At 47.7% G+C, this 576,716-nt stretch overlaps 2 protein-coding genes across 2 annotated transcripts in view; one reads left to right on the forward strand and one right to left on the reverse strand.

Moving 5' to 3' along the window:
* Positions 1-119,321: 119,321 nt before the first annotated feature.
* RAD51 (RAD51 recombinase) lies at positions 119,322-396,243 on the forward strand. Its single transcript, XM_086937421.1, has 10 exons — positions 119,322-119,501; positions 164,981-165,079; positions 167,921-168,058; positions 196,736-196,853; positions 214,600-214,691; positions 245,905-245,999; positions 357,114-357,227; positions 369,520-369,649; positions 369,806-369,927; positions 395,642-396,243. The coding sequence occupies exons 2-10, from the start codon at positions 164,999-165,001 to the stop codon at positions 395,763-395,765; spliced, it is 1,014 nt and encodes a 337-aa protein (XP_086793547.1). The 5' UTR covers positions 119,322-119,501; positions 164,981-164,998; the 3' UTR covers positions 395,766-396,243.
* A 138,294-nt stretch (positions 396,244-534,537) lies between these two features.
* Positions 534,538-576,716, reverse strand: part of RMDN3 (regulator of microtubule dynamics 3) — a 231,806-nt gene continuing 189,627 nt past the window's right edge. The window contains exon 6 of the mRNA XM_086937422.1: positions 534,538-535,023. Coding sequence (XP_086793548.1) covers positions 534,954-535,023 — 70 coding nt within the window. The 3' untranslated portion in view covers positions 534,538-534,953. The remainder of the gene's footprint in view (positions 535,024-576,716) is intronic.

Below are 576,716 nucleotides of genomic sequence, written 5' to 3' on the forward strand. Positions count from 1 at the left end.
ATCAAAGAAGAATATATCAAAGTTCATATACACAAATTTGGGCGGACAGCCAAAGAGGCACAACAGAACACAGTTTATATACAACACATCACATGTACATTATATACAAAATATATACAATATAAAAGTAACTTATATGTACCCTCAGGACAAAAGAATATATACAAAAATGTATATACAAACCAATTTACATATGTACCTCCTCTAACAGTCTAGTGGAGTATACAACTACAAGGTAGTCCCACACGAAAGAGCACCAAGGGGTTAACACATATACCCAGCTTATATTTGCATAGGTGCATCAATGAGTAAATCTAATCTTTCTTCGATTTAAACAAGGGACTCCGTTTAAAGCCAAAGGTGTCGACGCAGTCGCGGTCGCGTTTCAGCCAGATGATATAGGCTTCATCAGGACATGGGTACTCTAATCTTCAGGGCCCTGGCCCAGTCTAGGGAAAATCTTAATTGGCCAACCCACACTACCACCCACAAAGGGTGGGGTAGTTGCCACCGTCTCAGCACGAATCTCGTGAAATCTTATTTTCTTCACTGTATCCACCCAGCAAGAAATGCAGGAGATGAAACAGGTGTGTGTTTAGGAAGTGGCTCAAGTCACACAGTCTTCCTTAATTCACAAGCGGCTGCAGCCACGCGTGGAACCAATGTCAGCCAATGCGTTTCTCTAACTGAAAGTCTCTAACCAGTGAGCCACACTTCTCCAGTGAGCTGTCTCCTTTCGAAGTTTGAACTGACTTTTTGTAGCTGGCGAGGGCAAGATTGCTGGGTGCGATAAATGCAAGCCCTGACATTAAGACATTTGAGTGTTAGGATAGTGGCAAAACTGACCAAGTTGAATACTGTACACAGAAGTGTGAGTGTTTCGCCAAGGGTACAAAAAGTAGTAGAGGCAGGAACCTCTGTAATAATCACCATTTTGGAAGACTGCAAGGCTCATGTTTCAGTTTCAGTGGAGAACCCAACGGTGAATGCATTTTAGCACTGCCAGGAACTGCCCAGAGTGCTACATGTTAGTGGGATGTGGGTAAGACCTCCACATCACGAAGGAGAACCTGAAGGCTAGTCTGGTTGAGTTTAAATCCAGAGAGTATGATGCACATTAAGTTCAATCTTAGTAAAAGAAAACAAATTGTATAATGACTACTAACTGCAAATTGCTCACCTTAGAATATTCCCCAGGCATGAGACTGGGTCTGGAAAATCTTGAGCAGCACATCTACGGACGGACGACGGACCATTTTCTGGTCCCTTTTTCCTGGGAAATCCCCAAACCTATTCTCCTAACCCCTAAAACCCAGGTTACCGACCGACAATGGCGCAAACTGTCACCGGAGAAATGGGCTGCTTCTCTTGCAGATTCCATTCCCGACCTCTCCTTTGACCCCAACACGGCTGACAAACAATTTAGTGATTGGATCACTTCATCCCTTGATACGATGCTTCCGAAAACCACCACCCTTAAACAGCCCAAGAGAATTTCCCCCGCTCTATGGTATACTCCAGAGCTTAAAGCTCTGCGCCAAGAGTGCAAAAAACCGAACGCTCTTGGAGACGTGAAAAATCAGGAACCAATAAAAACATCTACTCTACTTCTCTTCTAAGCTACAAAACCGCTATTCGCAAAACCAAAAGCGCGTTTTATCAGGAGAGAATAGAGGAAGCGGGATGCTCCAGTAAGGAAGCATACGCCATCCTTAAAGAGCTCTCATAGCCCCCAGAACAAGGACTGGGACCTCCTTCCGACCCTAAAGCAGACCAGGAGAAATGCCAAAAATTGGCTAATTTCTTCCATGATAAAATCCAACTTATTCTGGACTCAATTCCTCCCTCGAGCCCAGGGGAAGAAATTGTTTTCCCATACACGACATCTTCCACTTGTCTGTCCACATGGGGCCAGGTCACGATAGACGAAGTGAGAAATACGTTCAACTCCATGAAGAGCGGCTCCCCTAGGGACCCTGCTCCTCTTCGGATCCTTAAGGAGGTAGCCCCCACTATCATCCCCTCCCTTACTCATCTGATTAATACCTCACTCCAACAAGGAGTTGTACCCTCGAGCTGGAAGAAAGCTGTGGTAAAAGCCCTACTGAAGAAACCTTCTCTCGATCCTGAGAACCTGGCGAACTACAGGCCCATTTCCCTACTCCCATGAGTCAGCAAGATCGCGGAAAAATTAGTCAACAGGAAACTCTCGCAGTTTCTAGAGGCCAATAACAAACTAAAAAGTTCCCAGACGGGCTTCCGACCAGGGCAGGGCACGGACATCGCCCTCCTGGCAGCGGTAGAGGAGGCCAGAGCGCTACTGGATGGGGGAGGATCAGTGGCAGTGATCCTCCTCGACCTTAGCGCGGCGTTCGATACCGTTGACCATCAACTCCTTATCGAAAGATTGGCAAGAGTTGGAGTGGAAGGTACAGCCTTATCCTGGCTGTCATCTTTCCTGGCCCAACGGTCCTATCAGATTTGGGAGAAGAACGCCCGCTCCTCCGAAATGCCCCTCCAATGTGGTGTGCCTCAGGGCTCTTCCCTGAGCCCCACATTATTTAATATCTATATGTCCACATTGGAGGAGGTTATCATCCCATTCGGAGTGAGCGTCGTCAGCTATGCTGACGACACACAATTAGTGGTGTCTTTGTCCCATCCCAAACAACAGAAAGCTGATCTCTTCAACTGCCTTACGCAGGTCCATCGTTGGATGAATAGATCAGCCCTAAAACTAAACGAGACAAAAACTGAGGTCCTTATACTTGGCCCGAAAGGAACCTCACTCCCCCTGGACAGTTGGCCAGTCTGTCTAGGTCCTCCCCCTGACCCAAAAACAGAGGTGAAAAGTTTGGGAGTATGGATCGACTCCGATCTCTCATTTATTCCGCAAGCAAAGAAGGTAGCAGGGACCTGCTTCGGTCTTCTAAAATCTTTGAGGAAAGTCCTGCCCCTTCTTCCCCCTAAATCCCAAAAATTACTAATCCAAGGTCTCATAATATCGAGACTAGATTACAGTAACGTGATTTATCTGGGCGCTCCCGAAGCGACCCTTAATAAACTGCAGAGAATTCAGAACACTGCTGCCCGGATCATCACAAACACCCCGGCCAGATCATCTGCTAAACCCGCTCTCAAACTCCTCCATTGGCTCCCCATAAGGGAGAGAGTCAAATTTAAGGCCTTGTGCCTCGTCCACAAAACGCTGCATAACCAAGGCCCCCCAGTCCTCAGCAATTTTGTCACCCCTTACATTACCACTAGATCCCTCCGTTCTAACGCAGAAAACCTCATTAATACCCCAAGATTCAGGAAAGCCCGATCAGGAGGAAGACGCTTCTCGGTACAAGCTGCCCGTCTTTGGAATTCACTCCCTCATGACTTACGTCCTGAACCACAATATCTGCGCTTCAGGAAGCTGCTAAAAACACATATTTTTCCCTAGCTTCCATGCCCCCCCCCCCCCCCCTGTTTTGGTTTTGATTTTGATTTCTCACCCTTCTTCTCTTCTGCTCTCAGCTCCCGGTCCTCAGATTTGTTGAATTAGGGTTTTTAGCGCTGGGATACCTCCGGGTGACTATGCGCTTTATAAGAAAATAAATAAATAATAATACCGCGATAGGTGGAGTTGTTTGCATCCACCAGCATTGTTTACAATGTCCACGTTGGAAATGACTTTGCGTACCCATATAAGCTCCACCCTACTGCCCTGGCATCAGTTCCTTTTTTCTGTGCCAACAGCATTAATCTGGAGAGGTACCTCTTTCATTTTCTGACCAACTTCTTCTTACTTTTGTTGAAATCTTTTTAGTTTACCCTTGCAGTGTGCTAGGATTATGTCTCTTGCTAAACCTTCCGGGTTTGAGGCTTGCGGTGACTTCACAGACAGATGTCTGTGCCCAATCCCCACTTGGTCTGTCTCTGATACCTTGGGTCGAAACACGACCCCAAGGCCTGCACCAAGTGCAAGTCCAATCACCTGAAATCGATTCATGAGCAGGCCAAGAAGCTCCTGGCAGCATGAAAAAGAAGACTCTGTGCCGTTCCTATTGAAGATCTTGGAGCTGTTCCTGCGGACGATTGTCTTCTCTCTCCAAGACCACCTTACTACAGTCAGGTAAGTCTAAGAAGCACACGAAAAAGCAATTGAAGAGTTCTTCAGGTTCCCCCTCTCAACTCAATGTTCTAGGGTCCAGAGCTCCACCTGCAGAGCTGAAATTAGGGTCTGATCTGCGCTGCCCCGAGTTTCCCGCCACCAGAGCAACATCCGCCCAACACAAAGAATGTTATGCATGCCATCTTTGATCCACCAACTCGCCCTGGTGCACCTTCTGGCCCCACAGAGCCAAGAGGTGATCATTGTCAGTGGATTCACCCTTAATGCTAGCTGGGCCTTCAGGATCCACTTCAGGGCCCTGATTGACACCACCGTGAGTGACTTTATCCATCCCAGCTCCATCCCAACCAGCGTCACCTCTGGCACTACTAGATGATGAGCCGATTGTAATGCAAGGCTGACTTGGAGCTGCGTTCGATGTCAGTGCTGTCCAGGCCCCACAATCACCTGAACTTACTATCCATTGGCAAACCCCTCCCTCCTGAAGAGGGGCGGGGGGCAAGGAAGAGGTTTATTTTCCCCATGAGGACACTGAAGAGGAAAACCGGTATGAGGAACTAGGGGACACCAGTGGTTTAAATACTTCTCCAGACTCATGCTTACCCCTCCATGCCAGGCTTCGGAGGAAGGTGCATCTTTTGCCACCATGATGCGCACGGCAGCTGAAGTCCTCTATCTCTGGCTGTCCAGGTCTAGTTCAATATCTTGAACCTGAAGCTGGCTCATCAGAGCCCTTCCTCTTATGTAATGAAGCCTTAACCGATGGGCTCCTGGGGGCCTGGGCAAAACTCGTCAGGGGTTCCTGTGCACAGTATATTTCAAGTCTGCAACCTTCTGCCTGAGCCTTACTTTCCCAGCACCCCTCCCCTGAGAGCCTGGTGGTGCAGGCCTCTCAAGAAGCGAAGACCAACCCAAGCGTGTTACCTAGCCCTCCAATGGATAGGGAATCCCATACTAGATCTATGCCCTCTCAACTTCTTCCTAAGTAAAGAGAAATTCAAGATGCTCACGTTGGCTCCAGTTCTGTCTGCCCTGGATACAGGAGACTGGATGGTAGCTCTGGACAGGATGCAAATTTCCACATGCTCGTCCTGCTGGGCCACAGGTGCTACCTGCTGTTCACAGTGGGCCATGAGCATTTCTAGTTGGCTGTGCTCCTCTTTGGCCTCACTAATACTCCTCAGATGTTAATAAAAGTGATGGCGGTGGCTGCAGCACATCTGAGAAGGTCAGAGGTCCCAGTATACACATAACAACCACTACCTGTTGAAGGCAGGCTCATCCCAAGCAGTTGTTGCCCACCTCCAAACTATGGCGAACCTTCAGCATCTGCTGTAGTTAATTATCAACGTGCTGAAATCACACCTGACTCTCTTTCAGATGCTTTCTTTCATCAGAGACATTCTGGACCCAGTGCAGTTCAGCGACCATCCTACGAGTTGCGAGTTCTATATATTCAGGCTATAATTCTGATGTCTTTTTCTATCCTGAATTTCAGTGAGACTGCCTCTGCAGGGTCTAACGGCTTGGGTATCCTGCTGGTGAAGCATGCCGGCTGGCATATGTGAGCTCTGCATTGGGACCTGATGTACCAATGGACGCAACATTAAGGGAATGTCTGGTCAAGATATTGGAGGGAACGGCAAATGACTTGCAGTGGTGGCTGAACAACCGTAATTGAGGCAGCCGCAGATCCCTCTTCCATCCTGGAATTCGCAGTAGTGACAGATGTCTCTTCTAGGTTGGGGCAGCCAACTAGGAGAGGCGAAGATAAGAGGACTTGGGTCTCCGGTAGAATCTCAACTCTGTATCAGTTTGTTGGAGTTGAGGGCAATTTGCTTTGCACTGAAGGCTTTCCGTCCGTCTCTCCATGGAAAGCTGCTTTAGATGTTCAGACATCATAACCACAACCATGTGGGATTGCAAAAAACAGAGCAGGGTAGAGTTGTGGACCCTGTGCTAAAGGACTCTGTGCCTCTGGACTTGGCTGGAGTGGCAGGATGTCTTTCTGGTGGTCAGCACCTGGCTGCCTCCCTTCCTGAATACAGGGCAGACAAACTCTTGTCTTCGAGGCCTCATGGTTCACAAATGGTGTCTACATCCGGAGGTGGGGCAAGGGCTCTTCTGAGATTGGGGAGAACATGGCTCGATCTGTTCTCTACCACCGAGAACATGCAATGTTGGCACTTCTGTGCGATGGAGTTTTCAAAGCGGCTCTCGCTTGTGGACTCATCATGTCTCTGGCACGGCTAATCACCCATGGGAGTATCAAGGTGCTGAAGCAGGCGTGAGGTTGAAGATGTTGTGGGTCTGCCTCGGTGAGTCAGTCGAAGAGCTACGATCTTACGCTACGCTTCTTGTAGAATTCAAGCAATGAAGAGGCTCTTATGTGTTGAGGGAGGTTGTTCCAGATTCTGGGTGTGATGTAGGAAAGTACTAGACTTCCCTCCCCCCTGCCCCCCTCCCCCATCTTTTTTTGCGGATGTTGAGGGCTGCTAGTGAGAGTGAAGCGGAGCGCAGGTGCCTGGTAGATTGGTGGAAGTGAAAGCAGTTGTTCAGGTATTGTATTGTATTGTAACTGGGTTTTATATCGCGCCAGCTCACCGACAGGTCTCAAAGCGCTACTAACCAAGTACAGCAACAAGAAACATGATAAGTATATAAAAGAGTCTGAGGCTAGTGACCGTCAACTAGGAGATGAATGCGTCTTTGAAGAGTAAAGTCTTCAAGGACTTCCTAAACTGGAGAAGGTTGGACTCTCTGCGAAGTGCCTCCGGTAGCTTATTCCAGATAGTCGGGGCCTGAACTGAAAAGGATCTGCCACCTTTAGTTGCCAGTTTAAAGCGTGGGCAGGATAGCAAAGAGGAACCGGACGATCGTAAGGCGCGCTTGGGTTCGTATATTTCAAGCCTCTCTTTTATATAGGCTGGCGCCTGTCCGTGGATTGCTTTGTGGCAGATGCACATACTCTTGAATTCAGCTCTTTGTACTATAGGCAACCAATGAAGCCTATAGAGCAAAGGGGAGGCATGGGTCCGCCTTGGCACTCCAAATATCAAGCGCGCTGCGTCATTCAGAGTAACCTGAAGACGGTTGGATACGTTTTTTGGGAGGCCAAGGTATAAAGCATTGCCATAGTCGATTCTCGACACTTTAGTGGCTGAGACAATGGTTCGAAGCATGTTCCTTGAGAGTATGGGGACGAGCTTACGCAGTTGCCTGATTAGGTTGGTACAAGAACCAACTACAGCAGACACTTGGTTAGCCATCGAGGGTTCCTGGTCAATTTTCATCCCGAGGCTCTTGACGCTAGGGCACGGTTTTGGTGTAAGTCCAAGTTCTTGTGGCCAAAACAAATCATTCCAGGGGGAGGTCGAGGTTGAGACTACGAGAACCTCCGTTTTGTCTGGGTTGATTTTCAATAAATTGGACGACATCCAGTTTACTGTAAAACGTAAGATGTCTTGGGCCATGGACTGAGCCGATAGTGTGTTATCGATACTCAGCAGCAGCTGAGTATCATCGGCGTAGTTAAAAACTTTGCAGTTCATGTTTGCCAGGGACTTTATCAATGGCTGTAAGTAAAGATTAAATAGGAGTGGAGAGAGCGCAGAGCCCTGCGGGACTCCACATGTTAAGGCTCCCGTATCGGAGACCTGATCTGCTACCTGGATTCTCTGCGTCCTCCCGGATAAAAAGGCTGTCAGCCATTTGAGGGCTTGCTCTCCTATCCCGAACCCAGCCAATCTGCCCAGGAGCAGTGCATGGCTGACAGTATCAAACGCCGCTGAAAGATCTAGTAATATCAGGGCGCTTGGCTTTTTACTGTCAGCCATACATCTAAGCTCGTCTAGAACAGACAGCATTACTAGTTCCGTGCTATGGTGGGCACGGAAACCAGCTTGCCGCTCCTGGAGAAGGTGGTGAGATCCAGGAGGGATGAGAGGGATTTTAGCACGTGCTGTTCTAGAACTTTTGACAAAAATGGCAACTGGGAGATAGGCCTATAGTTCTTCAGGCTAGATGGATCTGCCCCAGGCTTTTTTATCAGGGGTCTGACGCGTGCTTCTTTGAAGGAGATTGGTAGTGATCCAGTGGCTAGTGAGATGTTTAGGAGGTCTAAGATCTGATCCTCTAGAATCGGAACTGCTAGTCGGAGGATATCGGGTGGGCACGGGTCGGCAGGGGAGCCAGACTTGGTGGACGCTACCAGTTGTCTCAGGGTGATAGGGTCGATTTCGGGGAATCTGGTAAAGATGGAGGTTGAGGGATTTAAAGGAGGCAGTTGTTCAGTGTGTGATACTGGATTGTTTTTCTTAATATCAGACAAGATGGTTGCTACTTTTTCAAGGAAGTATCCTTGAAAGGTATCGCAGTCGATGGATATGACTGTCTTTTCCTCCTTCTTACTTAGCTCCTTCAGAATTTGGAAGGTTTCTCTCTGGATGTTTGTAGCGTTGTTTATGCGCGTCTCGTAGTAATCCTGCTTAGCTGACACAATAAGTTTTTTATATATTTGAAACGATGTTCTATATGATTCCCTATCAGTATCCTTTTTGGATTTCCTCCAACATCTTTCAAGGTAGCGAAGCTTTCTTTTTTGTTCACGTAGACTTTGGGTGAACCAAGGGGCTCCTTTCTCTGCACCCTTTACTTTCTGTACCTTTTCAGGGGCTAACTCATCGATTGATTGCCTAAGGATGGTTGTTATGGCATCATACTTTGAGTCAAGGTCAGTCTCATCTAGGGGGATTGTGGAGTTCTGTATGTATTTGGGCAGAGTTATGTTAGTCCGATGTGCAGTTTCTTGTGTGCGTGAGGTGTAAGAATTGGCTGCGTTTGAGTATGGGGAGCAGAGCCCCTCTCGGAGGTATGTTGTGATATGGGTGCATCGTGGGAGGTCAAAGATGAGCCTTGCTACGGCGTTTTGGATGGTTTGGAGGCACTGGCGGAGATAGTTGTGGTTCCTGGTGTAGAGTGCATTGCCGTAGTCTAATCCGCTTGTGATGAGGGCTTGCGTGAGTGTGTGTCTGGTGTTCTAGGTTAGCCATTTGAAGATCTTGCGGAAAATATGGAAGCTGAAGGAGCTGACCTTATTGACCTGTGCGGTCACGTCCAGAGTTCTCAGGAAGATCAGGACTGACTGGGTCCAAATCATACTAGTGACTCCGGACTAGGCAAGAAGAGTATGATATCCCGAACTCCTGTTCTCCGGTCAGGCTCCTCCTTCGGGATGACCTGTCCCAGCAACAGGGCAGGGTTCTGCACTGAACCTGCACTCACTCCACCTTCATGCCTGGAGATTGAGCGGCAACAGTTAAAGGTTGTCAATCTTCCTCCCATAGTTTGTATCCTGGCAGCCAAGCGTCCATTCACTAAAACGTACGCCTGATATTGGGATAAGTTTGGGACCTGGTGTTCCTCATGCCATGTGGACCCCCTTGCTGCACCCTTGTCGGATGGGTTGCTGTTCTCTCTCTTTTTAGAATGTCATGGCCGTTCCCCCAGCATTGTAAAATGTTACTTTTCAGCAATTTCTGCAGCTGCTAGACCAAACTTCCCTGTTTCAGTCACTGGTTGTTCCTAGTGTTTTTCCCCCAAAAGTTTACATCATTTGTTCCCACCGACCGACTCCCTTTGCAATGCCCCAATGTGATCTTAATTTGGTCCACACTTTTCATGTGTTCTCCCTTTGAGCCCGTGTACAGCGGCCCTTTGCAGCTCTTTACCATCAAACTGGGGTTTTTAGGTCTCGCCTGACCCAGCGCATGCGCTGGTCTGGCGAGACATTTAGTGAGGGCTCAAAAAATGCTACCATGGCCAGACTAGAGCTACAGTGCATGTGCACGGGCGCGAGCTTAGGAGCCGAGGCGCTAAATGGCAAACCTCATCATACTCATTAAGCGCCCGAGATCACTTTCGCCCGCGATCACTTTAGCAGTGCCCCTTTGATGTTCTCGTTCAAAAAACATCAAAGAATATGTTGTGTTAATGCTTTGCTGCGCCCGTTTGACTTACAATGTGCTTTCTTTTTCCACAAACCCGATGTTTGTGTTTCTTTATTTTGAGATGCTTTTAGTATTCCTGCCACACACAACAACCACACACTTATACAACCACATACACACAACCAAACATACACACAACCACACACATACACACACATGTACACAGCCACACACACACACACAGCCACACACACACACAGCCACACACACACAACAACCACACACACACAACAACCACACACACACAACAACCACACACACAACCCCCACATACACAACCCCACACACCCAACCCCACACACAAAACCCCACGCACCCACACATACATAAACACACACCTAACCACACCCATACACACAACCACACACACAACCACAACACACACAACCACACCCCCACACACAACCACAACTACACACACCACCACACATACAACCACACACACAACCACTCATACAACCACACACAACCACTCATACAACCACACACAGTCCAATTACACACAACCAATCACACACAACCACACACACAACCACACACACAACCAATCACACACAACCACACACACACAAACAAACAACCACACACACAACCAACCACACACGCAACCAACCACACACAACCAACCACACACACACAACCAACCACACACACAACCAACCACACACACACAACCAACCACACACAACCAACCACACACACACAACCAACCACACACACAACCAACCACACACACACACACAACCAACCACACACACACAACCAACCACACACACACAACCAACCACACACACACAACCAACCACACACACACAACCAACCACACACACACAACCAACCACACACACAACCAACCACACACACAACCAACCACACACACAACCAACCACACACACAACCACACAAACACAACCACACAAACACACACACCACCAACCACACACACACAACCAACCACACACAAAACCAACCACACACACACACAACCAACCACACACACACAACCAAACACACACAACCAACCACACACACACAACCAACCACACAGAACCAACCACACAGAACCAACCACACACACAACCACACATACAACCACACACACAACCAACCACATACACAACCACCCACACACACACCACCAACCACACACAAACTACCAACCAATCACAAACCACCAACCAATCACAAACCACCAACCAATCACAAACCACCAACCACACACACAACCAACCACACACACAACCAACCACACACAAAACCAACCACACACACAACCAACCACACACACAACCAACCACACACAACCAACCACACACACAACCACACACACAACCACACACACAACCACACACACACAACCAACCACACACACAACCAACCACACACACACACAACCAACCACACACACACACACACACAACCAACCACACACACAACCAACCCCACACGCACAACCAACCCCAAACACACAACCAACCACACACACACACAACCAACCACACACACAACCAACCACACACACAACCAACCAACCACACACACAACCACACACCACCCACACACCAACCCACACACCAACACACACACCAACACACACACCAACACACACACCAACACACCTAACCACACACACCTAACCACACACACAACCACACACAAACACACACACACACACGCAACCACACAACCACACACACACCACCAACCACACACACACAACCAACTACACACAAAACCAACCACACACACAACCAACTACACACAAAACCACACACAACCACAAACACACACACACACACGCAACCACACACACACACGCAACCACACACACACACACACGCAACCACACACACGCAACCACGCACACACAGCCACGCACACACAGACACACACAGTCACACACACACAGCCACACACACAGCCACACACACACACACAGCCACACACACACACACAGCCACACACACACACAGCCACACACACACACAGCCACACACACACACAGCCACACACACACACAGCCACACACACACACAGCCACACACGCACACAGCCACGCGCACACAGCCACGCGCACACAGCCACGCGCACACAGCCACGCGCACACAGCCACGCGCACACCGCCACGCGCACACCGCCACGCGCACACCGCCACGCGCACACCGCCACGCGCACACCACCACCACGCGCACACCACCACCACGCGCACACCACCACCACGCGCACACCACCACCACGCGCACACCACCACCACGCGCACACCACCACCACGCGCACACCACCACGCGCACACCACCACCACGCGCACACCACCCCGCGCACACCACCACCACGCGCACACCACCACCACGCGCACACCACCACCACCACGCGCACACCACCACCACCACGCGCACACCACCACCACCACGCGCACACCACCACCACGCGCACACCACCACCACGCGCACACAACCACGCGCACACAACCACGGACACAGTGCACACTTTCACCAGGCACACACACCACCAGCCGTCAGTGCACGCTTTCACCAAGCACACACCACCTACGGTCAGTGCACACTTTCACCAGGCGCACACACCACCAGCCATCAGTACACACTTTCACCAGGCGCACACACCACCTGCGGTCAGTGCACGCTTTCACCAGGCGCACACACCAGCCGTCAGTGCATGCTTCCACCAGGCACACACACTAGCAGCCATCAGTGCATAATTTCTACAGGGGCACACACCACCAGCCATCAGTGCACACATCAATTGTTAACGCATCCACAATTACTATTGTAGCAATCGCAGTATGGCGCACTTTACTTTTAAACCTATTCATCTACAGCGCATCATGCCACCATTGCTACAAAAATTGATTCAATTTTTTTTGGCCTACAATTTATAGACTTTTGTTGCAATTGGTGTTGCAATATTTAGCAATGCCAATAGCTCAAACTTAATTAATGCGAGACCTATTGCATTGCAAATGCTTGTTTTAGTGGCTGTTACATTGGCCAGGAGAGTCGATGAGTTTCAGGCTCTGTCGGTTTACTCTTTGTACACTAACTTCTTCCCAGAAAAACTGGTCCTTCGGACGGGTGCTTCTTTCCTCCCGAAGGTGGTCAGACCCTTTCATACTAGCCAGAGCATCACTCTGCCTGCCTTCTAAGCTCTGCCTCATCCTTTCAAGGAGAGCCTCCATTATTTGTACTGCAAAAGATCTCTCCCCTTCTACACTGATTTCAAAAGGGCCATTGGGTGGATGACCAGCTATTCATTGGGTTCACGAGAACGAAGAAGGGAAATGCACTACAGAAACAAGCCATCTCCCGATGGATTCCATTCTCCATTAAAATCCGCTGTGCGTTGGTGAAGAAGCTCCTGTGGGCTTGCAGACACCCTGCACTAGAGCAAAGGCAGCCATTACTGTGTTAGAGCGTGGGGGTACCCGTCCTGGATATCTGCCCAGCTGCCATATGGTTGTCTTCAGACATTCAGGAAGCATGTCGGGCATGATGGCGTTTGGTCCTACAGGAATTTGTGGTCCAAGCCAGTCTGCAGACCCACCTCCATGGAGCTATTGCTTAGGTATCTCTTTGAAAGTGAGGAAACTGTGGTTAGAAGTCTCTACCAGAAAAAAATTACCGAAGGTAAGTAAGTTGTTGTTCTGATAGAGACTCTATCTAACGGCAGATTCCTCACCAACCCTCCCATCACCCCGCTCTACAAACTGGGCTCTTTTCGCAAATGTTCATGTGAAAGACAAGTCGAAACTGAAACATTGGTTTGTATGTGGCTCTGCATTTTTTGTTCAGAAATAGTCACAAAAGAAACTGATGTCAGCTTGATGGGGTGGCGCTTATGTGGGCACTGCAATGTTACTTCAGACACAGACGATGTCACAATGCCAACACGGAACCGAACACTACCACCTACTGGCATGCAGAGGCACAGCTCAAGATTTTCCAGATCCAGTCTGATGCCTGGGGAATATTCTAGGTGAGCAATCTGTGGTAAGAGTCTCTACCAGAAAGTGTTACCGAAGGTGAGTAACGTGTTCAACAGAAATAAGTGTACATGTAAATTAAACTTTTAGGTTGAATTCATCAAAGGACATTTACAATCATTTGTTGAGATGGATCAAGTGGCTATGACTGCCATCACAAGCCTTTCATCTCAAACTAAAATCGCTTCCGAAAGGATGATGTAAGAGCTGGCAATTTGAAAAACAGAACTGAAGGAAATGATATGATCAAATGCTAGTAGAACGTTTGAAAAAAATACACTCATTTTCATATTGCTATAGAAAGAGCCAACAAGGTTTGCAAGAAGAGCACTGCTGTATGAGATGGTTCTAGGAACTACTAAGCAAAATAACTCATTCCTAAGTAAAGCAACGGATTTCTCAAATGGCCCTTTTGGGGAGACCCTAATGATTGGAGGAATTTAATATGGAAGGACCACTCGCATCAATGGCACCCTACCAGCTGAAGTGTGAAGGCAACGAACAAAAATAAAAGGGGGTGGAGGGGCAGGCAAATCTTTATGAATTTAGGGCTTACTAATGCATTCTACCTTCAACCAGGAGAACAATACTTCTGTAGTAGGGGATCTCTGTGTATAGTCATAATCTAGTGAATAGTCCCGCCCATGTGCGCGGACCCCGGAGCAATCAAAAATAATCTCTTAAGCTGTCAAAACATGCAGACCTGCATAGACACTTAAGAGAGAATTTAAAGACAGATAATGCAGCCTATATCCACAGGCTACACTGTCCAATACTTCAACTGGAAATTCCACCAAAAACCACAACAGCACAGCCTGTCCAGGGTTTTCCACAGAGAAAAACCTTGCTTTGAACAGCAAAACCCTCTGGAATGATAGAGAGGAAGGAGTGGACAGACAAGCCCCATAGGCTGCCATTATGTGGCTCAAGACAGGATACTGTGCCTTTAAGAGAACTTCCCAAAAGCCTCACAGTATCCCAGAATGCAGTGCAGGTCCCTTTCACCTTCAGTTTTTTTTTCCGCTCCTGCTAGCAGGACCCTGGAGCATTAGCTCTTCTTTTCTGAGCTTTTTCTATACTATTTTTGTGATATTTTTGGATTTTTGTAGCTTCACTTGACGTCTTTGGCCTTTATCTGCATTCTGCTGTGTTTTTTGGGCAGAATTTCTGCAGTCTTCTTGTCTTTAGACTATTTCTAGTCTGACGTGCTTTGTCTGCAGCTGGACTGAAGGCCAAAGCTGAAGCTCACAGGGTTTGGACTCTGTGCTTGCCTGTGTCTTTGGACACCTGTCTTCTCTGTACCTTCTTTTCTAGAGGGCTTCGGCTTCCAGGTTTCAAACAGAGGAGTTTGAAGGCATCTTCAGCCTCTGGGTGAGGTGAGGGTAGGTCCTCTACCGAGTCCCATGCTGTAATCTCTGGGGTTATCCCCAGTAAGGGCACGTCTGAGCTATGACGCGGTTCCAGTCGGCGTTGGGGCCGTCGTGGAGTGCCTGGACGTCATGGAGTGCCTCGCGTCGACGTCATGGAGTGCCTCGACGTCGACGTCATGGGGTGCCTAGACGTCGACGTCATGGAGTGCCTCGACGTCGACGTCATGGAGTGCCTCGACGTCGACGTCATGGAGTGCGTCGACGTCATGGAGTGCCTCGCGTCGACGTCATGGAGTGCCTCGCGTCGACGTCATGGGGTGCCTCGACGTCGACGTCATGGGGTGCCTAGACGTCGACGTCATGGAGTGCGTCGACGTCATGGAATGCCTCGACGTCGACGTCATGGAGTGCCTCGACGTCGACGTCATGGAGTGCCTCGACGTCGACGTCATGAAGGGCGTCGACGTCATGAAGGGCCTCGCCGTCGACGTCATGAAGGGCCTCGCCGTCGACGTCATGAAGGGCCTCGAGTGCCTCGACGTCGACGTCATGGAGTGCCTCGACGTCATGGAGTGTCTCGACGCCATGGAGTGTCTCGACGTCGACGTCATGGAGTGTCTCGACGTCGGGGAGTGTCTCGACGTCGACGTCAGGGGGTGTCTCGAAGTCTACGTCAGGGAGTGTCTCTGTCAAGTACCTCGACGTCATGGGGTTCCCCGACGTCATGGGGTGCCTCGACGTCATAGAGCGGTGTTGCTCGACGTCATGGAGCGGTGATGCTCGACGTCATGGAGCTGTGATGCTCGACGTCATGGAGCGGTGATGCTCGACGTCATGGAGCAGGGATGCTCGACGTCATGGAGCGGTGAGGCTCGACGTCATGGAGCAGTGATGCTTCTTTTGGGGCATTGGTCACTTGGGCTCTGCCCTCTTCCGTTGGGTCCGGACGTCACCGTTAGGGATGGCTCGGCGTCTCCGTGTTTGACACCTAGTGACATTTTGACGTCTGAGTGTTGGTTGTCGTAGAGACAGTCACTGTCTTAGTGATGGTGACGTCGTAGTGAGGTCGTCGTCATGGGTTACAGCCGCAGAGTACTGCCGGCTCTTGACGCCTGGGTCTGGTTCCAGGCCTCGCTCCTTGGTGAGCCTCCCGTCGTAGGAGGGGACTTTGTGTTCCCGGCACCTTCCACTCACGACGCAGAGCAGTTGATCAGCGTCGAGGAACCCTTCTGCTGTGGAGTTTGTGGTTACTCACCACGTGTACGTGAGGGACGTTTGTCCTTTTGCTTAGTTTTGAGTGCTTGCATGCCTGCGCGTCTGCTAGGTCGCCTCCTGCTCAACCACTACTGGTGAGACCACCGGGGAGGTTTCAGAATCCTCTCGGTTCCCTCTTCCGTCCACCACCCCAGGGGCCTTTTGCCCCCTCAGTCTGCGAACCTCCGTGCCTTGATGCCTGGGATGCGTCTGCCATGAGTACGGGGAGTCCCTCTCCGACTCCTTACTGGTTGGCGGGACATTCCTTTCGTCCACTACCGCCTGGCAGGAGGTTCTGGCTCCGACCGTGCTCCTGACTTGGTCGCAGGGGTGGCGGCATGTAGACCTCGCGCTGTGGCCCGCTGTTGCTGGACCGTTGTTGTGAGATCCCTCTGTGGGGGGGTTTTCTTCACCGATTTGTGGTTCCTCTGCCGAGAGACAGGAAGGAAGCCTTACAAGAGGTGGTATAATGGGCCCGATAGTTTCGGGTCTAGGCATCGGTGTCGGAGCAAAGTTTTTCTCTCCTGCCGACCCCCAGGTATTGTGGGTTTGTCCTACGTTGCCATACTTTTATTCGCCTGACGTCTCTGCAGCCTGCGGCTCAGCAGTGTGCATCTACTTTCCCGTTCTTTGGGGTCCCCGGTAGCTTGTTTCCTTCCCAGTGTAAGAATTGGCTTTTGTAGTTTGGTTTGCCCTGTTCCCATCATGCACTGGGACAGGAACAGACTAATTTGCATACAGCCAGGTTCTGAAACTGGGATGGTGCAGTGAGCTAAAAAACTGTGTTGGATCTAGCCCTGATCTCTTGACTGGGTGAGAGTATTCTGTTTTATTCAGAGACTCTGTCCCTCACCACCCCTTGTTGTAAATATTTTTGTCCACCCTAAGCGTGGAAGGGTATACTCAGATGTGAGTCCCTTGCTCATTGCACCATCAGGATTCAAGCAAGCCGGGCCGAAGACGGCTGAAATGCCAGAAACCGGTCCCCGGTAGCTTGTTTCCTTCCCAGTGTAAGAATTGGCTTTTGTAGTTTGGTTTGCCCTGTTCCCATCATGCACTGGGACAGGAACAGACTAATTTGCATACAGCCAGGTTCTGAAACTGGGATGGTGCAGTGAGCTAAAAAACGGTGTTGGATCTAGCCCTGATCTCTTGACTGGGTGAGAGTATTCTGTTTAATTCAGAGACTCTGTCCCTCACCACCCCTTGTTGTAAATATTTTTGTCCACCCTAAGCGTGGAAGGGTATACTCAGATGTGAGTCCCTTGCTCATTGCACCATCAGGATTCAAGCAAGCCGGACCGAAGACGACTGAAATGCCAGAAACCGGTCCCCGGTAGCTTGTTTCCTTCCCAGTGTAAGAATTGGCTTTTGTAGTTTGGTTTGCCCTGTTCCTATCATGCACTGGGACACGAACAGACTAATTTGCATACAGCCAGGTTCTGAAACTGGGATGGTGCAGTGAGCTAAAAAACGGTGTTGGATCTAGCCCTGATCTCTTGACTGGGTGAGAGTATTCTGTTTAATTCAGAGACTCTGTCCCTCACCACCCCTTGTTGTAAATATTTTTGTCCACCCTAAGCGTGGAAGGGTATACTCAGATGTGAGTCCCTTGCTCATTGCACCATCAGGATTCAAGCAAGCCGGGCCGAAGACGGCTGAAATGCCAGAAACCGGTCCCCGGTAGCTTGTTTCCTTCCCAGTGTAATAATTGGCTTTTGTAGTTTGGTTTGCCCTGTTCCCATCATGCACTGGGACAGGAACAGACTAATTTGCATACAGCCAGGTTCTGAAACTGGGATGGTGCAGTGAGCTAAAAAACGGTGTTGGATCTAGCCCTGATCTCTTGACTGGGTGAGAGTATTCTGTTTAATTCAGAGACTCTGTCCTCACCACCCCTTGTTGTAAATATTGGTCGCAGGGGTGGCGGCATGTAGACCTCGCGCTGTGGCCCGCTGTTGCTGGACCGTTGTTGTGAGATCCCTCTGTGGGGGGGTTTTCTTCACCGATTTGTGGTTCCTCTGCCGAGAGACAGGAAGGAAGCCTTACAAGAGGTGGTATAATGGGCCCGATAGTTTCGGGTCTAGGCATCGGTGTCGGAGCAAAGTTTTTCTCTCCTGCCGACCCCCAGGTATTGTGGGTTTGTCCTACGTCGCCATACTTTTATTCGCCTGACGTCTCTGCAGCCTGCGGCTCAGCAGTGTGCATCTACTTTCCCGTTCTTTGGGGTCCCCGGTAGCTTGTTTCCTTCCCAGTGTAAGAATTGGCTTTTGTAGTTTGGTTTGCCCTGTTCCCATCATGCACTGGGACAGGAACAGACTAATTTGCATACAGCCAGGTTCTGAAACTGGGATGGTGCAGTGAGCTAAAAAACGGTGTTGGATCTAGCCCTGATCTCTTGACTGGGTGAGAGTATTCTGTTTTATTCAGAGACTCTGTCCCTCACCACCCCTTGTTGTAAATATTTTTGTCCACCCTAAGCGTGGAAGGGTATACTCAGATGTGAGTCCCTTGCTCATTGCACCATCAGGATTCAAGCAAGCCGGGCCGAAGACGGCTGAAATGCCAGAAACCGGTCCCCGGTAGCTTGTTTCCTTCCCAGTGTAAGAATTGGCTTTTGTAGTTTGGTTTGCCCTGTTCCCATCATGCACTGGGACAGGAACAGACTAATTTGCATACAGCCAGGTTCTGAAACTGGGATGGTGCAGTGAGCTAAAAAACGGTGTTGGATCTAGCCCTGATCTCTTGACTGGGTGAGAGTATTCTGTTTAATTCAGAGACTCTGTCCCTCACCACCCCTTGTTGTAAATATTTTTGTCCACCCTAAGCGTGGAAGGGTATACTCAGATGTGAGTCCCTTGCTCATTGCACCATCAGGATTCAAGCAAGCCGGACCGAAGACGGCTGAAATGCCAGAAACCGGTCCCCGGTAGCTTGTTTCCTTCCCAGTGTAAGAATTGGCTTTTGTAGTTTGGTTTGCCCTGTTCCTATCATGCACTGGGACACGAACAGACTAATTTGCATACAGCCAGGTTCTGAAACTGGGATGGTGCAGTGAGCTAAAAAACGGTGTTGGATCTAGCCCTGATCTCTTGACTGGGTGAGAGTATTCTGTTTAATTCAGAGACTCTGTCCCTCACCACCCCTTGTTGTAAATATTTTTGTCCACCCTAAGCGTGGAAGGGTATACTCAGATGTGAGTCCCTTGCTCATTGCACCATCAGGATTCAAGCAAGCCGGGCCGAAGACGGCTGAAATGCCAGAAACCGGTCCCCGGTAGCTTGTTTCCTTCCCAGTGTAATAATTGGCTTTTGTAGTTTGGTTTGCCCTGTTCCCATCATGCACTGGGACAGGAACAGACTAATTTGCATACAGCCAGGTTCTGAAACTGGGATGGTGCAGTGAGCTAAAAAACGGTGTTGGATCTAGCCCTGATCTCTTGACTGGGTGAGAGTATTCTGTTTAATTCAGAGACTCTGTCCTCACCACCCCTTGTTGTAAATATTGGTCGCAGGGGTGGCGGCATGTAGACCTCGCGCTGTGGCCCGCTGTTGCTGGACCGTTGTTGTGAGATCCCTCTGTGGGGGGGTTTTCTTCACCGATTTGTAGTTCCTCTGCCGAGAGACAGGAAGGAAGCCTTACAAGAGGTGGTATAATAGGCCCGATAGTTTCGGGTCTAGGCATCGGTGTCGGAGCGAAGTTTTTCTCACCTGCCGACCCCCAGGTATTGTGGGTTTGTCCTACGTTGCCATACTTTTATTTGCCTGACGTCTCTGCAGCCTGCGGCTCAGCAGTGTGCGTCTACTTTCCCGTTCTTTGGGCAACCCTTGGGTTGCCATGAGAGTAGTGAGTGGCCCGCATGAAGTCTGAATCGGAGACTTTTGGACGGCTGTAGGTTTGGGGCATGGAGAACGGCCTGAGGCCTTCTGCCCTTTCTAGCGGCGTTTTTCCTCCCAGGATTTGCCGGTGGTCCCGGGCCGCCATTTAATGCTTTACAAGTATATTGTGCGCATACGCGGGAGAGCTTGTGGCTCCTCGGCGAACAAAGGCCGCCTGGGTCTAAGTCAGTCTTCGGTTCATCGGCCCTCCTCCCGCACTTCCTCCGGTCAGCTCGCGGTTTCAGCGGTGCGAGCTCTAAGCAGAGGCCGTTATCCTGTTACCTCTGTCTCAACGGGGGAGAGGTCTGTTCTCCCGGTTCTTCTGGTTCACGAGAAGGACAGGAACGGGTTCAGGCCCATTCTGGATTTGCGACAAGCAAACAAGTGGATTCGCAGTAGAGGAATTTTGCATGCTGTTGTTGCATCAGGTTTATACTCAGCTGCAACAGGGAGATTGGCTTGGTGCCATAGATCTACAGGATGCATACTCCCATGTGCTCATTGCACACAGGAAGATCCTGCGATTCCAAGTCGCCGCCCATCATTATCAGTACACAGTACTGCCAGTCGGGCTGAAGTCTGCGCCCAGACTATTCTCGAAGTGCATGGCAGTGGTAGCTGCACGCCTGTGGAAAAACGAGGTGGCTTCTCTACCGTGCCTAGACGATTGGTTGATCAAGGCCTCCTCCTTCTCGGAAGCTCAGGCGCACCTCAAGAGGACGTGCGTTCTCTGGAACGAGCTGGGGTGGCACATCAACATGTCCAAGTCTGTCCCCATTCCGGTCCAGTGCATACGGTACTTGGGAGCCTCCGTCAATACGCTGTCAGCAAGCGTGTCTCCTTCAGTGGAGAGTCGATTATCTCCCCTTGGGAAGGCTCAGGCTCTTGTGACCGCCCCATCTACGGTAGTGGAGACGGTGTCTTCTCTACTGGGGTCGGTGGCCTCTTGTATGTTCCTCACGCCACACGCACGGCTGCTCATGAGACCTTTGCAGGAGTGCTTGGAGGATCAGTGGGATTAGAGGAAAGGATCCTGGGGCGACAAGATACGACTGTCTCTGCGTGCTCTTCAGTCTCTGAAGTGGTAGTGTTCAGCGGAGAATCTCCTAAGAGGGGTTCCCTTTCACAAGGACATTTCCACACAGACTGTCGTGACGGATGCGTCTCCCCACGGCTGGGGGGCGCTTTCCGGAGACTTGCAGATACAAGGAACGTGGTCCCCGATGGAGTCCACGTATCACATCATTTTCTGGGAACTCAGAGCTGTTCCCTTGGCATTGAAGGCGTTTCTTCCGCCCTTCCAGACCAACTCTCTGCTTGTACAGACGGACAATTTAACCACAATGTGTTACCTCAACAAGCAGGGGGGTTCGAGATCGCGCACTCTGTCGCAGGAGGCGCGGGCGATCTGGCGACTGACTCTAATTGCTACCCATCTGCCAGGTGTGCAGAATGCTCAGGCAGACGTGCTGAGCAGACTGATTCAGGAAAGCCATGAGTGGGTCATAAACGACGAAGTACTAGGGGAAGTCTTCGGCGAATGCCGAGACTTCGCCTCCAGGTACTGCCTGTGGGGAAGCTGGGGAATGCGTTCTGGATTAACTGGTCGAACAGCTTTCTGTACGCTTTTCCACCCTTTTCCTTGATTCCGGCGGTGTTCATCAAGCTGTCCCAGTCCAGGGCGCGGATGATCCTGATTGCCCCGGAATGGCCCAGACAGTGGTGGTTCACGGACCTGCTTCACCGGTCTCTCCGTCCTCTCATACGGAGGCCTTGCAGGCCGGACCTTCTCGCAAAGTTCAGGGGGCAGACGTTGCACCCCAACCTCTCGTCTTTGAGTTTGGCTGCATGGCTCCTGAGATAGTGTGATATGGCCATTTGAATCTACCAGAAGTTTGTATGGACATACTGAAGGAGGCTAAGCATCCTTCCACTAGGACTTCTTCTGCTTAATAGTGGAAGAAGTTTTTGCATCTGGTGCAAGTCCAAGGACCATGACCTGTCGACGTGTAAGGAAGATGTCTTCCTTCTGTATCTTCTACGCCTGGCGCAGTCGGGCCTTAATGTCTAATCCATTTCGGTTCATGTTGCTGCGCTGACTGCCTACAGGAAATGCCCTTCAGACTTCCTTCTTCCAGATCCCTGTGATCAAAGATTTTTTAGAAGGCTGGAAGAAAGCATTCCCTCCTGTCTGGCTTCCTTCGCCTTCATGGGAATTGAATGTGGTGCTGCCCAGATTGATGTAGGAGCCTTTTGAACCTATTCATAGGGCTTCGTTGCAGCATCTGTCCTGGAAGGCGGCGTTCCTCGTGGCCATCACATCGGCCCGCAGGGGGAGTGGTATTCAGGCGTTGTGTTGCCAAGGACCTTATACTGTATTTCATGCTGCTGAGATTGTTACGCATACTCACCCTAAATGTCTTCCTAAGGTTATTTCTGGTTTTCATGTCAATCAGACAATAACTTTGCCTACGTTTGTTCAGAATCCGGCATCTCCAGCGGGAAGGTCCCTACATTCCCTGGATGTTAGGAGGGTGTTGGAATTTTATCTGGCTAAAACCAGAGATATTCGTGGTTCAGATCAATTGTTTGACAACTATGAATCAGTCTGGACCGGTCTTGCTACCTCAAAACAGTCCATCTCTAGGTGGATTGTGTCCTGTACACTATTGTGTTACCAACAGACTAATACGACCTTAGGAGGTAAACCTAAGGCTCATTCCACCAGGGGCAAAGCTGCCGCGACTGCTTTGCTGCTTAATGTTCCGATTGCAGAAATCTGCATGGCCGCCACTTGGAAGACGGTCCATACCTTGGCTTAGCATTACTGTCTGGACACTGATACCAGGGCAGATGCTCAGGTTGGGCAGGCTTCGCTGCGAAATTTGTTTGCACAATAGTGGTGTTATTTCTCGTTTCTCCACCGCCGCTTTGGTGTGGGGATGGGCTTGCCATTCTATTCACTAGATTATGACTATACACAGAGATCCCCTACTACAGAAGGAGTAGTTTCTGTCCTGTAACTCCAGTTCTGTAGTAGGGGTATCTCTGTTATAGTCATAAGCGCCCGCCCTCCTCCCCGGTGGAGAGAGATATTCATGTAAGGAATGCTACAGGTCTGGCGTGTTACGCCTTCAAAAAGAACTGAAGGTGAAAGGGACCTGCACTGCATTTTGGGATACTGTGAGGCTTCTGGGAAGTTCTCTTAAAGGCACAGTATCCTGTCTTGAGCCACATAATGGAAGCCTATGGGGCTTGTCTGTCCACACCTTCCTCTCTATCATTCCAGAGGGTTTTGCTGTTCAAAGCAAGGTTTTTCTCTGTGGAAAACCCTGGACAGGCTGTGCTGTTGTGGTTTTTGGTGGAATGTCCAGTTGAAGTATTGGACAGTGTAGCCTGTGGATATAGGCTGCATTATCTGTCTTTAAATTCTCTCTTAAGTGTCTATGCAGGTCTGCATGTTTTGACAGCTTAAGAGATTATTTTTGATTGCTCCGGGGTCCGCGCACATGGGCGGGACTATTCACTAGAATCTAGTGAATAGATTATGACTATAACAGAGATACCCCTACTACAGAACTGGAGTTACAGGACAGAAACTACTCCATCTTGTTCTCTTGGCATGTGCTTATGACTTACACTTGCATATGTTATATTTTTGTTGCAACTGTAATTTTATTTATATAGTGCTTACTTCCCCTGACGAGGCATCGAAGCGCTTTTCGTCAAGTAGCACGCTACTCCGGAACCCAAATAGGATTAGCATGCTGGACGTGCTATAAAGAGAAACAATATCAATTTCACATCATGCAAATGTAGACATAGAAATGTTGGGGTAGCAAAATGCACATGGAGACTTCGTCTATAGCTTTAACTGATGTACATATTAAGGAGCTACTGGAAGCTATTAGTATTTTTCTTTCAACAATTCTGAGGACCCCTTTCTAGCCACAGCATTTAAAACAATGGTTGGAGGAACATGCGAAAAGTTGCCACCTACAGCTAAAGGGAAGAGTACAATAGCAGAAGAGTGGGTATTGTGGCTAGAATAGGCCTATAAAAAAATTAGTACTCCAAACGGAAGCAGAGAGAAATCATGAAGCTGACCATGATACGCATTAACAGAACTAATCTACTCGCTTCATTGAACTCTGCTCACAACATCTTCATGGAGAGTCGTATGCTCTCAGCACACAATATTTTCTTGGACACTAACCTAGATTGGAGAAAATCAGACTGCTGATACAGTGCAGCTCTTGTGCCACTTGAGAATATGGGAATAATTCTGGACTTAATTTTCAATAACTTGCACCATTAAATGCCTGCCACCCATTCATATAGAATGGTTTGATAATTTCCTGGTTCCGCCTCCCCATTTCGATTAACTTGCCACTTATTTCCAATAAACCTCCCCCCAAGCATTGGTAATGCCAATAGGTCTGGATTTAATGTGATGCACCCTGAACTCCTCTCACCGTGCACACATGTGGGCACACCTCTTTCTGTAGTAGGGGATCTCTGTGTATAGTCATAATCTAGTGAATAGTCCCGCCCATGTGCGTGGACCCCGGAGCAATCAAAAATAATCTCTTACGGTATCGAAAAATGCAGAACTGCACAGACACTTAAGAGAGAATTAAAGACAGATAATGCAGCCTATATAACCAGGCTACACTGTCCAGTACTTCAACTAGAAATCCCACCAAAAATCCACAAACAGCAAAGTCTGTACAGATTTCCCTTGCCATAGCAGTAAAAACCCTCTGGAATGCTAAAGAAGACATGGACCGACAAGCCCCATAGGCTGCCATTATGTGGCTCAGAACAGGATACTGTGCCTTTAAGAGAACTTTCCAGAACTTCACAGTATCCCAGAATGCACTGCAGGTCCCTTTTACTTTCAGTTCTTTTTTCTGGCTCCTGGAGCATTGAGCTCTCCCTTTTCAAGGGTTTATTGGTGATTTTTCACTTGTTTCAAGTTGAGTGCTTTTCTAAAGTACTTTGGTGCCTTTCTTCTTGTTTATCCTTTGGAGCACCCTTTGATTGTCAAATATGCCTGCATTATTTGACAAATGCCCAGAGTGCTCCAGGAAGAAGGCCAAATCGGATCCCCATGAGGTGTGTATCCTCTGCCTTACCTCTTCCCATGTCCCAGAGGAGTGTGTGATTTGTCATGGCTTCTCTGGCAGGACCCTGAAGGACAGAAAGAAGATCAGGCCTCAGGGCCTTGAGGAAAGAAGGCGGAAGGCGCAAGGTGGGTCTGGAGGGGCTTCCTCTGCCCGTGCTGAGGCCTCTAGGGGGCTCCCCAGGGGCCAGAAGACCAGCAAGCGTCCCCATTCTCCGCTTGGGCGATTGCACCGACTATGGCATCGAGAGGGATGACTACAGTCTGTTCCCCGTCTCCCCAGGGCTTTGGGTCGAAGCGACGTCAACGCTCTACGTCGAAGGAACTGAACAGACCGCCATCGAGGTCTCCTGTGACGATTTCGTCGGAGTCAGTGATCGACGTCGAAAGGCCCAGGGTCGGCGCTCGCCGTCGAGTCAACACCGCCGTTCGCCGTCGGCGAAAAGGAGAAGATCGTCGTCGAGAGGATCCTCGTCGTCGAAGAGTAGATCGCCGTTGAGGCGAAGGAGTTCGCCGTCGAGGCGGACGAGGTTGCTGTCAAGGGAGAGACGGTCGACGCCAAGGAGAAGACGCTCGCCGTCGAGGGACCGACGTTCGCCGCCCGGTCGCCGTTCTTCGACGCCGAAGAGACGTGGAAGGAGGTCTGGCACCATGGGGGATTCGCCAACGTCCCAGGCTGGAAAGGAAGGCGGATCACCGAGTTCGGGGTACTCCGCGGTGTATACCCCGTCACAGAGGCCCGTTACACCCCAACCTCCATTACCGAGGGGGCTCCCTCCGAGGGCCCCTACCCCTCCTCCTCTACCACCACTTCCTCAACCTATACCTCGACCTCAGCTGCCAGCAGACAAGCCGCCTCCAGTCCCTCCGAGGTCGGTCTCACTGCCCCGACTTCCGACTCCTCCCAATGGGACCCCTCGGCCGAGTGCCCCAGCCAAACCAAAGTCGCCCGCTCGGGTGGAACCGGCAAAACGACCGAAACCAAGGAGGTCACGCTCACACTGCAGACGGAGGGGGAGATCGAGGAGTCGGCGTAGATCCTCCACCAGGTCAAGACGTCGCCATAGGAGGCGCGGATCCAGGTCCCGCACGGACTCCTCCAGGACCAGGACCTATTCACCGACCTTGTCGGAATCCCCAGGGACAAGGGTGTCTCCGCTGGACGACATCAGCATGTTCCAGGATGTTCTCCTGAGGGTGGCGGCGAAATTGGGAATCACGGTGACGGCTCCAACACCCACGTCTGTGATATTTGAGACGCTTCACAAGAAGCATTTGTCTCCCCTCTACTGCCTGGTTTGGTAGAGCCTGCTGAGGAGCTGTTCCTCACGCCAGCGGCCACTCCCTCCCGACTTCTGAAGAAGTACAGGGCCCCGGATTCGGACCCGGCTTTTCTGTGGATAGACCCGGTTTCGGACTCTGTTATAGTGACGGCGGCCAGGAAGCTACATTCTACCTCCCCGTCTTCAACCGTACCGCCTGATAAGGAGAGCCGATTGATCGATCGACTCAGCTGGTAGGAAGGCTTGTGGGACGGCATCCACGGCCATGAAGGCATCCAGCGATGCGGCGTTGCTAGGGCGGTATGACCGGGCCCTGTGGGAATCCCTTCAACAGTTAACGGAACTCCTGCCACGAGATAAGAGGGAGGACTTCCAGGAGATACTCAAAGAGGAGATGCTGGTTTCAAACCAGGTCATCAGCGCGGCTGCGGATGTCTCTCTTTTGGCTGCCCATGGGTACTGTCATGGGATCAACCACCGGCGCCATGCTTGGCTCAGGCTCACATCACTCAAGCCGGAGGCCCAGCAGCGGGTGGCCAATCTGCCCTTCTCGGGGAAACCCTGTTCGGCAAGCATGCTGATGATGAGATGGCCCGCATGAAGGCGGAGGCAGAGACCCTGACGTCAGGCTGTGGGCTTGGAGAAGCCCAAAGAAAAGAAGGCCTACCGCCCGTTCCAGAGACGGTTCGGTGCACAGGGAAGAGGACGAGGACAGACTTCGGGACAGCAGCAGCAACAACAGCAGCAGTTCTGGAGACCCTTCCAGAAGCGTCGGAAGGGTAGAGGGGGACAGCAGTCCTCTACAGCGAACAAGGGCCCGGCCGGGTCTCGACCCTGAGCGGTTACTTCCCCTACATCCGTTACCCGCTCTGGTGGGGGGGGAGCGTTCAAGTTTTTTCTGGCAGAGTGGAGAATAATTACTCGGGACAAGTGGGTGCTGAATATTGTTTGCAATGGATACAGTCTTCGGTTCACCAGCCCGCCTCCATCAATTCCTCCGGTCAGCTCTCAGTTTCAACTGCGCGAGCTCCAGGCAGAGGCCGATATCCTGTTAAGGAAAAGGGCGATAGAAGACGTACCTCTGTCTCAAAGAGGAAGAGGTCTGTACTCCCGGTTCTTCCTGGTTCGCAAGAAGGACAAGAACGAGTTCAGGCCCATTCTGGACTTGCGACAGGCAAACAAGTGGATTCGCAGAGAGAAGTTTTGCATGCTGTCGTTGCATCAGATTTATCCTCAGTTGCAACAGGGAGACTGGCTATGTGCAATAGACCTACAGGATGCGTACTTCCATGTGCCCATTGCACACAAACACAGGAAGTTCCTGCGATTCCAAGTCGGCACCAATCATTATCAGTACACAGTACTGCCTTTCGGGCTGAAGTCTGCGCCCAGAACATTCTTGAATTGCATGGCAGTGGTAGCAGCACACCTAAGGAAGAACAAGGTGTTTGTCTACCCGTACCTGGATGATTGGTTGATCAAGGCCTCCTCCTTCTCGGAAGCCTCGGCACACTTCCATAAGACGTGCGTTCTCTTGAACAAGCTGGAGTTGCACATCAACATGTCCAAGTCTGTCCCGACTCCGGTCCAGTGCATTCAGTACTTGGGAGCCACCATCAATATGCTGTCAGCAAGCGTGTCTCCTTCGGAGGAGCGACGATTATCACTCCTTCGGAAGGCTCAGGCTCTTATGACCACTCCATCTACAACAGTGAGGACGGTGTCTTCTCTACTGGGATCGATGGCCTCTTGTATCTTCCTAACGCCACACGCACGACTGCACATGAGACCGTTGCAGGAGTGCCTGGAGGATCAGTGGGATCAGAGGAAAGGGTCTTGGGATGACAAGATACGACTGTCTGTGCATGCTCTTCAGTCTCTGAAGTGGTGGTGTTCAGCGGTCAATCTCCTCAGAGGAGTTCATTCCACAAGGACATTCCCACTCAGACTATCGTGACGGATGCTTCTCTCCAAGGCTGGGGGACACACTCCGGAGACTTACAGATTCAAGGAACGTGTTGCCCGACTGAGTCCACGTATCACATCAACTTCCTGGAACTCAGAGCTGTTCACTTGGCACTGAAGGCCTTTCATCTGTCCTTCCAGACCAACTCTATGCTTGTACAGACGGACAATACGACCACAATGTATTACCTCAACAAGCAGGGGGGCTCGAGATCACGCACTTTGTCGCAGCAGGCGCAGGCGATCTGGCGATGGCTTCTGGCCAGAGGACTGACGATAATGGCTACCCATCTACCAGGTGTGCAGAATGTTCAGGCGGACGCACTGAGCAGACTGATTCAGGAAAACCACGAATGGGTCATAAACGACGAAGTACTAGGAGAAGTCTTCGCAAGGTGGGGGACTCCAGACATAGATCTGTTCGCAACTGCCGAGAACAGCAAATGCCAAGACTTCGCCTCCAGGTACTACCAGCAGGGGACGCTGGGGAATGCGCTATGGATCAACTGGTCGAACAGCTTTCTGTACGCTTTTCCACCCATTCCCCTGATTCCGGCGGTGCTCATCAAGCCATCCCAGTCCAGGGCACGGATGATCCTGATTGCCCCGGAATGGCCCAGGCAGTGGTGGTTCACGGACCTGCTTCACCGGTCTCTCCTTCCTCACATACGGCTGCTGTGAAGGCCGGACCTTCTCAGGAAGTTCGGGGGCAGATGTTGCACCCCAACCTCTCGTCTTTGAGTTTGGCGACATGGCTCCTGAGATAGTGCAATATGGCCATTTGAATCTACCGGAAGATTGCATGGACATACTGAAGGAGGCTAAGCGACCTTCCACTCAGACTTCCTATGGTTACAAATGGAAGAGGTTTTGCATCTGGTGCAAGTCCAAGAATTATGACCCGACGACGTGTAAGGAAGATCCTTCCATATCTTCTGCATCTGGCGCAGTCTAGCCTTAATATCCATTCCATTAAGGTTCATCTTGCTGCGCTGACTGCCTACATGAAATGCCCTTCACAGACTTCTTTCTTTCAGATCCCTGTGATCAAAGATTTTTTGGAAGGCTTGAAGAAAGTGTTCCCTCCTGTCCGACTTCCTTCGCCTTCATGGGAATTGAATGTGGTGCTGTCCAGATTGATGAAGGAGCCTTTTGAACCTATTCATAATGCTTCGTTGCAGACCTGTCCTGGAAGGCGGCGTTCCTCGTGGCCATTACATCGGCCCGCAGGGGGAGTGAAATTCAGGCGTTGTGTTGCCAGGAACCTTATACTGTATTTCATGCTGCTAAGGTTGTTATGCGTACTCACCCTAAATTTCTTCCAAAGGTTATATCTGATTTTCATGTTAACCAGACCATAACTTTACCTACGTTTTTTTCAGAATCCTTCCTCTCCAGCGGAAAGGTTGCTGCATTCCCTGGATGTTAGGAGGGTGTTGAAATTTTATCTGGATAAGACCAAGGATATTCGTAGGTCAGACCAATTGTTTATCAATTATGGATCAGTCAGGACCGGTCTTGCTACCTCTAAACAGTCCATCTCTAGGTGGATTGTGTTCCTGCATACAACTGTGTTACCAAAAGGCTAATAAGACCTTAGGGGGTAAACCTAAGGCTCATTCCACCAGGGGCAAAGCTGCCACGACGGCTTTGCTCCGTAATGTTCCAATTGCAGAAATCTGCAAGGCGGCCACTTGGAAGTCGGTCCTTACCTTTGCTAAGCATTACTGCCTGGACACTGATGCCAGGGCAGATGCTCAGGTTGGGCAGGCTTCGCTGCGAAATCTGTTCGCACAATAGTGGTGTTATTTCTCGTTTCTCCACCGCCGCTTTGGTGTGGGGATGGGCTTGCCATTCTATTCACTAGATTATGACTATACACAGAGATCCCCTACTAGTTCAAGTTAAAGTTCAGGAATTTGTATAGCGCACTACTCACCCAGAGGGTCTCAAGGCGCTTGGGGGAGGGTTGTGCATTACTTATCAAATAGCCAGGTTTTAAGCTGCTTTCTGAAGGAAAGGTGGTTCTGGGTTAGGCGGAGGTGAGTGGGGAGAGAATTCCAGGTTTTGGCCGCTAAGTAGGAGAAGGATCTTCCTCCCATGGTGGATCTGTGGATGCGCGGAATTGCGGCGAGGGCTTGATTGGATGACCGTAGTTGGCGGGTGGGTGTGTAGAAGGACAGACGTGTGTTGAGGCATTCGGGTCCTAGGTCGTAGAGGGCCTTGTGTGCGTGGGTGAGGAGACGGAACGTTATTCTCTTGTTGACGGGGAGCCAGTGGAGGTCTTTCAGGTGATCGGTAATGTGAGCTTGACGGGGGATGTCCAATATGAGTCTGGCTGAGGCGTTTTGGATGCGTTGGAGTTTTTTCTGTAGTTTGGCTGTGGTTCCGGCCTAGAGGGTGTTTCCATAGTCCAGTCGGCTAGTGACCAGTGCGTGGGTGACAGTCTTTCTTGTTTCGGTGGGGATCCAGCGGAAGATTTTTTTGAGCATGCGAAGTACGTTGAAGCGTGAGCATGAGACGGCGTTGACTTGTTTGGTCATCGAGAGGGAGGAATCTAGGATGAAGCCCAGGTTATGTGCGTGGTCTGTAGGTATAGGTGCTGTACCCGGGGCCGGTGGCCACCATGAGTCGTCCCAGGCAGAGGGGGATGATCCTAAGATGAGGACTTCCGTTTTGTCCGAGTTTAGTTTTAAACGGCTGTTCTTCATCCATTCGGCTACTTCTTTCATTCCTTCGTGTAGATTGGTTTTGGCGGTGTTAGGGTCTTTGGTGAGGGAGAGGATCAGCTGGGTGTCTTCTGCGTAGGAGATGATGTTGATGTTGTGTTGTCGCGCGATGGATGCGAGGGGACTCATGTAAACGTTGAAGAGGGTGGGACTGAGTGATGATCCTTGTGGTACTCTGCAGATGACTTCGGTGGCCTCTGATTTGAATGGGGGGAGGCGGATTCTCTGGGTTCTCCCAGCGAGGAACGAGATGATCCAGTCCAATGCTTTTCCATGTATTCCGACGTTGCTGAGGCGTTGTATGAGGGTGCTGTGACAGACTGTGTCGAATGCGGCGGAGAGGTCAAGTAGGATGAGGGCAACTGTTTCTCCGTCCGTTGTCCAGTAGCGTTCGGATGTCGTCTGTAGCTGCGATGAGGGCGGTTTCGGTGCTGTGTTTGGCTCGGAAGCCGGACTGTGAGGTGTCGAGGGAATTGTTGGATTCAAGGAAGGCGGCGAGCTGACTGTTGACGGCTTTCTCAATGACTTTGGCAGGGAATGGGAGGAGTGAGATGGGGCGGTAGTTCTTAAGTTCAGAGGGGTCTGCTGTGGGTTTCTTCAGGAGGGCGCTGAGTTCGGCATGTGTCCAGCTTTCTGGGAAGGTAGCGGAGTTGAAGGAGCAGTTGATGACATCGCGGAGATGGGGTGCGATGATGGAGTCTGCTTTGTTGAAAATGTAGTGGGGACATGGTTCGGTTGGTGATCCTGAGTGGATGGAGTTCATCAGGCGGATGGTGTCTTCAGTAGTTATTGGGTTCCAGGCGCGAAGGTTGTGAGAGTTCTGTTTTGGTTCGGGGTGGGTGGAGAGGACTGTTCATCGGACTGGTTTTCAAAGCTGTTATGTATGTCGGCGATTTTGTTGTGGAAGAAAGAGGATAAGGAGTCGCAGAGGTCTTGGGAGGGAGTGAAGTCGTTAGTGCTGGCGGTGGGGTTGGTAAATTCTTAGACGATGTTGAATAGTTCCTTGCTGTTGTGGGCGTTGTTGTTGAGTCGGTCCTTGAATGCTGATTTCTTGGTGGATCGGATCAATTGGTGGTGTTTGCGTGTGGCGGCTTTGAAGGTGGTCAGGTTGTTAGTGGTTGGGTTTTTTCTCCAGGTTTTCTCGAGAGTACGACATAACTTCTTGGATTTCTTAAGGTCATCGTTGAACCAGGGGGCCTTTTTGCTACCTAGTTTGATTTGGTGGTTTTTCAAGGGTGCTAGTTTGTCAGCGCTGTGGGTAATCCATTGTGTGAGTTTGGTGGCAGCTTGGTTTGGGTCCGATGATATGGCCGGAGGGTTTTGGTTAAGCGATGTGAAGAGTTGTTCGAGGGTGATTTTGTTCCAGTTTCTTCGAGGAACAGGTTGTGGGGGGTTGTGGGTCAAGGTCTTTTTGTAGTTGAAGTGAACGCAGCTGTGGTCCGTCCAATGGAGAGCTGTGGTGTGGTCGAAGGAGATGTGCTTGCTGGAGGTGAAGATGGGGTCGAGCGTGTGTCCGGCAAGGTGGGTGGGGGTGTCAACAAGTTGTTTGAGTCCGAGATTGGCCAGGTTGTCCAGAAGGGTGGTGGTGTTGCTGTCGTTTTTCTTTTCCAGGTGGAAGTTAAGGTCTCCCAGTAGGATGTAGTTCTCGGAGTTGAGGGCAAGTGGGCTGATGAAGTCAGTGATGTCTTCGTTGAATTGTGTGCGGGTTCCTGGTGGTCTATAGATGAGGGTGCCTCGAAGTGTGGTCCTGGGGTCGGTGTGGATCTGGAAGTGGAGGTGTTCGGCGGTAGCGAGGTTATCGTCGGAGCTGGTCGTGATTCGGATGGTGTTCTTATGGACGATGGCGATGCCTCCTCCTGCTTGGTTAGTGCGGTCTTTTCGGATGATCTTGTAAGCGTCCGGGATGGCTATGGCGATGTCGGGCGCTGATGAGGTGTAGTTTCTGTCCTGTAACTCCAGTTCTGTAGTAGGGGTATCTCTGTTATAGTCATAAGCGCCCGCCCTCCTCCCCGGTGGAGAGAGATATTCATGTAAGGAATGCTACAGGTCTGGCGTGTTACGCCTTCAAAAAGAACTGAACGTAAAAGGGACCTCCAGTGCATTCTGGGATACTGTGAAGTTCTGGAAAGTTCTCTTAAAGGCACAGTATCCTGTTCTGAGCCACATAATGGCAGCCTATGGGGCTTGTCTGTCCATGTCTTCCTCTCTATCATTCCAGAGGGTTTTTACTGCTAAGGCAAAGGAAATCTGGACAGACTTTGCTGTTTGTGGATTTTTGGTGGAATTTCTATTTGAAGTACTGGACAGTGTAGCCTGGTTATATAGGCTGCATTATCTGTCCTTGTTTCTCTCATAAGTGTCTGTGCAGTTCTGCATTTTTTGACACCTTAAGAGATTATTTTTGATTGCTCCGGGGTTCACGCACATGGGTGGGACTATTCACTAGATTCTGACTATAACAGAGATACCCCGACTACAGAACTGGAGTTACAGGACAGAAACTACTCCTTCTCTGAAGTCACACTGCTGACTGCTCTGAGTTTACCCTGCATTCATACTGCTGACCTTCCACTCAAATGCCTGTAGATCTCACATTGGCAAACACCTCTTTTTGTATTCACATAGGCACTCGGCTTCACCTGGACTCACCCTGCACTGACAAAGGCACACCGCTCATCCTACATTCGCAGAGCTGACCCTGTGTTCACAGGTTCACTATTCACCCAGCATTTGGACAAAGCTCACATGCTGCTCACCCTAAACTCACACTGTGCTCATCCTGCACTCACATGGGCACATAGTACCTGCTCTGAAACCTCAGCTTGCCCTCACACAGGCACACCGCTCATCCTACCTTCACACAGTTTACCCTGCACTCACAGGTAAAACGTGTTGCAGGGATTCTGCTGGGAAAGCAGAACTGTGTCTTGAAATAACAGGACCTCAAAATGTAGGGACTGAGTCTCCCTACCACATCCGTATCTGTAAGCTCAAACCTGTCTAGCTCAAAATACCTCACCTGAACTCCTAACCTTCCCAAAGTAGCAGGTGATTTTGGCAAACCTAGAACATGAAACTCTAGACCCCAAGAGAACCGTGGAAACAGATCATCACCTTTTGTTGTTTCTCACTCATGCATGTCCATAGTAAACAAAAGCAAGACACAAATGAAGTTTACAATATATTTATTGTAAATTTTGAAGCAGATGTGCTGCGATAAGTAAAAAAGTACAACTAAGCAATGTAATTGGCACTATTAGCAGGATGTGTACAATGAACAACCCAACCATGGCAACAAATATCTGTCTAGGCCTTCTCCCACTATGTAAACACAGGGATATCTTTGTGATCTCTGGTATTAGCAACAGACCCCCATACCTGATGCGTGTAGTTAGGTGGTCTGCATCATTTTAGTCTGTTTACGCAAGGCTGGTCTGCCCCTGTTCCAGGACTGGTTTCTCTGCCGGAATTAGGAGATGTTGCTGACCGGGCACAAGAAAACAGTATATCATGTTGTTCGACCTAGTACAAAATGTTTAGACTGAATCCCAAGAAGAATCACTAAACAAATAATATGGCATCATGTATTCTGTGTGGCTGTGCAAAACAGTGACAAGCTAAAACAGCTAATTCATGAAACTAAGAGAGAACCAAAGTGGGCCCAAAAAGCACAGCATTACAAACGTTCACCCTGCACTTGCACAAAACTCACATGAGCACAACATTACAATCACTCACCAGCACCTACATGGGTACGCTGTACATACTAAATTACCCAACACTGATGAACATACAAATATGTCTACAAAGGCACCAGCAGAATACTTGCTCTGCCTGTATCACCAGATGCCTGTTCCTTTCAATCTGAAACTGGGCCCAAAAGGGAGAGTGGACTGAGGCTGTGGGATGGAGCTGGAAAAAATTGGTTTGTGGCTGTGGGGGATGGTCTGTCTGAGACTGGTAGGAAGTGGTGAGGTGGTCATGGCGGGGGAAAGTAGGCAAAGGCTGCAGAAGGGGGTGCATGCAGGCTCAGGGTCGAAGTGATGCAAGTAAGGCTGTGGAATAGTGTGGGAATCAAGTGGGGAATGCAGGCTAAGGGTTTGGTGGTGCAGGTAGGAGAAATAGCTCTGGCTCCAGTGGTATTTTTTCACTGCACCATGGCCCTGTTGGTCTACATAATGGCTGCTCAAGGAGCGAAGCAAATAGCACGCAAATAGACCTCCTGTTCTTTCTGCTGCCATCCACAACGGCAGTGCTCTCATGCTCTGCAGGGGGGGCTGGTATGGGAGGAAAGCTGGCACTCCAAGGGGTCAGTGCAGTTGGTGAATGTGACGTGATGGTGTGGGCGGAGGTTGTAGGGATGTAGAATATTAGAGAAAAACTGATACATGCTGCAGGAAGGGGAGTGGGCAGACAGGGCTAAGGAGGGTTCTGCCATGAGTAGGGTGAACAAACTGCCTTTTCTGGGTGGAACAAATGTAAAGGGAAAGAAAATTATAAACATCCTCATCTGGAGCTGCATCATCACGCTGGACGAGGCGGCCACGTGGATGGCGGAAACATATTAGTATTAGCCTAACATTCAAAACATGATCCAAGCTCAAATTAATGAGCACGGTGACAGTGGCATGACAATTCTGACCGTCATACTGCTCCTGGCACAATAATCTTAATCAATACTATTACAACAAGGTGGTGTTTTTCTTTGAATGCTGTCACTATATTTTATTGGGATAGTTATGTGAAGTGAGAGTACACCCCTCAGGAGTCAATAGGAGAGCAGCAAGCACTCTGTCTTGACGGCAAGACACTTCTACCAAATCAAATGCTGTACTCGAGGTACCATCAGGTGCGCACGGCCAAAGCCCCCCCCCCCCCCCTCTCAGTGGTGTTTCTTAAACCTATTTTTCTGTTGATCATATAAGGTAAATCGGAAGCTGCGCTGTCAAGTCAAGTTTAAAAAGACTTGCCACAGACACAAGAAAACGATCTTCCTCTTTTATTGAGGAGGACTTCATACCCACTTTTAAACAGATTGACCAAATAACACATGTAAATTATCAGCAAAACTAAATGAGCTTCCCACTTCAGCTTTAAGACCGAATGCCCAAACCACCAAAGGTCTCCAAGCAAATCTTAGAAGAAAAAAGTGCTTAAGGAATATGCATGGTGAATAGTGGAATCTCAAGTGTCCTAAATTACTCTGTAAATTAAAGAAATCTCAAGCCTAAAAGCAAAATCATCAAACTTTCAAAACCAAATAAAAAAATTTTTAAAAATGACAAAATGATTTTTTAACCACTTAAAATCTATCTTTTTTTTAAAAACGGAGCCACAATTGGATTCATCTGGAGAACTAGGTAATCGATTCCTACATCACTTCATTAGGAACATTCATCAAATAAGAAGCAAATTCAACCTAAATTCACAATGTCTATTTGCCTGCTGATACATTAAGAAAAATTGGAATCATCTTCTCAAATGTTCTAGATAACCTTATCGGTAACTCAGACAGACCAACTGCTTCCTAAATCCATAACCGCCATAATCATCAGACAATCTTTCTGTATTCCGAGACTGTAGTCGCAACTTAATCAATACCTCCCTAATGCGGGGGCGTGGCTTAGGAAGCCAACATGTCGAACGTGTGCTAAGTGAGCTCCGTTCAGCCCATCAAACATCCGTCGTATATCCTGACTCTCCCTACTCCTAGGATTCCATCGTGACGGCCCAGCAGTGCCGCACTGCCCCTCTCTTCTCCCGGAGGGGTTTTGGTGGGCCCACAATGATCTATGGCGGCATAATCGACCCTCAACAGGGGTGAGGCCTGGCTGACGCTGGTGGAGCCGGGAGATCGCGCTGCAGGCATTCGGAGGCGGCTGGTGTACGCGCAGCGATTTGGGCCCGCCCGCTGGCGTGTGAACTGCATCAGAGGGCCCTGGTGACAGCAGAGGGCCCTGGTGACAGCAGAGGGCTCGAATTGTGTTGAGTGCTGCTCCGCAGAGTGAATTGGGATGCACTCCCATGAAGAGACCTGGCAGTCGGATCGGGCCGCATAGGTGAGGCGAGCGCCACGGCGTGTGACTGGGCCTCCCTGCCGGTGAGGTCGGTGTAAGGGGTGTGATTGGCGGCCGAGTCTGCGGGCTTGGTGTCCGCGGTGCACCCATATTCCTGGCACTGCATTGGGGCTCGGCGTTACAGTCAGACCGCGTGGGAGCTAGAGGGGCGGGCGGCCGGCTGGCCATCTGCTCTGATTCCCTCCGTCTGAAGTATTCCGGGGCTTTGGGGCTTTCACGTCGACGGTCGGTGGGACCGCTTGGGGCAGCCGGTGGCATAAGGGGCCCCCCTCTTCTTCTTGACAGCACAGGGGGGGACTCGGCGGCATAGTGGGTCCACAGGAGTAGCTCATCGACCTGGTGGCGTTGGCCTCAGTCTCTCCCCCATCTCAGGTCATCGGGGGGTGCTCACGCTCGCGGACGCCTAGATAGTGGATGGCTGCCTTACATCTACGGGTGCTCTTCCCTCCCCCCCTCACCCCCCCCCCCTCTTCTTGAGTGGTGTTGAGGTGGGGGATCGACAGCACAATCGAGCCGCCAGGGGGGGGCTGAAAGGTCCGCAGTCTGGTTGCCTACTACCCTCTCCCTCCCTCCGGAGCTGGCCCGGGACCACGGAGGCGTCCACTTCAGTGGTCAGTCGGGCCACGTGGCCTCCATCGGGCCCATGGGGGTGGTAGCTGCGGCTGCTAGTGGAGTGATTGCACAGCCTCACCAGTTAAGCTACGGCGACATCCCCCCCGACAGACAGGCGGCCTGCACACACGTGAGGCAGGGCCGCTGGGAGGTAGTGTTGGTCCAGTGGATCTGTGACGCTTGTTGGTTGGTGCCCACTCGGCGGTCTGGTCGGACTGCGGGTATTGGTGTTTTCCGCGCCCTGCCCGGCTCTTTCTGGGTGGACTGGGGTCCTCAGAGGCAGCGGTGCAACCAAGCAGGGCCCCATAGATAAGTTCACCAGCTTGGGGGCAGCGGCGGGGACCTCCAGGGGCAAACTGGGAGCAGTACCAGACAACGCAGCCCTCATGGCCGCGATTAATCAATCCAGGGACATGTTGGATGCAAAGATTGGGGCGGTTGGTGCGGACGTTATGCTGCTGGGGCAAGACCTGCGCAATGCAGTGTCCCGTATCACCGAGGCTGAGTCCTGGATCTCTGGGGTGGAAGACGATGTTACTGTGTTGAAACAGAAGGTTGTCAAGATGGAGACTGTCCAAAAGGGCCTGGCGCTCCGAGCGGTGGATGCGGAGGGGAGTGCTTGACGCAACAATCTCCGATTCGTTGGAATTCCGGAAGGCTGCGGAAAGGGCAACATGGAACGATTTCTAAGACAGTGGCTGGAGAGCTGGCTTCCCCCTGAGGCCCTGTCCCGGTGTTTTGTTGTGGAGCGGGCTCATAGGGCGCTCGTGCAGAAACCCCCGGTGGGGGCTCGCTCGCGGCTCGTCATAGCAAAATTGCTAAATTATCTTGATCGGGATGCTATTCTGAAGCAAGCTCGGGCCAAGGAACCTCTGTAATACAATAATTTGTGCATCCTCATCTTTCCTGACTATACAAGATTAGTCCAGGAACAACGCCAGGCATTCATGGTGGTGAAGGCCCGCCTGAGAGACCTTAAGCTTCCATACGCCCTGTTATATCCGGCGCGCCTGCGGGTGGTATTTTGCTCCCGCACCCACTTCTTCGACACCCCGGAGGAGGTGTTTAAATGGACGGATGAGACGGTGCGGGTGAGGCCACATACGCCACCTGGAAGGGAATCAGATTCCTCATCGAGCGAGATGGCCCAGAGGGGCCACGGGGTCAACAGCAGAAGAGTGCCAGACGATCCCGATCCCGGCGTCGGTCCCAGTCCTGCAGCTCCTCCTCTCGGGGGGGGGGGGGCCTCTACCTCAGAGCGACACACTTGAACCCTAATGGACGAACTCAGTGGGGCGCTGTGGAGCTGTGGTTGATATTACTAGGGGGAGTCATGTTGAGGGCTGGCCTCTCCGCCAGGTCCGGTCTGGTTGGAGGCATCCCCAGAGGACATGGGCTGTGAGTTGGGGATAAATTGGTGGGAGGGGTCTTCATCCCCCCGTTGGGTTCTGGGGACTAGCCCTACTGTGACAGATACTTCAGCGTTTTTGAGGTATGGGGTGGTGGGGGTTGTTTTAGTTTTCAGATCGCACGTTCGCTAGACGCCTGCTGCACTGTACACATGCATCACCACAGCTTACTATCCGCATTATGGGAAGATGTGCCCCCCCATGGCTAGAGTGTCAGACGATGGCCTGGTAAACCCGGGCTGTCTCCGCATTATCAGTTGGAATGTGCGTGGGGCCCTGGATAAAATCAAACGCGGGGCAATACTCCGCCAGGCAAAGAGGGCTAGGGCCGACGTTCTTATGCTACAGGAAACACACCTTCTAGGCTCGAAGGCCCTTTTCCTGCAACGTTATGGGTTCCAACAGGTATTCCATGCTGGGTTCGCGGGGAGTAGCGATCCTAGTCCACTGTAGGGTCCCCTATGTACACTTGCAACAGTGTTCCGACACGCAGGGGCGTTACCTGTTTTTCCGGGGTAGGATCGGGGACGTATCCTTGATATTAGGCAGTGTGTATGCTCCCCCTCTCCTGCAATGGAATCTGGTAGAGAAATTGCAGTCCTTGTGGGCCGACATGCCAGATGTGTTATCCGTGGTGGGTCGGGACTGGTATGATGTTATGGACTTAGCCAAGGATAGGACCAGGGTTGGGGGTGGCCCCGGGGGAGGTATTCCCACGAAACTGCATTCATTGGTGAGGGGACTGGACTGGGTGGATGTATGGTGGCGTTTTCATGGGGATCGGAGGGGTTCACATACCTCTCGGCGGTCCATGGATCACTCTCCAGAATTGACTATCTATTTGTTCCTCAGGTGGTGGTTGGTAGAGTGGAGTTGGTGGAGATTCTGCCTCCCGGCCTTTCAGACCACTCACCAGTATCTCTTGAGTTATGTATAGGCAGGAGGAAATAACCGTTTCGGTGGCGTCTGTCGGTGTGGCACTTACAGGATGAGGAGTATGAGAAGCATATGAGCGAAGCTATAGCTCAATACCTGACAGCCAACGAGGGGTCCGTTCCGGGTGCCGCCGCAATGTGGGAGGCGCTGAAGCCTAACTTGCGTGGGGTAGACATTTCCTGGTGTGCAGCGGCCCGTAGGAAGCGTAGAGAGGAACTGACTCATGCGGAGGTGGTGGCACTCGAGCGCCGGAGTCGGGAGGGACCAGTATGTACGGCGCTTACTTTTTGCCCAGCAGACCTGTGCCGCCCTATTAATGGACGAAGCATTCCAGGTCTGACTGGCAACATGCAGCAGGGTATACCAATGGGGGGGACAAGTCTATCAAGATGCCCAGGACCTCCCGGGTATTCTAGACACGGCGGGGACACCAATTACGGACCCCTCCGCCATTGCAGAGAGCTTTGCCACATATTATGTGGACCTCTATACCCCCAAGGATGCCTTTCAGAGGCCACCATTGATAAGTTCATAGCAGAACTGCCACCCAAGGCGATACCAGATGAGGTGCGCTATCAACTGGAGGTCCCCTTGACCGATGAGGAGCTAGGTACGGCTCTGGGGGAGCTCAATCTCGGTAAGGCACCCGGGCCTAATGGGTTTCCGAGTGAATTATTTTGTCGCTACAATGTGCAGCTGGCCCCATATTACAGGGCGATGGTGGAGGAGGCTCGGGAGAGGGGCTCTCTCCCTCCAGATTGGAGGCACGCGGAAGTAGTGGTGTTTCATAAGCCCGGCTGACCTCCGGAACAACATGCCTCATATTGTCCCATTTCTCTCTTAAACGTGAAGGCCAAAATCCTGGCGAAAGCATTGGCCAATCGCCTTCTGCCCCACATCCCTACCCTTGTACATCCGGATCAGGCGGGGTTTATGCCCCGGAGGGCTACTAGGCACAACATAAGGAGGGCACATGTGGCGGTGGCGACCATGCAGCAGACTGGAGAGCCGGCAGCTCTGCTCTTGGCTGATATGGACAGGCCATTTGATTCCCTGAGCTGGGTTTATCTATTCGCCTTGCTGTGGCTGTTTAATCTTGGCCCACGTTTCTTGTATTACATTATGCTTCTATAAACGAAGCTAACTGCATCTGTTCGGGTGTCTGGCGCAACCTCCTCCACTTTTTCTATAGAACGAAAACGAGGTACACGGCAGGGGTGCCCCTTGTCTCCATATCTCTTTGCCCTCGCTATGGAGCCATTGGCGGCATGGGTTCGAATTGATGCGCAGGTTAGGGGATTCTATTGGGCTCCAGGCCTATCCGACAGAATCGCGCTCTACGCGGACGATGATCTTTTTTTTCTTACAGCTGTTGACAGAACGGGCCGCGGCTTCTGCGCATCATGCAGATCTTTGGGGAGACGTCGGGGTTGTATATGAATCCCCGCAAGTCCACAATATGGGCCCTGGGGGATTGAACAATAGTGGGGACGTGGGCGTCCTCGGCCCAGTTGGCGGTGGGGGGTTTTAAGTATCTAGGGGTGTTCATTTCCGTTGTACCGACCCTCGCTTGGAACGCAATGTGGCTCCGGTGTGGGAGTGGGTTCGTTCAGACCTTAAGTTTTGGTCCCGTATGCCTCTGACCCTGTTTGGTAGATCGGCGATATTTACGATGGTGGCACTTCCTCGGCTTCTTTAGCAGCTACAGAATCACCCGTACCCGATCCCGTCCAGATGGTTCCGGCTGGTGAATTCTGTGCTCGGGCAATTTCTATGGGAGGGGAGTAAGGTGCGCGTGGCATTGTGCACGTGCTTCCTATCAACTTACTCTGGAGGGCTTGCGATCTTGGTCATTCTCTCGTACTACCAGGCATCACATCTCCTGATTCTGAATGAATGGTGGTACGGGGATAGGAGCGACCTGGCGTATGCACTGGAGCGGCACCTCATGGGGCGTCACTCGCTACACACACTACTGTACTCAGCGCCACTGCAGGGTGAGATGCCTTGGGCCACACGGGTGGTGTTCCAGATCTGGAGGCAGGCTCTGCGAAGCATGGGCTGGTGGAACACTGTTACTCAGGACACTCCTCTATGGAATAATGGGCGCCTGCCCCACCTAGTGGTCCTACAGGGTTTCCGGGAATGGAACGACATAGGTATCTCAACCCTGGGAGATGTCAAGAGGGGCACGACACTCAAGTCCTTCCAGGACCTCCAGGGGGAATTCCATATGCCCCAGTCACAATTCTATTGGTACCTCCAGTTTCACCAGACCCTGTCTCCTAGCCTGGAGGGCCTGGAGTCTCTCCCTGAATTTAGTCCGTTGGAGGCAAACGTTTTTATGGGGGACCTGCAAGAAAAGAAGATCTCCCGGATATACCAATCCCTGGTTACTCATTGCTCCCCCTCACTGCAGAAGCTTCTGGGAGATTGGGAGGCCGACATGGGCACTCTAGAGGAGGAAGACTGGGTGGAGGCCTTACCGGCGCCACGGGGCGGCCATAGCAATGCGACTCCTCCTGGTACAGTTCAAGTATCTCCACAGGGTCTATTTTACTAGAGCGCGACTCTGGTGGGCGGGCTGATCGCTTCCCCGAGTGTCTTCGCTGTGGTCGGGAGGAGGACACCTTCCTGCATACTGTTTGGCAGTGTACATCCTTGGATCTTTTCTGGAGGGGGGTCTTTGCATGCCTCTCAGAGGTTTTGGGGTGGGGGCTCCCTCAAACACCACAGCTGGCCCTGCTACATGTCATGGAGGGGATAGGGGGCAACATCTACAAACGACACATCATGTTGTTAGGGTTTACACTGGCAAAACAGGACACCGCTAAAGAGTGGAAGGCGAAGCGGGGTCCCTCTGTGGCCGCATGGAAGAATGGTTTAGATTCTTGCATGGGGTTGGAAAAGCCCATCTTTGTGGCCAGGGGATGCCCACGCAAACATAAGATCTGGAAACGGTTGGCGGACTTTCGGGGCTTATGGTTGGAGCCGCCAGCAGAGGTGGAGACCCATCCACTGGGGTAGATGCTAGAATACCACCCTAATGCAGTGAACATTTGCTTCAGACAGATATTCTTTCTTCTAAAAAAAGGTGGCCTAGATCCATCAAAACCAGCAAACTTTCATTCAGTATCTAACCTCGAATGGCTCAGAAAAGCTATCGCAGTGGAAGCGGCAAATCAACTTAGTTTGTTCTTTGTGGAAAATCAACTTCAAAACCATAATTTGGGCTTTTGAGAGGGTTACAGTATGGACAGTTATTTCGACTTTCATTGTACGATCACAAAACTGAATAAAGCTACTTGGGGAAGAAACATCCTTGGCATTATCCATCAGATTTTTGACAAATGTGACACGTGTTTGATTGTCTTCATCAACCTGTTTGCTGTGTTCAACAAAATCAAGCTTATTACTTCTCTCCGTAGTGGAAAAATGCATGGTAGTCAGTGGAAATCTTATGAAATGGTGTTTATCATTTCTCAGTGGATGACTTCTTCAAGTAAAAATTGGAGAAAACACCTCTGCTCAAGCTGAACTACGATGAGGGTGGGGGAGGTGGGGGATCTCTTCTTCTGCCCAGTATACAGTAAAATACGGAGATGCTGGTTGGCACCGCTGTGCAGAAATTTGGGACTAAAACAATGTGCTCAAGCCTGCAGAATCTTAAGACATGACACTGCCCCCCTTATTGTGTTATCGGTTTCCCGCTTCCTACATGGTATGTGGCGCAGAAGGTCTACCCTGATTAACTGTGATAAACTCTGTTGATCGCTACCTCTTTTCTTTTTTGATAACTTACTGTTTAATCATTTTTTAACTCAATGTTCTTAACTATTTATGCATTTTACCTTAGGGCATGTATGTAGTTTATCTGCACTTTTATGGTCTATGACCGAAATAAAGTTAGCAAAATGAAATGAAAATAATCAATTGTTGCTCCAACTCTTCAATGTTTACATAGACCGTTAGGTTTAGTAATGAGATGTGGGCATACACCTACTCCAATGACACACCTAGAACTGAAAACATCAAATATTCATGATATTGACAACCTGGGAGAGCATGCCTATCTCTACTTCAATCCTGGATGAAAGATAGTTTGTTTATTCTTGAGTCTGGAAAACACAAATTCCTTCTCCTTTCCTCATCAGCAAAAAATTGGAGCCGTTGCTTCTGAACCTTCTTAACTTCAAAGGCTTCCAAGCTGCTCCTGGACCATCAGTTAAATAATTGTATTCACCCTTGATCCTGCACTCACATAAATGTTATGTTACAATGATCTGTACAGTGCTCCATCACCAAGAAGAGTATCCAGGTGCTAAGCAGGTAAGAGTCTAGTCAGGCCTAGTTCATAGTAAACTTGCTCGAAGAGCCAGGTCTTCAGCTTAAGGTGGAATTCAAGAAGTGAGGAGGAGGCTCAGCTGTGTAGCGGCAGATCATTCCACACTATAGGGGTGATGAAAAAGAAGGCTTGGCCGCAGGCTCTGGTTTTCATTATGTGTGAGATGTGTGCAAGTAGGTGTCTGTCTGAGAAGAGGTGTCTGAAGGGTGTTTGAAAGTGGGCGTGGTCGTTGAGGTGTACACGGTCTAAGTTAAGCAGTGTCTTAAGAGAGTGAGTCAGGAGTTTGAAATGTGTTTGCTCTTGTATTGGTAGCTGGTGAAGCTCCTTGACGTGAGGTAAGATGCGTGAGCATCGTAGTTTGAGGCTAATTCTGGCCTTTGAGTTCTGAGTGGTCTACAGCCTTGTGGTGAGTTATGTTACATATAAACAAGATATGACCTGAACCCTTCCAACTCTAAAAAAAACCAAAAAACAACAGTGTAGGCCAGGTTTCTCCATCGGGTACCTCAGGATATACTAGTAGCTCTCCAGCTGCCTGTAAGTAGCTCTCCAATGTGCAGTACAGCCTACTAAATTAGAGGTTTTTATTGGGCTGAATGAATACATTTAAAACAAAATTGACAAGTGTATATTCAAGATGAAAATGTGTGTATTCATAACTCAAAAGCTGATGCTTGCAGAAAAACGAATTTCTAAAAAATAATTAAAGGTTATATTTGAGTGAAAAATCCTACAATATTCCTAATATTGCGTTGGTGCCAGGGGCCTTTTAGATTTGTTTGCCATGTTTTAACCACGTAGAGACATTGCAAATTTTAAAAAAATGTTTACATTACTGCTGGCAACCCTGCTTGATGCACTGAGGTGATCACTGCTGGTAATCTTGCATGGTGTGGCCTCTAATGTAATCTTGTTTGGTGTGGTCACTCTGAGAACACTAATGATATTAGTATTGCAGGATGCTTTTCAATGAACATTACAGAAAAGGTTGGAGACCCTTAGTGTAGGCCCTTATCATACCTAGCCTTTCCCCTAGTGGCAACACTGAGTCATAATGTAGAAAAGGTTCACCTCATTACTTCCTCTTATGGACATCCATTGGCTTCCCATACAAGGTACATGAAGTTTAAAAACGGTGTCGTAAACCCTAAGGTTATAAATGAGAACTATCCTTCATATGCAGCAAAACATTTAACCACCTCCGGATTATCCAACGGTCTCAGAAGCAAAGTCTTTGTTGCTAAAGGGTACCAAATGTAGGTATTCAAGAGCAAGAACATAGCCATTCTCTGGAGCTCCTTTACCACATGGACCTCTCCACCCATAAGCCTTAGGAAGCTCGCACCTCTCACTGCTTTAAGAAGATAGCTCAAAACATGTTTATTCCAACAATCTTTAACCTAGTGCTAGCATACTGAAACATATGGCTGCATCAATATAAAAGATATGGCGATCAGATTTTCAAAATTCAGCCCAATTACTTTGCATTCTATGTACTCTTAATTGTTGTCATTTCATTCTTCCCTTCCTTAGTTTCATATCCCCTGTACAAGTTTATTTGGTTAAATGTAAAGTGCCCCTATACCTCCCTGGTCTGGCCGCACTATTTAAATATTTAAAATACAAATACAACTGCCTCTCTTTAAACTTAAACAAAAAATCTGAAAGAAACAGTTAGTTATAGATTCCTTACCTTAGAATTACCCCCAGGCGTCAGAATGGATCCGGAAAGTTTTTTCGTCAGAAGTATCCCTGCATGTTGGAAGGTGGCGTCGGTCGACTCTGTGTTCGTCGTCGTGGTCACCGGGTTGACATTGCGGTAGCTACATAGACACCGCCCTCGCGTGCTGACGTTAGTTCCTTCTTTTTCCACGCCAGCAAGCGCTGATACGGAGAGCGCAGTACCTCCAGTCACTTTTTGACTGACTTTTTCTTGACTTTTGTCGACATCGTTTTTTGAGTCCATCTACTCCTGGTCCACGAGGGATGCTCGGCTTCAAGGCCTACGGTTCCTGTAACCGACTGATGTCGGTGACTGGTCTGCACCTCATGTGTCTCTACTGCCTGGAGCGCGACCAGGACCCCAAGTCATGCTCTGACTGCCGGACCATGGCCCTGAAGTCTTTGCCTGAGCGGTCCCGAAAGCTACTCGAGGCCCAGTAGTCGGCTCTGCGTGGCTCAAGGTCCCGGTCCCGTGGGATGTCGAGGGATCGGTCGCTGAACCATCATCATTCATCTTCCAAGTCTTCGCACTCAGGGTCAGGTAAGTCAAAGCACAAGAAGAAGTCGAAGAAGCATAGTCGCTCTTCGACTTCCCCTCATCCGTCGGCCGATGCGACAAGGGGTGCGGGTGGTGCCCCTCCTGCGGCTCCGCATGCGGAGCCCACAGGGTCGACTCTGGGCTTCCCTCCCTGCCCATGACCGGGAGCGACCCCTGCACAGCTTCGCCAGTTCTACGAAGCAATGCATGCCATCTTTGGGCAGCCCGACTCTGCTGGGGGCCCAGGGCCTTCGACGCCGGCGGCTTTGGCCCCGGCACCACAGGGCCCCCTTGGATCCAGGCCTGGATCCGGATTGGCGCTGGTCGATCTGATTACGTCTTGTCCGCAGCAGACACTGGCTAGACCCCCAGCCAGCGTCGACCCTGGCTTCCGCCCCGATGTAGACACAGAGCCGGACCGGCATCGACCGTCTCCGGATCTGGCGCCGATGGGTACTTTGTGCCAGTGTTCCACCCTGGTGCTTTTCAGCCAGATTGGCAGCCAGAGGAGGGTGAGGAAGACTGAGAGGGGCCTGGAGACCCTTTGACTGACCATTTGGATTATGATCCAGGCTGGAGAGAGGAACTGGGGGACGCCAGTGGACTGGATACTTCACCAGACCTTGGCATGTTGTCTCCTCCTACCGTGAATAAGGAGGAGGGAGCGTCTTAGTAGGGCGTCCAAGGCTCTCCACCTTGAGCTACCTATGGTGGCAGTTAGGGCAAACCTCCTGACAGAGGTGCTTCAGCCGGCAGCGAGCTCTTCGGAGCCCCTCCTGCCGTTCAATGAAGCCCTAACAGACATCCTTTTGGGCACCTGGTCCAGGCCCAACACAGGAGCTTCTGTGGATAGGATGATTGCCCGACGCAACGGCCCAGCCCTGGGCGACCCCACTTTCCTCCTCCAACACCCCACCCCTGAGAGTTTTGTGGTCCAAGCCTCAACAGCCAAAGGTACATTCCTTAACGCTCCACCTGATAGGGAATCCAAAAAGCTGGACCAACTTGGGAAGATGATGTTTTCTTCCTCCAGTTTGGGACTGGGGTCGGTAAGCACTACATGTCTGTTGGGCTGTTATTCCCACTCTCAGTGGGGTATGGTGGCGCAAGCACTGTCCCAGTGCCCGAAGGAGGCCCGGGCCGTGCTCTCCCGTGCAGTTGCCGAGGGGAGAAACGCAGCGAAGTTTACCATCCGCTGTGGACTGGACACTGCTGACTCGTTGGGTAGGACGATTTCAACGTCGGTAGCCCTTCAACACTATGCTTGGCTGAGGTAGACTGGCTTTTCAGGGGATGTCCAGAACACCCTGATGGACATGCCCTTTGATGGCCGTCGCCTGTTTGGCGACAATGTAGACAGTGCGCTAGAGTGCTACAAGGACTCTCGGGCTATGGCCAAATCCTTGGGCCCCTCCACCACACGCCCTGCACAGACTGCTTTTTGCCCCTTTCGTGGCTACATGAGGAGTGCCCCACCACTTTCCCTCCAGGGCTACAGGCCACGGCAAGCTGTTCAGCCCCAGCACAGGATGTGGGAACCACCGCCGTGGTTCTGGGGGCCAGCGGGTGGGCCAGTCCACCACCGCCCCCTCTGCAGCAGCCTCCAAACCCTCCTAGTCCGACCTTTCAGGCCCATCACACGCCAGTGGGTGGCAGGATTCACCATCATCTTCCCAACTGGCGTACCATCACATTGGACTGGTGGGTTTTGCAGATAGTCCGAAGGGGCTACTACCTCCCCTTATAGACTACCCCCCAGCCATGCTACCTCAGTACCATCGAATGTCAGGGGATCATCTGACCCTTCTCCAACAGGACAGCTCTCTTGGCCAAGGGAGCCATCAAACGAGTTCCTGCCCAGAAGTAGGTTGTGGTTGCTATTCCCACTACTTTCTGGTGCCCAAGAAGGGTAAGGGCCTGCATCCTATCTTGAATCCCAGGAATGTCAACCATTCAAAAGTTAAAAATATTGACCCTGGCTCAGGTCCTGTCTGCCCTCAACCCTGGAGACTGGTTGGTAGCGTTGGACTTGCAGGATGCTTATTTTCACATCCCCGTCCTGCCAGCCCACCGGCGTTACCTGCGGTTCACGATAGGCCACGGGCACTTTCAGTTTACATACTCCCCTGTGGCCTTACCAGCACCCCTCAGGTGTTCACAAAAGTGATGGCAGTGGTCGCAGCTCATCTGCGCATATCAGGGGTTCCAGTCTTCCTCTAGCTCAACAACTTGTTGTTGAAGGCGGGCTCGCCCCAGGCACTTGTTTCCCACCTCCAGACTACCGCCGCCCTCCTGCATTCTCTAGGGTTCTCCATCAACGTGCCAAAGTCACACCTGACTCCCTCTAAGAAGCTCCTCTTCACCGGAGTGGTTCTGGACATGATGTAGTTTCGGGTCTCTCCTCCCGAACAGCAAGTCCACAATATTCGGGCTATGATTCCAATCTTTCAGCCTCTATCCCAGGTTTCGGTCAGGATGACCCTCCGGCTACTGGGCCTGATGAGCTCTTGCATCCTGCTGGTGAATCATGTCAGATAGCATATGCGGGCTCTGCAGTGGGATCTGAAGTTCCAGTGGGCACAACATTAGGGAAACCTGTCTGATTGCATCCAGATCTCGGAGGGCACTGCACGCCAACTGCAGTGGTGGCTCTAGAACCAGGATTGGGTCGATGGAAGATCCCGCTCCCTGGTGAAGTGCGGGGCAAGATGGCGGCCGCGTGAATCTGCGCAGGTTTGCTCTCCGACCTGGCGGAATGTTACATCTAGGCTGACCGTAGCGGAGTTTTACCCAAACTGTCTCGGCGCCCACAGTTCTGCGGAGTACACCAGAAACTCCCAGAGGTGCTCACGGAACCGCATGACTCCAGCAGGCTGCTCACCGGCTGTTTACCGAAGGCGGATGATATTTACCTTCACGCTTTGCCGCTTCCAGCTGATGGAACTCCGCCTCTGTGCCTCGTGGAGCGGAGCCGGCCGGCTGCTGAGGCTGGGATCGGCTTACGCCCTGACGCCCAAAAACATATCTTCATCGCCTCCGGAAAGGAACGCTCGTAGTCAGAAAATGGCCCCCCCTGGAGTTGCTGCTAAGGATGGGGGTGCTAGCAGTAAAGATCCCAGTACTGCAAAAAAATAGGAGACATTAGCCCGCCCGATTCAGTTGCTGCTACTAACTAAGGGGGGAGAGATACTGCAGAGGTGGCAGCTGAGTGCCGGGGAAAACCCGGCATGGAGCACACTCCTCTGGACCCGGGGGCCAAGAGGAAGACTTTGACAGTGCCTGGCATGTTCACTGGAAAGCCAGTAAGTCGCAAACCGAACTTCCAGCCTAAATCTAATTCTGAGTGGGCGCCCATCCAGCTGAGGAGTAAGAAAATAGTTTCCAGTGTGCCGGCAGTAGGTGTATCAGGGGCTGCTGCGACTACGACTATGATTTCCAGTACTGACCCCACAGCTACACTGGCACTTCTAGCACTCCTAGTATCCTTACTACTCCCAGTCGCTTTAGTCATATTCTCCGTCGAACTCAGGCCAAGTAACACCTGGGGTGGATGGTGCCACAGCAGGACTGGAAGCTGCAACGGTTCAACCCCCTGGCGGAAGTACAGTATCTATTACTTCAGCTTCACTTACTCCAGCACCATCTTCGGTGGCTCAAATAGAATGGCAAGTGGAGGATAACATTGGCCCAGATCAAATAGGCCCGGATCCAGACTGGAATTATTTTCCGGAGGCACAGGAAGGAGGGGGTGCGATACCCGGGACTCCTGATGGGGAGAACTTCTCTATGGCAGAAGAATCGGACTCGATAGGGGAAAGTGGTATCGAGACCTCAGAGGGAGATGGCTCGGCTGATGCTAGTGATACAGATACTGCACCCAATACTGCCGACACACTTAGACATGCTGCCAGCCGCTCTAAAGGGGGGAAACATCTTGGCTCCCGGCGCCAAAGTACCCGCACCCACTCAGACTCTGATACACATCTCAGTGGGACTATTCTAATACCAACCCAGTTCGAGAAGGAGAAGAGGAAGGGCTTAGATTCCAAGAGAACCCTCAGGCTTCCGGCGATAAAGGCGATCAGGCCCCCTTATGTCTCTCATATATGCGACTATTAAAGCAATGCAAATTGAGGCCCGTCAGGAACACAAAAGGGCCCATTTGGCGACAAAAAATTATCCAGGGCGCAATTAGGAAGACAACAAAAGCCTGTACCGAAGTCATGGTGCGCACAACTGCGCTGGACGAGCGGGTGGTAGTGCTCTAGCCTGGATTGGATAGTACTGAATAGAAGATATCCGCCAATGATGCCAGAATGGTGGACATCTTATGGAAGCTCGAGGAGTCAGAAAATCGATAACGACAAAATAACTTGCGCCTGCTGGGCATCGAAGAGAAATTGGAAGCGGGGGGACATACGCGGCTTTGTGATTAAGCTTTTTAAGTTTGCCTTCCCAGAACTTTCATTCTGGAACTGGGAAGCTGAGATCCAGCGCATCCACCGGTTCCCTCTAATGGCTAAGAAAAATCCCGGACAGGACCAAAGGCCACGAGCTATTCTTATATTTTTTGGGAATTTTTTATTGCGGCAAGCCGTATTCGAAAAGGCTCGACCCGATGCCAAGAAATCAGCGGAAGGGCAGACTTTTTTTGTGCGACCGGACTTCTACCATACTACTGTGGAGAGAAGGTGGCGCCTGCCTCAGATGATCTCTCCTTTTCAAAAACGTGGCTGCGAAGTCTATTTGATGAACCCTGCTCATTTGGAAGTGATTTATCAGGGTCGGATAAGGGTGTCCACCTCCGAGATTCAAGCAGGGGATTATTTAAAGGAGATAATGGGTGAATAGACCAGTCTGTATAACAACCAGACTTCAAGAAGGGGGGGGTGTATAGGGGGAAAAGGAGTACAGGGGGAACAAAAGGCCATCGGCTATAGGTGTTTGTGCCATCCCCTCCCTCTCATTTTTTTATATTTTGTTTGGCTTTTGTTGCTGGTTGTATTTCCTTCACTTACGTTGTGGTTTATTGGGGTGTGGGCTTTATGGGACAATAGGATATGGGTTATTGGGCAAGACTAAGGGTGTTGGTTGAAGGGGGGGCTATTCCCCCTGCTCTCTTTTATAGTGGTCAGGGAGCAACAGGGGCGCACCAATGTGGGAGGCATCACAAGGGTCTGGAGACCTTTTTTGCCGAAGTGAGGGGGTGGGTGTGGGTGGATCCTTGTTAAGGGGGGGAAAGGAATCAGAAATGCAAGGGGCAGCTCGGGGGATATATCTTTATTGTTTTTGTTTCAGCTCTGTCCATTTTTGGTATAGCATATATAACCAATGGGGGGAGTCAGGATAGCTACTATTAATATATGTGGATTGAATGACCCAGCGAAGCGGGGAAGGATTAAAGAAGATGTTCGAATTCTCAGGGCAGATATTATTTGTCTCCAGGAGACCCACATTGAGGCTAGCAGAAGTAAAATTATGGAATTAGATGGCTTTCAGCTGATCATATGTTCTAAACAGGAGGTTAAGACCAGGGGGGTGGCCATATTTTCCCACCGTGGTTTGGCAAATTTTTCATGCTCAATCTCAGATAAGTATGGCAGATGGGCCATAACCCAGTGTGTTATCGATAATGTTATGTTATGTTAATTTCGATTTATATAGCGCCAAATCACCAACAGGTCTCTTAGCGCTTGCTTTGGGAACCCGTCCTGGCTTTCCCTGCGAGATAACCCCTACTGGGCATCCCCAAGGTGAAGACCAGGCATCCCATCGCGGTAGGGCCGTAGTGGAGATTAAGCAAGCTATTGCCCAGAGTTGCAGAGTGTGAACCCATGATTCGAGTAGGCACCGAGGCGAGAATTATTGAGTCCGTGGACATTTTGAGCTCAAGACCCTGCCGCGTCGGGAATTGAACCCTGGTCCCGGGTCTGACCTCTGCATCAGGGTCTGCCTCCTCTAACCAGTGAGCCACACTTCTCCATAATAACATCTTTACTTTATACTCAGTCTACAGCCCGGTGTTAGATGCTTCAGAGTTGTGTGACTGGTTGAATACGGAATTGGTTGGGTGGCCGTTGCCACTTATAATCTGTGGAGACTTTAACATAAATATGAGCTGTGCAGTATCGAATCAACCCGAACTGGCTTATCAAGGGCATAAACCCAACGTTTATAGATCTCTGTGCCAGCTGAAAGAACTTCATGGGCTAGTGGATGCCTGGGCAGCAATTAGAAGTGGGGAAGATGGCTTTACGTATTATTCAGCCTCACACCAATCACATTCAAGATTGGATTATTTTTTTATCTCTCGTAGTTTGGTGTCTGGCTGTAAAATCGAGAAATATCCCAAGGTTACGTCAGACCATAATTCTCTGGTCCTGGAAGCCCGTATCAAGAGCCCAAAATATACTTCTACCTGGACATTTAATAGGGCTTTGCTGAATGACAACGAATATGTAGAACATATGGCAGCTTGGATCACTAGATTTGTGGAAGAGAATCGGGTTAGTATTAGTCTGAAGAATGTATAGGATTCGCTAAAAGCTGGGGTTAGAGGGGAGACCACGCAGTTTGGATGGAGGGCTCAGAAGTTAGAGAAAAACAAGATAAATAAACTCTTTACAGAAATGATCAAAGCTGAGCTAAACTTGGTTCAAGTAATTTTAGATATCGATGCGGCACAAACAAAGATTTTAACTATTAGAACTGCTATAACGGAGATCTCATCAGCCAAAACTGCAGCCAGGTATCTTGCCTGGCGCACGAAAATTTAGAAAAGCAATGAAAGGGTAGGGCATACATTAGCTGTCCGAATAAGAGAAAAAGAAGTTCAGGCCCGGATTATGGGAGTTAATGACCCAGAAATTGGTTTCGTGAATGACCCGGACACTATTCTTGCCGCCTTCGAAATTTTTTATCAGAGGTTGTATTCGGAGGATAGGAGGAATATTCCTGCATTACAGGATGAAATAGTGGGATTTCTGGATAGGGTTAAAAATAGAATCACTGACCCCGGCAGATAGGGACATGTTGGATACTCCGATTACTTTAGGGGAAGTCAGCAATGTACTAGAGGTGGTCCCATCTGCAAAGCGGCAGGGCCTGATTTTCTCCCAGGAGAATTAAAAAAAAAATTCAAGGTCAACTGACCCCAATTATGCTGGAGCTATTTAGCTTGATTCAGGGGGGGGGGGGGGGGGGGGGGGGTCCTTCGCCTCACCTCCTTGAGGTTTGCAAAAATTGTTATATTTTTTAAAAAAGGGAAGGCGGCCACGGACTTAGGGGCCTACCGGCCAATCACTTTGATCAACAACGACGTTAAAATCTACTAAAAAATCTTGGCGAATAGATTGGTGTCCGTAATAAAAAAAATGGTCTCCCACAGTCAATACGGTTTTGTTCCAGGCCGGGAAACCATAGATCATATTTGTAGAGTAATAACTCTATTTGACTATACCTAGGAGACAGGAGACCCTATGGCTTTAATTTTATTGGACGCCGAAAAGGCTTTTGATAGGGTCTCCTGGACCTTTCTATGGGCGGTCATGAAGCATTATGGAATTGGTGAAGGCTTTATTCGGGCCATTAAAAGCATGTATCAAGATCAAATTGCCAAGCTAGCACTGATGAGAGCACACTCGGGGGAGATCAATATAGGGCGGGGCACAAGACAAGGGTGCCCCTGCTCTCCCTTGTTATTTGCAATTTATATTGACCCGCTAATTAGACTAATACAAGAGAGCCAGGTAATTTTACCAGTTTCTGGCCGGGGAAGAGAGGTAAAAATTTTAGGCTATGCCGACGATTTAGCGATAGTCACGTTGGCCCCACAGAGGGCTCTGGACGAGTTAGGTGTGCTAACATCTCGATTTGGTAAAGTCTCCGGCTATCATATGAACGAGAAAGTAAAACCCAAATAGTCATTAATGAAAAAGTGGACTTTGTTGACCAACGGATTGTAGCAAATGCAAGATATTTATGGGTCGAGATAAGTGCTACCCCAACTGCTATAGTAGATTTAAATCTGGCGCCCTTATTAGTCAAAATGAAATCTGATACCAAGAGGATGAGCAATCTTTATTTGACGCTTATGGGCTGAACCAATATTATTAAAATGATTTTCTTGCCCAAGATACATTATTATTTTAGAGCCATCCCCCTTGAATTTAATAAGCTATGGTTTCGGAAATTTGGCCAGGCTGTCTCATGGTTTCTATGGGCAGGGCAGCACCCAAGACGGGCATGAAGGTTTATGACACATCCCAGAGATCAGGGGGGCTGGTCTGTCCCTAATTTCCAGACTTATTATTGGGCTACTTCCTTGAAGTATTCAGGCGAGCTGATAAATGGATACAATTAGGATAATTCAGAAATTTCTATTTTCCAACTGATCTGTGGGGGAGAAGCCAGGGGCCTTTTATTACGTCAAATTGATTTTGCTTATTACAAGAGGGTTACGTTTAAGGTTTTGATACGAATTTACAAAGTCTGGACTGGAGTTAGGAAAAAGTTCGGAATTGGCCGGCTGCATCGGTATTCCCCTCTTGCTGATAATAATGCCACATGTTCGGAAATTTTTAATGATGCTAATTTTAGTAGATGGGGGAAATAGGGATTTATTGTATTGGGGATCTTCTTTCTGGCGACAACCTACTTTCTTTTGATGCTCTTAAAGATAGATTTGGCATAGGGAATAAGGATTTTTTTAAATTCCTACAAAATCTGGATTTTTTTTTAGAAAAAATGCCAGAACCGGAATCGAATCCCGCTTTGATTTGCTTAAAAGTAATACACCGCAAACCGCTGCCATCTATAAAGCCATTACGGAAAAAATGGGGGATGATCTTACTAAGCATTTTGATAGATGGCAAACAGTGGTACAGGCTGAGCAGGGGGAGTGTGAGGACTCTCTGCTCTTTAGTCAAACTTCATGTATATCTGCAAATCTGCAAGTACAGTTTTTCAAGACCTGGTGTAATCTTTACTTGACTCCAGCCCGTATACATAGATAGGAGGGTATTACTGGGATACACTGCCCTCGTTGTGGGGTGGTGGCTCTTGATAGCACACACATGTTCGCTTCCTGTCCGGGTCTCTCCCAAATATTATCCAAAATTTAACAGAGGCTGGGGGCTATACTAGGTCACATCGCGACACTTACCCCACAGGTAATAATGTTGGGAATTTCTTATCAAGCGATGGAGGAAAATCATAGAAAATTGGTGTTTATCGCTATGGCTGTTTATCGTTTATGTTTGGCCACAGCATGGCTTGATTCAGTTCCACCGACAGAACATGTTTGGTTTAATAAACTCCTATCTATATATAATTGGGAGATTGCGGTAGTGAGGAGGAAGGGAAGACGGGCTAGAGAGGGAGGTGAGAAGCCCTGGCTGCCTCTGATTAATTGCCTTAATAGCTTGGTATGAAATATTTTTTTTGCTGGTGCGATATTTCTTTGTACATCATTTTTCTTTTTTTCTTTTTTTATCCTTCTTTTTCTTTCTTCTTTTTGTAATTCCCTTCCACTGGGTCCTTAGGTTTTGGTTTTGCTTGAAGATGGATCCACCGGGGTGGGGTGGGGGTGGGGGGGGAGAAAATATTGGAAAGAAAAAACATTTGGGGTATCAACCACAGCTTTTGTTTGTTCTGTTGGTTATGAATTATGCTTGTTTTCTTTTTGTGTTCTGACACCCCAATAAAACAAAGTTAAAAGAAAAAGAAGGAAGATCCCTCTCCCTTCCCCAGCCAGAGTTCACAGTGGTGACCGATGCATCAATTCTGGTATGGGGCTGCCACATGGGGGAGACAGAGATCAGAGCCCTCTAGTCTCCGGCGGAGTCCGGGCTCCACATCAACCTTCTGGAGCTTTGGGCGATTTGTCTTGCACTCAAAGCATTCCTTCCCTCTGTCCGGGGAAGAGTAGTGCAGGTGTTCCCGGACAACACCACTGTGAAGTGGTATTGCAACAAACAAGGAGGTGTGGAGTCGTGGACCCTTTGTCAAGAAGTCTCTGGATATGGCGGGAACATCAGGGCATATCCCTGGTGGTTCAACATCTGGCAGGTTCCCTGAACACCAGGGCGGGCAAATTCAGCCACAGGTGCATGATGGATCATGAATGATGTCTTCACTCGGAGGTGGGGCAAGGCCTCTTTCAGCAGTGGGGAGAGCCTTGGTTAGATCTGTTCGCCACTGAAGAGAATGCGCAATGACAGCAGTTCTGCGCGTTGGAATTTCCAAGACAGCACTCGCTAGGCGGTGCTTTTTGACGCAAGCGGAGTTGCGGTCTTCTATGCGACTTTCCGCCTGTAACACTTCTGCCCTGAGTGCTTAAGAAGATCAAGCGTTACCGGCCCAAGTCATTCTTGTGTCTCCGGATTGGGCACGAAGAGTCTGGTGTACTGAGCTGCTCAACATGGCCATCGATCCTCTGATCCGACTGCCTCTTAGGGAGGATCTTCTGTCGCAGCAGCAGGGGACGGTCCTCCACCCGAATCTGTTCAGCCTCCACCTCCTTGCATGGAGATTTAGCGGAGGCAGTTGACGTCGTTTGACCTGCCTCTCGAAGTCTGCGATGTTATCTTGGCAGCCAGGCGTCCCTCCACTAAGACGGTATACACCTGCAGATGGAACACATTTGTGGCATGGTGCTCAGCAAAGGCTGTGGATCCCCTTTCCACCCCTCTATCTGAGGTTCTCTTGTTCCTCTGTTCTTTGGCCCAGCAGGGTTCTGCTCTGAGCACTCTAAAGGGCTGCCTCTCAGGCATTTCAGCCTTCCTTAGGCTTGCTGACCAGCCGTCTCTTTTCAAGTCCCCTGTTGTAAATAGATTCCTTAAGGACATTACTCATCTTTTTCCTCCTGTTCCCTTCGTTAAGCCTCAGTGGGACTTGAACTTGGTTCTTACATATCGTATATGTGCTCCCTTTGAGCTGCTACATAACTGTCCTCTCAGACTTCTCACTTTGAAAACTGCGTGGCCATCGCTTCTGCATGCAGAGTGAGTGAGCTACAAGCTCTTTCTTCCAAGCCTCCCTTTCTGGCTGTCCATCTGGACAAGGTCGTCCTTAGAACTAGACCTTCCTTTCTTCCCAAGGTGATTACTTCTTTCCACACTGGCCAAACCATCACTTTGCCTACCTTCTTTCCACCTCCGCATCCTTCGGAAGAGGTAGAGAGGCTCCACCGTTTGGATCCAAAACTTGCGCTTTCCTTCTACTTGGATCGCACCAAACAATTCCGGGTGGACGACCAGCTCTTTGTTGGTTACATGGGCGGTAAGAAAGGTCGGGCCGTGCACAAACGGACCATCTCTAGGTGGGTCGTTCTGTGCATCAAAGCCTGCCATTCTTTGGCAAAGAAGGAGCCTCCAGTGGGGCTATGCGCCCATTCCACTAGGGCGACGGCTGCTTTGGGACGAGGAGTCCCCCTAAATGACATCTGTCTGGAAGCTATGTGGGCATCGCTGCACAGGTTCACCAAACTCTACTGCCAAGTCCAGACAGACCGCTTCTTTGGCCGTTCTGTTCTCCAGGACTTTCTGGTGTGACCTTAGTCCACAGACCCAACTCTGAAGTTGGTATTGCTGGGGTATCTATTCTAAGGTAAGGAATCTGTAACTAACTTTCTTTCAGATGAACAAGTTACTTACCTTTGGTAACAATATATCTGTATGAAACGTTGGTTAGTTAGAGATTCCTTACCCCCCCACCAATCCTCCCCGGTCTGCGAACTGACTTCTAGGGTTAAGCACTTCCTTTCACAGCCCTAGTTTTGTGCACCAGTGATCAGTGTCTTCCATGGCTCAGCACTTCTGGCGTGGAAAGTCATGTACAGAACTGACGTCAACCCGGGCGGCGTCTATGTAGCTACCGCGACGTAATTTCGGTGACCACAACGCCGACGACGAACGCAGAGTCGACTGATGCCACCTTTGGACGCGCCGTAGTATTGCTGATGAAAAAACTTTCCGGATCCAGTCTGACACCTGGGGGTAATTCTAAGGTAAGGAATCTATAACTAACCAATGTTTCTTTATGGTTTAAATCTTTTATTGAATTTCAAACATAGCAAGAAGAACAGGACCTCCTGCTCCATAAAGACAATGCGGTACAGACATCAAGTGTCAGCAGTAATGGCAATAATGAATATATGCTAGGAGCGGGTCAACAAGAGAGAATCTCAGGTATAAAGAAAATGGGGAAGGGAACCAAACAACAATCCCTCCCCTACCCCACCCCCACCCCAACCCTCACCCCCTGTCCACAACCATAAGATAGGAAGCAGAAATCAAAGTTAATGCCAGCTCTATGTGAGTCATCGTGGCCGCTGGGATGCGGGCCTCTCAGGGATCTTCGTGTCCGCTAGGCGGAGGAGCCTTAGGTATCGGGGGCAAGTCAGTTCCCTGAATTCCGCTGTGAGTAAGGTCAAAAAAGGGCACCATAGCTCTGGAAATTTGTCCCCCCTACCCGCCAGTGTGAGGGATAGTTTCTCCATACCCAGCACCCTTCACAGCCTCTGGAGCCAGCCCGAGTGTGGGGGAGCCTGAGGAGAGCGCCACTGTGCAAGTATGTTCTGAGTGGCTGCCCCTAGGGCAATGGTGATGAGACGGCCCCTCCAGGATTTCAAGGGGTATGTCAGCGGGTTGGGCAGCCCCAGGAGGATGTAAGCCGGAAAGCGTGGGAGTTGAGTGTCCAGGTGAGAGTCTATGTTGTCGAGAATCGGAGCCCAGTATGACTGGATTCGGTCACAACTCCACAACAGTTGCTCCAAGGTGCCAACCTCCCCACACCCCCTCCAGCATCTGTCGCTAATGTGTGGGTCAAATCGGTGGAGGCGCTTCGGTGTATAGTACCAATAGGTGGCGACTTTGGTTAGTGTCTCCGCGAGCCCTGTGTGGTATGCCGAATGTCGGGCCATGTAGTAAATGCCACTCCATTCTTTGAGTGATAGGATCCTGCCCAACTCCCCCTCAATGTACCCTCCCAGCATTATATGTATGGGTGGAAGCCGCATGAAGGTGTTTATACAGGTCTGAAATTTGTTTTTTGTCTGAGGATCGGGTAATCAGCCACTTCTCATAGGGAGTTAAGAGGCGCTGAGCTCCAGGTTTGATTTGCGGCTGAAGTGCCCAGTGTCTGAATTGTAAGTACTGCATTCTGTCCGATTCAGGGATGCCGTAGTCAGTTCTGAGACGTTGGAACGTGATGATGCCCTCTAAATCAAATAGGTGTCCCAAGGATCGTTCAAGGGGAGGGGCACCAGCATGTAAACGCTTTGGGATCCATCCCGGAGTAAAGTCAGGGTTATTAAACAACTGGCGTCATTGGGGAGGGAAATGTCGTCAGCTCGTGTGTGGTAGCAGTGCGATCCCAGGCTTCCAGTAATATGCTTGTGATGTAGGATGGGTAAAGGTTGGGCGGTCTGTGTTTCCTTCGGAGGAAGGGGATACTCTGTAAGGGCGTACCTGCAACCGCCTGATCCTGGAACAGACAGTGTTTTTCGGATTCTAGGCCGTGCCATTCTACCAAATAGCGGAGTTGTACCGCCTAGTGGTAGAGCTGCAGATCTGGGATGCCAACCCCTCCTTGTAGCCAGGTGAAGTGCGCCAACTCCGACTGAGTCTGCTGGATCCAGCCCGTGGGAGGGCGCAAAGGGAGTGTCTGGAAGGTATAAAGGATTTGGGGGAGAATCGTCATTTTGACGGCTGCAATTCTGCCTAACCACGAGAAGGGGTAGTGTCTCCATCTGCCCAGTTACCTGCGGATTTGAGCGCAAAGTCTATCATAGTTAGCTGCGATGGTGGCCGGTATGGTGGGGCCCAGCTGCACTCCCAAATAAGGAACCATAGTGGTGGACCATTGGATAGGGTGCTCTTCCTGTAGGTGGGCTAGCGTAGCCGCAGATAACAAGATATTAAGGGCGACTGATTTGTCTGTATTGACCTTGAACCACGATGCCTGCGCAAACTTATGTAGCTCAATGAAAAGAGCCCGCATAGACTGAGCGGGGCCAGTGATAGAGAGCAAGATGTCGTCTGCGTATAGGATAATCTTATGCACGCCCCCCCCCCAAACTTAATCCCTGTGATTAGGGGGTGATGTCTAACTCTCTGTGCCCATTAAACCAATGGGGTAAACCCAATCAGTCAAAGGACCTGGGTGATAGTTTATATATAGAAACAAAATGGTCCCTGACACAATTCAAACTCACATTTAATGTAAATCTCGTTATTTAAAGTAAACAGATTATAAATCTGAAAAAGGAGATATATTATTTGCAAACAACAATGCTAAGACAGCAAACCCAACACAAGTAATACAAAAAGCCACTTAATACCCAGCCTCTTCTTAGTACAATAGCAAATGTATTTACATATTGATAAAATAGAGAAAAGGGAGAACTGCAACCTGCAGTAAGAGAAGGGGGTGCACAAGTGAATTGAAAGGAAAAAATGGATTGAAAGACACAGTTAAAATATTTATGTACAACTAAAAATTCAATCTTTCAGTTGGACAACCAAAAAACAGGCCTACCCATACATTAATATCTGTACAGTTTGATCATACCAGGAGGGGACAGGGACAGTGACAATTAGATGGTATAGGCCTCAAAAATGAAGGGGGCGTTGTAGTCGATGTTTCGACCCTGGCGCAAAAAGGGGGAAATTCACAACCTCTGCTGCGGGTCTTCTTCAGGACTGGGTTCTTCAGGACTGGGGGGCGGGGTGGGAAGGAAGGAAAGGAAACTGAAGGTAACGTGTAAGGCTCAGTCAATGCGTCTAAACGGGCCACCTACTGATGACTTGTAGGTGGGATTCAAAATTGAGTAGATGATGGGGAGATTCCAAAAATTCCCAAAAGTATCATTCCCCGTATTTTCAAGGGTGGTCTGGTTGCTCGCTCACCCACGCAGTCGTGATGGGACTTGAATCCGATCAAAAGAAGTCCCAATGGAAGGGGTCCTGGATAGTTATTCAAGAGGCAGAAAATGGGGTTCAGAGGACAACGGGCTCAAGCGGCGTTTGGTCGATGTGTCCAAAGCTCGGGGGTGTGTCCGAAGGTACATGCTTCGTTAGCGTGTACCTTCGGACACATCTCCGTGAGTGAGTGAGTGAGTGTGTTTCCACCCGTGGCCTCGATGTTGTTCACGCTTAAGATATGTTTTGTAAGTGCTGCCCCATTATCTCCTCACAAAGGTGCTGGTCACTCCTACACCTGCAAAAGTGGCACAGCGAACAGAGTTACATCCTAACGAAACAAGCCTTGATGCTGATCATTTACGTTCACTTGTGTATTAACATATTCCTCTTCGAAACTTTATCTCCTATGTTAACGTCGCCAGTTAGCAGGGGCGTAGCTTCGGGAGTTGGGAGAGTTACACCCCTAATAAATACATTTTCTTGAAAATGGTTGGGAACAGAGGTTTTCAGTCTGGTATGCTTAGGTGAATGTCAGCTTTTACAAGGAATTGTTACAAAAACACAAAAGCACTCTCTCCCTCTGCTTTGAAAATCTGAAACCCATCCCCATCACCCTAATCTTACTTACCAAGCTACGCCCCTGCCAGTTATTCCAAAACACTCATGCGTGTACTTTGCCTGGAGTCCCTTCACCCCTGCCTGCTGCAGCCATGGAGACACTTTGGGTGAAAGCCTAGCGAGAGACGGGCCACGGAGTCGAACGGGCACACGGACAGCGGGAGGGGGGGCGGGAACGGGCACAAGGACAGCGGGAGGGGGGCGGGTTAACGCGCACACGGACAGCGGGAGGGGGGAGGGGCGGGAACGGGCACACGGACAGCGGGAGGGGGGGCGAGAACGGGCACAAGGACTGCGGGAGGGGGGCGGGTTAACGCGCACACGGACAGCGGGAGGGGGCGGGAACGGGCACACGGACAGCGGGAGGTGGGCGGGAACGGGATAAAAAAAAGTCGTGCAAAATGCTGCTTACCTGCTACCAAATCAAGGAAAGTAAAATCGCGCAGCCCACACCTGCAAAGCACACGTTGGAAATGACCAAAACATGCCGAGACAAAAAAAAAACAACCGCCCACCGCCGCATGACGCACGAAAAGAGGCGGAGAGCGAAAAAATCATTGCCCTGGGGATATTTTAGGTGAAAATAAAACATGTAAGAGCAGTGAAGCCATTCAAGGACCACACAAGAGAGTGACCAGTGCCTTGTGACTTCCAGTAATAGGGAGCTTAAGTGGGCCGGGTTTGGCAGGTACCAAACATGGCCAAAGCTCAAACACATGCCTCGAGGCGAGTACACAAGCAGACCCAGTATCTTTGATATCTGGCCCTTTTGTAAGTGAGAACAAAAACCACACCCTGTGTGAGACACAAAGCTGGGGCCTGGGCACAAAAGAGGAGTACCAGGGCAGGCAGACAAGGTGACCCGAGTTCTGACAGTAGGGACACGGCAGAGAAACCCTGCCCTGGTTCTTAGAGTAGGGACTGTGGTGCAGCCAACAGACCCGAGCTTTAATAAGTGTCTCATTGGTCTTTGGTGCGCCATAGGCTTTTTTTATTTGGTGTAAACAAACAAAACAAATGGCAGATTCAAGTACCTGTACTCCCATAGTGCAAACTACTCCGTACCCTAGCGACGCATTTGAAATTGGTAATATGAATGCAAACAACCATACTTGTGAGCCAAGGAAGCCGGAAGGAGGTTTTTGGTGCTTTTCTGAAGGTCAGCTGGAGGTCCGCAGCGCACAACATAAAAAGGTTTGGTTTTAGGCCGTCTTGCCCTTTGTGGCGTTTGGAATGTTAAGCAAAAAGTGAGCTTGATTTACTTTACAGTCGATTTGGTGACTCCAACTACGGAAATGTCTGTGTATGATGGTGGTAGTTCTGTTTATTCCTAGTGTATTAACCAGCGTTTCCTCTGCTTGTTAACGTTTTACACATTATGGAAATTACAGTAAACGGACCGAAAACAGGGCTGGAGTGTGACAGGCGAATGGGAAATGCTATCAAAAAGGAGATCACCTTGTAAGAGCCAGAGCACATACATCAATAATCACTGTACAGGTAGGCGTTGGCAGCTCATGAGCATGTACTTACATCTGCTTAGGGCATGCAGTGAAACAGGTCCAAATATGTATGTAAAATGATTTTGCAGACAGTGAACTTTCTTTAATGGAGGCCCAAAAGAAAGGACCTGCAAGGGAGAAAGTGGGAACGTAAACTTGAAAAACGAAATATCCCAATGGACACCACTTTTGGGTGACCGCCCCACGGGTACACATGGGTAGTTTTCAGATTTGTTTTTCCACAAATAGCGCCAACTCCTTTAAATCAAATCCACTCCTGCAGTAGGTGCATTACAATAAGGCTTCAAATCCATGTTGCTTCTTTCAAAAGGAGCACAGTGTTCTTTATTTTAAATGTAAGGGGATGGAATGTGAAAAAATACCAGGTGGAACCTAAACCGTTCAGATAAGACATTGCTGCCAACTGATTTCTGCTCTCTCTGTACAGATAGCTTCTAGTTAGAAGATCGATCATGTGAGCGTGCATCGGGGCTCGGCCTGAGTTTATAGAGCCACTGTAGGCGTTCACACTGCTTCCTGGAAGCCATGTGGCCGGCAGATTCTGCTACATTCATATATCTAGCAGCACAGGGCGGGTCTATATTCCCAGGCCTTTCCATTGTGTCCTAACAAACGTGCCTCTGTGCTGGTGTAGTGCCTAGAAGCGTCACAGCATGGGCTGGAGCCCCAGCGGGATTTAGTTTATGGAACTCCGAGTTTCTGCACTCCGAGCTGCCGGGATCACACCCAGAAGTTAAATTACATTTCAATTCTCTTTTACATTATTTGGAGAATGTAAAGCTGCAACATTCCACGACTGGAGTTAGTATAGCAAATAAAACTCAGAAACATTTGGGTAGAACAGCGCGATCCCAAATATTCCAGTGCCGGTGAAAGGATAGTATAACAGCTGCCCCACCGACGAAAACCCCTGCTGCCCTTGTTGCCCAGGGCCGGTGCCACCATGGCTCATTGGTATGGGCACTCGGGTCCACGGTGAACTACATTGTGTTTGAGTGCAAGGCTCCGGGGATTCGCCAGGTGGCGCCATAGTCACGCTGGTTGTGCAGACAAGCCTGGCCAAAGCGACTCAGTCACCAAAGGCCTCATGAATATCACATTCCTTCTGCTGTTCTTTTTGTCCAGCTGCTCCAGGCCAGGGCTTTGGTTTCGATTCTGGGACATGCTGCCTTGTTTATTTCGTTATAAAACTAGGACTTTCAGTCCCAGAATCCAAAGACAAAAACTTGGGCTCGAGTAGTTCATCGTTTACAGACCTCGGTTGTTACATCTTGTATTATATTCCTTCCCCTTTAATGGCATGAGACCTGTTTGCTCTTTGTTCTAGTTCTGTGTTCTTCACAGAACTTCCTGATGATGCATTCTGCATCTGTGAGTCAGTTGCATCTGGACTCTGAAGCCTTATGTTATGATGCTGTGCTGCTGAATAAAGCTCTTTGATTTTAACCTGTTTCCTGCATTACTACAAATTTTGGCGACGAGGACTCCAGCCATCTACAGCACAGGAGCGGAGTGAACCCAATTTTATTCCATTTGGGACATATTTGGATTTTTAAGAAGATTTTGCCCTTTAATCTTCTGGAGAAAATACTTCTATTGGATCTGTGGCTTCCTGGATTTGTCCCTCTGTTTCTCCCACTGCTAGGGAGAATTTACAGCTTACTTTTATGTAATTTACATTGGATTTGGAGTTGTGCATCTTTCAAGTTTCTTGTACCTGTTATCAACGTACAAGGTTCCCTCTACTGAAGATTCCAGTCTGCTGCCTGGTTACCAAGACGCTTTCCGAGGTGTGGAACTCGACGTGTGAAGCGCAACAGTGCATCGAGGCATCGAGGCTTCTTGTCTACGTCATTGATTTCCTACTACTGTGTCACGTAGCAACCAACGTGTGAAGCGCCTCAGCGCATTGCGATCTCATCGCGTTCCTGCCACTGTAACACGCAGCATTCACGTAACGTCCTACGTATCGACACTGCGTGCAACGTGCCGCCATTTTGTTTCCGGAAGCATTTCGCTGCCTAGCAATGACCTTTTCGCCCGCAAATCTTTGTCCTCTGCCTGTTTCTCCACAAAGATGCCGCTTTATCTATTCTTTTGAGCAGCGCTTTCATCGTTTTTAAATTACCAGCGTTTTCTTTTTTTTTTTCCGTTTTGTGACATTTGAGCTGACTTACATCGCATTTTCGAACTGCCAAACCCACGAAGGTACTTTCTTCTTCTGCAATCACATGGAGGAACTTGGATATGTTACTTTTATTAGCACTGAGACCCTTTTCAGTGTGCTTGCCACAATATTTTACATTTAAGTACATTTTATTTTCCTAGTGTCACATATATATTTTTTTTTCTTATTTTTTTTTATATATTTGGACAATCTTCATACATTATATCTGCTTATAGCTTGTCTATACTTTGGAGTGCATTTTGGAAAGTTCTTGGTGTATTGATACTGTTCCTTTTACTTGTGTTATACTTGTGTTATTTAAAAATGCAATTTGACCCTCCTGCAAAATTTTTACAAATCAAAGGTGACCCTCCTTTGCCTTGGGCAAGATGGAAGGAGGAATTCTTCAATTATATGAGGGCCATCGATGGAGAACGTATGGGTGTGGAGAGGAAAAAGAGTATATTATTACATTGCTTAGGTTCAGAGGGGCAAGACATTTTTAGAACTTTGCCTCAAGTTACTGCTCCTTCTGGAAGTGGTGATAACCTTAATGTTTATTCTGAAGCTCTTGCCAGATTGGAAAAGAGATTTAAACCTACTGCCAATATTGCGCTTAATCGTTTTAAATTTTACACCAGGGCGCAGAAACAGGATGAATCATTCGATAATTTCCTCACTTCTTTAAGAGCGTTAATTTTACGTTGTAACTTCGGGGCCATGGCTGATGAAATGATACGTGACCAAATCATTGTTCACGTTAAAAATAAGAAGGTCCAAGATAAGTTGTGGTGCTTAGGTGATCCTAGTTTACAGGAAAGCATTGCTATTGCTAAGTCCACAGAGATGTCTGAAAAGTGGATGAATATTGTAGAGAAACAGAGTACTAATAGCAACAAAGCTAATGTTTAGGAAGAAGTATGCTTAGTTAAGCCCAAAAATGAAGGGAAAAATTTCACTACTACACATTTGGGTACTAAAAATGTTGCAAGTGGTAATTACAGGAAATCTGATTTTAACAGTAATTCTGTGTCTTGTTTTAGATGCGGTAACAAGTCGCACATTGCCTCATTCCAAGGTTGTCCTGCTCTGAATAGAACTTGCAATGTATCTGGTAGAATGGGACACTTTAGCAATGTCTGCAGAGAAAAACGTTTTAATACACAAGGGCGAGCGGGACAATCACGTTCTATTTCTAATTATCCTACTTCTGCTAAAGTTTCTTCTGTTAATGACTCTGAGATCACATCACAGGAAGTTACAAGGGGCTATGTTGTTTCCATCATTCAAAGTGGATCTGTTGTTTTGACCAGTAGGAAATCACCTAAGTGTATATTTCACATTTTTGAGATTGATATTGAGCTGATGGTAGATTCTGGGTCTCCATGGACCATTATTACAAAGCAATACTTTGATGAGAAATTACAGGGCGTGTGTGATTTTTCAAAATTACAGCCATCTGACATTTTAGCTGAGAGTTTTAATGGGAACATTATCTCTATTGAAGGATTTTTGAATGTTCCTTTAACTTTTAGAGGTAGGCTGGCTCACATCAAGTTATATATTGCTATCAAGGGTGTTAATGTTCTGGGGTGGCATGATCAATGGGAACTTGGTATCAAATTGAATCCACGTGCTAAGGATCCCATTGAACTTTGTAGTGACCAGGAAATGATTAATACCATTAGTGATGGGGGAGAGGATGTTACCTCATTGTGGAGTAAAAAATTTAACAAGGTCTTTTGTGATCAGCTGGGGAAGTTGAAAGGCTTTGCACATAGAATAGTGTTAAAAGATGGGGCTGTTCCTGTTAAGCAAAAATTAAGAGGCGTGCCTCTAAATGTCAGGTCTGAATTAAAAGAAATGCTGGATGACCTATTGAAGGATGATATTATTGAACCCATTGAGTCATCTGAATGGGTTTCACCCATAGTTCTCGTACGAAAACCTGATCAAAAGTTGAGAGTTTGCATTGATTTGAGAGCTCTTAATTCAAATATTGTAATTGACTGTCATCCGCTCCCCAATATTAATGAGCTGGTTTCTCTTTTTGATGGTGCGCAGATCTTCTCTACCCTGGATCTTAGGTCAGCGTACCATCAATTTGAGCTTACGGAGGAATCTAAAATATTCACAGCCTTTATTACACCCATGGGTCTCTTCCAGTATAGAAGAATGCTGTTTGGGTTAGCATCTGCTGCTTTTGTTTTTCAGCGCGTAATGTTTCAGATTTTTAGAGATCTTGATTCTTTTGTTAAGTGCTTCCAGGATGACATTCTGATTTTCTCTAAAAATGAGGATGAGCATTCTGTCCACCTTGATGAAGTGTGTTCTAGATTGCAAAACTATGGTCTCACTCTTAAAGCACATAAATGCAATTTGTTTAGGAAGTCAGTGGAGTATTTGGGGCATACTCTATCGGGGGAAGGTTTGGTTCCAAAGAAATCTAATGTTGAAGCCATTCTTAATGCTCCAGCTCCTAGTACTAAGGAACAACTTCTGTCTTTTTCGGGCATGTGCGAATATTACAGCAAATTTGTGGTTAATTTTGCTACCAAAATGGAGCCCCTAAGGAAATTTTTGAGACAAAAGAATGAGTTTGTTTGGGACACAGAGCAAGAAAAGGCTTTCATTGAGATTAAAAATGACATTGTCAATACCAACTTTAAGACCCTTTAGGATGGGCAAGAAGTGCATCATTACAACGGATGCAAGTTTATACGGGTTGGGGTGTGTGCTGTCTCAAACAGATGGTGTGGCGGAGTGGAATGTTGCTTTTTCCTCCAGGACGCTGAGTGAGACAGAGCGCAGGTATGCAGTCATTGAGCGAGAGTTACTGTTGTGTGTGTGGGCCATTGAACATTATAGGATCTACATTTGGGGAAGTAAGTTCATTTTGAGAACTGATCACAAGCCTCTTGTCCATATTCTATCAGTGGGAGGAGGTTGGAATTCTACAGCGAGGATTGCACGTTTGACATCAAAACTGCAGGAATATAGCTTTACGGTGGAATACATACCTGGAAAGAAAAATGTTACTGCTGATTGTCTATCACGCCTTCCTTGTGTTAGTTTGGTTGACAGAGTTAGTGGGTCTAAAGAGGTTGATTTTGTTTCTAGTTTGCAGGATTTTATTTCTACTCAGTATCAGGATATCACTGAACAATTTTGGATCAAGTGTCAGGATGAGGATGATAAGTTAATTACTTTAAGGAAATACCTGTTAGAAGGTTGGCCCAGCAAAGCCAATATCAGGGAGGATATTCTGCCGGTTTTTTAATGTTGCTGATGAATTGTTCTGTGAGGGGAGTTTAATCTTTAAAGGTGATAAGTGTGTTCCACCGGTTGGAGTTCAGGATTTGATACTCAAGTTAGCGCATAAAACCCATCCTGGAATTTCTGCCATGAAGCGTCTTATTAGGTTGAACTTTTGGTGGCCAGGATTGGACAGGTTTGTAGATCGTGTGGTTAGAGAGTGCAGTGAGTGTTGTGATAAGGAGAAGATGTTGAAGGTTTTTGTCCCACCTCTTAAGCCGGTAGTGTAGCCTGAGTTTCCGTGGAATAAAATTGCCTTTGATATTTCTGGCCCGTTCCATATTTTACCTGAGTCTTCTCGTTTTGCTCTTGTAATTATTGTTCTGATAGATACATCTGCCGTGTGGATTCCTCACCTTGTGAATATCCCCCTTGCGTCAGCAACGTTCGGAAATTTTCTTCGTAGCACGCCGACGTGGGTGACGTCACAGGAGCACGGCATCGCGCGCGACTCCAACTGACGTCACCGACCCCATATCAGGCCCACGCCGGCGTGATGACGTCAGTTCCCTTTTTTCCGCGTCTCCGACGCTAACGGTTTTCGGGATCTTCTGCGATACCTAGTATCTTTCTGTTAAATAATTGTCACTGTTTCTCTCTTACGACTTGGTTCTTCTCCGGAGATGTCGTCGAGGAAAACAGGCTTTAAGCCATGTAGGTCTTGTGCCCGCATGATGTCCATCACTGACCCAAATAAGGATTGTTTGTGGTGTCTTGGTTCGAGTCACGACGTCAAGAACTGCGATTCCTGTTTTAAAATGAATCCAAAGGCGCTTCGAGAGCGTGAAGCTAAATTACTTTTGGCGAAAGTGAAACAGGATTCTCGACGATATTCGAGATCGACGTCACGAAGATCGAAGTCGAAGCAAAGGTCTCGGTCGAAGTCGGGATCGGCGTCGAGATCCAGAGCGGGTTCGAGGTCTGGAGAGGAGTCGAGATCTAAAGCGAAGTCAAAATCCAGAGAAAGATCTAGGTCTAGATCTAAGTCGGCTTCCGGTCACGCTTCGAGCTCCTCGAGGAGAAAGCATAAGAGGAGGAAGCACAGTTCGAAACATCATTCGGAGAAGGAATCCTCTGACTCGAAGAGAAGGTCTCACAAACATCGTAAAGACTTTGTCTCTCCTTCGCCTGCTTTATCAAAAGAAGGTTCTCCGGCTCCGGAGCCGGAGCCGGACCCGGAGCCGGTATCCTCGGAGCATGAAGAGGAAGAAGAGGTGACCCCTGCAGTTTCAAGGGTTATTGCAAGGCGCTATAGGGTGGCTCCTGATGACCCTGCATTTCTTTCTTCGCATCCATCTCCGGAAAGTCTTGTGGTTCAGGCGGCTTGCTCTAATAGGGCTGCAGGCTCTTTCCCTCAAGTGCCAGCTGACAAAGAGTCTAAGAAATTAGATCAGTCTGCGAAGAAGACTTTCTCTTCTGGGAGCATGGCTCTTAAGTCATCAAATGCTACTTGCCTTTTAGGTAGATATGTGCATGCGCTGATGGACTCAGTGAAGCAATTGTCATCAAAACTTCCTGAGGAGGATAAGAAGAACTTTAATGAAGTGGTCTCTGACACTCAGGCTGCGGCCCGCATGGTCATTCAAAGCGGCATGGACACTGTGGATTCTGTTGCTAGAATTATGGGTAGCTCAAAGAAGGGGGTTGCTGCACTGTTCCTCAAAAAGGAGAAAGATTAGGAGAAGCTGACGTGACCTAAGGTGTGGGTAGTACACCTTTGGGCATCCATTTAGTTGGATGCTAGAATTATGGGCTCATCCATTGCGACCAGGAGAGCCGCATGGTTAAAGTCTTCTGATTTCTCAGCGGATGTGCAGTCTACATTGCTGGACTTACCCTTTGAAGGAACTGGCCTTTTTGGTAAGAAGGCTGATGTGGCCTTGGAGAGGTTTAAGGACAGCCGTGCCACTGCAAGATCTTTGGGTCTGCAGATGAGCCGGACCCGGAGCCGGTATCCTCGGAGCATGAAGAGGAAGAAGAGGTGACTCCTCAAGATCCGGCTTCAGCGGAGACTCCTGTGAACCCAGAAGGTCAGGGTGAGGATGTGTCGGGGCGGCCTCCATTGGAACATCCGGTAGGTCCGTACCCTTCCTTTCCTGGTCCTGGACAGGATCCCTCGCATTTTCTCAATGCGATGTTTGGAGTATATTCTAGGGCAATGTACCCCACTGGAGCGCCTGTTGGTCCCATGGGTCCATTATCGTACAATCTGGGTATTCCTCAGTCGTACGCCCCAGCTCCATTTATGCCTTTCATGCCGGCGCCTCTTTCACCATGGCTCGGTACGGCTCCACCGAGGTCTTCGACTCCGCATGCGGCTTCGCCGACTCCGGATCGACCTCGCGGTCGAGATCGAGGTACCACACCTGTTCATGACTCTCGTCCTGCTGCTCCGGCTCCTCGATCGACGTCGGAACCGGCTCCGTCGGAGTCGTTACCGGATCCGTCGACTTTGATTCGTTTGGAGTGGTCGAGGCGAAGAGCTCAGCGTCTTCTCGAACAAAAGGATGATGAAAGTTCTGATGTGGAAGAAGGCGAGCTTCCTGATCATGATGATGATTTCGATGAGCTTCGGGATGCTAGTGGTCTGGAACTCTCTCCCGAGTGGGGTCTGCCTTCGACTTCTGATGCTCCATCAAGGGACGTGGCACCCTATCACGTGGTTATTAGGAAGGCTTCTGACCTTCTTAGCTTAAAGCTGCCCACAGTGGAGTACAAGCCCAACATCCTCACTGAAGTCTTGCATTCTCCTTCTTCAATTGTTGAGCCTACACTGCCATTTACTGATGCCTTGACGGATCCAATTAAGGAGATTTGGAAGAGGCCGTTGTCTGCTCCTGCAGTTTCAAGGGTTATTGCAAGGCGCTATAGGGTGGCTCCTGATGACCCTGCATTTCTTTCTTCGCATCCATCTCCGGAAAGTCTTGTGGTTCAGGCGGCTTGCTCTAATAGGGCTGCAGGCTCTTTCCCTCAAGTGCCAGCTGACAAAGAGTCTAAGAAATTATATCAGTCTGCGAAGAAGACTTTCTCTTCTGGGAGCATGGCTCTTAAGTCATCAAATGCTACTTGCCTTTTAGGTAGATATGTGCATGCGCTGATGGACTCAGTGAAGCAATTGTCATCAAAACTTCCTGAGGAGGATAAGAAGAACTTTAATGAAGTGGTCTCTGACACTCAGGCTGCGGCCCGCATGGTCATTCAAAGCGGCATGGACACTGTGGATTCTGTTGCTAGAATTATGGGCTCATCCATTGCGACCAGGAGAGCCGCATGGTTAAAGTCTTCTGATTTCTCAGCGGATGTGCAGTCTACATTGCTGGACTTACCCTTTGAAGGAACTGGCCTTTTTGGTAAGAAGGCTGATGTGGCCTTGGAGAGGTTTAAGGACAGCCGTGCCACTGCAAGATCTTTGGGTCTGCAGATGAGAGGGTCAACGACTAGAAAATTCAAGGGATTTGGTAAATCTTCTTTTCGTCCCTTCAAGCAGGGCCAACAACAACAACAGCAGCAGCAGCAGAACCCTCTATATAGGTCCTATAGAGGTAGACAGAGGGGTCGTGGACGTGGACGTCAAGTCTCCTCTTCCTCCACTTCCTCCAATAATGCCCAACCCCCACCCGCATCAGCAAAGCAGCCCTAGATCCTCCATTCTGGATCATGTAGGGCCAGTAGGGGGTCGGCTTACTCACTTTCTACGAGATTGGGAATCGGTTACATCAGATCTTTGGGTTCTCAATCTCGTAGAGAATGGGTATGCACTTCCTTTTCAGGAGTTCCCTCCCAATTACCCTCCTTGCCAAGGTTATTGTTCGGAGGACCACCTGCTTCTCCTGCAGGAGGAAGTCCTGGCACTGTTTCGAAAGGGTGCAATAGAGGTGGTTCCAGAGCAGGAGAGGGGTCAAGGGTGCTACTCCCGGTATTTCTTGATTCCCAAGAAGGATGGCAGGCTTCGGCCGATCGTGGATCTCAGGATTTTGAACCTCTATCTCAAACAGGAGAAGTTCAAAATGCTCACCCTTGCTCAGGTTCTTCTGGCGCTGATGGAAGAAGACTGGATGGTGTCGATCGACTTGCAGGATGCGTATTTTCACATCCCAATCCTGAAGTCGCACAGGAAGTATCTCCGTTTTACGGTGGGATCGCAGCACTACCAGTTTGCGGTCCTCCCGTTTGGACTTACTACTGCGCCTCGAGTTTTCACCAAGGTGATGGCAGTGGTGGCTGCGCATCTCAGAAGGTCGGGATTCCTGTATTCCCTTATCTAGACGACTGGCTGATCAAAGCAGAGTCGCCGGAGATGGTGCTCCATCATCTGCAGGAGACAACTCAGTTGTTACACAGGTTGGGTTTTTCGATAAACGTACCCAAATCTCACCTGGTGCCCTCCCAGCGCAACCTGTTCATAGGTGCGGTACTGGACACTTCTGTATGTCGTGCATTCCCTCCACCTCAAAGGATTCACGACATTCAGGAGATGATTCCTTTATTCTACAATGGAGCGGTTGTTCCAGTCCTGAAGGTCCTTCGCCTGCTCGGTCTGATGGCTTCTTGCATTCTGTTGGTCAGTCATGCACGCTGGCACATGAGGGCGCTCCAGTGGTGCCTCCGCAGGCAGTGGTATCAGCACAACGGAGATCTCAGGGAGTCAGTGAAGATCTCCAGGGAAGCTGCAGCGGATCTGTCTTGGTGGGGCGTGGAAGGCAATCTGTCGCAAGGAAAGCCTTTTCAACTGCCTCCATCAGTGGCCACAGTGATAACGGATGCATCCACTCTCGGGTGGGGTGCTCATCTGGGAGACCTGGAGGTCAAAGGTCTTTGGTCTCCGGAAGAAAGGTTGTTTCACATCAACCTTCTGGAATTGAGGGTGATACGTTTGGCGCTCAAGGCCTTCCTCCCTTCCCTTCGCGGTCGTTCGGTTCAAGTCCTAACGGACAACACGACTGCGATGTGGTACATCAACAAGCAGGGAGGAGTAGGGTCGCAGTGTCTCTGCAGAGAGGCTCTGCGTCTCTGGTCCTGGGTTCAGGACCATCAGATTTGTCTGGTGGCAAATCATCTGGCCGGAGTTCTGAACGTGCGTGCAGACAGTCTCAGTCGGCAGTTCTCTGCCGACCACGAGTGGAGGCTTCACCCGGAGGTTGTTCACGACATCTTTCAGATGAGGGGGACTCCTCGGGTGGATCTATTTGCCACTCGCGAGAATGCTCACTGCCTTTCATTCTGCAGTCTCCAGTATCCGATGCAAGGAGCATTGGGGGACGCGTTTCAGTTGGGTTGGGGAGATCAACTCCTTTACGCGTTTCCTCCCATACCTTTGATTCCTCGGGTTCTGAGGAAGATTCGTCAAGACCGGGCCCAAGTCATATTGGTTGCTCCGGATTGGCCAAGAAGGGTGTGGTATTCGGACCTACTCCACCTCTCCTCTCACCCGCCGCTCCGTCTCCCTCACAGGGCAGACCTCCTCTCTCAGATGGAGGGGCAGGTTCTACACCCCCACCTCCAGACATTACACCTTCATGCCTGGAGATTGAACGGGGCAACTTGAGTTCTTTTTCTCTCCCTCACGAGGTGGTGGATGTCATTCTCTCTGCCAGGCGTGACACCACTAAGTCCATTTACTCCTATAGGTGGTCAAAATTTGTTTCTTGGTTCAGGGAGAGGGATATTGACCCTTTGAAGGCTCATTTGTCTAATATTTTACAATTTGCCCTTTATCTGGCACAGCAAGGTTTGGCTGTGGTCACGGTCAAGGGTTATCTTTCGGCCTTGTCGGCGTTTCTTTGTTTGCCGGATCAGCCTTCTCTCTTTAAATCTCCGGTGGTTTTGAGATTCTTGAGGGGTCTCATGAATATGTTTCCTCCTACTCCTTTTATTGTTCCTCTTTGGGATTTGAATCTTGTGCTGACCTTTTTAATGGGTTCTCCCTTCGAACCCTTGCACAAGTGTCCATTGAGGCTTCTCTCTTTTAAAACTATCTTCCTCATTGCAATCACCTCGGCAAGGAGGGTAAGTGAGCTTCAAGCTCTACGTTCCAAACCCCCATTCCTGACCATTCATGCTGAAAGGATGGTTCTTAGGACCAGGGCTGCTTTTCTGCCTAAGGTGGTGACTCCTTTCCATCTTGGGCAGTCCATTACCCTTCCTACCTTCTATCCTCCCCCTCACCCGTCTAAGGAGGAAGAGAGGCTGCATCGCCTGGACCCTAAGAGGGCGGTGTCTTTCTATCTGGACAGGACTAAGGACTTCCGGATGGACGACCAGCTGTTTGTTGGCTTTGCTGGCTGCAAGAAGGGCAGAGCGGTGCACAAGCGCACTCTTTCCAGGTGGATAATCCTGTGCATCAAGATCTGCTACTCTCTTGCGGGTAAGGACCCTCCTGAGGGTATTAGAGCTCATTCAACTAGAGCAAAGTCTGCAACATCTGCTTTGTCTAGGGGTGTACCTGTTGAGGATATTTGCAGGGCCGCGACTTGGGCCTCCCTCCACACTTTCGCGAAGCATTACTGCTTGGATACCGAGGTGAGGAGGGATGGCCACTTCGCGCGCTCTGTCCTCCAAGACTTCCTGGTGTAGCAGAGTGGGCACCCTCCTCCGGGAGTGGGGACTGCTGTGGGAATCTATTCACAAGGTGAGGAATCCACACGGCAGATGTATCTATCAGAAGAACAAGTTACTTACCTTCGGTAACGCTTTTTCTGGTAGATACTATATCTGCCTGTGGATTCCTCACTGACCCACCCGCCTCCCCGTTGTCCACTCTGCTATACCTGGTCTTTCTGTATATATGGTTTATACTGTTGTATTGATTTAGTTCTATATGTACTGTGTACATTGTATATTTGCATGTTTGCTATCGTTGGTCCGTCCGTGTGCCTCGAAGGCACGGAAAAAAGGGCGGAACTGACGTCATCACGCCGGCGTGGGCCTGATATGGGGTCGGTGACGTCAGTTGGAGTCGCGCGCTATGCCGTGCTCCTGTGACGTCGCCCACGTCGGCGTGCTACGAAGAAAATTTCCGAACGTTGCTGACGCAAGGGGGATATTCACAAGGTGAGGAATCCACAGGCAGATATAGTATCTACCAGAAAAAGCGTTACCGAAGGTAAGTAACTTGTTCATTATCATTCAAAATGGCCAGAAGTGAAATTTGTGTCCAAGGTCACTTCTGAGGTCATTATTTTGTTCTTTAAGGAAGTATTTTCTAGAGAAGGTTGTCCCTCTGTTTTGGTGTCAGACAACGGAGTGCAATTGGTCTCATCGGAAATGCAGTCATTTTTACAATCTTGTAATATCAGACATGTTAGAACTTCTCTTTATGAACCGCATGAGAACGGTCAAGTTGAGCGTTTCAACCGGGTGTTAAAGAACTTTGTTGTTGATGCAATTAAGGAAAAGGGTAATTGGTTGAATGTGCTCAGAGAGAAACTTTGGAATTACCGCAAAACTCCTCACACCACTACAGAGGTTAGTCCTTTCAAACTTCTTAAGGGGAGAGATCCAGCTTCTGTCATTTGTCCTTGGTGGTTCAAGGAGAAGTGTAGGGGTTTTGGGGAGGATGTTGTGGATGTCAAGGTTATTGCAGACAGGGTTTCTTGTAAACAGAATAAGTCTGCTGTGTGGTATAACAAGAAGTGGAAGGCAAGAGAGCATGGTTTGGCTGTTGGAGATTGGGTTAAGATTCTGAAACCTGCTTTTGTTAGCAAGGGCATGAGCAGGTATGGTAGTCCCATTCAGGTTAAGAATGTTTTTAATAACTCTGTTATCACACAAGATGGAAAGGTCTGGAATGTAAGCAAGGTTGCGAACTGTCCTATCCAACATGGTGCCAATGTTTATTCTCATTCTCAAAGTTGTTCTGGTTCTGCACCAGTTCAGTTTCCCGGGCCTTCTCCTGATACAATTGCTTCTAGAATCAAGGAGGATTTCCGGATTCGGAGGAGACCCATGTCTTTACGGGACTATGTGTAATGTGTTGCCTTTTTGTTTTTTTTTTATTTTATGGGGGAGATGTGTTACATCTTGTATTATATTTCTTCCCCTTTAATGGCATGAGACCTGTTTGCTCTTTGTTCTAGTTCTGTGTTCTTCACAGAACTTTCCTGATGATGCATTCTGCATCTTTGAGTCAGTTGCATCTGGACTCTGAAGCCTTATGTTATGATGCTGTGCTGCTGAATAAAGCTCTTTGATTTTAACCTGTTTCCTGCATTACTACATCGGTATATTGGCAGCTCAGCAGGAACACCCCGGCTGTGCCCCTTCTACTTCACACTGCACCGTCTCTCGACTGACAAAACATGGGGCGCGGGTACACGACAAAGGATCTCATCAGAGAGGCAGCTTTGTATCTGCAGGGAGTGCTGACGTGGGGAGCACAAAGCCAGAGCTTGGTAGAAACTCGATTGGCCAATCTCTTTAAATGAATGAAGAAGGGTGCTGCACTCGTGGTGTTAAACCACGAGTGCAGCACCCTTCTTCATTCATATAATTCTATACTGCACCCCAAGGGTACTTGCACCAAATTGAAAATGTCTTTTGACTCAATCGCCTCAATTACGGACAACCGTGCGAACACAAAGGCCTATACAGCGGACGAGGCCAGTCAAATATACAAACTTATCAAAGAAGCTAAGACATTTGATACACAAGGAGGATCAGTTGAACAACAACTAAAACAACTCGAATATTTAACCAGACGGGAATTAAATCAACGCTTGCATGCTACAACCTTAATTCAATACCACCGGGTTAGAAGAATCCCTAGAGGTCTCAGATTGGCCATTCGACCCATGTTATACAGACTCAACAATAATCCAAAATTTATGGAAAAATGGTTCGAGATTTTAAATAAGTGCTCTTTGGACCTAATTCTGTTGCTAGTTGAAGAACTCGCCAAAACAATAAAAGATCTTGAAGAAGAAATTTTCAATATAAAACGTGAATTATCTGAGCGTTTGGAAGAAACACAATGGGCAAGAATATTGGAAGACACTAACACACGACTTGATAAATATGGTAAAGAGTTGCAGGAAACTAAGCTACGGAAATTTAAGCGTGATACCATCGATTATAAGCTTAACGAGGCATACACGTGGGCAGAAGTTTATGCTAAAAGGAGGTTCACTGGCAAGAAACAACCGCCAGCCTCTTCAGAGGAGAGTGTGGTATCTGACAGCGAGTTGAACACCACAAGACAACCTATTGCATCTCAACCACCGCAAAAAACAGGTCAGACCACTGATTCGATGGTGATAACACCTGGGACGTCATCGATTGCTTTTTTAGAAAAGGACCGGTCATGCAGCAGACCACCGGATTTACCCTCGACACAACAAGAAAGAAGACGAGAAGAGGACAAGGAAAAGGAAAGGGAGAAAGAGAAGGACAGGGAACAACTAAAAAAACCATCATTGCGGAGTCAGACCAAAAACTTGTCATAAACATCTCAAACTATTCGCTTTCTGATTTTGAAGAAAAACTTTTGAACAAAGGAATCTCTTTTGTCAGAACATATCAGTCAAATGAATTGGAAACAGAAATATCCTTCTTTAAATTCATGAGAGTTCTGAGACTAAAATATTTTTTCACGGTCTTGAACCCGACAGAAAATTTGGATGAAGCAGATAGACCATTCAAACCTAAAAGCAACTTTATGGCACCAATGTCTCACAAAAGTCTGGATACCTTTGAAATCCTAGTGAAAGCAGATTTAAGTAAAATACATTACAAAAGTAAATTAAACAACTTGACAAGGGCAGAACAAAGCGCCATTCAACGATTAGCAAGAAATGACAGCATTACAATACAAAAAGCAGACAAGGGAGGAGCACTTGTGATAATGGACTCTTCTTTCTACAAACAAAAAGGCGAGGAGCATGTGAATGATGCAAATACCTATGCTCGGTTAGAGCAAGACCCAACGACTAGTATTGTTCAAAATTTGGATGAAATACTGAATAATGCAGAAGAACTGAACTGGATAGATAACAACACCAAACGGTACCTTAAGCAGATCTATCCACGGAGGCCAAAAATTTACTTTTTGCCTAAGGTGCAAAAACATCGAAAATCCACCCTTTAGGCCAATAGTATCAGGCTGTTCGTCTATTTTTGAAAATTTGGGCATTTTTATCGATGCACACATGCAACCATTCATTCAGAATTGGCCAACCTATCTACAAGATACATCAGACTTCCTCAGAAGTCTGGCGAACATCAACACAATAGGATGTAGTGAATGGACTCTTTGTACCATAGACGTCACTTCGCTATATACATCAATACCGCATAAACAAGGGATAGAGGCCATGGAGTGGGCTCTCCTTAGAACAGACAAACCGAATGAGCTAAAGATACTACTATTGCAATTACTGGAATTTTGCCTCCTCAACAGTTATTTTCTCTGGCAAGACAAATATTATAACCAACTGACAGGTACAGCTATGGGTTTTCCAGGGGCATGTATTTATGCCAATATTTACATGGCAAAATTTGAATTGGACTACATCCTAGAGGATCCAACTTGGCAGCAAGGTCTGATTTACTATAAGCGCTATATAGATGATATTTTCATCATATGGAAACGTCCGAAGGCTGAACTACTAAACAACATTCATAGTTTGAATCTTGTGGACCCAAGGATCCAATTCACGTATAATGCAAGTAATACAGCATTACCTTTCTTGGATGTTCTTGTCGAAATTAAGGATGAATCTATCCAGACTAAACTACATAAAAAAGTAACCGACAAGAACACTGCGTTACTATACAGCAGTTTTCACCCAGCCAGCTTGATAAACAACCTGCCAGTATCTCAATTCATGAGGATTAAACGCATATCCTCTAATTCGGAACAATGTGACAAGAGTTTAAATGACCAGAAACAGCGATATCTTGACAGAGGCTATCCAAAAAAACTACTGGAAGCACACCTTGAAAAAATCAAAGCAATACCGAGAACAGAACTCCTCAAAAAGAAACCGAGAGATTCAAACAATAGAATGGTTTTCGTGTCCAAATATTCAACTGCTTCTAGGGACATCAAAAGAACAATATCAAAAAGATGGGAAATTCTGTTAGCCGAAAAAGACTTTGGAACACTATTCAATGAACGACCATTATTTGCATATAAAAGAGCCCTAAACCTGAAGGAACTGCTCAACAAACCAACTTCAATGCAACAAGAACCGGTCTACAAAGGAACTACGAGGTGCTTTAACTGCAAAAACTGTATAATGTAATCTCAGGTAACATATTGCAGCACCCACGAACTGGAGAAAAAATAATGCTTAGACATTCCACAAACTGCGACTCAGAACATGTAGTTTACTCGATCAAGTGCCCGTGTGGACTACTATACATAGGCAAAACTGATAGGAAGATGAAACTAAGACTTTCGGAGCACAAGAGTCGCATACGAAACAAAAATTTAACGTCACCTCTGGCACAACATTGGATTGACAAAAACCACAATATAGCACAGCTTCGCTTTCAAATTATAGAACTGATACCTCAGAGACTAGGAATGGATAATGCCAAGGCACTACTGCAAAGAGAAATCTATGGGATCCGTAAATTACAGACAATGGCCCCTCTTGGACTAAATGATAAGATAGAAATGGCATGCTTTCTTTAATAATCTAGGCGAGTAAGGATCTTTAAATTCAGTAAAACGCACTCTATAGAACATGCGACTCAATTGAATGTATTCTACAATAATGAGATGTAGAGCATTTACACTGCTACACCTTCACACCTATTATTTGAAATGTGTATATAGCTTGTAAATAGGCAGGAATTGAATTACAGAAATTGTTTTATTTACGGTTTTGTCCTAGAACAGAAAGATTAAGTGGTTACCTTCCTCAATAACACACATTAGCCTAAAGCAAATAGGATAGATACTAGATTGCTTCATATACTTTGGAGGAGCCTCAACAAAAGCTCTTTGATTACAGGATCAAAATTCTTAATTCAACATAGATTCTATCATGCATATCGGCTATGAATGAGCCTTTCGCCCAGCGTTCTTATATAACACCATCTGTCAAACAGCTTTAATGAGCGGACCTCGTATCAATACACTGTTGTTTCTGTCAATATACGTTTATGGCGTATAAAATATTTTCAATACTAATATGGAAGTCGATTAACAAGACGTTCGATATAGCGAACCTTTTGTCAGATTACTGTTATTCTTGTCTTAAATGTTCAAGACGCATAAAGTTTATTAATTCTAGATAAGTTTTCGTGACCATCGCTCTTATAGAGTAACAGTTGTCATACAAGCTCGTATGAGCGGACCTAGTATTATATCACCGCTGCTGATGTTGAGCACGTTTCGATACTAATAGGAAAGTCGATGATTAAAACGCCCGGCTTCATAGAGAATCATATTCCAACAGTTTTAAAGAACGGACCTTGTGTCAGGTTACTGTTGTTCATGTCTACTACGTTTTAGACACATAAAGTTTCATTACGGACAGGAAAGCCGATTAAACAGTCAGTTTGGCTGGAGTCTGTTGTCGCTGTCTACTTTTTCCAAGTGAACAGCTGAAATAGGTGAAGGACTTGTGTATCTAGTAGAGTTTCCGGCCGGTGAGCTAGGCGACGGTTCAACCTTTTGGAGGAGAACATTAGAATGTCGTACGGTGAGTTGACTTGCAACATTTTCTCACAAGATGTAGCGATCCATTAAGGTGAAAAGGGCAATGATAATAGTCTTCTTATTTTCGTTTTAACAGTATTGTGAAGGCAGACAGTTGCGAGGTCGAAATCTTCGCGCTTAGACTCGCAGGTAAAGGACGCCGCTTTCCTTGTGAACCCGCTTTATTTACTTCGATTCTTTGAACAGCGTATTTATGGAAGCTATTTGTTTCACTAGGTTTCCATCACGTATACGAGACCTGTTTGATATGCAGGTGAGCCCCGTAATTTCTATCTCACGAAAACGCATATGTGCTATCTGTTGGAATTAGGCTATAAGAATTCATAAAAATTATTCTTTCCATTTATAGATGCAACTTTGACAAACGGGCAGGTAACAAAAACTTTTCATTTTCCCGCAAACACTTAGTAGGAAAGATATCTCTTGGACAGACTCCTCATGATCTATTTTCTGGTTTTTCAGAAACTATTCGATAAAGATAATAATAACCACACACAGGCTTCATCTTAGTCTCTGTTATTTAGGTAAGCTCCAGTTAAAAAACTCTTGAGGGTTAAATTTTCAAGTATTCTGAAAAACTGAGAAGTAATAGTCTCCTTGTTTGCTTGTTTTCTTTTTCAGACCCCCGACGAAGGGGCAATCGCCCCGAAATGCATTGGGTTTTTTTCTTTTCCTTTCCCTTCTTTTGACAAACCTGTGTGTTGACAAACTGTTGCTTTTGCTTCTACAAAGAAACTATTTGTTATGATCTGTTTATTGATCTTGTAAACGATGTCAATGATGAAAAATACGTAAATGCAACATATTTGATGGTTTTGAGATAATGATTTAAAATAAACTGAATGGTATAAAGCAAAAAACAAAAATTTATTGTAGTGCGTACTAGAGTCCTAGTGAATTACGACACTAGGCCATATACATTGTTCAATCTCTTTAAATAACAATTTTACTGTGCAGTAAAAATAGAAAATGACCCAACCTGCCTCGAGCCTTCTGTGGGTCCACACTTGGAATGCGGAACATACCGCACACGGACAGCGGCAGGGGGGCGGGAACGGGCACACGGACAGCAGGAGGGGGGCGGGAACGGGCACACGGACAGCGGCAGGGGGGAGGGGGTGGGAACAGGCACACGGACAGCGGAAGGGGAGGGGAGCACTCACCTGGACTTCTTCTGGCGGCGGTCGTCCTGGAGAAATGATCCCAAAAAAGCTAAAAAATAAATTAAAAAAACACCGCCCGGGGCGTGGCCAAGATGGCGGCGTGATCGGTTGCAGGTCCCGGATGCTCCCTGCCCGATCCCGCCTGATAGCACCACATTGCAAAGCCAGATCTCCCCGAGGCTAAAATCATCGCGGAACTTGAAGCCAGCAACCCGCTCGGACCTCCGGTGCCCCGATTGTTAACATTGGAGCCGGTGCGGGACCAGGGGCGCTGAGAACTACAGACGGCGGCCGTGAAATGGCGGCCGCCCCGGCCCCGTAAGGATCAGCGCGCTCACCATCCCCGGCTTTAAGGGGACTCAGCAGTGAATCGGAGCGCCCACCTAAACGGCCTTGCTACACCCCCTGACTCGGCAACTCAGGCTGGTGCACGCCGCCGCTCCCGAGGCCTGACCGGCGGAGAGGTGCGAGCCGGCCGGGCACTGCACCAATTGACCCCCCAACTTTGGGCCTTCTGGCGCTGCCCGACGGACAGGCCCGCCGGGGCCGAGATGGGCCTGTGTAGCGCCCAGCAAAGTGACGGCTTGGCCGGCAGCGCCGGAGAAGATACGAGGGACCCCCGCCAGCTGAGTAGCGCTGCCGGGGCCGACGGACTGCACCACTGCTGCACCCCACCGGCCTGTACAGAGCTGGGAACCGGGCCTGCCTGAGGGGCTGATCGGCCACAGCCTAGCGGGTCCACGGGGCACTGCGGGACCGAGGCCAGAATCAGAGGCACCCCTGCACCATCACTCAGAGCGGCTATAACCAGGTGAGAGGGGCTGAGGTGGGCCGCACCGCAGAACTCGGGGGGCAAAACCGAGCCTCCGGCGTGGGGACCCCCGGGGCCAACAGACTGCGTCCCCATTACAACAGAAGGGGCGCGCCTGCATAAGCGCCAGACTCTTGCTGCCCAGCATTGCCACAAGGCCCAGCAGCCATACCCGCCAGTGCATATCACCACCGCCCGCTTTCCACATTGACCCTATACCGGGTTGCTCCCTAAAGCGAACACCTGTGCGCCCACCCCACTGACCACCACCGGGGAGACCATACAGCGCCATCCGTGGGCCGGGGACAGGGAGGGAACGGCCACCCGGAACGTCCAGTCTCACCATTGTTTTCACATAGCTGCGCCGCGACACCCCAACTGACGAGCTCACAACCCGCTGGGGCCCCGGATACGTCATGGCGGGACAGCGATCAAAGAAGGGGTCGCAGACACTTCCAGAACTCCTGGCCAAAACCCAACCGAAATCGAGCAAGGATCCACCCTCCCCGGTAACCGCGAAAACATCATCGACGCCAGCAGACGACCAGTCGCCCATCACTAGAACTTTCTTGGAGACACTCTTTAATTCACTCAGGGACGACTTCAGGTCCTTAAAGCAGGAGGTGGCGGGAGAGGTCCGGGAACTCCGGCGAGACGTGGAGGGCCTTGGGGAACGAGTGGTCGCAGTAGAGGAAGCGGATCAGACCAGGAGCTTGGAAATCACGCACCTCCAGCAGGAAATAGTGCGACTCACTGACCAACAGATGGACCTCCAAGCCCATACAGAAGATCTTGAGAACCGCTCCCGTCGGAACAACATATGGGTCCGGGGAGTTCCTCAGAAAACAGAGGGGTCTGATGTCACCTGCTACCTACAAGCTTTATTCAGGGCCGTTCTGGGCGAGCCAGCAGACTTCGAGATACGCATCGACAGGGCGCATAGGGTTGGGTTGCCTAGACACTCCTCCGCTCCGCCACCTGACATATTGGCCTTTCTACCCGACTTTCCGCTGAAAGAGCGGATCCTCCGAGAAGCACGGCGGGCCCAACCTCTTCAATTCCAAGGGAACTCTGTAGCCTTGTACCAGGACCTATCGGCCATTACCCTGCAAAAAACACAAAGAGTTCAGGAAAACAACAGACTTTCTACGGCAACATGAGACTCCGTATTCCTGGGGACACCCGTTTAGACTCATATTCAAATGGAACGGGAAGTTGCACCAGCTGCGCTCACTTAAGGACACCTGCACCCTCCTAGGTATCGAGCACGACGATGACGAACTCACTCCTAGCTCGACCCAGAGGCCTTCTGAAGGGGACTGGCAGACAGTGAAACTCAGGAGATCGCCCTCACATCACCTGAAACCGGACGCCTCCATCATCACGCAGGAACGAGCGACAGCAGTGGCAGAGGTAGCCAAAGAGACCTCTTCTTCTGGGTGAAGTCTGTACTATCGGGGAGATCAATCTTAGCTTGACTCATCTCCAAGAGAGGGGTGGGATTCGGGCGGGGGGCCGATGTGACTGCCACGGGACATGACCCGAACGAGGACCTTTACCACGGCCCTGTGTGGACTAACAGGACTGGGACTATACCTATTTACTTTTGGATGTTGGGGCCTGGGTAGTGGGAGGGGGGTGGGGGGACTGTTTGCAAAAGTTTAACTTCATGGCATTTGACTGTGAGTAAATGGGGTGTTTTGGGGGTACAGTTGGGGTGGGAACCAGGGTGGGAACTAGTGTGCCGGTGGGACAATGATTTTCATAGAGCAGCTGCGTCGTATATCCACACCTCAATGCTACACCTCCCTCTGGGGGTGTACCTTCAGTCGTGCACAAATATACCTAGTACACACACACACTCTCTATGTGCCACACGGGGGTCGGGGCTCCTCTTGCTCTGTCTGACCCACTCCCCAGCTACTGAGTTGAGTGACACCGCTATACTGGACGCTGTCCGACCCATACCTTGTGATAATGGCTAACCCTAAACTGAAGTTATTGACGCTAAACGTCAAAGGCTTGAACAACCCCATTAAAAGAAGGGCGATAATCTCTTATTTGGAAATTCCGGGGCCGACCTCTGTCTGCTTCAGGAGACCCACCTACTGCCCAAAGACTGGCACAGGATGCGCTCACGCGCCTTCCCCCAACAATTCTTTTCCTCCCTTCCCACAAAGAAAGCCGGGGTGGCCATCTTGGTATCTAGACACTTTCGCGGGAAGGTGGGGATCAAGGCGGGTGAGGTTAAGGGCCGTCTTCTCGCGCACACTTTCCGGCTGGGCAGCATGAGCCTTACAATAGGGTCAGTTTACGCTCCTAACACGGGACAAGAAACATTTCTGAAAGGTGCACTCTCTGAATCTCTCCAAGCATCCAACACACTTCTGCTTATCGGGGGGGACCTCAATCTAGTCATGGACTCCAGTAAAGACAGGTCGGGACACCGCTATGGGGACACCGGAGCTATCACTGAGGCAGGGGTGGAGTGGCTACGAGATAGGGGTTTGGTAGATCTATGGCGCACCACACACCCGAACGCAACGCAATTCACCTTCTATTCTCACGTCCATCACACCTACGCCAGGCTAGACCACTTCATTGGATCATCGGAGTTGATCTCTAACTTAGCTGAGATTGACATTGTACCCGCAGCGCTCTCGTATCACGACGCAATAGAACTGACTATCACTGCCCCTACACCCTCCCGCCCCTGCGGTGCATGGCGTCTCCGCGAAACCATGTTGCAGCGGCCAGAAACCCGAGAACGTCTACATAAATGCATTGTTGACTACCTGGCTATTAACGATACACCGGAGGTGTCGTTGTCGGCTTTATGGGGAGCTTTAAAATCTTTGGTCCGTGGGGAATTGATTGCAATCGCTGCCCAGGAGGCTAAGGTTCGGACAGAGAAGAGAACTGAGCTCACGACCCAGGTTGCCGAATTAGAGAGAGTACACAGTCGCACGGGCGCACCACGGATTTGGCGGCAATTGAAAGCTGCCAGGGCCCAGCTGGCTTCCCTCGACACGGATAGGGCTGAATTCGCTGCGCTCCGCCTTCGGCACACGTATTATGTTGGGGGCAATAGAACGGGACGCCTGTTGGCCAGCGCCCTCAAAGCTAAAACCCAGCACGCGAAAATCACTGACCTCACGGACGGCTCTGGGAACACCCTCACTGAGGAAACCCAGATCGCAAACACGTTCCGAACTTATTACGCCTCCCTATACGGGGCTGACGCGCCATCTCTTAGGGGTATTGAAACATACCTGTCCTCGGCGACAATAACGGAGCTGTCCCAGACCAGTGCGACCGCGCTAGACACTCCTCTCCGCCTAGAGGAGGTCACGGCAGCTATATCTAGGCTTCGCCCACTGAAATCCCCCGGACCGGATGGCTTCTCGGCGGGGTTTTATAATTTATTCTGCCAACTTGTGACTCCTGTCCTTACCCGGCTCTTTAATTCTTTTGAGGGTCCTGGCTCTATCCCCCCGATATGCTGGCAGCCGAAGTGATCGTCCTGCCCAAACCGGGCAAGAAACCGACACATTGCTCAGCATTCCATCCGATCTCCTTGCTGAACCTGGACCTAAAGCTCTTCACCGGAGTTCTAGCAGCCCGACTGGGCCCGTCCCTACCCGGAATTCTGGAACCTGACCAATCGGGCTTCGTGCCCAATCGCCAATGCAGCGATAACACCAAAAGAATGCTGCATCTCATAGATAAAGCACACTTCCAGGAATCCGACGCTGTACTTGTGGCCATAGACGCGGAGAAAGCGTTTGACCGCGTTGACTGGACATACTTACAGCAGGTGCTGCTACGCTTCAGACTTGGTGACCGCTTCCGTTCCTGGATCGTCAGCTGTTACCACCATCCCCAAGCTCGAGTCCGGCTGGGCGGTGTGCGCTCTTACCCCTTTGACATTCAACGCGGGACAAGACAGGGCTGCCCCCTGTCTCCCCTTCTGTTTGCCCTCTACATTGAACCCCTGGCGCAGAAAATCCGAGACAACCCAGACATTACAGGCGTCACCTTCGGCGGTGAACCACATACAATCAGCCTTTACGCAGACGACATCATAGTTGTTCTTGACCAACCTACCCGCTCGGTACCCGCCTTTCTAGAGGAGTTGAACACGTTTGGCATGGTCGCAGGCTTCAAGATAAACAGAGGAAATTCCCTAATATTACCGCTGGGGGGAAACGCTCACCATGGAGACCCGACCTCCACATACGGCTGTAACCTTCAAATAGCTACAGAACTCCCGTACCTAGGAATTACCCTTACCTCCTCGACAGCATCGACCGTTGCTCTTAACTATAAATCCCTCACCACTCAGATCCGAGCGGACCTAACGTGCTGCTCCAAGCAACCTCTGTCCCTCCTGGGTAGAGTTGCAGCTGTGAAAATGTCGACCCTGCCCAAAATCCTGTACATCTTCCAGACCCTACCGGTAACCCCCCCGAGCTGCACCATCTCAGATCTCCAGACAGCGCTACTCCACTTTATCTGGGAGGGCAAGCGGGCGCGGCTACATAAACAATTGTCCCACAGGGGTATGGATGAGGGGGGCTTGGGGATCCCCAACCTACTACAATACTTCCAAGCGGCACAACTTAGATACCTAGTGGAATGGTATAGGCCCGAGTCAGAGAAAAGGTGGCTCTTTCAGGACAGGGCCATGGCCCAGAGATCCCTCTGGGACATCCCCTTTTTACCTAGACGACACCGACCGACTCACCTCACCAATTCACCTATAACGTGCACTGTCACTAAAGTCTGCGACACGGTTGCAGTCAAAAGAGGGCTGACCACCTTTACCTCTACATTCACCCCAATCTTAGATAACCCAGAATTCCCACCGGGCAATGACCCCCGCGCCTTCACACAATGGCGGGGCACCGCATGCAAATGCGCTGGGGACCTCTTCGATACACAAGGCTTTCTCACTCTTGCAGACATCAAACACGGCTATGATATCACAGACCCTCATCTTTTTCAGTATTTTCAATTACGCCACTGGCTGACCGACCCCACAATAGTCACCCTGGTGGGACGCCCGATGGCCCCCTTTGAGAAGTGGCTCCTGACCAAAAACACTGATCGACATCTAATATCAGACCTATATAAAATGCTTACACCCCCCTTAGCGCTAAGCAAAACAGCAGGTCAGAAAAGGTGGGAAGCTGAACTCGGCAGGACACTAACGCCTAAAGAATGGGGCCAGGTATACTACAGGGCATCACACACTACACGTAACACAGCGGGCAGAGAAACGGCTGTAAAATTAGCGACATATTGGCACCTTACACCAGTCCGGCTTCACAAGGGTAATCCATCCCGGAACAACTTATGCTGGAGAGGATGCGGGGAACAGGGCACTCTGACACACATCCTCTGGGACTGTAGAGAAGTTTGCAGCTACTGGGACACTGTTTTGAATGATATAGATGCAACTTTTGACACCGAAATTCCAAGATTCCCCGCGTACGCCATCCTGGGACTCCCAAACGCACTTACCTTCCCCTTGAAATCCACCAGGGGCCGCCAGATGGGCATTGCCGTGCAGGCAGCTACACAACATATTATATCACTCTGGGGAACACCAACCAAACCCACACACACTGGATGGCTGCACAAACTTTGGTTCACTCTGGGCATGGAAAGCATCCAGGTCACCCAAACACAAACTACGAATACATTTCAAAAGGTCTGGCAGCCATTTATATCTCTCCTGTCTAAGAAGTTCAACGAAATAACCTGCCCGAAATATCTCCGATTGCTTCGCCTTATGGATACGAGTACTGGGGCTCAGGAACCTCAGGGGTAAACACGACAGCTCTTTTCTGACCAGCGACCGATGGTTCTCCCACATACGGCACACTGGAGAGGGAGGGGGGTGGGGGGTGAACCGGGGGGGTGGAGGGGTTTTGTGGGCATTGTTTGTTCAAACTTGTTTGCTAATCCTGCCTACCATTTGCCTTATGAGCATCGCACCGATCTCATCCGGAAACCATATTCTTCGCCACACTGTACAGCGTGTTGAAAACACGCCTGCATGCCATTATCGAGTGGTTTCCCTGTTACAAATACTATGTAATGTGATGCTTTACCATGCTTACTGGCTCAATAAAATACATTTGAAACTAAAAAAACACCGCCCACCGCCGCATGACGATCACAAAGGGGCGGGATAAGTAAAAATTGCGGGAACCCCCACAAATCTGCTCCGGCAATGACGGACAGATCTCTCTTCCAATTGCTAGCCTCCATTTATGGAGCTAGCCAATGGAAGAGAAGGCGGGACCAAAGCCAGTACTGTTATAACATTAGATTTTGCCTGCGCGAACGCTGCTGCGCAGCGGACGCCAGGCGAAACCTAAAAAGGCTATGCTCACGGGAGGAAAAAGACTAGATAAACAGGCTAAAGCTTATGAAACCATTGAACAGAAGGCAAGAAAATGAAAGAGACAAAACAAAAAAACAAGGGAAACTAATGGCCAAAGTTGCTTTCTCTTTTGTAAATAGACAACTGTGCTGTCTGGCAGTCTTTGACCTAAGCAACGAAAAACAGGAAACAGAGGGTAACTGTTTCTGCAGGGGACAAAAAATTGTAGATTTCTGGTCGAAGAAAATGGTGATATAGGGAGGGTGGCAAATTCATGCACACAGATAGAAACGGAAGAAAGGCAAAAGTAGGATGAAGTAGAAAAACCCTAAACAAAAGGTTAAAATATCTTAGGCACGCTTAAAGCCTCACGTGTGCAAGGACTAGGACAAGGAAGATGGACAAATGGTTAATGATAAGAATTGGGTTACGTACCCATGCTAGCCATGTCAAAGCAAGACCATTCACAAAGAAACAGAGCTTCACACCCATAACTTCCATTTTGCACATGATGGTGTCCAAGCCTGCCCTTTACCAATGTACTGTTGACTTTTAATTAACTGTCTTATAAAGCTCCCATTGCAAAATGAAACACATATAGGCAAACACTATAAGGAAGGCAAAACAGCTTTGCCCAGAATTACAACGTTCAGTCAACATAAAAGGCTGTTTCCAGGTTCTAAATTGCTGGAGTCTTCATCTTGTTTACTAGCCAACATTTTCTTATTGTCCCTTTCTTCATATTCCTTTATCTGGTTAAGTGAATATTATGAAAAATGTTATGGTGGGCGTGCATGGCAGACTGAAAGTTTCCAGGCCTGTAGATATTATTTTTCTTAACAGGGGTATTCACTTCCAGCCCTTATGTTTAGTTTTCTAAAGGTTTAGAAAAAGAAAGTGAGTTCATTTTCAGCATAATAATGTTGCTGACATGCCACATAAATGTCCCCCTTGAGAAGAAGAGATGTTACAAATATTGAAATCTAAGAATTGTTGGGCATTCAAAAGTACCACGTTATGAAACATATCTTTTTGCATGTTTTAGCAGCGCCCACCACCCTTCAGAAGGGACACTTGATTGCTGAGTATGCTCACATGAACCCCTTCGTCTTCTGCGGGTATGCAAATGAGTGGTTACTAAATATATTTTTTGGTGAGGCTATCATGCCTGACTAACAGCCTATTATCTCTGAGCTATAAAATCATATGAGGTGTATTGGTGCTTTAAATAAGCTAATAATTTAATTATAAGATTGACAACAGAGAACTCACTTCTGTTGCTAGACAGACAGGGGTGCAGAGATAAGCATGTACTAGCCTATGTGAGTGGGAAAGTTTGTGTACAACACAGTCCTAGAGCTTACCTTCAGAGGAATGTAGCCTGATTGAAAAGCTACAGTTGCATAACTAAAATGTTAAATGAGTATTACCCCTCTGTTGCTTGAGCATGACATACCTTGAAAAAACAAGAATCAAGAGGCGTTTGGCAAAACAGGAACAGTTTGTTTAATTAAACAGTGCAGCCTGGAGAACAGTTACAGGCATATGGTCTGAGGACTGTCTCAATTTACAATTGGTTTAACAAAGACTTTTGTACAGTTCACTGGATGCAATAAATTGGTTCCTCCAGTCCTTCTTTGGATAGGAATGTGGCCCATTGTCTTTGTAGCTATAAACGTATCTTTTAGATGAGGAATCCAGGTGGGCCTCGACCTTCAGTGGACACAATGCAGCAAGTAGATAAAGTATCCAGATGTCCGGCATGGTGATCGCATGATCACTGCGTGGACTGTATGTGCTGTGTCCTGATTGGCTGATGAGTGTAACTAACTTTATGTGGCATCTGACTTTATGCTGTTTTCGGAACAAGTTCAACCCTCTGACCATGTGTGCTTTATTGGGCCAATCTTCCTGGACATTTGTAATGTTGCTGTGCCGACCTGTGGGATTGAGCTGGGATTACCTGTTCATGAATTTGTCTGCCGGCTACGTGCCACCCCACCTGTGATCTGTCAATCAGTGACCTCGGCTCTAGGCCGCAGAGCCTGCCTAACTACATATTTCTGAGTCGGGTTGACATGAAGTTCTCAAAGGGTACATTTGTCAAGCAAAATGTAATTTTCTTTCTGTATATAAATGTATTTTTTTCATACAGACATTGACTTTTTCAATATTAACACCCTCCAATTTCAAAGATCACCAAGCACAACAGTGAAAGATTAAGAACATTCCTTCCCAAACACACGAAACAACACAAATTCATGCCATTGTAGGGTGCTGTTGGATCATTTTAGCATGTGAAACACTGTTGGACCTAGGGAAACCCAAGTCACATAAGGTAGCTTGGCACTAAGGGGACAGGCCTAACTCCAAGGATCATGTGCTAAGTTTGCGTCATACCCATCAGTAACAGAACATCCACCCACTCAAAAATAAGGACACTACACCAAATTTGTGGAAAAATATGGACTGGTTTATAAAAATAGATTTGTACTACTTTATCTTTTTCACACAATTATTTCTCCTTATACTCTTTTTCACTGTTGGGGTTTGATGTCACTTTACAAAGTCATATTATACTCCTCTTGTCATGTACATAAAAGTTCAGCACTAATTTTACCCATCCTTTCTAGCAGTAATACACAGTTAAGGAAGAATAGACAGTGACTATCCCAGTATGTAACTTGTTCACATGTAACTAGGATGAAGGCTTTAAACTTAACTCTACCAGAAGGGTACTTTTAGCGATAACTAGACAGTTCCTAAAACCCCAATATCAAGAATCAAGTTAAAAAACTCATCTCCTTTCATAGTTTACACATTGGTACATTTCACGTTAATTTCAGGGGAAATTCACAAAATTCAGTTGATACAGGGAGACAGTTATTCACTTTAAACCGTTCAGCTAAATGATTCACATTAGGCAGAAAGAGCAATGGGGATTCCTACAGGCTTATCACTACTCTCTGTGTCACTGGTAACAAGAGTCCCCAATTCGGTTCTGTCAGCCTTCAAGTGAGAAAAAGCTCCAGTCAAGCGTAGCTCCTGCTCAAGGGATCACTCGATCAGCACCCCGGGCCTCCACACGCTCCAGATGAACTTCGAGAGAGAGAGCAACTAAGAAAGGGGCCCGTTCTCTCCCATTCTCCCCGCTTACTTAGTGAAACAGCTGACTGGCTTTACATACTGTCCACGATGGCTCCATCCTCGCTGGGCTGAAGTCTCACGCTCTACCTCCACTACAGTTCAGCAAGCGGGGGGTTGAAATTGGAAACCCGAGGCTCCTCACCGCACTCGACGAGTCTGCAGGAACTCTTCCTCCACTGGCTCCTTCCGACGTAGGCCCCTCCTTCACTCCACCTCTTCCTCCAGGGCGGTCGGCCTCTTCCTGGATCGCGGCCGAGTCCGTCTTCCCTAGCCACACCTCCGCTCCGCCTTCGCCTTCTGACACGACTCCACGCCGCTTGCGGCATCCCTTGGTTTCCGGCAACACAGCTGCTCAGTCCGCCAGAGCCGGCTTCTCCGACTGCTCGACAGCCTCAGTGGGGCTCTTTCGCCTCCGTCAGCACGACCCCAGCCACCAAGGAAGTAGCGCTCCACAATAACGGCGCACCTCAGCGCAAATGGGGGATCCAGCCGGTGCCTGGAACCAACGTGACAGCTTCTTCCGACTGAAGGTGGGTACACGTTTCCAAGGTTCCTTGCACCTCGCTTCTCTTAATAATTTCTAGAGGTCTCTAAGCGCGCTGGGCTCCTGCAGTCTGGCTGGAAGCACTCCTTGGTAGAAGGGCTGGGTCCAGTAGTAGGGGGAGAACATCATCTAAGTAGAAAGTCGAACTTCAGAACGATCTCCCTTAGCTCAGTGCGTCTCTCCTCTGCTAACTTTTCCTCACTCCTCCTATGTCCAGTTTCCACAGCACCTCCTGATCACTGCCCAAAATGGTCGCCTGGCATTCTGCCTTATATAGGCTGCCCCACGAGAGTCCATAAGGATCCAGGGGGTTCTGGAACTTTCCTATACTAACCCATGGGTCCAGTCCCTAAGGTGGCAGTTATGACAGTTATTGGCGTTTAAATTGTGGGTTTCACAATTCTAGTCAGAAAAGGCTCCTGGGCCTTTGGTAAAAAACTATGAGGGCAAAAAAAACATCTCTCCCCCGGGTCAACACCACAAAAATATCCAGTGGACATAAAAATTAAGAGTTATGAGGGGCAGAAAAGGGGATAAAAATAAATAATAAATTAGAGGGACTACCCAAAGGCAGACAGGTCTAACATACACTAACATTAAAATTTCCGCAAAAGTGAATCTATTGTATGCAGGTTAATGTGAGTTAAAGTGCATTTTGTGATTTCAAAAATATTCTTGGAGTGGCAGACTAATTTCGGAAGGTCTCACACTGCTTACACGTGTATTGTGAGTTATTTCATAACTTTGGTGCATATAGTCATGGGTGTAGTGCTTAGATTCTCTTTTGCCATACAATCTTTCCATTTACTTCATTAAATCAAAAATGAAATTGGTATCATGATAAAACCAGAAGCATCTAGCTGACCAACATATTGTTAAAGGTACCAACCTTCAACAAGGATTCTCTCTGTGAAAGAGCAAGTAAGATTGTCTGGATATGTCGCCTCTATTCAGGACCAACTCCCCCATAACATCCCCCAATTCACTCTCTTCTAAAAACATACAACCCATGTATATGGAAGTTAAACGAAATATGTCAGGATATGTCTCCTTCTCTCCATGACCAACCCCAAACTGACTTTTGTATCGCTTTCTAAATAACCTCCTTTCAACTATCCACCCCTTCCATCTCTCTTTCAGATATGTTAGACCCATCTCCTAAGGCTGATCAAATCAAGGTCCGGTCCCTTATATAAAACTTCTGAAATGAAGTTAAATCACTGTACTGATCAGCCATGATTCAGAGAACGAAAGATTCATCGAAATGTGTATGAACAGTGATCATATTCTCCCATGTACATGGTTTTAGCACCGAGGCACAGGGTGCTGCATGGAACCACCCTGACAGTGAGATGAACCATCTAATGCAGTAGAGTCTTGGCTATCTCTTACATGGACTAGTCAAAACGTTCTCAAATGGAACAAAGTGCATACATTCTGTAATGCTGATTTTATTTAGAATGTATTCTAGGTTTGCAGTTTATAGCAGTGTAGTCAAATATCAGTGAGTGCTGCCATAGTCCTTCTGTCCATGTTTGGCGGCATCTTTCGGCCCTACCTCTATCTCTGTCTTGTTCATGTTCTCAAACCTAACTTTATAGTGCAGAGGTCTACCTCAGCTTTTGTCACTATTCTTCTAAAAATATACATACATATATCTTGAAATTAGTTAAGAGCTCTCATCTCACGCCGCAGTTGACAATTTGGTGTACCATTCAGCTCTTATGGTGTGCTCCTATTCCAAAGCATGAATGACTATCCTTGTATTTGATTAAATTGTTTCCTCAGGGTACAGTAATTTAAAGACAATATTACTTTTTCTGTGCCACTGAGAACCATATTTTCCTACAATGCGCATATTTTTCTGTGATGTGCAGGACTATTTTTTCAAGAGCTAGAAATTAATTCATTGTTCAGATGTTTTTATGTTAGTATAACTGGGCAGCAGTTGACATGATAAAGCCACAACCAGCTTGCATTGATATCCATTGAAGAAATTGCACTTTTATTTTACATGAACGAGCCTTTTTATGTGCGTCTCTGTGTGCTTTTCCATTTTGCAAAAATAAGTGAAATAGAATCTCTCTTCATTGTGTCTGTTGATGAAATAGAATTGTATTAATTTGCCTCCTTATGAGGAAACCATGTCCAGTATGATCCTGTATGTTGTAAGATTCAAGGCTCTTTGGCTAGGCTTGAACCAGAGACATTCATGCCCTGAACATATTCTTGTTTAAGATACATAAACGCATTGAGTTAATTTCCTATCCATGTAACACATATTAATATGCAGCAAAGTAGTATTTGATGTGGTTTGTATATTCATTACTGACATTGGTTAATTCTTTGTTAATCCAGACCTATTATGCAGTTTCACACCATGTCGAACGTGTGGCTTTTCTGTTTAAAAACCTATACAAGATTATGTTTTGGGGGGAAATGGGCCATGTCTTTTGGGTTACTTCTGAGGAAGCAGACTCTATGTTATTATGTTTACCTACTTGATATTATATCCTGGATCTGGCTGTTTCCTTACTTTGGAATTGACCTTACGTTGATCCTCTTGCATTATTTGATTGACTTATTATAAATTGCCAATTTCCCATGATTTGGTTTATGATCTTTTTGCCTTCTATAATGACAATTTAAAATAAACTTTTATGGGTCGACTTGAGTTCTTGTCTCGTGATGGTTTTACTAACTGGCAATTGGACTGAGTCAAGACTCACACAGTCTTGGATCCTGCTCATTAACGCTCTAATTATTTCATTAGACCATCAAGATGTGCATTACATCTCTTAAGTAGACCTGGATGCTAAGAAACAACCTTACGTTTCAATTAAACGTTAACATGTACACTTTTATTGCAAGCATATAGCCACCACATTTAGGCATTAGAATAATTAACTTTTGTAGCATAAGCTTGCAATAAAAATCCACGGGGCTGCTTGCCATTGTCAGATATGTAGGCTTGGCAATGCTTGTTTATTTGTTATGATTCATTTTAATTAAATGAGACTTCAACTACTAAAGCGGCCTCCAATACAATCACAAAACGGCTGGTGTACACTTAATAGCGATCTCGGTTACTGCTTTGGCATGTTACAGCATCACAGTGTGTGGCGAACACATCCACAAAATCATCATCATAACGAGCCAAAAAAGGTGTGAAAAGAATAAAGGAAGAGAACCACTGATAAACACATATGATGAGATACCAGGCACTGTACAATTTCAAAGGAAAAGGCTAGAGCTGCCGACTTAGGTGCTGGAAACCAAGGTCGAGTCTCAGGGTTGCATCCACATCCTGGTATTCTGGGCAAATCACTTATCTCCCTGTGCCTACCAAAAACAAGCATTAGAAATGCAATAGGTCTCGCAGCATTAGAGTTAGTGCTTTTAGAATTGTTTATGGGTTTTTTTGTAAATCTTTAGCTTGAGGGTGAGTGAGGGTGAGTGAGGGTGAGGGGTTGAGGGTGAGTGAGGGTGAGGCTGAGGGGTTGAGGGTGAGGGTGAGTGAGGGTGAGTGAGGGGTTGAGGGTGAGTGAGGGGTTGAGGGTGAGTGAGGGTGAGTGAGGGTGAGGGGTTGAGGGTGGGTGAGGGGTTGAGGGTGGGTGAGGGGTTGAGGGTGAGTGAGGGGTTGAGGGTGAGTGAGGGTGAGTGAGGGGTTGAGGGTGAGTGAGGGTGAGGGGTTGAGGGTGGGTGAGGGGTTGAGGGTGAGTGAGGGGTTGAGGGTGAGTGAGGGGTTGAGGGTGAGTGAGGGGTTGAGGGTGAGGGTGAGTGAGGGTGAGTGAGGGGTTGAGGGTGAGGGTGAGTGAGGGTGAGTGAGGGTGAGGGGTTGAGGGTGAGTGAGGGTGAGGCTGAGGGGTTGAGGGTGAGTGAGGGGTTGAGGGTGAGGGGTTGAGGGTGGGTGAGGGTGAGGGGTTGAGGGTGAGTGAGGGTGAGGGGTTGAGGGTGAGTGAGGGTGAGGGTGAGTGAGGGTGGGTGAGTGTGAGTGTGAGTGAGGGTGAGTGGGGGTGAGTGTGGGTGAGTGTGGGTGAGTGTGGGTGAGGGATTGAGGGTGAGGGGTTGAGGGTGAGGGAGGGTGAGGGGTTGAGGGTGAGTGGGGGTGAGTGAGGGTGAGGGGTTGAGGGTGAAGGTGAAGGTGAGTGAGGGTGGGTGAGGGTGGGTGAGGGTGGGTGAGGGTGAGTGAGGGTGGGTGAGTGTGAGTGAGGGTGAGTGAGGGTGAGTGAATTACCAGACATCCTTACCAGTTAACGTTCAAAGTTTACGAAATCAAAATGCTTTTTAGTAATCCAAAACAATGTACTGCTGCGGCTTACTATGCAATAAGTATCATACGGTGCAGAAGTTGGGTCGTGAGCACACATACTGAATCAATAGGGGGTTTAAACTGTCCATGTAAACGTCCATTATTTCATAGAGCATCCTATTGTTAAGTCCCATTAATCCGTGCAAACAAAAGTACAGAAGCACAGGGAGAGAGAGTTTGTTATCAGGATCCACCATTCCGTGATCTTGAGAAGTCGAGTTTACAGCTTGGGCCTGCCTGTTTCACACCAGATCATTAGCCCAGGAAGCACCCTGTCTTCCCATTATCCGTGGAGATGGCCTCGTCGGTGATATTCAGCGATCTTACACAGCAAGCAGTGGCCATGCATGTTTTCAAGAGAGAAGTGTGCAATGTAATGATTTCCGCAGCCCACTATAAATATAACAATTTTAGTTTGGGCCCTGATACTTAGTACTGTTCTGTAGTCATTCTATGGAAATGACGACTGCTCGACAAGCAGAGCAGAAGATGCGAGTTAGTAGTCATTAAAATTCGGCAGTTTCCTGAGCCTGGCCCATGTGATGTCTTTGTTAGCATGCGAGTTACACAACGAGTTCACATGCGGGCAGGGAATCCAGAGCAGCTGCTTACGCAACTGGGCTGCTGACCTAGTTTCACCTTTCACTGAAAAGTTATCACTGCGAGCTCCTATTGCCCCTCTCGGTTATCACATCTATTTTTAGAGCCACCGTCGTTACCTGACACACGACCACACATCACCTAGGCTCTGGAAGTACTGTGCCGAGCATGGAGCATCCCTGGACACGGACACTCGACCCTGGGATCTGACCTGACAGCAGGCGCAGGGCAGCTTCACACAGAAAGCACCCTTTATGAGTCCACGTTTATGCTTACCATGTTCTTGAAGTCAGTACTTTTTGGGGACGCACAAACATCTCTAGGTGTACGGACTTAAATGCAAGAAAAGCGTCAGTCTTGCTGTAGGCTGCATTCCATGGAACTGACAATGGATGCATGAAACAAGACTCCTGCGCGATGAAAGCAGTAATTTCATTCAATAAAGCCTGGGTCAGATCCACATCAAAGACAGTGCTGTGCCGGTAAGGATGCAAATACACACACGATCTCCAAGTGAACATCAAGGCTGTAAAATGTCCGTTTTTGTGTGTTTGGTGCTGATGCTGCCATCAAATTATTTGTTTAACTTTCGCAAATCCTCAAATATGTAGCCGTGTGTGTGCACATCTATGAACAACTCAAGGTGTTTCATTGTTGACGAATTATAACCCACTTCAAAAAAAAGGCGTGAAAGAAACCAGGCCTGAGAGAAACTGACTGGATTGAATGAGGAAGATGATCCTTCGTAGATGAGATGTCTGCTTTTTAAACGACGGGGCAGTAATTAACCTGGAAAGCATGCGTTCAGCGGAGCAGACAAGTCAATGGCGAGGCAGCTGCTTGACAAGAAGCACAGTCATGCTCTTGGAGTGGGTTGGGGGAGGGGAGACAGCCTCTCCCGGTCGCACACAGGCTCTCACCATAAGGCCATTAATCTACCCCTGTGTATTGATGCATGAACTGTGTAAAACTTCCAGATCTTGGCAGGGTTGGCTGAGAACTTCAGCGTTTCGTTGCTGATGGGGGTGCTCGGTCTTTTAGATGGACGACAGCAGAATAGGTATCTATCTCTGATCACACACACCAAGCCGTAAAATAGTCAAACATATATGCGAAATATTAACTGCAGCAGTATTCTTGAAATAAGAGCCTGTGGCTGAATCATCGAAAGCGGGACTTGAATGTACCTAGCCAGACAGCGCTTCAAGATCATAATAATGGTAATATAGCGCTATAGTATTCTCAAGTAACATAACACCACTGAGAAGCAGATTCAGGTTGTGCAAAGCAAGCATACTACATCTGGGAAAACAAGCACAGCCTAGAGCTGTGATCTGCTGGACTCACATGACAAATATCTGCAGACAGACACAAACGCACCACATCAGAGGAAAGTAAACGCAAAGGCAGCATCGAGACAGTGAGCTTGAGGGAGAGATTTGATACAGCTTTAACGGTTAGAACCATCTATGGTTCGCTTGTCCCGAAGATAAGGGACATTCCTAGACATGTGTCACAATTCAACTGCATTCTTGGTCGGGGGCATGCAGGGGCCATGAGCACTGACTCGCTGGGCTACCAGCAGCAACAGAACGAAGACAAATAAAGCACCACGTGCAAAGATCACGGTATTTCCCACGTCCTGTGAGTGCAATTAATCCAGTATGGCTTTCTATGCAATCTCCTACATTTCCTATTCCAATTAAAACTGTTTGAATCAAAGTATCAGACACACATAAACAGCAGAACCGGATGGACTTACGCCATGCAAGAAAAGCGTCAGTCTTGCTGTAGGCTGCGACACGGCGGGAAGGGGAGGGGGCGGAGCGGGTGAGCTGCGCGAGGGACGCAAACCGCGTGGAGTGTTACCGGGGGAGGGGGGGGTGGGCTTGGAGGACGGAGGGTTAGCCTTAGTGTTAGGAAAGACGAGTGATGTGACCGTTGCGGCGATGTTACACGGAAGGAAAGTTAGACGGAAGGAAGAGAGGGGAGGGGGAGGAGGTTACACGGAAGGAAGTTAGACGGAAGGAAGAGAGGGGAGGGGGAGGAGAAATGCGACACGGCGGGAAGGGGAGGGGGCGGAACGGGGGCGGAGAGGGGAGAGAGAGAGTAGGCAAGGGTAAACAAACACGGACGTGCACGCGCCCGTGACTTTTAAGGTCAATGCGCATGCGCATAAGCTTAATGCGCATGCGCATTGACCTTAAAAGTCACGGGCACTGCAAGGAATCGCCACGATTCCTTGCAGTTAGATAAAGAGTGGATGAGCCCCTATAGTCTCGCTTGCTCGATGCGCATGCGCATCGACAGGCGAGACCTAAAAATGAATGTGTCCTTGTGTAACGTAACCGGTGCTCATATAAAGCGCTCCAATACCTTTGGGTCGAGTTTGCGCAATATAAATCTGCAAAACAAAGAGGAATGCCAGATACTCCAAAACGCTCATATCTCTAAAGGGGCTCCTACAAGTAAATTCTATTACAGGAACAGAGGCTTCGGATTATGCCTTCCCTTTCTTTACTGCAAAAACAACAGCAGCCAATAAAAACGTTTTTTACATAGAAAGATACATTCTCAGAATGCTTTGCACAACATAAAAAACAAGCAGAGAAATTAGCTCTATATATAGTCCTTAACTCTCGAGCACTTCCTCTTTCTTTGCTGCTCGAAGCCGAGTTAAGTGCCCCTATTTTTTATTCACTTATTATGTGCCTTTGGTATTACTTATTATGTGCCTTTTGGGATTACTGACATTTAAAGGGATTTAATCTAGTACAGTGCCTTGCTGTGTGTTTGGTATTTGTATTATTCTGTGCTGTGTCCGGTATTTGAATTACCCTTGTTCAAGCGCGCAACCCGCGTGCAGCGTTTACCAGCGTATGTGGTCATCAGGTGGTGGCGAGCGCACCTCGACTATGAGCACGCCTCGCCCCCACCAGAGTGCCTCTATCTCCCGGCGTAGCTGCCGCTTACCTCCAGACGGCCGCCGAGCCTCTTGTGGTGCCTTCCCTTGTGCGGGCCCGTGTTTCATGCAGAGCCTGACGTCGCGTAGCCCAATTGGGCTGCTTTTGGGCTACGCAACACCCAATGTAATTTCCTCCTCGCTCCACGCTCTTTTTCAAGCATGTTTGTGGAGCTTTGGTTATCTCTCTCTTGCCGTGCCCTACGCCTGCCCTGGGCTGTACTATAAGGAAAGATCCAAGCAGAGTGCAGGCTTTCTGAACTAATTTTGGGTATTGACGCCCTTGTGTGGGCTGCTAAACTTGACTACAGCTTTGCTGAGGAGCAATATATATATATATATATAATATATTTAGTTTTTTCTTTCTTGCAGTAAGAGTTTGCTCCCCCTTGATTGATTCCTTTGCAATCTTTGATTATCAAACAAGTGCCTAATTCGCAATATATCCTTGCGATGGAGAACTGGACTTATTTTGAGGGAGACGAGTACAGCTATTTTGAGGAAGAGCATGCACCAAACCTTGATTAAAACCTTGTAGATGCCCTAGATGCGTCGGTGCAGCAATCTGTTAATAAAGTAGTTGAGGTAGCGGTCCCTCAAACAGTGAACAAAGCGCTAGCTGCCGCCCTCAAACCCATCACGATGCAACTGGAGAATTTTGCAAAGAGGCATTGCATGCTGTCTCAGGACCCGCCTCCGGGTCCCTCGGGGGTTAACACCCCACCAAACTCCGCAGCGACACCTTGGCTGCACTCCCAGGCCCTGTCTCAGCTTCCCCCGCCATCGGTCAGGGATAATCAATATTCAGGATCCGCTAATCTTGTGCCGTCGTCTTTTAAGATGTATTCCAACACGGACACGGACACTGACTCCTCAGGAAATGCTGCGTCACCCAAGAAGAAGGCCAAAAAATAGGCTAGTGAGCCCCAATCTGCTCCCATGTATTCTACCCCCTTTGATTTCAATCCGCAGGATATTATCCATCCGAGGTCCTCGGATTGGGCTCCTCCATCGGAAGTAGAGGACTAATTACACCAGCACCTTTGGAGCAGTTTTGACAGGGACATGCAGAATCAGTTACAGTCGGAGTGTCCCCGCCCTGATGTCCCAGACAAGGTGGCGGACACGCCCCAAATTGATCCTACAATGTTGGCATTCATTAAGAAATTCACAAAGGACCCCAAAAAGGGCATTGATCCTGCCTGGAGCGGGTGCCAAGATAAACTCTTGGACACCGCTGGCCCCCTTGCAAAGATTTTAGAAATGGCTCTCCAGGCAAAATTCACTGGGACCCCTGTTGACCTGGATATTCTCGCGGGCTGGACACAGCGCGCTATTTGTTTCTTAGGAAACACAAACTGTGCCATTTCCTCGGAGCGCAGGAAATCGCTCCTTATGCGTATGGACACCAACTTAGCCTCAGCGGAACGAGGCCCGCGGGGGGATGGTCTCATATTTTGGGATAAGTTTATGAAGGATGTATTAAAGTACGTGGGGACCTTCACCTCCCTTGACAAAGCGCAAACCAATATTAAGAGAGTTTTCCAGGCTGCAATTTTTGGGATGGGCCGGGCGCGGCAGTGGGCGCTCGCCAGGTCGCCAATACTATCAGGGCCCCTCCCAGAGGCGGTTATGGCCGGGGGAGAGGAGACTTCCAAAATCCCACCAGGGGTGGCACGTTTAATCCCACAAGGCACTTCAGCCGTTGCAGATTCCACAGGGGAGGTCAAAGAGACAATTTTCAACCTCAGATTACTACAGGTGGGTCCAATACCTTTGTCTTTGTGTCCTCTGGGGGCTCGGATTTCAACATTTTCTTCGCGATTGGTTTGTTCTTACACAGGACCCTTGGATCCTACAGACGGTGCAAGAGTTCCGCATAGACTTTTATCAGTCATCTCTTCAGACGGCCCTTCCTATCCCTCTGTCTTTTTCCCGTCAAGATGAGCTTTTTATAGATCAAGAGGTAGAGGAGTTGCTGCAGAAGCACGCGGTAGCCTATTGCAATGGCAAGCCGGCGGGTTTCTGCAGCAACATCTTCCTAGTCCAGAAGAGAGGAGGAGGTTACAGACTTGTGCTCAACCTGAAGGATTTCAATTCTTTCGTCCTTTACAATCATTTCAAGATGAAGGGAATCCATCTTTTGACGGACATTCTGAGACAAAGGGACTGGATGGTTCGCCTCGATATCAAAGACGCTTACCTGACGGTTCCAATTTTCCCCCTCATCGTCGGTTCCTGCAGTTCCAGTGGCACAGCAGGCGCCTGGAGTATTTGGTCCTGCCTTTCGGGCTTTCCTCGGCTCCTTAGTGTTTCACCAAGTTGATGAAACCCGTGCTTGCTCATCTTCAGGAAGGGTGTTTGTCTGATTATTTATCTTGACGATATCCTGATAATGGCTCCTACAGCGTTGGTTCCGACTCAGTCCATGGACTTCTTGGGGTTTGTGATAAACGCTCAAACAGCCCAATTACAGTTGCCCAAACAGAAATTGAGAGATTTGAGGAGGGAACTGCGGAAGACATTGGATACGCAGATGATGTCCCTTCGAATGATTGTGCGGTTAGTGGTCTGTTAGCCTCATCCTTTTAACCTCATAAGTGCTGCGCCCAGTCCAACGGCCGACGGCACCACTACCTCGGGAGTGCTGCCGTCGGCCGTTGGACGTTCCAACTGCACCTGCGCAATGGAACGTTCAGCACTGGAGCTGGACGTTCCATAGCTGCTAAGGTGTTAAGCTATTTTTCCTGGACCATCACATTATCTGGCGTTTCAGCACCTCAAGATTCAGCACTTACTCAGATCAAGTTCCCCTCTCGAGAGAAAGCCCGGGAAGAGATCAAGTGGTGGTTGACTCACCTAGAGGCATGGTACAGGCGAGCGATGTTCGGATTTTGCCCGGAAGAGGTTATAGAGTCAGATGCCAGTCGTTCGGGTTGGGAAGCCCACTGTGGGGAGGTGACCATGGGGGGCAGATGGTCTCCCCAGGAGTTGGAATTGCACACCAATTGCCTCGAGCTCCTGGCGGGGTCATTTGCGATTCGCACGCTCTCACCCTGGAAGGTCTCCTGTTGCATACTGTTACGAATGGACAACATCTATGCGCTGAGATATATAAACAAACTGGGGGGTACCAGGTCCCCGATGTTGGCGGATATCGCCAAAGACTTCTGGCACTATTGCCTAGCTCACCAACTGACGGTGATAGCGGAGTATCTTCCGGGTCGAGACAACACAATAGCGGACTGGAGTTCCCGTCATTTGAAGGATTACAGCAACTGGAAACTTCATCTGTCACCCTTCCAGTTGACTCAGTCAATCTGGGGTCCGTGTCAGATAGACCTCTTCGCATCCACATTGAATCGTCAGTTGGAAGTGTTTTTCAGTGAGAGACCGGATCCGATGGCGAGAGTTATGGATGCCTTCACACAGGATTGGTCGTCGACTCTCAACTATGCGTTTCCTCCTTTTGTCCTGATCCCCAGGGTAGCCAATCACATTCTCCTGCAATCAGCAGAGATTGTTCTGATCACTCCAGTCTGGAAGTTTCAGCCATGGTTCCCAGTTCTTCTGGAATTGGCATGCGACTCCCCTCTCCTTCCGTAATTTTCAACGATGCTCCAGGGCCCTCAGGGAGAATTGCACCCTCTAGTTCTTGAGGAACAGGTATCCCTGATGGCAACAGTGGTCATTGCCAGGACTTTCGGAGGAAGCTTCTGGCTTCAACCAACAAGCCTTGGCTCCCTCGACTAGGAAGGGCTACTCATTGGCGTAGAGAGCATGGTTGGGTTGGTGCTTGGAAGAGCACCTGGATCTCGTGGCGGCAGATCTCTCCCACATTGTGAATTTCCTGTCCAAAAAAGCAACAGACAGGTTGTCATATAGATCAGCTAACAATTTCAGATCAGCCATATCTGCGGGCCACGCACATATCGATGGAAGACCACTGGGCATACATCCTGTGGTCTGTAAGCTTTTAAAAGGAATACAAGTAACTAATCCACCTAAGGCTAAGCAGTCTTCTTTATGGGATGTGTCTAAGGTATTGAATCTGTTTGAAAACTGGCCAAATAATGAATTACTGTCTAGGAAACAGTATCTGATGTTAGAGTCTTGGATTTAGCAGGCAGAATGTTCTCTCTTGAAGGAGTATCCTTTGTAATTACAGAAAGAAATAAAACATTTTTCCAAATCTATTGACTATAATGCTTATCCTTTGAATGATAAACTGTGTGTGATAAAATGTCTTAAGGTATATGAAGACTGTACTCGCTCTTTACGACCTGTGGGGTGCTCAAGGTTGTTGATTGCATTACAAAAACCTTTCAAATCTGTTTCCTCTGCTACAATCGCCTCATGGCTTAGGTATATAATTTCAGAGGCAGGTATTGATACGGAATTGTTTGGTGCGCATTCAGTCAGAGGTGCCATGGCCTCGAAGTCTTTTATGTTGGGAACCAGCATTCACGATATAATGAAAGCAGCTGATTGGTCATCTAGCTCTACATAAAAAAAAAATGTTTATAAACCTGTAGGCGATGTTGCTTCTGTGGTTTTGGATGGGCATTAAACTAGCATAATCCGAAGTCTACGATCCTGTAATAGAACATAAAATTTGCTAGCATTCACGCCACGAATTTTCATTTCTACTAAGGACATGGAGGCGTGAATTATCCCGCCCACATTACATTTATTGTTGGTAACTGTCATGATGTTACCCTCCCTTGTATTCAAGCTATATCAGTTGTTACGAGTCTGATGTTTCTTTTCAGGTGGTGAACAAAAAGGCAAATGAACTGGTGCTTTGGTCTTTGAAGAGGATTTGCCTTACATTCTTTCGCATCATGACCGATACCTTGATTTCCAAGTTCGAGTTTGCTGTTTGATGATCCTCATTATGGATTACTTAACCTCTTTCACGCGGTGCAAATTCCGCAGCGGTGAGGTGGAATTTGGGCCGTCTGACGCACATGAGCACTGTGACGCCGGACGGCCAGGGGCCGTCCTACGCATAGAAGAGGTTAAGCACTGTTAATTTGGACACTGCTCGTTGGACAAAGAAAGAGGAAGTGCTTGAAAGTTAAGGACCATATACAGAGCTAGTCTTTATGGTTGTTGTTATGTTGTACGAAGCATTCTGGGAATGTATCTTTATATGTAAAAAACGTTTTTATTTGCAGCTGCTGTTTTTGCAGTAAAGAAAGGGAAAGCATATTCCTCGCTTCTGTGTCCTTAATAGAATTGAAAATTCTTGGCACAAATGCTAGCAAATGTTATATCCCTAACTATACACATTTTCAGAATATAAAATATGCCATTGTACACTTTTCTTTAACAATTGTCACCCCAATTTTGAGCAGAGTCCTCTCTCTTCCAGGGGCAGAGAATAGGCTCGGCTTAACCATTTCCCCTTCTTGTTCCTCCTCCGTTGGGTCGGCTCCCTGATTTTCTTTGGACTCGGCCCTCCTAACTTTTGGACTGGTTCTTGTGTGCCCCGCCATTTTGAGACTGTCTCCTGTTGTCGCTCTTGTCCTTGGTCCGTCATCTTGTGAACTGGTTTGTCCTCCGTCCAGCTGGGAGACCTATCGATTGTCCTCCTTCTCCAGGGATCTGTTCCGTTTGTGACTAATGTTTATACTTATGGTCCGATCTCCGTTTTCTCTCTTTTTCCTGTCCCTATCTGCTTTTCTTACTTGTTTCTCGCTGATACTCTTGTAAATGCCAGGCCTTGTAAATTTGTAACATATAATTGTCCAACCCTAATCACTTTTAAAATGTAATCTTGAGTGTTTTGCAATTTGTATATATGTAATTCTAACCACTAGAATCTGTAGTAGACGTATTTACTTATTAATCTTCAACTTGTATATATGCAACTCTAACCTCTCTTGTCTATAGTAGGTGTATGTACTGACTACTGTTCTTTAGCGATCTTAAGAGTTGTTGTTGTAATAGTTGGTGGTCTAGTTGTTGCACCCATGCACCCACGACATCCGCAGGCCAGGCGTGGCCTGCGGGGAGTTAATAAATGAAGGACGGCCGCTCGGGGCACGTGACTTTCGAACGGACGAGTGGTGTGGCCACCTTTCATCTAGGGCAGCGTTCCTGCCCCGCGCTAGGCCTATCACTCCCAGTGGGACTACCGGTCACCCGTGCTTCCCCACTTTACACTGGCGACGAGCGGAAGGGGCCCAACCCTCGCTCGCACTGCCCCGGGGAAGAGACTGTCTCTTGTGCGCGGCAGCGCGGCCGTGTGCTGCATGTGGTCTGGGCCGCGGTGTGTAAGCGCGCCTCAGTGGCGCCGGCATGTGATGCGGGAGTCATCTCTGAAATTTGAGGAATTCACCAGCACTACGCTTTGGCGGCCCGGGCTGGGCCGTCTGAAGAGCCACGACCTGCTGTGCATTAGCGCTCCGCCTCCAGCCTGGGAGCCTGAACTGCAGGTAGCTTCACCAACACTGTGTGACCCTGCTACTGAAGGCCCCTCTGCTCCCCCTGTGTCCCATAGAGCTTTGGCTCAACCAACGTGAGTGGCAAGACAAGAACAAACAACAAGCACTAGCAAATCCCCTCCCCCAAAAAAAAAAAAGCATCACGCAGCAGTATAAGGAGAGCCTCTGGCAAGTCAAGTAAGGAGAGAGTGGGAACACCAAGGGCTGGAGTGCCCAGAGAGTGGGAAGAGACCACGGCACAGCACCACATGGGGCACATGATGCCATTTTCCTTCTGTGAACTGCCCAGAACGCTCAGGAACACTCACCGCCAGGCGCCATTGCAGACGACACTAACGCCGCTGCGCCAGCTCGCTTCCCTTCCAGCACGCAGTGTCAGGAGTCCTACCTCCTTTGAGTGAGCTAGAGGATCCTGCGTCAGCCTCCCCCTGGTGGAATATGGGTTGAACACCTCAACAACTACTTTGTCGCGACCAGGGAGACGGACAAGGCGGTGAAGAGATCCCTGCTACTTCACTGTGCAGTGGACGAGATCTTCAAACTCTTCAAGCATCTGCCCAACACAGGTGCAGAAGATGACTATGATGCGGCCGTAACGGAGCTAAATGGCCATTTTAACCCGCAACTAAACCCAGATTTCGAGGTCTTCAAGCTCGGACAAGCCCGCCAGAGGGAAGGAGTATCGATGGACATGTTCTACGCACGCCTTCGGGAACTCGCCAGCACATGCACTGATGAAGACCAACCAAAGGAAATCAGGAGACAACTAATTCATGGGTGCCGCGACAAGACCTTACGTGGACTCTTTTTTTTTTTTTAAAGACGTAGTTTATTAATTTTCTGCACAATGCATACAAAGATACATTTCTGTCAAGATATAGTGGCAATCTGAAACTAACTGTAAATCTCCTCACATACAAGGTATATGATTTGGTTACGTTACAGCGTCACACGTTTATTGCATTTAGTTAACCCACGCTTCTGCGTCAAGTGTTCACCCTCAACTCCCTTTCTTCATGAACAGTTCCCACCCTCCTCCCTCCCCAACTGTTGTCACCGACGCACATGGTGATAATAATCCTTACTCTTAAACATACTCAGGAGTCAGTGTGTTATGTTCCTCTCGATGTGCCTTTCATGCCCCGGAGCTTCCTCCCTGTAATGGGGGCTTCCATCTAATCTTCGTGTGTCTCATAGTCCTGCAATGCCTGTACCAGTGTCTCCCATGCTGTGGCCGCTTCCAATGCTTTATCGTTGTTTAGCTTGCGCGCTTGTTGGTAACGTAACATACTTTGACTGTTTGCCCATTTTATGAACTCACCCCTCCATCTCCTGCTGCTAGGTCCTACTGTTGCTTTCCAATGTTTAGTGATTTCCCGCTTTGCCAATATGAGGCCCATGTCCACAAATGTACTCGTTATCTTGTTTTTGGATGTGTGGGGAACCAATGTAATACGCTAGTGGCCATATCAAATGTCAACTGCCTTTCCTTTGTGTCATTCAGTGTCGCTCTCACCTCCTCCCAGTAAGGTCCAATCATTGGGCATGCCCAGAGCATATGATCTAATTCTACTCCTGTACGCGCACATCTAGGGCATGCAGCCTCCGCTACCTCAAAATATTAGCGGATTCTACCTGGTGTTATGTACGCTCTGTGAAGTATATAGAAGTGCACAAGCTGGAATCTGGTGTTTCTAGTACTCTTCCAAGCCCTGTGCACTATTTGCGTCCAGGCCGCATCAGGGATGTCTTTCCCTATGCCCATCTCCCACTTTCCCTTTAGTGTCACTAAGGGCGCTAGTCCTTCATGAATCATTCTGGAATAGAGGCACGTGACTGCTTTGAACGTCCCTGCTGCCATCATAGTGTATTGGCAAGCCATCGTTGTCTTAGGCTCCGAGAGCCCTTCTTTCCAGTGTGCTTGCATCGCCCTCATCAGTGCTGCATGTAACAAGTGAGCTACCCAGTAAACCTTTGGGGGCTGCACATAACAGAATTTTCTTGGATGTGCCGTAATCTGCACGGAGTAATTAATTCCTCCTTCTGCACTTTCTGGAAGGTAAGCGTATAAACGAGCGCTACCTTAACACTTACATTACTATTTGATAGGTGTAGTTTAACGGACCTCGCGCTTCCTCTTTCTTTGTCTACAGAATAGAAAACCCCACCTGAGTCCCTCCTAAAAAATTCCAACCGGTGGTCACTACTCTCAGGTAATTCCTCACAAAAACGGACACAATGCAGGCTTCACTGTTGTGCATGTGTTCAAAATTACTTAGAACTGTTTTAATTCTTACAGGTTAATTACCAACAGTGTTGTAGCCGCTCAAATCGTTAAAGTTAAGATACTGGCTAGTGATTCTCGCCCTTGGGTAGGTTTTCAGAATTTCTAACGCTGAAATTTAAATGTTGTTGTTTGCCTCACAATCATCGCTTGAATCTTGTTATTGGAAGCAATGCTGACACATAAATGAATTGCATATATTTGAACTGCATAATGTCTCTAGAAATTTTCAGCGCTTGGTTACCCAATTGCTGTTGTTGGATTCCTTACCATTGATTAATTCCTAATAGTTTGTAGCAATGCTGATACATTAATGAATTGCATGCAACTGAACTGCATAATTTTATGTTTTATATTTCGTTAAAGTCCTGTATAAGTTTATGTTTTGTAATTTGCTAAAGTACTGTCTCAATGTTGTTTTTCTGTTCCCATTTAGTTTATTCACTTTGTGTTCCAGTGTGTATAATTGCAATAATAACTAATGGACTATGTCCTTTTTAGCTGTACTGAAATTGTTTTATTCTATCTCTCATTAGGGAGTTACAATATTTTGTTTCAATTTGTCCTGATGATGGTCTCATTGAGTTGCCCATAGAGACCGAAACGTCGACTTCTGCTTTATCCGAAAGGAAATTTCTCCACCCCTTGTTTTTGGATAAGCTTGTCACAGGCTATACAGAGAGTTTGATTGATTTCCTAACACCTGTCTTGTATTCCTGTGTTGTTCATTTTGGTTTATTGTAATTTTTCCCTGCTAACTTAAACTTTGATAAAATCTATTTTTTGCATATACACATGTCTATTTGTTTTTATGTTAATATTTGTGTCAATGTTGAGTATTGTTGTGTCTAGTGAGCTTTAGCCATTTGATTTATTGAAATTAAGTTACTTCAGGATAATTTACTTACCTATATTCAATTCATTTAAAAGAAGCAAAGTCAATATTGAAAACAAACTCCTTTGGAGGCCCTCCCACCCATTTGAGCATGTAACAAGTAGCCTCCCCTGGGTAGGTGAAATCTATCCCGCAGTGATTGGAAGGGCAGTAAGACTCCATCTTCGTAGAGGTCTCCCAATACTTGGAGTCCCGCTTCCTCCCAGGTCTGCAATTGCGACCAGTCGCCGCCATGGGGCAATGCCGTGGCCACTCCCAACCGAATTTCGGGTGCGTAGGGATGTAGGACTCCCGCTCTAAGTTGTGATCGGTTCCAGCATAACCGAAGCGTTTTCTCCTCCGTTAATGTCAGGGTTCAGCCTGGTGCGCCAGCCTGACTGCTGGGTAAAAACTACAAATCCCATGAGCCTTCGCTGCATCATTAGGATATAGTGAGGGCGGAGCACGAGAACGTTGTACGTGATTTTGCATTCAATTTCGGCAAGAGCGGCTGCTCTCGAGTTGGTGGAGGCTTACCCCTATTTCCTTCGTCGAGCCGCATGGAAGTGGCGTTCTGATACGGTAAAGGTACCGTGTATGTTTGTGCTTCGCTCAGTGGGAAGTCTCCTGAGCGGTAGTTGTATTTCTTGAACTGGTTTCGTTTTGGAACAGAGAAGCCAGAGGTCGGGGCTGTTTTGTGTTAAGGGCATTAGCTTCAGCAGGCGTTTTAGTGAGCGGAATGCAGGGGGGGCTCATCCGCATTACCGTCACGAAGAGGGGAAATTTCTTTGATTAACTTTGGGATTACAAGTGCCAAAGCGGAAGGAGATAGTGACGGAACTACGCCTTACTGTGTTTGGAGATTGCAAAGTAGGATTATTGAAGTCCGTGTTGATGCGGAGGATAGTGGTAAATGGTACAACATCTTACCGTATTTTGGGGCATACCAAAAGAGATTATGACATATCATGTATTGGATGACGGAATCCATGAATGAGTTGGAACTATTTACTGAATAGAAGAAGGGATCTTCTATCAGATTTTTGCTCTCTGAAAAACTATCTGGATAGCTGTTTACTGCCAAGAATCAATTGACTTCAATGGAGTATTATATTTTCGGAGTACTTGTATGTTTAGAGGGTGCGTAGAGTACACAAAACACATAACAAACACTCACATGTATGCACCTCTCTATTGCCTATGTTAAGGTGTTTCTTGTGTTGTTTAGGAAGGAAGGCATATTGAGAAGTACACGCCTTGCTGCCGCAGGGGACATAGAGACAGCCCAGGTGATTTACTATTTGTTAGCGAGAATGAAATGAGAGTAGGAAATATTGTATGTATTTTAACCTGAGGTGTGATTTCTTTTAAAGCTTCCCTTCCCCGCTGTCCCCTTCCTTTCCTTCCCTCGCCCGATCATTTGAACACCCTGTGTATATATATATTTCAGTGTGTTTGGGAGGTCCGGAGGTGGAGCATACTTACTGCAATTGAATCCTGCTGAGTGCCAACCTGACAGTTAACAGATCTTTAAGTTCTAGTTTTTGTTGCAGTGCTATGAACGACAGCACGGGGCGCGGTATACCCCTGCCTCTTAGTTGTTCTGGGCCTCTAAATTCTCTTGCTATAGCCTGCGTAAGTACTTGTAACTGGGCAGCTAAATAATAGATTTCAAAATCTGGGACTGCCAGTCCTCCTTCAGCTTTAGGCCGTATTAGTGTGGCGTATGCCACCCTGCGCCGACCCACACCCTAGAGGAAAGCTACTACTAGTGATTTCAGTGATTTAAATGCAGAGCTCGGTATCCATATTGGTAGTGTTCTGAAATAATACAAGAAGCGAGGTAGCGCTATCATTTTTAGCAGGGCTATACGGCCCGTCACCGATAACGGGAGGGTAGTCCAAAAGGCCATGCTGCTTTTCAAGGCTCCCACGCCCCTGCCAATATTCCCCTCCAGCATATCCACGGCACTGTGGTAGATATGGACCCCCAAGTATTTCAGACATGAGGGTTCCCATCGCACCTCCCAATTTGTGGTGGGCTGGGTTTCGCCCCGCCTCACCGGGAACAGGCATTTCTTTGACCAATTTACCCTTAGGCCCGAGATGTTGCCAAAGCTCGTGAGTATAGTCCCTGCCGCCGTCAGCGCCTCGTCAGCATTCTCCAGGAACAATAACATATCGTCAGCATATAACGATATATATTGCTGGTCATATCTGCCCCTCAAGCCCCCGTAGCAGTTTCCTTCTCGTATTTTCACCGCTACAGGTTCGACCGCCAATGCAAGTAATAATGGGGAGAGCGAGCATCCCTGCCTTGTTCCCTGTTGAACTGGGTATTGCGCTGATATCAGCGTGCCCACCTTTACTCTAGCTACAGCCGACGTATACAGCACTTTCGTCCATTGCATGAAGTCGCACCCCAGGCCAAAGCGTCCCATTACTCTGTATAAATATCCCCACTCTAGGCTATCGAAGGCCTTCTCTATGTCTACTGATAGTATCATTGGTCGCCGCGCCGCGGGATGGCCACCCTCCAGTAGTCGCACTAGTCTCCTAATGTTTGCAGAGGTATTTCTCGTCAGTATAAAACCAGCTTGGTCCTCGTGGATCAATGTGGTCATAAATTGTAAGAGTCTGGCCGCCAATATACTACTTAATATTTTGTAGTCAGTGGTCAGCATCGAGAGCGGCCGATAGGAGGCTGTATCCGTACCGTCACGCCCCGGTTTCAGTAGTGGGATCACCAGTACCTCAACTTATAGACTGGGGCAGTTGTCCTAATTCTTTCGCTTCCCTTTAGAGCTCCTGAAGTCTAGGTGCCAGGAGATCGACATATTTCTCATAGAATTCTATAGGTAGGCCGTCTACCCCCCGGGTTTTATTACGGGTCATGCTCTTGATGGCTCTCTGAATTTCGCTCAGTTCTATCTCCTTTCCCAATGCCTTCGCCTGCTCTGGATCTACGTCGGGTAGGTGCATATCCTCTAAGAAGGTGTCGATGGAAGGGTCCCCTGCTATTATTGTGTTTTTATATAATCCTTCGTAATAGCGCTGAAAGCATTGCAGGATCTCGTTCTGGGTGTTGACCACTGTCCCCTCCTCCGTGTGTAACGCCAGTATTGGGGAGCCTCTTTTAGCAGGGTTGGCCAGCCAGGCCAATAGAGTCCCTGCTTTGTCACCCTCCGCATGAACCCTCGTCATATAGGCCTTGTGGTCGAAACTGCGCAGGCGCTCAACTTCTGCCGCTACTGCCTCCTTCGCTTGTCTAACCTCTTTCTGTAGTTCCGGATGTCCGGGTCTGGCTAGTTCCGTTGTGCGCAATTTATTGTCAGCTATAGTCAGGTCATTTAGGAGCACTTTGCGTACACCCGCTTATTTCCCTATGCAAATCCCCCTCATAACCACCTTGAAGGCGTTCCACTCTGTCGCCCTCGTGGTCGTCGAGTTAGCGTTCTCCGCAAAGTAATGAGTAATTCCCTCTTTTAGTGCCTCAGAAAACACCGGGTGGTCTAATGTTTCTGGACACAGCCTCCAGGTGGGTATGCATGATGTTCCAGTCATCCAATGCAATGTGATCAGCAATGGACTGTGGTCTGAGATTGTCCTGGTCAAATATTCGGACTGTACAACGGCTGGCAGCACCATAGGGGAGCACAGCACTGCATCCAATCTGACATGCAATTCGTGCATCCCAGAGAAAAATGAGTAGTCTCTATCCAGAGGGTGTTGCCTGCGCCACACGTCTATCAGGTCCCATCTCGTTTGCCATTCTAGCCTACCCTTGGTCAGCCTATCTATTGGGGAGTTGACCAATGGGGGATGAGACCTATCCAGCGACACGTCCGTAACGGAGTTGAAGTCGCCACCCATTATCAGCGGGCCCGCTAGGTAGTGCGCCAGACATCCTGATAGCCGTGTCAGAAAGCCCAGCTGGTCGACATTGGGTACATAGGCGCTACAAAGGGCTATGTCCCTACCTCTAAGTTTCCCTTTAATGGCTACAAATCTGCCTTCAGGGTCAATCACCTGACTAGTTAACTGAAATGGGACTCCCGCCCTCACCCAGATCAAAGCACCTCTAGCATATGCTGAATATGTAGTGTTATAAAATTGGCCCCTCCATCTCCGCTGTAGCGCTATGCCCTCCGCTCTGGTCAGATGAGTCTCTTGGAGTAACGCTATGTGTACTCCTCTACGTACTAAGTAGGCATGGATTTTGTGGTGCTGCGTCATGGTATGAAGCCCCCTGACATTCCAGGTTATACATCTCAAGTCCGAAGTGTCACCCATTCTCTAATAGTGGCCTGTGCAATACTAAAAATAATTCTACATGTGCGTCGATGACCGTCCCTCCTCAACTAACCTTGGAATTCCCCATTCCTCCCTCCCCCCCCGAGAACAGGACCTAGAAACAACCATCTAGTTCCCATCCAAACCATAACACAATGCAACACACTTCTAAGCCCAGCAGTAGACACTGCAGGCATGCCTTAAGGGCAATGAGGGGGAGCTGCACGCCTGGTGGTAGCTACCTTGCTTCGACAGTCCTGAGTATTCCGCTAAGCCCCCTGGAATTAGCGCCTCCAAAAGACCCCCCCACCCCTTCAACAGCGTTCGGTCACTCAACTACCTTCTCAGATCCTCATCCCAGGAAGTCCATTGTGGCAACTGCTGCACAATTCAGCCGCCCCCCAGGTCCAGCTACTCATCATCCAGCATCCCGTCGGCTGTCTCAGGTGTGACCTTCGGCAATCGGTCGCTGTCCGCCTCTGAGTGTTCAGTGTCAGAGCGGACATTGTCTTTTTCCGATTCTGTGCCATCCAGCGACGGCGGTCCCTGCATGCTTGATAGCGTGGGTACCGCTGTTAATACATCTCGGCGCTCCGCTTCCATCTGCGAAGAAGAGGGTCCCCTCAAGCCCCGTCGCCGATTGGGAAGTCGTCTCGACGTCCGTGGTGGAAGCCCTTCTGTGGCGGTTCGTACCCTCCACTCAGTGTCATCTTTTCTCGCTCTGTACAGTTCCAGCCAGGCACAGGCGTCGTCTGGAACTATCTTCGCCAGCCAAATTCGTGGACCCCGGGAGATCGAGAAAACCTAACAAAAATGTGACTAGTCCGTCATAAACTGAGTGCCACAGGAGATGGAACCCTGCTGAGAGGACCCAGGCTAGCCATCCCTCAGAGCCTCAAGCAACGGGCAGTCCAGTTAGCCCACAGAGGACACCAAGGAATCACCAAGATGAAAGCACGGATGCGGGAAAAGGTCTGGGACCCAAAACTTGAGGACATGGTAGAAGAATATGTCCGACGATGCTCGTTGTGCCAGCTGACAAGTGGCCCGGAGAAGCCTCTCCCGGTCATCACTGAAGAGGCCTGCACCGTCCCATGGTCCAAAGTAAGCGTGGATTTTGGAAGTTTCCCAGGGGGAGGGCACACGCTTGTCATCATAGATGCCTACTCCAAATATCCTGTGGTGGAACCCGTAGTGTTGATGGCATTCAACCATGTTGGACCAGTGTTAGAAAAAGTCTTCGCCATGTTTGGTTTTCCTCAAGAAGTACGCCCCTTGGTATTCTGTTCCAAGGGGCCAAGCTTGCTACCTTCCTCCAACAGCGAGGCATATCGCATCGCTGCATCACCCTTCAGTGGCCCCAGGCTAACGGGGAGGTCGAACGCTTCATGCGCACTCTAAACAAGATGTTCCGCATAGCAGTCGTGGAACAAGTAGACCCGGAACAAAGACTCCATGAATTTTTGAGAGAATACCGAAGTACCCCTCACTGCACAACCCAGCATAGCCCGTGGGCCCTCATGCTCCATGGCCCCCGCCGTGTCCTGCTCCCTACCTGCCCAGGATGATCGTCACCTCAACTGAACGTTGAAGAAGTGCAAGAGAGTGCGCCAAAACCAGGTCGCAAGCGTCCGACGCCGTGCCACCTCAAGAAGGCTTAGCCAAGGAGCAACAGTCATCCTGCGAAGCCGACGCCAGGGAGGAAAGTTCCAAACAAAGTACGAGCCCGGTGCCTGGACAGTCACCGTTCATCATGGCACCATGATAACCGCACGCAAAGGAGCAGAAGAAGTATCCAGAAACATCTTGTGGTTCAAAGAGGTCCCGCCAGAACATCGCAGGGAGACCTCAAGTGACCACATGAGCCCTGAAACTACTGCGGTCTCCGGAGAAGGGACGGAAGAGTTGGCGAATGGCCAAGTAGGTGAGGCCCCAGCAGAAAATTGCTCATTCCCACACAAAGCTTGCTCCGAAAGCCCCGGCTGGAACAGCACAAGAGGTCGTACCGGCACCCAAAGATACACCCTGAGGCCGAACCCCCACCCGAATCAGCGGCTAAGAGACTATGCATGCTGACGAGGCCTGGAACTCGCCGAATGAGACTCATGCAAGTACTGTGTGTTTATATGTTGGGCTAGAGAACATTTGGGGACTGTTGTAAGTCTGTTCAAAGAACTGCTATAACAAAAGGACTGAGTTGGATAGGGATGCAATAGTTAGTGGTCTAGTTAGTTGCACCCATGCACCCACTGCGGCGAGTTAATAAATGAAGGTCGGACGATCGGGGCACCTGACTTCCGAATGGACGAGTGGTGAGGCCTCCTTTCATCTAGCGCAGCGTTCCTGCCCCGCGCTAGGCCTATCACCCCGAGCGGGATTCCCGGTCACCCCCAGCGGGATTCCCGGTCACCCCCAGCGGGATTACCGGTCACCCGTGGTTCCCCACTTTACAGTTGTGTCTGTATCTTTTATTTATTTAACTCATATACTCTCTTCCTTGAGTAACATTACAACTTGTACATTTGCAATTTTTCCCTCCTTTCGCTCCATTTGTACATTTACAATCATTATTTTTTTTATGTAACTCATATAATCCAAAGTTCTTATGTAACGCAACTGGTTCTTTTGTAAACCGCTCTGACACCTTCGGGTAATGTTCGCACTATATAAAATCGCATTAAATAAATACGTTTTATTCTTTCTCTTTGAAGCACCTGTGGGAAAGTGTGCCCAAAGAGACTGTACTGTCACGACGACGATCTGCAAGAGTAACGTAACGTCACTGAACCGTAAACTGTAGTAGTCCAGGAAGTTAGGATCGCTACGACGCTCTGGCCAGCTCTTCTCCTCTCTATCATTTCCGCCCCTTTCCTGTGTACGGCACATACGGGACCAATGAGGCCGAGGATAGCTGGAGCCGCCGTCCTCTCAGAGAGCTGCGGTCGCGAGGCTGGGCGTGGCGTGAAGAAACCAAACTGTTGCCGCGTATTTGCAGTCTGCTTCAACATGGAGTTTGCTTGCTATGTGACATGAAAAAAGCCCAGTGTACGTAGCCCTCTGGGTGAGAGTTTGGTGTCGCCCAGGTGAGTACGTCGTTGAAGCGAAGAGTTCCGTGCTCAGGGGATCTCCCAAGCGAGGGTTCTTGTTCCTAAGAAGAGGAGTGGTTTGGGACAGAGACGACGTTATTTGCTACAGATTGTGTCTTGTCCCTGAGTTAAAGGGAGGAGTTTTTGAGGAGTGGGGGTGAATAGGCGGAGGTATTCAGTAGAGTTATGAAACGTTTAATTGTTTTTTTGTTAGGAACCTAAGCATTGGTGAAGATGTCACATGGTATAGGACATTAACAGCTTTGCAGTGGAAGGGGTGGGGAAAATGCATTTTGTTCGCTGGTCAGGGGAGTGCATGGCTTTAACAGTGGTTCTTGACGGGCACTGGTTGCGTGGCCTCTGACACTGAAAAGTTGCTTAGTGTTATAGACACCTATTTGTAACTATATTTATGTAGCGGTTACTACCGCTGGCGAGGCATTGAAACGTTTGTAATTGCATTGTCGATGTCCCTGATGAGGGCCTGTATTAATGCAGATTTAATGTGTAAGTGCTGTTCCGCAAAGTGGAGAGAGTGGCACATCTCAATGTCCATCTTGATTTTGAGATATAACAGGCCTCATGTCCGCACAAAATATACAAAAAAAGGTGCTTTGAAATCACCTCTTGTATGACTTGGGCGATGCTATATACACTGGAACAATAAATGCATGTACTCATCCTGTTGATTTGGGTGTTAGGGGCAGAGGCGGGGATAAGAGTCGCACATGAAGATACAAATACGTAATTGTTTATTTATTTTTATATTTCTTTTTATTAACACAAGGCATTTCAATAAGTGCTCGGTACAGAGAGAAACATTTCCACACATCATAATAATAATACTTTGGAGGATACGAGAAGAAAGGAGGGGGATCGTAATTCTTACACATGTGGGTCACGGGGATGCAAATATATCCGTCAACTGAAGGCACACAAATCTCCCCCTATATCGATTCCACAGTCCCCAAACATTCGTCCATTTGCGAGGTCGGTCCCTTGCCAAATAAAGTTTTCTCTCGGAACATGCACCAGTCCATACTTTATTTCCATTCCTCAAGCGTGGGTGATTTTTGGGACCCCCACTGCTGTGCTATATTTCGTTTTGCTATCATAGCCCCCAGAGTGACCGACCTAGTCTGCGCTGTGTTTAGGTCTGTAGGTTCCCAAATATTAAGGAGGCATCTCCTTGCCTCTGGTGACACCGTTACCCCCAGTACCTCCCGCATAACATCATGTATCGCACTCCAATAATCCACCACATAATCACATTCCCAGAGGATATGGAGGAACGTGCCCATCCGCCCACAACCTCGCCTGTACAAACCGTCTTCAGACAGCCCCATCCGGATCAAGCTTGGGCCAGTGACATACACCCTAAGTAGTATTTTCGACTGGACTAGTCGACAGTCATGCCGGGATCGCAACCTCTCTAGGGGAGGACACAGCGGATTGCCAGTCCTCGTCGTCTAGCTCAATACCGTCCCTCATCCATGTATCTCTCAACTCTTAACAGGAGGTCTGCTCTATGATTGATCAACTTCCTATAAATGAGGAAAATAGTTTTCCCTGGCAAATGACCATCTAAAATTCTATCTTTCAATGGGGAGGCCTCTGGTATATCTATCTCCACCGGCAACGCGGTTCGCAGTGCATGTTGGACCTGCGAATAACGGAAATATTCCGTCCCATTCAACTCAGACTCTGTTTGAAATTCGGCAAGTGACTAAATCCTGTCCTTGACCCAGATATCACCAATCCTAGCTATCCCTATTAAATTCCACTTATCGAAACCTTTCGTGTTCCAGGGTTTACCCAGGCATTCTGAATCAAATAATAGAGTGGCCAGCGTGAGGCGGCCTTTCCATCCCAAAGAATTGGTGGCGTCTTGCCATATGTTGACTGCCACACTGGTGGGCCCTGTCAAACTTTTCCTCGCCGTCTTGGCATACAAAGCTCTATTGTAATTACCACCTGGGAGTTGTCATCTATCCAATGCGTATCCCGGGTCTGAACAAGGCCCATATGTACCCAGGTTTATAGCCGCCAATTGAGAAGCTCAATAATATTGCTTAATATCCGGAAGGGCGATACCACCGTCATACCATGGTAACGTCAATTTAGCCAAAGCGATACGTGGTCTACCGTCCCATAATAGTCTACGTTGCATCCCCTCCACCTCACGAAAACAACTAGCTGGAACTATATCTAATGTATTCTGAAGGGCGTAAAGGAAGCGAGGTAGGGACATCATCTTAAAGAGTGTTGCCCTTCCCAACAAGGAGAGAAGCAACTTCCTCCAGTTGTCTACGTCGATCTTTAATCTAACCAATGGTGGAAGAAGGTTCCTCTCATATCGAATTTCGGGATCCAACGAGATAAAGATCCCCAGATATTTAAAAAAATATATATTTTTTTATTAGGGAAAGCATAAAACATAGGCAAGTAAGTCTACTGATAGGCACTGATAGACGAGAAGTACTAAAGTGGTCACAGAGGATTATACACAGCCATGTAGCCCACAGCCCGGAGGCCGGGTGGCGTAAGGGCAGAGCGTGCCAAAATATAAACACATAAACGTTGGCTTGAACTAAATGTGTATCGCTTGTATCCGCTGTTTTTGTTGTGACCCCCCCCCGTCTACCATTGATCCCGTCTCTCATCGTCCTCTACATTCCGTTTTCTTGATAAACCCACAGTCTAACATGTAACAATAAAACATACCCCCCCCCACACTTGGCATCGCTAATAAAGTACTTGTAAATACATCGGTTACCTCCTTACGGCCCATTTGGGTGCAGATATCACAGTCACAAGCAAATCCCTCGGGATCAGAGCAATCACATTCTAATACAATAGGGAACATTTGTGCGCGTCCAACAGGGCTCTACCCCGAAACAGGTCCCTCCTCCCCGCCTCCCACTACATCCTCCTCGGATCCAGACTCATCAGGGGTAAACAGTTCAGCACTGGTGGCATCCGAATCATCGCTAGGAAACCCCTCAGAACACATCATCCTCCATGCTAGTAAATCCTCCTGAAGTTTCTCTTCTCGGCGCGTGCGCTGCATGTGTGTTTCCTCAGCCAGGGACCATTCCCTAACATCCCTAAGCCACAGGAGGAACTCAGGGGCCCTCTGCCCAATCCAAGTGATTGCCAAGCGCCGCCTCGCCAGCACCAGTAGCAACTGCAGCAACTTATAGGACAAATTCCTCTTTTTGGGCTTGGGGACCAGGGGCAGGAGACAATGAAGGGGAGTCAGGGCAATCCGGAGGCCCGTGGCACGACCAATGTGCTCCACCACCTCCGTCCAGAAGCCACCGACCCGCGGGCACTCCCAGGCCAAATGCAAGAATCCGGCTCTATCCGCCCGCACCTAGGGCAGTTGTCCCGCCTATCGGCAGAAATACGGTTCAGGGAGACTGGGGTCATGTAGGTGCGATGCACAAAGTTAAAGTGGATCAATTTAAACCGCGCATTGCACAACACTTTTCGAGTCAGGAGTCCAATGTGTTTACGCTGGCCCCGCTCTAGAGCAATCTCCAGGTCCGCCGCCCAGGACGGCGCTATCGGCGGGGCGGAATCCTGTCGCATGGCCGAGTACAGCAACGTGATCAGCCGCTTCCCCCTGCCACAGGAGAGAAGGATTTTAAGAGTGTGGGTCAACGGGGGGGCCTCTGGAAAATGGGGCCAGGTCGCCCATGCCATCTCCTGGAGTCCTCTATAGTGCAGGTACTGTCCCCTGTTTAGGTCAAAGGCTTTCGTAGCCCTTTCAAAAGACACGAAGGAATCGTCCGGATAAAGGTCCGTCAGAGTCTTGCATCCACAGTTTCTCCAGTCCCGGAAGGACATATTCTCCTCCATAAGTGTCACCGGGGCCAAAATCCAGACCGGCAGCTCCCTGTGAAAGGGGGCCAGCCGCAAGATCTTCTCAACAAAGCGCTGCCAGAACCCCGCAGCATGTGGCACGACATAGGGCAGGGCCTCGTCTGCTCCCCGTACCTTCATCAGAGCCACCTGCAGTGTTGGTTTGTCCGCCCTACCCGCCAGGAACCGCAGTTCCCAATTGGCCGTGCCCGCAAACCACCTCGCGGCTGGCAGGAGCTGTGCCGCGTAATAGAGGTCAAACCTCGGAGCCTCTAGGCCCCCTTCCTCCCAGCTCCGGACTACAGTATGCAGGGCGACCCTACTGCGTCCGCCTGCCCAGAGCAAAGATGTGAGCAGTGTGTTGAGCGTACAAAATATTTGCGGGGGGAGCGGGCAGAGCGTATTTTGCAGGACATAGAACATTCTAGGCAACATCACCATTTTAGCAATCGCTAAACGACCCATAAGGGAGAGAGGGAGCGTGTTCCAGAAGGACACAAGATTGGTGCAGGGAGCAGAGCACCCTGTCAGCATTGCAGACCAGCAATTGTTCATCAGACGAGGCCACCTGGATCCCCAGATAACGGAAGGCCTCCAACTCCCATCTCAGCCCCAGACATGGAAGGCTCACTCCCGGACCGACCTCACGGCCCGCCAGTGCAAAGATCAGGGACTTGCCAGGGTTTATACGCAGTCCAGAGGCCGCACCAAAGCGGTCCAGCAACCGCAGCAGAACGGGCAGTGACTCTCTCGGGGAGGTTAAATAGAATAGGGCGTCATCCGCATAGAGGGAAATCACGTTCACAGTATCTCCCACCATGATACCCCACTGCTCCATCTCCGTACGAGCCGAGACCGCCAGTGGCTCTATCGCCAGGGCGAAGAGGAGCGGCTACAGGTGGCACCCATGCCGAGTGCCCCTTTCCAAAGACCATTCCTGACAACGGGCCGACCCAAGCCGGATCCTAGCTCGGGGGGCACTGTACAGGATCCAGATCCAGTTGCAGAACACTGGCCCCAGCCCCGCCATTCGGAGCACCTCCAAGAGATACCCCCAGCTGACAGTGTTGAAGACCTTGGCCAGGTCGATCGACACCAGGACCTGGGAATCCTCCCCACCATGCACCTCGTGGAGGACATGGTTCAGGCGTCGCAGGTTCATTGCGGTGTTACGACCAGGGATGAAGCCACACTGGTCACTCATGGACTAAGTGCTCCATGTGTGGTGCCAGCAGTCTGGTAAGGATTTTCACGTCCGTATTGATCAGAGTTATAGGCTGGAACACCGCAGGGTCGCAACCATCGCCTCCCGGTTTTAGAACCATACAAACCTCCCCCTGATTCATGGTGGGCGGGAGGGTGCCACACGGAGGGGGCCCAGGACATCCCCAAACGATTGGTAAAATTCAGGCGGGAAACGCCCCCCTGACCTCCCGGAGCGTTAAAGCTGCGTCCAGCTCCTCCGCTGTCTCCGTCGAGAGGGCCTGAAGAGTCAATCCCTGGAGGTAAGGCTGATAGGAGGCCTCCGTAATCGAGGGATCAGCAGTATACACCGCCTCTAAGTGAGACCGGAGGACTCAGAGTATATCAGACTCCGAGTGTACCATGTCCCCAGCGGGGTCCCGTAAGGCAACTATTCGTTCCGGGGCAAATTTCCGCCTAAGAATCCAGGCCAGCAGTCGACCAGACTTATCCCCCTCACGGTGGAGACGCTGCCGATATTGACCCAGTGTATATTTATCCAGACGCGTAAGAATATCATGAACGGACTCCTGGGCCTCCCTTTCTGTCTCTCGGTCTGAGTCGACGGGATCCGATAGAGACTGACAGCGCCGGAGTCTATCCTCCGTGTCCCGCAGTTCAGAGCAATTGCCTCCGGACCCCATTAGTGAGGCCCATACAGGCTCCACGCACCACTGCTTTCAGTACCTCCCATTTAGTGGAGTAGGGAAGATCACCGTCCCCCCAGTTTAGATCTACATAATTACTCAGGGTCGTCGCCACATGTCCTCTTCCCACCTGGTCCATCGGCAACCTCCAGGTTCGAGGATGGGAAGCCTGGTCAACCCACTGTGCTATGCACGTCACCGGGGCATGGTCCGACAGAAACCGGGCCTGGTGGGTGACCGTCAAGGAGAGGGACACAGCAACATTAGCAGCAAGGATACGATCCAGCCTACTATGGGTGTTATGCGTCGGGGTGTAACAGGTATATATTTTCTGAGCGGGGTGGCCCATGCGCCACACATCTACGACTCCCAAATTATGCATCACTTCCCGGAGTCGCGTCGTCATACGCGGCTTCGTGCCAGAACAGGGGGGGGGGGGGGGGGGGGTGCCGGTCCAAATCTGGATCCAACACGCAGTTAAAATCCCCAAACCAAAGGAAGGGGGTATCCAGGTCCGGTACAAGGAGGTCCTGGAGATGGGAAAAGAAGCCAGGGTCATCTGTGTTAGGTGCATACGAATTTAGGATCAGGAAGTCCCTTCCATCTAGCTTCACTCTCAGCAGCAGGTACCTGCCCTCTATGTCCGCCTCAACATACTGGACAGCACAGGGAACCCCAGGCGCCACCCAGATTAGGACCCCCTGGGCATACGTGGAAAAGGAGTGGAGTACCTGGCCCCTCCACTTTTTGGTCCGCTTCCGAGCACCCTCCTCATTCAAATGAGTCTCCTGGAGACACGCAATGGAGACCCCATGGCTCCGGAGGAAGGAGAGGACCCTGTGTCTTTTAGTACAAGTGCCAAGACCGCGCACGTTCCAGGTTAAGAATTTATAACCCATAATCGTTAAGTACGCCCATCCGGGCTGCTAGGTACATTATCTGCGATCCGCCACCCACGGGCCCGAAAAATAGTACACTTGATGCCATAAACCATGCCCCCCCCAAAACAACCCCCCACTCTGCCAACCAATTCAACAAGGCAAACCCCAAAAAATACAATCCCCCTCCCACCCACGAGCAAGATGACGACAACCACACAAGTCACCCCACCCTCCCCCTGCTGGTGTCCGGACGTACACAGCCACCCCATACACACCACACAACACACACTCTCAATCAACCAACCCAACCCCACACCCCCCCAAGCCAACTCCCCATAGGACCCAAGCCTTACATGAAAGTCACTAGGCCCAACTAGACCAGTCCGCCCCCAATCTGGCAAGGTCCCACGACACGTATCTCCTGCTCACCCCACAATCTTAACCCCTCTGAATACAAGTTCGGCGCCTCATCCAGCCCCACAAGGCAGACTGTCCAGATCATGGCCAATAATAATACAGTCAGGACACCACAAGGCCACTCGTGCTAGATGGAAACCAAAAGAAGGTCAGATATCACCTCAGTTCTGCAGCGGCTCCACATGGGACGCGGCCCCTCCAGTCTCCGGGACCGCCGGCGCCGTGAAGATCGTGTCCTGCACAGTATCAGGCAAAGTGTTCAGAACCAGGACCTCCCCGGATCGAGCTGACCCGGGGCCCCCGGCCCAGTTCCCGCAGGCAACAGTTCCAGGAGCATAGCGCCATCCTCCCTCACCGTGACCCTGGGCTCCTCAAGTACCACTGAACCAGATCGGCGTCGGCTGCGTCGTCGCCTCGAAGGCCGGGTTCCCCACGTCTCACGGGGCCTGTCCCGCTCTCCAGGTGGAAGGTCATCGCCCCGAATCTCGAGCCATTCCCACACCTCCGCCGGGGTCTCGAAGAAGTGCGCTTTGCCCTGGGAGATCACCTTGAGTTTAGCCGGATATAGCAGCATGTACTGCAGCTTCATCTCCCGGAGCTTCCTCTTAACCCCCAAGTAGGATTTCCGTTCCTCTTGAACTTGCTGGGTATAGTCGAGGTAGATGGACACCCGACTATTGTCGATGGTGAGATTGGGCGCCTCTTGCTGCTCGCAGGATACAGTCCCGATCCCTATAATTCAGGATCTTGGCGATCAGCGCTCTCGGAGGGGCCCCCGGGTGTGGCGGAGGGACCAACGCCCGATGGGCCCTCTCGATGACAAAGACATCCGATAGGCCCCGCGGACAGAGCTGCGTTCAAATCAAGTCTCCAAAAAGCGCTCAGCATTCCCAGCTTCCAAACGTTCCGGCACTCCCAGGACTCTTTTATATTGCTGCGGCGTGCTCTTCCCTCCGCGTCCTCGGCCCTCCTCTCCAGAGCCTGTGTCGCGGCTCGCCAGGACCGTCTGCCCCCTCGTCCTGACCCGTCTGGCGAGTAATCCGCTGCGACGACAGCCGCTGTGTAGTATATTGTGTGATGGTGTTGGGCTGGGTGGAGCGCGACATCCTATCCTTACGCATTGCCAAAGTGCCAAGGGCCTTGAACGACGCCGCAGGTAGACGACTGGGACCTCCCCGAGCCTCTTCCGCCGAGGTATGTGACACAGGCTGTCCCTCTAAGTCACAAAGATAGGCCACCGGCCTTCCAGGCCCTCATTCACTAGATCAGCACAGGGTGACTGGCGGTCAGACAGGGCCACCAGCAACAATGAATCCCCCCGGCCCCAGCAGGGGTTACAAGGCCCACCCGCCGCACCTCCAACAACATCAACACGCAGGAGGGGCAGGAGGCGACAATTCAGGAGAGACGCCCCACAGTTAGAAGGATCTCGGCCGCACCGCGGCTTGGAGGAAAGTGGCTTCAACCCAGCCAGCTCGCAGGCCATGTATTGTAGGAGGACCAACACAAGGGGGTTCCAGTGCACCAGTGCCGGTTGGGCTGCTCAGGGTGTCAAGGCCCTCGGATCTCCCAGGAGCCCCTCAGCAATCCCTGCAGGGTAGGGCTAATACACATCCACCCACTAGCCAGTGGGAGCCCAAAAGAGGCCATCAGACCCAACGCGGCAGTGATCGTAATGGCAAGGAGCAAAAGTCCAGAGTCAACAGGTCCGCCCCCTCCCCCCCCCCCCCCCCTCCGACAGGCCCCCAGGGCAACCAAGTCTATAGAGCGCAGTGGGCAACGGGTAGCCCGAGCCGTCACCTCCCACGCCAGTTCCCGCACTCACAGCCCTTCAGGCGTCCAGTTCCTCCATTAGCGCTCAGCATTCCCAGCTTCCAAACGTTCCGGCACTCCCAGGACTCTCTTATATTGCTGCGGCGTGCTCTTCCCTCCGCGTCCTCGGCCCTCCTCTCCAGAGCCTGTGTCGCGGCCGTAAGATGTGTGACTGTCTTTTTAAGGGAGGCAACCTCGCCCTGTAGCTGCGTGATATTGCCCTCAGCGTCCGAGACCTTGTCCGCAACCTTTCGGAGGTCCGTCCGCAGGAGATTGACATTGATCGAGACCGTTTCAATCTGTCGCTCCAACGCAGTATGCGAGCCTTGTATGGCCTTCAACAACTCCGCCCGGGAGGGCTCGCCAGGACCGTCTGCCCCCTCGTCCTGACCCGTCTGGCGAGTAATCCGCTGCGACGACAGCCGCTGTGTAGTATATTGCGTGATGGTGTTGGGCTGGGTGGAGCGCGACATCCTATCCTTACGCATTGCCAAAGTGCCAAGGGCCTTGAACGACGCCGCAGGTAGACGACTGGGACCTCCCCGAGCCTCTTCCGCCGAGGTATGTGACACAGGCTGTCCCTCTAAGTCACAACGATAGGCCACCGGCCTTCCAGGCCCTCATTCACTAGATCAGCACAGGGTGACTGGCGGTCAGACAGGGCCACCAGCAACGATGAATCCCCCCGGCCCCAGCAGGGGTTACAAGGCCCACCCGCCGCACCTCCAACAACATCAACACGCAGGAGGGGCAGGAGGCGACAATTCAGGAGAGACGCCCCACAGTTAGAAGGATCTCGGCCGCACCGCGGCTTGGAGGAAAGTGGCTTCAACCCAGCCAGCTCGCAGGCCATGTATTGTAGGAGGACCAACCCAAGGGGGTTCCAGTGCACCAGTGCCGGTTGGGCTGCTCAGGGTGTCAAGGCCCTCGGATCTCCCAGGAGCCCCTCAGCAATCCCTGCAGGGTAGGGCTAATACACATCCACCCACTAGCCAGTGGGAGCCCAAAAGAGGCCACCAGACCCAACGCGGCAGTGATCGTAATGGCAAGGAGCAAAAGTCCCGAGTCAACAGGTCCGCCCCCCCCCCCCCTCTCCGACAGGCCCCCAGGGCAACCAAGTCTATAGAGCGCAGTGGGCAACGGGTAGCCCGAGCCGTCACCTCCCACGCCAGTTCCCGCACTCACAGCCCTTCAGGCGTCCAGTTCCTCCATTAGCGGGGACACCAGTCTTCGTCACGGAGCAGGCAAGGCCCTCCACGACCCACCTGGGTTGTAGCCACCGGGCCTCAAGGTCCTCGCCGCAGCAGGGGGGGGGGAGGCTACAGGCCGAGACCTCCTTCAGTCCAGGTCCACCCTCGGGCCCACTGGTGCAGTCTACGCGCCAACTCAACTGCGCCCCCAGAGCAAGGGGGCCCCCACCGCCCCACGCGGCGTCCGCAGGGTCCAGTACCCGCACAGTCTTGGCAAAAATGGACCAGGCAGAAGGGCTGGTCACAGCAGGACCGATTCAGGGTCAACAGGCCTCACAGTTCTGCTCCCGACCTCAGGGACTCCGGGCCTTGGCGTAGGCCGCAATCCAGGCCCGTCTTCAATGGGGCTGCCTACCAGCTCCCACCTCCAGGACCAAGTCTCTACCGTGGACTCGCAGACAACTGGGCCCACTCACCAGCCAGGGAGCCCACCAATGACGCAGGGGGGCCGCGGGGCAGGATTCAGTGGTAGCGGACCTCCCCACAGGCCTCCGTCCACCTCCAGAGTCACCAGGCACAGGTCGGAATGCAAGGCCCGTCCTCCACGGGGATGCCACTAGCTCCTCACTGCAGGCGTCTGCACTGATCGCCGGGGAGCCCTCCAGCCAGCGTCCTCCCTGATGTACGAGCGTCGCCCCACAGCCGGGGGGGAGAGAGGCGCCAGGGGTTGTGGGTCCGGGCAGGCCCCACCCCCGCAGTCGCCGCTCTGGCGGCCGGCACAGGCAGACCAGTGTTCAATTAGTTCCAATAGGGCCCGACGACAGCCCCAGCACAGACGGGGCTCTAGGCATGCACAAGCTCTGACCTCCGGTCAAGGGCTTCCCCCACGCCGCATCCACCAGCGGCCACCGACGCCTTTCTCGAGTTCCGGACCAGGCCGCAAGCCCCGGCCTCGCTTAGATCAAGGGCCCGGGGCGTCTCGTCACCAGTCTTTACCGGGCCGCACCACCCGTGGCGCGCCTCCTCTCTCCCCAGAAGATAGCCCAGTGACTCAGGGGTAAAGGCGGCACGTTTTTAGGCAGTCTAGGGGCCTATACAGGATCTCTATGAAGGATTTCTAGGTCCATCGGCCGGGAGCTGGGAGAGCTCCCGTCCGGGCCTAGCGCCTTACCCGAATTCAAGGAGCGCACTGCCAGGGCCACTTCATCCGCAGTGAGACCGCTGTCCATAAATTCACAATCTTCCTTAGTCAGACTCGGGAGTTGGATATCTCGCAATAGCATGTGGGGGGGGGGGAGTCCTCAGGTCGCCCCGCTACCGATGTGTAGATTGTACGAAAATAGTCCGCAAAATTGTCCACTATACCCTGGGGTACTGTTATTTTTGTGCCCTCTGCCGTCTCCAGTTTCAGAACTACCCGATCAGCCCTGTCTTTTTTTGTCTAGCCAAGCAATAAGTTTCCCAGCCTTATCTCAGACATCCCTGCTGCTCTCTACTTAGGGCTCTGGCACTCTCAGTGACTAACGCTTTATACTCCAGTTGCTTGAGATGCAGGACATGTAATTTGGCCCGGGTTACCTCATGTTCCAAGTCCGTCTCGATCCTAGCAATTTCAGATTCTATGTTCACCACTTCTTCAATACGATCCTTCTTTGCCCCTGCAATCAGTGACAAAGCCTGACCCCATATGACCTCCTTAAAAACCTCCCACAGCGAAAGAGAAGACAACACTGAACCCTCATTCTCCTGAAAATAATGCTCTAACGCCTTTAGCAAGTCCTTACGGATTTTAGAAGTACGTATATATCAGGGATTGATGGGAGCTATCCTGCCGATCAAGTCCAAATTGAAGTCAAACCTGACCCAGAGTGGCGAATGATCTGATATGCCTCTGGCTAGGTGTGTAGCCTCGGTGATGCAGTATGCCTGAGCCGCCGGAACCAAACAATAATCTATACGTGAAAGACTACCATGTGCACCAGAGTGAAAGGTGAACTGTCGTCGGTCCGGATGAAGTAATCTTCAACTATAAATCAAACCCAGTGCATCCATAAACTCGGGAAGCCATCTTTGCGCTTGCCCCGCATCCCTAGGGGGATGTCTGTCTATAGTACCTGAGACAACCGCATTAAAGTCACCTCTCAAAATCAAAAGACCCCTCGAGGTCCAGCAGGGTTTTCCCTAAATCTACCAACGTGGTTGTCTGCATACCTGGGGGGACGTATACTGACATCATGGATAGGGTATGCCCCTCCCAACGGCCCGATATTCCTACATATCTACCCCTGTCCTCCTCAGTCAGATCTATCACCATCGGAAGCGTTTTCTTAACCAGAATCCCCACTCCTCTGGACCCTGAAGTGAAACCCGCATGTGCAACCAATCTATACCCCTTTCTGTGCATAGCCCTACATGAGTTACCCACTTAATGCGTCTCCTGAAGCAGGACTACACCGGGGGCGTGACGCCCCAGATACTGAAGAACCACACTACGCTTGATTTTGTCCCCTAACCCATTAACATTCCAGCTTAACACCTTCAGACCCCCACCCCCCCATCATGAAACATAAAATGAGTCAGTTTTCTCTCCAGTTCCTGCATCATGAACCTGCTACAATTCTGAATGACGCCTTGGAATGTAATACTCACAACAAACAAAACAAAAAGACGACACATAAGTCCATCCCAAACCAATCCCCACCCATCACCCCCCACCCTGCACCCCTGCTCACGGTGTTCATCCGCTCCCAACTTGCAGTGTGCCTGTCGCCCATAATCTATCTACTAAACTATCAAAGAGAAACTTTGAGGAGAAGTACAGCCCCCCTTTACCCGCCCATCTGAGCAACCTAGACCATCAACTTAATCACTGTACTCACCCACATGCACCCCACCCCGACCACACCTGCGGCAACAACAGTTCTTATTCTTTTTCCAGAGTGCCTTCTTCCTCATCTCCGCTCCGTCGCTGTCACTTATCCCGGGGATAAACCGTGTCCAACCAGTCCGCCGCAACCTCGGGAATGTCAAAGAAAACGGTTCTTCCCTCTGAGTTTTCATATTGAAGAGGACCTCCATTTCTGGAAACCTGCAGGATAGCGTCTCTATCCCTGAAGTTAAGCACCCTCGCAATCATCGGCCGGGGAGGGGGGGCCCGGGCGCGGTCTCCCACCCGGAATTCTATGAGCCCTTTCCACTGTGAAAAAATTCCCAAGACCTCGGGGCTTCAAATGATTGAGGATGATATCTTCAACAAAGATCAGCGGACTGCCCCTCAGCCTTTTCAGGCACACCAATACTACGCACATTGTTTCTTCGGGCCCTCCCTTCGTATTCGTCCAACTTGTGACCTGCGAGATCACTGGGGGTTTTGAGATCACGAACCTCTTGCTTCAACAAGGTCACATCAACTGTGAGACTGGTCGTTTTGATGTCTAAGGATTTCACCTTTTCACTGGTTTTAGTGAGGTCCGCACGGATTAAATTAACTTTGATCGTCACCGTGTCCAGTTTATGATCCAAGGACTCCATCTTTTTACCTAGGGATGTACACACCCCTTAAATCGCCGCTATCACATCCTGCAGCGTAGGCTCCACCGCGGAGGTCAACGTCTCCGCGCCCACATCCTGAGTCTTCCCGGATCAAGATGGCGATCCTCTAGGCTGCATATAGCGGTCCAGCTTGTTGGATTGGGTGTATCTATTACCCCTAGGCACCTTCACTTGTTGTTTTTCCGTCTCGAGTTTCGACGCCATTTTGCGAGCCGTGAAAAGCAATCCAAGCTTTTGTAACTCTCCCACCACTGAGGACAAGATCTCCGGATTATTCTCAAAATATTCACACCTGCGTGACGGATTCAATAAGTCCACCCAATCCTGGAGGATAGTATGCCCAGCTCCAAACACAGTTCAATGCACGGTAAATCCAAGAACAGGCAGGCTCCCGCCGCCGCCAGCTCAGACCTCGATGGAGTCAATTCAAACCAGGCAGGTATCGGAAGTGCGGCAGAAAAGTGTGCAATGCCACCAATTTTTTTTGGGGTCCGACACTTGCTGAACCATTGCTTCCCACCGGGGCCCGCTGCCGCAATAGAAACGAGCGCCACCCACGTCCAGTCGCCCAATGCTCCAGTCACTTGAGTCTCCATGGGGTGGAGGGACCAAGAGTATTCTGCCCGGGGGGCCGACACAGCAAAGCCACACAGGGGAGGCAAGTGGTTATAGGGGTCAGCTGCTGCATGGACCAATGCCAGGTCCTCTAGGCTCCAGCGCACCAAAAGGAGAGCCAGCCAAGTCCCCGGTGAGACCTGTCTTCTCGTTCTCCACCTGGGCACCATTCACATACAGGAGAGGGGGGAAGGGGGGGCCTTCTCAGCTGGAGCGTGCTACCACGCTGTGTCCCCAACGGCCCTGCACCCGCTCCTTGCACACTCCAGGGGTGAGGCGCTATTATTGACAGTCCGAGGGGGTGGGGGGCGTATAGTCCGAGGCCACAATCTCCCCAATCAAAGCGCACCACCGCGCTGGATCGTCCACGGCCTCGCACCCGCCCCACGTCTACTGCAGGGGTGGGTCGCATGTAACAGCAGTCTGGGGCCCGCAAAGAGAAGCCTCAACTTGCACGGGTCCGAGCCGGAGACTTCCGGTTTCGGTCCTGATGTTGATCTACTGCAGCCGGGGCTCTACTGCCACTCGAGGCCCCGGCTTCTGAAGTGCTTAGGCCGCAGTCTTAAATGGCCTCTATCTGCTACAGTTCCCGGCCGATCGAAGCTCCGATTCAAGCGCCCGGCACCGCTTCACTGTCCCTATCGTTGCTCATGCCCAGAGCTCAGGATTTTTATCAGGATAGGACCCGGGGCGGCGGGGGTCTCGGGAGCCCAAGACTAACGCAGCCATCTTGGTCGCGGTCGTAGCTCCTCACCCAAAAATACGTAATTGTTAATATTCTCTTATTTATCATGTGAAGTCCATTGGCACACGTAGAATGTGTATTCAATTAACAACCAGTTGCTGCGGATCTCTGAAATATGTATATAACTCTAAAGATCACTTCCACATGTAGTTGAGCATAGCTGCCAAAGATTACTGTGTGTGACATTTTCACAATTTCAGTGTAATTATGAGTGACATTTCAGCTTCTATGAGTGAAACTTTCTTGCAAGCAAAATCAAGCAATGAAGAGGAGGGAAAACATATAATAAGACATTACACCCGTTGGAGCATCGAAACTCTAAAAAGATCTTGCAACTGCTGCAAAGCACCAGAAATCAGGAGAGTGAGGCACACATTACAACGAGCCAGGACACTGTATTAGACTTGACTATAGAACTCCTTGCTCAACCCTAATAAAAGTGATTACCAGCACTGCTGAGCTGTCTGCCCCAGTTGGCGCACCACTGCCTGCTGCCCAACCCTGCAGTTCCAGATGACACCAGCAGGTGGTGACTGTCACATAGTGAAGAGTCTGGTGTTTGAAGTAGCTAAGTGACCCTGGATGCACTGAACTTTGTACCTGCACCAGAATGGTCTCTGCGTGCTAGATCTGTAATTATGGGTTGCTCTGATTAGGGCTGCCTGAAGCTCCAGAGCTCTCTTAGTCCTAAGAGGAGATATCTCAGGCCAGTCCCTAGGAATCACTGTGCGGCCCTAGTCAGCGTCCCATCCATGTGGGTGCTGCATGATGGCATCAGGTTGACCACTGCTTAGAAAAGGTAGCTGTGTTTGATACCTGTTCTGAACACCATGTGATCTTTGGCCAGACTGACCAGATAAGTTGCAGAGCCAGTGGTATCCGGCTAAAACCACTGGCGCTGCGAGGTACAAGCAGGGACCAATGTAAAAGTATTCCGAAAGCCACCACTGTAGACTTTGATAGGAAGTGTACAAATGCAGGCACAGAGATGCACTTATTCAGGAGACGGACCAAGACAGTTGTGACTGTGTGCGCATTATCAGGTAAAGAATGCCAGGGAATGTAGCACTCTTGTATTGTATTCAGGGGTTGATGCTGCTCCTTCATCTTTGGGGGTCAGGTATGATGTTCAGCTTGGCTTTCTAGAATGCCCGAAGCTGTTATTGTGCCTGTTAGTGAACAGAAAGAATGCATTTATCGTGTTACGGCGTCTAGTGTCACTATAAAAACAATTGGAGGTTAAGCCCTCCCCAAGCAGGGCAACACATGTCCGGGATTTGACATCCCTGTGTGCAACATAAGAAGGACCTGAAAAAGCTCCTCCGAAGGTGCTGAATCATGCTCCTTGTGTGCAGCGAGGCTTGGAGAGCTGTTTGACACTGGCTTACGTCTGCCCCTGGGGGTAGGAACACCTGTTACTAGGACACGAGGGCATCGGCTACAAGTGGCATCTCTCAGGCGGCTGCCACTGATGGCTGTCATCACTCAGGCTGGAGGCTGCAATGGCGGAAGTACTGCTCGCCGGAAACTCATTCACCTCCAATCCACCCATTCCGGAAATGCTAGAAATGTGACGTATGTGCGCTCCAGAACTGAGGGAGGAGTGACGTCAAGGGTGTTAGCAAGGATGATATATATCTGCAGCCAGTTAGTAGGAAGAGAATCGAGACTGCCGATCCTGCGCTTTAAGTTCACTGCAGAAGAAAAATACTATTACCAAGTTTGTTTTTTTCCATGTTGCGTTTCTATTTTTGCAATATGTTTCTTTGTCACGTCTTGTCTTTTTTTTATTTGACACTTTTATGCATGGAAAAAGCTTGTCCATACAAATAATGATTTTCATAGTTTTTACCTTCTTGTCCAATACATTGAGGCGGCAGGCCGTGGCGCCGGGCCGAATCCAGGGATATGGTCCTATCACCCAGGCATAGCCGCCCTGTCGCAGGAGCCTCAATGCTGATGGTGCGGTGCTGTAAATGCAGTTCTGATGCTGGTAGCGGTCACTTACCTGCTTCACCCTCCGACTGTCTCCCGCTGCAATGAGTCTGCTCAGCCTTGATGGTGCTGGTGGGATACGGGCCCGGTAGCAGCCGCCAGACATGCATGCATGCTAGTTCAACCTCAAAAGAAAGCAATGTTTGTGTGCCCCAACCACATGACAGCAGACATGCGAACTGCGCTGCCATAAATCCATGATTGCCCAGCACCCAACTCTGAACTGCGTGGCGGCCTGCCTGCTTCCGCCGCAGGAAGCAGGAGCGAGACCCGCCTAAACTCAGTTGTCAGTCATGTATCTCACACTCAATGGCAGTTGGGCTCTGAGCCGTCGTCCTCTGACGTCAGCGATATCGCGGCACAGTTATTGTTACATTGTAGCACACTACTCTCAGTGCATCTGAGGTGAGCTACAGCAGCTAAGCCAAATCTGCATGCAGCGGCCCGCACTGCCACTGCAGCTTGTATGGTCATGGTGCTTTATTGTAGCAACATTCCCAGCTTGACAGCTGAGGCGCTATAATGCGTGACTTTCCATTTCAGTGCGGTGATGCGGATCACCACCCTTCCCCATGGGCCTCAACACCACAACTGTCGGATTTGATGGGAGTCTACTGAGCCTTCGTTTTCTTTGAAATAGTTGTCTGTTTTAGAACCGTCTCTTTTATGTCTGGGACTTTGAGGAACCAGGGATTTAATGTTATTGTGGATTTGTGTTGATGCTGATTGAGGGTGAATGCGGCCCATACTGGAAAATGATCCGAGATGCCTCTCGGTAGACAGCATTTCCCCACAATGGCCTATGTCTACGGAGTGGGTTAAGAGATAGTCCATTCGAGAGAGGCTCTTATGGGCATTCGAAAAGAAAGTGAAGTTCTGTGTGCACAGATTAAAGTGTCTCCAGATGTCTTAGTCCTATGGCGTTAATAAATTCTGATAGAGGTGAAGTGATCCTATTCTGATGTCAGGGTGGCAGGCGATCTATTTTGTCATATTAAAGTCCCCTCCCAGGATCAGCGATCCGATTGGCAAGTTAAGAATTATCTTCTCCAAGTCTGCCAATACTGATCTACCGAGTGGAGGAGGGGCGTACACTGAGACTATATCTACTGCTCTCCCTTCCCAGCTAGCCTCCAGAACCGCAAACTTCTCCTGGGGGTCAGCCCTTGTTCGTTGCACACTTAGTGCCAGGCGTTTATGGATTAGGATACCCGTGCCTCTAGAACAGGAAGTGAACCCCGCATGAACCGCTAGCCTGTATCCCCTTCTATTCAATGCTTTGCAGTTATTGCCTGCCAGGTGCGTCTCTTGCAGTAGGACTATATCTGGAGCTTGTCTATTAAGATACTGCAACACTATCCTTCTTTTCAATTTGTCCACAAGACCATTCACGTTCCATGTAAGGATTTTTAAAAATGTTATGTTTGGGGTTGAAACCATGTTATAGTCACAATTGGGGGATATATGACTGCACATATGACATCTAGTGGCCAGGTGGGGACACATCTGTGATATTGTTTAATGTTAGTTGCTGTATGACTGGCGTGGCCCATGAGTGCACATTGCGTGTGTGTCCTAAGTTGGTATCTGTGTGTGAGTCTGAGTGATCCAGGGTACATTGTAACGTGACTTGCAACTGAACGACCCCCTCCCCAACCCACCCACAACACCCCCCCCCCCTTCCCTGCCAGTGGATTTCGAACTATCCACTTTGCCAACAAGGCAGAACGCCTGTTGCCCCCCTCCCAACAACAAATGGTGCCCGTGGGTCAGCATCGCTCTCCCCCACCCATCCCTCGATATTTAATATCATAGGAGTAATTTTTAGAAGACTGCAGCCTCCGATTACGAGACTCCCTCTTTATACAGTTATATCGACATCCGCCCCTTTGTCACATTTATGCAGTAAAAGGGCATGAGTCCGTGTTTGGCAGTGATATTTCACTGTGCGTCCGCACCAGATGTACCATAGTACCTACCCACCAATGTCCTCCGGCGAGGTTTCTCCAACTTTACCAGCTCATTTCCTTCGTAGTTCTAGCTTCCAGAGCCCGAGAGGGGCATTTATCGACCTACTCTGTCACCAGACTCCTGGGGTGGTCTGGTCCGATTCCATTTAGGCCCAGAATGTCTGTCTTTGCTGGGATTCCCAACTTGACTCCATCCCTCAAGCCAATCCCATGCTTCCTCTGGTGTGGAGAAGAAGAACCTTTCCGTTGTCTGTAATGCGTGGTTTTGCAGGGAATATCATAGCATACCTGATATTTCCGTCCCTGAGCACTCGTTTGACCTCCAGGAAACTGCATCTCTGTCTTTGGACTTTAATCGTGAAGTCTCGGGGGAAAAAAGAAATCGCGCTATTTTCAAATTTCACTAGGAGAGTGCATTGCGCTGCTTGTAGGATAGCGTCCCAATCTCTAAAAATTAAACTCTAGCGACAACTGGACACGAGGGAGCCCCGGGCTCAGGTCGAACTCCAGGGACTCGGTGCGCTCGTTCGATAGTAAAGTAGCATGAGACCTTTTGCTTGCACGTGTTTGGTGATTAATTCCTTGATGAACAGGTCTGCTGTTGGGCTTTCTGCACGCTCCGGAACTCCCAGGATTCGTACGTTGTTGCTACGCGCATGACCCTCATAATCATCCAACTCTGCCTCCAGCTTTTCCTGTTTTTCGGTGAGTTGTTGCACTTTTCTGAGTTGGGACGTGTCTGACAAGAGCATTTTGGTGACCAATTTGACTTCTTTAACTCTAGCATCCATTTTCCTGAGGTCAGCACATACATGGGATATTTCGATATTAACTGCGTCCGACCTGGATTCCAGGGAGGTTCGCACACTGGTAATGGCGGCCATGATATCTTTCAACATCAGCTTGGTTTGGTCATCGGGGAGTTGCGGCTTCTCTTGTCCAGTTAATTTAACAGCGTCTTGATCTTCACCATTTTTGTTCCAGGCATATTAATCTAGCTCAGTTTGTAACGTTGTCTTACTTACCTTGCCTCCCGCCATTTCGAACACTCCGGAGTATAGTCATGGTGCAGTGACGTTGAAGAAATGTGGAACTGCCTGTGCACAACTGGCTGTCAGCGGCCTGTCGGGCTTCCGTTAGTGTAAGGGACCAGTGCGCACCACTTTATTGCTACCAGTGCATCCTCACCAGCTGTGTCAGGGCAGGACAAGTTCATATGAGTCCCCTCTCCTACCCTTAGCACAGGGTCAATGTAGAGCAAACTGACCCCCCTCAGTCCCAGGCTTCTCTTTGGACACCGGGCGATTTTTACCACCACCATCCAAATTTGGCGTCCAGTGTCTGAGAACCGAGTCGCATTGCGATCTGTACGCTTTGTCAACTTTGCTAATTCTGGTCGTGTGGGTGCCTCTGTTAGTGGAAGTCCAGATTCTATTTTAGCCCCATTATTGTCTGTCCAGAATTGCTGTTTGGCTTCGCTGTTGTTGCTCCTCTGTGACGTATATGTGATCCAAATGTGTGTATTCAGACAGACCAATTGGAAGAGCCAAAGCCAAACATTTAAATTCTGATTGGCTAATTTCATTGCCTATTTTCTACGGTGTAAATTGCTATTGAATGTCCTGAATTCTGAATGGCAATTTGGGACATCAAATTCACATATGTAAAAATATCCACATCTTGAAATCTATCCAACTGTTATTGTTTGTCATTTTCACATTTCAAATTTGCGTACACCTAGCGCACAATTTTATTTGAGGTGAGTGCCCTGACATTTCTTAATGAAAGCTGACCCACAAATCCCGTTGATCCTTGAATCAGGAATTATAAAATGATTAGAAGTAATTTCTCCTCTGAAGGATAGAAGGCTGAGTCCGTCCCTACTGCTGCACGTTAATGACCAGAAGTTTGAATACATATGCTTGCATTGCGTGCATGTATCGGGGTACCTTAAATGAAGAAAACAAAAACCTAGTTCGCAAATCCCTTTTCATTGAAAAACTATGTTCGCATTGGCCAGGACCCACCTGATGGTACCTTGCCAGATCTGTGTGGCTTACCCAAGACTGCTAGTACCAGGAAGCAAAGAGTGGATGAGCTGCTCACAACTGGCATGGCGTTCCTCTAAATTAGAGTTCTGCTTGTCTAGGTCATTCCTGCACACGAAGAACTTGGTGACTTGGGGCTGGTTATAATCGGTATATGACTTAAAATATCCTTAAAGGGGGGGAAGGGAGATGTTGGGGGGAAAAAAAAGAAACATTAAAAAGGTCACCATTGTCACCTACAAGCAGTGCAAAGAAATGTTCGGCCCAGTACTGTAGTAAAAGAAGTGAGGTATGGGTGGCCAACGGGCACACAGGGATAAGTATGGACTAAGTTCTTGGTCAATGAAACTCCCCACTGAATATTTTTATACACTCCGTAAAAATGCTTTGTTAGTAATGGCTGAGTTTATGACTTGACCATTAAACCATATCCTCTGAACGTACCATGGCCGGTTTGTTTTCTCGAGGGATTTTTCTAACACAAACTTAGTTAGTTCAGTTATGCTCAGCTAAGAGTCAGTTAAATTATTTTGCCACTAAATTATTCGCGCAGTCCAGATTTCTTGGAGTGAATTAAAGGTTATATACATGCATGCTCAATCCATCTCACTTTTGTGGTTTTCATTTTGCGTTGTGTTAGAAATGGGGGTTTCTAGTTGGCAATGGTTTGCACCTTTGTCCAAATAGGGACCCATGCTTCTAGTCAGGGTAAGGGGCTACACACCTAAACTAACCCCTTCGCACCCCCTTGGTACCTTGGCACGAGCAGACAGGCTTATCTCGGAGGCAGTGTGTAAAGCATTTGTGAACACATACAGTAATACAGTGAAAACACTACAAATGGACACCACACCAGTTTAGAAAAATAAGGAATCTCTACTAGACTTAACACAAGACCAAACAACAAAAATCCACAATACTGTATCAAGAATATGACTTTAAGAAGGTAAAAATAACTTTACTCTCAAAGTACCTTGGATGCGTTGTGCAATACAAACAAAAGGGTCGCAGGGAAGGTGATGCGTCGGTTTTTTACCAGAGAGGAGGTGATGCGCCGGTTCCTTGCTTCGGGGGAGGTGATGCGTCGGTTCCTTACTGCAGCGCAGGGGAGGTGATGCGTCGGTTCCTTACCAGAGAGGAGGTGATGCGTCTGTTTCTTACTGCATTCCGGTTACGATGCGACAAGATGGCGGCGCGATGCGACGACCTGGTGCGATGCGACAAAATGGCGTCTCTGATGCGATGTGACAACTTAGATGCACTGCGTGCACGCCTGACGGCCGTGCGTGCTGCGAAATCGATGGTTTCTTGAGCCGCGCCAGGCCCTGCGACATGCTTCTCCGGTCATGCAACGGCAACCTCTGCGGCGGCAACGCGCTTCTTCGGTGATGTGACGGCAAACAGTTGTGGCGGCGACACGCTTCCTTGGCAAAACGACGGCAACTGCTGCGGCGACACTCTTCTTCCTCGCTGCGTCGCACTTCCAGCTCCCAGCAACACGCAGTCTCTAGAGAGGCCAAAACAACAGCAGGCACCTCTCTGCACGTAGAATCCCCATCACATCACTCCTTTTTTGCAATCCCTTCATTGGCTCCCCATTTGCCAGAGATCCCTCTTCAAAATGGGATGTCTGGCCTTCATGGCCCGTGCCCATACTGCCCTTGTTTTCATTAACTCACTCATTTGTCCCTATACCCCCAGTCGTACTCTTCGCTCCTCCAATCAGGCTGTTCTTAATGTCCCTCGGTTCCGCAAATCCAAAACCGGTGGTACTAGATTCTCTGTACTAGCACCCCGCTTTTGGAATAGTCTTCCTTTGTCCATTAGATCCATCCCTGTCTATTCTCACTTCCGCAAGTCACTCAAGACGCACCTGTTCTCCTAAGCGTACTCCTGCTGATTCTACCCTGGCAAATTTGTTATTCCCAGTCTAAACTCCAGCGCCAGGAAGCCGCTTGGTCGCAGTGCGCTCTATTAAGAACTTTCAACCTCAAGGAATTTCAGGGGGCGCTGGTGGTGAAGTCTTTGTGTCCCTGAGACTTCAAACCAGGAGGAAAGCTCAACTTCAAGCCCTTTGAGATATTCCTCAAGATAGTTACACAAAGTTCCTTTTCTCCTTTCCTTGGCAATAAGTAACCACTGCAGGCCAACCCCAAACAGCACAGGGACAGTCTCCTCCTTCAGCTTCCTTGGTTTCTCTCCTTGGCAAAGGGTTTGTCTTGATTCCCAGAAGTGATCTAAAGTTCTGGGTCCCAATATTTATACTGCAAAATCCTTTGTTCTCTGAAGGCAGAGAGTATCTATGCCCAGCCAAAACCAGTTCTGTCCTCCCTGGTGCAGCTTCCTGGCAGGAGGTTGACCGCATTGTTGAAAGCAGACCTGGCCCAGGTAGCTGAAAGGATATCTCCTCCCGCCTACTCTCTAATCTATGAAGGCTCAGGCAAGTGAAAGGAAACCTCCTCCCCCCCCTATTCTATATTCAATGCAGGTCCTATTCAACCCAACCCTGACCCTTCAGACTGCTGGAGCCAAGGCCCTCTCCTGTCACTCGCAAGCCAGACATGGAATACACAAACCTAGCAGAGGCATACTGGATGGTTAGGCAAGAAAATAACCACTTTCTAAAAGTGGTATTTTCAAACACAGAAGGTAAAAATCTTCCACACTAAAAGATGTATTTTAACATTCTGAGTTCAGGCATACTAAACTCGTTTTTCTACCTTGTTCCCTGGGTCAGTTAAGATTATAAGATGTTCTAATCAAACTGCCCATTCTGGCCTAATGGAGCAGGTAGCCTTGCAATAGTGAAAAACTAAATTGGCTGTAATTCACTATCAGGACATGCCACACACAAGGGCATGTCTACCTTTCGCATACAGCGCACCCTGCCCTTGGGCCTACCTTAGGGGTGACTGACCAATAGGAAAAGGAAAGGTTCAGGGACTGGCAAGTGGGTGCACTTGCTAAATCGACATGACAGTTCCAGACTGCACACAGGCTCTGTAATGGCAGGCCTGAGCCATATTTTACAAGCTGCTTCTGTGGGTGGCACAACCAGTGCTGCAAGCCCACCAGCAGCATTTGTTTTACAGGCCCTGGGCACACATGGTGCACTGTACTAGGGCCTGACAAGTAAATCAAATAAGCCAATCATGGAGTCACTAATCCATTACAACAATTTACAATAGGGAGAACTTGCACTTTGGCACTGAATAGCAGTGGCAAAGACCCAAAGCATCTAGACCAGCAAAAAGATAGCAAAAACACAGGAGGCAACAGCAAAAAATGGAAGGGAGAACCACGCCAATGGTGCCAGGTCTAACACATTGTAAGCATAGTTCTGAAAAGACAAGTGACCCTACCCTACTCGCATTGCGAGACAAATCAGTGCCTTTTAGAAGCCCATGGTCTGGGGCTGTGTCATTCATGTGTTGGCAGCATTATATGTGAGGGTGAAATGGCCTTTACAATGGTGCCTTTACCATGCTATGCCTTACACGCCAGCATTTCGCATGCATGCCAGGCCTCGAAAAATCTACTTGCCTAATCGCAATTGCGGGTAAAATTTGATCAGGTCGAGCTATTAGCTTCTACTAGTCGCATCTGGTGAGTAAACTTAGGCCAGAATGGAACAGGTGTTCTGCTCATTCAGAAAGTTAATGAGCAATAAAGATGCCATTAAATCTTGTTTTTATCTTGCCATGTTTGCTGTTTGTTCAAGGAAAAAGGCCAAATGTCAGTTTCTTTTAACTAATTGCTGCTTGGAAAATGAGGTTTATTTTTAAGTCGAGCCTGGGCAGCGCATGCACTGCTCTGAGGCATGCTGTATTAACGTATGGCATAGAAGCTCTACCCATTTCCCGCCCATCTTTTCAATTAGCTCCTGTTACTGTTGTTGCGAAATCGTTGCTTTTCATTCATGAATAGGCTTAGTAGTCCCTCCTTTGTACCGGCTTGTCTGCATTACGTAACTTTCCATAACAACTGAACTTTTTACTTGTGTTATTACATGGTCTGCTTTAAAAGTCAGTGGGCACTATTTTCTTTAATGATCTTTCCTCTATTCCACCCACAACATCGCAGAACGCTGCTTGCTTTTATATTGTAAGTAATGTATTTATTTAAATTATAGCGCAGTCTGCTTTCACTATAGCGGCTGCTCCTATTTAATTTACGGTACGGTCCACTTTCACTCTAGTGGTCGCATTTATTTATTTATTTTAATTAACAGGGCGGCAGTTTTCACTTTAGCAACAGAAATTCTGCTTTGGGTGAAAGCGCCCCATAGGCGATTACACTTTAATGTTGGCCGCGCCCCTTTCTATAGGCACTGCTCACTGTAACCTGAATACACAAGCAGCTTCTAAAGAAAGGGGCGCGGCGCTGTTACATTAATTTAGTGCTTTTCATCAGTGAATTCACTTGTGCCTTTCTGTTGGAATCCATGGCTCTTTTGGAATGCAATAGGTTTGCATTTACGAGAGTTTAAGCTATTAGCATTGTAAATGTCAATGCCTTTTTGGTTATGTTTTAAAAACCAAAATAAAAGGCGTTGTCATTTACAATGCCAATAACTCAGACTCCCACAAAGGCGGGACATTTTGCATTGCCCATGATTGTACTTGCCTTTGCTTCTACCAATACGTCATCCGCGGCTGAACCATGCGCTTAGAATTCTTTTTCATACTGTGATTCATTTCTGCGGACAGCTTGGCCCCCATTCCCTCGAGGATCCCAAGGAAGGGCTGTGTGGAGCTCGCACTGTACTGCACTGTCAGGGTTTGTAGATGTGACAGGGTACGCTCTCTGGGGCTCGGTGTGACCCCCGTCCTGAGATGGTATTGTACAATGTTAACAATGAAATGATCAACTTGTACTGGTCTTGTACACTCATCCATTAAGTTAACACAGTTTCTTTACATTTCAAATCCCATTATTGTGCATCATTTTATTTTATTCCTCCTACTCAATCACATTTTTCCCTGACTGGATTCTAGCCATAATTCCTTTGATCCTGTATGCACAGTCAAACCACATAACATTGCTCGTGAGATAGCTGAGTGGGATATTGGCCTCGGAGACATGGTATAAACAATATACATAGTGCCTTTGTGCTAATTGTGTTCGGCTTCTTGCTTGCTCTGATGCTGTCTGTCAAATTCTGATGATGAAAAGTAAGTCTCTGTTCCCAAAAATGGGTGCCGGGACTCACCACTTGCTACCACCGGCACAAATTAAAGCAATGGGCCCTTGCCACATCTTTAATGAATACAGGTTATGGTGGATGGCCTAAGGATCAAATACCTCGAGGTATGCACTTACGTGGGGCGACGTAGTACCCTTGTCTCTAAGACACAGAGCCATTCCCATAGGACCTAATTGTACAATACAATGGGGGTGTGTTCCACAGTATCCCAGTCACATTTACCCGTCCTATTTCAGATCACACGCCATAGTGTGACTCAGGAACGGGGAAATTGTGCTGATTTTGCACTCTCCCCTGAAAATACTGCCAATCTTGCAGCTCCGACCTGCGACCTAACGCGCTCTGCTGCCCCCTTCTACTGTTTCACGGTGGTGAGGTGAGAAACCGCTTCACTGCCGTCTTTGTAGTGTTTACCTCGGGGTTCACTGAAAGGAGAACTCCGACTAGGGGTGTTGGTTATCGGATGAACAAACTAAGCATTGCGGAGACGTTGCAGATGTGATAACATCCAGTTGGGTAGGAAGTCACGGTTAGCCACCAAACGCTCCCAAAATACCAACGGTTTATTTATTTATTTTTAAAGTTTTATATAGCGCGAACAAGATCCTTGCAGATATCAGAGCGCTTTGCAGAAACAGGAGGTAGGGTAGACAACCTCTTGGAGACAATATAATATTCGGTAGTGAGTGGGTTGCAAGGTAGGGTAGCAATCGCATAAGAGTATACACACTAATAACAATCCGGAAACAAAAAATAGGAGCCGTGCAATGTCTTTGCTCCAGTAGCGATCGAGTAAGATTATAGCACCCTAGCGGGTGAGTAAACACACTGTTGAAAACAGTATAGTAGTCAGAAATAAGTGGATTGCAAATTAGTAGAGCAATCAGGTCATAGTATAAACCCTAATAAACAAACTGGAAACCAATAATATAGAATCCGTGCAATGACTTTGATCCAGTAGCAATCAAAAAAGAGTATAACACAGATAAACACTCAGGTAGCCGATAATATAGGGGCCGTGTAATGTCAATGTTCCAGTAACAATAGTGTACAGGTGAACTTAGCCATAAGGATGGCTTTTACCTCTTTCTTGAAGAGAACAGTGGAGGGGATAAGCCTAGTTTCTGGCGGGAGTGCATTCCAGATCCTAGGTGCCATTCCTGAGAAAGGAGCGTTTGTATGTTTTTTCCTTCCGGAATCTGCGAGGTTTCAGGAGGAGGTTTTTTGTGCTTCTGTTGGATCTTGAGCCTCCTGATACAGTCAGCTTGTGAGTGAGGTAGTTGGGTGACTTGTGGTGTACGGCAGAGTGTGTCATACAGGCAATTTTCAGCTGAACTCTGGCTTCAAAAGGCAGCCAGTTCAGGGCTTTTAAGTCAGGGGATGTATGCAAGTGTTTTCTTGAGCCAGTGATGAGTCTCGCGGCCGCGTTCAGAGAGGCTCTTAGTGGTGCCGTTGTTGTTAGGGGCAGCCCGCTGAGAGCCACAATTCCATAGTCTATGCGAGGAATGACTAGGGCTTGTACAACAGTTTGGAAGTCCTTGGGTAGTAGGAAGGGTTTGAGTTTTCTCAGAGTGTTGATTTGGAAGTTGGCTCCTTTAGTTGCTTTGCTAATATGCTGCTGCATGTTGAGATTGGAGTCAAGTGTGATGCCAAGGGATTTCGCAGAGTCCACGATGGTGGGTTGGACATTGAGTGCGGTTAGATGAGTGAGCCAGGTTTGGGTGATGGCCTTTTTCGCAGGAGGTGAGATCAGAAGGAACTCGGTTTTCAGAGCATTTAGTTTGAGGTTATCGGCCAGCCATGCTTGGGTGTTTCTTAGTGTGGCGTTCAAAAGCTTGATGTCTTCCGGGGATTGTAGCTTGAGGTAGAGTTGAGTGTCATCGGCGTACTTCTGGAAGTGTACATTTGATGCTTGAAGCAAGGTACTGAGTGGTTCCATGACGAGGTTGAACAATGTGGGGGATAGGGAGGAACCTTGAGGGACGCCAAGTGTTACGGGCACAGGCGAGGACAGTGCGTTGTTGATCTTGAACTTCTGAGACCGGTTGTGTAGAAAGGACGTGAACCATTTGAGAACAGTCCCAGATATGCCCATTCTGGTATTTAACAGCTCCAGTAGATTCTCGTGTTTGACCGTATCGAATGCTGAGGAGAGATCAAGAAGGATGAGGAGGCAGGACTCATTGTGATCAAGGATTTGGAGGGCGTCATCAATTATGTGTGTCATAGCCGTTTCCGTGCTATGTTTTGCTCTGAATCCTGATTGGTGAGGGTTGAGGAGGTCAAACTGATCAATGTGTTTTGTCAATTGAAGTTGAACTCATTTTTCTAGCAATTTGGCCAGAGTGGGGATATTGGTTATAGGGCGGTAATTGTTTAGGTCGGCCGGGTCAGCTGTGGGTTTCTTGAGTATAGGCGTGACTTGCCCTATCTTGAGGGAGTCTGGGCGTTTAATCAGTTTAGGTGGCTGGGACAGCTGAACGTAATCCTAGTAGCTGGAAACACTCTAAACTGACTGGTTAGATACCCAAGTGAAAAATATATTATTCACAGAGCGGACTGAAACATGGGTGTCCAACTGGGGTGAGAGAGCGGTCAGCACCAGTCGGTAATCGAACAATCTGTAGCTCACATAAATCCATGCTAAACTTGCTGTGCGCTATTCCTACAACCACGTCACACGTTATTAAAACCGCTGTTCTTAAAACACAAGATAGTAGCATGCAACTCACGGGTACACTATTGTGAAACATCAGTGTTGGCTCTGCCAGCGCTTTCCCTTCTGGACACTTGTTTTAAGAGTCTTGCCATTTTTCAACATCAATAAACGAATTAAAACATTTACATAAACACAAAAATTTAATATTCTTAAGTACACCTGTTTCGGTAAAGTAACACTATCTCTTTACGACCCAGAGCAAGGCTGGGAAAATAAGACTGAAAGAGTAAGAGAAAGAAAGGGTAACAGCAGGGTTTTAAGTGGGATAAAAAAACTTAGGGTGGGGGGGTCTTTCAAAGGGGCGTGACCAATGTAAATAAGGGCGTGGCTTAAACACATAAGCTAAAAAATCTGTGCTTAGCATAGTGTACTGTCCGACTTGGATTTTGCTGTTTCTGTCATTGTATCCTAATATATGATACAAGTAACATCTTACCTACGACAAGGCAGGACTATTGGCTTTGTCAACGGTTGTTAGTTGCATAAGATAAATCAGCAGCAACTATGGCTTGTTGTTGTATATAATATTAAAAAAGCTTCCACTTAAAGCCCCGCTGACACTAAGACGATGTTTTTGCTCCTGAGTTTCAAAAAGAGAAGGGAAATCCAGAGAGAAAATGAACCTCTTTAAATGATTTCCCTTCTCCTACAACGCTCATCTGGCATAATGTCATGCCATAACATCGCCACTAGTGAGAAGAGCAGTGTGAGCAGGCGCATATTGATGTGCCTGCGGTCACTCCAGTACGGAAAAAAAATGGACCGCCTGTGCCAGGGCACAAAACGGAGCCAGATAGACCAGTTTCGAGGCCCCTTTTAAAAAAAACTGGCAGTGCTCAGACATGGTGAGACCTGGCCCACTTAAAGCTCTGGGGAACAGTCATGAAGGGAGAAAGCATGGATGAAAACAAGCACTGGCAAAGCCTTTCATTGGTTTACATGAGCCTTTTTTCTTTGACAATAGTTTTTGCTAATGTAGATGTGCATAGCATAACATGTATGCTTGCCAATGCGTAACAGCATCAGCAAAAACCAACTGAAAAAGTTTGTAACATTGTGATTATGGATACAAATGCATCACCATGCATACATGCATATGCCTCCACATGTGTGCTTGATGAAGTGCCACCATTTTTGTTAGGTTGAGCGTCCGCGCAAATGCGCTTGTCTGCAAGATCTGTTGTATTCACTAAATAGACTGTAATACTGCTTACCATAGGTTGATTCCATTGTCGTTCTTTGCAGCCTCCTAACCAGTTCCCAACCCAATACATAATTTCCGTTTTCTTGCTCAGGAGCACCGCTTAACTACTGATTCCATTGATTAGGGACTGTCTGCTTTGATGAGGTACTCTTCTACCCCGCTCTCATTCTCCCCTGCCCGCCATTGTTTAGGTCGAGCCTAGAGCAGCGCATGCGCTGCTTGCTCGACTTTTAGTAAGTGGGATTTCAAAGTGCTACCCACCGCTGGCCTAAAGCTTGCGTTCACGCGAACGTGCACAGCTACCAGCTTTCAGCGCGATTACTTTAACTTTTGGCGCTGCTGCTCGCGTGCCATTCGCGTGTTTGCCGGTGCACACGTGCATGCACTCCCCCAGGGGTAATTTATCCCAGACATTGAAAACCTGTATTCCCGCCAGTACTCACTGCTGTCCTTTCTACAGCAAATGATTCAGTTAAATGCTTGGGTTGATCATATTTGCAGAAAAATACTATGAGGTGCCTATGAACCAGTGCTCTCCAAATAAAATCGGACTCAAAAAGTTTAGAAAATAATTTGCTTCCAAACAAACGGGACGTGACGGGCAGTGCAGGAGGTGAATGTCTGTTGAAAACAGTGCTGTAGGACTCCAGGCAATCACATAAATAACTGCAAATGTGCTGCGCTTTCCAAACCCAACGGATTCTTAAAATGGAGATGGAGTAGGGTTAGGACAGCATTACCTCCATGCTCTCATTATCATCTGTCTCCGGGTGAGAGGACTGACAAATGAGCAGAGCACACCAACCGCATTTAAGACATCCCTTCCATGGAGACAGCTTAGCCGCTGCCATCTTTATGGCTAACCTTCAAAGGGAGTCAGTTGCAAGTCGTAAAGATGTTATTACAACAGGCTTCAGGCGCTGCGGTTGCTGGTACCCTCAAGTACTGATGGATTCTTCCACTTTTGCTCGGGATAGCAAACATCATGCACTTTGATGTGATTCATGAGCGAGCGCCGCGCGAGCTCCTGGGCTCATCCCAGATGTCTTGTAAGTAACAGCCATTTCATATCAGCAATTACTGCTCAGACATCCCCTCTGAGCTGTTCCAGTGATGGCAGGAACTGGCGCTTACCACAATCTGATTACAGGGTCTTGCATTGGGGTCTGGCAGAGAGGACGGCTGCGGGGCTCTGCTACTGTTCCCATGCGCCCCTGCTGGCCGCGCGCTGGTGCAGCACAGAAGACCACCCTAGTTTCTGAAGTGCAGTCACCACACACATGGATTGCAGTCTCTGCTTCAGATAGGCTGCAGGGGAGACTGCTCCTCGCAGCACAGGTACTGAAGTATTCGGATAACACACCAACACTGATGAGCTCCGTATATTGGGAGAGATATTTGAAGTTACCACACAATCAACTGCAATGCTTTGTGAAGTTAGCAGATTAACATCAACATTACTGGCCTGAAACACGTGTAATTCAGTTCATTCGAGTGCAGCCTGCAGCACAAAGGTCTGGAGTATGAGGACAGTCAAACCCAAACCACCACCCCTCGACCATCTCATATAGGAGAGTCACTTGAGTTTTCTTCAGTCCTTGCCGGTGCCTATTATTTTATGAAAAGGTGAATTGCCCACTTACTGTTTTCACCCATTCTAAAGGTCGGGGGTCCTTGTCGTTGGAGACCTCTGCACACACCCTGAGAGATCCCTGTGAGTCTCTGCTGTAGTGGTCTCCACACTGGGGGTCGTGACCACTCTGGGGGTCTCAGTCCGTGACCAGAACCTATGCAGCCTGTGCAGTCCGTCTGCTGATGCATCAAACCCCTGACGCGCATACTCCTCAGGATCAGGGTGCAACCAAGGGTCTCCAGACCAACAGTTTGGAAGCACATGCTGTGCACCTGCCAGATGCTCAAGCTGTCTTCTTTCACTAGGTTAGAGCCAACCTAGGGGCCCTTTTCAGATAAATTTGCCCTTCTCCAGTTGGCCTCGTCTACCCTCCACGGAGAATAAGGCGGACATAGTGATCAACGGCAGTGACCATGCATCTGTACACTTTGTAGGTATCAAGGACCCCCTGATGTGGATAGGACTCCTGGGTCAGGGACAACAATTTTTTGTAAAAGCAAATACCCAGGCAGACTTTAAGTACAAAAGCTGGCTATATAAGGAGACATATTAATATACACAAAAGTGATAAAAATGATTACTGCAATGGACTGGAATGATATCAAAAGAGATACTTTTTAATATAAATATTAAAGGTGAATGTATACATATAATTGATTTACACAATAGACAGATTTATCATAAGATTTATGTGACTGTTTTCAAAATATATTAAAAAACATCATAGAATATAAAAAAGGACTCTTTTTTTCAATAATATTCTCTGATTATGGAGAATAGGGCTGTGTGTCAACGCGTTTCGACAAAGTCTTCTGTCTTCATCAGGACAAATGGCTGTTCAGCCACTTTTTCTAAACCGAAAAATACAATGATAATATTTAAATAACTTTAAGATCACAGTGCATTGCTTTTATAAAACATAAAAATGTTCTTCAATTGATCAAGTTTCTTAGCCAGACTAATGTAGTAGTACAAAAAACAATGAGAAACGTAGTTGGAAAACATAAATATTTCATATTCCACAATTTTTACAACAAAACTCTATCCTTAACGTTATAATTACAAACATATTCGAAAGTATGTATCAGAACTTGGTAGAGGTTGGCGTATCACTCATAAAACTTCATATTCTAGAATGGTACCCCTAACTTATACTGTGAAGTTTAAAAAAGATTTCTCATTGATCCCTATGCATTTTATTTAGCGTTTATTCGAGTTTGTTAAACAAGAAGAAAGGCCTATGTTTAAGAGTAGGAGGGCGTGAATGTGGCAAGTTCATGTTAGTCAATCAAATTTCATTGAGAAGTTCAAAAAAGGCCTCTAGTTAAACAGGAAGAGTAAAAGAATGCAGTTGGATAATTCAAAGTTCCTGTAAGTTTGTGACTCACTGAATTTTTAGAAGTTAAAAATAATATCTGAAAGAAAAACGGGCACAAACATGATCTTCTCCTCTTTGTTAGGTTTATTCTGTGTTCATAACTATTCTTACCTAAAATATATAATGACCAAAAGGATTCGAAGTTGATGTAGGGAGTAAGGCACCTTTCCTTCTAAAATCCGGAGTCAGTATGTGATAACTGTTCAAAGGAAACAACATTTTGGTATTTAAGTTCCTATTGTAATTTGCCCGTGGTATACAGGATTCTCCCTCTTTAAATTTTATGATCATATCGGATAACAATCTCACCTGTTTAATCAGTGTTCACTGCCTCCATCTTACTACCACCTAAAACTACTCTTCGTCGTCTTTTTTTGAAAAAGGGAGGGAAACTTCAAGCGTTCACAGCCATTTCCGTCATAGTGTAGCGATTGGTAAAAGCCGTTAGTTCATATAGCTAAAATAAATACATAATCATGTGTCAAGATATTATTTTTGACTTCTAAAAATTCAGTGAGTCACAAACTTACAGGAACTTTGAATTATCCAACTGCATTCTTTTACTCTTCCTGTTTAACTAGAGGCCTTTTTTGAACTTATCTCAATGAAATTTGATTGACTAACATGAACTTGCCACATTCACGCCCTCCTACTCTTAAACATAGGCCTTTCTTCTTGTTTAACAAACTCGAATAAACGCTAAATAAAATGCATAGGGATCAATGAGAAATCTTTTTTAAACTTCACAGTATAAGTTAGGGGTACCATTCTAGAATATGAAGTTTTATGAGTGATACACCAACCTCTACCAAGTTCTGATACATACTTTCGAATATGTTTGTAATTATAACGTTAAGGATAGAGTTTTGTTGAAAAAATTGTGGAATATGAAATATTTATGTTTTCCAACTACGTTTCTCAATGTTTTTTGTACTACTACATTAGTCTGGCTAAGAAACTTGATCAATTGAAGAACATTTTTATGTTTTATAAAAGCAATGCACTGTGATCTTAAAGTTGTTTAAATATTATCATTGTATTTTTCTGTTTAGAAAAAGTGGCTGAACATCCATTTGTCCTGATGAAGACAAAAGACTTTGTCGAAACGCGTTGACACACAGCCCTATTCTCCATAATCAGAGAATATTATTGAAAAAAAGAGTCCTTTTTTATATTCTATGATGTTTTTTAATATATTTTGAAAACAGTCACATAAATCTTATGATAAATCTGTCTATTGTGTAAATCGTCAATTATATGTATACATTCACCTTTTATATTTATATTAAAAAGTATCTCTTTTGATATCATTCCAGTCCATTGCAGTAATCATTTTTATCACTTTTGTGTATATTAATATGTCTCCTTATATAGCCAGCTTTTGTACTTAAAGTCTGCCTGGGTATTTGCTTTTACAAAAAAAAAACATGCATCTGTACACTTCAGTGTGTCGGTGATGAGGCCACAACAGCAGGACTCTGCTACTTTCCGCTCACACCAGTAAGGGCAGAATGGCTCTTCTGCATATTTCTTCCACTCAAATAGCCAGAGCAGAAGGCAGCAATCTGCAGACCCCTTTCACTGTATCTCACATGTAATTATGAAAGTTTGAGGCATGATACAAACTCCACCCTATGAACCCCAAGGGCACATACACACTGTTACTAATGGGAAAGGAGCCCCTCCCCTCCCCCCCACACACAGCAGGCTACTAAAGTCACTTCCTTTCACATGTAAATCTGCGTGAAGGCTTCTAGGCACCAAACTTCCCTATATTTTCTCCCTTGTGTTTAAAATATGGGGTCTAGTGGCATATACCCCCTCGTACTTTCCTTCCTCCACAGTCGTCATCAGGATAAGAGTTTGGAGGGACTTGGCTCAAAGCTCTCAAGCAGGTCTTTGGCAGTTAATCTTATCCCCTAAATAGATAGGTGAAGGCATCTAGACCCTTTTTGGAAATACCAACAACCTTCTACCTTATTCAAGTTTACACTGCGAGTGGTATAGTTGAACCATACTTTTAGACAAATGGTCATGTACTGGAGGTCCGACGTCCCAAATACATGCATTTTATGTTTGTTTAGTTAATACCTTATGCTTGTGCAGCTCGCCATGTAGAATATTTAAGATAGTCACAGTACAATGACCTTACCTAAAGCAATAAAGGACAACAAAGAAATTAACGGGTATTTAAAAACGGATATCAATGCTATCAAACGGGAAGCTGCCAACCAATTCCAGCATGGCTTGTTGGGTAGAACGTCTCTTCCCTTAAAACAACTAGCAGAAGCAGTTGTTCCTTTTTTAAGAAAGGACAAAAATAATCACTGCAGCAGTCTCTGTATACAAATTTAATTTACTAACATGGTCTATAGATTGAAAATTGTACCTAGCCTTGTTAAAAACTGACCACAGACTCTTAACCTGAGAGCCATACAACGGAAGGACAAACACACAGAATATGTCCAACAGGGTATGGCATACAGTCCAAGGAGTCGGCAAGCATGGTCCATATTTAGGGTGCGACTCCCTGCTCCTCCAAACCTAAGTCTAAGGTCAAAGAAGAGCTGAAATCCGTACTTCAGTGTAGCTTGCACTAGAAGATTCATTATTGTAATGTGCATGCTGTTTGTCTTCTGTAAATAACCAGTCCCAAGAAGTAATTTTAGGGGGGGGTGTGGAAGAATTAATTGCAAGATAGTGAGCATAACGTACCACACAAGGCACATTTAGAGTTTTGCAATTTAGATTTAAAATATAAACCCATGTTTATTACAAATCTGATTTACCTGTTTAAGAACTGATTTGGGTGTATGCATATAGCAAAAGGTATTTAGCTGTAGATTTAGATAAAGGCACTAGGATAAATTATAGTATGATTATACTACAGGAGGCACAGGGTCACACATTTAAGCACATACTATATAAGTTTAATAGGTCTAGTCCGTCAATGAATTTTCCAAAAGTTTCCTCTATAAGCTCTTCCTCGATAAATGGACAAAACATTTTTCAAACCAGCAACTACTCCAATACGGCACGTTGCTACTGGTGCAAAATCTGCTGGCTAGTTCACCTTCATGGTGATCACTTCTCCAAGATTAAGGCATTCCGTAACCTGTTCTGTTTTCACATTGTTGATGGCGCGTATAAACATAGACAATGACCTAGAGAAAACCATTATTTTAGTTTTAAGGCGGTTTATCGACAAAATGTTTAAGTCAGTTGTATGCCTGTAAATTCTCGAACGGCCTTTGCACTTCGATGCAGGTGGTTGAGATTAGGAGGAGGTTATCTGCAAAGGTGATATTTCTTAGTTTACACGAGCCCAGCTTCGGTGGGAAACTATGTACTTTCTGCAGTACTGCGCCAAGTCTGCCAGACAAACAAACACAAGCAATGGCATAGCCAATAGGTCTCGCCTTTGGGACCTTATAAGTGCTTAGCCATGCAACAGTTGATGTTGTTGCACCAAGCATATTGTGCTGCATAACTAAACACTTTTAAGGTCCCAAAGGCGAGACCTATTGGCTATGCCAATGCTTGTCATTAGTTTTTTCAAGTTGTCAAGGACTTCCACCGGAGTACACCACACTTTTTTCATGTTGCTAAGCACTTCCTTCCAGTGGTGCTGCACACAAAGCTTTGTAGGCTCCATTTTGGCACTCTTTCATATTTACTACAATGGCGCATACGCTTTATTTTTAAGCACGGCACCTGCTTTCATGTTTTTTTATTTTTTTGTTTCATGTGCCACCAATCACTTCCACTATGGCACACAACACTTTCGAGGCTCCATTTGGTACCTGCTTTCATATTTACAACACTGGTTCTGCGCTTTGTTTGAGCACAGCGCCTGCTTTCATTGTTTTTTTCTGTATTCCATGGCAGCCACTTCACGGACCACTATGTGCATAACTTTTATGTGCATGGGCACCGTGCATTATGTTTGAGCAAAGTGCCTGCTTTTTATATTTACAAAACCAATTGTTCCAAGTATTGCAAATGCTTGTTTTCTCTCTTACTAGAGTTAGAGCCCCGTGGGCTACCCTGTGCCCACGGGGCACAGGGTAGGGTCAAGACTGATTTGCATATGGCTGGGTTCAAACTGGTATGACATGGTGAGCAAAAAAACTATGGATTTAGGCCCAGATCTCTGTACTGGGGTGACTGTATGACATTGTTCTGCATTCTGTCCAACTGTTGTTTTTGTGTTAATGAACCAAGAGGCATGTGTATCCTATTTACGGCTAGATTTGTATTCTATATGGAAAAAAGTTTAGTCTAATAAATCGAATACGTTTTTATGTACAGCAGACATGTGAAACTCTCACATTTGAAGGTGCTCTTATATGTGATAATGTTGAAAATTGCATCTCAATAAATAAAGAATATTTGCCCGCAATCATGTCATTTGAAACCAGTTTAGGGTCAAAAGCATTACAAATAGGTTGAGTAGATTATTTAAGTCATTAGACCTGCAGGTCCAGTAACATTTTGTATGATTTTTTTATGGCCTGCCTCTACCACACATGGTAAGTATTGATAAATACTGGTAGGTTTGCTTTGTGAATTCCCCACCCCCCAGTTTTTTTTCTCGCTTTTTAACATATGTCAGGACTAGAGCCGAGAATTATGCATTTCTTTCTTCACTTTTTATTATTCAGCAGGTTCAACAAAAAACTTCAAACGCTACATATAAGATGAATCAAGGATATGTGTTCATGACCACCTTTAAGCAGTCATAACATAGTCCTCATATCCATATAAATCCATGTTCCAAGAAATCCTTCCTCTTTGTTCACTGCAGCCTCAGTTAAGTTTGCAGATTCCTTAACAACTCTTGGGGTTGTATATTGGCATCAGGGATATAGAGTGAAATTTAGTGACTGATTGTACTGTGGTTAAAAGACTAGCTTACACTAATTGCTATTGTGCCATTTGGTGATTAACGAGCACAAGGCTTCGGCCCGAGCGTGTCAATTTACCACTCGGGTCTCCTAGGGGGTGCGGTTTTGCGCAGCCAGTGGATTCTGATAGCGCGCTGCGTCCTGCTGAGGAGCACACAGTAATTGAGCACAGGCTTGTGACGAGCATTATGGAGTTAGCGGTGCATGCTCTTAATCAAGTGCTTACGGTTTAGGATCTCTCCCCCAGAACCCCCCATACCCCACCCCCCTCAGGATTTGTCATCAACACACAGAAATCAGAGTTGACTCCATCATAAACCATTACCTTTCTGGTGTTTCTCATAGATTCAAAGTCGGCCACGCAGAGGCACTGAGAAAAGACAGGAGCACCCTCTGTCAGTTGGACAGGATTGTTGACTTATTGTCTTACTTGATCCAAGTCTCCTTCCTGGGCTCAATACACTACATGGCTTTACAGTGATTGAAAGTGACCCACCTATGGAGGGGCCTCACCTCCTCGGAACTGGTTTCCCTGATGGAGGCCGAGACGGAATCTCAATAGAGGATAGACCACTGTTAGAAATAGGGGTCTCTAGTTGGCAGAGGTATGCACCTTTGACCAAATAGGGACCCTTGCTTTTAGTCAGGGTGAGGGGGATACACACTTTAGATAACCCCTGCTTACCCCCTTGGTAGCTTGTCCTGAGCAGACAGGCCTATCCCAAATGCAATGTGTGAAGTGTTTGTACTCAAAACACACAGTAATGCAGTGAATACACCACAAATGGACATCACACCAGTTCAGAAAAATAAAGTATCGTTATCTAAACTCAACAAGACCAAAACAACAAAAATCCAACATACAGGTTGTAAAATAGCACTTAAAAACTGTTATTTCCAAAATAAAGCTTGCAGAGATCAAATAGCTCCACCCGGGGCTATTGTGACGTCGTGACAGCAATAAATACGGCGCCGACCGTGAGATGAACGGAGTCACTCGGACCCCAAAATAAACAGTACCTTTGGAAACTAAGTCTATAACGATGCATGGTGTCATGAAGGTGAGCCGTCTGTGCTTAGGTGTCTCCCTGGCTGCCACGGGGGAGGCGAGGCATTGTGTTGTCCGCGAGGAGGCAACATGTCTAATCTAGAACAGGGGAAGTCTGCCGTGTCAGTGGTGAGCCGTCCGTTCCGGTGACGGTGCGAAGTCAGCGGGTTTGTGAAGTCACCCTCAGCAGTTATCGGCTCCGCAATAACAGGATGCAGGTGCTGGTAATGTCGGTGCATTGTGCTGGTGTAGGGAATGTTGATAGCTGCAGGTGTCTGAGATGCAGTTGCATTCCGGGCGGTGCATCGTGCACTTCACGCTGTGCCACTGGCCTTGGGGCTGGTTGAGGCATCCCAGCGGCATCGGAGACAGGTTTTCTTGCTTCTTTCAAGTTGCTTCCAGCTCCGAACAGCAGGAACAACCTCCAGTGGCCCAAAACTGGAATAGGCACCCCCCGACAGGTCAGAACTCTCAGCAGAAGAGTTCAGGAGAGCTGGGGGTGAAGTCTTTGTGTCCCAGACTTCAGACAAGGCCAGCAGACACAAGCCCCTGGACATTTTTCTTAAAACAGACTCGCAGCAAAATTCCAGTCTTTGTCCTTTCCTTGGCAGAAGCAGCAACTACAGGCTAACCCCCACAAAGCACAAAGTAAAAGGGTAAGTGCTGTTCTCCTTGAAAAAGGTTCTTCTTGAGTCCAGTCCAGACCAGTTCTTTCCTCGCTGGTGTAGTATGACCACAGAGGGCGGAGATATCATTGTGCAAGGGAGACGGGCCCTATTCAGGTACAAGGAAAACTCCTCCCACTACTCTAAATGCAGCCAAGGTCTAATCGGCTCAACTCTGAGTCTTCCAGGAAGTGCCAGGTACACCTCCAGCCTCCCAGTGGTTGTCTACAGTAAATGCTCATCCCCAGGCCCTGTCACTCCAAAACCAGACCGTCAATCCACAAACAGGTAGAGGCACACAGAATGGTTAAACAAGAAAATGCCCAGTTTCTGAAAGTCCTTTTCCAACATAAAATTTAAAAACCATCTTTACTAAAAGATGTGGTATTGTGAGTTCAAAGAGACTAAACTTTATTTCTCCATCTTGTTCGAATGGGAAGTTATACTTGTAAGATGTTACAAAGTATCTCCCATTCTATCCTATAGGAAAGATAGCCTTTCAATAGTAAAAAAAACAAAATTGGCAGTATTTCACCATCCGGCATTTCACACACACACCAGTACATGTCCTGCTTTTAACATAAATGGCACCCTACCCACGGGGGTACCTTGGGCCTACCATACCCGTTCACACGGATCTCCGCAGGATCGGGCAAGCTCCCCTGATGTGGTTGTTCCAGCCCGTTCTCGACACCCCGCCGCTGGACCACCCAGCTCCAGGTATGGGCGCTGCGCTTGTCTTCTGCGTTGCACAGCTTCGGGCCGCGATTGCTGCCACCTCCGTTCCCGCCCCAGGGGAGGCGGCAGCCGATGTAGTGCTCTGTCGTTTAGTGGTGGTGGGGCCTATTACTGTCATTGCAGGCTTCGGGTGCCCTCCTCTGCTGCCTCTGCCTCTTCCTTATTCCGTGCCACACACTGTAGCTGCAGCCGGGGCCTTTCTTACCTCCGGTGCTCGCGGGGTGACTCAGGGTTGGGCAGGCTTCTCTGCCGCAGGTGACCCGGTCCAGTCCCAGTCTCCAGCGGGGGCGTCATTCAGCGCTGGGTAGGAGTACAGCTCACAGCTCCCCACGGGTCTCAGCCTGTGGTTGTTGCTGCTGTTGTTTTGCTTTCAGGGGGGGACTGCGTCATATTGGTATTCTACTCCTGTTCCAGAGCTTTAGGCTGCAGATCTTCCCTCCGCATCGGTTCACTCTCTTTTCCGGCGCATCCAGGAGTGAAGATTTTGGTTTTGGTCAGCCTATGTTAGTCCGGATGAAGCCATATTGGGCCTGGCCGCGAGGAGCGCCGAATCGAGCTGCTCACTCCATCGGTTCTAGTCCACGCCCCCCATGCACTCCCCACCTCATTGTCTAACTTCATATCATCTTGCTACCTTCATGCCAAGAGTTGCAAACCAGTTTACAGTATCTGTGTGGGGTCTCGTTGCTCTGGATTTCTCAGAGGAACCGTTTTGCTTTCAGAGCAGGGAAAACCTGTTTAAGCTGCACACTCTCTTTCTCCCAAGCATGCCTTTAAGAAGGGTAGTGGGTCAAAACCATATTGTGTGTGTGTGTATATATATATATATATATATATATATATATATATATATATTCAAGTACTTAGTTAGATACACCCACTGAGGGCACGTCTCTGTACTGACCCTGCCAAATCGGGCAATGTGTATTCTGGTGTATAAGTTTCTATGTAGGGTTTTCATTGCAGCTAGTTGCATGTCGGTCTATTGGCCGCTTTTCTCAGGCCCTGCAATGCGTCCTCCTCACCCAGTGATTTTAACTCTGCATGTATCGCCTGGGAACTCAAAGGACAGACTTTAGTGTTGTCCCAGTCCTGCAATTCTCCCATAATTGTAGGCTTGAACTCCACTAGGTCTAAACTACCATAGCCTTACGTCCATCCATCAAAGCCTCTGGGCCAAAGGGGGTCCCAGTGGATATGTACAAGGCCAAGCCGGAGTTATGGGCCCCCATTAACGCTAATGCCCTAAACTTGTGCTACCACATTCATTTTCCTAGTGTTTAAGAAAGTAAATCATCCTTATTCTGTGTCTCCGTCCATTTGGTTTCTGTGCTATATTAATGGCTTAAATAGCCATCTCACCACCCTACTCAGTGTAATGCCCATGGTAAAAAATTGTCCAGTCCCAACTTTACTATATGCGAATGATGCAGTGTTTATATATATATATATATATATATATATCTCTACTGTGTCTCGAAGGCTTGATTGTTAACTTTGTATAATGTATTGATAGGTTAGACAATGAGATACGTTTTTACTAAAACACTTCATATAGCTTGTGGTGCTAGACTGACCAAGATCAGACCGATATATATATTAAGGGTAAGAATATTGAAAGAGTATACTGTTTCTTATACCCGGGTATTATTTTCGATGCCTCCGGTACTTGGACTCCATGTTTGTCTAATAGGTTGACTAAGTTTAATCTTTCAACTGGGGTGCTTTTTAACTTTAAGACAGTTGTTAATAAACCAGCACCAGCGCTTTTCGAAATTTTCAAATGCAAATGTCTGTCAATATCAACTTACGGAGCAGAAATTTGGGGTATCTGGATTCAAAATGCCCCCAAGCCAAAGAAAATAGATTTTGCAGATGCCTATTGGGTTTATTGCCTAGTAGTCCTCATTACTTTCTGCCCCATGTTGTTGTTGTTGGTCTGGGAAAACAAACATGTCACCCTTAACAGGAATATAATTGAGGACTGTCCTACCTTTGCTTTTGATCACAAAATTAATTGGTTTAGACATATCGGACAAATATCTAAATATGTAGGTAAGCAAGAATTGTGGGTTTCTCTGAAAACCATATGACCCTGCGACAATCCAATTGTGCCTGTATTATGATAACTTCTGTCTAGTTGCTGATTCTCCTTGATTTTATGTAAATATTATAAGCGTGACACTTGTCCATACTTGTTATCAGTTCTTAAATCCCATGGCTTTTTCAAGTGTAAACCAGCATTTTCTGTAGACTTTATGCAGTCATATCCTTTGCTAATTTTCTTAATTCGAGTGTGGTAATTTTTTTTGTTACTGTTGTATTATGCCAAAAAGGATTTTGCTATTTTAAGACTGAATTTATCTCCTCAGTGTTAATAAAGCAGTTTTAACTGTTCCTATATTTAATGCAGAGTATCTTGTATAAATTGTGTGTGCTTTTATGGCTTATTAAAACCTATCTGTTCCCGAAGTTATGAGTTACCCTTTTTACCTTCCTTTCTCCTATTCCTCCTTCTCCCGGCAGCTGCCCAGTCCTTTGTTCACACAGCGTGGGGACACACTGTTTCCTAGTGTAACCAGGCGCTATATAAGATGCTTTTATTATTATTATTATTATTTAGCCGAATAAAGACAAAGAAAAACTCTGCATCCCATTTTTAACTGACCTTGACCAGGGTGTCTGATTAGATATTATTTTCTTATACATTAAGAATATCGATTATTGGAGATTAGATAGGTTCCTGTTTTCAGGTGGGGAGTAGTTTTCAATTTGGTTGTCGTTTTGAGTGTGGATTGTTAGAGCGTTTCTGAGCTGAACAAAATCTCTCCATCATTCTATATTCCCTCTTTAGCACCTCAAGGGGTATCAACCCTGACTGGTTCCAGATATTGCCCAATTTGCTGATTACAATGACGTCTGATTTCCGAAATATCAATTGGTTCCCAACGTCCCTCAGGAAGTTGTTGCCTGACAAAGGAGTTTCTTTAGTCAGGACTTTCTCCTATCCCAACTGTTTTGTTGCAGGCTTCCAGACCTTTACCACTATGACCTGTGCATTGACAGGCTCTTGACTCATTTTCTGCTGTACAGCACTGAGGTGTGGCCCTGAGGCCCCATCGCATAGCTGTCTACCCTGGTAGAGTGATCATGTAGTGGGAAAAAGACCCAGTAGTAAAGACTAAGTAGTAAAGACTACTGCCAAATAATGGCCCAGTCGAACTTCTGAATGTGTGGGAGGACGATGCTCTCGTCGTAAACTCCTCTGGTTAACTTCCAAGATGATATTGTGGTGGCTCTCCATCCCACAGGTGCAGTCTCTCTTCAGCCACCAGTTGCTTCAAACATACTCTTGAGACGCAATAGTAGAGTGTATTTTGAAGGATGTAAAATAACTTTGGTAACACCATAATTTTAAACAGTGCTGCACTTCCCATGAGCAAGGATGATGGTCCTTTCCAGTGTTGGACATACTCTTTGAATTTAGTGAGCAAAATGCATACTTTGCGGCTAACGAGCTCACTGGGTTCAAATGCGATATTTATAAGGCCGTTCAAGTGAGTTGATGCCTTATTTGGGTCTAGTGGCAGACAACTGCTGGTTCCATTACCACCTCCGAATATGCTGTGCAACCAAATAAGCATATTAGATGTCAGTATAGTGCTCTCTTTGATGAGCATAACGCTCGACTTATCTGGGTGCACAAGAGCATCTATGATTTCAGTTAAACTAAGTGGCAGTTTTTTTTTTCATCCAGTACTCTGGTTTCTGCATTTGAGTGCTGTGGGCCAGAACACTCGATGTGGGGCTTCCTGGGTTTGTGAATAACCAATACCATCATCGTGCATCGTAAGAGCAGACATACCTCTGTTCTTGTAACTGTTAACATTTCTTGAACATATGTAGTAAGTTCACTAGCCAATCCTTTTTTTTTAACACTAAGGATAGGAAGTTATGCCATATCATTTTCACCATTTGCAGTTTTGTTATGACATCTGCAATCTCCTCTGCTATTATTTCAGAATTTAAACTCGTGCTGTCTGCTGCTGATAGGTTGGGGAGGGGTAGGTCTCCCAAAAAAGGCTAGTTTGGAAGTGTCGCCTGGGCAGTTCTGCAAAGTATATAGAGATTGGAAATAATCAGCAGAGGTTTTTGCGATTTTTGCATTACCATGAACCCTAGATCAAGCTGGATTTCAGTGTTCTTGTATCCATTTGCTCTTTTCCCAAAGCATGCCAAGAGCCTACCTGTTTTGTTACGGACTTCATATACTGTTTACTGTGTGACAAGGAGGTGGTTGCATGTGTTGGTGCCTGCGCTTGCCCCACTTGCGTCTTTTGACCGGTGCTTCTAGTGGGTTCTGATATTCCTGCCTCCATTGGCAACTGAACGGTTGCTTCTGTAGTTTCATAGTAACATTGAACACTGGTTTGTCAGCCTAGAAATCAGAAATACCAAGTGGAATGTGAAATATCCTCCATGGTTTCTGAAAATCCCTGTTTTAAGGTGTTACAGATCTAGTATTCATTTAAATAATGCCTTTCTTTCCCATTATAAACTTTTTCTATATTTTTTTTGTGAGTTCTCAGAAGACTGTAATACACAATACTCATAGAGTACCTTTGCAAGAATGGCTGAAAATCACTGCGTATTATCAGTGTGTTTAATTCAAGGACTTCATTGAAGCAGTTTCCTATTTTCCACATAAGCTCAACTGAGACCTCAGTCTGCAAGGTAGAGAATGTGAGGGGTGTCATGTGAGAACCAGTACTCATTTTGATATTGTTTCGCTGTGATTCCTTATCAATTGTCTGAGCTGCTCCCAAGTAGATTTGAATGAATCGCTGGATTAGTATACAAGGGCTCCCATGACACTTTTTTATTTTTATTTTGTCATACTTTTCATCTGTAAATTTTGAGGCTTTTTAGGTTGGGTATGTATGCATTTTACTGTGTGTGTTTTTACAGTTGATTCTTTTTTCATCCTTTTAAATTAGATTGTGCTCAACAAGTTGATGGCCATGCAGGTGCAATATGAGGCATCCAGTGCAACGGAGGAGGAGACATTGGGCCCCCAGCCAATAGCCCGGTTAGAGGTATGCACTATATGCCTATCTAGTGCAGGGAATGTTGGTGTTTTTCTTTGAGTTGACTGGAGAGCTGTTATACAAATTTAAAATTAAACTGTTTGTGCAGTTACCCCCCCCCCCCCAGTTTAAATCCTCTAATGCCTTACAAATGTTTTATGTCTTGTCTCATAATATTTGTGTGGGAACTCCTATGTTGTGTTCAAATGTATGTAAGGTGTTGTAATGTTGCCGTATAAATGTATTCCTATCATTCATGCTAGTCTTCTGAATCGATCTGCTCTGCCATAACCTTTGAGAAAAATATAAATCTCTGGTGTCAACTACATTTTTAGATAACAATTGTACTGTGTAAAGCGTAATCGGTAAAGCCCAAAGAGGGGACTTGTGGGTATGTACTTTTAAGCTAATCATTATCCGACTAAAATGCCATGATAGGTATTTTATGTATTGGTTTTTAGAAATGTTTTCCTGGAGTGTGGAGCCAAATTTACTTTTCGACAAAAACACTGGAGATATCCACTGCATGACTTAATAAATTACAGTTACTGGATCAACTGCATAATAATGTTGTACCTCACTGCCAGTTGGTGTACGCCAAGTTTCACTTTTGGGACCTTCTGTACACCGCTCTCCTTTTTACTGTCACACAAATGACACTTGGATTTTCTTCAAATTTATCCAAAGCCACATTTATGATTATTTCATAGCTCTAAGGGATATCTCTTTGCTTCCCAATTTACAAATATACTAAGGTAGAAATCCTATTATTCCATCCATAGTAGACCCAAACTACTATGTCCCCCCCATAGCTTTTCTCTTGGGCATCTTGATTTCTTCTGCTTTGCAAGGAGCTACTGGTACAGTTAAACTCCAGATGAGCTCCAGCATGTTACTGGAGTTCATCACAACTTCAAATACTGCAAAAAAGGGGTCAAAGAGAGCACATTCCTAAAGCACACGTATACAAAAAAGACTAATAAGTCTCATTATAGTTCGACAACACTTAAGCTGTACATATCCTGTAGTATTAATAAGATCCAATGAGATCACTTGAGTGAGTTGTCTGTGGTTACCAGATCAAAATGCCATGTAACGCTCAAATAGGAACACAGTGGATTAACTTTGGATCCCCGCCATTTGTTCGCTCGTCTGGAATCCATATTGCTATGATCTTTGATTCTTACATCATTTGCCATTGTATACTTACGAGGTTGGATGCACCGTGACAGTCTCATCTGTATAGCCTTGAAAAAGTCATAGTACTGATCAATAGTACTGACGAAACACGTGTCTGCTGTTTCTTGTCAACTCAACTTTTACGGATCTTCAAATAAAGGGAATGAAAATATGAACTTTCCTGCTTCTTTGTCTTGTCCGAATGTTAATACTACAGGATATGTACAGCTTAAGTGTTGTCGAACTATAATGAGACTTATTAGTCTTTTTTGTATACGTGTGCTTTAGGAATGTGCTCTCTTTGACCCTTTTTTTGCAGTTACATAAATGCCAATCTTTGATTGTCATTAGTCTCTCTTGGTAGTGGGGGACAGTGGTCTATGTAGCACTCCGTCTTCAAAAACTAAAGATGTTACTATTAATCCAGTACTGTTGTTCATTCTACAATAATTTGTGTATGTGCGATCTTTTCCATTTTTGGAAACACCACTACCGATCTTCTGTTTCAGCACAACTTCAAATACTACCTCTTCTCAGCTCCACCTATGATGAATCCGAAAGTCCTGGCAACAAATTTTCGAGGGTGCTAATTCTCTGACCAGCACTGAATACGAGTAAATGGGATTATTGTAACATTTAAGTCATAAGGCTTGATCTCCTCCAAAACCTGTATACATGTTCAAATTTTAACAAAATCATTAAGGAGTATTGAACCTGCTGAGGCAGTATCCTACCTCCCTTCAATGGCATCAAGCGCAAATGCTATCTGTCAACTGTAGTTTTCAATAAAAGCTACTTCTCAGCACATCACTCCTTACTCTCTCAAATTTTTACATGACCTATTCAATATGCCATCTGCTATCTGTACAGAAACTCATGAACGACGCCTAAAAGGTCAGATCCTTCAAGTTACCTCAACCCAACTCCCCCTGGGCATAAACTACACTCTGACCCAAATCTGACTGGCAGTGCATTATAAATTATAATTATACATAATTAGTAAATACATTATGTAAGTATGTGTGATAAACACATGCAGTGTACTATCTCTGACCTCAACTCACTACCCAACCATCTCGAAACATCACCTAATTTATGTTTAACCCACGGCATTTAAGGTTTTCATACTTCATCTCATCAGGAAGCTAAGTACACCATTTCTATGAGATTAACTACTGATTCTCAATTAAAGAAATGTAATTAGTTCTGCACTTAAAATTGTTATGGCTTGTCCTCTATCTCGTTGTAATTCTTTTACTATTTGTAAATGTTCAAACGCGGCACGCTTGCCCTTTTCTGTACTAATAGTGTTGCACTCTAATAGGCCTTCCTTTGTTATTGGGTTGCATCTACTTTGCCTACTGATGGCATTTACGTTAGTAGAAGTAATCATGGAACAATAATGGGGATGCTGGGAAATGTAGTTCATAAAAAAACAAGAAATGTTTTAAATTGTGACCATTTTGTTCTAATGTGGAGTTGCAGTAAGCCTTTTTCTTGAAGAAAATGTGAGATCTATATCAGTAATCTGAAAGATCCTCTGTGTTCAGTTATTCCACTCTGATATTCTGTTGGTGCACAAACTCCATTGAAAGAATAATTATTCTCACCATGTGGGGGAGTTATGCCTGAAGACTTCACGGTTATGCAATTTTTCTTTTTTTCATTTAGCAATGCGGCATAAATACGAACGATGTTAAGAAATTGGAAGAAGCTGGATTTCACACGGTTGAAGCAGTGGCTTATGCCCCAAAGAAGGAACTTCTTAACATAAAAGGCATCAGTGAAGCTAAAGCTGATAAAATTTTGGTATGACCGCCGCATAAGCTCAAGATTATTTTCTTTGTTTCACTAAGAATGATTCCGAGCTCCGTGAATAAGAGAGCAATCTGTTAAAATCAAATAACTTTTAATTTCATAACTTTTTAATTTTAACCACAGTAACTGTTTTTAGGTCTCGTCTATTCCATCCCGTAGGGATGGTAGGCGAGATTTATAGTAAGCGTTTCGAAAAGTCTACCCACTGCGGATTGCATACAGTTCATGTGAGCCAGGCGCATGCACAGGAATTCGCTCCCCCTACCCCTCCCACAAAGCAAGACAAGAACATCAAAGCGACCGCAGCCGTTCTGATTCCATTTGCCACCAGCCACTTCACGCGCTCCGCAGGTCATAAACAGGACCATCTGCTCGTGAATCGGAATGCTGGCATGGTTGCTCTCACTTGCTGTCCCTCTTCCCCACTGCCTCGCCCCAACTCCTGCATTCCATACCCTACTCACTTCTGTCCCTCATGCAGAATTCTTTCTATCCAGCTCTGCTAACTTGCTGCTATGCTTCATTTTCTCTAACCACGCTTCTGTCTGTTTAGCCTCACCCTGTCTCTTAGTCCTCACCTCTCTGCTCCCCCCATCCCGGCATCCGCTCCCTCCCTTTCTTTCACTCTTTGCCCCCTTCTCTCTCACTCTTTGCCCCCTTCTCTCTCAAACACGCCCCCTCTTCATGTCATATCTTCTGGCTTTGCGTTCTCTCACACCATGTCTTCTTTCTCTCTCTCGCTCTCTCACACACTCTCTTCTGTCTCTTGCTTTCTCTCACACACTCTCTTCTGTCTCTTGCTTTCTCTCACACACTCTCTTGTGTCTCTTGCTTTCTTTCACAAACTCTCTTCTGTCTATTGCTTTCTCTCACACACACTCTTCTGTCTCTCGCTCTCTCACACTCTCTCTTGCTCTCACACACTCTCTTCTGTCTGGCGCGCTCTCTCTCTCACTTCCATTTTCTAGTTTCCGCTTTGCTTACATTCTTTCACTTGTTTTCATTCGTGAGTAGTGGGCAATTATTACCCAACAGTTTTTTACCCCTCGATTTTAACATAATTTCAGGGTAACACCACCTCAAAACAACGGACACACACACCAACTATTGCTTGGCGAGTACAAAACCTCAGAGTCAGTAGTCACGCTATGCACAGACACAAACAGAGTCAAGCTATTCCTCGGAGTGTACTTAACCTCTCAGTCACGCTATGCACAGCACAGGCATTCAGAGGGAGCATGCCTTCTGGGCTCTGGGAGTTTAAAGGCTAGGCCCGGGAGGTACGCGTGGATTAGTAGACCTGCCAGCTCTCATCAGTTTTAGAGTAATCCAGTGTTTTTTTTCTGAAGGTTTCAGTTAAGCCTATTTTTATCAGACACGCTCCAACGTGTATTAAATATATTTCTTAACCTCTTCCATGCTCATGACGGAGCCGCTCCGTCATGAGCCGCGGTTGAGCTGTGCTCATGACGGAGTGGTTCCGTCATGGCCCTGCCACCTCGCCTGCGCGGCGCTGATTTCGCGCCTGCGCGGCGCGTTCTATTGAGCGGGCGGGGCCATGATGGAACCGCTCCGTCATAAGCACCGCGCAACCGCGGCTCGTGACGGAGTGGCTCCGTCACGAGCATGCGAGCGCCGCTGGGCCCCCCCTCCCCCCTAGCGCTGCGGCGGAATTGCTGCCGCAGCGAAGGGCTTAAAAATGCTTTTTTTTCGCTGCAGGACCTTAACGTTGCTTTTATGTATGTGTACTTTTTTAAGCTATAATCTAACACGCTGGATACTATGTTCATAACTCTGATACCTGCAGCCAAGATTTACTCTGATAATGGGTAACTGGGGATTTCCACAAGCGACCAGAAACCGAGCCCCCTCCATTGGTCAGTCACATGAGCTAGTCGAGGAAGCAGGACAGCTTAGATGAACATGGCAGCAAGTAAACTGCCAGTAGAAAATACCCCAAATTTGGTTGAATAACCCCCCTCCTGCTTCCCAACTCCCTCTCCCCCGATATACTTACATTTGGTATCTTACTTGCTCGCATCACATCCTGTTCTTACAATTGTCAAGCACATGTAGTTGCATTAGCAAACTAAGAGATTTCTTTCAAGTGATTAACTGAAGGGTAATTTTGCAATTCAATATTAAAAGTATAGTGAGCCCCTAGGTTGCATCCAATTCTGCAAATTGTCTGAGGGAATGCAACACATCTTAATGAAGTGATATCCGAAGGATGGAAAAACGGTGCAATATGGGAAAATAAATTACATAAAAACCATGGAAGCCTGGCAGAAGGGAATACAAAAAATAAAAGCAAGTACAGGGACGTATTTCAAAGGAAAGATTATCCCACTTCTGATGGAACCACTGTTGTAAGGTTTTTTCCCCCCACTTATTTTTTCCTAAAAAACTGTCTATTTTGTGGACCATCCGAGAACAGTTACTCAGACGAGGTCCTCAAATTCCAATTAAACCAGGACCCATGCATCTTTCAACTAGACCCTCGCAGGCGCACAGCAATCAATCAATGACATTTATAAAGCGCACTACATACCCGTAGGGTCTCAAGGCGCTGGGGTGGGGGGGAGGGGGTGCCGCTACTGCTCGAACAGCCAGGTCTTCAGCTTCTTCCTGAAGGAGAGGTGGTCTTGGGTCAGGCGCAGGTCGGTCGGGAGGGAGTTCCAGGTCTTGGCGGCCAGGTAGGAGAAGGACCTTCCTCCTGTAGTCGCTCTTCGGATGCGGGGGACGGCGGCGAGGGCGTGGTTGGCTGATCGGAGGTGGCGTTTGGGAGCGTAGAAGTTGATTCAGTTGTTGAGGTAGCTCGGGCCTTGGTCGTGTAGGGCTTTGTGTGCGTGGGTGAGGAGGCGGAAGGTGATTCTTTTGTTGACGGGGAGCCAGTGAAGGTCTTTCAGGTGTCCGGAGATGTGGCTGGTTCGTGGGATGTCGAGGATGAGTCTGGCTGAGGCGTTCTGGATCTGCTGGAGTCTCTTCTGGAGCTTGGCGGTGGTACCGGCGTAGAGGGCGTTGCCGTAGTCCAGTCGGCTAGTGACGAGGGCCTGGGTGACGGTCTTCCTGGTCTCGGTGGGGATCCACCAGGAGATCTTCCGTAGCAAGCGTAGGATGTTGAAGCACGCCGAGGAAACGTTGTTGACTTGCCTGGTCATGGAGAGGGAGGAGTCCAGGATGAAGCCCAGGTTGCGTGCATGGTCTGTCGGTTTGGGTGCGGTGCCCAGGGCCGGAGGCCACCAGGAGTCGTCCCAGGCGGAGGGTGAGGGGCCCAGGATGAGGACCTCCGTCTTGTCCGAGTTCAGTTTCAGGCGGCTGGTCGTCATCCACTCGGCTACCTCTTTCATCCCTTCGTGCAGGTTGGCTCTGGCGGTGGCGGGGTCGTTGGTCAGGGAGAGGATCAGCTGGGTATCGTCGGTGTAGGAGATGATGTTCAGGTTGTGTTGGCGTGCGATGGCCGCGAGGGGGCTCATGTACACGTTGAAGAGGGTGGGGCTCAGAGAGGATCCTTGAGGGACGCCGCAGATGACTTCGGTGGCTTCTGACTTGTACGGTGGTAGGCGGACTCTCTGTGTTCTTCCGTCGAGGAAGGAGATGACCCATTCCAGCGCCTTGTCCTGGATTCCGACGTTGCTGAGGCGCTGTACTAGGGTGCGGTGGCAGACCGTGTCGAATGCCGCGGAGAGGTCTAGGAGGATGAGGGCCGCTGTTTCTCCGTTGTCCATCAGGGCTCGGATGTCATCGGTGGCGGCGATGAGGGCGGTCTCGGTGCTGTGATTGGCTCGGAAGCCGGACTGTGAGGGGTCGAGGGATCCATTCGACTCGAGGAAGGCGGCCATCTGCTTGTTGACGGTCTTCTCGATGACTTTGGCTGGAAACGGGAGGAGCGAGATGGGGCGGTAATTCTTGAGTTCGGTGGGGTCCGCTGTGGGTTTCTTGAGTAGAGCGCTGAGTTCGGCGTGCTTCCAGCTCTCGGGGAAGGTGGCGGTGTCGAAGGATGTGTTGATGATGTCTCGCAGGTGGGGTGCGATGACAGCGTCAGCCTTGTTGAAGACGTGGTGAGGGCAGGGGTCGGTCGGTGATCCGGAGTGGATGGAGTTCATCGTGCGGATGGTGTCTTCGGTGCTGATCGGGGTCCAGGCGTGGAGGGTGGTGGTGGGGGGTGGTTGTTCGGTCTTGGTGTGCGTTGGTTGGTTGTTGAAGCTGTTGTGTATGTCCGCGATCTTGTTGTGGAAGTATGAAGCGAGGGAGTTGCAGAGGTCTTGCGATGGGGTGAAGTCGTTGTTTCCTGCGCTGGGGTTGGATAGCTCTTTCACGATGTTGAAGAGTTCCTTGCAGTTGTGTGCGTTGTTGTCCAGCCGGTCCTTGAATGCAGTTTTCTTGGCGGCGCGGATGAGCTGGTGGTGCTTCCGGGTGGCCAGCTTGAAGGTGGTCCTGTTGTCCGGTGTAGGTTCCCTTCTCCAGACTTTCTCGAGGGCTCGACAGTTCTTCTTGGAGTTCTTGAGTTCGTCGGTGAACCACGGGGCTTTCTTGCTGCCGGGTCTGCTGGGCGGGGTCCTCAGCGGGGCGAGTTCGTCCGCGCAGTTGCTGATCCACTTTGTGAGGTTGTCGGCGGCCTGGCTGGGGTTCGCTGAGCTGGCAGGAGGGTGCTGGCTCAGGGAGGTGGCGAGCTGGTCTGCTGTGATCTTGTTCCAGCTTCTGCGGGCGGCCTGTTGCTGGTGGTGGTGGGTCGTCGTTCTCTTGAAGGTGAAGTGGACGCAGCTGTGGTCCGTCCAGTGGAGTCCGGTGGCGTGGTTGAAGACGATGTCTTCGCAGGATGAGAAGACTGCGTCGAGTGTGTGTCCGGCGAGGTGGGTGGGGGTGGACACCAGCTGCTTGAGTCCAAGATTGGCGAGGTTGTCGAGCAGGGTGCTGGTGTTGCGGTCGTTGTTGTTCTCCAGGTGGAAGTTGAGGTCCCCCAGGAGGATGTAGTCGGCGGAGGGGAGGGCATGCGGGCTGACTAAGTCGGCGATGTCCTCGCTGAATTGTGTGCGTGGTCCCGGGGGTCGGTAGACGGGGAAACTCCTTTTCCACAGTGAACCCTGATTCAACTTACACCTCAACAATGTCTCTTTAAACTCCCTATCGGCCAAATCATTCGGGGCGCTCTGGCTCCCCTTCATGCCTTTCTGGATGGTTAACACCACACTCTTCTTACCCTTCAGTACTCCACCAGTTTCCCACTTGAAAGGTCACTGTTTTCTATTCTTGCACAGGCTCACAAACACCAGGTTTGCCATATTTCATCCCCAGCCCAACAATTCTTGGCATTAGCCACATGCCCTTGTGACCCTCGGCTAAACCTGCCCTTTCTGTTTAAACCCTCTGGTCTCCCAAGGGCTTCTCCCAGCTCTTGTTTTTGTTTTGTTTGTCCTCTGAGACATTCCTGCAGCTGTTACTTCTCCAGTTAGACAGTCACTTCCTCCTTTCCTGTCCTCCCTGTTTCTTTCCCTGTGTCCACCCACTGTCGTGCTCCCTTCCTCTGCCTCTCCTTCTTTCCCTCCCTCCCTAATCTAAACCCTCTCTTTTCCTTCCCTCTATTCTCTCTTCCATTCTACTCTTCCCTCCAGCGTCTTTCCTCTATGTACCAATTTATTTAATCCGTAGCGGTGTTCTTTTCCCCTTCCCCTCTTCATTCCCTCCACTGGTCTCTCCTCTTTTCCACATGTTATTCTTCCTTTAAATCCTTTCTTTTCCAGATTCCTCACACTTCTCATCTCCCTCTGACTTCCCTGATCTACACCACCCTGAATGTACTGCACCCTACGCAAACTGGCTTTCGGAGCCTTCAGGGAACAGAGACCGCCCTTATTAAGGTGGTAGAGGAGACTAGGAAGATCCTCGACACCGGCTGCAATGCCGCCATACTTCTCTTAGACCTCAGTGCGGCATTCAATACCGTGAATCATAACATCTTGCTGCAGAGGCTGAGAGAAGTAGGGGTTGGGGGGCAAGCGCTCAATTGGCTGCCTTCCTTTCTAACGGAAAGGACCTTCACGGTCTTTGAGGACAACGCTTCTTCACCCCAAATGCGTCTCCAGTGTGGTGTTCCCCAGGGCTTTTCCCTCAGCCCTACACTATTTAATATCTATATGAGGCCTTTGGCTGAGGTGATTCTGCCCTGGGGAGTACAGCTGGTGACATATGAAGATGATACGCAATTGATCATCTCACTAGCGTCTCAGAATGCCCCCTATAAAAATCTCTCCTCTTGTCTAACGGATATCCACGCATGGATGGATACATCCTTTCTTAAATTGAACGGTGCGAAAACAGAGGTAATGTTACTGGGACAGAAGCCTCCGTCCACCATTGACAACTGGTGGCCACTTTGCCTTGGACAGCCCCCCCCCCCCCCAACAAAAAGCCAGATTAAGAGCCTGGGGGTCTGGCTCGACCCTGCCCTTAATCTTGGAGTACAGGTGCGCAAGGTAGCAGCGATCTGTTATGCCTTACTGAGACAACTGAGGAAAACCATTAAACTCCTCCCGTTCAGTTCCAGGAGAATACTGGTACAATCCCTGATATTATCGCGCCTGGACTACTCCAATGCACTCTATCTGGGAGCTCCACAAGGCGCTATTAAAATCCTCCAGACGGTCCAAAACTGTGCCGTACGTCTGTTACTGGACATCCCACGACGGACCTCTGCCAGATCTGGTTTGCGCCAGTTACATTGGCTCCCAGTGCAAAGGAGAGTGGAGTTTAAGTCCTTGACCACGGTACATAAAGCCTTCTATAAGACTGGCCCGTACTAATTCAAGCCATGTTCTCCCCCTATTGCCCTCAACGGACCCTCCGATCTAATAATAAGAATCTGTTAGTGGTCCCTAAAACAAAAAGAACACGTACAGGCGGGAGACGCTTTTCGCTACAGGCAACCAAACTATGGAATAGTCTTCCTGACTCCATTAGATTGGAACCCAATCATCAAAAATTCAGGAGGCTAGTTGAAACTCACCTGTTTGCCTAACCCTGTGAATGAATGAGCAAAGGGCTCCGGGATGCCTACGGGTAGCTGTGTGCGTAACAAATGTGTAATTCATTCATCTACACCACCCTCCCTGCCCTGCTTCTCTCCATCGCATCCCTCCATTCCCCCCTGCCCTTCCTCTCTCCTCCTCTCACACTGCCAGACTCCTGGCCACTGGTGCACTAAGATGCTCCCAGCCGAGCACTGGACCCAGTGGAGCCAGCCACAGCCCATCCATCACTCATCAGTGGCCATGTGGCAGCTCGGTGGGGGCTTACATCAAGGGGAGGGGGACCTGCGGGGGCCGGGCGGGAGGGAGCTGGTGGAGACGGGGAGAGTTATTAAGGTGATAAGCAGTCATTACTGTGAGAAGTTGGCCCGATATGCAGCGTTCGCTATTCTAGCGACCACTATGTATCGTTCCGAACGACCCTTATGGTGATTGGTTGTAAGTCAACCTTAGACCAGCTATCCTAGTAGCGTGGATACGAGCAGTCTTCGGGCTAAACTCTAGAGGGCGTGTTAAGCCAGCTGTAATACCATCACATACCCCTTGAACACCAAGTGAAAGGACACCACACAAGTGTTATGAAAATAAACAGTATATTTATTAGAATCACAACAGCCCTGTACTCTTTATGAGGACAGGGTACTAAGCACGGAACAAAAGCTCTTAGAAAATACTTCAAGTGCACGATTAAAACAAGTGCCCGAGGGCACGGAAAGTTTAGTGGTCTCGGGCGGACCCGATAAGGCAAGTCGGAAGCGAGGGACTCGGGACCCTAGAGTAAGGAGGCTATGCAGGCACCGAAATGCCGGAGTTACCTAGCCACGAGGGCTGCGGCTGCACAAGTCTTACAGGCGTCGGGAGTCTTCGCTGACGAGCCAGGAGCCGGAAGAAAAGGAGTTGCTGGCCGGCGACCAGTGATGAATAGTTCGTAGAGATCCAAGCCTGGATCAGTGATCGTTGATACCTGAAAGCAGAGGGGACCAAGTTCGTACTACTAGCCAGTAGTCAGAGGGTACCAGGAAGGCACCGGATGGCCGTCACCTCGACTAGGTGAGTGGGCGACGCTAGGCTCTGCAGTCTCACGGACCAGGAGGCGTTGTCGGCGACCAGGATGGAGGTGCGAGCTGTCCCACGAAGGTTGATGCTGTCGGCGTCGCTGGGCCCAGGATTGGGGCAACAAGCCTTGGCAGATTTCAGGGCCACGTGGTGGGCCTAAAATGGCGTCTTGAGTGGACCAGGAGGGTCCGGGGTGCTCCTCTTGGAAAAGGGAGCAAAGGCCGGTCTGGAGCAACCAGACCAGCAGCGTTGGTTGTCGGATGTCGTCAAAGAAGGGCACAAGCCAGCGGCTAGTGACCAGATAACGTGCTGAGCAGCGAGCAGAAGGGCCCCACGCTGATCGTGGAGATGCTGGGAGACTGCACTTCGGGGCTGGAGCTGCTCAGGGTCGGGGCTTCTCGGACCCCAGAGCACTCACCAGAGAATTGCTTCGATGGTCGTGCTGGTTAAGAAAGCGTGCAGGTTTTGATGATGGCCGGTCCCTCGAGGTCTCGTCGCACCCACAGATCTCAGCTGAGCTGACGACGTGGGTAGAGGTCGGAGGTGCCATGGAAGCCGGTTCTCGTCGAGCTGGGCAGTCGGATCCTTGAGGAAGGACTTGCAGCAAACCGCAGAGTTCTTAGATGGTGCCCGCTGGTGCAGGGTGACTACTCCTTAGCCACAAGGGAGAAATCTTGAGAAGAGTCTCGAAGTCCTTTCGTAGAAAGTATTCTTGATTCAAAGATGATCTAATTTGGAAGGGTCCCCGCTCCGGCCTTTATCCTAAAGAAAGGGGCGGGTACATGACTAGGTCCTGCCCTAAGGGTGGGACCAGGAAGGGGGGTAGTTACACCCCTCTCCCCCTGCTGGACTTTCCCCAGGTCAGGGGCTGCGCGCCCCTCGAACTGGTTCTAGCCGGCAGATGCGTAGTGAGCACCGGGGTGCCACTCCGCAGTCACCTTCTTGCAAAGCCCTACCTACCCAGAATACACAAACCCTGTCTGGGACGGTGCGAACACCGCCCTTGACAGGAAACCCTTTGTCCAAGCTCTCCTCGCTGGGAGGACTCCCAGCAGCAGGAGGTCAGACTTGTGTCTGTGGTGGCAGCGTCCATTTTGTGGAGCTGAGGCTTCAGTTAACTTTAACCGGGGTTCCCAGTTACGTACATGTCGTGTCCCTCTAGAAGGGCGGAATGCTAACCTAGTCGCCAGGGTTGGTGAGAGGGCAGCACCCCGATTCGTATGACACCTTACTCGACATGTCTTGATAACGCGATACCGAAGTTACCGATATGATACGCGTTATCATGGAACAGCCATTGGGTCTTGGTTCCGCAAGCTGCAACCGGGCTCGGCTCGTGCCAGAGCCCAATTCACACGATTCCATGCACTCTGCCTTCAGGATTGTTAAGGCCTGCCATAGGAGTGACTGAGAGGAACTCGGGTGTCCATTTTAAGGTTAGGTATAGGGATACTACACCTACAGCAACGGGCGAGTACGCCACGTTGCCCCAGCTGTCGTGCAGCCAGTTGTGTCAGATTTAGATGGCCATCCAGGGGTGGCATAATACATGCTTCAGCCCCTGGTAGGCCCTGGGTACACCGATGCCCTGAGTTACAGGGTCTGACAGGGTGGCCCAGATCCAATTGGGTAATGCACCTAAGGTACACATATCAATTTAGCGAGGTAACAGCTAGGCTGTGGGTCTGATTGGCAGGCCCACAGCCCGAGAAAGTCGTAAACCAGTGAAACAAAAGCAAAAAGTCCGGGTGATCATAGGATTGCAGACCCTACTCTCCTACATGACCCCCCCCACCAAACGTTGGGACAATAAGCTAACCTTGACCAGGTGAGTCTTCTTGTTCTAAGTGGAAATACCTGGAGAGCCCATCTGCATTGCCATGATCAGTGCCAGGTCTATGCTCCACTGTGAAGTCCATCCCCTGTAGGGAAATGGACCACCTAAGCAGTTTGGGGTTTTCACCCTTCATCTGATTTAGCCATAGGAGGGGCTTATGGTCGGTCTGAATCTTGAAATGAGTGCCAAACAAGTATGGCCTCAGTTTCTTCAGGGCCCACACCACAGCGAAGGCCTCCCTCTCTATAGCTGACCAATTTTTCTCTCTGGGGGTCAGCCGTCTGCTTATAAAAGCAATGGGCTGGTCATTACCATCAAAATTCAGTTGAGATAGAACAGCTCCCACACCCAACTCAGAAGCATCTGTTTGGACAATGAATGGTTTGGAGTAGTCTGGACTCTTGAGGATAGGTGCCGTGCACATGGCCTGTTTTAGGTCATCGAATGCTTTTTGACAGCTCGCTGTCCACTGAACCTTTTTTGGCATTTTCTTACTCGTCAGTTCATTGAGCGGAGTCACAATCGATCCGTAATTTCTGACGAACTTCCGGTAGTAACCAGTCAGGCCCAAGAAAGCTCGAACCTGAGTCTGGGTGGTCGGAGGAGCCCAGTCCCTGATTGACTGAATCTTGCTCTCCAGTGGTTGAACTTGGCCTCCCCCGCGAGGGTGGCCCAAGTATACAACCTGTGTCTGCCCTATCTGGCACTTAGTAGCCTTGATAGTGAGACCTGCTGCTTGCAGCGCCTCTAACACTTTCCGCAGGTGGACCAGGTGATCCTTCCAGGTGGAGCTAAAGACAGCAATATCGTCAAGATACGCCGCACAGAAGTCATCCAGCCCGGTAAGAACGTGATTCACCAACCGTTGGAAGGTGGCAGGTGCATTTTTCAAACCAAAGGGCATCACCACGAACTGATAATGCCCACCAGGGGTAGAAAATGCGGTCTTAGGCTTGGCGTCCTCAGCTAACCTGATTTGCCAATTCCCAGCTGTCAGGTCAAACGTACTTAAGTAGTTGGCCGAAGCCAATCTATCGATAAGCTCGTCTGCCCTTGGTATTGGGTGGGCGTCAGTCTTAGTGACTGCATTGAGACCCCTGTAGTCTACGCAGAACCTCATCTCTTTCTTACCGCCCGGGGTGTGAGGTTTCGGCACTAGAACTACGGGACTAGCCCAAGGGCTATCCGAGGGTTCAATGACTCCCAGCTCCAACATTTTCTGCACTTCACTCTTGATGCAGTCTCTAACGTGATCAGGCTGCCGGTAGATTTTACTCTTGACGGGCAAGCTGTCACCAGTGTCAACCTCATGGGTGCACCAATTGGTCTGACTGGGTGTTAGAGAGAACATATGCCGGAAGGATTGAAGAACTTGTTTACAATCCTCCTGTTGATGTTCGGAGAGGCTGCCACAAAAGACAACACCGTCTACCGATCAATCGTCAGGATTCTGAGTGAGCAGGTCGGGGAGAGGGTCACTCTCCTCCTCCTGTCCCTCATCTATGGCCATGAGCAAACTCATGTCCTTCCTGTCGACATATGCCTTGAGCCTGTTGACATGGAGCACCCTGTGGGGGCTCCGGGGAGTTCCAAGGTCTACCAGGTAGGTGACCTCTCCCTTTTTCTCCAGGATGGTGTAGGGCCCGGACCATTTGTCCTTGAGTGCTGCTGGGGCCACTGGCTCCAACACCCACACCTTCTGTCCGGGCTGGTAAACAGTCAAGACAGCCTTTTGGTCATGCCAAGCTTTTTGGAGTTCTTGGCTGGCCTTAAAGTTTTCGGATGCCTTCTCCATGTATTCAACCATCCGCGAGCGGAGACCAAGCACATAGTCCACTATGTTGGTTGCAGGCTTTTTGAGAGGTATCTCCCATCCTTCCTTCACCAAACACAGGGGTCCTCTTACAGGATGCCCGTACAGAAGTTCAAAAGGGCTGTAGCCAACCCCCTTCTGTGGGAGTTCTCGGTAAGCGAATAAAAGGCAGGGGATCAGGACGTCCCATCTACGCCGAAGCTTTTCAGGTAGTCCATGAATCATCCCTTTCAGGGTCCTGTTGAATCTCTCAACAAGCCCATTGCATTGTGGATGATAGGGTGTAGTGAACTTGTAGTTGACACCACATTCCTTCCACATAGCAGTTAAGTAGCTCGACATAAAGTTTGCACCTCTGTCGGAGACGACCTCCTTAGGGAAGCCCACTCTGGAGAATACTCCAACTAGGGCTCTTGCCACAACAGGCGCTGTAGTGGTCCTAAGGGGAATAGCTTCAGGATACCTGGTGGCATGATCCACTACCACCAGTATAAACTTGTGCCCTGATGCTGTTGGTGGTTCCATGGGACCGACTATGTCAATCCCCACCCGTTCAAAGGGCACCCCCACCACAGGCATTGGTATAAGGGGGGCCTTTGTCATGCCACCTGACTTACCACTGGCTTGGCAAGTGACACAGGAGCGGCAAAACTCCTTGGTATCTTCGTTCATGTGAGGCCAGTGAAAGTGCGAGACAAGCCTGTCCCACGTCTTCGTCTGGCCTAAGTGTCCTGCTAAGGGAATCTCGTGGGCCAAGGTAAGGAGGAAACCACGCTGAGACAAGGGGACGACCAGCCTCCTGGTCATGCCAGGCTTGGGGTCTCTTGCCTCAGTGTACAGGAGTCCATCTTCCCAGTATACCTTGTGGGTACCTAATGGCGTTCCCAGCAGCCTCAGCAGCAGCCTGCTGTCTGAGGGGTTCAAGGGAAGGGCAGTCTAACTGGTCCTTCCCCAGGTCTTCTCGTGTGGGTCCCCCTGACCCAGAAACTCAACTTGATCAAGTTCGAGTTCTTTAGGTTCAGTTTCCCGCAATTCCTGGAGGTCAGCCTCCTCTGAGACTTGATCCTCGACCTGGGGCAAGGGGGAAGGCGAAGCCTTAACCCGACTGCTCTTCTTCTTGGAAGGTGCCTGGTCCGTTGTTCCAGGATCCAGCACCTGTTCAGTGGGGCATCGTCTGACCTGTGACCTGGTCACAGCAAACACGTGTGCTGGCAAGCCTAACATCTCCATGTGAGTCTGTTGCTCCACTTCTGACCATTGTGATGACTCCAAATCATTGCCCAACAAACAATCCACTGGGAGGTATGAACTAACAACCTTTTTCTGGCCATTTACCCCTCCCCAGGAGAAAGCAACAATCGCCATACTATGACTGGTAGTGACGTTGCTGGCATTGGTCACCAGGAAATCTGTACCTGGCATGATCTGTCCAGGGTCCACAAAGTTAGGCGTCACCATGGTGATGCTGGCACAAGTGTCCCTATAGGCCTGAGCCATTCTTCCATTTATTAAAGGCGTCTGTCGGTATTTGCCCAAAGTATTGGGACTGACATCAGGGGATATATCCACATCCCCGGTACAGACAAGGACAGCCTGAGTGAGCGTACCAGCTAAGCTGTCACACCCCTCAGAACCCAAGGTTAACCCAACTAGTCCCTTGGGAGGCGCACTACTACTGCTGGCTGTACTAGGGGGCACAGGTGCCTTGGGGGCTGCAGTAGCAGGAGTCTGCCCTCCTTTCTTGGTGCACTCACTAAACCAGTGAGTTTTACTTTTACAGTATTGGCTCCACCTTTTCGATTGGCCTTCTTGATTCTTCTTTTTCTGGGAAGCCTGACCCCCCCCCCCCCCCCCCCCCCCCGTCTTTGGGTTGTTGGGGACCTGTCGAAGACTTCTGGTCAGTTTGTTCCCCTTTTGAATCTTTACCCTTCTGGTCTGCTTTCTTCTGACCACCCTGGTTCTGGCCCTGGTTTTGCTTAACCCTTGTTCTGACCCATCTGTCTGCCTTCTTTCCCAATTCTTGGGGAGAGGTCAGATCCGAGTCGACAAGGTGCTGATGCAACAACTGGTTCTGACAATTGTTTAAAATCTGTTCTCGCATGATCAAATTATACAATCCTGTGTAATCAGTAACCTTACCGCCCAGCAACCAGCCCTCCAAAGCCTTAGTGGCACAATCGACGAAATCAGACCAGTCCTGAGACTGAGTTTTCTGGGTATCCCTGAACAGCAACCTGTACTGCTCAGTGGTTAGGCCGAACCCATCATCAGTGTGTTCTTCAGGACCTGGTAATTGTTAGCGTCCTCGACTCTAGTAGTGAGGAGCTTATCTCTACCTTTACCGTCAAAGGAGAGCCACAAGATAGCTGCCCACTGACTCTGGGGGATGCACTGTACAGTGCAGGCCCGCTCCAAAGCAGTAATCCATTTGTGGATGTCCTCCCCTTGCTTAAAGGGGGGCACTATCTTATTCAGGTGCTTAGTGTCTAAACTCCTGGGTTCCCGTGGGGGAATGCTGCCACCAGTGGGAATTGTCCCACTCAACTCTTGCTCTCGAGCAAAGGCGAGTCTCTCTTTGGCTAGGGCAAGTTCTTCCCTCGCGATCCGCAGATTGACTTCCCTCTCCTTTGCTTCGTACATTCTCCTCTGAGGTGATGTCATCCCTCTTCGAGCAGAACCTCGAGAGCCATTGGTTCGAGCGGATCCGTTAGAGCCTCTCGACAGAGACCTAACTCGTCCGTTCCCAATGTTAAGCTGGCCCGAGAGAGGGCCCAGGGGTCCCCTAGTACCAATCTCGTGCCGGCTTAAGTTGTCCTGAGTTAGCTGACTAACTATGACTGGACCTTGGTCTGCCTCGTCCCCAGATGTCTCTGGTTCCTCGTCCTCCTCTTCGCCCTCGGCGGAGAGATGAATAAGGTCAGGGTCACCTCGGGTTCCCTCAAGGGGAGGCATCTCCATTTCAGGATGAGAAGGGTCGGTGTTACCCGCCCTCCTAGCATCATAAGTCTCCAAGAGACCAATCAGGAACGGGATGGTAGGATTTGCACCCTGTTTTAACTTCCGAGATGTACAGATCTGTCGCATCTCGTGGAAGCTAAGTGCAGCATATCTGGAGGTGACCTGTGGAAGGTCGACTGACACAAGGGGAGACTCAGAGTTTCCTCCTTTGTCCGACATGCTGCTTCTAGTGTGGTGTAAGTGATGCACCTACCTACACTATGGGTTTACCTACTGATCCCTTGCTAGGAGTTGTAGCCAAGGTGTGCTAAGCCTTGAGGAGCTACAACAGCTGGTTCAGAAGAACTCCGAGTAATCTAATCTAAGTTATATGTACCTGGAGTACTTATGCGATCTTTCACAAGATATTCTTAGGATACGCGTGGTAAAACAACAGCAAGCTCAAATCCCACCGCTGCCACCAATGTGAGAAGTTGGCCCGATATGCAGCGTTCGCTATTCTAGCGACCACTATGTATCGTTCCAAACGACCCTTATGGTGATTGGTTGTAAGTCAACCTTAGACCAGCTATCCTAGTAGCGTGGATACGAGCAGTCTTCGGGCTAAACTCTAGAGGGCGTGTTAAGCCAGCTGTAATACCATCACATACCCCTTGAACACCAAGTGAAAGGACACCACACAAGTGTTATGAAAATAAACAGTATATTTATTAGAATCAAAACAGCCCTGTACTCTTTATGAGGACAGGGTACTAAGCACGGAACAAAAGCTCTTAGAAAATACTTCAAGTGCACGATTAAAACAAGTGCCCGAGGGCACGGAAAGTTTAGTGGTCTCGGGCGGACCCGATAAGGCAAGTCGGAAGCGAGGGACTCGGGACCCTAGAGTAAGGAGGCTATGCAGGCACCGAAATGCCGGAGTTACCTAGCCACGAGGGCTGCGGCTGCACAAGTCTTACAGGCGTCGGGAGTCTTCGCTGACGAGCCAGGAGCCGGAAGAAAAGGAGTTGCTGGCCGGCGACCAGTGATGAATAGTTCGTAGAGATCCAAGCCTGGATCAGTGATCGTTGATACCTGAAAGCAGAGGGGACCAAGTTCGTACTACTAGCCAGTAGTCAGAGGGTACCAGGAAGGCACCGGATGGCCGTCACCTCGACTAGGTGAGTGGGCGACGCTAGGCTCTGCAGTCTCACGGACCAGGAGGCGTTGTCGGCGACCAGGATGGAGGTGCGAGCTGTCCCACGAAGGTTGATGCTGTCTGCGTCGCTGGGCCCAGGATTGGGGCAACAAGCCTTGGCAGATTTCAGGGCCACGTGGTGGGCCTAAAATGGCGTCTTGAGTGGACCAGGAGGGTCCGGGGTGCTCCTCTCGGAAAAGGGAGCAAAGGCCGGTCTGGAGCAACCAGACCAGCAGCGTTGGTTGTCGGATGTCGTCAAAGAAGGGCACAAGCCAGCGGCTAGTGACCAGATAACGTGCTGAGCAGCGAGCAGAAGGGCCCCACGCAGATCGTGGAGATGCTGGGAGACTGCACTTCGGGGCTGGAGCTGCTCAGGGTCGGGGCTTCTCGGACCCCAGAGCACTCACCAGAGAATTGCTTCGATGGTCGTGCTGGTTAAGAAAGCGTGCGGGTTTTGATGATGGCCGGTCCCTCGAGGTCTCGTCGCACCCACAGATCTCAGCTGAGCTGACGACGTGGGTAGAGGTCGGAGGTGCCAGGGAAGCCGGTTCTCGTCGAGCTGGGCAGTCGGATCCTTGAGGAAGGACTTGCAGCAAACCGCAGAGTTCTTAGATGGTGCCCGCTGGTGCAGGGTGACTACTCCTTAGCCACAAGGGAGAAATCTTGAGAAGAGTCTCAAAGTCCTTTCGTAGAAAGTATTCTTGATTCAAAGATGATCTAATTTGGAAGGGTCCCCGCTCCGGCCTTTATCCTAAAGAAAGGGGCGGGTACATGACTAGGTCCTGCCCTAAGGGTGGGACCAGGAAGGGGGGTAGTTACACCCCTCTCCCCCTGCTGGACTTTCCCCAGGTCAGGGGCTGCGCGCCCCTCGAACTGGTTCTAGCCGGCAGATGCGTAGTGAGCACCGGGGTGCCACTCCGCAGTCACCTTCTTGCAAAGCCCTACCTACCCAGAATACACAAACCCTGTCTGGGACGGTGCGAACACCGCCCTTGACAGGAAACCCTTTGTCCAAGCTCTCCTCGCTGGGAGGACTCCCAGCAGCAGGAGGTCAGACTTGTGTCTGTGGTGGCAGCGTCCATTTTGTGGAGCTGAGGCTTCCGTTAACTTTAACCGGGGTTCCCAGTTACGTACATGTCGTGTCCCTCTAGAAGGGCGGAATGCTAACCTCGTCGCCAGGGTTGGTGAGAGGGCAGCACCCCGATTCGTATGACACCTTACTCGACATGTCTTGATAACGCGATACCGAAGTTACCGATATGATACGCGTTATCATGGAACAGCCATTGGGTCTTGGTTCCGCAAGCTGCAACCGGGCTCGGCTCGTGCCAGAGCCCAATTCACACGATTCCATGCACTCTGCCTTCAGGATTGTTAAGGCCTGCCATAGGAGTGACTGAGAGGAACTCGGGTGTCCATTTTAAGGTTAGGTATAGGGATACTACACCTACAGCAACGGGCGAGTACGCCACGTTGCCCCAGCTGTCGTGCAGCCAGTTGTGTCAGATTTAGATGGCCATCCAGGGGTGGCATAATACATGCTTCAGCCCCTGGTAGGCCCTGGGTACACCGATGCCCTGAGTTACAGGGTCTGACAGGGTCTGACAGGGTGGCCCAGTTCCAATTGGGTAATGCACCCAAGGTACACATATCAATTTAGCGAGAGAACAGCTAGGCTGTGGGTCTGATTGGCAGGCCCACAGCCCGAGAAAGTCGTAAACCAGTGAAACAAAAGCAAAAAGTCCGGGTGATCATAGGATTGCAGACCCTACTCTCCTACAATTACAAACAACAACAACTGTCCGGACTGGTAACTTCAAAGAAACGTTGCATAATGTATGTAGGCCAGGAATGTACACAGTCAATGATACAATGCAATGCTATGCAATAATGCTTTATTGGCATTACTGAAGGTCCAAGGATTGCGCGAGCGGCATCCTCGTCACACGCCTTGTGTCCGTTATTAATGGCTTCGCGCAAGCATTGCTTGAGGGCTGGAAACCCAACCTGGAGCTTTGCATCTCTTCTTGTGGTCCTTATTTGGAGCACAGTCTCCTGTTCCAGGGGGGCACCTCTATGGGGAAGCGCTTGCAGTCTGGAGCAACACACACACAACCCCACCCACACACACAACCCCACCCACACACACAACCACACCCCCCCACACACACTGCCCCCTCACACACTGCCCCCTCACACATTGCCCCTCACACCCCCCCACACACACAACCCCCCACACAAAACCCCCTCACACCCCCCACAAACACACGACCCCCCCCCACACAAACACACAACCCCCCTCCACACACAAACACACAACCCCACACACACAACCCCACACACACAACCCCACACACACACACACACCAGGATAGCAAAACATAGCATAGCATAACAAAACATAGCATAGCATAACAAAACATAGCATAGCATAACAAAACATAGCATAACATAACAAAACATAGCATAACAAAACATAGTATAACAAAACACAAAAAACATAGCATAACAAAACACAACAAAACATAGCATAACAAAACGAAGCATAGCACAACAAAACATAGCATAACATAACAACATAACATAACAAAACATAGCATAACAAAACATAGCATAACATAACAAAACATAGCATAGCATAACAAAACATAGTATAACAAAACACAAAAAACATAGCATAACAAAACATAGCATAACAAAACAAAACATAGCATAACAAAACAAAACATAGCACAACAAAACATAGCATAGCATAACAAAACATAGCATAGCATAACAAAACATAGCATAACAAAACATAGCATAGCGTCACAAAACATAGCATAGCCTAACAGAACAAAGCATAACAGAACAAAGCATAAGAAAGCATAGCATATCAAAACATAGCATAGCATAACAAAACATAGCATAGCATAGCATAGCAAAGCATAGCATAGCATAACAAAACACAGCATAGCATAACAAATCAAAGCATAGAATAGCAAAACAAAACATAGCATACAGCATCATTCAGCACCACCACAGCATCACTCAGGGGCACCACAACATCACTATGCGCTACCACATCATCACTGAACGCCACAGCATCACTCGTTCGTCACCACATCACTCAGCGCCACCACAGCATCAATCTGTGCAACCATTCAACAACAAGTGGTTCAAATATGTTCTCTCAATGTTTCAAGCTTTATTACAAATGTCACAAAAAGATGTTAATATTTCACTTCTGTTCTTGGATTTTCGTCACAATAAAATACTGTACATAATCTTCACAAAAGTTATTTACAAGAGTTTAAGCTATTGCCATTATAAATTACAATAACTTTTATTTAAGTATTAATTATTAACAAAAAATTAAAGCCATTGTTATTTGTAATATCAATACATCCAAGTCACGTAAATACAACACACATTGCATAGGTGTCACATTTGTGAAAGTTAAAACTATTGGCATTGTAAATGACAAAGCTATTAATTTAGCTATTTTCAAAACCAACACATAAATACCAAATGTGTCATTTACAATACCAACAGCTCAAACTTTCCTAATGCGAGACCTATTGCATTGCAAATGCTTGTTTTCCTTGCTTTTAATTTTTAATCTTGTTAGGAAAGTATTGTATTGGATTCAATTGTTATTGCATAGACTATTTTTAACATATGTACAGATATATATATATATATATATATATATATATATATATATATATATATATATATATATATATATATATATATATATATGCCAAGGAGCTGATCACATATTTCCAGAGAACTAATTAATGCTTATTGATTGTTTTTAAATTTCCACACACATAGGCACAGGAATGTTATTTTTTTTATCACAATATGTCATGTGCACTTTCCAAAGAGACTTTAAAAAGATATTACAAAGCCTGTAAAGGACCTCACCGTTGAATTCCTCTCGGACAAGCTACTGTTGTTTTTTCAGGATAATTAATTTGAATGAAGTAACCGATATAAGATTTATGATATAGCTAGTTTAAAACAGTTTTGTTCACTGGGTAGCTAGCAATTCGCACTGATTGGAATTAGAATATTTAGGTTTACCTTTCATGAATAAATTGTTGAAACTATATAACATGAGAGGGCCATTACATTTGTGATTCTATGACTGCAGCATTTACCACATGTTTTTGTATTTACCGTATTTGCCTCAGATGGATGAAAATATTTCTGCAAGAGAATGTGCCGCTTAATCTGCCTTTTTGCTGCATAATTTATATAACCTTGTCTTGCAGCCCTGGCGATGGTAATGCGTTGTAGAGTGTTTTGCGGCCTGTCGTTATTTTCATGTAAACCATATTTCATGGTGAGCCATAAAATATTTCCCATATTTTACGGTTTCCAGTGAAATGAGTTTTCATACACTTGTATTTTGTGCAATAAAAGCATTCAACCATGTACTTTATATGGTATACATAATGGGTAACCATGTGATCTGGTCAAATCTGCCAGTGAGGGTTATGGAGCCATGTGGTTGACGGTCAGGTGGTTTGTGAATGTCACCAGAACCCAGACAAAGCAATATAGGATCATATCGTTTTGTGTTTTTTGCATTATAGATTTATTTTGGAATAGTTGGCTTGAAAAAGCTGTTCAGGCAAAAGTGCAGCTAACAATTGCACTTGGAACATTTAGGGTTTATTTTACCTTCCATGTATTTAATTCTTACTAAAACTGTGGACAGTGGTTAAGGGGCTTTGTATTTATGCGCTTCTGTGCAGCAGCACTTGCCACGTGATTTAAGGATTCACTGCATTTGCCACATGTGCATAATTTTCAGATCTTACAAAACATGTTTCTAGATCGATGGATAAAAATTATACTGCCAGAGATTGCATCATGTCCTTTTTACTGTATAATTTAGGTAACCTTGACGCATAATTTAGTCCTCCATGCCACATAATCCTAGTAGCACTGACAGTTGTTAAACTCTGCTGATTGGTTTGGGAGCTGTCATTGTGATAATGCCCATATTTCACAGGGAATAGTGAAATACTTTGTATAGTTCTTTTTCCAATGAAATATGGTGTTATACCATTGCATTTTAACAAAAGCACCCAAACTTCTATTTGTGTGTATGTGTATATGTGTGTAGATATGTACGGTATATATACACACATACAGATATAGCCATGTGCAACCATTGACCTAATTATTTAATTGCCAACTTTCACACGCATTTAGTAGTAAATCCATAATGCACCATAACAAACCTTTAATGCAGTTATTCTGCAGACTTCTAGTTGCATAGATACTTCACACTCACTAATTGTGCACTTGTGACAAAAGATGTGTGTTTATATTGAAGATAGTCAGTTTTGCAAATTATTAATCATTTTTTCTAATAAAAAGACGTGCCCCACCTCATTATGCCCTCCTGCTCCATTAGCTCTACAACTGTAGAGGTTTATTTACATTTTTCGTAAATTCTTCTCGTTCAAAATAGTCTATTGTGCATAAGAATTTAAGTGAATTAGAATCCGTAATAGACCAAACACATTAAAAAGAAGGTGTGGGTGTTTAAATGAAACTTTACAAAGTTTCTTGTACATGCAAAACTACTTGTTCGAGGCATATGAGCTGCAGATCGTACATTTTTGCAATAGATCGCCACCTGGTGTTGGGCTCGGATGATTGCATGTTGTTGTCTTCTTGGAAGAAGTCTTTGTAGTCACAAGATAGGTGACTCCTCCCTTGGACAATACTGCGCATGGTCATAGACTCCATCCTCAGATTGTTTTTTTCTACCACTGGGTTCGGATGAAAGTTTTCCGCTCCGGCTAGAAAATACTTTATCAGCAACTTCGAAGCGTGAATCTTTATACAAACATTTTCGACATCGAATAGACTTTTCGACATCACCAGCTGCATTCCGGTGCCTATCGGCGCAGTACGGCCTACGCCTCATGGACAGAACTCCATTCAAGAGATGCCTGGTATGTCGAGCAAAATTCCCTCATAGCGACCATCACAAGGTCTGCAACCTCTGTCTATCGCCGTAACACGACAAGTCGACCTGCACAGCTTGTGCATCCTTCCGATCGAAGAAGACCATTCTGGATCAGAGGGCACGTCAAAACGAGAAGAGGAGATCAGCGCCAGCACCGGAGGCCATCTTTGAGGAGGAGATTGTCGAAGAGGACGTCTCCGAGGACGAGGATCCACTCGAAGACATCTCCGAGGACGAGGCTCCACTCGTTGCCGAGGAAGACTCGCCTGATCTCCAGATCATATTGGGGGCAGAGGACTCAGACGACTCGATTCGATCTCAGCAACCCGTGAGTACTCTTGCCCCTGCACAACATACACTACCCAAGCCAAAGGCAACGGTCAGCACTCCGCCCATGGGGCCCAGTCGAGTTCTGCAATATCCCCTCAGACGCCCAGCCTTCGGGCTCGGCTCCGAGGAAAAAGACTACTCCTTCCGGTGCCCCGGCACCGACTAAACCACATGGGCCAATTCCACCTCTTCCATTGGCACCGAAGCACATACATCCTTCGACACCGAAGGACTCTTCGACAGCGAAGCCAAAACGCCCTTCGGTGCCCAAAGACAAAGATCCTTCAGCACCCAAACCAAAAGATGCATCAGTGTCGAAGCCAAAGACCGTACCGGATCCGAAAGCTTCGACTCCGAAATCTTCCGGTTCCAAAAATAAAGATGAAAAGCCAGAGTCCGAGACCTGTCTCCACTCCAAAATCTCCAACCTCGGTACCAAAGACTCCAAGGCCTGATACAGAGACACCTAAACCCTCTAACAAGCCTACCAAGCCGAAACCACCTTCGGCACGAAACATTTGCCACAGGACTCGATAACGCCTCCTACAGCAAAAAACACAAAGCAACCCCTTTCGGCACTGAAAAAATCGACACCGAAGAAGAATGTAGAGGAGGAAGAACTGTTTAGACCAGATCCTAAACAAAGAAAAGTCCATATCAATCCAAAAACTGGACATGTGGAAGCAATTCCTTACAAGAAGAGACCAGCAGACACACCACTTCTACCTGTGGTTCCTGCCAAAAAGGATTGTGCAACTTCTCCAATGCACCCTTCCTCTCCTTCACCTTCTTCCTCTCCTATCCCTTCTTACATTGAACATACCGTTTCTCCTGTTCAATCTCCTGCATCATCACACCACACTGACGAAGAGTATGATCTAGGTGGGGGGAATGACGTACCAGAGCCACATGCATACCCTCTAGATGAAGATGTCAATCCAGAATATCCTGAAGATGACGATATATATGGTTTCCCACCACACAATGTGCACGACATTCCTGATCCTCAGTACTACCCAACAAAACCTTCTCCTCCAGAAGATAGTATTGGGTTTAATCATCTATTAAATAGAGCTGCCCTTTACCACGGGGTCTCAATGCACTCTGATGCCATTGATGAGGATTTTTTACTGGATACATTTGAGCAGTCACAAAGGTCTACGCAAATACTACCCATGATCAAAGGAGTCATTAAACATGCTCCAGAAATATTTAAAGACCCGGTACGATGTAGGGTATTAAATCCAAGAATAGAATGGAAAAGAAGTATAGACCAGCACCATCTGATCCAGTCTATATTAAGGGACATCTGCCACTAGACTCTTTAGTAGTGCCTAATGCACGGAAAAGAGCCAATTCTCAGACTTCTGGTGACACGCCCCCGCCTGACCAAGAATCTAAAGTTATTGATGCGCCAGGGAAACGGATTGCTGCGCAGGCAACAAACATATGGCGCATAGCAAATACACAAGCCCTACTCTCACGTTATGACAGTGCTCACTACGACCAATTAGGAAAACTAATGGAGCACCTCCCAGATCAATACAAAGATCAGGCAGCAGAGCTCATACAAGAAGGCAAATTAATATCCAATGCCTCAATTAAATGTGCACTAGATGTAGCTGACACAGCATCCAGAGCAGTCAATACTAGTGTTATACTCAGGCGACATGCGTGGTTACGCATTTCAGGTTTTAAAACAGAGGTACAGACTATCATCTTGAACCAGCCCTTCAATCAAAACCAATTGTTCGGGCCGGAAGTAGACAACACACTAAAAAAGATGAAAAAAGACAGACACAGCTAAGTCTATGGGTGCATTACAATCCACACAGACTAGAAGTTCTTTTTGCCGCTCCTTTTATAGAGGAGGCTCTGGGCAAACCGGCACAGATACAACATCATCTTTTAAAACGCACACACAGACCTCTAACAAAGGCTACTTCAGAGGAGGATACAGAGGCAATAATAACAAGGGAAGAGGTAGAGGTAATAACAACAACCGCTCCTCTTCCATTCCCAAACAGTGACTTCCTTCTGCTTCCCCTACAGCTTTCCACTCCTGTGGGGGGCAGATTATTACAGTTCCTACCTGTCTGGAATTCCATCACAACAGACAGGTGGGTAAGACAGATTATCCAACATGGCTACTGCCTAGAACTCACAGCAACCCCCCCAAACATACCACCCAGGCAGCGTCCAATGTCCACAGAACATATGACTCTGCTTCAACAGGAAGTTTTAGCACTTCTACAAAAGGATGCTATTCAAGTAGTTCCTTTAGAGGAACGGGGAACAGGAGTTTACTCTCTGTACTTCCTAATTCCCAAGAAGGACGGGACACAAAGACCAATTTTCGACCTCAGGCCCCTCAACCATTACATAAAATCAGATCATTTTCACATGATCACTCTACAGCAAGTACTCCCACTACTACAACAGGGAGATTTTCTTTCATCACTAGACCTAAAGGACGCCTACTTTCATGTTCCTATACATCCTGCTCACAGGAAGTATCTAAGGTTTGTTATACAAGGACAGCACTATCAGTTCAAAGTCCTTCCATTCGGGGTCACAACATCACCACGAGTGTTCACAAAGTGCTTAGCTGTAGCAGCAGCACATCTCAGAAGACAACAGATGCATGTCTTCCCTTACCTCGACGATTGGCTCATAAAAGCAAAATCGTTCAACTAGTGTGTCCAACACACAAAACAAACAATTCAGACATTGCACGACTTAAGGTTTACAATAAACTACACCAAGTCGCACCTAGAGCCTTCGCACGTTCATCAGTATCTAGGAGTTACCATAGACACATCTACAGCTCTAGCGTATCCCAGTACAGCCAGGATATAAAGCATTCAGACCTTAGTCTCTATTTTTCAACACCAGCAGTCTCTCCAAGCCAGAGTGTTCATGAGACTGATAGGCATGATGGCGTCTTGCATCTTCATAGTTCCACATGCAAGACTGCAAATGCACCCATTACAAGAATGTCTAGCACAGCAGTGGAATCAGGCTCAAGGTCAGCTCACAGACCTGGTGTTGGTAGACAGCCGTACATATCGCTCTCTGCAATGGTGGAACACCCAAAACTTGACAAAGGGACTGCCGTTCCTAGAACCTGTTCCACAGATAGTGCTCACAACAGACGCATCCCTCACAGGATGGGGAGCCCATCTCTTACACTATACCACACAAGGCCAATGGAACAACCAACAAAAACAGTTCCATATCAACTATCTAGAGCTGCTAGCAATTTTCCTAGCATTCAAAACGTTTCAAGTACAAAACAAAGCTGTCTTAATCCGGACGGACAATATGACCGCTATGTATTACATACAAAAACAGGGGGGGGGGCACACTCTCTGCAACTGTCCCAGCTTGCACAGAACATTTGGAGATGGGCCATTCCTCAAAACATACACCTGACAGTAGAACACCTTCCAGGAATTCACAATCAGATAGCAGATCTGTTGAGTCGACAGTCACAACAGATTCACGAATGGGAGATACATCCACAAGTTCTTCAACATTCTTCCAAATGTGGGGGCATCCACAGATAGATCTGTTTGCCACCCACGAAAATGCAAAATGCCCAATCTTCGCCGCTAGGTTTCCACACCCACGGTCGGAGGAGAATTAGATATGGATGAACTGGTCTGGCAGATTTGCGTACGCTTTTCCGCCTCTCCCACTCATTCCACTAGTAGTGCGCAAACTCAGACAACAGTCTTTCAAACTAATACTAGTAGCTCCCACGTGGGCACGTCAGCCGTGGTTCAACACACTACTAGATCTCTCACTGGTTCCACATCAAAAATTACGGCTCACGCCCTCCCTGTTAACACAGAACCATAGAGAAATAAGACACCCAGAACCAAGCCAACTGAATTTGGCGATCTGGCTCCTGAAGTCTTAGAGTTTGGTTACTTAAACCTACCGCCAGACTGTATGAACATAATTAAAGAAGCTAGAAGACCCACTACCAGAGCATGTTATGCCGCTAAGTGGAAAAGATTTGCAATATATTGTAACAATAATCACATTGATCCACTGGATGTTTCCATCCAAAATATTATTTGCTACCTTCTACACCTACAAAGGTCCAATTTAGCTTATTCTTCCATACACCTGCATCTGGCAGCAATTGCAGCCTATTTACAGAATAGACAACATCTATCTCTCTTCAGAGTACCTGCAATCAAACCATTTATGGAAGGATTAAAACGAATAATCCCACCTAGGATACCACCTGCTCCAGTATGGAACGTAAACGTGGTCCTCAAGACTTATGGGACCCCTTTTGAGCCTTTACACAAGTGTGAATTGCAATTCCTAACATGGAAAACTGCTTTCCTTCTTGCCATCACCTCTCTCAGAAGAGTTAGTGAAATACAAGCATTCACAATACAAGAACCATTTTTTCAGATACATCCTAACAAAGTGGTTCTTAGGCCTAATCCAAAATTCCTGCCAAAAGTTATTGCTCCTTTTCACCATAACCAATCAGTAGAGCTAACTGTGTTTTTCCAAAACCCTGACTCTGTTGCAGAAAGGGCTTTACACACCTTAGATGTTAGAAGAGCCATGTTATACTACACAGACAGGGCTAAATCCTTCAGAAAGACAAAACAACTATTTGTATCTTTCTCTCCCCCACACAAAGGCAACCCCATCTCTAAGGGAGGAATTGCCAGATGGATTGTAAAGTGTATACAAATATGCTATCAAAAACGTACACTAACGGTTCCTCCTAGAGCGGACTCCACTCGCAAACTAGGAGCCTCTATGGCTTTCTTAGGAAATATACCACTAGAGGACATATGCAAGGCAGCAACATGGTCTACAATACACACCTTCACTAAACACGATTGTGTTGATGTGCAAGCCAAGCAGCAAGCTGCAGTAGGCCAAGCTGCCCTTAGAACACTGTTTCAGAATACTGCAACGGATGCAAGTGACCACCGCTAGGGGAGACACTGCTGCACCATCGTTGCAAAAGTGTACGATCTGCAGCTTGTATGCCTCGAACGGAAAATGCTACTTACCAGTATGCATCTGTTCTTGGCATGTAGAGCTCCAGATTCGTACACGCCCTCCCGCCTCCCCGGGACTTGTATCCGTTCCAGTACTCATCTTACTTAGATGCACACGCATGTACATCCTTTCTCTTTACTTCTACTAACTCCATCATTTCCCATCATGGCTAAAAAACAATCTGAGGATGGAGTCGATGACCATGCACAGTATTATCCAAGGGAGGAGTCACCTATCTTGTGACTACAAAGACTTCTTCCAAGAAGACAACAACCTGCAATCATCTGAGCCCAACACCAGGTGGCGATCTATTTCAAAAGTGTACGAATCTGCAGCTCTACATGCCAAGAACAGATGCATACTGATAAGTAGCATTTTCCTTGCTTTGGTCACGGCAAATGTAGAATCCAGAAAAGGGTCATGGACAAGCGGTTACTTAGGGCAAAAGAGGGAGAAGGGTTTATGAAGATTCCAGAGACTACATTTGCAATCAGTGCAAGTAAAGATTTCTTATTTGTGTGTTAGCCCACCATCTGTTTCCTAATGGGAGGATAAACTCTAATTGGGCCCCTGTAGATACTTCCAATATTATGATATTTGGCAGTCCCAAGATGGGCTACGTAATTGCTGAGAGATTTATACTCCTTTATATATAACCCATTTTTTTTCTGGGACCTTGAATAATGCTTTTTGGACATAAGAATCAAAATTCAGTGAATAAACAAATCAGGGCATTTCTTGTATCACAGTGGCTAGCTGTCACAAGGATCTAATAAAGTCTCCTGTCCTATTGATGCCACAGGCTGGGTACAAAAGTAAAGAAATGTCAGGGACAGTTGCATTGAACAATCCCTTTCTCCATACCTGTTTTTCCCATTCCTTTCCTCTTCCCGCGGGGCATATTTTCGTCTGTTCTTAATGAGATGTTATTTAAAAGTATGAAAATATGAAGGCTGGAGATAAACGGGTTGGACTACAAAAACAACTGTTTGGTGGGGGCAGATACAAAATGCTAGCATTTAAAATATTATTACAGGAAAGCTCAAAAAAAGTGGAGTAAGAAGGATCAGAAACCAATGGGTTTAGGAATAGGAAATGCAGATGGACGCTATAAGTGCTAAAGCTTTTATGTTTTTTTTTAAGTATCTTGTATGCAGCCAATGCTTTGTTCCAAGAGACTGGGGCTATTGTCAAATCCTTTCCTAGGGAGTGGGGTTGGATGTGTGAACGTAACTGAAAGGCATGTTAAGGAATCTTTGCCAGAAAGTAATTTATCATACTGAACTTTAGTAAATAATCATTTGTTCTTGAATGAGGATAAGTGGCTATAGTAGGCTCATATTTCTTTGAGAGGTTTTTACTGACGGAACAATAAAACGTTATATGCCTAGATTTGGCATCTGTGTTTTTTTTTCTTTTTCTTTTTTCAAATTCTATTTCCTGACTTTCCAGGCAGAAGCAGCTAAACTTGTCCCAATGGGCTTTACCACAGCAACGGAATTTCACCAGCGCCGATCAGAGATTATTCAAGTCACCACAGGATCCAAAGAACTGGACAAACTTCTTCAAGGTGCGAGTTCATCAACATTTGTTCCACGTGTACTACTTTTAATGTATCTGTTTGCTTTCATCATATTATTTACAAGGTTTTATAGTTAGCAAATTTGCCCGTTTAAGATTTGTTCATGATCTAACCTAGAAAAGATTTTGATTGTAGGGATAAATGTATAGGTAGGTGAATTTTTCCACTCACAAAATATCTGATGTATGGATTACACCTTTATAAATTTTCCATGTCTGAGCCAGCAAATAATCTATAATTAAAAAACACTAGTTAGAGGACACTCTTGAATCACTAATGTACTTTATTGATTGGTTTTCCTCTTCTCTGTAATGGGCCACTACCTTGTTTGTCATTTGCACATCTCCTTACCTTGCTAACGCACTCTGGAGCCCTGAACAAAATGTAGAAAATTGTAAACCTGCAGGTGTTTTCTGAATTGAGAATAGCCCATTTCTTTCACATACAACAAGATGGTTGCTTGAACAGAAGTATGCACGTGTATCAAGATGTTTTGTTACATTTCTTTACCTGATCAGAGGTCTCTGCCAAGCCTTTAGTGTGTTGCTTCCTTTATGAGGAGCAGTGTTCCTCTTTGCATGGCCTCATTCCTAATGAGGTAAATATTTATACAGTGAGTGACCGGCGGTAAGACCTGTGATGCAGCATGGGTGCACACAGGAGTAATGATGACAGTTGCTCACTGAAGACTAATATTCATCTCATGGGGTTGCCCGGAAATTTAAAAAAAACGCATTAAAATATTGGTAAAATAGGTAAACTACCACAGAATTGCAAGGGACCAGGTGTGAATGGAGGAGGGACTGAAAGAGTTCAGTCTTGAATAATGACCCTTTTGGAAGAACTCCTAGATTAGAAGTTTATGTCGGTGTATAGTGGAAACCTATGCACTACTATGAACTTAAAGGACAAAATAAGCACTGTGTTGTGCTGCTGCTAAGCTGATGTATATGTTGATTAATTAAAATACTAATAAATGATATAAAAAGACAGTTGATTTTTATAGTTAGGCCATGCTATATTACTGTATTCTATTTTTGACCTTATTCGTAGCAACATCCAGTGATGAATTGAACTGTGATGTCTTTTTACAAAGTCGCGCTTAGTTTAGAAATATTTTGCATTGAATAACAAATTTCCAGTTAAAAATGAAAAAGCAGGGCATTAAAATATCTCCTTGTTATTTATCCAACATTGAGTCATTTTCTAAAAGTGATTCACCTTATTGCTACATCCCACGTGAAGTGTAGGCAGAGAGAGAGAGTGCACCGTTTCAGTTGCTAGTGCTAACGCAAGTGCACCGTTTCAGTTGCTAGTGCTAACGCAGGACGTATGATTGCCCACTTTGTTTCATTTGGTCTCGCCTAGGCAGAGCTTGTGCTTTCTTCGAAACATGCTGTATTCAGGATATGGGCATAAAGCTCAGCCTACTTTCTGCCCATCTTTTTAATTGGCTCCTGTCCCTGTCCTTTGTAAATCGTGGGCTTTCATTGGTCATTAGGCTAAGTAGTCCCTCCTTAGTACCGCCTTGTCTCTTAACGTAACTTCCCATGAGGACACCCCCTTTTAAATGTGTTTTTACACCCTATGTTTTACTTGGAGCCTCAAGACACTATTTTCTTAAAGGCCTTCAAACCGGACCCTCACTTGGTCCTTAACTTGGTGGGCAATGGTTACTTTACTCTCTAGCAGATCTCACCTTTATATTAGACCTTCTATACATTTCCCTTCATGAGCTCCACATAGAGTACTACCTAATGCAGAATTATTATAATAAATCTTTTGGCTCATTTCGAAGCTATTAAATTTATATATGGACATAGCTATTTAAATGTACTTGTGGTACTGTCTTGCATGCAATGTATTATGGGTATGGGTAGGGTGGATTTACCATATCGTCTACAGGTTGCAGTACCATATGTGACCGAACGTTTGATGCTCACTAGGGACATCTTGGAGCAGCTTGCGGTTCTGCACCTAGACATGCAGTGCTGGATTAGGTAGTACTTGTTCACTATCGACCTCTAGGAGCAGCTTGTGGTACTGCACCTAGCCATGAGGTGCTGGTGCTTTGCTCACTAGGGACCTCTAGGAGCATCTGCACTGAGACATACAATGATGGTTCCTGGCTCACTACACAAGCATTTGCAATGCACGAAGTCTCGCATTACTAATAGTATGAACTATTATTATTTGGAACGCCAATACCTCAAACTATTCGAAATGCTTGACCTGTTGCATTTAAATGCTTGTTTATTAATAGTTGTCATTAATAAGCACTGTTGAACAGTTTAAGCCCTCCGCTGTTCTTTTAAAAAATGATTCATGTATTTGTTTTTTGTTTCTAAAATGCAAGCATGTTAAAAACGGGTGCCAAAATTGTCTTTGACATTACAAAATAGTTTGCTATGAATCCCCTTTGATTTACCTATCGTTCAAGACAATACAGGTAAATCTAAATATGGTGAATTTGTTATCAACCACTTTAACCTGCCTTCATAAGCTGCTTCCAGTTTGAATACATATAGGGCAGACACTGCTGGTAGTCCCTCCTCAATTAAGAGTGAATACCATAAAGCTTGCTAATTTTAATTTTACCTACATTTCTATAATGGATCTTGTGTGTAGTGTACCTCTGAATGGAAAGCAGCCTTTACAACGCATCCAAAACCACACATTTACCTTTACCACACATGTCCTAACCACACCCTTTTCCTCCACAAATAATGAAAGTATTTTTCAGGTATATCTATTTATGTTAGGGCAAGTGCATTTTAAGGTTTAAGGGGGCATACAGTTTTTTGAGTAGCAAGGGTATTTTTAGGGTTAGTGGGGGTGTTGGTGAGGGAAGGATATTTTTAGGGTGCGTATGGGTTCTTGGGACACCAGGCTATTTTCTGCTGACGTGATAACCCACTACAAGTGGGTTTAACTATCACCAGACACTGGAAAGGGCATTATTGAACCATCACAATACATGCATTGTGTGCATTTTTTTATAATCGGCCATTTTATTTGCTTTTGAATTGCTCATTCACACCAGTTGTATGGTCTCAAAGCGCTTTAATACTCTAGATGGTTCGAGGCATGTGGGCTGCTGAATTCATATCTGTGCATAGATCGCCGCCTAGTGTTGGGTCCGGATGATTGCACATTGTGTCCTGGAAGAGTCTTCGAAGTATCACGAGATAGGTGGCTCCTCCCCTGGACTACAGTGCGCATGGGCATCGACTCCTTCCTCAGATTGTTTTTTTCCGCCATTGGGTTCGGATGTCTTTGAATTCCCTTTTGTCGGAATCAATAGAAAACTTTCTTGAGACCAAAAGGTCTTTAGTCTAATACGTCGGTATAGTCTTGCGTTCGGTCTTCGTTCTTCCAGCTCGGTTCCGAGCCGGATTCTCTACACCCGCGTGCTCTCGGCGCGGAAGGCCCAGTCGACGCTCCAGACCTATCGACCGTCCATTATGGAACGAAGTCCATTCAAGAGATGTGCCGTCTGCAACTCGAAGTATCCCCACATCGACGTCCACCCGGTGTGCAACAAGTGTCTGTCGCCGGACCACGATGAAGACAAGTGTATGGCTTGTTCACGCTTCAGGTCCAAGAAGACGCTTAAGCTTCGACGAGCTGCGCGCCAGGAGGCCCAGCATGCTGCACCGGCGCCTGTGGACATCTTCGATGCAGGGGATGCCGAGGACGAATCTATCCAGGACATTTCTGAGTCGAAACCCGCGTCGGGCGTCGACTAAGACGCGGATGCAGAGACGTTCGAGGCCGAAGAAGTCGTCGACGAGGTAGAAGACGACGACGGGGCCCTCTGGGCCATGGAGGATAACTCGGATGAGGAGCTTCCTCAAACTGACTCTGGGGCCGTGCCAATTTATAAGGCTCAGGTCGAGGGATCGCCTTCGGGCCTTACCCAAGATCTCACTATGGGTTCTACGGTCCCGCCTTCGGGCTCGGCCACAGACATTGCTGTCGAGCCACTCCCAGGCAAAACGAAACCGAAAGCGAAACCTACGGTCTCGACTCCAGATAGTGTGCAGGTGCCGTCCTCTAAACCGAAAGTGCGCATCGCTTTGGTCGGCTCCAAGGCCTCGGAGACCTCGGCGCCGAAGGTGGCTGTCGAGCCGAAGGCTCAAGTCAAGGGCGTCGAGACGAAGTCTGCCGCGCCGAAGACTAAAGTGAAGGTGGTCGAGCCGAGTGCGTCGGCGCCGAAGACGGTGGACTCCGGTAAAAGCCTCAGCGACCCGAAGAAGCGGCTGGATGACCCGAAGGTTCTCGCGACTCCGCGTCAGCAGGACAAGGCCAAGGGCACCGCGCCCCGAGAGTCGACTCCAGGTGTGACCTCGAGGGATTCCATTGAACCGGCGCGCCCATCTGCCGCGTTCACCAAGAAGGTGACGGACTCCTTCAGCGCATCAGGGACGGGACCGCGTCAGTCAGTCCGAAGGATCCTCCGCCTACGAAACCGGTGGAGAAATCACTTAAGGCGTCCACGCCCATCCATTTCACGTTGCCGCTGAAGACGGCGCCGAAGGCTTTCGCTCCTAAGGCAGTCGCCGGCGTGCCCGAAAAGGTCTCCTCGGCGCCGAAGTCGTCAGCGGTGGTCCCCGGCCCGCGACCTCGACGACCTTCAGTGGACGAGCATCAGGAACACTTCATCGATGCCGAAACGGGCAAGCTTTCCCTCCACAAGCGGAAAATCGCCCCCGAACGCCCAATGGAGTCTTACAAGATCCCTCTCAAGAAAAAGAAGGACTCTGCTTTCACTCCCGCCTTGGTGGAACCACTTTCCCCACAGACTCATAATGTTTCGCCCACTTACTCGGATGTGGACGCTGGAGAGGGGGATGATGAGGATGAGTACAGTTATCCTGTCTATACAGACCCTGAGGATACCAACGAACCGTGGGCAGCTGGTGGTGACCCAGGGGATCCTCAATCAGGACAAGACCCTCAACTTTTTTCTGCAAAAACGTCCCCTACAGAAAACTCTGCAGCTTTCAATGCCCTCATTGAGGGGGCAGCTAACAATCACAACGTACAGCTCCATGCTGACCCTGTGGATGTCGATTTCCTTTTTTATACCTTCTCAGTATCAGAAAAAACTGTTAAGACTCTGCCTATGCTGAAAGGTGTTTTAAAGCATGCTGCTGAGATCTTTAAAGAACCTGCGAGGGTGATAAACCCTAGGATTGAGAAGAAATACAAGTCCGCGGCTACTGATCCTACCTACATCAAAGGACAGTTGCCTCTGGACTCCCTTGTTGTCTCGAATGCCCGGAAGAGGGCTAATTCTCAGACTACGGGTGAGACTACGGGTGAGACAAAGAATCCAAGGTCTTTGAGGCATCGGGGAAGAGGGTAGCAGCACAGGCAGCCAACATCTGGCGCATTTCTAACACACAAGCGCTTCTGGCGCTCTATGACAGGGCACACTACGACACACTGGAGACCCTGTTGCAGCACCTGCCTGATGAATACAAGGAGGCGGCTGAGATGCTGATTCAGGAAGGGAAGTTGATCTCTAATGCTTCAATTAAGTGCGCTCTGGACACAGCTGATACCGCTGCCAGAGCTATAAACACTAGTGTTATGCTACGGCAACATGCCTGGCTGAGAATCTCTGAGTTTAAGCCAGAAATCCAAACCACCATCCTTAACCAAACAGTCAACCCAGATCACCTGTTTGGCCCGGAGGTTGACACCACCCTAGAAAAGATTAAAAAAAGGACACAGACTGCGAAATCCATGGGTGCCTTACAGTCCCAGCAGTTTCGGGGTGGGCCTTTTGGTCGCTCAAGCACTAGAGGCATTTCCAGGGGCCAGCTCTCCCAGTCCACGCAGTACTACAAGGGCAACACTCAGTCCACATACACCAACAAGAGTCGAGCTGGATATCATGGTAACAGCGCCAAGGGCAGATGTTGTGGAAACGGCTCCAGTTCCTCTGCCACCAGCAAACAGTGACGCCTTGTCACTGCCCCCCAACCATACAACACCGGTTGGGGGGGAGACTCCAGCAGTTCCTGCCATCCTGGAAGTCCATCACCTCAGACAGGTGGGTCAGGAAACTTATCCAATACGGTTATTGTTCTGAGTTAACATCCACTCCACCCAACATGCCCCCAAGAAACCGTCCTATGTCGGCCAAGCATTTGCACTTATTGCAGTAGCAAGTCACCGTTATGCTGCAAAAAGGAGCAATAGAGCTCGTTCCTTTGCAAGGAAGAGGCACAGGGGTGTACTCCCTGTACTTCTTAATACCAAAGGAGGACGGGTCCCTCAGGCCCATTCTGGACCTCAGGCCACTCAACCATTACATCCTGTCGGAGCACTTCCATATGCTGACCCTGCAGCAAGTGCTCCCGTTGCTCAGTCAGGGGGATTTTCTCGCAACTTTAGACCTAAAGGATGCGTACTTTCACATTCCACTGCACCCTTCACACAGGAAATACCTCCGGTTCACCATACAAAACCAGCACTACCAGTTCAAGGTTTTGCCTTTCGGTGTCACCACGGCACCCAGGGTGTTCACAAAGTGCCTGGCGACAGTGGTGGCGCATCTCAGGAGACAGAACATCCACGTCTACCCTTATCTGGACGACTGGCTCATCCAGGCAAAGTCAGCCCAGCAGTGTGCCGCCCACATGTCCCACACCATTCACCTCCTGCACGATCTGGGATTCTCACTGAATTACCCAAAATCCCACCTCCAACCCGCCCACATATGGCAGTATCTGGGTGCGACCATAAACACTCTGGTAGCCACAGCACAGCCAAATTCAGTGAGGGTCAGCAGCATTCAATCGCTGATACAGAAGTTCAGACCTCAACACTCGCTTCCAGCAAGAGTGTTCATGCAGTTGATAGGCATGATGGCCTCCTGCATTTCCATAGTCCCGCACGCGAGACTACATATGCGCCCGCTTCAGGAGTGCTTAGCACGTCAGTGGACTCAGGCCCACGGGCAGTTGAAAGACCTAGTGTTGGTGAGCGGTCGGGCATACAACTCTCTGCATTGGTGGAATCCACGAAACCTTTGCAAGGGCCGACAGTTCCAAGAGCCTGTGCCACAGATCATCCTGACAACGGACGCCTCTCTCCAGGGATGGGGAGCTCATGTACTCCATTACACAGTGCAGGGACTATGGACGCAACAGCAACGGAAGATGCACATCAATGTTCTCGAACTGATGGCAATCTTCATGGCACTCAAAGCCTTCAAAGTACATCTGTGCAACAAGGTCGTGTTGATCCGGACGGACAACATGACAGCCATGTACTACATTCAAAAGCAGGGAGGAACACACTCTCCGCAGCTGTCTCATCTGGCTCAGAGCATGTGGAAGTGGGCCATTCAGAAGAACATCTTCCTCATGGCAGAACACCTCCCGGGCAAGGACAATCAGATGGCGGACCTGCTCAGCAGGCACAGCCACCAAATGCACGAGTGGGAGATACATCCATCAGTCCTCCACCCGTACTTCCAAAGGTGGGGTCATCCAGAGATAGACCTGTTCGCGACAAGGGAGAACGCAAAATGCCAAAGCTTCGCCGCCAGGTTCCCACAGTCGCAGGGCAATGCGATATAGATGAACTGGTCAGGCAAATTTGCGTATGCTTTTCCCCCAGCACCTCTGATACCGCTGGTGGCACGCAAGCTCAGGCAGCACTCGATGACTCTCATCCTGGTTGCTCCAACGTGGGCTCGCCAACAATGGTACACCAAGTTTCTAGAACTGTCCGTGGTACTGCATCAGAGGCTACGTCTCACGCCCAGCCTTCTGACGCAGAGCCATGGCGACATTCAGCATCCAGATCCGCAACAGCTCAACCTGGCGATCTGCCTCCTGAAGTCTTAGAGTTTGGCTACCTGCACTTGCTTTCTGACTGTATGGACATCATTCGGGAGGCAAGGAAGCCCACCACCAGAGCATGCTATGCGGCAAAATGGAAGCGGTTTGTCGTTTATTGTGCAGACCACAACATTAACCCGCTAGATGCGTCTATTCAGAATATCATCTGTTACCTTTTCCATCTGTACAAATGTAATCTGGCCTATGCTTCCATTCGCATACATCTATCTGCGATGGCCGCTTATCTCCAGAACAGGCAGCACCTCTCACTCTTCAGAGTGCCTGCCATTAAGGCCCTTCTAGAAGGACTCAAACGAGTCATTCCTCCGCGGACTCCACCAGCTCCGGAGTGGAACCTCAATGTGGTCCTCACCCGGCTGATGGGTCCTCCCTTTGAACCACTGCATTCCTGCGAGATTCAATTCTTGACGTGGAAAGTGGCTTTCCTCATAGCGATTACGTCGCTACGGCGAGTTAGTGAACTGCAAGCCCTAACTATCCAAGAGCCATTTATTCAAATTCATTCTAACAGGGTAGTGCTTCGCACTAACCCTAAATTCCTTCCTAAGGTCGTGTCTCAATTCCATATCAACCAGACTATTGAATTGCCTGTTTTCTTCCAAAATCCTGAGTCATTGGCGGAGAGAATGCTCCACACCCTTGACGTCAAAAGGGCCCTGATGTATTACATCGATAGGACCAAGGATTTTAGGAAGACTAAGCAACTCTTTGTTGCCTTTGCACCACACCACAAAGGTAACCCCATTTCCAAGGCTGGTATTGCTAGGTGGATCGTTAAATGTATCCAGATCTGCTATCTGAAAGCCAAACGTACTCTCACCATTCCACCAAGGGCCCACTCCACCAGAAAGTTGGGGGCCTCTATGGCATTCCTTGGAAATATTCCTTTGGAAGACATATGTAGAGCAGCCACATGGTCTACCACACACACATTTACAAAGCATTATTGTGTTGATGTGCACTCCAAACAGCAGGCAGCTGTAGGGCAGGCTGTTCTCAAAACACTTTTCCAAACTGCTGCAGCTGGCACGGGCGGCCGCCGTTAATGGAGGGACTGCTATGTATTCTATGCACAGATATGAATTCAGCAGCCCACATGCCTCGAACCGAATATGCTACTTACCAGTATGCATCTGTTCTTGGCATGTAGGGCTGCTGTCATTCATATCGCCCGCCCTCCTCCCCGGCGCCCGTAGCAGCTGCAGAATTCACACATACTTCTAGCATGGTCATCATTCACTTAGTTTCACTCCATCTTGGCCACAATGGCTAAAAACAATGTGAGGATGGAGTCGATGCCCATGCGCACTGTAGTCCAGGGGAGGAGCCACCTATCTCGTGATACTTCGAAGACTCTTCCAGGACAACAATGTGCAATCATCCGGACCCAACACTAGGCGGCGATCTATGCACAGATATGAATGTCAGCAGCCCTACATGCCAAGAACAGATGCATACTGGTAAGTAGCATATTCGTTTTTACGATGCTGGGTCTTTCACTGCCCAGAGTGCTTTCAAAAAAATACATTTAAGCGTGTTTTCTTTTTCGAAACAGTGACGTTTGTGGAGACATTAGTAATTGACAAGTCGGAAATGGATCCACGAAAAAGTGTTTTTGCTGTTTGTTCCATGGTAAAAACAGTCAGTCGTCTCGCATTTGGGCATGTTCAGAAGGCCGCTTTAAACCAGCAGATTTCCCTGCTACCAGGACAGCTTGGGAGGTTAATGGACGTGTTGCCCAGACCCTCTTAAAAGCAGTAGGCTGCAGATTTCATTCCTGCTAGAAAGCTCAGTGGGCTTTTGTGTTTGCGGCAGACATGGTGTCTAACTTGTACTCCGAACGCTTGAATTTCAGTAATCTAGCACAGGGGGTTGAGTGATTAGTACAGAGATCTTTTGCCAACTTGCTGGTCACTAATAAGTATGTAACAACAGTAGTGTTAACACTGACTATTTAAAGGCTGCAGACTCTTTGTTATATGGTGGCGCTTTATAACTGGGCAGTCCAAAGTAATAATTTTTTACTATTCTAAATGGAAAATAATTAGAAAGGTGCTGCATTTATTTATATAAAATATTTGAACGAAAGAATCTTGCATTTATTTTATATAAAGAACACAGGTTATTTTTCAAGGTAATACAGGGCTTCGGTCATAAAACTAAATGCACAGCTTTAAAACTTGTCCAGGAATTTCATTTTCCAGTTTTTTTTTGGTTGCATCATTTTAGTCATGAAAACCTGCATTTCTGTTTAATCTTTAAGACAAATGCACACGTAAAAAAATATTTTTTTTACTGGGCCCATGAAGAGCACGTGCAGCATCTCATACTTTTCCAGTAATATATTGTCAAGACACAGGGAAAAAAAGATAATTCTAGTAAATATTATAGCCTTAAAGCAAGCTTTTTCCTATTTTTCGCATCCAGTTGGACTGTAATGTTTGTTTGTGCTAAGTGCACTTTGCCGCATGCAGAAAAACAGTGTATTTTTTCTGTGTGCAGTTTTTAGGTCTCGCCTATTAATCCCGCAAGGGTTAATAGACGAGTGTATAGTGGGCTGAAAAGCTCTGAAACCATCGCAGATTTCATACAGTTTGTGTGGTGCACTGGAGCGGAAAGCGCCTCCACATCAAAGCAATCAGCCTCCCTCCCACAGGCTTCTGAAGCTTCCCCAAGCATGCGCTCGCTCAGCCTCAGGCATTTCTCCTCCACGCGTCCACATCAAAGCAATCAGCCTCCCTCCCACTTTCACGGCCGCCAGGCCGTGTCTCGCATTTCTCCTCCCCCCTAATTATTCACGGCCGCTAGGCAGTGTCTCTTTATTTCAAGCAGCACATCCCGCTGTGCTTTATCTAATGCTTTTTTTTAAGCAGCGCAGCACGCCAAGCTTTATTCTATATGCTGGACACAACCTGACATTTCTTTTTTAAGCAGCGCAGTATGCTGCGCTTTATCTTATGTTTTTTTACACGGCACGGTATGCCTCACTTTATATAATGTCTAGTTTAAGCATTGCAGCATGCTTCAGCAATGGTGGCCGCGACTTCCTTTACTTCTGCGTGGCTCACCCAACTTCATGCCACCCCAGAGACGGATATAAGCATGGCTCAACAAATTAAGTGTGGCATGATGCGGTTTAGCTCTACGCTGCACATAACCGAATATATTTTTGTAAGCAGCACACCGCGCTTTATCTTATGTTTTGTTTAAACAGCGCAGCACGCTGCGCTTTATATTATGTTTATTTTAAGCCTTGCGGCGTGCTTCCGCTTCAAGAATGGCGGCACACCCACCTCCATGCCACCATGGAGACAGTCATTGGCATGGCTTAACAAAGTAAGTGCCTCTGATAATCATCAGTAGGTCTTCTTGCAGTTGTTCTGATTCTGCACACAACCTAATTTTTTTTTGAACCACGCTGTACACCGCGCTTTATGTTTTTGTTAAACAGTGCGGAATGCCGTAATTTAGCTTCAATAATGGAGGCTGCTCGCCAAACTCTTAGTCCTTTACTCACTCATCTCGAGTCCTCGCCCATGTAACAGCCCGCCTTCTCTCCCCAACTGACCCCTTCCCACTCCCCTACACTGAGCCCCACCCATGCACAAATCATGACACCTTGAGGAGGTCGCTCACTGGCATGGGCTTTCCGGCCCTCTCCATAGCAAGGCTGGTATGGCTGGCAGCCCTGCTGCACGCCGCACTTCAGCTCAACAACGGCAGCCGCGCATTTCTTTTCTTCTGCGTGGCTCACCCAACTCCAGGCCACCATGGAAACAGTCATTTGCCTGGCTCGAAAAAGTAAGTGCTTCCGCTGGTCATCGATAGCTCTCATGCAGCTGTTGTGCTTACTGGCAGGGTTTACTCTAACGGAATGCATTCTGCGTGTGTTTTTGTGTGTGTTCACTCAGTCATCTGTTGGGCATACCTCATATGTACTATGTACATGCACGCCTTTTGTAAATGTTGTACATGCAGTCTCCTGTGTGTGTGTTTATGCTCCATCTGCTCTGGGTGCATGCCACAAGCATTATGTCTTGTTCTCTGCGTCATGTGTTGGCATGAAGCATCTATGCCCCGAGTAGGTGAACAGGGTGATTGATCGCTGTATGCTGTTGGCACACTCCATGTGTGCCATGTCTGTAAACTATGATTTCTCTGTATGCACACTGTGTGTATGTTAGTGCATAGTTACCTGCTGTGCATGCACATAAAAGGAAACAGAAACCACGCTCTTTTGTGTTAATAGTGTAGTTTCTAGTTCCCCTGTTGCATTCTGGTAGTTTTGTCTCCAGTACCCCATTTTAAATGCAAGACAAACAATGTGTCTGACACCTCAAAGGAGCACACATGGCTTTGGAACACTTTTTTTTTTCTTTAAAAATTAAAAAACATTGTAATTTACGACGACAATAGCTCGTTGTGCCTTTCTGCCCTCTGTTAGACTCGTTTTTTGTGCCTTTCTGCCCTCTGCACCACCACATTATCACTCGGCACCGCCACATTATCACTCGGCACCACCACATTATCACTCGGCACCACCACATTATCACTCGGCACCACCACATTATCACTCGGCACCACCACATTATCACTCGGCACCACCACATTATCACTCGGCACCACCACATTATCACTCGGCACCACCACATTATCACTCGGCACCACCACATTATCACTCGGCACCACCACATTATCACTCGGCACCACCACATTATCACTCAGCGCTAGCACCACCACATTATCACTCAGCGCTAGCACCACCACATTATCACTCGGCACCACCACATTATCACTCCGCGCTAGCACCACCACATTATCACTCAGCGCTAGCACCACCACATTATCACTCAGCGCTAGCACCACCACATTATCACTCAGCACCACCACATTATCACTCAGCAGCACCACATTATCACTCAGCAGCACCACTCAGCACCACCACATTATCATTCAGCACCACCACATTATCACTCAGCAGCACCACATTATCACTCAGCAGCACCACATTATCACTCAGCAGCACCACATTATCACTCAGCAGCACCACATTATCACTCAGCAGCACCACATTATCACTCAGCAGCACCACATTATCACTCAGCAGCACCACATTATCACTCAGCAGCACCACATTATCACTCAGCAGCACCACCACATTATCACTCAGCAGCACCACCACATTATCACTCAGCACCACCACAGCACCACTCAGCACCACCACACCACCACATTATCACTCAGCACCACCACATTATCACTCGGCACCACCACATTATCACTCAGCGCTAGCACCACCACATTATCACTCAGCGCTAGCACCACCACATTATCACTCGGCACCACCACATTATCACTCAGCGCTAGCACCACCACATTATCACTCAGCGCTAGCACCACCACATTATCACTCAGCGCTAGCACCACCACATTATCACTCAGCACCACCACATTATCACTCAGCACCACCACATTATCACTCAGCACCACCACATTATCACTCAGCACCACCACATTATCACTCAGCACCACCACATCATCACTCGGCACCACCACATCATCACTCGGCACCACCACATCATCACTCGGCACCACCACATCATCACTCGGCACCACCACATCATCACTCGGCACCACCACATTATCACTCGGCACCACCACATTATCACTCGGCACCACCACATTATCACTCGGCACCACCACATTATCACTCGGCACCACCACATTATCACTCGGCACCACCACATTATCACTCGGCACCACCACATTATCACTCGGCACCACCACATCATCACTCGGCAACACCACATCATCACTCGGCAACACCACATCATCACTCGGCACCACCACATCATCACTCGGCACCACCACATTATCACTCGGCACCACCACATTATCACTCGGCACCACCACATTATCACTCGGCACCACCACATTATCACTCGGCACCACCACATTATCACTCGGCACCACCACATTATCACTCGGCACCACCACATTATCACTCGGCACCACCACATTATCACTCGGCACCACCACATTATCACTCGGCACCACCACATTATCACTCGGCACCACCACATTATCACTCGGCACCACCACATTATCACTCGGCACCACCACATTATCACTCGGCACCACCACATTATCACTCGGCACCACCACATTATCACTCGGCACCACCACAGCACCACTCGGCACCACCACAGCACCACCACAGCACCACTCGGCACCACCACAGCACCACTCTGCACCACCACAGCACCACTCTGCACCACCACAGCACCACTCTGCACCACCACAGCACCACTCTGCACCACCACAGCACCACTCTGCACCACCACAGCACCACCACAGCACCACTCTGCACCACCACAGCACCACTCTGCACCACCACAGCACCACTCTGCACCACCACAGCACCACTCTGCAGCACCACTCTGCACCACCACAGCACCACTCTGCACCACCACAGCACCACTCTGCACCACTCGGCAGCACCACTCTGCACCACTCGGCTGCACCACCTCAGCACCACACAGCACCACCACACAGCACCACCACAGCACCACACAGCACCACCACTCAGCACCACCACAGCACCACTCAGCACCACCACAGCACCACTCGGCACCACCACATTATCACTCGGCACCACCACATTATCACTCAGCACCACCACATTATCACTCGGCACCACCACATTATCACTCGGCACCACCACATTATCACTCGGCACCACCACATTATCACTCGGCACCACCACATTATCACTCGGCACCACCACATTATCACTCGGCACCACCACATTATCACTCGGCACCACCACATTATCACTCGGCACCACCACATTATCACTCGGCACCACCACATTATCACTCGGCACCACCACATTATCACTCGGCACCACCACATTATCACTCGGCACCACCACATTATCACTCAGCGCTAGCACCACCACATTATCACTCAGCGCTAGCACCACCACATTATCACTCGGCACCACCACATTATCACTCCGCGCTAGCACCACCACATTATCACTCAGCGCTAGCACCACCACATTATCACTCAGCGCTAGCACCACCACAGCACCACTCAGCACCACCACAGCACCACTCCACCACAGCACTACCACAGCATCACTCAAGAGCACCACAACATCACTGCGCTACCACAGCATCACTGAATGCCACAGCATCACTCGTCGCCACCACAACATCACTCGTCGCTATCACAGCATCAATCTGTGCAACCATTCAACAACAACTGGTTCAAATATGTTCTCTCAATATTTCAAGCTTTATTACAAATGTCACAAAGTTAATATTTCCCTTCTGTTCTTGGATTTTCGTCACAATAAAATACAATGAACACCATCTTCACGTAAGTTATTTACAAAAGTTTAAGCTATTGCTATTATTACAATAACTTTTATTTAAGTATTAATTATTTGACAAAATTAAAAGCCATTGTTATTGGTAATAGCAATACATAGAAGTCACGTAAATACAACACATATTGCATTACAAATGCTATAGGTGTCACATTTGCGAAAGTTATAACTATTGGCATTGTAAATGACAAAGCTATTAATTTAGCAATTTTCAAAACCAACACAGAAATGAAAAAAATTGCCATTTACAATACCAATAGCTCAAAATTTCCTAATGCGCGACCTATTGCATTGCAAATGCTTGTTTATATAGCGCAAACTCGGTCCGAAGGCATTGGAGCGCTTTACACCCGTTACATTACTGAAGGACGCATACATTTTTTGTAGGCACTGGGAGATTAGGTGATTTGCCCAGATTCACAGGATGCTGAGTCGACGCCGAGATATTTCAGTTTTTTCTCTTCAGGCTATCACGTTTGAAATGTCATGGCACCGCAGGAAGCGACCGTTTCTGTATTCCTGGGTTATTTTGCTGACCCACGGTTTCTCCAGTGATCTCCCCCCCCCCCCCCCCCCCTCCCCCCTATTCGAGAAACAGAATAGGCAGATTTAGGCAGCCATCCTATGGGCCTTAGTGGAACGTGCAGGCGATACAATCCATTTATTGGTTCATATATCTACTAATAGTTTCTTCAAAAGGGGTTTTGAGGCATTTTCTTTCTTATTCTGCATATTGTAGTGCTTGTATTTGTCACTTAAATAACCTGTGCCCTCTTCAGATCTGAGTTTTTTCACTAGAAGAATAAAAACGTTTGAACGAAGAACTTCTAAAAAGAAATCCACTGTAAATAGCCACGAAGAAAAAAATGCACTGTTAAAGTAATAGCCATGAACAGTAAAAATACAAAGAGGACATTTGTAAACTTTTCTATATGCACATGAATTGCTGGGACATACACACAAGCGCACTAAATTAAAATTACTTGGTAAAAATAGGTTTGTTTCAGAAACAAAACAGAATAAATACACAGTGCTCGTCCTGCCAGAGAGCAATGAAGCTTGTAAGAAACACCCCCATAATTTGAATTTCTCGGTTTGAAGAGAGCACAGGTCTTGCTCCTTCGGGATAAGAAATAAACATACGCACTTGAAATGCCTAAAGGTCTAATATAACGAACAAGGCGCTCTGCTCAGCCACTGCAAACTTTGAACGATAAGGCGGGGTGGTGATTATTGGAGCCCCGTGAACTACCAAATAACCTTCACATTTTCAGCATTACTAAATTCCGCGGGGGGCAGGAGGGAGGGGGGTCATCACCGACGCTTCCTCGTCCAGAGAAAGGAATGTGTGATTTGTGGTCACACGGCCAGTCACCCGAGCCGAAGGTGTCAGTGCAGTGAAGAATGCCGCAGTGCAACCTACCCACGAGCACACACTGCACTAAATTACTTACAGAACAGGAGAGAAAGGAGGCTGGGGCGACAGGAAGGAGATATGTAAGAGGGAGTAAAATGGCCAACCTTTCAACCAACCAACCTATGCGGCTCTCCGCTTGTGAAGACCAGGCAGGGCACAAATCCTAAACCAGCCTCGATCTCTTGTCTTTATGTGGCCATGTGTTTCTAATAAGGAACACATGGCCCCATAAGATAAGAAAGTGCTTTGCGACAGCAGCAAAGCAGGCGACCAAGTCCAGATCGGAGGCGAAAGGGTGTGAACCAAAAATCCTTATTTCCAATGGCAGGCCACCGTTTAGCATAAACAGTGATGCCAGCCAATGGAAATGAGGGGCAGGTATTGAAGCCCTCTTCTGAAAGTCCTTGTTAAAAATAAATCGCTGCAAAGCTAGGCGATACCTAAAAAGGGTGCTCTCTGGACCAAAGAATACCTTTCTGCCAAATTTTGTGAAATTCCGGTCAGCAGTTCGGGCTGTAGCTGTGTCTAAAGTTTCCTATGGAAATTAAAATGTAGAAAAAAATTTGAGAACAGTCACCCTCCTTTTTCTCTGCCTCCGATTGACGAACCACCCCAAAATGTTCAACATAGCAGCTGACGTGAGGGGCAAATGAGTTTTGAAAATGTTGTGAAGATTCGTCAAACGGCACCAATGTTATTGGCAAAACAAAAAATTCTCTTCCTATAGAAACTACATCGTAACTGTAACCCGGTGACCGCCAGTAAAGGGGGTGGGGTGTGTGTGTGTTTTACACTCCTGTATTATTAGATGCATTTTCATAGAGGGTCTGATTGTATATTCAGAAACTTTTAAAATGTAGTAAAGAGAATTAAAGTTGTGGTGTGCCATTTAATACCTGCATAGATACTAGTGAAGCGTGGCTTTTATTTTCCACACTATTACTTGGGGAAGGATCTCTCGAGGGTTGCCTTTATTTAAGACAGTGATTTTGAACAAAAACACTATTTTAATTGTTTATGTTTTCTGTCTTCTCTCAGGCGGAATTGAAACTGGATCCATCACTGAGATGTTTGGGGAGTTCCGCACAGGAAAGACACAGTTGTGTCACACATTAGCAGTGACCTGCCAAGTAAGTAACCGTTTGTGTTCTTTAGTGTTAGTGTGAGAAGTTGGGCTGTTGGTTGAGGGGTGTGCGAGTCCTCCTTAAGCAACAGCATGCTGTCACTCCGCATGCAATTACAACGCGGTGATAACAACGACCGAGTTGTAACAACGCACACCATTACCCCACAAGTTGGAACAACAACTTGCGGAGGGGGTGCTGGATGTTGGAATAGTATAATTTACTATTCCAATTCGAGTCTACCTCGAACTCTACCTCTATCTCTACCCTCTACTCTCTACCCACCTCCCACCTCTCACCTCTCACCTCTACACATAATATACAAGTGCATTACATTTTTTGAACTTGTAACAAGATGGATGGAATATCCGCAGCGTTTCTGACAGAGAACTTGTCCGCCACATTCTAAATCATGCCCTTAGCGGTCTAAAGACAGCAAGGCACAAAGCAGTATCCTTTCTTGTGAAACTAGGCACAAGGAGGTAACTTCGTGCTGAATAGCAGATGGAGCTAAAATCAATGCTTTCACACTACCTAAAATTTATTTTTTAAACACCATTATGATCGGATATTGCGCCTCTTTGTCTTGATCTGCAAAAGTTGAGAGCAGTGATCGGGTAAATCAGTCATGGGTCAAGCAACTCTGTTAAAAAAAAAACGTTATAGCTTAAGAGTTTAATAGTCTTACACATATAATTAGTTTTACCACTTTATACTGTGCACACCAAAAATGTACATGTCTCTTGGCTCCCTCGAAGGAAAGTCATTCAGGCATTCTTTTCAAATTTATGTATAGTAACGCCAAATTTTAAAATTCTTGATACGAATAACAATACTTTAATTCAGTCACAAAGATCATCAAAGCTCAGAAAAAAATTTAACCGACTGTTTACAGGTAGAAATACAGAAGCTAAAACATATCAATGGATTAAAACATGAATATTATAGATAAAATAGAAGCAACTCTTCCTACAGACAAAATGCAGCAATCTATGAATTAATGAATTACTAAAACGATCTTCACATGACGTATAAAAGCAATAGGTCCAAGTTGGCTTTGGGTTCACAAATACAAAGTCAATGTCCCCATCAATAGATTTCATACACAGAATGGAGTCGCAACGACCCCACGTCCACATCATTCCATTGGCACTTGGTGTGCTTGATCCAGAAGGCCATAAGAAATGTTGCCACACCAAATACATGGATTCTACTTCTACTTGTTCTCAGAATTCTAAAGGCAACTAAGTGACTTCTGGTGCCTAGGTTCTTGCAGAGGGGCACACTCCACTTGGCCCAAAGCCTACTGTACTGAGGGCAGAAAAACAATATCTGTTCCAGCGTTTCAATGTCCCCAGGTGCATGTTGGGCACTGGTCGTCTCCCTCCCTTTCATCATGCCATTTTGGTACTAAAGGCTTCAGCCGAGAGGGTGCCATATCTAAACTGCAGGTACAGTTTACGAGCTGGAGTTGGTATAATTTTGTCAGTGGTTACCTCATAACCTATACGCCGTTTAAAATCAATATTCACTACAGTAACCGGAGGTCTGTTTCTTTAACATATTAAATTTTGTTGCGTGATTGGAATGACCCGTCCTTTGATAGCTTGGCTTGTGCTTTGGCTCTTATGGCCAAGCCCAAGCTTGTCTCTCCTTTTGAATTTGGTAGTTTGCCTACCTGTAGTGCCTATTTGTGACATTTCCATGTCTTTGGTGTGCCTTGTAGGTGATGAGTGGAAAGCGTATCATCCCACAAGCAGCAGATAACCCAAATATGCATCTCATAGAATACAGCCTCAAGTTCTGTTACACCCTTATGTGACTTCCCATTCAAGAACCTGATATTGTGTTAATCTTCTGCCAGACGTTGTCTGATTCAAAAGAGACTATCTCCCCTTCACAGATAGTTTTCTTCTTTTAAGTAAAGCTTTTTATACCTTAAATATTAGAGACCATGGCTACAAAGATGTATTATGTTTACCTTCAACTACTGGTCTGAGTTGACTTTCCAGTTCCAATTCAGGTCCACTCACGTTAGGCAATGTAGCACAGATGTCATACGGTGGTTAACTGTATTTCATATGTTATGCCAGATTGTATATACATTGTGCTTCAACATTCATTCTTCTCGTGTACCTGTAAAATCCAATTTCACTCCAAGTGGTTTCTTGTCACTGAACAGGTGTTTTCAACCCAACTTAATGGCACTCCATTTTATGTACTTCAAGTGGAAGAAAGGCTGAGTAGAGCTGCCAGGATTTGAGCCTGTGGACTGACCATGGGTGCAAACACAGTTGTGTGAAGTGGATGTAGTAGGCCAATGCACACTGTGAAAATACAATCATTCCTCCCTGACTTGCCCGTCAGAAATTCTCTCAACTTTCCTTGGGTAGATCTACCTGTGTACTCGTGCACCTTGAGAAAGGAGCCAGGCCTTGAAGAGTCATAAGTATTATCTTTTGGTGCACCTATGCAAAACACCAGTGCTAACCTATTCTTGTGCCAGTGGTGAGCGGCAAGCAAAGTTGTAGAGTCGTGACGTGACGCATTATAAATGCAGCAAGAGCTCTAGCTGGTGAGCCTCGTAATGGCTGCTGAGCTCCAGACTGGTGATACTGCTCTGATGTGGAAGACAACACAGCATCATGACCATCTAGGTGTTTTCCTAGTTTTATTCCTGCGCTGTGTCTACGCGAAATGGCCCAGGAGAAGCGCACGTAGATGTGAGCAGCACAGGCACCCGAGTGTGTCGGGTCAGATGAGCACAATCTGTTCAGGGTCAGGAGTGAGAGTGAGTGATCCTGAAACAACCCCATCATCTGCAGAGCTGCAGTGCATTAGATATTAACAAAGAGAACACAGTATCCGCTTTTGTTTTTTTCTCCGCTGATTCATTGGTGTGTTATGTGGAGAAAATACACAGTTGTGTTTAACTTATGGTGTATGACATTTGGTAGGACAGTGTAGCGCCAGATAAGGGTTCATTGGAAGGTCTGCCCTATGCAAATATGCAATAATTGCTTCAGAAAGGCAACAGTGACCTTATTTTTTTTTAATGCAAGGATCTGCTGATAATCACTTCCTGAGCACTGCAATTTGACTGATAATGTGTGTAGGTAAGAAGAGATGTGAGGGAGGGGGGGGATCATGTTGTGTGGGAGGAATCTTTTAGGCAGAGCCACGCTCTTTGTCTCTCCTCAGTGCTACTCCAGAAGGCTGCTGACAGCCAGGTGCGAAGTCTTCACACCTCATTGTGCTTATGTTTGGGTGCTCTAGTTTAGAGACAGAGTAACTACCTGCTGTGACAGCATTCACCTTCAACAAAGACTCTGTAGCCTGTTCAGAAGAAGGGGTGCATTTGAATTGGAAAAACATTATGTCCGCAAAATGACTGAGTGGGACCCAAACTATCCTGCTTGGTTCCACTTATATTCATGACCTATTCAGGAAGTGCTCAGCAGAGAATTGCTGAGATCCAGGGCTCGTGTGCATGACAGCCACTACCTGCCAGTAGAGGAGTAGTTTGAGTTGTGTGGTCTTTACCGGAAACTCGCAGTGCAGTTGCAGTACCTGCTTCTACCAACGGTGGTTTGTAATGAAAAGTAATTGCAGGACTAGGGGTGCAGGAGAATGTCCTTATTGTTAGGGTCGTGGACCCACCTGGGCCAGAGTTGCTGATTTGCTAGAGTTGCCGCAATCCTCCACCAACGGGGTGGGGGGGGAGGAAGCGGAGGTACTCTCGCGCTGCTATCTGAATGTCTCGCGCTTATGATTCTATAGCGCCCAGTATTTCAGGTAAACCAAGAAAGTGAACTCTAACATGGACTGTGCCTCACACATTGAAGCTCCGAAATAATTAATTTTTTATGTTTAAAGCATTTTTATTAAGACAAAAGAACATGGGGGAAGGGAATAGGAGGTTAGGGTTACATACAGTGCAATAAAAGAAGAGAGGCGAAAATCAGGAGCGTTGATGTAGAACAGTTTGTTGGTCCAGAGGAAAAACATTGATAAATGGAGAGGCAAAATGTAACCTAGGTGGCCCCTGTGCGCATATTCAACACCCCAAATCTGAGCAGTGGAAGCCAGTAGCAACCCAACAAAGCAGAACCCAATCCCCCCGTCCCCTCCCCCCCAATAGAAGAAAGAAACAGTTCCCCAACTCCCCCCCAACTCCCCCGTCCAATGGCCCCTTACTAGTATGAACCGCCCCACAAACCCGCACCCCACCACCCCCCCCCCAGGAACCCGCCTCCCATTCATTCTATTCCGCCGGGGTCACCGGTGGTGTCAGCCGAAGAAGTCTAAGGTACCTCGGGCAGGTGAGCTCCAAGAATTCGGAGGACAGCATCGCAAGGAAGGGTTGCCACAGCTCCTCAAATTGATCTACCTCCCCCGCCACCGTGAGCGACAGCTTCTCCATTCCCAACACATGCCAGAGCCTATGCAACCAACCCGTGATGGAGGGGACAGCGGCGGTGCGCCAGTGGATAAGGATATTCTGAACCGCAGACCCCAGCGCAATTGCGATCTGCCTACCCCTGCGGGACTTCAATGGGTACATTAGGTCATTGGGAAGGCCCAGCAAGACATACGCCGGAAGGCGCGGCAGCTCGATCTCAAAGTGCTTGTCCACCTCGTCCAAGACCTCTTTCCAATAGGCGGTTAGCACGGGGCAGTCCCAAAGAATGTGTGAAAGGGTACCCACCTGCCCGCATCCCCGCCAGCACCCCTTGTCAGTGTGTTTGTGCATTTCATAAAGCCTCTCCGGGGTATAGTACCAGTATGTGGACACCTTGGTGAAGGTCTCCGTGAGGCCCGTATGATACGCAGAGTGCCGCGCCCGATATGCAATCTTGTCTCATTCCTTGTGGCTGAGTGTCCTGCCCAATTCCCTGTGCCAGCGCTCCCTCCCCGGGTTATAATAGTGAAACGGCGGGGTTGTAGATACTGGTACAAATCCGTAATCAACTTGGCGTCGGAGGTCCGGGTCACCAGCCACCGCTCATACGGTGTAATTTGACGAGCAGCGGTGTCCCGCACCTGGGGTTGGAGGGCCCAATGCCGAACCTGCATATAGCGCAATCTATCCAACTCCGTCAGGCCGAATTCCTGCCGAAGTTGTTGAAAAGGAATCACGCCTTCCGGTCCATAGACCTGGAAGAGCACTCTGCAGCCCGCGGTCGTCCAATGGGAGAAAGCTCCTGGCTCCATCCCCGGTGAGAAGTCCGGGTTACCCACTATGGGTGTGAACGGCGAAGGGAAGGTGGTAATGCCCCGAACCTCGCAAACTGCATCCCACACCCTCAGGGGGACCCGCGTAACAAAAGAAGCGTAAAGGTTAGGGGGGCGATGCGCGCGGCGCAAGAATGGAACCTCCTGTAAGGTGCGGCCCGCCACCGCCTGGTCTTGAAAAAGCCAGTGTTTGTCGGACTCCCACCTGCTCCACTCTACCAGGTATCGTAGCTGCGCCGCCTGAAAGTACTTACGGAGGTCTAGGATACCAAGACCCCCTGCCTCCGGGGCAAGCGTGGAGAGGACCCTCTTCATCCGCGGTTTGCGGCCTTGCCAGACAAAGCGGGAGATGTCGGCCTGCGCCTGTCGAATCCAGCCCACCGGGGGCTGGAGAGGCAGGGCACGGAAAAGATACAATATCTGGGGCAGCACCGTCATCTTGACCGCCGCGATTCGTCCCAGCCAGGACAGCAGGCCCTTACTCCAGCGGCCCAGCTCCTCCCTGATCTTCCTACTGAGAGAAGTGTAATTGGCCACAACCATCTCTGGTAATGTGGGCGCCAGCAAAATCCCTAAGTATGGCACCGTGGACGAGGACCACTGCATGGGGAAGAGTCGCTGAAGGTCCCTCCTGGTATCCGCAGCCAGAGACACATCTAACGCCACCGACTTGCTCATGTTCATTTTGAAGCCGGCAACATGTGCAAAGGCGTCCAACTCCAGGATGCAAGCGGGTAACAACCTCCTAGGGTCGTCCAGGGTCAGCAGGACATCGTCCGCATAGAGGCTAACCGTATGGACATACTGGCCCATCTTAACCCCAATAGCATCCGGGTTGTTGCGGATACTTTGGGCAAACGGCTCCATGTAGAGGGCAAACAGAAGCGGCGAAAGGGGGCAGCCCTGCCTCGTGCCGCGTTCGATGGCAAAGCCCCGGGAGCTGCACCCATTGACTCGCATCGACGCTGAAGGATGTTTATAACAGTTGAATACCATAGTGCGGAATTTATCACTGATTCCCAGTTTCCTGAGAACCAGTTCGAGATACGGCCAATGAACCCTGTCGAAGGCCTTCTCTGCATCAACTGACAGCAGCATCCGCTCCCCCGGAATCCGCGAGGCCTTCTCCAGAACATGCACCACTCGCTTGGTATTGTCAACCGTCTGTCTGCCGGGTACGAAGCCAGCCTGGTCCGCCTCCACCAGACCGGGGAGGTGCAGGGTCAGCCTGGACGCTAGAATCCCCGTATATAGCTTGAGGTCGACATTTAAGAGCGAAATGGGTCTATACGAACCGCACAAGGCCCGGCACTTCCCTGGTTTCGGGATCACCGAGACCGTCGCATTTAGGAGATCCGGTGAGATGGCTCCCGGGTCGGAGAAGGAATTAAATAGTCGAGCTAAGACAGGGGCCACAACCGGGCAAAAGGTCTTATAAAACAGGGACGTGTACCCGTCTGGGCCCGGGGCCTTACCATGCTTCAGCCGAGCTATAGCGGAGATCACCTCCTCAACATGAATGTCCCGCTCGAGATATTCCGCCTGAGCGGGATCCAGCACCGGAAGGGCCATTGACTCCAAATAGTCTTCGGCGTCCCACGTCGAGGAGGGCTCCTCAGCATACAACGCCTCATAGAAGCTGCAGAAAGTTTCCGCCACCTCTGCGTCCCCGGAAACTACCACCCCGTCCGTACCCACAAGCTCCTACACCACGCTACGCTGTTGCGCGACCCGGAGCCGATGTGCCAGGAGCTTGCCACATCTGTCCCCCCCCCCTGTGTAGTAGGCATGTTTCAAGCGCAAGGCGGCATATTCCGCTCTATCAAGATCCAACGCCGACAGGAGCTTCCTTGCGGCCTTCAGTTGCCTCCACACCCTCGGAGCCCCCGTACGGCGGTGGACCTGCTCAAGCTCCCGAACCTGAACAGTCAGTTCATCCCTTTTCCGCTGCCGCTCTTTATTTTCGGCCGAGGAGATGGAGATAAATTCCCCCCGGAGGACTGCCTTCAATGGTGCCCACTGTGTCGCTTGGGAGGTGTCAGTGTTGCTATTGTGAGTCTGATAATCCCGTATGACCTCCTCAATGCGTTTCACTACCAACTTTTTGTGCAAGAGGGTGTCTCTAAGGCGCCACACCCCCCGAGAGGGAGAGGCCGCAGGCCACATGAACGCGCCAGCGACTGGTGCATGGTCAGACAGGGTCAGGACCCCAATGTCCGCCGCCGTAGCGGCCGCGCGCATCGGACCACTAACCAGGAGGTAGTCCAACCGCGAGTAGGTTCGGTGTGCGTGCGAAAAGTAAGAGTAGTCACTATCTGTGGGATGCATAGAGCGCCAGAGGTCTTGTAAGTCCATTTCTGCAATCCGGGCCTTCACAGCCTGGGACAATTCTCCCGTCTGTGGAGAGCGCTGCGCCGACCTATCCATCACGGAATCAAAGACAATATTAAGGTCTCCCCCCAAGATGACATGTCGGTCGGGAGAGGCAGTGATGTCCACCAGTACGGAGTCCAAGAAGCGTTCCTGGTGGTCATTTGGGCTATAGACGGAGCCAACCATGAATGCTGTGCCCCCCCAAGCACAAGCGATATGCAAGGAACCTCCCTTCTGCTCAGCATACTTATACAATACCTCCCCCCGAAAGGAGCTCGCTATGAGAATGGCCACCCCCGCGGTCTTGGTCGCTGCAGAGGAGAAGAACTGGGTGGGGAACTTAGCAGAGCGCAACCTATGGCAATCCCGGGACAATAAGTGGGTCTCCTGTAAAAGGCAGATGTCAGCCTGCGTCCCCTCAAGCAAAGACAAAATCGCCCTGCGCTTCACCGGATTATTCAGTCCCTTAACATTAAGGGTCACCACCTTCAGGGACGACATGCCTCCCAGGGATCAGGAACGCTATGTTGCGGGCAGGGAACCAGCGGGTGGGGCGCGCGGGGCGGCTGCGCAGGATAAGCCAAAGTAGGCCAAGCGTGGGCATGGACAACACCGGACGGGACTTCCCCAACTCTAAAACAACCCCTATACCCACCCAAAACACACCCACGGCAACTAGCCAAATGCCAACTTAAACACCCCATTGTCTCAGTCAAGCCCCAAAACTGGCAAGTCCGCAGAAAATAGAAAAGTGGACGTTCAGCCACTCACCTCCATCCGCTCCCCCCCGACCCCCCCCCCCCCCCCCCAGCCCCAAACCTAGCATCGAGGAAGCTAAGAGCATCTCCCCCCGGAGTGAGTTTAGGCCGTCATGGCCACGCCATTGGAATCGGCCAAGTCCCTTGCTGCCGCCCTCAAAGCGTCGGCCATGTCCGCCCTGATAGTAGGGGAATCAGGACGCCCAGCGCTAGCCGCAGATTGTCTCCTCGCCGACCTGCGCCGGCTCCGTCTCTCCGATCGCCTCCATGACGGTGTGGCTCCTTCCTCCTCCGCAGCCGTAAGCCCCAGGACCCCACAAATGTCCTGCAAGGAGCGTAGTTGGTGCAACACTCCATTGGAAGATCAGGTGGAAGGGATGCCCCCAGGAGTACGGCGTCTCGTGTTCGCGCAGAAAGGCGGTGGCAATCCTGAAGGACCTGCGTTTCTGCAGCGTGATGGCGGACAGGTCCTGATAAAGCACGACAGGCCGCTCCCGGAAAGTTAGGGGCTGTTTCCTACGGGCCTCAGACATGATGCGCTCCTTCAGCGGGTAGTCGGGCAGGAAAGCTAAAATGTCCGGTGGAGGCGCCGATGACTGGCGCTGTCGGCCAACCCTGTGTGCTCTATCAATGCGAATAGGGAAGTCCGCAGCTTCCCCCAGGATCTCTCGAAACAGGTCTTGCAGAGAGCCCACCAAGTCGGCCCCCTCGTCCGCGGATGGCACACCACGCACTCTGATGTTATTCCTCCGTGACCTGTTCTCAAGGTCCTCGGAGTGGGCCTGGAGCTCGACACACTGCTCCCGGAGGCGGAGGACGTCTTGTTGTAGATGGACTATCTCGTCGTCCCGGCGCTGGGCCGCCGTCTCCACCGTCTCAACTCGCTCACCGAGGCCCTCCACTTCCCTGCGTACTTCACGGACCTCACTGGCCACTTCCCGCTTCAGCGTCTGGAAGTCCTCTTTGAGGGAGCTAAACAGTTCTTCCATAAAGGACCTTGTGACCGGGGGCTCTCCCCCAGTCGCGTCCGCCGAGGCCCGAGAAGACCCCGGCGACGGCTGTGTTCTGTCCCGCAGCTGCTGGGCCCTGCCAAGCATATCCGGCAGGGTGCGGTCCCCCTTCCTCGAACCGCCTCTTCCAGTCATCGCAGGCGCTGTAATCGATGAGTGGGCACAGGCCCAGCCGCCTCAGGAATGTCCAGCCGCTGGGAAGCACTCTATGTGGGGAGCTCCTTGCAGAGCCAAGGTGCTGCGTCACAGGCGACAAAATGGCGGGTCAGTCCGGGCACTACCAGCCGTGGGCGCCCAGTCGAGACGGTAATTGGGAACCGAATTGGGGGGCCCCCCGTCAGTACGTTCCACAGAGAGTTAGCCCGGCAGAAGCAGAGGGCACAGACTCTCGCCAGCAAAGGACTCCGGAGAAGGCCAGCGACACCGATCCCTTGGGGACAAAATGGCGGCCGGGTGGGGCCAGGCAGAGCGGCCGAGCCCGGCGGCAACGCCGGGGCCCCGCAGAAGCCAGTCAATCTGAGAAGTTCCATAGCCGGTACACACTGTTGCGCAGAGGGGCCAAATGATCTGACCCCGGCTTCAATCCAGCCGTACTTTGCTCGCGGGACCGTGGCCCTCGCGGTGCGGGTCGCCACCGACTCGGGTCCGGGCACCAAAGCACACGCCCAAAGTCCTCCGTGTAGCCGGTCCTCAGTCTGTGGGCCTCCTTCGACCTCCGTCGAGTGCCGGGACGGACTCCCACCGGATCGTCAACTTTCAGCACCAGGCCCAGCCGAGGCGCCTGGACAGCACTCCGATTCGCTCCGCCTCCCTGGCTCTCCGTCGCCCCTCGCTCTTCAATCGATCTTTTGAGGTGCTTTCGCCGGGGCGATTGTGGCCAAAGTGACATCAACGTGCGCGCCAGGCGCTCCGCCACATTCCTCTCACACGCTGAGCATCAGCGGGGGGAGAGAAGCGCAAGAAAAGGGCTCGAGCCTAGTCGGGCTGGAGGAGCTGCGGGAGGAAGCGTCCGCTCACCCCGCCATCTTGGCCACGCCCCCCATAATTTATGTTTTAATCATCAAATGTTATTGATTTTTTTGAGAGAGATACTTTTTAAGAGTAGGACACAACTGAACTAACCAACGGGGCTCAGATGCCATAATCTCACTTTATCATATTCTCTGTGATTATAATCCCATAGCATCCAAATTGGAACCATGTCTCTATTTGAACGTACTTTGTGTAGTTTTGCACTTTGGTATGGGATGGACAGCGTCTATTCTCTCTTGCATAAATGCTTTGCATTCTGAGTCTCAAACCTTCCCACCACCACTTTCCACACTTACTCCCTGGGAAACCATTGACTGCTCACCCTTTCTACCCTGAGAGTCAAATGCCGAAAGGGTGCACTTGATGCCCAGTTTTCATTGCCATGTTTGGTAAGGCTGCATGACATCAGTGGTAAAAGGCCCCAATTACTCTGCTTCCCCTACGGCCCCTAAGTACATTCTGCCACCTTTTTTCGATGATGGTAGGTGGTTTGCACCTCTGTTTGCTGATGGTGGGTGGGTGGTTCGGGGGCACAAACCACTATGCAGAAATCCTTACACTAGGTTATAAGGGACTTAAAATACCTGACACATCGGCAGAATCCCCTAACCAACCACACTTGCTATGCAGCTTCTTTGGGAGCAGACCCTCCATAACCACAGGGGATATTTATTTTCATCTAGACGAGGGACTTTGCCACAGCTTTCATACCTGTCCTTATATGTCCTATTTATGACCCTCCTCCGCTTCGCTCCACCCCTTTCACTTTGTCAAAAAGGACACACGTATGTATGACTAAATTATTACTATGCAGAACAGACCAAAACTGGGTTTGTGTATTGGACTCTAAGAACACACTTTATCATTCTGTTGGATGTCTGCAGTTCTAGACTCCAGGGGCACTAAGCACCCACGCAGTTCTGCAGTTGCTCAACGTTCCCAAAAAGTAGAAAACTAAGTGAATTCGGGGAAGTGTAATGTGCAGGGGAATTGATATAACAGATGGTCTGTTGAAGGTGTTCTAAATGCACCAATGAAGGAGATGAACTTTGTGTGTCCACACTCATAATAGTGAAAGTGGAGGCTGTCCATTGTTTGTTTTTTTTAAAACTGATTTTCTTTGTCTGTAAGTAAATATTATGCAGAGCTCCGAGACCCGGAGTCGTCAGCAACAATGGGAAACAATAATAATTGCAGCAGACTTGTACTAAAACACTAACACCCCCCCTGCCCCCCCCCCCCCCCAAGTGCACCGCTGCCAATGCACATATAAAGGAAGAATCTATGCAAAGCATGCCAAGTTCGGTAGGACACTTCTCAAGTTGACCATTGTTCCAGTTATCAAAACATTGGGAGGGCATCCCTCTTGGGCGGAGGATCCAAGTCCAGCCCTCGGTAATCTGCCCACCTCTTCCAAATTTTAAAGTGTTTGCGTGGGCACCCTCTGGCCAAAAACACAGGCTGCTCCAATCCCATGCAGAAGTCCATGCCGTTCCTCCAGGCAGCCGGCGGCGGGGCGCTGGGCGCCTTCCAAACCCTGGCGATGTCTCGCTTGGCCAGGGTAAGTCCCAAGAGTAAAAGGTGAGTCAAAGTCAAAGTCAAAGTCAAAAAGTTTTTATTTGCTTTGGTACTCAACTGAGGACCACAAATTTAAAAACAATTACAGAACATAAGCATAATCAATATAATTTTAAAAAGGATTTTAAAAATTTATAAAAATTATAGCAAACCCATTCGTCAGTTGGTTGTTTACATAATGCTAGTAAACTGCTTACTGTAGTAATATTGCATTTCTGGTATATCGGCTTAAGATATCTAGCACGTGCTTTAACTACACTTTCGTGTGGACAAACAAATAAAATATGCACAATATCTTGATCACCACCAAAACAGAGTTTACAGATGGGGGAGTCTTCTAATGACCATTTAGATGTAACAGTGGAGACTGGGAGAATGCCTAAGCGCAACATAGTTATGGACCTTCTTGCTCCATGTGTAAGGCAAAGCCCCAGGTATGGACGTAATTGCTTATATTCCAAAGACTCTATGTAAGTTTTATATGTAGATAGCTTACTACAATGCATAAGGTCTAAATCATAGCTTAGTCTTGGAGTAAAGCACTTCAAAAAAAGTTTTAACTGGGGTTTTGTCCATGCTAACAGAATATCTTCAGTCAGGTTCGCTGTTTTAAACGCTTCGAACATGTTTTTTGTGAAGTTGAGTTGTTGCGAATCTGTTTCAAATATCTCAATCTTCAACAGGGATCTCAATGTTCCTTTCTTTGCGTGCAGAATGTTGTACGCCCATCGGATAATATTTGCTATTGAACTTGTCAGAGTGAATTCCAATCTGAGGGCCTGTACAGATGTTGATGTGGAAACCTTTAATAATCTTTTCAAGATCTTTCCTTCGGTCATATCCATGAAAGACCATTGTTTTATAGGTAGGTGTTCAGTTGCATAGGACAAGACCGAGGGTATTTTTACTTTATACACCTTGAGTAAAGAGGAAAAATGCCTACTTCCTGTGGCAGTGTACATTCTAGAGAGTGCCCCGGCATGGATTTCAGATTTTTCTTTAGATTGTTTATATGTTTGAGGTTTTGTAAGTTCTTGGTAAAAATCCTGCCGAGGTAAGTATATTCATCTACTTCCTCTACTCTTGTCCCATCAAGGTTCCAGTGATATTTAGCGCTTTTCTTCCGACCAGAAAACGCCACTACTTTTGTTTTAGTTAAATTAGGGATTAGAAAATGTTCCCTCGAGTAAACATTTAATGAATCCAGTAAATTTTGGAGACCAAAAGGAGTAAGGTCTAACAAAACTATATCGTCTGCGTAAAGTAGCGCGTGTATGCTCTGAAGAGCAATCTTTGGTGGCAGGCTTGAGCATTTTTGTAGGTGAGATGGTAGATCGCTCAGATATAGTGAAAAAAGAATTGGTGCAAGAAGACATCCTTGTTTAAGACCATTTGAAGTATTAATTGGTTTCGTCAGACCTTTTTCACTTCCCATTTGTACCTGGGACCAGGTGTTCGTATGTAATGTAATTATAATTTGCAGTAGATTTTCAGAAATCCCTAGTCTTCTCAGTTTTTTCCATAACGTTGGTCTATCTACGCGATCAAACGCAGTGGAATAATCTATGAAGGCAGCATACACTGGTTGTGATTTCCTCCCAATGTATTTATCAAGAATAGTCTGAAGTATTGAGATATTATCTGTTACTGAATGATGGGGGCGAAAGCCAGCTTGAAACTTAGGTATTATTCCATTCGAGAAGCACCAGTCTTTTAATCTGTCCAATACCTCAGCTGCGAATATTTTACCAGTGGCGTCCATTAGTGCAATTTGGCGGTAATTACTAGCAACATTTCGATTCCCTTTTTTATAGATAGGGATTATTGTACTTCCTTGCCATGATTTAGGTATTCTCCTGGTACGGAAGATTAGATTAAAAAGTGATGTTAACATCAGACTCCATTCCTTAGGATTTGACTGCAGAACTTTAATCGGTATCAAGTCAGGACCTGACGCTGAAGTGTTCCTGGCATTTCTTATGTGAGTTTCAATAGAGTGAGCTGTAATTTTTTCTGTTGGTGTTAGGATGCTCTCCAGACTAATTTCAGAGGCACTATTGCCAGTCTTAGTTGGGTTCGCTTTATATAGGTCAGTTAAATAGACTTCCCATTCCTGGGGTGGTACTGGTATAGCATATAACTTCTTTTTTGTTCCAGTTATTTTGGCTATCAGAGACCAATATTTTCTTTGGTTGTATTGTTTCGCTGCCTCTTGAATGTCCACCCAGTTTTTAGGTCTCGCCTGTCGATGCGCATGCGCATCGAGCAAGGCGAGAGTATTGCGAGTTATCCACACTTTATCTGCACTGCAAGGAATCGTGGCGATTCCTTGCAGTGCCCGTGACTTTTAAGGTCAATGCGCATGCGCATTAAGCTTATGCGCATGCGCATTGACCTTAAAAGTCACGGGCGCGTGCACGTCCGTCTTTGTTTACCCCTCCGCCCCCTCCCGCCGTGTCGCATTTCTCCTCCCCCTCCCCTCTCTTCCTTCCGTCTTCCTGCCGTGTCGCACCTCTCCCCTCTCCGCCCCCTCCCCTGCCCGCCCCCTCCCGCCGTGTCGCATTTCTCCTCCCCCTCCCCTCTCTTCCTTCCGTCTTCCTGCCGTGTCGCACCTCGCCTGCACGTTTTCGGCAAGGAACTTTGCCAGCGCTTGTTTACATATGCGGCGTTTCCTTTCTCTGGCTTCCTGCTGTGACTTCTAGTAACAAAGCCTCATTGCTATTACTGGGAGAGGTTTGTTGACCCCAACGCTGACCAGCGCCCTGCTAGGCCGCATTAAATGCAATTTGCGGAGCAGAACTAAAAGGTTGAAAACAAGGGCTGGATTCTAGCGGGCCTCTGGGGCTGTTGCTAAGCAATGCGGCTTGGCCTCGCTACAAAAAAACAAGGGTCCCCTCTTTTTCCAAGCCTCCGGTATGCCAGGGATCCTAGTGATAATATTAGCTTACTTACACTGAGCAGAGAGTGTTTTGAATTTACAGACCTTTTAAGCAGGAGAAAGCGTGCTTTAGATGAGTAATCTGTAGTATTTGGCGAGTAAAATGCAAGTATTTAGCATTCGGCTTTCGTTGCCAAGGAAATGGCGCCTGAGCCTTCCCTCTGTAAATAATTGATTTGAGTTCTATGCAGGCTGCATGCGTCATGTGATATATGGACAAAATAGGCTTTCACTACAAGACAATAAGGTTTTTGTACGAAAGATGAAGCGTCTCATTAAAAAATGCGAAAGCAGGACCTAGTTTTAAAATGAAACCAATCGCCAGTGAAGTCTGTCAGCGCGATCCGCTGAATGGATCGAAGGGTCCTCCCAAAGGTGTCGCATCACCCGAGAGCCCTGTGGATATTCAAGCTGGCCTCGCTTCACGCCGGTCATGCGTTTTTGCCAAAAGATCTGTCACCCGAAATCCATCCGGTTACACACAAACTCGGTGGACTCGGAATGTCACAGGAATTTAGTCAGCTAGAGAAATTGAAAAGATATTGAACTAATTCTAAAAGACAACCGTGTACAAGATATCTGCAGGTTTGTTATCTCTCCTGAAAATCCAACTGCTCTGTGGACTGAGGGACTAGAGTTGTCAAATTCTTGAATGCGTTATTTTTTTATGCTTGCCCATTTACAGACTTTAAGTAATGCTCATATGTGATCATGGTTATGGTACATGAGTTTTGTAACTTTCCATTGGTAAATATATATTTTAATAAAGTCCCAGCAGTAGTGAAATTTGGTTAATTTTCGAAAAAAAAGCTTTGGAGAATTGTAATTAATGTATTTGTTAGTCCTTCAAAGAGATTGCAATCTAGTAGTCTGTTTAACTGGTGTAGAGCAGAAGCAGTTAATGTTGTTGGTAGGTCATGAATTGAAAAAAATTAGGACAACCTTGCAATGATCACATTTTACAGTTGTAGCTGAAACCGCATAGCGCAGACCTGTTACTTCGGGGAGGTCTGTCTCTGGATGATATTCTCCCGCCGGGTGCAGTACACTTTGTTTCCTTTAACTGGCTGTTTTTTGTTCCTGTATTAGAACACAATTAGTTGTACAAATTAAAATTGTTCAGATTTCCCTTTTCATTACACCTCTCCAGGTCCATCCGTTCCAGAAAATCTTCAATGTGTTGTGTTAATGTTATTGATGCATAGAGATTTTTCAGAGTATAGTTATCAAGCTTCAGCAAATTTTTGGAACAGGGATTGTCTATTCTGTATTTTCTCAGTGTTCTCCAGATCTACTCATTAGCAATTGATAGAAACTTCTGCACCTGTCTTAGATTGTTTTAGCTCATTGCCCCAGAGGAAGGAACTTTCACTTCCCTTGACTGCAGGTACTAATGCAGCTATAATACGAATGCTCCCTTGTGTAACCCTCAACCCCTCACTCACCCTCACTCTCACTCACCCTCACTCACCCTCACTCACCCTCACTCACCCTCACTCACCCTCACTCACCCTCACTCACCCTCACTCACCCTCACTCACCCTCACTCACCCTCACTCACCCTCACTCACCCTCACTCACCCTCACTCACCCTCACCCTCACTCACCCTCACCCTCACTCACCCTCACCCTCACTCACCCTCAACCCCTCACCCCCTCACCCTCACCCCCTCACCCTCAACCCCTCACCCTCACTCACCCTCAACCCACCCTCACCCTCACTCACCCTCACCCACCCTCACCCTCAACCCCTCACCCTCACTCACCCTCACCCCCTCACCCTCACTCACCCTCACTCACCCTCAACCCCTCACCCTCAACCCCTCACCCTCACTCACCCTCAACCCCTCACCCTCACTCACCCTCACCCTCACCTTCACTCACCCTCAACCCCTCACTCACCCTCAACGCCTCACCCTCAATCACCCTCAACCCCTCACCTTCACCCACCTTCACTCACCCTCACTCACCCTCACTCACACTCACCCTCACTCACCCTCACCCACCCTCAACCCCTCATCCTCACTCACCCTCAACCCCTCATCCTCACTCACCCTCAACCCCTCACCCTCACTCACCCTCAACCCCTCACCCTCACTCACCCTCACTCACCCTCACTCACCCTCACTCACCCTCGACCCCTCACTCACCCTCACTCATCCTCACTCATCCTCACTCATCCTCAACACCTCACCCCACCCTCATCCACCCTCAACACCTCACCCTAACTCACAATAACACTCTCTCACCCTCACTCACTCTCACTAACACTCACCCTCAACACCTCACTCACCCTCAACACCTCACTCACACTCAACTCCTCACTCACCCCCACCCTCACTCACCCTCAACACCTCACCCTCACACAGTGCAATAGGTCTCGCAGGATTTTTACTTAAAGCTTTTACATTTGCTTATTGCTTTTTTGATTTGTAAATCTTTTGCATTGCCTACAAAAAATAAAATGCAAAAGATTTACAACAAAAAAAATATAAACAATTCTAAAAGCACTAACTCTAATGCTGCGAGACCTATTGCATTTCTAATGCTTGTTGTCTTGTTGCATTCTTTTTTTGCTCATCTTCTCCCTTCTAAGCTGGTTTTTTAACTTATTTATCTCTTGCTGTATAACAGGTGAGTAGTCTAAGAATTGTCCTCGTATAAGTTTGTTTAATTTCCTCCTATGTATATTTTCATTAGCGTTCTTGTAGACTTTGTTTTTGCGTGGTTTCTCTCCGTTAAGAAGAAATCTTTTAAGGATTGTCATTATACATTCGAAGTTAATTATTTGGTCTTCCGAGTGTATTGTGGTTAAAATGTTGTTTTGTAGAATCTTTCCATTTATATAATCTAGTGTCCCTGAATTCCAGAAGATTCGTCTCTGCTTTTTATCAATTTCAATATTCCCCTTATGATAAATAATCGGAATAGAAGAAGCAGTTTTTATCGACCAGCCAGTGTGTAGGCATAAAAGCGCATGGTCGCTTTCTTCAGTAAAAATTACTTTCAAGTGATGGAATGTGTCCGAAATCTCTATACTACATATTAAGTAATCGATGATAGAAGAGGATCCATTTCCACGCCTTGTGTAGGATGCCGGTATATCACCTTCTACGTTTCCGTTCAAGATTAGACCATTTAGATTTGGTAATGATGCTAACAGCATTTTCCCTCTTTTATCGGCTACTTTTCCTTTTGGGAACATTGGAATAGGTAGATCTATTGACTCGTCTTCGTATATTTTTGCCCATTTGCCAATTTCATTTTTTGAAAGTTTCCCGTTCACGTCACCCACAATTAAATACGGAGTGTTGACTCGTTCTTCAATTATCTTGGATACTAAATCTATGGTTTCCGTAAAGGATGCATCCTGTGTTGTGCCTGGAGGGTTGTACATGTTGAAAAACAAGAGGGCTTTTTTTTGATCGGAAGTATTTGTTTGTATTATAATCTTGATACATTGAAAGTTGTCAGATTTCGAGTCGATTATTTCTTGTGACCATTGATGCTCCTCACTTAAGAGAATAGCCAAACCTCCCTTGGCATGACCTCTGCTAGTTGTTGTAGCTGGGATAGCATAAACATAGTAACCTTTCTGTTTGAATGTATTTATTGCTCATGTTTCCTGTATAGCTAGAATATCAGGGTTTTCTCTTAGTGCTGTAGTCATTTTGTTGGATAGTTTTCCGGCCATATTCCACGAGATAATCTTTAAGCAACTGTTAAACAGTGCATTGTGATTGATGTACTTGTTTGTTGCTGTTTAAGGCCTCTGATATCCAGGCCCAAGATTCTGTTGTTTTTCTGGCCTCTTTTTCCTCATGATATTGAGTCCATACATTCCTTTGACCATTATTATTGACCTGAATTTTTAGAATATCCTTCCTAGAGGTAGTTCGCCCCAATTCAACATGATCAGAGGTATTTGTGGTCCAATTGTTTGAGTAAGCATTGGTAATAAGATTTTGGGGACAGGTCAATTTGGTTACAAAGTTCTTTGGTGGAAATATTTCAATAACATCATATCCATATTTATGCAATATTTCTTTTTCTCTTATAATGATCCCAGGAACAACAGTTGACCAAAAAGCGACTTTCGCGATTTTTTGATTTTCTTTTATAGGAAATGTGACTAAATCTATTTCTTTACTAGTGATGGATTGTAGCGTATAGATTTGTTGCAACAAATTGATTATTCTTTCTCGATTTAACGATAGGTCATCAGTAGGAAAAAGTTCTTCAAATTGTAAGTATTTGGTTGAGGGTTGATCACCACCTTGAGGTTGTAACTTATTGGTTCTACTTTCTCTATTTGTTTGATCTATACTGTTTCTAAGAGGAACATATTCAGGTGCTTTATGATTCAGATGTTTTGTGGGCAGTATATTTGTGGTTTCATTTTGTTCCACTCCCATAGTTTGATTAGTTGTTACCTTTTCCAATCCTTCCTCAATATTTTGATCAATACTTTCGTTTTCAAATCTAATCTTTCTAGCTTTCTTTTTGTTGATTCTTCTTAGCAACCTCCTATTGCTCATTTTTCTTTTTGCCCTTCTGTTACTTTTCTTTTGATAGGGTTTTCCATTTCCAGCCTCATCTAGTACAGGTACTAGGGTAGTTAGTTCATTTCCTTCAACAGTATCTTTTATCATTTTGGTATTTTTAATGGAGAAGATCGGATATTCTTTGGTTATTGATGGAGGTTCCTCTCTAAACAGTTTCTTTAGAGAGTATATTCGGTCCCCATTAGAGTTTTTCTGGGTCGTAGTGTTAGCTAGACATAATGATTTTTGATCGGTAGTTTGAGTACTATTATCACATTTATTTTGAGATTTAGGAGTTGGTATTTTTGTTGAAAGGAACGATTCAGAGAGATCTTTTGTTTCCTCTTGTATCTGTATATTTTTTTGTTAATTGAATATGCTCTTTTTTCCTCTTTTCTTCTACCAAGAATTTCAGAATGCCAATTTGTACATCCAGAGTTTGGTCTGAATTTTCTAAGATGTTACCTAAAAAAGAGAGGACAGATTCTAGTATTTCCTGTAAAGTATGTAGAGATTTTGAAATAGGTGTCGCCATGTTAGTAGAGTTCATATTATCTGGCAGAAATGTATCTATTGATGCTTCCAGGTCTATTTTATGATCAAATATTTGATTGTGAGATTCCGTTTGCGGGTCAGCTGAGTTAGATGATATCTCAGAGATATTTTCTATCGGTTTTATACCGTTCAAGTAGGGATCCTCGATGTCAGAAAGGTGATTTATTTGTTTTACTGGTGTGTTAGGGATTATTTTAGGAGAGTCAGGAATCGATGGTTGAGATTGCTGTGTTGAACAAAATATCTGAGGGTTTGATTGGGACCCTTGATCACTTGAGATTGAGATAGTCTGTGCATCCGTAATAGGCAACTCAGTAGCCTCTTTAGCTGGGTTATTTTCCATTGTTATAGGCAATTCACAATCAGGTACACAAGATTGATTTTTTGGAGTAGGAGCTAAGAAATAATTACTGATAGCTGGTGTACCAATTAACCGACCTCGTTTCACTGCTTTTACGGAGCTTTGTCTTACTGCTTCCTCTGTACCCATTCTCTTCATAAAAATGGTACGCGATCTTAGTTTTTTATATGCCATTAATAATTATCACGGTCAAATAAAGTATATTGTAAGTAGTTACCGTGATGTTATCAGGTGTATTGTTTATCAGCGTCGGGAGTCGATGACAAGGACTTTTGGGTGAAGAAACTTTTCCACGGTTCCGCAGATTTCTCTTGGTGGCAGGGACTATATGTCTATCAAACTTTTAAATCCAAGTATTGGTATCACAGCGAATAACCGGGAGATGGAGTAAGGGGGGGTGGCCCGTCCCGTCCTTGTGCGTCCTTGGACGGCCTAAGACGGCCCGCCCTTTGTCCGGGCTTCGTTCCGCGCTTGGTCCCGCGCGCGTCCCGCGTCGCGGGAGGCAACTCGTTTTTCTACGTTTCGTCAGGGGCGTGTCCGTGGGCGTGTCGCCTGGGGGAAGAGGAACCAGCTGACTCCAGCAGGGAGTTCTGGTCCTCGCAGTCCCCCAGGTTAGGCGCTCTGTTTTTTCTCCCTTGCCTCAACCCTTCAGACTCCAGCTGGGAGCGGTGGACAGAGCATGCGGATTGCAGCTCACGCTCACACCAGCGAGTCAAGGGGAGGCACACCACGGAGATATGGTAGATAGAGCGTCAGCGCTGGTCACAGAAAAAACGGGATACAGTCTGCTACTTGGGATTAAGATCCCTCGCCAAGCACAGATGAGCAACAGTTTTCAAATCCTGATAGCGGTGAGTGGCGCCCGCGAAGCGGGTGTCACGAAGCTTTGAGCTGCCTCGTCAGGGGCGTGTCCGTGGGCGTGTCGCCTGGGGGAAGAGGAACCAGCTGACTCCAGCAGGGAGTTCTGGTCCTCGCAGTCCCCCAGGTTAGGCGCTCTGTGTTTTTTCTCCCTTGCCTCAACCCTTCAGACTCCAGCTGGGAGCGGTGGACAGAGCATGCGGATTGCAGCTCACGCTCACACCAGCGAGTCAAGGGGAGGCACACCACGGAGATATGGTAGATAGAGCGTCAGCGCTGGTCACAGAAAAAACGGGATACAGTCTGCTACTTGGGATTAAGATCCCTCGCCAAGCACAGATGAGCAACAGTTTTCAAATCCTGATAGCAGTGAGTAAAAGGTGACATTTGTACAGGTTGCCCCCAATCCCTGCCATGACATGCAGCAAAGCCAATTTGGGGTCACATGGAAGCTCCCAGGCCAGCACCTCAGATAAGGAGCTAAACACTCCAGCCCAGAATCTGGATAGCGCAGTGCACCCCCATACAGTGTGTAACAACGTGCCCACCTCCGATCCACAACGGAGACAGTCAGGGGAACCAATCAGTCCCGCCCTCCACAAACGCTGCTGGGTGAAGTAGGTACGATGTAGGTACTTAAACTGAATAAGTCACAGGCGCGTAGAAATCGCAGCCCCCCTTGGGCTTGCAAGGACCTCTGCCCAATCCTCTCCCTCAAAGTCCCCTACGTCCCCCTCCCATGCGGCCTTAAGTCAGTGTAAGTCAGAAGAGCAGCGGTGTACTAGCATCTGGTAAATACGGGAGAGCTTCTTATCTGGCAGTTCCCCCATAAACAGCTTGGCCTCCAGGGGACTGAACTCAGGAAGGCTCCCCAGGTCAGCCAAGTGAGGTGTCAAAGCATGCCGGAACTGAAGGTATTTAAAGAACTGTGAGCAAGGCTTTCCAAATTCATCCTGGCGATTCTGGAATGACTTCAGGGAAAGGCCTGACATCACGTTCCCTAACGTAGAGATACCCATCGCATCCCACCCTCCGAAGCCCAACAGAGCGTCCAAGTGGGGCAGGCGACCATTTAGCCAGAGGGGGGTCTCCTGAGTAAGCACCTTCCACCATCTTATTCTGCGTAGCGCAGCTCTCCAAACTTGAAACACCACCTGAGTGGCCGCAGGGAGGCACCCTCTCAGCGGTGCCGAGTACAGCAGAGTATGCACGGACGCAGAGCTGATGAGAAACCGCTCAACCACATAGGCCGGGTCGTTCCTATCGCCATACCACCAATCATTGAGGACCATCAGGTGTGCCGCTTGGTAGTAAGAGAGCACGTCGGACGTAGCCAGCCCCCCAGTAAAGGAGGACAGAAAGCACGTTCGCAGCGCCACGCGCACCGGACCCCCAGGCCACACAAACCCCCCCAGCGCCAAATTGACCTGCTGAAACCAGCAGGGCGGAATCCGATACAGATGATTTTGGAGTTGATAGACCAGACGAGGGAGCGCCACCATTTTTAAAATTGCGGACCTTCCCTAGATAGACAGTGGCATACGGGTCCACACCTTTATATCTTCACACGTGCGATCCCATACCGGGGCAAGATTGCAATCCCGGAAGCCGTCGCGGCTTCCGACAGGTAGACCCCCAGATATTTCACTCCATCCGTCGCGAGTCTCAGACCCGATGCCCACCCTCCCACTTGCCGCTGGTCCCAGAGTATCCAAAGCGTGGACTTACCCGGATTCATATAGAGGCCAGACGTTTCACCGAATATCTGCCGTATGCGCAGCAGCCTCGGCCCCAAGCGCTCCAGGTCCGTCAGAAAGAAAAGGACATCATCCACGTACAACGCAATTTTGTCAGTCAAGTCCGCCGACCACCGAAAGCCTTTAAGTTGAGTATCAATGCACACCCACGCCACCAAGGGCTCCATAGCGAGCGCGAACAAGTAGGGGGAGAGGGGACTGCCCTGACGCGTCCCACGCTGCACCGAGAAGGATCGGGACGCTACACCCCCCACCCGCACCAAAGCAGTGAGGTCAGTGTACAGCAGCTGTATATAAGCCAAGAATCGTGGGCCCAGGTTAAGCCGTCGTAGCAGGGCGAACAAGTAGGTCCAGCTCAGGGAGTGGAACGCGCGGTCCATGTCCGCCAAAAATAGGGCGGCCTGCTCCCCAGCCCGATATTGCCACATGGGCGCGCCGAATATTATGGCGAGTGGCTCGTCGAGGCATAAGTCTCGCCTGATCCAGGTGGACTAGATCTGCAGTATTGGGTTTGAGTCGATTGGCCAAAGCCTTAGCCAAGACCTTGGCCTCCGTATTGAGCAGCGAGATCGGGCGGTATGACGCGTGGGCCTCAGGAGGTCTACCCGGCTTCAAGAAAACCACCACCTCCGCGTGTCGCCAATCCGGAGGGAGAGCTCCGCTCTCACTCGCCTCCTCAATAACCGGACGAAGGCGAGGACCCAGCTGCACGTAAAATCTCCGGAAGAATTCACTCGGGAACCCATTTGGTCCCGGCGCCTTTCCAGGGTTCAACTCGCCCAGAGCTGCACCCAATTCATCGTCAGTTAGAGGGACATTCAAACTATCGCGCACCTAGTCTGAGACCTTCTGTGGGGGGAGATAATCGATAAAACGCTGGACTATGTCCGCCGCCAGGCATTCCCGGGAGGCATAGAGCCCCATATAATATACAGCAAAGCTCTCCGCAATCTCCGGGGGTTCAAGTATGGGTGCTCCCCCAGGATCCAAAATCTGAGGCAGCGGCTGAGCATGGAGAGCACCCTGACACAGGCAGTGTAGCATCTTACATGATTTGTCCCCCCACTGATACACATGGCTGCGAGTGGCCAGCCAAGCCTCCTCCATCAACACTGCTGTGTATTGCTGCTGGGCCAATACCAACTGTCTTCTAGCGGGGCCCCCACCCTCCTCGCTGCTCCTACGTTCTAGCTATTCTAGGGCCACCTCGCGCTGCACTAATGCCTGACGCCGCTCTCTGCGGGCTGCCGCACACCAGGAGATGTCCACCCCCGCAGGGTGGGCTTCATGGCCTCCCAAAGGGTAGTCGGGGAATCCACTGAGCCTGTATTGAGGGACAAGTAGTTATCTATTTCTTTGGCAATATTATTCCTGTAGCCCTCCTGCAGTAGGTGCCACCCAGACAGCCGCCATAGAAATGGCTGCCTGGTCGGGCCGACGCTAAAGGTAAGAGCAACCGGGGAGTGGTCGGACATGGTTCGGAGCAGAATATCAGCAGACATCACTCTATAGGCCAACCCCTGCGGAACAAAGATGTAGTCCAGCCTAGAAAAGGAGTCCTGGACAGAGGAGAGATGCGTGTATTCCCTACGTGAGCCATGTTTATAGCGCCAAGGGTCCATGCAGTCAAGGCCTGTCACCAGGCATACAGTTTGGTGGAGGCCCCTCCCCGACTCCCTTTCCTCCCGCCGCCCCACTAAGCCACCTGTCGCTATCCAGATCCATGACGTCGTTCCAGTCCCCTCCTACTATCAAAAGGGCATCAGGTATGGCACACCAGAGAGACAAGAGTTTCTCCACTAACGGCCACTGTAGTGGCGGCGGGACGTACACACATCCCAGGGTAATTCTGTCCTCCCCCACCCCTACCCTGTACAAAGACATATTTGCCCTGCGGGTCCGCCCAAAGCCGATCATGGATATAGGACACCCTCCGGTGGATAAGGATAGCAACCCCCCTAGATCCCCTCGTGAATCCAGAGTGGTACACTTGAGCAAACCCAAACCGTTGGAGACATAAGGCCTTGGTACCTAGCAAATGGGTCTCTTGAAGCAGTAAGACATCAGCCCCGCCCTCTTGGCATATTGGAGAACCGCCCCCCGCTTCACCTTGTCCAACAACCCCGCACATTCCAACCAAGATACGCAGGGTACCCGGGCCTACCCGCCCTCCCGTCGCCGCAGCAAACATATCACAATATTACAATGCAGACCACAAATGCGCCCACGACGCAGCATGCGGAAACAGTAGTAGATACACAGCAGCATACAAAGCGCAAACAAACCCCCCAGCCCCAACCCCAACCACCCCCCCACCCCGTACCTCCCAAACATGGAAGCACCTATCTCTGCCCCGCCCCCAACAGAGGAGCAAGCACCACACCCTCCAATGGATCCCCCAGCGATTGCCCATGGAACAGGGCTCTCACTCCCTCCCACCCACACCTGTGGGGACAGGCTCCCAGCCCATAGAACTGAGCACCTGAGCATCGATCAACATCATACATACAGTTTTGCGGGACAGTCCCAAACTTTGTTTCGTCCAATTGCTGTGTGGACGCTGGGTCCTCCCGGCGCGGCACCGAGCCAGGACGCAAACTGCACCCGGACCTCGACCGCCTGCGATGATTCTGCTGACTCCTGAGCCCCTCACAGGCCATCCCGCTCGAAGAAGAGTCCGATTCTCCCCCCCGAGCCTCGTTGACTCGGATTTTCACTTTAGTCCGTCCAGTGAAACACCTCCTCCGGCGTATCGAAGAACAGGGTTCGGGATTTGTAGATTACACAGAGCCACGCCGGATAGAGCAAGGCATATTGTAATTTGAGGCCACGAAGGCGAGCCTTGGCATCCAGGAAGGATTGACGCTGCTTCTGCACCATCCGCGTGTAGTCCTGGAAAATGAGGATAGTGGCATTTTTGCACGTGAGAGAGGCCTTCACACGCGCCTGCCGCAGGATGACATCCCGATTGGAGTAATTCAGAAATTTAGCAATTATCGGTAGCGGGCTAGCACCAACTGGGGGTTTCTGCATGAGCGCCCGTTGGGCCCTTTCCACAACAAAGCAGCGTGACAGCGAGTCCGGGGGCAGCCAGCCCTCCAACCATTGGGCCAGGAAGCGCTCCACATTGTCCCCTTCACAGCCTTCCGGAAATCCCACAAAGCGGAGGTTATTCCGTCGAGCGCGCCCTTCCGCGTCCTTCACCCTCATTGCCAGGCCCTTTTGTAACTTCTCCATGGCCGACACTTTCTTCTTTAAGGCGGACACGTCTTCCTCCACCTCGGATATTCGGGTCTCCGCGCCAGTGATTCGCTCCACCGCGTTCCGCAGATCCTGACTGAGCAGGGTGACATTCGCCTCAACAGCCCCCATCTTGGCATCTAACATGTCCCGGGACTGCGTTATAGCTGCCAGCAAGGCCGCGTTGTCCGAGGCGGCCGTCTGCGAACTCCCCCCGGCACCACCAGCCCCTTGGCCCGCCTCCGTAAACTTTTCCAGGGTCTCCTGTTTAGTGTGGCCGCCTCCAGCATGGCCCTGCGTCATCGTACCAATATGGGTTGCTCCGGACTGTGTGTACCCCCTCTCGGACACCCGCCATCGCAAGTGTAAGCAAGTATAGCACCCCCAGTAGAGAAATCAAACCACAGAGGGCAGCAGGTGACTCAGCCCCAACGTCCGCGGACAGCAGACTCCCCGCCGGTCCACAGGGTTCAGTGCGCCAGGGGCCGCGTATCAGGGTACCAGGTCCCCCCTCCGATGGGCCCGCACGACCAGCCCGGGCAACAGCTCAGACGAGCCACCGGCACACACACACTGCACAGGCGCCAGAGGTCAGCCAACGTCCCACCGGGGCCCGATCTAGCCCCCGAGCGCAGCAATCACAGGGAAGGGCCACTGACCAGAAGACCCAATGCAGAAGGGAAGGGGCGGATGGGCGGGGGCCTTTTCCTTGCGCGCCGCCGCTCCTTGTCACCTCCTCCACTCACCGCAGCACCAGGGACCCCTCAGGTCTCACCAGACCACCACCGCCGTCCCCCGTCGAGGATCACCAAGCTGCAATGTCCAGCCTCCTCCTCACGCCTGGACCACTGAGGGACGTGCCAGTGGTGCGAAATGGCAGCCGCTCCCGCGACTTTCTTTGTAGAGAGGCTGCCCCCGCTGTCTATGGGCGCCTTCCAGCCCGCGTCAGCTCTCCGGCTGCCAGGATATCTTGACCGCTACTCTGGCTACATGCGCGCCCGGCCCCGGGCAGCCGGAAAGTTCACACCCGGTCCGCGCCCGTCGCGCTGCCTCGAGGGGTCCGCCAATATCGCGCCCAAGGCTAGCGTCATGAAAATTGAGGTCCCGGCTTCAGGCCTCACCGGGTGATACAGGCCGACACTACGCGCCGGGGCTTCCCTGCTGCGCCCGGCCACGCACCGCTGCCGCCACCGGACAATACCCCCAGGTCTGGGGCACCTCAGGAGTAGTTTACGGCCACTGCTGATGCTCAGGGCCAGGATAGTGAAGCAGGATCAAAGACGGCTGGTCGGAGCTCGCGCTCTACACGACCACCATCGCCGCTAGTCAAGCCACGCTCCCAGGATGTCCGTTGTTTAACTTAGACCTGGTGTGACTGAACTATCCGAGCTGTTCAACAACGCCGATCTGGAACAGTGATGTCTATAAAATGTGAAAGTCTCTGCAAATAGTTGCTTTTCCAAAGGTCTAAATGAGAAGTTGGGACAGAGCCAAAGTCAATGCATAAACCTCGAAAAGAAGTAGAGATGCCTCCAATACTTGCATTATTTTGGTATATCCCCATCGGTCTCTTACATGGGAAGTGTGCTTGGAGAAAGAAGGTAAACATCTTGGACCCAGCAATAATCTACTTTGTAAAATCTATGTCACCATGTACAGTAAACCCTTGAAGTCCCAACCCCAAGCAGTCACACAGTGAACAAAGATTCCATCAAAACCAACACTTGTCAGGCTAACCAGTATATTTTGGGCATGTTTAGCAGCATAAGCCAAATGAGATTGGCATCTGCACCCTCAAAATCGACTTAATTACCCCACTCTAAGTTTGAAACATGCTGGAAGATCAAGGCTTCTGCCTAATGAACCTAACAGAGACCTTGTTAATTTCCAGTGCTCCAGCCCTTTGTAACAAGCACCTGCCTCTGGGGCTTCAAAATTCACATATGTGAAAAAGTGTGAGGAAGAAAGGCAGTCTCAGTCATTGAAATGGTTGCCCGTGATGTACAATACTGACATTGCTTGTGCTAAAGTCACTTGCTAGCACTGCACTGACCTGGATAAGTTCCTTCAATCCCAGAGCAATAGAATCTGATCAGTCATTCTGAACACCTAGGCCAAATTCCCTATTGACCACTCAGTCCACCAAAAACCCATGCAACGTGGACTACATTCACAACCGCAAATGCTCTGAGAAAAATAAATGTCAACGCCTCCAAGATGCTGGCAATTCCCTCTGTAGCAGCTTTCATCAAAGACTGTGTCAACACTTTGGCACTGACATTATAAAGATGCAAGTACCTCCCTCCTGCAAAGCGGAAACCCAGAGGTTGGAAGGCATACTACAACAATCCAGTTAATGAAAACAGCAGGTTCTTTCTCTGCCATGTCTCTCCTTGCAAACTTATGGAAGATGAGGTTACACGTCTTTAACTTTGCAGACCCCGGCAACATCCATTACCCGCACCAATCAGTGTTCAGGATCTGCTGGAGTATTGTGACTACATTGGCTGTTGAGGAAGTGTAGACCTCCTATCTTCTCTGAACAGCTAGAACTCCTTATCCTACTTGAACTATCAGCTGCTTACAACATGTTTGATCATGAATCGTTTGGACCTCCTAAAGAACATCCATAGAGTAGAGCAAGCCCTTCCTGACCAATCCACTTAAAATAAGTGATAACCACCATAGAGCAGTATCATCACAGTTAATGTTATCCATCAAGGTTCACTCGTTTTGCTTCTTCTCAGTATATACACATCAATCCTAATGGAAGTGATTGCAAATCATCAGGGACATTTCAATCTGTATTCAAGGTGCCCTAACCGGAGAATCCTATGGGTAGATCAAAGCAGAACATTGGCGCCGACCTCTGGGTAAGTTGGTAGTCCCCTTAAATATTTACCAGCATAAGTAAGTGTGTATGGCACTGTGATGTTTTTCTTTGATTGGAATTGTCACAGACCAAGGAACCTATGGGGGCAAAAAAACTCTTAAACAACACTGCTCTGAACGGCTTGTATCCCTCCCTAATGCATGCTTTTTCAATTCCCATGTAAACAATGGGAAATGAAACCTTGTTTTTCTTCTAAATGTATCGCCCCCCCCCCACACACACACACACGCACGCACACAACAATTACCTGAGCTTTCCAGATTTCCCAGATTTACACCAGCTAATCTCTATATTTGGAGCCATGCTGTCTTTAGGTCAAAATAGCTGGCTGAACTTTGATCAGCATCCCCTACTCTCCTCCTCCTTCCAAAACCATTATGCAAAACGTGAACTGTGCTGTCTTCATACCATTGCAGCTTTTCGCTCCGCTAGCATACATGCCAAGTTCCTACCCATGTTCGGATTTTGTAACTATTTTTACCTTTCTCCAGTTTTCTAACCCTGTGCCTCAAAAAAATAATTTGTGTTCCTATTTTTCTTCTGTGCGGAAAACTATATTCCCAGAGTCTTTTCTTGACCCACAAACCTTGTGAAAATAGGGAGTTTCCGTTCATTTCCCCATGCTTATTGCACTATTTACATTTAGAATGCAGGAAAATCTGAGAAAGGCAAAGCAATGGTCAGTCATTACCACTACATTATAGCGCTGCAGGTTTTAACTAAATGGCCCACAGCCCTGATCTTCAGCGTCAGCTGCCTTTCCAAGTGCTGCATCTTTCATGCACCTGGTAGAAATAGAACAGTTGTAAAATTTCTGAATCCTTTCGGTTCGTGATTTATGATTCGTGAGGTGGTTAATTCTGTGTAAAGATGCTATGCTTCTTGCTGTCTGGCACCTGCAGGAGGAAAATGTTTTGTGAATCAGGACCTAAAAAAATCAAACTATACAGAAAAATAACCCATACATTTATACAGCAGGAGTTGAAATAACATTTAAACAAAGAGTGTACAGTGCTGCTTACTTTGTAGAAGTATTTCTAGGTGGACATCTATATTTGAATCAGCATTGCTTTTAAGCACTGCTTCTACGTTATCCAGAACCACTGCAGAATTTTGTTAGCTACCAATAGCTTCAGCCTGTGCTTTACCTGAAATTTACAGTTTTTGATTATCTGCCAGCTGGAAATTTAAAAAGCAAAATGTGGTAATATGGAAGTTGTTCTCTATGTAGTACTCTTAATCCTTGCTAACCTCCATTTCGTGTGTGTATGTGTGTGTGTGACAGTTTTTGATTATCTGCCAGCTGGATATTTAAAAAGCAAAATGTGCTAATATGGAAGTTCTCTATGTAGTTCTCTTAATCCTTGCTAACCTCCATTTCTTGTGTGTGTGTTTGCGCCGAGACAGTTTTCCCTTAAATTGGATTATTTTGAAATGCTTTGGAACTACTACACAGAGTGATCATAACGTCAGAAGCGGTTTAGGGGGATTGGTTAATAAAGACGCCCTAATGACCAAAGAGAGATCCGCGATCACTATAAAAGTAACTAAATTTGGGTTTTTTCTCCCTTTTGCAAATTCAAAATAGTTTTATAGTTAGACTTCAGTCCGTAAATGGAAAACTCCTTACAAAAATGAGCTAGGTAGCTATTTTGTAATCACTTTTTAGCCTAACCAGTGCCTCAGTGCACTATGGTGACCCTGGATTCACTATCCCATGTGTTTTTTATGTTTAGTTTTCATTCCTCCTTTTGGGTTTTGCCACCTTCTTATAAACGAGAAAATGTGTATGATAGAGCGCTTATCATTTAGACTACTATGACAAATGTGCAATGGATTGGAAGTCCTTCCTTCTGCTATATCAAAGTAATACTGAATGGTCTTTATGTTTGTTCACACTACAATGAACTATGTTTTAAGGACTAGTTCTTAAACAGATTTTTATTTGTATCTTAACTTCATACAAATGAAAGCATAAGTTGTTGCGTTATAGTGAAATGCCTCAAATTTTCTTTACTAAAATTATTTTTTTATATTCTGTTTCTGATGACATATTCACCCTTGCATGTTTTTGCATTTCTTTCTAGCTCCCAATCGACCGAGGTGGTGGCGAAGGAAAGGCTATGTACATTGACACAGAAGGAACTTTTCGACCCGAGCGTTTGCTGGCTGTAGCAGAGAGGTTTGTGCCTTTAGATCGGCATGCTTACAAACTATTAAATATCATTGTCTCTTGCAAGCCTCCTAATCGGATAATACTGCTCTTGCCCTGTTTTTTTGGAACATATTTTATTAGTCTGCTCCATTGCTAGGGCAGAGAAGTTCGAGGCATGTGGGCTGCTGAATTCATATCTGTGCATAGTCCGCCACCTAGTGTTGGGTCCGGATGATTGCACATTGTTGTCCTGGAAGAGTCTTCGAAGTATCACGAGATAGGTGGCTCCTCCCCTGGACTACAGTGCGCATGGGCATCGCCTCCATCCCCAGATTGTTTTTTTCCGCCATAGGGTTCGGATGTGTTTTCGGTTCCCTCCTTCGGAACCGATAGTTGTTCGATATACTTGAGACCAAAAGGTCTTTAGGCTGGGCGTCGGTATAGTTGCGTTCGGGTTCTCTTACTGACTCTCAGCTCCAATCTCCTACTGCCCTTCCACGTGCTTCGACGCGGACGGGCCTACACTACCGCATTTGCTATGGAGCGGACTCCATTCAAGAAGTGTCCGCTATGTCACTCGAAATATTCGCACCTCGACGTGCACCCCGTGTGCAACACATGCTTGTCACCGGATCACCGTGAAGACACCTGCATGGCGTGTTCAAAGTTTAGGAGTAAGAAAACTTTGAAGATTCGCCGGGCTAATCGACTCCAGGCACAGTTGTCGGCTTCGGCACCCCCACCTGATGACATCTTTCAGGAATCGATCGAGGAGGAGGACGACGTACAGGAGTCGGACTCTGGCCCCGCGTCCGAGGAAGAGACCTACGACGCGGACGAGGAGGCCTGCGACGAAGTCTCCGGTGAGGTAGGGGACGACGAACTGATTTGTGCCACGATGGGAGATAGCTCGGAGGAAGAGCATCCCCAACCGGACTCCGGGGTTTCCCCCCGTCATACGGCCCAGGTCGAGGGATCGCCTTCGGGCCTTACCCGAGATCTTACTATAAGTCCTACGTCCCCGCCTCCGGGCCCGGTCACGGACATTTCTAGCAAGAAAACGAAAGTGAAGCCAACCGGTCCCGCACCCTCGGATGCGAAACCGAAACCGAAACTGGCGTTGGTGAAGAAGGTTCTGGAGGCGTCAACTTCCACGAAACCCAAAATGGCCGACCACAAGAGCCACGCCAAGATGGCCGACCACAAGAGCCGCGCCAAAATGGCCGACCCGAAGTCCTCTGGGTCGGCACCGAAGGTGAAGACTTCCGACGCGGCTGCGTCGGCACCGAAAGGGGTCGCGGACCCGAAGACGGCTTCGAAGAAGCGTCACGCCGACGGTGCGACAGGCCAAGGGGCGTCGGCACCGAAAAAGAGGCCTGCCGGCGACCGGGCTCTCGGAGACGAAGAGGCGCTCGAGACGGTTCAGCCCTCGGCGTCCCTTACAAAGAAGGTGGGAGAATCCTTGAAGCGGATCCAACAGTCCACTGTGGTTCCCAGCCAGGACACTGTCGTGCCTAGGCCCACGCCGAAGCCTGCCAAGGAACAAACGCCCATCCGTTTTACCCTTCCTCCCAAGTCGGCGCCGAAGGCCTTCGCGCCTAAGCAGGGCGGACATTCTCAGGAAGTATTGACGCCGAAAGCTGCCTTGGTGGTGTCGAAGCTTCGGCTCCAACCGCTCGCGGTGGAGGAACGTCGAGAGGTGACCATCGACGCCAACACCGGAAAATTGTCGCTCCTCAAACGAAAAATTACGTCGGAGCCGCCATTGGAACCTTTTAGGATTCCACTTAAGAGCAAAAAGTACTCTGCGGACTCTTCGGCTCTGATGGAACCTCTGTCTCCACAAGCCATGGAACGCTCGCCGGCCCATTCCCCAGTGCCTGATGTGGACGTGGAGGACGACGAGTACAACTATCCTGCGTACTCGGATCCGGAAGAGGAGCAGGTGCCCTGGACGGCAGGAGGCGACACGGACGACCTGCAGTCAGGCCAGGACACTCAACTTTTCGCCGCGAAGACGTCCCCGACGGAGGACTCGGCGGCGTTTAATGCCTTAATAGAGAGAGCTGCAGCGAACCATGACGTCGAACTGCACTCAGACCCTGTGGATGCGGACTTCTTAGTCGACACCTTCTCGGTAGCCGAAAAGCAAGTCAAGACGCTACCTATGCTCAAAGGGGTGCTGAAGCATGCACAGGAGGTATTCAAGGAGCCCACCCGGGCGCGGGTGGTCAATCCTCGCATCGACAGGAAGTATAAGGCGGCGCCCACGGATCCCACGTATATTAAGGGACATTTGCCATTGGACTCCCTGGTGGTGTCCAACGCTCGAAAGAGGGCGAATTCGCAGACTACTGGTGATGCTCCTCCCCCAGACAAAGAGTCAAAGATCTTTGAGGCATCAGGCAAACGCATTGCTGCACAGGCAGCAAACATCTGGAGGATCTCTAACACCCAAGCCCTGCTTGCACGTTATGATAGGGCCCATTATGACACATTAGAGGCCATCCTACAACACTTGCCTGACCAATACAAGGAGGCGGGGGAGATGCTCATTCAGGAGGGTAAACTCATTACTAATGCATCCATCAAATGTGCCCTAGATGTAGCAGACACTGCCTCCAGGGCTATCAATACAAGCGTGTTACTTAGACGCCATGCCTGGCTTCGAATTTCTGGGTTCAAGCCCGACATACAAACCACATTACTGGGTCAAACGGTGAATCCTGACCATCTGTTCGGCCCTGAGGTGGATGCCTCCCTAGAAAAAATGAAGAAAGATACCGAAACTGCCAAGTCTATGGGGGCTTTACAAAGTCAGCAGTTTCGGGGTGGTTCCTTTCGCCGCCCCAATTCAAGAGGCACCTCAAGAGGCCAGGCATCCCAGCCCACGCAATACTACAAGGGTAACACCCAGTCCTCGTATAACAACAACAAGGGCAGGGGTGGCTACAGAGGCAATAATATCAAAGGCAGAGGACGTGGAAACAATGCCTCCAGGTCCACCGCCTCCAACAAGCAGTGACGTCTTGTCACTTCCCCCCGATCACACAACACCTGTCGGGGGGAGACTACAGCAGTTCCTGCCGGCGTGGAGGTCCATCACCACGGACAGGTGGGTGAGGTCTCTTATCCAGTACGGGTACTGTCTAGAACTTACGTCCATTCCACCGGACATACCGCCAAGAGGCCGTGCTATGTCCGACGAGCACTTGACCTTGTTGCAGCAAGAAGTCCTAATCATGCTGCAAAAAGGGGCGATAGAGCTCGTTCCATTGCAAGAACGGGGAACAGGGGTTTACTCCCTGTATTTTCTAATCCCCAAAAAGGACGGATCACTCAGGCCGATCCTGGACCTCAGGCCCCTGAACTGGTACATCAACTCAGAGCACTTCCATATGCTCACATTGCAGCAGGTGCTTCCCCTGCTTCAACGGGGGGACTTCCTAGCAACGCTGGATCTGAAGGATGCCTATTTCCATATTCCCCTGCATCCTTCACACAGAAAGTATCTCAGATTCAAGATCTTGGACCAGCATTACCAGTTCAGAGTCCTGCCGTTCGGGGTCACCACGGCACCAAGAGTTTTCACCAAATGCCTAGCGACTGTAGCAGCGCATCTCCGTCGCCAGCACGTCCATGTCTTTCCATACCTAGACGACTGGCTTATTCAGGCAAAGACGGAACAGCAGTGCGTAGACCACGTGTCACGCACCATTCACCTCCTGCACGATCTGGGATTCTCTCTGAACTACCCAAAGTCCCATCTCCAGCCCGCCCACGTGCGACAGTATCTGGGCGCGACGATCAACACTCTGGCGGCCACTGCGCAGCCGAGTTCAGTGAGAATCGCCGGTATCCAGGCGCTGATCCAACGATTCAGACCCCAGACCTCGCTTCCAGCGAGGGTGTTCATGCAGTTGATAGGCATGATGGCCTCCTGCATCTCCATTGTCCCGCACGCGAGACTACATATGCGTCCGCTTCAGGAGTGCCTGGCACGTCAGTGGACTCAGGCTCATGGGCAACTGACAGACCTAGTGTTGGTGAGCGGTCGGGCGTACAACTCTCTGCATTGGTGGAATCCACAAAACCTTTGCAAGGGCCGACCATTCCAAGAGCCTGTCCCACAGATCATCCTGACAACGGACGCCTCTCTCCAGGGATGGGGAGCGCATGTACTCCATTACACAGTGCAGGGACTATGGACACTTCAGCAAAGGAAGATGCACATCAATGTGTTGGAACTGATGGCAATCTTCATGGCCTTAAAGGCGTTCAAAGTACATCTGTGCAACAAGGTCGTGTTGATCCGGACGGACAACATGACGGCCATGTACTACATCCAGAAGCAAGGGGGAACACACTCTCCACAGCTGTCTCATCTGGCTCAGAGCATGTGGAAGTGGGCCATTCAGAGGAACATCTTCCTCATGGCAGAACATCTCCCAGGCAAGGACAACCAGATGGCGGATCTGCTCAGCAGACACAGCCATCAGATGCACGAGTGGGAGTTACATCCATCAGTACTCCAACCGTACTTCCAAAGGTGGGGTCATCCAGAGATAGACCTGTTCGCCACAAAGGAGAACGCAAAATGCCAAAGCTTCGCCGCCAGGTTCCCACACCCCCAATCACAGGGCAATGCGATGTGGATGAACTGGTCAGGCAGATTTGCGTACGCTTTTCCCCCAGCACCTCTGATACCGCTGGTGGCACGCAAGCTCAGGCAACACTCGATGACGCTCATCCTGGTTGCTCCAACGTGGGCTCGCCAACCATGGTACACCACGTTTCTGGAACTCTCTGTGGTACCGCATCAACGGCTTCATCTCACTCCCAGCCTTTTGACGCAGAGCCATGGCGACATTCAGCACCCAGATCTGCAACAGCTCAACCTGGCGATCTGGCTCCTGAAGTCCTAGAGTTTGGCTACCTCAATCTTCCTCCCGACTGCATGGACATCATTCGGGAGGCGAGAAAGCCCACTACTAGAGCTTGTTATGCGGCTAAATGGAAGAGGTTTGTCGTCTACTGCGTGGAGCACAGCATTGACCCGCTAGACGCTTCCATTCAAAACATCATATGCTACCTCTTTCACCTGTATCGGTGTAATCTTGCCTACTCTTCCATCCGCATTCACCTGTCGGCTATGGCAGCATACCTCCAAAATAGGCAACACCTGTCACTCTTTAAGGTCCCTGCTATCAAGGCTTTTCTGGAAGGACTCAAAAGAGTCATTCCACCAAGGACTCCACCAGCTCCGGAATGGAACCTCAATGTGGTTCTTACAAGGCTGATGGGTCCCCCCTTTGAGCCACTACACTCTTGCGAACTGCAGTTTCTGACCTGGAAGGTGGCTTTCTTAGTAGCAATCACATCACTACGGAGGGTTAGCGAACTGCAGGCGCTCACCATCCAAGAACCTTTCTTCCAGGTACATGCCAACAGGGTGGTGCTCCGCACTAACCCTAAATTCTTGCCCAAAGTGGTCTCACAGTTTCACATAAACCAAACTATTGAATTGCCGGTGTTCTTCCAAAACCCAGAGACGCTGGCGGAGCGGATGCTCCACACTCTTGATGTGAAGAGGGCCTTGATGTATTATGTGGACAGGACAAAAGATTTCCGCAAAACCAAACAACTTTTTATTGCTTTTGCCACTCAACACAAGGGAAATGCAATCTCCAAAGCAGGAATAGCTAGATGGATAGTAAAGTGCATTCAGATCTGCTACGCTAAAGCAAAGCGCACTCTCACTATACCACCGAGGGCCCACTCCACTAGGAAGTTGGGGGCCTCTATGGCATTCTTAGGTAACATTCCCTTAGAAGACATCTGTAGAGCAGCCACATGGTCTACCACTCATACTTTCACTAAGCACTACTGTGTAGACGTGCACTCAAAACAACAGGCAGCTGTTGGTCAGGCTGTTCTGAGAACGCTTTTTCAGACTGCTGCAGCTGGCACGGGCGGCCGCCGCTAATGGAGGGACTGCTATGTATTCTATGCACAGATATGAATTCAGCAGCCCACATGCCTCGAACTGCAAATGCTACTTACCAGTATGCATCTGTTCTTGGCATGTAGGGCTGCTGACATTCATATCGCCCACCCTCCTCCCCGGCGCCTGTAGCAGCTGCAGTATGTATTCATATACAAACATATGCTCATAGCATGGTCATCACTCACTTCTTCACTCCATCTCTGCCTATGGCTAAAAACAATCTGGGGATGGAGGCGATGCCCATGCGCACTGTAGTCCAGGGGAGGAGCCACCTATCTCGTGATACTTCGAAGACTCTTCCAGGACAACAATGTGCAATCATCCGGACCCAACACTAGGTGGCGGACTATGCACAGATATGAATGTCAGCAGCCCTACATGCCAAGAACAGATGCATACTGGTAAGTAGCATTTGCATTCTGAGGTGGATTTGTAGCTTTGAAATATGCATATCATCACTTTCTACTTCTTCGTCCTCAGGTTTGACCTATATTTCTAAAATATATATATATATCTTTGTGCCTATACTGCATCCCCAAATCCGTTTTTATAATGTATACATTTCAAAATGAAAAACGGTTTTGGCAAGAAAACAAGACTATTGTCTTAATCGTGTGAACAAATGCAATTAGCCAGATCAGTAAAATAAGATAAGTTTCATTTAAAACACCAGTTAACAAAGTAAAACCCACTCTAATCAGCAGGAAAGAAACATAAACCGGGAAATGGTGCTCATTTACTAATTATATAAACGGTTTCAGCTGAAGTATGTCTATGGGCGGGAAGGCGCCCATAGACAACGGGGGCAGTCTCTCTACAAAGAAAGTTGCGGGAGCGGCTGCCATTTCGCACCGCTGGCACGTCCCTCAGTGGTCCAGGGAAGAGGAGGAGTCCTGGACATTGCAGCTTGGTGATCCTCGACGGGGGACGGCGGTGGTGGTCTGGTGAGACATGGGCTCCGCTGATGTCACCGACTCCATAATAGGCCCACGTCGGCGTGATGGCATCAGTTCCCTTTTTTTCACGTCATCTACGCTACCGGTTTTCGAGGGATCCTCTGTAGCTTTGATAGTAACTTTGTTACTGTTTGTTGGTTTTCTTGTATCGCTTTCTACAGTCGATATGTCATCGAAGAAGACCGGATTCAAGCCGTGTGGTGAATGCGGGAAAATTATGTCTATCATGGACCCGCATGAAGACTGGGTTTGGTGCCTGAGCTCAGACCATGATGTTCAAGGGTGTCCATCCTGTAGGAAAATGAATCCCAAGGCCCTTCGTGAGAGAGAGGCGAAGCTCCTGGTTGCCAAGATGAAAGGTAAAAAGGACAGGAAGAGCTCGAGGTCGCGATCGAGGCGGTCGAGGTCTCGTTCGAAGTCGCCCTCGAGGTCGTCATCGTGGCATGCTTCCAGGTCGAATAAAAAGAAGCATAGGAAGAGGAAGGATTGTTTCTCGACACCATTCTGGGAATGATGCAGATTCGTGACCGAAGTCGCCAGTGAGAAGGCATCGTAAGGATGATGTATCTCCTTCTCCAGTGGTTCTGTATCCGGAAGGTGAAGCTACGCCCATGGAGTCGCCGGAGCATTCACTGGCTCCGTTGTCGAATCCCTCTCTGGCGCCGTCTTGATCTCCAGCTCCAGAGGACGAAGACGCTCCACTGCCTGAGTGTTCGGCGACTGCGGGTCACCAACCTGAAGTTGAGGCGAATTCGGTGCTTCCTCGAGAGCAGCCTGTGGGTTCATACCCTCCTTTTCGGGCCCAGGACAAGACCCTACGCAGTTTTTAAACGCTATGTATGGTGTCTACAAGAGCCTTGTACCCCTCTGGAGCACCAGCTGGTCCCATGGGTCCGATGGCATTTAACCTGGGAGTTCCCCAGTCTTATGCTCTGGTGCAGTTCATGCCATTTATGCCGGCTCCGACACCGCCTTGGCATTTCTCGGGGCTGCCGAAGCCTTAGACGCCGATGCCTTAGTCACCGGTTCCGGTCCAACCTCGAGCGCAGCAGCCTGGTCCACCGGCTCCGAGTTCGACGCCGGCTTTGACTCCGTCGGAGTCTATTCCGGATCCACCGACGCCGTTCCTGAAGGAGAGGTCGAGACGTGAGGCTCAGCGACTTCTGGAGGAGCAGAGAAGCTGAGATGGAAGAGGGTGAGCTTCAGGAATCAGAGGATTTCTTCGATGACTTAAGGGAGGCTAGTGGACTGGAACTGTCTCCGGATTGGGAGTTGGCCTCTGTCACGGATGCCCTTTCTAAAGATGTGGCACCATATCACGTTGTCATCAGGAAGGCCGCGGATATTTTGAATTTAACTCTACCTACTGTAGAGTACAAGTTGAATATTTTGACAGAAGTCCTCCACTCTCCATCTTCTGGTGTAGAACCCATGCTTCCTTTCAATGATGCTTTGACGGAACCAATCTTGGAGGTGTGGAATAGACCTCTTACAGCTCCTGCTGTTTCAAAAGCTGTTGCAAGAAGACACAGGGTGGCTCCTGGTGACCCAGACTTTTTATCTAAGCACCCTTTGCCGGAGAGTTTAGTGGTGCAGGCTGCCTGCTCCAAGAAATCTGCAGGTGCTGTCCCTCCAGGGACAAGGAATTTAAAAAGCAGGACCAAGCCGCAAAGAAAGTCTTCCTCGGCGAGTATGGCTCTCAAGTCAACAAATGCTATATGCCTCTTGGGGCGTATCCATGCGTTGATGCATTGTGTGAAACAGCTAGTTCCTAAAATTCCAGAGGAGGACAGAAAACATTTTAGCGAGGTGCTTGTTGACACTCAAGCTGCTACTCAGCAGGTCATCCAGAATGGGTTTGACACAGCTGACTCGGTGGCGAGAGTAATGGGATCTTCAGTTGCCACCAGAAGAGCGGCCTGGTTGAAGTCCTCCAAATTCTCTGCGGATGTCCAGGCTGCCTTAATGGATCTACCTTTTAATGGCTCTGGCCTTTTCGGAAAAAAGGCTGATGCTGCGTTTGAGAGATTCAAAGACAGCAGAGCTACGGCCAGATCCTTGGGTTTACAATCTAGGGGAACTGTTAGCAAAAGGTATAGGGGTTTTGGGAGGTCCTCCTTTCGTCCCTACAAGCCGATGCAACAACAGCAAAATCCACTATATAAGTCATACAGGGGCAAACAAAGAGCTCGTCCTCGAGCTTCCTCCTCCTCCTCCTCTTCCTCTCCTCGCCCCCCTCCAACATCAGCAGAGCAGCCCTAGATCTGCCATTCCGGATCATGCGGGTCCTGTGGGGGGTCGGCTAACCTATTTTCTAAGAGATTGCGAATCGGTCACATCGGACCTTTGGGTTCTCAATCTCGCGGAGAATGGGTATGCTCTTCCCTTTCGGGAATTCCCTCCGGATTACCCTCCTTGCCAAGGGTTTTGCTCAGAGGATCACCTGCTACTCCTGCAGGAAGAAGTCCTGGCGTTGCTGAGAAAAGGTGCGATAGAGGTGGTTCCGGAGCAGGGAAGGGGTCAGGGATGCTACTCCCGGTATTTCCTGATCCCCAAGAAGGATGGCAGACTTCGTCCAATCCTGGATCTCAGGGTCTTGAACCTCTTTCTGAAGCAGAAGTTCAAGATGCTCAACCTTGCGCAGGTTCTTCAAGCGCTGCTGGAAGAAGACTGGATGGTGTTGATCGACTTGCAGGATGCATATTTCCACATCCCCATCCTGAAGTCGCACAGAAAGTATCTCCGTTTTACGGTGGGATTGTAGCATTTCCAGTTTGCGGTCCTTCCGTTTGGTCTTACTACTGCGCCGCGAATCTTCACTAAGGTGATTGCAGTGGTGGCGGTACATCTCAGAAGATCAGGGATACCAGTTTTCCTTTATCTGGACGATTGGCTGATCAAGGCAGAATCCCCAGAGAAGGTGCTCCATCATCTGCAAGTCACAACTCAGTTGTTGTTCAGATTGGGTTTTTTGATAAATGTACCTAAATCTCACCTGGTGCCCTCCCAGCGCAACCTGTTCATAGGTGCTTTACTGGATACAACTGTGTGTCGGGCATTCCCTCCTCCTGAAAGGATTCGCGACATACAGGAAATTATTTCATTGTTTTACAATGGAGCGGTCGTTCCAGTCCGGAAGGTCCTCCGTCTGCTCGAACCATGCACACTGGCACATGAGGGCAGTCCAGTGGTGCCTCCGCAGGCAGTGGTATCAGCACAACAGAGATCTCAGGGAGGATCTCCAGAGAAGCTGCAACGGATCTGTCTTGGTGGACCGTGGAGGGCAATCTGTCTCAAGGAAGGCCCTTCCATCTTCCTCCTTCGGTGGCCACAGTAATAACGGATGCATGTACAGTCAGTTCAAGTCCTGACGGACAACACTACCGCGATGTGGTATGTCAACAAGCAGGGAAGAGTGGGGTTGCGGTGCCTTTGCAGAGAGGCTCTGCGTCTCTGATCCTGGGTTCAGGACCATCGGATTTGTCTGATGGCAAATCATCTAGCCGGGGTTCTGAACGTGCGTGCAGACCGTCTCAGACGGCAGTTCTCAGGCGATCGCGAGTGGGTGGAGGCTTCATCCGGAGGTGGTTCGTCACGTCTTTCGGACGTGGGGGACTCCTCGGGTGGACCTATTTGCCACTTACGAGAATGCTCACTGCCCGTCATTCTGCAGTCTCCAGTATCCGATGCAGGGAGCTTTGGAGGACGCGATTCAGTTGAGTTGGGACTCTGAACTCCTTTACGCGTTTCCTCCCATACCCTTAATTCCTCTGGTTCTGAGGAAGATTCGCCAAGATCGGGCCCAAGTCATATTGATCGCCCCGGATTGGCCAAGAAGGGTGTGGTACACAGATCTTCTATTTAGGAAGCAAGGGACCCTTGTAGAAATAGCTAGCTATAACAAAGGGAAATGAACTAGTATAAAGAAATTATAGCTAGCAAAGATAACAATGAAACTCATTGATAGCAATACCTCCATGAACAAAAGTTATATATCTACAGTTCTATGAAAAGCACCCTAATATAAATCATGTCTACATATAGAAAAATTCTTCTTATGATAATATTTTTTTTTTGTATAGTTCATGAGTTGTTTAAATATAACAGACATTTAATTGTACATATAGAATTTAAAGATAATCATTTCAAAAAAAGATCTAATTAAAGTGAGCAGCCAACATAGGTATATACATATCCAATTGATACACGAAACGTTGATTCAGGCAGTGCGGCAGATGTCTACAACGCGCGTTTCGGCATACACGCCTTCATCAGGTAGCCGTCTATTGCTCATATAACTTTATTCAGGATGTGGAAAATGATTAAATGTGGTTCTGCAACTCCTTATTATAAATTAAGGTTCTGTAGAGCTGAGGGCATATGTAGAAGGAATCGGCCATAAGATTGTGGGGACCACTTTGATAGGGTCTCGAGCAAATATAGACTTCAATTTACGAGAAGATCTCGAATTATTGTAGATGATCTCCTAGACTGAATACAAAAGAAGCCGATCCAATAAAGTTTTCTTTCAAAAATGCCATCCGTCAGAATGGAGGCCAACTGACCGGTTTGGTGCCGACCCAGCAGAGAAGTTTCTCCTGGTATTCTAAATGACAGACCGATGAGGCTTCTTGTCGGAGGTGCCGTCTATAAGGGATGAGGCCACCCAACCGGTAACTCAAAATTCGAGTGGAGCGAAGAATAGCTCCTTAAAAGTGAATGGTTTCGATCCCAAAATTGTCCCTCATTAGGATGCCGCCGACGGGGAGTAAGCTCTGATGTGAAGTCAGTTCAAGTCCTGACGGACAACACTACCGCATTGTGGTATGTAAACAAGCAGGAAGGAGTGGGGTCGCGGTGCCTTTGCAGAGAGGCTCTGCGTCTCTGATCCTGGGTTCAGGACCATCGGATTTGTCTGATGGCAAATCATCTGGCCGGGGTTCTGAACGTGCGTGCAGACCGTCCCAGTCGGCAGTTCTCAGGCGATCGCGAGTGGAGGCTTCATCCGGAGGTGGTTCGTCATGTCTTTCGGATGTGGGGGACTCCTCGGGTGGACCTATTTGCCACTTACGAGAATGCTCACTGCCCGTCATTCTGCAGTCTCCAGTATCCGATGCCTGGAGCTTTGGGGGACGCGATTCAGTTGAGTTGGGACTCTGAACTCCTTTACGCGTTTCCTCCCATACCCTTGATTCCTCGGGTTCTGAGGAAGATTCGCCAAGATCGGGCCCAAGTCATATTGATCGCCCCGGATTGGCCAAGAAGGGTGTGGTACACAGATCTTCTTCTCCACCTCTCCTCGTGCCCGCTGCTCCGTCTCCCTCTCAGGGCAGATCTCCTCTCTCAGATGGAGGGGCAGGTTCTACACCCTCACCTCCAGACCTTACACCTTCATGCCTGGAGATTGAATGGGGCAACCTGAATTCTTTTTCTCTCCCACATGATGTGGTGTGTGAGAAGTTGGCCTGGTATATGATGATCACTAATTCTAGTGAGCACCTTGCACCAGTCCAAACCACCCTTATGGTGATTGGTTGTAGGTCAACCTTATAGACCAGTTATCCTAGTGGTAGCATGGACCTAAGCAGTCTTAGGCTAAACTCCAGAGGGCATGTGAAGCCAGCTGTTTTACCATATGCAATCCTTTTAACATCAAATGAAAGGACACCACACAAGTTATATATTAAAAAATATATGTATTTATTACTAGAATAATCCCCTATACTCTTTATGAGCACAGAAGCACAAGCGTTAAACAAAGAACTTCATATAACATACAATATGAGCAAGGCTGCCACAACACTGCTAGCCTTTTGGAAAAGTCCTTTTTTGAGACTGAAAGCTGCTTTTTTCTCGATTTTTGTTGGCTTCTGTCAAAATCTTCTTTCAACATCTTTGTATGTTTTTTGCTATTACAGGTATGTTTCTGAAGGTTGAGGGGCCACTTCTACAGAGTAATGTTTGTTATAGGTGGTTGGGGGATGAAAGGGCTTGGTGTGCAGACACTCTGGGCACCCCCACAGGATGAGTCAGCCGTTAGACCAGCTAGCTCTACGGTGCCACTACCACCCCTAGTATGTAGTTTCTGGCAACCACTGAACAGTGACAACCCTGATTCCTCAGGTATCGTGGAAACAATAGTGTCTTTCGCTCATTCACTTGTGCTTCCTTTTCTCGGAATACATAGAATGACGATTGGAATGGTTTCAGTAATTATTTATTGGTCAAGTGTCAGTCTAGTATGAGGGGGCGTGGGTAAGCCTGCCAAGATGGCGGATGCACCTTCTTAGCGCTCCGACCAGAGGCCCACTCCAGATGTAATCTACTCTGCCAAAAATGCCTGCACCGCGATGTAAGTCGGCGCGGTGAATGCTACTGATCGTGCGGACCCCGGAGAGGTGCGGCAACAGACCCAGACCGGCCTAGACATAGTGCTACGGGACCAGACTCCCGGCCCCGCCGAGGGTGTAAAATGGCGGCGCCCATTTGCCGTCGGCGGGAGAGAAGAGACCCGCCGAGCCAGTGAATCTCTAGCCGGAGTGCAATCTACAGCACAGGTGCAACAGAGTCTCCTGACAGACGTCTCGAGACACCCCCACGACCGCAGTGAGTACCTGTGCACCCGGAGGTGCATTTCTGACCATGGCGTGCATTGGCGTGGGAGGGCCTGGGTAATCTGGTCCTCCTGGGCCGGCCGAGTGTGGGGGCTGAGCCACCTGTTCCCCGTCCCATACCCCCCCCCCCCCCGCATTGGGGGGGGGACACCCACAGGGACAGTAGCACTACGGGCCTTTGACCACACCACACCACAACAAGGCCCATATAAGACAGGAAAGCCCCCCCCCCCCTACAGTGACTCCATGCTAGTGCCAACACCGCCTGTGGTCTAGCTTGAGTCTTTGCGGCAGCCAGAGCCCGATGCTGCGATCCCTGACCCCGTGCTGGCTAATGGGCCCTGAAAACTGACAGCGGAGAAGGAAGACCTATAGCGGGCTCCTGCGCCACGAGGGGTGTATTTGCACAGAGTACCAAACTCCTGAGGGGCAGAAGGCTGGGGCATCCCTGCACGGCCCGGGCTGGCTGAGGCGCCATACACCGACCCCACATGAGGAGTAGAGTAAGGACTGGGTCAGTGGATCCCCGATGAACACTCAACCACGTCAGTCACCTCGCAGAACAGCAGCAGCCCCCCACAGACAACGGTGAGGCCTGCGAGCTGAAGGTGGGGAGGAGCAGATCTCATAGCGGGCCCCCCGTCGTCCGGGGCCCCTGAATCCAGAAAACACCAGGACGGGGGGGACATAAGGCACCGCGCACCAGCGACCCCTGAACAGAGGTACAGAGGCCAAAACAGAGGGACTCCGGTGAGGAGTGATCAAGACCGCCAGCCGTTCCCGGGCGCGTGGTCCTTGGGACGCGCCTGGGTGCAATGTCTGGGCTGTGAGAGGGCGGGCATTATCGTGGAAGAACAGAACGACAAGCGACATCGGTGGGCTGACCCCATCCTCCCTTCCTGGGACACAGGAACTTTGCGGTCTGGACTGCCCGGGCCGCGCAGACTCTGAATACCGGCAGCGAGAGACATCTGAGTTTATCGCACCCCTGTAGAGGTACCGGCCGGGTGGACGACGAGGTAGGATTCATAAATAAAGACGGAAAAGGCGAGTTCCACTGTCATCTGTCTGGCCACCACTTGATCGGTACGTACAGGACTCTGCACGAGGACAACACCTGCCAGACACGACCATGGGGAGACAACGGGCCTTGAACATGACGCCAGGCACGACACTGACAAGGCAATCTTCCCCGGGCACCTCAGAGATGGGACAGAACGGGGAGCCCTCCGTCGGACGCCATGTCCGCTAAATTAGATAGTGTTGGCGGCTTTAGAACAATCCAGAGTGACTATGGAAAACAAGTTTGGCTTGTTACGGGACGATCACAGGAAACTAGCCGAAACTAGCCGATAGAGTCCAGCAAGGGGAGCGAACATTACAGATGGTGAACCACAAATGAAATCTCATCAGGAGGCCATCCAAGATCTACAGACCAAAGTGAGAGCTCTGGAGCGTAAGACGGATGACCTGAAAGGACGCTCCCGCAGGAGCAATATCAGCGCTATCAATCTGCCAGAGGGAAGGGAGGGGATAGACCCCATAAGGTACATCGAAGAATGGATCAAAACGTTCACCCAGACACAAGACCTCTCGCCGTTCTTCTCGATAGAGCGCACAGGGTGCTTGCCCGGAGACCACCACCAGGATCCCCACCCAGACTGTTTCTATTCTAGATACTCCACTATCAGGACAGAGATACAATACTATGGGTGGCCAGACTGGCAAACTCCCAGGGTTCAGGACAAACAAGTGATGCTTTTTCCGGACTACTCGCAGGCAGTCCAACAACAAACTTGCCACGTTCCTTGCTGTGAAGCACACCCTACGACAACACAACACGCAAAATGCGCTCCTGTTCCCGGCCCGCCTCAAGATAATCCATAGAGGATCCACGCACTTCTTCATGGATCCAACAGAGGCTAGAAATTGGGTGGATCAACACATAGGAGAATTGGCCGACCAAAAAAACGGACTGAGCCAGCGCCCCCCCAGAGGACGGCATCAGCAGTCAAGGCGGATCACTCTCGCACAATTATGTCGCCCACCTGCCTCTCATAACAGAGGCTCCCCGCTAGATAAAAAGCCCAATCACCGGGTATGTTGACCCGAACCGGACACTGGGGGCTTTGCCACGGTGTTAGCCAGAATGCCCTCTGGAGTCAACAGTGGAACAGGCCACATTCTGGGATCGCCTCACGGGAATGCTATCCCAACATACGTACACTCTGTGGATACTTGGCGGTGATTATAACTGCGTATTAGATACCACCCTTGACAGGTCGCACAATCCGCCAGCGCATTCACCAGCGCACCGGCAAACAGAACTATTTAACATGTGAGTAAAACAGTGGGCATTGGCAGATGTATGGAGAAAAAGAACCCCACCACTAAGCTATATTCCTTTCACTCCATCCCTCATGACTTACGAGTACGCCTCAATAGATTTTTATGCTCTATAGGTATACTCCCCAAAGTACAACATTCAGATTATTTGGGAAGGGTACTATCGGATCATGACGCACCCTCAGATGGAGACCACCTAACCCCCCCCCCCCCCCCCCCCCCTCCACCCCTCCTCCCCCCATACCCACCTGGAAGCTACCGCGAGAATGCCTCACAGATCAGGTGTTCAAACAGGAACATGGGGAACATATCCAGGAACACTTCACATTAAATGCGGGAACAGCAACATCACGGCTGGTCGAACGGGATGCCTATAAGATCGTGGCGAGGGAACACTGCATACAGCAAATAGTTGCGGTACGTAGAACACTAGAGAAGGCGCTACAGGGGGCAGAGCACACCCTAGCAGACCTCTTGAAAAAAGAGGACAAGGGCGAAGCCACCGTAGAACAAGTAGCGAGGGCAAAGACCAGCTACGCGGCAACACTGAGAGACCTCCGCAAATATAATTTTAGGGTGTATAATACCAGGGTGCACCGGGAGGGCAATAGAGGAGGAACCCTCTTGGCCTGGCTCGCCAAACAAAATCCGGAGACGCAGCCCATCACAGAGATACCAGACCAGATGGGCACACTCCGGCAGTCACAGCCAGATGTCCTACATGTCTTCCACACTTAGTATTCCAACATTTATCAAGCCCCGAGACCAAGCAACACTCCTACACCCGCTGACTTTCTACAATCAATACCGTTGCCCCAGGTCCCGCAGGCAGACAAGAAAGCGCTAGAGAAGAGAATTAAGTCAAGCAATCAGGGCGCTAGCGCGCAACAAAGCCCCGGGAATAGATGGCTTTCCACTCGAATTGTCGCGTTCTAATCTAGGACCCTGATCGATACTGTGACCTTATGCCCCTATACGGCTATAAATCCATTTATTCCCTATATTGGCATAACCGATCAAATGCAATATTCAGAAACTCGTCTCTGGCCTCACACGAACAGAGCCACATTTCAGAATCGCTTCCTCTGCAACTTCCTTTGCAGCTAATTAGTGCAATGACATAGCAGAAGTTACTATCTAAGATTCCTAGATTAACACTCCGAGTTCTTCAACAAGATAAAAACTCAGCAACCTGGGAAAGCCCCGCTTGCTATGTTTTGATTAGTAATAGAACTCTAATGAGCACTGATAGACAATCACTTCCTAGTGACATCTTTATTGACGTCTTATGTCCAAAAACTTACGTCAAACAAGGCACCTTTCAGGTATAAATATTACCAACGTTGCCTTAAGCAAAGGCTGAAGTTGCTGCTGTCTTGCTGATGCTACCATCGCTACTGCTATCGCTGCTAACGAGCGAACGATGGTGTGGTGAACATAGGAGCTGAACAGCTGTCCCCCTGCAAAAGCCCAGCAGATGCAAGCTGCCCGCGGACGCTGCCCCTCCTCTTCCTCGACGCGCTGAGAGAGACGCTGTCTTTTCTCCTGCCGAGAAATCCAGCCCCGGCATTTCCAGCCCACTCTTGCGAGTGACTGGATATCGAGTTCCCTGAAGGAGATACCAGACCTCCATCATTCTATTCCAGAGGTATGGTGTTGACTAAACCCTTAGAGAGAATTCTTGAAGCAAACCTTGGCAAAACCAACTTAACTAAAACTGCTACTTACTTACTCCCCTCCCAGGTTTTAGGCTTAGGTCAGGTACACTGGGGTAGGCGTAGTTAGAAGCACCAGTTGAGTAAGTTAGCTAAATGTATATATGAATGTATATATGTTTTATTCATTTTAAACCATTGTATGGCTAAGAAACCATATCAATGCTTTTACAGTATTATTTTGCAATACTCATTTTACTGTACGTACTTTTTATAATAACAAGTCTTGCAATTGTGGCAATTCATTTCTCTTGTACGAGAAGAAAGACTCTTCAATAAATGTTACCCTTTATTGAAAACACCCGTCTCTCTATTCTCGACATATTGTGAAAGTAATCTGCACAACAACTGACTGAGTAAAATAACTGTCTATTGTTCACACAACTCTAGAGATTGACTCTTATCTGAGGAGCAAAGTTGTCATGTTGCACGGTTGTTTGAAAACTGAATCCCTTCTTGGCTGTACCAGGGAAGCTGATCACTTCCTATTCAGTCAAGAAAGTTTCCAGTGACCTCTGAGCTAGTTGGTAACAAACCCAATTAAGTTTAGCATAGTCACTATAGGCCTGGAAGATCCGCACTTCCACGTCGATACTACTGTTTGTTATTCCAATGCGCAGGGCCTATTGGGAAAATAGGAACTACACTACATGGCGCCCAAACGTTTGGTAAGGCGATACCCTAACGTCTTGCGTTAGTTTAACTCAGTCGTGCATTTTTCACACAGACCCCTTTCTCCCGTAAATACTCCAATAGACGTCTGGAGTGGGTGAAAGGTTAAAATCCGCCCGGCATTAGTAGGAAGAGATTCCTATGTAAAGCTCTGGTTTATTCAACGTTGAAGGATAGTGTTCCAAAATATTGTGCACCTAATCTTTGTCTCCTTGGAGACCTGCTCTGCAAACCTTGTATTTATACAATGCCAGGAGAAAACTGAACCACCGGGGGGGGCATTAAATGCGACTCAGCAGGGTCCCGACGGGACTACTGAACCGGGTGCAATAATCATCCTGGCACATTTAAGAAAATCTATAACGTTAAAACTTATAGAAAATGGACTGACCACACAAGGTGGCACAGTCGTCTTCGAGATAGAGGCACACGAATATCGGCAGACAGCGGTATTCTATTCATGGATAACATTTCCAGCTGCAAACACCGCAACACATGAGTTCCACTACTATACAGTAGAGGATCCACCGGAAGAGTACGCTCCTTTCGAGGAGACTGAAATCCCATTAAAATACCAAGAACACTTACTTTTGGTTTAAAGGTGCCCTAAAACATAATGATCATATTACCAGGCTCGGTCCACTAGGTAGACCAGGAGCAACGTGGCCGGTTCTAGCCAGCTACACACCACATCCGGACATTGAAAACATGTCAAAAGAAGAACTCTTAGTTAACATAAGAGAATTAACAAAAGCATATAGAGAGTTAGTAAAATTATTTATTAAAAATAATTCAAACACTCCTAAAAAGAGCTGGGATGGAAATAAACAATCCACTCCCAAGGAAAAAAAATTCCAGTCCAGAGGAAGGTCTCCTCGACGGAGGGAAAGAACTCCGACTCGAGAACACCAGTCTCCCCAGAGGGAGCCCTCTAAGAAAAGATATAACCTTAGAAATAGGGATCATTTGAAAAAACCTGATAGATATCAAAGTATTGATACACGTCCCTCTCGATCTTTTTCGCAGAAATCGGAAAGAAGAGGACGGTCAGACCCAGGAGCGCACACCAAGTCCAAAGACAAGGAACCTGCTCAGAGTGAAAAATCTCAATTTCCAGAAAAGAAGGTAGCCAGTATTAGCGTAATCAACCATGCCGAGAATACTGAGGACACAGTTGAAAAACGGGGAGTGGGCACAGACCATGTTAGACAGTGCAGCAGAAATCACTATAGCCCGCAAGATCTTGATGAGTCATCTGGAGACAGTGGACACAAATGAATACATTCAGGTTGAAACTGCCAACACCAGACTTAGCGAGCCCCATAAGATATACGAAATAACATTGCGTATAGAGGGTGATAAGACTAGGAAAATAAGGACTCTATTTTGGGATAAACTCTCAAAAGGCTATGATATTCTGTTAGCTGAAAAAGATTGGCCCCCAGAGTTTGTCAGGGAGTGCCCTTGTGGCGAAGAAATGATAATGCCTGCCTTCTCGAATCACATTCCGATTCACAAAAAATATACTTATGCAAGGAAATGGGCAGTAGCCCAGGCACCGGCATTATATAAAAATCATGTAGGATGGGATGAGGACTCTCCTCACAAAATCCAATTAAAAAGTGAACCAACTGCACAAAGGCAGTATCCCATTAAGCAAGAAGCTAAAAAACAAGTCAGGGAGATTTTAGATCAACTTGAATACCAGGGGGTGATTGAAACATGCACCTCTCAAATGAACAATCCTTTGTTTCCTGTCTCCAAGCCAGACAATTCATATCGTCTAGTTATGGACTACAGGCACCTTAATGCATGTTGCAAAACATTTGCAGTACAAAATTTGCATAGTGCTGCACTAATGAATTACATAGTTAGGAAAAAATATAAAACGACATTAGACATATCTAATGGTTTCTTTTGTCAAAACATTGCACCAGAAAGCAGATACTTGACCGCTTTCTCAGTAATGGGGTCTCAGAAATATTTCTGTAGGCTCCCACAGGGGTTCAAGAACAGCCCAGGACTATTCTCAGCTAGAGTAACAGAGTTACTACAAATATATGATGATGAGGCATTATCTTACGTAGATGATATCTATCTCACAGACGACGACTTGGATACTCACTTGAAAAGAGTGAACACCATTATACTTGGGTTCCCAGCAGAGGGTTACAAATTCAACTTTAAAAAGTCCCGAATTGCCCATCTGACAGTACTATTTTTAGGATACGAATTATCAAGTGAAGGAAAAAGCCTAGCGGACAACTTCTTAGAGAAGTGCGCTGTACTCCAAGCTCCAAAAACGCTGAAGAATTTACAATCGATTCTAGGCTTTCTGAATTTCGGTAGAACTTACATTCTAAATTACGCAGAGAGGGTTAAACCTCTCTACGAACTAATTAAACCTGATTTTAAACAAATCAATTGGACTCAAAAACACACAGAAATTTTGAGATCATTGCAAACAGACATGTTAGCAAAAACAAAATTAGATACATGTGACAACACACGCAATCTTGTAATCCGAGTCATCCCAGGAAGATGCAGATTCACGTACCTGACCTCTAATGAGGGAGAAAAGGTACCAATTTCATCTAAATCTCACTTGTACACACAAGCAGAAAAAACATTCAGTCTCGCAGAAAAAACTGTGAAAGCTGTGCAAATTGCATTAGCAAATGAACGAGAACTAGCACATGGCAAAAGGATTAATATCCTCACAGCGGAATCCGCCTTCGAGGTGCTATTCAGCCCAGTAAACCTGCCTACAGTGTCACTGGATCCGAAATGGATACAGTGTATAGATTCTCTTGGAGCGGAAGATGTGAAATACTATTTCGTCCCGCAATTCGAAGAACTGAATGATTTAGAATATGAAGAAGAATATCCTCTAAATAACACATGAAATAGCAACGGGTCAAAAAAGAAATAGAACTATCTAGAGAAACTGTGTAATCTCAACGGGGGGGGGGGGATGTTTACCACTTCCTTCGGGTGAAGGATCCCAAATGATGTAGGGCGGTACATGATGGGTATCTGATGGGAACACAACTTTTTTCACCACGAATTACTCTGTGGATTTCGTGATTGTACCCCGTTGAGATTACACAGTTTCTCTAGATAGTTCTATTTCTTTTTTGACCCGTTGCTATTTCATGTTTTATTTAGTTGCACGTCGGGGATGGTAGCAATGCTTGGTCAATAAATATTCCCACTTGGACCTCTTTATTTAAATATGAAGAATATACTCTGCCAATCGAACTTCTGCCTCTCCCACAGTACGCCTGTATAATCTATACAGATAGATTTGTACAGCATTTCAACGTAGAGTCCTACGATGCAGCCTGCGCGATTGTTAAAGGTCGTTGGCTGTGCGGTAAATTCAAACCAAAAATAACAAAAACTGAATCAGTGAAGTACTGTTCGGCTCAGAGAGCTGAAATCAGATCTTTATAGATGGCGCTTGAAAATGCAGAACGTGAATTCCCGACACTTATCGTGTGCGATTCTCATTTATGCGTCAACTCTTCCAATAATAAGTTGCAGAGCTGGATTGAAAACGATTACAAAGATGACACAGGTGCCACAATAAAGCATAAAATGCTCTGGAAACAGGTAGCTCTTTTTCAGAAAGAACTACAAAAGACTCACGTGATACACGCACAGAGTCTTCAACGTGATGGCGTTCACGTTGCAGGGAATTCATTGGCTAACACAGCCATAGCGGTAGCAACTATACCGGCTTCCGTAGCCACAAAAAAGCGTGCAGAAAAATACATAGACGGGGAAACCATGCTGGCAGTCAAAACGTCCGTAAAAGGCGACTGTGCAGCACTACCCGTGAACTATCCACTCAATTATGCATACGTAATCGATGCAAACTCCGTTCCTTTTGCTCGAATCCCTAGAGTGGGGGATAGGGTAATTCCAAACAGGGACCGGAGGGGCTTCCTCACACAGGAAGCACATATGGGGTTGGGTCTGAGACACCAAACAATCAGGGACTCTCTGAGAGAATTGGAATCAGAGTACTGGTGGCCGGAAATGAGTGAAGGTATTCATGAGTTTGCAAAAAACTGTGAAGACTGCAACAGAGATCGCAGTGAAGAACCGGCCAGTGTAGTGTCAGAAGCCCTAATAAAAAGCATTAGGCAATCTATACGCGCTATCAAAAAAGAGAAACGCTCTCTTTGTACATCATTAAGGCTAAACACACTTAAAAAATGTGGCACCAGCGCTCGGCTGACGCCAGAACGGTTATAAAAGATCTGCGAGTCTTTATCGGCACATGTTCCATTCTGACCAGGGTCCTGCTTTCAGCTCTCGAGCTTATAAGGAGGCCATGGCCAGCATGGGAGTTGGGTTGCGGTATTCTTGTCCGAAGGGAACAGTGTGGTAGAAAGAAAAAACCGGGACATAAAGCGATCTATAACAGCGAAGGTATTAGGTTCGGGTGCTGGGTGGGTCAAACATTTAATAAGTGTCCAAATCAGTCTTAATAATTTGCCAAGAAATTCTCTAAAAGGTTTCAGCCCATACGAACTATTGTTCGGAACTAGAATGCGAGTTCAGGACCTAGATAGTCAGGTATCAGTGGTACAAGAAAAGAAAACAGACTTTGACATCAAAGATCGTTTGGCTGTTTTACAGGACTTGAATGAAACAAGAAAATTCTTAAGCAACATAAAGTTAAAGCAACAGCCAGCTACCACTGACAAGGCACCACAAGCACCAGCCCCAGCAAGGCCTGTCTGGATTCCAAAGATTGGGGATCTAGTCAGAGAAAAAATAGCGGTGAAGAAGGAATTTGGGCCTTCTTACAGAAAAGCAGTACCTGTCTTGGCAATCAACGGAACAAGATCAGTAGTACTACCGCCCCTTGCTGGTAAAAAGGAGAACCGAGTTGTATCAATCGACCTGGTAAAACCACAAGCATGTGGCCTATAATCAACAGTAGGCCCAGTGGACTCCCAAGAAACAATAGAATACCCAAACTTGCAACAATCCAAGAGGTTCAAACTGAAAGACTAATCACATTCGATCAGCCTGCAGTGCACAGAGAGGGACTATGCAATAATGCCATGGAACTCGTGCCTCTTGAGACACAGATTGAAACAGTTTGTCAAGAAACACCAGTCTACAATGATGTGGCATCTGAATGTGCTACCGAAAGACAAATTGAAAGAACAATCCCAACAATTGACAGAACTGCCTCTGGCTATTTCATCAACTTCGACAACTTTTCCGAGGATCAAAGCAACCCCGAAGTGATGCCAGAAACAAAAAAGACTTTTAAAGAAAAAGCAACAGAACTCTTTCAACAAATCAAAGAAGTATATCTGGATGCACCATTGATTGAGCATTGGATTATTTCAGGGGTATTCATACTCCTACTATGCCTAATTTTAGTTTTAATTTTATTACAATACAATGGACACAGCAAGTCAGAACATCAACTTAGTCCTCAAACCACACAGATCATCCCACGTGAAGAAAAGAGAACTGTCAACAGTAAATGTCACAGCCATTCTAATACCCGGTGGGTTAGTATGGGAGAAAACTGACTATGAGATCTATGGTCCGGTCGAGATCCTGAAGTATCCTCATCAACTGAAGGTTTCCTTAAGTGACTTTATAAAGCCTAGTACATTCTCTGATGATTGGGACTTTGACAGTATTAATAACATGTCTGATTTAGTAATGTCAGCTAGATTCACAGAACATGATTATTTACAAGGTTCGTCTAGTTATGAACAGATGTTCTGTTTTACACATTATGGCGATCATTATTTGCATAATTCTGCACAGCCTAGAAATGTTAAGGATAATCAATGGGAACATTGTGCTACACCACCTAAAAGCAGTTCTAAAACATTCTTTGAGAAATTCACATACTTCTCAGGGTTTAACACCAGTGATGCAGAAACGTTTTATTACAAACTGTTAGATAAAACAGAAATGAAAACAATGCTGACAAACACTAAATTGATATATTCAGAAGCATTTTATGAAAAAATGATGACATTTGGTTTTGATTATTGGAAAAATAACATTGAAACAAAAACCATCTGGGGTACGAAAGATTGGCAGGTACAAGGCCTAGAAGCATTATTCAGAACCTGCATGATACCAGAACAAATTATGTTTTTAAATGACACAATTCATCAAACATCCTGTCTTGGCCTAGCTAAGATCAAAGACCTAAACAAACCGTCTATTCCAAAGCCAATACCTGAAAATGCAACAACAGATATTGAGATAGACGTAACTAAAATTTTACATTTAAACAGAACACATCCTGATTGGAAAAAGTGGTTAATCTGGCCTACTGACACAAACAACTGTCAAGATAGATTCCTGAATAAAACACAGGGATTAAAAATGACCAGACAAGACCCTAGATACTCCCAGAGACAACATCCAGGGATAGTAACAACATACAGTGTAGGGAAACTCTGCCTCGAGTGGCTAGGATCCTCCACACTGGCTGAAATTAAGCAACACTTGTCTTTACTTAAAGAGTGTGCTGATTTGCGTGATTTTATTATGGGACCACGCAAATAGCGTCAAAAGCGTTTCATAGCGACCAGTATCTATGCTGCATACAACGAGGCTTGGAAAGTCACACAAATTGAAACAGCTGAAAAAATACGAGAAATTGATCGTATTAATTTGGAAAAATCACTTTCTGTAGTGGACAATGGGTTAATGACTCTGTCCTCCAGAATATATTCGTTGGACAATGTTGTATCATCTGCCTTTGACATAATAGACAGAGACTTGCTAATGTTACAGCATGGCCAGTCGCAATTACGTTCTATTGTACAGTTAGGCTGGACGCTGCAAAATCTTCGTTCAGGCTATGTGCCTTGGCGTTTAATCAACACAACGTCATTATTTTCAATTTTTAACCTTACTGATAAACAAATCAGCTTGGCACAGAAAGGAGCAGACTATACAATCCTAAGCATCGAAAAACTTGAGAGATTACCTTTGACAATGTCAAAGTCCTGTCATTGAATGGATAATACACGGGATTATCACAATTCCGATAACAACTTTCCGATTTAAAAAGTGCCTTGAATACATACCTACTGGCCAGTATGAACGATTGGGTAAAGGATATGTTAAGTCAGAATGGAAATTACCATACACACATTCATGCTATAGTGACAGCGACAAAAATGTATTTCTTAGTGGTGAAAACTGTAAACGTTCACTAAGCGGTATACTTTTGTGCCAGGGTATTAATTTACACGGAGCCTGTGAAGGTAATTCTAACAACCTTTCCTGCCACCAGCTTGTCACACCTGCAACGCAGATAGAGCCTTTCTTTATGCAACTCGCGAATGGGAGTTACATTCTAAGAACGGATCACAGATGTTGTGGCCTTTTGCCAGGGAAAGCGTATCTCATAAGCGTAACTTCCATGGTCAAATGCTGTATGCAAGCATTGTTTCCGAGCGGGCCTGGACACATAGAGACTTCCATCTGGCCTCGTCTGAATTTCTCTTCTATACGAATTGATACTTTAAGCAAAATGAAGTCTGTGCTTTTGCAGACAACAGTGCCAATCACATCATCAAAAGAGACGTATGATCTCCTAGTTGCAAGGACAGCTACGGAGGTTCATGACCTTTTATCAACAAATTGCCCCGTGCATTTCGTAGAAATGCTTAGCCAACTCCTTAACATGTCTAGTGCCACAGGCATCCCAGGCATATTTAAGGTTTAAAGTATTTTATTGAAGCAGGGTAAAGAAGGAAACAACAGGGCAAGAAAAGAAAAAACCACAGGTGCTCCACAATAAATGCATACAGTGTATTAGATACATCAAAGCAGTTCAGTTCCTGTCATAGGCTCCTTCCGGCATGGATACACAGCTCGTGCGCCTGTGGTTAAGGACAAATAAAAAAAAAGAAGGGAGGGAAGAGGAGGGAAAGGGAGAAGGGAAGGGGGGAAATGAGGGGGAGGGAGGGAAAAAGGGGGGATGGGGAAACAACCCTGCTCCACAACCTACCCAACCTACAAAGCCCCCCAACTACCACACCCCAACCCACCCCCTGTACTGTGCCAATGACCTCCAGCTCTCCCCTCATAGCGACCCTCCGGTCGACTCCGCTACTCAACGCCAACTCCGACCAATCAAACAGGCGGATCCGGTGGCGGTGTCAGTCGTAGCAACCTAAGATACCTGGGGCAGGTGATCTCCCTGAACTCAGAACACAACAAGCTATGGAAAGGCGCCCACAGCTCCTCAAAAGCATCTGTATCCCCCAGTGCTACCAAAGACATCTTTTCCATGCCAAGGACATGCCACAATCTATGCAGCCAGCCGACAACAGTGGGAAGTGTGGTGGAGCGCCAGTGTATAAGAATGTTTTGCACCGCTGACCCTAAGGCTATCGCAATCTGTCTGCCCCTTCTAGACCTGAGAGGATACATCAACCCATTCGGCAACCCCAGCAGGACATAGGCAGGGAACCGTGGCAGCTCTATCTCAAAACATTTGTCCACCTCACCAAGAACCTCCTCCCAATAAGAAGCCAAAAGGGGACAATCCCACAGTATGTGTGTAAACGTGCCAGTTTGGCCACAGTTACGCCAGCACGTCCCCGGGATTGATCTATCCATCTCATGTAATTTCTCAGGAGTGCGGTACCAGTAGGTCGAAATTTTAGTGAAGGTCTCCGTGAGCCCCATGTGATAGGCCGAGTGGCGTGAGCGGTAGGAGATGTGGTCCCATTCTGTGTGGCTCAACACTCGTCCGAGCTCCCGTTCCTAGCGCTCCCTACCGGGGTTGTGAATGTAAAAGGGGGGGGGCTGCAGCATCTTGTACAAATCGGAGATAAGTTTAGCGTCCGATGTGTGAGTGATTAACCAGCGCTCGTACACCGTGATCTCCCGATCCGCCGAGTCGCGCACTTGGGGTTGTAGTGCCCAGTGGCGCGCCTGCATATACCTCATGCGCTCCGTCTCAGGGAAGCTGTATTCCCGCCGTAAGTCCTGAAAGGGGATGACACCCTCGGGGCCATATAGGTGATGCAAAGTGCAACAGCGGGCCTCCCGCCAGCGGTCGTAAGCACCAGGCTCCAGTCCCGGACCGAAGTCCGGATTGCCAGTTAACGGCGTGAAGGGGGAGGGGAAGGTAGTAAATTCATGCTTAATGGCCACCGAGTCCCACACACGAAGTGGGACACGTGTCACAAAAGATGCGTAGAGGTTGGAGGGCCGGTGTGACCTCCTCAAGAACGGCACCTCCTGTAGCGTTCTACCTGCTACCGCCTGGTCCTGGAACAGCCAGTGCTTGTCCGACTCCCACCGGCTCCATTCCACCAGGTAGCGAAGTTGGGTGGCCTGGAAGTATTTCCGTAAATCTGGTATCCCCAGCCCCCCAGATTCGGGCGCCAGCGTTGCAATGTTCCTCTTAATCCGCGGTCTACGGCCCTGCCACACAAACCGCGCAATGGCCGATTGAGTCTCTGCAAGCCACCCTGCGGGAGGCTGGAGCGGCAACGCCCTAAACAGGTATAGCACCTGAGGCAGGAGGGTCATCTTTACTGCGGCCACCCTACCGAGCAGCGACAGCGTGCCTTTGTCCCACCGGCCCAATTCCTCTCTGATTTTGGAGCTCAAAGCCGCATAACTGGCCGTGACCATCGCCGGGAGGGAGGGCGCCAACAGAATCCCTAAATACGGAATTTGGTCCCTGGACCAGCTCAGAGGATAAAGTCTCTGCAGTTCCGCCCTGGTGGCGCCGGTGAGCGAAATGTCGAGGGCAGCTGATTTCCCAAGGTTCACCTTGAAGCCCGCCACCGCGGCGAAGAGGTCCAATTCAGCAATGCAAGCCGGCAGCGACCTCCGTGGGTCATCGAGCGTCAAAATGACGTCATCTGCATATAGGCTGATCGCGTGGGGAAATGCGCCCATCTTGACCCCGACAATGTCGGGGTTCTGCCGAACCCTTTGAGCAAACGGCTCCATATAAAGAGCAAAGAGCAATGGGGACAGAGGGCATCCCTGTCGCGTGCCCCTCTCTATGGGGAAGGGCCGGGAGCTGCCCCCATTCACTCGGACCACCGCAGACGGGAACCGGTAACAGTTGAAGATTAAGTGCCGAAACTTCTCGCCTATCCCGAACTTGCCCAAGACCTTCTCCAGGTAGGGCCAGTGCACCCGGTCGAATGCCTTCTCCGCATCTATGGAAAGGAGCATTCTTTCCCCGGGGATCCTGGAGGCCTTCTCAAGAATATGAGTCACCCTCTTTGTGTTGTCCACTGTCTGCCTACCAGGTACAAAGCCCGCCTGATCCGGGTCGACCATGCCCGGGAGATGAAGTGCCAAGCGTGCTGCCAATATGCTGGTGTACACTTTCAAGTCCGTGTTCAGTAACGAGATAGGGCGATAAGACCCACAGGCGGTCCTGTCCTTGCCCGGTTTTGGGATCACGGAGACCGTGGCTTGCAGGAATTCAGGGGGGATGGCACCCGGTTCCGCGAACGTGTTGAAAAGGCGGGTCAACAGAGGCGCCAGCTCCTGACAAAAGGTTTTATAAAACAGGGGGATGAAGCCATCCGGGCCCGGGGCCTTGCCCGGCTTGAGCCGGGAGATCGCCGTGACCACCTCCTCGATACGGATCTCCCGTTCCAAGTACTGGGCCTGTTCCGGCGTCAACGAAGGGAGCTGCACCGACTCCAGGTAGTCCGTCTCTGTCTGAGCAGAAGGGACCTCACTGGTGTAGAGATCTGCGTAAAAATTACGGAAAACATCCGCTATTTGCTCATCCTCCATGACCGGGTGCCCGGCCGGGGTAACCAATTCCTTCACTCGCTGCTGTTGGTGTTGCACCCTGAGCTTGTTGGCTAGGAGCCGTCCGCAGCGGTCGCCACCGGTATAATACTTGTGCTTCAGACGAAGCATCGCATATTCCGCCCGGTCCGTGTCCAGGGCGGACAAGAATTTTCTGGCGGATTTCAGCTGCCTCCAGATCATGGGGGCTCCCGTTCTGAGATGAACCTGCTCCAGCTCCCGCACCTGCCGGGTAAGCTCGTCCCTTTTGAGCTGTCGGTCCTTATTCTCCGCCGAGGAGAGAGCGATAAACTCACCCCGAAGCACAGCCTTCAGAGCTGCCCATTGCGTCGCGCGGGAGGTTTCGTCATTGTCATTTACGCGTTGAAATTCCGCGATGGCCGCGCGAATCTGCTCCACCGTCGACCGCTTGTGCAATAATGTGTCCCAGAGTCGCCAAACCCCCCTCGGCCGGGCCACCGGGGGCAGATTAAAGGTGCCCTCTACCGGCGCATGATCGGAAAGAGAGAGGACCCCCATGTCAGCGTTCAAGGCGGAAACGAGCATCGGTCCCGACACGAGTAAATGGTCCAGCCGCGCATAAGACTTGTGTGCGTGGGAGAAGTAAGAGTACGCGCGGGTAGTAGGGTGGAGGTGGCGCCACATGTCATGCAAGTCCAGCTCCTCAAGTCTGGTGCGAACCGAGCCCGAAAGCTCTCCCAACTGGTGGCGCCGTTGCACAGACCTGTCTAGCGCCGCATCAAAAACCAGATTCAGATCCCCCCCCAACACTATGTGCCTATCAGAGGTGGACGCCACATCATCCAGTGCCCTATGCAAGAATTGCTCCTGGCGGTCATTGGGGCCGTAGATAGAGCCTACAGTCAGCACCAAGCCTCCCACCCTAATCCTGTACGCCAAGAGCCTCCCTTTCTGCTCCGCCACTTTGTGTAAGATCTCCCCCCGGAACCCCCTGGAGAACAGAAGTGCAACCCCTGCCGTTTTGGAAGCGCTGGAAGAGAAAAGCTGCGTGGGGAACTTAGGAGTACGCATTCTGGGACAGTCTTTTGCCAGCAAGTGGGTCTCTTGTAACAGGCAGACATCCGCCTGGGAATTCTCTAGCAGAGACAGTACCGCTCGCCTTTTAACCGGATTGTTCAGCCCTTTCACATTCAGAGTGACAACTTTAAGAGCCATCAAGGAGGGGAACCAACGAAACGCACATAAGCGGGCAGGGCCCAGCAAGCGAACTTAGAAGCCACTTCATGAAACCCCAGCGCGCAGCAACATAGGCATCTCTGCGGCACAGTACAGACCCCGAACCCCACAACCCCACAACAGAAGGAACCCTCCCCTTCCCCTGGAACATCACAAACCCAACCCCACACCACTCCCAACTCCCAGTCCCCTCGCTGACCCCCAAACTCAAAACACCCCCCTGCAATTCCCATTCCTGTCCCCCGCTTCTCAAACCATAGAAAGAAGTCATTGTCCCAGTCCGGTCCTTTACGGACAAGGCCGTGGAAAGTCAGTTTAGTGGACGTCCAGCCATCCCGCCCCACCCGCCCCCAGAACCCCCGCACCTGCGATAAGAAAAGGCTAATGCAGACTCCCCCCGGAGTGAGTTCAGGCCGTCAGGGCCACTTCACCGGTCGCCGTCGCTCTGGAGGCCTCCTGGATGGCGGCCGACATATCCGCCCGAATCGTGGGCGAGTCCGGCCGCTCCGGCGGCGGGGAGCGCCTCTCCCCCGCCTGCTGCCAACCGTCCCGGGTGCTGCGTCTGCGGCGCGGCGTCGGGGTGTCTGTATCCGATGCTGTGACTCCCAATACTGTGCAGACATCCTGAAGGGACCGGAGCTGGTGCAATATTCCGTTCCACCGAAAAATCAGGCGGAAAGGGTGCCCCCAAGAGTACTGTGTCCCCTGTTCCCGGAGGAAGTCCGTGGCGATTTTGAAGGATTTTCTTTTCTGCAGTGTAACCGTAGATAAATCCTGATAGAGGGCCACCGGGCGATCACGGAATCGGAAAGGCTGCTGCCGCCGCGCCTCGCGAAGGATCCGTTCCTTTAGGGGGAAGTCCGGCAGGAAGGCCAAGATGTCCGGGGGGGGGCGCCGTAGCTCTGCGGGGGCGGCCCACTCTGTGCGCTCTGTCTATGCGAACCTGGAAGTCTTCTGACTCCCCCAGAATTGAACGGAAGAGGGCCTCCAGGTATGCGGTCACGTCCTCCCCCTACTCGCCCGACGGGACGCCCCGGACCCTGATGTTCCGCCTGGACCGATTTTCGAGGTCCTCGGCGTGGGCCTGCAGCTCGATCTGTTGCTCCAGCAGCCGCAGGACCTCTTGCTGCAGGTGGGTGATCTCCTCGTCCCTGGAGTGACCTGCTTCTTCCACGGTGTTGACTCGTTCTCCCAGGGAGTCCACCTCTCGCCGAATCTCGCGGACCTCCCCGGCCACCTCCTGCTTCAAAGTCTGAAAATCCTCCCGCAAGGAGCTAAACAGCGACTCGAACGATCGCGTCACCGGGGGTTCACCGCCCTGAGCGCCTCTGGAAGGGGCCGGGGAGGTCGTGGCTGTTTGGCTCCCTCCGCTGCGTAGGGCCCCGCGCCCCAACATGTCCGGCAAAGTCCGATCACCCCTCCTCTGGCCCCTAGCGTTCGACATCCTGGCGGTACGGGAATCAACGATGGCCGTCGCTCGGCGAAGAGGTGACCAGTGCCAAGGCAGCTATACTCCGGCCAGAAAGCTCCGTCACATAGAGGCCCCGAGCAAGGCCGGTCAGCCGGTCCGGGGTTCACAAAATGGCCGCCCTTTACAGTCAATGGGCCAACGCCCAGGGAGTGAGGCCTGCCTCCGTCGCGGGTCCAGTAGCGAAAAACACCGCCGGAGGGCAAGCGTAGGCAGTCGGGGCCGGCACTCCTAGTAGAATAACACCCCCGGGGGCTTAATACTGCTCCTCCACAACCAGGGCTCGGCCGGAACGGCCGTACGAGGCTAGGACTCTCCAGGCCCCGGTCTTGCGTAGCGGCCTGAGGCCGACTACGCCTCCCTCGATCTCCTCCGCTCTCTCCGATTTCCTCCGTTCGGCTCCGCTCCGCCGGCGAAGCCTCCGCCGGCACCTATTCGGCCACTTCAGCTCAGACACTCCAACGGGACACCACAGGTAGCTGAGCACGCCGTCGAGACCCCGAGCCTGGAAGCCTCGCGGCCTCGGGATCACACACCGGCCGCCCAGCGGGCTCCGCCCCGGGCTATTTCGGTCAGATTCGCACCTCCGGCGAGGCAATCAAAGCTCAACGGCCACTCCACACCACCACAGGGGTCACCAGGCGCAGTCACCGCTTGATCCGGGGGGGAATCAGCGGTTGCAAGCGGTGCAGGGTTTCAGGGGCACAGGAGCTCTCGGCAAGTGTGACCTCTCAGCCCGCCATCTTGGCCACGCCCCCCCCAGGCATATTTAAGACGATTTTTACGGGACTGCTAACACCATTCAAAGCAATTCTGGGAATCATTCCTAATTTTGTCCATTCAGTCTTTGGCGGCATACCCCTATTTTTGGGACTTGTAGCAGGGATTTTATTTTTGACCCTCCTGCTCCGATATGGCAAGCCACAGCTCAGACATGACTCCTATGGGAATGGAAGAAACAATCCTAGCAGTGCGTTACCGGGACAGAATAACTAGAATCCTTGGATTGGCCAGGCTGAGAGATCTAAACATGACCTGGTTCCTTTCATTCAGACCGATATGGCAAAACTGCATCTTACCTGTACTACGATGTATGCTATCCGGAGATGAGTGCGTGTTGGACATCTGTCTTTCACTTCCATCAGCAGTACCAATGGATATCGATACTTTGCTCAGTCCAATAACGGCCCACGCATTGTGTTGTCCCCAGCGGCTACCAATCCTGATGACGGCATTCGTTAAGACTCCTGTACTACGACTAGGTGGTAACAGTGAAGCAAGTGACAAAAGCAACATCACCCAGGTACGACCTTCTGTGAACATTGCTGATCCAGACTTTGATGACAACAATCATTCTCACACCTGCCAAGTTACAGCACTATCGAATTTGGTTGAACTGTCACCTGATTTTGTAGACCAATTCTTTGAGAGCCTGTCTGATATGATGTTCTCACCCGAACAGAAACACAATAACTTTAGAGAAGCATTCCGACACACAGCGTTCCCATGAACTCTGAATTCGGCCTTCAGTTTTGAACAACAAAAACTGCTAAAAGCGTTGGAATTCTATTTTTCCCGTACAGCAAGAATTCTTTTGAATTGAACACTTTTTAATATTCACCTTTTTTTTGGCACGAAAATTCTTTGCTTAAAGTAGAACTATTCATAGAGAACAGAAGCTTCTACTTCTATTTTTTAAATCTTAGAGACATAATAACTTTACACCAGCCTCTAGCACATTTTACTGCAATGCATTTATATGTGATGAAATTATCTCGCCCTTCTTTTCTGTATTCAGAGATATTTCATGTGTAATTCTTTTTGCAAAATCGTTCATTGATTGCACCCCCACACGCTACTAAAGGTATGATATCATAGATACATTATTTCCCGTAGTTACTGGGAAACCGAGCCCACCCCCCCTTCCTTTTCTCCCCTAGTTCAAGCCAACAGTTAATTGTTTGCAAGGTTGCGTTGGCAGGCTGTTACGCCAACAGTTGATGGGGAACATACATCCACAAGGCTAAGCAGGATGACATCAGGCATCACACACTACAGGGACACATTAATTTCTGCCCATGACCGGCAAGCCACATTCGCACAGCAGATAGTCTCATTGGTGAATTAAGACCGACATGCAGACTCCCCAGTGACAGTCCAACACCACAGGTTATTTAGGTCTCCCATAGTGAACCATTGGAATGTACATAGACGTATCCTAACCAGCTCAGGCAAACTGAAATGTTGCAACGTTTGTTGATGTACACTTGGGTGCTGCAAATTCATATGAGTGTTGATTTTTCAATGCACTGATGTATTGAGTCACAGAACCATCAAAATTGTAAAAACTCAATAAAAAAATTCAAACGAAGTGTCAGTCTAGTATGAAACATGTTAGCTGCGACAATCGACAGGAGCAGACAATTGTAATCGCTAGTATCAATATCTTAAAAAGTAGATACATTAATACCATAGTGCTAATAAGATGCATTAAAACATATATTAAACAATAGCATTCACGTACTCCTACGATGCGTAGCCTACCTAAGTGTGCCGGGCCCTAGATGTGTAGGTTAAGCATGTATGTGTAAGTGCTAGGATATGTCCTAATGGAACCTAATTGAGACAAGAATTCTACGGGGAAGTGCTAACTCTTCACCTGATGGTCCGAATGAAGGATCCCGTCTCTGCGTCGAGGATGACACCCCACAAAGGATGTCAGATCCCTGCCTGTCAAAGGATCAGCCTACAGAGCCTCTGTCCAGCCTGGAAGGAATTCTCCTCTGTCTTTGTAAGAGGGAGTGAGGGTCTTATATACTTAAGTGGTCACTCCAGGGGTTTTCTAGGATCGATATGTTTTGAAAGCATTCGCTAATCCCCTGCTAATCCTTTTCTAAACAAACATGATCATGCATAGCTGGCTGTTGGCCATGAATGAAAAAAAAAGGGTTGAATCCTTATACAGAATTACTACTGTACCTGGGGACATCTTTATGTACGTTGGGTACAGAGATTAGGATGTGGTAACAGGAGCATGATGCCGAAGAGACCGAAGTAAGCTACTTGGTAAAAGGTCACCTGTGTAAGACTGTTCTGTCGTGTGGATGGACACAATGTATGTAATCGTATGTACATGATGGGACTAACCTAAAGGACATGACAATAGGCTAGGTTTAGACAGGGCTGTTTCTGGAGAGGCATGCAAATATGAGCATTGGCACGCAAAAGGATAGGCCCATTGATAGTCACAACCTAAACTTCTGAAGTTGCTACAGCCAAAAGGGTCCCAAAAAAGTAGTTAATCTACTACAAGCCAGCCTTGGAGTATGTCCAGGACCACACATGGCCATTCGCATTTACTTTAAAGCACTCCCATAGAAAACAATGGAGTCCGAAGCTTAAAATAACAACCCCCTTATTTTGACATTTAAAATATATCTATATTTTATTTAAAGTGAAAATGTATATAAAATACTTATGTATTTATCTACATAACTTGACAAAGTTGAATATATAGTAATTAGAAATCGAACTTTGACAGCAGGTGGGATTTTTATTCTAAAGAAGTATTTAAAAATGAAATCTATTTTATTTAATACACATTTAGTTAGACACATTTAAGTTAATGTCCTCTAACATTTTATTGTATTAATTAATTTGGGGAAAGGATCTGGCCTAACGGCTTGGGTTGTCGATCTCAAATCTGGGGAACCGGGTTCGAGTCTTGGCAATGACACTCATTATCCTGTGATTCTGGCCAAATCACTTAATCTCCCTGTGCCTAACAAAAATGAATGTGTACTTGGGTAACGCAACTGGTGCTCATGTAAAGTACTCTTGATACCTTCGGGTCAAGTTTGCGCTATATAAAACTACGGGGGGAGTTTGTTTTTATAGGTATAAAAATGGTTATATAACATTATTTTGTACTACAATATTTTGTATAGTTCTGATTAAACTTTAATAATTTTCCCTCGAGTTTCCATAGGGAGATCTCTGCCACGGTGTTGGAGGTCTCCACCAATGCCTGAAAAGTTGGGTAGGAACTTCATACTTGTAAATACTAATGTAGGCGGCTCTACCATGGGATGTAGACATGCAACTTTGCCACTAAGAGCAAATCTATATTTAAGAAATGATAAATGAAAAAAAAGTGTAAACTTTCTATCATGTGCACTAATAGATGTACATGTGAATACATTAACACATGTAAATTTGCCTTTGTGAATTGACCCTTTATTTTGAAAAGTGGCCTTCCAACTGCCTGTCACTTCATCTAGGAGGTTTCCAGCTTTATTTGCCTATAAACCTTACTTGGTCTTTCATTGTAATAGGGTGTCTCTTTAATCTCTCCTTTTTCTGTTGATAGTCCATGTTAATGAGACAGTCTATTTTCAGGCCTTTTATCCATTGATTTAGCTTTTCAATCTGAATGTTGCTTAGTTTATTACTATGTTACTACTTGGACAGAACCAAAGGCATATTCAAAGGGTTAACCAAGCTGTTGAATTGCTTTAAACTCTTCAAGACGTACTCCTAATCCTTCACCTGCTTTTATACTGGAGGATCTAAACACTCCAGAGACTGTTGTGTTGAATTTGTACAATAACAATGTGAACACTGGTCTGTTTTATCCCTGCTCAATTACTTAAAAAAACCAAAAAACTAAATGTTGCTGCTCACTGCTGTCAGAACCGCTTACTTGCAGTATATTTAACACATTTTTAATATATTCTAATTTTGTTTTAAAAACAGAACTACAATACATTTTAAAGTGTTCTTTGTCCACTAACGGTTTCTATTGTTTTGCAGCATGAATCTTTCTGGATTCACTATGCTGTGCATTATTCTGCGGTCTTGTGGTTGGGTCCGGAATCGTAGTCTTTTTTTTTTTTTTCGTAGCCCAGGTGGGCGTCCCACCTTTTGGCGTCCTTCCTGTGACGTCAGCCCGCTTCCTGCGGAAGCTCCCACCTTTGGGTGCCATCTTCAGATTATTTTTTCCTCCGTTGGGTCTGGATCGTCACCGAGAGGTTCCAGAGTTTTTGGAGAAAAGAAGGAAAAGACTGAAATCTACCGAAAAAGATTGGAGAATACATCCAGAAACAGGACCACTGAGCCGGGACGTCGAAGAATGTCCAACTGAGAATACGCACACAGGGGTTCCCCTGCGCGCAGGAATGGACAAGACTCCATTCAAATTCTGCTGCAATTGCCACCACAAGTACGCGCAGAAAGATCAGCACCCGGTTTGCAACCTCTGACTGCCTTAGAGCGAGACAGAGGAGAGCCAACTACAACATGCTAGGCCAAGGTCAACCTCCGTCGCTTCGGGACTTGGGCCTCTCCAGTGACGAAGAGGACAACATGGCTGAGGAAGCATATGACTACACGGTCGTAGAGACCAATAAGATAACATCAAGGAGAGACATCGACCCCATAATCCCCGACAGACTCTCGAAAGCCTGAGTCAGACTCTCGAAAAACAGAGTCTAAGTCCACGAAAGGAGCACTGGCGCCGAAATTTTTGACGGCCGCAGCAAGACAAACAGCCCAGCGGATCCTTCGAAAAGGACTCCCAGACGGCGAAAACACAGGAAAAGCCTAGGTCGTCGAAGCACGTCCCCGAAAAGGCACGCTCAACACCGAAAGAAAAGGACCCGAAGGCTACTTCTACGTCGAAGAGATCGTTTGAATCACTCGCGCTGAACATGCTGCCGAGATGGAAAGGAAAAAGAGAAGGCTCGAGGCCGAAATGGATACCATCCTGCAAAGGAAAAGAGAATTTGCCGAGCGGCTGAAAAGATTCACCATCCTGTCGAAGCCGGCGATGACGATCGTAGAGGACGAAGAGGAGTTCGACGCCGGAGAGCTGCTGAAAACTCTTGAGCCCCAAGAACACCAGGAGGAAGAAGGCCTATACTATGACGAGGAAGGTGAGGAAGACCAGCACACAAGTTTGGGCTCAGCATCCTCGGTGGCGCAGGACCTTGATTGGCAGGACCTCGACGTCGAAAGCTCAGAAGAGGCCGTGGAGACGTATCCTTCAAGGCCTTCGCCGCCAGATGACATTGGTATCTACAACATGGTAATCAGGAATGCGGCAACAGCTTATGGAGTGAAACTGGAGGAAGAAAAACCAAAAGCCTGCTTCCTCTTAGAGACCCTGCTCCCTACTCCAACCAGGAGTCAATTCCTCCCCATGCTACCAAGTGTACTGGACCAGGGGAGAGAGGCATTCAAGGAACCAGCAAGCTGCAGGTCTGTCACACCAGGGATAGAGAAGAAATACAAACACTCCTCTACAGATTCTCCCTACATCCAGGGATCCGTCAAGGCTGGCTCTATCATTCCAGGAAGAGGGCCAACGTTCCCACAAACTCAGGCCCACCACCAGACAAAGTAAGAGGATAGACCTCACTGGAAGAAAAATAGAGAGGAATGCAGTAGTACACCTGTGCATTGCCAACTCTAATGCCCTACTCAACAGACATACGTACCAGCATTGGGACGAGGTCGGAGAGCTGCTCAAACACCTCCCTGAGCAATACCAACCGAGAGCAACAAACCTGGTGGATGAAGGCAAGAATATAGCAAACTCATGCCTGAAATCAGCCCTGGATGTGGCAGACACATCCAGCAGGCTCATGATGATCAGGGTCACAGAAAGAAGGCATGTCTGGCTGAGGATCTCAGGCTTCAAGCCGGAAGTACAGAATAACATTCTGAGCACCCCCTTCAATGGAGAAACCCTGTTCGGAGCACCAGTGGATGAGAAACTCACCCATCTCAAAAAAGAAAATGAAACTGCAAGGTCCATGGGTACCTTGCATTTAAGAGGAATAAGAAGAGGCACCCCGACACGGAGGCCAAACGGAAGAGGAGGAAAACAGCCGGGAACGTCACATCAGACATTCCAACAGAGCTACCAGGGCGACAATCAAGCACAGCAGGGCCAGCAAAAACAAACCTGGCAATACCAGCCTCGGGCCAGTCTTTCGCGGGAGGGCGAATGGACGAGGGTTAAAGAAGAGGGGGCCAGCAACCCACCTCCAAGTGACTCCGCACCACCAATCGTGCCCACCCACACAACACCTCTGTGGGAGGGGCACAACAAAGTCAACAAAAAAGGGTTACACGGACAAAAGATCAATGATCATGTAACACCAATAGGAAGCAGAATTAAACACTTCTTCCAGGAATGGAAGAAAATAACGACAGACAAATGGATTCTGAACATCATACAGTTCGGATACTGCATAGAACTGAAAGAGAAACCGCCAAACAGGAAACCAAAAAGAAAAGCGCGCTCAGCAAAAGAACTAGCGCTACTCATTGAGGAAGCACAAGAACTCCTCCACAAAGAGGCCATAGAAACAGTACCATTCAAAGAAAGAAACCTAGGAGTGTACTAAAACTACTTCCTCGTACCAAAGGTGGACAAAACGTTGAGACCCATCCTAGACCTACGGTTCCTAAGCCAATACATAAAAACACAAAAATTCAAAATGACATCTCTACAAGAAGTAATTCCTCAGATAAGGGACGCAGACTTTATGTCCACCATAGACCTAAAAGGCACCTACCTACACATTCCCATGAACAGGCAGCACGAACCTCTACTGGGATTTTCCATCGAGAAAGCACACTACCAGTTCACTGCCCTGGCTTTCGGACTAAGATCCGAACCAAGGGTCTTCACCAAGTGCCTCGCAGCCGTGGCGGCGCACCTACAGAGGGAATGGATTCATGTATACCCCTACCGCAACGACTGGCTAATAAAAACAAGTTCCTACAAACAATGCAAACATGCACACCTGGTCACAGACACGCTAACAGAACTGGGATTCTCAATACACTGGGGGAAATCCTCAATGAAACCAGCACAAGTGAAGATCTTCCTAGGCGAACAGATCAACACCATACAGAGCAAAGTGTTCACCAGCGACAAGAGAACACTTGCCCTGCTGAAGGAGACACGTCAGTACCAGAAGGAGAGAGCTCTGACAGTGAGGACATCGAGTAAGATCATGGGGATGATGGCGTCCTGCATACACCTAGTCCCCAATATACGGCTCCACATGAGACCATTACAGGAATGGCTGCAGCAACAATGGTCACAAGCTACAGGGAGTTGGGAAGATCTAGTGGTTGTAACGCACGCAGTGCAAGAGGAGATAGCGTGGTGAAACAAGGAGAACATAACAAAGGGGAAGTCTTTGACATCACGAAACCCAACAGTGACCATCACCACAGACGCATCCCAGAAGGGATGGGGAGCACACATGAACCAACTCAAGGTGCGGGGCCTGTGGACTCCAACAGATGCGATCAAGCATATCCACTACCTGGAACTGAAGACTGTGTTCCTCGCACTACAAGCCTTCCAGAAACAACTGTATGGGCAAAGAGTGTTGATACAAACCGACAACACCACAACGATGTTCTACATCAACAAACGGGGAGGAACACAATCGGTCGCACTATCGAACCTAGCACAGGACATATGGAGATGGGCATCCCACTCAGGATAGACCTCCTAGCCATACACCTACCAGGGAAGGACAACATGGAGGCATACCGGCTCAGCAGACCGACATCGGCATCGCACGAGTGGGAGCTCAATGCACAAGAAACAGTCTATTCAAGAAGTGGCACCAACAATAGACCCATTTGCAACACACCAGAATGCAAAATGCCGATACTTCGCATCCAGACAACCAGGGGAACAATCCCAGGGGAATGCCATATGGATAAGCTGGTCGAAAACATTTGCCTACGCTTTTCCCCCCGATACCACTGATGTTCAGGTTACTCAGCAAATGCAGAATCAGCAACATGACGCGGATTCTGGTGGCACCACAGTGGGCCAGGCAGTCATGGTTCTCACAAATAGTGGAAATGGCGCAGGGACCACCTCACAAGTTCGGGAAAAGGAAAGACTTACTCTACATGCAAAACTGCTTGGCTCCTTAAGACATAGAGTTTGCACACCTGAAACTGCCAGAGAGCACACTGCGGGTGCTGCGAGAGGCAAGGAGACCTACCACACAGAGGTGCTATGTGGCAAAATGGAAAAGATTCACACAATGGTGCATCAAGGTAAAACTACACAAGAAGATGACAAAGGAATCAACAGTGCTAAAATATTTAACACACCTGCTAAAATCAAACCTAAGTTCTACCTCGCTGAGAGTACACCTAGCAGCGATAGTAGCCTACACAAGAGGAGAGACAGGGAAGAGCTTCTTTACATCATAAGTAGTAAAAAGACTAGTGGAAGGGGCTAAAAGGATCGCACCACCAAAAAGGATGCCGCCACCGGCATGTAACCCTAATTTAGTCCTAACAGAGCTTATGAAGGTGCCTTTTGAACCCATCCATCAGGCCTCACTACAAATGATCACGTTGAATACAGCCTTTCTAGTGGCAATCCCCTTGCTACGCAGGGTAAGCAAACTGCAAGCACTAACGCTACAAGAACCTTACATCCAAATACACAAGGACTGGGTGGTGATGAGAACGGACCCACACTTTATGCCAAAGGTGGTGTCCAGGTTTCACATGAACTAGACAATACAGATACCAAGCTTCTTTCAGAAACCATCCACAAGCGCAGAGAGGGCACTGCACACTCTGGACTCCTAAAAGGGCAGTAATGCATTACATGGAAAGAACTAAAGAGCAGAGAAAAACAAAGCAGTTCTTTGTGTCCTTCGCAAGCAGTTTCCTGGGTAGACCAGTAACTAAGACCACCATCGCACGATGGATCGCACAAACAATACAATTCTGCCACAAATAGGCAGGTCAAGAACTAACAGAGGGGGCACAAGCCCACTCTACCAGGAAAAAGGGAGCAACAATAGCCTTCCTGGCTAACGCACACATTCAAGACTTATGCCTGGCAGCAGCATGGGCTTCAGTACACACGTTCACTAAGCACTACTGCGTGGATATACAAATGAACAAGGAAGCACAAGTAGGACAGAAAGTGCTTTAACATATATTCAACAACCAACGCTCATCTTCCACCCAGCCGCCAGAAACGTATCAAATCAATACAAAGTCTATGCACAGCATAGTGAATCCAGAAAGATTCACGCTGCAGAACGAATAGTTTCTCACCTGTCGGTGTAGTTTTGCAGCTTGAAGATCTTTCTGGATTCACTAGCGAACCCACCCACCTCTGCCAGAAAGATGAGGCAGGAGAAGAAGGTGGAAATATAAGGACAATATACAGACCCCTTAAGAGACCAAGTGGAAATTCATTTACTTCAAGGAAAAACTTCAAAACATTGCAAAAGGATTCACGAACACAACACAAACAAGAAAAAAAGAATCCGAAGATGGTGCCCAAAGGTAGGAGCTTCCGCAGGAAGCATGCCAACGTCACAGGAAGGACACCAAAAGGTGGGACATCGACGCCCACCTGGGCTATGAAGGAAAATAAAAGAGCGCCAAGACTAAGATTCCGGACCCAACCACTAGACCGCGGAATAATGCACAGCATAGTGAATCCAGAAAGATCTTCAAGCTGCAAAACTACACCGACAGGTAAACTATTAGTTTCCTTCTTCTAGTACGCTTGAAAAATGTTGCAGTTTAGGGTTGTGCTGTACCATATTCCATGCTTCCACATTACTACTCTACACACCTCAATATTCACATTACCCTTCTCTGCAGTAACATCCTGTTATTGGGATGCAGGAAGCATAAAGACATTACAAAAACATTCCAAGACTGGAGGAGATCAACATATCAATTTTAAGTAAAGACACTCTTCAACTAATGGGTCAATTTTTTCTTTAGTACTTTCTTTTTGCACAGCTCTACCACAGATAAATATTATGTAGCTTTCTCATTATACTGCCACTCTGATTTGCAGCATCTTTGCGGCACAGTTTTGCATTATGCTTTTTCAATTGAGGAAGTCCATAGATCTCTACACAAACCTGCATTTCAGATCGCCAGTACCAGATACCTATGTTGCGATTTCAACATTGGGAGCTTAACTGCATCCCTGACGATGCTAGCATCCCTGACGATGCTAGTGCTCTTAACCCGTTAACCGCGGTGGTAATTCCGCCGCGGTGCGGGCGTTTTCGTGCGCGGGGGCACTGGGGAGATAGTGCTGCCGTCGGCCAATGGCCGACGGCAGCAAGGAAAGGGTTAAGTTCCCTTCTGGGGCTTCCTTTCTGTTGTTATAGTCCACAATGTTCTACCAGTGCTTCTTAATATAGCATAGCACTTTCAACTCACAGTACCACCCAGCACAATTCTCTGCCAATATACTTTAATCCTGTGAGACCATCTCTAGGGCAGCCCCTCCATGCTGCTATGGTAGTGGCCTGAATTCTTGCAGCAGTTCGAGCTATTCTAGTGGAAAGATATGCACCACTTTTCAAGGGTACCTCAGTCATGACCTGCTGCAGCTGATAAAGCACTGCTTTATCTTTTGGTTATCAGATGGCATACTGTTGAGGCCCCAGTTAAACATTCAAACTGCATTTGGGTTAGTTTGAATACCTTCATTTCATGAGTAATCTTTTTTTTTCTTTTATTTTTGCCTTCACCACTTATAATGACCAACTTTCTTGAATAGAATCGCTCGGAAGATAAAATGGTGTGGCAGTGGCAAATGATGATTCCACCAGGAGGAGATGAGGCTCATGCTGTATTTTTTAGAATCTGCATCCGGACAGTTGCAGAGAATCCTTAGAAGTGGGTGAGGGGGCAATTAGGGTGTCTCTCTAAATAAGGAAACCATATGTTTGAGGCATGTGTGCAGTAGATACACATGCTTTGCATACACCTGCCATCTAGTGTTGAGTCTGGATGTTTGCAAGTTGTTTTTCTTTGAAGAAGTCTTACCTAGTCATGAGGTAAGGTGACTCCTCCTATCGGTGATAGTGCGCATGGACATAGACTCCATTGTTGGATTGTTTTTTTTTTTTTTCGCCATCGGGTTCGGACGGGCTGCGCTCCGGTTGAAACCGTCCACTAGGTTCCCCTCTGTGCGCATTCTACTCTACCCTCAACAGTATTGTTATTGTACGCATTCGCCTCTCTGTGTATTCATTCGATTGGTAAAGTCTCTTCTTCGGTTGAAAACATTGTGGGCCTAGCCACGTAGATTTACCCCTCTGCCAATGGAACTGACTCCGTTTCAATTCTGTCCTCGGTGCTCCTCAAAGTACCCTTGTACCAACCTACACCAGGTCTGCAATTTGTGCTCATTACCAGAACACAAGGAAGAAGACTGCAAGGCCTGTCGTTCGTTCAGGTTCAAAAAGACTCTTCAAGATCATCTGGCTCGACGAGAAATGCAGCACCAAGTCACTGAACAGACTCCGGATAGCTTCAGAGAAGAATCCGAACAGGAAGAAGGGGCAGCTGCAGAAGAAGAGGAAAGCCTTCTCGGTCCCAGAATCAGATTCTTACCTTGAGATCGAGTTTGAGTCAGAGGACATTCCAGCAGGACTGGGTATAGTGAGTACCAAAACCACTTTACCCTAAAAACTATCTTGTAACAAACATAAGGCTTTGGCACCACCTCTGCCTTCGGGCCTTGTTCGCCTCCGAGATGTTTCTGGCGCACGGAAACAAGCGGTCAAGCCTTTCGGCTCAGAATCGAGCTGAGACAGATTGTCTTCGGACCCAAAATGTCAGCTCCGAAAGACCAATCTGATTCAGAGCGGAAAACCTCAGTTTCGAAACAAAAGTCCGCTTCGGAGCCGAAACCTTCTGCTTCCAAGGACAAGAAAGACAAATCCGGTTTGGCACCTAACCTTCCAGTACCGAAATCGAAAGAAGATATTTTAGAACCCCGGAACCAATTTCAGACCTTATGAAGGACAGATTGGATCCAAAGCAGAAAAAGCTTTACATCACTCCAGACAATAGACCTTATTTGCCAAAACTACTTCCAAGAGGTCAGTTCAGAGCCACTGGATACAAGATCCACCTTAAGATGAAAAAGAGATTGCTACAAATCCTATCTGTCCTACTTTGCCATCCCCTCCACCACCATCTTCACCTTTACCAATACTGCCAAGCTTACACATAATGCCACAGGGATCTCCTCACACGCAGCCTGATTTAGGAGATGGGGGATGATGAAAATGACGACAATGTTCTTTTACCTATAGATCCGTGGGGTGATAATAATATTGATCTCCTTGTGTTTGCTTTGCTCTCCCTAAGTTGGCAGGGTATGTCCAGACCTGGGTCCCTTGCTCACTTTGTCAGTGAATTCAAGCTAACCTGGCTGATGAGGGCTGTTAGCCTGAAACTGGTCCCAGGATGCTTGTTTCCAGTCCAGGGTAGACCTGGTTTGACAGTTCAGGCTCGGCTGTTCCCATAAGGCACAGTGTCAAGACTGATTTGCTTATAGCTGTGTCTGAATTCAGTTGGCTAAGTGAGCTATAGAACGATGTTGGATTCAACCTAGATCTGTGACTGGGGGTGAGTGTCTGAAAAGTTTATTCGCTCTGTCCATCATCTCCTTGTGTTTGCTTTATAATATTGATCCACCCATGGCTAATGACCCAGACCTATACCCTGCAAGACCTTCACCTCCAGATGATGTATCCTATCCGGAGCTAATTTCCAGAGCAGCAACATATCACGGGGTTACACTGCATAAAGAGGCCTTAGATGATTTTTTTATTTGAGACACTAGGGTCTTCACACAGTTAGTCAGTCTTCCTTAGTTGAAAGGCACAATGAGACATACAGATGCAATTTTAAGGGCCCTGTTCGTGCACGAATTGTAACACCTAGAGTTGACAAAAAAATATAAACAATCACCCTCTGATCCGGTTTTTATTAAAGTACAGCTCCTTCTAGACTCCCTGGAAGTTTCCAGCGCTCGTAAAAGAGCGAACTCCTCGACATCTGGGGCTACACCTCTCCCAGACAAAGAATCTAAGCTTGCCCCAGTATTGGAACTTTAATAGATTCCCATGCTTTGTATCATTCCCCGTCGTCTGAATGGGAGCCTCGGTAAATAAGAAAAATACCCTAGTAATAGGTACGAAAGAGAAAACTAGGCCTCATCTCATTTTGTAGCTTATCAACCTCTTTTTGTAAAAGAGACCAAACTTTCTGCAACAACCAATCAGAAGAGCCTCACCCCTTGGAACCTTCCAGAGAGCCTCATAGCCTCAAGATTTTCTACCACACGTTGTGCTGAGGGAGTCTCCACTGGGCTTTGCTCAGTTTTTTCTTCTACAACTTTACAACAACCTTTTTTCTTGTAAAATGTCTGATAAGGAAAAGAAAGCTTTGTTCAAGGCTTGTGCTACTTGCTCTAAAAAGCGTCTGTATGTAGATGACAAGCATACAGATTGCATTTATTGCTTGTACCAGACCACAAGGCTACAGAGTGTAAAATCTGCAGGACCTTCTCTACAAAAACTTTGAGAGACAGGGAAGGACGTCTTTTGACCTGGCTCCAAAAGATGAAATCGAGGAAGGAGGTTGTTTCCAGTGATCATGAGGATTCTTCTTCGGCTTCCTCTTCAAGGAGATCAATGAAAAGGGGTAGGTCATCCCCTTCAACCTCTACTGAGCCTCCTTCTAAATCCACTCAAAAGATCTCTGATAGGTCTGGTGGTTCTGGTTCCCTAAAATCTCCTCACCGAGGTTTGAAGGAGAAAGTGGGATTGAGTGCTGAGGTGATTTCTACTCTGAAAGGTCCCCAGGAGCCTTAGGTGGCCTCTCCGCCTTCAAGAAACCAAAAGGTTTTAAAAAACCTGCTTCTCTGCCTCAGGATACTAAATCCGTGAAGAAAACCTGCTCGTCGACGATGACATCATCAGGTACGTCGACGAAAATCCATCATACTGCCAGTTCTGCCCCGTTGATGGGACCGTCGACAGTGGCGTCGACGAGGCCGCCTTCAACGGCAGCTTCAACGTCGACGATTGGACTACCTTCCTCGTCGACGAGATTGGTATCCTCGACGTTTACGAGGATGGCGCCAACTGTGGTGTAGAAGATAACATCGACGCCGATGGCTATGACGACGGCAGCCTTCATTTTGACGACTAGCTCGTCGACGGTGCCGTCGACGCTTACACCTTCGTTGACGATGACTAGTTCTCAGTCGACGGTGCTCTCGTCGACGACTGTTCCGTCGACTGTGTCCGCGTCGACGGTGGAAAAAGTACGGATTGTGATAAAAAGACTGTAAATTACACCTGAGATGACGTCCCCGCGAAGGGCGACGCCCCTACCTCCTGCTTTCCTTTTTGATGAGGATAATTCAGAGGCGGAAGAGAATGAAGACAATGATGGTCCTTATGGAGATGCTTACAGTTCTTTGCAGCTCCAGGTGAAATATCAGGACTCTGATTCTGATGGCTATTATGAGGAGGTGCGTCAACCTCCTCCCAGAGAGAGACTGCAGGAACAATCCCAGCAAGGTATGGTGGCAATGCCTTCTTCGCTTATATCAGACCTGCAGATGATGCTCATGGACTACAGGAAACGGTTTCCTTCACAACATTCTGAAACCATTCACATGCCTCCTCCTCCTGTGCCACCTCCCACTACAACCGAGGTTCGGCCACGGAATCCAGAACCTGAGGAGGTTCATCAACCATCTATTCAGGTGCATACAGTTCAGGATGATGATGATTCCTCGGACGACGGTGGGGATGGGACGGAGGTCCCTAATCCGAATAGAGAATGGGACGATTACGTGCTACCAGGTCCATCTTCTCCTTCACCTGATCCAGTGGATTCACCACCTGCAGACATAGGTGATTTCCATAACCTCATGGAGCAGGCTGCCAAACGGTTTGGTTTGCCAGTTACTACAGTTCAAACGGACTGTTTTCTATATGATTTCAAAGAGCCATACAAAAGATCCGTCTGCTCTATTCCCATCATAGACCATGTGTGGTCTGAAGGAGTGAAAGCTATGCAATCACCAGCAACCGTCATCCCGGTCTTACCGCGACTAAAAAAGAAGTACAGGGCACCTGATGGTAGTCCTGCGTGTCTGCTTGGCCAGCCCGTGATCTCCCAGGCGGCCCAAAGGAAGTCTAAGAACCCGGCGGCTCCTCCGACCTCTCCGGACAAGGAGGGTAGACGCCTGGACAATGTGGGGAAGAGGTTTTCCTCTATGTCAACTCTCCTAGTTCACGCCTCCAATGCGTTGGCGATCTTAGGCTGCTAGGATCACCAGATGTGGTGCGATATGGCTCCGTTGATAGACCAATTACCGGAGCCTACTAAGATGGATGCATGGAAAATCTTGGATGAAGGAGAGCGGTCTTCTGCAGAAATAATTGACTGCGCCATGGTCATAGCGACGACGGCTTTCAGAGCCCTAGCAGGTTTGGCTGTCATTGGGAGACAAGGCTGGCTTCGGGTGACCTGGTTTCGCCCTGAGGTACAGAACAAGATATTGGATATGCCTTATGACGGTGACATGCTTTTTGGAAAGCATATCGATGAGGCCTTACAGGATATCAAAAAGGACACAAACAGCCAAGTCCTTAGGCACTCTTCAATATCGTAAAGTGCCATTCCGAGGAGCGAGGGGAAAGAATTTTTAACAGGAGGATACCAACAATGTTACTCCTCGTATTCTCAGTCATCGCAGTCCTACAGACCCCAGTATACTCAGGGGCAAGGTCAATCTTCTTCTTTCTCTCGGCAGCAAGGCAAAAGCCGCAATGTTAAACGTCAATAGCGGCCTCCTGGTTCTTTCTACTGTTCCTACCCCTCCGATAACATCAGTGGGGGGCAGGGTCTCTCATTGCCTGAGGAACTGGAAAGAGATTACATTAGACCAGGCGGTCTTGAATATCATTCGGTGTGGCCACACCTTGGAGGTTCAACAGCTTCCTCCAACCAGAGCTCCGGGCGCCAGCGAGTCGAAACATCTACGGCTTTTACGTCTCAAAGCCCACCAACTCTTCATCAAGGGGGCAATAGAACCGGTCCCTGTGAGAAGTTGGCCTGATATATGATGCTCACTAGTTCTAGTGATCACCTTGTATCAGTCCAAACAACCTTTATGGTGATTGTAAGTCAACCTTATAGACCAGCTATCCTAATGGTAGCATGGACAAAGCAGTCTTAGGCTAAACTCTTTTGGCATGTGAAGCCAGCTGTTTTACCACATATAACCCCTTGAATACCAGATGAAAGGACACCACACGGGTTGTTATGAAAATAAACAATACATTTATTACTAACAAACACCTCCGAACTCTTTTTGAGATCAGAGGGCTAAGCACATAACAAGACTCTTAAGAAAAATACAATCAGTCGCACAAATTACAATGGTGCCCTAGGGGCACGACAAACCATATACTAAGTAAATGGTATAAGTAGAACGATAGAAGAAATTAGGATGCCCAAAGGCTGTAGAATCGCTGGGGCTACACTACCCTAACCTTAGGTAAGGAGCAGGAGGCCCACAGGACGTGTGTCCAGTGTTAGAATACACACGCGGGTTTCAATGCAAAGACAATGGGCATGAACAAATTACGAAATAGGTAAGTAAAGACAGTTCTGACTGGTTGAGACTGAAACTACAGGATACCTGGACACTAGGAGTCAATTTACCTATGAGCACCGAAATGCTCTAGTTACCTCACCCACGGGCTGCGGGTGCATAGGTGTGAAAGTGTGTCGGGTTTCCGCGTTGAAGTCAATGGAGGCTTGAAGAAAGATGCTGCAGGCGACCAGGAGGAAGTGACCGGAGTGATCCAAGGGTGGATCGAGGAAGATGGAGACCTGAAAGCAGAGGGGACAATGTTCAGTCAGTAGCCAGTGACCGGAGTGGAACCAGGAAGGAACCAGGTGATGTCGTCATGATCAGGTGAAGAGGTGACGCTTGACTCTGCAGCCACGTGGACCAGGAGGTGTCTTCGACGACCAGGATGGAGGCACGAGCTGTCCCACGCAGGCTCCTGCGTCGGTGGTGTCTGTTCCGGGATTGGAGTCAACAGGCTTGGCAAAGGCAACCCACGCGGTGAGTGAAGAGGGCGTCTGGTGCGGACCAGGAGGGTCCGGGGTACTTCTCTTTTGGAAGGAAGCAAGGGCCAGTCTGGAGCAACCAGACCAGCGGTGTAGATTTCAAGGTTCGTCGTCTAGGATGCCACTAGCCAGCCGGGAAGTGACCAGACAACACGTCAAGCAGCAATCGAGCAAAAGGGCCCCACGCAGATCTCGTGGATGCTGGAGGGCTGGTCTTTGGTGCAGGAGCTGCTCGGGGCTTGGGCTTCTCAATCCCCAAAGCACTTTCTCGAGGGTGCCTCAGAGGTCGTGCTGGAAGCGAAGTGCTGTTCTTCAAAGATGGCCGGTGTAGGAGAGTAGGGTCTGCAATCCTATGATCACCCAGACTTTTTGCTTTTGTTTCACTGGTTTGCGACTTTCTCGGGATGTGGGCCTTCCAATCAGACCCACAGCCTAGCTGTTCTCTCGCTAAATTGATATGTGTACCTTAGGTGCATTACCCAATTGGAACTGGGCCACCCTGTCAGACCCTGTAACTCAGGGCATCGGTGTACCCAGGGCCTACCAGGGGCTGAAGCATGTATTATGCCACCCCTGGATGGCCATCTAAATCTGACACAACTGGCTGCACGACAGCTGGGGCCACGTGGCGTACTCGCCCGTTGCTGTAGGTGTAGTATCCCTATACCTAACCTTAAAATGGACACCCGAGTTCCTCTCAGTCACTCCTATGGCAGGCCTTGACAATCCTGAAGGCAGAGTGCAGGGAACCGTGTGAATTGGGCTCTGGCACGAGCCGAGCCCGGTTGCAGCTTGCGGAACCAAGACCCAATGGCTGTTCCATGATAACGCGTATCATATCGGTATCGCGTTATCAAGACATGTCGAGTAAGGTGTCATACGAACCGGGATGCTGCCCCCTCACCAATTCTGGCGACGAGGTTAGCATTCCGCCCTTCTAGAGGGACACGACATGTACGTAACTGTGAACCCCGGTTAAAGTTAACTGAAGCCTCAGCTCCACAAAATGTTCGCTGCCACCACAGACACGAGTCTGACCTCCTGCTGCTGGGAGTCCTTCCAGCGAGGAGAGCTTGGACAAAGGGTTTCCTGTCAAGGGCGGTGTTAGCACCGTCCCAGACAGGGTTTGTGTATTCTGGGTAGGTAGGGCTTTGCAAGAAGGTGACTGTGGAGTGGCACCCCGGTGCTCACTACGCATCTGCCGGCTAGAGCCAGTTCCCGGGGCGCGCAGCCCCTGACCTGGGGAAAGTCCAGCAGGGGGAGAGGGGTGTAACTACCCCCCTTCCTGGTCCCACCCTTAGGGCAGGACCTAGTCATGTACCCACCCCTTTCTTTAGGATAAAGGCCGGAGCGGGGACCCTTCCAAATTAGATCATCTTTGAATCAAAGGACTTCGAGACTCTTCTCAAGATTTCTCCCTTGTGGCTCAGGAGTAGTCACCCTGCATCCGCAGGCACCATCTAAGAATTCTGCGGTTTGCTGCAAGTCCTTCCTCAAGGATCCGACGACCCAGCTCGACGAGAACCGGCTTCCCTGGCACCTCTGACCTCTACCCACGTCGTCAGCTCAGCTGAGATCTGTGGGTGTGACGAGACCTCGAGGGACCGGCCATCATCAAAACCTGCACGCTTTCTTAATCAGCACGACCATCAAAGCAATTCTCTGGTGAGTGCTCTGGGGTCCGAGAAGCCCTGACCCTGAGTAGCTCCAGCACCGAAGTGCAGTCTCCCAGCATCTCCACGATCTGCGTGGGGCCCTTCTGCTCGCTGCTCAGCACGTTGTCTGGTCACTAGCCGCTGGCTTGTGCCCTTCTTTGACGACATCCGACAACCAACGCTGCTGGTCTGGTTGCTCCAGACCGGCCCTTGCTCCCTTTTCCAAGAGGAGCACCCCGGACCCTCCTGGTCCACTCAAGACGCCATTTTAGGCCCACCACGTGGCCCTGATATCTGCCAAGGCTTGTTGCCCCAATCCTGGGCCCAGCGACGCCGACAGCATCAACCTTCGTGGGACAGCTCGCACCTCCATCCTGGTCGCCGACAACGCCTCCTGGTCCGTGAGACTGCAGAGCCTAGCGTCGCCCACTCACCTAGTCGAGGTGACGGCCATCCGGTGCCTTCCTGGTACCCTCTGACTACTGGCTAGTAGTACGAACTTGGTCCCCTCTGCTTTCAGGTATCAACGATCACTGATCCAGGCTTGGCTCTCTACGAACTATTCATCACTGGTCGCCGGCCAGCAACTCCTTTTCTTCCGGCTCCTGGCTCGTCAGTGAAGACCCCCGACGCCTGTAAGACTTGTGCAGCCGCAGCCCTCGTGGCTAGGTAACTTCGGCATTTCGGTTCCTGCATAGCCTCCTTACTCTAGGGTCCCGAGTCCCTCGCTTCCGACTTGCCTTATCGGGTCCGCCCGAGACCACTAAACTTTCCGTGCCCTCGGGCACTTGTTTTAATTGTGCACTTGAAGTATTTTCTAAGAGCTTTTGTTCTGTGCTTAGTACCCTGTCCTCATAAAGAGTACAGGGCTGTTGTGATTCTAATAAATATACTGTTTATTTTCATAACACTTGTGTGGTGTCCTTTCACTTGGTGTTCAAGGGGTATGTGATGGTATTACAGCTGGCTTAACACGCCCTCTAGAGTTTAGCCCGAAGACTGCTCGTATCCACGCTACTAGGATAGCTGGTCTAAGGTTGACTTACAACCAATCACCATAAGGGTCGTTTGGAACGATACATAGTGGTCGCTAGAATAGCGAACGCTGCATATCGGGCCAACTTCTCACATTGGTGAGCAGCGGTTGGGATTTGAGCTTGCTGTTGTTTTACCACGCGTATCCTAAGAATATCTTGTGAAAGATCACATAAGTACTCCAGGTACATATAACTTAGCTTAGAATACTCTGAGTTCTACTGAACCAGCTGTTGTAGCTCCTCAAGGCTTAGCACACCTTGGCTACAACTCTTAGCAAGGGATCAGTAGGTAAACCCATAGTGTAGGTAGGTGCATCACTTACACCACACTAGAAGCAGCATGTCGGACAAAGGAGGAAACTCTGAGTCTCCCCTTGTGTCAGTCGACCTTCCACAGGTCACCTCCAGATATGCTGCACTTAGCTTCCACGAGATGCGACAGATCTGTACATCTCGGAAGTTAAAACAGGGTGCAAACCCTACCATTCCGTTTCTGATTGGTCTCTTGGAGACTTATGATGCTAGGAGGGCGGGTAACACAGACCCTTCTCATCCAGAAATGGAGATGCCTCCCCTCGAGGGAACCCGAGGTGACCCTGACCTCATCCATCTCTCCGCCGAGGGCGAAGAGGAGGACGAGGAACCAGAGACATCTGGGGACGAGGCAGACAAAGGTCCAGTCATAGTTTGTCAGCTAACTCAGGACAACTTAAGCCGGCACGAGATTGGTACTAGGGGACCCCTGGGCCCTCTCTCGGGCCAGCTTAACATTGGGAACGGACGAGTTAGGTCTCTGTCGAGAGGCTCTAACAGATCCGCTCGAACCAATGGCTCTCGAGGTTCTGCTCGAAGAGGGATGACATCACCTCAGAGGAGAATGTACGAAGCAAAGGAGAGGGAAGTCAATCTGCGGATCGAGAGGGAAGAACTTGCCCTAGCCAAAGAGAGACTCGCCTTTGCTCGAGAGCAAGAGTTGAGTGGGACAATTCCCACTGGTGGCAGCATTCCCCCACGGGAACCCAGGAGTTTAGACACTAAGCACCTGAATAAGATAGTGCCCCCCTTTAAGCAAGGGGACGACATCCACAAATGGATTACTGCTTTGGAGCGGGCCTGCACTGTACAGTGCATCCCCCAGAGTCAGTGGGCAGCTATCTTGTGGCTCTCCTTTGACGGTAAAGGTAGAGATAAGCTCCTCACTACTAGAGTCGAGGACGCTAACAATTACCAGATCCTGAAGAACACACTGATTGATGGGTTCGGCCTAACCACTGAGCAGTACAGGTTGCTGTTCAGGGATACCCAGAAAACTCAGTCTCAGGACTGGTCTGATTTCGTTGATTGTGCCACTAAGGCTTTGGAGGGCTGGTTGCTGGGCAGTAAGGTTACTGATTACACAGGATTGTATAATTTGATCATGCGAGAACAGATTTTAAACAATTGTCAGAACCAGTTGTTGCATCAGCACCTTGTCGACTCGGATCTGACCTCTCCCCAAGAATTGGGAAAGGCAGACAGATGGGTCAGAACAAGGGTTAAGCAAAACCAGGGCCAGAACCAGGGTGGTCAGAAGAAAGTAGACCAGAAGGGTAAAGATTCGAAAGGGGAACAAACCGACCAGAAGTCTTCGACAGGTCCCCAACAACCCAAAGAGGGGGGGGGGGGGGGGGGGGGGTCAGGCTTCCCAGAAAAAGAAGAATCAAGAAGGCCAATCGAAAAGGTGGTGCCAATACTGTAAAAGTAAAACTCACTGGTTTAGTGAGTGCACCAAGAAAGGAGGGCAGACTCCTGCTACTGCAGCCCCTAAGGCACCTGTGCCCCCTAGTACAGCCAGCAGTAGTAGTGCGCCTCCCAAGGGACTAGTTGGGTTAACCTTGGGTTCTGAGGGGTGTGACAGCTTAGCTGGTACGCTCACTCAGGCTGTCCTTGTCTGTACAGGGGATGTGGATATATCCCCTGATGTCAGTCCCAATTCGTTGGGCAAATACCGACAGACTCCTTTAATAAATGGAAGAATGGCTCAGGCCTATAGGGACACTTGTGCCAGCGTCACCATGGTGACGCCTAACTTTGTGGACACTGGACAGATCATGCCAGGTACAGATTTCCTGGTGACCAATGCCAGCAACGCCACTACCAGTCATAGTATGGCGATTTTTGCTTTCTCCTGGGGAGGGGTAAATGGCCAGAAAAAGGTTGTTAGTTCAGACCTCCCAGTGGATTGTTTGTTGGGCAATGATTTGGAGTCATCACAATGGTCAGAAGTGGAGCAACGGACTCACATGGAAATGTTAGGCTTGCCAGCACACGTGTTTGCTGTGACCAGGTCACAGGTCAGACGATGCCCCACTGAACAGGTGCTGGATCCTGGAACAACGGACCAGACACCACCCAAGAAGAAGAGCAGTCGGGTTAAGGCTTTGCCTTCCCCCTTGCCCCAGGGCGAGGATCAGGTCTCAGAGGAGGCTGACCTCCAGGAATTGCGGGAAACTGAACCTAAAGAACTCGAACTTGATCATGTTGAGTTTCTGGGCTCAGGGGGACCCACACGAGAGGACCTGGGGAAGGACCAGTTAGACTGCCCTTCTCTTGAACCCCTCAGACAGCAGGCTGCTGCTGAGGCTGCTGGGAACGCCACAGGTACCCACAAGGTATACTGGGAAGATGGACTCCTGTACACTGAGGGAAGAGACCCCAAGCCTGGCATGACCAGGAGGCTGGCCGTCCCCTTGTCTCAGCGTGGTTTCCTCCTTACCTTGGCCCACGAGATTCCCTTAGCAGGACACTTAGGCCAGACGAAGACGTGGGACAGGCTTGTCTCGCACTTTCACTGGCCTCACATGAACGAAGATACCAAGGAGTTTTGCCGCTCCTGTGTCACTTGCCAAGCCAGTGGTAAGTCAGGTGGCATGACAAAGGCCCCCCTTATACCAATGCCTGTGGTGGGGGTGCCCTTTGAACGGGTGGGGATTGACATCGTCGGTCCCATGGAACCACCAACAGCATCAGGGCACAAGTTTATACTGGTGGTAGTGGATCATGCCACCAGGTATCCTGAAGCTATTCCCCTTAGGACCACTACAGCGCCTGTTGTGGCAAGAGCCCTAGTTGGAGTATTCTCCAGAGTGGGCTTCCCTAAGGAGGTCGTCTCCGACAGAGGTGCCAACTTTATGTCGAGCTACTTAACTGCTATGTGGAAGGAATGTGGTGTCAACTACAAGTTCACTACACCCTATCATCCACAATGCAATGGGCTTGTTGAGAGATTCAACAGGACCCTAAAAGGGATGATTCATGGACTACCTGAAAAGCTTCGGCGTAGATGGGACGTCCTGATCCCCTGCCTTTTATTCGCTTACAGAGAAGTCCCACAGAAGGGGGTTGGCTACAGCCCTTTTGAACTTTTGTACGGGCATCCTGTAAGAGGACCCCTGTGTTTGGTGAAGGAAGGATGGGAGAGACCTCTCAAAAAGCCTGCAACCAACATAGTGGACTATGTGCTTGGTCTCCGCTCGCGGATGGCTGAATACATGGAGAAGGCATCCGAAAACCTTAAGGCCAGCCAAGAACTCCAAAAAGCTTGGCATGACCAAAAGGCTGTCTTGACTGTTTACCAGCCCGGACAGAAGGTGTGGGTGTTGGAGCCAGTGGCCCCAGCAGCACTCAAGGACAAATGGTCCGGGCCCTACACCATCCTGGAGAAAAAGGGAGAGGTCACCTACCTGGTAGACCTGGGAACTCCCCGGAGCCCCCACAGGGTGCTCCATGTCAACAGGCTCATGGCATATGTCGACAGGAAGGACATGAGTTTGCTCATGGCCATAGATGAGGGACAGGAGGAGGAGAGTGACCCTCTCCCCGACCTGCTCACTCAGAATCCTGACGATGGGTCGGTAGATGGTGTTGTCTTTTGTGGCAGCCTCTCCGAACATCAACAGGAGGATTGTAAACAGGTTCTTCAATCCTTCCGGCATATGTTCTCTCTAACACCCAGTCAGACCAATTGGTGCACCCATGAGGTTGACACTGGTGACAGCTTGCCCGTCAAGAGTAAAATCTACCGGCAGCCTCGTCACGTTAGAGACTGCATCAAGAGTGAAGTGCAGAAAATGTTGGAGCTGGGAGTCATTGAACCCTCGGATAGTCCTTGGGCTAGTCCCGTAGTTCTAGTGCCGAAACCTCACACCCCGGGCGGTAAGAAAGAGATGAGGTTCTGCGTAGACTACAGGGGTCTCAATGCAGTCACTAAGACTGACGCCCACCCAATACCAAGGGCAGACGAGCTTATCGATAGATTGGCTTCGGCCAACTACTTAAGTACGTTTGACCTGACAGCTGGGTATTGGCAAATCAGGTTAGCTGAGGACGCCAAGCCTAAGACCGCATTTTCTACCCCTGGTGGGCATTATCAGTTCGTGGTGATGCCCTTTGGTTTGAAAAATGCACCTGCCACCTTCCAACGGTTGGTGAATCACGTTCTCACCGGGCTGGATGACTTCTGTGCGGCGTATCTTGACGATATTGCTGTCTTTAGCTCCACCTGGGAGGATCACCTGGTCCACCTGCGGAAAGTTAGAGGCTCTGCAAGCAGCAGGTCTCACTATCAAGGCTACCAAGTGCCAGATAGGGCAGACACCGGTTGTATACTTGGGCCACCTCGTCGGTGGAGGCCAAGTTCAACCACTGGAGAGCAAGATACAGTCAATCAGGGACTGGGCTCCTCCAACCACCCAGACTCAGGTTCGAGCTTTCTTGGGCCTGACTGGTTACTACCGGAAGTTCGTCAGGAATTACGGATCGATTGTGACTCCGCTCAATGAACTGACGAGTAAGAAAATGCCAAAAAAGGTTCAGTGGACAGCGAGCTGTCAAAAAGCATTCGATGACCTAAAACAGGCCATGTGCACGGCACCTATCCTCAAGAGTCCAGACTACTCTAAACCATTCATTGTCCAAACAGATGCTTCTGAGTTGGGTGTGGGAGCTGTTCTATCTCAACTGAATTTTGATGGTAATGACCAGCCCATTGCTTTTATAAGCAGACGGCTAACCCCCAGAGAGAAAAATTGGTCAGCTATAGAGAGGGAGGCCTTCGCTGTGGTGTGGGCCCTGAAGAAACTGAGGCCATACTTGTTTGGCACTCATTTCAAGATTCAGACCGACCATAAGCCCCTCCTATGGCTAAATCAGATGAAGGGTGAAAACCCCAAACTGCTTAGGTGGTCCATTTCCCTACAGGGGATGGACTTCACAGTGGAGCATAGACCTGGCACTGATCATGGCAATGCAGATGGGCTCTCCAGGTATTTCCACTTAGAACAAGAAGACTCACCTGGTCAAGGTTAGCTTATTGTCCCAACATTTGGGGGGGGGGTCATGTAGGAGAGTAGGGTCTGCAATCCTATGATCACCCGGACTTTTTGCTTTTGTTTCACTGGTTTACAACTTTTTCGGGCTGTGGGCCTGCCAATCAGACCCACAGCCTAGCTGTTCTCTCGCTAAATTGATATGTGTACCTTAGGTGCATTACCCAATTGGAACGGCGCCACCCTGTCAGACCCTGTAACTCAGGGCATCGGTGTACCCAGGGCCTACCAGGGGCTGAAGCATGTATTATGCCACCCCTGGATGGCCATCTAAATCTGACACAACTGGCTGCACGACAGCTGGGGCCACGTGGCGTACTCGCCCGTTGCTGTAGGTGTAGTATCCCTATACCTAACCTTAAAATGGACACCTGAGTTCCTCTCAGTCACTCCTATGGCAGGCCTTGACAATCCTGAAGGCAGAGTGCAGGGAACCGTGTGAATTGGGCTCTGGCACGAGCCGAGCCCGGTTGCAGCTTGCGGAACCAAGACCCAATGGCTGTTCCATGATAACGCGTATCATATCGGTATCGCGTTATCAAGACATGTCGAGTAAGGTGTCATACGAATCGGGATGCTGCCCCCTCACCAATTCTGGCGACGAGGTTAGCATTCCGCCCTTCTAGAGGGACACGACATGTACGTAACTGTGATCCCCGGTTAAAGTTAACTGAAGCCTCAGCTCCACAAAATGGACGCTGCCACCACAGACACGACAAACAAGGGTTTGTGTATTCTGGGTAGGTAGGGCTTTGCAAGAAGGTGACTGCGGAGTGGCACTCCGGTGCTCACTTTGCATCTGCCGGCTAGAACCAGTTCCCGGGGCGCGCAGCCCCTGACCTGGGGAAAGTCCAGCAGGGGGAGAGGGGTGTAACTACCCCCCTTCCTGGTCCCACCCTTAGGGCAGGACCTAGTCATGTACCCACCCCTTTCTTTAGGATAAAGGCCGGAGCGGGGACCCTTCCAAATTAGATCATCTTTGAATCAAGAATACTTTCTACGAAAGGACTTCGAGACTCTTCTCAAGATTTCTCCCTTGTGGCTAAGGAGTAGTCACCCTGCATCCGCAGGCACCATCTAAGAACTCAGCGGTTTGCTGCAAGTCCTTCCTCAAGGACCCAGCTCGACGAGAACCGGCTTCCCTGGCACCTCTGACCTCTACCCACGTCGTCAGCTCAGCTGAGATCTGTGGGTGTGACGAGACCTCGAGGGACCGGCCATCATCAAAACCTGCACGCTTTCTTAATCAGCACGACCATCGAAGCAATTCTCTGGTGAGTGCTCTGGGGTCCGAGAAGCCCCGACCCTGAGTAGCTCCAGCACCGAAGTGCAGTCTCCCAGCATCTCCACGATCTGCGTGGGGCCCTTCTGCTCGCTGCTCAGCACATTGTCTGGTCACTAGCCGCTGGCTTGTGCCCTTCTTTGACGACATCCGACAACCAACGCTGCTGGTCTGGTTGCTCCAGACCGGCCCTTGCTCCCTTTTCCAAGAGGAGCACCCCGGACCCTCCTGGTCCACTCATGACGCCATTTTAGGCCCACCACGTGGCCCTGAAATCTGCCAAGGCTTGTTGCCCCAATCCTGGGCCCAGCGACGCCGACAGCATCAACCTTCGTGGGACAGCTCGCACCTCCATCCTGGTCGCCGACAACGCCTCCTGGTCCGTGAGACTGCAGAGCCTAGCGTCGCCCACTCACCTAGTCGAGGTGACGGCCATCCGGTGCCTTCCTGGTACCCTCTGACTACTGGCTAGTAGTACGAACTTGGTCCCCTCTGCTTTCAGGTATCAACGATCACTGATCCAGGCTTGGATCTCTACGAACTATTCATCGCTGGTCGCCGGCCAGCAACTCCTTTTCTTCCGGCTCCTGGCTCGTCAGCGAAGACCCCCGACGCCTGTAAGACTTGTGCAGCCGCAGCCCTCGTGGCTAGGTAACTTCGGCATTTCGGTTCCTGCATAGCCTCCTTACTCTAGGGTCCCGAGTCCCTCGCTTCCGACTTGCCTTATCGGGTCCGCCCGAGACCACTAAACTTTCCGTGCCCTCGGGCACTTGTTTTAATTGTGCACTTGAAGTATTTTCTAAGAGCTTTTGTTCTGTGCTTAGTACCCTGTCCTCATAAAGAGTACAGGGCTGTTGTGATTCTAATAAATATACTGTTTATTTTCATAACACTTGTGTGGTGTCCTTTCACTTGGTGTTCAAGGGGTATGTGATGGTATTACAGCTGGCTTAACACGCCCTCTAGAGTTTAGCCCGAAGACTGCTCGTATCCACGCTACTAGGATAGCTGGTCTAAGGTTGACTTACAACCAATCACCATAAGGGTCGTTTGGAACGATACATAGTGGTCGCTAGAATAGCGAACGCTGCATATCGGCCAACTTCTCACAGCCGGTTCAACGTGTCTCGTCGCACCCACGGGTCTCCGCTGTGCTGCAGATGTGGGTAGAGGTCGGAGAGGTCTGGGAGTCCGGGTCTCGTCGACCTCTGAGGTCTGGTTCCGGCAGGAAGGACGACAAAGTTAACCGCTAGGACGCTTGATGGTGCCTGCAGATGCAGGGTGGTCACTCCTTGGCTGTGGAGCAGAACGTCGAAGTCCAGAGTTTCTTCTTGTAAAGTTGATCAGGATAATCTAATTTGGAATGGGACCAGCTCCTACCTTTATTCTGCTAAAGGGGGCTGTACTAGTGACTAGGTCCCTCCCATGGGTGGGACCAAGAAGGGGGGTGGTTACACCCCCTATCCTTTGTCCGGCTTCGCGCCAGAGCTGGGGCTGGAGTGCCCCAGCAACTGGTTTGAACCGGGGTATGCACAGGGACACCTTGTGTGCCCCAGGCATGTCTCATTCCTTTCAGTCATGCCTATCTGGATACACAAAGTCCTGTCTGGGTGGTGCTAGCACCTCCCCAGGCAGGAAATCCTTTGTCCAGGCCTCCGTTGTTGGAAGGACTCCCAGCAGCAGGAGGTCAGACTTGTGTCTGTGGCAGCAGCATCCATTTTGTGATGCTGAGGCTCGGTTTAACTTTAACCGGGGTTCGAGTTACATACGTGTCTTATCCCTCTAGAAGGGTGGAATGCTACCCCTAACGCCAGAACTGGCGAGGGGGTAGTATTCTAAAGCGTATGACACCTTACACGACATGTTTTGATAATGTTATGCCAAAGTTAGCAATAACCGCAAGGATTATAATGCACTGAAGAGTATATGGTATAGCGTTATCATGGAACAGCTATAAGGACTTGGTTCCGAAAGCTGCAGACAGGCTCAGCTCATGCTAGAGCACCATCTCACATAATTCCAAGCACTCTGCCTTCAGGATTGATAAGGCATGCCATAGGAGTGACTTATAGGAGTATATGTGTCCGTTTTGGGGTTAGATATAGGTATACTATATCTACAGCAAAGGGTGATTACACCACCTTGCCCCAGCTGTGTTACCAGCCAGTTGTGTCTGTTTAGATGGCCAGCCAGGGGTGGCACAATACATGCTGCAGCCCCTGGTAGGCCTTGGGTACACTTATGCCCTGGGTATCTGTGGTACACTGTACAAGGACTTGCAAGAGTGACCCAATACCAATTGGTAAATGCACCTTAAGTACATGTGTGTCAATTTAGAGCGAGAACATCTAGGCTGTGGGTCTGATTAGCAGGCCCACAGCCAGGGAAAGTCGTAAACCAGTGAAGCAAAAATCTGGGGTGACCATAGGATTGCAGACCCTACTCTCCTACAGTCCCCCTCTCACAGAAAGGGTAAGGTTTTTATTCCAGGTTCTTCCTGGTTCGCAAAACGGAAGAGAAATGGCGTCCAATATTAGATCTACAGGAGCTCAACACCTATCTCATAAAACTTTCCTTCAGGATGGTCACCCTGCAAGATATTCTGCGTCTTCTGAACAAAGGGAACTACATGGCGACACTGGATCTGGAGGACGCATACTTCCATGTTCCGATCCATCCAGCTCACAGGCAATACCTACGCTTCACGGTAGGCAAGAGCCATTTTCAATTCAAGGTGCTTCCGTTTGGTCTCCCGTCGGCACCACGGATATTTACCAAAGTACTTGCTCCAGTAGCAGCGTTTCTCAGAAAGCAATCTCTAGAAGTATTTCCCTACCTAGACGATTGGCTTATAAAAGCTCAGACCTTTCAAGCAGCTTCCAGGGCAGTCTCAAGCTGCATCCTTTGCCCATCCAGGTCAGCAAAGTTTCTAGGATCTATCCTGGACAGGAATCAATGCAAAGCTTTTCCGACGGAAGAGCGTCAGAACAAACTTGTACTGTCAGCTCGTCTCTTCAAAAGAGGAAATCGCTGTCTGTCCGTCTTTACAAGTCCCTGCTAGGATCGATATCATCCTGCATACCATTGATTCCGCAGTGCAGACTTCGAATGCACCTGCAGCAGAAACAGCTGGACAAGCAGTGGTACCAAGCGGAGGGCTCGTTTGACGACCGGATAGCGGGGACACCAGCAATGAAAAAAGCGTGCAGCAGGTGGCTGGTAAAGGACAACATCTCAAAGGGTTTGACTTTCACGCTTCCTCAGTCTCCCATGGTTCTCACCACGGACGCCTCATTAGAAGGTTGGGGAGCTGTTCTGCAGGAGCTACATGTGAGTGGTCATTGGGATCCAGATCAGCGCAGGTTCCACATCAACCTATTGGAACTCAAGGCTATTCGCTTGGCCCTACAGGCCTTTCTGCCACGGATTCAGAATCGTGCTGTGCTGGTCCGCACGGACAACATGACGGCCATGCAGTATGTAAACAAGCAAGGCGGGACGAGATCCCAAACACTTTCCAAAGAAGCTCAAGAGATTTGGGACGGAGCGATTTTCCACAACATTGCTCTTACAGCAGAGCACCTAGCGGGGCTGCTCAATACAACAGCGGATGCGTTGTCGCCAAAGATCAATCAGTCACGAATGGGAATTGAACCAAGCCATTCTCGACAAGGTCTTCGCATGCTGGGGAACCCCAACCATAGACCTGTTTGTGACTCCAGAGAACGCCAAATGCCAGCTCTACGCAAGCAGGGATCACCATCGGGGATCTTTGGGGAATGCGCTTTCGATTGCCTGGTGCAGCGCATTTCTCTACGCCTTTCCACCAATACCCCTGATCCTGAGACTAATCAGGAAGATCAAAGCGGAACCTTGCCGAATTATCTTGATTGCATCAGCGTGGCCCGAGAGTTCTGGTACACAGAACTCCTACTTTCTCGGGATCGGCCAATTCTTCTGCAGCCGGTTCCGTCTCTCTTGACGAGGTCTCACGGTCAGGTGCTCCATCCAGATCCAAGCTCACTCCACTTGACAGCGTAGCTCCTGAGTAACGAGAATTTCAGGACCTGAACCTCACCAAGGAGTGTAAGGATATTCTGTCTCGGGCCAGAGCTCCAAGTACGAATAAGACCTATCCGGCTAAGTGGAAAAGGTTCTGTCTCTGGAGTCTTCGCCCATACACTTCAGCTCCGCATCAGATTTTGCCATATATGCTTTCTCTGGCTAAATCGGGTTTGGCTCATTCTTCGGTCAAAGTACATCTGGCGGCCATCTCTAGATACAGACTGACATCTTCAGGTCCTTCGCTTTGGTCTGCGAGGATCGTGAAGCAGTTCCTGAAGGGCCTTTTCAGGGTTTTTCCTCCGGTCCGGCCTCCTCCACCCGTATGGCAGCTTAATTTGGCATTGGGTCATCTGATGAGAACCCCTTTTGAGCCCATTCATAAGGCGGACCTTAAATTTTTATCATGGAATCTGGCTCTTCTCTTAGCTTTGACATCAGCTAGAAGGATAAGTGAGCTCCAAGTGTTTACAATTGGAGAACCTTTTCTACAGTTTAAGAAGGACGTTTTGATTCTGAGAACAAATCCAAAATTCATCCCGAAGGATCCATCTGAATGAGACAGTAATTTTGAAATCTTTTTTCCCCACGACCTTCTACACCATCTGAGAGGTCTTTACATTCTTTGGACGTTCAGAGATGTCTGAAATTTGATCTGGAACGCACAAAACCTTTCAGGAAGTCTCAACTTTTTGTCTTACAGTGCCCCGCGGAAGGGATTTCCGCTGTTAAAGCACAGTATCTCTCGTTGGATTTCCAATGCTATCCAATTTTGCCATCAAGAAGCGGGCAAGCCACTGGAAAGACGAGTTTGTGCTCATTCAACGAGATCTATGGCATCGCCAGTGGCTCTAGTTTCAGGAGTCCCTATCAAGGACATCTGTAGGGCAGCTACGTGGAGCAGTACCCACACCTTCAGGAAACACTACTGTCTGGATTCTTCTATGAAGAATAATGCAGCAGTTGGACAGGCTGTCCTGAGAAATCTTTTTCAATGAGGTGAGCTTTCCCTACAATCCCTCCTTCTTGTGGCATTCCTGGCTATGGTAACATTTATGATTTGTTTCCTGTGAGGATAACTATGTAACATGTAAATCTATTCATGTAACAAAATGTGCTTTTATGGCTTACTGCTAGCTATTCTAATACAAAGCATGGGAATCTATGAAAGTTCCAATACTGGGGCAAGAAAACAAGTTACTTACCTGTAACTTTGGTTCCCCAGTATTGGTAACTTTCATAGATTCCCATGCGCCCACCCTCCTCCCCTGGGAAAACTTGGCCTCTTTTCATGTTATGATTGCTGTTACACAACGGCTACGAAAATCTGAGGCTCTGAGGCTCTCTCAGGAAGGTTCCAAGGGGTGAGGCTCTTCTGATTGGTTGTTGAAGAAAGTTTGGTCTCTTTTACAAAAAGAGGTTGATAAGCTACAAAATGAGATGAGGCTTAGGCCTAGTTTTCTCTTTTGTACCTATTACTATGTTTTTTTTCTTATTTACCGAGGCTCCCATTCCGACAACGGGGAATGATGCAAAGCATGGGAATCTATGAAAGTTACCAATACTGGGGAACCAAAGTTATAGGTAAGTAACTTGTTTTCTTATCGACGCATCTGGTAAAAGGGTAGTTGCTCAAGCTGCTAATCACTGGTGCATTGCCAACACACAGGGCCTATTAGCTAGGTATGAAATGGCACACTGGGATGAGATGGAATGTCATACTTCAGTACCTCCCAGCAGCTCCTTTCATCGCTCATTCTACAGAGCAGGGACTAAAAGTACATCCGCAGACCTTAACACTTCCTCGTACAAGTAAAACACGCCACCCTCTTCCGGGAGAGGCTTCTTTAGAGGAGGGTACAGAGGAAACAATTTTAAAGGTAAGGGTACACCAAGGCATAACTCCCATTTCCCAAATAAGCAGTGACTTGCCTATGCTTCCCCTGATGATCTAACACCTGTCTGGGGAAGACTTCAACAATTTGGCAATCCATAACATCAGACAAATGGGTGTTAGATGTTATCTGACATGGTTATTGCCTGGAGCTCATCAACAATCCTCCCAACATTCCACCTTGCATTCTCAAACTCTTGTCTCAGCACCTGCAGCTCCTCAATCAAGTGGTACGAGCTCTTAACAAAAGGAGCTATAGCACCAGTTGCATTACAGTACCAAGGTTCAGGGGTGTACTCTCTATACTTTCTACTCCCCAAGAAGGACAGTCCTTAAGACCAATTTTGGATCTAAGGACATTAAATCTGTTCATTCTTAAAGAACATTTCCACAAGGTCATGCTTCAACAGGTCCTTCCACTGCTACAGTAAGGAGATTTTATGTCCACACTAGACTTAAGACACATTTTCATATTCCGGATCACTCATGTCATCGCAAATACCTCCGATTTGTGATAGCAGAAAACACGATCAATTCAAGTTACTCCCATTCAGAGTAACTATTGCTCCCAGAGCATTCCCAAAATGTCTGGCAGTAGTGACGGCACACCTTAGAAGACAACATATTCAAGTCTTCCCATATTTGGAGACTAGCTCATCAAAGCCAGCACACACCAAAAGTGTGTACACTACACTCAGGCCACATTAGACCTACTCGACCAATTGGGTTTCATGGTCAGTGCTCAAAAGTCTCTCTTTCAGCCTCTTGAAATGCAGCCTTATCTGAGAGCGGCTCTAAACACTTGCACAGCTCCAGCCTCTCCCAATGCAGCCAGAATTCACAATATTCAATTGTTGCTAATAGTTTCAGGCCAATCTATACTTCAGTCAGGACGTTCCTGCAACTGCGAACGATAGTGTCTCATGAACAATTGCACATGCGTCCTCTACAGGAGTGCTTATCACGTCAGTGGAATCAGTCTCGCGGTCAATTAACAAATCTATTGTTGGTAGACAGCCGCACCCATTGATCTCTACAGTGGTGGAACACACCAAACGTATCAAAAGTGCGGCCCTTCATCGACCCTGTTCCACAGATCATGTGAACAGCTGCAGAGTACCCCTTTCGAGCTCAAAACTGCACAATATTGCTCTGTTAACTTTGACTCTGGCTATGGGGTCCTGGTAGAGTAGCCTGAGCCACGCCCTAAACTTTAGACTAAAGGCCCAAAACTCCCCAGTACTGCAAACTTGTAGTTCCACTCTACCGAATCAAACGCCATCTTGGCGCCTAAGGCCATCAGTACCATCTGTCTCTCCAGGTACGATTCATTTAGATGAAGTACTCCGTATAGGCGACAGAGGATGAGCTGGGTACTCTTGTTGTGAATAAATACCGACAGGTCAGGGTGAACAATCAAGGGCATAATCCCCTGCAATCTGGTCGCTAGGGCCTTCACCAGTACTTTGGCCTCTACATTTAGTAGAGAGATTGGTCTATATACGATCCACAGTTGGTTGGGGGCTTGTCATCTTTAGGTATTACAACTATTGTTGCCATCCTTTGGTCTACGGGGAGGCAGCCTATAATATTTGCTTCGCAGAACATCACTAACATTGGTTTGATAACATCTGCCAACCCTTTGTACTGTTTGACCTGCAGGCTGTTAGTCCCCTGGGCTTTGCCCTTCTGAAGCTCGCGCAATGCCAGCTCGTCCTCCGTCATGTTCGCCTCCAGTTCTCCATGCTCCTCCTCCAAGAGCATCCGGAGAGCCTCATTGTTGAGGAAGTTTATACAATCTGCATCTGTCATGGTGGTTTGGGATGCATGCAGAGCCTCATAGTAGGCAGCAAAGGCCTCTGCTATAACCACGTTTGTGGTATGGGTTTTCCTCTGGTCATCCCATATTTCAAGTACCCATGACCTCTCTTTATCTCCGCGTTGTTGCCACGCCAATAGTTTGGTTGCCTTATCCCCTATATCGTATAAACGACGCTGTGTCACTAATGCATGTTTTTCTTAAGAGATTTTTCTAATTTGAAGGAGTGTGGATTTTCCTCATCTAGGTACAATGGGTCCTGAAGATATCTGGATTCGCACAATTTAAGCTTTTCTGTAGGCACTCTGACACCCTACATGATTTTCAGAAATGGCCCCCAAAATCTCTAAAAAAAAAGTTCTAGAAGCATCTTTTTGTAAGAGCTTTTGAGTTGATTCTAGATCAGGAGAAGGGCTGAGAGTTCCCTGGTTCTGAGGGATACTGGGTCACCAATGCAAGAGTGTGAGGGGAACACCTTCTCACTAGCGGAAGCACAACTGAATGGCAACCAAGAAAGTTGCTTTCCTCCAATTCAAATCCAAAGTTAAACATCCAAACAATATCCTGTTCAAATGATGTAAACTCTTGAATCAATTCATGAAGTATTTATTCATAATTTTCCATTCTTAATCGTTTCATTTAATAATCAACCGGTTCCATGCATTTTCAATCATGTGGAATCCGCAACCCAATGCATTTTGGGTCTAAATAATGACCCCTCATCAGGGGTCCTGAAACTTTTTCTAAAAAGCAAAAGAACATGAGTTGGACACTGAGTTGTCCCAAATCTATACAACATATAATATCTATGCACTGTGATACAAAGTGTTTGTAACTAGATGCGGAAAGTGAAGTGCCAATGGAATCCTGCTCGCCAACTCTTGCAGAAGTGAAAATGTCACCACCGTGTCTAATGTCTGTGAGCAAACGTGCAAAGAACGTTAAAACCAAAATCTAATTGTGCCGTACAAAAACAGAGCTCATCTTGCCAAACAAAAAAATTCAGGTAAATCTACCCAAATACGTGTGACAACCGAACAGGAAAAAAACTTTCAATACACACATCGTGGTACGCACCTTAATCGTTAAGTGAGAAACCGTCCGGGAACATAAACAGTGTGTGGCAGGCCATGCCAAAGGTTAACGGCTTACGTGCTGATGGCATTACCTCTACGTCCCTTGTCCTCGACCCAGTCATAACACATGAGGTATTCCACCCGACAGGAAACAAAACAGGAAACGCTTTTTAGACTCCACCCACCCTCCTGTCAGGTGCTATAACACCTCACCACCAGAAGCAAATCCTGTTTTGTTTCCTGTCAGATGGAATTCTGATGGGGGACGCTTAGGTAGGTGCTGGGCACTTACCTGCTTCGCCTGTCCTGTGGTTTCCTCCTTTGCTGGGCATTGGGGGTGCTCGTGGACCTCCGTGGGACGTGGACACCGGGCTGCTGGGCTTCCTGTGTGTCCTGGATTACTGGGGACCGGGGTTGCGGGGCCTCTCGGGTCCCCAGGGATGTCGCCGGTTTCTTGCTGGGAGTGTCTCCATCTGTCCTTGGACCTGGCTGCCGGTTGGTGCTCCCGTTCTCCTTCTGCATTTGTTCTTCTGGCTCTGGGGGCGGCAAGTGTATGGCCGGTGCCTTGTTTGCTGGGCGCTCCGAGCTTTCTCGCTCTCGGGGCCATTTCCGGGTTTGTGTTGTTCCTGTTGCCGGAGCCCCGCCCACCGCAGTTCTGGATTCCGAAGGCTGGCTCCTGGTCTCTCTCTTTCCGGCCGCTTGTTCCTCTCGGCTGTGTGTGCTCTCCCCCCTGGACGGGGGGGGGGGGGGAGGCTGATTCTGCCGGGGAGCCCGTTTGGACGGGTCAGCTGTGTGCGAGGGTGTTTCGCTCGGCTGGAGTCTCCTTCCCGTGTCCGCCCACGGCCGTGGAGCCAGTGGAATTTCCTGCTCCGCATTGCCATGTCCAGGCCCCTGGGTGGGCTCCGGGCTGCTTGGCTTTCGTTTCTGTTCGACTGCTGCTGGTGATGTCGTTGTTGTGTGGGTGGACTCGTTCACAATCCGTGACTCGGCTCCTCCTTCCTGCCTTCCTCCACAGTGGTTGGTGAGTGTTTCCTTAAATATTTGGCGGGATTCTGCTGATTTGCCTTTCATCTCTGAGGCTTGTGGTGCTTTGGATTATCCAGTCTGCTCTGCTTGCTGTTTGATTGTGCTGCTTGGCGATGGGGAAACACCGCAGGAAGAGAAAGCATGTCTCTCCTGTTAGGTCTCCTTCTTCCTCCTCAGACAGTGACGATTCTGCCCCTGCTGCTCGGAGTACCGGTTTGGGTGACTCTAAGCGTCTGAAGCGCCTGATTTTGGAGACACTGTCTGAGCTCAAGGCTTCCAGTAAGGGTGCTGGGGACGCTCTGAGGCTGCTACTCCTCTGTATTTGGATATTTCCTCCTCTGCTTCCTCAGATGAATCCACCTTGGGCGCGGTGGATCTGCAGGGCAAGTACATTTCCAAGGACCTGATGCCTGATCTTCTTGGTCATGTTAGGGAGAATATGGGATTCCCCGAGGTTTCTGTGCCGGGCTCCTCCCAAGACACTGTTCTGCCGCAGTTTCGGAAGCCTGTGTCTTCTTCCATGCCCATCCACCCCTTTGTTATGGATGTCCTCCTTAAGGAGTGGAAGGACCCAAATCATATTTCTATGCCAAGATTTATGTCTAGACTTTATCCTTTGCAGGAGATGGAGGTTGCCCTGCCTGATTCGGTGCAGGTGCACTCCATTGTTGCTTCTCTGGTGGGTCGGCCCTCCATGGCTGATGATAATGTCCTGAAGGATGGGGTTGATAAGAAGGTGGACTCCGCTCTGAAGAAGTCCTATACTGGTTCTCACCTGGCTCTTAGGTCGGGGGTCTATGGTGCGTATGTTGCGCAGTCTTTGCTGGCTGACTTCAAGACTTTGTTTTCTACTATGCAAGAGGGGGGCACTTGTCCAGAGTTGCTGGAATCTATGGAACGTCAGTCGGAGTTCCTTTCGGACATTGCCTTTGACTCAGTCAGGGCTTCTGCATTATCTTGTGGTTCCTCTGTTGCTGCCCGTCGGAACTTGCTTCTGCGGGGTTGGAAGACTGATGCTGCGCAGCGTTCTATGGCCTTGAGGTAGCCTTTTTCGGGTACTCATCTTTTTGGGGACGCTCTGGAGTACAAGCTCCATAAGGTCTTCAAGGAGAGGAAGCATACGTTGTCATTTTGTCATACTCCTTCTCGGAGGGGATCCTCCTTTTCGAATGCCCGGTCCTTCCGCCATCCTTCCAGATTTCTGCAGTCCTCGTTTAAGGGCCAGCGTGGTGCTCGTAGGTCTTTTTCTGGGAGGTTCCAGAAGAAGCCCCAGACGGATGGTGGGTCTGGCGCTCCTCGCTCCTGACTACGCCGTTCCAGTGCCCGCTCTCGCTGGTGGTCAGCCCGCGGTTGGTGGGAGAATGCAACTGTTCTTACATGCTTGGCTGCTGACGACCTCGGACCAGTGGGTGCTGGATGTTCTTTCCCGGGGTACCGGATAGAGTTCCTGTCTCTCCCTCCTCCTTCAGGTGTGGTGGTGACCCCTGTACCTTCGGACCCTTCTCGCTGGCTGGCGTTGTTGGAGGGTGTTCAGTTGCTGTTCGACAAGCGGGCGATTGTCCCGGTTCCCGCTCTGGAACGGGGTCTGGGAACTTACTCCGTTGTTTTTGTGGTTCCGAAGATCACGGGGGGTTTCCGTGTTGTCATCAATCTTCGGGCCCTGAACTTGTTTGTACGGAAAATCCCATTCAAGATGGAGTCTTTGCAGAAGGTGATTCCTCTGATTCAGGAGGGTTGGGTGTTCACCTCACTGGATCTCCAGGACTCCTACCTGCATGTTCCGATGGCGTTGGGGGATCAAAGGTTCCTGCGCTTCTCCCTGGAGGGTCATCACTGGCAGTTCTGCGTCCTTCCCTTCGGTCTCCGGTCCGCCCCCAGGGTGTTCACCAAGGTGGCTGCTCCCTTGGTGGCTCATCTCCATCTCCTGGGGGTGTCCGTGTTTCCGTACCTGGACGATTGGCTGCTGCAGGCTCCGTCTCCGGAGGTCATGCCCCACCACCTTTCCTTGACCATGCGTACGCTAGAGGATCATGGCTTCCTTGTCAATCTGCCAAAGAGTCACCTGGACCCTGCTACTCGGAGGACCTTCATTGGGGCAGTTTTCGACTCTGTGCGGGGCAAGGTCTTTCTCCCGGAGTCCCGGATTCTGCGTCTTCAGTCTTTACTGAGGGGGTTGCTTTCCAAGGTGTCGGCTCCTCTCCTGCAGTGGCTGGTGGTTCAGGGCCACATGTCTGCCACTGTCTTCACGGTGCCCTGGGCCAGGGTTAATCTTCGACCTCTGTTGTGGCATATTCAGCGTTGGGTGCCCTTTCCTGTCCAGGACTTCTCGATTCCTGTTCCTGTGTCTCCGGAGTTGGTGTCTGCTCTCCAGTGGTGGCATGTGGTTCCATCCTCCGCCCCCCTTGGTGTTGACGACGGATGCCAGCGCTTCCGGTTGGGGTGCGACTCTGGGCCCTTGGGCGGTGCAGGCGCGTTGGCTTCCTTCGGAGTCACACCGTTCGTCGAATTGGAGGGAGCTGTCGGCGGTGGAGAGGGCTCTTCGCCTTTTCAAGGATCATCTTCTGGGGTGGAACGTGTTGGTGAGGTCGGACAACACTGTGACCGTGGCCTACATCAACCACCAGGGCAGTACCCGCTGTCTTTCCCTGAGCTTGGTGGCATGTGCGATTGCGAGTTGGGCCGAGTGTCATCTGGTGGCCCTTTCTGCTCAGCACATCCGGGGGGTGGACAACGTGGTCGCAGATTCCTTGAGTCGGCGGTTCCCGTCCTCTCTCACACTGTGTCTGTCCCCTCGGATTTTCCGGTTGCTGTGCCTGAGGTTCGGGACTCCGGTGCTGGATTTGTTTGCCTCGCGGAAGGATGCCCTGCTTCCCCTGTTCTGCTCCAGGACTCCGGAGTCTGGGGCTTGGGGAGTGGATGCATTGGCTGTCCTTTGGCCTCCTTGGCTCCTCTATGCATTTTCCCCCTTTCCTCTGATCCCTGCCTTCTTGCTGAAGGTTCAGCGAGTGGGAGCTCAGGTGGTGGCTGTTCTGCCTTATTGGCCTTGCCGCTCCTGGTTCCCTCTACTGCTGAGTCTGGCGGTGGGCCCTCCTTGGATCCTGCCCCGCTACCCGTCTCGTCTGAGTTCCCCGTCAACCTCCCTGTTGGTCCCTCTCACCTTGGCGGTCTGGAGGTTGAATGGCTGTCGCTTGGTGTCCGGGGTTTGCCCGATCTCCTCATCACTGTGATGCAGGCTTCTCGTCGGAAGTCCACTCTTTCCTCCTATTCCAAGCACTGGGTTTCCTTTTCTTCTTGGTGTGCTTCCCTGGGCCTGTCCCCTGCCTCCTGTGATGTTTCTTCTATTCTTCAGTTTTTTCTGGATGGCTTTCACAAACACTATGCTTTATCCACTTTGAAGGGTCAGTGGGCTGCTATCCGGGCCTTTCGGGATCCTGCTTCTCTTCTGCCTTCGGACGGGTTGTTGGTTTCCCGTCTGTTTCGGAGTTTCTCGCTTTCTGCTCCTTCAGTCCGCTCCCCGGTTCCTCCCTGGGATCTTTCTTTAGTTTTGAATGCCTTACAGTCCCCTCCCTTTGAGCCTTTGGAGTCCGTGGACTTGAAGTTCCTCTCTTTCAAGGTGGCCTTTTTGGTCGCTGTTACATCTGCTCGGAGGTTGGGCGAGCTTACGGCGTTGCGCTGTTCTCCCCCCTTCTTGAGGTTTCTGGACGATGCGGTGGTCCTTTCTTTGGACCCCGGGTTTTTGCCTAAAATTTGTTCACGTTTCCATTCCTCCCAGGAATTGATTCTTCCTTCTCTCTGTCCTACTCCTGCCTCGCCTTCTGACATCTTGCTCCATTCTTTGGATGTGAGGCGTGCTTTGTCTGTTTATGTTGCACGTTCTGCTGGGTTTCGGTCTGCTGACTCCCTCTTCGTTACCTTTGGTCTGGCTGGTAGGGGGAAAGCTGCCTCTCGCCTTACTTTGGGTCGTTGGATCAAGGCTGTGATCTCTTTGGCTTACCGGGACTCTGGTTTGCCTTGCCCTTCTGGTGTTCAGGCGAGATCTACCAGGGGTGTTTCTGCTTCATGGGCTGCTTTCCATGGGGTTCCCCTTGATGAGATTTGTAGGGCGGGGATGTGGGCGTCCGAATCCACTTTTGTGCGACATTATCGCTTGAATTGTGCTCTATCTGGCCGCCCTAATTTTGGTTCTGGTGTGTTGCAAGCTGTGGGGGTTCCCCCCCCTGTTTGATTCTGTTTTGTTTCTGTTTATTATTAAACTCTGTCTTGCTGCACTCCTTTGTGTCTGTTCTGTTTCTGTATCTGGTGTGCCAAAGGCCTTTTTGGGGTTGCTTTGGTATGTCTCATGTGTTATGACTGGGTCGAGGACGAGGGACGTAGAGGTAATGCTTGGATTACTGGAGGTAATCCCCATTACTCTTAGTCCTACTCGTCCTCGACCCAGTCATGCAACCCGCCCGCCCTCCCTTTCCAGGCCTTTGGTGCTTGGTACATCAGGATTTGCTTCTGGTGGTGAGGTGGGTTATAGCGCCTGACAGGAGGGTGGGTGGAGTCTAAAAAGCGTTTCCTGTTTTGTTTCCTGTCGGGTGGAATACCTCATGTGTTATGACTGGGTCGAGGACGAGTAGGACTAAGAGTAATGGGGATTACCTCCAGTAATCCAAGCAGTACTCCTCTGGAGATTTCCGGAAGTGTTTCAGAGGAGGAAATGACGTGTGTATAAATGCGTTAAAGCCGCATCTGCTTAAAAGGATAGACCCGAAGATTAAAATGTGCAGAAGCCTGTGTTTAAAGGGATAGTAACCGCGTACCAGAAACAAAAATCAAAAAACTTGCGCAAGAGAATACGGGTGAAAAAAAGAAAAATGTTATGCTAAGAAATGCAAGCAATAAGAAACTAAGGCAATGATGTGGGTGATCATCACGACTTACATATAACAATGTGTCAAACTACCAAGTAATCCCCCCCCCCCCCCTTTTTTTTTTGGCCCTGAAAAACAAAAAATGGTGACATTGCATAAAGAAATGAAGACATAATCAATATTCAAAGATGCCCATGCTGTACATACAATAAAATAACGCGTACAAAGGAAAGCTAAGCAACTAAAAGTCCTGTGCTGACTCAACACACCTTATTGTGGGTAATGACCCGTAAATAACATGACAGTTCACCAGCATACAAAGGTACACTCACGTGATCAATTTGTGCCCGCTCTGCTCACATCTCAGCTGCTCGCATTACTGCTGACTTAATTTGGCTCCCGCTCTGCTCGCACTACTGCCGCTTTACTCTGTGTGTGACTGTTTGATTGAAGTAGCGCTCTTGTGCCCGCTCTGCTCACATCTCAGCTGCTCGCATTACTGCAGATGTAATTTGGTTCCCGCTCTGCTCGCACCACTGCCGCTTTACTTTGTGCGTGACCGTTTGATTGAAGTAGCGTTCTGCTCGCACTGCTGCCATTTTCACGTGTGCTAGTGTTGTATAATTTTCGTAGCGCTATACAGGTATTTAGATCATTTCAGAGCGCTATTCTGCCACAGTGCGCATGAACTCACCAATCAACTGTGCCTTGTGCCTTTAAAGTGTGGAATCGATTTTGGCTTGATTGTGCTGGCGCCATTGCCCTTTCCCTAGCCTAACTCAGGTTGTGCCATAATCTGTTTGTGTTAGACTCTTGGCTCGCAGCCATTTTGTTGTTTGTTGTTTAACCCCCAGACCAGTTCCCCACCACGCTCCCGCCTCCCAGCTGCCCCGCCCTTGCCCCATCCCTCACCTCCATCCACATATGACAGATGCTTTTGCGCGCAGCGTTCACACGCAGCCCGTCTACGCCCGTCCGCGCCTGGACCGCGCCCAGCGCCGGTCCCCGCCGCTCCCAACCCACTAGTCACATATGATGCCGCAACTCTCCTCGCCCTCAATCCCGGACGTGCACCACAATGCTGCGAAGCCACCCCAGGACGTACCCACGGACCTTTTGCCTGCCTCTCCTGCAAGTTCTACTGCTCCAGGACCCTCACCAAATCCAATCCCTCCACACACAGCTCCGCCTCTAACCGCCTGAAGTGCATCTTGCTCAACACCCGCTCGGTCCACAGACACGCAACGGAACTCTGGGACCTACTCGACACTACGTCACCGGACATCGCCTTCCTTACAGAAACATGGATGAACACATCATCAGCACCCGACATCGCCATAGCCATACCGGACGCTTACAAGATTACCTGTAAAGACCGCACCAATCAAACAGGAGGAGGCATCGCCATCATCCACAACAACACCATCAAAATCACGACCAGCTCCGAGGATAATCTTGCAACCGCCGAATATCTCCACTTTCAGATCCACACCGACCCTAGGACCACTCTTAGAGGCACCCTCATCTACAGGCCTCCAGGTACCCGCAGTCAATTCAGCGATGACATCACCGACTTAGTCTGCCCACATGCCCTCGCCTCCGAGAACTACATTCTTCTAGGAGACTTCAACTACCACCTTGAAAACAAACACGACAGCAACACCACCACCCTTCTGGACAACCTGGCCAATCTCGGACTCAAACAACTTGTTGACACCCCCACCCATGTAGCCGGACACACGCTCGACCCTATCTTCACCTCCAGCAGGCACATCTTCGATCGCACCACAGCTCTCCACTGGAAGGACCACAGCTGTGTTCACTTTAGCTACAAAACCACCCTGACCCACAACCGCCCACAACCCATTCCTCGGAGAAACTGGAACAAAATCACCTCCGACTAACTCCTCACATCACTCAACCAAAACCCTCCCACCCTCTCATTGGACCCAAACCAAGCGGCCACCAATCTCAAGCAATGGATCACCCACAGTGCTGACAAATTAGCACCCCTGAAAAAACACCAGATCAAATCAGCCAGCAAAAAGGCTCCCTGGTTCAATGATGACCTTAAAAAATCCAAGAAGCTATGCCGCACCCTGGAGAAAACATGGAGAAGAAACCCAACTACCGACAACATGTCCACCCTCAAGGCTGCCACCCGCAAACACCACCAACTGATTCGAACTGCTAAGAAATCAGCATTCAAGGATCGTCTCAACAACAACACTCACAACAGCAAGGAACTTTTCAACATCGTCAAACAATTCACCAATCCCACCGCAGCATCTAACGACATCACTCCCTCCCAAGACCTCTGCAATGCGCTATCCTCCTTCTTCTACAACAAAATTGCCGACATCCACAACAGCTTCAACAATACTCCCAGCTTTCAACCCTCCCCACCCCCCTCAGATCCTACTCCGCCAACTAACAACCTCACCGCCTGGAACCCAATCACCAATGAAGACACCATCCGCCTAATGAACTCCATCCACTCCGGCTCGCCAACCGACCCCTGCCCCCACCACATCTTCAACAAAGCGAACTCCATCATCGCACCCCATCTCCGTGATATCATCAACTGCTCGTTCAACCCTGCCACCTTTCCAGAAAGCTGGAAACACGCCGAACTCAGCGCCCTTCTGAAGAAACCCACAGCTGACCCCTCTTCACTCAGTCTCACCCTCTTCAATGTGTACATGAGTCCACTCGCCTCCATCGCGCGTCAACACAACCTTAACATCATCTCTTACGCCGACGACACCCAGTTAATCCTTTCCCTCACCAAAGACCCTAACACTACCAAAACCAATCTCCACGAAGGCATGAAAGAAGTAGCCGAATGGATGAAACATAGCCGTCTAAAACTCAACTCAGACAAAACGGAGGTGCTCATCCTAGGATCTTCCCCCTCTGCCTGGGACGACTCCTGGTGGCCTTCCGCCCTGGGCACAGCACCCGCACCCACAGACCATGCACGTAACCTTGGCTTCATCCTAGACTCCTCTCTCTCGATGTCCAGACAAGTCAACGCAGTCCATTCATCCTGCTTCAAAGTACTTCGCATTCTCAAAAAGATCTTCCGTTGGATCCCCCTCGAGACAAAAAAGACTGTCACCCACGCACTGGTCACGAGTCGACTGGATTATGGTAACACACTATACGCCGGAATCACAGCAAAATTACAGAAAAAACTCCAACGCATCCAAAACGCATCAGCGAGACTCATATTAGACATCCCTCGCCAAGATCACTTCACCGGACACCTAAAAGACCTCAACTGGCTTCCCGTCAACAAAAGAATCACATTCCGCCTTCTCACCCACGCACACAAAGCCCTCTACAATCTTGGACCCGAATGCCTCAACACTCGACTGTCTTTCTACAAACCCACCTGCCAACTTAGATCGTCCAATCAAGCCCTCGCCGATGTCCCCCCGCGCATCCGAAAATCCACCATGGGTGGCAGATCCTTCTCCTTCCTTGCTGCCAAGACCTGGAACTCACTCCCCACTCACCTCCGCCTTACTCAGAACCACATCTCCTTCAGAAAAGAACTTAAAACCTGGTTATTCGACAAATAATGGACCCCTTACCCAAGCGCCTTGAGACCCTCTGGGTGAGCAGTGCGCTATACAAATACCCGAACTTGAACTTGTGTGCTCCAAGAAATAAATGAAATACTGTACACCATAGGAACAGCTCACGCCTAAAGTCAAATGAAGAAAATTAACAGGTGATAGAAAACAACTGTATTCAAGTCTTTCATTTAACCCTTTCGGTTGCATCAACTATAATTTCTTAGTCCAAAAGAATTCCGCCCTTGCTAGCATTTTCTAAGGGTCAGTACCAACTTTCGGTCGTACTTCTTCCAAAACAGTGAACTGTAAGTGGGCGACGTTGTCTTGCCTCCAGCCAGTGCATGGCTACTGATTTAGTTGATTTTTGACTAATGTTACTCTTATGTTACCTACCCGTATCTTAACTTTCCTTTCAGTTTTGCCCACATATTTCTTGCCACCAGGGCATTTGAAAGCATAGATAACGTTCATTGTATTGCATGTTTTGGAATGGCATAGTTGAATTTTTGTGCCCTTCGTTTGGTGAATAAACACATTGCCTACCATGACATTATTGCAATGTATGCAATTTAAACATTTTTGCATCCCCTTGTGCACTGTCTTCTCAACTTCTTTTGTGTGCTTTATAGCCAATAGTTCTTTAACCCCTTCAATGCTCATGACGAGCTCAGCTCGTCATGCAGTACACTGCTCGTGTGCTCATGACGAGCTGAGCTCGTCATGAACAATGGGAATAAATGAGAGCCAGCACAGAGGCAAAATTGCTGCAGCAGGCATGAAGTTAAGCTTGTGGGAACATTGCATGGCAAAGATAGGGCGTTGTGGAAATAAATGCTCACGATCAGGTTCTGTATTGAATGATCTTCCAATGTTTCATGATAGCAGATTTGATGGCTTTTGCTTGAACAGAATGTTTTAGCACGCATATTATGGAGTTCGATCGTTTGGGTGCATTCCCTTGTAGTAAAGATTCTCGCGAAAGCATCGCCACAATTAATGGCTGTATCTGTAACAGTCTTGGGGTAACCTCGTTGATGATATCTATTGGCAAATTTTTCTATGGTGGATTTTGCTAAAACCGGATCAGAGGTTATCTGTTTGATTCTGACAAATTAAGAAAAGGGAAGATGTTGTTTTAGTGTATCTTGATGAACTATTAAAGTGCAGTGCATTATTCTTATCAGTGGGTTTTGTGAAAATGCTTGTTTCAATTTTCCCAGTGCTTATTTGGATCATAACATCCAGGAAAGCAATTTGCTGCCGATCTATATGGTGCGTGAACTTGATATGATCATGAATTTGGTCGAGAGTATTGATGATCTGTTGTAGTTTCATCGCGTCACCTTTCCAAATGATAAGAATACCATCAATGTAACGTCTGTATAGAACTAATTCTTGGAGCCAATCTTGATTATACAAAACATGGTCGTATTAGAGTTTAAACATGAAAATGTTAACGTGAGAGGGCGCCCCCACAAAGCCCATAGAAGTGCCGTGATTCTGGGCGAAATATTCTCCCTTCCACTCAAAGTAACTATGGTACAGGGTGTATTCTAGTAGTTCCATGAGTAACACTTTTTCAGCTCCAATGTCTTCCTGTCGTAACGGTGCCCATTCCATGGCCTCTAAGCCTTCTGAATGATGGATTAACGTATATAACACTCTGACGTCAATAGTACAAAGATGCCAATTCTGAATGTCTGAAATGTCCACATTAAGTAAATTCAACAAAGGTGAGGAGTCCTTAAGGTAGGTGTGCCAGTTTTGTACTATAGGCTGAAGGAAATGATCACGGTATCTTCCTACGGGTTCTGAAAGAGAACCACAAGCTGAAATGATGGGTCTGAAAGGTGGTTTCTCCAGGTTTTTGTGAATTTTTCGAGCATATACATTTTTGGCCGTCTTGGGTGAACTATGTATAAAAAGTTCATGGTGTTGGATCTTATCCACCGCATTTCCAATGCGTGATTGAGGATTTGTGATAGCCTGTTGGTAGGCAATGGTGGGATATTTATCCAATTTGGTGATATATATGTGGATCATTGATGTGTGCCAATACGCTCTGTTCATAGAATTCAGAATCTAAAACCACTAGCGCTCCCCCGTTGTCGGCTTTAAGAAAGGTGAGATCCTTGTTGGCTAATTGTTTGTGTACTCCACTCTTTCGCTGTGAAATTAACTGATTTGCTGCTGTGATAATCAATCCTGTTAATTTCTGCTTCTATCAGCCTTTCAAATGTATCAATAGATTTATGCAATATGGGTGCGCAGAATGTACTTTTAGGTTTGAATACACGTGCATCTGATGTTGATGGAACGTTTGCTGATGGTTCAATGGTACAGAAAAAATATTTCAAACGTAAGATCCTGATAATTTAAATAAATAAATTTCTTTCTACCATATTGGTTCTGTATGTAGGTACGCAAGAGGTACCTTTGCTTAATACAGCAATTTGGGCACGAGATAAAGAAGTTTTAGAGATGTTTATCACCAAGTTGTCTTGGTCTTGCTCCTCTGTAATCTGTCTGACTCTGAATCTGTTCCTTTTGCCCCTCTTTGTTTTGACAAGGTTTTGTCCTGTGGTTGGTTGAACGCTGGGCTAATGGACAAAAAATGTGCCTTAGATGTTTGTGGAACTCCTGTACCAGATTCACTTGAAGTATCTCCATTTCTGAGCACCCCATTACAATTCATGGTAGAGTGTTTACTCCAGGCATTTCATTGTGTCCAGAAATATTGTCGGGATCAGACCTAAATTATACATATTGCCATCAGCCGATGTCTTAAGTGCAAACATCTGGAAAATTTTGACCAAGATTATTGGTATTTTGCATCAAGGCAACTGTATAATATCCATAGACTTCCAGAAGCTTACTTCCAACTTTTCATCAAGGAACAGCTTCAGCAATACTTTAGGTATCCTGTAGAAGTGCATCACCATCCATAAAAAGGCCTAACATGTAGTTTAGCTTCAGTTCTAGTGATGTTTTCAAGGGTGCTCCCTGTGGTGGTGTCATCGACTCCAGCACAAGTACACATTAACTCTTATCTTGATCATGGCATCGTAAGAGTGAAGTCTGTCTCTTAGACAGGAAACTGCATAAAATCTGTAGTTTGTGGTCAGTATCTTACCCAATTTAGGATTCTCCATAAAGAAGAATTAACTCTCTGCTAGGTGCTTACCCTAGACTGAAGTGTATTTGTACTATGTTCATTACTTCGCTTAGAATGGCCTGTCCTTCAGGAGAACATGGGATGCTGAAGCAAACAACCGTCCACTTCGCATCAGAACCTCTGATACTAGAATTGTGCTTTCAGAGATCCTAGCCTCATGGCCTTCTATATCCATTAGGATCTTCTTGCCCATCTTAAAATTATAGATAACCAATACCAGATCAACTATACAAACTACAGTCCAATTATGTTAGATTCACTGCCACCAGGAATCTATTTTTGTCTAAGGCAACATGTTTTGTTCACTACATAAATCTTTTTAATAAAAGAACTGACACTTTTCATTATGGGTAACAAGTAGTCAAGAATTTACCATTACAATTCGGGGGAGCTTCATGTCCTGAGCTCACCCCAAACCCTATGTAGAGTTGAAAGCTCTGTTCTTGTGACTGGTGTCTTTTGTTCCTCTTTTGAAGGTGAAATGTGCCCGGGTCCTTGCAGGCAACACAGCAGCCTTGTTCTGTTTCAGTATGTAAACTGTCTGCCGAACTATAGGACTGGATGATTTAAGACAACATCTTTATTAAGGTTTTCTATCTGGAGGGAAAAAGCAATATTCAGTTGGATACCATGAGCATCTCATCTTAATCTTAAGTTAGTTTTCAAGAATCAGAGGTTTCTTCAGACCGATTTTTACTGTGAGAGAATAGTCAGAAATGACCGCAGTTTGCATCTAGTCTGGTAGTAGAAAATAATTAATGTAAGCAGGCACTTCATCTGGGTAGATCAGGGGAGCATGTGTATATACCCTCCTGTTAACTATCTTGTCACATGACTCTCTGCAAAGTCAAGGCTCCCAACAACTTGGGGATGATAGTCCAACTCACTTTGTGGCTAAGGCAGATTGGGTTTTGCACCCAGGTTTGCTTTTAAGAGTCATCCCTGGAGTTATTGCAGGTTTCCAGTCTCCTGGTTCAGCTGTGGTTAATTTTTCCCTGTCCCTCCCTACCTTTGCTGTACCTGAGAAACTTGTATGTACAGTAGGATTTGTTAAAATTAAAAATGCAGTGATATATGCAGCCAGAAACAAATGTCACTTGGTTTGTGTATATGAGCAAATTGCCTCCCTGTTGTCACTGAACCCTTACACCACGCCTCAACTCTTGATAACCTATTTTTCTTTTTTAAATGTTATTTGTTACAAATGTAACTGATTAAGAAATTCTTTCTTGCAAACAATACCTATTACCTATTCTTATTTATTTTAATACCCAAGAGACATTTTCTCAAATGAAGAATTAACTCAGTGGGGTACTATGACAATCTTCTCTATTTGACTCCTCTAATCATAGTTTCTTCTGTCCACTGGTATCTCCGCCTCTTCCTTGTCTCTTCAAAGTTCAAACCACTTGAACCGTGTGGTAGTTGTCTCTCGACATGGAAAACAGCCTCCATGATCTGCAAATGTTAGTGAGCTTGTAACGGTTTATTCAAAAGATCATTTTCTCTTATCTTTCCCTCCCTATATATAGCTTTTTTCCTTCTTCTTTTTCCCCTTTCCCTACTTTTTTCCTCTTCCTTAATATATTACAGGTGTATATAATTTGTCACATACTGATTTATATTTATTATATTGTTTTGTAACCTATGAAATTGCCTATCTTTGAACTCCAATAAAAAATTGACGCAAAAGATCATTTTGGATTTCAAAAAAAGTGTTCCCAAAAACAGACCCATTTTACATTCCTACAGTTTTGACTGACCTTTATCTTATGCAAGAAATTGGTCTTCCAGGCTTACAACCAATTCACAGGTGTGAGGAAGCACTAACCTTGATCCAGTAGGAGTAAGGGACTCTTCTGTCTCCTCTACCACTGACCACATTGTCGTAAATATTTAATTTACCGTCTTAATTTCTATGCAGGTAAGTACTTAATCAATAATAACTCAATCGGAAAGAAAGAAACAGAGTCCGTGGTGTTAGAGTTCTTAGGGGTTTTATTCCTTAAAAAGGAATCGTTCCGGAACTGGATATCAGGTTCCTGGCACCACAAAGGGTCCAGGAAGGGATAGAGCATATTTTATTGACAATACATAGCTTATATACTTAATTTACACCATAGAAACCAATATAGGAGGCGTAACAGCTGAGAGAAGACAAGATAACAGCATCCACGTGTTACTAGTACGTAATCAGAAGGCGTGGACTAGGCGTGAACTAGAGGTGTGTGCTAGAAACGTCACAGGTAGGTGTCACATGGGGGTGGCACTAAACAGAAATGTTGCAATGTCAGCAGAAATCGGAGGCTTGCATGACGTGGGATTGACGTGAAACTGGAGGGTGCAGGGGGCTTGACATTTACACTGACGGAAAGAGACAGAAGTCTGGCATGTCAGATCAGCTTGTACTTCTATCATATCTGATATCTGATGTTTGGGAACCATATTATCTGAACGGAAAAGGTCTCTGGGGCAGAAGCTATTCTATACTGGCTGTGAGTGCGTGTATAAGCGCCTAAGTGTCTGCATGAGAAGCGTGGGGGCATGGGCCTTCCATGGGAGCATGGTAACAGAGGCTATGAATTACTTGCACGGAGACAGGCCGGCCCTTTGGCTCTGCAGCTGGGGGATGTTTACTTAAACTAGTAGGCAGGAATGTATTTTCGAGGAGCGGAACAGATAATTCGAAGGTTGTAGTCAGTCTTGGCAGGCAGCAGGCTGAGCTAAGCGCGGTGGGCCGCGCTGGAAGTAAGTCAGAGTTCACGGGTACAGGGACAGCCTGGGCTGAGGCTTTCAGAGTCAGAAGCCAGAAAAAAGGCTCGATGGCAGAAATTCAGGGCCTACTTAGCCAGAGCTGAAAAACGTGTAAAGTACACTACAAAAAGACGTTGGCATAGCATACTTAGGAACGGACTATTCAACCCATTCAGGGTGGGTCTGAAAGAGGACATGTTAACGTTGGACGCAAATGTATTTGCGTCTTCATAGCTGGCACAGGAGGGAGGTTACATGCACTTTAAGCTGGTACATGGAGACGGTGGGGTACACGTTAGGGAACACAACTTGACCATAAAATTTATATTTCCTTATTCCCTCCTTGTTCCCTACGGACCCTTCATGATATATCGATCCTCATGAATCGATCAGTTTGTTCTTGTAACATCATTTGCTCTTCTTTCTTTCTTTCACGTCTTGAAAGGAAACTGGAATGTTCAATACATGAAGTGGCGCACAGTCCACAAATCGCTGGCCCACACTGCAAGCACAGGCAGCAACTGAATACTAGGACTAGGCCAATGCCTAGGAAGGATAGGATCTTCCATCCCCAAGCTGTTAACGTTGTCCAGAACCAACCGGACCAAGTCCAGGTGCCTGGATTCTGATGTATCAGATTAGCAATTTTATGAAGACGTGTAATAGCTTTGTATACAGATGGCGCGTTTTCTGGAATGAAAACACAGCAACTTGACCCGATGACCTTACAGGCTCCACCTCTATCTGCCAAGATGACGTCAATAACAAGACGATTCTGAAGGACAACAACCCGCATGGCGGACTGCTCTTCGGTCAGGTTACCTAGGGCGGAGGCAGTTTCATTCACTACTGCTTCAAGTGTTCTAGTTAATCTGCGTATTAGTTTACTATTTTGGACGGGGCCTAAAAAGAAAAAGAATCCTTTATTAAAATCGGTGTATTGTTCCCATGCCGTTTCTGTGTAGTCGACAAGCGGGAGATCTCTTCTGAGTCTATTCTTTACTAGATTTGTATTTCTGTGGTAATCAGGAGGAGCTAGAAAAACAGGTGGCAGAAGGAATGCAATATAACAGGTACCATCCCAATCTGGAGGTAAGCGTATGTATGCGGTATGACCACAAACAAAATAGGAATGACGGATAGCTTTAAAGGACGATTTACCATGATCACTGAATTCGACCACAGTAGTACATTTACTATGACCTAAGTGTACTGAACCTTTCTTCCTGACACATAATTCACCAGTGACTGGTAATACTGACATAGCGGGCAGAACTGGTGCAGCTTCGGATTCAACAGTAAGAATCATAAGGTTAATTGTGTAGTTACTTAATCCATATACTTCATTTTCTAGATCAGTTCCTATTCTAGTGGGGAGTCCCTCCTTATCAGGGTAACAGACATCGAGCAGAACTAAGTTCAAGTTTCCCCAAACCCAGCTCCCTTCGAAAACAGCAATATCAGGATCTAAGGAATTAATTATTTTAAACCATGCACCACAGGAGCCGTTGTGAGTGAACGGGTACGGAAAGAGGGTCAGAGCTCCCTTGTAATTCTGGTAGGGAGGGAGCCGGCCACATATCCAGCAATTTGTAGCATTATTAGTCTGATGGGAATGATGTAGCATACTAATGAATGTGTTGTTGCGCAGCGCAAGTCTGTAAGAAAGTTCATGTGGAGGTAACTCGCTAAAAGAATGTTCAGCAGAAACATTGTAAGCAGATTGTTCACGCTTGAAAATAGGGCAATAGATAGGAAGGAGTATACCTGCAACAATAATCAGAAGACTTAGAAAAAACATGATTAACAATGTCACTATACAGTGACTACGCAGTGATTTGCAGTATGTACGTTTCTTGAATTGTCTCTCTCTCTCTCTCTATCTCGATCTAGGGGATACATGTCAGAAACTATTTAACCGATTCACCTAGGGGAGGACTTAAACAATTAAACTGTCTGACTTGCTAGATCGGAGCTTAGATCTGTACTCCTCTTGGGGAGTTTTCTCTCGTTCGGAAACTTTAAAGTCACTAGGCTCGATACAGTCTTTGGAAGGGGTGGACGAGCCTGGGTCTGGTTTCAGTTCATTGCATAGTTTAATATGGCTCGTGTGGATCCACCCCTTTCTGCCCTCCACTTTCACTGCTGTCCTCGTAGTAAGAAGGACGGTCTTCGGCGCTTTCCAGCGGGGCTCCAGCGGACTTTTCCTGTCAAAGTTCCTTATTAACACCAGGTCGCCAGGACGGACATCATGCGGCTTTACATCAGTGTTGTCAGGGAAGGCTGCGGCAACCTGTGAACGACATGATTGGAGTGCAGACATCAAGGAGGCAAGGTAATCTGTCAACATATTGCAATCAACATCAGTAATTTTCTTAGGAATGGGCGTCCCCCACATATTCGGTGGTCTACCAAAGACCACTTCGTACGGGGATAGTCCTGATCTCGAGTGGGCAACCATTCTCATATAGAACAGTGCCACTGGCAGGGCGACTATCCAGTCGACCCCTTTCTCTTGACATATTTTACCGAGGCGGGTCTTTAATGTCTGATTATGCCTCTCTACAAGGCCTGCGGCTTCGGGATGTCGGACACAATGGAATTTCCATTGATATCCTAGCAGCAAGGAAACTTGCTTCATTAATTCGGATGAGAATGGCTGACCGTTATCGGAGTACACGACACGAGGCATGCCGTACCGTGGGAAGAATTCACGAACCAGCTGCCTGGCAGTGGTCGGAGCAGTGTAATCTGGGACTGGATATGCTTCGGTCCAACGGGAAAGTGCACAAACAATTACGAGGACATATTTGAATCCTCGACAACGGTCCATCTGGATATAATCCATCTGGAGGACTTCAAAAGGGTGATCGGGAGGATGAAATCCACCTTGCTCTACAGGGACGCTTTTACCTGGATTGAACTGACAACAGATCATGCAAGTACGCACTTTCTGTTTTGCTGCTGCTCGTAAGTGTTTATTGCTCCAAAGATTTTGTAAACTGTCTAACATCGCTTTCTCTCCTAGATGTGCTGGACTATGTGCTGTATTGATCATGACTTGAACCATAGAATCAGGGAGAAACCATATAGATTTTCCCTTCGTCATCCAACCTTGATCTGTCTGGATCCCTCCTAGTTCAATCCATTTCTTTATTTCATCTGGGGTAGCATGTGTCTGAATATCTATTACATCTAGTGTGGGATCCCTGACTGTCATACAATTTGTCGGTCCTATTGTCTTTGTCATGTCAGTTGTCTGAGTGTGAGTCAATGCTGTATGTTTTGCTGTCTGGTCTGCCAGGTCGTTACCCTGGGAAACAGAATCTGTAACTTTGGTATGTGCTTTACACTTCATGACGGATATGCCTGAAGGCAGATGTATTGCTTCTAACAGTGCTTGAATGAGGGGACCGTGTTGGATCTTGGCACCATGAGAGGTCAGAAAGCCTCGTTCTTGCCATAACATTCCGAAGTCGTGTACAAGTCCGAACGCATAACGGGAATCAGTGTATATGTTGACATTTCTGTTCTTGGCTAGTATACAGGCTCGGGTCAGAGCAATAAGCTCTGCCGCTTGAGCAGACAGTGTGTCAATACGATGTGTTTCTTTTACTTCGGTTTCAGTGGTCACTGCATACGCGGCCACTAATTCTCCTGTACCTGTTCTCATACATGAACCATCCACATAAAGTGTCAGGTCTGGATTTGTCAGTGGAACATCTGTTAAGTCTCGTCGGGGCTTTGTTACTGTTAGAGTTCTTAGGGGTTTTATTCCTTAAAAAGGAATCGTTCCGGAACTGGATATCAGGTTCCTGGCACCACAAAGGGTCCAGGAAGGTATACAGCATATTTTATTGACAATACATAGCTTATATACTTAATTTACACCATAGAAACCAATATAGGAGGCGTAACAGCTGAGAGAAGACAAGATAACAGTATCCACGTGTTACTAGTACGTAATCAGAAGGCGTGGACTAGGCGTGAACTAGAGGTGTGTGCTAGAAACGTCACAGGTAGGTGTCACATGGGGGTGGCACTAAACAGAAATGTTGCAATGTCAGCAGAAATCGGAGGCTTGGATGCGCGCGCAGCTGCATGACGTGGGATTGACGTGAAACTGGAGGGTGCAGGGGGCTTGACATTTACACTGACGGAAAGAGACAGAAGTCTGGCATGTCAGATCAGCTTGTACTTCTATCATATCTGATATCTGATGTTTGGGAACCATATTATCTGAACGGAAAAGGTCTCTGGGGCAGAAGCTATTCTATACTGGCTGTGAGTGCGTGTATAAGCGCCTAAGTGTCTGCATGAGAAGCGTGGGGGCATGGGCCTTCCATGGGAGCATGGTAACAGAGGCTATGAATTACTTGCACGGAGACAGGCCGGCCCTTTGGCTCTGCAGCTGGGGGATGTTTACTTAAACTAGTAGGCAGGAATGTATTTTCGAGGAGCGGAACAGATAATTCGAAGGTTGTAGTCAGTCTTGGCAGGCAGCAGGCTGAGCTAAGTGCGGTGGGCCGCGCTGGAAGTAAGTCAGAGTTCACGGGTACAGGGACAGCCTGGGCTGAGGCTTTCAGAGTCAGAAGCCAGAAAAAAGGCTCGATGGCAGAAATTCAGGGCCTACTTAGCCAGAGCTGAAAAACGTGTAAAGTACACTACAAAAAGACGTTGGCATAGCATACTTAGGAACGGACTATTCAACCCATTCAGGGTGGGTCTGAAAGAGGACATGTTAACGTTGGACGCAAATGTATTTGCGTCTTCATAGCTGGCACAGGAGGGAGGTTACATGCACTTTAAGCTGGTACATGGAGACGGTGGGGTACACGTTAGGGAACACAACTTGACCATAAAATTTATATTTCCTCAACATGATGCAAATATATTGGACAGTGGTATAATCTGAATGGATTAGAGAGAAAATAGTAACATCTGCTATAACTCCTGCTCCTCACTCTGATGAGCACTGATGTTTAGAGGTGGAAATGGACAACTAAAGGCAATAAGGGATATCTTCGTAACCTGCTATGAAAATTCTGTATCTGTCGTTAGCAGTCGAAAGGACATAGCTTAAATATACCTCTATATACCCAACTTCGTGGTCTGGTATGAAACTTTCATTTCTAAACCTGAAGAATAAACCAGAGATTTATAACTGTATATATGTTCATCAATCCTTCACTAATGTTAAGGTTACTCCCTCAAGCTTTGTAACTGTGCTCTGATCAATCCGTCAACTCAGATTTGTGGAGAACGGCTAACCACCCATGAGAGTATCCAGGCACTACGTTCTTGCTGGGATCAGTTGGAAAAAAAGCCAGGTCTTGCACCCCTTTCTGAACTCCGGGAGCAAGAATGATGTTCGGAAGTGGAGGGGAAGGTTGTTCCAGGACATGGCGGCGAGGTAGGAGAAGGATCGTCCTCCACTGTGGCTTCGGCTGATGCAGGGAGTGTGTACAAGGGCGAGGGAGGTACAGGTGTCTGGAGAGTTTGTGAAAGTGTAGGCAGTGGTTCATGTATGCTGCTCCTTGGTCATGCAGGGTCTTTTAGGTGTGTCCGCATCTTAAATTGGCATCTTATCTGGAAGGGGAGCCAGTGGAGGTTCCTGAGGTGGGGGTGATGTTGGTCCGTCTCGGGAGGTCAAAGAAGAGCCAGGCAGCTGGGTTCTGTATCATCAGGAGTCTCTTTAGGAGTTGGGTGGTGATCCCTCCATAGAGCGTGTTGCCGTAGTCCAGCTGGCTGGTCACTAGGGCTTGTGTGGCGGTTTTCCTTGTGTTGGCGGGGAGCCATCTAAAGATCTTTCAGAGCATGCAGAGGGTGTGGAAGCTGGGGGAGGAAACTGCCTTGAACTTGCACTTTATGGTGAGTTTGCTGTCCAGGGGGATGCCAAGCTTGCGGGTGTTGTCTATTGGTGTGGGTCAGAGTTTTTAGGGCCACCGGGTGTTATTTCACGGGAAGGTGTTCCGAAAAATCAGCACTTCCATCTTGTCCGTATGGAGCATCATGTGGTTGGGCTTCATCCAGTCTGCGAAGCTCGGCATGCAGTTGTGGAAGTTGGTGCTGGTGGTTGAGGTGTCTTCTGAGAGCGAGAGGATGAGTGGGGTGTCGTCTGCGTAGGACATGATGTTGATGCCATGGGTTCTGACGATGTTGGCCAGGTTGGTAAGTGTTGAACGGGTGGGGCTGAGGAGTGAACCTTGAGGGACGCTGCAGAAGATGATCTTGATTTCTAAGGTGAAGGGTGGTAGGCGGATTCTCTGGGTTCATCCTCTGAGGAAAAATGCAATCCATTTGAGGGATTCTCCCTAGATTCTAATGTGGTGGTGGAGCCTCTTGATGAGTGTGTGGTGGGATATGGTATTGAACGCTGCTGAGCGGTTGAGGAGGATCAGGGCAGCTGTTTCTCCCCAGTCGAGGAAGGTTCTGATGTCCGTGGCAGCGATCAGGGTTGTCTCGGTGCTGTGGTTGGCTCGGGAACCATTTTGGGAGGTGTCCAGCACGTTGTTTCTTTTAAGTTCTTCGGCAAGTTGGCTGTTGATGGCCTTCTTGAGAATTTTGGTGGAAGAGGAGCAGAGATGGGGTGGTAGTTCTTACGTTCTCTTGGGTTGGCAGAGGGTTTCTTTAGGAGGGGTATGACCTCTGCATGTTTCCATCCATCTGGGAAGGTGGCTGTGGTGATGGATGAGTTGAGAATGGAGTTTGCAGCTGATTTCCTTGCTCCCAAGGTTGTAGATGTGGTGGGGTCTGGGGTTTGTGGGTACGTCAGAGTGTATGGAGTTCAAGATGGCTGCAGTTCTCTGATTGGTGAGCTGTTCCCATGTGGTGGACGTGTGGTTGTGGGTGGCGTCAGTAGGTGTGAGAAGGTTGTAGAGGTCAGTGGGTTGGGATTCGAAGTTACTGTAGATGGTGGATATCTTGTTGTGGAAATAGTACGCCAGGGTGTTGCAGAGTTCCTGGGATGGGGAGATCGTTTTTGGTGGCTGACTGGCAGAAGAACTCTGACAATGCTGAAGAGTTCCTTGCTGTGGTAGGAGCTTGTTTCGATGTGGTCAGCCAAGGCACCTCTTTTTTGTGTCTTTCATGCGTTGGTGGTATTTGTTGATGGCTGTCTTAAAGGTGGCTCAGTATGTGGGTTCTTTGGTACTCCATCTTCTTTATAGACATCTGCAGTTGCGTTTCATTGTCCAGAGTTCCGGTGTATACCACCTGGCTTGTTTGATGGATCTGCTTGTCTTCGTAGGCGACTCTTTCTGCATTGTTGGTGATCCAGGTGGATAAATTCTAACCGACCTGTTCTAGGTTGATTGTGGGGTTGGGATGGGTGGTGTTGAGGGAGTCCTTCCATTGGGTCTCTCTCACTTTGTTCCAAATGCAGTTGGAGGAGCTGGGTGGCTTGGTGGTGGTGCATGGGGGTCCTGCGATGGTAAATTGGACGATAACGTGATGAGTTTGGTGACGTGACTGTAATTGACGCAGGTTGCTGTCGGTGAAGATGCGGCCAAGCATGTGTCCTGCGCTGTGTGTGGGGATGGTAATCTAGTGGGTGAAGTTGATCATGTTTCTAGGAGTATGGTGGGGTTTGCGTCTCTGGGGTCGTTCAGGTTAAAGTTGAGGTCACCGAGGAAGATGTAGTGCCTTGAATCGGTGGCGAGTGGAAAGATGAATTTGGGGAATGGCGTTGCAGAAGCTGGGTGTTGTCTGGGGGACTGTAGGCGAGGGTGTCTCTGATAATCGTTCTGCCGTCAGTTTGGAGTTGGAAGTTGAAGTGGTCCGTGATCGGTGTGGTGTTGTTTTCATTGGTGGTGCAGCAGATGATAATGATGCTGCTTCCAGGTTTGTTGGCGTGGTCCCAGTGTAGCATCTTGTATCCGTTGGGCAACGTTGACAGGTGAAAGGTCCTACCGTTCATCGAGGAGATGCAATGCAGCAGTTGCAGTTGTGGCGTCTAGGGTTCGGAGCTCCCCTGCTGAGTATCTGTGAGTGGCAGGTGAGCCAGGGTTCCTGGACCCTGTAGCGATCCAGGCACGGATGTGCGCTGATGGGCTTCATTAAGTAGGTCCTGGGTTCGGCGATGGGAGCCGGGAAGTGGAAGCAGCAGGAACAAGCATTTACAATGCAACGGTTTCGCCTTCGGAAAAGTTTGAGCTATTGGCATTGTAAATGACAAACTTTTTATTTATGTGTTGGTTTTGAAAACAGATAAATAAATGGCATTCTCATTTACAATGCCAATAGCTTACTCTGTCGCAAATGCAAGACGTATTGCATTTGCACACACACACCCACACAAGAGCCCCCCACACACACACACACAAGAGCCCCCCACACACACACCACACAAGAGCCCCCCTCACACACCAGAGCCCCCCACACACACACGCAAGAGCCCCCCACACAAACACACACACGCAAGAGCCCCCCACACAAACACACACACGCAAGAGCCCCCCACACACATACGCAAGAGCCCCCACACACACGCAAGAGCCCCCCCCACACACACACACACACACACACGCAAAAAGAGCCCCACACACACACGCAAAGAGCCCCACACACACGCAAAGAGCCCCACACACATGCAAAGAGCCCCACGCAGAGGTCAGGGGTGGCACAGAAGCAGAGTTTCACCAGCTGAGGCTCGCATGAAGCCTCTAGCATGAAATAGAGGGAGGGTAAGGGAGAAGTGATGAAAGAGAGGAGGTAAACAATGAAGGGAGAGCTCCATACGTGGGGCGGGGGGTTGAACTTGGCCAGAGGTGGAGGAGGTGTACCCCAGATTCGAGGGACTGCCCCTTCCAGCAATCTAGCTCTTTTCAGGAGAATTTGTTTGAAAAAGCAGGTGGAGCAAGTTGTTCCAAGGGGAATAGCTGTTTTTATTATTACTGCTGATAAGTTATCTGTGCCACCTGCTCTTGTAAGTTTTAGCATCTCAGTTGTTTTCTTAATGATTGGTATTGAGAACCCCTCTTTGATCTCTTTATTAGCAAGAAATGTTATCAGGCTATAAAGTAGTGTCCTCCAACAGTGAGAAATGCCCTGCGTGGCCGAAACAGGTCGGTGTGACAGACTGGCTCTGTTTACTTAATTAAATACCTGAAGTGAAAGATTTCTGAGTGCGGCGTATTTTTGCTAAAAAAAAAATAGATATATATATAATCCTGCTATTGTTGTATACACACAGCTTGTCAACTAGTAGCAAGGTGATCCTCATAGCTATATGCATTGCGTAACTCATACAAAATCATTATAGGTTTCTTTGATGAAGCAAGGTAATAGTGTATTGCCTGTTGCACAAAACGGTGAAGGTTTAAAATCATATGATGTATTAATCAATACAAGACAGGTTCCTTTTAAATCCAAGTACAGTTTGAAGTAGAAACCCCAAACTGAAACTGCATATTAAAAAAATTTAATAAAAAAAAAAGAATGACTGGTGCAAACTAAGTCAGACTGTATTATTCATTCAACCACATATCGCTTGTTCTTTTTCAAAGAAAAGGAATACTGAAGAAAATATTTAGAGCGCACATAGGAATCATTTTTTCACCACTTAGTACAAGGTCTGGAGCAAAGTCTGCTTTGATGCCGCTAAGAATTAGGAACAACGTTTTTCTCCGTTTAACGTCCTCCGTGCATGAAAAGCATAGGACAAAATAATTCCAATGGGTTAATGTCTCTATGGTTACCAGGTCACAAGCTCAAGCTCGAATGCCATCCCAGGATCCCTGGCTGACATCAAAGGGGCTGATTTACTGTAGCTGCTACTTCCTCCAGAGGCAGGCAGATGGCGTGGCAGCCTCCACGGAAGTGTGTTCTTAATCTGGGGCCCTGAGTTTTAGCTGCGATAGTAGTTTGTGCAGGGGTCCTCAACGAAAACATACACCTTAGCGATGCCTATGCAATGCATGCATGAGGAAACATTATGCAGTACGTTGTATCGAAAATATTGGCGTTTCTGAAACCTTTAATGTTGCTGTGAGGAAAATATATATATAGAATACACAGTATCGTTCCGAAAAAGGCCACGTCGACCAAAGTGCTTTACTGCCGGTGGGAAGTCTGCGTTCTTAACTTAAACATAGAAACCTGCCACATATCACCACGGAATGCTTGTAACGTCAAATAAATATACAACAATAAGCTCCACTGCGGTGCCGAATATAAAAGCGATCATACTAAGAGTCCGTGCTGCACTTGAATGGGCGCCGTTTCTCATTGGAGAACCTGTTACTGAGTATCATCCCTGGGGTACAGGGGGAAATGCATTGTGTATGAACGTCCAATTGAAGAGTTGCTGGTGAACCCCTGTATTCTAAAGGCACAGTTGAATACAATCAGGAAGCAGTTGGCCCCCCCCTTAATCGGTAGGTAGATTACACACATCCAGAGTTGAAGGCATAGGATTCCTTCCATACCTCTGACAGCGGTGTGTGTGCAACACTACCACTGCCTACGCACACAACTTAACCATAAAGTAAACTATCCAGATGAATAGGATGAAAGACCACGAGCAATTAAGCAGATTAACGTGCAGTGTACGAATAGGGCCGACTGTGGGCGGACACCTTAGACCACAACAACGATTCCAAAAAACACACTTAGATGCGAACTAGTTCCCAAGAAGGCACTCGTCTGCTGTACAACCGATAGTAATATTGGAGAGCACGAATGGATGAAACGAACTTCTACATAAATGCACTGACTAGAAACAAACAGCCCAGCAAAACACAGTGCTTAAAACACCTGCTACCCGCCCTTCAATAAAATGTGTTAAACCCCATGATAATGAGTCGCCTTAAACGACCGCACACACGAGTTTATAGTCTACATATTTATTTCGTGCAGGGATGGAATTGCACGACAACGTTTATAAGGGGTCAGACACATCACAATGAGAATTAAACTAACCCTCAATTCTAAGCCAAATGAGCATCTTAAACAGGGAAGCATGAATAACTATAAAAACCTATCCCAGGGCGGCGTGAACACCCGAGCAACACAGCACTCACCGTGGGCGGAGGCGCGTGGCTGCAGCTGTCCTACTCGGCAACACCTGCCCGGCAACGTCCTCCGCTTCTTCCGGGGCTCCCTCCAGGCAGGCCACGGGAGCCCCGCGTGGGCCGCCATACTTCTTGTGGGCCGCCGTCTTCCTTCTTCCCCTGGGCGGCGGGGGGCGGGGGTCTCTAGTTGGCAGAGGTAAGTACCTTAGACCAAGTAGGGACCCTTGCTTCTAGTCAGGGTGAAGGAATACACACAGTAGATAACCTCCGCTCTCCCTCTAGGTAGCTTGGCGCGAGCAGGCAGGCTTATCCCCAAGGCAATGTGTATAATATTTGCACTCAACACAACAATAATCCCCAATCCACCACAAACTGAGACCACACAGGTAAGTATTTTATAAAAATATAAATAACTTTTATCTGGTTTGCAGGCAGAAAAAGGCAGTAATACGATAATCACTTTTTCAGGTAAAGGTTGCACTTAATCTTAGTGGTTGCAAGTAATTTCAGGAAGTTCTTATGTCATCAATTGTCTCAAGTCTTTAAAAAATATAGAACGTAGTAAATTGGTAGGATCTTAGCACTCAAAACGTGCTTCCTAATCTTTGTTCTGCATTTGTAGAAGCAGCGCTCCTGCCTCAGCTGGTTTCTCCCCTCAAATCAGGGAGATCGGGTATTGGGCTGTTATCCCCGGGTCCCACGCGCAATGCGGGGCACTCGGGAGGCGAGGCGCACGTCTGTGACGCTTTGGCGAGCGAGCGCACAGCCCCCCAGCGCTTCCTCTCTTCAGCCGGTGTCAATACCGGGTGCGGGGTGGAAGGCGATCTCCCCCAGCTTCTGGGCCGAAGACTCACCCTCGCAGGCACGGCCCCCATCGCAGCTCCCACTGGCCTCCGCTGACGTCGAGGGTTCCCCCGGAGTCAGCCACTCACAGCGCGGCTCCCGGGGCAGATCCTGATGACGCGGCGAGGCTCCAACCAACGGCGGCGCAGCTCACGGGGACAGGCCCACTGCAGCGGCCAATCAGAGCGCGCCTCTGCCGACGAGCCTCCGAAAAGCCACCAATGCGGTCGCAGCCCCTTCGTGCCTCGGCCAAGGTGCCGAGCAGCTGCCGGTTGACCCCCGGGCGGGACGGGATACCACAATTTGTGAGGACACGGGGGGGGGGGCGGGAGAGGACGAGGCGGGCGGGAGAGGACGAGGGGGGCGGGAAAGGACACGGACGTCGGGAGGGAGGCGGGAAACGTGGGGACGGCGGGAGGAGGGACACAAGGCAGGACAGCAGCAAGCACGGCCCGGCCGGACACAAGGCAGGACAGCAGCAAGCACGGCCCGGCCGGAGGAGACTCGGGGGCGTTCCCGGCGTCGCGTGACGTCGGCAAAAGCCAAAGAATCTCGGGAACGCCCCCGTGTCTGGTCCGGCATTGATGGACAGGCCCCTCGTCCAATGGCTAGGCTCCATTTATGGAGCTAGCCAATGGGACGGGGGGGCGTGTTCCAGAGTGCTTACTGTACTCAATAGATTTCTCTGGAGGAGGAGCCTAACGGCTCCGTCCCCCAGCGAAACCTAAAAAGGAGCTGCGGCAAGCCGGCTACTGGGCAGAAAACTGCAGGAGCAGCAAACGAGTGGACAGAACACAGCGAGGCTAAAGCAAACAAATCACAGGCGGCACAAACTAAAAGATGACAGTGAGGCCAAAAATAAACAATCCGAGGCAGCACAAATGACAAAACAGCAGCAACGTCAAAAACAAGCAGTAGCATGAAAGAATTGGCAATGTGGCACATCCAGCACTCCACCAACCGGCAGGCAGAGTCAGGGAGACCTGCTGGCCAGCAGGTGCGGATCGAGGAGGGACATGGGCTTAGTTTCTTATGGACATTTGTGCAACTGTGAAAGTAATTAATGGGCATTAATATTGTGTGTATGTGTTCACATCCTTGTGCCTTAACACGCAATCATACCATGTGTTACCATTATCTTGACATTAGAATTGATCATGTTCCTTCAAAGGCTCTACCTCCTTGTTTAAATGTAAATGCTTTCTAAAGTCTTTAACAATGTTTAAAGACGAACGATCAAAATAGTTCAAAGTTTACTTATCTGTATTTCCAAAACTCTTCTGCAAATTCTCAAGGAAGCAACTGTTTTCCCTAACTATATCCTGAGTCGAAGTACTAAGGCCCTAGCTTCATCAGCATTGTTGCACAGTTGTCTAGCAAGTATGCCATGAAACTCGAAGAAAGTTAAATCTGATGATCTGGGATGGCCACTGCCATCTGCAAATGGCGTGCGAGTTCAAGGATTGCAGAAAAGTGTAGTTTATATTTGGGGTGATATCGCAGTGCATTCTCTACATCTGTGAATCTGTACACCATCAGCCTTCTCTGGAATGAACTTAGTACAAGTGTGTTTGGAGTGCTGTGTCCCACTCCCATAGAGCCCTAAGCAGTAGGCCATTCTTCATGCCCCGTATCCTGAAGATGGTTAGGTAAATTCTACACAACATTGATATTGCTCTGGTTCAGTTATTCAATTTATAAATGACTACTTTATTTTGAAAGTCTGATCCCCAATCATGGTGCCCTCAACCTGGAAATAAACAGCTATTGTTATTGCCTGGTTGGTTGCCTTGTACTATCCAAACATGACAAGAGCCTTTGACTCGTTCCACTTCAGTTGATGCAAAGTCAGAAAGTGTCTGGAGGCACGTTTATTTGTTTATAAAGTTTTATATAGCGCTAGCTAGATCCATGGGTATCAGAGCGCTTTACATACACAAAGGAAAAGAAACGTTGCATAACATCGTAGGAAATGAGGATGCATAAAGCAAAGACAAAATACTTATGTATCCATTGAGTGGTAGGTCTGTGGGTTAGCATATTTCTAAATGCTTGTGCAAGCGATGTATAAAGAGCACAATAATTGTATTGTTTGACAAATGGGAGAAAATAGGATAACAACCAGGGTCTAAATAGATGGGCAAAACCCTAAGAGCATTAGATTACTAAATGTTTGAAATGTGCCTCATACCCTCTTAAGCAATACTTCCTAAATTCGATTACTTAAATATTTACCTCTGTAATTGTTTTGAGGTAGACTGTTGAGTTTTTTCTCCTTTTACTTAAATCACATATTGGCTAAGTAACATTTCTGTGATTTAAAACATTTCAGCTGTTGACCCTAATTTCTGAGCTTTCAAACCTACTAGGCATTACACTGCCTTTGTTACCCAGGCATGGTGGTATGCTTTATGAGATCAGTGCACAAATACATCCCTACGTCATAAGAATGTGTGGTGATTTTTGTTTGCGTTTTATGTTGTACTCTCAAAACACCCTTATAAAAATATTGTTCAGTGCATACAGATCTGTTTGGGTCCTTTTTTCACTTGCAGCATTCATTACAGATGCATTTCTAATTGAAAACAGACCAACCAAGGGAGGGACTCAAGCAGAACAAACGAGACATATAGGATCCACACTTAGATGTATTCAAGTCAGGACAAGACTGCGTTGGACCAAATCCCCTACAAAATATCTCACCACTCTTTGTTGTTAGCAGCGGGGTTGACTGTAGATTTTGAGGTCTCGCCTAGTAGAAAGCACATGCTCTGCCTGTAGTGGGGCATATTGTGGGCTTACCAAGAACATACAGGAACTTGGAGCCTGGCCAATGCTTACCGCTGTTTGGCTGTACCGTCACTCTTATTTCCCTGAGTTCGAGGCATGTGGGCTGCTGAATTCATATCTGTGCATAGTCCGCCACCTAGTGTTGGGTCCGGATGATTGCACATTGTTGTCCTGGAAGAGTCTTCGAAGTATCACGAGATAGGTGGCTCCTCCCCTGGACTACAGTGCGCATGGGCATCGCCTCCATCCCCAGATTGTTTTTTTCCGCCATTGGGTTCGGATGTGTTTCGGTTCCCTCTGTCGGAACCGATAGTTGTTCTACTTTTTACTTGAGACCAAAAGGTCTTTAGGCTGGGCGTCGGTATAGTTGCGTTCGGGTTTCTTACTGACTCTCAGCTCCTATCTCTTGCTGCCCTTCCACGTGCTTTCGACGCGGACGGGCCTACACTACACCCTTTGCTATGGAGCGGACTCCATTCAAGAAGTGTCCGCTGTGTCATTCTAAATATTCGCACCTCGACGTGCACCCCGTGTGCAATACATGCTTGTCACCGGATCACCGTGAAGACACCTGCATGGCGTGTTCGAAATTTAGAAGTAAGAAGACTTTAAAGATTCGCCGGGCTAATCGGCTCCAGGCTCAATTGTCGGCTTCGGCACCCCCACCCGATGACATCTTCCAGGAATCGGTCGTGGGAGAAGACGACGTACAAGGGTCGGACCCTGGCCCCGCGTCCGAGGAAGAGACCTACGACGCGGATGAGGAGGCCTGCGACGAAGGCTCCGACGAGGTAGGGGACGACGATCTGGCTTGTGCCACGATGGGTGATAGCTCGGAGGAAGAGCATCCCCAACCAGACTCTGGGGTTACTCCCCATCATACGGCCCAGGTCGAGGGATCGCCTTCGGGCCTTACCCAAGATCTAACTATAAGTCCTACGTCCCCGCCTCCGGGCCCGGTCACGGACATTTCTAAGAAGAAACCGAAAGTGAAGCCAACTGGTCTCGCACCCTCGGGTGCGAAACCGAAACCGAAAGTGGCGTTGGTGAAGAAGGTTCTGGAGGCGTCAACTTCCACGAAACCCAAAATGGCCGACTTGAAGAGCCACGCCAAAATGGCCGACCAGAAGAGCCGCGCCAAAATGGCCGACCCGAGGCCCTCTGGGTCGGCGCCGAAGGTGAAGGCATCCGACGCGGCTGCGTCGGCACCGAAAGGGGTCGCGGACCCGAAGACTGCTTCGAAGAAGCGTCACGCCGACGGTGCGCCAGGCCATGGGGCGTCGGCACCGAAGAAGAGGCCTACCGGCGACCGGGCTCTCGGAGACGAAGAGGCGCTCGAGACAGTTCAGCCCTCGGCATCCCTTACAAAGAAGGTGGGAGAATCCTTAAAGCGGATCCAACAGTCCACTGTGGTTCCCAGCCAGGACACTGTAGTGCCTAGGCCCACGCCGAAGCCTGCCAAGGAACAAACGCCCATTCGTTTTACCCTTCCTCCCAAGTCGGCGCCGAAGGCCTTCGCGCCTAAGCAGAGCGGACACTCTCAGGAAGTATTGACGCCGAAGGCTGCCTTGGTGGTGTCGAAGCTTCGGCTCCAGCCGCTTGCGGTGGAGGAACGTCGTGAGGTGATCATCGACGCCAACACCGGCAAATTGTCGCTCCTCAAACGAAAGATTACGTCGGAGCCGGCCTTGGAACCTTTTAGGATTCCACTCAAGAACAAAAGGTACTCTGCGGACTCTTCGGCTCTGATGGAACCTCTGTCTCCACAAGCCCTGGAACACTCGCCGGCCCATTCCCCCGTGCCTGATGTGGACGAGGAAGAGGCCGAGTACAACTATCCTGCGTACTCGGATCCGGAGGAGGAGCAGGTGCCCTGGACAGCAGGAGGCGACACAGACGACCCGCAGTCGGGGCAGGACACTCAACTTTTCGCCGCAAAGACGTCCCCGACAGAGGACTCGGCGGCATTCAATGCATTAATAGAGAGAGCTGCAGCGAACCATGACGTCTAACTGCACTCAGACCCCGTGGATGCAGACTTCTTGGTCGACACCTTCTCGGTAGCCGAAAAACAAGTCAAGACACTACCGATGCTGAAAGGGGTGCTGAAGCATGCACAGGAGGTGTTCAAGGAGCCCACCCGGGCGCGGGTGGTCAATCCTCGCATCGACAGGAAATATAAAGCGGCGCCCACGGATCCCACGTATATTAAGGGACACTTGCCATTGGACTCCCTGGTGGTTTCCAACGCTCGAAAGAGGGCGAATTCGCAGACTACTGGTGACGCTCCTCCCCCGGACAAAGAGTCCAAGATCTTTGAGGCATCAGGCAAACGCATTGCTGCACAGGCAGCGAACATCTGGAGGATCTCTAACACTCAAGCCCTGCTTGCACGTTATGATAGGGCTCATTATGACACATTAGAGGCCATCCTACAACACTTGCCTGACCAATATAAGGAGGCGGGGGAGATGCTCATTCAGGAGGGTAAACTCATTACAAATGCATCCATCAAATGTGCCCTAGATGTGGCAGACACTGCCTCCAGGGCTATCAATACAAGTGTGTTACTTAGACGTCATGCCTGGCTTCGAATTTCGGGGTTCAAACCCGACATACAAACCACAATACTGGGTCAAACAGTGAATCCTGACCATCTGTTCGGCCCTGAGGTGGATGCCTCCCTAGAAAAGATGAAAAAAGATACTGAAACTGCCAAATCTATGGGGGCTTTACAAAGTCAGCAGTTTCGGGGTAGTTCCTTTCGCCGCTCCAATTCAAGAGGCACCTCGAGGGGACAGGCATCCCAATCCACACAATACTACAAGGGTAACACCCAGTCCTCGTATAACAACAACAAGGGCAGGGGTGGCTACAGAGGCAACAATATCAAAGGCAGGGGACGTGGAAACAATGCATCCAGGTCCACCACCACCAACAAGCAGTGACGTCTTGTCACTTCCCCCCGATCACACGACACCTGTCGGGGGGAGACTCCAGCAGTTCCTGCTGGCGTGGAGGTCCATCACCACGGACAGGTGGGTGAGGTCTCTTATCCAGTACGGGTACTGTCTAGAACTTACGTCCATTCCACCGGACATACCGCCAAGAAGCCGTGCTATGTCCGACAAGCACTTGACCTTGTTGCAGCAAGAAGTTCTGGTCATGCTGCAAAAAGGGGCAATAGAGCTCGTTCCATTGCAAGAACGGGGAACGGGGGTTTACTCCCTGTATTTTCTGATCCCCAAAAAGGACGGATCACTCAGACCGATCCTGGACCTCAGGCCCCTGAACTGGTACATCAACTCGGAGCACTTCCATATGCTCACATTGCAGCAGGTGCTTCCCCTGCTTCAACAGGGGGACTTCCTAGCAACGCTGGATCTGAAGGATGCCTATTTTCATATTCCCCTGCATCCTTCCCACAGAAAGTATCTCAGATTCAAGATCTTAGACCAGTATTACCAGTTCAGAGTCCTGCCGTTCGGGGTCACCACGGCACCGAGAGTATTTACAAAGTGCCTAGCGACTGTGGCGGCGCATCTCCGTCGCCAGCACGTCCATGTCTTTCCATACCTAGACGACTGGCTTATTCAGGCAAAGACGGAACAGCAGTGCGTAGACCACGTGTCACGCACCATTCACCTCCTGCACGATCTGGGATTCTCTCTGAACTACCCGAAGTCCCATCTCCAGCCCGCCCACGTGCGACAGTATCTGGGCGCGACGATCGACACTCTGGCAGCCACTGCGCAGCCGAATTCAGTGAGAATCGCCAGTATCCAGGCGCTGATCCTACGATTCAGACCCCAACACTCGCTTCCAGCGAGGGTGTTCATGCAGTTGATAGGCATGATGGCCTCCTGCATCTCCATTGTCCCGCACGCGAGACTACATATGCGTCCGCTTCAGGAGTGCCTTGCACGTCAGTGGACTCAGGCTCATGGGCAACTGACAGACCTAGTGTTGGTGAGCGGTCGGGCGTACAACTCTCTGCATTGGTGGAATCCACAAAACCTTTGCAAGGGCCGACCATTCCAAGAGCCTGTCCCACAGATCATCCTGACGACGGACACCTCTCTCCAGGGATGGGGAGCGCATGTACTCCACTACACTGTGCAGGGACTATGGACACTTCAGCAAAGGAAGTTGCACATCAATGTGTTGGAACTGATGGCAATCTTCATGGCCTTAAAGGCGTTCAAAGTACATCTGTGCAACAAGGTCGTGTTGATCCGGACGGACAACATGACGGCAATGTACTACATCCAGAAGCAGGGAGGTACACACTCTCCACAGCTGTCTCATCTGGCTCAGAGCATGTGGAAGTGGGCCATTCAGAGGAACATCTTCCTCATGGCAGAGCATCTCCCGGGCAAGGACAATCAAATGGCGGATCTGCTCAGCAGACACAGCCATCAGATGCACGAGTGGGAGATACATCCATCGGTACTCCAACCGTACTTCCAAAAGTGGGGTCATCCAGAGATAGACCTGTTCGCCACAAAGGAGAACGCAAAATGCCAAAGCTTCGCCGCCAGGTTCCCACACCCCCAATCACAGGGCAATGCGATGTGGATGAACTGGTCAGGCAGATTTGCGTACGCTTTTCCCCCAGCACCTCTGATACCGCTGGTGGCACGCAAGCTCAGGCAACACTCGATGACGCTCATCCTGGTTGCTCCAACGTGGGCTCGCCAACCATGGTACACCACGTTTCTGGAACTCTCCGTGGTACCGCATCAAAGGCTTCATCTCACTCCCAGCCTTCTGACGCAGAGCCATGGCGACATTCAGCACCCAGATCCGCAACAGCTCAACCTGGCGATCTGGCTCCTGAAGTCCTAGAGTTTGGCTACCTCAATCTTCCTTCCGATTGCATGGACATCATTCGGGAGGCAAGGAAGCCCACTACTAGAGCTTGTTATGCGGCTAAATGGAAGAGGTTTGTCATCTACTGTGTGGACCACAGCATTGACCCGCTAGATGCTTCCATTCAGAACATCATATGTTACCTCTTTCACCTGTATCGATGTAATCTAGCGTACTCTTCCATCCGCATTCACCTGTCTGCTATGGCAGCATACCTCCAGAATAGGCAGCACCTGTCTCTCTTTAAGGTCCCTGCTATCAAGGCCTTTCTGGAAGGACTCAAAAGGGTCATTCCACCAAGGACTCCACCAGCCCCAGAATGGAACCTCAATGTGGTTCTTACAAGGCTGATGGGTCCTCCCTTTGAGCCACTGCACTCTTGTGAACTCCAGTTTTTGACTTGGAAAGTTGCGTTCTTAGTAGCAATTACATCGCTACGGAGGGTAAGCGAGCTGCAGGCGCTCACCATCCAAGAACCTTTCTTCCAAGTACATGCTAACAGGGTGGTGCTCCGCACTAACCCTAAATTCTTACCCAAAGTGGTCTCACAGTTCCACATGAACCAAACAATTGAATTGCCGGTGTTTTTCCAAAACCCAGAGACGCTGGCGGAGCGTATGCTCCACACTCTTGATGTGAAAAGGGCCTTGATGTACTATGTGGACAGGACAAAAGATTTCCGCAAAACCAAACAACTCTTTGTTGCTTTTGCCACACAACACAAGGGAAATGCAATCTCCAAAGCGGGGATTGCTAGATGGATAGTAAAATGCATTCAGATCTGTTATGCTAAAGCTAAGCGCACTCTCACTATCCCACCAAGGGCCCACTCCACTAGGAAGTTGGGGGCCTCTATGGCCTTCCTAGGTAACATTCCCTTAGAAGACATCTGTAGAGCAGCCACATGGTCTACCACACATACTTTCACTAAGCACTACTGTGTAGACGTGCATTCCAAACAGCAGGCAGCTGTTGGTCAGGCTGTTCTAAAAACGCTTTTTCAAACTGCTGCAGCTGGCACGGGCGGCCGCCGCTAATGGAGGGACTGCTATGTATTCTATGCACAGATATGAATTCAGCAGCCCACATGCCTCGAACTGCAAATGCTACTTACCAGTATGCATCTGTTCTTGGCATGTAGGGCTGCTGACATTCATATCGCCCACCCTCCTCCCCGGCGCCTGTAGCAGCTGCAGTATTTATTCATTTACACATATGCTCATAGCATGGTCATCACTCACTTTCTTCACTCCATCTCTGCCAATGGCTAAAAACAATCTGGGGATGGAGGCGATGCCCATGCGCACTGTAGTCCAGGGGAGGAGCCACCTATCTCGTGATACTTCGAAGACTCTTCCAGGACAACAATGTGCAATCATCCGGACCCAACACTAGGTGGCGGACTATGCACAGATATGAATGTCAGCAGCCCTACATGCCAAGAACAGATGCATACTGGTAAGTAGCATTTGCATTCTTATTCGTACTCTGGCTTATTAATCTTGTTTTGTCCCTCCCAAGGAGTATTGCCTCTTTACAATCACTTTTGATTGGCTGCCTGCTATAACTCCACTGCTTGCTTTTTAAGACCTGCTTTTTTCTTTTTGATTAAGCACTCCATGAGAGTGCATGTTTTTCCCAGCTATCTCCTTCCTGTACTTCTCTGAGGTCAGGAATTACTGAGCACATGTCTAAATATCACTGGAAAAGATAACAAGCCACAAAGGAGTGAATTTTCGCTTTGTCAATGATTATTACATCTAGTATCACTTATGGTCGTGTGCTACAGATGTATGCACTGAACACTGCGCCTTCCACACTTCTAGCCACATTATGTTCCCATTGGATTTCACCATGGAGCTACTTTGATCATCACACATGCCTTTTATGAGCAACATTTCTCAATGAATTCACCTTCCTCTAAAGACAACCTTCAGCTGGTAAGTAGTCTACATCCTGTTTTATTTTAAGCCTTTTCTGGCCTATTCGGTCTTTTTTTTTTTTTGTCCTCATTTGCCTTCCCTTTTCGACAAGGGGAATACCAACTACCTTGCACGACTTAAAGACGTGATTTGATTTTCCGGTGGCAGAGATGTCCCAAAACAAGAAAGGGGGTATCTTTAACTCCATCTAGGTATTTTTCAACCTGTAGGACCAAATCGATTCTAAGCTGGCCTTGGTCCAGGAGCATTGATGGCGTAATCATCGGACCCGGGGGGGAAAAAAAAACTCGTGTTCGCCTCCAGTTAATTAAAAGATCCCAAAAAGCCAAATTACGTTTACTAGCTGTTCTTTTGAGGTCCATTTTAGAAGTTTCATATAAAGATGAAAGCCACCGAGAGTGTAATGGGGGAGTTTTTTCTATCCACTGTATACAGATCTGTCTTCTCGCCAATAAAATTGCATAAAAAAGGAAAGATTTCGCCTTGCCCTTAATATTGTCTTCTATCCCAAAGATGACGAGTGGAAGAGTTATTGACAACATGCAGCAGCATATCAGCAAGGCAACTAAGGGAGCAAACCTCCAAATAAATATCTTGAGGAAAATTAAACCCTTCCTCCCAGCCAAGGACTTCCAAACTGCAGTACAGGCACTAGTCATCCCTCGCATAGACTACGGCAGCATCGCCCTCTGCGGTCTCCCCTTAACTACAACTGCACCCCTTAGAGCCTCGCTAAATGCGGCAGCGAGACTCATCACTGGTTCAAAAAAACATTCACATATCTCCCCTGACTTTAAATCCCTGAACTGGTTGCCTTTTGAGGCCAAAATACATTTGAAAATTGCCTGCATGACGCACAAGGCCATACACCTGAAAGCACCTGGCTACCTCACTCAGAAGTTGGCAATTTCCGGCGGGTCCAGAATCACCAGAAGTACAAACAATCTTCTGCTGAAGCCTCGAAGATTCCGGAAAGAAAAAACTTACAAACGCTCCTTCTCAGGAATGGCGCCTAGGATCTGGAACTCACTCCCACCTGAAACACGGCTCATCTCATCCACCCTCCATTTTAAGAAAGAAGTTAAAGCTATCCTCATGGCTAAATACACTTGAACTACTACTCCTGACCTATATTGACTGTGCGTCGAACTATATTATTTGATTGATCCTTTGCACATGTGTTTTACTTGTATTATTGACCTAACCGATTGTTCATGCTCCCGCCTATCTACCTCACCTTACCCTACCCGCGTCGAGCTATATTATTGGTTTGATCCCTTTCACTTGTATTATTTACATAACTGATTGTCCATGCCCATTTGTACTACTGCACTGACCTACCCTGCCTCCCCTTACCCCTTAACTATGTTCCCCGTGTACCCACCCTACCAAACAATTATGCCTGTGTAAAGTGCTCTGTTATCTGCAAAGATCTTGTTCACGCTATATAAAACTTTCAAAATAAAATAAAAAGAGTTTAGAGTGTTCTTCACCTCTTCCCAAAAATTCAAAAGATCTGGGCAGTCTATGAACATATGTATGTCGTTTGCACCTACCATGTTACATTTATTACATTTTTTGTCTGGTAGGAATTTAGACCATTTTAGTGGTGTTATGTATGCGCGGTGAATTGAAAATAGATGGTTACATCTTAACCATGCAGGTTTTAGCGTTTTGTACAGCAAGCCGCAGGATTGTTGCCATTTCTCGTCACATGGAGTGTTAATCGCTGTTCCCCATAACTCATCTGGTAGTTTAAACTCCCAATCGATTTCTTCTAGTTTCTGCCAGTACCATGTAGCTACTTCTTTCCCTCCAATGGGTCGCTCTACTAGCATTTGTTCTAATGTGCTAATTTTCCCAATGTTGGTGTCTATACGACTCTGTGATCTCACCCAGCTATCTAATTGGATATATTTAAATCTAGATATTCCTGTTCCTACAAGTTCATGTAAATCTTTCCAGGATATTAATTTCCCGTCTATAAACAATTGGCCCCACCTAATACCTGCTTGTTTTATGATATTTGAGAGGCTGTCTTTCAGAAATGGTGGTAAGACGGGTGAGTCCCAGATTGGGGAATAAGTAGAATAATATGACAAACCTATTTTTTTTCTTATGTTATTCCAATTTTTAGCCCATGATTGTGCCATTTTAAGTTTAATTTTTTTGAAAAATTTGTGACTTCCAAATTTAAACATAAAGCCCTCAGGTGTTAAATTTGCCCCCAATAAGATTGCTTTGTACATGGAGTTAGGAGTTAGATTAGATGGTGTTTTTAGTAACATTCTTGAGTGTGACATCTGGAAGGCCCATGAGTAGTATAACCAGTCTGGGAGTGCAAGGCCCCCCTTTTCCCTTCTTAATTTTTTCCATGCTATTCTTGATGTTTTATAATTCCATATAAAGGAATTAATTTCTCTTTGGGATTTTTCAATTTGTCTCTATTCAAATGCGATTGGGATTGTGTTAAAAATAAAAGTGAACTTAGGGAGGATACACATTTTAACTAGGTTTACTCTGCCCGTTAGAGAGTGGTAAATGTGACCAGGACTTTAAAAGTTTTTTACTTTCAATATGTATTCTTTCTAGGTTATTTGATCCAATATTATCCACTTCCTGGGTTATTCTTATTCCTAAATAACGCATGGATGTTGAGATGTTTGCCCCTAACTGAATACTTGGAAGGTTCCATACCATAATCTCAGTTTTGCTGGAGTTAATATCGTATCCCGAAATCTGGCCAAAGTTCTCAGCACATGAAATGATAGCTGGAGGTGCCTTGACTGGGTCAGATGTGCAGACCAAAATATCATCTGCATATAATGCTACCCGCTTGTCCCACTCTCCATAGCTAAAAGATGGAATATTAGCCTCGTTCCTTAAAAGTTGAGCGAACGGTTCAATATATAAGTTGAAAAGGAGCGGAGAAAGCGGGCAGCCCTGCCTTGTACCTCTAGTTATATTAAAGGCATCGGTTAAACTCCCATTAATCATTAGCCTAGTAGAAGGTGTATTATATAGTAGTTTAATTGTTCTGCAAAAACCTTCCCCACAATTGAATTTTTTTAATACGTCGTTTAGAGATTTTCCAGGTTTAAGAATGAGTACTATGGTGGCTTCTCCCCAAGACTTAGGTGGTAGATCTCCATTTATTAAGATACCGTTAAAAAGTACCGTGAGTTCTGGAGCTATGATGTGTTCAAGGGATCTGTAAATTTCTCCCGGCAGACCATCCGACCCTGCCGCTTTTCCCTTTTTTGAATGGCGAATTGTTTTTATTACTTCTTCCACAGAAATCTTTCTCTAATGATTTATTCTGATTCGTTGATGAGGTTGGAAGTGTAATAGCATCTAGCCATCTATCTCTTGCTTGTTGGTCATTGGGGAGATCTTCTTTGTAGATCTCCTCAAAAAATTCAAAGAATGCATTTCCTATTTCTTGATTAGTTGATCTAGTCTCAGTCTCTCCTGTAACCTTGATTTCTCTAATATAGATAAGGGCTTTGTCAGCTTTTATTTTCCATGCCAATATTTTCCCTGCAGCCTCCCCGAACTAGGCCTATTCTTTCTTTACCTTCTAGCCCTTAAAATTACCTTTGTGGTTATTGCTAGATTAGTAGTTATTATTCTCCCTTTTTCAATACATCCTCTCATCTTTTCCTTTAAGTATGTCATGCTCCTACCATACACAGCAGAATTACAATTGACAGATCTGGGTTGAGAAAGTATTTGACACATTGCTAAGGGATAGGAACAGTGCATTAGGAGTTGATGCTAATGGTGGGTCACTCTCCAGAAGTATAAGTGACAGTTTCTTGTGGCCTTCTATGATTCTACCAATAGTAAGGAATTGCAGAAATGGTCTTAAGGGTAAATAGTGTTATCTTATGGGACAGTTAATATAAAAGGAAAGATGCCTCCTATTCAGTGAATTCTGTACATGGTATAAAGCAACACTCTGAGAATCGGCTCCCTGAACATTATTCTAATGTTGTTTTGGAGACTGGATCTTTGGAGCAAGCGTCTTATCCATATTCACTTGGTGCAGTACGTAAGTGTGTGTATCTTTCCGCTCTTCCTTTCCGAGCTAATGTGTGTCATACAATAATGAAAACTCAAATGCTTCTGCTGTATATTCTCCTGATTGTTCATAAACTCCATATTGCTGAATGCAGTGTTCAGAACGCCAATCATTGGCCCTAATTCAACCTTGTTACTTGGCTGCCAGCATTTGTTTGCACTTTGTTAAATTTCTGCCAGATAAAAAGATGTTTCCCTGCTGCTTTCCACCTGTGCCTGCCTTTACTTGAACACTACATACTATTCCTCCTTCAGCAGTTTCCTTTTGCTCTAGTCTTAAGCATAAATATGGATGTGTATTTGATTTTCCACGATCTTAAAAACAAAGCCTCAGACTTGTAGTGAGAGGTTTATCCCAAATCCTGTGGTTTTTGCTAATTTAATCTTCAGATCCTCATATAATTGAAGTGCTTAATTTGTACAATTAATGAGTGCTTGTGGTCAAAACTGTTCTCAGAAACCAGCTTGGATGCAATAAAATGTGAGTGTGCCCAGTACTAATGCGGCCTGTTGTTGGCTCCACCTCATTCCTCTTTAATCCCCTACCAGACACTGCTGCTTGTTTATCCCACTCTTGCGGGTCCCTTCTTTCTCCCTCTGTGCCTTTTTCCCACCTTTCTGTTCCTCCAACTTTTAGCTCAGTTTGTTTTTCACTCTCCTGGTAAATGTCTGAAGCAGACAAATAAGTTCCTGTCCTCAAAAATGAGTGCTGGTGGGCCCCTCTCTATAATTGGTTCTGTAGAGCTGTCATTTCTATAAGATGTATGTGAGCTAATGACTTAAGCCACCACAGTGGATGCCAGATTGCAACAAAGTTAGGAAAATAAAAAAGTGATGGGTGTATAGCTTGAATTAATCTCAGCAACTGATAATTACTCTGAACCACCATCCAGTCCATTTAATTCCCATCAATGCACATTAGACAGGGACCACCCATACAAATATCAGGCTTAGTCCTGCTCCAATAGGAGCAGTCCATTCTAAACTGCCAGGTCAAATCCTCTCTAAATGGGAACAAAAGCAACTCCAAACTGGTTTTAGCCTATTTGGGCTTTGTTAGTAGGGTGCCGCATGAGCCTTTCGGCACAGTGTTCACGGGACCCATGTCTGGGTATATCCCTCGCTCTACGGAAGACAAAAAACTGATGGATGCATTGCTTGAATGCTTCTCAGCCACTAGTATGTACCATGGGCTGCAATCCAGTCCATAATTGTTTGCCTTCCAAGCCACCTCAGACCAGAACCAGCAGTGAACAAATCAGCCTTGGTCCAGCTTTGAGAGGAACAGTGCAACTCAAACTGACAAGTCAATGTCTTCTGAACAAAAACCCAAGCAACCCCAGAATGGTTTCAGCCTTTGTGGGCCAGGCAGTTCAGGCTGGACTTTTCGTACTGAAGCAGTCTGATGTGTGGCATGGTGTGCAGAAAAGGGTGGACTAGAACGCAACCCAAGTAATTACCAGTAGCAAAATTTAGTTAAAGTATTCCACTCTTCACTTTTTAGTTTTCCACTGTGTGGTGGTTATGCCCAGACGTGAATCTCGTGCTCACTGTGCCTCTGGAACCAAGTTACAACCTACTGACTAGGCCCAAATAGACCAAAACTGTTTGGAGGTTACTAGTGTTTCCATTCAAAAGGGACCTGGCTTGACAGTTTTGGCTTGACTGTTTATATTGTAGCAGAAACTAAACTAATTTGCGTTAGGTTGATTTCTGTTTGAGGTGGTGTGTTGGGCCACACAACTATGAACTGGAATGTGGGCCAGAATCATTATCAGTGACTGAGATTAATTCAAACATTCTATCCATCACCTTAGTTTTTCAGATTGCCACAAATGCCCTCAATAATGGTCTCGTTGCTAGAGGAGTGGAGGCATCCAAAAAGCAAAATCGAATTTTGACTGGAAATGGAAAATCCTTTCTTTGAAATTGCTTTTTTGTGGGTGCATCTTTTTATTTTGAACCAGTACCGATGTTGGGCATTTGGGGAAGGGTTTATTTGCTGGGCTTTATTTAAGAATGCTGTTTTCTTGGCCCATTTGACTGTTGCGCTGGCCAATATGTTTTCAGTTCGATTTTTAGTGCAGCACTTGGAGATACTGTACTTGCATATTTGCACTGGACAGAAGGACATAAAAACAAATTATTTTATCCGGTCATTGTGCGTTGCTAAATCAGATTGTGTTTTACATACGCTAAGACTGACCTGTATTCCTTTTTTTTAAATATAGATATGGACTCTCTGGCAGCGATGTACTAGACAATGTGGCATATGCTAGAGCATTTAACACGGATCATCAAACCCAGTTGCTCTATCAAGCCTCAGCAATGATGGCAGAGTCAAGGTATTATAATTGTTTTTTATACAACATAATGTTCAAATTTCACAAATTTATGCTTCTCCTAAAGTATTAAATGTTGGAATATGCATACTCTTGAGCCCTTCTCTGTGAAGTGTAAAACCAGTTCAGTGGACGGAGCAATATGAATGGTCTTTGGTTCAGAGTTAAATAAGGAGTTGTAGGAACGTGCTTTCTGAGTTTGCATCTTCCTCCAGGGTGAGGTAGCAAAAATCTTTCTTTTCAGTCCTAGTCATTAACAGGTGTGTCAGCTTCTCAGGGGATCCCAAATCAAAGTGCACAGGTTTCGTTGTCCAAGTCACTCAACATAAACGATTTTCGAGGAGTCATTGTTACAATTCCAATACTTGAGATTGGACAACGTCTTGTCATCATGATCACATACAACACCCTGCTGCCTATTGGCTAGGTTTGTACTTTAGAGACACCACACACAGACCTCTGTGTTCAATAAGAGAGGGCAAGGATTTCTCTGCCATAGCTGTTAATGATTATGATTCTGTGACTTCTCATCAAGATTCCAATCAGAGCATCCCTGAAGCAGTGGAACCATCTTTAACTGTGTCGAAGCTTCCACTGGTGGTGAGCTTACCATCAGCTCCCTCAAAAACTCCAAGAGATGACTGGTCTAGTTACAGAAATGGACTTTTAAAAAGTCATGCATTCTGACGGACTAAAAGCGAAGTGCCTTAGGAACTAGTAGCACAATTGGCAACATCTTGTTCTTCCAATCATTACAGGAGGCTGGATCTAGTGGTAATCCCCCTGGAAGGGGGCCTACGGGGGAGAATTATCAAATACTTCTTTGAAAGCCTTGACTTAAGCAAATGTTTCAATTATTTCCTTGGATGTGCCTGATCAAAAAAGAGTGTGAGGACTGGGAAGCTAGTCCGGATCCCCGATTTATATAGGATATATCAATAAGAACTAGCTAGAGGTGCGAGACTCTGTTATGTACGCTTTATCTGGGAAACCATTGGGTTTGCTTAAAAAGCCCTCACCCACCAACCTAGTTGGTGGCATGCTTCATCATCTGGCCCACCACAGTGATACCTAGCGTGCCCCGGGTGTGCTTCAACGCCAGTGTTACTGCGAAGCTGGTATACTTGCTGAGTGTGATGTGTTGTAAGTGAGAAAGTGAGTTTTAAAAGCTATACAGTAGGTCCCAGTACCAGAGGGTAAGATAGATACATTTTATTAACTGGGCCCCTGTTAGCGGATAAAAAGGCTGTCGGACGTGTTGGTGAATTTATGATTCCCTACGTCCTGTGCGGTCTACATGTTTCAGCCAGGCCTTAAAAACTGGCTTTCCTCAGGACCATTAAGTGAAAAAGTGCAATTAAATGATACTAAATTATAGTGTTCATTGTTTAGAATGTGTCGCACTCCCTAAAGTGCGTCTATATGTAGAGGGGGATTCCCTCTTGCTTTTGACAGGCTAGTATCTGTCAAAGCCTCCTTGGGTCACTCGGCAGAGAAAAAGACCGGAAGTACCGGTCTGGTTCCTCCTTGGACCAGTCGTCCTTCTGCGGTGCCCGTGATCGAATTCATAGAATGGAGACTGGAATCAGCTTTTCCAAGGACGGGCAGTGGTGGCGGTGGATGGGGGAGGGAGTTCCCCAGGTCTAACAAACGGCTGTGTACACATTTTCAATATTTGAAAACAGAATAACCACTTTGATGCCTACTTTGACATCTTTCCAAAGGCAACGATCTTTGAGGGGTATATGAAACTAGCAACTTTGCTCTGCTACAGGAAATGCTTCTTACCTGAAGCATTGACTCCTCCAGTTTACCACATCTGCCCAGATACCTGGTTGTACTATTTGTTACTATTGTTTGAGTGGCAATATATTGAAAAAGACAATTTGGTGCTCAATATAGTGGAGAATAAATTCTGCGATACAAAAAGCGTAAAAGATCAGAATCTGCTGCCTTTCGTAGAGCATTACAACAAGGGGTTAAGACTGACTGCTGCAGAAAAAATCTCTCTATCAAAAAAGGCAGTAAAAAAGGGTTCGGTAACATCAAAGTATCATGGACATTTTCCCCTGCAACTTTTTAGGCCAAAAAAAAGAAAGCCTCATAACAAGTTCTGACAAATTCAAGATATGAGTAACGCAAACAGATTTGTGAAAGTGTTGGATCATTAGATATTCCTTCACCTGTCCATGGAATCTGCTCGTATCCTCCACCAACACTATGCTTATTTTCACATCCCATTGTGACTAAGACAGTGTTGTTTCCAGATCAGAGTTCTTCAATTCTGTCAAAGATTTGCATACACGCTTTCTCAAATTGCACGGCTGTAGTAGCAGCTTATCTTAAATGTACAAGCATCTTATTGTGTCCCTACGTGGATCTTTGACTACTCGGGGTAAGTTCCAAATAGATTATGTTGCACGATTTAAACTAACCTAAAAATCTACAAGATCTGGGCCTACATGTCATCAAGGTCGTGTTTGTGTCTGAGGAGGAGTATGTGTCTGTGTGATTGCTACAGAGAGTTAATCAAAGGCAAACATGGATGCTTCTCTGGGTGGCTGGTGAGCCCAGCTACACAAGCCGTTGGTGCAAATAGAAGGAAGATGAATAGAACACAATAAATCAGCATGAAGGGAAGTCCATCCTGCATTTAATACCTTTTCGTAGCACTTCATCCCCAGATCTTTGTTGCATGCAATGGGTACCCATAAGATTTGGTGCGAGGAGGAATGGGGAAGTTTCTATGGGTCAATTCCCCATAAACCAGAATAGATAGACTTTCTTCACAGTGGTTCAGATCATCCTGCAGTACCGTATGATTACATACAAAAAGGCCCAAAGTTCACTAAAAATAACCATTGTGCCACATAAACAGACCCACTGCTAAGTTACAATATGGTGCAGAATCCACGTTTTTAATGGCACACTGATGTTTACTTAAAAATGGACAGTAGCACTTAGTGGTAGGATGCAGCTAAACCATGTGGCAAGCAACAGCAGATGTCACAAAGAAAATTGAAGTAGAACTCCTCCTGGATGGAAAATTGTGAAGCCTTGCATGGGCATGGAGGGAGACCAGGAAAGGAGGCAGTGACACAAAAGACTACAGTGGTGAAGAGGTACGTGCAAAGGCAGTTGAAGATCATTCACTGTGCACCCATGAATTTCTCATGCAGATTTATCCTAGAACCTATATAGTTCTCATTTAAGCTTCATTCATAGTTTGTTGATGAGGTTCTGTTTGTGAAGACCATAGAAACACATATGTCTTTTGACTTTCAGAAGGCAAATTCTGCCTCCCACCTGTCTTGATGCAGCCAAACGCCAGCAAGCAATTTGAAACGGAAATGTATGCACCTACAAATGCATTGTTGGGGCATTCTATCAGACTGACACATTGTAAAGAGGAATGAAAACTGGTATTCTTGATCTAGTCGCCACCATTTAAAAAAAAATAATAATAATTGTAGCAGAGCTAAACTGATCAATGTAGGATAGAGGTGCTGGAAACAGAGGTGAGATGTACTTACAACTATCATTACTCCTATCACCTTGGCTGCAACAACCCTGCATAGGTGAAATACATTTTCACCTGCCTTGACAGCTACAAGGCCTGCCTAACTATTTAGTGAGCCGATGGCACATTTTATGAAAATTAGCTGCTTTCACTCTTTTTTTCATGTTTCATGTAGTCACACTTCAGTGGTACTATACTACCTGCATAGATCTTTGTGGTGAATTGAAACTTGCATATACTTAATAGGAAGTTAATTTTCTTGTCCGAGCTAAAACTCAAAATTGAAGCTTAATTAACAAGATGTTACCTGTGCCTTGCATATACACATGCAAAAAGAACAATTGATGAACAGAATGCAGAACAATGTCATACATCCCCTTTGGTTTTGCTTTGGTTGCACTTAGTTGGCAGGATATGCCCAGATGTGGGTCCCTTGCTCACTTTGCCACTGGATTCAAGCTAGCCTGGCTGATGACTGCTGATTAGCCAGAAACCTGTCCCAATATGCATATTTCCGGTCCAGGGAAAACATGGCTGGCAGTTCGGGCTGGACTATTCACATGAGGCAAAGGGTCAGACTGATTTGCATATGCCCATGTCTGACCTGGGGTGGCTGAGTGAGGTAAAGAATGATGATGGATTAAACCCAGATCAGTTGGCTGGAGGTGAGCACTTGCAATGTTCAACACTCAGTCCATCATCCCCATTGGTTTTGCCCTACATCCCCACATCCCCAAAGGGTCAAAACGCCGCCGACAGTTCAAAGAGGCAGACCACATACAACACTTTCCTATTGCCTAAATTGTTGATGATCAATTGTGTATACATCACATGGTCGCCTCTTTTTGTTGAAACAAATGAAAAATAGAAACCTTTTTTTATATGCCACTGTAATGTCACTATAGTAACGTAAGTTCGAAGATATTTTCACTGGGACACTAAAACACCTGTTAAATTTTTCTACAGTTTAAATTGTGTATATTCTTTGAATATATATTGCATAAAGTTTTTCTTATGTGTATATAAATAATGCAATGAAATACCAAACCGGATATGTGTGTAGACAGCTTCTTTTTCTGACATCCACACCACCCCCTATATTGCCATTGTGCGTTATTTCGATCTCAAGATTTTTGTATTATCCCACAGGAGCCGTTGTGTTCGAGGCATGTGGGCTGCTGAATTCATATCTGTGCATAGTCCGCCACCTAGTGTTGGGTCCGGATGATTGCACATTGTTGTCCTGGAAGAGTCTTCGAAGTATCACGAGATAGGTGGCTCCTCCCCTGGACTACAGTGCGCATGGGCATCGCCTCCATCCCCAGATTGTTTTTTTCCGCCATCGGGTTCGGATGTGTTTTCGGTTCCCTCTATCGGAACCGATAGTTGTTCGACTTTTACTCGAGGCCAAAAGGTCTTTAGGCTGGGCGTCGGTATAGTTGCGTTCGGGTTTCTTACTGACTCTCAGCTCCGATCTCCTACAACCCTTCCACGTGCTTTCGACGCGGACGGGCCTACACTACACCCTTTGCTATGGAGCGGACTCCGTTCAAGAAGTGTCCGCTGTGTCACTCTAAATACTCGCACCTCGACGTGCACCCCGTGTGCAATACATGCTTGTCACCGGATCACCGTGAAGACACCTGCATGGCGTGTTCCAAATTTAGGAGTAAGAAGACTCTGAAGATTCGCCGGGCTAATCGGCTCCAGGCTCAATTGTCGGCTTCGGCGCCCCCGCCTGATGACATCTTTCAGGAATCTGTCGAGGAAGCGGACGACGTACAAGGATCGGACTCTGGCCCCGCGTCTGAGGAAGAGACCTATGACGCGGATGAGGAGGCCTACGACGAAGTCTCCGGTGAGGTAGGGGACGACGAACTGATTTGTGCCACGATGGGTGATAGCTCGGAGGAAGAGCATCCCCAACCAGACTCCGGGGTTACTCCCCGTCATACGGCCCAGGTCGAGGGATCGCCTTCGGGCCTTACCCAAGATCTAACTTTCAGTCCTACGTCCCCGCCCCCGGGCCCGGTCACGGACATTTCTGCCACGAAACCGAAAGTGAAGCCAACTGGTCTCGCCCCTTCGGATGCGAAACCGAAACCGAAAGTGGCGCTAGTGAAGAAGGTTCTGGAGGCGTCAACTTCCACGAAACCCAAAATGGCCGACTTGAAGAGCCACGCCAAGATGGCCGACCACAAGAGCCGCGCCAAAATGGCCGACCCGAAGCCTTTGGGGTCGGCGCCGAAGGTGAAGGCACCCGACGCGGCTGCGTCGGCACCGAAAAAGGTCGCGGACCCGAAGACGGCTTCAAAGAAGCGTCACGCCGACGGTGCGCCAGGCCATGGGGCGTCGGCACCGAAGAAGAGGCCTACCGACGACCGGGCTCTCGGAGACGAAGAGTCGCTCGAGACGGTTCAGCCCTCGGCATCCCTTACAAAGAAGGTGGGAGAATCCTTGAGGCGGATCCAACAGTCTACTGTGGTTCCCAGCCAGGACACTGTAGTGCCTAAGCCCACGCCGAAGCCTGCCAAGGAACAAACGCCCATTCGTTTTACCCTTCCTCCCAAGTCGGCGCCGAAGGCTTTCGCGCCTAAGCAGAGCGGACACTCTCAAGAAGTGTTGACGCCGAAGGCTGCATTGGTGGTATCGAAGCTTCGGCTCCAACCGCTGGCGGTGGAGGAACGTCGTGAGGTGATCATCGACGCCAACACCGGGAAATTATCGCTCCTCAAGCGAAAGATTACATCGGAGCCGGCCTTGGAACCTTTTAGGATTCCACTCAAGAACAAGAGAGACTCTTCGGCTCTGATGGAACCTCTGTCTCCACAGGCCCCGGAACACTCGCCGGCACACTCCCCCGTGCCCGAGGTGGACGAGGAAGAGGATGAGTACGACTATCCTGCGTACTCTGATCCGGAAGAGGAGCATGTGCCCTGGACAGCAGGAGGCGACGCAGACGACCCGCAGTCAGGCCAGGACACTCAACTTTTCGCCGCGAAGACGTCCCCGACGGAGGACTCGGCGGCATTCAATGCATTAATAGAGAGAGCTGCAGCGAACCATGACGTCGAACTGCACTCCGACCCCGTGGATGCCGATTTCTTGGTCGACACCTTCTCGGTAGCCGAAAAACAAGTCAAGACACTACCGATGCTTAAAGGGGTGCTGAAGCATGCCCAGGAGGTATTCAAGGAACCCACCCGGGCGCGGGTGGTCAACCCTCGCATCGACAGGAAGTATAAGGCGGCGCCCACGGACCCCACGTACATTAAGGGACATTTGCCATTGGACTCCCTGGTGGTGTCCAACGCTCGAAAAAGGGCGAATTCGCAGACTACTGGTGATGCTCCTCCCCCAGATAAGGAATCCAAAATATTTGAGGCATCAGGCAAACGCATTGCTGCGCAGGCAGCAAACATATGGAGGATCTCTAACACCCAAGCCCTGCTTGCACGTTATGATAGGGCCCATTACGACACATTAGAGGCCATCCTGCAACACTTGCCTGACCAATACAAGGAGGCGGGGGAGATGCTCATTCAGGAGGGTAAACTGATAACAAATGCATCCATCAAATGTGCCCTTGACGTGGCAGACACTGCCTCCAGGGCTATCAATACTAGCGTTTTACTTAGACGCCATGCCTGGCTTCGAATTTCTGGGTTCAAACCCGACATACAAACCACTATATTGGGTCAAACAGTGAATCCTGACCATCTGTTCGGCCCTGAGGTGGATGCCTCCCTAGAAAAGATGAAGAAAGATACCGAAACTGCCAAGTCTATGGGGGCTTTGCAAAGCCAGCAGTTTCGGGGGAGTTCTTTTCGCCGCTCCAATTCAAGAGGCACCTCAAGGGGCCAGGCATCCCAGTCAACGCAATACTACAAGGGTAACACCCAGTCCTCGTATAACAACAACAAGGGCAGGGGTGGCTACAGAGGCAATAATATCAAAGGCAGGGGACGTGGAAACAATGCCTCCAGGTCCACCGCCTCCAACAAGCAGTGACGTCTTGTCACTCCCCCCCGATCACACGACACCTGTCGGGGGGAGACTCCAGCAGTTCCTGCCGGCGTGGAGGTCCATCACCACGGACAGGTGGGTGAGGTCTATTATCCAGTGCGGGTACTGTCTAGAACTTACGTCCATTCCACCGGACATACCGCCAAGAGGCCGTGCTATGTCCGACGAGCATTTGACCTTGTTGCAGCAAGAAGTACTGGTCATGCTGCAAAAAGGGGCAATAGAGCTCGTTCCATTGCAAGAACGGGGAACAGGAGTTTACTCCCTGTATTTTCTAATCCCCAAAAAGGACGGATCACTCAGGCCGATCCTGGACCTCAGGCCCCTGAACTGGTACATCAACTCGGAGCACTTCCATATGCTCACATTGCAGCAGGTGCTTCCCCTGCTTCAGCAAGGGGACTTCCTAGCAACGCTGGATCTAAAGGATGCCTATTTCCATATTCCCCTGCATCCTTCACACAGAAAGTATCTCAGATTCAAGATCTTAGACCAGCATTACCAGTTCAGAGTCCTGCCGTTCGGGGTCACCACGGCACCGAGAGTATTTACAAAGTGCCTAGCGACTGTGGCGGCGCATCTCCGTCGCCAGCACATCCATGTCTTTCCGTATCTAGACGACTGGCTTATTCAGGCAAAGACGGAGCAGCAGTGCGTGGACCACGTGTCACGCACCATTCATCTCCTGCACGATCTGGGATTCTCTCTGAACTACCCAAAGTCCCATCTCCAGCCCGCCCACGTGCGACAGTATCTGGGCGCGACGATAGATACTCTGGCAGCCACTGCGCAGCCGAATTCAGTGAGAATCGCCAGTATCCAGGCGCTGATCCAACGGTTCAGACCCCAGCACTCGCTTCCGGCGAAGGTGTTCATGCAGTTGATAGGCATGATGGCCTCCTGCATCTCCATTGTCCCGCACGCGAGACTACATATGCGTCCGCTTCAGGAGTGCCTAGCACGTCAGTGGACTCAGGCTCATGGGCAACTAACAGACCTAGTGTTGGTGAGCGGTCGGGCATACAACTCTCTGCATTGGTGGAATCCACAAAACCTTTGCAAGGGCCGACCATTCCAAGAGCCTGTCCCACAGATCATCCTGACAACGGACGCCTCTCTCCAGGGATGGGGAGCGCATGTACTCCACTACACTGTGCAGGGACTATGGACACTTCAGCAAAGGAAGATGCACATCAATGTGTTGGAACTGATGGCAATCTTCATGGCCTTAAAGGCGTTCAAAGTACATCTGTGCAACAAGGTCGTGTTGATCCGGACGGACAACATGACGGCCATGTACTACATTCAGAAGCAGGGAGGCACACACTCTCCACAGCTGTCTCATCTGGCTCAGAGCATGTGGAAGTGGGCCATTCAGAGGAACATCTTTCTCATGGCAGAACATCTCCCAGGCAAGGACAATCAAATGGCGGATCTGCTCAGCAGACACAGCCATCAGATGCACGAGTGGGAGTTACATCCATCAGTACTCCAACCGTACTTCCAAAGGTGGGGTCATCCAGAGATAGACCTGTTCGCCACAAAGGAGAACGCAAAATGCCAAAGCTTCGCCGCCAGATTCCCACACCCCCAATCACAGGGCAATGCGATGTGGATGAACTGGTCAGGCAGATTTGCGTACGCTTTTCCCCCAGCACCTCTGATACCGCTGGTGGCACGCAAGCTCAGGCAACACTCAATGACGCTCATCCTGGTTGCTCCAACGTGGGCTCGCCAACCGTGGTACACCACGTTTCTGGAACTCTCCGTGGTACCGCATCAAAGGCTTCATCTCACTCCCAGCCTTCTGACGCAGAGCCATGGCGACATTCAACACCCAGATCCGCAACAGCTCAACCTGGCGATCTGGCTCCTGAAGTCCTAGAGTTTGGCTACCTTAATCTTCCTCCCGATTGCATGGACATTATTCGGGAGGCAAGAAAGCCCACTACTAGAGCTTGTTATGCGGCTAAATGGAAGAGGTTTGTCGTCTACTGCGTGGAGCACAGCATTGACCCGCTAGACGCTTCCATTCAAAACATCATATGCTACCTCTTTCACCTGTATCGTTGTAATCTAGCTTACTCTTCCATCCGCATTCACCTGTCGGCTATGGCAGCATACCTCCAGAATAGGCAGCACCTGTCACTCTTCAAGGTCCCTGCTATCAAGGCTTTTCTGGAAGGACTCAAAAGAGTCATTCCACCAAGGACTCCACCAGCTCCGGAATGGAACCTCAATGTGGTTCTTACAAGGCTGATGGGTCCTCCCTTTGAGCCACTACACTCTTGCGAGCTGCAATTTTTAACCTGGAAGGTTGCGTTCCTAGTAGCAATCACATCGCTACGGAGGGTCAGCGAACTGCAGGCGCTCACCATCCAAGAACCTTTCTTCCAGGTACATGCTAACAGGGTGGTGCTCCGCACTAACCCTAAGTTCTTACCAAAAGTGGTCTCGCACTTTCACATAAACCAAACCATTGAATTGCCGGTGTTTTTCCAAAACCCAGAGACGCTGGCGGAGCGGATGCTCCACACCCTTGATGTAAAAAGGGCTTTGATGTATTATGTGGACAGGACAAAAGATTTCCGCAAAACCAAACAACTTTTTGTTGCTTTTGCCACACAACACAAGGGAAATGCAATCTCCAAAGCAGGAATAGCTAGATGGATAGTAAAGTGCATTCAGATCTGCTACGCTAAAGCAAAGCGCACTCTCACTATACCACCGAGGGCCCACTCCACTAGGAAGTTGGGGGCCTCTATGGCTTTCTTAGGTAACATTCCCTTAGAAGACATCTGTAGAGCAGCCACATGGTCTACCACTCATACTTTCACTAAGCACTACTGTGTAGACGTGCATTCAAAACAACAGGCAGCTGTTGGTCAGGCTGTTCTAAAAACACTTTTTCAGACTGCTGCAGCTGGCACGGGCGGCCGCCGCTAATGGAGGGACTGCTATATATTCTATGCACAGATATGAATTCAGCAGCCCACATGCCTCGAACTGCAAATGCTACTTACCAGTATGCATCTGTTCTTGGCATGTAGGGCTGCTGACATTCATATCGCCCACCCTCCTCCCCGGCGCCTGTAGCAGCTGCAGTATGTATTCATATACACATATATGCTCATAGCATGGTCATCACTCACTTCTCACTCCATCTCTGCCAATGGCTAAAAACAATCTGGGGATGGAGGCGATGCCCATGCGCACTGTATCCAGGGGAGGAGCCACCTATCTCGTGATACTTCGAAGACTCTTCCAGGACAACAATGTGCAATCATCCGGACCCAACACTAGGTGGCGGACTATGCACAGATATGAATGTCAGCAGCCCTACATGCCAAGAACAGATGCATACTGGTAAGTAGCATTTGCATTTCCTTCTCAATCTTCATACCCAGGCTCCCAGTGACTAGGGTTCCCTTGTTCCCCCTTTTTGCATATACACATGGCATAAAAACTTGATAATTATATCCCTTATCAGTGTCCGGTGTATGACTGGTGATATCTTTGAACGTTATTGGTATTTAGACTTCTGCACTGAAAAGAGCCACTATACCACTAGATATGCTGGTATCGCCTTGTCTTAACTTCCTCTGTAGAATAACTTGTTTATCACAAGTTTGATTTTTCTTGAGAAAATAATTCCCGAGAGTAGTCTGCAGTTAAACTGCTCGGTCTAGCAGATATTATTTTCCTTTCTAGGAAAAATATATTCTCTGTCCACTGCCTTCCATCCTCATACCAATGGTCCAATAAATGTAATAACTAAAACTATTGAAGATTTCTAAAGCTATTTCACTTCATTCTATCAAACCACTTGCACAACATTTCCACAATGGACTTCACTCCAAAGAAGTTTCTGTTCAGCTTAACCCAAACAACTATATTCGGTTCCTGTAACTAGCACTACAGTTTACATTGTTTCTTGTGTTTTGCAATCTTTTAAAAACGGGTTGTTTTAGCTAAAGAGTTTAGCAAGAAGGCACTGCTGACCACAGTTGAGGTATTTTCCCACCAAAATTGAAAGCTGCTGTCACTGGTCCCTTCTGAGAATTTAGAGTAGTAAATCCTTTAGCAGTTGAACATGGTTTGACAGACATCTAAAACCCTGCACAATTGCAAAGCGTCCCTCTGAAGGAAGCCAAAGATGCTTAATGCATGCAAATCATTTACCCGTTTATCGAGTAGTTGTAGTGGACAACAACTTTACACATAGACCGTTTTATAATATTTGAATCTTTGGAAGGGGTATAACCCAAGGTAAAGGTCTATAGAGCTTGCCTTAGCATACACACCAATGCAAGCCTCATGTACACAATATGGACATAGCTTGTCCTTTCACTGCACTTCTCTGTTGACCCCTTCAGCTGCTCATTAATCACTTCAAAAATAGTGGTCTCATTTTCTCTTTAGTTTTGTCTCGCGTGCACTTGTTAGGCAGGAATCCTAAAGATTATTTTGTTTGGCAAGACATTGGCAGTGTTGCCAAGCTCCAAGATGGGAGCCAGTGCTTCTGTGCACAAGATATTTGGAAGCCTAAGCAAAATTTGAGATTGGCTTACTTGCTGTTTTTTTTTCTTTTTTTAAACCCAATGTGTCCATTCCAGTGGGAGCAGAGACCTTTACAGGAAAAAAACGAAATTAGCAAGAAATTCATTATTGCAGTGCTAACCAATTCATATAACTTGCAGCTAAAGGTAATAAGCACTTCTGCTATCTCACTGTAGTATTTTCTTTAAGGTATGCTTTGCTGATTGTTGACAGTGCTACAGCTCTCTACAGGACAGATTACTCTGGCAGAGGAGAGCTTTCTGCTCGACAGATGCACCTGGCTAGATTTCTGCGCATGCTACTTCGACTTGCTGATGAGGTAAAAAGTAATTTAAAATTTTTCTTATCACTTTTTTCGTACCATAGTCTTCAGTGTTAGTCATTTGTGTTATCCTTATAAAACTGGTAACTACTTTGAATGATTTTATCTTGTTTTAAATAATATTTTATTTTAACCAACGTTTGTTTCTGGCAGTTTGGTGTAGCGGTAGTGATTACAAACCAGGTAGTGGCACAAGTAGATGGAGCTGCTATGTTTGCTGCAGACCCCAAAAAGCCTATTGGAGGAAATATAATTGCACATGCTTCAACAACCAGGTAGGTGCCTCAGATTTGCATGCATTTTTCACACTGTTGCTTGTGTATGATTAGAAATAAAAAGATATCAGATGTTTTCCCTAAAGCCACGCCATGAATTTGAGTGTGTTTTTCGTATCTTTCCTGATGAAAGAAGGGGCACAGTAAGAAAATGGCCTCCTTTCGCTAGGTGAACACATCAGGCCAGTTTCAGTCTTACTTTTTCAACTACTCCTGTAATCTTATTGGAGTAGTTAATGTTTAGCGTAGTGCCACTAGAGGGAGGTGTTAGTTGTCTATAATATTAGAGGAGTGAAACACTTGGCAAGCAGAACCCATGCTTAATGCATTACCTTCACATTTAAGTTAGCCGCAATGCGTAATTGTGTACTTGGTTAACTCATCTAGTATGCTAACTGTTACCTCTTTGATTGGCTAGTTCCTTTGCTAAAGAGGTAGACCTCATTTTTAAACAAGGATGTTGCCCATTTAAGGCTTCCTAATTTTTAAAAATAAAGCAGAGCCTATCAAGTTTCCCTGGCACGTTGAACACTTCTGTTAAATATTTGTATTTAAAATGGCAGTTCTTGAATTTGACAGGGTTTAGTCAATTGTGTTAAATAATATTTGAAAATGTATGAATGTGTTATTCAGAGTTAAGCCCTTTGGGAAAGAACTGGTTTTATACGTTTCTATAAATTGGAAGGTGAAGCAGGCAAAGAAACTTTGGTATTTAAATCTTTCAAAGCTTCTCGACTTAGATCATATTCCTATGGTAGCCAACATTAACATATGGATACAGTTGGTTATGTCAAATCCTTGACTGGAAGGAAGGTAACTGTATATTTCTAATCTCCTTTTATAGTACTGTCAATTCTTAATGTTAATGCTTAAACTTACAGGATTGGAAATTCAATTGAAACTGGTATAGTTGTGGCTGAGGAGAAAATTAGCCCATACTAACATGTTACGCAAGTTTGATGTAATGTCAAAGGATGCACAAGGTTCCATCCAAACTAATACTTTTACTTCACTAACTGGATGAAACGAGGGAGATTTAGACCGAGCATTATCAAAAATGTGGGGTAACCTTTGGATTGTTGTGGAACAATCAAAAAGTTGGTCGTGGAAGGCTTGGTATCTCCCCTTGTGCTTCAAAATTGATATGAGCTGCAATATGGGGTAGCTTCCCCACTTGCCTTAAACAATTGAGCTAAGAAACAGGAGTTCTCTCAGAAGCTTAGGATGAGTAGTTGGAATATACAGGTTTTGAATGTTCTTGAAAAGATCATTAGATGTAATTTTGAAGGCTAACCATGTTCTATTTAAAGACACCTGGGTACGAGAACTTAATTGTGAATGGTTTACATTCTTGCATTGTATTGGCCACTTGAATAGTGGAGGCTGCATATTTGATGGTCTGCTAATATTAGGTCTTAACAAAATTTCTACTGATATAACCCAAATTGTGGTGGGCACCCGGTGGTTGTTGACCTGTGTGGGGAAAACTTAAATTGACAGGGTGATTAAGGGAATGTCAGAAGTCCACTAAAACAGAATAATAATTGCAGACATATTTAAATCCAAATTGGTGTCCTATTTGACCGGTTAATTATTGGTTAAATGCATGAAATTTTCAGCCTGCCTGTTTGCCGTGGTATACAAAGGTTGATGAAAAATCTGTCACTGGATGACAACAACTGGAATGGTCTATTTGAAATAAAGGTTTGTCTACAGCTAGGAAAATATCCTGTATTGGCCACCAGTTATACCCAATTGATTATGTGTATGTTATAGTGCACCAATAAGCACTTTAAAACATTTTTACGGTCCTAGCATTTGAAGGTAGGGATAATTGGTCAAGTTCCATCATTTTTCGTTGGAGGTGACCTTAGGCGGATAACAGATTGCTCCCTCTGAGAGTTGAATATACCAGAAGGCTCACCACTCTGCTTGATGTATCTCCTATCCGGATATTACCAGACTTCCAGGCTTTAAAAAGTCTTTGAAATTATTTTGAAATTATAGAAGGATTTGGTACTCCATACTTTTGGATAATGTTTTAGCATATCTGCTTGCAGCTGATGAATCCTCAAGTACATGATACTGTCACGTATAATTCAGATTGGTTTGACTCAACTAGTCAAAGATTAAAATGCTTAATATGTAAAAAGGAGAAAGATTGTAGATGTGATTCTTGATAGCCATAAACTAAAGAAAGTGAAAATGTAATACAAGAATATTCTTTGGTGAAAAAAACGATTACCTTAATACCCAGTGGGATCAAATGAATCAAGTCATACAGGCTGGTAATAAAAAAATGTTTTGGCCTAGTGAATTCTTCCTTCAAGAATAGCCCTACTTTTTGGCCTTTCTTTTTCTGGAGATGTAATAGTCTTTACATTTAAACACATTTTATAGCTTCCCAAAATGAGTGTCCCAGTTAATGATCCAGAACTGTTGGGTTATTTCTCTATGGTAAGAATAAACATCACTATCATACTCGTAAAATTAAGTAGGGCAGCAGGCCCAATACATACCTGCAGTTATTCTAAAGATGAATATGAATTGGTTGAAGGGAAATTCTCACCCCTTTTTATTTTCTTCCAGTAGATGTCCGAAATCGGATTATTCCTGGTTTTAGACTATGATCAAATTGATCCTTAAAAAGGAGAATGGATGTAAATTACATAGATTAATAGGCTTACATGATGCTATATGCGAAGCTTTTTGCTAAGATTTATTTTGTTTCAGTTAGAGACTGGGTTTATGCACAAATAGTCCAGCAGTAGAACAGTGGAAGGGTTTGGTTGGGGTCATTCTACATTTGATCACTGCTTTGTTTTATGGGCTGTAGCGTGGAAGTCAATTGGGCTAAATAAAAGACTTGGTATATGCTTTGTTTACTTCCACAAAGCTCATGATTCAGTGGATAGAGGCCACGTGTGCAATGAGTTAGAACTATGGAAAATTCCCAGGTACTACATTCTCTAATCCAGGGCTTACTCCCATTTATTTTGTCCTGGTAGAACCCAAGCAGTCTAGGTGACTCTCTCAAAGAGTGGATTTCATTGTTTAACTGAATACTGTAAAACAAATGTTATGATTGAAAATATTAAAGAAGCTAAAATGATTTTGTGTAATGAACTGTTCTTGGTTTTTAAACAATGTTAAAATAGAGGAAGTAGAGTCTGAAATGTATCTGGGAATATTTCGTTTTAGTAAGCCTTGAACTGGAAAAATCACCTAAGAGCTAGATTAAAGCATTTTTAACTTCCTGCTACTTAGCAAAATTCAGTTGCAGGAATGGAAGATCCTCACTCCTTCCTCTAATGAAGACTACTGGAAAGAAAATGCCCCCAATGGTCCTTTATGGATCCGAAGTAATAGCTCTTGATCGCAGTAATGTGTGAGCAAGTATAGATAGTTTATGCCTGAAATTTATCCTCAATCTTGCAGATGGTCTCTCATACAGGCTATTCATCAAAAATTAAAACTCACTTAGAGACAGTCTCTTTCAAGACAAAATCAGTGGTGTAGAAAGAACATGGTGGCCAGCAGGGGAGTAGTTTGGAGGAGCGCTTATCAGCGGCAAGGAGGAATGCACTAAACTGGCTTCTCTATACTGGCCTCTAAAGAACATATATTAAAAATATTTTTTCTCTGTTGTGAGAAAGTGTGGCCCATCGAAAAAAATTAACTTGATAGTTTCTTATGGTTATTAATCCTTTTCTTGCGCCCGTCCGCCGTCGCGAGCACTACCTCCGTAGTGCTGCGTACGTCCGTTGGGTTACTCGACCCCGCCCACACAATGGAACGCCCGCACCCCGGCGCAATTGCTGCCGCGGTTAAGGCGTTAATAATTTGAGACCAGTACGAATTGTATATTAACATTGAATCATGGGACTCCTTTACATTGAAAATAGCTCTGTGATCTGTATTTAATTTGTCTTCTAAACTGGATTATGAACATTTAGAAATAAAACATCAATAGCATTTATTTTGCCATCACTGGGATGTGACAATCCGATTCCCTGTGTGTTTAGCTTAGCCAACTGTCAGTTAAGGTCTGAGATACTAAAGCTGCAGGTAGGTTGTAATCCTTGGTGCTCTGTTCCAGATTTCTGTGCAGTTGTAAAAGGGAAAATGGCTTGTGTCTATTCAATGTGAATACAAAAAAAGAAATCGGTCGCATAATTATTGATAGTCCATATTTTCTTGAATTTGCGGAAAAGGACTTAAAACCTTAGGTAAAATATAAGATTTCCCCCCACAGCAGCATGCGTTGGATTGTTTAGCAAATATGAATTTTCATGGTATTGTGATTGGTGTAGCTCAGTTTATAATCTGTCTAAAACCATCTTATGACGTATAGTTGATCAAATGCAAGGCGTTTTTAAAACTGGATTCTTTTTTAAGACTTGATTGTTGATCTGATAGTAACTTTTAACTTGTGGAGTAAGGATTTTATATATCCCTGTATTTGGAGTTTTACAAAAAAACATTACAGTTTATAGGCATTGTGCCATCTCTGAATAATTGCATTATCCAATAAAATGACTGGTGGTTCAACACCTGGCCAGTTCTCTGAACACCAGGGCAAACCAGCTCAGCCAAAGGTGCCTTGCGGATCACAAATCTCATCTCCACCCGGAGGTGGCACAAGGTCTCTTTCAGCGGTGGGGAGAGGCTTGGTTAGATCTGTTCACCGCCAAAGAGAATTTGCAATGTTAACTGTTTTGCATGTTGGAGTTTTCAAGGTGGCTCTCGCTCAGCGATGCTTTTCGCCGTGAGTGAAGCTCTGGTCTCTCATACGCCTTTCTTCCCATACCACTCCTGCCCAGAGTGCTCAGGAGCGACCGGGCACAAGTTATTCTTGTGGCTCCAGACTGGGCATGGAGAGTGTGGTATCCCAAGATTCCAGACATGAGCGTCAATCCTCCAGTCAGGCTGCCCTTTCGGGAGGATCTTCTGTTGCAGTAGCTTGGGAGGGTTCTCCACCCGAACCGGTCTACTCTCCACCTCCTTGCATGGAGGTTGAGCGGCGACAGTTGACAGCTTGTGACCTCATCTTGGCAGCCAGGCGCCCCTCCACAAAATCGGTATACGCCTGCAGATGGAATACATTTTGTAAATATTGTACAGATTGGTCTATCGACCCCCATACGTGCTCCCTTATCTGAAGTTCTCTTGTTCATACTTTCTTTGGCCCAGCAGGGCTCTGTTCTGGGCATATTTCAGGGCTACCTTTCAGCCATTTCTTCTTTTCTTTGGCTACCTGATCATCCTTCTCTTTTCAAATCCTCTCTGGTGCAGAGATTTTCGAAGGGATTAACCCATATTTTTCCTCCTTCACCTTTCATCATGCCACGGTGCAACCTTAATTTCTTTCCCACTTTTCTGATGTATGCACCGTTTGTGCTGATGCTTAACTGTCCTCTGCAGTTGCTTACCATCAAGAAAGCTTTTTTGGTGGCAATAGCCTCTGTCAGGAGGGTTAGTGGACTGCAGGCACAATCTTCACAGCCTCCTTATCAGACTATCTTTCCGGACAAAGTAGTCCATCGTTTCTGCCTAAGGTGGTAACACCCTTCCATCTGGGACAGTCTGTTACCCTGCCCACCGTCTATTTACCCCTGCATCCTTCCAAGGAAGTAGAACGTGTCCATGGTCTGGACCCAAAAAGAGTGTTCTCGTTCTACCTTGATCAAGCCAAAGAGTCCTGGGTGGATGACCAACTCTATATAGGATATGAGGGTGCAAAGAAAGACAGTGCGCTCCAGAAGAGGACTATATTCCAATGGGTTATGCTCTGTGTAAACATTTGTTGTGCCTTAGCAAAGAAGGATCCTCCTGAAGGGCTTAGGGGCCATTCCACCAGGGAAAAGGCGGTCACCACGGCTCTTTAGCGTGGTGTTCCTGTCTCGGCTTTCTGCCAAGCTGACACATGAGCATCTCTGCACACATTCGCCAGACACTGCCTGGATTCTCGGGTTCACAGATAAGACCTGTTTAGTGCTCTATTGTACAGGATTTCCTGGTGTAAGCCGTATGGCAGGCGCTCCGGGTATGGTATTGCTTGGGTATCTGTTCAAAGGTAAGGAATCTGCGGCTAGATGTCTCTATCAGATTGACAAGTTACTTACCTTCAGTAACGCCTTATCTGGTAGAGACATGATCTAGCCGCAGGTTCCTTACCGACTCACCAATCCTCCCCGCACTGCAAAATTGGTTTTAAGTGTCATGGATGTTTCCCTTCAGGGCCCCAGCTATTAATTTTTAACACACCATGGTCAGTCACTTAATGGCTTCGCGCTTCTGCCGCGGAAAGCCGAGAAAAGTACTGACATTGGCGCTCCAGAGTGGCGGTTATATTCACAACGCGGATGTGACGACGACTAACACAGCGCCCACGACATCTGGTGGAGTCGCCGACGCTATCTACTGGCGCGCAAGGGTACTGCTAAGAAAAATCTTCCGGATCCAGCCTGATGCCTGGAAGTTCAAAGGTGAGAAATCTGTGGCTGGATCACGTCTCTAAGTAACTTGTTCTTCACTTCCTTAGACAAAGCCCAAACATCGATAAAACATGCTTTTACACCTTGTGTTTTTGTCAAAGCCGCTCGTGGACTGGGGCGCTCGACCAGCTGAAATTTCCGGCAAGCCTCTGGCAGAGGGACCCGTTCTCGCTGTGGACAGTAGCTGGACTACTCCAAATTTGCAAACTTTTATCCGACACAATCCTACCCCCAGCGCAGAGGTGCTTGAGGAGGTTTACTTGGACAACGGCGACTTAAACAGTTCTCAATATGAGTGCAGAACCTGCAAGGGTTACAGGTGGCGGGCAGACTGGTGCAGTTTTGGAGCAATTGGGAGTCTCTCTTCACAAATGCGTGGGTTCTCCAAATGGTGAAAGGTTCTCATAACTTGATGGTACCCCGACCCAATCTCGCAAACCCAGACCCCTATCCTTCTCCCTGGACCAAGTCTGAATAGTAGGATTAGAGGTGTCCCAACTCCGGGTTGGATTGGGATCACAATTTGGCCCGGGCACTGACGAAAAAAGTGGCCCACATATGCGTGGCGGGTCCCACATATGTGTGGCGTGTCCCCCATTCGAGTGGCGTGGCCCACATTAGAGTGGCGTGGCCCACATTCCCGGGCGTGCCCTTTCATGAAACACACAAGGAATGCAAGTGGGAGGATATTGTTCTTGGGAAGGACACAGGGCCAAGGTGACATTGTCCTACAAGCTGAGCACCTGAAAAACAGCCAGGCCCCTTTCTATTACCAAATTATTCCCAGCCCTCCAGCGCAGGAGCATCTGAAAACAGCGAGGCCAATTTCTCTTAAAAAATTATCCCCCTGCACTGGAGCGCAGGAGCACCCGAAAACAGGAGGCCCCTTTCTATTACACAATTATTCCCCAGCCCTCCAGCGCACGAGCACCTGAAAACAGCGAGGCCCCTTTCTATTACAAAATTATTCCCCAGCCCTCCAGCGCAGGAGCACCTGAAAAACAGCGAGGCACCAGCTATTTGTAAATTACTCAGCCCTCCCCAGCCCTTCACTGCCTCAGGGCAATGGAGTGGCATGCAAGGGGCTAAAGCAAAAACACAGCTTTTGGGCCATCCATGGGGGTGGGGGGGAGGCTAAGGTGAAGATGGTGCAAGTTCCCCACATCACTTGGCCCCCATAGTGAGACCCATTCTTCCTCACACACTATGCCCTGAATGAGAAGGGCTGTGGGCGAGGACTAATGCAAGCACTGTTTCTGGGCTGCGTGGGCCCCAGGGGGGCAGAGGTGAAAATGGCTCATAGGCCTGAGCAACACCTGGCCCCCTGGGAGGCCGATTCTTCCACACAATCTCCCCTCCCCAGCCCACCATCAGCATGAGGGTGACCCCCTGCCCTGCCAAGCAATCATGCTTGGCAAGGAGAGGCCACAGCTGATCATGCCTGAACGGACGGCCGCAGAGCGAAGCTGCTTTCCTGTCCCTGCTCTCTGTGGATTGGTAAAGGGGGAAAATCCGGCCCACGGAGTGCACTTAGACACCGGCCCTTTGGCCCATGCCCGAGTGCCAATCCGCCCCTGTCCCAACTTCTAGAAAAGAATGTTATCATTCACACCACCTTACATCCTAATGGTTTCTTGAGCAATCTTTTTATCGTGGAGAAGAGGGAGGAAGGACAGCACTTCATCAATTTAAGGGAGTTCAACGAGTGGTTGATCGACCACCACTTCAAGATGAAAGGCATCCATCTCCTCAGGGATCTCCTTCTGGTGAGTGAATGGATGGTGCAAATAAATTTGAAGGATGCCTGTCTTAGATGCACATATTTCCCCCTCGCAGGCAGTTTTTACAATTCCAATGAAAGTCTCCGGTGTTTGCGTTCACGTACCTCCCATTTGGCCTATCCTCTACTCCTTGGTGTTTTACCAAGCTAATGAGACCAGTGATTGAGCATTTAAGGACCCAAGGGGTGATGATGATTGTATACCTAGAAGATATATAGATCATGAACCAGTGTCCGGTGCGTCTCTGCTCACTTGCGATGACCATCGATCTGCTGGAATCCCTCAGATTCGAGATCAACACGACCACATTGGCTCGCATCCCCTCTCAGTCCACGCAATTTCTAGGTTTTCTCATAGGTTCAATCAAGGCCAGCCTAAACCTGCTGGTTCGCAAACTGGCAAAGATCAAACACGAGCTCAGCAGGACGCTGGCCAAGCCTCAGGTGTCCCTACGACAGATCGTATGGATTCTATGACTCCTTTCTTCATCCATTCAGACCATATTCCCGGGGCATCTCTACTAGTGAGTCCTTCAACACCTGAAGAAGTCTCACCTTCAAAAGGGAATGAGGAGATGCAGCAGTGAATTGCACTCATGTAAGCCTGGAATGGTCGAGCAACTTTTGGTTCCCAACCAGACTTGGTGATAGAGTTTAACGCCAGCGGCTCAGGTTGGGGAGTACGTTGTGGGGAATTCACTACAGGAGGAAATGGTCCACCACCGCACAGGTACTGCATATAAACTGCCTCTGCATATAAACGGGCTCTAGTGTTGGACAAAGTCCAGTGCGTGGTCCTTTTAAAGATGGACAATGTAGCGGCTGTCCTTTATGTCAACTACTGGAGGGGCGAAGTCCAAACCCTGTTGGACCTGGTGCGCATATTATAGGATTATTGCCTAGTCAATCGGATTTCACTGTAGACTGAACATCTACTGGGCCGCTCCAATTAGCTGGCACTTGCATCATTGAAGGGATGTCAACTTATGAAAACTACAAACCAGGCTGTTCTAACAGATCCAGGAAATATGGGGTCCTTTCTCCGTGAATCTCTTTGCATCTCGCCTGGATTTCCAACTGAAAAGATATTGCAGTTGGCGTCCCAATACCAATGCAGTAGCCACAGATGCTTTCCTTCATGACTGGACCAGGGAGACAGCGTATAGGTTTCCCCCTTTTGCAATGTTAATGGGGCTAACCGCACATGTGCGCAGGCAAGGAGTGGATTTGCTAGTGGTGACCACGGTTTGGAGGTTCGCAAACCTGGTCTCCAGTGATGATGAAACTTTCCTGGGATTTTCCAATCCTTCTACCCCTCTTTCCGGATCTTTTTCAGGAGCCCCAATGCAAGCAGCACCAGTTTGTCCTAGCGGGTTCACTGCGTCTTATGGCCTGGAGGATTACCGGGAACGGTGGAAAGTCCCAGGCATTTCTGGAGAAGCTGCCGAGCTACTCGCCAGAGTGCGTGCAGTCAGCAATTCCAAGAGGTGTTGATCAGCATGGTCCAGATGGCTGGGTTGATGTTTCTGGCACAAGGTGGATCCCATGGGGCGGATGTTGTCCTATATTGGATTTCCTGGCACATCTGGCCTCCTCAGGACTGGCATACAGATCTATTTAAATGCATTTCGATCAGTGATTTCGCAGGTCACTTGCTGATGGATGGTCATCCCGTGGGAGAACACCCCTTGGTGTGCAAACCTTTGAGAGGGCATTAGAATATTCTGCCCCCAGAGCCCAGCTACTCAGTATTGTAGGACGGGTTTATTATTATAATATTCTTATATAGCGCCAGATTCGACCCCCGAAGGGGTATCTCCACGCTTGCCTTGGGAACCCGTCCTGGCTTTTCCCTGTGAGATAGTCCCTACAGGGCATCCCCAAGGTGAAAGCCAGGCATCCCGCCGCGGGGGGCCGTTGTAGAGATTAAGCAAGCTTAATGCCCAGAGTTGCAGAGTGTGAACCCATGATTAGGTCAGGCACCGAAGCGAGAATTATCGAGTCCATGGACATTTGAGCTCAAGACCCTGCCGCGTCGGGAATTGAACCCTGGTCCCGGGCCTGACCTCTGCTTCAGGGTCTGCCTGCTCTAACCAGTGAGCCACACTTGGCGATCTATACTTTTTCTGGGCATCTGGTTTTCCTCCTTGGTGCTTTTGATGGGGTTCAATTGTTTTAGATATACATTAGTCTTTTACAACATGGTAAATTGAGTTTCATTGTATTTTCAGCTGCCCTTGAAGGGTGGAATCACCCAAAATGCACGAGGGATCTACAAACAAGTTGTGATCTTTTATTGTGTTGAGAATGTATTCAAACCCAAACTAATGTGATGCCACATTGTTTGAACAACAGTGTTTAGTGTATGACCATATGTTTGTGTTCTTTTGTTTTTTATTAAAGCCAACAAAAATGTGATGTGTATTATTGACGGTAATTGCAAAGGTTTGGATTACACTGTAGCCTCCAGGCTTTCTCTTTTGTTTTTCTTTTTTTTTTTTGGCTGATGACGGAAGCTTTTTAGTTAACAAGCCTTCCTGACCGGTGTTTAACACCTTCCATGCTCATGACGAGCTCAGCTCGTCATGCAGTACACTGCTCGTGTGCTCATGACGAGCTGAGCTTGTCATAAACAATGGGATTCAAGGGAGTCCAGCATCAGGGATGAATTGCTGTAGCATTGAAGGTGTTAATAATTTTTTGCACGCTACCTTTTTTGCCCCAGTATTGGGCAAATTCCTTGTGAGCCTGTCGAGTTCAACGAGCTGCAATTCAATGTGCATTAATCTCGATTCTAAAGGTTACAGGATGGTTTTAAGTGGCTTCCCCGTTTTTACTAAGAATTTACTTTCTGCGTCCTCTTTGCTTTCCCCGTTCATCCCTGCGTAATTACCTTCACTACTAGAATCCAGAACCTCATTCACCAGTTCTAACTGCGATTTCTCGCACCCTGACTGTTGGGCTTGCTCATATTCTACCCCTTGCTTACTTGATATATCCCTGGTGCCTAGCTACTTTGGGCTTTCTACCCCCCGGGGCAGCCATATTAGCATGTTTCCTCCTAGGTATAGCTCCCTCTCTCCTCTCCCGCAACTGCCTAGTACTTGTATCATCCTGTAGCCCAGCCAAAATAGGTTCCAGGGTACTCTCTAGTGTCGATGGGGTTTGTAAAACTGATGGAGGATGTGTGCTGGGCAGGTCTAGCACACTAGGTATGCTGTGCACAACAGCTTGAATCTCTAGAGTGTTTGCTCTCTCGGCATGCTAAGGAGTGCGGGCTAACGCAAAGTGTCCCAAGGATGGTCTTTTTGCCATCGCTAAGTCCTGATACACTCTGCGTTCCATTAGACTAATTCCTTGATCTATAACTGAATTAGCCCTTATTATAAAATTATCTAGAGTGCCTGTCAGCTGTGCCCCTCCCGCCGCAGTCTTGCTCCTGCTTTCTCGTGTCGTCATAGTGGAAAAATAGACAAGGTATATAACCCCCGTACAAATATAATAAAATTAATAAATATTGATAATTTAAAGTACATACAATTTCTCTTCCAGGGGATCCTCATCAATAGTCATAAGCATTAGAATATTCCCACCCATGCGCTGGACCCCGGAAACACTATATTATATGTGCCCCACATATATATATACATAAATAACATATATATAAAAACAAGCAATAGCAGCCAAATCACATTAGAGCTGAAATATGCTGTGAAGAATTTCCACCATACATGTATAATAAGCATTAGAAACATGAGAAACAACACCAAAGATTGTTTAGAAATTGTTTTAATGCTCAGAAAGCAGTAGAAATTCTCATAACTCACTGGAAGCATAGGAAGCTCCCAGGCTGCATTGCAAACACAGTCTAAAAAGACTGAAAAGCTAACCTGTAGCTGAATAGCAATAAACTGACACCGTGCCTTTAAGGCACTCATGACCCCCAGTATCCCATCATGCCCCAGGGGTGACAGTTAGGTCAGTTGTTCTTTCCGGCTCCTTCAGTGAAGGACCCTGGTTACACAGCTCCACTATTTTTCTGGTTTTTGACAGAAAAATACTTCTTTTTTGACAACTTTTACTCTTACTTCGACATTTAACATCTAGTCAAGTAAGATACAGCTTGTTTTCAGCAGTTTAGTGAACATTTTCCTCTGAGAATGCCTTCACTTTTTGATAAATGTCCTTCTTGTGGCAACAGAAGGCAAAATCAGACAACCACGACGTCTGTATCCTTTGTCTGCCTGAAGATCATGATCCAGGCACCTGTCCACATTGTGAGAACCTGTCAGGAAGAACTCTCAAGGACAGGGAAAGGATTCGAATTTATGGCCTGGCTCACAGGGCTTCAAGAGGAAGATCTCAAGTGAAGAAGGGCTCCAAGAAGACTCCTACATCTTCAAGAAAGAAGTCTTCATACCCTTCAACTTCAGCGTCGGGCTCGGCGCTGAAAGAAAAACCACAGGAGAAGTTTTCCTCTTCAAAACTACCGTCGACGGCGGGCTCGCCGTCGAGGAGAAGACCATGTACGTCGACGACGTCGAAAGATCCAGCTCCGTCGTCGAAATCCCCTCCGCCGTCGTCAACCGGGCGACGATCGGCGTCGAGGAAGGCTACTCCGCCACCGTCAACCGGGCGACGGTCGGCGTCGAGATCCATTACCCCTCCGCCGTCATCAACCAGGCGACGACCGGCGTCGAGAGAGGTCACTTCGCCGTCGTCAACCAGGCGACGACCGTCGTCCAAGAAGCGGGGATCGGCGTCGAGGATCAAGTTCCCTCCGCCGTCGACAGTAGCTCGTCGATCGGCGTCGAGGACGCAATCTCCGTCAGTGCAGCATCAGCGCTCGGCGTCGAGGGTGCCCAATACCCCTCCGCCATCGTCTCACAGGCATTCGACGTCGAGGCAGAGATCTCCGTCAGCGGCCGACCATCGCCGTTCGACGTCGAGGCAGAAGGCTCCGTCGACGACAGGACAGCGTCGTTCGACGTCGAGAGAGAAGCTTCCGTCGACGACAGGACATCGTTCGACGTCGAAGCAGAGAGCTCCGTCGACAGCCGGTCATCGCCGTTCGACGTCGAGGCAGAGGGCTCCGTCGACGGCTACTCATCGCCGCTCGACGTCTAGAGACTACAGATCCTCTCATCGACATTCGGGGTCGAGATTGTTTGATCCTCCGACTCCCCGAAGGCGTTCGACGAGAAAAGAACGCTCAACGTCGAGGCATTCAGATGCAATCATGGTGACGGAATCTGCGTCTCATCATTCATCTTATCGGTCCTCTGGCTCCTCAACTGAACATTCAAGGTCCAGAAGCCCTATACACAGAACTCCTGAGCGTCGACCAGATCCATCGGCCGAACGAATCAGGCTTGTCACCTAGATGGTACAGGTCTTTGGACCATTGGCGAGATGCTGGGGCTACCAAGCGTATGCAGGAATATGCCAGCCCACACCACAGGTCTCCTCTCCAAGATCTAGTGGAGGAGATGGACAGGCGTAGTCCTCCCAGGCGCAAATCCCCTGTGAGACTACCCACCAAAGCGCCCAGAAGATCCCGATCTCCTAGAGGGGAACATCGAATGGAAGGTCGGATAAGGTCTCGTTCTCCTAGGGGCAAATCGCCCGTGAGATCACCAGCCAGATCTCCCAGAAGGTCACGGGAGCGGAGACTCAGTGCTCACCATAGACGTCGACGTACTCCGTCTACTTCTTCAACCTCTTCTACCAGATAGTCAAAGAGGGACTACTCCCTGACGTTGACGGACAGTCCTGCGTCCAGGTCCTCCCCAGTGGATGACATTGGCACGTATCTGGATGTGCTCCAAAGAGGTGCGCTTAAACTGAACATCGAGATGTCTGTCCCTCAAGTAACAACGACAGTCATTTTTGAAACTTTACACAAAAAGGCCATATCCAGACCTCTGCTGCCTTTGGTCCCGGGGATTATGGACCCTGTCAAGGAGGTTTTCCTAACCCCAGCAGCAATCAGAGCAGTACCGGCCCGCATTCAGAAGAAGTACAAACCGGCGGCCTCTGACCTGGTGTTTGTAAAATCTGACCCTCCAGCAGACTCTGTGATTGTGGCAGCGGCGAGGAAGACACATGCGGTTGCTGGTTCCTCTTCAGTCCCGCCAGATAAGGACAGCAAAACTCAAGACTCCTGGGGTCGAAAGGTTTGCAACTCTGCTGCTTCCACTCTTAAGGTCGCTAGTGCAGCTGCGCTTCTGGGACGATATGACAGAGCCTTATGGGACTCGATGGAAAGATTCAAAGCCAAGCTGCCAAAAGAGGACCAGCAGGACTTTGAAGAAACTGTTACAGAGGGGTGTCTGGTGGCGAATCAGATAAGCACGGCCGCGGATGGGGCGGTGCTTTCGGCTCACTCCTATTCCCATGGAGTTTGTGCCAGAAGATCGGCCTGGTTGCGCCTTACAGGTCTGAAACCGGATGCTCAGCATCGGATTCTGAATCTTCCCTTTTCGGGTTCCGCTCTCTTCGGAGAACATGCTGACGAAGAGATGACCCGAATGAAGACTGAGCTGGATACAGTGAAGGCGGTGGGCTTGGAGAAGAAAAAGGAATTCAAGCGCCGCTTCAAGACCAACAGGGGGAGAGTGGCTCAACAGAGGGTTCAAACCCCTCAGTGGTCCCAAAACAAAACTCAAGGGAAACCCCAGTTCCGTGGCAAGCCCAGCAGAGGTAGAGGAGGTCACCAACAGTCCTCCAACACCACAAGAGGAGGAAAGGCCTGAACAGAGGCTTCCTCTGACGCCGTTGCCCACTCCAGTGGGAGGAAGTGCTTCACAACACCTGGCAGAGTGGGTCAGCATCACAAAAGATCAGTGGGTGCGGAGTATACTGCGCAATGGATACTGGATACGTTTCCGTGCTCTTCCAAAGAGCATCCCTCCAAAGAGCTCTTGCCCTCACCAGCTAAGCTTGCTCCGACGAGAGGTGAAAATCCTGCTGCAAAAAAGAGCGATAGAAGAGGTTCCTCTCGCTCTAAGAGGAAAAGGAGTTTACTCCAGATATTTCCTTGTCCCCAAAAAAGATCAGGAGGAAAAGTTCAGACCAATACTCGACCTACGACTATTAAACAAAGTCATCGTCGAGGAAAAGTTCCGCATGTTAGCGCTTCACCAAATATGTCCTCATCTTCAAGCCGGAGATTGGATGTGTTCGGTGGATCTGCAAGATGCGTACTTTCACATCCTGATTGCGCAACTACATCGCACGTACCTAAGGTTTGTCGTAGGGAACAAACACTACCAGTACAAGGTGTTACCCTTCGGTCTCAAGTCCGCACCACGAGTCTTCACCAAATGCATGGCAGTGGTGGCGGCTTTTCTTCACAAGAAGGGTCTCTTGGGAAAAGCGTTTCCTTCGGAGGAGAGACGTTTTCTCCATGAAACAGAAATGTGGAATTCTGCTAGTCCAACAGCCCGACAAGTAGCATCTCTACTGGGTTCCATGGCGTCCTGCATTTTTCTCATCACAAACGCCAGGCTGAGAATGCGTCCTCTACAACAGGCTCTGGAGGATCAGTGGGACCAAGCGACAGGACGCTGGGAAGATCGAATCAATCTTTCCCAGGCGACAAAAGAGACCATCAGATGGTGGACTCGGAGAAAGAATGTGATGGTGGGGGTGCCGTTTCACCAACCCATTCCTTCCCAGTCTATAGTGACGGATGCCTCCCTGCAAGGCTGGGGAGCGCACATGGGTCCGCTTCAGATTCAAGGCCAGTGGTCTGCGCAGGAGCAGACATACCACATCAACATGCTGGAACTCAGAGCGGTTTTCCTGGCTCTCAAAGCTTTCCTACCAGCGATCACATCCAACTCAGTCCTGGTTCAGACGGACAATACGACCACCATGTTCTATCTGAACAAACAAGGAGGCACAAGATCTCGCCCACTCTCTCGAGAGGCTCAGGCAATCTGGCATTGGCTCCTCTCTCGAGGTCTCACAGTAGTGGCAGTGCACCTTCCAGGCGAGTTGAACGTCAAGGCAGATGCACTCAGCAGGCACTTCGAAGATCAGCCAGACTGGGTGCTAAGCAACGAAGTAGTAGAAGAGCTTTTTCGTTGCTGGGGTCGTCCATCCATAGACTTGTTTGCAGACGACGAAAACACCAAATGCCACGCCTTCGCGTCCAGGTTCCACAGGCCAGGGACGCAGGGGAACGCTCTACTGTTGGATTGGGCAGGGATGTTCGCATACGCGTTTCCTCCCCTAGCGCTGATTCCGAGAGTAGTTTCCAAGCTCCTCAGGTCGAACATGGAAATGATCCTGATTGCTCCGGATTAGCCTCGGCAGTGGTGGTATCCGGACCTTCTACATCTGTCTGTGTGTCCACACAAACGGCTCCCTTGCAGGCCGGACCTGTTGAGCAAGATGAACGGGAGGGTAATGCATCCCAACCTCCCATCATTGAACCTAACAGCATGGCTCCTGAGGTCCTGCAATATGGACATTTGAACTTGCCTCCCGAATGCATGAACATTTTAAAGGAGGCTTAGAGACCGTCCACGAGAGCGTCCTATGCTTTCAAGTGGAAAAGGTTTTACTTGTGGTGTAGAGATCATCATTTGGATCCGACTAAGGGGCAGGAGGACGTCATCTTACCATACCTCCTTTCCCTCGCAACTGCTGGTTTAAAGTACACTTCAATTCGAGTGCATTTGTCAGCTATTGTAGCATACAGAAAATCACCTGATCAGATGTCTTTCTTTCAGGTTCCAGTGGTCAAGGACTTCCTCCAGGGGTTGAAGAAAGTGTATCCCCCTGTGCGAAATCCTTCTCCCCCGTGGGAATTGAACCTAGTTCTATCAAGGTTAATGTCTCCACCTTTCGAGCCCATCCACAAGGCTTCCTTACAACATCTCTCTTGGAAGGCAGCTTTTTTGGTGGCGATTACCTCTGCGCGCAGAGTAAGTGAGATACAAGCGCTCTGTGCGAAGGAACCATATACTATATTCCACCACAACAGAGTAGTCCTAAGGGCTCACCCATCTTTCTTGCCTAAGGTCATCTCTGATTTTCATATAAATTAGTCTATTTCCCTCCCTTCCTTTTTTCCAAATCCTACGACCCCAGCCGAGCGGTCACTTCACTCCTTAGATCTTAAGAGAGTGCTTAAGTTTTATTTGGAAAAGACTAAAGGGATTAGGAAAACGGACCAACTGTTTGTGAACTATGGCTCAATGAGAACAGGTTTTCCAGCGGCCAAGAGGTCCATCTCCAGATGGATTGTCTCTTGCATTAAGTTGGCCTATCAGCTAGCAGGCAAACCTTTGTTGATTGTTCCAAAAGCGCATTCCACTAGAGGGAAGGCCGCTTCAGTAGCTTTCTTGCATGACATCCCAATGTTGGAAATATGCAAGGCGGCAACCTGGAAATCAGTTCATACCTTTACGAGGCATTACTGTCTCGAATCTGATTCCAGGGCTGATACTCAAGTAGGGCAAGCCTCCTTGAGGAATCTGTTTGGGTAGTCTATCGTCTACTCGGACTTATTGATGAGATTACTGTCTTATCATTCCTTTGCCCGCAGAGGAGAGGCTTACTACTCTATTCTAATGCTTATGACTATTGATGAGGATCCCCTGGAAGAGAAGGATTAATTACTTACCTGTAATCCTAGTTCTCTTCCAGGGGTATCCTCATCAAAGTCATAAGCAACCCTCCCGCCTCCCCGGGCAAAGGATACTCTTTAATAAGGAGATATTGTTAACCTATGTGTTATTAGGTTTGTTTTCAGTCTCCGAAAAGAACAACTGACCTAACTGTCATCCCTGGGGCATGATGGGATACTGGGGGTCATGAGTGCCTTAAAGGCACGGTGTCAGTTTATTGCTATTCAGCTACAGGTTAGCTTTTCAGTCTTTTTAGACTGTGTGTTTGCAATGCAGCCTGGGAGCTTCCTATGCTTCCAGTGAGTTATGAGAATTTCTACTGCTTTCGGAGCATATAAACAATTTCTAAACAATCTTTGGTGTTGTTTCTCATGTTTCTAATGCTTATTATACATGTATGGTGGAAATTCTTCACAGCATATTTCAGCTCTAATGTGATTTGTCTGCTATTGCTTGTGTTTATATATATGTTATTTATATATATATATATGTATATATATATGTGGGGCACATATAATATAGTGTTTCCGGGGTCCCGCGCATGGGCGGGAATATTCTAATGCCTGCAGCTTGCGCCCCTCTCTCCCCTCACCTGCATTTAAAAAACGGCATTCTCTGCCTGAAAAGCACCACCATTTCGGTGGGTCCGGGTCCTGGGGGTCATTTTGGGCGCCATCTTCCTTTGGGACATCTCAGCCAGCGGCGGCCGCAATCTTGGAGCGGACTCGCACGCTCAGGGCTGATTGGAGCGCCTATTTAAAGTCGCTCCCTCACGCGCAGCGTGACGCGCAGGTGGACGCCTTCGCTTAGCCTGAGTCCTGCCGGAGTCCTGCCCGTCTGCGCCCGTCAGCGTCCCGGAGGCGGCGGGGCGGCGGGGGACGCCGGTCCGGCGACACTCTGGCTGAGATGATTTGTTACAACCCTGCGATGTTGCGGGATATGCGGGGCCACTCCAGCTCCTGCCGCTTCGTCTTCCCGGGGCGATTTAAGGGTAAACGACGTTGCCCGGGTTGTGGCTGGACGCCTTCCTGGACCCGTGTCAATGTCCCTCGTCCAGCAACAGCTGGCGCACGAGGTCGGTAGGTTGTCATGCCCTGCATATTTACGATCTTCTTGTTAGGGAAAATCCCCTATGTCTGCTACTGACCGAAACCTGGCTGGGAGAGGCTTCCAACCCGGATGTCTTCTCAGCCATTCCTCCGGCGTATAATATCTTCCGGCAGGATAGAGTGAAAGGTGGGGGAGTGGCGGTAGTGGTGAAAAAGAGTGTTTCCTGCTCAGTGCTTCCCCTGAACTCCATTGGGAGCGCTGAGTCGCTCGCCTTCACGCTCAGACTGTCCCCGGGCCAGGCTCTGAAGGGGTTGCTGGTTTATCGACCACCAGGCCCTGTGGGTTCCTTCCTGGAAGATCTGCAGACAGCTGTCTCTGAGTTGGTGCTGACCTCACAGCACTGCGTCGTGGCCGGTGATTTCAACTTCCACCTTGACGTAGCAGACGACCCTGATGCGGTCAAACTGTTGGATATTACATCTCCACTGGGTCTTATACCGTTCGTGTCGGGGCCAACTCATGAGAAGGGGCATACCCTGGATCAGGTGTTTTCGTCTGTCCCTCTTACGGAGTTTGACACCCTGCCGGTCCTCTGGACCGATCACAGGCTGATCAGATTTTCGGTGCTGGAGAGTGCGCGGCCGGATAACAGCGCCTCTGTCTTGTCTAGACCGGCCTCGAGAGCGCTGCACAGAGTGACACCTGATATGCTGGAACAGGCGCTTCTTGATCACCCATGCCACCTTTCGGGCGATCTAGATAGCGACACTGAGGCTTTGCAGCTATGGCTCATTGATAGGCTGGACGATCTGGCCCCCAAGGCAGCCCCCCGGTCCACGGCGGCACGGCAATCTGCACCGTGGTTTACGGAGGCGCTTCGTGTGGCTCGCAGCCAATGCAAGGTGGCCGAGAGGGCCTGGCGCCTTCTGTATGATGGGGAGGCTAAACTCGCCTATAAGGCGGCGGTGAAGGCCTACCATCGGGACTTCCTGGGAGCTAAGAGGGACTATTTGGCTAGGAGGATCGAGGCATCTGCGAACTCCTGTAAGGAGATCTTCACCATTGTGAAGGAGTTCACGACCCCTAGCTCCCAATCGCCCCCTTTAGTTTCTTCGGATGCGTGGGCATGTGATCTTGCCGGTTTCTTTACTAATAAGATCAAGGCGATTCAGGCCTCCTTTGTGGAAAGACCGGAGGATGGAAGCGGCGTCACCGGGGTTGGTTGCGGACTTCCGCACACACCGGCGGCGGTGTTGTCTGATTTTCCTGCTGTTTCCAGCGATGTGTCCAGGCAGCTGCTGGCCAATCTGAAATCTGGCTCGCCACTTGACCCCTGCCCCGCCAAATTTTTGGCTGGGATGGCGGCGGTGGTGAACCCGCTGGTTAATCCCATCCTCAACGCCTCTTTGAGGGAGGGGAGGGTCCCTAGCTCTTGGGAAAGAGCGATGGTGATCCCCCTCCTAAAGAAACCGGGTCTCGACGCCGAGGTTCTGGCCAATTATAGGCCAATTTCACTTCTTCCGGCCCTCGCGAAGATCACGGAAAAACACGTCCACGGTGTCCTGTCGAGTTTTCTGGAAGCTAACAATCTGCTCCACCCATCCCAATCCGGTTTCCGTCCTAATTTTAGTACGGAAACGGCATTGCTAGAGGTCACTTGAGATCATCAGGGAGAATCTGGATGTCGGCGGGAGGGCCATGTTGGTCATGTTAGACCTATCGGCGGCCTTCGACACCGTCCCCCATAGGGCACTCTTAGCGAGGCTTCATGACATCGGCCTTAGGGGGACGGCGCTCAGGTGGTTCACATCTTTCCTTGAAGGCCGCCGCCAGACGGTCTGGGTTTCCCAGAGCTCTGCCGAGATGCCGCCACTGGGAGTTGGGGTTCCACAGGGCTCTGTGTTGAGCCCCACGTTGTTTAACATCTTTATGTCCCCTTTGGCGGCCTTGGTGGAAGCATATGGGGCCCAGATCGTCTCCTCCTACGCCGACGACACGCAACTCCTCTTCACATGCGGGAAGGACCAGGAGTTTGATGGAGGGAGAATTCGGGACTGTCTTGCATTGGTCTTTGACTGGTTCCAACGGAACAGTCTAAGGGCCAACTCAAGCAAGTCCGAGGTTCTATTCTTCGGTTGCGTTGCCGATCCGGAGTGGCAGCACTGGTGGCCGTCCGACATGAGCCCTCCTGCTCAGTCTTCCTTGGTGGCTAAAAATCTGGGTGTCAAGCTGGACAACCAGCTGTCACTGAGAGCACATATTCTGGGTCTGGCTGGCACCTGTTATGGAATTTTGAAAATGCTCCGTAAATTCCTGCCCTTGCTGTCTGAGGAGCACAGGCGTATTACTGTGCAGGCTCTTGTTGGCTCTAGGCTAGACTATGCTAATGCCCTCTTTCTAGGCCTCCCTGATTACCTAGTTCAGCGCCTTCAGGTGGTACAGAACTCTGCCGCCCGGGCTATTTTTGGCCTGCATAGACGAGCCCGAGCCTCCGGCCTGCTACAGGCGCTACACTGGCTGCCTATCCGGAAGCGGATCCACTTTGATGCACAAAGCTCTGTTTGGATCAGGGGCTGGATACCTGCGGCGGAGACTGGCCTTTTATCGACCAGTCCGCTCCTTGCGTTCGGAATCCCTTTATAAAGCGGTGGTCCCTCGGGTGAGGAAGGCCCGCACGGGAGGGCGCTCTTTCAGCTGCAAAGCTCCCCAGCTGTGGAACTCGCTTCCTCTTTCGCTGCGCATCACTGCCAATTTGCTCCAGTTCAGGAAGAGCCTGAAGACCTGGCTTTTTAATCTTTAGGCTGTTCTTACTGTTTCTGTTTCAGTTCTTTTTTTATTCTTTTTGCTGTGTTGTGTTATTTTTATTCTGAGTTGCAGGTGGAAAGCGCCCGGACACTCTTTTCGAGTAGCCGTGCGCTATACAAGAGCGTCATAACATAACAACATAATGCTTATGACTTTGATGAGGATACCCCTGGAAGAGAACTAGGATTAGAGGTAAGTAACTAATCCTTCCACCAAAGCAGAAGTAAGAGAAATGGCCCGGTCCGGTCTAGAACAGCCTTGAACGGGCTTAAACTGGCCCGCCCTTGGCCCGGGCTTCGCCCGGCGCTCGTCCCGCATGTTCTGCGAGCGCGGGGAGGGCTTGACTAAAATAGGAAGTTATGTGGGCGGGAAGAGAACCCAGGTGCGTCTGATATCACGCACAGACTGCTGGTCCTCGCATTCCCACTCCGTAAAACAAGTCGGGAAGTCCTCACGTTAATGGCCCCAAATCGGCAATGTTCAGCGTAGGTTTTTCAAGACGCCCACAGGTAATGAGCAGAGGGAAGGGGTAGCTGCAACACCACGGTGCTCTTCGTTTCTGTGATACCTTCAGCTGAACTAGGGTGTCAGGCAAATGTATAAGACTGCCAGGACATTGTTGAATCACCGTTTGTGTGATTCATGAAACACCCTAAGTGGTCTTGGGTATGCCCAGACGTGGGATACGTGCTCAGTTTCAGTGGAACCAAGCTACACCCGACTGATCAGCCCCAATCACGGTAAAACCAGCCTTGGGTTTCTTGTGTTGCGATTCAGAGAGGACTTGGTTTGGCAGTTTTGGCAGGACTGTTCGGGTTGAACTGATCGTATTGTAGCATGACCAAGACTGATTTGCTTTTGGCTGGAATATAATCTGAGGTGGAATGGTGGTTAGAAAAATTATTGGAGTGCTACACTGAGTGATTGTCAGTGTTGAATTTAATGCTAGCATTCCTTCTATCATCTTTTTTGTGCTTCTCTTTGTAGGTGGCCCCTGACTCACTTTAAGGAAGGGTCAATAGATCCCCCATCAGGCAGGTGCGGTGAGTGACTGCACCCCCCGGCAGCAGAGGGTCCAAGGGGTCCACGTCCGCACCCTTTCCGAACTTGCAGGGGTTGCACCCAGAAGGCGGACTGACTGTGCCCCCTTATGTTGTTGAGCTGTCAGTTCGACCGCTTGTTTACCTCTGTGCCCAGGTCCATAACACAGAATCAGCGTTACCATCAGTAACATGGGGTCACGATCCCATGCTAAAGGGGGAGCACTCCTACAAGATACCTCCAGTGCTCTGTGTATCAGTGCCGTCTGTTACAGAAGATGACGCACAACAGTCTACGTCGTCTGCAATACTACAGTGCCCTCAGGATGCAGAAATCAGACACACAAACACACACCCCCATTGCACCCTCAGATTACTGTTTGTAATACAACCCCAGATGTGTACCCAAACCACACGCAAGTGTAGGTGCTGCTTTCCTAACCAAGCAACATATTTATTAGTTAAACATTGAGTGCCACCCCACTAATACCTCTCTGAATTTATCTCCGGTAAGTAAATAACACAGACCAAATGTTAAATGTTTCCCTCCATCCATTTAGGGATGCCCTACCTCCTGGAGACCGCACCAGCTATCAAGGTTCCAATAGCTCAACCGTCCAAAAATGCTGCAGGCACATCATCCGGATTATGGCTATCTAAATTTAAGTTATAGACTGGCAGCACTGAGGAGTGTGATCCAGACATATGTGGGCATCCCTGGGAGAGCAGAATTCCAGACCCTTCGCATGACATCTGAGTTCTCTGGCTGAATCTACGCTTCTGGGCACATTTCCCCAGCAAAACCCAAAAATAACAAGTGTCTTTGTTTGTCACTATCCTAAAAGTGGGGAAAATAACATATATTTCAGGCCTTTGTCACGGAGTCAAGGCCTCAAATGACTCTCTCTCTCTCTCTCTCTCTCTCTCTCTCTCTCTCTCTCTCTCTCTCTCTCTCTCTCTCTCCTCTCTCTCTCCTCTCTCTCTCCTCTCTCCTCTCTCTCCTCTCTCTCCTCTCTCTCCTCTCTCTCCTCTCTCTCCTCTCTCTCTCTGAAAAGTCTGGGTGCAGCCTGAAGAACAGTTGCAGTCAACTTGTTAAACAAATGTGGCTGGAGTGAAACTTGGAGGATGCCTGAACAGAGGGAAAATGGCACCAGTGGGGACGTTGTATCTTTTCCACATCAATGGAATTTGAAATGCCCTTTCGCTACAAGACATTCACTATCCAATCTTTCAGGAGCAACTGCTTACCCTGGCTCCTAGAACTTTCCAGTGTCACAAAGAAGCATCTGTTTATTTATGATCTTTCCTCCAAGAACTCCACCTTCAAGCTGAGGTTCTGGGACTTTATATGCCCACAGCTGTTTGACCTCCCCAGATAAACTGCAAACCAGCTCTTTAGTTTTGCCATTCTTTTAGTAACTGTGTGTAAATCTGCTCACATCAGATTATCTGAAGTGTCATTTTTACCTTATCGAGCTATTCTGGACTCCTGTACTGCACCGAGAACGTCCCAGAGAGATGGTTCAGATATCATGGATTGTTCAGAAGCAGATCTACTCTTCCCACCAAAGTGAGGAGTAACATCTTAACTGGGGCCAAACATAGAATTTCTGTCAATTTTATTAGCATGATGTGATTAGTTGCCCTGCAATCTATCCCTAGTCCAGATCCCAGTGGATAGGATTGCAACCAATGCAGAGAAAGCATCCCAGGTCTAGCCAACACTGCTCGGATATTTGGTCCCCACAAACCACCCACAGGCAGAAGGTAGTGAATGACAAGTGGTAATGTAGGGAATGTTCCGGCCCAGGAAACTTAGCTGTGGTCCACTTCCAGGTCTGAGGAACTCAATCCCCCACTAAGGGATGAAGGAGTTGGTCGAAGCCAACAGACATAGCTGGCACCCTATGGTATGCTAGCTTCCCCTTTACTCTTTCACCTTCAGCGGATGTACCCAGTGTCTGCACAAGACAAGGGAGGCTAGATGAAAAATCACCTCCCCAATGGTTTTGTAGAGCATTCATAGGAACAATACAGGTGCAATCACCAATATGATGCACACAGTTTCCCCCTGTTGCTGCATACGTGGCATGGGTATTATGGAGGGTGTAGGGGAAGACATAGCTGAATGCCCTGGGCATCCCTGACCTAATAATGAACACCTTTATGGTGTAACAGCCACTGAAGGGGGAGACAAATCAGAAAAGTCTGGAAGAGGCAGAGTTCCCAGACACTTCAGTTCCAACCTCCCCCCAGTGCAGTACGATGCATCTGAGTGCCTCCTGAGAGCCCTCTGTCCCACTGAGGGGTCTGGCTGGATTTAATATTGCAGCCTCATTTCTCTTATGAGGTCACTTGTGGGCCCTTGCAGCCATCCAATGGGCGGATTAGGTGTGATTTTTCTCTCCCCTGTGAAGTTGATGTCGAGAGTAGGTCCTGGCGTGTGCAGAGGTAGGAGGGCTTCTTCAGGAGATATTGCTGCTTGACGCTGGCTCAAAGAGTGCCTCATTAGTGCCCTTTTACAAAAACAAATGAATGGTAGCCAAGTAGACTGGTGAGACAGTGGCATAAGGAGCAAGGGACAAGACCAGGTTCAGCTGCTGGGGTGTGAAGATTGAGCAGTGGTTAACCTCAGGGGGCAGAGAGTATCTGAAGTGTGGTCTGAGTTAAGGAGATTTGTTGCACACTTTCTTATCCAGCAATTCATCAATAATGCTATGGATGGCTCGTCCTTGTTCCTTGGCAACTTAAGGTAACGTGTACTTGGGGATAATTTTTCCCGTAATTTTTTTTTCAGTGAACTGAGTTCTAAAGCATACTTGAATAGCCTGTGTAGTTACTATGCCTATTTAGCATTTTGGAAATGGTTATTTGAAAAGTATTTCTTTTTTTTTTCTTCAGGCTGTACTTAAGGAAGGGAAGAGGCGAAACCCGAATTTGCAAGATATACGATTCTCCTTGTCTTCCTGAGGCGGAAGCAATGTTTGCAATTAATCCAGATGGTGTAGGTGATGCTAAAGACTAAATCCATACTTTGTGCCTCAAAAATACACTGGCAAAAGACTAAAACTTACTGGAGCTTTACATGCTCTTGCCTTTCTATATATGGCCAGCAGAGGAAAACCTACCTGTGCAAGAAAAATCTACTTCATTTTTATGAATGGATCAGCATTTCACTCAAAGCGGTGTTTGATGTATATTCCTGTGAATTGATACTGCAGCAAGAGGATTATTCTACGTAATTCTCACCCTTCATCACATGTTTTTCAATGGTTCCAGACCAAGAAAAATGATGGTTGACATCTTACGTTCAGTTATTCATTTTCCTAATTGTTGTGGATCCACTGCCAATGAGGAGTTTATTTTCCATTTTCTTTGCATTTCTTCCACCTAATCTATAAAAGGTTTAGGACTTTTTCAAAACAGACATTTTTAGTATTGTGTTTAAAGCAGAAAGTACAGTCCTTATTATTTTAAATATCAATAAAAATTATTTGTCATGACGGAAGGTATCTTTGTCCTTGCAAATACAACATCAAGTTGGCCGAAAAAGCTGCTGCCAAATACATGATATATTTTTTAACTATTTGATTTAAATCAAGTCTCCAACCATTTCTGTAATAAGAGCTATTTGTTAAATGAAAATCATCCAGAGCTACTTATATTAGTGTTATAATGGTGACCAAATGTGAGACAATTACATCAGTGTCCACCCCATGGTGATCATCTCAGAACGAGTTACAAGCAGTAAGGTAAATTGGTTCATCAATTTGAAATGCCTCTTAATGAGTAATATAGAATAGCAATAGCTGCTATGTCCCTGGCATCAAGCTAATAATAGTAAGTATTCCTGACATCACAATTTATCACACAAATACCAGCTTGAAATATATTTTACAATTTCAACCATATTTCGCCAAACATGAGCTACTGAAAATACACATATTTTCATCTCCAATACATGCCTTCAAATTTTGGTATACATATATTAATTAAAATGAAGTTAATTAAGGCTGGAGAGCTACTAGTGGCCCACGAGCTACTCTTTGGAGAAGCCTAAATTAAATCCTGTTTTGTTGTGTGTTTTTGTAATAAGGAACACCCTGGCTTCATCTCTTCTAATTTTGCTTTGTTCTGCTTTTATATTAAAGGTTGTTACCGAAAAGGGTATACCCAATTAGTGTAGCTGGGACCTGGGTGTATGTGGTACATTGATCGAGTGGTTCCAGTACGACTACGGTGGCCTCTTACTGATCGTTTCTTTGAAGGAACTTAAGATTTTTCCCTTCCTTGTAATTCACATGCCTTTTCCGTTCTCCTCACTCTGGAGCCCACGCGCCCACTTGACCATGATTATCCTGCCGTGAATCTCCCTCGCTGCCCCTCCCCCCTCCACTGCTCCTCATCACCCCTTTGTCTTGACCCCCATTAAGGTTTCTCAGACACCTAGAATACTGTGGGGTCGAAACGTCAACAACTTTCATACCTGCCAGCTGACGCTTCAGCAAAAAATGTTTACAAAGGCTTTTAAGCATGGTTATGTAAATTTCATGACATTTTTTGCATTTATTGTGGCTCAATGAGAAACCAGTTATCAATTTCTTTTGATGAGGGTCAAGAGACTAGCACTCTACCCTTTCCCAATACCCATCTATTTGCACGACAACTCACCAATACCATTCCTCCTTCCCTATCCTTTCCCCTTTAACTCATTTGGGCACAAAAGATAGTAGAACAAGTAATTTAATGTATATGCAGAATATATTTTACGGGTTCTAAGTGCTTAAATAACAGGGCACCGTATTGATTGATTGTCTCTGTTAATGCTTTCTTGAATTTGTTTAGCTACTGTTTTCTCTGTTTAAATAAATACGTACTGGGACCACTCTCTGAATGTACCTTTTATATTAAAGGCAGTCTTCTTTCCTTTCATTCTCTCACACCAGGCTGTCTTTTGGTTACCTTTATCTGTTTTAATTATTTAAATTGTCACACTTTTCATTTCATTTTCTTGTGTTGTCCCTCTGGTCTCTTTTACATTACCTCGCTGCTGAGTGGCTTGTCTCAGCCTGTCCGGTCTGCTGCTTTTTACGTCTCTGCATCACAGCAAATGAGAGAGCGAGAGAAAGAAACAAAATAAGTTATTTAACCCCTTCGACGCTGGTGACGGAACTGCTGCGTCACCAGCCTCGGTCACGCTGTGCTGGTGACTGAACGGTTCCGTCACGGCCCGCTCGGCGCGCCTGCGCGGTGCTGATTTCGCGCCTGTGCGGCGCGTTCCATTGAGCGGGCGTGGCCATGACGGAATCGCTGCGTCACAAGCACAGTGCGCCCGAGGCTCGTGACGGAGCGTGTCCGTCACGAGTACAGGAGCGCCGCGCGGCCACCCCTCCCCACTAGCGCTGCGGCGGAATAGCCACTGCTGCAAAGGGGTTAAGTTCTATACCTGTATTGAAGCTTTTAGCACTGAAACTGCTCCCAGTAGTTACAATATCTAACTGAAGACAAAGCCATGCTCTCAGTGAGGCCACCATCATTGAAATCAGCAGGCGTAGATGGTTCTTCATCTTGTCTGAGAAATTTGAAGGAATACGTTGCCCAAATCCAATCTGAGCCAAGTCCACATGTATTCCAGAGCTAGTCGAAGCAGGGTTGAACTTTTCTCAATTAATCAGAAAAACCAGTTTCTGTAGGAGTCTGATAACATTTTCTGTGAGACTGATAATAAGATGGAGAATGAATGAAGAGGTTGTCCGGGTAAGGATGGATACTGATTCCCAGAGTATGAAGTAGACTATGACTGGTCCACGAATCTTTGTAAAAACTCTTGTAGCTATTTTCAAGCCAAACAGAAGGACCCGAAACAGCCAATGATTTTTCCCCAATGCAAACCTGGAAAACCTTAGGTGGGTGTCTGCAATGGCAACATGTAGAAAATCGTCTTGTAGATCGATATGCGACCATCAATCCCCCTTAGAAATGACAGAATGACTTTACTGTCCTGAAGTCTTTTGAACAAAAAAGTCTCTTGAGTATTACCCAAGACTCCTCTCTTGGACCAGGCCTGGAAGAGTAGCTTATTTCTTGACCAGTTAGTAAATCTGGGTCTGTTTTTGCAGGACAGTATTTCATAACATTTTGTGTTGATGCAAAATGTATTTCAGAAATTTACAAGGCCACACAACCGGTATGCATTGCTATGTAGGAAAACTAAATTACTCAGAGCATAGTCCTGTATTACGTTACCTTGCTTCGAGGATGCAATACATGGGTGGAGTATGGGTGTGTCTGTTCAACCCACTATGATTTTTTTTTTACATAAACCCATATATACTAAAGTCATTAAACATGGATGTGCAACAAAGTGGGACGCCTACCTGAAGCTGGCATAACGAAGAGAAATATATTTTTCTCATTAGTTTCTCTGCATATGTGCTGCATTCTGCAGGACACATACAAAGAGGAATACTCCTCTAAGAATAATTTTTATGCAGAAAGGTATCCCTTCCTGTGCAAAAACTATTTGAACTACAATGAAGGTACCCTTGCGCATTGGTACAAGCATGCCTGCGTTGGCGCAAGGCAGCCAGAAATGCACCAGCGCTAAGAGCAGAAGGGCGCCATATCTTAGTAGATGGTACCATAGTGAATCAAAAAACCTACCACATCTCCCTCCTCCTGCTTCGGTTCCTGCTTTTGACCCAGCTTTGTCTCTTGAAGATCAACAAAAGGAGTTTTTTTTTTCTTTTTAGGCTGAAAACTGGACCTGTTCGAAAAACAGTTAACTCCTTTCCCTCTTATTATTATTATTTTATTTTTTCCTGAATGTTTCTGCCTGTGGCAAAAAGGCTGCACGTGGTTTTGATTATTAAATGACTTGCGTCAAATCGTCTCCAAACAACTTACTTCCACCAAAAGGCATTATCAATAAACCGTTATTTTGAGTTGCATCCTCTTTCCAACCCCTCAAGCGCACATGACCTCTACCGGCCACCAGACACCATAGCAGAGTCTCTAAGATTATAAAAAATAATTTCTCAGAGGAATTTAGACTGGACCGCCATGCAACCTAAAAGCTGGAAACAAGCTTCACCTTCATGAATTTCAGAGGAATTGTAAGGTAGATTTGTTGAGCGCTGCTTATCACCAGTGAGGTTATCCAGGCGCTGATCGAGTTTAAAGTCTTTAATGAATAATTGAGACATACACGGAATCAATTTCTGCCCTCGTTGATCAACTTAATTCAGCAAAGGAACTCTTCCATGCTGCTTCAGCTTTTTTGTCAACTGGATCATAAGTTTAAAAATCCACCATAAGCAAAGAATGTTGCCCCACGAGATTAGCAAAAAGAAGCTCTACGATCAAAGAGTGAGGCAGTCCAATATCTCCTTAGCCAAACTATAAATTATAACCTGCCATAAATCTTGGCACTGATGCTGTATCAGATTCCTATTCCCTTTTAAGAGCCTCTGGACCTCTGTGACAGCAGGAAACTTAGTAAAAGATCGCTTCTGAAATTGTCGAAATAAATCTCTGCTTGTGGATGGCTAGTCCTAGTCTGCTGTAGATTGGAGGAAGGGCACAAGATCACTGATTTAACAACCTTACTCTGGATATAATTACCTCTTGGGGTGTAAGAATCACCTGGGAAACTCCCCTCCTCCACTGGAGCGAGCCAGGAGAAACAAGCAGAGGTAACCGGAATCTGAATCATCAGGAGACTGCTGGCGAGGGGCATCCCCCTCTGTGACGGTCATGTGTTTGAGACCGTGATCTCACCATCTCTTGAAGACCCTGTTCAGCCAAGGGGCACATGTGACTCCCCTCAGCCTTCTTGTTCACGCCATGTAGGAAGGAGAGTAAGTTTTTCCACAGTAAGTCAGAACAGTATTTTTTTTTTTGTGTTGACATTTTTTATTAAAAGGTTTTAGGTGAAAATACAGAAATACGTACATATGTAAATAAATAATAAAAAGATATTGATAAGTGAATCATAATACAGGTATGACAATAATATAATTATACATAGGATATAATGGACATGGAGAGGTAAAAATGTTTGATATACAGTAAGTTTTAAAGCAAATAAATGAAAGGAAAAGAGAAAAGAAAAAGAACAAGGAACAAAGAATCAAAGAATCCCAGAGTAACAAAGGAAAGAAGAAAGCAGATGGGACTAAGATATAAGGAGAGAACTAAGGAGTAGAAAAGAAACCTCAGGAAGAGTACACTAATAGAAAAGGAAAATGAATTAAGGAGGGACAACAGACGTTGGAGAGGAAGGAGTGGAGACAGTCACTATCCACCGTGGCTTCTAGGAATGGGGACCATGTTTGAAGAAAAACAGAAGCCTGATCTTGCAAGTTATAAATTACCCGTTCATAAGAGGCTGTTTGTACCATAGCCACCAGCCACTCTTCCTGAGAAGGAGATGAAGAGGACTTCCAATGACGAAATATACAGATTTTGGCGTAGCCAAAGCAGTATGAAGAAGACGCGTCTGTGGTTTAGATGGTGTCGGGAGACCTCGGAAATCATGTAAAATAATATTTGCAGAAGTAAAGGGTAATGGCAATGACATAGTAGATGCCAAAGTCTTCCTTATAAAAAGCCAAAATGATCTAGTACGAGGGCATTCACAAATAATGTGTGTAATATCACAACCAGAGGCAGAACATCTCCAACATAAAGAGTGTGTTATCAGTTTAGCATGATGTAGTTTAATGGAGACCAGTGCCATTCGTGGATGATTTTGAAAATGCAAAATTTGAGACGAGCCTCTGACACCTTTATGTAAACCTTCCAGAATCTGATCCCATTGCGCAATGGAAAATGTAACTGATAAGCGAGATTGCCATTTTAATTGAAGAGCTTTCGAGAGAGGTTGCGAAAAAAGAGGATGTAGGAAAGTTTTTATAAAGACCAGAAGTCGCACCCTTAAAATTTCCCCACACATCCAAATAAGGCAAAATAGGAGACTCGGTCAACAGTTCAGGTGGAGAACCTAAATGTTTTGTGATGGCTTGTTGAAGTTGAGTATATTGATGCGAGTGTGTGGATGGTAATTGGAATTCTTCGCTGATTTGAGAGAAAGATTTAAAGTTGTTGTCATGGAACAGTTGTTCCAAAGAGTGAATACCGGCCTCCTGTGATAGAGGCCATGATAACATGCGACCATGAACGCGAATAGCCGAGTTAGACTATAAAGGAGCTTTGACATGAAGCCGCGGGTTACATTTAAGTAAGCGATGACTTCTCTGCCAAGATTTATACATAGCAGACAAGATAGGATTTTTGGAATCGGAAGAACTGGAACCCTTACTATATAAAAGGGACAAGCCAAGACTAGAAGATAATAAATGACGTTCAAGCGGGACCCATTGAGGTATGTCTTTAGATTTGGGCAAAAAGAAGGAAAGTTGTGAAAGATGGAGGGCGAGTGAGTAATGCTCAATAGAGGGAAGACCCAATCCCATGTGTAATTGGTGAGATTTTAATTAAGACGTGGTTTAGCCGTACCCCAGATAAAAAGTTTAATTTTGGAGTCAATGGTCTGAAGAATAGTCCGGGGGATGTTTAGAGGAAGCATACCTAGGGCATAAAGAAATCTAAGTAGGGTGACCATCTTAACCGCCTGAACCCGCCCCCAAAGAGATAAGCCGAGGACTTTCCATTTATCGAAATCTCTTTGCATTTGTGCAATCAACGGTGTTAAATTGTCCATAACTGTTATCTAATCCTCTGTTAATCAACACTCCTGAATATTTAAGGCGGGAAGATTGCCAGTGAAATGGAAAAACAGAAATTGCAGCTTTTGTAGTACCAATGGACATGGGCAAATCTTCACTCTTATCCCAATTAATCTTATAACCGGAAAAAGAGGAGAAATTATTTATGATACTAAGGAGAGCAGGGAGAGAGCGGGGAAGGTCCGTAAGTGTGTGAAGAATATCATCAGCGTATAAATAAATTTTTGAATGACCAATTGGAAGAGGAACACCAACCACAGCGGATGATTGACGTATTGCAGCAGCCAAAGTTTCCATTGCCAAAAGAAAAAGAAGAGGGGAAAGGGGACAACCTTGACGAGTACCCGGTCTGATTGGAAATGGAGTAGAAAGAAAACCGCAGCAGTTAACTTGAGCTGAAAGACTATCATATAACAGACGCACCTTAGCTACAAATTGGTTGCCCAAACCAAAGCGTTGCATTATGGTAAAAAGATATTCCCACTCAATACGGTTGAATGCTTTTTCGGCATCCAAAGACAGGAGTAAGGCATCGTTAGCAAGATTTTTCGCCGACCATAAAGCAGGAGAGAGAGTACGTAAATGATTTCTAGATGAACGACCAGGAACAAAGCCTACCTGTGAATTGTGGATTAAAGAAGGTAAAACCATACGAAGACGAGATGCGAGAATACTCTCAAGAATCTTATCAGAGTTTAAGAGAGATATGGGGCGGTAACTACCACACAGCAGAGGATCTTTACCAGGTTGTGGTAAAACAGCTATGATGGCCTTGTTGGAAATAGAACCAAGAGAAGATTCCTCTGTGGCTTCTGCAAATGCGGCATGAAGAGAATCAACCATACTCTGACCAATCCACTTGAAAAATTCAGGAGGGAAACCATCCTCACCTGGTGCTTTATGGTACGGCAAGGCAGCAATAGCTGAGGAAATTTCCTCCTTCGTAATAGCTCCGTCAAGTAGAGCTCTACCATCAGAGTCGTGGAAGATGTACCGTATCCAAAAAATTTGACATCTCTGAAGTGTATGTGAGTGCTTGGTGAATAAAGGGATTTGTAAAATAAAGCAAATTCATCAACTATTTCTTGCGGTCGAGTAAGCATAGCGCCAGAACTTGATTTAATAGCGGGAAATGCCATAGCAGCCTCCCTCTGGCGTAGTTGCGCAGCCAGCAGTCGGCCAGCTTTTTCACCCTGCTCATAGTGACGCCCTTTCATCTTTTGTAAGGCATATTCGGCCTTAGAAGTAAAAAGAGTATTAAGAGACATGCGTGCCTGCTCTAACAATTTACGGTTTTGAAGGGTTGGTTTTGAGACATATAATTGGGAAAGTCGACCAATATCTTTTTCCAATTCAGACTGTTTGGTAGCGTTTTTTTTTTATTATATAGAGAAGCGTCCCGCATAAGTTGGCCTCTGATAATTGCTTTAGCAGCTGCCCAAACCGTTCGTTTAGAGGAAATTGAGTCCTCCTTATTCAAAAGGTATTCCCGCATGTGTGACTGTAGAAGAAGTTTACCTGTTGGTGTTTTATATTTATTGATATTCAGACGCCAGGACTTGCGTCCTGGATTGGAGAGGCCCAAATCAAGAGACAAAACAGGGGAGTGATCAGAAATGGCTGCTTCTAGAATTTTCGATTCTGTAACTAGCCGGACTGCATGTTGTGAAAGAAGAAAGTAGTCAAGACGGGAGAATGTACCGTGGGTAGAAGAAAATAATGTATATTCTTTATCTTGAGGGTGACTGAGTCTCCAATGATCAACAAGACCAGTATCAGAAAGAATGTCACGCAAAATGGCTCTATCGGAGGCATTGACGGTATCAAGGCAACCTGTTCTGTCAAGTGTAGGTTCTGGAGCCAAGTTCCAATCACCTCCAATGAGAAATTGGGTAGCATTTATTTCAGTGAGGAGGCGGTTGAGGCGAAGGAAAAATTGCTTCTTGGAACCTAATGGAGCGTAGACAGAGCCAAGACAAATGAAAGAATTCCCAAGTTTCAACTTAACAAATACATATCGACCATCCGGATCAGTCCATGTCTTGATAATCGTAAAAGGAAGTGACTTTCGAAAGAGGATGGCAACCCCACATTTACGAACAGGGTTGGGATTAGTGGGATCTGGTTTAGAAACACTGCTATGAATGACTTTACCAACCCAATCCCTGCTGAGTTTGCTAGATTCGATATCGTCTAAATGAGTTTCCTGCAGTAAGGCAACGTCTACATGTTTAGAATGCAAATAAGAAAGAACCTTCTTTCGTTTAATATAATGGGTGAGGCCATGAACATTCCAGGAAATCACCGACAACGGATGGATAGAAGACAAGACAGTAGAATTGAACAAGAAGATGGTAAAGAAAGAAGAAAATAAGTGAATAGAGATAAGAGAAGAGGTTGTTACTCTGGACAAGGAGAAAGAATAGAGAAGGAAAAGAAGAGGGGAAAGTAGATTATAAAGACAGGGTGAAGAGTGGAAGAGACACAGCAAATATAAATAGAAAGAGAAAAAGTATTAAAGGTACAAAGAAAAGAATGAGAAAGAAAGAAAAGTAAAAGGAAAACCTAGACTGTTAACTACGAGTCTGGGTGCATCTACAGCAGCACAAAGGGAGACCGGACCCCCTCCAAACAAGGAAGAATGGGGATTCTGGGAGCAAGAAAGAAAACTGAATCTGTAAAATGCATTCAGAGTATGATTACAACAAGAAAAATATGGAAAACCATATACCATTATCATGAAATATAAGCGGTAAAAATGGAAAAAGTCATGATGTAAGAATCATACAATAAGAGAATAACGGGAGAAGAAAAATAAAGACAAGGGAAATGGGATAAAAGCGAGACATATTGCATAATGAAAGAGGTGCGAGAGATAGAGTAAAAAGAAAATATGAAAGTTAAATGAGAGGAATAGAGAAATCCAGCACCAATAGAAGGAGGTGGAGAGATAATAAAAGAAAGTACAGACAATGCATGCGAATAAAAGCATAAGAAAATACCAGAATCTATTTTAAGAAATATATGAAAGTATCCCAAGCGGAGTGAGCACTGAAGGAAATTAATAATGCCACGTTAAATAACGAGTACAATAACATTGGGAAAGAATGCATTGCAAAAAGGACCACCACAGTAAAGGTGACAGTTTTGAATCAAGCCTACAGACAAAGATATACTGTGAGGAGGCCGAGCGGGTAGCGCGAAACCATGAAAGAACAGGGGGGGGGGGGGCAAAAAACACAATATAAAACAAGAACAGAAGTTATAACATCACTGAAAGAAAGGCGACTTTAGATTAAGACCTAGACAAGAATATCAGGATATGGAAAAGAAGAAGAGAAACACGAAAAGGAGACAAACCAACAATGGTCCATAAAAAAGGGAGAAAGATAACATGTAAAGACAAGGAGGAAAAACTCCCATAAAATCATGCAATTAAAGAGAGACAAAAGACAGTGATCAGAAACAATGGAAACATAGAAAACAATGAAGCAAATAGACATCATTCAAAAGTGAAATAGTTAATAAATTAAATATTGAGTGATTACCCAAACAACAATAACATCACTATAACAGGGAGAATGCATAGGAAGGAAGAAAAACTACCTATAGGGAGATAACAGTCTTATAGTATATAATAAGCAGAACCAGGAAATAATTGAGTGACTGTAAAACTGAAAATCACATATTAATAGCGTATATATAATATTAGTAAGCCATGAAGCATTATACAGTACACTAAGTATAAGGAATCATATTATACCATGCATAAAAGTCTCAGTGGACTAAACAAACAACAAAGCATTGTGAGCGACAAATACTGCTATAAACTATAAGAAAAAAGTGAAAATATTAGAGCATAAAAGTAAATTCAGTCCGCATCAGAAGGAGTCTTAAGAGGCGATCTAGACTTGTCTCTCTGTTGCGTGGTAGTATGAGAGGAGACAGAGCGTAGAGCTGAATCCCTGTCCTCCTGAGAGCGAGACAGACGAGTAAGATCCCTGCCACGTTGTCTAGATTCAGGAGAGGTGTATGATTGAGATGTTGGTAGATTCTTAGAGGAGGGTTTAGACTGAGGAGGTTGAGCAGAGGAAGAAGACTGGGTCTCCATGTCATTGGATTTGATATCGTCCAGAAACTGTTGGATAAGTGCAGGATCATAAAAGTCTTTGGACTCTCCATTCCTGGTAATACGGAAACGTGCAGGTTCAAATAAGCCATATTTAATGTCCATTTGACGTAACTGGGGCCGCATAGAAAGAAACTCTTTCCTCCGCTCATTTGTTTCTTTAGAAAAGTCTGCGGCCATATGGATGGTATGACCTTGAAACAGGAAGGAGCCATGAGTGCGAGCCAATGATAAAATCTGTCTGGTTTGCTCATGACGGAGAAAACAAGCAATATTTGGCCTGGGTCTTGCCAAAGTACCGGAACGTGGTAAGTGGGAAGGGCATTACAAAGAAAGGACTTCGCATCTTGCTGTTCTATATTTTCTGGAAAACCAAAAAAGCGGATATTGTCTCTTCGACTGCGATCTTCCAAATCGATGATCTTACTATGTAAAAAGAGCATATCTTGATCTGAACCCCGAACAGAATCCAGACAACCTTCTATATCCACTATCTTAGTCAATGACGTCAATCCTTGTATGGAAAGTAGTGAGTTCTGCCGTAATAGACTTGGTCTCTGCAGTTAATGAAGTCATAGCAATATCCAGACCTTCCAGTCGACGGTTAACTCCAGAGAGTTCTTGCAAAATACGTTGCATGGTATCAGATAAGGATTTGTCGCTCTGAGGTGATGCAGCTTGCGGTGCAGGAGGTGACGCAGATCCATTACCTTTAGTTTTTGAAGCAGAGGATTGTTTAACCACATCAGTAAAAAGTGTTTGTTTAGGACCACGACCACCATTTCTATTATTAGACATTTCCGTGCACCTTTGTATTGGTGGTCTACAATAGCGAATAGAAGGAATATTGGAATATGAGGCAATGATGAAATATAGCAAAGAGCAGGAAGATAATAAAATATGAGCTGCAAGTGAATGACAAAAGCGAACAGCATACAATTAATGCCCGAGATTTGAAAAAAAAAATCAGTACAGCATTGTCACAAAATAATAAATAGTATGCCACTAAACCAAAGTAGTGTGAAAGTATCAGGTCATGCGTGCCAAAAGTACCTCAAACAAAGTATGGAAATACAGTAAATGAGTACGACAATGGACTAGCAAGGCAGCAATGACAAAGTAAGTGCACGTAATGTGAGAATACACACTGAATTTTGAAGGTAAAGGATCATATTCGCAGGACTGTCACAAAGAAAACATGAGATATAAAGCAATTCACATGAGTAAATAACATATAGCGGCAATTGTAACTGAAAATTCAGCCCTCCTCTTACCCCCCATCTGCCTGCAACTTTTAAAGCGGAATTTGGAAAGCGTCACAGTAGAGGAACAGGATGACATATTAAAAAAGGAGGTGGTAAGACTGATAGTCAAGTTACTCTGACCCAAAAGTCGTATATGTCTCCTATATTGGCTGAATAAAAGTGTCAAAGTCAGGTGATTAGAGACCAGGAGAAAGATGAAACCGTACTTCTGCAAGTAAATCTGCCTGTACCGTTAATACTGACTTTTCAAGGGATATTCAAATCAGCTTCTGTATATTAAAGCAATCCTTGAGTAATAAGTCATGCAGCAGTAGCCTTGCAGGTTTTGCCATTACATCTGGTCATTTGTACATAGTGAACTCAAGAGAGAACGTTGTGCAGTAGAGAAACAGGTGTACAAATAGCTTTTCCTTTCCCTTTTATGGTGCTTTTTCCCAATGAAGGGTGTTAGCTGATTAATTGCTGTGGAGGGCGCTGGTTGCTCAAATATGTAGGCAAAGGTGGAAAGATAGACTGTGGTCTTGGTGAAGCGCGCCCCCACCGTCTGAGGGGGCGCGGCCTACAACATGAGGAGGCGCGGCTCTTTATTATGGAGACCGCCGACCTCGCTGAGGAGAGGCGCGCTTCAGAAGCGGCGGAACACTGCAGCGCACATCGCCGGACCAGCCGCCTCACCGTCGCCGCTGTATCTCGGGAACAGAAGTCGCCATCCGAGTCAGAGAACCACCGCAACAGTCCCCATTGGCCTCCGAATGCAGTCAGCGCCCCAGAGACGACCCACACGAACAGGTAAAGCTAGGAAGCTCGTCAGGGGTCCGTCCCTCGGCGGAGCTCTCCTAGCAGGCGGCCATCTTCCTGCGTGGCCAGACCACGCCCCCCCAGAACAGTAATTTTTAAACAATTTTTTTTTTTTTTAGAACTTTTTAATTTTCATAGGTAACCAATAACAAATTAAAGACACACCAACTTTGAGATGCCTGAAGCCAGCTAGACTCGGCCGGTAGGTATTGTCCCCATTCTTTCATCGAATTTCTTTCTTGTATTAATTTGTTAAACCTGAGGGTTTATGGTATGAGAAATCTGGATCCAGAAAGGAGGTTCGCGCAAGGACATTTCTGCCACTCAGCATGACGTTTGCAGGCAGGTTCCCACGGTCAAGCAGTGTGTTGCTTGTGCACGAAAAGATTACACTGGGCCGCACGTCATAATCCAGCTCATAATAAAGCGGCCAAAGATACCATCAGGGTCACAGTAAAGAAAGGCACGGACCCAACCGTCGCCACCTCCCCACTCAGCAGATAATTTTTTTTAGAGACCTCATGTTGCTCCAGTCACAATAATCCGATCCACGCAGCAGAAAATGTTGCGTAAAGCAGAAAAGCAGGCCAGAGCCCCAAATAACTTTTAGCCTGCTCCCTAAAATACACCCAAGAAACCTCCCACAGAAAAACTTTAAAAAACAGTATCAGCCACCACATTGTTAAGAACTTTTTTTTATTTTGCTTTTGAAAAGAAAAACACTGCTCGCTGAGCTATAAACTCACCAATAAAAAGAGAAACATTGGAGGCTAGCCAGGGTCGGATTGGGAATACAATTAGGCCCGGGCATCGAAAGATAAAGTGGCCCACATTAGTGGATAATTACCTTTCATAAAATGTTGTTTTGGGAAAAATCTCTGCAAAATTAAGATTTCTAAACTCATGGGGTCAGTAACATTGGCCAAGACCAGATGCACTACTAGACACACCATTATTCCACAGCAATTCACCCTTAGGGTTCCTCACCTGATATTCAGGCCTATACTTTTCACTACTTTGGGTGCCTGAATGTGTTGGTCACCTATTGGTCCCTTAGTCTGTGATCCTCACGCCAAAGAGCCCTAAATATCCTACATTATATCAGGTCATGAGTCGGAGAACCATCCACATCCTTAGTGTCTGGAGGCTTCTGTTCACCCTCCAGGAACCTGGTGTCTTCCTCTTTTGGTTGTCACTCTGGAACCCCTCCCCAAGCTATGTCCTTGGGGATTACATACGACTTCGTAATTGATGTCTTTTGTATTGTGGGTAGAGGCTTGCTCTGAATATGAAAAAGCTGCAGGAATTCACTCCAAATGCCTTTCTTTCTTTATACCCCTTTCGTACTTGCTGTGTGCATCTCTCTCGTTCTCCCTCTCTCTAGTTTTTTTCCTTTTTCTCTCATACTCTACTTCTTTTCCTCTCCTTGGTGTCTCGCATTCTACTGATGTGCTTCACTCAATCCCTCCCATGTCCACTCTCTTTAACGATCTTTCTCTGTCTACAAATCCCTCTCCTGACTCCCCTGTGTGCTCTTTCTTCAGTTATTTGTATATCTCTCAGGCCCTTATTCCTCTTGTCATTTTGTAGCTCTCCTTGAAGTTTTATTTAATTTCTCGATCTTGCAAACCTATCCTTTTTCTCCTGTCAGCCTCTTTCATGTCCCTCTGCCCCTTGAAGTTCTTTATCCTATACCTAATATTATATTCTTGTGTCCCTTTTATTACTTCGCTGCAGACCGTTACAGAAAGTCCTCATGTGCCTGGAGGCAGCGTTTAAACCAAAGGAGAATCCACAGGTGGAATTTCCTTTATCATTTCATTCCTTTGATAAGGGAAATGCCACTGGTGGACTGTAATCTACATTTAGTACTAACTCCAGGAATGCCAACAACCTCTAAACTAAACCCTAGACTGAGGGAGAGAATTAGGATAGTGCATTTGAAGGCATTTAAGGCGCTGCATTGTAAGAGCCCCAAGTTCATCAACGACATTGTCACAAAGCACGTCCCTAGGCGTAACTTTACATCTACTGTCCATCCCAGCCGTCAAACTCAAGCGGCAGGGAGGCTGCAGGTTCTCCTACCTTGACCTTTGGAACTCTCTCCCACTTACAATCAGGAGCTGTGACAACCTTCTGGGCTTCAGAAGGGCCTTGAAGACTTTGTTGTTTAAGCAAGCCTACTAACAGCCAGGACGTAAAGCAATCACACAGATTCAGCGCCATGAAACCTTCGGTGACCGTGCGCTTTATAAGCTTCTGATAACATAACTTTCCATCCTTTTTTTCTTGTAGACCAGGAAATGTTTGACAGCCTCGTCTGTTTTCCTCTCCATTTCCTTCGCCATTCACTTTTTTTTGTTGTAGTTTTATATAGTGCACACTCTACCCATAAGTATTGAAGTGCTTTACATGTACACATTCATTTTTTTTAGGCACTGGGATATTTAGTGATATGCCCATAATTACAGAATGATGAGCTGCGGCAGATACTCAAACCTGATTCTCAAGTTCCAAAGTTGGCAGCTCTGACCATTGTACCACATCCTTACCACTTTCCTGCCTCTCTCTTCTCCACTTTCGATTTCCAGCTTTCTATCTGTAACAATTTCTGCCCATCTCGCCACCGTCTTTTCATCACTTCTCTGTAATCACTTCCTCCATCTGTCTTCATATTTAGCATTCTTATCCTCGCCTGTACATTCTTTCTTCCTCACTTGATTTCCTCTTCCCATATTTGTGTCCTTCTTCTCCACTCTGCTGTCTCACTTTTTCTTTTGCCTCTCCTCATTGCTCTCCTCGCTCAGTCCATTTTGTCAGAAGCGGCTGCTACCCAATGGGCATGGGGGTGGGGGGCAGGGTGAAGGGGGAGGAAATTGCATTAAAAAAATACCCGGATGCGGCCACTCCTCAATTCTTTTCCTGCCTTCTGTGGAAGCAGGAAGCACCCATGGTACCCCACAATGCTGCTTTGTGATTGGTCTGAGTGCTGTGGCTCGGTGCTCAGACAGGGAATGGCACCCTGGGCTTGGTCTCTACCCAGGCTGTAATCCAGCCTGGGTGGAGAACATGTAAAGTGCACATGACATTTTGGCCGGCCTGGCCAGCCAAAATGTCATGAGCACTTACGAAGTGCCTACCATTACCCTAGCCTCTTAACAGACCAGGCCCGCCCCCAACCAACTGAGCCAGTAGTTTTAAATAAAATGACAATAACATTAGGTATTTTTGTTTTATTTTTATGTTTATTTGCTCGCTCAGCGAGCAGTAGGGCGCCGCTACTCCGCCTTAACGGAGGAGCAGCCACTGCATTTTTTACAGTCCTGTCATGTGTATTCTCACTTCCCTTCGTCATTTTGGCGCAAATGAATGTTTTTCTCAGTAATGTTTAAAAAAAATATATATTTTGTGCCAAAAACCTTTTTCTTTTTGCTCATTTTGTGCTTGCGTTATTTTTTTTTTTCGGTCAGTGGTCCAGTGGGCCAGAGTCCCCTCGCAGATAAGGTGGCAGAGGGCTGCTGCTGAAAAGAAAAGTAGTGCCTTTTAGATGGCCATCACACTAAGGGGGTTATTTACAAGCCCTTTGCACCGCCGGCATGTCACTTTCCCCATATTGAAAGTGACACAGCAGCAGCCAGGGTGTTGAAGATGAGATTCCTTTCAATAAATAAGTAGAAAAGACCAGGAAACCGAAGTTGATCCGCAGGAGCGTTTATTTGCATGTGGTTAACAGCTCAGGTACCAACGAATGCATCACAACTGTTCTTTTAGTTCAATATATCTTTTCCTAACTCATTCAAAACCATACATACCTCGCGGCCACCAACTCTGTCTCAACACTCACACACGACACATTCAAACACATACAACACACACGTGGCAGCCAGCAAGTAGCCAGACTAACACACGACTACATTCAAACAAAGCATCCGCGCGAATATTTTTCCAAGTTGACATGCGCGTGTGGGCCCATGCCAACTTCGAATAATAATATACCACACACCTCCCTCCTCTTATGTTTTTTTTTTAGTCAAAACAAAATCCTTAAATTTGATAGGTAACTTATGGACCCTTGAATTTCTCATCAAGCCAGCATGTCCCGAAACACCAGGTTCATTAAAAGGAACACACAATTGATAGGACAATGTATCCGATGTATTCACATCTACATTTGTGACATCCAAAAATACATTTGAAGTGTCATTGTTATCAGAATCCTTCTTGCCCATAAACTTGGATACTCTGCCAAAATTCCAAACACTGACATCTTCCACTCGAACAGCATTCCTGAATACCTCAATCACTTCCACAGGACCAGACCATTTGGATAACCCCTTATGCTCAAAGGTGCCCTTTTTCAACCTGACTAAGTCTCCAATTTGAACAGAAGTTTCACTCACACTTTTATTCTTCAACAGATCAGGTTTCATTTTTATTTTGTAAGCTTCAACTTTCCTACGAATTTCTTTAAAATCATTCTCCGCAAAATCAGACCATGTCTTGTCCTTTTTTTTTTTTTTAACCACCATGGTACTAGTTCTGTACTTGGCTTGCGCCCCCTAAGTAACTCAAAAGGAGACAATTGTGTTACAGCATTAGGAGCTGTTCTTTAAGAGAGCAACATCGACTGAAGAGCTTTGTTCCAACACAATCCACCTTTAACAGCTAACTGAATCGCCTTTTTAACAACCCTGTTAATTTCTCAATTTGACCATTTGCCTCTGGATGAATCACTGCAACTCTTCTGTGAATTATACCACACCTTGTCAAGTAATTCTCCTTTTGTTTACTAATAAACCGGACCGTTGTCTGTGACAATCTCTTGAGGAATCCCCTCTCTACAAAACATTTCATCCAAAAATTGTATTATATCAGATGTTACTTCTCTGACCATCTTGATCTCTGGCCACTTCGAAAAGATGTCTATAAGTACAATTCCGAATGAATATTGCTGCGGCAATATACTAAATGGACCAATAATATAAATTCCAAGTTTATTCCATGGTGAAACAGGTAAGTCCACCAGTTGTGGAGAAGCTGACAAAGCTTTAGCTGACTTGTCACTATTGTTGCACAATTTGCAAAGGTGTACTTGATGCTCAACATATGAATCAATTCCAGGCCACCAAAAACTATCTTTTAAACGTCTCCTTGTGATGGAAATGCCAAAATGTCCCTCATGGGCAAAATCAACTAACAATTTCCTAAGGCCAAAAAGTGGGACTAATTTGTCACCCCTTAAAATAATACCATTCTCTATGGCGAACTCATCTTTGACCTTATGATAACTCATCAAACTCCCTATGAGTTCTTTCTCACTAGGCCATCCATGTAATATGAATTTCTTTATCTGTTTTAGTTCCAGATCCTTATCCATTTCATCATTCCATGTCTGCTCATGCGCCACAGATTTCTCCCCAAAAACCACATTCACATCACATATTACATGTGCAACTTCACACTCATCAGTGTCGATTTTGTCTGAATCCTTACACGGTAATGCAAGTCTTGACATACAATCAGCATGGACATTGGATTTTCCAGGAACATACTTTAATGTATATTGAAAGTTTTGTAATCTTGATGAAAGCCTTGCTAATCAGGAGGACAGTGTACGTCCACTACCTGGTGATAAAATGTGGACAAGAGGTTTGTGATCAGATCTGATAGTGAATTTTGTACCCCATAAAAACTGTCTAAAATGCTCAGCACCCCAAACACACACCAGAAGCTCTCTCTCAATCACCAAATAATGACGTTCAGATTCTCTTAACGTTCTTGAGGCATAAGCCACAATCCATTCTTTACCCCATTCCTCTTGAATAAGTACTGCACCTAGCCCACAATTGCTTGTATCCACCATCACAATACAGTGTTTACCAATCACAAAAGGCTTAAGGCATGGAGCTCTGATTATCATCTCTTTAACAGTGGCAAAAGTTGTAGTCATAGTGTCAGTCCAAACCTATTTAGCATTTTTTTTTAAAGACCCCAAAACGGTTCAATCACAGCATAATTTGGAATAAACTTTGCATAGAATTCAACTAAGCCTATAAAGGCCACCAATTGGTCTTTGTTTACAGGAATTGGAGTCTTGCTGATACTTTCCAAATGTGATGCTTTAGGGTTGATACCGTCTGTACTGATGCAATGTCCCAGGTATTCTACTTCCTTCCTTTTGAACTTGCATTTATCTGCATGAAGTGTTAGACCTTTGTCTGATAATGCATTTAGTACTTCCATTAGATTGTTATGTTTCACCTCATTTTTGCCTAAATGTCATCTTGGAATGCTATTGATCCAGTAAGACCATTCAAGGTTTCCTTCATCAGCCTTTGAAATACAGCTGCCGCACTAGCCAAACCGAAGGGCATTCTGCATAACCTGTATAATTCCTCAGGCGTTATGAATGCAGTTAAATCCCTTGATTCCTCATGGAGAACAACTTTGTGATATGCACTTGTGAGGTCTAAACATGAAAATACTTGTGCATCAGCTAAAGTTGAAACCATCTCATGTAGATTTGGAAGAGGGTGAGAATCTACACAAATAACGTTATTTAAACTGCGCACATCTATGCACAAATAAAGATCTCCTCCAGATTTAACTGAAATCACCACTGGAGAAACCCAAGGAAATGACTCTATAGATTCAATCATTTTTTTCTCACACATCTCATTAAGCATTTCTTTCACTTATTCCGATAGGACAAGGGAACATTCCTAACTCTATGCCTGACAGGTAAAGCATTGGCATGTACTTTTATACGATGTTCAAAACCCTTATACTGACCTAGTTTGTCACTAAACAACATAGGATACTTTCTTTCAATTTCACAGGCAAATGAAGCATCAGCGGTTTTAGTAGACAAAGTATTTGTACAGTTTGCTGTAATAGAAAATACAGGAGGGTCAGTGTAAGAAATGGGGGTTACCCAAATCTCGAAAGGGGTAGCATGGCATCAAGCAGGCAGGCCAAACTTCGAGGACATGTGAAGCATTCATGCAGTATCCACAGACGACACACCAATCACACTACAAAAGAGTCACGACACCACCTTTGGTTGGAAAAGAATAAACTTAGTGATATCTCCAACCTGCAAGGTAAAAAGGAACCAAATAGTGGTAATCACAACAGGGCGCCAACTGGCGCCAGAGCCAAGTACATCAGGGGGAATTATCTACATGGGACAAAAGGGTTGAGTCCATAGTCCATAGCTGAAATAAAGCAGAGTGTGATTAAATTATCAGTAGACCTGGGGCCAATTTGGCGGGGCCAACTCAGGCTCTCTTCCTTAGGGGGTGGCTGTAATTTCAAAATCCCACATTAGCACACATACATCGCATGCGTTATACGCCAATCCCCACCCCTGTAAGGGAATAACAACAGGTTATCACAGTATACAATATACAGGAACACCTGGAATAAATCAGTACAGCAGCTCATAAACCTGGGGCATAAACAGGGGCCTGAAATAACTCATCAGGCCAGCATAGGGCTACACCTGCAATAAAAGGGCACAAAGGCATACAATCCACTTTCAGGGGTAACCATCAGTATACCTTGGCTGCGGTAACATCAATAGTGACCGTAGGCTCAGGTCACAACATTTCCAGTGACAGTCCCCTCTATACCACTACAAAAGAGGCAATACTGTGGGGGAGGCCTAGGTATCCACAAGAGGCCTCAACAGGAGCACCTGGGCATATGCCTCCTTAGCCCACCACCTGCAACAAAAGCATCAGGCCGTTCTTTAGCAATCACAGGGGGGGGTGGCATCTAAATAGGCACAACTTCTTTATCTGGCCTGGCACTTCAGAAGAGGGACTCCTGGCCTACACAACCTAGTGGGCAAACATAAGGGATTTCAGTGACCCACTCCCCTGTAGGTTCAACAGTTCCCCATCAGCCTCAGCATTTCCCTGTATCGGTCCCGGGGCCTAACTGAGGTCCTTGCCCAGTTCCAGGACTCTCCCTCTGGTGAGTTAGGGTCAATAAGGCCCAACAACATTCTCCCCAGAGAAGGGGGCGGGCACCGACCCTGTACCCCGACTCCGGACCTCTTCAGGTGCAGGTGCCCGCTGCCAGATGGGGCACCTGTAAATCCAGGGTTGTTCCAGGGGCGGGCACCGAGATATGCCCCGACACACCCTCCAACTCCACTACACAAAGCCCCACTCACCGGCCGCTTTTAGGCTGCTGGGTCTGGGCTCCTCTTCCACTGGGACGCAGGGCTCCTTTCCAGAGGAGGGGGCAGGCACCGGCAATGTGCCTCGAGGCCCCTCCCTCCTTGTGGCATCACTCGGGCCTCCCCTCTCCTCTCGGGAGCCCGGGGGGTGGGGGGGGGTCACTGCATCTCTGTGCGGCCCCAACGGGGCTTCCTTCACTGGTTCCCACAGGTCAGGAGGCGGGGCTGGCACCGACAGTGTACCCCGGCCCCACCTACCTTACCGGCCCCTCGCGTGGGGCACAGACCGGCGGGGTGGCCTCCCGCTCTGGTCGCTTCTCTCGGGGCTCCCTCCTTGGCACGGGGGCCCCGAAACGGCGCGTCGCCTGGGTCCTCCCTCCTACACGGGGACCCAGGGCTTTGTGTCGCTCCTCGCGGCCTCCTCAATCCGGGCCGCAGACCGGCGGGGTGGACTCCCGCTCCGGTCGTCCTTCACAGGGCTCCCTCCTGACCACGGGGGCCCTGCACCGAAGCTTCACCCGGGTCCTCCCTCCCTCACGGGGACCCGGGGCTTTTACTTAGCTTCTTCCTGTCTTTCCGGCCGCCCGGGCAAGCAACCAATCCCTGCGCGGCGTTGGCGGGCCGATGACGCGGCCGGGCGCCCCCGTCACGTGACGCGAGTGCCGCGGCCTCAGGGCCTAGCGCGGCCCCTTCCTCACTTCGGCGGCCCTCTCCTGGTACCGGGGGCCGCCGCAACGATACCCACAGCAGTGGGGGGAATCCCCACGACAGCGCCGGGCCGCGGCGGTGATTTCCGGCGGCAATAAGGGGTAGGCTCCCTTTTAATTAATTCTCTATATAGCGGCAAAAGCGCGCCTCAAACGGCGCTATTCACAGGCTGCCACAGTCTCCTCAGGAAACAGCGTTTTCCACAGCGCACTACTCCTCAAACCACGTCGCTATTCACAGCTCACTGCTCCTTGCGCCCACACAGCAGTTCTGGGGCAGATTAGCGCTTCCAAATTATAGCGCTTCCTAGGGGGAGCACAGCAGGCCCTCAGAACAAAGCGCTTTTCTTCCCACAGCGCTGGGTAGGCAGTCCAGGGCTTCTAAGGACACGCAGCTCCTCCCAGTCCAGCGCTTAAGGGCAATGCAGCAGCAGCACTTCCAAAGGGGCCACAGCTTCCTGGGGGCACCAACCTCCCCAAACAGCGTCTGACAGGCGCACCTCACGGAGGGGGGCGAACAGTTCCACAGCCAGCCCCAGGGGCACACTCCTCACCTCCTGGGGGGTTCAAGCCCACAGCATTCCTCCTCTTCTGGGCACCTCTTTCCCTCAGCGCTGGTGTAGTTCAAGGTCCCACAGCGTCAGGGACCTAGGTAGGGTCCTCCCTTGTCAGGGGCCCATAGGGACAGCAGAGGGGGGGGTTTATAGGGGTGCAGGGCCCAGCTCAAAGGCCCATGTGGCGGTAGCACCTCACAGCAGGTCCCCTCTCTTCCTTGTCCCAGAGCTGACTGACTCTCTGGTGGCACTTCCCCCTTACTTATACCCTTCTCCCAGCCATTGCCAGAACCCTCTAGATTGTTGGCAGAGCTGGCCAAAGGTGGCTCAAGGGGAGGGGGTGAGCACCCTGGGTGCCAGGCTTTCCCTCCAAAAGCTAGGGGTAGCTGGGTAATATTATCTAGACCGCTGACCTATGGCAGTCCAGTGGCAAAACCCATGGCATCCATTTTAAACACAGTACATTTTAGTCGGGTACATTTTTAAAATGGGGGATATTTTCTGTACACCATTTACTAACATTCAATTTTACAACAGGGCAACTCCTACCACACATGGTCCATACATATTTATTACCATGGAGAAGACATTCAAATTAGGGGGGCAAAAAGCGAAAAAAATTGGGGGAAAAGGCCAAGTCCAACAGTCAGCATTAGGATCCAGCTTTATACCACGTTTCTCTTGATGAGGCCAACCTACTAATGCTTCTCCTACTTTAGTTGCAAACAAAACAGGTGATGGACCGAATGTGGATCAATGTCACACATTCAACCCAGTCCAAAGATCTGGGCCCAAATCCATCGTTTTTTTGCACTCCACACCACCCTGGGTTAGACAATGGCGATATGCAAATCAGCTCTGACCCTGTGCCCCATGGGAACAGTCTAGTCCGGACTACAAAAGCCATGTCCTCCCAGAACGGAATCAAGCATCCGAGGACCGGACCGGTTTCGAGGTAACACCTCTCATCAGCCCGGCTAGCTTGACTCCAGTGGTGTGGAGTGCCTGGGACCCACGTCTGAGCATCCCCAGCGCACTTATGGCGGCAATTGCAAACAAAACAGGTGATGGACCGAATGTGGATCAATGTCACACATTCAACCCAGTCCAAAGATCTGGGCCCAAATCCATCGTTTTTTTGCACTCCACACCACCCTGGGTTAGACAATGGCGATATGCAAATCAGCTCTGACCCTGTGCCCCATGGGTCCAGTCCGAACTACAAAAGCCATGTCCTTCCCAGAACGGAATCAAGCATCCAAGGACCGGACCGGTTTCGAGGTAACACCTCTCATCAGCCCGGCTAGCTTGACTCCAGTGGTGTGGAGTGCCTGGGACCCACGTCTGAGCATCCCCAGCGCACTTATGGCGGCAATTGCAAACAAAACAGGTGATGGACCGAATGTGGATCAATGTCACACATTCAACCCAGTCCAAAGATCTGGGCCCAAATCCATCGTTTTTTTGCACTCCACACCACCCTGGGTTAGACAATGGCGATATGCAAATCAGCTCTGACCCTGTGCCCCATGGGAACAGTCCAGTCCGAACTACAAAAGCCATGTCCTTCCCAGAACGGAATCAAGAATCCGAGGACCGGACCGGTTTCGAGGTAACACCTCATCAGCCCGGCTAGCTTGACTCCAGTGGTGTGGAGTGCCTGGGACCCACGTCTGAGCATCCCCAGCGCACTTATGGCGGCAATTGCAAACAAAACAGGTGATGGACCGAATGTGGATCAATGTCACACATTCAACCCAGTCCAAAGATCTGGGCCCAAATCCATTGTTTTTTTGCACTCCACACCACCCTGGGTTAGACAATGGCGATATGCAAATCAGCTCTGACCCTGTGCCCCATGGGAACAGTCCAGTCCGAACTACAAAAGCCTTGTCCTTCCCAGAACGGAATCAAGCATCCGAGGACCGGACCGGTTTCGAGGTAACACCTCTCATCAGCCCGGCTAGCTTGACTCCAGTGGTGTGGAGTGCCTGGGACCCACGTCTGAGCATCCCCAGCGCACTTATGGCGGCAATTGCAAACAAAACAGGTGATGGACCGAATGTGGATCAATGTCACACATTCAACCCAGTCCAAAGATCTGGGCCCAAATCCATCGTTTTTTTGCACTCCACACCACCCTGGGTTAGACAATGGTGATATGCAAATCAGCTCTGACCCTTTGCCCCATGGGAACAGTCCAGTCCGAACTACAAAAGCCATGTCCTTCCCAGAACGGAATCAAGCATCCGAGGACCGGACCGGTTTCGAGGTAACACCTCTCATCAGCCCGGCTAGCTTGACTCCAGTGGTGTGGAGTGCCTGGGACCCACGTCTGAGCATCCCCAGCGCACTTATGGCGGCAATTGCAAACAAAACAGGTGATGGACCGAATGTGGATCAATGTCACACATTCAACCCAGTCCAAAGATCTGGGCCCAAATCCATCGTTTTTTTGCACTCCACACCACCCTGGGTTAGACAATGGCGATATGCAAATCAGCTCTGACCCTGTGCCCCATGGGAACAGTCCAGTCCAAACTACAAAAGCCATGTCCTTCCCAGAACGGAATCAAGCATCCGAGGACCGGACCGGTTTCGAGGTAACACCTCTCATCAGCCCGGCTAGCTTGACTCCAGTGGTGTGGAGTGCCTGGGACCCACGTCTGAGCATCCCCAGCGCACTTATGGCGGCAATTGCAAACAAAACAGGTGATGGACCGAATGTGGATCAATGTCACACATTCAACCCAGTCCAAAGATCTGGGCCCAAATACATCGTTTTTTTGCACTCCACACCACCCTGGGTTAGACAATGGCGATATGCAAATCAGCTCTGACCCTGTGCCCAATGGGAACAGTCCAGTCCGAACTACAAAAGCCATGTCCTTCCCAGAACGGAATCAAGCATCCGAGGACCGGACCGGTTTCGAAGTAACACCTCTCATCAGCCCGGCTAGCTTGACTTGTTGTTTTTGCAATTGCCGCCCTAAGTGCGCTGGGGATGCCCAGACGTGGGTCCCAGGCACTCCACACCACTTGGAGTCAAGCTAGCCGGGCTGATGAGAGGTGTTACCTCGAAACCGGTCCGGTCCTCGGATGCTTGATTCCGTTCTGGGAAGGACATGGCTTTTGTAGTTCGGACTGGACTGTTCCCATGGGGCAAAAGGGTCAGAGCTGATGTGCATATCGCCATTGTCTAACCCAGGGTGGTGTGGAGTGCAAAAAAACGATGGATTGTGGCCCAGATCTTTTGACTGGGGGAATGTGTGACATTGATCCATATTCGGTCCATCACTTGTTGTTTTTGCAATTGCCGCCCTAAGTGCGCTGGGGATGCCCAGACGTGGGTCCCAGGCACTCCACACCACTTGGAGTCAAGCTAGCTGGGCTGATGAGAGGTGTTACCTCGAAACCGGTCCGGTCCTCGGATGCTTGATTCCGTTCTGGGAAGGACATGGCTTTTGTAGTTCGGACTGGACTGTTACCATGGGGCAACAGGGTCAGAGCTGATTTGCATATCGCCATTGTCTAACCCAGGGTGGTGTGGAGTGCAAAAAAATGTTGGACTGTGGCCCAGATCTTTTGACTGGGGGAATGTGTGACATTGATCCATATTCGGTCCATCACTTGTTGTTTTTGCAATTGCCGCCCTAAGTGCGCTGGGGATGCCCAGACGTGGGTCCCAGGCACTCCACACCACTTGGAGTCAAGCTAGCCGGGCTGATGAGGTGTTACCTCGAAACCGGTCCGGTCCTCGGATGCTTGATTCCGTTCTGGGAAGGACATGGCTTTTGTAGTTCGGACTGGACTGTTCCCATGGGGCAACAGGGTCAGAGCTGATTTGCATATCGCCATTGTCTAACCCAGGGTGGTGTGGAGTGCAAAAAAACGATGGATTGTGGCCCAGATCTTTTGACTGGAGAATGTGTGACATTGATCCATATTCGGTCCATCACTTGTTGTTTTTGCAATTGCCGCCCTAAGTGCGCTGGGGATGCCCAGACGTGGGTCCCAGGCACTCCACACCACTTGGAGTCAAGCTAGCCGGGCTGATGAGAGGTGTTACCTCGAAACCGGTCCGGTCCTCGGATGCTTGATTCCGTTCTGGGAAGGACATGGCTTTTGTAGTTCGGACTGGACTGTTCCCATGGGGCAACAGGGTCAGAGCTGATTTGCATATCGCCATTGTCTAACCCAGGGTGGTGTGGAGTGCAAAAAAACGATGGATTGTGGCCCAGATCTTTTGACTGGGGGAATGTGTGACATTGATCCATATTCGGTCCATCACTTGTTGTTTTTGCAATTGCCGCCCTAAGTGCGCTGGGGATGCCCAGACGTGGGTCCCAGGCACTCCACACCACTTGGAGTCAAGCTAGCCGGGCTGATGAGAGGTGTTACCTCGAAACCGGTCCGGTCCTCGGATGCTTGATTCCGTTCTGGGAAGGACATGGCTTTTGTAGTTCGGACTGGACTGTTCCCATGGGGCAACAGGGTCAGAGCTGATTTGCATATCGCCATTGTCTAACCCAGGGTGGTGTGGAGTGCAAAAAAACGATGGATTGTGGCCCAGATCTTTTGACTGGGGGAATGTGTGACATTGATCCATATTCGGTCCATCACTTGTTGTTTTTGCAATCTCCTACTTTAGTAACATATATCTTCCCTCGTGTACTTCGTTAATGAAAGATCAACTCAGCTATGAAATACCCATTGAGTTGTAATTTATGTTTAGTGTAACCACTTGGTGAAATGTCAGGTTGTGTGAGTTCGATATCTGGCCAATTAGCGGCAGATGTATCATCCATTTTTTTTGTCGCAAACGCTGCGATTCGGAAAATAGCAGCGTTTGCGACAAAAAAAACGGGATTTGGAATGTATCATGCAAAAAGCCTCGCAATATTAAGGAATCGCTAATTTAGCGATTCCTTAATATTGCGAGGCTTTTAAGAAATAGCAAATTGCGATTTAAGATTTGAAATGTATCAAGCATTTCAGTGTTGCGATTTTTGACTAAGAATTCGCAAATTACCATCAACTTGTAGTTGGTGGTAACTTGCGAATTCTTTTCAAAAAGCACTTTTTTAAATTCTAAAGGTGCCATATGATGCTCATACATGCCCTTAGGGCATGTATGTGCGCCATATGTGTACACATATCAAATTCAGGGGTGCAGCAGGGTGTCCTTAAGACACCCTTGCACCCTTGAAATTATTCTCAATTTGCGATTAGCTAATTGCTAATCGCAAATTGAGTATAATTTTGCATTCATTCCTATGGGCCTCCTGGCCCATAGAAATGAATGGGAAATTATTCCTTAATTGCGATTAGCAATTTGCTAATCGCAATTAAGGAATTCTAAGGAATCGCTAATAAATAGCGAAATTCTACATACATACCATTTTGCACTTCTCAAATAGCGATTCCTTAACAATCGCTATTTGAGAAGTGCAAAATGGTATCTTGATACATCTGCCCCTTAGTCTTGACCAAAGTCTGAGGTAAAATGGTATACCATGAACAAGAGTCCACTAAGACTTTGGTAGGAATCCATTAATTCCAATGTGGCAAGAAGGACATTTCTTATTACTGAAGTCCTTATTTACACATAGTATAGTATTAACATCGTAGTCATAGTCATTTGATTCTTCATATTCCTGAATGACATTAACTCTCCTAGGAGCTGATCTACCCACCCTTGGAAAGTGTCCTTTCTTGTTGCATCTAGCACACACTTTATCTAAAGCATGACACGATTTTGAGTTGCCCAAATGATAATTGCTGCCACATCTAAAACAGTACATGGTGTTCATCCTTTAGTCCTGCTTTAGCCATCTATACCTGTTATCAGGTCTGTAATAATTTTCATTTTTGTTCTCAGGTCTGTAATAGTTTTCATTTCTTGGTTTAGTAAACTTTTTCTGTCTAGCAAAATCTTTTTGCTTAACATTCTCTTTATTAACAATATGCACAGTAGACTTTTCGCAAGACCTAATCTCATCTACAAACTTTTCTGAATGCTCGATAGATTTCGCTATCTCTATAGCTGCATTAAAAGACATATCTGATGTAGTCCAGAGTCTTTGTTGTATCTTTTTGTTATTTGTTCGCATGAGAATCTGATCTCTTAAGACTTGGTCATAGTTAATATGTTCAAAATCACAAGTGACTGCAAGGGCTCTCAAGGCAGATACATAGTCATAATAGATTCATCACTTTTTTGTTTCCTGGAGTAAAATTTAAATCGCTCCATAACCATATTTATTTTCTTTCTATACCTAATAGAGAGTTGTTTTGAAGCAATTTGATACACATTTAGATTTGAACTATCACTTAAAGGCGGTAAGTTCTTGTATTCTTTAAGAGCTATGCCACCAAGACAGTGTTTAAGTAGCGCTAATTGTCCGTCTGGTTCACATTCTTCTCCCTCAAGCACTTCCACATATGCCAGAAACATTGCCTCCCATATGTCCCATTCAATCTGGGGTTCTCCTCGTAGAGTGAGAAATGGAGGTGACGGTGGAGGTTGAATGCCTGCCATATTTGTACTAGTTAAATATGAGCTTTAATGATTTACAGAATGTGCGCGTATCACAGAATATTAAAATAAGTATAATTAATTTGTGACACGCAAAATAAATGTGTGCGTATCCCAGAAGTATATTCACAACTTACTTGGCTTGAAAAAATTAATTCCGCTTTACCAATATCTTCAGAACGCACTTAGGAACTTGTAAAAAGCCAGCCGATGTCATTCCACTTCGTGAAAAGACTTTGTGAAACCAAATAATTCCAACAGCCAATCACGATAAAACACAATTTGAAAGTTGATCCGAGAGTGGATGTTAATCGCCCAATGATGTTAAGAGTTGCGCCGGAAGGGGTTTGCCGAAATAGTAACAGCCATATTTAAGGAAACATTCTTGTAAAAATGAAATGACCGAAATATTCCAATATTCTTCCTCCGTGAGGGTGCTTCCCCGATCGTCGCCAATGGTTACAGAAGAGATTCCTTTCAATAAATACGTAGAAAAGACCAGGAAACAGAAGATGATCCGCAGGAGCGTTTATTTGCATGTGGTTAACAGCTCAGGTAGCAACAAATGCATCACAACTGTTCTTTTCGTTCAATATATCTTTTCCTAACTCATTCAAAACCATACATACCTCGCGGCCACCAACTGTCTCAACACACACATGTGACACATTCAAACACATACAATTCACACGTGGCAGCGAGCAAGTAGCCAGACTAACACGCGACTACATTCAAACAAAGCATCCACGCGAATATTATTCCAAGTTGACATGCGCGCGTGTGCGCCCATGCCAACTTCGAATAATAGCATACCACACAGGGGCTTGTAAATAAGCCCCTTAATCTTTCTCCCTGCTTAGCCCAGTTTCACTCCACCCCAGGTAACATTTGTGCTGGCTGTAATGCTCAAAAAGAGCTCCGCCACTACCAGTGGTCTCACTGTCGGGGTGAGCGACAGGAGACTCACCACATGCTGTTGTAAACAAAACACACCTTACCTACTATTAACCCCTTCGGTGCTCATGACGAGCTCAGCTCGTCATGAGGCACGGTGCTCGTGTGCTCATGACGAGCTGAGCTCGTCATGACCACACCCAAGATCATTATGGCCCAGCACAGGAGAGGAATATCCTGCGCAGCCAAGGTGTTAATACATCCAAATTTATTGACCAACAGGGATAATCTGATGAACCATCTAGATCCTCCGAGTGTGTTAAATAACACTAAGCTCAAGGGTCAAGGATGTAGCTTTAAAGAAAGAATAGACACATGTTCCCACAACCACAAAAATTGTGTGAAAACAGAGAGAGTGTCTCACGGCCGTAACTCCCGAGGGGGTTCCTGGTTAACAATACCCAGTCTACCCACTTCTCATCATCGGTCACTCTCTCTGTGTGTTGTGTGCAAAGATGACCAACAAATAACACCAACCAAGTGTATAAATATACAAATGGGGGTGGGGTCGCACACTACTTACACACCGGCGGTGTCGCCCCATAGAACTCTGGTTAATGTAGTAACGTGTTCGCGATGCATCATCTTTCGATCTTCTGCTATCTTCGCCATCCCTGGACACGTGTTTCGGGGTATCACCCCTCGTCAGCAGGGATAGGTCATGTTCTGGGGTTGCCGATGGCTGCCAAATATCTGCCAGGTTTAGTACCACTCAGGCGCGTAGGTGCGGGATCCCAGGCTCGTCAGCCAACTGCTCAAGGGAGCTTTAAAGTGTATAAATACTAGTGGTGGTATGTAAGGAAAATAACCAATACGCACCTGTGTAAATTAAGTACCAATGCACCTATAACCCCAACAAAAATAGAAAAACAAATGTGTTAAGTGCAACCAAAATTGGTTTAAATGGTTTTTAGTAAGGGTTGCTAGCTCTCAATCTTTATTCTGGTGCTGCAAGCCTTCCAGATTAAAAATGGATTTTTATATACCATACAATTTCAAAGTGCCGACATGTTTCATTGCTCTCATTTCAGGAATTTCATCAGGGCAGTCTGGGGTTCTTGATTCGTGATCATCACACTTATGTATGTGTCGGACCTTATGATTGCGCCATCCCCTTGGGCACACCTTATTTTCCTCCCTTGCAGACAGAGGATTCCACACGTTTTAAATTTCCTTGGTAAAGTAACTTTTATTTTATGTTTTCAGATGCTTTCATTTCATTATGTTCATCTTATGAATATTCCCAAAAGAATTTTTCATCATTTCAACATCAGTGGCAAAGATTCATTAACATTCCAATGCATTTCGGGCGTAGCCAAATCGCCCTTCATCAGGGAATCATTACTATATAAAAAAACAAATAACAATGGTTATAATACTGTTCCAGAGTTTCAAAGTATCACCTATGTGTGTGTTTAAGAACCTGTGAGTCTCCCAGTGCGTGTTAAATGTCCCACTATTATTGCCCTTTAGCTGCTCGTGGTTCTGTCTATTAGTACGCTTGCACATGCATTCACTTACGTGCCACTGTTCTTTATTAAAGCGTCATAATCTGCAAGACAATAATATTCAAAACACGCGTAAGCCATACGCTCTAGTCGGGCTCTTAACTCCCAACTAATATTCTGAACCTAAAAAGTAATCCGGTACTTGTTCACGGAGACTGACCTGTATAAAGTTCTCCTGGCGTTTCGTTCTGCGCGCTCTACACCTCCGTAACGGATGGTTGTCAAGGTTACCAACATACAGCTCAACTATACGTTATCGTTCCGCTCACGTGACCAAGGAGCGAAACGAAATACTACTTTAAACTTTCCGCGTGAATCTGTTGATAACCCTCTGATCCAGACTATCTGATTCAACCAAATTAGAGAAAAGATATCTATCAAAATAGCGCCAATGTCTAATGAGAGATAAGACTAAAACCAAAAAAATTTGGTACAACAAAGCCGATAGTTCTGGAGGTTCGAACCCCTGAGTGTTTAGTAACCAAAAACCTCAGCACTACTCGGTGTGCTACAATCTCAATATGATGAATTGTGTGAACATGAGCTGGATAAGGTGCAACTGATTAACTCTGGATTCAAAATAAAAGTAAAAAAGATAACTAAACATGAAAAGTAACATATTATAGTATGTTATATCGCAGGTCTCCTGTCCAGTGTAAGAAAAACGACAACATATCTTTCTGAATAACATTACCAATTACAAATAACATGACAGTTCACTCCGTTCGTTAAGCCCATTTGGGCTTTGAGTACATAGTCTATGTATCCAATAGTTCTCCCGTTGCAACATGTGTTTAGTGTTGTCTCTTCCTTCTGTTTTTTTCTACTACCTCCAAGATTATGAATTGTAGTTGGGAGATGTTGTGTTTAGCCTCCATAAAATGGGTGGCTACCGTAGATTTAGGATTCTTCAGCCTTATGTTTGATTTGTGCTCGGTCAGTCGTGTCTTAATGCTTCTTTCCGTTTTGCCAATGGAGTTTCCCGCACGGGCATTTCAGTGCGTATATAACATTCTTAGTATTGCATGTGGCATTGACTCTGATCTTAATCTTGTTGCCTTTCATTGGGTGATTAATTGAATTACCTCTAATGATGTTATTACAGCTTCCACAACTTAAACATGGCTTAGTTCCTTTGAATGCTTTGATTTCAGGTTGTCGGTGTTTCAGGATTTCTCCCAAGTTTTGAGTTCTAGTGTGGGCGAATATGGGAACTTGATCAAAAGATTGTTGAAAATCAGGTTCAGATTTTAACATTTTCCAGTGTTTGATGATGATTTTTTTAAAGTTATGACTTTGCGTTGAGTATTTAGATACCGCTACTATGCGGGCTTCTTCATGTTTGTTGGATGGTTTTAGAAGGTCCTTTCTTACCATGTTGTCCACTCTTTCTCTTGCTTTGTCTACAACCTCTTTGGGGTACCCTCTATTCGTGAACCTTGTAGCCATTTCCTCCAGTGACGTTTTCACCTTTGAGTCATCTGATGTAATTCTTTTAACTCTTGTCATTTGGGAGTATGGTAGATGTTGTTTTAAGCTTGGTTGGTGAAAGCTAGTGAAGTGTAACAAGTTGTTCTTATCTGTTTCTTTTCGATATACATTGGTTTCAAAGCCTTTATTTGTGATGGTGATTCTCATATCCAAAAAGGTTACTGTAGAGTCCGATATGTCCCAAGTTAGTTGTATGCGACTGTCCTCTTTGTTGAATTCACATAGAGCTGTTTCCAACAGAATTTTTGAAGATTTCCACATTATAAAAATGTCGTCTATGTAACGAACCATGAATTTGAAATTTTCTTTCCATATTGGTTTAGACAACATCTTGGATTCCTCATAGTTTTGCATGAAAATATTAGCGTACACCGGTGCCGCCGAATTTCCCATGGCTGTTCCTGTGAGTTGTTGATACCACTGTTCTCCATATTTGAAGTAGCTTTGATACAAAGTAAATGTCATTAGTTCCATAAGAAAAACCTTAAAATCAAGATTCAAATCTGTGTTCAGGAGGGCTCTTTCAATTGCTTCCATTCCAAGGTGATGTGGTATCGATGTGTACAGTGACCGAACGTCTGCTGTGCACATGATGATGGTTTCGTTTGGATCTATGTGAATTTTCTCTAGTTTTAGTAAAAAGTCAGTTGTGTCCTTGACATAAGTTCTCATGCTTCTTACTGTAGGTTGGAGATGTTTATCAATGAATTGTCAGATGGGCTCATGTAGACTTCCTCTTGTTGATACTATAGGTCGTAAGGGTGGATCCCTTAGATTTTTGTGAATCTTCGGTATCATATAGAATACCGGACTTTTTGGATTTTGTTTCACTAGAAAATTCTTTGTTTTGATAATAATGGTTCCCATTGCATACGCTTTATTTACAATATTGCATAGTGTTTTTGTGAATTCCATTGTGGGGTTCCCATTTAGTTGAAGATAGGTGTTTGTATCTGAAATATGCTCTAGCACTTTCTCTTCATACATGGAATTATTCATCATAACCAGGGCGCCTCCCTTGTCTGCTTTTGTGAACCTTAAGTCTGTATTCATGGCCAATTTCTTAAGAGTATCCAGATCCTTCTGTGTCATATTTCTTTTAGAGTGTTTATCACATTTAAGTTGAAATAGGTCCTGTTTAACCATTTTCTCAAACAGATCCAGTGTTTTATGACTTACAGGAGCTTGAAAGGTACTCGTGGTTCGTAATCCGCAAAGTTGATCTTCGGTCTCTTTGTCTGATTGAGGAAGAACGTGATCAAAGAAGTGTCGTAGCCTCAGTTTTCGCATGAGTTTGAAAAAACTCACTTCTAATTCCAATGCGTTAGTGTTGGTTGTCGGAACAAATGACGTCCCCCTCTGTAGTAAGTTAAGTTCATATTCACTTGGTTGGTAATCACTAATGTTGATAACCAATTGATTCAAGTTTGTGTTTTCTTCTTGTCTTTGTCTTTTTTCGGAATCGTGGTGCTCCTCGTATGGGGATGTTCCTTCTCTTTGTCTTTTTCTTTTGTTTTGTCCTCTCCGGGGTCGCCTTTTTGGGCCTGGCCTTGTTCTAAAAAAGGATTCACAGTAGTTGGCATACTTGTCGTTGGTTGTTCTATTTGAATATCATCTTGTATCCTTCCTCCTGATAGTGTCCTTGATTCTGGTTGAACTTGTTCTCTTTGTTTAGAGCTTGGTTGTTGTCTTTGGGTTCTCTGTGAAGTGTCACTTCCAGTGGATGATGTATCCGTATTGGGTGAATATGGTCGATTTTTTCTCTTCTGGGCATAGATGTCAGCCCATGTATATACCTCCCCCAATTTATAATCAAGGGTATCCCTTTTGAATTTTCTGATTTTTCTTTCATTAATATCTTTTGTGTGTTTTTCCATCTGTTCCTTGATATCATTCAGTGTTTGCGATAATTCCTCCTCAGTTAACAACTTTGATAACTCCTCTGACACTTCAGCTATTTCTTTTGTGAGTTCCTCTAGTATTCCGCGCGAAACTTAAAACATTCCTTTACACTAAATAATTGTCCGCTCAGCTTCTGTGCTCCCTGCTCGCTGCCTCTCCCACTTTCAGCGCGTGGACACGCCGGTGTGCGTAACGCAGCGCTTTACAAATGTCCCAATAATAATAATAATAATAATAATCCCTGATAGTTCCTCTATTATCAATAGAATAAGGTCCAGTGAACATTTATTGAGGATAGCAAACCACTTGTCCTAGAATTGCTTTGAGTTTTTACACAATGAAGGTTTTAAGGAAATCCTTAGGCCTCTCGGTATGCGCTGGGCTCGATGATATTTTATCAATGTACTTGCGTGGAGCTTTTGGTTTATTTGTCTTATGGTCAGGTAGATTAGTTGTTTGATATTCTGTTCCTTACCCCGGGTAGAGGGTTCCTGCGATAATTCTTCCCTTATTAAAGCGTATATGCGATATGCTTGTTTCTTTAAAAGCAAAAGTTTCTGCCCTTGCTTCTGTACTTTTTGTTATCTCCTTGTAGTTACTCATGATTCTGTTTTTTAGCGTGCTACTCCTTCCGAGGGACTCACTTGAATAAATGTATGAAAAATTGGATGAGTGCACAACTTGTATTTCAATAGTTAGTTCTTACGTTTGGGTGCTCCGTAGGTGGCGGCCAACATCCCTGGGCGCCTGATTAATAGATTCTGCGGTGTATCCCTAATGAAACATTAAGGACATCCCCTTGGGCACACCTTATTTTCCTCCCTTGCAGACAGAGGATTCCACACGTTTTAAATTTCCTTGGTAAAGCAACTTTTATTTTATGTTTTCAGATGCTTTCATTTCATTATGTTCATCTTATGAATATTCCCAAAAGAATTTTTCATCATTTCAACATCAGTGGCAAAGATTCATTAATATTCCAATGCATTTCGGGCGTAGCCAAATCGCCCTTCATCAGGGAATCATTACTATATAATAAAACAAATAACAATGGTTATAATACTGTTCCAGAGTTTCAAAGTATCACCTATGTGTGTGTTTAAGAACCTGTGAGTCTCCCAGTGCGTGTTAAATGTCCCACTATTATTGCCCTTTAGCTGCTCGTGGTTCTGTCTATTAGTATGCTTGCACATGCATTCACTTACGTGCCACTGTTCTTTATTGAAGCGTCATAATCTGCAAAACAATAATATTCAAAACATGCGTAAGCCATACGCTCTAGTCGGGCTCTTAACTCCCAACTAATATTCTGACCCTAAAAAGTAATCCGGTACTTGTTCACGGAGACTGACCTGTATAAAGTTCTCCTGGCGTTTCGTTCTGCGCGCTCTACACCTCCGTAACGGACGGTTGTCAAGGTTACCAACACACTGCTCAACTATACGTTATCGTTCCGCTCATGTGACCAAGGAGCGAAACGAAATACTACTTTAAACTTTCCGCGTGAATCTGTCGATAACCCTCTGATCCAGACTATCTGATTCAACCAAATTAGAGAAAAGATATCTATCAAAATAGCGCCAATGTCTAATGAGAGATAAGACTATAACCAAAAAAAATTAGCTACAACAAAGCCGATAGTTCTGGAGGTTCGAACCCCTGAGTGTTTAGTAACCAAAAACCTCAGCACTACTCAGTGTGCTACAATCTCAATATGATGAATTGTGTGAACATGAGCTGGATAAGGTGCAACTGATTAACTCTGGATTCAAAATAAAAGTAAAAAAGATAACTAAACATGAAAAGTAACATATTATAGTATGTTATATCGCATGTCTCCTGTCCAGTGTAAGAAAAACGACAGCATATCTTTCTGAATAACATTACCAATTACAAATAACATGACAGTTCACTCCGTTCGTTAAGCCCATTTGGGCTTTGAGTACATAGTCTATGTATCCAATAGTTCTCCCGTTGCAACATGTGTTTAGTGTTGTCTCTTCCTTCTGTTTTTTCTACTACCTCCAAGATTATGAATTGTAGTTGGGAGATGTTGTGTTTAGCCTCCATAAAATGGGTGGCTACCGTAGATTTAGGATTCTTCAGCCTTATGTTTGATTTGTGCTCGGTCAGTCGTGTCTTAATGCTTCTTTCCGTTTTGCCAATGTATAGTTTCCCGCACGGCATTTCAGTGCGTATATAACATTCTTAGTATTGCATGTGGCATTGACTCTGATCTTAATCTTGTTGCCTTTCATTGGGTGATTAATTGAATTACCTCTAATGATGTTATTACAGCTTCCACAACTTAAACATGGCTTAGTTCCTTTGAATGCTTTGATTTCAGGTTGTCGGTGTTTCAGGATTTCTCCCAAGTTTTGAGCTCTAGTGTGGGCGAATATGGGAACTTGATCAAAAGATTGTTGAAAATCAGGTTCAGATTTTAACATTTTCCAGTGTTTGATGATGATTTTTTTAAAGTTATGACTTTGCGTTGAGTATTTAGATACCGCTACTATGCGGGCTTCTCCATGTTTGTTGGATGGTTTTAGAAGGTCCTTTCTTACCATATTGTCCACTCTTTCTCTTGCTTTGTCTACAACCTCTTTAGGGTACCCTCTATTCGTGAACCTTGTAGCCATTTCCTCCAGTGACGTTTTCACCTTTGAGTCATCTGATGTAATTCTTTTAACTCTTGTCATTTGGGAGTATGGTAGATGTTGTTTTAAGCTTGGTTGGTGAAAGCTAGTGAAGTGTAACAAGTTGTTCTTATCTGTTTCTTTTCGATATACATTGGTTTCAAAGCCTATATTTGTGATGGTGATTCTCATATCCAAAAAGGTTACTGTAGAGTCCGATATGTCCCAAGTTAGTTGTATGCGACTGTCCTCTTTGTTGAATTCACATAGAGCTGTTTCCAACAGAATTTTTGAAGATTTCCACATTATAAAAATGTCGTCTATGTAACGAACCATGAATTTGAGATTTTCTTTCCATATTGGTTTAGACAACATCTTGGATTCCTCATAGTTTTGCATGAAAATATTAGCGTACACCGGTGCCGCCGAATTTCCCATGACTGTTCCTGTGAGTTGTTGATACCACTGTTCTCCATATTTGAAGTAGCTTTGATACAAAGTAAATGTCATTAGTTCCATAAGAAAAACATTAAAATCAAGATTCAAATCTGTGTTCAGGAGGGCTCTTTCAATTGCTTCCATTCCAAGGTGATGTGGTATCGATGTGTACAGTGACCGAACGTCTGCTGTGCACATGATGATGGTTTCGTTTGGATCTATGTGAATTTTCTCTAGTTTTAGTAAAAAGTCAGTTGTGTCCTTGACATAAGTTCTCATGCTTCTTACTGTAGGTTGGAGATGTTTATCAATGAATTGTCAGATGGGCTCATGTAGACTTCCTCTTGTTGATACTATAGGTCGTAAGGGTGGATCCCTTAGATTTTTGTGAATCTTCGGTATCATATAGAATACCGGACTTTTTGGATTTTGTTTCACTAGAAAATTCTTTGTTTTGATAATAATGGTTCCCATTGCATACGCTTTATTTACAATATTGCATAGTGTTTTTGTGAATTCCATTGTGGGGTTCCCATTTAGTTGAAGATAGGTGTTTGTATCTGAAATATGCTCTAGCACTTTCTCTTCATACATGGAATTATTCATCATAACCAGGGCGCCTCCCTTGTCTGCTTTTGTGAACCTTAAGTCTGTATTCATGGCCAATTTCTTAAGAGTATCCAGATCCTTCTGTGTCATATTTCTTTTAGAGTGTTTATCACATTTAAGTTGAAATAGGTCCTGTTTAACCATTTTCTCAAACAGATCCAGTGTTTTATGACTTACAGGAGCTTGAAAGGTACTCGTGGTTCGTAATCCGCAAAGTTGATCTTCGGTCTCTTTGTCTGATTGAGGAAGAACGTGATCAAAGAAGTGTCGTAGCCTCAGTTTTCGCATGAGTTTGAAAAAACTCACTTCTAATTCCAATGCGTTAGTGTTGGTTGTCGGAACAAATGACGTCCCCCTCTGTAGTAAGTTAAGTTCATATTCACTTGGTTGGTAATCACTAATGTTGATAACCAATTGATTCAAGTTTGTGTTTTCTTCTTGTCTTTGTCTTTTTTCGGAATCGTGGTGCTCCTCGTATGGGGATGTTCCTTCTCTTTGTCTTTTTCTTTTGTTTTGTCCTCTCCGGGGTCGCCTTTTTGGGCCTGGCCTTGTTCTAAAAAAGGATTCACAGTAGTTGGCATACTTGTCGTTGGTTGTTCTATTTGAATATCATCTTGTATCCTTCCTCCTGATAGTGTCCTTGATTCTGGTTGAACTTGTTCTCTTTGTTTAGAGCTTGGTTGTTGTCTTTGGGTTCTCTGTGAAGTGTCACTTCCAGTGGATGATGTATCCGTATTGGGTGAATATGGTCGATTTTTTCTCTTCTGGGCATAGATGTCAGCCCATGTATATACCTCCCCCAATTTATAATCAAGGGTATCCCTTTTGAATTTTCTGATTTTTCTTTCATTAATATCTTTTGTGTGTTTTTCCATCTGTTCCTTGATATCATTCAGTGTTTGCGATAATTCCTCCTCAGTTAACAACTTTGATAACTCCTCTGACACTTCAGCTATTTCTTTTGTGAGTTCCTCTAGTATTCCGCGTGAAACTTAAAACATTCCTTTACACTAAACAATTGTCCGCTCAGCTTCTGTGCTCCCTGCTCGCTGCCTCTCCCACTTTCAGCGCGTGGACACGCCGGTGTGCGTAACGCAGCGCTTTACAAATGTCCCAATAATAATAATAATAATAATAATCCCTGATAGTTCCTCTATTATCAATAGAATAAGGTCCAGTGAACATTTATTGAGGATAGCAAACCACTTGTCCTAGAATTGCTTTGAGTTTTTACACAATGAAGGTTTTAAGGAAATCCTTAGGCCTCTCGGTATGCGCTGGGCTCGATGATATTTTATCAATGTACTTGCGTGGAGCTTTTGGTTTATTTGTCTTTTGGTCAGGTAGATTAGTTGTTTGATATTCTGTTCCTTACCCCGGGTAGAGGGTTCCTGCGATAATTCTTCCCTTATTAAAGCGTATATGCGATATGCTTGTTTCTTTAAAAGCAAAAGTTTCTGCCCTTGCTTCTGTACTTTTTGTTATCTCCTTGTAGTTACTCATGATTCTGTTTTTTAGCGTGCTACTCCTTCCGAGGGACTCACTTGAATAAATGTATGAAAAATTGGATGAGTGCACAACTTGTATTTCAATAGTTAGTTCTTACGTTTGGGTGCTCCGTAGGTGGCGGCCAACATCCCTGGGCGCCTGATTAATAGATTCTGCGGTGTATCCCTAATGAAACATTAAGGACATCCCCTTGGGCACACCTTATTTTCCTCCCTTGCAGACAGAGGATTCCACACGTTTTAAATTTCCTTGGTAAAGCAACTTTTATTTTATGTTTTCAGATGCTTTCATTTCATTATGTTCATCTTATGAATATTCCCAAAAGAATTTTTCATCATTTCAACATCAGTGGCAAAGATTCATTAATATTCCAATGCATTTCGGGCGTAGCCAAATCGCCCTTCATCAGGGAATCATTACTATATAATAAAACAAATAACAATGGTTATAATACTGTTCCAGAGTTTCAAAGTATCACCTATGTGTGTGTTTAAGAACCTGTGAGTCTCCCAGTGCGTGTTAAATGTCCCACTATTATTGCCCTTTAGCTGCTCGTGGTTCTGTCTATTAGTATGCTTGCACATGCATTCACTTACGTGCCACTGTTCTTTATTGAAGCGTCATAATCTGCAAAACAATAATATTCAAAACATGCGTAAGCCATACGCTCTAGTCGGGCTCTTAACTCCCAACTAATATTCTGAACCTAAAAAGTAATCCGGTACTTGTTCACGGAGACTGACCTGTATAAAGTTCTCCTGGCGTTTCGTTCTGCGCGCTCTACACCTCCGTAACGGACGGTTGTCAAGGTTACCAACACACTGCTCAACTATACGTTATCGTTCCGCTCATGTGACCAAGGAGCGAAACGAAATACTACTTCAAACTTTCCGCGTGAATCTGTCGATAACCCTCTGATCCAGACTATCTGATTCAACCAAATTAGAGAAAAGATATCTATCAAAATAGCGCCAATGTCTAATGAGAGATAAGACTATAACCAAAAAAAATTAGCTACAACAAAGCCGATAGTTCTGGAGGTTCGAACCCCTGAGTGTTTAGTAACCAAAAACCTCAGCACTACTCAGTGTGCTACAATCTCAATATGATGAATTGTGTGAACATGAGCTGGATAAGGTGCAACTGATTAACTCTGGATTCAAAATAAAAGTAAAAAAGATAACTAAACATGAAAAGTAACATATTATAGTATGTTATATCGCATGTCTCCTGTCCAGTGTAAGAAAAACGACAGCATATCTTTCTGAATAACATTACCAATTACAAATAACATGACAGTTCACTCCGTTCGTTAAGCCCATTTGGGCTTTGAGTACATAGTCTATGTATCCAATAGTTCTCCCGTTGCAACATGTGTTTAGTGTTGTCTCTTCCTTCTGTTTTTTCTACTACCTCCAAGATTATGAATTGTAGTTGGGAGATGTTGTGTTTAGCCTCCATAAAATGGGTGGCTACCGTAGATTTAGGATTCTTCAGCCTTATGTTTGATTTGTGCTCGGGCAGTCGTGTCTTAATGCTTCTTTCCGTTTTGCCAATGTATAGTTTCCCGCACGGGCATTTCAGTGCGTATATAACATTCTTAGTATTGCATGTGGCATTGACTCTGATCTTAATCTTGTTGCCTTTCATTGGGTGATTAATTGAATTACCTCTAATGATGTTATTACAGCTTCCACAACTTAAACATGGCTTAGTTCCTTTGAATGCTTTGATTTCAGGTTGTCGGTGTTTCAGGATTTCTCCCAAGTTTTGAGCTCTAGTGTGGGCGAATATGGGAACTTGATCAAAAGATTGTTGAAAATCAGGTTCAGATTTTAACATTTTCCAGTGTTTGATGATGATTTTTTTAAAGTTATGACTTTGCGTTGAGTATTTAGATACCGCTACTATGCGGGCTTCTTCATGTTTGTTGGATGGTTTTAGAAGGTCCTTTCTTACCATATTGTCCACTCTTTCTCTTGCTTTGTCTACAACCTCTTTAGGGTACCCTCTATTCGTGAACCTTGTAGCCATTTCCTCCAGTGACGTTTTCACCTTTGAGTCATCTGATGTAATTCTTTTAACTCTTGTCATTTGGGAGTATGGTAGATGTTGTTTTAAGCTTGGTTGGTGAAAGCTAGTGAAGTGTAACAAGTTGTTCTTATCTGTTTCTTTTCGATATACATTGGTTTCAAAGCCTTTATTTGTGATGGTGATTCTCATATCCAAAAAGGTTACTGTAGAGTCCGATATGTCCCAAGTTAGTTGTATGCGACTGTCCTCTTTGTTGAATTCACATAGAGCTGTTTCCAACAGAATTTTTGAAGATTTCCACATTATAAAAATGTCGTCTATGTAACGAACCATGAATTTGAGATTTTCTTTCCATATTGGTTTAGACAACATCTTGGATTCCTCATAGTTTTGCATGAAAATATTAGCGTACACCGGTGCCGCCGAATTTCCCATGACTGTTCCTGTGAGTTGTTGATACCACTGTTCTCCATATTTGAAGTAGCTTTGATACAAAGTAAATGTCATTAGTTCCATAAGAAAAACATTAAAATCAAGATTCAAATCTGTGTTCAGGAGGGCTCTTTCAATTGCTTCCATTCCAAGGTGATGTGGTATCGATGTGTACAGTGACCGAACGTCTGCTGTGCACATGATGATGGTTTCGTTTGGATCTATGTGAATTTTCTCTAGTTTTAGTAAAAAGTCAGTTGTGTCCTTGACATAAGTTCTCATGCTTCTTACTGTAGGTTGGAGATGTTTATCAATGAATTGTCAGATGGGCTCATGTAGACTTCCTCTTGTTGATACTATAGGTCGTAAGGGTGGATCCCTTAGATTTTTGTGAATCTTCGGTATCATATAGAATACCGGACTTTTTGGATTTTGTTTCACTAGAAAATTCTTTGTTTTGATATTAATGGTTCCCATTTCATACGCTTTATTTACAATATTGCATAGTGTTTTTGTGAATTCCATTGTGGGGTTCCCATTTAGTTGAAGATAGGTGTTTGTATCTGAAATATGCTCTAGCACTTTCTCTTCATACATGGAATTATTCATCATAACCAGGGCGCCTCCCTTGTCTGCTTTTGTGAACCTTAAGTCTGTATTCATGGCCAATTTCTTAAGAGTATCCAGATCCTTCTGTGTCATATTTCTTTTAGAGTGTTTATCACATTTAAGTTGAAATAAGTCCTGTTTAACCATTTTCTCAAACAGATCCAGTGTTTTATGACTTACAGGAGCTTGAAAGGTACTCGTGGTTCGTAATCCGCAAAGTTGATCTTCGGTCTCTTTGTCTGATTGAGGAAGAACGTGATCAAAGAAGTGTTGTAGCCTCAGTTTTCGCATGAGTTTGAAAAAACTCACTTCTAATTCCAATGCGTTAGTGTTGGTTGTCGGAACAAATGACGTCCCCCTCTGTAGTAAGTTAAGTTCATATTCACTTGGTTGGTAATCACTAATGTTGATAACCAATTGATTCAAGTTTGTGTTTTCTTCTTGTCTTTGTCTTTTTTCGGAATCGTGGTGCTCCTCGTATGGGGATGTTCCTTCTCTTTGTCTTTTTCTTTTGTTTTGTCCTCTCCGGGGTCGCCTTTTTGGGCCTGGCCTTGTTCTAAAAAAGGATTCACAGTAGTTGGCATACTTGTCGTTAGTTGTTCTATTTGGATATCATCTTGTATCCTTCCTCCTGATAGTGTCCTTGATTCTGGTTGAACTTGTTCTCTTTGTTTAGAGCTTGGTTGTTGTCTTTGGGTTCTCTGTGAAGTGTCACTTCCTGTGGAGGATGTATCCGTATTGGGTGAATATGGTCGATTTTTTTCTCTTCTGAGCATAGATGTCAGCCCATGTATATACCTCCCCCAATTTATAATCAAGGGTATCCCTTTTGAATTTTCTGATTTTTCTTTCATTAATATCTTTTGTGTGTTTTTCCATCTGTTCCTTGATATCATTCAGTGTTTGCGATAATTCCTCCTCAGTTAACAACTTTGATAACTCCTCTGACACTTCAGCTATTTCTTTTGTGAGTTCCTCTAGTATCTCTGATAGTTCCTCTATTATCAATAGAATAAGGTCCAGTGAACATTTATTGAGGATAGCAAACCACTTGTCCTGGAATTGCTTAGAGTTTTTACACAATGAAGGTTTTAAGGAAATCCTTAGGCCTCGGTATGCGCTGGGCTCGATGATATTTTATCAATGTACTTGCGTGGAGCTTTTGGTTTATTTGTCTTTTGGTCAGGTAGATTAGTTGTTTGATATTCTGTTCCTTACCCCCGGGTAGAGGGTTCCTGCGATAATTCTTCCCTTATTAAAGCGTATATGCGATCTGCTTCTGTTTCTTTAAAAGCAAAAGTTTCTGCCCTTGCTTCTGTACTTTTTGTTATCTCCTCGTAGTTACTCATGATTCTGTTTTTTAGCGTGCTACTCCTTCCGAGGGACTCACTTGAATAAATGTATGAAAAATTGGATGAGTGCACAACTTGGATTTCAATAGTTAGTTCTTACGTTTGGGTGCTCCGTAGGTGGCGTCCAACGTCCCTGGGCGCCTGATTAATAGATTCTGCGGTGTATCCCTAATGAAACATTAAGGACATCCCCTTGGGCACACCTTATTTTCCTCCCTTGCAGACAGAGGATTCCACACGTTTTAAATTTCCTTGGTGAAGCAACTTTTATTTTATGTTTTCAGATGCTTTCATTTCATTATGTTCATCTTATGAATATTCCCAAAAGAATTTTTCATCATTTCAACATCAGTGGCAAAGATTCATTAACATTCCAATGCATTTCGGGCGTAGCCAAATCGCCCTTCATCAGGGAATCATTACTATATAAAAAAACAAATAATAACAATGGTTATAATACTGTTCCAGAGTTTCAAAGTATCACCTATGTGTGTGTGTTTAAGAACCTGTGAGTCTCCCAGTGCCTGTTAAATGTCCCACTATTATTGCCCTTTAGCTGCTCGTGGTTCTGTCTATTAGTACGCTTGCACATGCATTCATTTACGTGCCACTGTTCTTTATTGAAGCGTCATAATCTGCAAGACAATAATATTCAAAACACGCGTAAGCCATACGCTCTAGTCGGGCTCTTAACTCCCAACTAATATTCTGAACCTAAAAAGTAATCCAGTACTTGTTCACGGAGTCTGACCTGTATAAAGTTCTCCTGGCGTTTCGTTCTGTGCGCTCTACACCTACGTAACGGACGGTTGTCAAGGTTACCAACATACTGCTCAACTATACGTTATCGTTCCGCTCACGTGACCAAGGAGCGAAATGAAATACTACTTTAAACTTTCCGCGTGAATCTGTCGATAATCCTCTGATCCAGACTATCTGATTCAACCAAATTAGAGAAAAGATATCTATCAAAATAGCGCCAATGTCTAATGAGAGATAAGACTAAAACCAAAAACAATTAGCTACAACAAAGCCGATAGTTCTGGAGGTTCGAACCCCTGAGTGTTTAGTAACCAAAAACCTCAGCACTACTCGGTGTGCTACAATCTCAATATGATGAATTGTGTGAACATGAGCTGGATAAGGTGCAACTGATTAACTCTGGATTCAAAATAAAAGTAAAAAAGATAACTAAACATGAAAAGTAACATATTATAGTATGTTATATCGCAGGACTCCTGTCCAGTGTAAGAAAAACGACAGCATATCTTTCTGAATAACATTACCAATTACAAATTACAATTACAAATAACATGACAGTTCACTCCGTTCGTTAAGCCCATTTGGGCTTTGAGTGCATAGTCTATGTATCCAATAGTTCTCCCGTTGCAACATGTGTTTAGGGTTGTCTCTTCCTTCTGTTTTTTCTACTACCTCCAAGATTATGAATTGTGGTTGGGAGATGTTGTGTTTAGCCTCCATAAAATGGGTGGCTACCGTAGATTTAGGATTCTTCAGCCTTATGTTTGATTTGTGCTCGGTCAGTCGTGTCTTAATGCTTCTTTCCGTTTTGCCAATGTATAGTTTCCCACACGGGCATTTCAGTGCGTATATAACATTCTTAGTATTGCATGTGGCATTGACTCTGATCTTAATCTTGTTGCCTTTCATTGGGTGATTAATTGAATTACCTCTAATGATGTTAATACAGCTTCCACAACTTAAACATGGCTTAGTTCCTTTGAATGCTTTGATTTCAGGTTGTCGGTGTTTCAGGATTTCTCCCAAGTTTTGAGCTCTAGTGTGGGCGAATATGGGAACTTGATCAAAAGATTGTTGAAAATCAGGTTCAGATTTTAACATTTTCCAGTGTTTGATGATGATTCTTTTAAAGTTATGACTTTGCGTTGAGTATTTAGATACCGTTCTATGCGGGCTTCTTCATGTTCTATTTCCACCAAACTCTACCCCCTTATTCTGAATTATACTGGCAAATATTTCTGGAATTGAGGTAGCACTTTCTGAGTTAAAGCACATAGTCTCGCAGTAGTTTCTCACAAGAAATCTGCTTCAGAAGGAACTATTCTCATAGAACATTTAGGCCCGAAGTTCACTCTGCCCTGCCAGATTTGTCACAGTGAGGGCAGATATCGTATTTTTCTGGGCTCAATTCCTGTTACACTCTAGTTCCCCTGCAGACTCTTTCCCTGGTTGACTTCTCCCTCTTCTTCCCCACCCTCTGCTGTGGAGTTCCTGATTACCTTGGCGCCCGTCCGGCGCCTTAATTGGCTCCACTGCAGGTTGGAACGGTGGCTCGCCCCCCCCCGCACCTCCTCACGACTCACTGTCCGAGACAGGGTAGAGGCGGTGACGGGGTTGTGTGGAGAACTCATCTGAGGCCTCGCAGCTGACCGGCCCACGTACTCACTCTCTTCCGAACTCTCAGAGAGTCGATCGCGGGACAGCCGGCTTCTGCTGAGCGTGCCTGCTTCCGCCTCCCCCAAGAGACTTCGGACGCGCTGAGGAGAGGCTGCACCCTTGCCTAGCGACCTCGCGCCGCGTCTCTCCCTGAGCCGGCACTGCTTCCTTCGGTCGCGCTGAGGAGAGGCTGCGCGCTGGGCGGGAGTCCTGTTACCTAGCGACCCTGCCCCGCATCTTTCCCTGAGCCGGCGCAGCTCCTTCTTTTCTCACGCTTCATGCGGACGGCCACGCTACCACAACAGCGCGGAGATGAAGAGGGGCAAAAGAAGTGGACCCCACCAAACACAGCCGGAAATTAACTGGGCACTATGTAGCTTTGGCCAAATCAGCTCTTTTCCCGGTAGGGCAGTCAGTCAGTCAGGGCCAGTTCTAAGATCCCCCTTTTTAACAGGGGTTCAAATCAAAGCTCCTGGTTCCGCACCTTCAACCTCACCAACAGTGCCACCCTCAGGGTTCCTAGGGCTGGGGCCAAGTCACTCTCACCACTTGGTTGGGAAGTCCAATCCTTTTCAGTCAAATAGTCCCAAAAGGGCTGGGCTCTGGCAACGCTTCGCCAACTAGGTCAAATCAGCAGGGAGGAGGGCAGCAACCACCGCCAACTAGAAGCCCCTGAGAGCAATCAAAGCAGCTCAAGCCACAATCCCCCTCCTCTGTAGTCTGTACTCCAGTCAGCTTCTGTCAAGACAAAATGGCCGCCCAGTGTCCACCCTTATATAGACTAGAATGGTCTGGAAGGTTTTGGAACACTCCAATGTTATCCTATGGCCTCAATCTCTGAGGTAATTCTTGATAGGCGTCCATCTTAGGAATCCATCCACTATTTTAGGAAGGGGCACCTGTACCTCAGCACTGAATAGCAGTGGTGGGGCACCCAGAGACCTAAGGCCACACAAAAAAACCAGGACTGGTGGACAAAAATAATGGGAGGCTGAAAGGGATCATAAAAAAAACAAGGGGAGACCACCCAAAAGGCTGACAGGTTTAACAATGCCTCCCTGGTAATACCCATTCCAAGCATTAATGAGACTCCCTTAATCCTGGAGAGGGAGTTGCATTTATGACTGCATTATTTCCACCCCTTATCTGAAGCAGAGATCACCTGTCTTGATCTCCTAACTTTCTAAACTCACCCCACCCCTTTTTATCCCCTCCACCTAGTTCAGTTTTTGGCAAGACTTATGTGATCTGTGATGCTCTGCTGTAGAAAGGCAGTTGTAAGGAGATTTCAACCTTTGGGTTGACTGCCTTTGCGACTTCAAGACAATGTGATCCACCGTAACTCATATTTCAACCATTTTTTTATCCCAGAAAATAGTGGAGTATTTCACAACACCACTCCCACTTGAAATCTCACCTACACTCCTGCTCTTGCCAACCGTGTCTCCTCTGCTTCTCTAAAGTGTTTGGACCACATTCAGACCGCCTACTCCCAAACCCTGCCCAGAACACTGCACTAATTGTCCCACTGGAATCTACTGAAATGTTCATGTTTACTTCAACTTCAGAACATGCTTATCAACAGAACTGGAACCTACTCCAGAGCGTCTCTCCTTCAGTCTTTAAAGCAAGTGCCTTTAGCCATATCTTACTGTATTTAGTGCTTTTGTCGGGAACTTGATCTCCTCAGGCACAGTCATTTATACCTGTGTGCAGACCTCTGGAGTCCCTCGCAAGAGGATACATAACTATAGTCTATGACAGGGGTCTCCAAACCGGTCCTGGAGGGCCAGATCCATGCCAGATTTTAAAAATTACTACATGTATCTCAATGGGGATATCCAAAAAATCTGGTATGGATCCGGCCCTCCAGGACCGGTTTGGAGACCCCTGGTCCATGACATAAAGTATGATTAACCAAACTTATACATTTGTATAATATTTCTTTGATTGAAGCGCTGAGAAGATACTGCATTGTTTTCCACTGCCTTTTAAAAGCGAATGTTAAAAACCTAGTGACTAGTGGATTGGTCCAAATTCCAAATTCCCAGTTAAAATAATTAGCAATTGTTTTAACAACCTAGCTGCGTAGGTTACACAAAATGAAAATAAATTCCTTGGACAAAACATATATGCTGCACTGAGTAGATTTTGGGGAGATGTACTCTTTCTCTCTATGGCCAGACAACTCTACAAAAGATGCCAACTCTACCCTCGTTCTTCTGTCTCTTCCAAAGTATTTCCTACTGGAGGACTTCAAATGCTTGGAGGTGGAACTGCGCCTTCTGCTCTGGGATGGAGTGCTCTCCTTATTTAAGAGCGGGACATTGAGCCTGGGGCGATATATGCCAGAGGTATAGGAATGAGTGGGCTTTTTCACCACAGGACAAACCTTCACTCAAGTTGGAGAGGCATGCAATGGTTGACTGAGGCGTGGTATTGCCATCTATTACACAGATAGGCAGGTGTACCTACCAGAACACATGCAGCCATTGATGGAGGTATGGATGGTGGCAAATTCACATCTGGGTTGGAATACATCACTGACAAAATGCATCACCTATGTATTTCAGACCTCAAAGAGGTCGAACAACTGAAACGATGTAATGCACCAGACCTCATTGGCATTCGCAAAATGGAAGATTTCTGGGTTGAACAGGATTAGTGCCTTTTGAATAAGCCCGAAAGGAATACAAACTTTCAGCATCAGAAGTATCCTAATACTTGCAGTTTTGACGTGTTTGCAGTGCGCATTCCAACCAATGTGCAGTCGCAAAATAGTGTCCCCTAAAGTATGGAGTCATGCAGGAGCTTCTACACTGAAGGGCAATTTCAGACATCTATAGGAGGATAATGAACAATTTTCCAGCATAAAATGGGTGGTAGACACTGGGGTAATTGCGGACTAATTTGGAGGAGATCCTACAGTGCCTAAGAGGGGCGGCCATTAGAGCAACATTTACACAAGTTCAAATATGGCCCTTAGGATCTCATAATGAACATGATTATGTCCAAGGGTGTGTGTAGCTGTCTTCTTTGCAAAAATATCACTTGCTTACCTACATTTAACTCTGACTACACAGTCTTACTCGCAGACCTGACTTCTGGCTACATTTTGGTTAGAATAGCTAGAATTAGAGAAGAGGTAGTTTTAGAATCCGCCACTCCGGTTTAAATATAATCTGGGCAAGGAATGTGTTAACAAGCACTAACCATGCATTCTGCCATTGAAATGGGGTAAAAAAAGAAAACAAAGACATTGGATATCCAATCCAATCCAATCCAAGAAATCTTTATTTCGGCCATTAAGACCATAAAAGATGCATAAAAAGACATACAACATTTAGATCTACATTTGATACATGTTATACAAGTGAATACAGTTTAGGGAATAGGGGTTAAACGAGATAGAAATGGGTAAGAGAGATGCATCACAATTATAATAACTGCATTTGAAATGACATAATATAAAAGACTTTGCCATAAGGGCTAAAATTTGGTTTAAGACAGCGGCCGGAACTCTCATTCTATGTTGGTAAAGCCTTAATCAACTTGGACCTAATACGCCACATGGCGAACAGATATTTGGCGACAGCAAAAACAATGTGAGGGGAGGAATCAGATTTCAATATTCTGTAAGAAGTTGAACAGTTTCTTATTGCCATGTTTCTGCATAAAGGCACCAACCAATACTTCCTTGGAGACCTATAGGTGGAACAGAAAAACAGGACATGGATTTCCTCCTCATCACAGGAATTGCAGCCAGGGCATAGTTTGTCCCCTCCATTGGACCATTTACTCGTGAAGGATTTAAGGTGGAGGGTTCCAAACCGCCACTGTAAAAAGAGCTTCCTAGCTGCAACCGGATAAATAAAATCCAAAAAAGATTCAAATTTATAGGTATTTTTGGATTGGGTAAAACAGTGGGTTAAAATACCGATGCTAGGTGCAGTTAGTTGGGTCACGAGATTTTGTTGCTTACAGGCTTTCACTAAACTTTTCCGGGGGACCTTGATACAACCAGTTTCGGGCGCCAACCACAGTTCGTTTAAGCCTAGCCGGAACAGTTCTTTTTTCACAAAAGTCAGCCAAGGGATCTTGTCATTGACGTTTAGATTCATAACATGCACAAGATCACTCCTGTAGTGGTTAAGCTCCTTAGTTGACCAAAGTCTATGCCAGAATCTTATGGGGTTGAGTTCGGCATCCTCCCTGATAGATGATAAGCCCAAGTCGAGACGTAGGGGAAGCAAGGGAGTTGCAACAGGGAGGGCCAAGAGGCGCCTCATAAAATTATTCTCAACACGTACCAACTCATTTGCAGCTTGGTGTCCCCAAAGTTCGCTGCCATATAATGCAGCAGGTTTTGCTTGGGTTTTATACATCTCAACTGCAGGGGCTATAGGTTTATATGTTGAAGTGTTGTTAATCTTCAGGATAGCCCCAGACAGTTGAGATAACCTAATTCGCGAACTTGCAATCTGTGGACACCAGGATAAGTTCTCTTGGAGGGTTACGCCCAGGTATTGGAATGTTTTTACCCTCTCCAAAACCGTGGAGTTTAGGGAAGGGTTAGGTCTAGTTGTGGAGGAGGGGTTAAAGATCATATACTTAGTCTTCCCGGCGTTGATCTCGAGGCCAAACTGCCTGCAGAAGAGATCAAAGCCATCCAAGGTTCTCTGAATACCCATAGGCGATTTGGAAAGCAGGAGGGTATCGTCCGCAAACATAATTGCCGGTACCCTCCTGCCTGCCAAGACCGGGGCGTCGTTGTCTCCAACATTGGCTAGATGCGAGATGACACTGTTCATATAAAGGCAGAAGAGGGTTGGGGCAAGCACACACCCCTGCCTGACCCCCCGGGAAACAGGGAACCTTTGAGACAGAACACCACCCCGCCCACAACGTACCTGGGCGAAATTTCCCTGATGGAGTCTAATGATTGCCTGGAGTAGATTAATAGGGACTCCCATCTCCCTCAGGACCTCCCAAAGTTTTTTCCGTGGTACAAGGTCAAAGGCTGACCTCAGGTCTACGAACACCATGTATAGTCTCCCGCCCTCGATGGTCACTGTTTTCCAATAAAGGAGAACGAGGCGGAAGATTTGGTCCATGGTGGACGTATTTTTCCTGAAGCCAGCCTGGAGGGGACTTAAGATTTCATTTTCCTCCATCCAATCCATGAGTTGGTCCAATAAAAGTCGCGAGTAAATCTTCTGGGGGACATCTATCAGGCTGATCGGCCTGTAGTTGGATGGGAGCAGAGGACAGCCCTTCTTGAAGATAGGGACTATCTCTGCCCCCAGCCAAGTGCAGGGGACCGCCATTCCACACGCCAATGAGTTGAAAAGGATGAGAAGATAAGGTGCCCAGATATCTGGATGGGACCTAAAAAGGTCACCAGGTAGTTTGTCAAGGCCAGGGGCCTTACCCATTGCTAAACCATCTATTGCCCTGGCCACTTCCCCTAGCGTGAACTCCAGAGTCTCTCCAGGGAGGGAGAGGAGTGTTGCAATGGTGGCGTCAGTATTTTCTGAATCATCTGCATAAAGTTTCCCGAAGTGGTCTTCCCATATATGTGCAGCTATATTGGGTTCGACCGCAGCTTTGGGCTCCCCTGAGCCTGTGGAGACTATGGACCAAAATCTTCTAGTGTCCTTAGCTATTAATGCTGCTGAGAGATCGTGCCATCTATCCCAGTCCCAGTCTGACCTCGCACGGGCCATAGTGTCCTTGTAGAATTGACGCAAGGCAGACACGCTATTACGGGGGGCACCCTCTTTGACCGCAGCAATAAGATCAGATTTAGCTTTTCTGCAGTCTGAGTTGTACCATGTGGCAGTTCTGGTTTTATGCTTGGGTTTGGGTACCTCTGGATAGAGAACCTCTCCCAGAATTCCCACTAGGTCCTCGTGTATGGAGGGTAGGGTTTTAAATAAGTCCTGAGCACTGGGGCGACTAATTACTTCTTCCAAGGCCTCAAAACTTGGGAGAACAAGGCTGTATATTTTCCCAATATTCTCTTCCGACTTGGAGAATTTCTGCCATCTCACCCTACGCCTGTTGGAGGCTAATACAAGGTTACCCCGTTCATCTCCTTCCCCCGGAGCGGAGAGTCCGGTGGGCTCAGGAAGATAGTGCAGGGTAAGAGAGAGGGCATTATGGTCACTGTCAGTGCGGGGGATTATAATAAAGTCCTCAACCTTTGGCCACAGACTGGTATCAACAAAGATGTAGTCTAATCTTGACTCCTGGTTTGGTCTATTAAATGTGCATTTTGAAGGGGTGTCTGAGGGTGTGCGACCATTGCATGCTCTCAACGCGTAGTTGAGAGTCAGCGCCATAATTTGAACCGCAAGTGGCGACCAGGCTCTGGGATGGGGGATTGGCACGGTGGTATACCCCAGTGATCGTCTTCTGCCATGAGGGCCCCTTCCCTCAGGCCCTCTAAGGGTTCAAAATGACAGTTAAGATCGCCACCCAAAACCACCTTAAAATCTGTCGACAACTGACTCAAAAAAGATGCAAGGTCTTCTAGTGTAGTAGACTCTGCCGTAGGTCCTACTGGTCGGGAATAAACATTTATTATTGCCAACCTCGGGGCACCTGTCCAGGTTAGCAAAACACACTGGATGTCACGGGAAAGCGTTTCTATACTTTCCGCTACACACCCAGTGTGAGATGCTATCCACACCGCCAGACCACCCGAGGGCCTCCCCCTTCCATTCCAAGTAGCAGGGATTTCGAATATAGCATAACCAGTCTTGTGGACCGGTTCCCTCGCCCATGTCTCTTGAAAGAGGCATATCTCGTTATTATTTATCAGGGAGTCCCATTCTTCAGTCTGCATTTTGTTGGAAATCCCTGCAACATTCCATGAAAGTACCCTCAGGGCTCTAGACTTAGTGTGGAGTGTAGGGCCTTGGCCCTCGGAAATAGCTCCACCACTGCATACATGGAGTTTGGAGAGCCGTGTAGGGGGAGATAGGCTTTGTTTGCTTCCCGCAAGATGGGTAGAGGTTATGCCATAGTCTTCTCCATGCAGTTGCCGGGGAAGGTTGCAAGCTTGAGCAGCAAAATTACCATGATGTTCACTAAAGGCCCCCACAGCAGTAGAGTGACCAGGGGAGCACCCCTCGAGTCAATCACAACAGTCAAGGCCAGAGAATGCTTCAAATCTGTTGCTAACTTCCAATGGTGTGAAGGGAAGCAAATGGTCCATCCCCCCCATTTGGGACAAGTGGTCCAAGCTCCTATAGTTGGAACCATAGCCCCTCTGAGGGACAGATCCCCACCTATGAGCATTCTTTTGGATCAAGGGGTCAGGGTGCACGGGAAGATAGTGATTGTTTAGATTGGAGCCATTGAGGCCAGTCGAGGGCATAGAAGGCCATGGACATGACAGGGGGGCAACTAGGGCTCTAGGGTAAAAATAGGTGAGATCACACGGCATGATGGATTTGCCGTGATTCCCTGGCATCCAACTCAGAATGTGCCTTACAGCTTCCGGGTCCCTGAAGTTGATCACAATCAGGTCGCCATCTATGTCTTTCACCCGCCCCCCCAACCAGGGGAGTCGGCGCACATGCACTATGTCCCCGTTTACATTCCCAGGAAGTGGTCTGTTCTTAGACAGCCAGTACATGGTCTTATTTTTAAGTTGTTGTGGGCCTTCTCGCTTATCAGGCGCAAGGGTGGGAACACCCGTAAGCACCACTACGTAGGGTAGTGATTCCGGGGGCAATTCAACCTGAGGGATCCGACGTTTTTGGACTATACTGGGGGGTTCCCTCTCATCATCCGTCTGGATTGGTCTAGGTAACCTATTATTTCCACCCTTGGGAATGGCACCAGTCAGGTGCATGTCAGGTCTAGAATCATTTTTGGAAGTTGGAATTCCCGGGGGGTTGTTGGCCACTTTTTTGGTAGAGTGATTGGCCACGGGGAGAGAGGCCGTTGCGGCTATGGTAGAGGTTGTATGAGCCGCCTTAGCTAGGTTAGAGGAAGTTGGGGGGGCTTCTTGGGTACAGAGGGTCTTAAACTATTTGATGAGCTAACTGAAGCGGTCACTGCAGTGGAGGCCGGAGCAACCATCTGGGTGTTAAGTTTATTATGAATGGTCTGCTCCAGATTCCCTAGCCGCTCTTCAATGACCCGTAAACTTTCCATGATTGGAGAAGTGAGCGTCCTGAGCATTTGCCCAAGGAACTCCAGGGTGGGGGCCAACGGGAGGATCTCCTCAGAGTTAGAGTTTGGGGGGGTAGTTACTACTAAGGGAGATGGGGTACCTTGTATAGTCACAGGTGGAGTATCGGGTCGAGTGCCTTCAGGTAATTTAGAAGCAGAAGTAGCAGCTGTGACTGTCCCCCCCCCCTTGCCCTTACCAAAATCAGTATGACTAATTTTGCCTTTATGTATGGAGCCCCCCTTCCTCATTCTCTTTTTGGGCGGAGGACCATGATTTATCTGAGCCACAACCTTCCTCTGCTGAATTTTGGGGATCGTTTTTCCGATTTGATTGGAAACTGGCAGAGGATTCGGGGCTACATCAGAGTTGCTGAGAGGTGAGGGGGCTAGAGGAGATGGACTGAAGTGATCCACAAGAGAAGGAGGTGCAAGAGATATATCTCTTAAGAGTTCAGGGACGCCCTGGGATGAAAAGGGGTCCTCAGTGATCAGTTCCACACTAGGTGATCGAATCGGCAGGGATGTGCCCAGGGTGGATCTGGCCTTGTGACCCTCAATGGAGCGACGACGCTCCATCCTTTTCTCTTCCAGGGCTTCTTCTCTTTCAATCTCAGAGATGGATTTCTTAAAATAGTTGTCCAATGTGCCCTTGTTGGAATTAGCCCCCGCTTTCCCAGGTGAGACCATGTCCATTGTAACAGAATATAGACAACTGTAGGAAGTCACCAGAGGCAACTGTCGAAATAGTTACCCAGTCAACAGGTTAAAAGAACTTAACAGTCACTGACAATCAGCTTGGGCACGTGATAAAACACAATAGGGGAACAGACATTAAATATACCAGTTCACAGAATTTGTCAGAGAGACTCAGGGACGGGGCCCAGCCCAGCCAAACGAGCCACCTAACGGCCACACAACGGCCCGCTCTTAGCCCGGTCTTCGCCCCGGCCTTTGCCCCGCGCGCGTCCCGCGTGCGCGAGGCTAGGAGACAATATCAGAGGGTATGACCGGAAGGGGCGGGAAGAGGACCAGCTGCGGCCGATCTGCGCCGCACAGCAGGCTGGTCCTCGCAGTCCCGCCTCTGGGCTTGAGCAGGGAAAGTTCCGCTAGCGCGTTGGTGCTCCGATGCACATCAGGGAAAGGTTGACTGCTTTCTTTGTGGCGTCTGCAGCCTGCGAGCGGCCCCCGCGAAGCGGGGGCCGCGAGGCGTTGGTTGAAGGCAGACAGTCAGAGAAGGCAACCGGGACGGCACTCCCAGGGCAGCAAAATGACGAACCCACGCAGCACACTCTCCACACCGATTTGAGCAGGTGAGAGGGGCGGGAAGAGGACCAGCTGCGGCCGATCTGCGCCGCACAGCAGGCTGGTCCTCGCAGTCCCGCCTCTGGGCTTGAGCAGGGAAAGTTCCGCTAGCGCGTTGGTGCTCCGATGCACATCAGGGAAAGGTTGACTGCTTTCTTTGTGGCGTCTGCAGCCTGCGAGCGGCTCCCGCGAAGCGGGGGCCGCGAGGCGTTGGTTGAAGGCAGACAGTCAGAGAAGGCAACCGGGACGGCACTCCCAGGGCAGCAAAATGACGAACCCACGCAGCACACTCTCCACACCGATTTGAGCAGGTGAGAGGGGCGGGAAGAGGACCAGCTGCGGCCGATCTGCGCCGCACAGCAGGCTGGTCCTCGCAGTCCCGCCTCTGGGCTTGAGCAGGGAAAGTTCCGCTAGCGCGTTGGTGCTCCGATGCACATCAGGGAAAGGTTGACTGCTTTCTTTGTGGCGTCTGCAGCCTGCGAGCGGCACCCGCGAAGCGGGGGCCGCGAGGCGTTGGTTGAAGGCAGACAGTCAGAGAAGGCAACCGGGACGGCACTCCCAGGGCAGCAAAATGACGAACCCACGCAGCACACTCTCCACACCGATTTGAGCAGGTGAGAGGGGCGGGAAGAGGACCAGCTGCGGCCGATCTGCGCCGCACAGCAGGCTGGTCCTCGCAGTCCCGCCTCTGGGCTTGAGCAGGGAAAGTTCCGCTAGCGCGTTGGTGCTCCGATGCACATCAGGGAAAGGTTGACTGCTTTCTTTGTGGCGTCTGCAGCCTGCGAGCGGCACCCGCGAAGCGGGGGCCGCGAGGCGTTGGTTGAAGGCAGACAGTCAGAGAAGGCAACCGGGACGGCACTCCCAGGGCAGCAAAATGACCACTCCAACTGGGCGGTGCTATATAAATGCAATAGTAGGTATCTAGGTAATGTGCCATTAACCCCTTCCATGCTGGGCCGTTTCCGCCGCTGTGCGGTAAACAAAAGAACAGGGCGGGGCCATGACGAACCCCAGCCGTCATCAGCACACGAGAGCCGCAGAGCGTGACGGCTGGGGTTCGTCACCAGCATGGAAGGGGTTAAAAGTCTGCAACCAACCTTATTGCGGAAATAATTTCTAAGTAAAGAATTCTCTTTGTTCTGGTACGGAGCTTAACAGGTGTTGATTAACTTCCTATATGCTCACCAAACCTCTTTTGGTAAAGTAACTACTGTAAGCTTTGGAAGTATGCAGTTTCTGATGAAGGAAGATAAGCTAATGTTCTACTTCACTGTTGTGCAACTGGAAAATTAATAAACAGACGTCTATAGTTTGTCGTTAATTTTCCTAAAAATACATATATCACTTGTTAAACAGTCCTGGTAAGAGTACACAATCATATATACATATAATACCTGGGATTCTGTGATCTCTGTTTAAACTGCAGCCTTTGATTTCTCAATGACCGGAGACTTTTGATGCACCCAGCCACTAATTATAAAGAAAAGACGTCAGTACTCGATGATTATAAGTTAACACAGTTGAGTCAGCAGCCAAAGTGAAAGGCAAACCAGGTCACAGAGCATAACAACAACTGCCTAGGGAGATAGGATTTCCATGCCCTGCTTTCTTAGTACTTCTCTTTGTTTTTCTTCCCTCTAGGTCAACTCTCGATTTCATTCTTGTCATAGTTGTTCTGATCTAATTGTTATCTGTTACGAACATGATATAGTTGTAAACGCTCTGATACCCTCGGGTCTTATCAGTGCCTCATAAAACTCTTAAATAAATGAACCCTTCTAGTGCGGGCATCGACCACCGGACAATGCTCGCACTACCTCCTAAGTACTGCAGACACGGGCGAGGGTTTAAAAGGAACAAATGGCGATTGTACTGGAAGTTTCCTTTTTACATTCCCCAGGGTGGGGGTGAAACGTACTCGCTTCCACTTCAGCCCACACCAGTGTTGCCAGATTGGGCTATTTCCTGCACAAATTAGTGACTTTTTTCCCATTTGCACGGAGAAAACCACACCTGGTGGTGGCCACTTTTTAGGTATCGCCTAGCGCAGCGCGCATGCGCTGATCTAGGAAGAGGGCCTCTTGTAATCACTTCAGACGTCCAAGAGACTTCCATGGCCTAGGGGTCTTGGGAGCGAGCAGCAGCGCTCACAGGGAGGCTTCTGCATTCCTGTGCCCGCCCCACCATTTGTATTGAGCGCATCACAGCTGCACTTCATTTCACTTACATAAACAAGTGCTCCATGTTTGCACCCCCTCCCACCGAGCACTCCCACACAGCTGGTTGGGCTGCTTGTTTTAATTAGCAGTTGCTTGTTTCTTCCCTCCTCGTGCATCATTTCAAATGGCCTTGCCTGTGCCCTGCCCTCATAAAAGAATCTGGTTACGAATATTAAACACTTTTTAATAACGTTGCCAGTCCGGGAAACCGATTTGTCTATTAATTACACCCAGGATGTGTGTGTGATGGAAATAGAGGGTGTTTTCTTATGAATCTCCTTGCTGCTGTGCATCTGTGGTCCCCGCAACGCCGCGCTCCCCCGGAAGTGTCAGGCTTCTCCAAGCCTTTCATTAAAACTTTTAAAATGAATCACCATCATCTTCCTCGCCGCCGTCACGCATGGAGGGTCACCCGCCGGAAAAGTGCCTCTTTTTGTAAATTGCATTAGCTGTCCTCTCAACTCTCCGTTAATGAGGTGTCACGGCAGCAGTGTCTGCCCATTGATCGCCTGCCTCATGCCCTGGCAATTAGCGGCAGGCGCTGTGTCGCTGCAGCGAGATGGCAGAGGCGGTCGCCCATTACACCCGCACCTTCCTGGCACTCCAAGCTTACTTCCAACCCAGCCTGGCAATTAATAACCTTCTATTTTTATTTTCTATAATATTAAATGAACTTGAATAGTTTTTTATGGAGGCTGGGTGTATGAGCATGCGCAGTTGCTACTCCCGCCGCCTTCCCAGAAAACAAGATTGTCGAGTTAGTGCCCACTGTAAACCGAGAAGCCTCTTGACGCTATGCACTTATTGGCTGTCCTTGAGATTCCAGTCGGGATAAGCCTCACACTGCAGGTTTCGGCTTGACACTGTGTCATAATGTTGAGATACGTAATGCTAAGCTGGTGCCTCTGACTTTGTTCCAGTCCATTCATTCATCTTGTGCCAAATACGCTCCACTTTTCTCTGTCTCGCGGTGTTGAAAAGGGTGGAGGGCGATTCCTACCCATGGAAAAGGTGCATGTCCGTTGAAACCAAATGTCATCAGCAAGTGTTTGGGTAGTCAAGGCTTCAGGAGCAGCACTGAGGGGCCTACTAGCGGCATGCAAACTTTTGAACTGCAGCACTGAACTGTCATTTCTATAGCATTGAAGCGCATTGCAGAAGACTAATCAGGGTTCCTCTTCTGAGAGACTCGAATAAGAGGGAGGTGATGGTAGCTGTGCCAACAAGAGTTGATGGTGGCGCGCATGTGATGCCCAGAGTGTGTTCCAAGCTTGACGCAGTGGCGTTTGATCACGTTTTACGCATTTATGGTGGAAAGCAAAGATGTGTGAGTTTAGCAGCGCAAGTAACACATATCACCCAGTTAGGGCTGTACCCTTACAGGTAGCTTAGTATTAAATTCTAAAAAGAGACAGGACCTTATATCTTTTCTGAAATTCAAGTGATTCTGGATAGATCTGGTTTACTTTGGGCGTTTATTCAATAGTATGCATGTCTGTATGAGCTGTTCTACCTCAAATGCAGGTTTTATGAACTGTAAGACTTATCAGCAGTAGGGCAAGGGCACCAGGCATTTTCCCCGTGGGCCGGAAGGGTGGAGGCTGGTTTTGGACCGGTGGGGGCAGTTTTTAAGTCAAGCCTAGGCAGCGCATGTGCTGCTCTGCGAGGCATGTTGTATTAGAGTATGGACTTGAAGCTCCACCCACTCTCCACCCATATTATTCACTGGCTTGTGTCATTGTCCTTTGTAAATGCTGGCTTCTGGTTCGTTAGTAGGCTTGTTAGTCCCTCCCTAGTGCTGATTTGTCTTCATTTGTAATCTCCCATGAGGACTGGCCCTTTTACTTCTGTTGTTACATGGTATGTCTTATTTAGTCTGTAAGCACTATTTTCTTTAATGAGTTTCTCCTACTGCAGGCACAACATCCTTTCCTGCAGCATTCAGAGCGTCATGCACGCTTTCACTTTCCAAGCATCCCGGGACAATGGCGGCTGATTCTTTGAAGTGAAATAGGTCCTGCATTTACAAGAGTTTGCGCTATTGGCATTGAAAATGACAATGCCTTTTTATGTTTCAATTATCAAAATAGATAAATAAAAGGCATTGTTTTTTACAATGCCGATAGCTTAAACTCTTGCAAATGCGAGACCTATTGCATTGCAAATGCTTGTTAGGCTTATATTGGCAAGTTGTACTCAAATTTGTAGCTGGGGTGGTGCTGACACTGTCAGTGACAGACAGACACTCTGCCCTGCAGGGCAGCATGGATGGAACCAACCAGCTGAGCCAACCAGGCACTGCAGCACAATCCTTTAGCCAATGGCCATGGAGATGACGCATTTGTGTTGAATAAAGTTGACGTCTAACACTGAGTGGTTGGCAGTGGCACGAATGTCAGCGGCCAATGAACGGGAAGCGTGCTGTATGGCTGGGACATCATTGGAGGAGAGGACACAGCACAGGTGTGATATTTACTATACACGTGCTGCTGAAGGCATGGTGTGTGTTTGTGTAACTGCAAGCGCACCTGCTACTGTTTCCAAACTTGCCAGCCTAGTGTAGTGGTGCGCAGGGATGGACACAGTGTGTTTGGGTTACAGGGCCGTCAATATTTGTAGCACAAAAGCGCTACCAATGATGGCCCTGGCAATAATTTTTTTCATCCCCTGCGGTGCTCTATTAAAAGAAGTCACGAGGGTGGAGGGGGTGTCCTTCGGCAGTGTCACGGACTCTGAGTCGCGCCGGATTTGCATCGCATTTTGAAAAATTGTTGTCATCATTGCAGCATCACTTACACCATCTGTCTCTCGTAGGATTTGTCGTACTAATAGACAGGGCTCGAGTCGGGGTACCACGCGGGTGGACGGCGTCACCCCACTTATTTTACCAGGTGGACGCCGTCCCACCTGCCAAACAGCTGGACTTCACTCTTTGGCCTCTCTGAGACGAGATCGGAGCTCACAGCACGCTGCTCACACTCTGACTTCTCAGATGCAATCGCATCTAAGGGGTGAGCGAGGGGAGGCAATGAGCCCGATGGTGCAAGCCACCTTTTGTGACGTCACTTCCTGTGACAGCGTTCCCCCACTTCTTTTTAGGTTTAAAGTATTTTTTATTGAAGCAGGGGGGGTAGGACACAAAGGGGCAGGGAACAGGTGAACCACAGGAACCGCTCACCAATGCGCATTATACAGCAAGTACAACAATGCAGTTACAATTTTGCAGGAGGCTCCATCCGACTCGGGAGCATAGCTTTCGCACCTGTGGGCATGTACAGACAACGAGGGGAGGGGGGGGGGGGGGGGGGGGAGAAAGGGAGGGAGGGACGGGATGGGGGAAGGAAAGAAAATCAGGAGGGGAGGGACAAAAAAGAGAACGAATGAAAAAGGGGGGGAAAAGGATAAAAAAAGGGGGGGAAGGGAAGGGAAGAGAGGAAAAGAAAAGGGGGGAGGGGTGAAGGGGGGAGAAGCAACCCCGCTCCAAAAACCTACCTAACCAAACCAAACCCCCAACTACCATACCCTAACCCACCCCCTGTACTGTGCCAATGTCTACAGTCTCCACTACTGTGAACTCTCCATGAATCTCTACTATACAATACCGACCCCACCCAATCAAGCAGGCGGGTCCGGTGGCGGCGTCAGCCTCAACAACCGAAGGTATCTAGGGCAGGTGATCTCTCGAAATTCGGAACATAACAGGCTGTGAAAGGGCTCCCACAATTCCTCAAAGGTATCAGTATCCCCCAGGGCTACTAAGGACATCTTCTCCATTCCAAGAACGTGCCATAATCTGTGCAGCCAACCAACTACAGAGGGAAGTGTTGTAGTGCGCCAGTGTATGAGAATATTCTGCACCGCTGACCCCAGCGCAATCGCGATCTGTCTACCTCTCTTAGACCTAAGGGGATACATCAGCCCATTCGGCAGCCCCAGCAGGACATAGGCCGGGAATCTAGGCAGTTCTATCCCAAAGCATTTGTCCACCTCGCCCAATACCTCTTCCCAGTAAGGAGCCAGCAGGGGGCATTCCCATAGTATGTGTGTTAGTGTACCAGTGTTGCCACAGTTGCGCCAGCACGTCCCTGGTATTGCCCTGTCAATCTCGTGCAGTTTCTCCGGAGTACGGTACCAGTAGGTCGAGATTTTAGTGAAGGTCTCTGTAAGACCCGTGTGGTAGGCCGAATGGCGTGCGCGGAAGGAGATGTGTTCCCATTCTTTATGGCTCAGCTCGCGCCCGAGCTCTCGCTCCCAACGTTCCCGACCGGGGTTGTGAATGTGAAAGGAGGGGGGCTGCAGCATTTTATACAGGTCTGAGATCAGCTTAGCGTCCGACGTGCGAGTAATTAACCAACGCTCATACGCCGTGATTTCCCGGTGTGCCGCGTCGCGCACTCGGGGTTGTAATGCCCAGTGGCGCGCCTGCATGTATCGCATGCGCTCCGTTTCCGGGAGGCCATAATCCCTTCTCAAGTCCTGGAAGGAGACAACCCCCTCAGGGGAGTACAAGTGGTACAGAGTGCCGCAGCGGGCCACCCGCCAGCGCTCATAGGCACCCTGTTCCATCCCAGGGCCGAAGTCCGGGTTGCCAATGAGCGGCGTAAAGGGAGAGGGGAAGGTGGTAAGCTCGCATCTGGCAGCCACCGAGTCCCACGTCTGGAGCGGGACCCGCGTTACCAAGGACGCATAAAGATTGGGGGGCCGATGGGCCCGCCTCAAGAATGGCACTTCCTGCAGCGTCCTACCCGCCACCGCCTGATCCTGGAACAACCAATGCTTATCAGACTCCCACCGGCTCCATTCCACGAGATAGCGGAGCTGAGCGGCCTGGAAATATTTCCGCAAGTCCGGTATCCCCAGCCCTCCGGATTCCGGTGACAGCATAGCGATGCCTCTCTTGATCCTCGGCCTGCGGCCCTGCCACACGAACCGTGCAATGGCAGTCTGAGTCTCCGCAAGCCACCCCGCGGGGGGCTGGAGCGGTAACGCACTGAAGAGGTAAAGCACCTGAGGCAGGAGGGTCATCTTCACCGCGGCCACCCTACCCAGTAGCGACAGCGTGCCCTTATCCCACCGGCCCAGTTCCTCTCTGATTTTCGCGCCCAGAGCCGCGTAATTGGCCGTGACCATCTCCGGGAGGGAGGGCGCCAACAGGATCCCCAAGTACGGGATCCGGTCCCTGGACCAGCTCAGAGGGTAAAGCCTCTGCAGTTCCACTCTAGTGGCAGCAGTAAGCGAGATGTCAAGGGCGGCTGACTTACCCAGGTTCACCTTGAAACCCGCCACGTCAGCGAATAAGTTCAGTTCCTCCACACAGGCCGGCAGCGATCTCCGCGGGTCATCCAACGTCAGAATGACATCATCCGCGTACAGGCTAATCGCATGACGGAACCCACCCATCTGGACGCCGATAATGTCAGGGTTCTGCCTAACCCTCTGGGCAAATGGCTCCATGTACAGGGCAAAGAGCAAAGGGGAGAGCGGGCACCCCTGTCTCGTGCCCCGCTCAATGGGGAAGGGTCGAGAGCTGCCGCCGTTCACCCGGACCACCGCAGATGGGAACCGGTAACAATTGAAGATCAAATGACGGAACCTCTCACCTATCCCGAATTTGCTCAGGACTTTCTCCAGGTAGGGCCAGTGCACCCTGTCAAAAGCCTTCTCCGCGTCTATGGACAGGAGCATCCTCTCCCCAGGGATCCTGGAAGCCTTCTCGAGAATGTGTGTCACCCTTTTCGTGTTATCTACCGTTTGCCTACCGGGCACGAAGCCCGCTTGGTCCGAGTCAACCATGCCGGGGAGGTGCAACGCCAGGCGTGCAGCTAATATACTGGTGAACACCTTCAAATCAGTGTTCAGCAGCGAAATGGGACGGTAGGACCCACAAGCGGTCCTGTCCTTGCCCGGCTTCGGAATCACTGAAACCGTGGCCTGGAGAAATTCGGAGGGGATGGCTCCCGGCTCTGCGAAGGAGTTAAAGAGGCGAGTCAGCAGAGGCGCCAGCTCCTGACAGAAGGTTTTGTAAAACAGCGGGATAAAGCCATCCGGACCCGGGGCCTTGCCCAGTTTGAGCCGGGATATCGCCGTGACCACCTCCTCGATACGTATGTCACGCTCCAGATACTGAGCCTGATCCTGTGTCAGCGACGGGAGCGGGACCGAGTCCAGATAGTCCACCTCAGCTTGGGCCGAAGGGGCCTCCCCGGAGTAGAGGTCAGCATAAAAGCTGCGAAAGACGTCTGCTATTTGCTCGTCGGTCGTGACTCTACCTCCGGCCGGGTCCAATAGTTCCTTCACTCGGTGCTGCTGGTGCTGCACCCTGAGTTTGTTAGCCAGGAGCCGCCCACACCGATCGCCCCCTGTGTAATATTTGTGTTTCAGGCGAAGCATCGCATACTCCGCCCGGTCCGTGTCAAGGGCCGCCAGGAGCTTCCGCGCCGCCTTCAGCTGCCTCCACACCCTGGGGGCCCCCGTCCTATGATGAACCTGCTCCAGCTCCCTCACCTGCCGGGTGAGCTCATCCCTCTTGAGTTGTCGGTCCCTATTCTCGGCCGAGGAAATCGCGATAAATTCGCCTCGGAGCACGGCCTTTAGGGCTGCCCACTGTGTCGCACGAGAAGTATCCCCATTATCGTTCACGGTCTGAAAAGCCAAAATGGCCGCCCGGATCTGTTCCACCACCGACCGCCTGTGCAAAAGCGTGTCTCGGAGCCTCCAGACCCCTCTCGGCCGAGCCACCGGCGGAAGAGTGAAAACGCCCTCCACCGGAGCGTGGTCAGAAAGAGAGAGGACCCCCATGTCCGCACTCGAAGCCAAAAGGAGCATTGGGCCCGACACTAGGAGATGGTCTAAGCGCGCATAAGATCTATGGGCGTGTGAGAAGTAAGAGTATGCGCGGGTGGTGGGGTAGAGGCGGCGCCACATGTCATGCAGGTCCAGCTCCTCAAGTCGAGTTCGAATCGAGCCCGAAAGCTCACCCAACTGATGGCGCCGCTGCACGGACCTGTCCAGTGCCGCGTCGAAAACCAGGTTCAAATCACCCCCCAACACTATGTGCCTATCAGAGGTGGATGCAACGTCGTCCAAAGCCCTGTGCAAGAATTGATCCTGATGATCATTGGGGCAGTAGACGGTGCCAACAGTCAGTGCTAAACCCCCCATCTTAATCTTGTATACTAGAAGTCTCCCTTTCTGTTCTGCTACCTTGCACACGACCTCTCCCCTGAACCCCCTAGAAAACAAGATTGCCACCCCTGCCGTCTTGGAGGTGCTAGAGGAGAATAGTTGCGTGGGGAACTTAGGGGTACGCATCCGCGAGCAGTCCTTAGCCAGCAAATGGGTCTCCTGCAACAGGCAGATATCCGCTTGTGAGTTCTCCAACAAGGATAACACTGCCCGCCGCTTAATCGGATTGTTCAGCCCTTTCACATTGAGAGTAAGCACCTTAAGAGCCATCAAGGAGGGAGTTCAAGGAGCACATATCAAGAAGCAAAGCCCCGCAAGTAAACACAGAAGGCACCATTCGAGGCCTCAAAACAGAGCAACTTTGAATCACCCACTGGCACAGTACAGTCCCCGAACCCCAACACCCCACAACTAGAAAACCCCCCCCTGCCCCCACACAACCAAATCTACACCACCCCCCGCTACTGGCCCCCCCTCTAGGTCCCAGAATCAAAACATCTACCCGCCTGTCCCAACCCCATTCCCCGCTTCTCAAACTTTTCAAAAAAGGCATTGTCCCAGTCCGGCCCGAAACGGGCAAGGCCGTGGTAAGTCAATCTAGTGGACGTCCAGCCACCACCTCCAGCACTCGCCCTTCCTCCCAGCCCACCCCCCGGATCCCCGCACCTGCAATAAGAATGAGCTAGAGTAGACTCCCCCCGGAGTGAGTTCAGGCCGTCAAGGCCACTTCGCCGTTCGTCGCCACTCTGGAGGCCTCCTGGATGGCAGCCGCCATGTCTGCCCGGATTGCGGGCGAGCCCGGACGCTCCGCCGGAGGAGAGGCCCCCCCCCAGCTTGTTGCCATCCGTTACGAGTGCTGCGCCTCCGCCGTCGGGCCGGGGTATCTGTGTCCGATGCTGTGAGGCCCAACACCGCGCAGACATCTTGGAGGGACCGAAGCTGATGCAAGACACCGTTCCACCTAAAGATCAGACGGAAGGGGTGCCCCCAGGAATACTGTGTCTCATGCTCTCGAAGGAAGTCCGTGGCGATCTTGAAGGATTTCCTCTTCTGTAGCGTGACTGTGGATAAGTCCTGAAACAGGGTCACAGGGTGGTCCCGGAATCGGAAAGGTTGCTGCCCTCGTGCCTCTCGGAGGATCCGCTCCTTCAAGGGAAAGTTCGGGAGGAAGGCCAGAATGTCCGGAGCGGGCGCGTAGCTCTGCGGGGGCGACCCACCCGATGTGCCCGGTCTATGCGAATCCGAAAGTCCTCCGACTCTCCCAGGATCGCACGGAAGAGGGCCACCAGATATGCAGTCACGTCTTCACCCTCCTCACCAGACGGCACACCGCGGACCCGTATGTTGTTCCGCCTGGACCGATTTTCAAGGTCCTCGGCGTGGGCCTGTAATTCAATCTGTTGCTCCCGTAGCCGCAGGACTTCCTGCTGCAGATGGGTGATCTCCTCATCCCTGGAGTGACCCGCTTCCTCCACTGTGTTCACACGGTCCCCCAGGGAGTCCATCTCTCTCCTTACTTCGCGGACCTCCCCGGCCACCTCACGCTTGAGCGTTTGAAAGTCCTCCCGAAGGGAGCTAAACAGCGACTCGAGAAATGATCTCGTCACCGGGGGCTCTCCACCATCCGCCCCCCTGGTCGGTGCCGGGGAGGTCGCGGCAGGTTGGGCTCCTCCGCTGCGTAGGGCGCCCCGTCCCAGCATTTCCGGCAAGGTCCGGTCGCCCCGTCGCTGTCCCCTAGCATTCGACATTGTAGCTCAAGAAAGGACGCCGAGGCTTACTGTCCAGCAAAGAAAGCAGCTATATGCCAGCCGGGAGCAGCCCACACAAAGAGCACCAGGAGGGCCGAGCTGCCCGGCCGAACTTCACAAAATGGCCGCTCAGTAATGCCGAGGGGCCGACGCCCAAGATGGAGACCCCCTCTCCTTCACCGATCTGAGATCCAGAAATCCGGCCAGTGGGCAAAGTCACAGTGCAACTTTCGCCGGGGTCCACGGCTTCAGGGAAAGATCTTCCCCGGGAGACTCGTTCCTCAGTCCCACACAGACAACCAGCCGAAGCGATCTCCTCCAGCGGGCCTCCTCAAGCCACGGGCTGGCGTAGTGAGGCGATGCCGACTCCGCCTCCGCTCTGCACCTCCGCTCCGTTCCGCTCCGTACAGCCGCCGTCGGGCAACTCCGAGCCGCTCGCGAAGCCGCTGCCGACTCCCACTCCAACAGCTCATGCACCGCTACGGGCTTCACACCTCGGAGGCCGGTCGCTCCGTCGCGCTCCGAGGGTCGGGAGACTCGCGGCTTCCGGCTCTCACTCGGGCCGTTCAGCGGGCTCCGACCCGGGCTTTACCGGTCAGAATCTCGTCCCCGACGGCGCAAACCAGGCTCAGCAGGCTCTCTACACCTCCACCGTGGGCACCAGGCTCAGTTGCCGCTTGATCCGGGGGGGAATCAGCGGTTACAAGCGGTGCAGGAATTCAGGGGTCCGGGAGCTCTCGGCAAGTGCGACCGCTCAGCCCGCCATCTTGGCCACGCCCCCCCCACTTCTTTTTTTAGGACTTGTGCCCTGCTACTGGAGAGATACAGACAGTGAGTGACTGTGTGACTGCCACCAACCAAGCTCTCAGCAGCTCAGACTGCTGCTATGTAGATCTGTTTTGCAGCCACTATGTGCCCTCTTTATAGGATGCAGCAGACTGTTCCCTGGCAGCACAGGCCCAGGGTCCGGAGCGACTGAATACAGACCAGTGCCGCCGCCCTCAGTTGACCTGCCAGACTGCACAGCATATGATAATGTATAATGTGATTGTGAACGACACAAGTTGACACGTGAGGCACCGGCTGGGATACGCATGTTGGTATGGCAACACCAGTCATTGCACTGTTTATTGTGGTCAGGGGAAGGACTTAGCTCGCCTCTGGGAGGTGGCTACCCTCCTCCTTTTCCCCAGAACAGGCACTCTAGGTGCCTCGGGGAAAGAGGTGTGACTGCATGGGGTCTGGCCTGGATCTCATGTATGCATGCAAGGGGCGGGGGCTGGGTCTACAACATGGGTACTCAAGAACATTTTATGTGACGGAGGGCATTGATGACAGCAGGGTGGCGATCGGGGGCACGGTGCCGGTAAGTCAGTGTAGGGTAAGAGAAGCATATACATCAGTGGCTGAATTGCACAATGTGAAACCAAAAAACCTGAGATTAATCCTGATTTTGCCACTTTACCAGACTGTGTGATCCTGGATAATTATTTATTTTCACTTTCCCTCCTTTTATCTTCATTCTCATACACAAAAGGATGTTGAATAACATGAGTTCTGGAAGTCCATTGTACAAATCCGCCTCCTGTGTTTGATTTAATAAACTATAATGTTTATATGTATAACCTGTGCAGTCTGACCAGTAACAATATATGCCGCCAAGCTCTCAAAGGAGGTCACAGATTGAATATAAACTGAAACCACTCCCACTTAATGCAATTGGCACACCTTTAATGTATGGTCAATGCACTACTATTAAAAACAAATTATTAGCGGTTAATGATTAATTGTCCCAGTGGCTTTCACTTTCAGAAAACGGAGGTAAAGTTGTAATTGGCTTAAAAAAATGTGATGTACAGGTCAGGTGGCAGCACAGACCACAGTGAGGATACACCTGCTCCAGACACTGGGTGACAGCACACTACAGGGTAGCTACACAATCCAGCAGGAGTCTGCACAGATGCAGCTAGTGCACGTATGACTACATGCTCATAGGGTGGAACCGCGCTCGACAGGCGGTCTGATCTGCCAGTGATTGCAGATTGTCGCTTGCTTGTGACGCTTAGCCAGGCCTACTTGTGACATTAAGTATGGCTTTTAACGTGTGGCTTTTAACGTTGCAATCATGCACTATTATGTATAATAGGAAACCAGCCCAAAGAGTGCACTTAATAACTGGCTTGCATCTTAGTTCACAATTGACATTATTGTTAGGGTGGGTGGAAGAGTGAATGTTTGTAAATTCATGTTTGAAAACTATTGCTTTAAAAAAATACTTCTCAATGCACTGGTATAATGTGAGGTACTAAGGTGAAACTGCTCTGCATCTTAAAATACAGTTTTTGAATTTTTCAGACAAATTATATTTCTACACTTTTAATGCAAAATGTCTAAAAAATAAAGGGGTTTCTAATTATCGGCTGTACAGGATAACCTAGTTGCCGCCTTTTTTTATAACTTCAATTAACTTTTAAATAAAGGTTTGCCTGTTTATTTAACTTATTTTTCAATGTTAGTGTTGAGTGTGTGAAACAGCAGCCCCGTGCTGCTATTGACCAGGGGGCCGCACTTTGAATATCACTGGTGTAGAACAAGTTCACTGCCTCTTGTCGTGAGTGACTGAGTGTGGCCAGCGCAGCATCCTCGCCAGGCCGTGGGTTCACTCTCACTAGGAGTTTGTCGGCTGTGGCAACCACGTGTAGAAGCACAAATGCTGTAAGTGAATGTAAACATGGGAGTAGGGCCCAGTAGAACACCGATCAAGATATTGCCACATGTTTATGCTTGGCACGCCTCCCTCTCGCTGGAGCCTCGAGGAGACTTGGGCCTAAAGTTCTTCGACCGGGCTGGGTGGGGGGTAATGGGTTGCAGCAGCGGCAGCAATTATAGCTTTGCCCGAGCAGATGGACTGTCACCGCAAGGCAGACAGCAGTGGCACTAAATAGTTAAGTACTTTGTGCGAATAACACACATTCCACTACTTTAAAGAACCATTACTAAACAATAAAGAGCGGTATTACATGACAACCCACCTCATGATTTTGTAAAGGAGAAACACGAAATCTCTGGTCAGAATTCGGAATTGTTATGACACTATTCAAATGAAGATCATATAACGTGATATTAATAAGGTCACTCAAGCATGAAGAGTTTCAAACTGCCCATATTCTTATGAATTTAGTACTTTGAAAACTTAGTAAAACAAGCATTTACAATGCAACGGTTTCGCCTTTGTAAAAGTTAGCTATTGGCATTGTAAATGACAAATTTTTTATTTATGTGTTGGTTTTGAAAACCGATAAATAAATGGCATTGTCATTTACAATGCCAATAGCTTAATCTCTCGCAAATGCGAGACCTATTGCATTTGCACCCACACGCACACAGAGAGCCACACGCACACAGAGAGCCACACAGAGCCACCCACACACACACGGAGCCACCCACACACACACGGAGCCATCCACACACACACACACAGCCATCCACACACAGAGCCACCCACACATAAATGTAACTCTACAAAGCAGAACCACGCTTTTTTGTAGCGCCAAGTTCAGGAAACGACTGTTCAAATTTACATTAACCCAACCTGCAATTTTAGTGTAGTTCCATTCGGCCTTTTTTTGCTATAGTGGTGAACACAAATTTGTATGAGACTTCCGGTGGGAATGTCCTTCCCAGTCTCCCCAAATAACGTTGCCACACTTTAACTAATCTGCAAATATGTTTAAATAATGATAAAACTTTAAATTAATTAACCTTAACTGAAGAGTGTAGGTTCAGGCAAACACCATAGCATCAGTCTGGGTTTTCCCAATGAACCATAGCTGCAGTCACTGTCACCCACTCTGGGAAAGACAGAGAAGTGTAGATAGAAATATACAGATCTTGCTGTAAAATAAACATTTCCAGGGTGTTCTAGTACGTCTAACTCTCTGAATAAATAAATAGTGCCCGTCCCCGTGGTCCTGAGTCTGCTTTTGCCCTTACACTAAGATCTCCTCAGACTTTCTCGGAATTGTTTCACAATCTGCCTTTAATGCGCTAGCGGCGCTTTTGTTGTTCTCAAGGTGGTTGTTCATTGTTGTTACGTCTTTGCTTTCACCCCGGGCTCGGAATACTGAACCAAGCGTTCCCTTTAACCGCTGCCTCTCGCAGCCCGTGTGGGCTGGTGGTGGCTTTAACTTGCAAATCAGTCAGCCGGTCTCCAGGGAGGAGGACGCTTCCTGGTAGTGAGGGGTGAGCATCCGGACCTACCGCTGCTGGGTGTGTTTTCATGTGCCTTATGTTCACAGAGGAAGGAGCCAGTACATGATACAGCAACAAGCAGGTGGGGACGGTGGCCGATGAGAGACAGGAGACTGGGAACCAAGAGAAAAGTGAACAGGACATGGGACAGGGTAATCAATATTATGTTGAAAAACTTCTATTGTGGAAACAAAAGGAATATTCGCAGAGTGGGAGGGAGTATGTTGCAGATGGAGGGGGGGTGTATAATGTTATAATGGAGGGAATAAAAAGTGAAACAGGCGGCCGAGGATCACAAGGAGCGAGAGGGGAGGGCTCAGAGTATGAGGCAGAGGTATAAGGTGATACCCAAAATCTCAGAGACTTAACTGGGACAGAGAGTCTAAAGAGCAGACAGGTGAGTGCAGGGACCGGTGCAAACAGAGTGGAGAAACTGATAGAGAAAGAGAGGCGTAAAGAGGCAGAGAGAGCGAAAAGAGACAGGGAAAGAAACTGGCAACTGTTTGAGAAAGAGCGACGGAAACTTCGAGGCTGAGAAAGAGGAAACATAAGATATAGGGAGAGTAAAGATACTTCCACAAATTTATAGTACAGAACGAGAGACAAGGAGCACCTAAGAAAGGTGAATGAGACTACGGGAACCATGAGAGGAGACAAACAGCGTGAAGGGGAGAGACTGCTTTCTAGAAGGGACAGTGAGGTGCCTGCCACACATCGATGTACAGCGCGTCAGCGGGACGGCCCCCAAGAGGGAGTGGTGACCACAGGGGAGCAGCGGTAACCAGAGAGGTGAGAGCCAGACCCGGGTGGAGCCAGGTGAGGAGAGACCCTGTGCCCACAGGGGGTGAGGGGCACGAGGCGAAGGCTTGCTGCCCTTTTGATGGGGTTTGATGAAGCCGGGGTGCCAGCAACGCAGGTGAGGAAGTGCACACCACGCTGCCAAATATAAACAAGGCACCCCCCAGCACCACACATCCCAACTGGAGACAAAAAACACGTACATATGCACCAATGCACTTATACACAATGGGGGCCGCTGCGAAGGTAACCCTAGCCTGGCTAAATAGGCGCGGGTCACCACCAAGACGCGCCCCCTCATCCCTGCAGCACTCACTTCGAATCAAAGCCGCATGGAGCCAACGATAGCTGGGCACAGAAAGAACGTGCACACGGACAGCGGGAGGGGGGGCGGGAACGGGCAGCGGGAGGGGGGCGGGATAGGTTTAAGAAAAAGCGCTTAGCAGCTCCCGCGAGCTGAGGAGCGCTTGTTTGTGTTGCAGCAGGGGCTGAAATCACTCTCCACCGGGCGCCATCTTCAAAGAAATGCCCAAACAAACCTAAACAAAAAAAAAAACCACCGCCGCAATGACGTCACAAAGGAGCTGGATGAGAAAAAATATCCGGAACGCCCACGAGTCGCCTCACAGAATGACGGACGCCTCTCTCTTCCAATGGCTAGCCTCCATTTATGGAGCTAGCGAATGGAACAGAGAGGCGGGGACAAAGCAACATATGTCTAACAAAAGATTTTGCCTGCGCGAAACGCTGCTTGCGCAGCTGTTCGCCAGGCGAAACCTAAAAAGACCAGCCCTCTAGATAACCACATGTGATGCAAGTTGGGGTGTGCTGTTGGGGTAGCGAGAGCGCACACATGGCCAAACGGCCTTGGAGGGGCCTAATGAAAGGTCCTGGCTAGTGCTTGCTGTCATTCTAAGATTAGCACCCCCCATAGAAATCTGAAGCTTGACAAAATGTCCAGGAAGGTACGCAGTGGACCGGATTTAGTTTTTTAACCTTGAAGTGGGGTTGATTTGCTTTTATGGTGGGTAGTTTTCTCTACTTAGCCTTGAATAACATGCAGACCTTGTTGTCACTTTGTATTAAGGGTTATTGTTTTAGATTTTCTGGGCCTTTCCTGAACACTGACTTGTATTTTATCAGGCACTCCAGGTTAATGAGGTTGGGCAAGTGTGCCACAGTTTGCTGCACTTCTGCCAATTCAGCCATGTTTGTTTTATACCAACATGACATTAGATTGCCTCTTTTTCTATGTCTATTTCCATTCCATTTTTAATATGTAATGCAATGAACAATTCAGGCACTGTGAGTTTTACATATTTACTTAAAATACAAATTAGAGGAAGCAGTAATTAGCACATAATACTATTGTTGCCTTTCTTTATCTCTATCTTTATGGACTTCCACTTCACTTGGGGCAATTTAATTCATTTCTGGGCCTTAAGCTCAAAATGGGGATAGTGCATAAACCAATCATATATTCTTTCTGATCACTTGCACGATATTGGTAGCACTCTGCTTCCCTTTTGTCATAAGCTGAGAGCGGGTCACACAGTCATGAGCAGAGATCGTTTTTTTGCTATTGCAGCTTGTTGCTGCATTTCATTGATCGTTTTGCTGTATTGCCTGGGGATCATCCAGACCACAACCGGTTGTTCACAAATCGGCCTGTCATGGAACATTGGTCTGCATGGTTTTCAGAGATTTATACTCCTGGGAATAATATAGCAATTGATGAGTCCTTGATCCTGTACAAGGGGTGGCTGCTGTTTAGACAGTACATACTGAGCAGAAGAGCTTGTTATTGCACCTAAATGTCCACGCTGTATAAGAGTTCTACTAGTTATGTGCACAGCTTGAGAGCATATACAAGGAAGGAATCTGTAGGTTGCCCTTTCATGCTAGGAATCATGGCAGTTTGTGTGGGAGTTTATCCAATCACTCCTTCATAAAGTATTATAACCTTTATGTGAGAAACTTCTAAACAGGAGTAGAGCTGTTCAGTGAGCTGCACAAATATGGCACTGTGACATTCAGTACAGTTGGGTGTTGCCACAAAGAATTCCTGCAGAAGCTTGTTTGTAAGAAGCTCTAAAAATCCCAGAGCACTGTGTAACGTTCCAACAAACTGCTAGTCAAATTTCCCAATAGATGGGGAATGTTTACATGTTCACTACAATCCATGATGACATCACTTCTTAACGCATGGTTTGCAGTTAGTTAGCCAAAGTTCACAAACCCACCTGTATACTTGATTTTAACAAGTACATGGGTAAGAATGACCAGGTAATTCAGCCATATAATGCAAGTCCCTCAACTCTTACCCGGTATAAGAAATTGTTTGCAACACAAAAAGATGATGGTCAGAATGCTCAACATTGTCAAACATTCAGCCCCAGGACAGAGATCGGGCCAAAATCCATTGTTTTCTTCGCTCACCATGCCATTCTTGTTTGGACCCAGCCATATGCAAATCAGTCTTGACCCTGCTCCCATGGGAACAGTCCATCCCGACCTGCCAGCCCAGGTCCTCCCCAGACCGGAAATACGCATCCCAGGACCGGTTTTGGAATATCACTCATCACCCAGGATAGCTTGACTCCATAGGCATGGCAAGCACAGTACCCACATCTGGGCATACCCTTCTAACTTGGGGTGACTATAGGAACACAAAAAGATGACAGATGAAAAGATGAGTGAAACTCCCTTTAATACAGAATTTTGTGGGCAGATCATTAAATGAGACTTCCTAAAGATGACATCTGTGCCACCTCCTCTTGTGCCAAGTTGGGATAATCCTGACTATGTTTCAAATGGCTGCTCTAGGTTTACAACACAGCAAGCTCAAGCTCTTGATGGTTAAATGATGTGTACATTTGGACTCCTACATTTAAGCTGCCTGCCCTGGTCATTGAGCACTGTATGTTACGTCTTTCTAGCGCTTACATCCTCAGCTTGCTAGCTATCTTAATCTCTTTTATTGTAATTCTGAAATTGTCTTACCCCTCATTCATAGATCACGACTGCTTTTTCTATAAAACCCTATCCCGGCAACCTAACACTAGCTAATCTCTGCCTATCACTCTCACCAACCATTCACCTGAAACCCCCTGCACTAATGATCACCCCTAAGTAGTATTAATATAAGTGTTTACAAAGTAACTGGAGTAAATGCTTGTTTTTTTTCTTCTTCTTGACCTGACTAATCCCAAAAATTAACAATGGATTAAACTAACCTTGGGTTTCGGGGTTGCATGCTACTCGCCATACAGCCCTTCAACGCCTCATCAGGGGTAGTAAGCATTACATAAATGCAATTAAAATCATTTTCAAACGGATGCAATATTCCCTTTGGTTTCAAATGGGAGTAAAGATTTATCTAAAATGGCAATGTTTTTCTCCCACGTTCTTCTCCACACACAGGGTCCAAAGCATGAATTTAAACCAGTCCTGAATTATGTTATAGCGAGAACTTCATTACGAAAAGAATCCGTGATGCTGGCTTTTGCAATATTTTGCTTTTTCTGCATTATCAGAAATGTTTTTCTGGATGCTTGTTTGTCCTAAGTGCCTTTGTACAGCTCCTTAAATTGGGCATATTTCTGGTTTCCGTCTTTTGTGAGCCAAAGCGGCGAACGACAATGCTTTCCTTCCATTGATGGATTTTTTTTATATGCCGTTTTACTAGTTTATAGTAAATGCTCTTCAAAAACAAACCTGCATTTTCTAACGAAGTCCATTATATTGCACCAACTTATGTAAAAAAAAATAAACTGCCTCTTCCCATCAACCCTGTAAGGACCACCAAGGACGGAACCTTTCATTACAGAAAGAAGCCTGCCTCTCGACTATTGACATCCCTTTCCTAGTCACCCCATCCCTTTCCTAGTTACGCCCATAAACACACGACAGAGATATACTTCAAACAGCTGTTATTAACCATTTGACTTCTGTGGACCCCCAATGTTTCATTACAGGAATTCGAGAGTCTCACACTGAGCCATTATTGGAAGCTGGGGACCACCAGCCTAAGCAATTGCAATGATTTGTTATGTTATGTTATGTTATGTGGTTTTTATTAGGCGCGCAAATGCTCCAGCTAAGGAGCGTCTTGGCGCCAGACAAGGCAGCTACACAACACAACTAAATAAAACAGCACAGAACACACAAACTAAGGAAATAAAAATGTTTTTAAGGCGCGACGAAAAGAGAGCACATCGCTCATGGCGCGAATTGCCGGGGGCAAGGAGTTCCACAGAGCAGCGGCCCGCACTCGGAATGAGCGACCACCGGCCCTGCTTCGCTTAAAGCGCGGGACCACAGCCAAATCGAGATCTGACGATCTTAAGGGTCGTGCCGGAATGTAATTGGCCATGAGTGTCGTGAGGATCATTGCAGGGGACCCCTTCAAGATCTTATGGGCGACGCAGAGGACCTTAAACTGAATCCGCTGCGCCACAGGGAGCCAGTGCAATGCTCGAATGGTGCTGGAGGTGGGACAGAATCTAGGAAGACCCACCACCGCTCTCGCAGCAGCATTCTGGATCCGCTGCAGGCGCCCTATCTCAGCTACATTCAGTCCGGCCAACAAAGAGCTAGCATAATCCAATCTAGATATGACGGTAGCTTGGATCATGAGTTGCCGGGTGGGGGCATCAAAGAACTTTAGCACCGGACGGAGCCCACGCAAAACAATACACACAAATTAAAAAATAAATATACACCAAACAAATAAACAAATATTAAAATATGCTGTCTAATTCACAATGAAATACAGGAAACCACTAGGCTAGAAGTGCACTCCATGCCTTACACATAAATACACACATGACATCACACCAGAAGTTGAGCAAAAATCATCAACACATGCTAATACAAAGCCATCATTCCATCTTCAGTTTCAAGGCTTTGTATTCTCCATCCTGTCAATTCTCCATTTGACCGGCTGTTTGCTGGAACCCTCCCCATCCTTAATGCATAAACCTGAAACACTAGAAAGATACACCATCATGAACCTAACCCTCTGAAGAGACAGTCGACCTCTCCAAATATGCAGGCAAAATTATAATTTAAGCTCTCCTGGTGCACCACCTTACTTTTTGTTGCCTTGTTTTCCACCGTGGAGAACAAAGGAAGAAAGGCTGTGCAAAGAAAAAAAACCTATTTTTTGTTGTTCACCCAATCGTTCATTCTAGAATGGTGCACCTTATCAACAAGTAAGACACAACTCCACACAGGAAACCACATCACAGCTTTATTTATGACCCACTCACTTGGCGATAAGACTATCCCAATTCACTCTTACCAAAATGTGTTACGTTAACCCCTCCCCTTTGAGAACTATAATCATGTCGAGTTTTATCCCATTAATGGGCATGCTTGGAGGAAATCCATACTAATATAATAAAGAGAGAGCCCAAACCTTTGAGGCGGGTAATCTCAGGAACCACAGCACCAATCACAACACCCAATACAGCGTTGGAAAAGGCAGTTGCAGCAGAAGGACATAGTCTATGCAGACGCCCACCATATACATTTAATAGGTAAAAGAACCGTGTCAGCAAAGTAGTCCCTTGTGGGCGTGTCTGCGTTGTGCTGGGGCGTGACAAACGCTGGGGGGCGTGTGGTACGTTCCGCCTTTCATGCCAGGTCTCCTATCGTGTGCTAATCCCACCCTGCTCCCTTTAAATACCCCTGCACCCCATAATCATAACCCACCCTTACTCCTTAAAATACCCCAACACCCTTAAACACTAACCCAACTTAACCCTATAAATATACCCTGTACCCCAAAACCCAAACCTAACCCTAAAAATACCCCAGTACCCCAAAACCCAAACCTACCCCTGAACCCTAAAAATACCCCTGTACCCCAAAAACCAAACCTAGCCCTGAACCCTAAAAATACCCCTGTACCCCAAAACCCAAACCTACCCCTAAACCCTAAAATACCCCTGTGCCCCAAACCTAGCCCTGAACTCTTAAAAAACCCCTGTACCCCAAAACCCAAACCTACCCCTGAACCCTAATACCCCTGTACCCCAAACCTAGCCCTGAACCCTAAAAATAACCCTGTACCCCAAAACCCAAACCTAGCCCTGAACCTTAAAATACCCCTGTACCCCAAAACCCAAACCTAGCCCTGAACCCTAAATATACCCCTGTACCCCAAAACCCATACCTAGCCCTGAACCCTAAATATACCCATGTATCCCAAAGCCCAAACCTAGCCCTGAACCCTTAAAATACCCCTGTAACCCAAACCTACCACTGAACCCTAAAAATATCCCTATACCCCAAAACCCAAACCTATCCTTGAACCCTAAAAGGTCCCCTGTGCCCCAAAACTCAAACTAACCCTAAAACTACCCCTGTACCCCATAACCCAAAACTATATCTGAACCCTTAAAATACCCAAACACCCCAAAACACATACCTCAGTACCCCAAAACATATACCCCTGTACCCATACTTACCTTATCCAAACATTTAAAAAAAACATGCTTTTACCATTCATGCATTTACAACGAATTTCGTTGTAAATGTATGCATGGTAAAATCATATAAAATGTAATGCCATGCGTTATAATGGCATTGCGGAGTCATGGTACTTTCGTAATGAAAGTATGCAGAGTGATGGTATGCGGAAAGAAAGTTGCGGAATAATGGGTGTTTACTCTCCCCCGGTAAGTACATTGGTGGCACGGCGGCCCACATCTCCAGCAACATACTCATATTTTTTCACCACCCATTTGAAAAATGCACAGGTCTCTCTCATTGATGGCCAGCACCGACATTCACTTTTAGACACACCTCCCGCCACAAGTTCTAGAATTGCGAACTTTAGAGCTGGGGAGCTACGTTCGAATCTCGGCATCAGCTCAACATCCTGTGATTCCAGGCAAATCGCTTTCCGCCTGATTCATCATTCATATTCTGAGAATCTGGCCCTTTGCGAGTGCGATTTATGCATTTGGGATTCAACATCCCAAATGCAAAAATCGCTATTTGCTAATTCGCATATTTGCGAGGATTTACATTTAAGGAATCTCTATTTGAGATTCCTTAAATGTAATTCATCATCCATTTTACAATTGCGAAATCGCAATTTCGGGCCGCAATTTACCGCGAGGTCAAACCTCGTGGTAAATTGCGAAAACTCAGAAAAATGCATTTAAATGCATTTTTCTGAGTTGCACGTTACACACATACATGTCCTTTGGACATGTGTGTGTGCAACACCTGTGTTAATTTCCATTGCAGGGGTGCTACAGGGTGTCCTGGCACCCTTGTACTCGCAATCTCATTTGCGATTAGCAAATTGCTAATCGCAAATGAGGAATGACTCCCCATGCATTCCTACGGGCCTTTTGGCCCATAGGAATGCATGGGGAGTTATTCCTTATTTGCGATTAGCAATTAGCTAATCGCAAATAAGGAATCAGTGGGAATCGCAATTAATATTGCGATTCCTACATGAATACCGTTTTGCGAGTCTCAAATAGCGATTCCTTATGATTCGCTATTTGAGCCTCGCAAAACGGCCCGTTCATGAATCAGGCTGTTTGTCTCCCCGTGCCTACCACAAATTAATGTGTTCTTCTGTAATGTAAATTGTGCTCATGCCATGTTGTCGAGTTTGCGCTATATAATATTGCAAGGAAAAATAAAGTAGGGAAACTCGAGTTCACACACTACTGAACGCGCACTCTTAAGTGCATCAGCAGTGCACTGTGAATCAGAGCGTTTCACAGGCCTTTCACAGATAACAAATGCTATCAAAACGAAATCCTACAAAACAATATACTACTGGCCGGCAGCAATTCATACCCGGACAACGTCGGGACAGGCTGCTAGTAAGCAATAAAAAAACATCCCTCTGTCCACCATACCTCAGCCCAGAAACGCTTCCGGAATTTCTCTTCAGATAACCATGGAAACTAAAATCATTGGTAAATGTTGGTAGGAAGCATGGCTTACAGGGGAAGTTGGGGTGGGGAGCAATACTTCAAACGTGCTGAGTTTATTTCAGAGCTAGCAGTGTTCCTAAGGTGTGTTGTTTTCTTTTAACTGTAGGTATGTGATTTCTTATCTATGGAGAACACACTACACAACAATACAGTGACAACCACATGTTCTAGTAGACCTTGAACTCTCACATTGTTTGAAGACTGCGGCGCCCATCTTGGATCATTGATTACAACCTTTCATGAGTTTAATAGTGTCCTTGCTAGCCAGTCATGCTACAGTGTTGCTGCAGCCAAACTTTGCTATTTGGACTCACGATATTGTTTTGGGAGAACAGCTGCTTCCTGAGAGTTTGCTGTGGAACATACTTTGACCTATTTAACATTGTTATAGACATTAGGGATTGTTTGCATTTGAACAATGGCGTTCATGTGAAGGAACAAGAAGAATCTTAATGTCAAGATAACGGTTACACACAATATAAAGGATCAAGTAACGCCTGCCATTCATTATAAGGATATTCCAAGTAATCAAAGTGTTCCATAACCATGTAGAGGAAACAAGGCTGAAGGCCAAGTTCTTTTATAAGGCTATGGAACTCTGAGGTGACTTGCAATATAAGCTAGGGGTACTTTATCTCATATAATACATAATAATGCTATCACTAGCACATTGGAACTCCTTGCCCCTTAAGATCCGCGCCGAGCCCAACATCCTGCACTTTAGGAAACTACTGAAAACACACTTGTTTCCGGTGTAGGACTGAGTGAGAGCCTTCCTTCTTGTGATCACAGCGCCGGGATGCCCCTGGGTAACTGCGCGCGTTACAAATTTTATATAAATTAAAAAAACTATTCCCACAAACCAGTTAAAACCTTGGTGCCTGTCTCCTTCGTATGAAAGAGCGAGCATGTTTGCAAAGATAGAGTAAAAATGAAACCTTTATTGCAAAATTAAACAAAGCAAAAACCTGTTCGATATTTGCGGCAAACGGACATTAGAAACAGTTCAATATAAATCAGTTAAAAAACAAAACAAAAGCTGCAGTAGCTCAGAGCGTGTAGAAACATGCAGTGAGTCCAACTTTTATCTATCTAAGGAGTGCAAAAAATGAACATATTCTCTCTGCAAGCTAGAAAAATAGAGCAGAAGACAGATAAGCAATGTTCCATTTTGTTTGCTTTAAACAGCTGCTTTAATTTATTTAAGACATTTACATAGCACTGGCAAGACCATGGGATCTTAGAGTGTTTTCCAACAATATCACGTTCATAACAGATAACAATTCGATCCAGAGAACAGTGTCGAAAATCAAATCAGGGGTTCACCTAGAGAAAGAAAAAAAACAGAGAAGTACAAAGAAAGGGGGGAATAGAAATCCTATCTTGCTTGGAAATTGTTGCTGTGCTATGTGACCCGATCTGCCTTTCACCTAGGCTGCTGGCTCAACTGTAATAACTTAGAATAGTCGAGTTCTGATGTATTTTCTTAATTAAATCGGTGACTAGGTGCGTCACTAGTCACCGATTATCAGAGACAGCCATTTATGGAGGAATTCCAGAATCCGATGTTAAATGTATATACACGATTGTGTACTCGTACAAGGGATTTTTAGCGTGTGATATATGTATTTTTAAAAATAGGCTCAACAAACAGTTGATATCGGTTTATTCAGTTGCACAACCGTCAAGTGGAAAATAAGTTATATTCGTCAGAAAACTGCGTACTTCAAAATTTTGCAGAAGTTACGTTATCAAAAGAGGACTGGTGATCATATATAAAGTTACTCAACTCTTGTTATGCTTCATACCAGGACCAAGAGTTCCTTACATATAAATCATTTCCACAGTTAAGGTTAGATGCAGACTTTTAATGGCACATTACTAAGATACCTCCTATTGCATTTAGATATCCACGCCCAGTTGGAGTGTTGATATCCAATGTCTTTGTTTTCTATTTTACTCCATTTCTATGGCAGAGTGCATGGTTAGTGCTCAGTTCAGTAACAAATTCATTGGCCCCATTATCTTTAAACCGGAGCGACGGATCCTAAAACTACCTCCTCTCTAATTCTAGATATTGTAACCAAAATGCAGCAGGAGGTCAGTTCAGACAGGTCTGTGAGTAAGACTGTGTAGTCAGAGCTAAATCTAGGTAAACAAGAGAAGAGATAGTTTCTTTGAGAAGAAGACAGCTACATACACCCTTGGACATATCGCCACATTTATTATGAAACATTAAGGGGCATATTTATCAAAAATTCCCAGAAAGCCATCTTGCTGTGTGAAAGTCAAAGAGCAGGAAAGCACCATATTTACCATTATACTGCACATTTATGCCATGTCCTAGCACTGGTGCACACAAATCAATGTTTTGAATTATTAGTGGAGAGCCACTGAAGGAAAACCTTTGTGACTACTTGCTCTTGGATATTCATGGCAACATCAGAGGAACAAATGGAAGTGGGAAACGGAGATAGGAAGAGATATACCCGAGACAACATGGGCCCAGAAGAGCACACGCAATGCCAGATTTCAGCTGGTGCACTTTTTTGTCCTCCACCGTGCATATCTCACACCCGGAAGGATCCAAAAATACTTCAACACAGACGGTTGGCCTGCCCCAGATGCGCACTGGGAGGAGCGGAATTGGGCCATATGCTGTGGTCAGGTCCAGCACTCGAACCATATTGGAAGGAGGTGCGAGACACCTTGAACACTATCACAGAAAGGGACTTAGAGTTTGACATGGCAGTAGGAATTCTACACTGGTTTCCCCACACCCCCCAACAATAAGATTACCAGCAAATTCATAGACATGGGGCTGGTAATCGCCAAGCGAGAAATTACACGACGCTGGAAGGCAGCGCTGGGCCCTAACGGTGTGAGATGGAGGAAAGAGTTCTTCAAATGGGCTACAGGAGAGAGTACGATTAGATTTCAATCCGCGCAGCGACAGCAAAACGAAAAGGCATTGGAATCGGCCCAAGCGTGGGACGCCATGACACAAGCCTTGCGCGACTATGACACACAAGAAGACCAGGCAGAGAGGCAATCAGGAGGTGGGGCTTCCCCGTAGCACACCAGGGACACTGCATCACTTGACGCACTTCGCAGCGACTCCTGCACACTCACACTACTCGAGATGAAACTACATGTAAGCAGAGGATGAGGGCCCGGGGAGGGGGGAGGGATAAGGGACAAACCGTTAGCTAATTGGAATAAGGCACACAGATTTTAAAATACCAGTAGCTACACAGTGGGGAGGAAGAGAGGCTCGACAGGAACCGTCGTGTATAGCCTACATTGATGACACGCAATTGCCTTTTGAAAGTTATAACAGTTGATACGTTGGGAAGGGAGAAAATGAAAAGCAGATGCAGGATCTTCTAGCTGCACAGTTGTAATTATCTCTTGCTCCTATGTTTTTGGGACCTTTTTTGGTTCTCGTCTTGGGTAACGCTACCCAGCCTCTGGGATGTGGGCTTAACGCCCGTGTACAGTTACACTTACAGTTATGGGAGTTGCAACTGTTTGAAGCAGGACTGTTGGAAAATATAATTGTGCACTTTACAGATCTGCAATAAAAATACATTTAAAAAAAAAAAAATCAAAAAAAATCAGAGGAACAAATGGAATGCATTTTGAAAATACCATAGCTGCTGTTCTAAATCCATTAATGTCCGAATAATATCGTTTAATAGAATGTTATTGGTGGTCTGTTTACCAAAGCAAAATGTTGCTTTTCACTGTAAAGACCCAACCATCCCTTGCACCCACCGCCCTATCATCACCTGGGTTACTGATACTCTGTAATGGGCACAAACAGAGAACGTTTTACTTCAAAGAGAAGGACGGGTGGACCGTAGGAATTACCTTATTACCAAATATTAGGACATACTGATAGAACAATTTCAGCACACTTCAAAAGACATGCGTACCTGTTGTGGGGTTGAAGGAAGGGCTCGGAGACTTGACCTTGGTAAGTAGGGTTTTATTTTAATGAACATTTTCTTTTTCCTTTGAGAGAGTCTTTCTCGTGACAATATGGCCGGGTTTGTAGTCACTGGACACTTCTAGAGTCTTCTTGGGTCTTTTTGGGGTCTCTCGTAGTCCTCTGTAGACTGCTCCTCCTCGGTTGCACCACCGCAGGACATGCAGAGAAGAAATATGGGCCCGTTGGGAATTTATCCTGATCAGTATGTATCCCAAGGGGAAAACCAGGAGTGAAGGGACACCGCTGCACGTGTGTATATACAAAATACCTATATACACGGGGTGGGTGAGACAACTGTGAGGTGAGGGTGAGATAGCAGAGATAAGACTCCCTCCAGCAAGCTAGGGACTGGACTTGCTTGAATAGAAACTGAAACTGCACTTCCCTGCTCTCAAAGCAAAACAACAAAAAGAGGACTAACTATCTATCTTCACTATTTGGTGGCCATTTTAGATGGGTCTCTCTCCCTCTTGGGCGGCCATCTTGGACTAGTCATTCTCTCTATCCGACCATTCCCTAAGACCTGACCTTGTTAGATAGCACACTTTACATAGCTTTATATTTAAACCATCATGTGACTAAGAGTCTACCTTTTATTGCAGTACTATACCTCTACTTGTATTTTGTACATTTTGTGTAACCTGCACAAACCTCACTCTTCTTACTAGTAATGTACAGATCGCTACCTCAATTATTTCTGGCTGCTCGCTAATGTCATTTCTGCTTCATGCAGCTTTTGGTTGCACCGGTACCTTGTATCAGTATATCATTCTTTGATTTGTTTATTGTACATTTTGTAAGCTGCACCTATTTCACTTTTATGCCTGGAATGCAACGACTGATACCTCACATATACCATCATGCAGCTTCTTGGTTGCACCGGTATCCTGTTCTCAGTACATCATTAGTACCATTCTTGTAGTTGTCTATTGTACATTTTTGTAAGCTGCACCTATCTCACCTTTATCCTGGAATTTCTCACTTTTATCCTGGAATGCACCGATTGATACCTCATATATTTACGTATATTTTTGTACATTGTGTTAACTGTATCGTGTGCTACCTCATATACACTTACACCTTGTACTTTGTAATTCACCGTATATACCGTATGCTACTATTGTGTATCAAGTGCACTTGCACCTATTGACACTATGGTTTTAGGGCATGTGAGTCCCCCATCCGAAATGGCCAGCTGGACTAGGAGTCTGCAAGACTTGTAGGGCGCCAGGCCAGTAGATATTTGTTGGTGTTGGAAATCGCTTTGCATATAGTATATTCTCCGCACCCTGCCCTGAGCACCTCTACTGATACTCTTAAGATGTTGAGGCTGGTTCGCACACCTAGGCTTTGCTAGTCCCAAACGGCACATTAGCTCTGATATCCTCACCTTAACGTCCGGACTATGTGCCCCCTTTATGCCCTTCTATTTCTCTTCTCCACCGCTTTCCCAGTAACACCTTCCTCTTATCCCCCCCACACTCCTTCGCCACTTTTCACCATCATGGCCACCCCACGAGTTAAGGCTGGAACTAATTGCTACAAAATCATTTATCCTCCTAGCCTGTCTAAAGCCGCAACTAAACGATGGAAACATAACACTATTGAACGTTTCCCAGATTCCCTTTTTGTGGATCAATTTTACAATAGTCGTTTTGGGAGGCTAAAAAATGATTTCATTTTCTTCACTCATGACATCCCCTCCTGGTCCAACAGTTTTTACTATTCCCTCAACGTCACCTCCTCCTCCTCTATCCCCCATGGGAAAAAACTAAAAATTTCCCCCTCTGCTTGCTTCAAAGGTAACCTCACTATCTCACTCTACAACAACGGTACTGTCCTGATCCAAGGCACAGACAACTGCCTCTCGCTCTTTGACTGCCTCTTCCCCTCCTTACTCCCCTCCTCTGCAACCGGATTCCGCCATCACTCTCCTTCCAGCTCCACCAATTACTCCCTTTCTCCTCCGCAGACCCCACCTCACTCCAATTGGCGGCTCCCTCGAGGAGCACAGGTCGGCCCCCTTCCCTCCCCCCCCCTTGTGACCTCCCCTCCTATTCCTCCCCCCTCACAGTATATCCCTTCACACATCATTTCAACCTTACCACAAGCCAATACGCTCCTCGTCCCATCTGCACCATCCCGTTTCTCCAATCTCTTCTCCTCCCCCATCTTCCTTCCCATTACCCCCCTTTTTAGCCCACCTCTCCTCCGTCCCTCTCCCCAAGTGTACTTTCCTTATGCTCCCCTCACCCCTTCCATCCCTCCCCCTTACCCCTCCTCCCCTCGTTATTCACCCCGTCCTCTCCTCAATCCCACCGCATCTCTCTCCTCCCTCCTACTCCGCCAGGAATGCTGCACTACTCCCCTTCCCCGCCCGGTAACCCCCTCCACTTCCCTCCCTCGGGCCCAGCAGAACCACTTCCTCTCTTCAACTCCCCTTTCTCCCAACACCCCTCACTCTGCCTGATGCCCGTTCCCTCGCAGCCACCTCTCCTAGCTGACAGGTCCTCCACAACCACCTCACCTCTTTTCCTCCCAAACCTCCTACATTCTCATGACGCCACTCAGGCCTCCCCTCTCATTCTACCCAACCGCCGAGTTCCGCACACCTCTCCCCCTAAATTTGTCCTTAATTCCTCTCCCTCTTGCAACACCAACATAGACAACTCTCCCTTAACCTCCGTTTCACTAACTCCCGCTCTCACCCACTACCCTTCCCCACTTATGAACCCCACACCCAATCCCACATCCTTTCCTGCCACCTCTCCCTGCCTGCCACCACCCACTCCACCCCCCCTTGTTTCAATAGAGCCACCCAACCTTCCCCAACCCAACCTTCCGTGCTATGCCCCATTCTCACTGGAAAACACACTAGGCTCTCTTATCACCTCCATCTCCCAGCTTACAGCTGCCATTTCACTTTTATGCTCTAAGATTGTCACCCCTTCTTGCACCGCTATTCCTTCCCAACTTCCCACGAGATGCACCTCGCCCCCTCACCCCAGTACAGCCAAGCTTAAACTATCGTCGGGAAAGTCTGTTAACTCACTCAAGCCCTTGAGCGCCACCCCTCCTCAACCGACATACCCTAGCAACCCCACTATCTACGCCATTCCGATCATCACCTCTGTCAGAACAAAGCATCCACCTAAACCTCCCCGAGCACCCCCTCATAAGTACAATATCCCGATCACCCTTCAGAGCCCTAGTGCCCCCGTCACCAAAACAGTCTTGACAGAGCTGCGCTGCATGCTTCACAACTGCAGATCTGCAGTAAAACACAAACTTGAAATCTCCGATACCATCACCCTTCATAATATTGACATGCTCTTCCTCACAGAGACCTGGTTCAAAGATACATCTCACTCACTCTATATTTGATCTCCTATTACCCACAGGCTACTCTTTACTTAGGAATGACAGAACTGACAACACGGGGGGAGGAGTTGCAGTCATCTTTAGAAACACCCTCCAACTCAAGGCCTCTCCTAACAGCTCCTCCAAAACCTTTGAATGCCTTTCTCTTGAGCTTCAATTGCAACACCGTTCACCCCTCAGATTCCATGTCATTTACCGCCCGCCTCGTAGTGGCCCTTCGTTTATGGATGAACTCACCGACTTCATCAGCGACCAATACTCACGAAGTGACAATCAGACCTTTATGGGTGACTTCAATCTCCACTGGGGAGTACCGCAAGACTCCTCTGCGAACTCACTGGCCACTTTCCTATCTACTAACGATCTTATCCAACACTGCACTGAATCAACCCATTCTAAGGGCGCAATCCTCGACCTTGTTATTTCTAAAGCAGGCATGCTTTCTACCACTACCCCAATTCATGTAGATTGGTCTGACCACCTCCTCATCCCATTCTCTCTTCAACTTTCACACTCTATAACTCTTGGCCAACCCAAGAGGGCCATCTCATGGTTCCGGGATGCTAAAAATATTGATGTCGGTCCCCTCTGTGAATCAGCTTTGCTATCCCTTCCAAGGCTCGACCCGAACCTAGATGTTGACGAACTCACCTCTCAAAGCCTCACAGTTCTTGCAGCTGAAATTAATAAAGTCGCTCCACTCAAAAGCAAAAGGTTAAGGCCCACTCCCTCAGCACCTTGGTTCAACAAATTCCTTTATGAGGAAAGGAAGCAGCTAAGATCCCTGGAGAAACAATGGAGGCAAGTGCCCTCCTCCGACAATTTGGCCAAGCTTCGCTCAGCAAGATCCAAGTACCACAAGCACATCTTCCTTGGGAAAGCGACACACTTCAAAACCCTCCTTGACTCCGCCAAAAATAGACCCAAAAAACTATTTGATCTCATCAAAATGCCTAACTGCTCTCCCCCAACCTCCAAGGTGGATGATTCTACAAAGAGAGCAGCTGATTTTGCTATTTTCTTTGATGAAAAAGTGAAATCACTTGTGGATCAGGTCGCTCATCCTACCCCTCCAGAGGAGCGCAAATCCTTAGCCATTTGGCAGAGCTTTGACCCTATATCTGAAGATGCCCTTCTCAAGTGTATACGAGAAACGAAGCCATCCAACCATTCTCTTGACCCTATCCCCAGTGCCATTGCCATTGACTTCTATACCCATTCCCTCTCCTATTGGACCACTCTGATCAACCTCTCCCTCTGGCAAGGCTCCCTTCCTGCCTCCTTCAAAACTGGGCAGGTCACCCCTCTTCTGAAAAAACCCACTGCTGATGCGAATGACCTCAACAACTTCCGCCCCATCACTAACCTTCCCTTTCTGGCGAAGATCACAGAAAGATGTGTAGCAAAACAACTCTCCTGTCATATCAAGGACAATGACCTTCTAGACCACTGTCAGTCCGGCTTCATCCAAAACTGCAGCACTGAAACAGCACTACTGCAAGTGGTTGATGACGTGTTGAGGATACTCGATTCAGGGGGGTCCTGTCTGCTAATTCTCCTTGACCTTTCCGCAGCCTTTGACACTGTCAATCACAGTACCCTCCTCAATATTCTTCAACAGAGAATGGGCATGGAGGGCACTGTGCTTAAATGGTTTGCATCCTTCCTTTCTGGCAGATCCCAAATGATCAAAATAGCGAACAGTCTTTCACCTCCTGTGGCGGTAGGTCAAGGTGTTCCCCAAGGCTCGATGCTTGCTCCCACACTGTTCAATCTCTATTTAGAACCACTGGGAAATCTCCTAAGTAAATCCGGGATTCACTATCATCTTTATGCTGACGACACTCAACTCTACCTCAAGATTGCCTCTACTCACGATCTTTCCATCCTAAGCTCCACTCTCGACTCCATTCAAAACTGGATGTCAACTCATCAACTGATTCTGAATCCCTCCAAAACTGAATTCCTCCTCTTCTCCTCCTCACTCTCTCCTCCCCCGGTTCAATCATGGATGGATCAGATGAATCTACTAAACAATAAACCCATCATTGTCGACAGCGCCAAATCCCTTGGTGTCATACTAGACAAAAAACTTAATCTAATTCCCCACATCAATTCCATTACGAAATCAGCTCGATACCAACTGCGCCTTCTTTGGGGAATCCGTCGCTTCTTCGCGGAGCGGGACCTTATAACCCTGGTGCAAGCACTGGTCCTCTCCAGACTCGACTACTGCAATTCTCTTCTTACTGGCCTCCCCAAATCCCACGTGTCCCCACTTAAGTCTGTTTTCCACTCAGCAACTCGTTTCATTTATGGGGCCAAAAGAAGCGATCACATCACACCGATGTTATCTACCCTCCGCTGGCTTCCCTTTGAGGCTAGAGCTATCTACAAGACCGCTTGTATCACCCACAAAGCCCTGCACTCCTCTTCTCCTCTCTACCTGGCGAATAAACTGAAACTCTCTGGAGGTTCTAGACCTTCACGCAATGCGGAGAATCTACTGCTTGAACCTCCCACTTTCAAGAAGGAAAGAACGATGGCCCAATCATTTTCAGGCAACGCAGTGAGAATCTGGAACTCATTGCCGCCTCAGCTCCGGACCACAGCCTCCTCCCAGGCCTTTAAAAGGGACCTCAAAGCTCTCCTCCTCCAGAGACACCTCCAAAAGTAACTCTCTTCTGTCTGAAGGAATATCTCCCACTACCGATAATTTCTACTTCTCATGTCCATGGAAGTGCCTTCCCAGTGTGTTCTTGCGGTTAGAGTGTTTGCCTTTTATTGCAGTATTATCCATGTACTTGTGTTTGGTACCCTCTTGCAACTTGCACTCACCACTTTGCCCCTGTAACACACGGTTTGCTTCCTCTCATAGGTTTTTTACCTTTGATACTTGCACAAGTGCCACTTTTGCCTACGTAATCGTTTGTTCTTGTGCTTGAGTGTGTAACATATATTGCAGTATTATACCACAAATTATACTCTATTTTCTCTTGTAGCCTGCACACTTGTCACTTTTCCCTCCTGAGCACTTTTTACTACCTCATGTATTTTGGTAGCCCACATTTTTACTACCTCATGTATTTTGTTTGCTCACAAGTGTCACAATTACCTTGTCTACCTCATGTATTTTTGGTTTCTCACAATTTTTACTACCTCATGTATTCTTGGTTGCTCACAATTATCACTTTACCGTATGTAACGTAACGAATGCCTCTGCAATCTGTTGCTCGTGTAACGTTCTCAGTTTGTATCTTTTCTGTTCCTATTGTGAAGCGCTCTGACACCTTCGGGTAAAGTCCGCGCTATATAAAATTGCATAAATAAATAAAAATAAATAAATAAATAGGAATGAGATAATGAAGGGGGGTGGGGGGGGGACACAAACTGAGTATACACAATTCCAGCCCTACAGGCAGTAGCCGGTTGGACGCTCTACTTCTGAAACGAGTCTCCCCGCCTCCCCATCCAGCCGGCACACGCTGTCGTACCTGGCTGAGCCACACTCCTCCGCGAGTGTGGCTGGGCGATTCGTGGTGACGGTGGCCTCCAGGCACTGCAAACTCCTTCAGTAGTCCCTCGGGTCGACCTTCTCCCGTCTCCTTCACACTGTAAGCTCCTTCTCGGTTTCCGCTGCACACCAAACAAACCTCTTGATGCCGTCACACGCCGTCCTTCTTGCTTCCTCCTCTTTGTCCAATCCAGGAAGGTACGCGTCATCCGGGGGCGTGGTCTTTTCCTCCTCTAGGTACGCCCAGTCAAAAGCACCTTTGGTTGTTTCGTCGGTGTGGTCTCTCCATAGTGATTGGGAGTCCGTATTCCACTCGGTCTGGGGTATGTGGAAAGAGGGAAGGGTAGTCGAGTCAGTGACCCACCATTCCACATTTGGGGCCAACCCTTCTTCCTGCTTGGACTCTCTTGTCTCCCCGCTACAGTACCGCAGACGAATACATATATAGCGAGCACTATCTCTTTTTCTTTCTACAGTACCTAGCCTTTCTATGTGGTAAAATCCCTCCATGATACTGTATCTCTGAATGGCACTGAAGAGGAGCACATGTAGCCCAACATCCCATGATTCATTTTATGCACTGAGGGAGAGGGTGCAATAAATGAATCATGGTGAATGAGGGGGAGGTTGGCTAGGGTGGACAGAGTTTTGCATCTTTTCTTTGTTTGGCTGAAGTGATAAGGGGAAAACCAAGGTGTTACATGGCTTACAACTGGTTACTCTACCTCATACAAGTACTGTTCCTTTGCCTTAACTGTTTGTAACAATGGTATTTTACTCAGCAAACACAAACTGTCTCTTTTTGCACATCAATAAAAATATATTGTAAAGAAAAAAAGGTTGCCTTCTTATGGAAAATTAGCGGCATGCATATCTTAAAACAAACACCTTCATTTTTGGTGTAATAAAGTAATCTGCCAACCCCTACATTGTTCGTTTTTGTTGGATTTGTATACATTCTATTTTTAAACTTGGAGAAAACTGCTTTCATGGCCCCACAGGGAATCACTACCTGTTTTCTCATAATATAGTGTAGATCCTCCCATGCCATTGCTTTATTGCATCTTTCACAATTACATTTAAATGGTAGAACTATTTTGCGGAATATTTTTTAGGCAAAGGGGTGCCATTGCATGAAGCATTGACAGCAGTTATATCTTCATCTACCCTTGTGTGAGAACGAGTAATCGCAGCTACAGTTGCAGACTTAAATCTGCCAATTAATTCCCTACAACGTGTACTCTAACATGCTGATGACTCAATGTGTGTATAATATGAGCCCGTGACAAACTGTCTTTAAGTTGTGCCACCTTTCCCCCAAAGCAGTTTGTTTTTGATAGTATTAACTTTTGAGTCTCTGAATCCATTCAGGAGTCAGTAATGTAAGTTTTCATTTAAAGACTGGACAGTAATACGAGTCGGACACTATCAGTGTGGGGTATTCAGGATCCGTATTCTCTAGTGCCAGAACCAATGCATTCAGCCAGTTGTACACTACAATCCCCTAGGGACTGCATAAATGTTTTTTGAGGACCAAATTTACCATCCATCATGACATTGTGTACTGCGGTGCAAGCCGCTGAGCATTGGTGTTCGGTGCTTATAGCAGGCTGGGCTGAACTGTCAGTGTATATCATGTGTTTGTATTGATCAAGAGAAAGAAATGTTACTGGGATACTGGAGAAATCCCCGAGTTCATAAAGTAGGGTCCAAAAAAGTCTATGTCAGCAGTCATCAAGGAAGTGGGCCATAATATCCATCTAGGATGTAAGGCCTTTGCTTTAGGAACTCCGGCTTTAGTAAGAACATCTAAGGCTGGTTCGGGAGTAACAGCAGTTATTGGTTTCCCTTGAGCCAGTGGTCTTTACTTAATGACAGGCATCTAAACAGCATTCAGTATTTTCTCAGTGGAAGCAAAAAGCATTTTTGAATTAGAATATAGATGCGACTTATATGCAATCAGCACTGTCCCCTTCATTGAATGTATCGTAAGTAAAGCCAATGCCATACTCAATGAGCCTAGTGACCAACTTTGTTTTGTTTACACATGTTTAAGTGTCTCGGTGCTAGCATATCAGTCTGTAGTGATCTGAGGATTTGTGTATGTTCTGATGTCCAATGTGTGTTGGGAAAATCAGGGCAAATTAAAACATGCAAAGGTTTTATGCATGGGGGAAATAATCTGGTATGTATGTTCTACCAAAGTTGAAGAATCCTAATAAGGATTCCATTTTTTTAAGTGTGTTTGGTGGCTTAAAAAGAGCACATTTCTCTAGGACACGGGTACTCATAGTACGGCCCGCGGGCCAGTGGCGGCCCGGCAAGCCTTCCCTGGCGGCCCGCTGACCTTCCTGACATCGTACCCGTGTTGTATTTAAATGAAAATGTAAACCCGTGTTGTATTTAAATTGAAAATGAAAATGTCAAACACTGCTGGTTGCTGCAGCGCGAGTCTGAGAGACTCTGCTGCTCTGTGGGGGCCGGCCGCCGGGCGATTCCAATGATAGTGGAGCTGCAGGGGCCTAAGAAGAGGTTAAGTACAGTAAGGCCTCATTAACATACAAATGGTCTTTCTAAAGACCTGTGCAGTGCTCGGGTGGGGCTGTGTGTGCCAGGAGGCTGTCTCGGCCCAGGCTGACACACGCAGGGTGAGGTGAAGAGGGTGTGGGGCGGAGAGAGGGAGAGGGAGGGAGGGAAAGGAGACCGAAAGAAACATCGGGGCTTGTTAAAGTAGGAGTTGGAAAACGATTAACCTTGCACTTTGCACCAGGCTTGTGAGGTGTACACAGCGCCACTCCGCCCGCCCACCTTCTCTATTTTTAGCAGCTAGTTTGTTGTGAGTTTAAAATTAGGGTAAAACAGTTAAGCAGGCTACTGGAATCCAAAAAGTAATGTTTGAAAGCAAAGGGCATAGCATCTAGTTTCAATACAGAATCCCTAAATCGCACGTCATTACTATGCACCTACAGTACAGTTAGATCACGGGTACTCATAGTACGGCCCGGCAAGCCTTCCCTGGCGGCCCGGGGACCTTGCATACATGTACCCGTGTTTAACTTTTTTTTTTTTTTACAGTGTCAGCAAACACCCCTGCGGCAGCGCGACTCAGACTGCTGCTCTGTGGGGACCGGACGATTTCTGTCGTAGTCAAAGTGGGGCTGCAGGGGTCTAAGAGGTGACAAAGCCTCATTAACTTACGAATGGTCTTTTAAAGACCTGTGAAGTGCTCCGGTGAGGCTGTGTGTGCTCAGAAGCTGTCTCAGCCCGGGCACACACTGGCAAGGTGGATGGAGGGAGACAGGGAGGGAGGGAAAGGAAGGGAGAGAGATAGGGAGGGAGAGAGACGGAGGGAGGGTGAGTGAGAGTGAGGGAGGGAGAGTGAGGGAAGGAGAGTGAGGGTGAGGGTGACGGAGGGAAGGAGAGTGAGAGTGAGGGCGAGGGAGAGCGAGGGAGAGTGAGGGAAGGAGAGTGAGGGTGAGGGTGACGGAGGGAAGGAGAGTGAGAGTGAGGGCGAGGGAGAGCGAGGGGGAGCAAGTGAGAGCGAGGGGGAGGGAGAGCGATGGTGAGGGAGAGCGAGGGAGAGGGAGAGCGAGAGCGAGGGAGAGGGCGAGGGAGATCGAGGTTGAGCGAGGGAGAGTGAGGGAGAGTGAGGGCGAGGGAGAGTGAGGGCGAGGGAGAGTGAGGGCGAGGGAGAGTGAGGGCGAGGGAGAGTGAGGGCGAGTGAGGGCGAGTGAGGGAGAGTGAGAGCGAGAGTGAGGGAGAGTGAGGGAGAGTGAGGGCGAGGGAGAATGAGGGCGAGCGAGGGAGAGGGAGAGCGAGGGAGAGGGAGAGGGAGGGAGAGCGAGGGCGATGGAGAGGGAGGGAGAGCGAGGGAGGGCGAGGGAGAGGGAGAGTGAGGGAGGGAGAGTGAGGGAAGGAGAGTGAGGGAAGGAGAGTGAGGGAGGGAGAGTGAGGGAGGGAGAGTGAGGGAGGGAGGGACAGTGAGTGAAGGAGGGACAGTGAGGGTGAGTGAGGGAGTAGAGGGAAGGAGAGTGAGGGAGGGTGAGTGAGGGAGAGTGAGTAAGGGAGAGTGAGGGAGGGAGAGTGAGGGAGGAAGAGTGAGGGAGGGAAAGTGAGGGAAGGAGAGTGAGGGAGAGTGAGGGAGGGAGAGTGAGGGAAGGAGAGTGAGGGAGGTAGGGTGAGGGAGGTAGGGTGAGGGAGGTAGGGTGAGGGAGGGAGGGTGAGGGAGAGAGAGTGAGGGAGGGAGAGGGAAGGAGGGAGGGAGAGTGAGGGAGGTAGAGTGAGGGAAGTAGAGTGAGGGAGGTAGAGTGAGGGAGGTAGAGTGAGGGAAGGAGAGAGTGAGGGAAGGAGAGAGTGAGGGAAGGAGAGAGTGAGGGAGAGTGAGGGAAGGAGAGGGAGGGAGAGGGAAGGAGAGTGAGGGAGCCCGCCAAGAGTGAGGAACCCACCAAGAGTGAGGGAGCCCGCCAAGAGTGAGGGAGCCCGCCAAGAGTGAGGGAGCCCGCCAAGAGTGAGGGAGCCCGCCAAGAGTGAGGGAGCCCGCCAAGAGTGAGGGAGCTCACCAAGAGTGAGGGAGCTCACCAAGAGTGAGGGAGTTCGCCAAGAGTGAGGGAGCTCGCCAAGAGTGAGGGAGCTCGCCAAGAGTGAGGGAGGGAGACAGAGTGAGGGAGGGAGACAGAGTGAGGGAGGGAGACAGAGGGAGGGAGGGAGACAGAGGGAGGGAGACAGAGTGAGACAGAGGGAAGGAGGGAAACGGAAGGAGAGGGAGACAGAGGGAAGGAGGGAGAGGGAAGGAGAGAGGGAGACAGAGGGAAGAAGGGAGAGGTAAATAGAGTGAGGGAGATGGAAACTGAGGGAGAGTGAAACAGAGTGAGGGAGAGGGAAACTGAGGGAGAGGGAAACAGAGTGAGGGAGAGGGAAACAGAGGTAGAGGGAAACTGAGTGAGGGAGAGGGAAACTGAGGGAGAGGAAAACCGAGTGAGGGAGAGGGAGACAGATGGAGAGGGAGACAGATGGAGAGGGAGACAGAGATGGAGAGGGAGACAGAGAGAGTGAGACATTCAGAGTGAGTGAGACAGAGGAAGAGAGGGAGTGAGACAGTCAAAGTGAGTGAGAGGGAGGGAGGGAGTGAGTGAGACAGAGGGAGAGAGGGAGTGAGTGAGGGAGAGAGGGAATGAGACAGTCAGAGTGAGTGAGACAGATGGAGACAGAGAGAGAGAGAGAGCGGGAGAGAGAGAGAGAGAGAGAGAAAGACGAGAGAGAGAGAGAGATGTCTGTATGCCGGGTCTGGTTGCTAAGTGGACGAAGGCGTCAGCTGCAGGGACCTGTGATCAACCTCATGGTCACAGTTTTTTTTTCTTGCTCTAGACCCGCCCCTTCCCCCACTGACCCCGCCCCCACCGGTGCGGCCCTCGGACATAAACCACACTATAAATTTGCCCCCCGAGAGAAAGTTTGTGAGTACCCATGCTCTAGGAAATGAAGAACCAATATCATGTAGAATTGACGTTACTTGGGCAGCGAACAGTCTTGGACTGTTCTTAGAACCTTGATGCAATTGAAACAAGCATTTGCAATGCATAAGGTCTCGCATTAGGAAAGTTTGAGCTATTGGTATTGTAAATGACACATTTTTTATTTATGTGTTGGTTTTGAAAATAGCAAAAATAATAGCTTTGTCATTTACAGTGCCAATAGTTATAACTTGTGACACCTATAGCATTTGTAATGCAATATGTGTTGTATTCACGTGACTTAGATGTATTGATATTACAAATAACAATGGCTTTTAATTTTTTTAATAATTAATACTTAAATAAAAGTTATTGTAATTTATAATGGCAATAGCTTAAACTTTTGTAAATAACTTTTGTGTAGAATATGTTCAGTGCATTTTATTGTGATGAAAGAACAAGTTACTTACCTTCGGTAACGATATATCTGTAAGAAACATTAGTTAGTATTAGATTCCTTACCTTAGAATATCCCCAGGCGTCAGTCTGGATCCGGAAACTTTTTGCGTAGCAGTACCCCTGCGCGTCGGTAGGCGTCGTCTGCAGGTGTCCCCTGCGGCTCCGCGTCCGTCGTCGGCGTCGTGCGCCGTGATGACGTCGCTGGAGTATATAGACACCGCCTCCGCGCGCTGACGTCAGTTCTTTGTACACAGCTTTTCCGCGCCAGAACACGCAGAGCCGTGTGAGAACCAACACTGGTGCCATTTGAAGCTAGGGCCCTGAAAGGGATGTCCTTAACCCTAGGTATCAGTTCGCAGAACGGGGAGGATGGGTGGGTTCGGTAAGGAATCTAATACTAACTAATGTTTCTTACAGATATATCGTTACCGAAGGTAAGTAACTTGTTCATCTGAAAGAAACACGTTAGTATTAGATTCCTTACCTTAGAATAGATACCCCAGCAATACCAACCCCGGTGGTGGGTCTGCGAACCAATACAATCCTACACCAGAAAGTCCTGGAGGACAGAACGGCCAAAGAAGCCATCCCTCCGGACTTGACTGTCCAGGCAGTAGTGCCTCGCAAAGGTGTGCAGCGAGGCCCACGTAGCCGCCTGGCAAATGTCCTGCAAGGGGACACCCCGGCCCAGGGCAGTAGTACCCACCGTGGCCCGAGTGGAATGGGCCCTCAGCCCAACAGGAGGCTCCTTCCGAGCCAAAGAGTAGCACGCTTTGATGCACAGAACGACCCACCGAGAGATGGTCCGTTTATGTACCGCCCGTCCCTTCTTCGCACCCACGTAGCCAACAAACAGTTGGTCATCCACCGGAACTGGCGTGTGCGATCCATATAAAATGAAAGCGCACGTTTTGGGTCCAGACGATGGAGCCGCTCTTCATCCTTTGAAGGATGCGGAGGCGGGAAGAAGGAAGGGAGGGTGATGGACTGCCCGATGTGAAAAGCAGAAACTACTTTGGGCAGGAAAGAAGGTCTAGTCCTTAGAACCACCTTGTCAGGATGAATGGACAGGAAAGGGGGTTGGACAGAAAGAGCCTGGAGCTCACTCACTCTCCTGGCAGAGGTGATGGCAACCAGGAAAGCCGTCTTTAAAGTCAGGAGACGGAGAGGACAAGAATGAAGGGGCTCAAAGGGAGCACACATCAAAAAGGTTAGAACCAGGTTCAAGTCCCACTGAGGCATCACAAACGGAACAGGTGGATACATGTGTGTGATGCCCTTCAAGAATCTCGTTACAATTGGGGACTTGAACAAAGAAGGCTGATCAGGAAGCCTTAGAAAGGCTGAAAGGGCCGAAAGGTAGCCCTTGATAGTGCCCAGAGCAGAGCCCTGCTGGGCAAGAGAGAGAAGAAAAAGAAGAACCTCGGAAAGAGGGGCAGAAAGAGGATCCACAGCCTTTGCTGTGCACTATGCCACAAATCTGTTCCACCGACAGGCGTATACAGACTTTGTGGAGGGACGCCTGGCTGCCAGAATTACATCACAGACTTCAGGAGGCAAGTCAAATGGCCTCAACTGCCGCCGCTCAATCTCCAAGCATGGAGGTGGAGACTGGACAGGTTCGGGTGGAGGACCGTCCCCTGCTGCTGCGACAGAAGGTCCTCCTGAAGGGGCAGGCGGATCGGGGGACCGACTGACATGCTGAGTAGCTCGGGATACCAGTACCTTCGAGCCCAGTCCGGAGCCACAAGGATAACTTGGGCCCGGTCGCGCCTGATCTTCTTCAGCACTCTGGGCAGAAGTGGTATAGGCGGAAAGGCGTATAACAGACCGCAACTCCACTCGCGCCGAAAGGCGTCCCCGTGCGAGTGCCGTCTTGGAAACTCCAACGCGCAGAACTGATGACATTGCGCGTTCTCTTCTGTGGCGAATAGATCTAACCAAGGCTCTCCCCATTGCAGAAAGAGGCCTTGCGCCACGTCCGAGTTCAGACGCCATTCGTGATCCATCGAGCACCGACGGCTGAGTTTGTCCGCCCTGGCGTTCAGAGAACCTGCCAGGTGTTGAACCGTCAAAGTCACGCCCTGACGTTCAGCCACTGCCAGAGGCGCAGAGCCTCCTGGCAAAGGGTCCACGACCCCACCCCGCCCTGTTTGTTGCAGTACCACATGGCGGTGGTGTTGTCCGTGAACACCTGCACTACACTCCCGTTGACAAAGGGGAGGAATGCCTTCAGTGCTAGACGAATCGCCCATAGCTCCAACAGGTTGATATGGAGCCAGGACTCCGCCGGAGACCAGATGCCTCTGATCTCCGCCTCTCCCAAGTGGCCTCCCCAGCCCTGGAGGGACGCGTCCGTCACGACAACGTGCTCCGGTTGGGGAAGGGAGAGGAATCTGCCTCTGACCCAATCGCGGTCCGTAAGCCACCACAGCAGTTGTCTCGCAGTGCCCTCCGAGATCAAGACGTGGTCGGACAAGTTGCCCTGATGCTGGGCCCACTAAAACTTCAGGTCCCACTGCAGAGCCCGCATCCGCCACCGGGCGTGATGCACCAGAAGGATGCAGGAAGCCATCAGCCCCAGCAGCCGCAGCGTCAACCTGACCGAAACCCGGGATAGCGGCTGAAAGATGGGAATCAAAGCCTGTATATCCCGGACCCGCAGTTCCAGAGGATAAACCCGAAACTGCGCCGAGTCCAGAACCGCTCCGATGAAAAGGAGCTTTTGAGAGGGACACAGGTGTGATTTCGGCACATTGATGGAGAACCCCAGGTAGTGCAAGAGGTCTGCCGTCATCTGAAGGTGGTGGACGACTGTCTGGGGCGAGCCCGCCTTCAACAACCAGTCGTCTAGGTAGGGGAAGACTGAAACCCCTAACTTGCGCAGATGGGCTGCGACCACCGCCATCACCTTTGTGAACACCCGTGGGCGCTGGTAAGGCCGAAGGGGAGCACGATAAACTGAAAGTGCTCCTGGCCTACCGTGAACCGCAGGTAACGCCGGTGGGCCGGCAGGACGGGGTTGTGAAAATACACATCCTGCAAGTCCAACGCTACCATCCAGTCTTGCGGGTCTAGAGCAGCCAAGACCTGAGCTAATGTCAACATCTTGAACTTCTCCTTCCGGAGGAAGCCGTTGACGTTCCGTAGATCCAAGATAGGATGTAGGCCCCCTTTGTCCTTCTTTGGCACCAGAAAGTAGTGGGAATAGCAACCACGCCCTACTTCTGGCCCAGGAACGTGCTCGATGGCCCCCTTGGCCAAGAGGGCCGTAACTTCCTCCTGCAGAAGTGCCAAGTGGTCCCCCGACACACGGTGGTTCTGCGGTGGCATGGCTGGAGGACTGGTCTCGAAGGGGAGGGAGTAGCCCCTTCGGACGAGTTGCAGCACCCACCTGTCCGATGTGATTGTGCGCCAGCGGGCGTGGTGATGGCGAACCTTGCCACCCACTGGCGTCACATGGGCCTGAAAGCACGGACTTGGAGGATTTGGAGGCTGATGCTGCGGGGGGAGGTGTGGCCTGACCCCGACCGCCTCCACGGCGGTTTCCACGGCTGCCACCGCGTTGATAAGATTGTTGCGGCGCGTGGCTGGCAGCACATGTGGGGACGCCCCTTCCTTGGCCACGAAAGGAGCGAAACGAACCCGTTTGCTGGCGCTGGGTCGAGAGACCCAAGGACTTGGCCGTGACCCTGGAGTCCTTGAAGCGCTCCAGCGCGTGGTCCGCCTTGTCACCAAACAGGCGACAGCCATCAAACGGCATGTCCATCAGGGCATTCTGGACATCTGCCGAAAAGTTGGCGGATCTCAGCCAGGCGTGGCGACGAATCGCCACCGTCGTGGACATAGCTCTGCCCAGCGAGTAGGTCGTATCAAGACCACACCGTATGGAATATTGTGCTGCGTCTCGGCCCTCAGCCACAGCCTTGCCAAGCTTCGCCCGCACCTCCAAGGGGCATTCTGGCAGCAGTTCCGCGACCGTATCCCACACAGAGTGGGTGTAGCGGCCCAAGAGGCAAGCGCTGTTGCAAGACCGCAGTCCAAACTCAGGGACGAGAAGACCTTCTTGCCATACTGGTCATACCTCTTAGATTCCCGGTCGGGCGGGGCCGACGGGAATGCGGTCTGGGAAGTCGAGGCCTGGATCACCAGACTCTCAGGGGTGGGATGGGTGGACAGGAACTTGGGGTCGTCCGGACACGGACGGTGGCGTCTGGCCACGTTCCTATCAACAGGCGAACCTGAAGAGGGCCTGGACCATGTGCCCAACAGAACGTCTGACAAGGCTTCGTTAAACGGCAGCAGTGGCTCCTGTGGGCATGACTGCGGTTTGAAGACCTCAGTGAGGATGTTAGGCCTCACGGCCGCGACGGGGAGCTCAAGGTGTAAGGCCTTGGCAGCCCTCATCAACACCACTGAATAAGCAGCCCCCTCCTCCGATGCCACGGAAGGAGGAGAGACAAAGCCAGGGTTAGGAGAGTCGTCCAGACCACTGGCATCCCCCAAATCACCTGTCCAGTCCACGTCGTACTGACACTCACGTGACAGAGGGTCCTCAGACCCCTCCCAACCCTCTCCGTACTCTACATCATCTCCATATTCGGAGTCAACAATGTAGACCGGCTCCTCGGGGTTCACAGGCCCCATCGGCGTCGAGCGACGTCGGTCCGACTCCGCGTCCGGATTCGGGGAGGGTATGGGGATGACGCCGCCCGGAGCCGGCACAGGAGAACCGGCGCCGCGCGGGGACGGCGTCGGGGTTAACCCCGATGGAATCGGCGCCGGAGAGGCCGGTAGACCAGCCGGCGTCGACCCCGAAGGCCCCAGCGGCGCCAAGGTCGGAGCCGTCGGCGGCACCAGGGCCGGAGCACCCGATGGCGTCGAGTCAGGGACACCCGAACCGCTAGGGGCCCCCAGACGGTAGCACTGGGCCCGAAGGCGCCGTAGGCCCCGTCGGAGAAGTGAGCGCCCTCATGGCCATGAGGAACGCCTCAATCTCCTCAGGCGTCGCACCTTGCCCAGGGACCGGAGGGTATGGAGCAGGCGCGCCGGCGACTCTCGCGGAGCCGCGGGGTTGGGGTCACCCGAACCCCCGGCCACGTCGCGCGAGCGTCGGGGGGAGTCGGGGGTACGATGACGACGCCCCGACTTCTTGCGTTTCTTACCTGAAGAGCCCGACGAATGGTGACGACTTCCGGAGCGCCCGGCGCGGCTGCGCGACCGCTCCCTGGACCTCCGGCCGGACCGGGACCGCTCCCGACGCGGGGCCGACACCCGGAGCTCGAGTAGCTTGCGGGACCGCTCCCGTTTAGCCTTATTAGTCAGAGTCCGGCAATAGACGCAGGCGTCCACGTCGTGGTCGGGGCCCAGGCACCGGAGGCAGAGTCGGTGATGGTCTGTGACCGACATCGTGCGGTCACAACCTTCACAAGTCTTGAAACCGGGCATCCTACCAGGCACCAAAAAGAGATAGAAAGTTAACAAAACTTGGTCAAAAGACCGGAGTACTGCTCTTCGGATCTGCTCTTACTGGCGCGGAAAAAAGAAGAACTGACGTCAGCGCGCGGAGGCGGCGTCTATATACTCCAGCGATGTCATCACGGCGCACGACGCCGACGACGGACGCGGAGCCGCAGGGGACGCCTGCAGACGACGCCTACCGACGCGCAGGGGTACTGCTACGCAAAAGTTTCCGGATCCAGACTGACGCCTGGGGATATTCTAAGGTAAGGAATCTAATACTAACGTGTTTCTTTCAGATATCCGAGAACAGAAGTGAAATACTAACCTCTTTTGGTGAAATTTGTAATAAAGCTTGAAACATTGAGAGAACATATTTGACCCAGTTGTTGTTGAATGGTTGCACAGATTGGTGCTGTGGTGGCGCTGATTGATGTGGTGGAAACTAGTGAAGCTGTGGCATTCAATGATCCTGTGGTAGCGCAAAGTGATGTTGTTGTGGCCCTTAGTGATGCTGTGGTGGTGCGATAGATAGAGTGAGTGGGATAGATAGATAGAGTGAGGGCGATAGATAGATAGATAGAGTGAGGGCGATAGATAGAGTGAGGGCGATAGATAGAGGGAGGGCGATAGATAGATAGAGTGAGGGTGATAGATAGTGAGGGCAATAGATAGATAGAGTGAGGGTGATAGCAACATAGAGTGAGGGCGATAGATAGAGTGATGGCGATCAGTATCTAGATAAACAGATAGATAGAATGATAGATAGATAGATAGATAGATAGATAGATAGATAGATAGAATGAGGGCGATAGATAGTGACGGCAATAGATAGATTGATAGAGTGAGGCAGATAGATAGATAGATAGAGTGAGGGCGATAGCAAGATAGAGTGAGGACAAAAGATAGATTGATAGAGTGAGGCAGATAGATAGATAGATAGATAGATAGATAGATAGATAGATAGATAGATAGATAGATAGATAGATAGAGGGCGATAGATAGATAGAGTGAGGGCGATAGATAGAGTGAGGGCGATGGATAGAGTGAGGGCGATAGAGTGACGGTGATAGATAGATAGATAGATAGGATAGATAGAGTGAGGGCGATAGATATTAAGGGCAATAGATAGATAGATAGAGTGAGGGCGATAAATAGATAGAGGGAGGGCGATAGGTAGATAGAGGAAGGGCGATAGATAGATAGATAGAGTGAGGGTGATAGATAGAGTGAGGCAGATAGATAGATAGATAGATAGACAGATAGATAGAGTGAGGGCGATAGATAGACAGATAGAGTGATGGTGATAGATAGATAGACAGATAGAGTGAGGGCGATAGATCGATAGACAGATAGAGTGAGGGAGATAGATAGATAGATAGATAGTTGTGTGTGCGGTTGTGTGTGTGGTTGTGTGTGCGTGGTTGTGTGTGTGTGTGGTTGTGTGTGTTATGCTTTGTTTTGCTATGCTATATTTTGTTATGCTATGCTATGTTTTGTTGTGTTTGGTATGCTATGCTATGTTTTGCTAGGCTATGATATGTTTTGTTTTGTTATGCTATGTTTTGTTGTGTTTTGTTAAGCTATGCTATGTTTTGTTGTGTTTTGCTATGTTTTGTTAAGCTATGCAATGTTTTGTTTTGCTATTCTATGCTTTGTTATGCTTTGTTATGCTATGCTATGTTTTGTTGCTATCCTATGCTTTGTTTTGTTATGCTATGCAATGCTTTGTTGTGTTTGCTATGATTTGTTATGCTATGTTTTGTTGTGTTTTGCTATGTTTTGTTATGCTATTTGTTGTGTTTTGTTTTGCTATGCTATGCTATGTTTTGCTATCCTATGCTTTGTTTTGTTGTGTTTTGCTATGCTATGCTATGATTTGTTATGCTATGTTTTGTTATGCTATGTTTTGTTATGCTATGCTATGCTTTGTTATGCTATGCTTTGTTATGCTATGCTATACTTTGTTATGCTATGCTATGTTTTGTTATGCTATGCTATGTTTTGTTGTGTTTGATATGCTATGTTTTGCTATGCTATTATGTTTTGTTTTGCTGTGCTATGTTTTGTTGTGTTTTGTTAAGCTATGCTATGTTTTGTTGTGTTTTGCTGTTTTGTTATGCTATGTGTTGTGTTTTGTTATGCTATGTTTTGTCATGTTATGCAATGCTTTGTTATGCCATGCTATGTTTGTTTTGCTATCCTATGCTTTGTTTTGTTATGCTATGCTCCATTTAGTTTTGCTATCCTATGCTTTGTTTTGTTATGCTATGGTTTGTTGTGTTTTGTTATGCTATGCTTTGTTGTGTTTTGTTATGCTATGCTTTGTTGTGTTTTGATATGCTATGCTTTGTTATGCTATGTTGTGTTATGCTATGCTATGTTTTGTTTTATTATGCTATGGTTTGTTTTGCTATGCTATGCTTTGTTATGCTATGCTTTTTTATGCTATGCTATGTTGTGCTATGTTTTGTTATGCTATGCCAAGCGTTGTTTTGTTAGGCTATGCTATGTTGTGTTTTGTTATGCTATGCTATGTTGTATTTTGTTATGCTATGCTATGTTTTGTTGTGTTTTGTTATGCTATGCTAGGTTTTGCTATGCTTTGCAATGCTATGTTTTGTTATGTATGCTATGTTTTGTTGTGTGTTGTTATGCTATGCTATGTTTTGTTGTGTTTTGTTGTTTTGTTATGATATGCTTTGTTTTGTTATGCTATGCTTTGTTATGTTATGCTATGTTTTGTTCTGCTATGTGTTTTGTTATGCTATGTTTTGTTATGTTATGCTATGTTTTGTTATGCTATGTTTTGTTTTGCTATCCTTTGTTTTGCTATCCTATGCTTTGTTATGTTATGCTATGTTTAGTTTTGCTATCCTATGCTTTGTTATGCTATGCTATGTTTTGTTGTGTTTTGCTATGATTTGTTATGCTATGCTATGTTTTGTTGTGTTTTATTATGCTATGCTTTGTTTTGCTATGCTATGTTTTGTTATGCTATGTTTTGTTATTCTATGCTATGTTATACTATATTTTGTCATGCTAAGCTTTGTTTTGTTATGCTATGCTATGTTGTGTTGTGTTTTCTTATACTATGCTATGTTTTACTATGCTTTGCAAAGCTGTGTTTTGTTATGTATGCTATGTTTTGTTGTGTTTAGTTATGCTATGCTATATTTTGCTGTGTTTTGCTATGTTTTGTTATGCTATGTTTTGTTATGCTATGCTTTGTTTTATGTTATGTTATGCTATGTTTTTTATGCTGTTTTGTTCTACTGTTTTGTTGTGTTATGTTATGCTATGTTTTACTATGCTATCTTTTGGTTTTGCTATTCTTTGTTATGTTATGCTATGGTTTGTTTTGTTATGCTATGCTATGTTTTGCTGTGTTTTGCTATGTTTTGTTATGCTATGCTTTGTTTTATATTATGTTATGCTAGGTTTTGTTCTGCTATGTTTTGTTGTGTTATGTTATGCTATGCTATGTTTTGTTTTACTATGACATTTTTTGTTTTGCTATGCTTTGTTATGTTATGCTTTGTTTTGTTATGCTATGTTTTGTTATGCTATGCTATGCTATGTTTTGTTATGCTATGCTATGTTTTGTTGTGTTTTGTTATGCTATGCTAAGCTTTGTTGTGTTTTGCTATGCTATGTTTTGTTTTGTTATGCTATGTTTTGTTTTGCTATCCTATGCTTTGTTTTGTTATGCTGTGCTTTTGCTATCCTATGGTTTTGTTTGTTATGCTATGCTATGTTTTGTTATGCTATGCTATGTTTTGTTATGCTATGCGGGTGAGGGTATGTGAGGGTGTGTGAGTGTGTGTGAGTGAAGGTGAGGGGGGTGAGGGTGTGTGAGGGTGAGGGTTTTTGAGGGTGATGGTGTGTGAGAGTGAGGGGGTGTGAGAGTGAGTGAGGGTGAGAGGGGGTGTGAGGGTGAGGGGGTGAGGGTGTGTGAGAGTGAGGTGGTGTGAGGGTGAGGGGGTGTGAGGGTGAGTGAGGGTGTGAGGGTGAGTGAGGGGGTGTGAGGGTGAGTGAGGGGGTGTGAGGGTGAGTGAGGGTGTGTGAGGGTATGTGAGGGGTGTGAGGGTGAGAGTATGTGAGGGTGAGGGGGTGAGGCGGTGTGAGGGTGAGGGGGTGTGAGGGTGAGGCGGTGTGAGGGTGAGAGGGTGTGTGAGGGTGAGAAAGGTGTGTGAAGGTGAGGGGGTGTGAAGGTGAGAGGGTGTGTGAGGGTGAGAGGGTGTGTGAGGGTGAGAGGGTGTGTGAGGGTGTGTGAGAGTGAGGGGGTGTGAGGGTGAGAGGGTGTGGGTGTGTGAGGGTGTGAAAGGGTGAGGGCGAGTGACGGGGGTGAGGGCGTGAGGGTGAGTGTCTCCAATGAATGTCGCTGCTTCGCCTTCTTTGAAAATGTTCAGTGCTGCAAATAGAGCATGCCGCCCTAATTATCATGGAAAAAACAAGCAAGTAATTATCACAGCATGAGGCCCCAAAGTGATAATTATCACAGCATGCAGAGAGGCGCCCCACACTGCTGGAGCACTCAACTGCACATTAATTATAGTTGAGTGCTCCAGCAGCCTGGGGCGCCTGTTGACATGCTGTGATAAGTGGGGTCTCATGCTGTGATAATTGTTACTTGTGGCGGCAGGATACTGATTCCCGCCCCTCCAGGACTCCCGCCCCTCCAGGACTCCGTGACCTGCCTCATGGTTGCCAAGGCAATATTTCTAAAAATATTGTCGTGCTACCGTAAGGCAGGTCATGGAGTCCTCGAGAGGAGGGATCCAGAGCGGACAAATCTGCTAAACAGGAGCTTTTTCCAATGGCAGGCCTCCGTTTCCAGAGGCCTGCCAATGGAAAAAGGGGGCGTGGTTTCACGCAGTACTGAAATCCCCCTGTTCACAATAAGTCTTTGCCTGCAGCAGGGCCATGCCTTGCAATGCAGGCTTTGACCTAAAAACGGCGTTGTGAGCCTAGAGCTAAGAACGCTGTCAAGTCTCTGCTTTCAGGTGCTATATTTTGGCAGAAAAAAACATTGGCTATATCCACGTTTTTTTGTACCTTTTTACGAACAGTGTTGTTCATTAGAGTCGTACTGCGTGAGTTTTGTATTGCAAATGTTTGTGTGACTATTTAAATGTTTAATCTAAGACTATGCGTTAGGAATAATCTGGTTTTGCTACTGGAAATAAGTGAAAATTCATAGGAGATACGCATTGTTCAATAATTCCCTGGTATTTGAATTGTGAGAGAATTTCTCTCACAGGTGCTTTCACTTCATGTTTAAATGGATATTGTGGCTGCACCTGCAGGCTGGATCTTATGGGTATTATGTGATAAGGCAAATCCTTATACCAGCCGACATGGTTGCGGTATAATGCCAGGGCTTGTGTAGTAGCCCACTCTGCAGCATAAACTTGTTTAACTTCTTTGGGGATATGAACCGAAACTAATGGTAAAATTACCTCCTCTCCTTATGGGTCTGTTTTTACAAACTCTGGTGTCCAATTCACCTCCACTAAGAGAATATCATAACTGTTACATTTTCCCAGAATATTCTTTTAACCCCTACAGCGCGGCGCAAATTCTCGCGCTGTGCTGAAGGTTCTATTAGGCCAAAGAACTCATGACGGAACGGTTCCGTCAAGAGCACAGGCCAACCGACGCTCATGACGGAACAGTTCCGTCATGAGCACCGAAGGGGTTAATAGTTTGCATTTTGTCACCTTCTATTTGTAGATCTAATTTATAAAGTCTGTCCCGTGGGTTAACGCTTTGATACGGGGTATTTCTATAAAGTAGTCAGTTGCTTTTGCATCCAGTAACTCTAGAAGATTCTGGAAAACTATTGAGACTTCTGCCACGCTGTCTAGCAGAGTCACTGCCAAAGTCTTGTTCTGAAGGAAACTTTTACTTGAATTGGTTTTTTTTGTGGAAGTTTCTATTGCATTTCAATGCTGATGCCAGAAAAGCGTTGTCCTTTCTCGGTTTCACATACTCTTCTGGTCTGCGCTCTGATCGCCCCCTCTCTCTGATCGTCAGTCTGATGAGTCCTGAAAGGATTGAGTAGGACGTGTATCAGAATACCGATTCTTATCAGGTTGTTTAATGTTATCACAGTTAGGTAAATTGTTACGTTTAAGGGAGGACTTTGGTTGCGGAGATCTACCCTGTGATCTAGTGTGATCTTTATTTTTCTGTTTGTCCCAGGTTTTTTTTAGAATTATCTCTTGCTCGTTTGGTATGGTCTTTCACAGACCTACCATTAGGCTGTGGCTTATTTGGTTTGGCTCCTAAATTATCTTGACCTATAGATGAATAGGTGCCCGCAATAATATTTGGTAATTCGCGTTCCTGGTCCGCTATTGCAGCCTGCGGAAGACTTTGGCAAATTGCCAGTGCTGCTTCTTCCCCATTAATGTTACTCAATATAATTGAGGGTACTGTGGCAAAGTTGCCAAATAATTTCATCCCTAAATCCAGAGGATGGGCCGCCCCGTATTCATTTTGAAACTGTTTAGCATTTCTGGGTAAACAGCTTAGTGATGGTGTACCATGAGTTATGGGATATATTGCATCAAACACTGTACCCACAGTAGCAGTGGCGGCTGGTGACTTTTGAAAGTAGTGACGCGTAAAAGTTGTGGTAAGTGTTGTGCCGCGAGTGAGCCTGACTGTCATAAGGGAAGTTTGGAGGGGTTCTCATACAACAAGAAAACATTGGTAGTACATACCACCATCCCTAAGCAACACACCGACTGGAAAGGTCGAACATTGCATAGACCAACGACTGTTAGCCACAATGTCCATGCAGCAGAGCCTTTAGAAGTTGGATCAGTTTGCACACTTTGTATAGCTTCCAAAAATCACTGGTGGGCTGCATGAATGTAAACACGTAGGAGTGGGCGGGTATATTTTCTTTTCAAAGGTCCCAGTAAAAGTAAAGGAAGACAAATAATACTTATCAAAGGGAACCTGGGGACTCTGCAAAAACGGTTTCATGTAAAATATAAAAATGCACAACGTCTCAGTTATATCGTAATCGCAACCGAGATAATCAAAAAAGTCAATGCCTGCATTTAAAACTGATTGATAAACCCGGGCTGCCTACCTCCCATTGGTAGATGTTTTGCATGTTAAAATACCTCCCTGGGTGTACCCTGCTCCCACACATCACCTCCTGACCTTCAACTAGTGACATACCTGCTGCTATTGCGTTGTTTTCAAGCTACGCTCTGCCAAACAAAAAACATGCCCGCTCTAACAATCAGGCTCACATTAAAAAGCAGAAAATGCCGGATCATTTATATGCAAAACACGTTTAAGTACAGTAGTTGCGCACATGTAGAACAGTGGGCGGCGCATTTAGAAGGCCCTCTGCAGCTGCTGATTAAACTCCCCGGTGGTCGTATTGTAATACTGTGATTGCTTCCTCGCGTTTTGTCTACTCTTCCAGCAGCAATCGATTTTAAGTAATACAAAAGGGGGTGGGAGAGCTGCGAACATGTCCTTGCCGGATTACCCCATTGCCTCATGGTCATTGTAGTTCAGTATTCTTCGTTTTAGTTTAAAGTTCTCAAAATGTTCAAAAACGTTCGTGGCCAGTGCCCGTATATTCTCAAATTATATTCCTAGACACGTGTTTCTGGTTAAATACCTTCATCAGTAGGGAAAAATATTTTCAGAGGTTGCTTGACATGCCACCGTCATCTCCTCAGGACTATTACCACTCCCGGTGTGCACGGGCGTCTCCCAGAGCTCGTCAGCTCATGGCTCACGGGAGCCATTTTATATAATACAAAAGGGGGTGGGAGAGCCGCAAACATGTCCTTGCCGGATTACTCCATTGCCTCATGGTCATTGTAGTTCAGTATTCTTCGTTTTAGTTCAAAGTTCTCAAAATGTTCAAAAAAGTTTGTGGCCAGTGCCCCTATATTCTCAAATCAAATCCCTAGACACGTGTTTCTGGTTAAATACCTTCATCAGTAGGGAAAAATATTTTCAGAGGTTGCTTGACATGCCACCGTCATCTCCTCAGGACTATTACCACTCCCGGTGTGCACAGGTGTCTCCCAGAGCTAGTCAGCTCATGGCTCACGGGAGCCATTTTATATAATACAAAAGGGGGTGGGAGAGCCGCGAACATGTCCTTGCCGGATTACCCCACCGGGAGTGGTAATAGTCCTGAGGAGATGACGGTGGCATGTCAAGCAACCTCTGAAAATATTTTTCCCTACTGATGAAGGCATTTAACCAGAAACACATGTCTAGGGATACGATTTGAGAATATATGGGCACTGGCCACAAACTTTTTTGAACATTTTGAGAACTTTGAACTAAAACGAAGAATACTGAACTACAATGACCATGAGGCAATGGGGTAATCCGGCAAGGACATGTTTGCGGCTCTCCCACCCCCTTTTGTAATCGATTTTAAGTATTTAACGCATGGTTAGCCCACAAATAAGCACCTGTGCTTCTCCCTTCAGCAGCCAGCCACTGAAAACAACGAAAGCTAACTACCATTCTTTGCATGTCTCTTAAAGGGGCCATCCAGGCTACCAATAGAAACAGTGCATGTAGTCCACTCCGGCGTCTCTTTGAAAAATATGTCTGTTTGGGAGTATGCCACATCACATGCCTCGACATCATTTACATATCTATTCATTCCTTATTTAACCACATACAAATTCTGCTTACACACCAAAATGAATATACAACTGAAATGATTACTGTTAGGGATTACATTCTGCTGGTGGACACATTTACTCATTTTTGGGGGCGAGTGCCTAGTCGCGGCCAGCATTACGGGCGGGTGGGAGGGGGGGGGAATGGGGTTGACGCGCCGCGGAGCGGATGGGGGAGGCGGAAGGGGTTTAAGGGGAAAAAAAATAATTGTAAAACTTACCGCCCGCTTTCAGTGAAGTCCCGGAGACTCCCGCCTTCCGCCGTCGCCGAGTTTGAATTCCACTGGGTTGAGCTCGTCATCAGGAAGGCGGCATCCACCGCCACGTTGTTAATTGGTGCGGCAGCTGCCCCACCCGCGTAATTTTCTCTCTGTATGCTGCAGCATACAGAGAGAACAGGGAGAGTGGGCGGTGTTTCTCAAGGGCAGGGGGGAGTGGCTTGTCCACTGTTGTTAATACTGACGGTTTGGACGGCCTCAGGCTGCCCAAACAGTCCATATTAACAACAGTGGGCAAGCCACTCCCCCCTGCCCTCGAGAAACACCGCCCACACCCACCCAGGAACCTCTGCTTTCTCGCAGTTCGAGAAGGCAGAAACAAATGGTAGTTATTACCATTTATGTTTCTGCCTTCTCGCACTGCGATAAAGCAGGGGGGGCGGTGCCCAAACACCCCCATAGAGGAGCCGCCACTGCACAGTAGTCTGTGGTGAGACCCATTCCAAGTAGCAAGCACATTGTGAGAATTCTATGTTTATTGTGGGGTCTCATATGAATAAAAACTGGTTTAAGAGGATTTATTTTTTCTGAGAACCCAAATGGAATTTCTTTCTGTCTGGTGAAAACCTTTTCCATTATAGCATTAATAGTTACAGGACTAATTGCGGCACAGCTTGATCAGCCCTTGCTGGGGCAGTTGTTTTTGTACTCCTAAAAAACGTCTATCTAGTCTATAACTAGACCAGTATAGACTATGTAGAGCACCAGCATTACGCAGTCCTGAGACTGGGTAGGATATGTAGCCAGCTAGTGCTGGCTATGTAGCCCAGTCATTACTGAGGGGACGAGTCATACGTTGTTTAGGTTGAAATCCTTTTATTGATTTAATAACAAACAAGATGCAGTGAGAAATGAGGCCCAGGTCATGGGCCGACAACCAAAGTATTGCTTCGAAGAGCATCAAAATAATACCAGAATCAACCTTCCGGGCCCCCTTCCTCCCCGACCCTCTCCTCCCACCTCCTCCCCCATTCAAAATGTCTGAACTAAAAAAGTGAAAAGCAGGCTCAGCAGTCTATCGCACAGTATTGTGATGTTTAGGTTACGTTTTGGCTCAACTCGGGAAGGCGCTGTAGCCGTAGATATCTAGGGCAGGACAGTGTGCGGAATTCAGAGCATTGCAGGGTGACAAAGGGCCTCCACACATCAGCGGAGGAAGCCACATCTCCTTGAAGCGAGATAGAGTTAGGTTCCATACCAAAATCGATGAAGACATTCCTGTATAATTGGTGTTGTCTGTGCCCCAGTGCGATAGTATATTTTGTAATGCCGCTCCTAAAGCTATGTTACGTTACGTTAAAATTATTTATAACGCGCTCTATCACCGTAGGTTTCTTGGCGCTCATTGACAGATAACGTGATCCAGAGTGAGAGGGTTATACATATGCGGATTGGAAAAGCAGCGTTTTCAGCAGTCTGCGAAAACAGTCATAATTTTGGCAGAGGCGGAGGGAAAGTGGCATGGAGTTCCAGGTGGAAGGAGCCAGGACAGAAAAGCTCAGGCCGCCATGCTTCTTTCTTTTAAATTTGGGAACAACAAGGAGATTTTGTGCTGCTGAGCGAAGGGCTCTAGAAGGGAGGTGACGGGATAGGGCCGAAGAGATGAACGCAGGGGCTGCATCCGAGAGGGCCTTATAAGTTGTGCATGCCAGTTTGAAGGTGCAGCGTTTAGAAAGAGGGAGCCAATGTAAACTACGGAGGAGGGGAGTGACGTGCTGATGTTTGGGCTGGCGGAAGATCAGGCGGGCGGCCTGATTTTGCACCAGCTGCAGTCGGTGGAGGTGACATGCAGGGATTCCTGCATAGAGAGTGTTGGCATAATCAAGCCTGGAGGTGATAAGCGCAATAACAACTTGGGTCAGGGCTTCTTTGGTGAGAAATCTGCTGATCTTGCGGATCCGCCTGAGGTGGAAAAAGCAAGCAGAGGTGACCGCGTTGATTTGCGGTCTCATGGATAGATCTTCTGAAATGATCACCCCCAGGCTTTTGACTGAGCTCACAGGTGTGGGAGCAGTCCCCAGAGATGTTGGCCAAAAGGTGGAATTCCAAGGATGGTTGGGGCCTCCTACCAAAACGAGTTCAGTTTTGGTAGGGTTCAACTTTAAGTGACTGTGGTACATCCACTCCGCAATGGTCAGCATAGTGGCCTGGAAATTCAAGCGGGAGGAGGGGAGGGAATCTATAGGAAAAATTAACTGGAGATCGTCCGCATAGTTAAAGATTGTGACCGGGGAGTTGTGGAGGGAGGCTAACAGGGGTTGGAGGTACAAATTAAAAAGAAGAGGGGAGAGTGCAGAGCCCTGAGGAACACCACAGGGAAGAGAAATGTAGGGTGCAGAGAAGGTGGAAAGGTGAACGGACTGAGAGCGTTGGTGCAGGAAAGATCTGAGCCAGTCGAGGGCTAATCCCTGGATGCCGGCGTTGTGGACACGGTCGATCAAGATGGTGTGATCGACCGTGTCGAACGCCGCTGAAAGATCCAAAAGGACGAGGGCTTGATGGATGTTTTTGTCAGCGCCCTTCCTGAGAGTGTCCATGACTGCTACTATGACCGCCTCGGTGGAGTGGAGGGGTCTGAAACCCGCTTGTTGAGGATCTAAGAAGAAAGATTTCTCTATAAAAGAGCTCAGGCAGCGGGTAACGTAGGTCTCCAAGATCTTTCCTAGGTAGGGAAGGAGGGAGATGGGCCTGTAATTGCTGAGAATAGATGGGTCTGCATTGGGTTTCTTTAATATGGGTAAAACTGCAGCTTGTTTGAAAAAAGATGGAACCATTCCGGTAGCGAGGGAGTTGTTTAGTAAAGCTAAAGGGGGGCCTGGGCATGCAAGAAAGGCGTCTTTCAAGATCTGCGGGGGACAGCAGTCGTTGGGGGATCCCGATCTGACTTTATGAAGGAGAGAGACAAACTCTTGTTGGGATATAGGTGGGAACTCAGTCAGGATACTGGTATTAGTGGGGGGAAGAGGAAGAGGAGTAGGCGATGCCGGAGTCGGAATATTGTTTTTTATTGTGGTGATTTTCTCTATGAAGTAAGAGTTAAGTGAGTCACAGAGGGTTTGAGTCGGCTGGGGTTGGGGAGTGACTCTATCTGGCCGGGAGAGCTCATTCACGATAGAGAAAATGTCTTTCGTTTTATTGTTAGAGTCCAAGATTTTTTGTGAAAAATATGCCGTCTTGGCAGCCAGGATAGATTGTTTATAAGATTTAAGAGTTTCGTTATATATGATTTTGAGCTGTGGGTCGTAATGACGCCGCCAGCGGCGTTCAGTTTGCCGGAGGGTTAATTTTTCTGCTTTGAGTTGGTCCGTAAACCAACGTTGTGCGTCGTGGGGGCGTTTTGCATTGATTCTTTTAAGAGGGGCAGCTTTATCACTAGCCTGACGCAGCCAGTCCTCGAGTTTAACCGCCTGATTCTCTAGTGAGGTCAGAGACGTGGGTGCGGTTGAGGCTAGGGAATCATGAAACTCAGGTAGATTGGCCCTTTTCCAGTTGCGAGCCATGATGTTTTTTGTGCAGAGAGGCGGACACAGAGTATGCAGATGTAGGTGAAAGGAGATGAAATAATGGTCAGACCAGGAGCAAGGGAAAACTGAAGGAAGTGAGATATCTAGATTAGATGTCCAGAGTTGGTCAAGGATATGACCTTTTTGATGGGTGGGGGTGTGGATGCATTGGGAAAGATTCATTCCTATTAGGAAGTCTGTGAAGTCCACCGATGATTGGCTTTCATGGGCATCGCCTGGCCAGTAATTAAAGTCTCCAATCACCATGATGTTGGCATGGTTAATTGCTAATTGAGCGATAGCATCGCTGAATAATTGGGGGAAGGTGGGCATAGAATCGGGGGGTCTATATGCCAGGACACAAACGAAAGATGATTTAGGGGAGGAAAATTGTAGTGCCAGGTATTCAGTTTTAGGAATAGGGGTCAGCGTAATATCAGAGAAGATATGCTCCGAGCGGATGATAGCCGCCACTCCGCCACCGGCCTTCCCAGCGGGCCGATTGGCGTGCAAGATGTAATATCCCATAGGGAGTGCAGCGAGAATATCGGGGGCTGAATCTTCAGTGATCCATGTTTCCGCTAGGAGAAGAATGTCGATGGAGCTCTGATGTAGAAGTTGGAAGATCTCGAGCTGATGGCGGACGAGGGAACGGGTGTTGAGGTAGATAATTGACAAAGAAGAGGAGATCTGTGGGACAGAGGGAGACGGATCGTGACATGAAACAAGTGGCGAGTAGTCAGAAGGTATAAAAATGCCACATGCCTGAGCCGCTCTGACAGTGCGGGCGGGAATGGGTCCAGAGGACATAAGACTCAGGAGCTCGGCGGAGGAGTAAGAGTGGGGTTGGGCATTATGATATGGCCCTGGGCCTGGTCGGCCGCGGACGGGCGCAGACGGGCTTGACTTATGCGCGACTTCGGCGCGAAGTCGGCGCTCCCGCTGCGCTCGTCCGCTGCGCTTCCTCCATACCGCCATTAAGTAGTGGAGGTGAGGGAGCGCTAGACCGCTAACCTGCGGGTTTCCGGTGCAGGGCGGAAGTGTGGTAGCTGCCAGGAAGTAGCGCTCCTCGAGCTGGCCCTCCGCAACAGACGGCACAGAGCCGGGGCGGACCGGGACCACGAGGCAAATGAAATGCAGGTAGGAGAAGCAGGAATATTTAAATGACGGCGTGTCAGTTTCAAGTTTTAAAAAGAATTGTGCTATTAAAATCAGCGAAGCAAAACTTACACAAAGTACATATTCCTATTTCAGTAATGTTATTCAGGCATGCAATTAGAGTCAGCAGCGAGAGAATTAAAATGTTGAGCAATATCCCAACCAAACAACACGTTCGCAGCCTGGATCGCCGCGTATGTCAATGGCCTTGGGGCTAGAAGCGGGAGTTATGTAGAGAAGATGCTCGGCAGCGCTAGACCGCTAACCTGCGGGTTTCCGGTGCAGGGCGGAAGTGTGGTAGCTGCCAGGAAGTAGCGCTCCTCGAGCTGGCCCTCCGCAACAGACGGCACAGAGCCGGGGCGGACCGGGACCACGAGGCAAATGAAATGCAGGTAGGAGAAGCAGGAATATTTAAATGACGGCGTGTCAGTTTCAAGTTTTAAAAAGAATTGTGCTATTAAAATCAGCGAAGCAAAACTTACACAAAGTACATATTCCTATTTCAGTAATGTTATTCAGGCATGCAATTAGAGTCAGCAGCGAGAGAATTAAAATGTTGAGCAATATCCCAACCAAACAACACGTTCGCAGCCTGGATCGCCGCGTATGTCAATGGCCTTGGGGCTAGAAGCGGGAGTTATGTAGAGAAGATGCTCGGCAGCGCTAGACCGCTAACCTGCGGGTTTCCGGTGCAGGGCGGAAGTGTGGTAGCTGCCAGGAAGTAGCGCTCCTCGAGCTGGCCCTCCGCAACAGACGGCACAGAGCCGGGGCGGACCGGGACCACGAGGCAAATGAAATGCAGGTAGGAGAAGCAGGAATATTTAAATGACGGCGTGTCAGTTTCAAGTTTTAAAAAGAATTGTGCTATTAAAATCAGCGAAGCAAAACTTACACAAAGTACATATTCCTATTTCAGTAATGTTATTCAGGCATGCAATTAGAGTCAGCAGCGAGAGAATTAAAATGTTGAGCAATATCCCAACCAAACAACACGTTCGCAGCCTGGATCGCCGCGTATGTCAATGGCCTTGGGGCTAGAAGCGGGAGTTATGTAGAGAAGATGCTCGGCAGCGCTAGACCGCTAACCTGCGGGTTTCCGGTGCAGGGCGGAAGTGTGGTAGCTGCCAGGAAGTAGCGCTCCTCGAGCTGGCCCTCCGCAACAGACGGCACAGAGCCGGGGCGGACCGGGACCACGAGGCAAATGAAATGCAGGTAGGAGAAGCAGGAATATTTAAATGACGGCGTGTCAGTTTCAAGTTTTAAAAAGAATTGTGCTATTAAAATCAGCGAAGCAAAACTTACACAAAGTACATATTCCTATTTCAGTAATGTTATTCAGGCATGCAATTAGAGTCAGCAGCGAGAGAATTAAAATGTTGAGCAATATCCCAACCAAACAACACGTTCGCAGCCTGGATCGCCGCGTATGTCAATGGCCTTGGGGCTAGAAGCGGGAGTTATGTAGAGAAGATGCTCGGCAGCGCTAGACCGCTAACCTGCGGGTTTCCGGTGCAGGGCGGAAGTGTGGTAGCTGCCAGGAAGTAGCGCTCCTCGAGCTGGCCCTCCGCAACAGACGGCACAGAGCCGGGGCGGACCGGGACCACGAGGCAAATGAAATGCAGGTAGGAGAAGCAGGAATATTTAAATGACGGCGTGTCAGTTTCAAGTTTTAAAAAGAATTGTGCTATTAAAATCAGCGAAGCAAAACTTACACAAAGTACATATTCCTATTTCAGTAATGTTATTCAGGCATGCAATTAGAGTCAGCAGCGAGAGAATTAAAATGTTGAGCAATATCCCAACCAAACAACACGTTCGCAGCCTGGATCGCCGCGTATGTCAATGGCCTTGGGGCTAGAAGCGGGAGTTATGTAGAGAAGATGCTCGGCAGCGCTAGACCGCTAACCTGCGGGTTTCCGGTGCAGGGCGGAAGTGTGGTAGCTGCCAGGAAGTAGCGCTCCTCGAGCTGGCCCTCCGCAACAGACGGCACAGAGCCGGGGCGGACCGGGACCACGAGGCAAATGAAATGCAGGTAGGAGAAGCAGGAATATTTAAATGACGGCGTGTCAGTTTCAAGTTTTAAAAAGAATTGTGCTATTAAAATCAGCGAAGCAAAACTTACACAAAGTACATATTCCTATTTCAGTAATGTTATTCAGGCATGCAATTAGAGTCAGCAGCGAGAGAATTAAAATGTTGAGCAATATCCCAACCAAACAACACGTTCGCAGCCTGGATCGCCGCGTATCGCTATGCCTAGTTGCTTCCCTTTATGTGATTTGAGGGGAAAGGTAAGCCTATCTGACACTCCCAGAACCACATATGCGGGGAAGCTTAATAGCGTAGTATCGAAATGACTGTCAATCTCGTCCAGTACTTGCGCCCAGTAAGTAGTGAGGGTGGGGCATTCCCACAACAGGTGTAATTGTGAGCCTTCTGCGTCGCAGCCCCTCCAGCAAGTAGGGGAACAGTCAGGGTCGCTCTTGTGGAGTCAGGAGGGTATAAGGTACCAGTACATGTCATATGTTGATTAATGTATATTGTAGGGCACCTTCGAACCAATGTTGATGTTCCTGGTATGTTAAAGGTATTCCAAAATCATTTTAAGGTCTGTATTGGCTTAGTAAAGGGGCTTCATCCCAATAGTGACATTTTTCGTTATTAGCACTTATTGACGAAAAAGTGACCCGAATTGACTACTTCAGTACTGTAAGCATTGTGGGCCTCAGCCACAAAGGTTACATCTCCACCCCTCATTTTGTAGCCCATGTAACGTAGCAGCTGGTGTGCAATTAGTAGGAATATTATTTTTTTTCGCCTTTGTAACACATGGTATTCAGAGGGAATAACAATAGTGGGGTATCCTTTTAAATGTTCAAGCTTGAACAACTTACAAAAACAGGTGCTTTATATTATGCTGAGGAGGCTTTGTCCCTAACACCAAGGACGTCTCTGTTAAAAGGTAACAATGGGTATCTAGTGCACACACAAGAACTACTCGGATGACCTGTTAAATAAGTACCTGACCAAAGAATGTTGGTGGCGCCATGTTTTTTGGTTCCTACTAGAAAATGTAAGACTGCGTATTAGGACAACAGGACTTCAGAATGCAGGGACTGAGTCCATCTATATCATCAGAAACTGTTGGTCCAACTTTTAGATAGATCACAGTGCCTCACCCAAACCCCTAACCCTTCTGGGGTGGTAGGGGATTTTGGCAACCTGGAACATGACACGCTGATCCCCCAATGGAATTGTGAAACAGATCTTACCCCTTTCATTGCTTACTCATGCATGCCCTAGGTAAAACACAGGAAAGATACTAAAGCTCTTTTCAATACTTTTATTGAAACAATTGGAGTCTTGTATAGAAAGAATGTGCTGGGATTATTAGGCAGCCATGGCAGTCTGATTTATATATTCCTACCTAACACTACCCCTAGAGCATAGCGGGTGTACCCTCTGCCCAATTTCTGAGGATATCCTGAGACCTCATACCTGAGTGACTTTGTCTGGAGTTGGCTTGGCAATCCCTCTCTTCAGGATCAGCACGGAAGATCAACATTGGCAGATACGCATGCTGAACACAACATTCGTCCTAGTACCATTGTGGCTGGAGTGCCCCCTCGGACCCACGAAGGGACAGTGCGCTCTTTATATAATAAAAACCACAGTGTTAGTGATACGGCTCTGATGCAATATGATAGAAGCTGTCTTCAAGTAGACAACACATGTATCAGGATCATTCTATGTTCCTTGCATTGAACAAAGTACAGATTGTGTAGCAGGAAAGGTTTACTAAAAACAAGCAGCTCGTGCAGCATTATTTAAAATCATATCAGATCATGAAAATTAAATCTGTAAATGGTAACAGGGCTAAAAGGAAGTCTGCTAAAATGTGCAAAATGTAAAACTAAAGAAGAAAACCAAAGTGGGCCTAAGAAAGCTGGACCACACCATTGGCCGCTTTGCCAAGTAACATCATGAGGCCTGAATTCCTTCTTCAACTGGATACAGTGGAGAAACACCACCCAGTTGTCGTCGTTTGTTTACTTGGGTTTAACTGATAAAATACTAAACTCTAACGTCTCCATAAATAGATCACAGACCATGTTTCTACTGATGCAATGTCTAACTGCTGTGTAAGGTCGATGACACAGACAGGACAACCAAAACTGCATAGTCAATAGACACTGTACTCATTCACATGGTCATACTAAATGCCATAAAGGTTTTGCACGCAAATCTGTAAAGTTAGGATTGGTTTTCCAAACACCCACTTGATGTCCATAGTTTTGTTTTTTTATAGGGCAAAAAGGAACTTACTTCTTGCAATGCATCTAATCTGTGAGATGCTCACTAGGGCACATAGGGAATAGTCAAGTACAGCAAGATTATTTCTTCCTCACCTGCTTGGACTCAAATTATGTATACAGTTGGGCACAAAAAGGTCGAAACTTTTCATCATTTGCATCCCCCCCCCCCTGTGGTGTAACTAACATTCAATGACGTGTTGCTAACACTAGGTCCTTGACAGGGTTCTATGAAAAGCAGGGGAATAGATTAGCTGCAAGGAAATAGATTAGCTCCACTCTTCCCAATAGGTATACTACATTTGTATGGGTGATGTGTAATTTGCCATATGCACCATCTATGGTGTATGTAAGAGGTCAGATGTAGTCTCCACTAATTTTGAACATTTATAGCTGCTCCTTAAACGATTGACATAAGGAGACTCTGATTTATATCTACTCAGAATTTAACATGTATGGCTGCGCCCCACAATGCTAAAACTACAATGAGCAGGAGCGGACTATCCGTAATGCAAGACTCACTCCCATCCAAACATGATATTAAGATTTAACACCTAACTTCTAACTGCACTGGCGATGTATATAAGACTGGTGCTGCAAGTAAACAGCATTGATATAATGTATCACTAACGGATGGTATATAGAAAGCCACAAATTATAATCATCATAATGAATGATTGTAAAATCGAGTTATTAAAGGACAGCTTGCAGTGAACTTTCTAACAGCCAACATCTGCATAGCCCTGGAATGTCACGATAGAGGTAGTCTATTTAAATGTTTGAACTCCTCTGTCACCAAAAAGTCAACATAGCCTATGTCAAATAGTTACAAAGTGTAATAAAGCTAGGATAGTCTATCAAATAATGAACAACACATCATCTTTTTTCAGATTTACTTAGAATCACTACCTGATGAATATTAGAACGACATCTGATTTCTAAAGAGACTGAAATGAAGTCTACACACTGAAAGTGTTGAGATTTGAAGACAACAGGTATATATGGTTTATGAAAAAACGCTTAGAGTAGACCAGCAAGAAATAATGAAATATTGTTGAATAACATGACAGTTCAATATATCTGTTTGGTCTTAGAGTGTAATTGGAAGCACCCACACTGGAAGTTTCTGCGACAGTGTCAAGGTTTCAATCTTTGAAATTCTGGAAGTAAGAAATACATTCTCTAATTATTTTTTTGAAATTTGATACACTGTACTGTGCACATTCAGATTTAAAGTAGTTTGAGGTATGGGTGCGAAGATCCATTTAAGAATGTGTACACTATAGATGAGAATAAGGGAGATTACACTCCTGAATACTATGTTGGAAGTTGGTCCAATATAGGACAAAACAAGTTCCAAAATTATTGTACCTATGTTTTAAAAAGGATCTTTTTCAGTTTAAGAGATAAGAACGGATATGACTTGAAAACTTGATCAACAGAACTGCTTTCAATGTTAGTACAAGCTGCTATTGTATTTTACACGGGTTATCTTGAATTGAATTTGTTGTGTGTGTTAATAATGGGGAGGATATATAAGTAACAATATGTATTATGTTCTCCTAGGGGTCATTCTTGTAATGCAGATTAATTTTGTCCTGAAGATGGTCTGAAGGATACGCATGATAGAAGACCAAAACGTCGACTAGATTATCCAACTCCTTATATATTAATCTAAATCAAGTGACTGTATCATTCAGTGAAAATATTGGTCGCTTTTATGATTTTATTAGGAGAGTATTTTTAGTTATGAAACTGAGGTGTGAATAAGATGTACATTTTTCATTTGTTTGCATTTGCTATCAACCCTAATGTTGAATGTACGCTATACATTTTTCATAAAAAGAAAATATATTTTTTCAAAAGATATCCCGTTGTATGTTTTCTGTTTCTGATTTATTCGTTTGTGCAATTGCCCAACTTGATGATTGAGACATAGATAACTAAAGTATCTAGTGTTGAATCTGTAGAATCATTGGAAAGAATTGTACTGTCCAAATAAAATCCCTTGCAGGCATCTTTACCTATACTGCTCCTTAAACAGAGCACATTGACAAGCTGGTGCTGTTTCTCAGATTTTTGCTGAAAACGTCCTGTACAAACTATCTTGGTAGTCTGCCACTAAGAATGATGCAGATGTTTGACCGGATTCAGGTTTTTATATTAGCGATAAGTATGTTGGAACAATTCCAAGGACAGTTCCTTTCTACTGATAAAGCATTCAAACTATACCAGTCGGTTTGAGTTTCTCAGAACTATGAAACCCCAAGGGTATACATGTGCTATACAAAACACCAACATGACATAGTGATATTAACAGGCTGAAGGATGTGCTAACAAATGTGTTCAAAGGCAATGCCAACATAAATTAAACGGGAACTGGCAACGCCAGTATATCTGGCTTGCATTTGAAGTCCTAACAAACATTTAAAAAATGTGCTGCAGTGAAAAAAAACTGTTTTGTATACAATGCATATATGAAATAAATAATTCAATATTTAATGTAGCATACTTTTGAGATATAAAACAGCCCCCATACACTGCAATGCAAGCAGGAGGCTAGATGATGTACGAAACAGTCAACAGCATGATGTGATAGAGAAATAATCCTCCAGGTGGAGCCAAAACTCACTCTTAGATTTTAAAGAATTGGTCTACTTAAGGCTCCGTTCTCTTCGATGGAATTAAGATTAATCTAGTGTTTACGTAGTTTTACTACTATGATTATTACTTATTGCTAGGATTCTAGTAGTTCCAAATGCTCACTCCACCTCTCCTTAACCTGCCAAACAGAACCTGGTCAGCTGTATAAAGTTCCAGCAATGTGAGATAACTTGCAACTCCTAGTCAGTGTTCCAGGAGTGCGCTTCCTGCCAACAGTTTCCGCTGAATGCCTGTTTATTTCCAACAGTGTATGTGAATGCCTCTGAGTGTTTTAGGATTCCAACAAAGTGTTCCTTCTCTGGACAGTGTGAACTTTGAATGCTACAGGCCTGCAAAAGTGAGCTTTTTAAAGTCCGTGCACACTGTGGGGCTCATTAGGATGGTGGACGGACTGGAGTCCGTCTGCCATCCTGGAGTAAACCGGGACCAACCTCCATGCATGCGGCGGTCCCGCACACTGGATCAGGATGCGTCCGCCACCATGGCGGACGGATCCTACATTTTAACATTGCGGCTGGTGCTGCTGACAGCAGCACCCGCAGCGATGCAAAAATGCCGGGTGTTGCATTTCACAACACTACGTGGCAGGCACCGCACAGGGCCTGCCACATGGTGCTATGAAATGTAGGGGGTACTATGGGTATCCCCCAAGTGCACCCTCACCTTCGACCCTACACATGGGGGACCCGCAGTGGGCCCTCGTCACCAATCCACCAGTCTTTCCATGGCGGCATCGTCGCCATGGAAATGCCGGCTGTAGCCCGCATCGTTATTTGGTGGACGATGCCTGCCAGGCACCACCACCATATCAGGCCTTGAGGACCATCCGTCAGGCAATCTGTAAGATTGCTTTAGGCAGACCGGTGGCGGTCGGTCCTAGCGCGATTCCCTCCACCATCGTAATGTGGCGGGGGGAAAAGCACGGTACAGTTGCGGAAGGACTGCCACCACATGTTTGGCGGTAACGGGCCGTCCGCAAACGTAATCGGCCCCCCAGTCTGAGGAAAAGGCCCTCATGTTAAGAAAAGGGAGAAAAAAGTTACTAATTTTTTCATATATTCAGATACCTCCCACACCCTTACAAAGTGAGGGTTAAACTCAACAGATTTGATAGAGGGAACTATTGTCATATGCTAGCTGTGCAACTTCGCCATGTGTTCCGCCACTTGCACTATCATTTACCTACTTTTATTATGTGGGGGGAAGAAAGAGATACATTATTAACTGCCATCTTAATTGCTGCAGTCGATTTTACTTAGGGTCAAATAAGGAGTTTGCCTAGAGTACTAGAACCATAACTTAGTAGATGATTAAAACTATATAAACTCTTCACTTAACTACTCATTGGTTACCAAGGAACATCCCTTACAAGTCACAGGACTCTGCCATCTACATAGGATGTATTGGGCCAGTCACTATGCTACATAGCCCAAATTGGAATTCAGAAGTCTCTTCAAATTGTACCACTGGATTAAAGTACTAAGGGGCCGATTAGGATGGCGGACGGAAATGGGTACTGTCCGCCATGGTGGGGGAAATTTTACTCCCGGCTGCGCCGCGGAGATACCGCGTTTGGGATTAGGATATTCATGTGACGAAACTCCGACCGCGGCGGACGGTTCACAACCAACACCATCCGCGGTGGACGGAACACAACCAAGTCCGTCCGCGGCGGACGGAGTTCAATGAACAACTACTGCCGCGGACGGAAATGACCGCGGAAAATAAAACATGTACCGCCATACCTGAGAATACTCCGTGGCCGCAATTAGGATAAATCCGCCCGTACCACGGAACGCACAGCCATCCACGTCCGCGGCGGAAACAATGCTACGAGAACCACAGCATCACCGCGGAAGGCCAACACGCACAACATCCCTAGCGCCGAACAAATGTCAGAAACTGCACCGCAAGTCCTAAGCAAACATACGAACATTGACAAGGCCCCCCCCCCAACACCAATCACAAGCCACCATGATACGTCCCAATCATCCAATAATGCACACACGTCAACACGCCCACCTACCACCTGACTCGCAACAACCATTGAGACACGACTACAAAATGACACCCACACACAACCACAATCCTTTGCACCACAGCATTGCTGCCAGCAAGAGGGCAAATCGAGAAACTGCTAACTCACATAAAATCACATAGAAGACACCCACCCACCACCCTACCACACCCACCACACAAACACCCACCACACAAATCCGACACATCACACACCTGCACCTCCCAACTCACTCAACTCACACACTGAGCACCACACACCATGGCACCCAAAAAAACCCCGAAATTCTCAGAGACAGAGTTGAGGGTAATGGTAGATGAAATAATCCGTGTTGAGCCCCACATCTTCGGGGCCCTTGTCCAGCAGACGACCGTGGCGCAAAAGAACCACATGTGGGACAGGATCGTCACTCGGGTGAATGCGTCGGGGACTGTGCCGAGGACGAAGCAAGACATTCAGAGGCGGTGGCATGACCTGAAGACCAGGATCAAGGGCATCCGAGCGAAAAACGTCGCTAGAGCCAATCATACTGGCGGTGGCACACCCCCGGAGCCATTACCCTACACCGATTGGGAGGAGAAGGTGCTGGGGATACTACACCGAGAGAGCCTAGACGGACTTGACGAAGGAGAAGAGACTGGTGAGTACAAACCAAGCACCACGATCAGCACGACATGGTCAGGCTCACACAACTGAGAAGAAACATCCCCTACGCCCCAAACCATGCACGTTCAACACCAACTCACTAACATGTCCATGGCTCCCAACAGGCCCCCATGTTCACGTGGAGGGTGGTGGTGGTGGTGGTGGAGGGTGGGGTGTGTGAGAGGCCCAAACTACAACTCCCAACAGGCCCCCATGTTCACGGGGAGGGTGGTGGTGGTGGTGGTGGTGGAGGGTGGGGTGTGTGAGAGGCCCAAACTACAACTCCCAACTGGCCCCCATGTTCACGGGGAGGGTGGTGGTGGTGGAGGGTGGGGTGTGTGAGAGGCCCAAACTACAACTCCCAACTGGCCCCCATGTTCACGGGGAGGGTGGTGGTGGTGGAGGGTGGGGTGTGTGAGAGGCCCAAACTACAACTCCCAACTGGCCCCCATGTTCACGGGGAGGGTGGTGGTGGTGGAGGGTGGGGTGTGTGAGAGGCCCAAACTACAACTCCCAACTGGCCCCCATGTTCACGGGGAGGGTGGTGGTGGTGGTGGTGGTGGTGGAGGGTGGGGTGTGTGAGAGGCCCAAACTACAACTCCCAACTGGCCCCCATGTTCACGGGGAGGGTGGTGGTGGTGGTGGTGGAGGGTGGGGTGTGTGAGAGGCCCAAACTACAACTCCCAACTGGCCCCCATGTTCACGGGGAGGGTGGTGGTGGTGGTGGTGGAGGGTGGGGTGTGTGAGAGGCCCAAACTACAACTCCCAACTGGCCCCCATGTTCACGGGGAGGGTGGTGGTGGTGGTGGTGGTGGAGGGTGGGGTGTGTGAGAGGCCCAAACTACAACTCCCAACTGGCCCCCATGTTCACGGGGAGGGTGGTGGTGGTGGTGGTGGAGGGTGGGGTGTGTGAGAGGCCCAAACTACAACTCCCAACTGGCCCCCATGTTCACGGGGAGGGTGGTGGTGGTGGAGGTGGTGGAGGGTGGGGTGTGTGAGAGGCCCAAACTACAACTCCCAACTGGCCCCCATGTTCACGGGGAGGGTGGTGGTGGTGGTGGTGGTGGAGGGTGGGGTGTGTGAGAGGCCCAAACTACAACTCCCAACTGGCCCCCATGTTCACGGGGAGGGTGGTGGTGGTGGTGGTGGAGGGTGGGGTGTGTGCGACAGGAAACAGAAATGGCTACAAATCTATATAACCATGTAATGTCCAAATTACTGACCAGCTCGATCTTGTCCCTCAGGTGATCGTCAACTGACTGCGGAAACCAGTACCCGGCCGCCAGCCTCGCCTCCCACATCTACAGGACTCTCTGGTGACGAGGACACAGTCAGCTCCGGGGCGGAGGATGGAGCGGGACCAAGCACGCAGCCAGGGCCATCTGGCTCACAGGGACTCCCGGGACCGACCAACGTCGCATGTGTGACTCCAGCGGCACCTGTCTCTGTGATCTGCACAGTCCCCACCACCACCAGTACCACCAGTACCACCAGTACCACCACTACCACCACTACCACCAGCACCACGACTCCTGCCGCTGCCACCCAGCATAACCCACCGCGCAACGCTGGTCCAACGGCCCCACACACAAGCAGGGTGAGTGGGCCACAAACACAGGCAACGGGACAACATCCAATCAGGCGAGCCACACACCGCCGTGCAGAGGAGGAACAGCTACCCCAGCCAGTGGCACAGTCCCTACAAGCTCTTGCCAGGTGCCAGGCGTCATACGACCGGTCCCAGGCAAACGCTGATCGTGCACACCAGGACTCAGTGGACAACACCAACACCCAGCGCCAAATCGCTGGCATCCTTGGCCAGATGTTGCTGATCATGGTGCAGCAGGCAACGATGTGGAGTGAATGGGTTGGCCGGAACAACCCCCCCCCCCCTCCACCAAGTGTGGTAGCGCCACCGTCACCTCCGCCTCCCCCGTCACCTCCGCCTCCCCCGCCACCGCCGCCACCTCCGCCTCCGCCTCCACCGCCGCCACCACCACCTGAGCCCCTGGCGACGGATGTGGCCCATCAACAACCTGCCCTCCCAGCTGACTCTGTTCCAGGTCAGAGACGGAGGGGCCGTCCGAGGCAGAAAGAGGCTGAGAGCAGTGTTGGAGCGCCAGGCACACGCTCCAAGAGGGGACGACCATGACAATGTCACTGCCTGTGCCAGACATTCACCCAGCTAAGTAGCCTGTCCCACAGACAATCATTCCCACTGGTCTGCTGGACTACCCTGACACCCCCCAATGTGGTGTCAGCACAGACATTTCATCTGCCAATACCTTCAACTCCAACTCCCTCCACCCCACTGACTTGTAAATATTCACCAGCACAGAAGCACAACCTGTAAATAAATAGCATTAACTCACACAATGATGTTTTGCCTCCATGTTTTTTCACATGATTGCCATCAGATACAGACGTAAACAGGTACAGGGATCATAGTCGTACATGATCATGGCGCTGCGGGAGTGACCTAGAGAAAACCAGAGACAGCAAACACACGTCAGTAAAGAGATTCACACACATCACAACACAATGCACAGCTACATTACACAAACGACAACCATCACACAAGCATGGGATGAGAGCACACACATCATGGACACTTCCATGTCCAAAGACATGAAGACACACATGTGCAACCATCACAAACAACACCCAGCTGATTAACCCCATATCCACACAACACCAGCAAACATACATGAGGCATTGTCAACCGCCACTAGAGGTAGATACTCACATTCAAGGGAAGTAGCGATCTATGAGCTGGCGCCTCTGGTCCACACCTTCCTCCTCACCACTATCCTCATCAGTCGACATGGGTGGGATGGGAGGCCGAGGCACTCCTACGTCTTCAGGGTCCAACAGCAGTTCAATGCCATTGCGTACTGCCAGGTTGTGGAGCATGCAGCAGGCAATCACGATCTTGCATACTTTTCATGGTGAGTAAGGCAGGGCCCCTCCGGTCTTATCGAGGCACCGAAACCTAGACTTTAGCAGTCCAAAGGTACGTTCGATGACTCTCCGTGTCCTTCCATGTGCCTCATTGTACCGCATGTCACCCGCCGTCCTCGGATTACGTAGGGGACTGAGGAGCCAGGGCCGGTTTGGGTAAGCCGAGTCGCCTATGTAGGGGGATGACAGAGACAAACATCAGAAAAAGATATGGTGGGTACCCCATGCAACACAGAGATCACAAGAGTACCCACTGCACACTCACCAACAAGCCACGCTTGACCGGGTCGCAGATTTGCCATGAGTCGTGGGACATTGCTGCTCCGCATGATGTGGGCGTCATGTGCGGATCCAGGAAATCTGGCACACACATGGGAGATGATGTTGTTCGCCAGGCACACCACCTGCACGTTCAGCGAATGAAAGTGTTTGCGATTCCTGAACACTTGTTCGCGTGCCCGTGGTGGAATGAGAGCGATGTGTGTGCCATCAATTAAGCCCACAACGTGAGGTATGTGGCCCAGTGCATAGAAAGCAGCTTTGACAGCTGGCAACTCTTCCGGCCGTGGAAAATGTATGTACTCATCCTTGTACAGCATCATAGCTGTTAACACATCCCGAAGAACCGTGCTGAACATGGCCTGTGACATCCCCCCGGCAACTCCAACTGTGAACTGAAAAGTGCCAGTAGCGAAGAAATGTAGTACCGCCATGACCTTTGCAGTGGGTGTAATCGACCCAGGATACGTTCTACGTGGCTGCAGATGAGGAGACAATTGTGCCACAAGCTCCAGCAACCGACGTCGATCCAGCCGGAATTTCCGAATCACCTCCTCGTCTACCATATCCTCCAGCACAGTGTATGGCCGATGCACATTTGGAGCCCTCCTGTGTGGGACAGAGATGTAACTTTGGTCAACTTACAAACGACGCATACGTGTAGAACTCCATCACATGTGTACCTTACTGACAAAACTTCAGTCTTCACCCTAATGTTTCGTAGACACATCACAGACACTCATGCTACTGCATGCACACAAACGATAAGTGTACACACGCCATGTCATCAAGCACAAATGCCACCACCAATAATGATGTGCATACGGAAATGACATGCATGGTGACACAACGTACAAAACACATACACGGAATGCATGTGTACCACCACCACTGTAGTCACCTCGACACAACAAGAAACTGACAACAGATGCATTAATTGGCCACACAGCCGTGATGTACTGTGTAGTTGTGAAGATGTAACAACGTCTGTAGGGTCACACCCGACGTCAACAAGTACAAATGCACATCTGTTGCCCATTATGTGCCGACCGATTGCCATTGTATGGACACACATGCTATATTGTATGACATATGACCTTTCCCAATCACGCTCACATCCCTCATGACACAACTGCACACAACACATCACGGTGCAGCGTCTGACAAGATCACATAATTGGCGCCGCCATGGCGGTGCTCAACTTCCGCTACTTCCCAAAGGCCATATGCGGCCAGCGTCCCTCTCCCCATTGGCTGCATGTGCATGGACCGTCACGGGCAGACATCGGCGACCGCACGTGCAAGCCTCAGGCACGGATGCTTCAGTTGCAACAATGTACTATCACTGGCGCCTCCATGGCGGTGCACGTACTCAGCGGGGGAGGTGCAGGCCTATACACCCTGTAGATGTAGTCAATGGACATGCCATTTCATGACCCCCCTTACAGTCACCTTGCATCATCCACCGTACACCGGCCGGAGCGGCCGGGCCTAGGACGACCGCCGTGCCCGGCCATGAATAACCGCCGTGCCCGGCCATGATCAACCGCCGTGCCCGGCCATGAACAACCGCCGTGCCCGGCCATGATCAACCGCCGTGCCCGGCCATGAACAACCGCCGTGCCCGGCCATGAACAACCGCCGTGCCCGGCCATGATCAACCGCCGTGCCCGGCCATGATCAACCGCCGTGCCCGGCCATGATCAACCGCCGTGCCCGGCCATGAACAACCGCCGTGCCCGGCCATGAACAACCGCCGTGCCCGGCCATGATCAACCGCCGTGCCCGGCCATGATCAACCGCCGTGCCCGGCCATGAACAACCGCCGTGCCCGGCCATGAACAACCGCCGTGCCCGGCCATGATCAACCGCCGTGCCCATCCATGATCAACCGCCGTGGCCGGCCATGAATAACCGCCGTGCCCGGCCATGATCAACCGCCGTGCCCGGCCATGATCAACCGCCGTGGCCGGCCATGAATAACCGCCGTGCCCGGCCATGGCGGTTGTGTTCATGGCCGTGCACGGCGGTCGTCCTAGGCCCGGCCGCTCCGGCCGGTGTACGGTGGATGATGCAAGGTGACTGTAAGGGGGGTCATGAAATGGCATGTCCATTGACTACATCTACAGGGTGTATAGGCCTGCACCTCCCCCGCTGAGTACGTGCACCGCCATGGAGGCGCCAGTGATAGTAGATTGTTGCAACTGAAGCATCCGTGCCTGAGGCTTGCACGTGCGGTCGCCGATGTCTGCCCGTGACGGTCCATGCACATGCAGCCAATGGGGAGAGGGACGCTGGCCGCATTTGGCCAATCGCAAGTAGCGGAAGCTGTGCACCGCAACTATGGGCCAGTCATTGGCCCATTTCACGATCACGCTTCCAGGGCTGACCAATTGCTGGCGACGTATGCCACTGACACGTGCTGAGGGCCCTATATATGTGTGTTGGCCAAAACGACGCTTCCTACCCTGGGGACCAGTGCTGCCTGTGACCATCACCTCGACCTGCTGCTGCTGCTGAGCTGACCACCGACTGCTGCCTGTGACCATCACCTCGACCTGCTGCTGCTGCTGAGCTGACCACCGACTGCTGCCTGTGACCATCACCTCGACCTGCTGCTGCTGCTGAGCTGACCACCGACTGCTGCCTGTGACCATCACCTCGACCTGCTGCTGCTGCTGAGCTGACCACCGACTGCTGCTCTAGTGCCATACTCCGTGATCTTGCCATGTCGAGAGGCAAAGAGATCCGGTCTCGACCCTTCACCGCCGCGGAGCTTGATGTCCTCGTGGACGGTGTACTCCGCAACTATGGATGCCTCTACGGCGCACCAGGACGGGTGGTAAGTGCAGTGTGGGACATGTTGGTGTGCATGAGGGGGCAAAATGATCTTGCCAATTTCTATCTTAGCTGTGTAGTGTGGGCTACACATATGTTCCCGATTGTGCATGGCTGCTGACAGTTACGTCTTGCCCCTATGTGTGTCACAGGCCACCGGTCCACTGACTTTAACCCTTTTGTCTTTCATCATGGTAGGTCAAGCTGCACCTTCGCAAGGACCTGTGGAGGAGCATAGCACGGGAAGTACGGGCATTGGGGGTGTGCAACAGACGACATACACACTGCCACAAACGCTGGGACGACATTTCCAGGCTGAGCAAGAATGTAGCTGAAGTAACACTGGGCCTGATTCCAAGGACGCCCCGTCTGGCCCGACGCTCCATGGGACCCCTCTCATGCACCGTATCATTGCAGTGACGCATCCTGAACTGGCCGAACGTCTGAGTGCCGATCAACAGCAAACTAGCGGTGAGCATACTGTCTGTGTAGGAAACTTGTGAGTGCTATGCATGTATTGGTGCCCAGACACACTATTGAGTTCCGTGTTGCGTACGTATGCCTGTGCTGCCATTTTGGTCCCATTGGGTGGTACTCATTTGACAGCCAGGTCCGCCATGTTGACACGCCACTTGCTTAGTACTTGAGTGTTAATGCACATCCCCTAGTGGTCCATGGCCCCATGGCAGGAAATGTGAGGATGACTGGTAGGGGTGGGCCATGTGCAGGATGTGGGCTCCTAAACCTTTGTCTGCTATGTAATTTGGCTATCCTGTTCCTTCTGTACGTCAGTCTGCCCATGACTCACACATCTTTTCTGTGCATTTCAGCTTTGACAGAGGACACTCTGCCACAGACGGTGGAGAGTAGCCGAGGAAATGAGTCCGGCTCAGACTTCGCACACACGCAGACTGACACGGAGGAGGCCAGCGCCGGAGAGGGGGACAGGACCGTCCCTGAGGACTCGCATGTGGAGACACCATCGTCCTCCTCGTCGGACACTCTTGGTGAGCCTGCACTGTTGTCACAGACTGGGAGTGGGCACTCATCACCTTCTGTCGGAAGACAGCACACAGGGCCCACACTTCCACCAACTGCACCATGTACTGTTCGTGGCCGGAGGAGTAGGGGGAGCAGAGTGGCGTTCGGTGCAGGCACCGCTGCCCCTGCCACGGTGAGCCAAAATGCACTGTGTGCTGAGGCAGTTGATCTGCTGCGACAGCTGTGTGTGGGGCAGACCAATATGACGAATGCTTTCCAGGACCATGATAGGAAGTTGGGGCAGGTGGTGGCATTCATGGAAGGGATGCATGGCGATCTTTCAGGTCTACACAGGACAGTGCAGTCATTGGCAAGCAGTGTGTCGTCTGCAATAGTTCAGTCGAATGAACAGGGTGCTACTTCTGTTTCCCCATCTACACCGCTGGATGTCTCAGGGGGTAGTGATTATTGTGAGCAAGACTCAAATAAAGGTTATTGCACTAGAAGCAGCGTCAGACAGCACATCAGGGCACGCAGGGCACAGACCACATCCCCTAGATCACCTACATCTGTTCACGTAGACGACGTCAGATGCACTGGAGTACACACACAGGATCCACAAGTGTTGTTGGAGGACATGCCTTCAGGAGCTACACAAGCATTCAACACAAAAGGTACTCCCAAGGCATGGGATACTCACATGTCCATGGACTGTTCCTTGGACAAGGCCAGTCAGAAGACTAAGGCATCTACTAAGAGCAGGGAGACTCCCAAGAGCAGGCCCACAGCAGAGGTAAGGGACACTCCCAAGGACAGTGAGAAGACTAAGGCACCTACTAAGAGCAGGGAGACTCCCAAGAGCAGGCCCACAGCGGTCGATAGGAACACTCCCAAGGACAGTGAGAAGACTAAGGCACCTACTAAGAGCAGGGAGACTCCCAAGAGCAGGCCCACAGCGGTCGATAGGAACACTCCCAAGGACAGTGAGAAGACTAAGGCACCTACTAAGAGCAGGGAGACTCCCAAGAGCAGGCCCACAGCGGTCGATAGGAACACTCCCAAGGACAGTGAGAAGACTAAGGCACCTACTAAGAGCAGGGAGACTCCCAAGAGCAGGCCCACAGCGGTCGATAGGAACACTCCCAAGGACAGTGAGAAGACTAAGGCACCTACTAAGAGCAGGGAGACTCCCAAGAGCAGGCCCACAGCAGAGGTAAGGGACACTCCCAAGGGCATGGACACACACAGAGAGCAGGTGTCTACTGGAGACAGGTGCACCACAGACGACAAGTCTGCTGGCAGGAACAGGGCGGCGAGCAGGGCACAGGCTACATCCAGAGACAACACTCCACCTAAGGATAAGGCACATCCTACGGACAAGGCATCTAGCATGGACAATGGCGCAATCAAGGACAGGCATACTTCACCCCTGGCTGCACTGAGGCTGATGTTTACTACTGAACGCCAAACTAATGTCTCCGCGGCGGAGTCCCCCCATACCTCCACTCCCATCCAGGCCAGTCAGAAGCAGAGGTGGGTGTCCCCTGTTGTTGCATCCCCCATTACACATCATTCCGAGTCCAGGCGGCAGGCACAGAGCAAACGACAAGCAGGCTCCAGCACGTCCCCAGAAACCAGATCCCCGGCAGCAGTTGCTCCACCTATGCTGGGTGGTGATTCTTTGGAGTCCCCGCCACTTGGCAGTCCAGTCCTGTCCAGGGTGCACTCACACCTCCATAAGAAACGCAGACACACACCATTGACACCTGCCAACCCCGATTTGGCTCTAGATGACCTATCACCAGCTCCCAGGCCCACCCTGCCTCCTGGCCCATACAGCCCTGTGGCTCATCATTTCAGTTGTCCCAGTGGCGCTGGTGCAGTTGACTCTCATGTATCAGATGGTGGCACAGTGTCAGTTGTGCCCTCTCCTGTTGCACGTCCTGGCAGTGTATCTGGGTCTATGGCTCACGTGTCAGTTAGGAGATCTGTGGCTGTGTTGCACACTCCTGTTTCTGGTGCTGCCAGTCTGTCTGGGTCAGTGGCTCACGTGTCAGTGACTACATCTGTGGCTGTGTCTCACACTCCTGTTGCTGGTGCTGCCAGTGTGTCTGGGTCCGTGGCCCATGTGTGTGTGACTCGGGCTGTGACTGTGTCTCACACTCCTGTTGCTGGTGCTGCCAGTGTGTCTGGGTCCGTGGCCCATGTGTGTGTGACTCGGGCTGTGACTGTGTCTCACACTCCTGTTGCTGGTGCTGCCAGTGTGTCTGGGTCCGTGGCCCATGTGTGTGTGACTCGGGCTGTGACTGTGTCTCACACTCCTGTTGCTGGTGCTGCCAGTGTGTCCGAGGCAGGTAGTTCACGCAGTCCCCCTGAGTCTGTGATGTGAGGTGCTGTACACTTCACTGAAATGTTACTTCACATGGTGTGTCCATTGGGAACTGCGTGGCACTCTTGTGGTTCCTGTGACGGGTTGGTAGGGACACGTAGTTGTGCAGCCTCTGATGTACCTGCTGTGTACTGCACTATGCCCTGTTGATGCTCTGATACTGCATACTGCCCTCTCGTTACCTGCCTCTGATGTACCTGCTCTGTACTGCACTATGCCCTGTTGATGCTCTGATACTGCATACTGCCCTCTCGTTACCTGCTATGATGTACCTGCTCTGTACTGCACTATGCCCTGTTGATGCTCTGATACTGCATACTGCCCTCTCGTTACCTGCTATGATGTACCTGCTCTGTACTGCACTATGCCCTGTTGATGCTCTGATACTGCATACTGCCCTCTCGTTACCTGCTATGATGTACCTGCTGTGTACTGCACTATGCCCTGTTGATGCTCTGATACTGCATACTGCCCTCTCGTTACCTGCTATGATGTACCTGCTGTGTACTGCACTATGCCCTGTTGATGCTCTGATACTGCATACTGCCCTCTCGTTACCTGCTATGATGTACCTGCTGTGTACTGCACTATGCCCTGTTGATGCTTTGATACTGCATACTGCCCTCTCGTTACCTGCCTCTGATGTACCTGCTCTGTACTGCACAATGCCCTGTTGATGCTCTGATACTGCATACTGCCCCTCTCACGTGCTGCCTCTGATGGACCTGCTCTGTGCAATGGACTGTTGATTCTCTGTGCCCCTCTCATGTGCTGCCTCTGATGGACCTGTTCTGTGCAATGGACTGTTGATTCTCTGTGCCCCTCTCACGTGTTGCCTCTGATGGACCTGTTCTGTGCAATGGACTGTTGATTCTCTGTGCCCCTCTCACGTGCTGCCTCTGATGGACCTGTTCTGTGCAATGGACTGTTCATGCACTTGGCCCCTCTCACGTGCTGCCTCTGATGGACCTGCTCTGTTCTTTGCAATGGACTGTTGATGCTCTGATACTGCATACTGCCCTCTCGTTACCTGCCTCTATTGTACCTGCTCTGTTATGCACAATGCCCTGTTGATGCTCTGATACTGCATACTGCCCTCTCGTTACCTGCTATGATGTACCTGCTGTGTACTGCACTATGCCCTGTTGATGCTCTGATACTGCCCTCTCGTTACCTGCCTCTATTGTACCTGCTCTGTTATGCACAATGCCCTGTTGATGCTCTGATACTGCATACTGCCCTCTCGTTACCTGCTATGATGTGCCTGCTCTGGTGCCCACTTTGCCCATGCTCACGCATACACTGTGATTAAACCCCTATTTTGTGAAATAAAGGTGGTCTATCAAATCTCGTGGTTTTTCGTTGTCATTCCTGCTTGCGTACTACAAATGTGTATTCGTATTTGCTTCTCATCAGTGGTTACGGTGACATGACACTCCCCCTCCCTACGTCACGTCCCTTGCTGGTATTCACCTCCAGACAGCCAATGGTTTGTGCCTTACCTGCGTCGTCGTCCATAGTAGGCCATGACTAGGACGTGGTGGATCGCGAAGAGCATCGGGAAAGCGTGTAGCGCAGGGTCCATGGTGGTGGTCAGCTTGCGGTGGGTATCTCGGCTATGTCACCTGTGTTCGCTGTGGGGATTCCGACGTGTTCAGACAGGTTGTTTTTCCGCTGCGGTTTTATGTGTGTTTTCCGCCATCTTGATTGGGGGGACTGTCTTAGTCGTCAGTACGTACGGCGGTGCGTCCGGATGTGTTACGTCCGCCGCGTGGTCGTGTGTAGTTGGCCGGCGGAGCGTGCTTTTCCGTCGCGGACGGAAATTTGACAAGTTTTCCTATCCTGATATGGCGGACGGAGTATCCGCGGCAGGCGGACACGGAAAAGGCTTTTTCCACCTACTCACGGGCCGCGGTGGCTCTTCCGTCCGCCATCCTAATCGACCCCTAAGAGTGCGGGGACAAAGCCATTAGCTAGCCTCAGAGCCAGTGTTCAATTTTGCAGATTTTCTGTTTCCTAGTGCTGTTGCCTGCAAACCCAATCTAGGGTCTATGACGACTGTATCCTTCAGTGGTCTAAATCAATTTAACAGACGATAAAGCAATGCTACATAAAACCAATAAACTTATCTATTTCAAAAATGGAGGATAATGATGAACTAGCAGTTCAACTTAAACAGCTGCTTGCTCAATTTGTGTCAATAAAAAGACCCTTACATTGTCTTTCCAAAAATTGGGCTTTTATTATGTGCTAGGTCAAGTGTTTAAAAAAATATATACAATCGAATATTCTCCCCACAGTATACATATTTTGTTATGATGCACTGCCTACTTACATCTGTGATAGTCATATTATGAGTGCCTAATGTTTTCATTGTAAAAGACACACAATTGATGGACGGAATGCAGAACAAATCAAAACATTCACCCAGAGTCAAGAGCTCTGGGTTAAATCCATAATTCTTTTGCTCACCATGCCACCCCAGTTTAGACCTGGCCATATGCAAATCAGTCTTGACCCTGTGCCTCGTGGGAACAATCCAGCCCGAACATCCTAGCCGGGTCAAGACTGATTTGCATATGTGTGGGTTTCAAACTGGAATGGCATGGTGAGCACAAAAACGATGGATTTAGGCCCAGATCTCTGTACTGGGGTGAATGTATGACATTGTTCTGCATTCTGTCCATCAATTGTTGTTTTTGCTTTTGTCACCCCGAGTTATACGGGTATGCCCAGACATGGGTCACATGCTCTCCATGACACTAGAGTCAAGCTGTTCTGGCTGAAGAGGGGTGAAACCCCGAAACCGGTCCTAGGATGCTTGTTTCCAGACAAGGGAGGACCTGGCCTGGCAGTTCGGGCTGGACTGTTCCTACTGGGCACAGGGTCAAGACTGATTTGCATATGGCTGGGTTCAAACTGGAATGGCATGTTGAGCAAAAAAAACATGTGTTAACATTTTCCTCGTATTTTAATCAGTATGCACTTCACTGGTGGGGATTGGGACTGATTTAAGAGACAATTTTCAGCGCAGGCTGTAGCTATGATTGTTCCAAACACATTGCATTTGTGGTTGGATTGGCATTGTGCCTTTGTTCGGTACTTGTTTGTATTACTTGCTACTGGTAGTTTTAAAATCCTAATGTGGGAACCTATTATCTCAGAATCTATCTTTCGCTCACTCTTTTTTTCTTTGCACTTTAGCTCTTTTCCCCATCGACAGACAGGTTAACAAAACACTGTGATATGTTTGAAATTGTTGCCATTGATTTATTCTTTTTTTCGGAGTATATGTTATTGCAAGCAGAAGCCTGATTTGATCATACAAAATAACAAACACTTTAAATATAGATACTTACATTTATTTTAGGAATGCATTTAAGACACAAACAACCACTCACTTGTGACATTATGGTCGAAGACAATGCAGGTCAAAAATAAACGTCAACAACACAAACATGAACACATTTCATTTAGTATAAAACAAGTTTTTATAAATACTGGGTTACTTAATATTCTTTCACACTTCTTGAACAGACAAAACTATGTAAGAACTTCAGTAACTTTTCATGTTTATTTTAGAATTAAATAGTTGTATTTGCATGTTATAAACACAATACATTTACACTGCATACAATGTAGTGGTCCACTGTTTTAAAATTGTATTTTAGTTTAACATTGTCAACGAGGAATCTCACTCTGTCGTCAAAACTCTTGTGCTTGTTCTGCTTCCTTTATAAAGATGATAAAGACTGTTTGCTGTTAGTGCTCAAATTCTCCTGGATTATCTTCCAGTTGTCCATTTGTGACAAAATCAGTTCTATAATAATTTCTGAAAATTGAAAGTAAATAAATATGTATTAGGGTCTCACTAAAACAGAGAAATAGGAGTCACAAGAATAGGATTGTCTATATTCATGTGCTTTAAATAATAACATTATTTGTAGTATCATTGAGCGTTATTTTATTTTAAATTAGGTAAATGGGGAAAATATTTGGAATTAAAATGGAGAAAGTAAAAAACAACTTTGAGAAAGTACACATCTGAAAATTAGAGGTACAAAGAGGCAATAGAGTAATCCAAATATAAGGGTAAAGAATTGATGTTCTTTACAAAACAATGAGAATCAGCATCATTAAGATACTGCAAGCAGAGTTTGAATAAAAATAAATCCGGACCTGTATAATTGCTAATAAGATAAAATATCTAAATATTAAAGTGTAAAACGTCCACAAAATATTTACATGAAAAAAATTAAACATACTAAAAATGAAGATCAGGGAATAGCCATACAACATTATCCAATACACGGGAGGCCTGGCAGGCTGACCCGGGCCCACTGGACGAGGAGAACTGGTCTGAGGCGCTGGCGTCCCAGCGAGGTGCTGCTATAGCAACATGGCTCCGGTTCATACAGTTCGAATACCTCCACCGGGTGTATTACACTAGATACCGGCTCTGGCCGGCGGGACTCACTGCTTTTCTGCTTGGCTTGAGGTGCTGCGCGGCCGAGGGTACTTTCCTCCACACAGTATGGTTATGTATATCACGGTCGAAGTTCTGGCATGGCGTTACTACTAGTCTGTCGCTGGTTCTGAGATGGGATATCCCCCTCTCTCCCCGACTGACCCTCCTACATATCACTGATGACAGTGGGGGGAACATTTACAAATGTCACTTACTGTTACTGGCCTCACACTCGCAAAGCAAGACATGGCGAAACGTTGGAAAGACACCTACCCGCCCTCTCTTGTAGTTTGGAAAAAAAGTCTCGATTTCTGTATGGGGTTGGAGATCTCTATCTTTGCCGCGCAGGGCTGCCCTCCGAAGCATCCAAAAATATGGAAGAGATTGGCAGATTTCCGAGGGATCTACTTAGAGCTTATCCCCGATCCAACAACAGATTGATTTAAACAAGATTGCTATGTGGTGGGATCTACAGATTGTAGTAATATGTATATACGTATATGTATATACAGGCATGGATGGACCTTATGTGCCTTATATTTTATAGTGTATTAATGACACTTCAGTTAATTGTTATTGTAACAAGTTGGTATGTGCACGATCCTTCCTTATTTAGTTATGTACAAAATGTTGATATCAATAATTGTATTGTGTGCTCTTTGCTGCTTTGGTGTAACGCCTCATCCGGCGTCTGTTGGCTGTGGACAATGAAATTTAGTTGTGAGAAAAAAAAAAATCAGGGGCTAGATTTATCAAACTTTCACGCAGTACAATGCAGCAAGAAACCTTGATGCGCAGTGCGAAAAAAGGAGCACAGGAATGCACCTCATCTATTAAGATAGGGTGTATTCTCTGTCCTCTGCCTGTGCACAATTAGCAGCCGAGTGCCAATGTAGGGCCCCTTGCGCAATGGTTCCAGGGTGCCTGTGTTACAGGCAGGATTGTTTTTGTGCCCAATAACATTTCTTAGAAGAGTATTCCTCTTTGTAAGAGTGCTGCATAATGCAGCACACTTAGAAAGAGGAACAATTAGGAGAAATAAAGATATTCCTTTTCCTTGCGCCTCTGTGAGTGGGGGGTGGAGGGCGTACAATTCTGATCTTTTCCCAGGTCTACCACTGTTGGTAAATCTGGGAATTTCTCAGAATACATGGGTGGATGCATAGCAACACCCGCGCTGCACCCATGTAACACCTCCACCATGTTTAGTAACACAAAGCAGTGCCTTGCGCTGCCTTGCGTTATGCCAGATTTACCAAGTTTGACAGCGCAATGAAAAGTGACTTTGCGTGGCTTGGCAAATCTCATCTACATTTTGTGTCACCTTCGGTGGGACAAGGGCAATGCAAAACTTTTACAAATTTGGCACCTCGTATTTACCATATAATTGTTGCCACAGTTTATTTATTTCAGAGAAAACATTCCTTATGCATTAGTTTTCATATACTTACATCAGACCTCTTCCCTGAGGTTTTCATATAGGTTTAAACGTAACATTTCTGGGTATGTGTGTCCTGCTTTGATCATTGGAGGCAGCAATCACAACTTTGCATACACATTATCTCAAACTGCTAGCTAGACATCATAAAGTGCTCCAGCGCCAATGTTGAGGAGCAAAGCACAGATGACAATTATAAGGTCTTCTCATCTCTCAATTCTCCAACCACCAAGTGTTGAGTGAGCCGATGGAGGATTTATCCATCATTCATATGCACAAGCGACATTCCTGGATTTGCTATCATCTATCTGCACAGGAAGTGACACCACTCCTAACACGATCTATTTAATGGCAGCTGTTGGTGTGCCAATGGTAAGTCCATCTGTGCCTTGACCCTATCCAGCCTAGGAACCCTAGTCCTCTGTCCTGCTGCCACTACGACTCACCATGCAGTGAACCTTGGCTGCAGTGACCTATGCTGTTCTGCGTTTCGTGCAAGTTTTCATGCACTTACCCGCACCTTCTGCACCCGCACTGCTAGAACCCAAAACCCCACTGAGTCCAGTACCTTCCCACACAACACTCTGAACTCACATACATGCTCCTAAATACCTGCTCGCTCACCAAACATGCTATGGAGATTTGGGACCTGCTGTTCGAGAATGCCCCGGGCCGACTTTTCCTCACAGAAACCTGGCCTGCATCTGCACATGAAATTCTCCCCACCCTTATTTTTCATCACCTTATGCAACAGCTGAGTCAAAAAGACCACATCAGTCTCCCGGACCGACCACATCCACATCAAGTTCAGCATCCCCTCCCAATGCACACTCACCAACCCCAGACCAGCCCATCAAAACTGGAGCACCATCACTGACAAGGATTTGAACACAGCTCTCAACACATACCGACCCAAAGCCACCACGAATTTTAACTGGAATGCCTGCTGTGCCTATTCCCTGGCCCTTCTCAAACACAGCAAGGTCTAAACCCTCCCCCCATATCAGTAGGTACATGCAGGAACTCAGACTGATAAAACGCCACTGAAAAAAATGAAGCACAAATGGATAATGTGTCAGGACAATGTTAACTACATGGACAGTCACTTTTCCAGAAGAAACGGCTGGAACGTGAAGTCCCTCCACTCAGGGGGCCCCAAATGACCCCTGCTCCCACCATACAAAGGACAGCAACCCATCAGCCAAATGCCAAATGGAGCCGAGGGTCTAGAGCTACTTTATCCTCAGAACCTCCAGATGGAAAATTCTGACTGCAAACACATTCACACAGGCACATGAGGGCTTGTCAGTGGTGCTTCCACCTGCAATGGCTCCAACATGGGGACAATATGAACAACATTAAAAGTAACTCAAAGTGCAACAGATCACGAGTGGTGATTGGAAGAGGAGAACCTCAGCTGTAAAAAGGGCCATTAGCCACCACCAGAGGATGACCTCAGTTGTAACTGATGGTACTACTTTAGGGGACGATGGCCATACGGAGGAGCTGGAGGACTCTGGTTTTTAAAGGGGCAAGGAATCCTCATCAACTTGCTCAAACTGCAGGCGATTCGCCTGGTCCTGAAGGCCTTCCTGCCCTCCCATCAAAGTCTGTCTGGTCACATCTTTACAGATAAAAAAAATAGGGGGGGGGGGGTAAACTTTATTCGGATAAAGCAACATTACAACTTATGCATTTGAATGCCCCGTTATTATCAAGGAACCTTATTTATGGATATAAGTGTATCAACAGGAGGCAGGATACGGAGGTCAACATTTACACATTCTTAGCATAGAAACGACATTGAAGATTGATCTGTTCAAGTTCTCTGTGTCTCACTTACATTGGGGTTCAGTTTATCACTTTCCGAGTCAGCTTGTTCATTTGTAATGGTAAGAGCCGCAATGTTGTCAGGGGTTTGGTTGTCCTCGTCAGTCCGCTGGAGATAAGACACCGGGGGCCCATATGTCATGAGATCTACTCGCGAGGGGCATTAAACTCCAGTATTCACTTAAGTGGGTCTGGTAGTGTGCCGTTTCCGCCAGCCAGGCTTTGGGGGTGGGTGCCACTTCCAGCCCAAATAGATTGCCACCCTGCGCCGAGCTAGAATCAACAGCATCACGACCAGTTGTCGGCTAGCTTCAGGAGCATCTTTGACAAATCCTAAGAGGCAAGTCAGGGGTTCTAGTGCAAGGGTATCAGAGGTGATGTCACTTATAATGCGGCATAAGTCGTTCCAAAAGGACGCAATCCTGGGGCACGTCCAGGCAAGGTGCACGAATGATGCGCTAGGAGCGGAGCATCTTAAGCAATTAGTATCATCCGTCAGGCCCATTCTATAGAGAGCTGCAGGCGTGCAGTACAGTCTGTGTAGGTAGTTGAAATGTATAAGACGTAATCAATAGTAGGGGGAATGTTTTTGAGATGGGTTGCATCAGTATTACCACTGTTCTGACGTGGGCTTGTCTGCTAAATCAGTTCTCCAAGCGAGGAGAGCCTGTTCAGTGTCGACTGGGGAGGCTGCGAGAGTCAGCGCATATAACCTAGTTACCAATTTTGGGGGAAAGGTAGCTGTGTGAATGTATTCTAATGCAGTGCTTGGTGGTGGAGGATTAGGAAAGGAGTCATTCATGTTCTTGCAGGTAGCTCGGATATGATAATATAGTACTTTATCTAGTGAAGTTGCATTATCTGGGAGGGAGACAAATTGGCCGTTGGGATATAAATCGGCATTGGTACTAATGCCTAGTGTTGCAGCACGTCGTGCTATGGCCATCGTCTGCAGTGGGGGGAACAAGGGGCTGTTTGTCAGTTGCATTGCCGGAGCATGTAGAGTCTTTACTCCTGTATGCCTGCAAATCTCCTCCCAGGCCCAGTGTACGCATTACTAGAAGCTACCTATATCCCTTTATACATAGCAACAAATACAAGTATGAAGTCAACCCTTGTTCAGAATCTGTTAGGCAATAATTAAGAGCGAACATTTTAAAATATAAGACTCTTTTATGTATTGATCTTGAAGTAACACTGTGCTTCCTTTATGCCCATCATGAGTAATATAGCTCCCACAAATGAAAAATAAGAGATAGAACTTTGTAAAATTTACAAACTCATAAACTTGAGAGGTAATAATGTATATACCCTACCAATGTTCAGTCGTTAGCAAGTGTTTTAGAAATGTCATGTACTAGCAAGTGTTATAGAAATGCCATGTACTAGCACTTTTACTGTGGAAAATGATTTAAGTGAATGGACAATTAATTATATGTATATTTACCATAGGGTTATCTCTCAGAACCAGTAACCAGACAGACAACACATTTTAGTCTTGACAAAGGTGGAACATACCAGTGTCCAGAACCACCGAAACGCGTCGACGCACAACTTTCTTGTACAATTCAAGCCTTTTCCTCCCCTGTTTATATGGAATTTGTGGTTATAGAACAGGGGTGTGATTAATCTGCTGATTTGAATGTACCAATGTATTTTACAATTTTTGTTTTACAACAATTTTGTCTGTCCTCTGTTATTGTGCAGGTCACAATAATTAATATTAACTGTTAGTAGAAATTGTTTTTATTTAGGCCACATGTATGTCTATTGTTTTTACTTGTGCTCACTTAATAATAAAAACTTGTTGTACCGAATGTTTTGGATTGTATTTAGTTCATGATCTCGATCATATAATCTAGATTGTATTACTGTATGATTGTTTACGTTAATTTTATTGTCTTAAAGCTAAGTTTTAGCTTCTCCTTATAGTCAACAAGGGAATTTTCTTTTCCCAGTGTACGCATTCTACAGTGTCTATTTCACCCGTTGGGGGTGTGACTGGTAGGAATAAAGCAGTCTGCAGTGGACACAGTGAGGCAAAGTCCGTCTCAACCGGGGCGTGTACCTGAAAAGGTGTGGGGTGTAGTCAGAAGTGGAGAAGGTTGGCCTAAACAGAGAATGCGTAAAGTTTGAAGCGCCCATCCTGCCGCGTGAAAAGGGTAATGTAAGGGTTTCATATGAAATGTGTGGTTGGTGACCCGCCCAGAAAAGCGTGCTCATAGTGGAGCGTGGTCTCTGAAAAAAGTAGGATGAGAGCGGCTTTTGAATATTTAAGAACAAGTAGAGAAACTTACGCAGGATCACCATTATAGCGCTTGCAATTCTTCTCGCTAGGGAGAGTGTGAGGGTTTTCCAATTAAGGATTTTGGATTCAAGCCAATCCATGGCTTTGCCATTGTTTGCCCTCCACAGCTCTTCTGTGTCCCTCGTGAGCCAGATGCTAAAGTATTTGGTCGGGCCAGCTGCCCACTGTATTGGGTATTCCGTAGTGAAGGGATGGGTTACGTCTGTTAAAGTAGACCGGATTGATTTTGCCCAGTTACTTTGTACCCCAGAGTAGCCTCCCTGGTCATAGGGGCCAAATTTTCTTGAGGTTTGCGGATAGAGAGTGCCACATTGTCTGCATACATAGACGTAACCAAGCCGCGGGATGAGAACCCGATGCCTTGCTGCGTGTCATGTTGCCGTAGCTGTGCCACGAGCGGCTCCTTAGCGATTGCAAAGAGCATTGCCTGGTGCCTCTGGTGATGCATATAGGTTCCGTAATTTGAACATTAATGCGGATGCGTGCCACTGGCAGCATGTACAGTAACTTGATTTTGCTGATAAAGGAGGGGCTGAGCCCCAAGCAGCCCAGCAGGGCAAAGAGAAAGGGCCATTCCAAAGAGTCGAATGCCTTAGTGGCACCCAGCAAGGCGGCAACTACTGGCAAGTCGGGATTGATCTGGTGTATGATGGAAAAAATTTGCACAAATTGTGTAAAGTGGCACGACCGGGAATAAAACTGGATTGATCCGGGCGGGCGATGAGACATGAGGGGAAGAAGGCGGTTGGCTAATAGTTGGACAAATCTTGTTATCAGTATTAATTAATGAAAGTGGGTGATACGAATAACATGACTCGGGGGGATTTGGGGGGGTTATCAGGTTTGAGCAGGAGATCGATTAGCGCCTCATTAAAGAGTGGTCGGAAATTGGGCAATCGTGATGGACTCATTATACATCTCGACGAGATGAGGGATAAGGATGGGCGCATATTCTTTATAGAAGGTGGCCGTCAGCCAGTCTGATCCGGGCGCTTTGTCACTGGGGAGGCTAGAGCGAAGGGTTCATCTAAGTATTCACGATGCGCATTGCTGAGCCAGAGTAGCTGGATAGTGTTGAAATATTGTTCGAGGACGTCGAAGGCGTCTCGGCCCCAGGGGTGTATTGGTTAGAATAAAATGTGGAGATCTTGTCGAGTATGTCTTGAGGGGAAATGATTCTGCCCCCAGTTTCGTCTTGTAGTTCTGTTGTGTAGGAAGAGGCATGTGGCTGTCTTAGCAAATTTGCTATGGTCCTGCCCGGTGGGTCTCCTTTGCCATAACGGCACGCCTGTGTTTCGCGACCAAGGTGTGTGACCTAGTGTTCGGCTTCGGACTGATATTCAGTAATTTTTAGGCGTATATCTGCTAGTGTGCGTGCTAGGTGTGAAGTGGAGGTGATCAAGCCCAGTACATCTTGAGTGACAAACCACAGGTCAATGCGAGACCAGGAGTTGTGTGCTGGAAATACAAGTGCCCTCATGCTTTTCAGGGTGACAGTGTCTCCAACAGTTGACGAGGCAGTTATCCTGTAATATAGTGTGCAATGTGGAAGTGGCCTGTGGAGGAAGCGTGCGCGGGCCCGAGCGATCTAAAGTGTTGTGTGGGGCAATGTTGAAGTCTCTGCCCCATAACAATGGGAGTTGGCCAAAGGCAGAGATAAGTTTCCAGGTGTGGGAATAAAATTCTGGACTGTCCGTGTTTGGGCCGTAGACAGCTGCTTGGATCACGGGTTGGGCGTATAAGGTGCCAATGAGGATCACAAATCTTCCCTCAGTGTCTACAATGGTATGTATGCACAGAACACCATAGCAGACCTTTCCTAATCAGATTCGCAACACCCCTAGCATAGTAAAAGGAGGAGTAAGTGTCACCCCAGTGCCTCGATCTGAGCCTAGCAGCATTCTGAACTGTCAAGTGAGTCTCTTGGAGAAAGCAGGTATCAGTCTTGTGTCTGGCAAGATATGTGTGTATGAGACGTGCTTTACGGAAGTCGTTCATTCCTCTGATATTCCATGTCATAAGTGTTAGCTCAGTTACAAGGTCATTTCAAGGCTTGCATGAATACGTAGCTATGGGCTTTCATCCTGTTGGCAAACGTAGGTACGACAGAGAATGTTGTGTATGTGCAGTCAAATGCCTTCGCAATCGAGGGTATAAGGAAACGTGTGTAATTATGAAACATGTCCCTGAATTGCAGTTTGGTGGCAGCACCAGTTTTTGAAAACAGCCCCCCACCCACTCCAACCCTGCCTAACATGGTTGAGATGGAGACCTCCTACCACCCTGGAAACCCCAAATTGGTGAGTACAAACCTGTGGCAAGAATTATCCCAATGTGGTACGTGGGCTCAGCCAGACATCCCCAAACCGTGAGGCAGGGTGGCTGAGCACTTCTTGTCACAGCAAGGGGGAAGGGTGATAATAATTGTAATATAAAAGTGAGAGTGAGCCGAAGCACAGTAATGACTACATCTGAGCATGAAACATAACCTATTGCAAGGAAGATCTTGGCGCAGTCAATAACAGGCATAAACAGATACAGTAATTGTTGCTTGTATGACTTTCTTTAGGAGGTGACTGGCGATCACGGGAACACGGCTTTTGTAATTGCTTCGCAAACACCAGGGCAGCTTTTGGATCAGTGAAATAGCGGGGTTTGTTTCCAGAGTCTATACGTAGTTTGGTGGGGTACAAGAACGCATATGAAATATGGAGTTGTTGAAGGATGCACTTGGTTGGGAGAAAGTCTCTGTGGGCAGCCTACACAAATAAGGTAAAGGCAGGATAAAAGGATAGTGTGTTTCCCTGATGCCGGACCTCCCCCCACTTTCTTGCCCTCCGGAGTATTGAGTCTCGGTTGCGGTAGTTCAATAGTCAAGCTATTATTGGCCACAGGCTCAGCGATCTGTGCACCTGTTCAACAATACAAAAGTTAGACAAGGCCTCAGCGAACAATTCTCGCAGTAGCGTTGACAGGTAAGTCTCCCTTATGTCTTTGGGGGTGGATTCAGGGAGGCCAACAATGCGCATGTTGTTCCTGCAGGAGCGGTATTGGAGGTCTTCGTTTTTCGTACAAATGAGTTCCAGCACCTTGTCCATTTTCAAGAGTTGCTGTTTATTCTCCGCCCCAGCATTGTCCAAGCCCGAGACCCTTGCTTCGAGTTGTGTGATGCAGGTGTCATGGGTGTGTCTACCAGTTGTTTCACCTGGTCCAGGCGGGAGGTGTGATTTTAAATCTTCGCATCAATGGTTTTTAGATTAGATTTCACCTCGAGGAGTAGGGAGCGTATGCTGTCCTCTTGGACCTCTGAGGCTTTGTTCTGCGTGGCCTGCTTGTCAGCATCTTGAGACGGCTCTTCTGTCCTGCCCGCCTTGAGGCCCTCTAAGGTAAGCCTGGATTGTTTAGCATCGGTCTTCCACATGCTTAATGGTCAGGGCCCAACACCAACAGTGTCACTGAAGAACACGGTGTGCCTGCGCCTGGCCAACACAGGAGTAGCGTGTTTGTAACTGTCCGATTCCCAGCGCGGCCACCAGCTATCAAATAAGAAAAGATAAGCGGGGGGAGCAGTTGCAGTGCACTATCAATCTGAATCGGTCAAGCTGGTAGAAAGGGCAAGTGTCGACGACCACCGGACTAAAGAGAGGGGTGGGAGTTAGCTCTTCTTCCACCCCTCAAATACCTCAAATGGGGGCCCCCCACTGAGTGAACAAAGGTCCCAGCCAAGGATTCAGAGCAAGTCCAGAGACGCTGCGGTGACCACGGGGTCCCACCAAGACTCACTGCAGTGTGCTCCAAGGGACCTCAGGTAAGGATGATATCGGGCATAATGGAGGCACGCCAATTATTCGGCTGGTCCATTTGGGGGGTGGGGTGGTGGAGTGGTGTCGATGGAGGAGCGCGGTTGAGGAGATGGGTCTAAGGAGGCCAGGTGAATAGGCCTAAGCGGCCTGCAAGTGTCCAGGTGCACGCTCCTCCCCGCCGTCAGCCCGACGCCGAGCCGCCAGTAAGTTATGGAAATATGGCCGGATTGGCCCGCAGGTACCTCTAGGGCTCGCCATTCCCCCACCTCTGCTCCTTATCAGGCATAGAACGGCAGCACCCGGACAGAACAGATTCCCTCTGTAGCCCCGCGGGCCATGCTGCGATGAACAGGCTCCTCATGATTGGGGCTGGGGCCGGGCAAACAGGTCAGCGCTCCCCGTGCCGGCCTCTCTGTAGCAGGGGCTCAGAACCCAGCTGGGTCCAGAGCTGCACGCTGCTGTGTCTTCACGGCAACCGCGCCTCCGATGAGGCCAGGCTGCCTCCTCGGGGAGATCAGGCAGAGGGCCTGGATTCACTTGGGCCCCACTTCTCTCTCGGGGAAACAATCTGCGTAAACCAGACGGGCCGCCGCGCAGCCCCGGGCCAGATGGCACCCGCAAGGCCCGATCTGCAGCGGTTACGGCGTTGCAAGTCAGTTGAGTCTGCAAAAAAGCAGGGATATCGATGCCTGGGGTGTTGTGCTGAAGGGGCTCAATTGTTGCATGAGTCGGACCCCCTCACTCCTGTAGGATGTTGTAGGTTTCTTCGCTCGGCCGGCAGAGCTCGCCTAAGATGCAGCCATCTTGACGCTGGCGTAACCATGGCTCCTCTTTTTTCGTATGCTTTAGTGTGTCGCATTAAGTGGAACGTGTAAGCCCAGACGTGGGTTCCATATACACTGTATCACTGGACTTTGTACAGTGCTTTGTATTACAATCTGCTATGCCTTTGCCAAAAAAGGACTGTCAGACGATATAAGGGCTCACTCTACCAGAGCAAATGCAAGCTATACAGTCGTATCCAAGGGCATGCCTATCCCAGACATTTGGCTAGCTGGCAGGTGGGGAAAAAGCAACAGCTAGCTGGCAGGCGGGAAAAAGCAACAGCTAGCTGGCAGTAAAGGAAAAAGCAACAGCTAGGTGGCAGGAGGGGAAAAAGCAACAGCTAGTGGCAGAAGGGCAAAAAGCAACACAGAGTATGCAAGGAGGAAGGAACAGGAGATGGACGGGGAAGAAGCAACGCTGGGCGAGCAGGTGAGGAAGAAGCATCACGAAGCGGGTCGGGTGGGTGAGAAAGAAGCAACACGGAGCGGGCAGGTGGGCAGGGAAGAAGCAACACGGAGCGGGTGGACGGGGGAAGAAGCAACAGAGCGTGCGGGTAAGAAGCAACACAGAGCGGGTGGGCGGGGAAGAAGCAACAAGGAGCAGGCAGGTGGGCAGGGAAGAAGCAACAAGGAGCGGGTGAGCAGGGAAGAAGCACCACGGAACAGGCGGGGAAGAAGCACCACGGAGCGGACAGGTGGGCAAGGAAGAAGTAACACAGAGCGGGTGGGGAAGAAGCAACACAGAGCAGACAGGTGTGCGGGGAAGAAGCAACACGGAGCAGGCGGGTAAGAATCAACACGGAGAAGGCGGGTGGGCTGGGAAGAATCAACACAGAGCGGGTTGGTGGGCGGAGAATTGCTATAGAAAATGTGAAATTAAATTCTTGGGCAACATTCTGGAAAAATCAAATTCCGTGAATTGCTACAAAGTCTTGTGAAAGGGTTTCAAAGTTGAAGAGGATTGAGAAAAGGAGCAGTAAATCAGCAAGTGGGAGGAAGCGTAGTGAGAGGGACTGAGGCATTTGGATTTAAAGAAAGTAACTGCAGGGGACAGAAGGAGATGGAGAGTAATTTGGGAGTGGGGAAGCAGTGGCAAAACAGCGGGAAGTGTTATGCCAGGAATCCAAATGGAATCTGGACTGCCAGTATTAGAGCAGTTGGAGACTAACAAGGATCCAAGAAACATCTGGGCAACAAGATCGTAATTAAATTGCTCTGGGCTTAGATGTCATCACCTTGGCAAAAACTCCCATTATCTATGCTTCTACAACATCTTTCTCTAATCTCCAATCAAGAGGTAATTTAAGCATAGGAAAGTGAGCTCACAGAACAGCATCAAGACTATGCAGCACCATTCTCAATTGGATCAGACATTTAAGGACCCAGGAATTCTCGAAGGAAGTTAGCGGAAGCTTGGGGCCCCTGACAGCATTGCAAAGTCTTTCTAATGGGAGTCCTGAAAAGCAGAGACCAACTGACATTTCCATGCTAACAGTGCTCAAGAGTTGGGTACAAAGCAAGGACCAGAGGCTCAATCCCTTAAGACTCCTAGATTCTGTGCAAGCACTAGGAAAGTTCTCATTCATCCACAGTAAGATCAATTGCGACCTTTAAGAATGTAGCTGGAAAAATTGTGAAGTCAAATGACCCTATGCTGCTGTAGCACATGCTCAAATAACTTTTCTTTTGCTTACTTGGTATAAGAGCAGTCCCAACACTCTCACAGATCACCTGTATGAACAGTGTTAATAAAGTCCAGAACATTGTATGCACAAAAGTGACAAATGCTACTTGCAGTCTAGTATTCACACTGACTTCTCAGGCAAGGGTCACTGGGAGGAAGTACCCGTATCAAAAGTCAAGCAACCAGAGCATCAACAATCTTAAGAACCGAGGATTGGTGTGTGTGAAATGATTTGTTAATTGATCTTCATATTTATGTCCAATAACGCGTTAAAGGAAAAATTTACTTGCCATCGATCATGCTCTTACTGGTGGATACTCCGCCGAACTGCAGATTCCTCCCCTTTATGTTTCCCAGATTGGAGCTGGAAATTCTTCAAAGCAGTATTTCGGTTCACTGCTAGCAGGCATTTCTCAGCTCTGAGTTGGCTTTGTTCTGCCTCAGAAGAAATGAAAAGGAGCAGAATATAAGCACCACCCCAGCTCAACTGAGTTTTGGGCTTAACCTTTCGGCACACACAGACTTGAAGCACTAAACAATTGACGGTACTAGTGTGCAGATCTCTAATTATGGACCTTTTTAGATGCTAAAAAGAGCCCACTCCACAAACAGGGAGGTGGAAGGGCAGTGAGGAATCTGCTTAGATAGAGTACCTATTAGAAAGAGCATTGCTGAAGGTAAATAATGTGTTCTTCTGATGGATACTTCTAATCACTGATTACTCACCTTTAGACCAGATGCCTAAGGTGGAGGGTTTGTGAAATGGCTCAAACTAGTAAGTCCTGTGGGCCCAACGAGCAAATGGGCCCTCTCGCTGTACCTGGCTATCAAGGCAGTACTGCTTTGTGAAAGTATGATTGGATGCCCATGTTGCAGCTTGACAGATGTCCGAAACAATATTCCACCTACCAAGGCATTGGGAACAGCCTTGTCTTTGGTCAAATGAAACCTCAGAACTTTCAGAGGCTGCTTCTTGTCCAATGTTTGGAAGATCTGATCAAAGAGGACCATCCACTTAGATATGGTCCTTTTCTGCATCCTTACCCTGCTCTGCTCCAGCGTACCCCACAAACAGCTGATCATCCACTCAATGGTCCTTGGTACGACCAATGTAAAAGCTCAAGGCTCTTTTGGTGTCCAAGCGCTGAAGTCTCTCCTAATACTTCGAGAAGTGTGGTGGAGCAAAGACTGTCAGAAGAGTGATGGATTATCCAACATAAAAAAGGCATCACACCCGTAGGCAGGCATGTCGCTCATTGTTTGCAACACAAGTTCGTTCAGGAAAAAGGAGGGTGAATGGACATAGGCTGTAGATCACTCATGGGATGAGGTGCAGTGATCGCAATGAAAAAGACCATTGTAACAGTCAGTAGGCACAAACGGGAGCTGTGCATCGGCTCAACTGGGGTACACATGAGGAAAGTGAAGACCAAATTAAGATCCCACTGCGGCATCCCAAAAGACATGGGTGAAAAACTATGAACCAGAGAAGGTATCACAACAGGTGATTTACAGTAGTACAGTTGGTCCATTAAAACAAGCATTTGCAATGCAATAGGTCTCGCATTATTTAAGTTTGAGCTATTAGAATTGTAAATGGCAATGTTTTCATTTATGCGTTATTGTTTTTTTCTTTGCATAAAAAGGTACATATAAAATATGTGTTGTACAAAAGTTATTTATGCAGTATTTTGAAAATAGCTAAATTAATAGCTTTGTCATTTACAATGCCAATAGTTATAACTTTCGCAAATGTGACACCTATAGCATTTGTAATGCAACATGTTTTGTATTTACGTGACTTAGCTGTATTAATATTACAAATTACAATGTCTTTTAATTTTTTTAAATAAGTAATACTTAAAAAATAAATGTCATTGTCATTTACAATGAAAATAGCTTAATCTCTCGCAAATGCGAGACCTATTGCATTTGCAATGCAATAGGTCTCGTATTTCCGCGAGTTTGAGCTATTGACATTGCAAATAACTATGCGTTTTATTTATGTTTCAAAAACCAAAACATAAAAAAAAGGTCTCTCACGCACTGCTCTCTTTCTTACACACACACACTGCTGTCTCTCTCACACACCATGCTCTCCGTAGAACACACACACTGCTGTGTCTCACACTGCTGTCTCTCTCACACACACTGCTGTCCCTCACACTGCAGGTGTGGGTTGTGTGTTTCCAACTCATGTCTGGAAGGTGGGCGCTGCTGCGTTTCATGGCTATTTTTTTATGTTTTACATACTCCCCAGGTGCCCTCATGCCTCGTAAACGTAATTGGCTTATGATTTTTTCCCTTCAAAGACTCATTCCCTATAAGATCCTCCCCCCAAACCCCTTGTCCACGTTAAACGAAGCACTGTGGTTTTGCAGCTTCCATTAACTTCAACTGCTTTTCTTTATGAGTCTTGTTTATTAGCTCCCACGGGGGCAGAGCTGCGAGCTACGTTCTGGTATGTTTTTATTTTACACAAATACTCATGAAAATATGGAATGTCATAAGCCATATATGCAGATGTGCAGATTGTAAGGTGTGCTGTTATTACCATTTTAAGATGCTTCTGTGCCTAACGTAGCGCCTGCTGCTACAGGTGCACGGTAACTAGATCTACCGAAACCCCCTTCGGGCTCCCTAGGTTCCCACAGGTGGTGGGAACAGGCAGTGTTTGTTTGTCTTCTTGTGCTGGAGGGCGGCGCGGAGAGGATCCAGGGCGGAGGGGCGGGACGAGGAGCGGAGAGGCAGTTGCTGAGTGTCAGGGCATGCTGCAGAGCACCGGGGGGCTCCCCTGCACTAACCAATCTGCCGGGGACTGCCTACTGCCCTGCCTTAGGACCTACTAGAGACCCCATACTTTCTGGGATTCAACAGCCGACGTCTATTGTGAGACCAGCGAGAAGCACCCTATTGCTAACGGTTGGAGGTGGCGAGAGGAAGACTGCCTGCTCACCTGCTGTGGTAGCAGCCGGGACCGTGCACACATACCTAATATACAATTTTATCTACCTAAATGGTAACTCTGAGCCTTTACATAGCAGCACCAATTGCTCAAATTTAATCGCTCACACACACGTTGTTAAAAAGATGATATGACTTGATAAAACCGTGCTGTGAAGGATTGGCAGCTTATTCCAGCGAGACAAAGTTCAGCTAAAAGCAATGTTTCAAAAGGGTAGGAATTAGAAGATATGCAGCCGGTGAGCGTTTTTCTTGACTGGGGATGCTGTACCAGAATAAATTTATAGAAACTAAAAAAATAAATAAAAAAAAAACGGATCCCTCGTATGCTAGAAATGCATTAAAACAGAAAATACATTGTTCGCCTATGCCCAAATAAATGTACAAGTGTCAGTATTTCAAGCCGTAGAAGGGCATGGTGATTGTGTTCCTTCTTCGGGGGTTACATTTAAGATAATATTTGTGCAATTTCGTCATGAATCACAGTCACCGGGTACATACTTGTATCACTGCAGAACTACCACTCCAATAAAGCACTGTGGCTGTCAACTCAGAGGAAATGTAAAGAAAGGGGAGGGCTTTGCGCATGGGTTTTATGTTTGCAAAGTCGGGAGGAACGGTGTGCAATGCTCAGAAACATTGCTAACAGATTTGCGCACATAAAATAAATACAATTATAGGCACACAAGAGTAGCTGGCAGAGTGGTGTAAAAATAAATACCATTATAGGCACAAGAGAATAGCTAGCAGAGTGGTGAAATAAAGACGCGCAGTGAAAAAATATCGCGCAGCTACATAATTAAATAAACAAGCAGACAGGCAGAAAGAGAAAGCGACATACGAGGCATCCGGACACGGAGACTGACACAGCGAGACAGACGGCGAGAAAATCAAGCACAACAACAAGGCATGGATAACAGTCTTACCTATTCCAGGTGCGACGTAGATGAAGTACAGGAAGGACGAGGAGAGCGAGAAGAGGAAGAAGACGGCCACCACGGAGCCGTTCGGCAACCGGAAAAATGTGCTCATGGCCACGCGTAGTCAACAATTTAAAAAAATTAGAAAAATAATATAAAACACAAGTTCAGAACACACCAGGCGCCTCTGCAAGAAGTCACTATAAAATTAAAAAGCAGTTGAGAGAGTACTGGAGATTCACTTGCAACTTTAGCTCGTGCTGCAGTCCGCCGCCGGCCTGCGACTAGGAAGTCAGGCAGGCCGGGCGGGACAACCGGAAACAGGAAGTAGGAGGGCGGGAGCCTACCCCGCCTCCCACGGAAGAGCCGCGATTGTTTGGAGCACCGGAGCAGGCAGGAGCCTACCCTGCGCCCCGGTGCCGAAGAAGGGAGGAAGAGTCCTGCTGCCGGTGAGAGCCGCTGCACCAAGGAAGCCGGTGAATGGGGCTTCACCTTGTTGCTGGGCTGCGAGGGCGGGGGCATGTGTGTGCGCGCGCGTGCGGCGGCGGGCTGTGTATGTGTGTGAGCGTGCGTGTGTGTGTGTGTATGTGTTTTGGAGTCTGTGTGTATGCGTGTGGGACTGTGGGGGTTGCCTGTCTGGGTGCCTGCGTGTCTATGTAAGTGCGTGTGCGTGTGCATGCATGCGCGTTAGGCTGACTTGCTGGGAGTATGGGAGGGAAGTGCACGGCGCGGCGCAGGACAGAACGTGCGTGTTCGTGCACCCAAATCTGCGCTCGTGACAGTTTCTTGTCCCTCATTCCCCGGCATTGGATAGCTATAAGTCTCCGCCCTGGACGCATCCTTCGGATGCGAATTCCAGGGCGAGACCTAAACAAATAACCTTTAACAATGCCCACTGCATGTCCTTGTTGGGCTAAACACAGCATAAAAATCAAAACATCCAACACCTTTGCTTGTAATGGATGTGTATGGCAGGATTTACACCAAGGTACAAATCTATCCCAGAATCCGGATTTTACTGTTTTCGTAGATGGAAGCCTGGCTGCTAAAATGACATTCATTACTCCAGGAACAAGATCAAAAGCAGTCAATTGTCGCCCGTCAACCACCACACACAGGGCTGTAGACAGGCTCGGGTGCAGGACCCTGTCTTCCTGGTGCAACAGAAGATCCTCCAGAAATGGCAGCCAGATCAGAAGACAGATGCTCAAACCCAGATGTTCCGGGTACAACATGGTCCTGCCAGAATATGGAGCCATAAGAATGAACTGGGCTCCGATGTTCTTCAGAACTCTGGTGAGTAGAGGTAGAGGCAGGAAGGCAAACAGGTGTCAGGGCTTCTCTTTAGGTGTATTAAGTCTCTGGGAAAAAGACTTTTTGGGAATTCTAGCGAGCAAAAATGTTGACATTGCGCATTCTGAGAGGTAGAAAATAGATCAAGCAAGGGTTCTCACCATTGCTAGAAGACACCCTGTGCCACGTCCTGGTGTAGATGGCATTTGTGATCCACAACACTTTAATGTCTAAGTTCATCCACACTGGCATTTAAAGATCACAACGGGTGGTTCACAACCAAGGAGATACCCTACAGCTCATTAGTCCAAGAGATGCAGAGCCTCCTGGCACACTCTTTTGCCCTACTTGTTGCAGTATCACATTGCAGTGGCGTAGGAAGCTGGCTCTGTATATACTATACCAAAATGAGGTATAGTGTGCACAGAGTCCAGTGGTACCCCAAAGGTAGGCAGAGGTAAAAGTAGAGCGGGCAAGCAGTAAGGCTTTATCAGAGGGTAGTGTTAAGCATTTGTTGTACACACTCAATCAGCAAATGAGGTCACACACTCAGACTGAACTCAGACCAATTTTGTCTGTATAAAAATATTATTACGTTATTTTATTTATAGAACCAAGCCATGCCTGGCACAGGTAAGTGACATAAATGCTTCACAAAATATTATGCAGTGTTTACTAGGGAATGCAAGTTCAAATGCAGTTGTTTGAAATTCAGGTAAGTCAATGTATGGAAATTACTGTACAGAATACTTTTTATTTACTTTTTAAGTTACTTTTTCTACTCAGTGTGATATGCCTAGATAAAGAACTGGGACATTTCCTAGAGAAAAGGTAAGTATAATCAGTTTAGCACATTTGTAATTTTTCAGGTTTCCATACAAATCAACTCCACACTTAGGAACATTTTTCAAAGAAAAACAGTCAAAGGATTCCTATGGAGAGAAATAAAGTTATCGTTTACCAGATAAGTACTCAGTCTTCAGGGTTGAGTTTCAGGGGTTACAACAAGGGTTCGTCCAGGGTCGAGTATCCCCTCTCAAAACACCCCAAGGGTAGCCGGGTGCAGAGTGCTGAGGCCCAATGTTAACCAATAGAGGATAGTGGGCCTCCGGTTGGTGGCTGCTTACGAGCAGGCCACTGGGTTGTGGGAGCAAAGCTCCTGGTTTTAGGATCAGGGCAAAGGGGGATCCAAGTTAGCACCCAAAGTACACCCACAGCTGTACTGCGGCAGCTGGGTGCAGGGTGCTGTTTTGGCTTCGGGTGCCCTGTTGGTTTCAATGGGGATTCTCCGGTTTCAACAAAGACTGCAGGGTCAAGACGAAGATCTTATGGAGGTGACCACCGGTTGGAGAGGTAAGTTGGGATGCCTGGGGATATTGGGACACCATTGGTTGGGCCAACCAAGGCAGTGGGGCTTCGGGTGCATTGGTGTCTTTAGGCGTCGGGTTTCTCTTACCAGCTCAGTTCCCAGTCGGGAGGATCCTCCAGAAAGAGGCTGCAGGCTTCGCTGGGGGATTAGAGGATGGTCGAAGATTACCAGATCTCGGGTCAGGAACGCCGGGCAGACTTCCTCGTGGTGTTGGGGCACTCTAACTCCGGCAGTGGGCGACGGGTGCCTAGTGGTGCAGACTCAAAGATTTGGCTAGAGCCAAAGTCTGTGGGTGAACAAAACTGGTGTTCACGGGAGACAAAGTCTTTTCTTTGGAAGGCAGGGCAGGTCCTTGGGGTTCTAGAGATTGCAGGCTACACAACACACTGGAGTTTTGCTTCTGCAGGTTCGAGGTGGGGATAGGCCGGTAGGGCTGGGGCCAAGTCAGTGGGAGTCCTTCTCTTAGCTCAGCACGGCTGTTCGGTCCTTCTTTTCTTCATGGTCGTTACTTGTCTAAGGAGGCAAGGTTCAGGGGTGCCCCTAAATACTAGATTTAGGGGTGTTACCGATAAGTAAACAACCCTAGTCACAACCAATGGGCCCTTTCCTGGGGGTGGGTACACCCCCTATTATGCCACCCTTCAGTGGGAGGGGGGCATATGCCTCACTCTGGTTGGCTGGGTCCCCCCCCCATCTGCAAGATGGCGGGGACTGAGAGTAGTGCTGGAGGTGTGGGGTTGGAAGAGGTGGGCAAACCTCCCTTCCTCACTTGGTTTTCCTGACGGTTCTCCTGCCCAAAGTGGGGGTTAGAACCAGTGGGAACCAGTTGCTGGAAGCAGCAAAAGACCTGGGGAACTCACAAAGGGGGCAAGCCTTTGAAGCTTACCCTTTGTAGACCTTGCCCATCCTGCGGTAGGAGGCTTGGCACCTCGTCCAAGGATGGGCTTTGTTTCAGACCCCGAGAGCAGCAGGCTCTCGACCCAGGGGTTCAGACACGTGTCTGGTGGTGGCAGCTGGTGAGCAGCCACTCAGCCTGGACACTAGTGTTAGGTCATTTTTCAGGGGGCATCTCGTTTTCAGGGGGCATCTCGAAGATGCCTTCTGTGTGCATTTTTATTAACTCCCACACTGGCATCAGTTTTGGTTTAATGTGCTGAGAAGTTTGATACCAAACTTCCCAGTTTTCAGTAAAGCCATTATGGTACTGTGGAGTTCGTAATGACAAACTACCAGCACCATATACTCAATGGCATTTCTGCACTTACAATGCCTAAGAATTGGTTTAGACACTGTAGCGGTACAGGGCTCATGCACCTGTACCCTCACCACTGGTATAGTGCACCCAGCCAGAGGGGTGGCTGATCTATGCCAGGGTAGTCGATTGTAGGTATGGCACACAGGGATGCGTGTCATGTAGACCACTATGTTCTGCACCAAAACTTGCAGAGAAGAAAATAAGGCATGCTTCTAGAAATGCCGGGCAAGAGGAGCATCCCGTCGTGCCAGGGAGTGTCTTAAGATCTAGAGCAGGATGTCAAAATCCAGGCCGTTACCATCCCTACGTTACTAGATTAGGATAAGGGAAGGCTTGCAGGAGTATAGAAGAAGAGATGAGAAAAATTAATAAAAAATGGACTAGTCAGACCCTCCAGGATATCCCGATTTGGTCTACTTAGAGTTGCTCGTGGGACAGCTGTAGTTTGACCAGATTTTAAATGTCATTTTTAGCCTCATTAAATCCCCTGATTACTCTAAGACAGCGAAAGGGCAATCATTGAAAAACTGGAGCCGGAGGCGGGGAAGCTAGGTTATTTTTAGTCACTCGTGTTAGGCTAGTGGCGCAGCGGCATGCTTACTGGAAAACCAATTCTAAGTCAGGGGCGGAGGCTTCTGATTAGGCTGTATCTTTCATCAATTTATTTCTCCAGCAGCCTTTCAAAGGTTCAAAACATCACATAAAACTTTATTTCCCAGGAACACAGGGAAAATTGAACAAAGAAAATGTACGAACAGCATCAGCCAATCCCATGATAGAGCGCCTGCAGAGGAGGATATGAGGCGTCCTATCTGCCTCTTTCTTCGCTGCTCCAGCAGCATACAGATGAGTGTTCCCTTTCCTTATTTTTTTAGGTCTCGCCTGTCGATGCGCATGCGCATCGAGCAAGGCGAGAGTATTGCGACTTATCTACTCTTTATCCACACTGCAAGGAATCGTGGCGATTCCTTGCAGTGCCCGTGACTTTTAAGCTCAATGCGCATGCGCATTGAGCTTAAAAGCGCGTGCACGTCCGTCTTTGTTTACCCGCTCCGCCCCCTCCCCTTCCCGCCGTGTCGCATTTCTCCTCCCCCCTCCCCTCTCTTCCCTCCGGCTTGTTTGTTTATTTGACCCGCTCCGCCCCCTCCCCTTCCCGCCGTGTCGCATTTCTCCTCCCCCCTCCCCTCTCTTCCCTCCGGCTTCTTTTTTGTTTATTTTACCCGCCGTGTCTCCGATCCTTTCGCTTGAGGAGAAAATATCAGTTATCGAAACCTTACTCTCCATTCATTGCCTAATGCAAGTCCTCAGAAATCTCAAAGTCTACACTGCAACTCTGTATCTGTGATCCCCTCAACAAAAGAGGTAGGTAGTCAAATGGAAATGCGTCCGAGCACACATTTAGCTTCAAACCGTCTCCTTTCCATCGTTTGAAGTACTCACAGGTCAGTGCCACTTACAACTTCCAAAACTGCCTCCCTCATCCGACATACAGTCCCCAGGCCAGATAAAGATTTTACTGACCAGGTCACGAAATCCATCTCCCCTACTGACTTCTTCCAATCCGCTCCAACATCCCAGGGCATTTCAATTTCTCCACAACTCGTACCAGAAATGTATTGGAGACTCTACTTTTAACACTCGGAGCTTAGACAACTTATTTAAATAGAAACCCATCCCAAAAAAGTCAATCTCTAAGACCCAGTCATCCCTCCAAACCCAGTCTCTAAATTTGCCTCCCACAACTTCCCTGTTGCTCCCACACATTGCTCTTTCTTCAAACACACTGTAAGCTTGCTCTTCCACCCCCCCCCCCCCGTCTGCCCGAGGCGCGTGAAATACGACCGCCTGGCATCCAAGGTTATTAAAAGGAGCGTTTTCTTTAATTACAGGAAAACAGGGCGCGATCCGCCTTCCTCACCTCTTTCCTACGCGCAATCTCTCTTTTGCTTGTAGTCAAGGTATGGGGAAATATGTCCTTTCGATATACAATTAATAAAATATATCGCCTGCATCGTCATTCATGGTATATTTCGCAATATCAGCAAGGGAAACTGCACATGCAAAATATGCCATTCCATTTGTTTCACGAAAAGATCACACGATATATATCTGATAAAATGCATATTTTTATATTAGCAGGCCGTTTTAGTTCGAAAATATTTCCTATAGGTGGATGTACATCTCTCTCGAGCAGGCGGTGCCGTCTCCGACCCAAAACTCACATTGGTGTACAAGCTCCAGCCACCCCCCCCCCCCCCCCCCCGTCTGCCCGAGGCGCGTGAAATACGACCGCCTGGCATCCAAGGTTATTAAAAGGAGCGTTTTCTTTAATTACAGGAAAACAGGGCGCGATCCGCCTTCCTCACCTCTTTCCTACGCGCAATCTCTCTTTTGCTTGTAGTCAAGGTATGGGGAAATATGTCCTTTCGATATACAATTAATAAAATATATCGCCTGCATCGTCATTCATGGTATATTTCGCAATATCAGCAAGGGAAACTGCACATGCAAAATATGCCATTCCATTTGTTTCACGAAAAGATCACACGATATATATCTGATAAAATGCATATTTTTATATTAGCAGGCCGTTTTAGTTCGAAAATATTTCCTATAGGTGGATGTATTATATTCTCTAGGTTCTGCTTTTTTTCTAAATAAAGTACAAGAAAGAAACGCGAGGGTCTGCCATGGTTCTTCAGGGAGGCTGCGGTGGGAGCAGGGTATGGATTGATACAATGCAGCACACCTATCCAGTCTGAGCTGGCTGCAAGGCTCTCTAGGGGTGCCTGCGGGGCTGCCCAATATGAATGCGGGGGCTGCAGCACTACACCTACAGAGACAAGTACGCAGACGCACGCCCTCACTCACCCTCAACTCCTCACTCTCACTCACCCTCACTCTCACTCACACTCACCCTCCCTCACCCTCAACCCCTCACCCTCACTCACCCTCAACCCCTCACCCTCACCCTCAAACCTTCACCCTCAACCCCTCACTCACCCTCACTCTCACTCACCCTCACTCAGCCTCAACTACTCCCCCTCACCCTCACTCACCCTCAACCCCTCACCCTAACTCACCCTCAACACCTCACTCACCCTCACCCACCCTCAACACCTCACCCTCAACCTCAACCACTCACCCTCACTCACCCTCACCCACCCTCACTCACCCTCACTCACCCTCACCCTCACTCACCCTCAACCCCTCACCCTCACTCACCCACCCTCACCCTCACTCACCCTCAACCCCTCACCCTCACACAGTGCAATAGGTCTCAGACCATTTCAGTTAGAGCTTTTAGAAATGTTTATGGCTTTTTTTATTTGTAATTCTTTAGCATTGGCTACAGGAAACAAAAATGCTAAACATTTACAAAAAAAACCCATAAACAATTCTAAAAACACTAACTCTAATGGTGCGAGACCTATTGCATTTCCAATGCTTGTTTTCTTATTTGCTGTTTGAATGTCTTTGGCGGCCTGCGTAGCATTATTTGCACAAGCGTGACAGTGTTGCGCGTTAGATTGAAGCCTGTTGTCAGTTTCACCGCGGGAGCGGCTTTTCGCTCCTTCGCTGTCAGGCGGCTCTGTGAGAGGTGCGGCCTCCCGCCTCTAGGGGACCGTGCGCCCTTGCGCCTCAGCTCTTGTGAGAGCTTTACCCCCCGGGGCAGCGGCGAGTCGTCTGATTCCGCCGTCACTGTCAGAGTGGTTCAGACGGACTCGCGCGCCATAGGGGAGGACGTTGTAATTATTTTCTAGCAAGAGGAAATTGACACGCTGGGCTTTTCTTCTAAAACAGAGCCCCTGCCTGGAGCCTGAACACCCGCGCTGCGGGTAAGACAATAACATTGAGTGTAAAGGGACCGGCCAGGCAGGATTGTGTTTTCCCCTCAGAATAGAGAGGGTGCTGGGTACCAAGTTCGTGCAACTGTGCCTTCTCAAGTGGGGGCTTATAATATAAGGGTTCTGCCCTTCCCTAACTCCCCTTTGTCTATCATAGGTTTTCTACCTGCTATTGTCCCATGATGGAATACGAGGATTATTATGAGGAAGAAGAGATCATGTACCTACCGGTCGATGATCACTTCTGTCAGGTGATGGAATCCTCCATTTTAAAAGCAGTGACCAAGGTGGTTGAGCTTTTGGAGAAGAACATAAATTTAAACCAAGCACAATACCAACCCCTCACTCAGAGGGAAGACCTCTCGGGCATACAATTCCCCTACCTCAGCCCAACCCACCGCTAATGCAGTAGAGACCAAGCGGAAGCGCTCTGAGGACGCCGGTGTGGACTCGGACGCTTTTGCACGCCTAAAGAGAGCATTCCTGGATGCCAAGAATTCTGACCCACCTAGTAAGTCGGAGGAGAGTCCGGCTGGACCCTCTGGAGTTTCTGATGACATTGCTACTCTAGATCCAGAGGAGTCCCCCCAGACTTCAGATTGGAATGGGGGAATCAAAGCGCCCGTGGCGACCCTCTCAACCCAGTCAGCCCACTTCTACTGATCGTAGCGCGGATATGCTTAATCCTGACGAGCTGTTGCATCCCCGCTCATCCCAATGGGTTCCGGCCCCTAAGGTAGCGGCCTATATGGTGGCCAGATTGCGTAAGTCCCTGGATCAGGAGGTACGTAGTTGCCTTCGGGCGGAGTGTCTGCATCCTACCTTGGAGGGTAAGGTTGCGGTTACACCTGAGAGAGACCACAAGATGTCCACCTTTTTGGCTAAGTTTGTGAGAGACCCGAAAAAAGGCATAGATCGCTCATGGCGAGCGTGCCAAGACAAATTGTTGTATACTGTGGGCCTTTGGCGAAAATCTTAGATATGGCTGAAGATGCCAAGGCCTCGGGTTCTCTGATTTCTCCTGACACACTTTCTAGATGGGCACACAGAGCGATTATTTTCCTAGGAAATATTAATGTGGCGATCTCTACTGAGAGGCGTCTGTCCATTCTTATTAAGATAGACCCCAAGCTAGGGGAACTGGCCACTTCGGAGGTGGGCCCGATTGCGGAGGGGAATCTTTTTGGTGATCCCTTCGTCAAGGAACTTGGCAAGTTCGTGAATACATTCAATTCTTTTGACAAAGCCCAGACGTCAATCAAGTGTTTTTTTACCCCACGTGTTTTTGGCGCAGCCGGTCGTGGCAGGGGGCGCGCGACTGGCCGACCCTATAATATAGCCTCCTTTAAGCAAGGCGAGCCCCACAGAGGGCAACATCAGGATCCTGACAAATTCGGGAATTTCTACCAGACTAGAGGTTCCCCCGTCGCCGCAGAGGAGATGGTGGATACAACAATCAAAGAGGTGAGAGTTCAAGGGGTGAACGGTGTGAGGTTGGGGGGCAGACTCCAATGTTTTCTTCACAATTGGTCTTTGCTTACCTCAGACACTTGGGTTTTACAAACCGTCTGTGGGTTTCAAAAAGAGTACTCAGGCCTGCCCAAGCAACCCAGTCGGCCTAAACCTATAGCCTTTACCCGGGACCAGAAGGTTCTAATGGACAACGAGATATCAGAACTACTGAGGAAAGGAGCAATTACTCTACCTTACACCCTCAGGGGTTCCTCAGCAACATTTTCCTAGTGGAAAAGCAGGATGGGGGATACCGGCCAGTGATAAATCTCAAGGAATTCAATGGGTGGCTCATTTATCGCCATTTCAAAATGGAGGGCATCCGCCTCCTGTGGCATCTGCTTCAGGAAGGGGACTGGATGGTCCGCCTGGATCTGAAAGATGCCTACCTGACTATCCCAATCTTCGCCCCACACAGACGTTTTCTTCAGCTTCAATGGGGCTCTCAGATTTTTGAATTCACCTCCCTTCCTTCCTTTCGGGCTATAGTCCGCTCCGTGGTGCTTCACCAAGGTGATGATGCCGGTGGTGGAGCGCCTCCGGTCGGAGGGCATTCTATTGATAATTTACCTGGACGACATACTCATGTGCCAGTGTCCACACACGTTGGTGAACCATTTCAGGAAGGCGGTGTCCCTTTTGGAGTCGCTGGGGTTTGTTCTCAACATAACCAAATCAGACCTCCTTCCGACACAGAGAATGCAATTTCTGGGATTTATGATCGACTCAGTGGAAGCCAACTTATCGTTGCCCTCGCGGAAGTTGTCCAAAATCAGGCACAAGCTGAAGCATACTCTCGCAAGGCCTACGATTCAAAGTTACGCACACCTGGCCAGGGTGGTAGGCCATTTATCGTCCTCGATTCAAGCGATAGTCCTGGGGCCTCTGCACTACAGAGCCCTTCAACGTCTCAAGGCCTTCCACTTGCGGAAGGGTCTCACCTATTCACAAGTCGTTCCCCTCACAGACTAGGTCAGAACTGAGTTACAATGGTGGGTCGACCATATGGAGGCTTGTAACGGCCAAGCAATATTCAGCTCCAAGCCAGACTTGGTAATCGAATCAGATGCCAGCGGATCAGGCTGGGGGGCTTGCTGTGGTGAAGTGTCTACAGGCGGAAGATGGTCATCTTCAGAAAAGACCCTTCACATCAATTGTCTGGAGTTGATGGCGGATTCGTTCGCAGTGAAGTGCTGGACGAAGGGCAGGATCCAAAGTTGTGTTCTGCTCAAGATGGACAATTTGGCGGCGGTACGTTACATCAACCATCTCGGTGGGACTCGCTCCAAAGCGTTGTTCAACCTCGCGCACAATCTTTGAGAATATTGTCTGTCCAATCAGATATCCCTGTCAGCAGAACATCTGCCAGTAGCGTCCAATCAGGTGGCGGATTGGTGCTCTTGCCACTGGAAGGACACCAGTTTATGGCAACTTCATCCCAGTGTCTTCAGGGAGATTCAGGACCGGTGGGGTCCGTTCTCAGTGGATCTCTTTGCCTCCCGACTGGACACCCAACTGAGATGTTATTACAGTTGGCGTCCGGATCCGGAGGCACTGGCAGTAGATGCTTTCCTTCAGGATTGGAGCAAGGAGCAGGGGTACGCGTTTCCCTCTTTGCAATGATCATGAGGTTATCAACCCAGGTGAGGAGACAGCAGGTGGATGTGGTGGTAATTACCCCAATATGGAGGTCGCAAGCCTGGTTTCCAGTTCTGATGGAACTTTCCTGGGATTTTCCAATCCCTCTACCCCTCGGTCCCGATCTCCCCAGGGGAATTCTCACCATCTTCTGGCCATGGGCAGCCTACGCCTAATGGCATGGCGGGTTACAGGCAACGCTGGCAAGTCCCAGGCCTTTCGCAAGACACTGCCACGTTGCTCGAGAAATCCTGGGCTGACAGCACCAACAAGAGATACAGATCAGCCTTGTCCCGCTGGGGCCGTTGGTGTCTGTGATGACAAGTGGATCAGTTGGGGGCGGATGTTGTCCATGTCCTTAACTTCTTAGCCTCGCTGGCAAAGGAAGGCTTGGCTTATAGGTCGATCAATACCTTTCGTTCCGTAATTTTGGGAGGACATGTGCAAGTAGACAATCACCCGATTGGAGCGCACCCTTTGGTCTGCAAATTATTGAGGGGCATCAGATTGTCGGTCCCTCTGGAGCCACGTTACTCGGTTTTATGGGATGTGAACAAGGTTCTGAATCTGTTTTGGTCGTGGCCTTCTAACAAGTATTTGTCCAGAAAACAGATGTCAGCTAAACTCGCAATGTTACTATGTTTAATTTCTTGCCGGAGAGTTACGGATGTGAGGGCACTAGATCTCGCAGGCCGGGTTTTCACCCCGGAGTGGGTGACCTTTCATATTTCTAGACGCACTAAGTGCAATTCACGCTTGGTCTCCTATCCGGCATTTCCTGACGTCCCAAAGTTGTGTGTGGTTAGAGCGTTCAAAGCCTATGAGGTTGCGACAATAGATGTACGCCCACAGGGTGTCAAGCAGTTGTTCATTGTGCTCACAAAACCACATTGGGTGGTTTCATCCCCTACTATTGCCAGATGGGTCCGTTGGGTTATGCAGAAGGCTGGTATAGATATTTCCCGTTTTAGAGCTCACTCTGTGAGGGGTGCAATGGCATCCAAGGCCTTTAGCCTGGGAGCACGGCTGGAGGACATCCTGAATGCTGCGGACTGGCCATCAGATTCAACCTTCAAGAGGTTTTACTTTAAGCCAGTGGTGTCACCAGGCTCTTTGGTGGTGGACAAGCTTTAAACTAGCCTAATCAGAAGCCTCCGCCCCTGACATAGAATGCAAAATTTCCTAGCTAACATGCAGGAAAGTTTCAATTCTATTAAGGAGGCGGAGGCGAGGATTAGCCCACCAGATATTCATTCGAACCCTCCCAGAATTCTTCGTTGGTATTGTGAGTAACTTCTTTATGATGTACGCTGGGTGTCATGATCTGTTCTTGTTGTTGTTTCTTATTGCCAGTTGACAAACAAAACTGAGGTTCTTGTTAAAGGAGTTTATGCTCTCGGACTGACTGAATTTGAATGTCTCTTTACCTTAGGTTCGGATATTGGCAAGCAGGAATAATTTAGAAGACTGCCATGAGGGGTCGCAGGAAGGAAGAGGAAGATAGAACGCCTGCAGAGGAGGATATGAGGCGTCCTGTCATGGGATTGGCTGATGCTGTTCGGACATTTTCTATGTTTATTTTTCCCTGTGTTCATGGGAAATGAAGTTTTATGTGATGTTTTGAACCTTTGAAAGGCTGCTGGAGAAATAAAGTGATGAAAGATACAGCCTAATCCTCACCTCCGCCTCCTTAATAGAATTGAATATTTTCTGCACGTTAGCTAGGGAATTTTGCATTATTCTAGCGCCTTGAAGAGAGAGCATTGTACTAAGCAGAATACATTTTACTTACCCGTAGAAGTTGTTGTGGGCAGCCTAATGTAGCACGTGAAAAACATAGGTCGTTTATCTTAGAACGACATGTGCTGTAGGACAGATGTATACATGCAAATGCTTGCTCACATGCATTTTGGAAGAATATTGATTTTCCCCTCATAAAAGGATTTACTCTCCCTAAAATTTCCATTTTAGTAAACCCACTCCTTTAGTCGGTGATTTGCTTACATCAATGGGAAAGATGTTCCCTTTCCATAGTGGGGAGAGGACGTGGCATTACGGCAAAAGCGGTCGATTTTGGGACTGAGAACAAAGTTAAAGTCTCGCCGTCGGCTCAGCTCCATGTGATTCTGGGCAAATTATTTATATACATCACCTTCGGTAATGTAACTGATGCCCATGTAGAGCACTCGAATGCCTTCGGGTCGGGTTGGCGCTATTTAAAATTGTTTAAAAAAAAACATGGAATAGGGAAGAGAACACTCAAAATTAGTAGGGTGCATTGGAGGGAGAGCAGTTTTCCATGATAAAATAAGATTTTCCATATGAAAAAATGAAGTTAGGAAGTGCGTTTTCACTGCTTTTGAAGGTTTTCTCATGAGAAACGAGTGTACATTTTTGCATGAGAAACTGCAATTGTCAAATGTTTTCCGGGGTAATGCTGGCAAAGCTAAGTCTGGTGAAATGAGTAAATCTACACCAGTACAATCTTCAGAATGCTAATTTCTTTGAACATGTGGCTCAGAAACTGCATAGTGCAGACTGTAAAACATAAACTTAAAACATCACTGTTCAAAAGTATCTGTCATAAATTAATGTCTGCATGCAAAGTGTTCATCAAGCAGCTAAACCCACTATCAAGCAAGAGCTGGGTCCGTTGTTTGAGCAGTCCTAAAATAGATGGGATGTGAGTGTGTCTGGACTTAGAACTATGGAAGTAGATTGACATTTTTGCAATCAGATTCACAAGTTATTGATATTTTAACAGGAGATGTTTTAAGTTAGTGTTCTGCAGGTATGTTGTGGTTCCACATGAAATTTCCTGACATAGCTTTGAGGCCGTGATGGACCCTTCTGACTTCTCAGTAGGACAACCCGACTGTGCCAATCAACAGAGTAACAGAGCAGGAGGGCTCTGGGACATATAAAATAATGAGGTAAAGATGGTGCTTCTGTTTCCTGTACTATATGCCAGCACCTTAGGGGTGGGCGCAACTGTTATGTTGGTCCTTTCTCACTTTCCTTCATCCTGCCCTGCGCGTGCCCTTTCTAGCGCGTGATAGGTCAGCCTCAGCTGGAATGTTGACAGCTGAGGGCTGTTGTGACAGTTGGCAATGAACGGGCGGACTGCATGCCGAGCAGACGTGCCCTTGGTGTGCTGTTGTGACTGAATAAAGTTATTGACGACCAGTTGTGTATGCGGAGTCGTCTTTACAAAATTGGCGACTAGGTGACAGCACGCCAGCGAACCTACGATAAGCCTTTAAAAAAAAAATGAATGAATTAAGAATTATTTTGACGAGAAGAAAAACGGAAAAAACTGTACCGGAAGAGTGAAAGACTTATTGAAAAAATAAGAAAGGTACTGTTTAAGACTTTTTGAAAACCATTTCAAGTAACTTAAAAAAAAAAAAAAAGAGATAAAACCGAGTGTATAAGAACTGAAATCTTGGACCACTTAAGCGTGCGCATTTTGTGGTTGAATACATGGTGATAAGGAATTGAACTTGTAATACACTTATTCAGCGGTGGCATTTGCGCAGTATCGCTAGAGGAAATCGCGTCAAGCATTGCTGCCAGGCTACGCACTGAACTAAAAGCACTAAGAAAAACGAAGGGAGGCACAAGTCAGACGTGGCAGAAACAATAATTGAAGCATCTACAGTGTGAAAAATGAGAATACGCTGAGACAAATACCTCACTTCTGACAACATCGTGTGAAGATTATTCTGAGGAGAAGCGTTCAACACTTCAGCGCGCGTGAAGTCATCTCGCTAAGGCGCCATCTTAAGAGAACAAAAGACTTAACCTGTACGTGTAATCTAACGCGTAGAATGAGCGTCAGCAACGTTTAAAGGAAAAAAGAAGAAGCATTTGGCATTGTATCCTTTATTGTGCAATATATAAAGACATAAAAATAAAACACAAGTAACAACAAATAACGAGTGAATAAGGAAATAAACACATTGAGAGTAACTTTATAAAAGCGCAGTGGAAAAAATAAATCTTCCAATAAAAAGGTATTGTAAAAAAAAAAAAAAAAAAAAGAGCATGGCAAGCAGCAATCTGTATAATCTTCAGCCGCCAGAACCATTTTTGAAGGGGGAAGGTACGCCCACAATAAAATGGGAGGAATGGAAAGAATATTTTTGCAACTACATTAGTACTTTTGACAAAGAAGATGATGCATTAAAACCTGAAGAGAAGAAATAAAATATTGTCACACAGTTTAGGGGCAGAAGGATTAAAAGTATACAATAACATTGCTTAGAAGGTCCATGAAGGGGCTGACAGGAACGTTTTTGAGGATGTTATGGAGGATTTAGATTCATATTATAAGCCTGTGGTTGGTGTTGCTGTACACCGGTACAAATTTTACAGGAGAAAGCAGAGTAAAGAAGAAAGCATAGATGAGTATGTGGCAGCATTAAAAAATATCGCAATCACATGTAAGTTTGGGGGTTTACACAATGATCTGATTAGGGACCAAATAGTGATGTGTACTGCAAATCAGAATATACAAGATGCCTTGTGGGCCAAAGGCGAAAAACCCTTTCAACAAGTTATAGAAATAGTTAAAAAAGCGGAACTCACAGGAAGATGCGCAAAGGACAGTGAGGACAAACAGAACAGAAGAGAAACAGATGAGACCAGTGTAGTGGCTAGAGTAAGTGCAACAAGGAAAACATTTAGCAACTTCAAAAGCAAGGAAATACAGTAAGGAAAGAACTCAAGGTGAGCTAAGATGTTATCGCTGTAACAGTAACAGGCATTTAGCAAATGACTGGAACTGTCCAGCAAGGAGCACTAAGTGTAACAAATGCGGACTGGTAGGACACTTCCAGAAAGCATGTAGAAGAAGTGGAAAGTTGAAAGTGAAGTATGTGCAGGAAGAAGAGGAGGACGAAGAAGACTCATCAGATGAGTCGGAGTATAATTTTTGTGTATTAAACGTAAATGAAATAACTGGAAAAAGAGAAGACAAGGAAGGTCAAAAGAAGAAACCTGTTTGTGAAATAGTGATAGGAGGAGTGGAACTAGAAATAATCGCTGATTCAGGGTCACCCTGCACCATAGTCAACCAAAAGGTGTGGAATGAGAAGTTTAAAAAGGTTCTAGGTAAAAAAAATTGGAGGAACCAGACATTACATTAAAAACCTTTACAGGGGAAAAAATTGGACTTCTTGGGTACAGAGAGTTACCTTTCTTATTCAAGGAGAGAGAAATGAACAGTAAACTGTATGTGGCAGCAAGGGGTCCGTCAGTACTAGGATGGAGAGACCAGGGTAAGCTAGGCATAACCCTAGACCCCAACCGCTCTGAGCCGGTTCTTGTGGTTGTGAGGAAGAACTCACCGTTGTAGCTCCATGGGCAGTTACGCCTCTTAATTCCTCAACGGATTGCTCGGACACAGAGAGTTCCACTCCCAAATCTGAACCTCCATGCCGTCTTTCCGTGTGCCTACAGAGAGCCAACGATAGTCAGGACCCGGAAGGGGTTGGACATGACCCAGGAGGTACACCTTGTGAACCAATGAAAAGGCGAGTTTACAAGGACGAAGGCGCGTCGGGTTGGAAGAGGAACTCAGCGGAGGAGACGCCAGCGGAGGAGACGCCAGCGGAGGAGACGCCAGCGGAGAAGACGGAACCTTTGCAACGGAACCAGACCAGCGGAAGAAGACTTCGGAACGACGACGGCGCCGAAGAGGAATCGGACGAACCGTGGTGCGAGGACTGGTGGAGTCCCCCGGAGGATGCTGGAGAGCGGCCGTGACTCTGGAGAGTTACGGCAGGGCCGGTGAGTGGGGTGTTACAAGGGACTGAGGGTAGAATACGAAACAGTGATGTTAGATAAACTGGTAGTCTGACTTAACGGCCGTGTAACTCAGTTGTCCTGACATAACGTTTTTGATAAACGGAGAAGTTTGGTTTGACTCGTGAACCGGGTGGTTATTTTGAGAAAGTGTTGAACCGCTCTTTAAAGTTCATTGACTGTTATAGGTTACGCGTCCCAATAGGATGTGGTGACCGAGAGTCCATATTTGTTTCAATTGATGGTGTCAGTATATGACCATTGCAACTCAATTCATTTCAACCTTAGCTAGCTTAGCACATGTTACGTTCTCTGTTAGTTGTTCTTTTTTCTTAAATCTACACGGAAATTATTGGAAGCAAGACACGTGGTGTGGTGACGGTATCCTTCTATACTTGTTACATAGAATCAGTAGTCTGACGGCCCCTTTCTTTTTCCGCTTCTTTTATGAGCCTCCGGGGAAACCCTGAAGACTCCGAAGACGAGGAGCCGGGAAACATCTCTAACACAGCCCCTCTACCAGCGGAAGAAAAGGACGAGGACATTCACGTTGATTCACGAACCTTTACTCATCCATCTGTTATTAATAAACAACCCATTCGAAACTATCTTCTGCCTCCACGCCTGTTTATCCGACCTGCGCTCCCACAGTGGTACAACAAGAAATAACACGTGACAAGAACATAATTGAAAAATATCCTGGTGTATTTAATGGACAAATTGGTAAGCTAAAGGGATTCCAACATAAAATCAAACTAAAGGAGAACGCAATTCCCTGCTTACACAAGGTACGACACATACCAATAACACTTAAGTATGAAGTACAAAATGAAATCAACAAATTACTAGAAGCTGACATAATAGAACCCACTGAATCAGCGGAGTGGGTCGCACCCTTAGTTGTCGCAAAAAGACCGAATGGCAGACTGAGATTGTGCATGGATCTTCGCGATCTTAATAAAAACATCTTAATTGATCAATACCCATTACCAAGAATAGGGGAGATGTTGTCACTCACTAAGGGTATGTGTTTGTTTTCAACCATTGATTTAGCAGCTGCATACCACCAGGTACAGTTGCATCCTGAAAGTAGACATCTCACCACGTTTATATCACCCTTTGGATGTTTCAGATTTAAAAGAGTCCCTTTTGGCATAGCATCAGCTGCAGCCTTGTTTCAAAGGCTAATGCAAGAAATATTTAAAGGCGTCAAGAACATTCTCATCTTCCAAGATGAAATTTTTGGGAAAAAATCAGGAAGATCATGATAACAGACTCCACCAAGTACTCAAAAAATTAGACAAGTGCGGCATGACCGCAGAGTACAAGAAGTGCAAATTCAACAGACGTAGCGTAAACTATTTGGGACATGAAATTACACACGAAGGAATTAAGCCAAAGAAAGAACTAATAAAAGGCAATAAGTGACGCACCAATGCCAACTAACAAAGATGAGATTAGAGCATTCTTGGGATTTGTTGAATACTATTCCAAGTTCGTAAAGGATTTCTCAACCAAAACCTACCAAATTAGGTCACTACTAAAAAACAAAAACAAATTTGAATGGACAACAGAATGCGAGGAATGTTTCAAGCAGTTAAAAAAAGAAATATGCGCAGCACCTCCACTGCAAGGATTCGGCAGAGATTTGGAGTGCATCATCACCACGGTCGCTAGTGGAAGAGGAATTGGTGCAGTACTTACCCAAATGGAGATAACAGGAAAGGAATTGACCATCGCATTCGCCTCACGTTCTTTGACGGAAACAGAAGAGAGGTACTCAGTCATAGAGCGTGAGGCACTAGCCTGTGTGTGGGGTATGGAGCACTTTTGTCAGTACATTTGGGGCAAGAAAATCATACTACGATGTGATCATAAACCTCTAACCAAACTGTTAACTGTAAAAGGGTTGTACACAGCGTCACCCAGACTAGCTCGCCTTTCTATACGGCTTTTAGATTATAACCATGAGGTACAATACTTGCCAGGTACAAAAAATGTGGTGGCAGACTTTCTGAGCAGGCTACCGTTAAAAAACAAAGAAAAAGTTGAGCAGGAAGAAGTTATGCGTGGCAAGCGTATGTGAGGAATTTCCTACCATCTGTAAAGAGGAGTGGATTCAGAGTAGCCATGAAGACAAAACTCTAAGGAGAGTACATGAACACATTATCAAGGGATGGCCAAAGAAGAAATGCTTGGAGAAGGAATTAAGAGCATTTTGGGAATTGAGAAACGAACTTTCAACAGAAGACAAACTCATTTTCAGACAAGGGAAAATGATTCCACCAGAAAGCCTAAGGAAAAGAGTAATGGACATATGTCATGAAGGGCATTTAGGAGTTAACAAAACAAAACAGAGGATTAAAAGTTGGTATTGGTGGCCTGGATGTGACATTGAGATAGAGAGAATGGTAAGACACTGTGTAATTTGCGAAAATACCGACAAAACTCAAACTACATTCAGACCAACGCTAATACCTATAACGTGCTCCAACATGCCTTGGGAGAGGATTGGTGTGGACATAACCGGTCCCATAAGATGGCAAGGTGAACAGATGTATACGATTGTTATGGTGGACCATCTGTCCAAATGACCTGAAATTAGAGTATGCAAAAAAGTGGACACGTGTGACATAATAACATTCATGGATGACGTGTTCACCAGGGAAGGTATACCAAAAACCATCAAAAGTGACAATGGCAGCCAATTTACCTCGGAGGCTTTCAAAACGTTCATAGACAGGAATGGCATCAAACACAAAACAACATCAATATATCACCCTGCTGGAAATGGTGCTGTGGAAAGGTTCAATCGAGTAATAAAAGGAACCATCCAACTTGCCAACAAAAGTGGAAAATGCTGGAGGAAAGAAGTGAAAGAGATGATATGGGGGTACAGGATTACTCCAGGCGAAAAAACATTAGCAAGTCCATTTGAAGTCATGAGGGGTAGAACACCCATGTCAAAAGACAACATTGGATGGCTTAAACAAGCGAGATCATCAAAATGGTCAGTGGAAACCATTAGGGAAAGAATAAAGAACGCACAAACTATTCTCAGGAGAAGCATGACAAAAGCAAACACTGCAAAGAAGTGTGCATTAACGTTGGAGACAAGGTGAGGATAAAAAGAAGTGGACACATAGTAAAAGGGGAAGACAGATATTCCACACCATTAGAGGTGGTAGAAGTATTTTGTAACTCCGCATCACTCAGTGATGGGAAAGTATGGCACGCTTCAAGGATGGCAATGTGTCACAATACAGAAGATAAGGAATATAAGGGAAAGAAAAGTGGTGCCAAACTAAACGGACACCACCTTGATAGTTCTGATGAAGAGGAGAATGTTGAGGACAACAACCTTGCTGCACCTGAAGGTCGTACAAGTACCCCGACTCGGCTAACCCAGAAAGGAATAGAATCTATTGGAATGGACAGGACATACAACTCCGATGACTCTGTGGAACCACAGGACAGTGCAACTACAGGAGGCACCGACTCGGAATATGAAACCAGCGATGAAGTGTCATGCCAACTCTAAGGGAACAAGTGACATTGTTATTGCTGAACACATATCCACAAAATATAAGGGTAGTAGGCCTACAGAAGACGTTGTTGAAGCTACAGAGAACACCAGCAGTTTTGGCCGAGTTCTATTCAAACCAAACAAATATAAAGATTTTGTGTGTGACTGACAATTACTAAATGTTACTGTTGTGGGGGAATTTCTGTGTTTAACTTTCTTTTGCTTTCTAGGGAAGGAGATGTGTTATGTTGGTCCTTTCTCACTTTCCTTCATCCTGCCCTGCGCGTGCCCTTTCTAGCGCGTGATAGGTCAGCCTCAGCTGGAATGTTGACAGCTGAGGGCTGTTGTGACAGTTGGCAATGAACGGGCGGACTGCATGCCGAGCAGACGTGCCCTTGGTGTGCTGTTGTGACTGAATAAAGTTATTGACGACCAGTTGTGTATGAGGAGTCGTCTTTACAGCAACTTGCATCATAATCTTGCAAAATGGCCGTAATGAACACTGGGACGGAGTCATAGGAAGGAATGTAAGCCACGGATCAGAGGATTCCTGTTTGGGTTTGGATCCTCTGAGGCTAGGTGAACGTCCTAGACTGCTTTGGATGAACTCCTGGAAACTAGACTCACTCGGAGAGGTCTACTTAAAAAATGACATTTAGAAATACAGCTCCCTCTTACGAGGTTAGGACTGGAGTTGTGCTTCATTAGAGCTGCAGACACTTTAAACATGTCCATTTCAAAGTGGAATACTCTGCTAAAATAGTTTCCATTTATTTTAGGCAAAAAATGAACTATTATGAGTAAAATAAAATGCAGCAAAAATGCAGCTAAATTTCCATATCTGTGTCGCTACATATCCTAATCCATACTGCTCTATCCTGGGTGGTCTGCATAGTGCAGCCTCCATATAAGCAAGGTCCGGAATGAATCGTCCGACATACAGAGGCTCGTATCCTGTTGAAGCTGAAAGCCGGATGGACAAGAGACCCCATCCGGTTAGATACGTCACTACATACAGTTTACAAATACCCAATCTTAAAAGAGGGGCATCAGCAATGATATCGGCCAGATGATTCAATATGGGTCGCTGCAAGCATGAAAATGTGTTCCATGGGCTCTAGGTTCAAATGAATCATCCTGCATAAACAAGTCAGCGTCTTGTCAATATCAAAAAATGAAATGAACTTTAGACTCCTTTCAGATATAAATGTCACAAGATGGGGATAACAAGTCCGCCATCTTTAAAGGTGAAATCAGGCAAATCAATCAACAAAATGGTCCAGTGACCGACCCTCCAAAAGCGCAAGTCGGTCCGTATAGGCACGGTTGTCCTAAAATGTAACAAGAATCCACCACCTGAGCTAACGCACAATGAAGTTTCTGGTAAAACAAACAACATTCTTGGCTTTACTAGAGGAAGATTAAACATAAAACAACCCTATATCAAATACATATTCTCAGCCAGAGCACAACTACAGGAAGCCATCTAATGAATCGTAGCCACTCTAGGATTCCTAGAAGGTCAGAATACAGAAACAGAAACCGCCACCACGGTAAAAACAGGTCCACTAGAAGGTCTCGAAGTTCAAGTGCCAGACATGGGGCAGACATTGCTCCAGTTGTTTTTAAGTACAATTTATAAAGCGTTTGCCCATGGCATCTCTTCATTGAGTTCCCTTTTGTATGTGATCAAAAGTAAAATCCAAAAGACCTCTTGCTTTTTACGGCATTTGCTGTCATCTTGTCCCCTCCTAGGTATGATTTTCTCTATTATGGTCCATTTAAGATCTTTTTCAATATGTTTCTAGTCAAGCCAATGTTGGACTAGTGGAGCCACTGTCTTGAGATTACATATATTGGATTGGTGTTTGCCTATTCGTATTCGTATTTCCCTTCCTGTCTCACCAATGTAGCCTAGTCCACAAGGACACAGAATCAGGGATACTATGTTTGTCGTCCTGCAGTTTGTCATTGATATAAGTTGGATGGTTCTGTTCCCAACTTTAACTTGAACAGCTGTTAAGGTGTTGTCGCAGGCTTGACATGTTCCACATCTGGGGTTACCCAAGATTGGCTTAGCGCCAGTGATAAATCTTTGACTGAATTGATCTGGTCTCGCAGGTCTGGCCTTCACTAAGCGGTTCTTTAAATTACTGTGTCTTTTAAACGCAAATATGGGTTTCGGTAGTTTGCATTCATCTTCACTGAGATTCAGAAGGTACCTGTCGTATTTTTTGATTACAGTTAGAATGTCTAGTCACACAGACAAGTTTGTCATCTGTCTGCTTGACTCTAGGAGTGAACATGGGTTCCCTGTTAAAATATTTCGCCCTCTTGAATGAATCCCTGACTAGCCTTTTGGGATATCCTCTCTAGAGTAGTTTACATTTCAGTACATCGGCATGAGTGCAGAAGTCTTCAATATTGGTACAGTGTCGAAGCCTTACAAACTGGTCAAATGGTATCCCTTGTTTCTGGCAGCGTGGATAGAAGCTACTATAATGGAGAAAAGTATTTTTCGCAGTGGGTTTGGTGTACAACAATACCCTTATGTGTTGATCCCGATGTCCAATCCAGACATCAAAAATTCTACTCTAATCTTACTGCCTTTAGGGGTAAATTTAAGGTTGGTATTGTAGAGGTTTAAGGTTGGTATCCATTGGAAGAATTGTTCCAGGTCCTCTTCCATCCCCTGCCAAATGAAAAAGATGTTGTCTAAAAACTGATGCCAGTTACAGATGTTCTCATAAAATGGACAAGCTCGCTGTAAATGTAAGTTGATTTGAACTCTCCCATATAGAGGTTGGCTATACTGGGAGCGCAAGCCGCTCCCATACTGAAACCTTCTGTTTCTTAGTACAGGATGCCATCAAATTCAAAGAAGTTTTCATTAAGAACTATGTCTAGACATTGAAGCAGGAACTTGTGGTTATGATCATGTCCTGTAATGTCCTTTTGATAAGTTCTATAGCCTTGGTTTGTGGCACATTAGCATAAAGGGCCTCGATGTCTATTGTCACAAGGATTTCTCTTTGTTGATAAAAAGTTAGACCTTCTATTATGGATATAAGGCTTCCTGTATCCCTAATGTAGGCAGGTAGTTGACTAACTAGAGGTTTTAGAAAGACATAGATGTCATCAACAAAGGCTCAGTGGCTGAGCCTATTGTGGATACAATAGTGTGCCAAGGCAGATCCACTGTGTTTTTATGTGTCTTGGGCACCCCATATATGACAGGAAGCCGTGTGTTGGTCGGTGTGGGAAAATCCAGTTCTCTATCACACAATAAATGCCATCAATTTCTGTTTTTACGCAGATACATCAAATTTTGTATTTGACTCTAGTTTCTGGGTCTCCCCTGATTTTTCTATAATGCTCTGGTATATCCAGCATCATTTTCATTCTACTTTTGTAATCAGCAATGTCAAACACAACTATCCCTCCCCTTTATCACATGGCGAAATTGTCACGTTGGTGTTCTTTCGAAGGTCGTTAAGCGCCATACTTTCTTGTTGTAGTAGATTTGATATAGGTTTGGGAGTGTATTTGGTAAATAGTTGAATCGTATTAAGCACTGCTTTCTTAAACATTTCTATTTCCGGTCCCAAGTGATCTAAGCAAGGGATGAAACTCGATGGTGTATTAACCCTTTCCATGCTCATGACGAGCTCAGCTCGTCATGATGCACGGTTGAGCTGTGCTGGTGACGAGCTGAGCTCGTCATGAAAGAATGGAAATAATCAAAAGTCAGCACAGGAGGGGAAAACACCTAGCAGCCAAGGTGTTAAGAGCTGCGAGATTAACTGTGGCCTTGGGTTCCTGTGTCATAAAGAACTTCTTTAGTCTGATACGTCTAAAAAATGCAACATGTCTCTAATGAGTTAAAATGTGTCTATTCCTGTAGTGAGAATAAATGAGAGGCCCTTGGTCAATAGACTTTCTGCTGATGAATCGATCATTGTGGCAGATAGATTAAAAATAGGGATGCTATTCAATTCCTCCACTACTGTTGTCTCCTTGTTTGTAGGTATTGTTGAGGTTGCTCCCAATCTACAACCGCCCACTGGGTTTTTTTTGTTGCAGATTTTATATAGCGCGAACTCGACACAAAGTTATTGGAGCGCTTTACATTAGCACCAGTTACGTTACACAAGGACACATTCATTTTTTTGGTGGGCACGGGGAGATTAAGTCATTTGCCCAGAATCACAGGATGTGGAGCCAACCCCGAGGCTCGAACCTGGTTTTCCCAGCTCCAAGGTCGGCAATCTAGCCGTGAGGCCACATCCTCTTCCCATGGTTCCAGAATCGTGGTTGATAATTCCCCCTTCGATTCCCTAAAAAATGATAATATGGAGTAGTTCTCTCGTATTGCTCCCTTCTATTGGAGTAGGAATCAAACTGATTCGATGAGCCCTTACCACGGAGTCTGTGGTATCCGAGAAGGTTAGAATTCTTTTCCACGTCTGAGTATCCGGTTGTAGAGCACCTTCTCTCTGTGTAGCATAGAAGTTTTCTGCAAGAAATGGATAGACTCGTTCCTGTGAAAAGAACCAGATGTCTTTTTTCAATTTCTCAGTTTTCTTTTTAATCAAATATTCACTGAAGAGTCTAGTTCTATGTTGACTTCTTCTATTTTCTTCTTAGCTTCCTCTAGCGAATTTGTTTGAGTTTGTCCTCTTGTTACGAGATCTCTCTATCCAAGATATTGACTACCTCTTTGCAGTTCAAATGATTAGGATCCTCCAATCACGTGAACATCGGTTAGATATCAATGGGCATTTTTCAAGGTTTTTTTTTTTATTTCAACAAAAAGGCCTGGAATATTACAAACTCGAAGTCCAATCGGTATCGTACCTGCTCTAAGGTACTCCAACATAAAATGTGCATGGGACTCAGTCCTTTTTTCTTTAAATTCAAAAGCTTGATCCAATCATCATTCAAGCCCTTAGATAAAGTGAATTGTTTATTAACCATCACCACATGCCACTCTGGGTGGAGTGGGAAGAGAAGTTTTCTGCCGATTCAACAGCAATC

Source organism: Lissotriton vulgaris, chromosome 9 (assembly GCF_964263255.1).
Source record: "Lissotriton vulgaris chromosome 9, aLisVul1.2, whole genome shotgun sequence".
In the NCBI taxonomy this organism is placed as follows: Eukaryota; Metazoa; Chordata; class Amphibia; order Caudata; family Salamandridae; genus Lissotriton; species Lissotriton vulgaris.

Bases quoted from the DNA above. Each gene is read 5' to 3' on its own strand.
- RAD51 (XM_086937421.1), top strand. From the start codon at position 164,999: ATGGCCATGCAGGTGCAATATGAGGCATCCAGTGCAACGGAGGAGGAG. The intron at 196,854-214,599 runs GTGCGAGTTCAT...GTCTTCTCTCAG, and splicing joins ACTGGACAAACTTCTTCAAG to GCGGAATTGAAACTGGATCC. The intron at 246,000-357,113 runs GTTTGTGCCTTT...TTTTAAATATAG, and splicing joins TTGCTGGCTGTAGCAGAGAG to ATATGGACTCTCTGGCAGCG.